We start from the raw sequence: 576,716 nt of genomic DNA, 5'->3' as shown, positions 1-576,716 counted from the left end.
GTTAGGATCTGTTAAGTAAAAGGACTCAGGTAGTAATACTCAGCGGTAACGTTCTCTGGGCGGAAAGGATCCATCTCTTCTCACTGCTTTTAATTGCAAGGTCAGTGCCATTTGGACAAGAACACGTCTCCTCTTGAGTAGTACTAGGCTACGCTCAATAGTGTTGAACTTCAACAAAATCAGTCATCCAATGCTACCTACCATTTAGGTGACCCCTGACCAAGCAACTCTATTAGCCAGCGACTTTTGGGTTCAGAAATCCAACTCCAGGGCTTCCCTGGTGGCGCAGTGGTTGAGAGTCCGCCTGCCGATGCAGGGGACACAGGTTCGTGCCCCGGTCTGGGAATATCCCACATGCTGCAGAGCGGCTGGGCCCGTGAGCCATGACCGCTGAGCCTGCGCGTCCGGAGCCTGTGCTCCGCAACGGGAGAGGCCACAACAATGAGAGGCCCGCGTACCGCAAAAAAAAAAAAGAAATCCAACTCCAACTAGGGTGAACCAAAAGGGACATTTACTGGCTCCTGTAATTGGGACCTTCAAGGGGCAAAGCCGGCTTTAGGCATGACTGGATTCAAGGTTTCAAGCACTGTCTTGAGGACAATGTCTCTTTCCAGAGCTCTGCTCACCTATGTGTCATCCTTATTCTCAGGTGGCTGCCACCTGCTCCAGGCTTACCTGCTTCAGCTCTGCACCCACGGTGGAAATTGCCTGCCTCCTTCCCAACAGCCCCAGCAAGAGTCCAGCGCTTCATTCTGCTGGGCCCAGCTGTGATCACGTGCTCATCCCCTCACCTGTCACTGGGACAGAGAGTGTGGTATTCTCATTGGCCAGGCCTGGATAACGTGTTCATCTGGGAGCCAGATGTGGGGTCAGCCCCACCCACATCAAAAGAAGCAAGGTGGAGGCAGGGTGGCTCCCCAGAGGCAACCACCCCAAGGGGCTGAGACGGATTCTGCTACAAGAAGGGATGCTACATGTATTCGTTTCCTATTGCTTCTGTAACAAATTTCCACAAACTTAGTGGCTCAGAATAACACAGATTTGTCATCGTACAGCTCTGGAGGTCAGAAATCCAAAAGCAGTCTCAGTGGGCTAAAATCAAGGGTATCATCAGGGCTGTGTCACTTCCGGAGGCTCTGGGAAGAATCTGTCTCCTTGCCTTCTTCTAGCTTCCGGAGGCCACTTGCATTCTTTAGCTTGCAGCCTGTCCTCCATCTTCAAAGCCATTGCACGGCATCTTCCAATCTCTCTCTCTGACTCTCACTCTTATGTCTCCCTCTTAATAAGGACCCTAGTGATTAAACTGAATCCACCCAGATAATCAGAATAATCTTCCCATCTCAAAATCCTGAACCCAGTCACACCTGTAAATATGTTACCTTCTATGGTAACATATTTACAGGTTCCATAGATTAGGATTGGACATCTTTGGGGGCCATTACTCAGACGACCACCCTGCATGGGAAAGAACAGATTTTATTTTTCTTTTTACCACATCTGTCCATGCTCTGCCACGAACCAGCCCTCTTTTAGTCTCAGTTTATCTGCACGATGAGTACGCTTACGTCAACGGCTGAGTTGTTGTGATATAATGTTCGTAAAAGCACATTTACATCGTGAAGCATCATACAAACGCAAGTGATCATTTCTGGAATGAAACGCGGGGATGTTAAATTTCACCCACCTTTGCAGCCAGCCATGCCTTGTGTACCACGAGGCTTCCCTCCCCGCGGAAGGAAAGGTCTCATCTAAAGCAAAAAGGTCATTCATCAGCTTTGAGTCATGAAGTAGCACTGGAAGCCAGGATTTGCCAAGAGAGAAAAGGACTGTCTATATTTCTTTAGCTCCCATTAAGCCGTTAGCAACAACCAGACCAGGTGGCCCAGATGCCAGAGTTTCCTCCACATATGATGTTGTGACCCAGAAGACATGGGAAGCCACCTGTTCCCACCTCAGTGGACTGTGGGAAGAAGAGAAAAGGAGACAGAGGGAGTAGTTCAAATGCCAGAACTTTGTACCGCCTTCCACCTCTGCCTTGGGACCCAGCCAGAGATGAATGATCAGACCCAAGGGGCATACTGGACTCTAGCAGGAGGAGGGTCATGCCATATTTTCCCATAAGTAACTTGGAGCAGAGGGGTGGAAAGGAGTCCAGCACGGGGTGGCAGCAACAGTAGAAGGATGCGTCTGACAGGCGAGGTGGCCTGCCACACCACTCCTAGCTTCCTGTGGCCTGTGTGGGATATGCATGGCTTCAGAAAGCAAGTCGCTCCAACGGAACCTAGAACCTATTGTGATGCAGTGGTCACTGATCCAGAAAAGACACATGTGGATCCGAGGCCCTGTGTGGAAAAGAGTTAATGTAGCTGACCTGAGAGTATTTGCAAGGGTAGCCCTTGGCTGCCATCTGAGAATTTGGATTTGGAGAGGGCTCTCACCATCCCCAGAACAGAAAACAGTGGCTCGCTAGGCCAAAACTCTTTGTATTAACAATATGGTTTATGCAGACCTCTGCCTTCCTTCTGGAAGTCTGGAAATTTGGTACATGCTAGGCAACGGGTCCCTACATGACTGGCCCCAGTGAAGTCCCTGGACTCCTAGGCTCAGTGGAGCCTCCCTGATAGATACCGTTTCACACATGTTGTCACAACTCACTACTAAAGCAGTTCAGGTCCCCTGTGTGACTCCTCTGGGAGAAGGCTCCGGACTCTTTTTTTTTTAATAAATATTTATTTTTTATTTATTTATTTTTGACTGCATTGGCTCTTCGCTGCCGCGTGCGGGCTTCCTCCAGTTGCAGCGCTGGGGTTTACTCTTCGTTGAGGTGCGTGGGCTTCTCATTGTGGTGGCTTCTCCTGTTGTGGAGCACGGGCTCTAGGCACGTGGGCTTCAGTAGTTATGGCACGCAGGCTCAGTAGTTGTGGCGCACGGGCTTAGTTGCTCCATGGCATGTGGGATCTTCCCAGACCAGGGCTCGAACCCGTGTCCCCTGCATTGGTAGGTGGATTCTTAACCACTGCACCACCAGGAAAGTCCCAAGTTAGGAATTTTTTATTAAGCTTTCCTTTTTTATTCATTATCCTTAATAAAACCCTACAAATCTTCATAGGGAAATTATACTTACAGATACATCCATAAAAAATTCACAGTTTTGGCTTGACCGTGGAGAGTCAAGTTTGTCTTTATCCATATGTGTCCAGGTGAGTCAACCGTAAATACCTTCAGATTTTAAAGTTTTGTAAGTAGGAAAAAATTCCCTGAAATCCAAGGCCATTCCATAAATCAGTGCCTGAGGAATATTGGCCTAGTAGACCTAAGAAGTCCCCGCCAGCTCTAACGTGCTGTGATTTTTCATATGGAATTCACTCAAGACAGGTGTCTGGATCAGAAAGTTCCTTTCCAATGCTATAATTTCATGTTTCTTAGATTGTATAAATCCCTCTTTAACACTCTCATTTTTACATACACACACACACACACACACACACACACATATGCTTTTAAATTTAAATGCTTTTAAATTCTGCTTTCATATTTTAGGGGAAAATGCAAGAATGAAATACTTGAAGAAAAGCCAAAATACCAAAGTTTGGACAAACTAAATAAATAAACGAAGGAAAAGTGATGGGAAAAAAAAAAAACGAAAACTTTTTTTTGTTCCTCCAATCTCAAAAACATAAACTCCACCCAGGCAAGGGCCTCGACTGCCTTGTTTAGAATTTGTTCTCCACACTGACAGAGTAGGTACTCAATAAATATCTGTTAAATAAATGAATGAATTTATCAATTCATCTTATCGTCAACACGTCTGGAACTGAACTTATCAATTCATTATCATTAGTGTTCCCTGTGCTTCCCATGCACACAAGCTGCTGCTATGTTAAGGCAGCTGTTTCTTTGCTACAGAGACACAGAGGCAACAATTCATTTTTCCTGAGGCCTCATCAAGAAAGACAGGGGAACAGTTTGGACTTTCAAAGGAAGCTGTGTTTGGCCCCGACTTTACTGCCAGGAACTGGCTCTAAGTGAACAGGGGAAGAGCTTGTGCTAACATGCTCTATGGAAGTTTCTGTAATGAGTCTCTAGGGTGGCAGCCACAGCCCAGGCAGGGTGGTCTGTAGTGGTCAAGATCACAGTCTCCTTTCCAGGTCTGCTACTTGCTGGCTGTGTCAGTGTAGCCTTAGGCGAATTCCCCAAACCCCTTGTGCCTTGGTTTCCTTGTCTATAAATTGACAATTATCATAGCCCCTCCCTCGAGGGTGTTGAGATGATTAAATGAGTTAAAATAATATAAAGCACCTTTTAAGCTGGTGTGGACAAAAAAAATGTGGCCTGCCAAACCAGTAAACAATGAATGTTGCCTGCCATCAAGCCATCAACCACTGCAGCTGCCCCCCAACCGTGTGCCCTCAGGGGAACTCAGGGTGGATTAAAACAGGATACTGGTGCTAGATATTTAAAATGCATGCTTAAGGAATAATTTCAATGAGCCTAGATTCTTGCATCTTCCCATACACAGAGAAGTACTAAAATCATTAACTGACGATGTCTGTTTTGGGGGATCAGCAGTAATCTTTCAATGTTTGACTACATGGGTTTTTTTTGTTGTTTTTTTTTTTTTTTTGCGGTACACGGGCCTCTCACTGTTGTGGCCTCTCCGGAGCACAGGCTCCGGACACGCAGGCTCAGAGGCCATGGCTCACGGGCCTAGCCACTCCGCGGAATGTGGGATCTTCCCAGACCAGGGCACGAACCCGTGTCCCCTGCATCCGCAGGCGGACTCTCAACCACTGCGCCACCAGGGAAGCCTGGTTTTTTCTCAGCAAAAACTCCTAAATATCCTGGATCCTCCCTTACCTCTTCAGAACAGCTCCTTAGAGCTCCCTGAGAGGCTGTCTCCCAGGCTATAGTCCTCGGTAAGGTCCCTGAATAAAAGGTAACTTGCAACTTTTATGTTGTGCATTTTTCTTCAGTCGACACTGGATATATGTAAGGGCAGCTCTTGTTCTTCCCATTTAACAGATGAGAGACAGAGGCTTAGCGAAGGCAAGTTCTTGACCCAGACCCCCATAATATGGCTGATTCCCTTGCAACCTACCTGGACTAAGTTCTGGTTTCTGAGGGCAGTACTGACGTCCTTGGAGTGCTGATGACTCAACAGATGTGCCCTGAGTGTCCATCACACTGTCTTATTTGGCCACCTGTACAAGAAAAGTTATATATAACTTGTACTGAGATTGCACCGTAAGCCAAGCCCTGTAACAGGCACCGAGGATACAAAAGTGCAGGGAATCTGGTCCTTGCCCTGGGGAAGCTCGTAGGTGATGGCGAAACAATTGTGGAGACTGAGCTCCCCAGCATTTCAGTAAACAGTGGCCAGTGCTCTGTTGGATGGCTCCTAGAGGAAAGGACATCAGACCTGAGTGTGGAAGCATAAGGAAGTAATAGCTAGGCAAATATGTGGAGGTCGGGGGAGAGGAAGAGGGTAGATTCAGGGGGAGAAGCCTTCTCAGAAAAGGGAACTGAAGGGTGTGGGTGAGGGGGAATTGGACGAAGGTGGTCAGAGGTACAAACTCCCAGTTATAAGATAAATAAGTACCAGGGAATATAATATACAACATGATAAATATAATTCACACTGCTGTGCGTTATATGTGAAAGCTGTTAAGAAAGTAAACCTGGGACTTCCCTGATGGTCCAGTGGGTAAGACTCCACGCTTCCAACGTAGGGGGCCTGGGTTTGATCCCTGGTCAGGGAACTAGATCCCGCATGCCACAACTAAAACCCCCTCGCAGCCTAAATAAATAATAAAATAAATAAGTAAAGATTTTTTTTAAAAAAAAGTAAATCCCTAGAGTTCTCAACACAGGGAAAAATTTGTTTCCTTTTCTTTAATTTTGTATCTATCTGAGAGGATGGATGTTCATGAAACTTACTGTGGTGATCATGGCATGATGTATGTAAGTCAAATATTATGCTGTACACCTGAAGCTTATACAGGGCCGTATGTCAATTATATCTCAGTAAAACTGGAAGAAAAAAGGGGGCGGGACTGAAGAGACAAAGGCACAAAACAACACTGGGATGTTTGTGCTATTGGCTCCTTAATCGCCTAGAACAGTGCCTGGCATGTGGTAGATGCTTGACTGAATAGGAAACTGAGGTTAAGTTAGGCACTATTCCTTCCAGAGGAGAATGAGGCCCAAAGAGGCTGAGTAATTTTCTCAAGGTTCACAGAGCTAGGAAGTACTGTATCCAGGACTTTCGACTGAGAGTTGAGTATGGAATAGTAACATGTGTTTGGGATTTGATGAATAGAACATGATCCAATAGCTTTTGGCTTGATGTGAGCCAAAGGGTGGGAGTCTTCACTACTCAGCTATCAGTCTTGATGAGCAGACTATTTTAGTTTAGAATATAAACTGTAGGGGAGCAGAATTTACCACCCCAAAGTGTGTCTTTTTGGAATAAATTGGTTATTTTTAAGAAACGGCAGACGTGGGAGAAGCTCTGAAAATCAAGTAGAAGTTACCCTTCCTAAGAGATGTTTCCGTGTATAAGGAAATCTCCATTTGTAAGGGTGTCTCCCTACTGTACCAGGAAGAGGAGGATGACACAGCTTCTAGAAACTCTTATCAGTGGAGAAAGCAAGGACCTAAATCTGCATCACAACCTTACACTTGTTCACTGTGCTTTTCCCTGGTCACCTCCCATAGCTGATTCTCCACCCCTAACATCTTCTCCCGTCTTTAGCTGAAGATGGTATTTAAGGTGAGGACTTCCACCTTTTCAGAGTAGAACCTAGAAGGGAAGAGGCCCCTTCTCCCCTACAAAATAGGGTCTAGAACAGATGACTCAGTGCAGGAGGTAGTGGTCAGATCACCCTTGCTTCCATGTCTTCAGGAGCCCTGATGGGCCAAGCTCCCTATGACTCAGTTTGACTCTAGGTAATAACAACGTGAATAATGCCCCCCATGTGCTTAGCACAAAGACAGGCAGAGACTTAGAGCGGGCCAGAGGTCAAATCCTCTACTTGCCAACTGTAGCCTTGAGCAAGCTACTTCTCTTTGACCCTCAGCTTTCTCATCTATAAAATAGGGATAAATAATACCCACTTTCTAGGACTGTTAGGAAGATCAGATGAGATGATGCCTATGGAAGGAGGAGGAGGGCACAAAGGGAAATGTTGACCACTGACCTCCCAAAAGCCCAGAAAAACCCATAGGTCAAGCAAAACCCATAGGTCACGCAAGTTCATTGGACTTACTGCAATAAGGGAGAACATCACCATGACAACATGTGAGTGATGTCTCAGAAGAAGGATGTCTAGGAGGCCAGTTACAGGGTTTAGGGCTGGAGATGGTTGGTTTCAAAGTGGGTCTTGCATAGCTGGAGGCTGTTGAGATTTGGGGCAAATATAGTGATACAATAGCTTTTGATTTGGTGTGAGTCACGGGGTGAGATTCTTCACGACCAAGCTGTCAGTCTTGATGAGCAAACTATTTGGTTAGTTTACAGTCTTATATTTGTTAAGAAACGAAATTTGAGCAAGTAAATTTGAAGGTCTAATTGGCTTTACTAGGTAATTCACAAATGGGGCAGCATCCACGGTGCTGAGGGGGTTGAACAAATTGGAAGGTTTATACAGAAGAAGGATGGGGCAAGGGAGCTCTTAGCAAAAGAAACAAAAGGATTATTTTTAGGCCAGGACATCTTTTGTGGGGGAGGGAACTACAAAGGTTTTATCATGCAGATTGCCTCTTCTTGCTGGGGACAGCAGGAATAGATAGTCCCCTTGAAAATCACTTCATTTGTGCTGACTTGAAAATTTCAGACTGGTTGATTAAGATTACATTTCTGGTGAACGCTGAAACTACAGTTAGGTTAAGTATTAAATCTAGGTTTGGTATCATGGGCTTTAGCACAAGTGACACCATTTGGAGTCTGTGGTTTTTCTCTATAATATAATCCAGGAATAAATACTTATTTTTTTCTTTTCCCAGTATTAACACAAGGACAGGGAAATGTGTTGGCTCAGTTCTGAGGTTGTCACCAAGCACGTCAGAGGAATGACCTCATTTAATTCCACAAGAGTCCCAGGAGGAATGAAGGAAAGGCCTTATCTTATCCATCCTTCCCTGTAGTCCTAGGAAGTAGATTTTATTCATTTCTACTTGACAGATGAGGAAACTGAAGTCAGCAGGCATTATTATTTGTTCCAGAGGGGGAAAAAAAATGAGACTCAGACAGGTTAAGGACTTTTCCCGAAGTTCACAGAACTAGTAAGTAGTGTATCCAGGATGTGAATCTAGCACTTTTGACTGTGAGTTGAATATGGACATATCATAATATTTCCTTAAACCAAACAAGGAAAAGTGGAGCTATCTAAGCATTATTTGTAATAGCCCAAGCCAGAAAAAGAAAAAAAGAAATCTGTTAACAACAGAGTGGATAAATAAAAAGCAATGTAGTCACACAATGGAATGCTCTACAGCAAAGAAAACGAAGGAGACACTGCCAGATGCCCCTACGTAGATGCATCTCACAGACACACGTCGAGGGAAAGAAGCTGGACACAAGAAACTACCTGTGTGGTTCAATTCATAGGAAGTTTATGAACCTAGGGGTTAGAGGAAAGGACAGCAATTCCTTTGGGAAGGAAGCAGGGTAAGCGGTTCCTTCCACTTCTGCGGGGGGCCGGGGGAGGGGTCTGGAAGGAGGCAAAGCTCTATTTCTTTACCTGGAGGCTGGTTACACACCTGTGCTCACCTGTGTTAACTCACGGAGGTGCACGCTGGTGGACTGTAAGTCTTCCCATATGTTATATTTTTATTTAAAACTTTTAAGCAGAGATATCTATACTTTGCTTTAAATATTAATTTCAGGATCACTATTCCAGAAGATGTCTGTGATCTTCCAAGTTGAAATTAAATGAGTAAATGCCCCCAAAGCACCGAGAGCTGCGCTCTATAAATTCTAGCAAGTGTTATTATTACTTTTATTATGTCTTTCACTTTCCAAACAGCAGTGGAGAATTTTTGAAAAGCACACCACAACTAACTCCCAGCTCGACTGCCAGGAGTTCATTTAAAGGGGGCCAGGGGCGGTACCAAACAAGGGGAAATCCCCAGCATCCAGGCCGTTGATGAGCGTGGCCGCGGGCCACGGAGGGCTGGCAGGGAGCTGTGTGCGCCTCGGGAGGGCCCAGCCGCCTGCCAAACTCCAGCGCAGCCCAGATCCCCTCCCAGGTCCATGCGGTTTTCTTTGCCCTTTTTCCATTACCTGCACAGGACACCTTTTTATAACGTGAGCTTCTGGACTCAGACGGAGCACAGGAGCATGTGCTTGTAGGAAAAACAGAGCAGCTGCTGGGCGCTGGCGGCCACCAGGACCAGCAGCCATTGTCATCAAGTTAACTGGGTGGGACCCATGGTGGGACCCACCCCGAGGGCACCTACACCCCTTCTCTGGCTTGCGCCTCGCACCCGCGGCCGTCGGACCCTGTGTCCTACCCGGGGTCTAGTACCTTCCGCACATGCTCACGGTGCTGGGTTGACACACACGTTATCACACGTCCATGCTCACTCACACATGCTCGCGTGCTGACAGTCACACGCTCACACACACACGCACATTCACACTGTCACTCACCCAGGACAACTTGTGACAGAGATGCCCCTTGTCCACCAGGAGAACCTTGTGAACCCAGGGCGGAGTTTCTCAAAACACTGTTCCCATGACAGCCTATACACAATCACCCGCTATGTAAAAATATGCAGCCTGAGGCCGAATCTGCAGCATCATGGGCCAGGAGTCTGCATTTTTTTTTTTTTTTTTTTTAAACATCTTTATTGGGGTATAATTGCTTTACAATTGTGTGTTAGTCAGGAGTCTGCATTTTAACAAGTCACACAGCTGTGCTTTTTCCTGCAACAAACCTGAGAGCCAGAGATCTTTCTAGAGGAAAGGAAGAGAGAGGGATGTTGGGGCACGAGGGAAAATACTTCCGCAGCAGGAGTGCACAGGGGAATGTGAGTCCACAGCTCTGACCCACAGACCCCCCTGCTCTGGGCACAGTGGTGGTCGGTCTGGCTGAACTCGGGGGAGGCTGGGGAGCAGCTGCAGAGGCTGAAGTTGAGTTTTTGCCCTTCTTCAGTAGTGGAAGCACATTCCCAAAGGCTGGAAGAGCGCAGATGTCATACTCTACAATAGGGTTATTTTCTCAACCCTGGAAGCTTCATTGGGGACTTTTACACTAGATTGCTTGACTATCTATTGCCAGGTAATATACTATCCCAACATTTAATGGCTAAAACAACAACCATTTTATTAACTCACAAAATTCTGTGCATTGACCAGATGATTCTTTTTGTAACCACAGAACCAGCCCCAAACGGGCCCTATCCTGTTTTTAACAAGATACTGAGTTGTTTTTCAGAGACAATGGAACAAAACTGCACGTCATGCAGTCGAAACATGCTCAGAGGAGAAGATTTTGACCTCAAACCACACCTAGAACCAAAGGACAGGGACATGACCGGAACCTGAAGGCCAGAGCCCTTTCAGAAGCACAGGGTCCATTGTCCAGGAAGATCCGGTGCTGAAGCCCCTCTACCACACCTTATCATAAAAGGCCAAGTTCCAAGGCCCTCCAATCGAAACCTGCCCACCAGCACTTCCACATCCCAACCTTCCTCCCCTAATTCATAAAAGTTTGACCAAACCCCAGATCGGAGACACAGATTTGCCTCCTGTCTCCTTGCTGGTCAACCTCATAATACAGCTCTTTCTTTTCTCAAAAACCGGTGCCGTGATAGTGGCTTCCATGTATGCTGGGCATTGAGCTCTTTGCTTGGTAACAGTGTCTGCTGATCTCACTTGAGGTCTCTCTTGTGGCTTCAGTAAGATGGCAGTTGGGACTGGAACACTCAAAATGGCTTTGCTCAAACGTCTGGCACCAGAGCAGCAGAAGGCTGGACCTCTCTCCCATGGTCACAGACCCAGCATGGGTTTCTTTACATGGCAGCTGGATCACAAGAGTGAGTGTCCAAGAGAAAATAAGTCCTTCTTCCTCACCCCAGATTTTCACACCATTTTTAAACAATCTTGAATGAATTTGTCTTTCTTTAATAAAGTTAACTATTGTTGTAGCATCAACTAGAACTTTTTCAATTAATCACCAAGAGTTTTTCATACCATCAGGTGTCAAGGAAGAAAGCAGTATGTTTTGACAGCTTCCAGATTTCCTGTTTTATAAGAGAGGCAAAACCTTTCCTGGAGTCAACCATGGATAGAGCACCATCCCTACAGATGCCAAATAATTCCTTCAAGACAGACCATTTGTTTTCAAACATGAAAAGACATTAAATATATTAAATTTCTAAACAAAAACATTAGAAAAAAATCTTAGTGACCTTGGGCTTAGTAAAGATTTCTTAAATAGGACACGCAAAAAAACATGAACTATAAAAGGAAAAAAATCAATGAATTGGACTTCATCAAAATTTAAAATTTTGCTCTTTAAAAGACAGCTCTGAAACTTAAAATGCAAGCCCAGCTGGAAAGAAAATCTTTGCAAAACATATAGCTGACAAAGGACTTATATCTACAGTATAAAGAGTACTAACAGCTCAATAAGAATAAACAACCTAATAAAAAAAATGGGCAAGACATCTGAACAACTTCACCAAAGAAGTGATATAGGTGGCAAATAGACACATGAAAACATGCTCAACATATTGGTAATTAAAGAAATGAAAACTAAAACCACAATGAGATAGTACTACCCACTACTAGAATGGCTAAAATTAAAAAGACTGGCCATATCAAATATTGGTGAAGATGTAGAGCAACTGGAACTCTTACAGTCTTCAGGTAATACATATACTATGGTACAACCACTTTATAAAACAGTTCGGTAATTTCTTATAAAGTTGAACATATACCTACCATATGACCCAGCCATTCCACTTCGACGTAGGTATTTACTCAAAATAAATGAAAGCATATGTTTACATAAATACTTACATGAATGTTCTTAGCAGCTTTGCCAAAAGAAACAAATCAAACGTCTATCCGTATGATGAAATGCAACTCAGCAGTAAAAAGGAAGAAATTACAGATACACACAATGGGATGATTCTGTGGTGTCTCAAAATAACTGTGCTGAGTGAAAGAAGCCAGACACCAAAGAACACATACTACATGATTGCATTATATTAAATTCTGGACAATACAAACTATAGTAGCAGTGAGATCAATATTTTCACCTGGGCCCAGGAGTAGAGAGAAATGGGTTACACACAGAGGCATGAGGAAGCTTTGGGGTTGATGAGTGTGTTCATTATTTTGATTGTGGTGATGGTTTCACAGGTGTACAAATATGTCAAAACGCATCAAATTATACAGTTTATTGTATGGCAATTATACCTTAGCAATGAACAATCAAATAAAATAATGCAAAAAAAACCTTAATAAAAAATACATGTTGGGGGACTTCCCTGGTGGCGCAGTGGTTAAGAATCCGCCTGCGAAAGCAGGGGACATGGGTTCAATCCCTGGTCTGGGAAGATCCCACATGCCGCAGAGCAACTAAGCCTGTGAGCCACAACTACTGAGCCCACGTGCCACAACTACTGAAGCCCTCGCGCCTAGAGCCTGTGCTCCGCAACAAGAGAAGCCACCGCAATGAGAAGCCCACGCACGGCAACGAAGAGTAGCCCCAACTAGAGAAATGTGCAGCAACGAAGACCCAACACAGCCAAAAATAAAAATAAATAAATTAAATTAAATTAAAAAAAAATACATGTTGGTCTTTACTTATTTGGGGCAACTCCTTCCAGAAGAAAAAGTATTCTTGAATGTCATCATTTATAAATTTTACAAATGCTACACCATGACATGTATTGGTGAAATCTGTTGACATATCAGCTTGGATAGAGAAGCTATTGTTTTTCACTTTATTACATAAACCTCTTCAGCATCACGTGACATGTCATTATGTTGATTTACTATACTCTTTGAGAGAAAAGCCTTTCCAACTCCTCATCCTGCATCTTGTCCTGGCATTTTACTCACCACAATTTTACTGCTACTATTAGGTTTTCAGCAACTTGTGTTGCCTTTACTTTTCTGGGCACTAAGTTCTGCTGCTGGATAATTCGCTTCCTGTGCCTGAGTGTGAGCTTTTCTCCAAAGCTTTACACTGTTTGTTTGAGATTCCAGTTGCTGTTTGAAATGACTAGCTCTTTCCTTATCCCATGGCCATGGCCTGTAGCTCAGCATCTTTTCAGTGGGCCAGGCCATTACTGCACTTTTGAGTTTTTTGTCACACCGACACACGGTGGGACAGGACCTCGTGGGTCACCAGCCTGTGGAAGCACGTTCATGGCTTTCATTGTAAAGAACAGCGTCGCTTGTGTCCCTTAATTGAGTAGCACAGCGCAGTGTCTCAGAAGGCTGTAATTTCTCATCACTGACTTCTGGTGTCAGATTCCACCTGTTACCCCGCATCGCTAACCATATCAGGACTGTCCGTAGACCTAGCCCTAGAACTCTCTTCTTCCACTTCATTGCTCACCTTCGAAACTCACCACATTACCCTCAGAAGAGTTTGCAAAACACAAAAAAGAAAAACTATGAAATACAAGGGCATAATAAATAACTAAACAAGAAAATGGAACAAATGCAAGAACTTCACAATACAATTCTCTTCTAACCTACACAATCTATGTTTTGCACTGTTTACGAGGATAGCAAAAAGGCAGGGTGGGGCAGCTCAGGCACAATGGGTGGACATTCCTCTCTTAGTTTTAATATTTCTCTCTGATTTATATTATACCTATACAACTTGTTTGCTCAGCAAGTAAGGAAGATTGGGAGAGGTCGTTTGGGAGGAAGAAACTGATATCCATCAACCTACTGCTGTCTCCCTTTCATGTAATTCAGAGCTCTCTCACTTTCTACAGCCTTCCCTATCTTGAGTCAACAGACTCGAGTGAGAATGAACTCAATGGATGAACATGCTCTATTGTATATTTCCATAGGGGCTGCGATAGTGAATTTCACGTGCCAGCTTGGTTAGGCTGTAGGTCCCAGTTATTCAATCCAACACTCATCTTGGTGTTGCTGGGAAAGTATTTTATAAATGTGATTAAAGTCTATAATCTGTTTACTTTAAGGAAGGAGGATTATCCTAGATAATCTGAATGGGCCTGATTCAATCAGTTGAAAGGCTTTCAGAGCAGAACGGAGGCTTTTCTGATGAAGAAAAAATTTTGCCTGTGAACAGCAGCTTCAGCTCGTGGCCAAGAAGTCAGCCTGCCCTTCATCACCGCCCGCCCCATTGATTTCAGACTCACCTAGACTGTCCCCACAGTTGCTTCAGCCAGTTCCTTGCAATCAATCAATCTCTCCATTTATAACCAGTAGGAAATATTACATATATATATATATATATATATGTATATATGAATTTTACTGGTTCAGCTTCTCTGGTAGAACCCTCACTGATATAGGGGCTGAAGGACTTTTAACAAAATTTCAAACAGGGCTGCTCCATCCTAGTCCTTTATTGCAAACGCTAGCACAATGCAGACATAACATTTTAAATATGATGTGGGCTTTTTTTCAGTCATGGCCTCTCACCAACCTGGGTTCAAAGTCTTAGTTCTGAACTACCACCCTAGACCTCCTTCTCCATTCAGATCCAATACTCTTTCTGACATTGTGCACTCGCTCACTTTTAGTTCTTTATCTGAGCCATGCTCTGCAGGTTGTCTTAGATAAGCAGCCCCCGCCCCCCAGCTCTACTCCACCCAGGGACTCTTCTACCCCACTGCCCTGCCCCTACCAACTCTTGTAAGCCAATCCCCAAGAAGCTACCCATGGACCCAAGTAGAAAATAAAACTCTCCTTTCCTCATGTGGAAAATGAAGATAATGATACTTTTCCTACCCAACTTCATAAGACTATCATGAGAATCCAATGTGATAAAGAATTACTTTGAAAACTGCAAGTCATAAGGATGGAAAAATCATTATCTTTGTAATTATCTTAATTATTATTGTCACTCTACTAAGCCCACCAATTATTCACTTCCTGCCCACATCCCTTTCTAAGAGAATTTGCCTTTATCCACAAACCAAGGCAGGACTAAGCCACTACATTTGTGCCAGGTGCCGTGGAGAAGATAGATGACTAAAAAATCTGTATTCCTTCAAGAACTGGCTATATAGTTCCGCACTCAATATCCTTGAAGAAGTTAGTTCATATCAGTTAGGGTTCTTGGATTGTAAATTTCAGAAAACCCAAGCATACTGACTTAAGAAGAATAACTTACCAGCCAGCCCATAAACTGAAAATTCGCAGTTGACTATCACCACTAATGATTACATAGTACTACAGATCATAGCCAAGGCTATAAAGAAAGAAGGAAATGGTGTAAAAATTGGAAGGTAAGAGATAAAACTGTCATCATTTACCTAGAAATACCAGAAGGATCAACAGACAAAATATTAGAATTTATAAGCAGTGTTGCCAGATACAAGATTAGCCCATAAAAATCAATAGCATTTCTCTACACCAGCAATACATCAATAGAAAAAAGTAACTTTAAGACATATTTTTTCCACATTTTAATGTCTGTGAAATTGGGATGCATCTTACATTGATGGCATCTTAGACTTGCATAAATACAGAACTGAAAAGATGACACCATTCATAACAATCACAGATATTTTAAAGTGTCTTGGGAACAACTTACCAAAGAATACACAAGACCTCTATGGAGAAAACTTTCAAACTCTGGGGAAGGATACAGAAGATGATCCAAATAAGTGAAGTGACTTTCTATGTTCTTGGTGGGATAATTTAATATTTTAAGGTTGTCAGTTCTCCCCCAAATTAACCTATAAATTCAATGCAGTCGCAATAAAAATCCCATATGGATTTTTTGTAGAGGAACTCAGTAAGATTTTACATAGATTAAAAACCTCAATATGAAAGACAGAACCATAAAGTTAAGTGTTTGAACTATAGACTATCATTGTGACATGGGTCAATGTTTCTCAACCTTTTTCTATTATCACCTCTCACGGAGCTTTTTACAGACATTTTCCCCCTAATTGTAACCCCTGACCCTCACCCCAGGGAAATTTTAATACCACAGTTATACTGGTTTTCTGTTTATATATTGTATGTATCTCTGTGCTTTACACATAGAAGGAGTTAAGATTCCTTTCACCTCCCTGCAAAAGTAATTTTCACCTCGTGGACGTGATCACCCCACCCACTGGCAATGCTGCACACATATAGGTTAGGAGAGACTTTTTTTTTTTTAACTCAAAAGCAGGCACAGATCATAAAGCAAAGGACTGATACATTTGATTACTATTCTAATTCCTATTGTTGCCATAACAAATTACCACAATTTTTTTGACTTCAAACAACATTTATTTATCATCTCACAGTTCTGTAGGTCGCAAGTCCAGCGGACTCAGCTGGGAACTTGGCCTAGGTTCCCAGCAGGCTGGCCTGGGTTCTTGTCTGGAGGCTGTGGAGGAGAATCCATGTCCAGGCTCATTCGGAATGTCAGCAGAGTTGAGTTCCGTGCAGTTGTGGGTCTGAGCTCCCCGTTTGCCTGCTGGCTGTCAGCCCAGGGATCCTTCTCAGCTTCTAGAGGCCGCACCCATTCCTTGGTTCGTGGCTTCCTTCCTCTCTCTCTCAAGCCAGCAGAATACAGTCAAGCTCTCGTCCGATTCCAGTCTTTCTGACCTCCTTTCTCCTGGATTTCTCCTCTTGCATCTCACTGATGTCAGCCAGACAAATGTCTGCTTTTAAGGACCCAAGCGCTTGGCATGGGCACACCCAGATAATCCAGGATAATCTCCCTATTGTGGGGTGTGAATGTTTGTGTCCTTTAAAATTCGTAAGTTGAAACCTAAGCCCCAAGGTGATGGCATTGGGAGGTAGGGCCACTGCAAAGTGATTAGGTCATGAGGGCAGAGTCTCATGAATGGGATTAGTGCCCTTATGAAAGAGGCCCTACAGAAAAGAGGCCCTTGCCTCTTCCTCTATGTGAGGTTACAGCTAGAAGGTGGCATCTATGAATCAGACACCGAATCTGCCAACACCTTGATCTTCAGAACTATGAGAAATAATTTTTTGTTTAAAACAAAACAAATTTATAAGCCATCCAGTCTCTGGTGTTTTGCTATAGCAGCCAGAACGGACTATCACAGCCCATAACTTTAATTACATCTGCAATGTCCCTTCACTGCAGTGCTGTGATTAGTGTTTGATTGGATGATCGGGGATCGGGAATCTTGGGGGGACATCTTTAGATTTCTACCTACCACGATGACATTAAAATTAAAGGTTTCTGGTCCACAAAGGACACTATGGGCAAAGTTCGTGGACAGATGAAAGACAGAGGGAAATATTTCCATTTCTAAAACCGACAAGGGTTCATCATCATAATATATAAGGAATCCTTGCAAATCAACAAGAGGAACTGGACAACGGGTATGAACAGGCAGTTGAAAGAAGTTTACAGAAGGCGGTTTGTAGAAGTGGTGACTCTAAATACTTATAGCTATACAAAGAGATGCTCAAAACCATTAGTAATCAGAGAAATGCCGATTTTAAAAACATGAGCTATTACCTTAGTTTTACTTGGCTGGCAGAAACGAGAAAGCTGGGAAATGCCAAGTGCTGGGGGAACCCTCAGACATCGCTGTTGGGAGCGTAGACTGGGATACTACCCAGAGAAATCAGGCAACGTAGTCAAATGAAGTGCTGCTCCCAGGATCCAGCAATCCTAATGCGAGTGCTATGATCCTTGGAAATTCTTACACAGCTCTATCAGGGGACACTTACGGCATGTTCAGGCAGTGTATTTTGTGGCAGGGGAATGGATATATAAAATATAGTAAATATACACCAGGGAAAAGTATGAACTAATAAGAAGCATGGATAGCACGGTAGCCGTAGTCTCATGTATGGGCCTTAAAAACATGGTACTCGGGAATTCCCTGGCGGTCCAGGGGTTAAGTCTCCTCGTTCTCACTGCCGAGGGCCTGGGTTCAATCCGTGGACAGGGAACTAAGATCTCACAAACCGTGCAATGCGGCCAAAAAACAAACAAACAAACAAAACCAAAAAGAACACACGTTATTCGTGAAAAAAATAAAAGGAAGAATGAGACACTACAAAATAATTTGTGTAAATTAAAAATACATACAACAGGGGCTTCCCTGGTGGCGCAGTGGTTGAGAGTCCGCCTGCCGATGCAGGGGACGCGGGTTCGTGCCCCGGTCCGGGAAGATCCCACATGCCGCGGAGCGGCTGCGCCCGTGAGCCACGGCCGCTGGGCCTGCGCGTCCGGAGCCTGTGCTCCGCAACGGGAGAGGCCACAACAGTGAGAGGCCTGCGTACCGCAAAAACAACAACAACAAAAAAACATAAAACAAAGCATACAAATACAAAGTTACATGTTAGACACATCAGAATGATTGCCCATAGGAAGGGATGGGAAAAAGGAGTAAGCACTAAGAGTTATTGGAAATAAAGAAGTAAATAGGAGATTTTGCATAAAGTGCCATGATATGAGAATTATGATTAACTCGGCCTTCTCCACTGCTGATCAATTTTTTTTAAAAAGGCAGTAGGCAGAGGTGGCTTCAGGCACAGCTTCATCTAGGTCAGGCAATGTCACCAGGATCCACCTCTCCGCTGTCATCTGGGCTTGGCTCTATCCCTAGGCTGGCTTGGACAGAAGTGAAACTTGATTAACTACAATTTTCAAGGCAAATACATATATGTTCTGCTTGATTGCATATTCTTATTTACTAAGCCATACCCAGACCTGTGGTTGAAAATACAGCATTTATTAGTGGCCTTTCCTGCCTGAGTAATCTGAGCCCCACGGACCCATGCCATTTTGAACAGCTGTGGTCACTGTTCTTGAGACCAACAGTGTACATGTGAATCTGCGGATAAAAACATCTGTGTGTGGTTATGATTACCCTTGGACATGGTTATGTTTTTTTTTTTAATTTATTTTTGGGCTGCGTTGGGTCTTTGTTGCTGTGCACGGGCTTTCTCTAGTTGCGGCGAGCGGGGGCTACTCTTCGTTGCGGTGCGCGGGCTTCTCATTGTGGTGGCTTCTCGTTGCAGAACACAGGCTCTAGGCGCACGGGCTTCAGTAGTTGCAGCACACGGGCTCAGTAGTTGTGGCTTGTGGGCTCTGGAGCACAAGCTCAGTAGTTTTGGAGCCCAGGCTTAGTTGCTCCACAGCATGTGGGATCTTCCCCGAGGGATCAAACCTGTGTCCCCTGCATTGGCAGGCGGATTCTTAACCACTGTGCCACCAAGGAAGTCCCTGGTTGTGTTTTGATTTAGTACTTGAGATAAGCTTGTTTCTTTTTCTGATGAGTAAAGAGAGAGGAAAAAAATGAAAGTTCACCAGGTCAGGGCTCTAGCAGAGTCTATCGGTGGTGCTGGGAGAGACACTTCTCATCTTGCTTCCAGTCTCCGCGTGAATGAGCACCACTAGGGTCTCACTCCTGGCTCTCCCTCCAACCCCAAATGTGACTTCTTTTCCTGGTGAGTTGGGAGAGAACCAGGGCATTCTCGGCTCTGTCCCTCTTGCATCTTTCACTCTGTACCCTGCCTAGAACATCACTGCGCTTGACCGTTGTGTTAATTTGCTAGGGCTGCCATAGCAAAGTACCACAAACCGGGTGGCTTAAAACAACAGAAATTCATTCTCTCACAGTTCACGAGGCTAAAGGTCTGAAATCAAGGTGTTGTCAGGATTGGTTCCTTCTGAAGGCTCTGAGAGAGAATCTTTTCCCTGCCTCTCTCTCAGCTTCTGGTGGTTGCCAGCAATCCTTGGTGTCCTTGACTTGTAGCTGCATCCCTCTAATCTCTGACTCTGTCTTCAGAGGGTCTTCTCTCTGTGTGTCTTTCTGTGTCCTCTCCTCTTCTTATAAGGACACCAGTCATTGGACTTGGGGCCCCCTCTAATCCAGTAAGACCTCATCTTAACCAGTTACATCCGCAAAGATCCTATGTCTAATAAGGACACAATTTGAGGTCCTGGGTGGACGTGAATTTTGCGGGGGACACCATTCAACCCACTATAGTGGTCTAGCCCTGCATTTGCCATGCCTGGGCAGGTGAATTGGCCTTATGCAGAGTGAGGGAGGGCACGTATGGATCCGTAAGCCATTGCGACTGACCTAGGCCATGCAATCAATCATAAAGGTCAGAGGGAGTTCTGATAACACCCCACCTTCTGTAGGCAGCAAAACACCTTCAGCTCTGGTGGGGAGAAATGGCAAAAAGCAGCAGTTTGCTCTGAGGTCCTAGGATCCCTCCCTAGCCATCCATCCGAAGGCAATCATCTTTCTCCAGCTTCCTTGGGTGGCTCTTTTTCGTTTTATTATGCAGCTACCAACCCCGGCATGTGAGCAGAATTCCTAACGGAAACCATACCCTGCAATTGAGAGGCGTATCCAAGGAGACTGACAGGTAGATGTGAACGTTATAAATCAAGATCTTGATGTTGCATTCTTAATGGCTTTTTCCTCTGAAAGGGCTTCTGTGCTCTCCCCTCAGCCTTCTTGTTAGGGATGTAATCGAACCTTGGGTTGCACCTGAATGAGAATGTTACCCTGTGTGATGCCAGAACTGGGTGGGAAATGATCCTCCCACCCTGGAAACCCAATTCCAGCTCCCTGCTCAGGATTTAGCCTGGGGGTAGGGGCGGGGGTGGGAATAGATACTGCAGCAGAGTGAACTCTGAGATCTTCCTTTCCAAGTAGCTTCAACTCACAAAGCCTGTGTCAATACCTCCATCCAGTCCAGCCATTCAGAATGAAGTGGCCATTCTTGAAGGTTTTTACTTTTCAGTTGGTTGTTACAAGGTGCAAATGCAGCTGGGGCATTAGTCGTTTGTAAAGACGTCATCCTTCACGGCCTTTGTGAAGATCCTTCATAAGCTTTAAAATGATCTGTGGGTGAAACGTGCAAGGATCTTTTAAAGAGCAGATTGTTTCCTCTCTTTAAATCCTGATGGTTTATTTACTTAGTCATTCCCTGAATAATTTTTTGAGCCTTGTTTTTCTATCTGTTGCTGCATAACCAATCACCCCCAACTTAGTGGCTTAAACAATAACCATTTCATTCGTTCACACATCTGCAATTTGAGCAGGACTCTGCTGGACAGCATGTCACATGTCCACTCAGTGTCGGCTGGGGCAGCTCGACTAGGGCTGGACGACCCACTTCTAAGCCGGCTCTCTCCCATGGCTGTCTGGTTGGTGTTGGCTGTCAGGTCCTCTCCATGCGGGCCTCTCCATGGGGCCACTTGGGCTTCCTCCCAGCATGGTGGCTGGGCTTTGAGAACCAGTGTCCCAAGAGACAGGAAGTAGAAGCTGTCAGTTTCTTAAGACCTGGGCCTCAAAACTGGCACAGTGTCACTTCCACCATATTCTATTGGTTGAGCAATCTCATAGCCCAGATTCAAAAGAGGGGACATAAATTCCACATCTCAATGGCAGGAGAAACTATGAGAAGAACCTGCTATGTGCCAGGCACTGAGGAAACAGAAATGATAACCAACATTTATTGAGCACTTGCTATGTACCAGTATACATGTACTATCTCATTTAAACATTAAAACAAATAAACAAACAAAAACCCTTATGATATGGTGTGGAATAATAGATTCCCAAAGATGCCTAGAACCTGTGCATATGTTACATCACTTGTGACTATATTATGTTACATGACAAGGGGCATTCAAGTTGCAGATGGAACTAAGGTTGTTAATTGGCTGAGCTTGAAATAAAGGCAATATTCAGGGAAGCCCAATGGAATACTTTAAATGGGGAAGAGGGAGGCTGAAGAGTTGGTGTCAGAGAAGGAGAAGTGACGACGGAAGCAAAGTCAGAGTGATGAGACGTGAGAAAGACTTGACCCGCCAGTGCTGGATTTGAAGATGCAAAAAGGGAGTCACAAACCAAGGAAAGCAAGCTGCCTCTAGCAGCTAGAAAAGGCAAGGGAACGAATTCTCCCTTAGAGGCTCCAGGAAGAATGCAGCCCTGCCCACATCTTGATTCTGCCCAGTGAGACCTATGTCTCATTTCTGACATCTAACCTACAGAACTGTAAGGTTAAAAAAAACTGTGGGTTTTTTCTTTTTCTTTTTGGCCGCGTCCCGAAACTTGCGGCACCTTAGTTCCGTGACCGGGATTGAACCTGGGCCTTGGCAGTGAAAGTGCCAAGTCCTAACCCGTGAACCACCAGGGAACTCCCATGTTGTTTTGTGAATGAAATAATGCCATTTGCAGCGACATGATGGACCTAGAGATTATCATACTAAGTGAAGTAAGTCAGGAAAAAAACCCAAAAACCATGTGATATCACTTACATGTGGAATCTAAAATATGACACAAATGAACCTATATACGAAACAGAAACAGAATCAGGGACATAGAGAACAGACTGGTGGTTGCCAAGGGGGAGGGGGTTGGGGGAGGGATGGAGTGGGAGGTTGGGGTGAGCAGATGTAAGCTATTATATACAGGATGGGTAAACAACAAGGTCCTACTGTATAGCACAGGGAACTATACTCAGTATCCTATAATAAACCATAATGGAAAAGAGTATTAAAAAAAAGAAAGTGCATATATGTATAACTGAATCACTTTGCTGCACAGCAGAAATTAACACAACATTGTAAATCAACTATACTTCAATTTTAAAAAATATTGATTAAAAAATTTGTGTTGTCAGGACTTCCCTGGTGGTCCAGTGGTTAAGACTCTGTGCAGGGACCATGGGTTCAATCCCTGGTCAGGGAACTAAGATCCCACATGCCGTGTGGCATGGCCAAAATAAATTGTGTTGTTTCAAGCCACTAAATTTGTGGTAACTTGTTACAGCAGCTAAAGGAAATGAATGCATGCAGTGCCATTATTGTCCCCATTTTACAGATGAGAAAGCCGAGGCTTGGAGAAGTTAAACAACTTGACTGGAGCAGTCACACCAGGAAGAGGCAGAGCCAGGATTCAGCCCCCGTGTTCTTAGCTACTATGGTCCATGCCACAAGAAGCTTCACAACCTAGTGGGAGAGACAGGTGCATACATAAAGGAAAAAACAATGCTGGGCACTGAGAGGGTGACTATGGAGCCTAGCTCAGGTCAGTGGGGGCAAAAATGAAAGAGTGAGTCACGCTCCCTCAGGAGGTCAGGCAAGTTTCACTTAGAAGGTAACTGAGGGCTTTTTCTGTGACAGTAGACAAACCTCCCACAGACTCATATAAGCAAAAGGACAGTGACGGCTTGTGTGCACCAAAATCAAGGAGACGAGGCACAGCTGGAATCAGGCGTTCATACAATGTTGGCAGCAACCTCTTTTTCTAATTCCTGTCTTGCTTTCCTCTTGAGATGGCCAAGGCTCACATCCTACCAGCAGCCCCCGAAGAAACCTAATCGTTTCAAACAGCTACCCAAAATCCCCTAGGACTGAGGCTCGTGAACTAGATTGGGCTAGATGTCCAACCCCGAAACAATCACTGTGGACTGAAGGTGGATGGAGCAGATCAGCCAGGCTCACCGGACCCCTAGGAATCTCGATCCACTGCATGTGTTCCAGGAGCCCGCAAGAGACGATTCACCAAAGGCAGATCAAGATTTGGTCATTAGAAGAAAGAGGAACTAATGTCGGGCAGACAGAATCAGGTGCCCACTACTCAACCTCAACTTCCTCACAAAGTCAAATTTAACATGTGAGGGTCATACATGTGACATTTATTTATTATAGGTGCCATATACTGCTCCACCACCTTCACACCCCCAGCTCTTGCTAACAGAACCTAGAACTTGAATTTTGCTCTGGTAGATGGTAAAGAGCCCTTGAGTTCAGGGACTGAGGACTCCTCCCAAAGCACCAGGCAATAAATCATGATTGGGCTAAACCAACATGATGATACCACTCTCTTTGCCAGATGCTGTCCTCCCTATCCTCCCTTACTGCTAGGCATGGCCATGTGCCTGAGTTCTGGCCAACGAGCTTCAAGGAGAAGTCAGCTTGGGGGCTTCTAAGAAAAGTCATGAGAGGAGAGTTCCCTAAAGCCATCCCCTCCCCTCTTCTTGCTTTGAACATGGTGGTGTAAGGACAAGATGCTTGGAGCTGCAGCAGCCATCTTGTAGCCATGAGGCAACAAGCCTAAGAACAAAGGCAGCACACGGAGGATGAGGAGAGAGAGGAAGTCTTCACGGAGCCACTGCACCAACCTGGAACTGCCTATCACTAGACATCTTGTTATGAGAGATAATTAAATGTCTTTATTGCTCCAGCCATCGTTAGGTATTCTGTAATGTGTAGCCAGACACATCCTGACACTTAATTATAAAAATGAAAGATTATTACACCCCTAGTCTGTTTTTCTTTAAGGATCACAAGAGACATTCCAGAAGCTCTCACCAAAACCATTATCTCAGACGCTCCCTCTGCCAGATTTTCAGCAGCTGCCCATTAATATAACTTCTGGAGGCTGGCAGGGCATCTGCGGGTAGTGCTGCTAATCTATAAAGCTGTTTTGACAGCGTCGTGTACTATATTATTAGTGGCATATAGCAGGCAAGTTAATTTCCATCCCCTCTGAAATACACGAAGGAACAAGTTATAATTCAGTCCTTTCTAGGTATTAAAGAGAAAATCATAAGGGACACTTTTCATGCTTTCAGCAGTGTTTCTTTGAATCATGAAAAGCCAAAAGACTTGTTTTTTAAGATGACAAAGTCATGAAAGTCCAACAGTACACTAGCGGGATGCTGTTGAAGCAGTTGTAGCACTATCTTTTGCTAAACGGAAGTGAATAAAATCCTACCTATTAATAAAAGACTCATACACAGCAAAATAACTATACATGACCCACCTCTGGCGATCTGTAGAAATCCACAACTTAATAGGAGCTCTAGAGGGAGTATTTTGTTTGTTTGTTTTGGCTTAATTCATTAAATACCAATCAGGTACTTGTAAACTATAACATCACAACAATTATTTGTTGAATGCACATTCTACTACACATACGGGTACCCTGGCCAGTGCTTTCAATGTATCAACTTATTTAATATTCATACCCACCCCAGGCAGTAGCTACTATTATTATTCCATTTTGCAGATGAGAAAACAGTCTGAAGACGTTAAGTAAACTGACAAAGGTCACACAGCTCCAGTGGGGCGCCAATCGCTAAATTTTCAGGAATTTTGTGAGCCAGTTGTCAAAAATAGGTAGCTTGAAATTAGTATGATGGGAATATTAACACCATAGAAATTGGCAAACTACAAATTCTCCTCCCCATTAACTAGTACACTACTGCATAGCTAATTACCGGTATAGTTTAAATATTAACATTTAACCAAAACAAATACATGATTCTATTGATGGGAAATGGTAGACCAGGTATGTTGTTGATGGACTGGAAAATGGATGGGATTAGTGAATATTCCAGAAATAAGAAGCCCCCAGATAGATCTAGGCAGTGAAGTGTATGTGTGTAATGAGAGGATTTTAAGGATACAGCAAGAATCATCTCTGTGCTTCAGTAAGTCTCCAAATAGAAAAATGTAAATTCCTCAAAGCTTAATCAGTGTCATGGCCCCCAGCTCAGACATCTGAGTTATGTAAATATCACAGACTCCAGGGCTGGGTAGTGTAGAATAAATTTGCAAAGATATAACTATTTTAAACATATTTGCAGAGGCCTTAGCTTTTGGGTTGTTGAAAAGATTCCACCCAGCCAAGAACAAGAATTGAATCCTCTTATGAGCCCAGAAAACAAAAATGATGGCAATATTTTTAGTGTTTAAAATTAGAAAAATGTAGCTGACTGTGTGTATCAGGCAGAGTAAGTTCACATTTGAACTAATATTAAAAGAAAAAAATATTCCTTGGCCCTCAGCTCTTATGGTAGGTCTTGGATCATTTCCTGATATTTCCTGTACCACACTCTACGGTCTGGTCACTCTGACGGCTTACCTGGCCTTTGCTTATGCTTTCCTCTCTGCCCTTCTCTTGGCTTAAAAAACTCTTATGCAACCATTGAGACCCAGATCAAATATCACCTCCTCTGGGCAGCCTCCTCTGACTCCTGTAGGCAGTATCAGCCACACTGCTCTCTGAAGTCTTTCAGCCCCCTGGTAGATACCTCTATTTTGCCATGACTCACCCAGCCACACAATGATCTTTCCCACTTGATGGCGAGCCCCAAGGACAGCTGTATCTAATTCTTATCCGTATCCCCAGCCCAGTCCCTGCCTCTTCCCCTACCATTCTGCCTTTATGCCCCACCTAAGTCACTCTGCCTTCTTTCTACTTCTTGACTTGGCCGGGCTACTACCCACCTTAAGGCTTTTGCATGAGTTCTACAAGGAATGCTCTATACATGCACACACAGACACACACGGACGCACCCTTCACCTGCTAGGAGCCATTCCTGATGTTTGATTCAATCTTCAGGCCTCAACTTAAATGTCACCTCCTCAGGGAAGTTTTCCCTGATCTCCCAGGCTAGGTAAGACGCCACCCCGCCTCCTATTTTATGTTTTCATGTTATCCTCCATTTTCCTCCTTAACATTTATTATGATTAGAATTACATGCTAATTTGTGTAATTACATCTAATATGTGTCTGTTGTCTGTCTCTCCCACCAGTCTAAGATCCATGAGACCTTAATTCTCCTGTTCTTTACATACCCCAACACCTCGCACAGGAACTGGGGCACTGTAGGTGGTAAAAATCATGTGTCAGATGAATGAGTGGATGGTTGGATGGATGAGCTTGCTGGTCTACAATTTCTGTTTGGGGATGAGCAAAGTGTTTATTGAGGTGATGTGGACAGGATTCCTACTCAGCTCTCTCCTCTTCCCCTTCCCTTATAACGTATAGATGCATCCGTGTATTATTTTCTTTCACCCCAGTCTTGTGATTGCTACTTGGTTTTATACAACAGGATTACTGGTAAAAGGAAAGAATTAGTTTGGACTATGATCCATTCCTGATAAAAATCTTGTCTTTTTTCCAAGTAAGACTCAAAGAGATTTTTCTTCATCCCCGATGAAGTCCAATACAGCAAGGAGAGCAGACACAGCACTCTCACATTCGGCTCTCCCTGAACACCCCCCCACCCCCCCGCCTTCTCAGGATTCATTTCCCTCTGGAGGAGCATTTAGGGGAGCCCTGCTGGCTGTTTGCTAAGACTGGAATCATCCCAACAAAGAAAGAATTGTTCACATGAGCTGCGTAGGGAAGCAGCCAAGTCAAATAGACCCTCTCTCTGGGGCCATTAGACGCTGACCTCCTCTCATCCCCTCCAGGTTAATTATCTAAACATCCATCGGGTAATTAACTCAAAGCTCCACCCACTTTGATCTGATTGGTCTTGCATCTGTATCCTAAATCCGTCTCTTGTAAAGTACTGGTGGTGGTGTAGATGATTTTAGATTGACGGAACTCTTGAAAATTTGTGTCATTGTTGCAAAATGACCTAGGTCAGTATGGTCACGCACAATCTCTTGGTTTCTTTTTGGTAGCTGTAAGAATTTTCCAGAATGTTTGAAGTGGGCAAGGGTTAACTTCTCTTGCAACCTCTTGCTACCAGTTAGATTGAAAGTGAGCCTCAGATTAAATTCCACCACACTTCACAGACTTCACCTTTAACAAACATACAGTTAACAACTGGTTTATACCACATAACTATAAACTTGGTAAAGTTCCAGCTCTCCAACTTTTTAACTGATCTGTTCACACGTTACAGGAAAAGTTTTCTTGAGGATTAGACAGCAAGGTTTCAGAGGCAGGATCCTGTTATCCCTATGGTTGACGTTAGGCAACCAGCTAACCTCCAACCCGGTGGCCAGACACAGGTACCATCCCTGAGGGTGTAGGACCAGCCTTGTTTGATTCTTCTGCCCCATTCAACCAAGCACGGAGAGTGTCTCCAAAACATTTCAGCCAATCTCCTAATCTTGAATACCACTAATTTTACTAACGAGAGTCCATTTCTAACATTTGTCAGCCACAAATTCCACCAGTAAACCTCCCCCCTTTCTGCTATTCTCTGTACTAATTAGCAAGACACCAGGCATTGATCAGAGATATGGAAAACAGAGGAGCTGGCTGCACATGCCTTGAGGTGGGAGCCTTCTGATCTAATGTTATCTGTCACCCCAGGAGTGTGGATTCCTGCCTGGCTTAACCATCTAGAACTAAACATCTTAAAGTAGATTACAGAAATTATAATACAGAGGCTTTTTTTTTTTTAAACCTGAGGTCCACAGACCCCGTGGGCTTCCATGCAGAGAAGTCAGGGAGTCCGTGGTTGTGGGTGGGGGAAAATGACATCTTGACTTTTGTCGACCTCGGTATTTGCAAACCCTGTAATTTCTCATCAGCAGAAGTCAGGTCTTTTCATATCACACTACAGCTGCTATATACATCTTGAGATATCAACACTCACTGTTTTTCTAGATTATTAGACCCACTGACACATCTTTCGTTAACTATATTACGGTATCATAATACCTTCTATATGGCTGTATCATATATTAATAGTCATAGTCTTATTTTTGTAACAGTTTGATAACTATGTTTCGATAAAACTGGTTTAGTTTGCAATCCTATGTATTTGTTTGACGTGTTTATAAACATTAATCTAAGAAGGGTTCAATAGCACAAAAAAGAATTTCTGACATGCGTGAGAAGCCTCCTGACCCACAGGCCAGGCCTCTTTCTCAGCTTCTGAAGGTTTACAGACTAGTGTCTAAGAATCTGCCCAACTAGTAACACCCGATATTCCAGTGGTTTAAAATCATTGTACCCAGATAACACCATCATCCGTCGAAAGTTGGGTTCCCCAGGAAGCAGACTCAGAGATGCGGATTTACATACAGGAAGTTGACTGGGGAGTGTACTTGGGAATAAACCCTGTCCTGTGGGGTAAGAAAGGAAGCAGGATTAGACAGAGGGAGATGTTGGGCTGTGGTGCCGTCACAACAAAAGCTTATTAGCTCATCCCACTGGGAGCTCTGGCGCTAGGCTGATGCTTCAGACTTGTCCCAGCTTGGCAGGGAGCTGAGCCTTTGTACCTGACATCAACCCGTCCCTGGATGTGGCTGACCTTGGGGCTCTCTGTCACCCATCAGCCACCAACATACCCAGCAACTGGGGAAATAAATGCTTCTGCCCTGGAGGAGTTCCAGCCGGCACAGCACGACGCGCACTCCCCTGCATCCTCCCATGAACACTCACCTATGTGTGCTGTCTCAACACCTCCCAACAGTTCTACAAGACATGCTTATCACCCCCATTCTAGATCGTAGACACTGACGCTCAGAACAAGAAGGTGATGCGCCCCCCGCTTCTGCTGTCAGTAGCGCAGGTATACACCTTCATTAAGTTTGGAAGTTCATGTTATATAACTCTATCCGTCCTCCAAACTAGAATCAGCGAACCAAGGAATGACTCTAATTTCACGCAGAATCTGCCCCTCCCTTTAACCTCTCCATTTCTAATCAGAGCATCACCCTTGTTGGGTGCACGTCCTTGGTCCCTTACCCTGACTCAATCACTAAGTCTTGCGTTTCCCGTCACCCTCCTCACCTGCCTTCACGTCTATTCCATTCCTCCCTTCCACCGCCACCTCCACTTTCACCTGAATTGCCTTAAGAGCTTTCTGGCAATTACTGGAGCCCCGTTCCCAGCCCCCGTTCTCCCTCTCCCGCTTCCCACCGGCCAGAGCGATGCTCCTCGGGCTGGTCTGTGATCAGATCTGACCGTGGTGCCCATCACCTACCGGCTCTGCCTCAGGGGCACTCTCTGCGGAACGGTCCCGGCCCTCCTTCCCGTCCCTCGTCTCCTCTACAGGCTCTCCCCAGGCTCCAGCTCAACCCGGGGCTCATTTCGTTCCCCACCTTTGCTCACCGTCTTCCCTTTGCCGAAAGTGTCCTTCCTGCCTCCTGTCTCACTCCACACACGCGTTCAATTCATTCGGGGAATATTTGCTGAGCACCTGCCTTGTGTCTGAGAGAGCCGTGAGTGCGATGAACAGGTTCTGCCTTTCAGGCAGATGGTGAACAACTCAACTTGATAACTGCAGATTCTAGTAACTGCTAAGAAAGCTTCCAGGCCACGCGCCAAGAACGGACTACAGAGGTGAGAGATACGGAGCCCCTCCACATTTCCCTCGTCCATTTAGGCCGGTGAGCCCTGCAAGTACCATTTTCTGCTTTAGCGGCGATGTGAAACAAGCTTGAAAATAGCGAGTGCTGGGGAAGCACCATGCGAAACAGGCAAGGATGCTGATGGCCTGCTGAGGTGTGGACCTGTGAGGGGAGACTGCAGAGAAGCACGCCCGCCATTGCAGGAAAGAGCAATCCAGGCAAAGGTCCAGTGGGTTGCAGGCCTTGAGGCAGGTCAGAGCTGGGTGAGCTCCCAGGACGCAAAGGAGCCTTGAAGGCTGAGCAGAGGGGTCACGTAGAGGCTGTTGTGAGGTGAGGCTGGAGGAATGGGCAAGAGCCTTCCCTTCCCTCCTCAAAGAGCAGCCCACCTCACCTGGGAACTCATTATAAATGCAGGAACTTGTCCCCACCCCAGACCTCCTGAATTATAATTTGCATTTTAGTAAGATCTCCAGGCCATTCATATGCACATGAATATGTGGTTCAAAACTAGGCCATGGAGGACCTTTTAGATCCTGAAAAGGAATTTTAAACCCTTTCTCCCTCTCCTCAAGGTCAATGTCAAATGCTTATCCCTCTGGGAAGCTGTCCTGATCCCCATAGGCTGTTGGAATTACATCCCTGTAGATGACAAAAATGCACTTGGCCGCAATTACTGGATCACAGGCTCCCTGAGATCAGGGCATATGTCTAAGTCATCCTGCAATCTCCATATCCCTTTGCAATATCTTTCCCATCATGGATAAATTATCACAAAAACCAAAACCAAAAAACATCACACAGTCATGTACTGGTGCATGTCAGGTGGAGTGATACCATATCAGACAGGACTCTGAACTCTTTCAGGGGAAAGTGATAGAATCTAATTCTACTGGCTTAAGGCAAAAAGGGGGAATTTATGATCTCCTATAGCTGAAAAGTAAAGGAGAGTAGCTTTAGGCATGGCTGGATCCAGGTGTTCAAACAATGTACACAGGAGTCTGTTTTTCTTCATTTCTCTACTTTGCTTTCCTCTAGACCAGCTTTGTTCTTAGGATCAAGTCCAAGTACTGACAAAAATGGCCTCCAGCAGCCCTGGACCTAGACCTATCTTGCGCCAGCCTATAAACCTAGAGAAAAGAAAACCCTCTTTCTTGATATTTACAACTTTTGTCTATCCTTTGGCTCAAGAGGTAGGACTTAGCACCACCTGAGCCACATGCTGTTATCAGACAGAAAAAGAGGAAGGATGCTGAGGAGTAGGGGAAGCCATTCATTACAGCCATCAGGAGACAGACCTCAGGATGGAGAAGAATATTGATTAACCTGGGTAAAAACTCATAGGGTCTTGCTAAAAAAAAAAAAAAAAAAAAGGGTGTTGCCAGACATTACTGTGAAATGACACCATGCGGGGGCATGAAAACACACTGTTATATTGTTTGCATGCCCAGAATGAAAAGAGTAAGGAATATCCATCCTAATAGACCCTGGCAGGACTCAGAGTTTTTCCTTTTTTATATTTTTTGCAATTTTCATATTTCTATGTTGAATATGGCCTACCCTTGCTGTCATTAAGAAATGTACTTTAAAATGAACATGTGATGGTTATTTTAGTGTGCCAACTTGGCTGGGCCACGGTGCCCAGATATTTGGTCAAACATTATTCTGGATGTTTCTGTGAAGGTGTTTTCGAATGAGGTTAACATTGAAATCAGTGGACTTTGAGGAAAGCGCACATCACTCTCCATAAAGTGGGCAGGCCTCATCCAGTCAGTTGAAGGCCTGAATAGAACAAAGACTGACCTCCCCTGAGGAAGAAGGAATTCTGCCAGCACATGGCCTTTGCACTCAAACTGCAACTCTTCCCTGAGTCTCCAGCCTGCTGGCCTAACCCGCAGGTTTGGGATTTGCCAAGCCTCCATAATTCTGTGAGCCAGCTCCTTAGAATAAATTCTCTCTTTCTAAATATATATGTATACACATCCTGTTGGTTCTGTTTCTCTGGAGAACCCTGTACAGCATGGTTCCTGCCTTCTATTATGAACTCCCCCGTCAAAAGTCTTACAGGGGCTTCCCTGGTGGCGCAGTGGTTGAGAGTCCGCCTGCCAATGCAGGGGACCCGGGTTCGTGCCTCGGTCCAGGAGGATCCCACATGCCACAGAGTGGCTGGGCCCGTGAGCCATGGCCGCTGGGCCTGTGCGTCCGGAGCCTGTGCTCCACGATGGGAGAGGTCACAGCAGAGAGGCCCGTGTACCGCAAAACAAAAAAAGTCTTACAGCCAGCTGCCCCTTACCAGAAGGCTGGTCTCAGGTAAATCCATTCACCTTCTTGAGCCTGGTTTCCCAGTTTCTCACACAGAGATGACCATTCCAGCCTTGATCGCAGGGTGCGGGGGACAGAGCCAATGATTACTGCTGTGACAGTCCAACCTGAACTGCCAGTTACCTATTTCTGAAGATGAGGTCCTGCTGTGAATTTCTTTACTTTAGAAGTCAGTGTGAAAAAAAAAAAAAAAAAAAAGAACAACAAAATCTCTTGAGCTGGGAGACTTGTCACCGATAAATAGATAAAAAGAGCTGTCTGTTTTATCTTCACACTTAAAACACCTGCACTGTCAATACATTTCCCAATCTCATTATCAGCACAGAGCACACTGATTTGTGTTTAAACCCGGCAAGACTTTGCTCCGACAAGAAAGGGACCCTCACTTCTTGGGTCACCTCTCTGACTTTGCACTTTCTTTGTGCGCTGAACATCAAATACGGCTTGAAGTGAGAAACTCACTTCAAGCCCCCACTGTCTGAGTCATTGCACAGGTTCTAAAAGCGCTGGAAATGAAACGGTCCTCCCTCTTGATTCCAACTCATGCTCACCGGGGATGCCCAGAAAGGAAGGCCTGCCTTTGTGCCAGATGTGGGTCTCACTGAAGACCCCGGTGAAGTTTCCCAAGGTCCCCAGAGCTGCCCTCGGCCTGCCCAAGTTCTCTTACAGCCTCAGAGATGTTCAAGGTGACCCCCAGGGGCTGTTAGTAACTGGAAAGTAACTGAGGCTCATTCTGTCCAGCCCAGGAATTCTCACACCTGTCAGACGCAACAACCACTTCACAGAACAAAAGATTGTAATGCCTCCTCCACAGCATTGAAATGAAATTCATAGATAATTTTACCTCTCTGCCCACACAATTGAAGAAAGAAAATGAATAGAATGCCCTATCTATAATGTATGAAGGAGAAATAAAAATAAATTTAGAATAAAAATAAAAGTCAATTAGAATGAAACAATGTTCATGCTTTCAATCATGCAACAAATGTTTATGAGTGCCTGTCCCCAGGCAATCCTGTAGGCGCTGAAATGTGAGCAAAACAGGCAGAAAGAGGGTTTTAAAATGTTGAGGGTGTAAGTTAACAGCTCAGGCCAGACCTCGCTGGAAGTCTTAATAAACTAATTAGATGCTTGCATTTTCTTGTGTTAATTAACTCAATATTTACTGAATGCTGAACAGGGGGCAGGAGACAAGGCAGTTTTATGGGAGATGGGAAATCAGCAGTGAACAAATCCTTCCCCTCAGAGTGCCATTCCAGGCAGGGGGCGTAAGTCTGAACATAAGAGGGATGTAGAGATCAGAAGCCATCTACTTGAGGAAACTGAAGGAGCTGGAGGCATGGTAGACATGAGAATAAAAGCTAGGATATCACACATCCCGAAGGAGAGCCTTTGCACTTGGGTGGGAGAGAGAGAGTTGTGGGTCAAGCCCAGTCTCGACCCTTGCCTAAATTTAGGGTGAGAATGCTTCACCGGAACATGAATAGGCAGAAATACATCTGTGTCCTAGAAGATAGCCCCAGGCTTCCCACATCTCAGGCCCTTCGGAAACAAAGACCAAACACACCCCGCCAGGCATCGTCCCCACTCCCACGTCATCGACTCTGCCCTTGCTTTTCCCTCTCCCTAGAATGTTCTTTCCCCAGGCATCCTTCTGGACTCACTCCTTCACTTCATTGAACCTGTGCTTGTGATGCCCCTCAGAGAGGCCCTCCCCATCCACTGTACACAAAAGCGCTCTGTCCCCACTCTGTCACAACCCTCCCTCTTACTCTGCTTCATTTTTCACTGATTGCTCCTCAAAGGTATGTTACATGTTCACTAGTTAGTTTGTTTTTTTTGAATTTTACTTATATTTTTTATGCAGCAGGTTCTTATTAGTCATGCATTTTAAACACATCAATGTATACATGTCAATCCCAATCTCGCAATTCATCACACCACCACCACCACCCCCCGCGGCTTTTCCTCCTTGGTGTCCATACGTTTGTTCTCTACTTCTGTGTCTCAGTTACTGCCCTGCAAACTGGTTCATCTGTACCATTTTTCTAGGTTCCACATATATGCGTTAATATACGATATTTGTTTTTCTCTTTCTGACTTACTTCACTCTGTATGACAGACTCCAGATCCATCCACGTTTCTACAAATGTAGCTTGTTTGTTGATCATCTGTCTCTTACTCAATCTACACTCCTTTAGGGCAGGAACTTTGCCTATTTGGTTCATTGCTGTGACTTCAGCACCTAGGACAGTGCTTCACACATAGTAGGGTCTCAATAAATGTGTGTCAGATGTGACTTATATCCAGTGATGTGCTGGAGCCAGTCACAGCTTGTGAGAGTCAATTATACACATCTCGACCCAAACGCAAGTTCAATGATATCGTGTTGGTATCTTAAAATCTGCCATGAAGGGAATATTTACACCATAGAAATTGGCCAGTGCTACATATATGGGGACTTTTTCTCCCTGGAAAGCTGGTTATTGAGCATTTGCCAGTATATCATTAAACATAAATGAGGGCTTCCCTGGTGGCGCAGTGGTTGAGAGTCCGCCTGCCGATGCAGGGGATGCGGGTTCGTGCCCTGGTCCGGGAAGATCCCACATGCCGCGGAGCGGCTGGGCCCGTGAGCCATGGCCACTGAGCCTGCGCGTCCGGAGCCTGTGCTCCGCAATGGGAGAGGCCACAACAGTGAGAGGCCCGCGTACCGCAAATAAAAACAAAAAACAAAAACATAAATGAACATGTGCTATTAGAATATGCCTCTGTGGTTAAGAGAGGTAGTTCCCATACAACTCCAAGGAAAACTAACTCATTCGAGGATTCCAGGGACAGTTTCAACCCCAAGTTACTTTTCTGTCATAGGCCGAACAGCTGGATGCTATGTTGCAAGGCTCAAATGTCATATATATATATATATTTTTTTTTTTTTTTCCTCTGCACACTGTTACTGATATAAATGTGCAAATGTGTTCTTAATGACATTAGGGCCCTCTCATCCAAGGGGTAACGTTTTCCTTTTTGCCCTAATAATTAAAAAATGCCAATTGTTATTCATTAAAATAGGAAAGTAGATAAATAGTTGTGATAATTACCGCATTTTTCTTTTCAGAGAAAACAGCAGTACTGCATGCAGTCATTTTCGATAAATATAGAAAATAAGCAATTATTGCTAGAGCTATTCATTATGAATCTCTACTCCCAGCCTCACTTCTGTAAACACCATTCATTGTTTAAAATAATCATTTTGAAAGGGCAGGCCAAACTTGTCATTACTGACTGATGGGACCCTCCAATGGAGACACAGAGGTCAGCCTGGGTAGGTAGTTAGCTGGTTGTCTCAATGCTGATTGTGAAAACAAGTTTGAAAAGATTACCTTTTCCACCATGAAAAAAGCCAAAAAGAGCAAGAAAAATCTAGCATGTCTCCCCGTGTACCAACCAGAGGCAGCTGCAGTTTTGGAGATTTAATTAAGAAATGTGCAGTGGATGAATGTTTGGGGGTTGACTTTGTGTCCATTCAGCCCACAAGTGCTTCTTTCATGTCTAACCTTGATTGAACCACGCTTCTCAGAAAGTCTGGTCCTGATGGAAAATAAATTCCACTGGATTCGAATGGAGCCATTAACATCTCCCTTCTCGGGTCCTGAAGCATTTGCTTTAAAACACACACACTCATCTCAGTTCTATCAGGAGGCAGCCAGCTTTTACCTCGGAGGGAGATACATCTGCCCCACTCTCCCGGCCTCTGCATGCTGCCTGCTTCCCCGGGCAGGGCTGAGCTGCTGGGAAACAGCAGGAAGGACAAGGGGACAGGGGAGGGGAGCCCCATGGTTCTGCTCCTCATCAGCTGGTGGCAGGAGCCCCAACACCACCTTGGGGTACTAAGTCATGACTAACCCCAAACCCCTGCTCCCTCCCGGAACTCTTTTTTTTTTTTTTTCTTTGCGGTACGCGGGCCTCTCACTGTTGTGGCCTCTCCCGTTGAGGAGCACAGGCTCCGGATGCACAGGCTCAGCGGCCATGGCTCACAGGTCCAGCCGTTCCACGGCACGTGGGATCTTCCCAGACCGGGGCACGAACACCCCTGCATCGGCAGGCGGACTCTCAACCACTGTGCCACCAGGGAAGCCCAGAACTCACTTTTTGATCTGAACTTTCATACTATCAACGATTGGAGAAAGATTATTGGCGCAATATCAGAGATTTGTGTCTAAACCCTGGCTCAGTCATTTGGGCAAGTCACTCTCCTTTTCTCAGTCTTCATCCCTCTGGGATCAGTAGTTCCCAGTTGGGCTACTCTTCTGGAGATCTGTGAGAGCATATTTGATGATCACAATGACGGGGGACACCATTAGCATGAGTGGGCATTGGCAAGGATACTAAATGTCCCGCCATGCTCAGGACAGTCTTATATAATGAAGAAGTATTCCACATCCCATGGGACTTTCAAAGGCCCCACTGCATATTCCTGTGTCTGTGTGATCTCTTAGGTTGACTTTGCTTCTCCAGACCTACTTCCCTCATCTATGGTGAGAAGTATTGTTCTCGAGGTCCAGGCCCATGTGGACGGTGTAGGAGTCTGTGAGAATGATTAAAACAAGTACGTTCATTTACAACAAATCTTTTTTTTTTTTTTTTTTTTTTGCGGTACGCGGGCCTCTCACTGTTGTGGCCTCTCCCGTTGAGGAGCACAGGCTCCAGACGCGCAGGCTCAGCAGCCATGGCTCACGGCGCAGGCTCAGCAGCCATGGCTCACGGGCCTAGCCGCTCCGCGGCACGTGGGATCTTCCCAGACCGGGGCACGAACACACGTCCCCTGCATCAGCAGGCGGACTCTCAACCACTGCGCCACCAGGGAAGCCCCTACAACAAATCTTTTTTGAGCACCAACGATGTACCAGCTGCTGTGTTGCGTGCTGGGACCCAGCACTGAGTCAGACATGGGTCTTGTCTGTGTGGGGTTCATAGTCCAGTGTATTCAAATTTGTAATCCTAGTAAGGATGTTATGCCCCCAGATTATCAACATTCAATCTTCATTTATCAGTTTCCCATTAGGTGCTGGGCACTGAGCTAGTACTAGAGATTCTGTGAGAGGTAAGACACATCCCCATCCCTAAGGCGCTCACCGTTATCGGGGGTGATAAGCAAGTAAATAACAAGCCAGGCACACGATGCATATGATAAACCCTATGATACAGGCTTGCGAGCTACAAGATAAGAGCTACCATTTATCACACACTTACTATGTGCCAGGCCTAGGAGAGGTACTTTGCATACATTTTGTCCTTTTAGCCTCACAACCACCTCGCAAAGTAAGCCCGTCTGTGTGTGCCACCATTACCATTTTTACCATTTTCACCTAACACCTGTCTTGCATTTACTCGATATTTTTAACCTTCTCAATGTAGTAAATCAACCTTTGTCTCAAGTAATAATATCTCTGAAATCATAAGACTTGTGAGCTAGTTTTCTGTGCATGTCTATATTTTTTCTAATACCTATAAAATAAATGGGTAACAATTTAAAGTTTATAACCATTTAGATACCATCTAAATCATCTTGATTATCAGATACTGGGTATGTGAGTCAGGGCAGGGGATGATGGGTAGGTGAGTCAGGGTAGGGAATGCTAGTTGCTATAGAAACAACATGGTCTAGGTTTATTCCTTGTTCATGTCACAGTTTTGTGTAGGTTGGGAGGTGGGGATTCTCCAGCAAGTCACTCAGGGACCCAGGCTTCTTCCATCTAAAGGTCCCGTCATCCCCTGGAGCCTCAGGGCCTCCCCTGGATCCTTTGCATCCAGCTGGCAGATGCGGGAAGGGAGAGCATCACATCCTATTGGCCAGAATTCCTCCCTATGACCCCACCTAATAGCATGGAACCCTGGGATATGAGGTTTGCCCATGGATCCAGGGGGAAAGGAAAACAGGTTTAGTGAAGATCTAGCATGGTCTCTGCTACAGTACTGTCAGATTCTTACTTGGGAAGCACTAAGGTAAGCATTTCCACTTTACAAATGAGGAAATGAAACGTTAAGTTCCCTGACCCAGCTTACACAGGTATCAAGAGGTAAAGCTTGGACTCAAGCCCAAGCCAAGGCTGTGATAAAGCCACCCACTGTGCTACACGAGGATTCTCACAGCTCTTCTTCGGCTCAGAGCTCGCTCCTGACCTGCAGGACCGCACATCAGAACTTCCACAGATGTCCTCACCTTGCTGTCCCACAGGTACCTCTAATAAATGTATCCGGAACCCAGGCCATCATTTCTCTCCACGTCCCCAGCCTTGGCACCTTCTCCTTCTGAATTTCCTGTTTCAGTAAATGAGTCTGCTGACCAAGCCAGAAAACTAGAACTTATCCTAGAATTCTCCTTTCTCAGAATGCTTTCAGCTGCAGGTAACAGAAAACCCAACTCACTGGCTTAAACCATTAGGAAATAGTCCATTTCATATAAAAACAAGCCCCCAAATGCAGCAGCTCTAGGACCGGTTAATGTGGTGGAGCAAACACAGCACCGAGGACCCAAGTTCCTCTGTCTTTCCACTGGGCCACCCTCAGCCTGTTGACTCAGTCTCTTATCTTAGCCTGACTCCCCTCATGCTCCCAGGATGGATGGCTTCCCGGGTTCCAGGTCACACAAGCAGACAACAATGCCCAGAGGCACAAAAGGAAAGTTTCCCCTCAGCATTCTCTTCTAAAGAGCAAAGAAACCCTACACAGAGGTGCCCCAGTGGAGATCTCCTTCACATCCCACTGGTCAGGATTTCATCGTATGTCCATTCCTAAGCCAGTCATGTGCATAGGGAATGGAATCATAAGAACGGCTGAGATTAACAATGATTCACCTTCTGGGGTCCTGTAGAGACCCAGTCTCTCTGGTCGCACTGGCCACCTGTTACCAGAACCAAAATGGTGCTCTTTGGGCAGGAAAGATGAGGGAGTGGATAAGCAGTATACAATGTCTGCACAGTTCCTTTTTCCTAACCCCAGCGCCCTACCAATCACCACCGCCTGCCAGTTTTACCTCCTTCATTTCTCTTGGTTCCATGCCTTACTGCTGGTCACCATCTAGGCTATCATAATTCAAAACCTCAGTAGGCTGGCAATCTTCTACTGACAGGGAATAACTTTGTTAACATATAAATACATACTTCTCAAATGCTAAAAATTAAAGATTCTTTCTGTTAAATGGTTTGTACTGTCAATTTCTTCCAGCAAATCTTTTCCTTATAGAGATAAAAAGATGAAATTATCCCAGTTTTTGCATAAACTTAAAAAAAAAAAAACTCCAAAAATGAGACACCAGAATTAATAGGTTGGTACTGGATTTGATGTTCTCAGTTTCTAGAAATAATTGTGACTAAAATTATTACAGAATCCGACTTCTGAAGCTGCATTAACATTTTTTAAAGTGGTTCATGGGAGAGCATTTAGATCATAGATATTGGTAGCTAACTACCATTTAAAACATGATCACAGAAACAGAAATATGTGTGTATTGTACATATCCAAAACCGAATTGACTATTTCTCAACCAGAAAACTCTTCTATCTACACTCATCTTATGATATGATTAGTGATCATTTTTTTCTTCCAGTTGCCCAGACCGAAACCCTTGTGTATTAGTTATACATTGCTGCATAATCAATTATCCCCAAACATGACAATTTAAAACATACATGTATTATCTCTCAGTTGCTGTGGGTGAGGAATCTGGACATGGATTAGCTGGGCCCTCAGCTTTAGGGTTTCTCGCAGGATGTAATCACAGTATCAGCAGGCACTGCGGTGTCATCTCAAAGCTCAAAAGGGGAAGGACCCGCCCTGAGCTTACATGGTTGCTGGCAGGATTTGATTCTTCACGGGTTGTCGGACTAAGGGCTTCAATTCCTTGCTGGCTGTTGGCCAGGGGCTGCCCTCAGATCCTTGCCATGTGGACCTTGCTTCATTGAAGTGTGCACACTGAGAGGGCAACAGAGAGAATATGCCAGCAAGAGGAAATCATAATCTTTTGTAGCCTAATCACAGAAGTGCCATTCCATCGACTTTGCCATATTCTAGTCATTAGAAACAAGTCACTAGGCCCGACCTAGTGACTCAAGAGGAGTCACTCAAGAGGAACAGAATTACACAGAGACATGACTACCAGGAAGCAGGGGCCAGAAGGGGCCTGTCTCACCTTGGAATACTCCCAAGCTTTTCTCCTTCTCTCACACCCTATATCCAATCCATCAGGCAACCCAACAGGCTGTCCTTTCAAAACAACACAGCCAGAATCCCTCAAATGTTTGCTCAAATGTCACCTGTTGAGTGATATTTTATCATCTGACTTAATATCACAACCAACGCATTAATACACACATACTCTACCCTCTTCCTTTATGTTCCTTTATAGATCACCATCAGATATTCTAGATATCTTAATGATTTTTAAAATTCTCTCTCTCCACACCTCAGTACGTAAGCTACCTGAGAGCAGGGATTTTTATCTGTTTTGTTTGCTGCTATATTCCTCATGCCTAAAGCAGTACAAAAATATGGAAGAGATATGGGAACATGTGTATATGTATAGCTGATTCATTTTGTTGTAAAGCAGAAACTAACACACCATTGTAAAGCAATTATACTCCAATAAAGATGTTAAAAAAATATTGTTGAATGAATGAATATCAGAATACATGGAAATGTGTTATCTTCTTTTAAAAGCTCAGTACCACAAGAAAAACTTATTCAAAGATTTGCAAAGATTCCATCCTCTCTATGCACAGAGGTGTGGATTCTGTTGGTTTTTCAAAGTGCTCTGGTTTGTTTCACTAGGCTCCCAAATCGAGCCCCTCACAGCTCCGACTCCCTACCAAAGCCAGATGGGACAGAGAGAGGAAAAGGCCTCATTTCAGACCCGAAATTCTAGGGTGGTCTCCAATTTAACCTTGAAAACCACACTACATGGGCTCCTGGGCTAAAACTACAGGGGACATTCTACCGAGAGAGCCTTCAACTCCGAAGCCCCTGCCCATCAACGGGCAGACCATGGTCATGGGTGGACAGCAATGGAAAGCAGCCTAGGACAGAAGGAACTGGCTGTATTTTTCTGCCAAATGATCAATAGGCATGAGGCTCAAGGGACTCTTTGTAAACTGGAGCTTCTCAAACTTTTCCACATCAGTATCCCTCAGGGCAGCTGAAAATGAATGCTCAACCCTGGGGGCTTCCGGGGCAGGGTTGGGGGGTGTCTAGTCTGAAGCAGACCATGAAGCCGGAAATGGATCTACTAATTTTAATTTTCCCTTTAAAAAAATTCATCTAGATTTCACATTTTCCTCAATAACAAGGTCGCATTTAATTCTTTTTTTTTTTTGCATTTGATTCTTAATACAAAACTAATGCTTTAAATTACTTATAAGTTTCCTAAAAATTTCTGCCTTTTTTTTTTTTTTGGTCAATGCTAAATTACCAAGACTGTCAGTTTCAGAAAATTCAGGCTGAACTGAAGGGAGTGCCTGCTGCATAGCAGATTCAGGACCCAGGCAATTTCTTTTCCTGGTTTTTGAGAATTCAGATGCCCATAAAGATGTGGGTTGTAGAAGTCAGATGGCAGATGGCGGCAGGGAACTCACAGGAGACAGTGCTGCTGTGGGCGGCGGGGAGTGAAGAAGCCTCCTGCACCTCTTTGGGGCTCCTGTCCTGAGACAGTCTACGAGCAGCCTCTTGCTGAGAGGGCAGGAAGCTTGGGTCAGACAATGGGCTTTAAGGTCTCTGATCCCAGTCTCTTTTTTTTTTTTTTTTTGCGGTACGCGGGCCTCCCACAGCTGTGGCCTCTCCCGTTGCGGAGCACAGGCTCTGGACGCGCAGGCTCAGCGGCCATGGTTCACGGGCCCAGCCGCTCCGCGCCATGTGGGATCTTCCCGGACCGGGGCACGAACCCGTGTCCCCTGCATCGGAAGGCGGACTCTCAACCACTGCGCCACCAGGGAAGCCCCCAGTCTCTTTTTTTGATGGTTGTTTTTACCTCAGAAAAAAACAGGTTTCAAAAGAAATTTTCCATGAACAAAGATGACTGATTCTTTTGTTCTTGTTTTATCACCGTGGTTGTAACTTTTGTCACCTGTAAATGAACTAATCCTTCAAAGATTCAGTCTTCGTGATCGACTGCAGGTACCCATCTCACAAATTTCATTGTCATCGTATCAATCTTGTCATGTGTGTAAAAGCAGTAAAATAATATGAAATTTACCCTAATTCAGGCTTTTAAAAAATCTGCTAAGTAAAGTAAACTTAGGAGGTCAGCCTTTACCATCAGGTCAAATACTGAATCCACATTTTTACCCTTTGTCCTCATGTCTACTTAATCCTTTGCAAAGAAGAATAATTCAACCCCGAATTTGATCCCTGAACACCGGGACCGTCTCTTTCTCTGACAAAGGCAGCAAATATCTGTGCAAAAGTCTTCATTAAAGTCACTCCCCACTTCCATGTCATGTGGAAAAAGATGAGCAGCCAAACAGCTTTTGTTTCTGCTCTTTTCAATGTTCATTGGATGCAAGGAGAAAACCGAGAGAAACTCACTGATGTGAGATGCTTGTGGTAAAATGAGGCAGTGCTTGCTGGGGAGTTCAGGGTGAGAAATAACCTTGATGTAGGCTACCTCTACTGCCATTTTGCCTGTCACACACTTGACCTTGTCTTTGCAACATATTTGCACCTTTTTTCCCTAATTAATTCTATGCTCCCTCAAATGCTAAAATACCAATCCAGTTGAAAACACTTCACCAGTTACTACCTGACACATTGTACATTTACACCCTTCTACGTGAGATCCTGCGGTGAGGCATCTGAGCCTGGACCCTAGAGCTGACTGCCTGGGTAGGAACCCCACCCAGCCTTACCAATCTCTAGTCGTGTGACCTTATCTCCCAAGTGCCTCAGTTTGCTTATCTGTAAAACAGACTAAAAATTAGGAGGATTTGAATGAGTTAGTGGGTATAAATTTTTTTTTTAAAGATTGGAGCGTTTTATCTATCTATCTATCTAGTTTTATCTATCTATCTATTTATTTTTGGCTGCGTTGGGTCTTCATCGCGGGGCGTGTGCTTCTCATTGCGGTGGCTTCTCTTGTTGCAGAGCAGGGGCTCTCCGCGCGCGGGCTTCAGTAGTTGTGGCTCGCGGGCTCTAGAGCAGAGGCTCAGTAGTTGTGGCGCACGGGCTTAGTTGCTCCGCATGTGGGATCTTCCCGGACCAGGGCTCGAACACGTGTCCCCTGCATTGGCAGGCGGATTCTTAACCACTGCACCACAAGGGAAGTCCTGGGTATAAAATGTTAATGCCTGGCAAGCAGGGAGTGCTGTGTGTGAGGTGTTCCTTCATTTCATTGTATCTAAGATGCCATCAGTTGTAAGAAACACCATTGTTTTATGTACAACTAAGAAAGAAAAAAAAATGCTGCCAATTAAGCTATGATGCAATGCTTTAGCTCAACATTTTTATTTTAGGTTTATCAAAAGTACTTGTTTAGGTATATCACATGTCGCCCTTGGGCCCACCTAAAGAGGAAGGTATAAGTGAAAAAAAAATTGGTTAAGTTATTCTCGAAAACTTCTTCACAGAGACCAAATCTTAGTGATTTTCAGCTCAAGGCTGTCAGGGCGCATATTTTCAACCCGAAGTAGGCTTCCAGGCAATCAGTGGCATCGATGAGGGAGTGTTTCTTTTAAGGGTGCTACTCTCTGGATCTGTCAGGCAATGACAACGATGTTATGACTTGACACATTGATCATAAGGCATCCCAATTACACAGATGCTAAAAGTGTGTGTACGGGGGGGCAGGGGTTGTGTCTTAGAATCAATGAAAATATGTTAATAGTATTGCATTCTCATTATAAATAGAACCAAGTGTATAAAAATGGTTGAATCATCAAAGTCCACACCTTCATCTAATTGTAAGGAACTGTTAACCTCCATCAGAATCTCAACCAGTTGCTTAAATGCATCTTTTGAGCACATGCAATTTGTCATTCCACGAGGGCACAATTTTCAGCTCGGCTGCTGAATTTTTGACCCCAGTCAGGTGCATGTAAATCTTTACCAAAGCTTCTTCTGGATTTGCAGGTCACAAGTCATTTTTTAAATTGAGATATAATTGACATGTAACATTATATTAGCATCAGGTTACAATATAATGATTCAATATTTGTGAAATATGTTGTATTTCATAATACAGTGTATATACTGTGAAATGATCACCACAATAGGTCTAGTTAACATAAATTTTTTTTTCTTACGATGAGAACTTTTAAGACTACTCTCATAGCAGCTTTCAAATATACATACGTTACATCCCCATGACTTGCTTATTTTATAACTGGAAATTTATATCTTTTGATCCATTTCACCCATTTCACCCTCCCATCCCATCCCCACACCCACCTCCGGCCTCTGAGCTCTGTGTTTTGTTGTGTTTTTTAGATTCCACGTATAAGTGAGATCATACCGTGTTTGTCTTTCTCTGTTGGACTTATTCACTTGGCATACTGCCCTCCAATCCATCCATGTTACTGCAAATGGGAAAGATTTCATTCTTTTTTATGGCTGAACAATACTTCATTGTGTACGTATACAAGCATTTCTTAACCTGTTCATCCATCACTTAGGCTGCTTCCATGTCTCGGCTATTATAAATAATGCTGCAATGAATGTGGAGGTGCCTATATCTTTTTGAATTAGTGCTTTCATTTCCTTCAGATAAATACCCAAAAGTGGAATTGTTAGATCATATGGTAGTTCTATTGTTAATTTTTTGAGGAACCTCCATACTGTTTTCCGTAGGGGTTGAACCAATTTACATTCCCACCAACAGTGCACAAGAATCCTCTACACCTTCCCTAACACATTATCTCTCCTCTTTTTGATAATAGCCACATTCACCTGTAGGTGTGAGGTGATCTCATTGTGGTTTTCATTTGCATTTCCCTGATGATTAGTGATGCTGAATACCTTTTCATGTACCTGTTGCCCATTTGTATTCAGATCCTCTGCCCATTTTTTAATAGGATTGTTTGTTTCTTTTCGCTATTGAGTTGTTCAGGTTCTTTATATATTTAGGAGATTAACCCTGCATTGGATATAATTTGCAAATATCATTGTCATTTTTCATTTGGATGTTTGATTACGTATCTGAAGGAAAAGGAAGCAAGCACAGTGTTGATTCTCTTCAAATGGTCTCTTCTCTTTATCCCCTCTAGGTTTGCCCACAATTCCAGGGAACACCCCTGGTTCTGAAATCTAGTGCCTATACAGTCACCTGGAGAGCTTGGTAAAAATGTACATACAAAGACCACACTCGGGAACTGGACTAAAGCAGACTCTGAAAGTGAGATCCAAGAATTTATATTTAAAAAACTGGCTCCTCCCCATGATTCTGACATAACCTAAGTTTGAGGGTCACAGCTCTAGAAAAAAAGACGGTAGGAAAAGATGGGCAAAAGATGGGACAAAGGACATGGGGGGGGAGGGGAGCATAAGGAAAGTTGTTTCTACAGAACACAGTTTCCAAAAGTTGCTCTTTTTTTTTTTAAATTGGAGCGTAGTTGCTTTACAACGTTGTGTTAGTTTCTGCTGTACAGCAAAGTGAATCAGTTATACATACACATATATCCCCTCTTTTTTAGATTTCCTTCCCATTTAGGTCACCACAGAGCATTACGTAGAGCTCCCTGTGCTATACAGTATGTTCCCCTCAGTTGTCTATTTTATACATAGTATCAACAGTGTATATATGTCATTCCCAGTCTCCCGATTCATCCCACCCCCTCTTCCCACCCATAAGTCTGTTCTCTACATCTGTGTCTCTATTTCTGCTTTGCAAATAAGTTCATCTGTACCATTTTTCTAGATTCCACATATAAGCGATATTATACGATACTTGTTTTTCTCTTTCTGACTTACTTCACTCTGTATGACAGTCTCTAGGTCTATCCACATCTCTGCAAATGGCACTATTTTGTTCCTTTTTATGGCTGAGTAATATTCCATTGTATATATGTGCCACATCTTCTGCTGATGGACACTTAGGTTGCTTCCATGTCCTGGCTATTGTAAATAGTGCTGCAATGAACACTGAGATGTATCAAAAGTGGCTCTTTTAAACAGCTTTTTTTAAAAAAATTGGGGTATAGTTACTTTACAATGTTGTGTTAGTTTCTGCTGTACAATGAAGTGAATCAGCTCCCTCATGGACCTCCCTCCCACCCACCCTCATCCCACCCATCTAGGTCACCACAGAGCACTGAGCTGAGCTCCCTGTGCTATACAGCAGGTTCCCACTAGCTATCTTTTTTAAACATGGCAGTGCACATACATCAATCCCAATCTCCCAATTCATCTCACCCTCCACTCCCCACCACACTGTGTCCACATGTCTGTTCTCTACATCTGCGTCTCTATTCCTGCCCTGCAAATAGGTTCATCTGTACCATTTTTCTAGATTCCACATATATGCGTTAATATACAATACTTAAAGTAGTATGTTGACTTTATAGTGTTGTTAAAATGAGATGAAAGCTGTGGAGAAGTCATGGAAAGGGTTGAGGTTAAGATGCTTTCTGTCTCCATCAAAAGCCCAATCCCAGCCGTGCTAAACAATTGGGAAATATGTTGGCCCACCCAGGAGGAGGGCAAGAGTTTGGGCCAGCACCTTGCTGAGATCCTGAGGGACCTTGTCCCTTTCCGTCCCTCCATTCTGCCACACATAGCGTCCCTATGAAGGCTGGGACCCTCGAGAGCGGAGGGTGACTGCCAGGGAAATTGGGATAATGTGCTCACCAAGCAGGCCCTGGAAAATGGCAACCAATTGGTTCGCCTGTTCAGAAATTACTGCAGGGGGGTCTTTAGAGAAAATAAAATATATAGAGTCCACCGTAGAATAGTTTAAAGTGTATTTTTAACTACTCAAAATCCCAGCAGCCCTAAAAGTAATGATTTCCGTTTATTAATAATGGCCTTTTAATTTTAATTCTTATAAATTCACATAACATTTACATAGTTATAATCACAGCATACACACACACAGAGTTGTGTGCATAATTTTTTTCTCTTAATATTATTCTCTAAACCTTTCTTCATGTTTTATAGTTACCATATAATTTTAAGTAACAGCAGGGCATTTTTTTTATCGATACACCAGCACATACTTAACCAAATTCTACAGTTTCTTCGAGTTGCTCACTGTTACAGGTAATGCCGTGATGAAAATCTTTTGCATACGGCATTTTTATACACCTACTGCTTAAGGGATTTTCCTTTTCATTCCTGTCCTGTGGAAGAGAGAACTTTCCCTGGAGTCTCTCACAACCTGCTCCTCTCCTCACTAGGTGACATCATTAAGGTACAGAGTGTGAGATGGGAAAATTATCCTGGATTATCTGAATGGGTCTAAGGTCAAAAGGATCCTTAAAAGAGGGAGGAAAGGGACTTCCCTGGCGGTCCCGTGGTTAAGACTCCACGCTTCCATTGCAGGAAGCAGTGGAGTCTGCAGGGTATGAGTTCAATCCCTGGTTGGGGAACTAAGATCCCGCAAGCCGTGCAGCCAGAAAAAAAAAGAGGGAGGAAAGAGGATGGGAGTTAGAAGCAAGAGGTTGGAGGGATGTGAGAACGGGGTCATGAGTCAAGGAATGTGGGTGGCCTCTGGAAGCCAGGGAAACAAATTCTCCACAGAAGTTTCCAGAGAGAATGCTGCCAACACCTTGATCATAGACTTCTGGCCGCTAGAACTGTAAGAGAATAAATCTGCACTGTTTTAAGCCACAAAGTTTGTAGTCATTTGTTACAGCAGCAGCAGAAAACAGATACATCCACTGCTCGGGCTGGGGTGGAAAAGGCATAAAAACTAGTAATAAGAGTGACAATAAAAATAACCGCTAACAGCCGCCGAGGGCTTACACTGTCCTGTACGTCAACCTAGATAAAAGCGCCACAACACTATGACATGGGTGTCAGCATCTCCACGCGGCAGACCTGAACCTGAGGCTCACAAAGGTTAAGAAACTGTGCAACGTGGCACAGCCTGTGAGTGGTAGTCAGGATTTGGACTTAGTCCAGAATCTAGAAAAGATGCTGCACGAGACTTGCCCAAGGTGCACAGTTAGTGGCAGAGGCAGGAACAACCTCAGCGTCCCAACAGATTCCAGAGGACCAGAGGACTCTTTCCTCAAGGGCTGAAAAAAAAAAAGAGGGACTTCCCTGTGGCCTAGTGGTTAAGACTCCGCGTTTCCAGGGCAGGGGGCGTGGGTTTGATCCCTGGTCGAGGAATTAGGATGGGAGGGGGGACGGTGAGGGGCCAGGCCTGGAAGGGGACCGAGGTAGATTCTTCAGGATTCTGCTTCAGGACTGGCTGGGGGGTCACTGCTCCCTAACCAGATAGAGCCTCCCAGTGGATGCCCTCCTCTCCGTAGCTGCTCTTTGGTGTTTCTGACATCTCAAAGACAGCTCCACCCTCTCGAGCTTCAGCACCTTTGTCTGCAGGGAAATCTCAGGAACTGCTGCAAACTCCACCAGCCCAGTGCTCCTGGAGTCTCTGCAGGCTCTGCACTCTAGAGCTCATCTCACTGAAAGGACAAAACACCCCACAGCCCTGTCTTGCTAAGCTGAGCATCTTGGGAGCCACCATTGGCCACTGCAAGCAAGTGTGCATTCTGAGCGCCACCTAGTGGTGCCCAGGGTCCCCAGCGTTTCTTGTGAAACCTGGCCAGAAGAAGGGGCTCCAACGATCTCCCTACCTCTGAGGTCGCTCTAGGGAGGCTTGGAGGACTTAGAGGAGCTCCAGCCGTCTCGGATTCCAGGACACTTGAGGGAAGCCCGAGGCCAGCTGCTTCCCTGAAACTCTGTGAGCTTACATTGGGACTGTCGCATCCTGGGCTCTGCCTGAGGGTCCAGGATGCTGGTTCTGGGTTGATACACAGGATAATGCTTTTTGTCATTTATCAGCTCTGTGACCTGAATGAGGGTAGGGAAGGTGTGTGGGGGAATCAGCATCTCATTTCAATGTGAGAGGAACTAATAGAGGAAAGTGAATTTTAAAAAGCCATTGAGAATTCACATTATTTAACAACTTCTTAGATAAAATGGGCCAATTCTTTGAAAAACACAAATGACTACAATTCATTCAATATGAACTAGATAATTTGAATATGCCTACAACTGTTAAGGAAATTGAATTTGTAATTTAAAAGCTCCCCCCTAAAGAAGTCTCTAGACCCAGATGCTTTCACTGGAAGGTTCTATCAAATGCTTAAAGAAAAAATAACACTATATATATTCTTGATCAAAAAAAAAATACAAGGACTTCCCTGGTGGCGCAGTGGTTAAGAATCTGCCTGCCAGTGCAGGGGACACGGGTTCAATCCCCAGTCCAGGAAGATCCCACATGCCGCGGAGCAACTAAGCCCATGTGCCACACTACTGAGCCTGTGCTCTAGAACCCACGAGCCACAACTACTGAGCCCGTGTGCCACAACTACTGAGCCCGTGTGCCACAACTACTGAAGCCTGCGCGCTTAGAGCCTGTGATCCACAACAAGAGAAGCCATCGCAATGAGAAGCCCGTGCACCGCAATGAAGAGTAGCCCCTGCTCGCCACAACTAGAAAAAGCCCGTGCGCAGCAACAAATACCCAACGCAGCCAAAAATAAATAAGTTAATTAATTTTAAAAAATACAAGAGGAGGGAACACTTTCCAATTCACTTTATGAAGCTAGTATTATCCTAGTATTACCCTGATATCAAAACCAGACAAAGGGAGTACAAAATAAGAAAACTACAGATCAATACTCCTCATGAATTTAGATTCAAAAACCCTTAATAAAATATTAGCAAGAGGAACTCAGCAATATATACAAAGAATTGTACACTGCAACCAAGTGTGGTTTATCCCAAGGATGCAAGTCTGATTCAATATTTGAAAATCAATTAGTGGAATCTATTAACAGGCTAAAGGAGAAAAATCACATGATCATATAAGTTGATGCAGAAAAAGCATTTGACAAAATTTAATGCCCATTAATGATAAAAAGAAACTCAGAAAAATGAGAAGAGAGGAATATTTTCTTAATAAAGAATATCTACCAAAAAACCCACAAAACTCTACTTAATGGTGAAAGACTGAATGCTTTCCACTTAAAACTGGGAACAAGACAAAGGCATCTACTCTTACCACTCTTATAATAGAGCTGTAAGTTCTAGTCAGTGAAGTAAGGCAAGAAAAGGAAATAAAAGGCATGCAGACCAGAAAGGAAGATGTGTTTGCAGATGACATGATTATCCAGGTAGAAAATTGCCAACGAATCTACAAAAATATCCTCAAACTAATAAGTGGGCTTAGCAAAGACACAGATTACAAGATAAATATATAAAAATCATATATACTAGTAAGGAACACATGGACATCAAAATTTTGAAAACAATACCATTTACAGTTGTTCACAAAAAGATGGAATACTTAGCTGTAAATCTAACAAAACATGTATAGGGCTCCTCTGCTGAAAACCACAAAATATTTAGGAAAGAAATCAAAGAAGATCTAAATACATGAAGAGACATACTATGTTCATGGATTGGCAAGCTCCATATAGTAAAGGTGTCAATTCTCCCCAATTTGATAGACAGGTTTAACCCAATTCCTGTCAAACTCCTAGCAAGATTTTTGTAGATATAGACAAGATTATTCTAAACTTTATATGAGAAAGCAAAGGAACTAGAATACCTAAATCAATTTTGAAAGAGAAGAACAGAGTGCAGGAATCAGTCTACTCAGATTTAAGACTTAAAAAGCAAAAGTAATCAAGAGTGTGTAGTGTTGGTGGAGGAATAGACACATAGATCAATGGAATAGGATAGAGAGCCCCAAAACAGATCTGTACAAAGATGCTCAACTGATTTTTGGCAGGTGCAAAAGTAATTCAATAGAGGAAAGATAGCCTTTTCAATACATAGTGGTAGTGGAATTGGGCTTCCATAGACAAACAAACAAACCTAAAACACAACCAAAAGAAAAAATACCCCTCAACCTAAACTATACACTTAATACAAAAATAACTCTAAATGGATCATGGATTTAAATGCAAAACATAAAACTGTAAAACTTTCAGGAAAAGACAGGAGAAAATCTTCGGGATTGGGTTTAGGCTAATTTAATTTAATTTTTAAAAATACAAAACACGGGACTTCCCTGGTGGCACAGTGGTTAAGAATCTGCCTGCCAATGCAGGGGACACGGGTTCAATCCCCAGTCCAGGAAGATCCACATGCCGCGGAGCAACTAAGCAACTTGTCCAGGAGCAACTTAGTTGCCATGGAGATACTAAGCCCGTGCGCCACAACTACTACGCTTACATTCTAAAGCCTGCAAGCCACAACTACTGAAGCCCGCACACCTAGAGCCCGTGCTCCACAGCAAGAGAAGCCACCGCAATGAGAAGCCCATGCACCGCAACGAAGAGTAGCCCCTGCTCGCCGCAACTAGAGAAAGCCCACGCGCAGCAACGAAGACCCAACGCAGCCAAAAATAAATAAATAAATAAATTTATTTAAAACAATATAAAACACACAATAACCTATTTCAGATAAAGTAGAAAGCATTTTATTTTCTTCACCTTCCCATTTGCTGCTCATCCCTACAGTGATGATGAAATCACATGAGAAAATTTTTTAAACTTCCAAAGCCCAAGTTCCATTCCCAGAGATTTGATTCACTCAGTCCAGGGGAGGGCCTGAGCATCTGTATTTTGGAAAGCTCCCCAGGTGATGCTACGTGCAGCCAGGTTGAGAACCACTTTGTGAAATGAAGAGCTCTCCCCTTGCTTCTCCAAGGATGGGCCAACCAACCAGCAGTATCAGCCTCATCTGGGAGCTTGATAGAAATGCACATTCTCAGGCCCCACCCCATACCTGCTGGATCAGAGACAGCCATCTGTGTTTTAAGAAGCCCTCCCTCCATGCGATTCTGATGTCCACTCAAGTTTGAGAGCCTCTGCCTCGGTAGACAAATTCTGATAACAGGAGCCACTGATTCACAGACAAGTAGATACATCTGGTTAAAAAGCATCGAAAGCATCGTTCAACCTCCCTGATGATCAAAAGAAAGGCAACATAAAAACAGCAGTCAAGGGAGTTCTCTGGTGGCTTAGTGGTTAGGATTCTGGGCTTTCACTGCCGTGACCTGGGTTCAATCCCTGGTCAGGGAGCTGAGATCTCGCAAGCCACGTGGCACAGCCAAAAAAAAAAGTCAAATGAGCAAATTTACAAGTAAATCAAACAGAAGTTAATAATTCATGCTTCCCCTTTCACACAGCTAGGGTAACCAATAACCAACCACCCCAGTTTGCCCAGGACTGAGGGGGTTCCCAGAATTGGGGACTTTGTGTGATAAAGCCAGGACGATTTGATAACCCTACACAAGACTCATGGGATCAGTATAATTATTGCTTACTCTCTGCTTTCCCCATTAGACAGTGATCCACAGGGACAGGACCCTGTATGTCTTATAGCCTGGTCCATACCTTTGTATATCATAAATGCTCAATCAATATTTGGAGATGGAAGACAGAAAGGTAGGAACAGAGGGAAGGAAGGGGAGAGAGGAAGGAAGATAGACAGTTGCTGGGCAGTCACCTCCTCAGCATTTCTCCACCACCAGACACATACCATGATCACAGTTCAGACTGCATCGCATTTTAGCTACTTATTTATAGGCCTGTCTCCTTGATAAGCCCTAAGCTCCTCCTGTGTGTGGACTGTATCCTATCCACCGTCATATAATCACAGGCGTCAGAGCCTATGGGTTAGGGGAATGGGTGCTGAGCTCAGTCTGCCTGGGTTCATACCCTAACTCTACGGATTATCAGCTGGGACCTTGGACGAGCTATTTCACCTTTCTCTACCTCAGCATCCTCATCTGAGAAACGGATATAAAAAGAAGAACACAGGACCTATCTTCATGGAGTTGTGAGAATTTTACACGCGTTACTGCACGTAAACCATTTAGAATGGTGCCTGGAATATTCAGAGCGCTCAATACCATTAGGCATAATTATTATTAAAGGAAGGGAACCCACAAACCCCGGTTAAGGGATTGAAGTGACCTCACGGTGATCAGGAAGCTGCAGGTGGCTGTATTTTCTGGTTGGTGGACAGACACCAGTCTCTCTGACTGCCTCCGAAAGGTCAAGAGGGAACTTTCCAGGGTTGGGAAGATGATGCAGGAAGGCTCCAGGCTGACACGGGGCTTCCCTTGCCCAATGTCCCCCTTCATGTGTCCGCTACTCATTTCCCCATGAAGGACAGATACCCCAGTGCCTCTGGGTCCTCAGAGCTCCTGGCCTACAATTGCGCTTTCACGTGCATTGTCGCTTGAAGGGGCAAGGGGCTCTCACTGAAAAGTCAGATCTATGTGAGTGGATCCTTCAGTTCATCGCTGAATCCCCGGAACCTGGTTTCTAGCACAGAGCAGGCACTCTGGAGCTACTTGTTAAGTAACTGATTTTAATGAGCATAAATACTTTTTTAAAAAACTAAGCAGATAATATTTATCAAGTGCCTCCATAATGGCTATTGCACAAATGTAAAACCTCAAGCCTCAGAGTATCATGCTTTACATTTTACCAAGCATTCTTACATCCATTTTTCATTTGACACCCCTCTCCCCAACAATTCCATGAAGTAGGCAATGCTGGTATTATCCTTGATTTACACACTTTTAAAAATCCCAGCTGTCTATCGGTGCCCAGATCCACCTCACCTCTGGTCCTGCCCTTGACTGTGCATCTCCTAGCCAGATTCTTCCTATTGGGTCATGAACCAGGAAGCAGAATGGCCATGAACCAAGTTACGCCATCAGTATTTACCTAAAGGAGTTGAACACTCACGTCCACATGGAAACGTGCACGCTGATGTTTATAGCGGCTTTGCTCATAACTGCCAAAACTTGGAAGCAACCGAGATGCCCTTCAGCAGGTGAAGGAATAAATAAATTGTGGTACAGCCAGACAATGGAATATTATTCAGCGCTAAAAAGAAACAAGCTATCAAACCATGAAAAGACATGGAGGAGCCTTAAATGCATATTATTAAGTGAAGGAAGCCCGTGTGAAAAGGCTACGTCCTGTAGGATTCCAGTTGTATGACATTCTGGAGAAGGCAAAACTATGGAGTCGTACAGAGATCAGTGGTTGTCCGTGGTTGGGGGGAGGGAGGGATAAGCAGATCACAAGGCATCTTTTGGGCAGGGAAACTATTCTGAAAAATAAAACAGCTCTACCTGTGAATTCCCCCAGGACTCCACCCCTCCCCATGGTCCCCATGACTTGAGAGATCAAAGGGGAAGAGAGCCCCCTGGGTTAAACAGGCAGGAGCCTGAACTGTCTTCTTTGTCACCATCCTTTATTAGGGACGTAACATGAGGGCCCCTTTGTCCCAGCACCTCGAAGCCATTTACCCTCTTTGCTCCAAGGCACCGAATAAGCTTGTTCATTGCGCTGGCGCTGGCGTTAACCATGCGGTTAGGCATAATGAGATCATCCATCCAGAGAGAGTGCTTGTGAAACCAATGAAGGCTGAATTAGCACCAGCTCTCCCCTCCCACTGTCCCCCCAGAATAAATCTTCCCTCCTGTGTATGCCCCCCACCTTGGGACATGCCACCAACTGCACTTCATCAAGCGTATTTCTTCATCTGTTTCCCTTCCCTAGACCATGACAGGGACCCTGTTCATCCATCATTCGTCTGGCCAGCCCCACCTAGGAGATGGCAGGTCCCATGCTAAACATGGCAGACAGAGATGAATAGACGCAGCCACAGCCGCTGGGCAGCGTACAATTCAGGAGCCTCCTGTCTCATTCATTTCCACACCCTTGGCATTGAGCACAGTGCCTGGCAAAGAAAAGACATGCTTGTTGAAGGAATGAGTGAAAAAATCCCTAAATGACCCCACATCAGTTTACAGAAAGTGCCCAATTAAAATCTGTTTTGGCGCTTTGGCCACCTATGCCCGGGGCCCCTCACCCGGGAGAGCAGTGATGAAGACAGGAAGGGTCCTAGTGACGTAAGGACAGATGGTGTCCTTTATCATCACAGATCAACAGCCAGTTCAGCCTGCTCAGCGCTCTGATGGCGCAGCGCTGCCCTTTGTCTAAGAGAAATGCAAAGCAGGCAACGTTCTTCCAGGAGTGCAAATGTGCTGACACTGTTCTTTCTTGTCATTTTATCTTTTCCTTTTTCCCTTTTCACAAAAATGGGACCATACAGTACGTACCATTTTGTAAATTTGGGTTTCCCACACCCCAGGCCACGTAACAGCACATAATGAGCCTTTTTCCGTAGTACTAAATTTACAAGTCAGGCAGCGATTTTAATGGTTGCATAGCATTCCACCGTACGGATGTATTAGCCCTTATTTAAACTGTTTCCCTAGTTTGGGATGTTTAGGCTGTTTCCAGATTTTTGCTGGGATGAATATCCTTATTCCTAAATCCTGAGAAGAAATTCCTAGAAGAGGAATTGTTGAGTCAAAGAGCATGTACATGTCAACTTTTGACGTTTATGACCAAGTTGCCTACATCTGTCGAGTTCCTGCAGGGAACGGGTAAGCAGGGGGGCCCTGTGAGGTGAGTGGGCAGTTTTATACAGGTCCACGGCTCTTATCTGAATCCCCTGGGACTGGATGTATTTCAGAATTCAGAATTTTCCAGGTTCTAGAGAAGTACCATAGTGTACATTCTATGCACCGTATTGTATCTCCAGCAGATTCCAGGACAGACCCACAATCCAAGTCATCATTAAGGTTTCCTCCGTGGCCTATATGAGAACAGAATCTAAAAAAAAGAGTGGATATATGTATAACTGAGTCACTTTGCTGTGCACCTGAAACTAACACAACATTGTAAATCAACTATACTCCAATAAAAATTAAAAATATATATATTTCCTCAGTAAAACACATGAACGTTCACAATAAGTGAGATAAATCAAGATCACACAGAGCCTTGTGGCAGCTCAGGGCAGGTTTTGCCAGTGGATAAGTCTTGGAGCTAGAAGCATGTTTAAGAAAGGAAAAGCAACTTTCAGAGGTCAGAATTTTTTCAGTGTAGATTTATGGAGAAGAGAACGTGGTATATATATCATCCTGCTGCTTTGTGAGGGATATTGGCTTAGCGGGACAGGAGGACGGAGCGCAGAGAGAGGACGAAGTCGTTAGCTTGGGAGGAAAATCCATCTGTGTTTGGATCCTGCCTTCACCAGCTGCAAGCTGGGCGTCCCTGGGCCAGTAGCTTGCCCTTTCTGGGCCTCATCTCTGAAGAGTACACATACCCCAGAGCTGTGGAGAGGATTACAGAGGACGGAGCATACAAAACACTTAGCGTATCCCTAACTAGCGCTGCATAGATGACAGCAGTTACTAAACTTGCCCTAGTAAATGGCAGCACTGGGAAATACAAGAGAAATGAAAGCCTTTGCTTGTCCTGTGATGTCAGGTGGGACCAGATAAACACTGAGACGCTTCTAATCTATCAGCCCCCAAAGCTGACCTTCAGGGTTCTGCTCTAACTCACCCAAGTGGAAGGCCCAGAAATTTGGGTAAGAGGAAGGGGCCACCAGGAGATGCGGTGGAATTTCGCCCAGTGGCCCTGCTTGGCTTGTGTCCACCGTGGTGGTGCTGGGGCCCTCTGTCTCGCTGGCACGCCGGCTGGAGGGGCAGAGCCCAGGCCAGCCCCCCTGGACCTCCTCAGAGACCTACTTCGCTGTCCCAGGGTGCAGTTGTTGCAAATGAAGCCCTGGATAGTTCGAAGGCTGCAGTTCCAGAGGCAAGTTACCCCAGTGCTTGGGCAGGACCCCAGCAGGTCCCACACAGAGTCAAGCTGTGGCATTAAGGACACGGGCGGTCCAGCGGGAAGAGGTGCGAGAGCGGGCGCAGGTTGGCTTTCCGTGAGCGCTGGGGTCCTCTGGGAGACCGCAAGCGGGTGCCAGGGTGGGAGGGGTGGATGAGGGCAGCCGGAGTGGCTGGGGGGACAGAGGTCTGGGCTGGGCTGCAGGGGCAGAGGCGGGGGGGTGGAGTCAGGACAAGGCATCCTTCCCTGTGTCCCAACCACATGGACCTGGAGGAACGCAGGACTACACCCCTGGGTTGTTTACCAAAATTGAAAAACAGAAAAGGAGAAGGAACAGACTTGTAAAGAAAAGCCTGAAAAGCCCTCTGTCAAATCCCCACTCTGGACCAAGTTTTACCAGCACAGATTATAGCACCTTGGTTGCTGGAAGCTCTCTGCACTGAGGACTCAGACAGATTATATTTGCCAAGAATAACTTTGTCAGGTCCGAACTGCTTTGCACCAGGAGGTGGGGAGATGGAAATTTTCAGAAGCCCCCTATCCAGTGGGGCCTTTCACAGCTTACCAAATAGACCCCGGAAAACAGCAGACAACTGGCTCATCTGTTTAGAAAGGACTGCTGGGGTTTCTTCAAAAGATTTTTAGAAAATATCCTAGAATCCACTGTCAGACTTCATCAAATGTTTCTTCATTGCTCATAAGCCCACTAATTTTACACAATAATTTGCTTCTAAATGCGCCTTCCTATCTTAACCCGTATAAATTTCCATGTTCATATTGTTTTAATCACAGTGTTATTAAATTTCATTTATATCCTTTTCCTTTCTATTCCATAAACAGTTTTTCATGTTTTTTACAGTCCTCATGTTGATTCTAATAATAGCATCCATTTCATTGTATTCAATACCACAGATTTCCTCACCAGACTATAAAAAATCATTTTTCATTATTATAAATAATGCTGCAACAAACATCTTTGTACATAGGGTATATTCACAGACTCACTACTTAAATTGATTTTCAGTTATTTATTCAACAGATGTTTATTGGATTCCTATTATGTTAGGCCCAGGGAATAAGTGAACAAAACAGACACAGCCTCTGCCCCAAAGGCTAAACAGTCTATCCTTTAATAATTTTCAGATCTTCCTGAGCGAGTCTCAAATACAAAAAGGACCCTCTGAATGAAAAACTGTAGGATTTGCAGCCAAGAAGCATCAACTGGGGCCTGTAGAAGTGACGTGCAGAGTTGGGGGGAATCGGGATACCCCTCTCTTACCCCCCCCACCAGAGCCTGCAGGAGTCACAGGATGGAGAGCAAAACAGCAGCTCATTTCATTCATTTGTCTTTTTGTTGAAGTATAATTGACTTACGATGTTGTATTAGTCTGCAGCAAAGTGATACCTATATATATGTACGTATATATAGGCATCACTTTTTCACATTCTTTTTCATTATGGTTTTATTTTTTGGCCAGGCCACTCGGCTTGTGGGGTCTTAGTTCCCCGACCAGGGATCGAACCCTGGTCCTCAGGAGTGAAAGCACAGAGTCCTAACCAGTGGACCGCCAGGGAATTCCCTCATTATGGTTTATTACAGGATATTGAATATAATTCCCTGTACCATATAGTAGGACCTTGTTGTTTATCTATTTTATATGTAGTAGTTTGTATCTGCTAATCCAAAACTCCTAATCTATCCCTCCCTCCGTTCCCCTCTAGTAACCATCAGTTTGTTTTCCATTAACAGCAGCTCATTTCTACACCAGCCAGGCTGGAGGCCAGGAGACCAGGGACCATGCACAAGGTGCCTAAGAGGCCACTGCAGCACGAACTTGCACCCCATCATGGGGGCAGGTCTGGGCCTCTGCCGGCCTCTCTCCACCCCCTGGACCTGCCCCTATAAACTGCTAGGATGTTGAGTGCAGGGTTGGTGGAAAGTATTCTTCCTGAGGACAGGCTGCTCTCAGAGGGGAAAGGATGTGCCGAGCATGGTTAGTACCTTCTCCTGAGCTCCCGGATCGGATAACTCGCTTCTCTCCCGACGGAGGGAAGGATGCGATTGCATCCGGAGCCACTCTCCCCGCCCTCACGCTGCATGGAAACAGGAATGGGGACTCCAGAGGCAGCGGGGAGGTCGTCCAGTCTCTTCTGCTTACAGCCCCCTTCCCCATCCAACACCAGCTCCTGACACCCACCTCCCCTCAAAGCCCAGCCACTGGGACTGGCCCTCCAGGGTTCGGGGACCTTGTCAGCAGGCTTGAGGGGTGACCGGAAATGAGCGGAGTGGGAAAATGGCAGCATTCCACCCAAAGCCAGGGCCTAAGCAAAACTTCCACCTGCACTTGGTCTGGGTCTGCCGTTTGGCGGGATGACAGATCACGGGGCAGAAAATCGGGACGCAAATCCCTCGGCCACAGGCTGCTTTTGACCGAATTATCGTTACTAAATTAACCTATGGAACCCTTATTGTGTGCCAGGCATGGTGCCAACCTTTTTACATCACTGTCCTATTGAATCTTCTGAGCAGCCCCCTGACCCAGGAGCATTTACCAGCTCTGCTTTACACATGAGGGTAGATAACTTCCCCAGGACCGCACTAGTGAGTAGCAGCGACTGAGTTCAAACCAAAACATGTCTGATGGCAAAGCCTGGATTCCTAGCCTTTGGGCTATGCCACTGATCAGCACCTGGTTACCCCCGTCGCTTGTGCCTTCCTTCCTGAAAAGGCGTGATTGCTCGCAAAATCACTGCTCCGGTTACCGAAGAGGAAAGAAAGAAAAAACGTGTCTTTTGACTGATTACATGAGACATTCATGGGCGTGGCTGGGGAAAAGCCAGTGTCTCCTGACGGCCAGATCCGCCATCTGCCAATGGTTCACGTACAATCATGATCACTAACACCAACGGAGCACTTTCTGCGGGCGAGCTCCGTTGTCAGTACCCTACTGACCAGAGTTAACTGATCTAGTCCTCGTGACAACCATGCGAGGGAGGTACTGATGTTTTCACCTTGTATAGCTGAGGAGATTGAGGTACGGAGAGGTTAAATGACAAGCCCAAAGTCACACAGTACGTGGTAAGCTAGGTTTGAGCCCAGCTTGTCCCGCTTAAGAAGCTATTGGTTCAGCCACCCTCCCCTAAATCCTTTTTGACTGAAGAGGAACAAAGCAGCCAATCCATTTCAGAACACAGGACACTGTGGTGATTCACAGAGGTGGGTCTCCTCAAGGCCCTTTTGGCATAAACACCTCTAGATTTTTCCACAAAATTGTTCCTGGGAAATGCCCGTTATTTCGTCAAATGGGGACGTGGGGCAGTGGGGAGGGGTAGGTTACAAAGTCTCATTTTATTTCTCAGCCAGTAGACTTGTCTGTGCCTTACTCTTATGCACAAGTACTTAACCCTCCGAGCCTCTGCGTTGACCCTCTGATTCTAAAATATCTCTCTGCACAAAACATTCCATTTCCATAATGTGGCCCTTCTTATTTGTGGAGACTTCTCTTCTCTGCAAATATTGACAGAGGTTTTTTTTTCCCGCTGATGAATTAACACAGCCCAGCCCAGTCGGCATTCTCTGCGCTATATATGCCTTGAAGCGTACATGGAAGTTTTCTGACTGATTTTATTTGTAGAGAGAACTGACTGGTCCCTGTTGCACTGAGAACAAAGAATGAACAGAACAAGGAGGGATCACAAAAGGCGAGGTTTTCAAGCAAATGCTGAAACTGTTTAATGATGATTTAACTCAAATCCAAACCTTCTAACAAGTAAACGGGGGAAAAGCAGACTGTTTTAGGATGGTTAGTTTTGCTTTCCCTCCTGGCAGCTCTGATATTCTTCGTGATGACTATAACTTTTCGAAGCTCTTTCATGCACACAATCTTTTTTGAGTGCTACAACAACTGTGAGGGGGAGTGATGGAGGCTGTAGGAGGAGGATGACATGAAACAAAGATTAGTTTCTGCTCTGCCTCCCCCCACTACCCAAGGTTGTCTCTGCTTTACATGCTGTTCATTGGCTAATCCACTCACTAGACTAGAAAAGCTAAAAAAAAAAAAAGAAAACTTCACTTCCCCAGACTCCCTTGCAGCTAGGGGTGGCCATGGACACAGCTCTGGCCAAGGAGATAAAAGCAAAAGTCTGCTGGAGAATGTTGGGGCAGCTGAATTAAGAGTAAAGAGGCAGTTCCACCCTTTTTTGCCCCTTCTTCTTACTGCCTTGAATATGGAGTTGATGCCTGGAGCTGCAGCAGCCATCCTTTGACCATGAGGGAAAGGACAAGAGAATTGCAAAAAAAACATACTTGGAACCCTGATATCACTGATATCACATGAACTAAAGTTTTCTCATGCCTTTTCCTGGCCTCTCCCCACTGTTTCACAGCTGCCTCCACAGTGGTGGCAGAAATTCCATGTAGCAGAAAAATCTATTGGCTATGAATGTCTAGTACTTCATTCAAGCAATTGATATGTCTTCCTGGGTCAGTGGTCCAGGTTTGTGTGCAGCAAGAGGGCATTCTCAATTAATTGCAGACATTAACCAGTAGGGACTTTAGTCACAGAAAGGAAAAGTAAACTGTCTTAGCTGTCAGAAGTCTGGTTTAAGTAATACTGAGCAAATCGTCCCTCACATCTTAGAGGTATGGCTGAATGCAGTCACTGGTACCCTTGGGTCCTGGCCACCGCCTTCTTGGATGATGTCAGGAAAAATGGACAATTGCTATGTGCGCAAAGGGACATAATGACCCTCAGCCTCCATCTGCCTGTGTAAACACTAATGTGGTCCCATCCAGTTCCCATGTCCCCACCCCCCCAGACTATAGTGGTTCACCCTGTTCAAATACTCAGGTTCTCTTCAAATACTCATTGTATGTTGTATCACTTATTGCAATGTAATTAAATAATTATTTATGCAATTATTTGTTTAAGGTCTGTTCCCCCCACTGGACTGGAAGCTCCACATGGGCAGGGACCCTGTTGGTCTTACTTACAGATGTGCCCTCAAGTCTGGCACAGAGCCTGGGCATAGGAGCCCCTGATGATGGTCTCTGAGTGAATAAATGAACAGATAACTAAACGGCTTCAGTGGCTCTTTCTCCTTCCTGTAATTCAGAACCCTAGTCTTTCCACCTAGTTCGGGAAGTTTCTCTTGGCAGATGCAATTTTCCCTCCTCTTATAATCTGGCTTCTATCCTAGGCCTTGAAAGTATAGAGGTGACTCAACCCAATACCAAATGCCTGGGTCCCTTTAGAGTCCTGTGGGGTTTTTCGTGTGGGGTCTTGGAAACAGCTTGGAAAGATATTCTAAGTAGCCCTGAGCTGGGTTTCTCAACCTTGACAAGGCTGGTCATCTGGACTGGATAATTCTTTGTGGCAGGAACTGTGCTGTGCATTATGGGATGTTTCTCAGCATCCTGGCCTCCGCCCACTAGATGCCTGTAGCACTCCCTCCCTACCTCCTCCCCAAACTGGCTCCAGACTCGGCTGAATGTCCCCTGTTGGGGACATTCAGGAGTTGGGAACTACTGCTCTAGAACCATCGGGTTAGAAATTCCCAAACAGCCAAAACATCTGTTAATCAAAGGAAGGATCCGTCAACCTCGCATAAGACCTGAGGCTGTGAACTAACACGCGGCCAAAACCTAGTCCTGGGGCTCCACTTTCTAGGGGAGAGACAACCTCAAAAATTACAGAGAAATTAGGCCTGATGCACATTCCAGTCTTTGAATCATCCTAACAGTTGGGAAGGAACACAACCTGAACAGCAGAGGTGCCCTGGAGCACGCGTCATCGGCGCCTTATCTGTCTTTAGCACCTTCTCAGTTGGTGATGTCAGAAATTCCCATTTTCCCATGGTCAGGGCGGAGCGCCCCACGCTCGGGTTGCTTTGCTTTGCACGAGTGTGACATTCGACCACTGTGTAAATGTTGGAGCCATGAGCATCCTCAAAGCTACTTCTCTGGGCCTCCACGCCTCCTTTGGAAATTGAGGCTGGGAAGCCCTCACCTGCTCCAAGGAAGAGTGCTGAACAAAATGGGTCCTTGCAGGTTAGAGATCTAGGACCACTCCCCACACCCATGACCTCACTAACGTGTCCAACAAGAGTTTGCTGACAGACGCCAACTGTGGTGGGGAGTGGTGAGCTGCTCATCACTCCTTTCTGAGCTTCAGTTTCTGCTTCTGCAAAGTGAGCAGCTTTGAAGCCACAAACCTCTTTGAGAATCTGATGAAAACCAGGCACCATCTCCCTAGGAGATACGCGTGAGCATAAAACGTTGCATAAAGTTTCAGGAGTTCACAGGGCCCCTTTGAGGATGCCTGGACCAGGGCAGGAATAGTTGGTTAGAGGCCTCTAGGACTGCTTTCCATTCCTACTTCCTGGGGCCTGGAAGCAACGCTGGAGCAACGCTGACGACCCTAAGTCAGCGCCAGGTTGCAGCGACCTGGGGACAGGATGACTGAGGGCAGAAAGGAAGGTGGAGTGAATGACAGCGTGGGAAAGATAGCGTCTTACTGTGCTGGGTCCTTTCATCACATCAGAGAGAAAGTCTCAGCTGGACGCGTGTCACCTCCTTACCACCGCCCTGAGTTGCTGAACCTCTATCAGCGAAAGGCCTCAAGCTCGTCACCTTTAGGAAGCAACGTATCTAGCCAGAATTTAATGCCAATGCTTTGCTTTCACTGCATTTTTTCAAACTGTTTGTTTTTATTGAATTCCCAAAGCAGAAAGTATCAATGGGGATATACAGGAATAGCCACTAAACGTTGTCCCCACCTCCATCCCCAGCCACCAGCTCTTCCCTCCATAGAAGATCCATATGCCTTCCTTCCGGAAATATTTTATGTGTATGTAAGCATATGCAAATATGCTTTTGCATTTATTTAAAAAATTAATATCTATTTATGGCAAATGAGGCTAGTTCCCACTTATGATTTTGATATATATTTTCTTTTCAAATAAATGTGTTTACATTTAAAAGAAGGGGAGTCACTTTAAGGTATAGTGCTAAGTAAATACACAGAGGTGACAAAAAGTACGAATCGGGTATGGGATGACATGCACAGGAAGTCCACAGGGATCTCTGCAGGGGAGGGGGCTGGGGGGCAGAGTCTTCACCCCCACCTCCTCCTCCCCCCAGCGAGAGAGGCTGGAAAGTGCTTTGTTGAGGTTCAAGAGCAGCCCCTCCCCAGGACCCCTTCTCCCCTGAAGGAAGGGGAGCCCAGGCAGAGGGCACAGACCCTTACTGAGAAGGCTCCCGACCACAGAGGGCATCTCTTGGTAGGACCTGGGCCTCCTGTCTCCCACAGAACATCAGACCATTTGGGGTCTCTCTGTTTCTACGGTTACATCCAAGTAATGGAGGTTCCATTAGATAACGCCTGACATGCTTCCAGAAAGGATGAGTCACCTGGACACCGTCCTTCTTCCTGCTGTGCAAGGGGCCTCGGTGCAGACGTGTACACTCGTGCCCACGTTGAGTACCTCTGGGTCCCCGTGTGTCTGAACAAAGGAGCAGGGAAGCTGCAGAAATGCAGCAATAGCTCAAAATTCCTTGTACCTGGGCTTCCCTGGTGGCGCAGTGGTTGAGAGTCCGCCTGCCGATACAGGGGACACGGGTTCATGCCCCAGTCCAGGAAGATCCCACGTGCCGCGGAGCGGCTAGGCCCGTGAGCCATGGCCGCTGAGCCTGCGCGTCCGGAGCCTGTGCTCCGCAATGGGAGAGGCCACAACAGTGAGAGGCCCGCGTACCGCAAAAAAAAAAAAAAAAAATTCCTTGTACCCAGCACAGTGCTGGCCTGCCTCACGGCCCTTAATTGTTATGAATAAAATATTAATGCATTTTATTTATGCACTAATGAATTTCATTATAAATACAATTAACACTCTCATTCTTCTCAGATACAACACCTCATGGATCTAATGAACAAAGTTTAGAGAGAGTCAAATACTGTCATTATCCATAACTGAATTCAGATTTCAGAAGATATCCGCAGACTCTCAAAATCGGTCCTTATAACTCGAAGCGTGTACTTCTCAGAAATAGTTTTAGGAGCTGTGTTGAATTCAAAAGAGGTGGGGCATGCTTACCATTGCACAGAACAATGCTAAGATTAATTTCAAAAGGATCAGATGAAGGGCTTCCCTGGTGGCGCAGTGGTTGAGAGTCCGCCTGCCGATGCAGGGGACACGGGTTCATGCCCCGGTCCGAGAGGATCCCACATGCCGCGGAGCGGCTGGGCCCGTGAGCCGCATCCGGAGCCTGTGCTCCGCAACGGGAGAGGCCACAACAGTGAGAGGCCCGCGTACCGCAAAAAAAAAAAAGGATCAGATGAAAACATGCTCAGAAGTGCCTGTGATATGCCACGTGTCACGCCATTATGGTCCCTTATGTAGTAACAGGCTTGATTTTCTTGTGATCACTGGATTCTTGCTTATTCACTGATTGGAGGGATGCTGAGACCCTCAGGCCCAGCTGAACCTACCTGAGCATCTTACATAGAGAGTTATTCACTGGAACACAAAACCCCAAGTTCCAGGCGCTGCCTTCAATAGACACGTGGGCCTCTCAAGGAGCTGTGGGAAGGCTGAGGCCACACCCCAGAAAAACGTGTGAGTCTTCTATATTTGGTGTACACCTATGTAGCTGGGGTTTTTTAAAATTAGACTTTTTATAGCAGTTTTAGGTTCACAGTAAAATTGAGCAGAAGGTAGAGATTTCCCACATACTTCCTGACCCTACACACACCCACACGCACACACACACGCACGCACGGACGCACAAACATGCGCACGTGCGCGCACACGCACGCACACACACGCAGCCTCCCCCACCATCAACATACCCACCAGAACGGTACATGTGTTACAGTTCATGAACCTACATTGACTGACACATCGTGATCACGCAAAGCCCATAGTTTACATTAGGGATCACTCTTGGTGTTGTACATGCTACAGGCTTGGACAAATGTATAATGACAGGTATCCACAATTATAGTATCATACAGAGCAGTTTCACTGCCCTAAGCACCTCCTTTAATATACTGACTTTTCCCCTGATCTACAATCTATAAGCTTTTTCTCATATCGTTAACTATTTTCTGGAAAAATATTTTAACGGCTGCATTAGTTGAAGTACAGGCTAAGCTGCTATATCAAAGAGTGGTCCAGATAAGACACGTGTCTTTGTCTCTCATCCAGCAGATGGAGGGTCCTTGAAGGAACCCTGGTTCCTTCCATCTTGTTCCCCCTTTTGCACTTTATTTGCTGAAGAAACCATGTGTTACCTTTCTGCACATGTGTTACCACCCAGAGGTTCTTCTGGAAAATGGGATGATGATGGCCAGTTCTTGGGTCCATCTGGGAGCTGAACGAGATGATGCATGAAAGTGCCTCAGATGGTGTGCGGAGAGGCGGTGCTTTTCTTAGAGTATCCTTATTTCATAGATTCAGGGGAGAGTAGAGTTTATAACAGTGACAGCGAACTAAGCCCTTGTGAAGCACAGCTCTTCAAATTGTGCATGTGGCAGTGGGGGAGTCCCACCCCAGTCTTCCAGAGCTGCCTGACACCACACCTACCAAGAAATGACCCCTGGCAGGCCCAGCCCTGATCAGCTGCTGATGGCCTTTTCTTCCCTTCCTTTGCTTAATGGCCCTGAATGTGGACTCCAGCAGAATGCCACAAGAATCATAAAAAGAAATTTAGACCAAGGCAGTCATTAAGCTGTGCAAGCCACACAGGAGGCAAGGTAATTGAATTCCTAATCACGTTCCTGTCTCCTCACTTCACCATGAGAAATTCATTTCACCAACTATTAGACTCAAATTTACTACAGCAGGAAAGGGGCCGGGGAGGGGAGGTGCCTATGACGAAGTCAATCACCACCCCACACCCTAGAGCGGGGACTCGTCCCACAAAATCCCCTTTCCACGCTAGGGCTTTGGGGAAGGGCTGGGGGGTATTGGCTCCTGATAACACCCACCATCAAGTTACCTTACAGGGTTCCTAAATGGGAAGGCACAAAGCAAGGCTGTGCTCTTGTTTAATTTTGTAACTACTCTCAGATGAGGCCTATGTGGGTTCCCGCTGGCTGATGGGGGCCAGAGCATGGAGGGGCCTTTCCTCCCCTGGCTTCTGTGCTTGTCCCCAAGGCAGGGACAGGCCTTTCCTTCTGGTCTCCCTCCTGCTGGCCCCACGCTTGCCCTGGGGTCACCCTCACATCGTTGAGCATCAGCGGAGGCTCTGAGACACACCCCACGTCAGCTGGGCTCAGGGTCCCCCGGGAAGGTATTTAAAAATGTGTAGTGCTCTCTCAATTCCCAACAGACTTCCTGGCTTGGGGCCCAGGAATGACAGACATTTGGAGGCTTTAGTTGTAGGTGGGAGTGAGTGGGGCTGGAGTAGAGAGAGACACGGAATTGTCCTGAACTTGAATCTCAGTGCTGCCCCTTCACATTTTTGGACCTCATCTGCTGAGAGCTGAGTTACTCATACTCAACTAATAAGAATAATAAATAATAATAACAATAGCATCCACTCACCCAGCACCGCCGGCCTTGTGCCCCCTGTTCTAAGCGCTTGATCAGGTGCGTAACTAACTTGATCCTCAAGGCAACTCTGGGAGGTGAGCACTGTTATTATCCCCATTTAATGGGGAAGAAAAGAGAGACCCTGAGAGGCTCTCTTTTTCTTCAACTTCCCTGTAGTGCCATAGCTCCACAGTCGGCTGCTCTGATCTGCTGGATATGTGCTGTCTGCGGGGGTCCTTGTAAGACTCGGGCCATGGCAGTATGTGCCTGCATCTTTAATGTACACAGGTAGTTGTAGGGCTCATTCTCTCTTTTTTTTTTTTTTCCGGTACGTGGGCCTCTCACTGTTGTGGCCTCTCCCGTTGCGGAGCACAGTCTCCGGACGCGCAGGCTCAGCGGCCACGGCTCACAGGTCCAGCCGCTCCGCGGCATGTGGGATCTTCCCGGACCGGGGCACGAACCCGTGTCCCCTGCATCGGCAGGCGGACTCTCAACCACTGCGCCACCAGGGAAGCCCTGGGTCAGATCTTTTGATGCAGTCGTTTTGCCTATGGTTTGTGCTTTTGTTTTTGGCCGCACCTCTCAGCTTGTGGGATCTTAGTTCCCCAACCAGGGATTGAACGCGGCCGGGCCCACGGGAGTGAGAGCGCAGAGTCCTAACCACTGGACCGCCAGGGAATTCCCTATGGTTTGTGCCTTGAGGTCACGGTGTATGAAGTCCTTCTCCGCCTCTAGATCACAGAGATATTTTTGGTATTTGTCATATAAACTTTATGGTTGTACCATATACATGTAGGTCTTTACTGTTTCAAGCCTAGCTTTGTTATACGGTGCTTGATGACGATGCAGTTTTATAGTTATACGTAATGATCGAGTTTCTCCAGTATTATCTGCTAAGGTGTTTGTCCTTTTCTTTTGATTTGCAAGCCCTGCAACTTTTTAGCTCTGCGGCTTTATTTATTCAAGAGGGTAGTTTGTGTTCCAAGCAAAATAACGGAGCGCTGCGAAGCAGAAGCGGCAGCCTGCTGTTCACAAGGGTGGACACTAGGGGGCATGCCTTCTCTTTCTGCTCCACACAAGCCGTGTGAACTTGGACAAGACTAGGTAACTCCCAACCTCATTTTGCTCACTTGAAAAACGGGTACCACAGTTCTAAGGGCTCTTACAGAGATGAAAACAGAACCACTCACTGCACAGGAAGTGGCCTGGGGGTGCAGCTGTTTCTCCTTGTCTGCAGCCCTCATTAGTAATGCATCTTCTCTTCATAGTTCCTCTTGGGGCCACTTCAAGGCCTTTGTTCCCCCCAGGCCCTTGTACTTGCAGAGCTACCCCGTCATTCCAAACATAGTGAACTGCAGCCCTTCCTGTGTTAAATATAATGTTTATAAATATATGGGCATTGGATCCAACGTCAGTTGATTGGCTGAAATAGTATTACGGAGGCATTTAAAGACTCGTCCATTGCAATTTTTGCTGCACCAATTTTTCTTTTTTTTCCTTCATATTTTGAAGCATTTTGTAAAAGGTCTCAAATGTCTTTATAAACACTAGGTCTTTTGCTCATAGTACTTAGTGGATAAAACAGCCCAGCCTTCTCTGCTTCAGCAACACTAACTCACCTTGTGGCTGTCGATAGCCCTGCTGTATAGATACTGGCTCAAACCCGGCACCTCCCCTGCCTCCTGAGCCTGAGACCCACCTACCCATCTTCCACTCAATCAACCCCACTAAGTCCACTCGAGGACGTGCGGTATTTGTTTCTAGTGCAGGAGCCAAGAACGCAGGCCCTGGGCTAGGCCAAGTGCAAATTCTCGTCCCGCCATTTTCTGGCTGTGATCTTGGGCAAGTTCATTAACCTCTCTATGCTCACTTCCTAATTTGTAAAATGGGACATTAATGACACTGACCTCAGAAAGGCAGTTGTGAGGATTATAGAAAAGGAGTCATGTGTGCAAAGTACCTGGACAAGTACTAAATTCCCTTTTGCTATTACTACCGTTCTGTTCAGAGAAGTTGTCTTCTCCACAGGATGTACCCTAGTGTCTCCAAGATGGGCTTGCTCATAAAAATCACCTGGAGTACTTGATAAAAATACACATTCCCCAAGGTGGTTGATTCCCTTGAGGATCTGATTCTGTTGGTCTAGGGTGAGACACTGGAATCTGTATTTTAACAAGTGCTCAAAACCTAGATTCAATCTCGATTTTGTAATCTAAGAATCATTAGGCAAATTACAGAATCTCTCTAAGCCTGTTTCCTCCTATGAAAGATGGGAATAAGACCTATGTAGATTATTGTGAGAATTAAAAAAGTAAAGCCTGTATCATTCTGCATAATGCCTGGTGCATAGCTTCCTTTCCTTTTTCTCATCTTAGTCACTGCATAAAAACAATAGCTTCTTGAACTATTTCTTTCTATACTTTCATTTTTTGAAAATTGTTTTTAACAATTTTTCTGGGTTTGTTTTCTCTTTTTTTGAAAAAAAAAAAAGCTCTAAATATTCCTCTGAATACAACTTTAACTGTATCCCATAAGTATTCTCCTTTCTGTTATTTTCAGTTATCATAGTTTTAATCACTTCTTTGATTCAGTTTTTGAAGAACGTTTCTCAATTTCCAGGTGGGTAAGTTTCCTGAATTTATATTTTTGCTTCTGATTTATGTAATCAGATATTACAGCTGTTATATCACATCTCTGTGAAATGGGCTCAGGTTTCTTTTGTGGTTTCTACAAATGTTTCATGGACATAAAAGAAAAATGTGTATTTTCTATTTGTAAGGGCAGAGTTAAACAAACTGAATGATCATGTCGGTCAAATAGTCTGTTCTCACTGCTTATTTTGGTCTTTTTCAGTGTTTTCTAAACTGGAGCCATTAAAAAACTCACCTTTGTGATTTTTCCTGTATCCATGTGTCAGCTATACTGCTATTTAATACATTTATTTTCAAGGGAAACCAATGTCATTTGTCCTTTTAGCTCAACATGAATATGGGTCTAGCACAGGGCACTGGAGGCTCTGAAATGTTTGAGAATGAACGTGTTACGGGCTGAACTGTGTCCCTCCCCACCTCCAAATCCCTATGTTGAAGGCCTAAGTTCCAAATGTGGCTGTATTTGGAGATGGGGTCTTTAGAGAAGTGATTAAAGTCAAAAGAGGGCATGTGGTGGGGTCCTCAGACAACATGATTGGTGTCCTAAAAGAAGAGGAAATTGGGACACGGACACAGCGATGCATGCACAGAGGAAAGGCCATGTGAAGACACAAGGAGAAGGTGACCATCCACACGCCAAGGAGAGAGGCCTCAAAAGAAACGAAACCTGCCAACACCTTGCTCTTGGAGTTCTGGCTTCCAGACTCCGTCGTTTAATCTGCACAGTCTGCGGTATTCTGATACGGCAGCCTGGGCAAACTAATACACAGTGAATGAATGGGTAGTTCCCTTCTCAGGTGAGACCCGTCACGGAGACCAGAAGTACTACCTATGACCCAACCTCCACTTCAGCCTGCCCATTGTGGGTTTGGGGCCTCGCTTGCGACTCACAGAGCAAGTGGACTTGCCTCAGAGCTCAGGGGGCTCAGACCTCGCTCTTTGCTGAGGGACCCATGCATGGGTCAGGCCGCCTTGGGCAGCAGCGGTTAAGTGTTGCCCTAGGCCCTGCTGGAGACTCTAACCTTCCTCCTGTTTCGAGACCCACAGCCCCTAAATCACCTGGGATTCCCTTTAGCCCGTTTTTAGGCTTGTTCTGCTGAACTGCCCAGCTGGAAGTTTGGGGATTGAGCTGAGGCCACTTGTCTCCTTCTGTCCTTCAGAGTCCTTTTTGGAAGACTAGACTTCCCTTGCTTTCCAGTCAACCAGCTCTCAGAACAACTCCAAGTTCACAGTAGTAACTTTACACATAATTGTGGAATGAAAGCACAGCACTGGGTCCCACTGATTTTATCATTCTTGATAACATCCATCACCTCATCTTTTCATGACAAGTTCCCTCTTTAGGCTCCCTTTATCTCTTACTCTGACCTGCAGTTGCCTAAAATTTATCTCTCCAACCCTCCTTCCACTCTTTATTTTGACCAAACAGTGCGATAATAACAGTCGACTTTACCACATGCTTACTCTCAGTGCTTTACGTGTTATCGGCTCATTTAACCCTCACAGCCACCCTAGGAAGGTACAATTAATATTCTCATTTTGAAGATGAGGAAACGAGGCAGAGTGAGGTTAAGCAACTTGGCCAAGAGGTGGCAGAGCTGTGATTCTAACCTACACTGCATGGGTCTGGAGTAGGGGAGGAAGCTAATCGGCACCAAACCTGGCTACTCACCATTTATGCAGGGCCGGGATTAGGGTGAGGTGAGTGAGGGGCCGAGGGTGCGGAACCTAATTCTGAGTTGTGCAGGGGCCGCTCCTGCTCTTACAGGACCCTCAGTGTGCCTCTCCTCACCCCGTCTCGGCCCCGCAGCTGTGTACTTTCTCTGCTTCCCAGAGCCCCAGGATGATGCCCCAAAGCGTTGGCCTGCTGTTTGAGGCAACTTACAACTCATCTCTCCATCTTTCTCTCATTTTCTATTTCCATGTCTTGACTGCTTGTCTGTGTGGAGCATCCTTTTTCCACCCCTTGAATCTTTTACCACCCCTTGTGGATCTAAAACCTGCCACCTGGCACTCACAGGAAGGGTCCCCAGGAGATCCCCTTGAAACAGGAGGGAAAGGGGGCAGGGCATGACATTTTAAAAGAATGACATAGCCATAGGATGTGACAAAAACTGGTTAGAACCAACTAGGTCCAAGATGGCAGAAGGTTCGACTTCCAGTAGACCTTGAGCCTAATTATACGCCATTAGCTAAATGACACACCCACAGGTGCCATGACAGCCCTGACCCTAAAAGGTCAAAGTGGGCGTGGCCCAAATCCTGGAAATCCCCACCCCTTCCCCCAAATAGTTGGAATGATCCCCCCACTCATTAGCCTATGAAATTACCCACCCCATATTTCAGGGCCTCTCACCTTCTGAGATGGCCCACACTCTGTCTGTGGAGTGTGTTTCCCTCTAAATAAATCCACTTCTTACCTATCACCTTGTCTCTCACTGAAATCTTTCTGCAAGGAGACATGAAGAACCTGAGCTTCATTAAATCCCGAGACCAAGTGTGTGATCTCAATTAAAAGGCCTTGGGTTCAAGTCCCAATCTGGGTTCTGGCTGGGTTCGAGTCCCAGCATGTGGGTTCATGTCCCAATCTGAGTTGCACAGTTTCACCCTAGTCCTGCTCTGTTCTCCTGGCCCGGGGTACCTTCCTTTGGGGCAGCTGCTGGTTTCTAGCAGAGCTTTTCTCCTTTTTATCTGCACTCATGCCCTCAGGGCCTCATCTTTCTCAGGACTTTAAACATCCTCTCTGGGCTGACGCTCCGACATTTAACTCTCTATCTTGAACTTCTTTCTGGAACTCCAGCCTCATGTGTCCAGCTAACCGTCCAAAACCTCTACTCGGATGTCTACAAGGCCTCTCAACCTCGGCACCTACTCTCTCTCTCTCTCTCATCCCACATGCAATTCAACACTAAGTCCTACTGGTTCTCCTCTCAAATTATGTCAGACTGGGATTTACTCACCATACCTACTGCTACCACCTTGGACTAAGACATCATCTTCTCACCCCTATCACTGCAGCAGCCTCCACCCACCCAAAGCCTCAGGCTGCCCTCAGATCAGCCACCCGTGTGCTCCTGACCACCTGGAAGTGTGATAAGGAAGTGGGGTCACACCCCTCCTCTGTTCAGAGCCCTCCAGTGGCTCCCAATGCTGCTGCTTCTTACTACAACCAACAAGACCCTACCTGATCTGTTCTCTCTCTGACCTTGACTTTTATTCTTCCCCTCCTTGCTTGCTGGACTCCACCCACCATGATGGACTTAGACTCTTCCCCCAACATCCCAGTCATTCTCTGCCTCAGGGCCTTTACACTTGCTGACCTCCCTGCCTGGAATGTTCCTTCCCCAAGGATCTCCTTCACCTCCTCCAAGTGTTCAGTCAAATGCCACCTTCTCTATGGGGTCTTCCCTGACCACCTTAATTAAAATTCCACTCCCCACGCCCCACACACCTCCCCTTCCCTGCTTAGGTTTTTCTCCGTGGCACTTGTCACCACTTATTCAATATAATGACTTATGTTATTTTTGCCTATTTCCCTCAACTATAATGTAAACTCCTTGAGGACACGGATTATTGATGTTTTTGTTCACTGCTGAACTCTCCTGCCTAGAACAGTACCTGGTACATAGTATTTGTTGAAAAAATGAGGGAGTAACTGTGTACATTCACCCGCCCTACCTGACTGCACACACCTTCAGAGTGAGGTCTGTGTGTGTTTCGGTCAAAGTTCTCTAGAGAAAGTGGACCAGTAGAAGACAGATGATAGACAGATAGATTCATTTATTATAAAGAATTGGCACATGCAAATATGGAGGCTGGAAGTCCCACCATCTGCCATCTGCAAGATGGAGAATCAGGAAAGCGGTGGAGTAGTTCAGTCTGAGTCCAAAGGTCTGAGAACCAGGACCGCCGAGGGTCAATGTTCCAGCTCAAGCAATCAGGTAGAAAGAGCCAAATTCTTCCTTCCTTTTATTAAGGCCCTCAATGGATTGGGTGATGCCCACCCACACTGGGGAGGGCAAACCATTTTACTGAGTCCACTGATGAATGCAATTTCATTCAGAAACATCCTCAAGACACACTCAGAAATACTGTTTAACCATCTGTCTGGGCATCCCTGTGACGCAGTCAAGCTGACACATAAATTAACCATCAGTGTTCATTCACTCTGTATCCACTGTGCCTTGATGTACAGCACATGCCATGAAGTTTGTTTCTTCACTCCTTTAGCAATTGCTCTTCCAAGGTGCTGCTTTTGCAATTACGAGGCAGGCTCTATCTCATTTTCCTGACAGACAAGAAGGCGTCCCCATCATGCACGCAGGAAAGCCAACACGGAGGGCTCTGATGCCTCCCTTCAGGTCAGTCTGCATGCATTTCCTGCACACCTACCGTGTGCTGACCACAGGGCCAAGGACCTACCTATTGGCTTTTTCAGAGTCAACACATGCTCCCATGCCCTTCAGCTTCACAGCAATCAGAGTGTGCTTACATGGCTGCGTGCTTTTAAGCACGTAGGAGAATTTACAAAGGAGATGGTGGCAGGAACAAAGTAGTATCATGTTGTAGAAAAGCACATAGTTGGAAGCCAGATGGCTTCTGGTCTCAGATCTGTGTTTAGCTGCTTAACCTTGACCTTGATGTTGATCAGTCAGCTTCACCTGTCCAGCCCTCAGTTTCTGCATCTGTAGACGGACTTGGAGAAGCTGACCTCCCTTGCCAATCTCAAAGCCTATGAAATAGTGCCTGAGAAACGAACAGCTGCAGTAAGGTTGTGCAGTGATGGGATCAGGCTCAGAGATAGCCAAGGGGTCCAGAAAACCCTGCTCTGCTCAGCTCCTCCGGAGACTCTTAGGAGTGCCCAGAGGGCAACGTACAGCATCAGTGACACAGGGCATCAGCAGGAAAGGGTCTGCAGGAAAAACCTTGGTTCCTTAGAGTGAATTTCAAATTAAAAAAAAAATTTTTTTAAGCTCTTTTCTTTTTCTAAATAAAATCTTTTGAAATGTTGAAAGTTGAGTGCTCTGATTTTAAGTGGGTTTAAGGAAAGAGGACCTGGCCTGCTTGTTGTGTGACCCCTCCAACTCCCAAGTATTCATTATCGATTGCTGTGTCACAGTTACTCCCAAACTTAGTGCATGTTTAGCCCATTCCCAGACCTCATATCAAGGATGGACTCATGGATGGTCAGGAAAGGCCTTCTGCTGTATTCTCTGTCTTTAGAGTCTGGTCTCCTAGCTCCTGTGTGAGACCTTGATGGACACATTCTTGCTCCGGGCATTCTAATACTCCCAGCTACCCCCTCCCCACCTTTTAAAGCTATTTGAATGAACTACTGAGTAGATACAAAGGAACATTTGTAACAAACATAAATAATGATGCAACAAATGCACAAGTCCTCCACTTGGGTTAGGAAAGAAGCCTTTAGGTCCTGGGTGCCCCTTCCTGACTCCAGCCTCTGCCCTGTCCCTTCATAGGTAACCACCAGCTTAAACTCCATATTCTTCATTTTGAATTTCTGTTTCCCTTGTGGTTCTACTCCAACTGTCCATCTAAACACACATACATATTGCTTAGTTTTGCCTGTTTATGTATATAATGGAATCACACTGTACATATGCTTTGACTTTTTCACTCATTGATCCACTGTTTGTAACATGTATCTTGCTGTTACTTTGTCTTCTGTTGTATGGATACACCGCAGTTGACCTGTCCATTCTTGTTCTGATGAATATTTGGGTTGTTTCCATGTTTCGTTTTTTTGCTATTGCTAACAGTGTCGTGTCTTTTGGTGCATAGATGTGCATCTGTGCTGGGTACATACCTAGAGTATGCACAGGATCTTGACTTTACTGGGTCATGTCAAATCATTATCCAAAGTGACTGTACCAATTTACACTCCTCACAGCAATAAATGTGTCCCATTTGCACCACAGCTTTGCCAACGTTTGGTACTGTCAGACTCTCTAAACTGTGCCACAGAATGGGTCAGAAGTGGTATTTCACAGCAGTTTAATTGTATTTACTCAACAAGTGACGTTGGCCATTTTTATGTTTATGCCCTTTCTACTTTCATTAACATTTGGGTCAAAGGTTCCTGACACGAGAGATTAACAGTATCCTGAAGTGGTCATCTCTGATAGGTACTGATCCAAGTGGTAAGGCTCTACCTGCCCACCCAATTACACAAAGTTTTATGTGCCTCTGTAGTGCACGTGTAGGCTTCGTGCTGGAAGCTACGCAGCACACAGACGCAAAGAACCCTAATTATCTAGGAGTGGCCTCGTGCAGGGTAACCTGAAGTACTCTAGATAAAGTACAGAGTCCTGTGGAGTACACGCAGAAAGAGTTCTGGCTGGAGACAACCCAGCGCAGGGGGGTTAGGAGCGGTGTCTTTGGGGCAGAGGTCAGAGGTGCAGGTGACTGGCCCAGGGTCTGACAGAGGGCCCAGAGCCTATTTACAGGGCTTTGGAAGACCCTGAGGACTCGGGGCAAGGGAAGTCTGAGGAATAAGATCCTGGCAATAGTGTGGAAATACACCGGCAGTGTTACGACCAGTTAGAAAAAGCACTAAAACATGTCAAGACAAGGTGTTTGTTAATTGTGCGGACAACACTGCTCGAGGGCACGTGAAAACACGACGGGACCCCAGGCTTCAGCTCAGTCGCCCTTCATGAAAGCTCCCACCCGTCAGAGATGAATGAGGCAGACTGCAAGGTGGTCGAGAGGTCTGGGCCTTTGAAGTCACAGACTTCTCTGGCTTCAAAAGTGTGCTATACCACTAACCAGCTGTGTAACCCTGAGCAAGGATTCCTACCTCTGAGCCTGCTCTTCCATCTGTAAGCGGGCACAGGAGCTTCCTGAGAGGGCTGTTATGTGCCTGGTACACGCTGCAGTAACAAGCACTTAGTGGTACTGTTAGCACTCTGCAGTTCCTCAGGACAGAGAGGAACTTCAGGAAGGTTTTTGTTAAGGATTACCACAAGATAGGAGTTTCTGCTCATCAACTGATGCATGAGAAAATTAAGTGCATATGAGTGAATAATCTGAGCCTGACAATAAACATGAATGTAAACACTTACTGAACCCCGGGTATGTGCCCGATCCAGTTCAGAGAGAAAGGAAGGCTCATGCACCCTCACAGTGCTGTTGTCAGGTGGGGCGGTTTTGCCACCTTAAAAACTAAGATGGACAGATCAAGTGGGGATAAGCTGAAAAATGGAATCTGGAAGGCCAACACGGCTAAAATGTGAACCTCAGCACACCCACCAGGCCCCGCAGCACAGCATCGATGAAACTTACTCAGCACCTAGTTCTCACGATCGCCAGTAGGAGCCCGAAAGTCCATTTGGCTGTCAGCTGAACAGTCCCAAGACCACCATTCAACAAGAGCCACACAGGGTGGATATTAACAGCTTTTAAGGTTTCACATTGTTTCTTTTCAGAAGATTTGTAACAAGAATACACGGAATTTAATACGAGTTCTGATACACTGGGCAATTACGCAGACACGTCTATAAAGTAGAATCCTTCTCGTGGGGGCAGAACATTCTACTCCACAAAGGAGACAGAGTCACAACATGATTAGGCATGATCACCCCGTACCGCCTATCTTCTGGTTTCAGAGATTGGCAGACTTGCAGAAAAAAACAAATTTAAAAATAAATAAAGAAAACTGAACACAGTCAGCTGTCGCAATTCCCCTCCCCTCTTTTCCTTTTCCCATTGTCTCCACACAACCAGATGGGACGGAGGGTGAGGCAGGGCTGTGAGGCAGACAGGGTCAGGGGATCTGCTGACTAAATGCTGGGCAGACGCTGAGCTCCCTGAGGTGACAGAGAAACGTACTTTCAATCAACCACTCAGTGCTGTAGCCGAGACACACACACAGAGGGGAGGAAATGAAAAAGGAGCTACAAGAACTGCTGGTGGGAGGTCTGACGTCCACAACATGTTTAAAATCCAACTTCTGTAGTGGGAAAACGGCCTAAATATGATCCGTCGTCAGTACATTTAGGCAGAAATCTGTAACTGTAGGGTTAATACCTCTTTGTGATAATACGAGTTGGAATGCTAATGGAGCAGAAACACTTCTGCCCAAATTCCACCAAGTACAGTCAACAGAAAAAGCCAAAACCATTTGGTTTTTACATGAAGGTTCTTCACATCCACCTGTGTTCAAAAATAATAAATTATGATATTAATGATATTAACAGCTTTCTTTAAAAAAGTAATTACCACAAGAGTTAAATTGTTAAGTGTGGAAAGACATTTCTCCTATGAATACAGTTCTTAGGAAGGGATAGATGCATAACACACATGAAAAATAAAGCTGTAGTATTTTGTGATTTTAGCTTAAAGCAAAAGCTACCCCCCCAAAAAGTCTTTAAACAAGTGTTAAATGTTTCCCATTGCAAAAGATCTCAGCTCACTTAGACCAGCACACAATGGACTAAATAAAGACATTTATTGTTTTTCCCCATTTCAGCTGTGCATCTGCCTCCATGATGAAGAACAGTGGAGATCACGCTGTACGACCAAGTTCCCTGCATTGGAATATTCCTCCTAACAGGCTGGCCAGGTAGCCATTTCATCATCAGTGGTATAGTGCCTGGGAGCACACCTGGCCAGTGGTGACCACTTGTTTTGGGGAGATGCTCTCTCCCCGGGACAAGCCTAGGAGCCACGGTGCACCGTCCCAGCAACGAGCCACCTTATTTGCACACGGTGGCCACGACTTGCTTTTGGATAAAAATTGTCTGCTATCATCTCTACTTTCACTAACACGGCGGAGAAAAAAATAACCAACCTGAGAAAGGTTGACAGTGAGAATAAGAAAACCTACAAAGGAAAGGCCATGCAAAAACTGCTTCGACGGTTCCATCACCACCCACCGCGCGGGCTTGAGGCTGGTGACTTCATGGACGCCCCTCTGCGAAGCGCTGCCGAAAGCCAGTTTCGAGTGCGTCATGCTGACCCCAGTGCGATGCTGCCTGCCACCCACGCGTCACCTCCGGCCCATGAGATCCAAGGGGGCCTCGGGGCTCTAAGCACAGGACACGTGGCTGCTGAAGCCCGAGAACCTCCGCAAACTTCGCCTTGGACTTGGGCAAGAAATACGTCAGTGGTTTCGAGTCCTGGCAGCAGCACCCACACTGGGGCTTAACCTCAGCAACCGGTCTGGAGGATGTTCTCCCCCGAGCGCTTGGTCACCGACAGTGTCGTGAATACCTGCAGGGGAGGAGACAGCATGAGACTCGGACACGGGCGCAGAAGTTAACTGGGTGCAGCTCAGATAACACCACGGGACTAAGAATGACTTGAGTAACTACTTACAACAGAGATGTAATATGACCAAGGTAAGCATTTCAACACCAAGGTGAAAGAGAAAAAAATGTAGCTTATATCTAATAAAGCACTTACTTGCATGAGGGTGATTAAAATAATACCCTGGTTGTTTATCAGTTCTCTAAAAGAAATGTACCATGAAATATTCTGGACACATAGAAAGAAGTGAAGTGTACTATCACGAACACCCTTGTGCCCACCCAACTCAGGGAGCTTCGTAACACATGGTTCGAGCCCCATGTGTATCCCCTTCCTGATAACTTTCCCCCTCCCCGCCCCCTGACTGGTGCTTTTCTTTTGTAGGTTTTTAAAAACTTAATATGCAAATGGCAAGATGGTATATACATCCTCTTCTGCTACCTGCTTTCTTGGCTCAATACTTTCTATTATTCACGCATACAGACACAGATAGCTCTAATTCTTCCATTTCTCACTGAATAGTATTCAATTACTATAGTATACGATACCACATTAGAGTATAGTATATATACTATAGTAGTGCTCTCCAACCTTTTCGGCACCAGGGACCGGTTTCGTGGAAGACAATTTTTCCGTGGATGGAGGGGGGCGGGCAGGAAGGGGGTGACGGTTCAGGGAGTAATGCAAGCAACAGGGACTGGGAGATGAAGCGTCCCTCGCTCACCTGCCGCTCACCTCCTGCTGTGTGGCCCAGTTCCTAACGGGCCACGCCCAGGGTTTGGGGACCCCTGCACTATAGTATTCAATCACTCAAATAGTGAGTATATTACAAATTACATACCCAGGCTCCTTTTGCTGGCCACTCAAGCTATAACCAATATGCTATCTGCAACGTGCTATGACATTCTGGTACATCTCCCTGCACCTGGAGCTAGAGGTACAATTGCTGGGTGCGAGGGCAGGTGCAACTCTGACTTGGCTAGATTTCCAAAGTGCCTGACGAACTGATGCTCTCACTTGCAGTGACTGACAAGTTCTCCTGGTTTCACATCCTTGAAACATTGGTCCTTGTGGACTTAGAGCCTAAGAACTTTAGGTGGCTTTGATTTGCTACTACTCAGGATTGCCTATACCAAAAAAACAAGGGCTCTCAAACCTTAAAGCCTGTTCACGCTGATTAAAATACACGGAAATTACAGATTCTAATTTGGCAGATCTAGGGTGGGCCCCAGGGATCTCATTTTTAGCAAGAGTCCCAAGTGATTCTAACGCAGGTTGCCTAAAGACCACAGATTAGAACTTCTTGAGGAACACCAGTGTAGGCAACGCACTGAGAATTTAACGCAAAATTCAAAGCCTAGAAGCCCACTGCGTGGTAAACTAACCATCGGTTGCTTAACTTTGTAGTTTCCCCAAACAGGAAACCTGCAGCTCTCCTACAGTCTATCTGTAACAGTAACTCTCTAAATTGCCAAATCCAGAGGGCACCTTGCTGCTTTCATTCCTCAGCCTCTCTGTAGCATTTCTTGTTGTCGATCTCAATGATCTTCTAACAATTCTTTCTTCTTTTTGCTTCCGTGAAAGCACTCTTCCCTGTATCCTTCTTTTGTGGCTACTCCTCAGCCACGGCTTAGAGGTGTGCTGCTGAAACACCGATTTTTTTTTTTAAAATAAATTTATTTATTTTTGGCTGCATCGGGTCTTGGTTGCTGCGCGCGGTCTTTCTCTCATTGCGGCGAGCAGGCACTACTCTTCGTTGCGGTGCGCGGGCTTCTCATTGCGGTGGCTTCTCTCATTGTGGTGCACGGGCTCTAGGCACGCGGGCTCAGTAGTTGTGGCTCGCGGGCTCTAGAGCGCAGGCTCAGTAGCTGCGGCGCATGGGCTTAGTTGCTCCGCCGCACGTGGGATCTTCCCCCCGGACCAGGGCTCGAACCCGTGTCCCCTGCAGGTGGATTCTTAACCACCATTCCAGGTGGCACGTCCCTGAAACACTGATTTTCCCCAGTCCTTAGGGTGGTCAGAGCCCCAGGGCGGGTGGGCTGCAGAACCAGGTGCCTGATCTGCTTATTCCAGTGTGCTGCCCAAACAATGCCACCGTCCACACGTGCACGACATGAACAAGGCCAGGCAGCATGGCCCTAAGGGTCCTTCCTCAGCTCTCTCCCCTTTAGATGCTCTCGTCATGGTCTCATTCAGGCAACTACTCCCTTTTAGGCAGATGGCTCCCGGTGAATGGCGGCGCCACTACTTGATTGACCAGGCCACGCGCCACGCATCTGGAATTGACCCTTCATTGACCCTTAATTCCTCTATTTCCATTACTGCTGATGTACCATCAATTAGTCAGTCTTAGATATGTTGTTTCTTTTCTGTCAAATCTGATCCCTCTTCATGTTAACTCTGACTGAACTGTGAGATTTTTGTTAGTTTCCAAAACATATGGTGCCTTCACCTCCCTGTGATGACACTGTGTGGACCATACATTATACATTCCCGCCCTACTGGACACAGACGTGGGGGGCAGGGGCTTGCTCTGGCCAAGGATACATGTGGAAGTGGGAAGCATCACTCCTGAACAGAAGCCTTGGGCACCAAGGTGCTTTTCCCATACCTCCTGTCCCTCTGCCATTCAGCCAGCTGTGCCCCTAGGAGAGGCTGCCCCGCCAGCCAGGTCCTGGAGTGATGATGGAATTGGAGCTGAGCTGCAGCTGTTCCATGATGACCTTAGAGCACCACAAGGAATAAACCTCTGTTTTTACAGGCAAAAAAAACCCAAACAAAATCACCACCCAAACTGATCATCTATACTGCCCAGGCATGAAAACATAAAACGACTTTGTGTAAAATCAATTTTTACACAAACTTAGAAACTTATTTGGCTACTGAATACAATTAAGATTTCAATCCAGGGGCTTCCCTGGTGGCGCAGTGGTTGAGAGTCCGCCTGCCGATGCAGGGGACACAGGTTTGTGCCCTGGTCCGGGAAGATCCCACATGCCGCAGAGCGGCTGGGCCCGTGAGCCATGGCCACTGAGCCTGCGCGTCCGGAGCCTGTGCTCCGCGACGGGAGAGGCCACAACAGCGAGAGGCTTGCGTACCGCAAAAAAAAAAAAATTTCAATCCAAATCTTTTTGGTCGCACCAAGTAAGTTGAAAGGTAACTCTAAGTAAGATTCTGCAGAGTCCATTTGTCCTACTCTAACCCAGACCGACCTTTGAGAACCACTGAGTAAGTGTCACGCTGAGACAGGCGGCTATGGCTGCTTTGGGAGAGGCCCCAGCGGAAGCGAGACTCATCAAGTGCTTGCAGCGCACCTGGACAAGCTTTTTGGGCAGCTGCATTCTCTGATTCCTGAGAAACAACTGGTCTCCTGATTTTTATTTTTATTTATTTATTATTATGTTTTTTTGCGGTATGTGGGCCTCTCACTGTTGTGGCCTCTCCTGTTGCATAGCACAGGCTCCGGACGCGCAGGCTCAGCAGCCACGGCTCACGGGCCCAGCCGCTCCGCGGCACGTGGGATCCTCCCGGACTGGGGCACGAACCCGCGTCCCCTGCATCGGCAGGCGGACTCCCAACTGCTGCGCCACCAGGGAAGCCCTGGTCTCCTGATTTTTAATACAAAGAGGAAAGAGCACAAGAAATCGAGGCCACTTTGACTTATATAGGTCAAAGCAACAGGAATCAACATCAAAAATACTTGTGAATAAAAGGGGAAAATACTTTTGTGTAAAGGAGGAACAATACCGAGAAAAACCCGTGGTCTATTTTAGCCTTAAAAGCAGCAACAAAGCCTTTTTTCTTCCTATATATCAGCAGCGCCTCAAAAAAGTCAGACCCAAGTAATAATGGCTAGTAAAACATTTAAAGTATGAACCCAGAAGAAAAATGTGTGAACAACCTGCATCCAAAAAAACAGTAATTATAAGAAAAAAAAGGTTCATCCTTGTTAATAAAGATATGTGAAAATCCTTGAAAGTTATCTTTCATACTTATTAAAGAAAAAGTTACACTGAATTTTGCAACGTTTTCATTAGCACTCAAATTCAACGCTGACGACACTGTAAGCTAGTACAATTCTTCTTTGAAAAGCAATACAACTCCCTTGTTTAAAAAATGTGTGACTGTGGATGAGGACAGAAAGATAATATACAATAATGAAAATAGCTGTGTTCGGGTGATGGTATCACGGGCAATTTAAAACACCATCAAACATGCTCTCTCTCCAATTTTCATAAAGGAAGAAAAATAATGAGGTAGGGAATACATTAAAGCAAATTCCAGGCTTGTGAATTTGCAAGCTTATGTTTTATTTCTCAGGAATTAATTTAGAAATAGAACTTGTAGGACATGTGGTTAAAAAGCTAAACCCATCAAAAATGGAAACAAATTAAGGGGGGAAAAAAAGAGCTCTTATCAATAGCCAGGACATGGAAGCAACCTAAATGTCCATAGACAGATGAATGGATAAAGATGTGGCACATATATACAATGGAATATTCCTCAGCCATAAAAAGGAACAAAATTGAGTTATGTGTAATGAGGTGGATGGAACTAGAGTCTGTCATACAGAGTGACGTAAGTCAGAAAGAGAAAAATAAATAACCGTATGCTAACACATATATATGGTATCAAGTGACTGATGAACTTAGTGGCAGGACAGGAATAAAGACGCAGATGTAGAGAATGGAGTTGAGGACACAGGGAGGGGGAAAGGGTAAGCTGGGACGAAGTGAGAGAGTGGCATGGACATACATACTCTAACAAATGTAAAATGGATATAGTGGGAAGCAGCCGCATAGCACAGGGAGATCAGCTCGGTGCTTTGTGACCACCTAGAGGGGTGGGATAGGGAGGGAGGCTCAAGAGGGAGGGGATATGGGGATATGGGGATATATGTATGCATATAGCTGATTCACTTTGTTGCGCAGCAGAAACTAACAACACTGTAAAGCAATTATATGCCAATAAAGATATTAAAAAAAAAAAAAGAGCTCATATCTATTTTTCTTATACTGGAAAACATGCTGATGTTAAAGAGATGGGGGAAGCCAAACTGCTGCTGCTGGTTAGTCTAAACGGAAAAACTGATGGGGTCAATTCTTACACATATTTTATACGTGCAGAGCTGCTTTAGAATTTTCATAAAAATACATGTAAAAAAAATGAGCGGAGGCAGCTTTTCGATCCCAGCACAAAGAACACTCACAAAAGGGCAAATGCGATAGGCCTGTACCTCACATTTCTTATCTGGCCAACACCTCCCAAGACCCCCTTCACTGAAGACTGTGATTATGTTGACTATTAATAAAACAAAACTTCTGACGTTTGGCACTACAAGTCATTTTAAGACATTTCACAGGGTCTTCTCTCTGATGCTCCTTCTTCTTGAGCCATTTTTTTTTCTCTACAAATAAACTTAAGTTGAAATTATTACTCAAAATGATGTGTAATCCGTTTCCTATTCAACTATTACTGCTCAGATGTCCAGAATAAATTATCACCATATCGTCCTCACACTGAATAACGCTCGTGCCATCACTGACACCCCAGGCCTTAAGACCCCCTCTCTCGTACTGAAACCAAGGGGCCTTCAGTCAAAACAACAGGAGTCCCTCCTCCTCCTCCAGCAATTCCAGAAGGAAACCCTTTGGAAACTATTTTGCTCCAAAAAGCAAAGCCTCCACTGAGGAATTCATCAACTTTTGTAAGCAAATACTTCTGAGAGCCAAAGGTTATTCTATCGAAATGGTACAGAAGAGTTCATTCAATGAATCATTCTGCAAACCACCCACAGCTGGCACGGGAGCCGGGCTAGTTCTAAATACTTGAAAGCAATGCCCAGGACCAATTTTCAAATTATTACTGTTTCTAATCCATCCAACGGACTGACATTTGTGAAGTTTGATAAACATGATTAGGAAACAAACTTTTAAAAGGCATGTAAAATTAAAACCCAAATTTTCTATTATATCAGATACTGTCAAATTACCCTTTAAGTTTCTAAACCTTTTTTCTTCATTTCCATCCCGATCTCATTATGGACTAGTAACAAACATTCTCTGGACTGCATTTTGAGTGGCACTCCTGTACAGCACATGGCTGTTTGCTAAAAAAACAAACAGAAAAAACAACCAGTGGGTCCAGTAGCAAATCCAATGACATACTATGCCAGCCAGAACTCAGCATTTAGCGAGAGTGCCCCCAAAAATCCCCTACTGATCAAATTTTACTTTCCCTTAATCAAGAAGCTTTAAGGAAGATTTCCACAATCAGAATTTTGTCATAAGTGTTTGGTTTTTCAAAATCTAGTTTCTAAGCAAGTTGCTCAAAACCAGAGGTAAAAGCAATCACCAGAGGAGCTTTCTCGAAATATACCTCCTTCCTCCACCTCCCCTCTCCCCAAAATACTGTAATGATGACTTTTTAGTCAAGCCACATCTTCTGTAATGAAATACCCTGGGGAAAAGCAGCTAACACATGCAGTTACTGAGTATCTGCCGAATGCCAGGGACTCCCCTAGATACTTTCTGCACAGCATGGTCCATTGGCCCTGTGAGTTACAGCATCTCCACGTCAAATGCTGTGGGAAGGTGTGTAGAGCATCGTCTGCACTGCGTGGTGTCTCGGAAGCCAGCCTGCCTGAGTTTGGATCTTGGTTCTGCCACTTCCAAGCTGCCAGGTCACTCAACCGCTCTGTCCTCAATTCCCTCGGGTGTCAAATGGAGACACTCCTGCCACCCACCCTGTGGGGTTCCTGTAAGGACTAATAAATAGGTCAGCACGCGGAGGGCAGGGTCCTGACACAGTCAGTAAGCCCTCAGGAACCTCAGGGCTTCCGCAGTGTGAATCCCCGGGAAGCTGCTCTTTCTACGACTGCTCCCTACTTCAAGCCGCAAATGTGAACCACTCTCAGTTCTTCCCCTTTCCAAACAGCGGGCTAGTGCGATCAACTCCATCTCCTATTCCCTCTCGCCTGGACCGTGTCTTCTGACACACACTGCCACGACCCCGGTTCAGGCCCCTGCCCCTGCCCGCCTCCAGACGTGCCTCGGCGGGACCTCTCCCCACAGCGCAGCCGGAGGGATTTCTCTCAGTAAGGTGTCTGATCACGCCCCCCCACCCCCACCCCCGGACCCCGGCCCCGACCCAGCTTTAAAGCTCTCTTAGCTGAACTGCAATGGCCCCGGGATAAAGTCAAAATGTCCCGCCTTGGTTTATGAGGCCATGACCTTCCTACCTACTTCTCCAGACTAATTTTATCATTCTTCTTACCCTTCTCTGAGCTCTTCAAGCTACAGCAGCGCTCAGGGACCTGAAAGGCCATGAGCTCTTCCACAGAGCTCTTGTATTTGGTGTGCCCTGACCCTAGGGCTCGCCACACTGGACTGTAACTGGCACTTCCCTCACCTGCCTCCCTGCTCCGACTCACATCCTAAATCCTTGCTGCTCCCCAGTGCCCAGCACAGTGCTAGGCACATGGCTGCACGACAGGTGCGCTCAGAGGGTGAGAAAATAGCATCCAGGGTTTTAATCTCGTTAATCAGCCGCCAGCTTGGAAAAAAGAAACAGAAAAAAAGCCCCATCAGAGGAGAACATTCACCTCTGAGCTTCCACGTCATAAGAGAACCAACAGATGGAGAGGCACAGTGGCAAACATCAAGACTTAAAAAGGGTTCCCATGGTGCCAGGTGTACGGCGGGAGCAGGCCTTTGGCTGACCTCCCTGCGGGCCCGGGCTTCAGGAGGACACCTGCCTCTTCACTGCACCTCTCTGCCCAGCTGGCAGTCATCCTGCCAAGATGCTGCCGCGCTCTCACTGCTGCTGGCTCACAACACGACACGACACGACACGATACAACACAACCAAGTGAGGCGGCAGGAGGCAAGCACACGTCAGCCTTTTCAACCAGCCCACTGCGAACCAAATTCAGATTAAAAAGTTAGACTCTCGCAGAACCAAGTAGGGAAGTTACGTCTTTATCCCTGTCGGAGATGACTGTTCTTATTTTAAAGTATCTTAGACTTTTAAATATACTCACTGTCGTGGGTTGAATTAAGTCTCCCAGAAAGATGTTCAAGTCCTAAGCCCTGGTAATGTGCACATGACCTTATTTGGAAACAAGGTCTTTGCAGATGTAACCAAGTTAAAATGAAATCATGCTGGATCAGCGTGGGCCCTAATCCAATGACTAATTATCCTTACAATAGGAGGGAAATTTGGCTCAGATACACAGGAGATAAGATCACATGAAAAGCGGAGGCAGAGACTGGAGTGATGTGTCTACAAGCTGAGAAATGTCAAGACCTGCAACCCCAGAAGCTGAAGCGGCAAAGAAGCCATCCTCTCTAGAGCCTCTGGAGGGAGCACAGCCCTGCTGACACCCTGATTTCAGACTCTAGCCTCCAAAACTCTGAGAGAATAGATTTCCATTGTCTTCAAACGCCCAGTTTGTGGTGGTTTGTTACATCAGCCCCAGGAAACTAACACACGAAGTGTTCTTGAAAAAAAAAATTAAGTTAATTGGCTCCTTCCCTAGACAGTCTCAGTCATTACACTGAATAAAAGACATACTGGGCTTCCCTGGTGGCGCAGTGGTTGAGAGTCCGCCTGCCGATGCAGGGGATACAGGTTCGTGCCCCAGTCCGGGAAGGTCCCACATGCCGCGGAGCGGCTGGGCCAGTGAGCCATGGCCACTGAGCCTGCGCGTCCGGAGCCTGTGCTCCGCAACAGGAGAGGCCACAACAGCGAGAGGCCCGTGTACCACACACACAAAAAAAGACATACTGCCTGTTCTTTAAGAGCTTTTAAAATCTATTCTCTTTTCAATTTTTATTTATAATGTTTGAAATTTAGTTTTACTTCACAAGAACAAGTTTTCAAAAAAAGAAGAAAAAAAAACCCACACAGAACAAAACAACACATACACACAAAGTTTTCTGTGAATAATGCCACTAAACAGGTGCTTATTAATACAGAGGAAGACACTATCCCTACTCAGGGAAAAGGCAAAGAAAAAGGAAATGAGAACATTTTTCCAGGCAGCAGTTCTCAGTTCCATACCTAAGCCTCTTTATGAGATAACCTCTCCCCACCTCCAAGTTCTCCAGCGTAGACACTTTTTTTGGTTTCCAGGCCCTACTTAGTGGTATCACAATATTCAACTCTTGGAATGAGCACTGACAGGCATGAAGAAACACTGACACCCAGAGGCCCACACTGGTCAATTTCCAGTTCTACTGCCATTTGCTTGATCTTTTACAAGCCTCACTTTCATTCTCATTCTTTAATGTCAAAAGCTCACAAGGTAAACATCATTTAGCCTCCAGGTAGCTCAGGGATAACTAGGATTGATGCTCTTTCTGGGTACGAACAGCATTATTAGCTGACTGCCAGGAAAATAATTTAGGACACATGATAAATAAAAGATTTGAGGCACATCTCTATAAAGCACTCTCATCATTTTTACCATTTAATAGCATGACGGTACTATCTGGTTACCAGGAATGAGAAACATATGAAAGAGAAAAAATCATTTCTAGAGACAAGGCTTTCTTTTGAGATATTCTCCACCACTAATAAGCTCTAAGGAGGTAAAAGTAGCTCGAGTACAGCAGAAAGAACACTAGCTGCAGAGTCCTAGATCTGCCCCCTGTAAGCCAGGTGACGCTGTCACTTTGAAACAGAGCCTTTAAAACGTAGTGACCCACCTCTGCGCAGACGGGGTGGATTCCGATGGTGCCGTCCAGCTGGTCTTTGGTCAGCCCGCACTTGAGAGCTGCTGCGAAGCCCTGGGTAACTTCTCCAGCATTTGGACCCAGTACGTGGAAGCCCACAACACGCTCCTAAGGTACAAAAAAGTAATAAAATTATGCGGCTTTCCCCCCCTTAACAGACTGGAATATTTCCCCAGTCTAATCTAAAACCCCCATTCAGAAATGGCCAAGGCTTATACTAATGCTTGCTGCTAAAAGCTGTCTAGGCTGCAGATACTCCAACGTGGGCCAGTACAGCACGTGTGGTCACATCAAGCAAGAAGGGGAAGACAGGAATTGGCCATGGATGATGATGAAGAGACACATGAAAAGCAAAAATGCGTGCAACCCATAAGCACCAAAATGTTCTGGAAAATGTTTTCAAAGGGCCGTTCCATTGTGCCCTCATCCCCTCTATCTGATTGTCTCAAAGCTCCAGATAAACGACCTGTGGTAGCTGAAACACTGAAGAGCAACCATTCAAATTAAAAAATCATTTACACTAAAGTTTTGGGGGTAGATAGCACAGACTTAAGATCCTTCCAACGTGAAAACACTTTTTAAAAATTTTTTTATTGGAGTATAGTAGTTTACAACGTTATATTAGTTTCAAGTGTACAGCAAAGTGAATCAGTTATGCATATACATATATGTACTTTTCTAGATTCTTTTCCCATATAGGCCATTACAGAGTACTGAGTAGAGTTCTCTGTGCTATAAAGTAGGTCCTTATTAGTTATCTATTTTACATACAGTAGCGTGTATATGTCAATCCCAATCTCCCACTTTATTCCCCCCCTTACCCCCTGAACCACAAGCTTGTTCTCTACATCTGTGACTCTATTTCTGTTCTGTAAATAGGTTCATTTGTGCCCTTTTTTTAGCTTCCACATAAAGCAATATCATATGATATTTGTCAATCTCTACGAGTGAAAGCAAGAAACAAAAATATTTGGCAACTCTGAAATACCTGTGTGGGAATTATTTTGGATAAATTCTAAATCCCACACTCAGGCTACCTCTGCCAAGAGCAGGGAAGCCTGTTGCGTTCTACTGCACAGACTTAACGAGCCAGCTCGGGGGTAGTGCATCCAGTCCAGCACCCTCACAACAGACCAGGTAGCTCAGGTGGTGAGGTGCAGAGCCTGACCTAAGGTGCAATGCTCCCTGGAAACAATCAGGAAAGGCATTCTGTATGTGATACATTCCATGCTAGACTCTTACATTATTCATCCTGACAGTCAGGGGTTGTGTATATGGATAAATAAAACACAAAATATACTAGGCTCTTAAAATATGCTAGATTTACATGTAATAATATGGATAAATCTCAAACTGAGATTCAAAAAAAAAAAAGTGCAGGCTTCTATTTAGCTGAGGATACCATTCTTCTTTAAACCACATTGTATGACATTTATGGTAAGTAATAGGCAGCAAACGTATACAAATATGAACAGGTGAGAGAGTCCAACTTGAGGACAGTGCTGCCTCTGGAGCAGGGAAGGAATGAGGGGTAGAGGATCAAGAAAGAATACGAAAGACAGCACCGGCACCAGCTAGTGGTTAACAGCACAGATTCTACGTTGCCTGGGACTGAATTCCAGCCCTGCCATTAACTAGTAAGTACCCTGGCACAACTATTTAACTTCCACGCTTCAGTTTCCTCGTCTATGAATGGGGATAACAATAGCACATACCTCACAGGGTTATGTAAGGATTAAATAAGTTCGTACATGTGGACCATTAAGTAGCCTCTGGCACATTTCAAGAGTTCAATTACATATAGGCTATTATAAACTGCCTCTGTGATGGTTTATCTCTGATAAGAGAAAAGCTCTGAAGCAAATACACCAAAATGTTAATATTCATTTGAGTCTGGATGGTAGGTACGTTCTCCCATCCCTTTCTGTAAATTTTTTAAGTATTTCGTGTAAAAGAGTAGCACACAAAAAGCATAAAAGCCTGGTAAGCAAGTATTATCTAAAACCAAGCACATCTAGATGCTGTGAAGTGACCGACTCAAAATGAATAAAGCAAGCCCCAAGGATGGTCAAGTTCCAGAAGCAAGCTTTTGTATGAGACGGCTCATGACAAAAGAGCAATGCCAAGTATTCGTCTCTTCTAATACTATCTTTTTTAATGAAAATAATTGACAACAGTGTCATCCTATTTATCGCCTCAGTCATTTTAATTAAGGTGAGTTTACCGGTAATGAAAATTATTTTTCATATTATATAAAAAATGCCAGGCTTCCCTGGTGGCGCAGTGGTTGAGAGTCCGCCTGCCGATGCAGGGGACACGGGTTCGTGCCCCGGTCCGGGAAGATCCCACATGCCGCGGAGCGGCTGGGCCCGTGAGCCATGGCCGCTGAGCCTGCGTGTCCGGAGCCTGTGCTCCGCAACGGGAGAGGCCACAACAGTGAGAGGCCCGCGTACCTCCAAAAAAAAAAAAAAAAAAAAAAAAAAAATCGATTTGAACAAATGACACGGCAGTTCAAAAAAAAAAGGACAAAACAACTGGATACAGTTAAAATTAAAGACCTGCTCAGTGTGAAACTTTTGAGGTTTCATTGATTGCCTTGTGCAAATGAAGTATCTCTTGCCAGACATAAGGCTGCCAATGAGAACGTCTGACATTTTCTCCTTTCTCTTCTACAGTAGCATGGTATCTAATGTATACTCAAACAAATGACTTTATTAAAACTTATGTCTAAAAAGATAAAACTCTACATGAAATTGTCCTCTATTTCTACTCTGTATAGCTTGTTAGAGGTTATCATAGTATGTCCATTTTTTAAATGCATCTATGATGACCTTTTCTGTAGAGGATCCAGGTTTTCCTAGAACCTTGGGTTCTGCAAAAAGCAATCTGCAGCTGTGCTACTGTGTTTCTAAACAGGATGTATCAGTTAATTATACTCAAATCCCAAGATAAGGAAATGAGTTTATTAGCCTTTTAACATATGGATTCTTTAGCATTGTTTATAGTTTTACTGGGGACACTCTTTTTAAAAGTAAGATCTCAGTTAAGTTAAAAATACCAATTCTCATAAAGATTCAATCCACATAGGTGAAGGGATATCAGGAGGTACAAACTTCCAGTTACAAAATAAATCAGTCACCGGTATGAAATGTACAATGTGGGGAATATAGTCAATAATTATGTAATATCTTTGAATGGTGACAGATAGGATACAAACTTGGGTTATTACTGTTCTTTTTGTTTTGTCATTATTTGTAGACAGTTGACAGCTTCATTGGTCCCCTCTAATAAACACAAGCAGTTCTCAAGTTGTCCCTCTGGTTCCTTCCTCCAGAAAGTTCTGACTGCCTGCCCACTACATCCACTGCAGACGTGAGTCAAGCAGTGTCATCATGGGCCTCGCCCTGGGATAACATCCCAACAGGAAACCTACAGGTTGAACGCTAAAGGAATGCAATGTATGTACCATGTGAAAAATTAGTAGAAAGGCGTAAATAAGATTAGCACTTACACTGTCTTTGATATTGCAGACTATTTTTGCATAACATTTGTTGTTATCTCTTGATGGAATCGTCCATTCCAATGGCCAAAAGTGACTATGGTAAACCTAAGAAGAGGGAAGCACAATTTAGACCCATCATCTTAAGAAGTATGTCTGTCAAACATAAGTTGTGGTGTGAAGACGGTGGAGGCTCTTTAATGTTTAATAATTAGACTTTCATTAAACAGTGTAAAATTCATGGATACATAGGAACCTGGTCAGAAGGTAAATAACTTTAAACTCATAGGTGACAAGCCCTTTTGCTATAAGCTCATCCCTTAATTACATTTCAACCTCCAACGAATAGACCTTATGTAACAAGAGCAAACAAATGAGAGAAAGAAGCCATGTGATTACTTGCTGTCCTGCATTAGAAACAAAACAAAACAAAAAAACACCATCTAGCTACCTCACAGGAATGACAACTTTGGGCAAGAAACAAGTAAGGTGCCAGGAACAATTATAGCAATTATCTAGTTCTCTGACTTAATATTTCCAAAAATTTTCTCCTCTGAAATTATTCACCAAAAGTATTGAAGGAGAGAAGGAAGGAGGGAGGGAAGATGGTACATAGAAGGACAAACAGACATCCTTACTGACATTTCATAAACTTAAGTCTTGGATGACTAAAGGGATTTTTTTCTCCTCCAACTGCTAGCCTCAATTCAAAACATATATGGTTGGTAGGACCCTTTAAAAACATACTGATTATATAAACATTATATAACATTCTTTTATCTTGTAATATGATGTGATTTTTTTTAATGTGTGTTAAATATTGAATGTGTAGTATCATAGTACTGCAACCATTACACCGAGAAAAAATTGGTTAAAGCAATTACCCCCAAAGGCTAACAACTGCTGCATTGTAAAGATAAGCCTATGAGTAACTGTTTACTATTTCCCTTGCAGTTTTCAAGATTTCAACTCAAATGCATTGTTTTTATAATAAAAAATGCAAATTCTAATAAAACGAATTCCAAAGATTATCTGTGAAGAAACACAGAATATATACATTAAGAACCTTAAAATTTAAATACCTTCTGATAGCAATCTATCCTCAGCAAAAAATCAGAGAAAGAGACAATGAGTAGCAAAGATGTTCACAATTCTATTAATAACAGTGAAAAACTGTAAATAATCTAATAAAAGAAAGGCTTACCAAATTACCGTACAGCATCCCTAAAAGGAAATATTGCACAAGTCATTTTTAAAAGCGGTGTTTTTAGAGGGAAATGGCTTGTGACCTAATGTTAACTGCAAAGTACGACAGAAAACTGCACATAACTTAATCACGCTTAAACTGAAATGTATATACCTACACAAAATTATATATACACACAATATATATAACATATAAATACTTAGAGATTAGCATATGCAAAAGTATTAATAGCAGTTATCTTTTCATGAATTAAAATTTGTTTTTATATTTTCCTAATTTTTCAAATTTCCTATGAGGATATATATATATATATAGAGAGAGAGAGAGAGAGAGGATATATTATTTTTTACAATCAGAAAAGAAGTATTGGGCTTCCCTGGTGGCACAGTGGTTGAGAGTCCACCTGCCAATGCAGGGGACACGGGTTCGTGCCCCGGTCCGGGAGGATCCCACAGGCCGTGGAGCAGCTGGGCCCGTGAGCCATGGCCGCTGAGCCTGCGTGTCCGGAGCCTGTGCTCCGCAACGGGAGAGGCCACAACAGTGAGAGGTCCACGTACCGCAAAAAAAAAAAAAAAAGTAGAAAGCTCCTATTTAATACAGTCAACTCATGTTTAGCATTCCTAGTGGAAAAGATACATAACAACAAATTATATCATTTTATTATTTTTCAATCCAAAAACTAACTTTCCTGATTTTAGAATGCAACCTGTGATTTTATTTAAAAAAAAAAAAAGATAAGAAGAAGGATTGCCTTCCAAAGCATGTTGGCTTTAGGCTAATATTTTTTTTTTTTTTGATTTTTGGATTTTATTTATTTATTTTTTTATACAGCAGGTTCTTATTAGTTATCCATTTAATACATATTAGTGTAATATGTCAATCCCAATCTACCAATTCATCAAGAAATATGAAAATAATGTGTTACTGACAGACTGATATTACATGCTACTACTGAAGCATATAATAAAGAAAAGATTAAGAAATTTAAAATAGACTTTTATATTACAAAATTTACTCTGATTCACAAATCTGGTCTTTTAGAAGGTTTTACTGGAAACTTTTTTCCCAAGTGATTTAAAACAGCAGACCCTATGTGCAGCATTATTTGTATATATAAAAGTAGTTATTTCATGTGCATTTTCCTCGACTATATACAGGATAAAAGGTGACTGACAAAGTTAGTATAAATTAGAGGGTAATGGTAGGAAAAAAAAAGTTAATAAAGACAGTAGAAATGTAGGTACTTTTTAGTTTCCTTCCTTGTATTTTTAACCATATAAATAATAAAAAGAAACCAGTAAAAGTGGTTTTGAAAAGTAGAACTAAGTATTACTGGGTCAACTGATAAAACTGATAAATGGAAGGCAGGTCAGATAAAAGTATAGTATCAACATTACATTGTCTAAAAAATAGTAACCACTGTGTGGTTATACAGGAAAATGTCCTTGTTCATAGGAAATACACATTCAAGTATTTAGGGGTAAAGGGGCATTCAACTTACTCTCAAATGGTTCAGGAAGAAGAAATACACACAGATGCACAAAGAAAGAGGAAGGGAACATGCAAAGTATAAAACGAATGGGCAAAATGTTAATAATGCATGAATCTGGATAATGGGTATACAGAAATTCTTTGGGCTATTTTTCAATTTCTCTGTATGCTGAAAATTATTTTAAATTTTGGGGGGAAAAGTAGTAGTAAAGAGTAGAACTTACCTCAATATTTTCTTCCCCAAATTTCTCCACAGCTTTCTCTTCAGAAAGACCACAAGCACCATATTCCAAAGGAGTGAAAACGGTCGTTGGAACACTTTCATAGTCACACTGTTTCAAAATGGAGGAAAAGAGTCATGACAGAAGGAATTATAACTCAAAAGAGCATATACTTCGAAAAGGTTCAAATTTAGGAGAGGAAAACAGACTAATAAAAACCTACTATGCCGAGAACCATTAACTGATGTGATAAAATTTCAGCAGCGGTTTAAAGTCCGTTAATACTAGTCATGAATAAACAATTTGCGTGGCCTCTCCACCCATCTACCAACAGATATTACAAGGACATCCTTTATCTACCATAAATAAAGCAGCCAAAAACACCACCAGTGCACCCAATGCTTAAAGTCTCCGATTATTCGTGGCAGAAGTTAACAGACTTTATTGGAAAATCAATCAGGCAATACAAATCAAGAGCCATAAGAACATTTAATAATTTTTGGCCCAATAACACCACTTTTAGAAATCTATAATAATAATTTAATATATAGCAAAAGCCACATGCATTAATCGAGCAATGCCGCCATTCTCATCAACAGTGGCAATATTGGAGTGGCTTTAAAATGCAAATAAGGAAGTGATTCTGTAGTACATATTTCCAATGCAATCTTATGCAGCCATTAAAATGGTAATGAAGGCCACAGCAACAAAGAAGTTCATGATTATGACAGTATTTCCAAAGCACATTTTAATAGGCGTAGATGACGGAAGGGTTCTGAAGTGAAACACGTTTGTAAAATGCTGTAATTAGCAAATAAACAGGTTTCTCAACTATCAGATTCCTCAGAGCCTTTGATGCGCTGGCGTGAATTGTGAAAAATGTAATTAGGTAAGTGCCAAATATGTTTGCCAATGCTATTTGGTAAAAACCTACCCAGTCACATTTGGACATAGAGGTAAAGCCTAAATTTAAGGTAAGCGCTTAAAATATGAAAAATACAATTCTCCCTCTCTAACACCATAGGGTGGGATTTTTCAAAATGTGCCTCCCTCTAGAAATAGCATATATGGTCTTTTTTCTCTAAAAAGAGCACAAATCCTTGGAATTCCAATTCAAAAGTAAAGGCAGACATCTACTTACAGCCAGAATGGACCAGGTTTACTTCCTGTTTTAAACAACTAAAAAACGGGACAAATATGAAATACTTTCTAAGACACTGATGGCAGGGTGTGCAGCACTGTGGTGGTCCCTGTGAGAAGGGAAACAAATGAGGTGAGACCAGCGATTGCTCTAGTCTCCTGCCCAGAGCAGTTTCCAGGGCTTGGTGCAAAGAGAGGGAACAGAGTGCAGGGTCTTCCTGAGTTATGGAGACAGAGATCCCAGTTCAGGGAAGCCAGTGTGGCCCGAAGCTGCAGGGCAGAACACCAAAGTGGGTAGAGCTGCACAAGGAGAACTTAAGATCTGCAGAGGGGGCCTCCTGAGATTTGGGCTGAGGACTGATCTGTAAACGGATGCCAGAGGAAAGCACTCAAGGTTGAGGAAAGAACCACTGGAAATCAGTGAGCCCCCAAATGACCAGAGCTCTTACAGGACGGGAATCAGTTTCTGTTCCCACAGGCCAGAGTACAGAAAGAGTTCGTAGTAAGAGGAAGGGGGGCAGAGTCCTTGAAAGGGCAACAATTGAGTAGTGGAACTAAATTGGGCCTAAATGAAAGGCTGCTGTTGACAAACCTTAAAAAAGCTGAAAAGCAAGCTACACGAGGATAAAATTAATCCCCTGTAACATAACAGGCCACCAGAACAAAGTCCAACACTATATAAGGGAATTCAACAAAACCCAGCCCCCAACAGTGTAAAATGCACAAAGTCTGCATCCATCCAAAGTAACACGACATGCAAATGAGCAAGAACACACAAGCTAATACCAAGAGGAAAATCAATCAACAGAAACAGACATTGCAAAAGAGAGAAGGGGATTAGCAGAGGACATTAAAAGAGCTATTATAAGGACTTCCCTGGTGGCGTGGTGGTTGGGAGTCTGCCTGCCAATTCAGGGGACACGGGTTTGATCCCTGGTCCGGGAGGATCCCACATGCCATGGAGCAGCTGAGCCTCTGCGCCACAGCTACTGAGCCTGCACTCTAGAGTCCGTGAGCCACGGCTACTGAGCGCGCGTGCCGGAATTACTGAAGCCCGTAATTACTGAAGGCTGTGAGCTCCGCAACAAGAGAAGCCACCGCAATGAGACACCCGCGCACCGCAACGAAGAGTAGCCCCTGCTCGCTGCACTAGAGGGAGCCTGCGCACAGCGGCGGGGACCCAGCACAGACAAAGATTAAATAAATAAATATTTTTGTTTTTTTTTAAAAAGGAGCTATTATAAATGTGTTCTGTAGACTCAAGAAACTAGAGAAAAATAGGAATCCGCTGAGGAGAGAAAAGGAAAATATATTTTAAATAAGTAAAACTCGTAGAGATGAAAGAAACTGCTTGAAGTGCAAACTACACAGAATGGGATTTATATCCCAAGACAGTGCAAAAGAAAAGATCAGTGGACTTGAAGACATTGCAATAGGCTCTCTAAAACAATAAAGCACAGAAACAGGGAGAAAAAACATGAACAGAGCATTAGAGACCCACTGAGGGAACCAACATTCATTAATGTGAGGCTGAGGGGGAAAAAAGAGGGGGAAAGCAGAAAAACTGAATGGCTAAAAAATTTCCAAATTTGATGAAAACTATGAACAGATAAACCCCAAATCTCTACACACCACCAGCAGAATGCCAAAACATGCAACGATCAAAATGCTAAAAAACAGTGATTAAAAAGAAAATCTTAAGAGGAACAAAGATAAAAATGATGGCATATTCTCTTTAGAATCTATGCAACCAGAAGACAATGGGCAAATACTTAAATAAACACTGTAAATCTAGAATTCTATATTCAGCAAAAATATCTTCAAAAAAATAAAGGCAAAATAAACTTAAAAAAAAAAAAGCCAAGGAATTCCCCTTGAGCAGACATACACTAAACAACTGTTAAAGGAAGTTCTTCAGGCAGAAAATGGTATATCAGACGGAAATCTGGATCCACATAAAAGACATTTTTTCTCCTTGGTCTCAAAATTCAGTTTCCAATTGGCTTAAATAGACTATTGTGGCCTAGCCTGAGAAATGTAATCCTTGTTTTTAATACTTTATTTGGATAAAATACTTTGCAATTTTCACAATAAACAACGTAATAAGCTTCTAGAACACAACCCATCCTCAAGTTGCAGATATGTGTACCATGGTTTCTCTGTAGTTTCCACATAAAATAGTTTTACATTTACTGTAAAATTGAACTAATTTACAAAGAACCACTTTAAGTAATAATAAAGATGCTAGGGCTTCCCTGGTGGCGCAGTGGTTGAGAGTCCGCCTGCCGATGCAGGGGACACGGGTTCGTGCCCCGGTTCGGGAAAAGCCATGGCCGCGGGACCTGTGCTCCGCAACGGGAGAGGCAACAGCAGTGAGAAGCCCGCGTACCACAAAAAACAAAACAAAAAAAAGATGCTAACATTTGCTATTTGTGAAAATAAAAGTATTTCAAGTGTTTGAGAGCAATTCTAAAACGATCCAAGAGATAACTACTGGTCCTTGGAGATGACAGCTGGAATGCCCATCACACTGGGTTCTAAAGCTGTTACGTGTGCCTTATCATCTGGCTTTTTAAAGAGCCTAGTGGAATGTCCATCATCTACAGGCTGACTCAGCTTTATGAACTGTTCTGTTTTTGAAATGATAAAAACATTTTTTTTCATTCCTTCATTTATGTATGTTCCCAAAATAACAGAATATTTAGTGGCAAATATTTTTAGCAGCTTTGAAAATGACTTTAATCATCTTGTTAAAAAAGATTCATTTAAATTTTTCCAATATATTTTCCACTTCATTTTATTTAGGAGAAGCACCTCTGTACTTGGTGGTGGCTTAAGTCTTGAGACATCTGCTCTATCCTCAGCACATTTTATAATCCATACTTCCCAAATCTTCCTATCTCTTAGGCGATACATTTTCATGGTTAAGACAGCAGTACCTACAATCAGATGTGGACTGGATTTATGCCTTGGCTACCTCCAAGCATTGTGACCTTGGACAATTACCTAATTTCCTGTAAGATGTCATCATTTTCCACAGCTGCCCTAAGGTGGAATGAGGTATGTGTATACAGCACTTATTAGCACAGTGCCAAGCACGTCAAACATAGTCGCTCTCTGTCCCCTTTCCTCCCAACACTCTCATGAAGCAATGAATATGTTATCAATTTTGAGGGAAGGCACAAACACCCATGATTCAATTTGGGTTCTCTTAAAATCCCATAGCAGATTTAATTTAGGTAGGTGTTTATGTTAAGCTGAATTTTTCAACAGAGAGCTGCTCCTTTAAAAGGAAGGAAGGGGGCTTCCCTGGTGGCGCAGTGGTTGAGAGTCCGCCTGCCGATGCAGGGGATGCGGGTCTGTGCCCTGGACCGGGAGGATCCCACATGCCACATGCCGCGGAGCGGCTGGGCCCGTGAGCCATCGCCGCTGGGCCTGCGCGTCCGGAGCCTGTGCTCCGCGGCGGGAGAGGCCACGGCAGTGGGAGGCCCGCATAACGCCAAAAAAAAAAAAGGAAGGCAGGCAGATGTGGATCCTCTGACATTCTCAGATATGTGGGAATGTTCTATTAATACATACTGGGCAAAATTAAAAGGATTATGCAATTCTTTAAAAACAAAACTGTGTAATTTCCCCAAATACAATTAACCTAGATATCTATTAGCATTTCAGCTTTGTTTACTATATTTGAAGGACAGATTGGTGAGATTTCAAACTCAGGGACTTAGCACCACCTGTTTATCTTCCTGTTCGGTAAAGCACTTGTCATATTAGTTAGACTAAAAACGGGGGAAAAAGAACGAACAACAAAAAAAGTGTCCTTTAATTTCAATTTACATTAAATTCTGATGCTGATAAAAGCTTAAGGCACTTTAAGAATTTGCTCTACCTGGCAGATGCTAGAATACAGTACTATTCTCACACACAGAAGAATATGTCCAAAGTAAGTGGATTCACTATTTTTTTTTTTTAAGGAATTTTGTGCTACAATAATTTTAAATTTATTTAGTACCAAATTTTTGTATATTTGCCCTCTGGTTATTATTGGTATAAAAAAAATCTCTTTCCATTTTAGGAAATCAAGGACTCAAGGTCAAAAACAAATGCACCTCACATTTTATTTCTGAATACCCCTTTCTTGGTTCACCATTACTCAAAAACTCCAACAGTTAAAGAGGTAGATAAGTTTATTTCAAATAGTGATATGGGGGCTTCCCTGGTGGCGCAGGGGTTGATGGTCCGCCTGCCGATGCGGGGGGCGCGGGTTCGCGCCCCGGTCTGGGAGGATCCCACGTGCCATGGAGCGGCTGGGCCCGTGAGCCGTGGCCGCTGGGCCTGCGCGTCCGGAGCCTGTGCTCCGCGGCAGGAGAGGCCGCAGCGGTGAGAGGCCCGCGTACCACACACACACACAAAAAAACAGTGATATGATCCAACTACTATTCCCTGGATGATCAGACAACCCTGGATTAAAAACCCTTTTTAACCTCAATCCTGTTATCCTCAAAACATAAGATTTTATCATGCTACAATCCAAACCAACCCCAGGTACATTCAAAATGCTTGTCACAAATTCTACTAGCAGTATTCTTTGAAGTTTCAGTTGCTGTAACCAAACTAAATCAACCCATGATGACTTATGCACAAGGAAAATGGGTAGTGACTAAATTCTTTACAATCGATATTTCTAGAATCCTTTTAAAAAAATAGGGAAGCAAATGGTAATGGGTAGGGGATATAAGGGAAACCTCTATACCTTCCTCTAAATTTTGCTGTGAACTTAAAACTGTTCTTTAAAAAGTCTTAAAAAACTAATTAGACCATATTTATTCTTTTCTTGCCATCTAGTCCCATGAGACACAACCAAGAGTTTCCATTTCCTGCAATGACTTTTAAAATCACTTACATATTCAACATTCCAAGAGCAGAAGATCTGCTTTTAGAAAGGACAGGGGAATAAAGCCTGAATATCGGTTTAAATAGCTCTGCACACTGACATTACTACCTAGATCCCCAAATCCTTTTGCAGCCTAGACAGGGGCCATAAAAAGATTTAGAAAATTATAACTCAAATTGGTAATAATGAAATTGATATAAAGTGCAACTATTAGGAGTATATGAAACATAATAGTGCTGAAACTTGATTAACCAGGCTCATTTTATTCTTATTGTGATTCTAAGAGTGACAATTTCCATAATAAATCACAAAGGTACAGTGGTCTTAGCAATGATTTGTCTGGAATAGCTAATAAAGCACATCTAGGATGCCATCATCAAAACAACTAAATTATTCAAGACCTGGAAAACTTCACAACCACCCTACACAGAGCACCGGGAGGTACCATTACAACAGCATGTCCGTGGTGACAGCCCCAACACTCACCTTGACAGTGGAGCTCCCATACAGCCTCCGCGCCAGCAACCTTCCTGCCTGGATTGCCACTGGGGTGAGCTCCAGCTTCCCCTCTAACACATCGCCAATGGCATAGATGTAAGGCACGCTGGTCTGCTCTTCATCCGTGACAGGTATTTTTCCAGTCCTGCAAATTCATTCAGTTAAAATCATCATCAATTACCACTATTCAGTAAGTAGATCAAAATCCCCTTTCTCCCAAAGAAGCCCCAAACTGTGGCTCTAACTGAGGGCAATGTTCTCATGTATTACCAAAACAACAACAAAACTCAGAGGAACCAAAAGCTTAGAAATTCTAGCTATTCTGAAAATCAAAGGAATAAGAAAACTGTTAAGAAACCCTGGGATGGGAAAAGTAGAACACGCTGGTTAAGAATGAATGAGGATTCGAAAGTGTGATAACCAGGTCTGTTAGTTATTACCTCTGTGATGCTGGGAGGGCTATTTAACATCTCTAAGCCTCATTTGCCCACCTATGAAATGGGAATAATTGGTGAGAGGAAAAAGAATACCATCATCTACCTTAAGGGGCTGTGGGGACTGAATGAGAATGTGCATAAAACATTAAGCACAGTAGTTCACGGAGTCCAGTAATCGCAGAATAAGTGTTAACGTTATACAAAATCTAAACCTTGGCCCCAGTTGGAAACAGGCGAGTAGGTTATTAAAATGGTGGAACACTTGGTCTGCTAAATCTTATCAGACCTCCCCAACTCCTTTGTCTCTCCAACCCAAAGGGGAAAGAAAATAATAAAGCACAAATGTTCACACTAAGATTAAGAAATCTCTTCTGTATAAATGTTATTCCTGGAAGGGGTAGAGGGGGCACCCTGTATTTTCAATTTCCAAGGCAGCTAGCCTCTCAGAGCACTTGTTTTTACTTGGATATAAGAAGGGTGATACTGGGAAATACCCCATGCTACTCCTGTAAGCAGACAACAGAGTCTCAATTACCCAGTGCAGTGGTATAGTCCAAAGGGATTTTAACTTATAAAACATCAAAGTTTTCAGACTCGTAGCTGTCACTAGAAATGTAGCGGCCACTCTAGTGATCCTAAAACTTGGTAGCTTTGAACATGGTTCAGATCTGCATATTCAATGAAGCTTTCAAAGCATATACCTGCAATTCACTGGGAAGTTGGATCTTTTTCTGTACACATATACATTGAAGAAACAAAATGCAAGCCAGCGTACCTCTCATTTAGATTTTGAAAAGAAAAAAAAAAAAAAGACAAATAGGAAATATCATGATTGGCACTGAAAGAAGAGTCTTCTAAGCTTAAAAAGGGAACGCTCCAACTATGGTAAAAACTAACTTTAAAATCTAAAACTCCAGTATTAATCGATCTTATAAATAACTGATATAGTACTTAATAAAACATAATAAAGATTTTTTCTTACTGTTCATTTAACTTTACCCCCACGTTTTCTAAGCCAATTTCCCTTGTGCAAGCATCTCTTCCTATTGCCAGCAATACCTGAAAAATTATTAATACATAGTGACTGTTAATAGAAAGGCTTTGCATGAGTTATTTAATCATATTTTTTTCTGTTTATTAAGGCGATGTGATTCATTTTCCAGACCTGGAAAGACATATTCTATAAGATAATAATGCAAGAGTTTAAACAAATCAAAATCATTTAAATTAAATCTTCTAAACATGACATAGTAAAAAGCCTTACCCATTTCTTGTTAAGAAAAAGGGAGTTAACAATTCCTTAATAAGTCTAGCCAAGTATAGTGACAAAGACAGCATAGCCTATGACTGAAATAAGTTATTTTTTTAAAGTGGTGGGCTGGGAAAATGAAAGAACATGGAGCAGAGAAATTCTAGCTCATTTTTAAATGTTGATACCTTTTAATAGCCATCTGATAAACAGTATTTAAGTTATAGTGGAGAATATTTGAATCCATCCCTGTACCAAAACAAATTATAATATCATAAGTAATAAAGGTGTCTTAGAATAGGAACAGAACCAAGGGTTTTGGAACTAGCAACCCAGCAAACATCCAGTGAGCACACGATCTGTTTTCTAATGAAGTAGGACCGAGGTCCATTCCTTACCGTATTATACTCTCCTTCGATGGTTATGTCACTATCAGTGGACTTAGCTACCACCCTGAGTCGGCCTGGTGTCCCGGCTTCAATTTGTTCAACCTACAAAAGTGATAAAGTTTTACTCCACGATAAAGACATGTATCAGTATCAAGATGGCTAATTAGGTCCTCTCCTTCTATCTGGTTAACCCAAAGTTAAAACATGAAATTTGGCTTGGAAGGTCTTTTACGTCCCACCTCCCTCGCATTAACATCTTTAGGATGACATGTGGTTCTCTTATGTATTTCCTTCTTTCTCACTGCTTAGTGTTTGCTAGAGGGGCTTTCCTTCAAATAGTTCTCAAACGGAATAAAATTCAGAGAGAAAGCAGGAAAGGAGAAAGCCAGAGAAAGTACACTACAATCTCTAAAATTAAACCAATGACTTACTGCTTCTGCCAGGCTCCTATCTTATGACTTACCCAGAACCATTAATCCCATGCTGCTCACATTCATAGATTCCCTTTTGACTACATATGTTCTGCTTTGTCAACAAAGAATAGACATGGAAATAGATCAATCACGATACAGGTAAGAGCTCAAAAGCCCTAAAAATCATAGTGGGTGAGGAGGTATGTGTGCTTGTCATAACTAGGGGTTGTCTTGAGGTGAGGACGTAGGAATGATGAGCAAGCCCTGGTACTTGTGCTCTGGCAAATGAGTCTGAACATATTAACCTGCTACACGTAGATGTCAACAGCCAAATCATGGGTTTCTGTATAGTACTTACTGAAGAGACCCATAAAATCAACTGCAATTTCTACCCTACCTTTAAAATACGATACACTCTGTATGGGAAAACTGTGAAGCGTCATTTTATTTTCAACATCAACAAATAGTAAAGATTCCCTTCTAAAATTCCCTTCCTTTCTTACGTAGTTAAGCCCCTTTGAACATACTGGAAATGTCTTTCCGTTTAAATTAAAATATTCTAATTTTGGGGGGAAGAGTTGAATTGGTCCATGGCTTAGATTTGCTTATCCCTCCCTCAAATTCCTTTCTGCCTCACTCACTTCTGTGTTCCAGTCAGGTCTTTCCTGTAACCAGCACATTTTCTGCCTTTAGAACAATTTCATTCCCCATGGCCTTTTTGCACATGCTATATTCTTGCCTAAAATGCATTCTCTCTCCCTCCTCTCCACAGAAGGCTTCGTCCACTGGGTCACTTTATAATACAGCCAGCGTTTACCACCTGCCTACGGGGATCAGGGGCACCCTGGTAACCCCAGCAAGATATTATGTACACAGACACAAGCTTATTTCACTAGGGATAGTCCACCACATTCTCAAAGGGCCTACAATGCCCCAAATGTTAAGATATTATAAAGGAAGATGCCACTTTTCTATCAGTATAGCATATACATACAGCTGTCGTTTTCTAATCATCGTCGTAATGCTAATGCAATCTTCATGAGAACTCTAAGATAGGTGCTATCAATTATCATCATTTTACAGAAGAAACTGAGGCCCAGAGAAGTTAAGTAATTCTCCCAGAGTCATAATAGTAAGAAACTGGGAGAACAGCGTTTGCACCCAAGTCATTCTGATGCCCACGCTCATCAAGAGATTATCGGCATCAAGAGATTCATGGTCCCACAGAAAACCTATGTTATTAACCCAATAAGCAATTTTCAAAATGACAGCTAAAATTCCTTAATTTTAACAAAACAGTCCCATCCTTACTTGCCCTAAAGGAAACTGTTACTTTGAGGTATGCAAAGTGATCGATTTTGCCACTCTTATGTATCAAAACATTTGTGGTAATGTTAACAAGTCTCAAATGTAACTTGGCATATTAGTCAGCATTTTCAAAAGAAGATTAAATGAGCAAAACAGGCCAGCCCACATAACAAAATTAGATAATCACTTCCAGGGAGGCCAGAATAATACAATGCAGCTGTGGACTATACTGTATACAAAGTAGAAATGTCTTTTGAAAGGAAAAAAAAAAAAAAATCAGTCATCTTAAACTCTTATTTAAATAACCGGTATGTAGAACGAAACAAGTATAATAGACCAAAGATAATAAAATAATGGAATGCATAAAGGAAAGCATTAAGCAGAAGAGAACTAATAAAGGTGGTAAAGTTGAGAAGGGAAGGCAATTATTAATCTGCAAACAAGAACAAAGCTATTCAGGTGGTAGGAAGGTACCAGTTCATACACCTAAACCACACAAGTTGAGGAATTACAGCATTCCCGATGGTTTATAATGCTGAAAGGAGGCTTCTATCACTCACCCCAACTCTCTTTTCTTGCCTTTTAACATGAGTATAGAATCAACAAACATATAGGCAACCCCACTTACTTTTATTGGTACAAACTGTCTTATAAACTTGATACCATGTTCTTCCATATGTTCACCGATTTTGTTGGCCATGTCCTGGTCAAATCCTCTTAGGAGAATGGACCGTACCATAACAGTGACATCTAAACCAATGCCAGCAAGAAATCCAGCACATTCCAAAGCAACATAGGATGCTCCAACCACCAGGGTCTTACCCGGGCAATAGGGTAAAGAGAACAGATCATCACTGAAAAAAAAAAATTTTTTTTTTAAAAGGAAGAAAAGAAAAATGTTCATATGTGAATAATGACCATATCAAAGTAGACCTTTTTACTTTCCTAAGAACAAGACACTTTAAAAATTAAAAACATTCAATTAGCTACACACATAATATTTGAGAAGATTTTATAAGGTCTTAGACACTCTCCTTTCTTGCCACTTAGCTGCTCTGGAAGCAGCTCGAGCTACCATGGCTGAGCACAGTAAACCATACAACTCTGACATTAGCCCAACTCCCAGTCAAACACATTTATTCTGTACTATCCAGAATAATTCTCCACCTACGTGTTTACAACCATACATTTGCAAACCCAAACTCCCACCCTCCTCCCACCACTCAGCTCTCCCTGAGGTACAAACCCGGTGTTACTTCCCCTCACCTACAACACCAATTATCAAGCGGGGGGGGAGAGAGGGACTTCCCTGCTGGTCCAGCGGTTAAGACTCCGCACTCCCAATGCAGGGTGACCGGGTTCGATCCCTGGTCAGGGAACTAGATCCCGCATGCTGCATCTAAAAGATCCCACATGCAGCAACTAAGACCCAGCACAACCAAATAAATAAATATTAAAAAAAAAAAAAGAGTGGGGAGAGGGGTGGGGGAAACTTTCAACATATGGGTTTTATAATATGAAAACCAACTATAAAAAGTAAAACCTGACAGAATCTTCTAGCAGAATGAGGAAGATACAAGACATAAGAGATCATAAAAGCATTGTTGGGAGATGAGTTTTTTAAAATATGAGAAGGGAGCCCATCCAAGACAGCAATGACAAGAGTTGTCATCTGAGCTGCCCCCGATGAGGCTCAAAGGATAAACTCCTATTACAAAAAAAAAAAAAAAAAAGAAAAAAAAAAAGCCTGAAAACAAGTAATTTATAACACCATCAGAAAACCAGAAAGTCCTGGGCAAAAAGCATCCAAGAAGACATACTTATCAACAATGTCTTAATGACTTCATAAATTCAAAACTCCTGAACAATAATGTCACCATTATTATCACTTGATGGACAAAAATAAACCACACAGCAAAACCTTCCTGTTTGACTCACTGATTTCAGAAGGTCCCTCTACACTGACAATGCAACCATACAAATGGCAAAGGAGTAAGGAAAAACTAGGATCTGAGAAACCTAAATGGCCTGCTATCCTCTAATTTTTTTAGCATCTACATAAAGGTAATATGTGATTCTAGTTTTGAAAAAACAAGAACGTATCTATCAATTATTTTATAAAATGTGAACATCCATCTGGTTTTATATAGTATACACGTATAACATATACTCACACAAATATAAATTTCAAATATAAATATTGTAAGCATGTATCTATATGTTAGCAGCGATATTAACTCTTGGTGATAAGATGACCAGTGTTTATAGTTCTGAATTTTAATGTTCTCTGGTTTAAAATAGTTTTTCCTTTCTCTTTTTCCTAATTCCCTGTCCCTCTGGACAAAAATGTGGCGGAAAAACTAAGTTTCAGGAAAAGGATTAAATGGGTTTGAAGAAAAAAGAAAAAGCAAAAATCCCCTTTTCTCCCTGCAATTTGTCCTTACCTGCTGATGCAGTATTCTTTGTCACCAGGGATACCCAAATAACGTGGCCTTTCACCAGTGGCAATGAGAAATCTCTCTGCAGAATAAATCTTCTCTTTGCCTTTGTTGTTTGTTGCCTACGAAGGAACCAATATATCAATTCTTAATAAATTATTATCCTTTAGAATTGTAAACGTTATAATTAAAAAGGCTGTTTTACCACATTGCCCGATTTGATCCTCATAAAAATTTGCTAATGCAGTAAGAAAGAGATACTAAGACTCTGAGTAGTTAAGGGATCGCTCAAAGTCCCAATGCTAGGAAGCGACAGAGCCAAGACTCAAATCCAGCTAATGTGGCCCCAAATCCAGATTACCCTTTACTACACCACAAGAGAAAGTCCCTAAGAAGTAATTGCAAAATCACCAAACTGGACGGTCTGGGTCGCAGTGGCCATCATTTTTATTAGGATAATCACCTTCTCTTTTCCTCCCCCAACAAAAGCTTAAAAACACACCAAAAACAGCTATTTACACTGTCACATGGTTACCTTAATCCTATGAGGCCCAACAAACTGCCCATATGCGTTCTCATAGGTGACCTTTTTCTCCCGCAGAGCCACACGGTAGCCCCAGTTCAGAGAGCCAATGTGATTCTGGACAGCTTCTGTCATTCTCTCCCAGTCATGTTTCACTGCACAAGAGAGTAAGACGAAATGTTTAGCTTTTCTGCTGCCACCTAGTAAATATCATTTCCCGGTGACTATTTAGTCTAAAAGGGCAAGTCCTTCATTTCAAGCACATAAACAATCTTTTCAACTATTTTTCCCTTTTAGAAAACTACCAGACAATTAAATAGTGCAGAATCTCTGGCAGTTCTTAAGACTAAAATAACCATACCCAAAGCTTTTTCTTCTTTATCTAGAAACGAATGGGAATTGTACCTTGGATTGTGAACACTGACTGCTGGGGTAACAAGGTACTTAGGTTCTTGAGAACCTAAGATTCCTAAGATTCTGAATGTGTAACAATATCTAAGAGATTCTGATGTAGCCAGATTTGGAGTTACCAAACTGGTTAACAGTGTCTAGACCAGGGGGCTGGCAAATTAAGGCCCCACCAGTCAAATTCAGCCAATCACCTTTTCTGTAAATAAAGCTTTACTGAAATCCAGCCACGATCATTTATTTCCATATCGTCTAGGGCTGCCTTCATGCAACAACTGCAGAGGTGAGCAGTTGTGACATAAGCCAGATGGCCCACAAAGCCTAAAATATTTACTATCTGGCCCTTTACAGAAAAAGTTTGCTGATCCCTAGTCTAGACCGAGAAGTTTAAGAGCCTGCCTCATTGCCTCCCAAGCTTCCCATCTCACCAAAGAAAGGAAGAGTCTTAAAATTCTACCATAAAATGAATCCTTTGAGCCAAGGCACTAACATAATATTGAATTTCAATGGATAAAAATCAATCCTGTCATTCATTCATTACTAACTTCAACAATGACGATGAAAAAAAAAAAGATACGGGTAAAATATACTCTGGTGGTAGAAGGCAGGTTCTGGGGAAGCTGTGGTTTGGAAGGAAGGAGAAGAGAATCAACATGCATTGAAAGCCTCTGTCACAGAAATGAGCGTCTGAGTCTTAGAGTCAGGGCTAAGTAGCTTGGTCAGGCAGGAAGTGATGCAATCAATTCTATGAGTACCAGTGGCCAGCCTCTGGAAGTAGGAATGACAGCACAAAAATTGGCTTGTGGCCTCCCAGAACACAGATTATAAAGATTCAATTAATAGAACCATAAAATGTCAGAACTGGAGCAAACCTTCAGAGATCAGTTCAGTTGGGGAGAAAAAAAAAGGGACCTTGGAGGCCATGTGGTCATGAGGCCAGGAGGATTACGTGCTGGGGCGTGAGGGATTCTGCAGGGAGCCTCAACCAGCCTGTCCATCCGGTGTCCGTCCACCACCACTACCAAAAGAGGAGGCAGGGGCTTCCCTGGTGGCGCAGTGGTTGAGGGTCCGCCTGCCGATGCAGGGGACACGGGTTTGTGCCCCAGTCCGAGAGGATCCCACATGCCGCGGAGCAGCTAGGCCTGTGAGCCATGGCCGCTGGGCCTGTGTGTCCGGAGTCTGTGCTCCGCAACAGAAGAGGCCACAAGAGTGAGAGGCCCGCGTACCGGAAAAAAAAAAAAGAGGAGGCAGGACTCACTGTTTCCCCACCAGGAATGGAACAGAATAGTGTAACTCGCTCCCACTTGCCAATCAACTAGCTGCAACAATTACCAACATTTTACCAATCTCATTACATATACGTCTTTCTACTAAAGTATTTTAAGCAAATCCCAGACATCATTTTTGGTGGTGGCTTTGGCTGTCACTGTGAATTAGGGATGCCCAAGGGCCAGTGATGCTATCCTCCGCTACAGTTCCTTACAATTAGGAACTGTCCAGTGCAATGTGCCAATAAAGCCCCAGGGAGAAACAACAGATCAAAGGCAGGATTAATTTCTGAAACTTTACAGTGGTAGAAGTACTAAGTGGATTCTACTCTGCTAATCCTACAGGAGATACCATATTCTAAAAGACACAGCTGGGACTAAATAATAGTACCAATAAATTATTTCAATGACAGAAATTCAGATTCAATGATCAGACCTAATTCAACCTTAATTCTGTTGTTAAAGCCTTCCTTTGTAACTGTCAGGCCCCATCTGATTTCCAAACTCCTTAAACCCCCTTTCTCTACCAAAGTTCCTTCATCCTCTGGTACAGTAGGCAGGCACCAATCTCTAGTGTGGTTATGCTCAGGCAGAAGAAATTTAAAAACTGCAGCCTACTAGTGGTTAAGAATCCGCCTGCCAGGGACTTCCCTGGTGGCACAGTGGTTGGGAGTCTGCCTGCCAGTGCAGGGGACACGGGTTCAAGCCCTGGTCCAGGAAGATCTCACATGCCACAGAGAAACAAAGCCTGTGCGCCCCAACTACTGAGCCTGTGGCTCTAGAGCCTGAGAGCCACAGCTACTGAAGCCCGTGCACCTAGAGTCCGTGCTCCACAAGAAAGAGAAGCCACCGCAATGAGAAGCCTGCACACCACAACGAAGTGCAGCCCCCGCTCGCCGCAACTAGAGAAAGCCCGCAAGCAGCAACAAAGACCCAACGTGGCCAAAAATAAACTAATTAATTAATTAAAAAAAATAAAAGCTGCAGCCCACCAGTTTAGGATTCAGCACCAAGGTCCTCCACCTGCTCCTATGGTCCTGGGTCTTGCATTCCATTCTGAGAACTGAGTTTCTGTCTTATAAAATCCAAATTCCTACTTTACATCCTGCTGGTAGTAAATGGATCCTTGTTGGACTGATTACATGCCCAGAACCCCAGTTCTCTAGGGCTGCCCTGCCTTCCAGTAATGCCCCAAGTCCACTGCCTTCCTGCATTCCCAAATACCACCTGGATGCTCCCCAACCGCACTCAGCCCATCCGCTGGCATGGCCCAGCATTTCCCCTAGGCCTCCTGACTCTGCTGCTTGGTCTACCAGCTGTAATCCAATGCTGAGCCTCTGCGATGCGGATTCTAGCTGGCGAGGCAGGACCTGTATTTCACCTGGGTGTGCCCTTACGCCCACCTCAGCAACTGGGTCTTAAAGCCAACTCTCGGATGCCCCTGATCCGCCCCCCTCCTACTGTACTGTACACCCCTGGGTTCGACAATACTAATCAAACTACTAGCATCCTTATATCTTCGCCTCACCTGCTCACTTGCACCTCAAAGTCCCTGAAGGGGCACAAATTCCTTCCACTATATACACAGGGAAATGAAGGATGGGTGACCTGCCCAGGGCCACACATAAACTCATGGCAGCACAGACACACTGTATGTGAACCCTCAGGTGTGTGGTAGGAGAATACGTACATCCAGAAATTCTGCAAGCCCCCAACTGCAAACCAATGACCTTGCTTTCTCTGTAATGACAATGGGATCCTAAAACTTCACAAACGCTTAATTTTTTAAAGGCACACTTAATTCCTGAGCACAAGAGAACTCAAACAGATAAATCTGAAAAATATGAAGCCAATAAATCTTTCAGAAAGTTCCGATTCATCCAGTTTACATGACTGAGCTCACATAATTCTTTTCTCGGCACAGTCTCAGCTTGGAGCTTTTAGGAAAAGAGCAGATCACAGGCTGAGTCCTGGATATGTCACCCCCCCATCCCAACCCCATCACCAGGCAGATTCAGCTGTGCTGCCTGGTCCAGGTCCAAAGGGCCCTTCCTCCTTCACCACGCTCAGAACTATTTGCAGCGTCAGAGGGGACAGTCTTCCAAGAAAACGGGAGTGCTGTTCTTTGGTCCAGGACATGAGATTAGGTGTGTTTCTTTCTGAAAAATGCAAAATAAGCCTTCATGCTTCATCTCTTGGGAACACGGACCAGCAGCCTCTAGGGGTTTCTCATTTGAAAAATACACCTCCAAGTTTCCTTCTTCCTCGAAGATCTAATGACGAAGTGATATTTGTCTAAATCCACTGTATTCTTCACCACAAAGCATTTTAGCACAAAAGGAGGGAGGCAACGACTGCTCCCCCAGTTGGTGGGCTCCCTCTCCCTTGGTGTTGGCCCCGGCAGGCACAGCAGGCCACTCCCGTGACGCCCAGCTCTGGTTCCCACAGCCAGGCCACAGCCTGCTCCTGAGGCTTAATGAGAAAAGCTGAAGATGACAGTAAGCGAACCACCAGGCTTTCATTTAGGAAGAGTGAGGGGATTTAAACAGTAGGCACAGCTCTTCAAACAGCTCGCGTCAAAGACTCTGGGATTGCTGCTGCTGACAAAGGCATACAAGGGGTGGGGGGTATACAAAGTTATATACTTCTACCTTAAAATCTGGAAACGGGGAAGAAACACCAAAGAGCTAAAACTGTTAAATTAGTTGAATAAATAATTTCTGTAGGGATAGAAAAATAACATAACTTTGATTTGCTTCAAGTTTTAAAACCCCACGGAATTCAGGAGCTTCTGCTGGTCTTAATGTGCAGATCTGGACTGTGCTGGTAGTGGCTTCTTTATTGCCTCGCCTTTGTACACTTAGTAGTTCCTCATCATATAATTTAGAAATAAGTTCAACATAAATAAGTAAAGGAGTTAGTATTGTTACGTGACAGCTACCTATATATTCTTTTGCTGGAAGGAAGGTTTGTCAATTCATCAAGTTATATTTTACCACCCACCTGATTACTGAATTTATTAGAATTATACTTTGTTGACCCTGTTAATAAAATTCATTCGGCACACGCCTATACTTATCTCTTAAAGATTCTAAAGACCCATTATATGTACTTTCCTACATTTTTAACCAAACTAAGTATTCTGTTCCACCTCCTTCATTTTTCATGAGAGTTGACAGTTTTAAAGCTAACATCCACTACTTCTACATACCAATTTGAGTACTAGACCTTATATGAATGAATAACATTTTCATGACTCTGAGTTATAGCTCTCCAGAACTGTTACTGATTGAGATTTAAGGGCCAGTGGCATTCACTATGAAGAAGACACTATATGGAAATTATTACAGCACAAATCAAAATTTGCTTGGAACAACCTTATTTTTCCCAATAAACACTAGACTTTTTCAGATTAATATTCTTGTTACATGTCCTTCTCTTTAAGAGGGAAATAAACTGTTCAAATATACAACTTCCTGTAAGATCCACAAATGTTTCCTACAACCCGTTAAACAAAGAGCCAAGAAAAGTGCTTGGCGGAGTCTGCTCCAATTTACTGACGCTCTGAATAGGGAAGAGTTACAAGAAGCAAGTCCAGGAGGAAGGGACAGAAACTAACATTCACTGAGTGGCAAGTATTTTAATCACACTGTTGAATTTAATGCTCACCACACAGGTAGTACATAGCAGAGTCAGCACTAGTGCCCAAGTCTGTCTACGCTAACAACCTACACTTTAATGGGGCAAAGGAAGGATCTTAACCCTAGGTGCTCTGGAGAAAGAAGTCTCACTGACAATACTGGTAAAAAGAGTATGTGTGGAATGATGGGGCTGAGAGGGATCACAGATCTTATGAGAGTGGTTAGAAAATAAAATGAGTGGTTCTTAGGTTTTCCTCCCAAAGACCCAGAGGAGTATGGCCTACAGACCACATATAGAACTTGCCCCTTTTGGGGGGACCATGGTGAGGAGAGGTAAACACAGAGCCATGTCAAAAGCTCTGAAAGTACCTGCCCCTACAACAGCTCCTAAAACTCTGGTCCTACAAAGGAACTGCCACTGAAGCCACGAGGGCTTAAAGAACACCACTTGTGTACACTCCATCTGCTGTGAAGTCAGTAAGGCTTCAGTCTAAACCTTAGTGCTGCCAATTTCTCAGCTATGACATGGGCGCACTATCCCACCCCCTAGAGCTTCAGTCTCCTCGTCTGCCAAATGGAACAACGGGATCTCCCTCCAGGGAAAGCAGGCTTACATATGTACTGGAATAAGATAGAATGGAGAGGGAAGCCCAGAGGCGCCGTCGTCGACGTCGCCAGTGCCTGCACCTCTGCCGCTGCCCGCGACCCCCCAGCCCCTCTCTCCGCCCGAGGCCCCGAGTCGGCCCTACCGCCGACCCCCGCCGGGCGCTGCGAGGTCCCTGGCGTTGGCAAGGCCGGGCCCGGCCCCGATGCCGCTCCGCCTCGCGCAGATCCCAACTGTCTCGAATCGCGTCTCAGCGCTGTCTTCTTTCCCAGGACTGGTTTTGTGGGGGCCGCAGGCGCGCAGACTCGCCCCCCGCCGGAGCGGCCCGGCCCAGCCCCGGAGCGGCCCCTTGTAGACGTTCGAGGAGCCAGCTGAGTGCCGTCCTGGCGCCCGACCGCCCACCGTCCAGCCCGCTTCTTCCTGATGCAGACTGCAGTCCACCAGAGGCTGGACAGACCCCTGAGATTCCAGGGTATGGATTGTGAACAAGTTGGTTTTGTTTCACATGTTCATTTACAGCGCTTTTGTGTTCTACCTTTCCAAAATGAAAGTATATAGCTTTTGGATTAATGGAGTGCTGATAAAAATTATGATATTAATTTCATCTTGTGCATACTTTGCTGTGTTAGGTGATTCATGGCAGGGGACGTGGAAGGATTCTGTTCCTCCATCCATGACACCAGTGTCTCTGCTGGGTTCAGAGCACTGTATGAGGAGGGATTGCTTCTTGATGTCACTCTGGTTATTGAAGATCATCAGTTCCAGGCCCATAAAGCACTCTTGGCCACCCAGAGTGATTACTTCAGAATTACGTTTACTGCCGATATGAGGGAGCGAGATCAGGACAAAATTCATTTAAAAGGTCTAACTGCTACCGGTTTCAGCCACGTCCTTCAGTTTGTGTACCATGGAACTATAGAACAGTATGAGTACTGTTCATGAGATTCTTCAGGCTGCCATGTATGTTCAACTTATACAAGTGGTGAAGTTCTGCTGCTCTTTCCTGTTAGCAAAAATCTGCTTAGAAAACTGTGCAGAAATTATGAGACTCTTAGATGATTTCGGTGTAAACATCGAGGGAGTCAGGGAGAAGTTGGACGCCTTTCTGCTAGACAACTTCGTACCACTCATGTCCAGGCCTGACTTCCTGTCTTATCTGAGCTTTGAGAAGCTCATGTCTTACTTGGATAATGATCATCTGAGCAGGTTCCCAGAGATAGAGCTGTACGAGGCTGTGCAGTCTTGGCTGCGGCATGATAGAAGACGCTGGAGACATACCGATACTGTCATTCAGAACATCAGGTTAAGACATCAGAATTTTATAGATTCTCCCGACAGCTGCGCCATGAAGTTGACCAAGCCTTGAATTACTTTCAGAACGTTCACCAGCAGCCTGTTGGACATGAAATCAAGCCGCATCCGCTCTGCCAAACCCCAAACTACAGTATTCCGAGGCATGATTGGACACAGCATGGTTAACAGTAAAATACTTCTCTTAAAGAAACCAAGAGTCTGGTGGGAACTGGAGGGCCCACAAGTACCTCTGCATCCGGACTGCCTTGCTATCGTGAATAACTTCGTGTTCTTGTTGGGTGGGGAAGAACTGGGCCCACATGGCGAATTCCATGCTTCTTCCAAAGTGTTCAGGTATGACCCGAGACAAAACTCTTGGCTCCGGATGGCAGACATGTCTGTACCACGTTCAGAATTTGCAGTTGGTGTTATTGGAAAGTTTATTTATGCTGTAGCAGGCAGAACCAGAGATGAGACTTTCTATTCAACAGAGAGATATGATATCACCAATGATAAATGGGAATTTGTGGATCCTTATCCAGTTAACGAGTATGGACATGAGGGGACAGTGCTCAATAACAAGCTGTTTATCACTGGTGGAATCACCTCAACTTCCACCTCCAAACAAGTGTGCGTGTTTCACCCCAGTAGAGAAGGGACCATAGAACAGCGGACCAGGAGAACTCAAGTAGTTACCAACTGTTGGGAGAATAAGAGCAAAATGAATTACGCTAGATGTTTTCACAAGATGATTTCTTACAACGGCAAGCTTTATGTCTTCAGTGGTGTCTGTGTGATCTTGAGGGCCTCTTTTGAGTCTCAGGGATGCCCTTCCACAGAAGTGTACAACCCAGAGACTGATCAGTGGACCATCTTGGCGTCCATGCCAATTGGTAGAAGTGGCCATGGTGTGACTGTGCTGGACAAACAGATAATGGTTCTTGGAGGCCTTTGCTACAATGGTCATTACAGCGATTCTATTCTCACTTTTGATCCGGATGAAAACAAATGGAAGGAAGATGAGTACCCGCGGATGCCCTGCAAGCTGGATGGTTTACAAGTATGCAACCTGCATTTTCCAGAATATATACTGGACGAGGTCAGACGTTGCAACTAATGGCATCTTTCTCCCTTCAATAAAGCCAAACAAAAAGTTTGTTTGAGACAAAGTAGTTAATTAAAAACATAAAGAAGAACCTCACTAGTTTTACTATCAAAGCCATTGGTCTAATACATGAAAATGTTTTCATTCTGTTCTCGCATCCTTTTTTTTCTTTTTAGTGGCCTCAAACTCATGCAATAAGTCAATTCTAAGCACTAGCTCTTGAAACTACTTCCAGAAGCAGTTTAATAGAACGATTCACTTATCTGGGAAGTTGATGTTATGCTTTAAACATTTCTTTCAAATGTCAGTGTAGGAGTCATGCATCTTCTAAGAGAAGACCTGATAGGTGTCACTGGATGTAATTTCAGTTCCTATCTCTATCTGAAATCTCTTTGAACATTTATTTCGGTGTATTGCAGTCTGTTAGACTTTTTGATTTTATTTTTTAAGTTTAAAACTCTTGACCTTTTTGCATGGCTTTTTGCTGAAAATGCAAAAATATAAAATTTCTACAAATTTAACTTTTTTATATTCAGAACACTATTTCTAAGCTGCCTTCTCTTATCTGCATTGTGTTAGTGAAAGCATAGCCATACTTGCTTACATCTTATGAATATATAAGGCACATCCCCTTTTATGCGTGGTTAGGATTCTATATTTTTAAGCTAGTGCACTTGCACACACAATTTGCCATACTTGTATTCTAGATGTAACGTCTTTTCATGTATTAACATTTTTAGAAAGTTAAAATAACTGGAGTCCTCGTTTGGTATCAGAGTAGCCTATCTTCAGTCCATACTGATTCAGTAATACTCAAACTCCTTATATTCCTGAAACATGTATGGTCTTATGAAAACTAACATTTTATGTTTTATTTTCAAAGGTAAATGTTAGTGTTGCTTATCGATGTATGTCTTCTTTTTGAAAATGTTTTTCTTTGCAGTCTGTTTAATGTTACCCTGTTTTTAGCGAGAATCGGAGTGGCATATGACAAGCCCTGGCCCTGCAGCGTGCAAGCACTTTTAAAGAGAATTTAGTTAATACCAGAGTCCTAAATAAAGGCCCCTTAAAAGTAAGTGCAACTCCCATTCTTTACATTCAATAAGGCTGCTGCATCTGTTATTGAATGGAAAGTAGCAACTTGTGGAAAATTTGAGCTCAGTTTTGACTTAGAGGTAAGGAATAGAATTATAATCTTAACTGGTCATATCTACTTGTTTATTTAGTACAAAATATTTAGTGGCACTGGGGATGTAAGCCCTCAGCTTTTGTTTTATTTACTGAAAGCTACTAGCATGAAAGATAGTAACCTCAAAGTTCAGAATGGATCAAGAATAACTGTTTAAAAGCAGTTATAATAAGTGTTTTAGGATTAGCCGCACCTTTCAACTCTCTAAACTCGAAGAAAAAGCATATAGTTGTCAAAATTAAGCAAGAATAACCAGGGAGTGGATCATTCAAACTGATGCCATTTTCTTCTGCGTAGACTCCGTATATGATACAGACTAGATCTACACTGGCAAAACTTGCCAGATCTTAGGATATTGGTGCAATATTGCAATGCCTTCTATATGGCTGTTGTGTAAATTTTCTAGTTTTACTTTTTTTTTTTTTTTTGCTGCTGCCGCCACTGAATATAAAATGGAAGAGTGAAATCATGGATTGTGAAGACTTGTTTCATTTTTGCAATTAAAATAGACAACTATGAAAAAAACCTGATTTTAAAACTCTACAACTGGAGGCTACAAACAGTCAGGTACATAAGTAGTTTTTTAAAAAGCGAAACACTGGGATTGGCTTTAGAAATCAACTTAATATTTTTTTGTATATGAGACTTAAATTTTTATTAAGTGGTCCTATCATTTACTTTCAGTTTCTAAAAACGAAATTCAGTATCCTGTTTCCCATGGTAATATGGGTTAAAAGTCTTTTTCTACATCTTAAAAATCATTTTTAGTCATTTTACTTTTGAAAACTAGGGAGTTAGATTAGCCTTTTAATTCTTTTTCTAATATATTAGTTGGCTTAGTGTTTTATATGTGTGCCGTCTTGCTTTAAAGAAAATAACAGTAACGTCTTCATTATTTTCCTCATTGTTGTCTTTTGCTGGAAAAGACCGAGACAGGGAACCCCATCAGGCTTTTACACTCCAGTGGTGGTTCTCTTTAATTGCTTAGATATGACTTCGTAGTCCTAGTTAAAGTAAGATCTGGGCAAACAATTGAATATTCTTGGTCTTCATTGTAAAAACACAAGGCCAAGGTCAAAGTTCATGTTTTGGAAAATTGGTGAAATCTTTTAACTTGAACTGACTCTGGGTTTAGCTTCACACGTAAGTCATGTCTGACCTGATGTCACCTGTAATCAGTTTTGAGCTTTAAGAATCGTTGTTACTGCTTTGGGTTCCGAATGTATGAGAAAACTCTTCTGTTTATACGTAGTGCTAATTTAGCTTATTTTAAATCCATGATTAACTTACATTCCCTTTTAAAAGTATGGTTTAATTGCTGAAAGAGATTGATTTTTGTTATACTAAACTATGGAAAATTTTTTCATAGAATTTTTTTCAAGTTTATTTTTTGTGTGCTTCATTTGGAACCATTTTTGTTTCTATACATTATATGTGCTCAAAATAGTTTTTTTAAAATTCAGCAAGATTTAAAACTATACAGTGTAATTGCTGTGATCTTTGTGTGTTAATTTTCGCTTTACATTTTAAATGCCAGACTTTACAAAATTAGCTGATTTTTGTTAATTGCATCTTAATTAGAAACATTCGTTCTCTTCCATGTCTTTGACCTTCTAAGTTTTTATTTTAATCTGCTTAAAGAAAATCCTTGCACTACAACCTTTTCATAAAATTCAAGATTCTCACGTTGAAGGTTTTGTATTGGAAGAAATACTACTGGTTTTTAAAAAGTAAAGCTTAATTAATAGAATTATTAGCTTTTCTTGAGACAGCTTTCTCTGTGTCCTCATTACTCTGTGTGAGTGTTACTATAATTTGTGAAATATCGACTGAGCCCTTCACTTATCTTTTCTAAAGCAGCACCTTTGGACACCTCATTCTGGGAAGCCTGCTCGAGTCATAGTGAAGGACACACATTTGTGTGGGGAGAAGTGGTAAAAATGGTTTTGTCTTAATTACATGAAACTAAGCTTTAAAGTATTTTATAGCAAATTATTTGAGCTGCATTATCTAAACATGTCAAACGTTCAGTGGGACTATTTTTATATATGTATATGTGGTTGTAGGTCATGACATTTCAGTTTATAATATAAATTGTTATTTCAGTTTATAAGCTATCTCTCAGAAAAGACTAGCCTTTTGAGAATACGTAATCTAAAATTTTAGACTGAAGTAAAACACAACATAGATAGTAGTGTAAATTAGATATAAATGAGGGCTATATGGCAGTAAAACTGCTCGTGCCATTTTTCCTGTTTGCCTATTATACATTTTTTTATTTTTTTTTGTACTCTGAACATTTTTAGGGATCATACGTTCTATCAGATTAGAGTTGGTTTGGGGATAAATATCTTCTAAAAAGAGATTTATCTTAAAAATGACAGTTCTGAAAAATTAGTTTATCAAGAGTTTATAAAGTCAAATATTCAATAGACATAGACTGGAATAGGTAAACTCATGGAAGTCGTTTCCTTTCAGTATACCAGTATAACTTCAACATTACACGAGTAACATTGAGAGAATGCTGTCAGCTTTGTTTGTTCCTCCTTAATGTTCTTAGATTTTCTTTTTACATCTTTGGGAACAACTACGTTAAAAACCTTATTAATCAGTATATCAGTAAGGATTAGGTGTTTGCTTTCTGAAGGAATGTTCCAGTGAGGTGATCAGAGAGGTTATTTTCTATCTAACTTGTATATGCCCTATACCCCCTTGGGCATATTTTGTCTATAGAAAAAATATTTTGACCTTTAGGTACATTTTGGGCCAGTAGTCAAATAATCCTAGGGCCGATTTAAAAATCTTAGAATAATTTAAGGTTTGCCTTTTATACCTCTTTTGGAAGTCTTTACATTTTTGTCAGGTAATTTTTCCCAAGCCGTGAATATAATCTATTCAAAACATGTTTATGCTATCCATTCTGTTTTTAAATTGAAAAAAAATGTTAAAAGTGTTTATGAAGAAAAGTTTAAATTAAAATATTTTTAATCTTAAAAAAAAAAAAGATGGAATGGAGAATAAAGAGGAAAATGAGATGATCTGACTTTAATCACGACTCCTGTCCTGTAGGACCTCGATGAATCCATAAGGCTGGCAGGAGGCTGAGGTGGGTAGTGGGGAAAGATGGTAGCTTCCTTTCTGCTACAGCTATGGTCTTTATCTCCTCTCCCCATTTTCTTCCCGCTACTATCTCAACAATCACAAAACATCTGTTCCAACTTGCCCTCAGCACAACTGTGCAGCTCCCTAAGCTGGTCCACATTCCTCCTCCTACCCTTGTTCCAAACCACCCAGGGTGTTCAGCCCACAGCAAATGTCCTCGTTTATGTTCCCCACATGCTCCCTGCTCTAGAGATGCCAGGGTATTTACTATTCTTCAAATATGTACCTCGTTCCTTCACTGTCTAAATGAACTGACCTTCCCCTCCTCTGCTGGCTGTCAAGGACACAACATCTAAAAAGTCATCTCCAGTCACCTCTTAAATCATTTACCGATCCCACCTCTGGGCTCCCAGGGTACTTAGTTGGTACATCAATGATGATAAAACCTGTGTAACTACAGATTTGTGTTATTTATCTTTATAAATATTTGTGTATTTCCCCAGCACAGACTCAAGTACAAAGAACGAGTGCTCGATAGTAATATTATATAACTTCACTAGTAGGATTTCTAAAAAGTCTACTAAAAAATCTAATACATTAACTGAAGAGAGATTCTGTTGTTAACTGGGTAGTACATTGATAGTAGGCTCCCAGGAAGGCAAAGAGTGGATTAACAGCAGACTCAGTTGGGCATTCAGACACAGGAGTAAATAACTTGGGAGGTGGGGGGGGAGGGTAGAGGTGAAAAACAGAGGTGGACCATCAGCAGATGAAGTGTTAAATTCACGTTCCATAGGTCAAGAGTCTGCTCAACTGCCTTTCTGTTGGGCAAGGGAAAAGGACATGGAGCATGGCACCTTAGAACCAAATAACAAAACTCTCAGTACCAGTCTCAGGCCTCCAAAGGTCACTGACAGAAAGCAGCCTTCTAAGGGTCTGAGGAAAGAGATATGACCCCAGCATAAGAAAACTTCAAGTTAAAAGCATCAACAAAGGAAGCATGACTAGGTTAGAGGAAGAGCAAAAATTTTCAAAGCATGTGTTTATACCTTTTACACATGGGTATCTAATAACTCTTAATTAAAACTCAGAAAAAGCCACAAAACAATTTACCCTAGCTGCTGGCTAGAAGATTTTCCCTCCAATGTCCCATAGAACTAAAATCAGATAAGGGTTGGAGTCTCACTCTTCAAGGACATAGTGACCTACGTAATTAATTAGCCAGGAAGCTGTGCCAGACCTCATTTTATTCTTCTACAGATAATGTCATCTATACCTTCTAAAGTCAACCGATTCCTGTTCAACTTTTCTAGGGTTTCTATGGTAGTCTAAATATTTTTAATCCAACAAAACCCCCTTCTCAACAAACAATCCCCCCAAATATCAGCTCATGGAACAGACTTTTCTGGTGAGAGAAAAATGTAATAGCTTCAAAGGAAAGCAAATGTAGTTTGCACTTCCTTAGGAAACTCTATACAATTATGAGAATTTATTTGAAAGAATTCTGGTTTTCTATTATAAAAAGGTACCCCAAGTGCAATATCTGTTCTTACCATACATAATAATAGCTACAGAGCTAACACGACACAGGATAACCCCAGTGATTTTATCCATTAAAAAAGCAAACAACAGGGCTTCCCTGGTGCCGCAGTGGTTGAGAGTCCGCCTGCCGATGCAGGGGACACGGGTTCGTGCCCCGGTCCGGGAAGATCCCACATGCCGTGGAGCAGCTGAGCCCGTGAGCCATGGCCGCTGAGCCTGCGCGTCCGGAGCCTGTGCTCCGCAACGGGAGAGGCCACAACAGTGAGAGGTCCACGTACCGCAAAAACAAAAACAAAAACAAACAACAGAAACGACTTCCGGGTTACTTGTAGATGGATGGCGCATTGCAAGATCCCAGCTTGAACGCCTCAGAAGCACAAACGGAAGAGCAGCTTCCCCCACATACCTATCTCCTCAACGTTCCACCCGTAGTTTCGAGAGTCTCGGAGGGCTTGTCCTAACAAAGCCGCTTGGTGCATCAGTTTTTTAGGTATGCAACCCACATTCACGCATGTTCCTCCGAGACCTGCAACAACATTGAGAGATCAGTTTATAGCCCGTATTACAATCCTCCAAAGAAAAAAGGCAACGATTATTACTAACATCACAGAGGAGGAGATTTCCCTTCTATCCCTCTTGAGTTCTTGTGGTTGGACTAATAATAAATTTGACATAACAGATCCCCAGGAGAAAAAGAAAGAAATTTTAATTTGTGCACATGAAGGTTTCATAGAAATGGGACCTAAGAAGTAGCCAAAGCAGGCAGTTTTTATACTTTTTAGACGAAGAAACAATATATTTGTGAGAAATTGACAGGACAAAGAAACTTAGGTTTTGGGTGCCCAATTATTTAAGAATCTAAACAGAGTTTAGGCTTGGGACGAATTAAAGAGGTGACAGGTTTGTGTACAATAGGCTCCTCAGCCCCAAATTTCGTATCTTTTGTGATAAGCCTGCCTCTCTACCTCCAGATGCAGGAAGTGCACCTTTCGCATGACTTATTTCCTGCTTTCAGAGACAAAAAGGAGAGCTAGAGTGTCCCTCTTGCACTGGCCATTTCTTAAGTAACTTTAATTCAAAATAATCAATATGCCACTGTGTGTATTTTGGGGTGGCCTGCCCCAAGCACCAGTGCTATTGTATTAAACATCATAATTTATTTGCTTAATGTAGCCAATACTTTTTATATGAGTTTATTCCTAAGTCTCGTGACATTTCTAAGTTCAGAGAGCCTTATAGACCAAACACAGCAACATTACCCTAAAATGAAAATGAGCGGATTTCCACAACTTCCACATACTTCAAAGATTCAAAGTTAATTGACTGCTGATAAAAATGTCAGAAACTGAAGCCTTACTTTGCGTACAACCTTACACTTGCCACCAGCCCTAGGAGTAGAACCGATAAAGGGGTTGTTGAGCTGGGCATGGCTGGACTGCAGTGGGCCTGGGAGCACACAGAAAGTTTGGTGTATACGAGCATCTCTACGGAGGCGGTCTATAGCCTTCGCTGATTCTCACCAAAGGATTCATGACACCACCCCCCCCACCCAAAAAAAAAAAAGATTTAGTGTCCCTGAGTTTAAAGAACATGGTGATAACTTGTCTCCGTTAGGCAGGTGGGGAGGTAGCCAAAATGGCATGAGTAAGACTGCAAGATGGCAGTGGACTCCACAGCGAAGGAAATCGAAGCCCTCTCAGGAGAATGCTTAGCCGAGTGTCATTATGGAATGTGAGCTCCACAGGCCAGAGGGACTACACCCAGCACCAGAACAGTGCCCGACACAGAAGTGACACCTTCACAAATATTTGATGAATGAATTAGAAATTGTGACACTGTCTTATCCAGACTTCCTGCTTCTTCTTGCCTCCTTCTAATTTGAAGCAGCTGAGTCATCTTGGTAAGACTTAACCTATTTCAACATTTAACTGGAGTCCATTTTAACTTAGCACAAGTGAAAGAAGTACATGTTTGGGGGTTTTTTCTTATTTAATTTTTAATTTTAAAATTGGACTTTAGGGGCCATTTAAACCAGTGCCAGGGAAAAACCTGCTCCTACAAAGTCACTTCTAAGGTATTTTAAAAGCCTACCCCATCTAGTTCCAAGAGGGGTTGGAGTGACAAAATCCAGGACCATCACCTTCTTGTCATATTTGGCTGCCTCCTGGAAAATAAAATTATTAAAATGAGTTGGAGTGGTTAACATGATGGACTGGAAATGGGCTGTTGAAAACCCATGTTGTTTTTACTAAGCTATAATGCCTAAAACATAACCAATCATTAATACCTGAGAATTTCATATACCAAAACGATTAGTGCAACTCCAAGGTAAAAGTTAAGCAATACTTAGTCAATAAGGGTAGCTTTAAAGAATATGCAGATTTCAGTTGCAGAACTGTCAGAGTCAGCTGGAATCCCTAGAATCCTCTTATGTGATTCCAGCCAAACGATAATAAAGTAAGCAATAATCTGAAAAATATGTGGCCATTTCTAAGCAAGTGGTAAACAGGCAGTAAAACAGATATACTGATAGTCTACAATCCTTGATTCAACCTGTATCCAGTAAGACAATATTTTTATAAGTACTTCGAAGTTTTATCTACTTCAGTTTCTGAACAGAATACTGGAAAAGTTTTTCTTCTGAAATTGTCAGATTTCCTAAAATGTTCACGTGAAGAGCCAATGGAGAAGTTGATGATCTCTCTAAGGTTTCCGAATCTATTTTAGGGGAGTGACGACCATCACAAGTTCATTTTGCAGAGTATCCTTTATCTTTCTCAGAGAATAAGCTTTGTGTATTTGCAACTAGACCTCCAAAGCTTATTTGAAAGGACTGAGTCTATGTGTCCTTCAAAGCCACCACTGCTAGAATAAAAAAAATCTGAGATTACTCCTGAATCATTTACAGCAAAGCAATGCTTGATGCCAGACATTGGCCTGCTCCCAATTTGAACAGCTTCATTTGAATCTACCTTTACTGATTCACCACAAGCTACACCTTAGAGGAGGACAACTACCTCATCTTTTAAAACAAGGTGATAGGGAACAACGACAGGCACAAGGGCCCCTCACACATGGAAAATGTATCTCAATTCAGGGCCAGGAGCCGTACTCCTAATCTCCTGTATTTATATGTCCTGTACTCCATCACCTCCAGGCCACAGAGTTAGTGGATACACTCTTACCTCATTTCGTACACAGGGGAGGCAAAAACTTTTAGTAATTAAGCTTAAGAAATCCAACTGCTCTCCATCTTTCTATTGGGGAGGAGGCTCTGTGATTAGGGAAATCATCAAAGTGAAAACAACTAATAATTATCGTATTTATAAAGAATAAAAATATATTTATTTCTTTTCAAGCCATTTGCATACAAACCCCTTATTATCTTTAAAAAATCAACCAAACTTAAAATGAATGAAAATGTGTCCCAGAATACTGGCCCCAGTATTTTTATACAAAGAATATACAGCTAAACCTGGAAAAATGTCCTTAACGTTCCCTGCCCAAGTTAACGTATAAAACATCACAAGAGTAGCTCAAATTCCACAGGGGACCTGGAGAATGTTGTCGGGGATGTGACTATTCTACCCATATCCCAGAACACACAAGAAGCCTTGCCTTAGCGGCCGCCAGTCCTCCTGAGCCCCCTCCAACGATGATGAGGTCATAGTCATAGGACTCGGGGAGATCCTCGGGGCCGTTCATTTTCAGTAGATTTTGAAGTCTGCCCTCCTGATAAGCCTAAAGAAGAAAAACAATGGAAGTAAAAATAACTTAAAAGCAGCAATGTCTGAAAAGTTTTGTGAAAAACCTTTCCTCAAAGAAAAGCAAAGGAAAAATATTGATTTACATCATAGCATGCAATGGAAATGTTCAACCTTCCTTCAAGTGGTCATCAGTAACCTGCTTTCTGTTAGGACTGTCCTAATGCATCTCCACATCACAGATAGCTACTCTGAAGTGTCCTCATAGTACACGAAACTAAGGCCCTGATGGTCCCACAAAGCAACTTAGACCTAAATTAAGTTTGATCGGCTCTTTTTTCCTAGAATTTTTAAAGTAGGTTTTAAATTAGGTTTTAAAAACATCGGTACTATATGTTTTTAATAGACCCAATACAATTTGGCAATCATTTTCACTTTCTAGTCAAAGGTAGAATAATGAGTAGGCTAAGATCATAGATTAAGATAGGGACCTGGTAAATAGCAACTGAAACAGGTTAGCCAAATATTTAAAACTTTTTCTTCATTGTTTAGGTAAAGCATAAAATCTAGAAATTCAGAACAAAATCACTAATTGACACTGACCTGAACAAAATGTTAAAAGTCCCTGCTTTCATAAGACATTTTAAGTAAATGGGGAAAAAAGGTTAAATAAATAAACAAGTGACCCTTAAAGCTCATTTCTTTAATCTGCTTATGTATGAAGCCTCCTATATTTAGTAGTTTCCATGTACTTGGCATTTATAATATAAACGTTAGACTTTTAATTTTAAAACATCCTTTGATTCCACTAGTTTTAAAACACATTAGTTACATTTCATATTAGCATGGAACACTGTTTCGGTGAATATTTAAAATTATTTCTTATTTTAAAAATCTGGGGCTTCCCTGGTGGCGCAGTGGTTGAGAGTCTGCCTGCCGATGCAGGGGACGCGGGTTCGTGCCCCGGTCTGGGAAGATCCCACATGCCGTGGAGCAGCTGAGCCCGTGAGCCATGGCCGCTGAGCCTGCGTGTCCGGAGCCTGTGCTCCGCAACGCGAAAGGCCACAACAGTGAGAGGCCCGCATACGGCAAAAAAAAAAAAAAAAAATCTGCTAACATGAGAGAATGATTGGAAAAGTTGTTAACAAGCACACAAAAATGTTTTTCTATTTTTTTTTAAGTCAAGTTTTAACATTGGTAATCAAAAAAGCCCCCAAATTTACCAGCCCAGACTGCACATTTTTCTCCTGCCTACCATCAGATGTGGGGGACAAAAGGCAGAGCTTAGGATCAATAGAATTGGATGCTTGGGATGTAGAAGGGGGTGCAGTATGGAAAGGTGGAGGAGGCGCGGCACCGTGGCTGCCCCCGGGGCAGCGTGGCAGGTACACACCATGGCTCAGGGATTGAAGGGAGAGCACCTGGAAACCAGCAACAGCAGGGGCAAGCCTGCATCACCCTGACCGTTGTACAAAAGGTCTAACATGAGAGGCTGGTTGGCATTATGGCTGAGGCTCCTCCAATGCAAGGCACGGTGGGAAGAAAAACAATTTGGTAATGACAGCCCTTCAGATCAACGGAGCAATATAAGCCTCAGGTCACAAGCGTTCCTCTCTCTAGCTGATCTCAGAGCGGAAGGGCTGACCTGCTGTTTGAAAAAAAATTAACAAATAGATGCAGCTAGATGTTTTTCTGGAAAAATAACCATTTTTAATCTCAGCCTCATTTTATCTGCATGTACTTAACACAGATGGTGCCAAAACACAATCACTGGCTGCCTAAATAAAAACCACCCGTTCTTATAACCGCCTCCCCCAACACATCTACTGAAACAAAAGAAGGAAAATGCACTGTCATGCTGGAAAGCTACATACTCCCTCTACCAATGTTTATAAAAATCTGTTCTGTACTGAAATTTTGTATCAGACCTGGGTTCTTATGGTTCAAGTTTAAATCAAATTATATCAACCGGGCACACAGATTTTACCAAGAAAGCTCTCAGTGAGCCTGAACATTTTTAGTTCTGTAAAGTAAAATCAGCAAGACAGGCAACTGAGGCATTCAGCTGACCCCAGAACTAAACATGATGCTTTAAAATTTTAATCCAACTTAAAACTGAAGTTGCTGTCATTCAACTGCAAGGAAGTGGTTGCCCATCTGAGATAAAAGTAAGATAGACAATATAAGACAGCTCTCTCCTCCACAGTGTAAGGAAGGCGCACACAGATGGGGTAAGGAGACACAAGAGAAAAATGCCCCGCGTTCTCCAATTACGACTGCTAGAAATATTGGTAACTACTGACCAGAGAAGCTGATAAAGAACGGGAGTTCTCAAACTCTTAGTCTCAGGATCCCTTCAGAACCTTAAATTATTTAGAGCTTTGGTTAATGTGGCGCTTAGTATATTGGAAACTAAGAAAAAAAATGTAATATCTTAAATATTAAAATACTTTAAGTTATTAAAATATCTTTAAATTTTAAATATCAAACATCATTGTTAAACATAAACAACTGATTAAAACATTTTTAATTAGTGAGAAGAGTGGCATTATTTTATATCTCTGTGATTCTCTGTGATGACTATCTTTTCTGTGTTCAGTCTGTTGCACCACTCTGCCTGCCATGTAGCCTCTGGAAAACTCCATGGTAGACTTGCAAGAGAATGAGTGAAAAAGGCAAAGAGCACCTTAGTATTAAGATAATTCTGACCTCAAGGACTTCCTGAAGGGGGTGGGCAGAATGAAGACCACATTTTGAGAACCAAGGACAGCAGTGTAAACATACACCCCCCCTCCCCCCAGCAGCTGTTTGTGAGGTTTACAGATTGTATATTCTTCCATCTGCCTCTCAATGCCTTTCCTCCACCCCACCCCTAGCAAAAACAGTGCTCCAGACTCCCCCAGAAAAGCACAATGCTGAAAGCAATTCAGATTTATTTAAAATCTGAGTAAGTCATCTTTATTTTTCCCCCAAACATGACTCCTATCCTTTGGGCACAGGTTTTTGTTTTTTTAACTATTACACATGAGCTCTGGTGTGGAAGTGACCTAGGTGAAAATACTTGCTCTATCACTCTCAAGGCTAGGTGACTTGGGCTCATCACCTAATCCTTGGGAGTCCGTTTTTTCCTTTTGTAAAATCAACATTCCCCCCACCCCCCACCACCCCCCACCCCCAACTGCTGAGCCTGAGATAAAGCATATTGGCACTGTGGTTGGTAGGAAAAATCCCTTCAGTCACTAATTCCCCCTTTCCTACAAAAGGGAACCTGCCTGCCCAAGGGGCTAAGTCAAAAAGCTCTGGCATGTTTTACAGATGTTGTCCCCTGCACTTACCTGCATCGCCTCTCACCTGAAATGCCCTCTTCCCATCAAATTCTGATCCAGTATTTCAACTGCATGATGTTTTATTATTTTTATTCAATGTACATAAACATGTCACCCTTTCTAAAGCATTCCTTTAGGCTCTTTTACCAACATCCTAAGACACCAACGTAAGGCCCGTTTCTTCCATTGTTTCCCTAAGGTTCCCAAACAACATTCTCCTGTTTCTTGCAACTGTATTAACACAGGTTCTCAGAGCACTTAGTGAAGACTGTTCCGCGCCTTCCTGTCCTTCAAGATTTAGCTGGAAGCCTTTACTTGACTGTGCCCCGCAGGCTGGATCCTCCTCTGATGCCCCTGCTGGCATCTTCACACAATCCCATCAACTCTACAAGGACAAGCATCTTGTCTCATTCCTGCATCACCAGTGCCAACTCCACATGCATGTGATGTTCAAAAATATTCTTAGACTAAAACACCTGGGTGCTAATTCCTACTCTGTTATGTATACTGAGAGGCTGGGCTTCAGTTCAGCTTTCTCATCCCTGAAAATAAAACTGTGGGAAAACACTGAAAAAGTACCAGGGGTGTAGCATTATAGGTTAGGAGCTTGGATTTAGTCCAAATCTGAACCTGACTGTGTCACTTACGTGATCCTGGGCAAACTGCTTAAATTCTCCTGCCTGGGTTCCTTGTCTGCAGTGACTATACAAACGATACGAACTGCTGACTGCTTGTTTCCTTTGAAATCTGACTGCTGTTGCCAGCACGCTGCAGCACCCACTAGGCGATATACCTCAAGCCTCTGCTTTGGAGGATTATGGGCCACGAAAGAAAGAAAACTAAATGATGGTTTATATGCTACAGACTTTCTGAAGAGCCTGGGCCCCAGGCCTATAACAGGAACTGGCAAACTACAGCCTGAGGGGCAAACCCAGCAGGCCTGTAGTTTTTTTTTCACACCCCCTGAGCTAACAATGGTTCTTCTTAACATTTTTAAATGATAAAGGAAAAAAAAAATCAAGAGCAATACTTAATGATGCATGAAAATTATAAGAAACCCGAATTTCAGTATCAATAAATAAAATTTTATTGGGAAACAGCCACACCCATTTGTTTCAATATTGTCTAGAGCTCCTGTTTTTGCAACAAGAGCACAGTTGATTAGTTTCAACAGAGGCCATATGGCTCACAAAGCTCAAAATATTTACTACCTGGCTTTTTGCAGAAAAAACATTGCCAACTCCTGGCCTAGGGAAAATTTCGATCAATGCTGACAGGTGGTGCTGGGTGAAAACTATCAAACGGTAATACTGAGGTGAGTACAAATCGGAGAACTGTCTTTGTGCCCAGTCAGTGAAGTAGAGATGCTTGCTACACTACCTTCCTCCTAGGAGGACCAGGGAGGTTCTGGTTAACCAGCTATCGTGTGCCTAAAATGTTTAGAGCCACAGTAATATTTAACATTCACTCTGTATCGAGTATTCTGGCAAATGTCTTACAACAAACAGACGCCATTTCAATGCCTCCTCCCAGGGGCCACCCTGACCCAGCCTCTCAGCCACTCTCCAAGCAGTTTTTCTCCAGAGCAGTCATCACTGACAGAATTACTGTGGTCTCCCACTCTGTGACAGGCTCAACAATGGTCCCCTAACACTGAAGATCCTGTGAATACATTAGCTGTAAAAGAGTTTCTGGAGATGTGATTTAAGAATCTGGGGATGGGGAGATTTTCCAGGATTATCCCACGGGGCCCAACTTATTCACAAGTATCCTTATAAGAGGGAGGCAGAGGGAGACTGCATTACAGTAATCAATGTGAAGACAAAGAGGCTGCACTGGCAGCTTTGAAAATGGAGGAATAGTGTATCAAGGAACACAGGTGGCCTCCAAAAAGGCAAAACAGATTTCTCTCCTCGGAGCCTCAACAGGAACCGGCTGTGCTGACACCCTGAGAAACCGATTTCAGACTTCCAACCTCCAGAACCGTAAGAAAATTAATTTGTGTTGTTTTTAAGCCACTAAATGGTAGTTCGTTACAACAGCAATAGGAAACTAATACAGCCATTAGAATATAAACTCCATGAGAGACGGACAATTTTCAGTTCACCACTTTCCACCACCACCCCGCCCCCCTGCCTAGAGCTGTGCCTGGCACAGTTGTTGAGTGAATTAACAAAGTACCAATTCTAATCACTTGGTAATGGTTTCCCCACAACAAAGGCAAGAATATGAGAAAGTCACAACATCTAGACTTAAAGCAAAGTGTACAAACCGTGACAGAGATGTCACCATGGAAGGAGGCAGCAGCATGGACTTTCTGACGCTGACCTACTACTGAGTGAGGGACCAACATGAGTGCTCACAGCGAGCCCAACCTTGGGCTAGATGTTTGGTATATATCATCCCATTTAATCACATGCCATTCCCATTTCAGAAATGACAGTAAGGAAACCCTTAGAGGGCTTTCCCTGGTGGCGCAGTGGTTAAGAATCCGCCTGCCAATGCAGGGGACACGGGTTCGTGCCCTGGTCCGGGAAGATCCCACATGCCGCGGAGCAACTAAGCCCATGCACCACAACTAGTGAGCCTGTGCTCTAGAGCCCACGAGCCACAACTACTGAAGCCCGTGCGCCTAGAGCCCGTGCTCTGCAACAAGAGAAGCCACCGCAACGAAGCGTAGCCCCTGCTCACAAGAGAAAGCCCGTGCGAAGCAACGAAGACCCAACGCAGCCAAAAATAAAGAAAATTTAAAAAAAAAAAAAAAAAAAAAAGAAACCCTTAGAGATTAAGAAACTTCCCCACGAGTCAATAATTATACCCAGGTCTAAATGATTACAAATCTCTTGCTTTTCTCACTATACCACACCCATTAATTCAAAGTACTTGTCACATACATTTTCTCATTTTACCCTTACTGTAAATTTAAGAGAACAGGTAATTACTCCCACTTAGCAAATAAAAAACCTAAAGGTTTGCGGGTTTAATAATTTGCCCAAAGTCTCCAACTAGAACGTTACAGAGGATCTGATCCCAGGTCCTTTGATCAGAGAGTGGTTCTGTCAAACAACAAAATCCTAGTTTAAAAGATTTCCATAATATTCTCCTGAAGTTCAGCTGATTTTACGGAACCTGCGAAATATAAGGCACTCTAACTATATTAGTGGGAAACCAGCAGACTTGCAGCTTGGTTCATATCTAATGTCTATAATTATCTATTGGTCAATTTTCCTTTTTTCTTCAAGATAAACAATCGCTTTAATTTCCAAGTGATGAGGCAATCTATGTGTCATGACAACCAATTAAAAGTAGAAACAAGTGGTCAACCTGATTTATATGTTAACAGCTATTACTTTAGAGGAAACCCAGAAGATTACCTTCCTCCCAAACCTCCACATTCTCTGTTAATGCTTTTAGTCATCACTAAGTTTCAAATACTCCTGTAAAGGCACTTGGCGTTTAAAGAGAGAACTGGTGGTGAGTAGACCTGAGGCAAGATCTTTTTGCTATCATTATCTTTTCCCCAAACAGCAAAGCTCTGGAAAACCTAAGGAACCCAGTTGGTTGAGGCATGCTAAAGGGAGGATCAGAGACCAAATGATGCTTCCACAATTGCTAGATCAAAGGATGGTAGACACTGGGAAGGGTGAGCATCCCTTCATATAAAAAAGGGGAAAAACTGACTACTTCAGAAAATAATTGGCCCAGTTTCATGAGAAATTTCTCTTTTTGCTAAAAACCTCCACTATTACTGAAGAACCTCTCAATCTCAATCTTCTCTTGATCTCGAAGTCATTCATTTTAGTCTTTGGATTTCCCTTCCCTGTATTACATTTAGACTTAGTGGGAAAGTTTATCATTACTGCTATGCAAAGCAGATACTTATCCACTTGCCAAATAAGATTTAATGGCAAGACCCCCTGCTACCAAAGATTTAGTTTCTACAGGGATCAAGGAAAGCATAGGCATGCTCACTGCACCTTCAAAACTTGTTTTCTTAAAGACCCAAATTTTCAGCAGTAGCGTCCAAATAAGGTGGTAATTTATATTCTTAAAACAATTACAAGCAACAACACTAAAAAACCTTCCTGGCTTTATGCTAAGTGAAGAAAATGAAGAAAACTTGGATTAATTAATCATATATTTCAGTTTAAACAGGAAGTTTCCAGGCATTTAAAGCCCTACTTAAGAAATCAGAATGGAGTTGGGAACAAATATTCAAAGCTGTTAACATGATGAAACATCACTGATTCTGAGGGGCACTCTGTATCCACAGAAATTACAAACGGAAGCTAGGGGCCAGAGAAGAAATGAAGCAAGTACATGAAGACTACGTAACTGGATGTTAAAAGATTTTGTGTTTGAAATAATCTGGCAAAGGTTACCTTCTACTCCTGAGGTCACTAACAGATGAGGTATGCCAATTTTTGCCCAGTATAACATTCAAATGGAGTAGTCTTCCAAAAAATCTTACAGGTCTCTCTGGAGCCATAACTTCTCACAATTCCATGTATTTGGCCTCCATATTTCTCTGCGAGACTACCTTCCTTACCTCTGACCAATTCCTGCTTGCCTTTCAGCATTTAGTTGATGGCTCACCTACTACAGTAGAGATAGTCTACTTTTGTTGAGTCCAATCACAGGAGAAATTATTTCGAATATGGATACCCACTCATTAATCTTACTGAGTCTTCTTTGCAATGAAGCATGGCATCTGAATTTTTTTTTTTCTTACAGTATTAACTAACGTCACTTAGGCTCTGCCCTACAGATAGTCTTCCTTGACCATTTTTTCCACCCACTCTTCTCCCCAACCTGGTCAAGAGCCCCATTTGGGACTCCTGTGGTTCCCTGGAGCAGAGGAAGCAAGGCAGTAAGTATCACAGAGCACCATAACTAATTTTTTTTGGAAAATTATCAAATACCTTTTAATTTATGGAATTCAGAACTTTTATTATTAAAGTCTTAAGAAGCATTCAAAATAATTTTCCCATGAACATGCCAGTGAGTTTTTTTTAGCAACAGAAGATCATGACAACTTTATAAACTACCAAGAAAAATACACTGCACAGTGAAACAATTTCTGATGTTCTTGAAAATACTTTTTCACTTTACAAGAGATACAATATGTGTTTCTGTTTGGATTTTACTCTCCATTTTGAGATGCTTAAGAAAAGCCACAAAATGTCTCCTACACTAAGAACAAAAATCTTTAGTACGAGTTTGTGATCATGGCCTCTGAAATTTCAAACGTTGCCACAATATTTTTCCAGTCCTGTAAACTCAAAGATATAACTCCTTGTTTCCTGCAATGGGAACTGGAATCATTCCCCTCACCCACATGGTTAATATTAATGGGCTCCAATATTGGCAGCCTGTCATGGTCAAGCCTTATTCTTGCAAAACCATCCCTTATAATGAAAGAAACATAAAATATATTCTCCACAGTACGAGAGAAAGAGTTTGGGTCAATCACAAACTCAAAATAGGACACGGGAGTATCAGGATACTTCTGAAAGTACGTTTGCAACAATCCCAAGATTCTTTCTACTTCTTTTTCTGTCGCTTCTTGATTACTACTCAGGTCCAGCTTCCTCAGCTTTGTAGGCATATCCCCGTTTTCTTCCATTCTGTGAACTCTTTTCCGGTGCTCAAGTCGGGGCTTCCGCGCGGAAGGCTCTGATTTGAATGAACCGAATATAAAGTGGAATGTTTCAGCTTGCAGCATCCACGACGTTGCTTCCTTTTGTACTGTCTCCCAAAAAGATCGAACTATATTATCATCACAGTCACTCAGCGCATCATGTCCATCATCTTCCACCCAGTTTAGACCCACAAATATAAGCAGAAAATCACAAAATGCCACCTGATTAAAAAGGCTCATGTCAGAGTTGAGCTGCTTTGCTTTTTCTTTACCCAAATCAGAAGCCAAAACAAGAAACTGAGCATCGAGGGCCGCTTCTCTCGTTCGACTCACTGCATCAAACAGGACATTGGCTTCTTCGAGAGCCTCGGTTAAGGACTCGCTCGCCGTGTTCACTATGTCATCACGGTTCTGCTGGACGTTATAGATGAGCTGCCGGTACTGCTTGCGGATACTCCGGCATTTCTCCTCATCAACCAGCTCCAGCAGGCTTGGGTCGATGTCGGCCTCCCCACAGCTGAGGTCGTCAGAGCAGGCATCAGCCCCCGCCTCCGCTTCCACCTTCATCGGCTCCTCCGCCGCCTGCTTCCCAGAGTACGCACCACCGGTAATGGTCACCACCGGCTCCTCGCCCTTCTCTACGTCTCCCCTCAGGCAATCTTTTTCCTCAGCCATGTCGGCGACCGGTAGCGCTCAGGTAACGGGCTTCGCAGTGTTTCGGCCAACGGCGGAAACAAGGGGTCAGCCGGGGCGGAGAAGGACGCCTGACCATGCGCACTAGCGGAGTCCCGCCAGCCCCGCGCCCGGCTCGCCCCGCCTCCCAGCGGTCCCGCCCCGCGGAGCCCAGACCCCTCAGTGTTCGCAAACAAGCCCCCGGCCGGCGCAGAAGGCGCGCGAGAATGGGTCCCACCCACACCCTAGAGTAACACCGCTCGGTTCAAACGACAGCTACTATTTTGGCGTTTACTGGCAGTGTCCTCTAGCTTTCAAAGAAACGCTTGGACAATCTTATGACAAAATTATGGGGACCAAACGTCCCGTGCTTTAAAACATTTGCTGTCACATGTTGCGGCAGCGCTTTTTCGCTCTGTGATTAAAAGACTTTTTAGGGGGGGAAACTAAATCTGGCTAAATTATAAACTGCTCACAAAGCCAAAGATCGTGGCCTGCGGTATCTCCATTACAGACAGGCTGAACTCTCAGGGTCCATTTGCAAGGTGGTTGCTTGGAACTCCGTCTTCATTATACTAATGTAAATTGTGTTAATTACCTAGGCGGGCCCTCAAAACCTTCAAAAGCCAAATCCTCTCTAACCTACCCCAGTGGGGGGCGGGGTCACCGGGTAAACCAGGGTCCGGACTGGCGCATGCGCGAAGGTGCACTACCCTACCCCACTCCCACCCCCCCCACCCCCGTCCCCCAGCGTTACGCAAGCGATCTCTGGTGCTGCGCCACCCAAGGGTACAAGAATAAAGTGGACAGGGTCTCCATCAAAGAGCTGTTCGGAGGCTTGCCAAAAGTAAGGGTCACAGACTCCGAGTGGACAGTAAATCTGAACCCTAAAAGGTGAGAAATCTGTGAAGATTTTAGACACAATCTGTTGTAAGGATATGAATGTGAATGCTGTAAGTCGGATGACTAATGTATGTTGGAAAAATACACCCCCCAGTTCACTAGGAAATCACATACAGCTGGAGAAAGGGCTTAGCTCATCAGTCACAAGAGGGGAAGGAGAGAGGGAACGAGAGGGAGAGAGACCACCACATTGCATCTGAAGCTCTGGTTTCAAGGCACCAGAAGTATATTGGCCCTACCTTCCTTCCTATGCATCTACACTGGTTCTTTATTTTTATTTTTTTTATTTTTATTTATTTATTTTTTTTGCGGTACGCAGGCCTCTCACTGTTGTGGCCTCTCCCGTTGTGGAGCACAGGCTCCGGACGCGCAGGCTCAGCGGCCATGGCTCACGGGACCAGCCGCTCCGCGGCATGTGGGATCTTCCCGGACCGGGTCACGAACCCGTGTCCCCTGCATCGGCAGGCGGACTCACAACCACTGCGCCACCAGGGAAGCCCTACACTGGTTCATTTTTCTTTGACATTAGCATAAAGTTTCTTGCAAATACATGAACAGCCAAGCCTCATGTTAACTTACTTCAAAATAGTTACATTACTCTTCGTTCACCATTATTCTTTTTAAGTAGGGGTAAAATTCAGAAAGAAACATGCATTTTTCAAAAACAGCATGCAGTACTGTTACTTGTGCATATACATTACCCTGCCCTATTAGACTGTTAGCTTCCCTAAAGCAAGAATTTGGTTATAAATCTTCCAAGCAAAGCTATTTTCACATGGAGGCATTTGAGTATGCACACTTGAAAGTGTAAGCGTAGATGAAAACCTTTGTTCCGGTACCTACTGCCAACGTATTTGGAGCAAAAGATTTCACAGATTAATGGAAGAAATAGATCTTACACACTGACAATAAGTTGGGACTTCCCTGGTCATGCAGTGGTTAAGAATCTGCCTGCCAATGCAGGGGACAGGGGTTCGAGCCCTAGTCCAGGAAGATCCCACATGCCGCAGAGCAACTAAGCCCATGCGCCACAACTACTGAGCCTGTGCTCTAGAGCCCGCGAGCCACAACTACTGAGCCCACGTGCCTAGAGCCTGTGCTCCACAAGAGAAGCCACCGCAACAAGAAGCCTGTGCACCGCAACAAAGAGTAGCCTCTGCTCACCACAACTAGAGAAAGCCTGCGCACAGCAACAAAGACCCAACGCAGCCAAATATTAATTAATTAATTAATTAATTTTTGAAAAAAAGTAAAGTTGACTGCTTTTCAGAAAGTCAGCCTTATCTCTTCTCTGAAATGAAGAAAAAGCAAGAGAAAAACAAAGCTGGGGACCAGGATCATCAAAGGGCCATATTTTACCCCCAAGTCTGGCCAATTACAAACTAATACTTACCTGTCTTAAATCTTTGATGAAAACACATAGTTCCAAGTCCAAAACAGTTTGCTTTTATAGTTAACCATATTCTTGGGAGCTTCTGATATCCATTTCAAATTCACTAAAAGTGATTTATAAAAGAACTCCGAAAGATAAGCCAACCTTCCCACCCTAAGGTGCCTATTTTCTCCTGGCTCAGAGGATGGAAAACAGACTGACACCAATTTGCTCCATACAGAGCCTTTCTTCAAACAATTTTTAAATGCCTTAGAAAAATAAATTAATTCTCCCAACCTACTTATAAAGTATTACTGATATATCACTTATAGGGATGTCACAGGAGATAACAGCCCACACAACTTGCTCGGAGCAACAGCACACATCAAGACCAGCATCATATTACTAAGTTGTGATTTTCAGTGCTGAATTTATTCTCTGCTAGATCCCTGCGCATAAGAACCTTCGTAACATGTAACTTAGGTCATCCTTAGAAACTCATACTTGCATTATACTCTGCAAAGTTTAGATGTGGCTACAAAATAAAAATCTCAAACCTAATGATTTTCCCTGATCATTTGAAGAATGGGATTTCTACACTTGTGAATCCTTAAGTTACTAAACGGTGATTTTCCAACCCGAGGTCCAATTACTAGTAATAATTATATAAATGCAGCTTAAAAAGAATGCACAGCAATACATAATTTGTTATACCAGTAAACTTCTCCGTGACTCTTAACAGAAGGCAAAAAGTGCGAGTACTTCATAGAAATCACTGAAGTCTACCTTCTTCTTGCAGTAAGCTAGTTCAGGTCCCTTAACACACAACTTGGCCTCCAAAATAATTTAGCTTCCCTCTTCCCCCTTTTTCTCTTTCAGGAGTTGCTGCTAAAGGCTCCACAGGGCCTCCATTTCCTTTCTTCTTTTCTTCAGTTTTTTTCTCCAGTATTATTATTCAGTCCCTTTGCTAGGAGTTCAGATTCATTCATTCCAAGCATTCTTAAGCTCTTTCCCACAACCCCTAGTGTTCAACACAAACATGACGGTACGGATGAATGTTATAGGTTATAGGTCTCTCTATGGTCAAATTTTAGAAGTCACATAGGACCCACTATCTTTTCCAGTGGGGTTTTACTGCCTGATTAATCTACAACCAACAGATATTTAAGAGACTTCTGAGCCAAAGCCAAGAACCAGTCAGGTTTGAGTCCCGCACTCTAAAAGATATGCTTATCCTGCTGTTAGCTACCTCCTGACACTTTTCTGTTCCTCCTTTCACAGCAGTTTTTCTCCCCTCATCCTGCCAGGGTATTGATTTAATACTGAGCTGTGAAGAGATGTGGTGAAGGCCTAGCTTGATTTGCTGGAGTAGCTGGATGTTAGGTATATGTTCTCTTTCATCTGAATTTCCTTTAAGGTTATGTTTGTGTGTGTATATTTTTGCTTTGTTTGGCTTTTCAGTACTAAAGGTAAACTTTCCAATGATCAAGGCAGATATCTGTGTTTTTTAAATGAGTTTCTGAAAAGACCATGGACAGTGGAAGGAGGCAAACCTGGGTTCCAATCATGACCTATTAGCTATTAGCACTACCTTAGGTTGCTTAACCTGTCAGCCTCCAGTCTCCTCATTTGTAAGATGAGAATACTACTGCTCACATCATAAAGTTACTGTAAGTACTGAACAAATGAGAATTACGTGATAGATCTGACAATATTTTCAACTATTGAGCAGGTACTTAAATCTTCAGTTATCCCAAAGATAGCAAGTGTTTAATAAACATTAGACACTAAATAGGAAAAAAAAAAAAGTGTATACAAACCAGTAGCTTCACTCCTGGGATGTTGTTTTAGGAACAGAGAAATATTTTAAAGGCTAAATATCCATAAGGAAGACAGAGAAATATATCTCACTATAATAATACCAGTGAAAAGAAATTTGTCATATAATAAAATTTAAAAACCTACTAGGGCTTCAACTAATGGAACTGTGTATAGCACTTTGAAGGGTAAACCACTCTACTAGAAATTCTGAATCAGGGCCATGAAGAGTCTGAGATTATATGCAAAATTCCTTTTTGGAAAATTTATTAAATTTAATCAGTGTGGGTTTATTTAAATTCTAATGTCAGTTAAATGGCATAGAATTTTTTTCTTTTGGCTGTGCCACGTGGCATGTGAGATCTTAATTCCTCGACCAGGGATCGAACCTGTGCCCACTGCAGTGCAAGCCCAGAGTCCTAACCACTGGACTGCCGCGGAATTCCCGCACAATTCTTTATGTATATTTTTCTCATAAATGGCTCCTTGGACTTCAGCAGATTCTTTGTAAAAACCTGGTATCTAAAAGAGGCTTTGAATAACTGTTCTATTCAAATAAGAAGGCTTTGCTGTTAGTTGAAGTAAAAGATAAAATGACAGTCAAGCCCCACAAAATAGTTTGGACCTGCCACTGAAATACTTTAGAGTATATAAAACCTCCGCCCTTGCTCTGTGGTTGAAAGTCATATATTTAACTGACACTTCAGAAAACCAAGTGCTGGCTGACTTGCCAAGCCTGAAGAAGTAACATAAACAAGGGTGTGAGATGAGAATAGAGAGCCCTTCCCGTTGTAAGAGCCATTACCAACTCTCTTGGGACACCTCAGAAGTCAGCAATGATCAGGAGCATCATTCTGATAGACTAAGGGTAGGAAAGCACTGGGTATTCGGCTTCTAAAGGAGGAAGCCTTGAAAAAACTCAGCTCTGGAGCTCTGGGTTAAAATCAAAAGTAGTGCTTTCTTCGGAGTTTGAGTTTCCTCATTTGTAAATGTCTTCTATCCAACGTCTTCTCTGTCATACAGAGCGGCCACGACTCTTTGTAAAAAATCATATACAAACATCTGTTGACAAAGGTATTTTAAAATATATACATTGCCCTACAGACTTGAGTTAGAGATAACAAAGACAGAGCCTAGCTCAACATCGAGAACACAGGGACTCAGTAAACAGTAGCTAAATAGACATAACGTGACTTTCTTCTCAACTGACCTGGACACAGCTACATAAACTGAAGATGGACAATGCCGCTATCATACAGCTCTTTTAAAAGTCTGAACTGCTTTATATGCTGCCTAGAACCTCTCCTGAACTATTATACTTAGGGCTTAATCGCTAACAGAGACAGTCCACTTTCACCAAATCAGACACCTTGTAGCTAAATCCCTCACTGAAGTCAGTCCTCTGGCCCTACCATCAACCATTCATTCCACAGGTATTTGCTGAGTGCATACTAGGTGTTAAAATAACACATGGAAGATACAAAGATAAACCATTTTCATCCTAAAGGTGAGTATAATTTAGCAGGCACAGAGGAATGCAGTTTCACTCAGCAAGCATGCTATGCACAAACGCCAATGTGCCAGAGCTATGCTAGGAATACCAAGATTTGCATGGGCTCAGCCATGAATCATGAGCACACAATCACACCAGGGAGATCAGGCACGCATCCCAATAGCGATAACACAGAGCCAAGTGCCAGAAGTGTGAGAACACCAGAGTGAACTTTACAGACAGGCCTGCGCTCCATCCTGGCTCTGCTGCTTTACTAGCTGTGTCATCTGGGCATACTCCTTAAGTTCTGAGGGCCTCCATTTGCTCATCTGTAAAACTGGATCACACCACCTCCTTCACAGGACTACTCCTGGGAGGATTTCAGTCAACTAGGTACCACAGCATTTAGGGGCTAGCACACAGCAGACGTTCAATAAATGGTAGCTGCTATCACTGACAGACATTCATTTAAATATCTGATGAGCTCTAAGGCAGATCTAGAATCCCAGGCACAAGGAATAAGTCTAACTCTTCACTTCTGATATTGGCAGGACGACTCCTTTCCCAGGGACAGGGATTTGCGGGAGTGCTGCGGGAGCGGAGGAGGGAGAAACAGGCAAATCTGGCCTTGTACTCTGACACAGGTAGGCAGTTGGAAAAGTGGGTCTGAGCAGGAAGAAAAGTCAGGAAAGAAAATGAAGAACAGAACAAAGGAGGGAAATTTTAGGGACCACAGCTCCAACAGTATTCCCACGAGCTTCCAGTAGAGGTAAACGGGGTCAGAGCACGAGATCACCAGAAAAGCAGGTTGGGGCCAGACCCTGGAGGACACAGAAAACCAAGTTAAGAAATATATACTCATTCTGGATGCAGATCTGGGGGCAGCAAAGATGCAATCAGGAAGATGGTTCTGCAGCAGATGGACTGCAAGGACAGGGAGATCAGAAGTGGGCAGCCAATTAGAGACCATTTAGGTAGGAGGCAACAGTACCTGAAGTAGCCTGGGTAAAAAGTTAATAGAAGAAGTAGGCACCTGTGTGGGAAACCATCAGGCCCTGGTAAATGAACAGACAGGAAAGGTGAGAGGAAATCCAAAGCCTGGACCAGAAGAGTGACACCATTGTACAAGGACTGACAGACAGCAAAGAGGAGGCTTGTGCTGTCACCTGGTTAAAGTGGGAGAAGGCACTGGGTCTCACCATGCATTCACAGCTAGTAAAAATTTTACTATATAATAAGCACCAAACAAATTTATTGTACTAACAATCCATGCCTCTTGTAAACAGTTAGTCCTTACTCTTACCTTCTTAAATAAACCAGAGTCAAAGCAGTCCTTCAATTCTCCTTAGGCCTCAACCTTAACTAGGCCAAAAAGCACATACACTACTAATCTCCCCGGAAGGGATTATGATCTGAGAAGAGAATCAAGTTTTCTGCCCATTTTGGTAGAGTATTAAGAAAGAAAGGGAATGGTCAGAGTTATTAAATTACCATTCATTTCCCGATATCTATTCAGTTAGGAGTCTGGTTTCTGGTAACTTTTAGAAGTTAGGCTTGAAAGGAGACCTGCCTGTTTCAGTGCCTACCCCAGGCACAGAACGTGGGGGGCTCCCAGCCTGACCACAACACCATCACCTCTGAGCTCCTCCCACACTGGCTCCATAATTCCCTTGGATGTTAATCATGCACCACTTTGTGTCCATCTTGGAAGAAATTAAGTCCCATGTTGCAAGTTTTAGTCTTAATCTCCCAAGATTATTATCTCAAACTACTGAAGTCTTAACTATGTCTGGCACTTTGTATTCCAATAAGCACTTTTTCACTCACTTTGCTTTACCTCTCAATACCACCGACAGGCATTCATTTTATATGAGTGGTTTCAAAACTCTGGAATCCTGGAGACACTGATTTACATATAAGAAAGAGTCCCTGTAGGAAAATTTGCAAGCTTGCTCTTAAGAACTAAAATGTTTATGAAAGCCATATGTCTTCGTGCAACAGGAACTATATTCATAGTTCTTAGAATTTAGTAGCTAGCTAGTGCTAATTTCACACGTGGACATACAAGCCCTGACCACAGATAGCACAGTTCCTCATTTTTCTATTCAGGTAGAAAGTGTTACTTGCCTGTTGAGTTACTATTTGCCATCTTCTAACTAACACCTTTTAGGTATTAAATAGTAATCTTTTGTTTGGTTTTCCTCGATTCTAATTATTTAGCAACTAATCGTGACCAAACTACCTTATACATTAAAGTAAGTCTCAAACGTGATATTTATCATAAGAATTACCTGAGGAGGCTTGTTTAAAATAAATTTAAAGGCAGAACCTAGCCCCTTCCAGAGGGTTCAATGAACAAGATCTCAGGTAAAGCCCAAGCATGTGTGTTTAACAAGCACTCCAGGGGTGGTGCAGGTGGTCCATAGTCTACAGTTTTTTGAAAGGCACTAAAGCCTTCATCCTGTAGGTAGTCATCTGAATTTATCAGCTCCTTGTAGTAGGGCTGTACTCCCTGGTCTTCCATGGTACACTGTGAAAACAAGGTAGGTTTTGCTGCTGCTGCTATTTATTGAGGAGAAAGGAAGACAAAGGAAGAAACAATATTAAGAGGAGAAAAGAAAAGCACATGTTTTAACGAGCTCCCTCCCTCTCCATTATTTAGGTTGCAACTAAAGCAGGAAATCTTAACCTTTTTTAAGGTGTGGACTTCAGGATTATAACACTAATTCTATAAGCACTCAACTCTCCACTAAATAAATGCCTTTCTCCACTCAAACCCAATGTTCCCTAAAGAATTTGAAGACCTACCATTTAGTTCCAAATGTGGGCAACAATTATCTAGAAATTCACAAACATTTCAAAGCAGTAGCCTTACCTTGTTGTGTCTTCTTCCATATCTTAGTACTTATTAAAAACCAAAAATATATCAAATGATACAAAGGAGAGTGGTAAGTTTACTTAAAAGAGATGTTCATTTTTTAAAATTTAATTATAACTTGGTGGTAGGCTTTTCATGCATGGCATCGCACCTCACTAAGTGTCTGAAATTAACTATGATCATATAGAATTGAGAACATCAGATCTTACCAATAAAGTGGGTGCAAAGCTTATAAAAAAGTGATTTTACTTTTTACTCCCACTGGTGTTAAAACTAGGACCATGTGTAGAATTTATATAAAGATCAAATGCCTATACAGCTTTTTAAGTACAAATTTATGACATAGGCAGAGAAAAGATCAGACAGGAAAGAATATTAACAGGACTTTGTCTCATTTTACTTGCAAACTAAAGGTCTTGAGTAACACAGTGTATTTTATACCAAGCTAAAAGTCTTAATCTCCATTAATTATTTTCCATTAGTTTACTATTTGTCTTTGAAGTCTATCTCCACTTCTTATACCCATTCTTCAAAAAGGTAATAAATAAGATTCTTTTAAAAGAAAAGGTAGTAAATTAAAATACAAATTGTTATAACCTTCCTAAACACACACACATCTAAATACATTGTTACATTTAACTGAGGCCTCAGGCTTACTTCTAAGAAGGCAATGTTCAAGTATAAGATGCATTTCTTAAACATTACATTGATACAGACAAGGAGGACAAAAAAATCAGCAAAAGTTAAAGCTATATCAAGGTGATGGGATTCTAAGGCTTTCTAACCTGGTCTTCCACGTTGCATATCTCCCCCTAAATGTGCACCCAACCTCCCAGCATCTTGCCTGTATGGCAGGCCATGACCCATCCAGCCTCCCAGCATCTTGCCTGTATGGCAGGCCATGACCCATCCACCCCTCAGTGGATGGTCCTAAGGGAGGACCGCCACCACACTCACCACCACCCAAAGGAAAGATTTCTTTCTCTTCTTTCCCTCTACCCAGTTGTTAACTCTGGGCTAGAAAAGAGATGACGATAGGGACGGACAAAGATAAAGCATTTCCTGCCCCACTTTTCTCAGTACTTCTCTAAACGACTCACTTTCAGCAGTTTACACTGCTGCTAAAAAATTTTGTTATTTGGATTTACGGGGAAGGAAAGAAAAAGGACACTTTAAAAAACCTATTTAAAAGATGAAAATAGGCCGTCTGCCTTTCCAAGCTTCCCACTTCTGAAATGTGTGTCTCATCCACATCGATTAACACGTGAGCTGGCCCCCACGTTTCTTTGTCGTTTTCTAAGGATGTGCTCCGTTTGGAGGTTCGCTCACAATCACCCTGGCTTTGAGACCACGGCCGGATCGATGAGCTCGTTTGCAGTTCAGGCGGCAAAAGAGACGTTAAGGTCCCCCACCTACCTTCAGGGTTGGACCATGGCCGCCTAGCTTTCTCCGTTTCACAAACACAACGGGTACGTCGGTTTTCAAGGTCAGTTCGCAGAGCGCTCCCTCGAGGCCCCCGCCCGTTCTCTGGGGCGCAAAAGCAGAGCGGATCCGGTCAGTCTTTCCGCCCGGGGCCGTGGCGGGAAGTGCGCGGCGGGGGCGGGGCTTCCGCGTCCAAACTGCACTCGCCCGGGCGACAGCCCAGGCCCCAGCCCCGGCCCTGACCTTGACTAAGGCCGGCCACCAGCTCGGGTCCCGGACCGGCGCACCTACACGCGGGCTGGAAACATGGCCTCGAGGGCAACTAACACCTCCCTACTTAATCTTCCTTTGAACTCTGCATCGTATACACAGAATGCCAAAAAACCAACTTCCAAAGTTTCTCTGAAATTTGAAACCTCGAGACAAAATTAAGAACACTGCCCACTTGGGGTGCTTTTATTAGAGAACCTTGAAATAATACAGCAACACCCTAAATGACATGCTTGGTGCAACTGGTCCAATTTTACAAACGGGCGAACTCAGGTAGAGAATGAGTCAGTGAGAATTAAAAATAGACTCTAGCTATACTGACATCAGGTCCATTCATGAGACAAAAGCCACACCAGCCCCCAAAGTATAGCTGTTTGACAATAACAATAATAATAGCAGCTGACGATTCTGTAGTGCTTTGCATATGTTAATACTTAATCTTCGTAACTACCCTGTTGAAGTAGGTCCAATCAGGTCCATTTCACCAATAGGGAAACTGAGGCACAGAAAAGCTTCCCTACCCAAATTCAAGCAGCTAGTTCATCAACAGCAGAGCCAGGATTCAAACCAGGCAGTGCAGTGTAGCCTTTAACCCCTACCCTGCACTGCCTGATACACTGAGATAAGCAACGGTTCCTCTTAGTTGTCTCCTGTAACAGCCTAGGGAAAGTCACAGGAGTCTAAGCCTTGGTCTCCCCACTTGAACACAAGGAGACACACGTGATTTGCCAATCTCTCACAATTTCTGAGGATTCAGTGCTGTGAAAATTCCTCGAAAGGCATCCTTTAATCGTTATACTCGCTTAATGCTGACAAGCCTCTGTCAATCTATTCATCATATTATCACCTACATTTCAAGACTCGTGCATTAAGAAATGATACAAAAACTATTTTCTCCGATATTCTGCAAACCGTCTCTATAAAGAAGAGCTAGAGACAGGAAACCACCAGCCGACAGGGGGCCGGTCTCACCTACCAACACGCCAAGCTTTCACCGACCCGGGCGAAACAATGAACACCGCCAAGCTTACCCGACTTAAGAGAAGCCTCGGCCCTACTCAGACACGCATTCAAACGTCTCCCCTTCCCCTGCATCCACAAGGCACCCGGCAGGAGGATGCTCTCGGCCCAGAGTGCTCACAGCCCAGGGGCTTGGGGCTTCCTCCGTTTTCAGTAAACCCCAAGCTTACACGAACACGAGTCCTTGGGCACCAGGCGCTCCTTCCGACGTCCCAGCACCTGCCGCTCCGGTGCAATGCGGGACTGAAGCAAACTGAGGAGGAAAGGCTGCGGGTTCCCAGTAGCTCCGAGAAGCCGCGCCCTCCTCTGAATGGGCGGGCAAACCGCCAGAGTCAGAATGACAAAGCAAAAACCCACTCTTCGTGCAGCACTGGCAACTAGGCTGATGGGCTTAGCAAAGTGGGATCTCCTAATTGGGTGACAGCACATCCTCTTCCTGCTCACAGCGCCCCCAACCCAAGAAAGGAGCAAAAACAATTTAAGAAATGTTTGGAACCGGAACCAAAAGAGTGTGCCTTAATTGAACAAAACTGGACTATGCCCTCGGGCAGTGACTCCCGAACTTTGCTACTGATTGTAATCATGCGAGGATCTTCAAAAACACTGACGCCTGGCTCCCACCCGCAGACATTCTGATGTAATTGGTATTGCTTGCGACCTGGCCATCTGAGGTTTTTAAAACTCCCTGGATGATTCTAGTGAACAGCAGTTTGGGACCTACTGCCCTAAAGTAATAGATTAGTCAGTCTGGCGATTCCCTAAAGGAAGCGATTATGCTTTAAAAAAAAAAAGTCTAGTCCATCCTAATTCTGAAAAGAAGTGACAAATTTACACCAACACATAACTTCACTTTATAGTACTTCCTCCTTATCCCACTCAGATTTTGGTTCGTCATGTTGTTGAAGGAAAACTGCGTATATTTAACTCCAGCCATGCCAGGCACCTGCAGCCAGCTACCCGAGTGAGCCACACTCCCTCATACTTCCCTGCTCTTACTCATATTCTTACTCAGCACCTTGTGCTAGCAGGTGACTATGAATATTTGATGAAGAAATAAATAAATGAATGTCTTTCCCACTTCTTTGTCTGGATACTGCCAGACTGAAACACGCTCAGGTTGCTGGTTTCTAAAGGCTCCGTGAAGCCACAATTTGCTCCTTTTGAGTCCCCTCCCAGGTGCAAGGCAGAGGCTTGTTGCAGCCTCTCAGTTTCAGAACGCGTACACACACAAACACACACACACTCTACACATTGTGGGGGAGGGAAAAAACCCTTTAGCCTCCTAGTTCTTCTAGCTGGTCTAAGAATTAAATTGGCATGAGACACATTAACAGGAGAAAATCAAATTTAATTACATACGTAGCAGAGCAAGATGAGAATATGAGGTCCAAGGACAAGTTAGGCGACTTAAGCTTGTATACCTTCCCAGAGAAGGAGAAGAGGGTAAGTGTTTGGGACTTCAAAGGGAAGGAAGATGAAGATGAGCAAATGTTTGATAAACAAATGTTTGCTGGGTCATGCAGACACAATGGGACCCAGAGAGGACTTTGATCAAACAGGCCTTGCTGAGTGCCCCTAGTCTACCACATCTAGTTCATGGTATACTTTAGTTTTCTATGGTGATAGTTGTTCTTCCTGAATAGGCCCTTTAGGTGGTTAAGGGCAGAAGGTAGAAAGTTCTTCCTGAAGTTTTGTTTCTTAAAAATAATCAGCCCCAAATCATCCTCAAACCAAAGAGACACATTTGGGGGTGGAAAGTTTTGTTCCCCTACAAGATGCTAAACTGACACTCTGTTTGGTGGTTATTTATGTGAGTGCCTAACCTGATTCTGGGGTCCTTAGAAGAGAAGATGGGTCTAGCACATAGGTGTTCAGGAAACAAGATGACTTAGGAAGCGAAGAATGAAAAATGTGAAGGAAAGACAGCTGGGATTAAGGCAGAGAACTTACCATTTACTCCCAGCTGCTGTGCCAAGCTTTGTACTAACCAGTTTACATGCCTTCTTTCATTTAATCTACACAAAACAACCCATGAGCTGGCATCATAACTCCACATTCTTAAACATCTATAGAAGCTACAGTTTATTGCAAAAGCATGTCTTAGGATACAGAGGGACTTTAAAATCATTTAACTTAATGTGCTAAAAGCAAGTGATGAGGGTTGACTTCTAAGAGCCTTCTGGGACAGACAGGTCCAAGTTACCATAGTTAACATTTTCTAATGGCATTCCAGAAAAGGCTAGATAAGGCATTTTAACTTCAAACTGTTCTTAAGTGAGCAGATTATAGCACAAATTCCAAGAGCAGCTCCATGTAGTTATTTTTTAAGTTAAAAAAAAATATCACCGTTAAAAAAAGCTTCACTTTCCTTTCAAACCATTCTTGCTACAGTTCAGGGCCCAGATGCCTTACCCTTGTCAGGAAACAGAACGCCTTAGTTCTATTTAGTTGCTGGTCAATGGAAGAAGAGCCGCTCACTGGCACTCACTCCCCCCTCCCTCATTTCTCATCATGCAGCATTTGTTCTAGTGGTACATCTTGCATCTCTTGACTGGGTTCATGTTATTCCTCCTGCCTAAAATTATCTTCCCTCCCTAAGGGCCTACTCCCTCAAAGCTCATCTGAAATGTCATCTCCTGTGGGAGGGCTTGCCTGATTTCTACCCTGTGTTTATCACTCCTTCCCTCTTCTGTGTCCCCAAACACCTAAAAATAATTACAAATCATCTAAAGCCAAGAGAGTTTTGAGAAGGCAAAACCTTGCTTGATTTATCATGCCCTCCCAGAACCTGTTATATATTGTAAGTATGCAGAAAATGCTGGAAAAGACCCTCTGTTCCTGAGCTGTCATCTAAGGACACTATTAACAGGTCTATGAAGGTGTTCAATCAAGGGTCCTCTTGCACTAAACTACCATTCCTCAATAAGTCTTTCTCACACATACACACTGAGCTAGAACCACCTTTCTGACACCCAGATCTCTGTGCAATCCTCCAGTAGTTCTCTAGGAACCTCTAAATAAAATCCAAACTCCTCAATTGTACTGACTTCGCAACGGCCACCCTTGTTAAACCTAGATGTCCACATATTCTGTACCCTACTTAACCAGAAAACACTGCTGGAGAAAACACAGAAATTAAAAGTAATTTCACTTTAGGGCTTCCCCGGTGGTGCAGTGGTGAAGAATCTGCCTGCCAATGCAGGGGACACAGGTTCGAGCCCTGGTCCAGGAAGATCCCACATGCTGCAGAGCGACTTAAGCCCGTGCGCCACAACTACTGAGCCTGTGCTCTAGAGCCCGCAAGCCACAACTACTGAAGCCTGCGCCCCTAGAGCCTGTGCTCCTCAGCAAGAGAAGCCACCGCAAGGAGAAGCCTGCACACCGCAAAGAAGAGTAGCCCCCGCTCGCCGAAAGTAGAGAAAGCCCATGTACAGCAACGAAGACCAAACATAGCCAAAAATAAAAATAAATTAAATAAATAAATTAAAAAAAAGAAACAGCCAACGCAAGAGGGACACTCTGACCCTCCTTTCTGTCTCACTGAAAATAGGAAATAAGTCATTCACGTGAAATGTGCACTCCTTGCATCTAGAGGTAGAAGGACACCCTTAACGCAAAAGATAGGGAATTTGGGGCCAGGAAGCCTATATAAACAAACTCATTACTTCTTTAATATACTACCCCAAGCCCAAACTCTGCTGATAATCGTCACTAGTTGGGCACCCAAAACCTAAGTTTCTTTGTCCTGTCAATTCCTCACAAATGTATTGTTTCTTTGTCTAAAAAAGTATAAAAGCTGCCTGCTTTGGCCACTTCTTGGGTACCATTTCTATGGGATCTCCATGTGCATGAATTAAAATTTGTTTCTCTTTCTCCTGTTAATGTGTCAATTTTTTTTTTTTTTTGCACTACACGGGCCTCTCACTGTTGTGGCCTCTCCCGTTGCGGAGCACAGGCTCCGGACGCGCAGGCTCAGCGGCCATGGCTCACGGGCCTAGCCGCTCCGCGGCATGTGGGATCTTCCCAGACCGGGGCACGAACCCATGTCCCCTGCATCGGCAGGCGGACTCTCAACCACTGCGCCACCAGGGAAGCCCTCTTGTGTCAATTTTATTATTGGTCCAGCTATAAGAACTCAAGAGGGGTAGACTGGGAAATTTCCCCCTCGCCAACACTCACCACCCAGTTCTACAAGGGTTAAGTCGGAACCCAATTCAGTTGCCCACCAACCTGAGAGGAATTCAGGATGGAAACAGGATGAAGCACTCCTGCTTTAGATAAACAGGCCCTTAAGTAGCTAGATGCATATCTCAGGAAGAATTTCAATGACCCCAGATTCTTGCATCTTCTCATATTTAGCTAAGTACTTAAACTTGAGATATCTGTTCTTTGTGATTAGCAGTAATCTTTTACCAAGATGTATACTTGACAGTGTGTATTTCCTAGCCAAAAAAAAAAAAAATCATATATAAACGGGTCTCTCCCCTACTTCTTTGGAGCAACTCCTCAGAGCTAACTGAGTGCTGTCTCTGGGCTATAGTCCTCAATAAGACCCTGAATAAAACTTAAACTCACAACTTCTATGTTGTGTGTTTTTCTTTAAGTCGACAACACCTACTCCTTGCCATTGGCTCATGACCTGCTTTCTACTTTAAGAAAAGAGAATCAACCAGACAGAACTCCCACCTATTTCCCTTTTTTTTCGGCTGTGCCATACGGCATGCAGGATCTTAGTTCCCCCACCAGGGACAAACCTGTGCCCCCTGTATTGGGATCAAGGAGTCTTAATCACTGGATTGTCCAGGAAAGTCCCAAAGTCCCACCAACTTCCATCTCAACCACCAAGCTGCCATATTCCCCACCTTCGCTCTTGATTTAATGAAGGCCAGCCTCTCCACTTGTGTGCGCATTTTCATCTTTTCTTGACTTCTCAGCCTTCCATAACTTCACTCCTCCCATTAGCCTCCCTCTCTGGCATCATCAGTTTCTTGTTCTCTACCTGATCATTCCCATCATCATACAAGCACACTGTAATGTTCCCATTTTTTAAAGTCTCCCAAGATCCCATATGCCCAATTCCAGTAGTTACCACCCAACATCATTTCTCCCCTCACAGGGGGAAAAAAAATTTTTTTGGAAAGGATTCTTTGTACCCTGAGAATAAAGTAGGGTAGGGAGGTCAGGAAAGATCTAAGTATATGGCACTCGAGCAGAGACCAGAGTGAGATGAAGGAGCAAGACTTAAGAGGGGGAAATCTTTCTAAGCAGAGGAAACAGGAAACAGCTCCCTAAGCTGGGAGCCTGCCCGATTTGTCCACGGATCTGCAAGGGAACCAATGTGTCTACAGCTCAGTGAGTGAGGAAGAAAGTGGTAGGTAGTGAGGTCAGAGGAGTAGCCAGGGGTCAGATCCCAAAGGCCATAGTCAGAAATTTGGATTTCATTCTTAATGTGATAAGAAGCCAAAGTGTCACAAGAGAGGAGAGGGAAATGATCTAGTTTGTATCCTTAAAGGATTGCTCTGCTGTGTGGAGGAGAGACTAAGGTAGGGACTCAGCGTGGAGGAACACAGACCAGTCAAGAAGTTACCGTGGTGGTCCAAGCTGAGATGATGAAGGTTTGGATTAGTGAGTTGAGAACATATATCTGAAGATAAACCTAATTAGTTTTACAGATGGATGGAACGAGGGGTGTAAAAGAAAGAAAAGAATCGATGATGACTCCAGGGTTTTGGCCTTGGCAACTGGGTAGATGGGGGCACTCCCTAATGAAAAGGGGGGATACTCAGGGAGGAGGAGAAAAGATGGGAATGGGAGAGATGGAAAGCAATAGTTTGGGACAAATGCATAGTATGGTTTGAGAAACCTACTGTTATCCAAATGGCGATTTTGAGTAGGTAGTTGGTATGCAAATCTGGAATTCAGGGGAGAAGTCAGGGCTAGAAATAAAAATTGTTAGTCAAACAATAAAAATTGTTAGTCAAATATAAAAGGTATTTAATGACATGGATATTGCATTGTAGATAATGTTGGGGTTTTCCAGAGAAACTGAGAGAGAGAGAGAGAGAGAGAGAGAGAGATTTTTTTTCTCTCTTTCTTTCTTTTTTTTTTTTTCTGGCTGCGCAGCATGCGGAACTTCCCCAACCAGGGATGGAACCCATGCCGTCCCTGCATTGGAAGCGTGGAGTCTTAGCTGCTGGACCACCAGGGAAGTTTGAAAGATTTATTTTGAGAGAATGACTCACAGCATTTGGTGGCTGGCAAGTCTGAAACCTACAGAACAGGTCAACAAGCTGGAAATTCCAGCAGTCTTAATGTTGCAGTCTCGAGTCTGAAGGCAGTCTGGAGGCACAATTCTTTCCTCTGCAGGAGACCTCAATCTTTTCTCTTAAGGCCTTCAATTGATTGCAGGAAGCTCACTCACATTATGGAGAGTAATCTGCTTTACTCAAAAGTCTATTGATTTCAGTGTTAATCACATTAAAAAATACCTTCACAGCTACATGTAGACTGGTGTCTGACCAAACAACTGGGTACCATAAAATCAGCCATCACATCATGCGACTAGATGAAATTACCTAGTAAGTTAATGCATTTAGAGAAATGAAGACAGTCCAGGACTGAGCCCTGGCAAAGTGCAAAGGAGAAGGGTCCAGCAAAGGAGGCTGAGAAGGGAGGTAGGAGGAAAACCAAGAGAATGTGCTAAATCAAAAGCCAAGGAAGACGTGCTCCGAAAAGGAGGAAGATCAATTATATCAGGTGCTGCTGAGAAAACCTGCAAGATAAGGACCGAATCATGGAAGTTATTGCTGACTTTACTGAAAATGACTGGGGGAAAGAAAGCCTAAGTAGAGGTGGTTCAACAAGAAACAGAGGGCTTCCCTGGTGGCGCAGCGGTTGAGAGTCCGCCTGCCTATGCAGGGGACACGGGTTTGTGCCCCGGTCCGGGAAGATCCCACATGCCGCGGAGCGGCTGGGCCCGTGAGCCATGGCCGCTGAGCCTGCGCATCCAGAGCCTGTGATCCGCAATGGGAGAGGCCACAACAGTGAGAGGCCCGCGTACCCGTAAAAAAAAAAAAACAACAAGAAACAGAAAAAAAGGACAAGGAGGTAGTAAGTATAGCCAACTCTTCCAAGGAGTTTTGCTATAAAAGCAGAAAACAATGGGATTTTGTCTAAGAAGGAAGTTATTATAGCATGTTTCAATGCTGAAGAAATAATCTAGTAGAGGAAATTTGGTGATTTCCAAAGAAGAAAGGAGCAAGATGAGATCTGTAAATTACAGAGGCAAAGTACTTTGACTATATACATCTATTATGCAGCAGCCTTAAGTCAAATCTAGGTTCCATCACTGATTAGACAGTCAAATTACTAAGCCTCTCAGCTTTCTCATCCTCTTTCTACAAGGTCCTCTGTGGTCCTTTTACCTCTTCATCTCACCCAAACCTTCCCTCCGTCTCTATGGCCCAGCCATTAGCCTTTTTTCAATCCCTTTAATTAATCTAACCACAGGCTTTGCTAACTCCCAATCACTCAACACATCTTAGTTCAAACATGTCTCAGTCCCACAAGCCAAATCCCCCTATGAAATGCTCTTGTGTTACCATGTATTCTTTCTGATTAGTACTTACCACAATTGCAGTTATATTTTTAAGTATGGTTATTTGATCAATGTCAGCCTCCCCCTCTAGAACAGCTTAGTTCAGTAGAACTTTCCATGGTGATGCAAATATTCTATATTAGCATTGTCCAACCCAATAGCCTCTAACCACATGTAGTTATTGAGCAAATAAAGCATAACAAGAGCATGTGGGGATGTAGCTCAGTGGTAGAGCACGTGCTTTGCATGTATGAGGTCCTGGGTTCAATCCCCAGCATCTCCATCTGATTTCTCCTTGTTTAATCCTTGGAAAATATGGCTAGTGCAAGTGCTGATCTGAGTTTTAAACTTTATTTATATTTAATTAATTTAAATGTAAATAGCTACATGTGGGCAGGGATCAGGATTATTTATGTTCACCACAGTGTTCCCAGCACTTAATATAGTGCCCACACTTAGTAATTGCTCAAAAAATGTTTGTCGAAAGATTCGATCTGTACAGTGGGGATATTACTAGTTAACTTGTAGATTTCTTATTTTTCTAAGAGGAAAGGAAAAAGAGTCTTTACATAGTAACTGTCAAAGATTCTCAGTCCTCTTATAAAGGTGAATCTGACCTTCAAGAATTTGATCAATCCCAGAGGGTGGCTGAGAACATATTGGGTATCTGAATAAAATAACGCCTGTAATATGCCTAGGAGTGTGCCTAGAACATGTGGTGGTCCATCAACTTCACACAGGGCAAGCAAATCATGGTGTAGGGAAATTGAGGAAGCAGGTGATATTTGAACCATACCTGGAGGAATAATAAAGGTAGTAGTAACGGCAGTGGGAGTAATACCTAAGAATTTTTCAGTGCTTACCATATGCCAGGCATAAACTTGGGTCTTTACATGGCTAATTTAATCCTCACAATAATCCAATGAGTAAGATACCATTATTTCCCCCATTTTACAGATATCTGAAAAAAACCTGAGATATAAAGAGGAAAATTACCTTCCCATGGTCACCTAGCTAATAACTGGCAGAGCCGAGACTGATGCCCAGCCCTTGGCTATTACCACGATGCTGTTCAACTCTTTTTTCTTTTCTTCTTTTTTTTTTCTGTATGTGGACCTCTCACTGTTGTGGCCTCTCCCGTTGCGGAGCACAGGCTCCGGACGCGCAGGCTCAGTGGCCATGGCTCACGGGCCCAGCCGCTCCACGGCATGTGGGATCTTCCCGGACCGGGGCACGAACCCGTGTCCCCTGCATCGGCAGGCGGACTCTCAACCACTGCACCACCAGGGAAGCCCCTGTTCAACTCTTGAACAGAATTTTTCTAGGCAGAGGGAGCAATAGGTACAAAGACACAGTAGTAGGAAAGAAATGGTGTGTTTTTGCATGACATGCAGAAACATAAGGGGAGATGAAACTATAAATATATACTGGATTCAGTTTGGGGTTCCCAAGGCAGCCAAGTGTATGGCTCTTTCCCCTACATTCTCAGTTAATTTTTAAAATCATCCAAGTATTACACCCATATTATAAAATTAGAAACAGAAATTCCAGGAATTTAAGAATTTTGCCAAAGGTCACAAAGCAGGTGTGTTGGAGATGGGATATAAATCTAGGTGTGCCTATCTCCAAATCTATTGTTTGTCTTACTACTCAATAATGTATAGTGAGGTAAGGGCTAAAAAAAAGGCAAAAGGAACATGCTCTAGGGCCAAAAAAAAAAAAAAAAAAGATTAATTTTCTGACAAGAGCCAGGTCAGAATTCATCCATGAAGCATCTACCTGAAATCCTGCTTGGGGCACCAAGATCTCTGTGAAGCCTTCTCTGATCAAACAGAATTAGTTACTCCTTTATTTCTTATGTCAAGCTACAGAAAAGCTGTCTGTTTACATGTCTGCCACTCTCAGAACTGTCACTTAGTGAGCACCTCTGTGCCAAGAGCTTTACATGTTCTCATTAATCCTCTTACTCACCCTTTGGGATACATATTATCATTTCCATTTGCAGATGAGTAAACCAAGGATAAGAGTGGCCAAAGTTCTGAGAGCTAGTCCAGGACTTATGTCCTCATGCTCTTTCCTCTCCACCACAGTCATTTTCACTCTGGGGGCTGGTTTTTGCACCCCCCGTACTTGGCACAGTGCCTTCCCCATAGTAGGCAGGCACTCACTCAAGGTTTGAATTCAACTGGCAGGATAGCAGGCTTTCGAATGTTCATGAAGTAAAGAGAAGAGAGTCTAAGGTGTCCTGGTAAACCAGATTTGGGTGGCAGTTGCGGGGAGAAGCCCTCACTTGTAGCATCTGTCAGTTTCTGTGGTATAGATACCCCCACTTTGGCTGATTTCAAGCTACAAACCTGCCTGCAATATTCCCGAACGTTTAACCATGGCTCTCTTGTGCTGGTAAGAGCCAGCTCCAGCACACCATCTAAAACCTCAAGGTCATCGGGTACAAGCTACTTTCCCTCCTACATGTCTTCTGCACGGCAGCTCTCTACACTTAGACTTCACTGCAACCCCAAAAGGATAAGGATTCTTCTACCTCTGCTAAAGCTCACCTTTATTAGAGCCCATGACCTATTCTAATTCCAAGTACTCTTAGGGACTCCACATCCCTCAAACATCCTCTTCTTAACTTGCATCCATGACCATTCAATATTTAAGCCTTCTGTCTTCAAATGTGCCCAGGTCTCCTCTTTTGTGAATATTTCAGCTGATCTCACAGCCTCATCTAGCTTTCTGCTGACAAGCAGTATGGCCCAATAGTTACGGGAGCCTCCTCTGACATCACATAACCTGGTGTTTCTGCTGACAAGTGGCATGCCCTTAGGCAAGTTCCATTACCTTTCTGTGCCTCAGTTTGCTTATCTGTAAATGGCCATAAAAAATAGCACCTGCATTTTATGTGGCAGTTGTGGAAATTAAATGAGTAGGTAGATGTAAAGGGCTCAGAATGTGGTAGGTATTCAATATTTGAGTTGTTATTATCATCATTATGTCCTTAGGCATGGTACAAATCTAGGAAGACCTCAGTGTGGTTAAGAGTTTGGATTTTCTCCTTTGACAATTTAGTTATTCACAGTAACTGTTAAAAATGTGTTACACTAGGGGCTTCCCTGGTGGCGCAGTGGTTGGGAGTCTGCCTGACGATGCGGGGGACACGGGTTTGTGCCGGGGGGCTCCCGCGTGCCGTGGAGCGGCTGGGCCTGCGCGTCCAGAGCCTGTGCTCCGCGGCAGGAGAGGCCACGGCGGTGGGAGGCCCGCGTACCGCAAAAAAAAAAAAAAAAAAAAAAAAAGCGTTACACTAGACTCCGTTTAAAACTTAATTCAAGGGGGTAACCTATTCATCTTTCTTTTAATTAGCAGTCTATTGTTAAGCATGCCATTTTTCACAGTCATCCACTCTCATTGCTCACAGCTTGTTCTTTCTCTGGTAGAAGAAAATGTAATTTTCTCAAACAACTTGCTAAAAGAAATGGAAAGACATGAGGAACTTAAAAAAAAGTTCCTCATGTCTTTAATCCATTTTGTATCACATGTACATACATGCATAATGTACAAACACTAGTGCAGAAACATCCCCCTCCTGCATTCCATTTGTTTTAGGTCTCTCAGCGTCCCATTTCAATTCTAGAGGAAAGAAAACCTTTTTAATCTAGAAAACCAACTGGCCAGCAGAACCTCAGGAGGTACAGGCTTTATTGCAGTCAAGCCTCAGACGTCTTGTCTTATAAAACTGGAGATCAGCCACCCTCACCACGAGCCAAGGGGTTGTGTGAGTATTAATTAATAGTCATAAACAGCTTTTAGATCTTACAGATGAAAGAAGTGCCATATACTTTATTATCATTATTAACCTCCAAATTCTTAAACCCTATTAGGTAGTTGACATTGAGAGGAACATCCCCCTCTAATTCTCCAAGAGCCCAAATTCCAGAATCCCAAGAGAGTTTATGACTGCAAATCGTTGGTGGAGGGCTATGTTCACCCATAAAGTAGCCTTGAATATTCCTGATTGGCAGAGCTGATTTGAACTAAGAGTGACCTATGTCTCATTTATAACTTGTATTATTAAGACCAACTTTCCCACTCTAAAGACAGATGAGAACATTGTGGTTCTCCACCAGAATATTTCTGAATTCATTTATCTACAGATTTACAACGCTCACTTAATCTTTCAATAATCTCAGGAACTCTTTTGAGGCCTTGTTGCAATAAAGGAGGCTGGACTACCTCCTACTCATCTTGATAGGGTTCAATGTTACCCATTAAGTGAGTTTACTAGGCCTCTAGTTCAATGTTCAGTCATTGGCCTTTTTTTTTTTTAAACATCTTTATTGGAGTATAATTGCTTTACAATGGTGTGTTAGTTTCTGCTTTATAACAAAGTGAATCAGCTATACATATACATATATCCCCATAGCTCCTCCCTCTTGCGTCTCCCTCCCACCCTCCCTATCCCACCTCTCTAGGTGGTCACAAAGCACCGAGCTGATCTCCCTGTGCTATGCGGCTGCTTCCCACTAGCTATCTATTTTACATTTGGTAGTGTATATATGTCCATGCCACTCTTTCACTTCGTCCCAGCTTACCCTTCCCCCTCCTCGTGTCCTCAAGTCCATTCTCTACGTCTGTGTCTTTATTTCTGTCCTGCCCCTAGGTTCTTCAGAACCATTTTTTTTTTCAGAGTCCATATATATGTGTTAGCATATGGTATTTGTCTTTCTGACTTACCTCACTCTGTAAAGTCATTGGCCTTTCTAAGAAAACAAAGTATTTTCCAGCTTACTACCATCATGTGATGACCTTAGTATGGTGCCTCTATTCTTATAATTGAAGTAGAAGAAAAATGTGTGGAAATTATTGTACTAATCCCTTCAGACAAATCAACCTCAGCTGTTCCACAGGTGAGCAAAACCAAGATGTTACTAGAAACACGAACTGGATTCTTGACTTTCAGCTTCCTAAAATAATTTCATTTCCCCATCTTCTTATATGGCTAAGTGACTAAATTCTGGCCCATAGGATGTAAGCAAAGTGTCATGTGCAACATTCAGAAAATGATCTTAAATGGAAAGGACATGCTGTCCTTCAACTCTTCTTCCAACTGATGGCTGGACTTTGGCCAGTCATCTTGGGACATAAGATGGAAGACAAATGCTGAGGACTGTGGAACATGAAAATAGGAGGACTCAACATTGGTTCCAACACTGTAGAGTGCCATAAATGCCCTGGACACACTACCCCTATCTAAACTTCTTTTAGGTGAGAGAGAAATAAGCTTACATTTAGTTTAAGCCACTGTTATTTTAGGTTTGCTGTCACATATGGCAAAACCTAATCCTAACTGAAACATTTACATTACACTATAGGAGACACTTACATTTACACTATAGGAATTTTTAAAATAAATAAATAAATAAAGCAAAGGAAGAAAAAGAGTTATTCAAAATTTCACCATCTGGATGCAATCAAGATCTAACTCTTGGCTCAGTCCGCAGACTTTCCCTGAGTGCTTCTATTTTTTCCCACAGCTGCAAACCTCACCTATAGATTAAACCTTTCCAAATCTGTATCTCCCGCTCATCCAGACCTATATACCTACTAGCCTATATATCCACATTGGACAATCACAACATGTCCAAAACCAAATTCATCATCTTCCCTGGTCCAAACCCTGTCTCCTTTCTCAATGACTGATACTACCATCCTCCCTCTTCACGGCAGAAACTGAAGCAGCTTGCCTGACTTCTCCCTCTGCTTCAGCCAATGCTGGATTGTGATCATCTGTCTATTAAAACCTCCCCCTAAGGAAGAACCAGATCTTATTCACCTGTGTTTCCTCAGTACCTACTGCATGGCAAGATAGATGCACAATATTTGAGTGATTATTCGTATTTTGTGCCTTTCTTTCCAGTCTTTTCCTACACTTTTTCAAGCAAGATATGACTATTCTATAAAAACTATTTTAAACTCTTTGTTTTTTCATTAAACATTATAGTACTGAAAGTTTCCCCATGCTATTAAATATTCTATGTGAATCTTTTTTTTTTTTTTTGGCGGTACGCAGGCCTCTCACCATCGTGGCCTCTACCGTTGCGGAGCACAGGCTCTGGACGTGCAGGCCCAGCGGCCATGGCTCACGGGCCCAGCTGCTCCGCAGCATGTGGGATCCTCCCGGACCGGGGCATGAACCCGTGTCCCCTGCATCGGCAGGCAGACTCTCAACCACTGCACCACCAGGGAAGCCCTATGTGAATCATTTTTAATGGCTGCATAATATTACATGAATTAGCAGCTACTACTAAGCACTGACTATGTGTCAGGAACAGTACTAGGCATTTTACATACAATCTCACTTTATAGATAAGAAAACAAAGGCTCAGAGGAGCAAAGAGTCCTCTACTTGTGGTGACTATGACTAATAACCCACAATAGACAATGAGCCCATGAAAGGCAGAACTCATATCCTTTATGTATAAGAGCAGGCCCTCCAATATTTGTCAAAAGAATTAAAATAATCAATAATTTACTAGAATGTGTATCTGGCAATTAAAAAGATTTATCTTGCCTTACAAAAAGCTTAATCTATCCTTTTCATATCTGAATACAATGGGAAGAGGACATTAATTAAACGCCATGTTAGATGCATTACAAACACCCTATTTAATCCTAACGACTCAAACAGAGGAGTAACACTATCCCACCTGCATGGATTTGAACCCAGGTCTGCATAATACAAAGATATATTTTCTACTTCCTATTTAAGAGAAATCCTTTTATAAAATGTGTAAGTTGTTTTCTTAAATAGATAATCAGCTTCCCTACTTGCCTTGCATTCATTCCAAAACAGAAATTTACTTAAATAGAAGTATATATGTATGGATTCTGATGTGACTTCTATATAACCATTGGTCTCCATCCTCTTGATCCATTTATACAAAAGCAAAGCACACATGACGGGTCCAACCAATGCAGTGGTTATTTCCGTAAATAGCACTAATACAGGTGTAAAAACTGGCCTGGTGTGTGAGGCGTGTGTGTGTGTCTGTGTGTGTGTGTGCATGCATGTGTGTAGAAATTAGTGGGGAGTACCATGTCCAATAAGATCATAAGCACAGCTTAGATCAGAGAACAGTTCAGCATTGATTAAGAGCCTGGCCTTTGGGCCAGATTCCGTAGTTTCAAGTTCTAGCTCTGTCACTTACTGGTTGTATGACCTTGAGCAAGTTCTTTAACCTCTTTGTGCCTTTATTTCCTGTTCTGTGAAATGGAGAAAACAGTAATATCTCGCAGAACTGTATGACTGAATTAGTTAACACTTGAAGTGCTTATAGCAGTGACTCATAGAAATTGCCATATAAGGGTTTCCTGCGAAACATGAACAGATAATAGAAATAACAATAATATAACATATGGAAAAATTTTGCTGCATTAGTAATCAAAGAAATACAAATTGAAATAAAGCTATATTTTTTTACCTCTCAAATTGGCAAACGATAATTTTTAAAAACCTATTATTTCTAAGACTCACTAAGAACAGGGAAAACTCATTGAACTTGTGGAGTTATCAATTAGTACACATCACTTAAAAGGCTCTAGAACTTTAGAAATGTTCATACTCTGACCCAGATATTCATTCCAGTAATTATCCTGAGAAATAATTCTAAATACAGCAAAAACTTTATGCCCAAAGAAAAATATTTCTAACTTGTTATTCCATAATAGCAAAAAATTGGCAACAGATTATTTGTCCAACCATAGTGGAATGGCTAAATAAAAATACTGTATGGAATATTTCATAACTGAGAAAATTATTAAGAACTTGTAATAACATGCAAACTAGTTTAATAATAAAACAGAATATAAGATACATAAAAGATACACAAAAATATTAATAGTGGGTATCTCTGGGTATAACTATATGTTATTTTTGTATTTTATTATAACGCAGCCTCTATATTTTCTCAAATGAACATTCCTGCAGACCAAACCAAAATGCTTAAGGAATATCTTAAGCTTCATTCATAAAACAAACAGAACAACCTCCATGGATCCCCACTTCCTATGGGATAAAGTCTCTTTACTTTTCCACTTTTATCTCTGATCGTTCTCTCTGTCAGGCCCTCCTTACTACATTCGCTCTAAATGAACAAGCCGTGATGTTTTCTAACTTGTTTTTGTTTACGGCCGTGAATTCCTCCCTTACTACTTTTTTCCACTGGGAGAACACCTATCAACACCCTATCACAGCTACTCTGAGATCCCACAGCCTTTAGAAGAGAGACAGATACAAATAAGCAGAATGACCTTAAAGAACGAGACTGCCTTATTCATCTTTTTCTCTCCAGCCAGTGCTTGGCACATTAACAGGTGCCCAAAACACATCTGCTGAACGAATAAGCATCAGTACCAAAGTGGTGAGACCTGAGCTAGCCTGGGCTCCTCTGCCTGTAGGGGCTTTTATTTGTTTAAGGCAAGCAATCTCTGAAGAGGCGACTGGGGAACCAGACAGGCCTGGGCTTGACACAGCAACACTGAGCAAGCTACTAAAATGCGGAGCATCTTCTTCCTCACTTGAGAAACAGAATTAAATCCAGCAACCCCACAAGGTCATTGTGAGGACTGAGTGAGAGAGATGTGAAACACTGGCATAAAAAAGGAATGTTAGTTCATCAATATATCTCAAATGTTAGTTCCGCTCCCTCTTGCTGAAGGCATTAAAGCCGTGCCTTCTATAAGCAGCCAGGGGACAAGGATGATACACCTCAGAACCCCTGGGCTAGTAACATATGGCATCCAGATCCATACTTTCAGCAAACTGTCACACATGTCCTCTCAAACCTTATATCTGCTTTCCACATCGACAGCTGAAGAATGGTAGCAGCTGCCAGACCAAATTAAGATGATTACCTTGATGTTGTCTGTTACTCAGATCAGTCACTGGGCAGACACTCGAGACCAAGATACAAGCTTTCGTGTATCAGCCAGCCCTGTGAGTGGCAGCCAACGTACAGCTGCCACGGTGGCAGGTGGCACAACCTCCGGGTACAACAGCCATCCTCACATCTAGGAACACCTACCATAGTATCAGTGCCATGAAAACCATACACAAGGCAGGTAGCTCGAGTCACGAAACGTTCTGAGGACGGAGGCAGTGGAAGTAGAGGGGAGGGACCAGGAATTACCAGTGGGTTCACTGGCAAGCCAACTATCCTATTAATACTTTTCCATGCTTTGTTTCCTCATCATATGAAGGTGATATCACCTACCTCACTGATGGTATTTTGAAGATTAAATACGGGAGCATGCATAAGCCTCTGGCACAGGGAGGATAGGATTTGTGACCGTTACCACGGCCCAAACACAGATACCAATGCCATGCCTTCCGGTGCTGAGTGCCCCTCTCCAACACCAATCGCGATAGATCTGAGTTCACCTTGACAGTTGTTCTCAAATAATAACCTTAATTCATGTACACAGGCTCAAAATTGGCCCAAAAGAAGGAAGAAAACCCAGTCTCACAAAGACAAGTAGTTAGAAAAAAGAGAAATACTTAATAGATTTTTCAGATAATTGTGGATATTCTTTTTTGATACTACACCAAAACTCAACAAGTGGTGGTTGACTAAGGTTAGGTGCAGTGTGGAATCTGAAACCATGTGGATGAGGTTTTCATACTCTAGCACATGAAAACGCATTGGTCTATCTTACACTTTGAATGACTCTTTTACCCATGAATGACTTTGTAAGATCATACATTCATCATTAAGAAAATATTCATTCACTAAGCTATGCAGCTCTTCCAAATATTGACATATTTCAACCAGAATATTTTTTAAAAATTATATTCATAAATAGTACCACCCTCATCAGAAAAGTCCTTAAGTATTAAAAAGCTATTGAGCTCACATGGCAGATACAACTTCCCAAATTCTAATTTTCATGTGAAAGGTCAAATGTTATCATTAGCAACAAACACTGTCAGTTGTTTTCCTTGAAGTGACAGACTTGTTTTGTTCATTTTGGGGGAAATGCCTGCCAAGTACTCAAGTTTGAATAACCATAGTTTGACTGTCAGTTATTCTTTCAAGTATATATGGTGTTCCATGAAAAAAGCAGCTGGTTCAGTTTGCAACGCAAACTATTAATTGCACAAGCGCTTCTTCTTGAGAAAATCATCACACTCCTTGTGGCAAAACACTTTATGCATCCTTTTCTCATCACACAGAATATTAAAAAGATGTATACTCAAAGGGTTGAGATTTAATAAAGTTAATAATGTTTATGACTTCATCAAGAATAGTCTTAAGTAAAATAGACATTTTCTTTTACTGTGTGTGTGTGGTGGTGAAGAATATAATATAAACTAGTATAGTTTGGTACCCCTAGTTTGATTCATGCTAAGCCATCAGCAGTTTTACCCACCATTGCCTTGCACCATCAGTGAAAATGTCAAAACAGTAATGGTAAATAACATTTCAACATTATTATGAAAAGTTTTGACCTTGAGTATCCCCAAAGGTCACAGGCACCCCCAGAGGTCTGCAGACCACATTTTGAGAACTGCTGGCTTACTTTATAAATCCTGATCTGTCCCTGCAAGCTGGGCAGACTGTGAGCATGAACAGGAAGAAAGCTTCTTATGTGTGATGAGGCAACAAGTGAGGACACAGAGCACCATCCACTCCCTCATCTAGTAAGAGGCTCCCACTCTTCAACCACAGACAGCTTCAACCTATCCCAATTCACATACTTTTTAAGCAGGACTTTAGCAAGGGGGGAGTGGGAGCTCCCAGCAGTGACCTATATATCTATGGCTCACAGGGCGAGAGCTTCCTGTCTGATTAGTGTTGCCAGAATCAAAATTTCAGAGAAGTTGATGCTTGCCTTAATTGATCTCCTATCCACCTTTTGGCACCCTTGCCAACCTCCTTGCCTTCTGACTCATGCCCCTCAAGCACCTGGCACATCCATCCTGCCTATCCTCTTCCAGTGTTACCTCCCTTACTTTTCCCATCCTTAATGGACATGTTCATTTGCTTTATCTTGTTAGTTTAATTACCTTTTTTTTTTTTCTAATTCGCACCAAGTTGCAAGTGACTTAACTTTCCCAGGAAAACTTTTATTTTTAAAAGGCTACTTTTTGGCCTGAATGAAATTTTAATTATTGGGATTTCCTTTCATATACTATGGAGTGTTTAGGAGCAAGAGTCTTCCTTGATGGAATGATAGAAAGCTCACGCTAGGAGAGACAGACAACATGGTATTACGGAAAGAACATAGACTTTTGAATTAGGCCTGGGTCCAAATTACAGATATATTAGTTATATGACTTTAGGGAAGTTTTTTGACCTCTCTGGGACTCAATTTCTTCATCTGTAAAATATAGATAATCTCTTCTTGTAAGGATTAGTGACTTTGTATATAAACCCAGCAGAGTCCCTATGAAACAGCAGGCATTCAATAAGAGGCAGCTATTATCTGGTCTGTGTTGGGGAATCTGTCTTTAGAAGCATCAAATAATAGTTTCCTGCCCCACCACTACCTCCTTTCTGCTGAGCCTAGAAATGAGCTTTCTATCCTAGTTACCATGTCTCTCTCTAGCTGAGTCTCTTCTCTATTGTTTTATTCCTTTGGAGACTGGGCTGAGACTATAAATGCTTAGGACTCTGCTTCCCCAAGCTACTAGGCCTGAAGATTACCTATACTTCCTGATCTGGAAGGACCCACTTTCTAGAAGAGAAATGATGATGCTGGCCACTTGATCAGATTCTTAATAATGTTTGACTGCTGAGTCTTTGGGATTTTCTGACCCACGAACAAAAAGCATGATTGCCCTGGTCCTAGGAAGAGGCTATCCACTTTCCTCTACCTACCTTTCTTTCCCCGGGATTTCTAACCATATGCAACTATTTCCCAATGGTTCCTTTCATGGATCTTTATCATTACTGGTATTTATATGTTCTTGCCACAGTTTCTAAATACATCTCAATTTATATTTAATTAAAATATTATTTGATATGACTTTCCAGAAAGGAGGCAAATTTGCAAAAATAATAAAGTTACCATAAAACTAGCAAATACTGTACCTGTAACTAGACTCAAGGTTAGTAGAAATAATGATTTCAACAATAGGAAACTCAGAGTAATACCAAGGCTATAAACTAAAGACTAAAGGTAAATATGATTAGTGCTAGGGGAAAGCCCTGCCTAAACAGTCAAAAAGAGGAATCAACTGGTAAGAGCTTATTAAACAATAAAAACCTCAAGGAAGAAAAATAAAAACAAGACAGAACAGATTAAATAAAATGTACAGTCATCAGATATAATTTACATATTAAACAGAATCTTACCTGCTTGATCAAGTTCGAGCAAAAAATAAGGAACAGACATAGATTTAAATAACTTCTTTACCTGGAAGAAGTTGAAAAACAAGGGGGAGAATGTAAAAAAAAAAAAAAAAGTTATAACCAACAGTAGAGTCTCTTGCCCACGTTTGTTACTTTCCTCCTCAATCAGCCTTCTCCTCTGAATACTTTCTAGTTCATTTTTATGTAACCCACAAGATACTCCCTGTTAACAGAGAGGTATTTAAGAGGGTATTTGAAATCTGTTGATTCTAATCTGTTTTCAGTGATTCACCTGTATGGCTCCATAAAATATATTTTACATGTTTAGTGACTCAGTCTACCCCACTATAAAATGGGTTTAATACTAACCATGTTTAAAAAGGCACTGGAATACTTAAGGTTTCCAAAACATCATGTGGCAACCCTGAGAAAAAACACATCCTACTATAGTCAAAGTATTATTTCTTTTTGGCCAAGTAAATTTTAACCAACAAATCAGTTACAAAAGTCATATGAGCAAGGTTACATAAATTTTAATGGCAAACCCCCAAATTTTAAAGATAAGAATCCTTTCTAAGAATGATGGGCTACATAAAAAGGGACTTGAAGGAAAGGGCAAGGAAAGCTATAGCTGGAAGACTGCATGGACAAAAGTCAATTCATTTGCCAGTGCTCATTTTCTAAGACTAAAAATAAAAAGGTCATAACATGAAAGCATGGACTCTTAAGACTTCCTTATCTGCTTAGTTTTAAAAATAAAGCATTTGCAGTTTGTTACCAGAAAAAAAAGAAAAAAAAGTTTTCCAGATTTAGAGAGTAAATCCTAAAAGTAAATTATCAAAATTTCAAAATTATCAAAATATGATAATATGTGAAATTTTAGAAAATATACTCTCTAAATTCCAGAGGACACATGACCCCACTTCGAGAAACTATTTTGTAGGTTATTTTAACTCTGATTAAACTTACGCATTGTTCATTAGTATAAGATTAAAGATCTGTACTGAATATCAGAAGTGCCAGTTTCTAGTGTATTTTTATTGATAAAAGTAGAGAATGGTAAATTTTGTCTGTAAAGTAGACACACTATGGAGAAATGGCAGTGCATCTGGATATCAAGCAGTGGATAAGCTGTAATGAGACATCATTTGCTAATTCCAACTGCATACTTCTGACTTCCCACTGAAACAAAAATCACATTTTCTGAAAAGGTTGGGGGGGGTGTGTATCTTTGCTCTTTTTTTTTTTTTGAATTTTATTTTATTTATTTTTTAATACAGCAGATTCTTATTAGTCATCCATTTTATACACATCAGTGTATACATGTCAATACCGATCACCCAATTCATCACACCACCACCTCCACCTCCCCGCTGCTTTCCCCCCTTGGTTTCCATACATTTGTTCTCTACATCTGTGTCTCAATTTCTGCCCTGCAAACCGGTTCGTCTGTACCATTTTCCTAGGTTCCACATATATGCGTTAATATATGATATTTGTTTTTCTCTTTCTGACTTACTTCACTCTGTATGACAGTCTCTAGATCCATCCAAGTCTCTACAAATGACCCAATTTCGTTCCTTTTTATGTCTGAGTCATATTCCATTATACATATGTACCACATCTTCTTTACCCATTCGTCTATCAATGGGCATTCAGGTTGCTTCCATGACCTGGCTATTGTAAATAGTGCTGCAATGAACACTGGGGTGCATGTGTCTTTTTGAATTATGGTTTCCTCTGGGTATATGCCCAGTAGTGGGATTGCTGGATCATATGGTAATTCTATTTTTAGTTGTTTAAGGAACCTCCATACTGTTCTCCATAGTGGCTGTATCAATTTATATTGCCACTAACAGGGCAAGAGGGTTCCCTTTTCTCCACACCCTCTCCAGCATTTGTTGTTTGTACATTTTCTGATGATGCCCATTCTAACCAGTGTGAGGTGATACCTCATTGTAGTTTTGATTTGCATTTCTCTAATAATTAGTGATGTTGAGCAGCTTTTCACGTGCTTCTTGGCCATCTGTATATCTTCTTTGGAGAAATGTCTATTTAGGTCTTCTGCCCATTTTTGGATTGGGTTGTTTGTTTTTTTAATATTGAGCTGCATGAGCTGTTTATATATTTTGGAGATTAATCCTTTGTCCATTGATTCATTTGCAAATATTTTCTCCCATTCTGAGGGCTGTCTTTTCATCTTGTTTGTAGTCTCCTTTGCTTTGCAAAAGCTTTTAAGTTTCACTAGGTCCCATTTATTTATTTTTGTTATTATTTCCATTACTCTAGGAGGTGGATCAAAAAAGATCCTGCTGTGATTTATGTCAAAGAGTGTTCTTCCTATGTTTTCCTCTAAGAGTTTTATAGTGTCCTGTCTTACATTTAGGTCTCTAGTCCATTTTGAGTTTATTTTTGTGTATGGTGTTAGGGAGTATTCTAATTTCATTCTTTTACATGTAGCTGTCCAGTTTTCCCAGCACCACTTATTGAAGAGACTGTCTTTTCTCCATTGTATATCCTTGCCTCCTCTGTCATAGATTAGTTGACCATAGGTGCGTGGATTTATCTCTGGGCTTTCTATCCTGTTCCATTGATCTATATTTCTGCTTTTGTGCCAGTACCATATTGTCTTGATTACTGTAGCTTTGTAGTATAGTCTGAAGTCAGGGAGTCTGATTCCTCCGGCTCCGTTTTTTTCCCCTCAAGACCACTTTGGCTAATTGGGGTCTTTTGTGTCTCCATACAAATTTTAAGATTTTTTGTTCTAGTTCTGTAAAAAATTCCATTGGTAATTTCATAGGGATTGCATTGAATCTGTAGATTGCTTTGGGTAGTATAGTCATTTTCACAATATTGATTATCCCAATCCAAGAACATGGTATACCTCTCCATCTGTTTATATCATCTTTTTTGCAGTACACGGGCCTCTCACTGTTGTGGCCTCTCCCGTTGCGGAGCACAGGCTCCGGACGCGCAGGCTCAGCGGCCATGGCTCACGGGCCCAGCCACTCCGCAGCATGTGGGATCTTCCCGGACTGGGGCACAAACCCGTGTCCCCTGCATCGGCAGGCAGACTCTCAACCACTGTGCCACCAGGGAAGCCCCTATATCATCTTTAATTTCTTTCATCAGTGTCTTATAGTTTTCTGCATAGAGGTCTTTTGTCTCCCTAGGTAGGTTTATTCCTAGGTATTTTATTCTTTTTGTTGCAATGGTAAATGGAAATGTTTCCTTAATTTCTCTTTCAGAATTTTTATCATTAGTGTATAGGAATGCAAGAGATTTCTGTGCATTACTTTTGTATCCTGCAACTTTACCAAATTCACTGATTAGCTCTGGTAGTTTTCTGCTGGCATCTTTAGGATTCTCTGTGTATAGCATCATGTCACCTGCAAACAGTTATAGTTTTACTTCTTCTTTTCCAATTTGTATTCCTTTTATTTCCTCTTCTTCTCTGATTGCCATGGCTAGGACTTCCAAAACTATTTTGAATAACAGTGGTGATAGTGGACATCCTTGTCTTGTTCCTGATCTTAGAGGAAATGCTTTCAGTTTCATTAAGAATGAGGTTTACTGTGGGTTTGTCGTATATGGCCTTTATTATGTTGAGGTAGGTTCCCTCTATGCCCACTTTCTGTAGAGTTTTTATCATAAATGCGTGTTGAATTTTCTCAAAAGATTTTTCTGCATCTGTTGAGAGGATCATATGGTTTTTCTTCTTCAATTTGTTAATATGGTGTATCACATTGATTGATTTGTGTATATTCAAGAATCCTTGCCTCCCTGGGATAAATTCCACTTGATCATGGTATATGGTCCTTTTAATGTGTTGTTCAATTCTGTTTGCTAATATTTTGTTGAAGATTTTTGAATTGATATTCATGAGTGATATTGGTCTCTAATTTTCTCTTTTTGTAATATCTTTGTCTGGTTTTGGTATCAGGGTGATGGTGGCCTCATAGAACGAGTTTGGCAGTGTTCCTTCCTTTCTAATTTTTTGGAAGATTTTGAGAAGGACGGGTGTTAGCTCCTCTCTAAATGTTTGATAGAATTCACCTGTGAAGCCATCTGGTCCTGGACTTTTGTTTGCTGGAAGATTTTTAATCACAGTTTCAATTTCATTACTTGTGATTGGTCTGTTCATATTTTCTATTTCTTCCTGGTTCAGTCTTGGAAGGTTATACCTTTCTAAGAATTTGTCCATTTCTTCCAGGTTGTCCATTTTTTTGGCATAGAGTTGCTTGTAGTACTCTCTTAGGATGCTTTGTATTTCTGCGGTGTCTGTTGTAACCTCTCCTTTTTCATTTCTAATTTTATTGATTTGAGTCCTCTCCCTCTTTTTCGTGATGAGTCTGGCTAATGGTTTATCAATTTTGTTTATCTTCTCAAAGAACCAGCTTTTAGTTTTATTGATCTTTGCTATTGTTTTCTTTGTTTCTATTCCATTTATTTCTGCTGTGATCTTTATGATGTCTTTCCTTCTACTAATTTTGGGTTTTGTTTGTTCTTCTTTCTCTAGTTCCTTTAGGTGTAAGGTTAGATTGTTTATTTGAGATTTTTCTTGTTTCTTGAGGTAGGCTTGTATAGCTATAAACTTCCCTTTTAGAACTGCTTTTGCTGCATCCCATAGGTTTTGGATCGTCGTGTTTTCATTGTCATTTGTCTCTAGGTATTTTTTCATTTCCTCTTTGATTTCTTCAGTGATCTCTTGGTTATTTAGTAACGTATTGTTTAGCCTCCATGTGTTTGTGTTGTTTACGTTTTTTTCCCCTGTAATTCATTTCTAATCTCATAGCATTGTTGTCAGAAAAGATGCTTGATATGATTCCAATTTTCTTAAATTTACTGAGGCTTGATTTGTGACCCAAGATGTGATCTATCCTGGAGAATGTTCCGTGCACACTTGAGAAGAAAGTGTAATCTGCTGTTTTTGGATGGAATGTCCTATAAATATCAATTAAATCTATCTGGTCTATTGTGTCATTTAAAGCTTGTGTTTCCTTGTTAATTTTCTGTTTGGATGATCTGTTCATTGGTGTAAGTGAGGTGTTAAGGTCCCCCACTATTATTGTGTTACTGTTTATTTCCTCTTTTACAGCTGTTAGCAGTTGCTTTATGTATTGAGGTGCTCCTATGTTGGGTGCATATATATTTATAATTGTTATATCTTCTTCTTGGGTTGATCCCTTGATCATTATGTAGTGTCCTTCCTTGTCTCTTGTAACATTCTTTATTTTAAAGTCTATTTTATCTGATATGAGTATTGCTACTCCAGCTTTTTTTGATTTTCATTTGCATGGAATATCTTTTTCCATCCCCTCACTTTCAGCCTGTACGTGTCCCTAGATTGGAAGTGGGTCTCTTCTACACAGTATATATATGGGTATTGTTTTTGTATCCATTCAGCAAGCCTGTGTCTTTTGGTTGGAGCATTTAATTCATTCACATTTAAGGTAGTTATCGATATGTATGTTCCTATGACCATTTTCTTAATGGTTTTGGGTTTGTTTTTGTAGGTCCGTTTCTTCTCTTGTGTTTCCCACTTAGAGAAGGTCCTTTAGCATTTGTTGTAGAGCTGGTTTGGTGGTGCTGAATTCTCTTAGCTTTTGCTTGTCTGTAAAGCTTTGGATTTCTCCAACGAATCTGAATGAGATCCTTGCCAGGTAGAGTAATCTTGGTTGTAGATTCTTCCCTTTCATCAATTTAAATATGTCATGCCGCTCCCCTCTGGCTTGTAGAGTTTCTGCCGAGAAATCAGCTGTTAACCTTATGGGAGGTCCCTTGTATGTTATTTGTCGTTTTTCCCTTGCTGCTTTCAATAATTTTTCTTTGTCTTTAATTTTTGTCAGTTTGATTACTATGTGTCTCGGAGTGTTTCTCCTTGGGTTATCCTGCCTGGGACTGTCTGCACTTCCTGGACTTGGGTGGCTATTTCCTTTCCCACGTTAGGGAATTTTTTGACTATAATCTCTTCAAATATTTTCTCTGGTCCTTTCTCTCTCTCTTCTCCTTCTGGGACCCCTATAATGCGAATGTTGTTGCATTTAATGTTGTCCCACAGGTCTCTTAGGCTGTCTTCATTTCTTTTCATTCTTTTTTCTTTATTCTGTTCCGCAGCAGTGAATTTCACCATTCTGTCTTCCAGGTCACTTATCCGTTCTTCTGCCTCGGTTATTCTGCTATTGATTCCTTCTAGTGTATTTTTCCTTTCAGTTATTGTATTGTTCATCTCTGTGTGTTTGTTCTTTAATTCTTCTAGGTCTTTGTTAAACATTTTTTGCATCTTCTCGACCTTTGCCTCCATTCTTTTTCCGAGGTCCTGGATCATCTTCACTATCATTATTCTGAATTCCTTTTCTGGAAGGTTGCCTATCTCCACTTCATTTAGTTGCTTCTCTGGGGTTTTGTCTTGTTCCTTCATGGGGTACATAGCCCTCTGCCTTTTTATCTTGTCTATCTTTCTGTGAATGTGGTTTTTGTTCCACAGGCTACCGGACTGTAGTTCTTCTTGCTTCTGCTGTCTGCCCTCTGGCGGATGAGGCTATCTAAGAGGTTTGTGCAAGTTTCCTGATGGGAGGGACTGGTGGTGGATAGAGCTGGCTGTTGCTCTGGTGGGCAGAGGTAAAACTTTAATCCACTTGTCTGCTGATGGTGGGGCTGGGTTCCCTCCCTGTTGGTTGTTTGGCCTGAGGCAACCCAACACTGGAGGCTACCTGGGCCCTTTGGTGGGGCTAATGCCGGACTGTGGGAGGGCTCATACCAAGGAGTACTTCCCAGAACTTCTGCTGCCAGTCTCCTTGTCCGCATAGTGAGACACAGCCACCCCCCGCCTCTGCAGGAGACCCTCCAACACTAGCAGGTAGGTCTGGTTCAGTCTCCTATGGGGTCACTGCTCCTTCCCCTGGGTCCTGATGCGCACACTACTTTGTGTGTGCCCTCCAAGAGTGGAGTCTCTGTTTCCCCCAGTCCTGTCAAAGTCCTGCAATCAAATCCCGCTAGCCTTCAAAGTCTGATTCTCTAGGAATTCCTTCTCTCGTTGCCGGACCCCCAGGTTGGGAAGCCTGACGTGGGGCTCAGAACCTTCACTCCAGTGGGTGGACTTCTGTGGTATAAGTGTTCTCCAGTTTGTGAGTCACCCACCCAGCAGTTATGGGATTTGATTTTATTGTGATTGCGCCCCTCCTACCGTCTCACTGCGGCTTCTTCTTTGTCTTTGGATGTGGGGTATCTGTTTTGGTGAGTCCAGTGTCTTCCTGTCGATGATTGTTCAGCAGTTAGTTGTGATGCCGGTGCTCTCGCAAGAGGGAATGAGAGCACGTCCTTCTCCTCCGCCATCTTGAACCAATCTCCTATCTTTGCCCTTTAAAACCCAGACTTCACAGTAGGATCACAGTGGGATGTGTTATGCAACAAGCAGGAAACTAACTTTATGTAGAAGTCAATTTCCTTGTGGGCAATTCCAATTTGAATTAATGCATTACTCATCCTAGAGAGAAATATGAATTAATCAGGCCAAGTACAAATATAAAAACAAAGTTTCACCATTCTGACTCACTCACATCACAACTGCTAAATGAGATGATAAAAAGCAAAACTGAAGGAAATAACCTGGGGGAAATTCTATTCCAAGGTAATATTTTTTTAATGAATGTGAACAGCCAAGTATACAAGTTGTACCCCCCTCGGAAGAAAATCACTGTTTTTACCAGGAGAGGCACCTAACCATCTTTCATGGCCAAAGACATTGAAAATTCATTTCCATATTAATTGAATATCTTATATTCTGAAAGGCTAAGGAACTGTTACATGCCAAGGTAAAACCAGAGGATATTTGTCCAGAAGTCCTGGCACACCCAGAAATTATTCAGATAATGACATTAAATTATTCAGATAATGACATTAAAGTTGCCAGAATAATTATACATTTTAATAAGTGTGCAAATACCTTCCACGAGCTGTGTAGGAAAAGTTCATCATTACCAGAGTACAGGCAATTAAGTAAAACTGCCTAAATAAATAAATAAATGGCAAGGCTTTACCTTTTTAGACACAGGGCAGAGAGCTGAGAAATGAGGAAGTCAGGAGAATTCAGGGATAAGATAGTAGGAATGAGAGTCGTTACAGGTCAAGGAGATCTGTGATTGTCAGGAACACATAATCTGACGGCCTATCACTAGCAGCAACCCTGACCACACTAGCCCAACCCTTCATTGCAGAACTAGAGCAGAGTCAAAATTGGAATTTTCTAATTCTTTACTAGTGTTTTAAAATATAAAAGTAGAGTGACCAAACAGTGCCTGGCATATGGCAGGCACTCAGTGGTGGTTGTTATTAATAAAAGCGTACACTGTAGGCCTCCAAGTGCTTTCACATAGACTTGAAACCATCTGGGCCTCACAATAAAGCTGTGTATTTTACAGATACAGTAGATAAGGTGGCACTGCCATCCTCATTCTGTTGTTGAAGGAACTGAGATTTACGGAAAGAGAACTGAGGTCTTTTCAGTCCAGGTGTTCCTTCTGCTGTACCACTGTGAGCATGCAGCTATGGAAGGAGAGGCTAGGCTAGAATAAGAAACCTCTTTTTAACAGGATCAGTTGTGCTTGGAACAGACAGATATTTGTTGACTGCGATTTAACCAAGGCTCAGAATTGATAGAATGAAGATCACCATCCCAGGTCTTAAGTCTTGACAGGAAAACAGGAAGAGCAAGTAGTTCTCTTATTTAATCAACACTTTAATAGCATTTACTATGTACCAGGCATGTTCTATGGCTTTTTACAAATATTTACTAATTTTATCCTCACAACAAAGTTCTGAGATAGGTACTATTATTATCCATATTTTACAGATGAGGAAACTGAGGCACAATAGGTAAATAACTTAACCAAGGTCACATGGCTAATAGGATGTGGAACCAAGATCCAAACTCTGACTTCAGAATTCAGGTTCTTAACCTTATTTGGTAACAGAGAAGATTAGACAACCACATAATTTCAGAACTAAAAGGAATCTCAATCATCAACTAGTCTCAGCTCTTCATTTTAAAGATTAAACAAGCAAGAAGAATCTCAAAAGATCACCAGAGCTAGATAACTGAGCCCCCAGAGGGCCAGAATCATACAACAGATTTCTAATACCCAGCCCTCTTTTAAATTCTCTACCATTTACTGCTTATACTAATCATTTAGAAGTTAGCATGGGTTATCTTAGATCATTTTTCTTTCTAAACATATGTTCTGCCTTCTCAGTTTGAATAAACCCCCTAGGGATGGGACCTATACCTACCTCTTGGTAACCCTACTCCCAGTATGATGTCCCACACAAAAGGCACCATGATGACATTAATAGGGATGAAGCCTCAGGTGACAATGAAGCAGACTATGTTCAGGTGAAAAACAAAGATGAAAGGTTCTGCCTACTTTGTTTCCACTGCTTGCCCGCCTTCCCTTTGTTCTTATTTGGAAAAAAAGAAACACACACACACACACACACACACACACAGAGCCAAAAAAACCTGTCTCTACATAAGGCTTCCAGAATAAAAAGTCTTCTGAATTCAACCTCTCTGAGAACTGGAAAATAAGTCAAGAGATAGACAAGCTGAGGGAAAACTGAACTTAATAAATTACCTGGACAGATAGTCAGTTATGTTTACTTAAGAGTCCATCGTGTCTAGTCCTAGAGCAACCCTGAATATAATTTAAAGTTAAACTTCAGTGCTATTTAAATGCCCTCAACCTTCCTATTAAGCACCTGATCAAGTTTGTCTTTAAATCCTCAACTTCAATCTGTGGTTAAATCGAGATGGATTAAACCAGTCCTCTCCATGGCTGTGATCACTGACCTTGTCTCTCTAATAATCTAAGATCATGAACCAAGTAGGAAGCACAGTTCATTCTCTGCCCATAATAAACCAGAGCATAAAGAGATATTTATCCAAATTTGGAGTACCTTAAGTAACAGCTCCTTAGGATATAGTCCCTATAGACGTGCCTAAAAGGGAAGCAAATCACCTGGTTTGGTAACTCCCCTACCTCATCTTCCCTGACCTTGACTACCTGACGACTTCTAGTACTTTGCAAAAGCTCAGAAAAAGATTACTCAAGCAATATTTTGTTCTCATATCAACACTCTCCAAGTACTCGGAAGCAAGTTACACCTACACACACACCCTTCCTAGGGTGAAATCCAACTGTTTACACCTGAGCTCGAAAGTCTGTCAAATTTCTATCATTCAACAATTTGTCACCACCTGCCGAGGTTAAAGCCTCACCTCAGTACAGCGCTTGCACGTGGACTTGCTGAGGGTGACCTCAGGGTGGCTGTCGATCCAGGCCTGCAGCTGGGCGCTGGGGCCTGTGAGGGCTGTGCTGGCGGACCCTGAGTGACCACTCACCCCGGTGGTTGAGTTTTCTGGCGAAGTTGGACTAAAGAGATGATCCTTAGCTACAATAGAAGCAAAGACGGTAATTATCAGAAGGAAAAACACGGTGTTGCATTTTCTAATATCAGGTTCGCTCAAAAAGCCTTACAACTTCAGCCCCAGCAGCCAAACTAAGGGATCTGAGGAAGGACTCCAACGCGGACTACACATTTAGCTCTGTCATCTGACTGGAGACTTCTGGCAACTCATTCGATATTCCCAACTCTTTTTTTTTTTTTTTAATTTATTTATTTTTTAATTTATTTTTGGCTGCGTTGGGTCCTCATTGCTGCGCGCGGTCTTTCTCTAATTGCGGCGATCGGGGGCTACTCTTTGTTGCCGTGTGTGGGCTTCTTATTGCGGTGGCTTCTCTTGTTGTGGAGCATGGGCTCTAGGCACGTGGGCTTCAGTAGTTGCGGCGCATGGGCTCAGTAGTTGTGGCTCGCGGGCTCTAGAGCACAGGCTCAGTAGTTGTGGAGCACGGCATGTGGGATCTTTCCGGACCAGGGCTCGAACCCGTGTCCCCTGCATTGGCAGGTGGATTCTTAACCACTGCGCCACCAGGGAAGCCCCTCCCAACTCACTTTGCATACTCAAGATTAGTTCTCAGGGGATCCTGACAAATGATAGCAAGAGTCTGAACCATCCCTGGAGAAATAGTAGGAGGCTCTGAACACTGAGGGCCACATTTACCCGACTCCTACTCCTATCCATGGCTTACATACAGAGAGGCCCTGAATCAGACATTATGTCCCCTTCTCACACAGCCCTGCTCAGAGACACGGGAATAGACGACTCAAACCAAGCCTTACTCCTTTTCCTCCAGCTAATTCCTGGATAAGACACAGGATCTTTAGTACACAGATGCAGCAAATTTTCAAAAAAATACTTTCTTCAGAATCTCTGTTTCCTCTCCAGGAGTTTGCTGGGGTCCAATTTAGCACCATAACAAGCATGACCCGGCTGAATGGTATGTGATCCCCACATGACAGCACCGTCATCCTGCACAGCATCACCAACCAAAACCACTGAGAGACTGCTGCCTCTGGCCTGTAAGTATCTTAAACTAGCTGTCTTCTTCAGGGTCCACACACAAACCAAGGTCAATCCTACCCTTATTACTTGCTCTGCAAGTTATTTCTTCTCATTTCTGTTTGTCTGAGACTTACCCATTCTCCAATCTCTTCATCATCTTCATAGTTCATATTCATGTTTATTAGGCAGGGAGTGACTATCTAGATGCATCATCTCATTTAATCCTTACAAGGATACCATTAGGTAGGCACTGCTACCATCATCCCTATTTTGCAGATAAGGACACTTACTCAGAGAGGTTAAGAAACTTCCCCAAGGTTGCACAGTTTACAGTAAGTGATGGAGCTAAAATTTCAAACCTAGGTTGTAATTCTCTAGAACCCATACTTAAAAAAAACAACAACCCAGCTTTATTGACATATAATTCATATACCATAGCATTAACCAATTGAAAGTGTACATACAATCAATGGCTTTTAGTATATTCAGAGTTGTGCAGCCAACAGCACAACCAATCTTAGAACATTTTTATCACCCCAAAAAGAAACCCTGTACCCATTTGAAGTCACCCCCTATCTTTTCCCAGCAAACCCTCCTCCTTCACCACCTCTAAGCAACCACTCATCTATTTTACAGAGTCACACAATATAGTCTTTGTGACTGGCTTCTTTGACTTAGCATGATATTTTCAAGGTTCATCTATGCTGTAGCTTGTATCAGTGTTTTATTTTTTTTAATTGCCAAATAATGTTCCATTATATGGATATACAACATTTTATTTATCTTTTCATGAGTTGATGGACATTTGATGGACATTTAGCTGTTTCCACTCTTTGGCTATTGTGAATAGAGCTGATGTGAACATTTGTGTACAGGTTTTTGTTTGAACTCCTGTTTTCAATTCTTTTGAGTAAATATCTGGGAGTAGAATTGTTGGGTAATGTTAAGTCTTTTGAGGAATCAGCAAACTGTTTTCCAAAGCAGCAACACCATTTTACATTCTCACCAGCAATGTATGAGGGCCCCAATTTCTCCACATCCATGCCAACACTTATCTGTCTTTTGGATTCTAGCTATCCTAGTGGGTGTGAAGTAGTGCATCACTGTGGTTTTGATTTACATTTCTCTGGTGGCTAATAAAGTTGAGCAAATTTTCATGTGCTTATTGACTATTCGTATATGTATCTTCTTTGGAGAAATGTCTGTTCAAATCCTTTTCCCATTTTATAATTGGGCTATTTGTCTTTTTATTCTTGAGTTTGTAAAATATTCACAAATCTGATATCTGATCAGGTATATGATTTGTGAATATTTTCTCCCATTCTGTAGGTTTTTCTTTTTTACTTTATTTGATGGTATCCTCTGAAGCACAGAAGTTTCAAATTTTCTGTTTTACTTTTATTTTTGGCTGTGTGGGGTATTCGTTGCTGTGCCTGGGCTTTCTCTAGTTGCGGCGAGCGGGGGCTACTCTTCGTTGCAGTGCGCAGGCTTCTCGTTGCAGCGGCTTCTCTTGTTGTGGAGCATGGGCTTTAGGCGCGCGGACTTCAGTAGTTGCAGCACGCAGGCTTCAGCAGTTGCGGCGCGTGGGCTCAGTAGTTGGGGTGCGCAGGCTCTAGAGCACAGGCTCAGTAGTTGTGGCGCACAGGCTTAGTTGCTCCACGGCATGTAGGATCTTCTCAGACCAGGGATTGAACCCATGTCCCTTGCATTGGCAGGCGGATTCTTAACCACTGCACCACCAGGGAAGTCCCAGAAGCTTTAAATTTTGATAAAGTCCAATTTATCTATTTTTTCTTGTACTTTTGATGTAATATCTAAGAAATCATTGTCTAATCCGAAGTCACAAAGGTTTTACTCCTATAATTTTCCCCTAAGAGTTTTATAGTTTTAGCTCTTACATTTAGTACTATGATCCATTTTGAGCTAATCTTTGTGTATGGTGTGAGGAAGGGGTCCAACTTCATTCTTTTGCATGTAGATATCCTGTTTCCCAGTACCATTTGTTGAAAAGATTATTCTTTCCCTATTGAAATGCCTTGGCACCTCTGTCGAAAATCCATTGACTATAAATGTAAGGGTAGAGCCCATGATTTTAACTAGTATGCTATACTGTCACCGCACCTAGACTGATATTTAAACAAAGTGTTAACAAAATCAGCTAATCCCAAGAAATGTTAACAATAGTTATCTCTACTAAGCTGGACTTGCACTTTTCATCATATACTCTTTTACATTATGTGTTTTAAAACATGAATATGTATTATTTTCATAAAAAGTTTTTTAAAAGCTAGTCAGTTATAAATTTTAAAAGCTAACCCCTATTATATACTGTCAAGACAGGGTCAACAACTAAGAGACTGTTTTTTAATGTACTAGACATTCAAATATTACTAACACCTGAAATATAGATAGAAAGGTGAAAAGGGATCTAGAAATCCTCTTATCTCTGAAATATGAAGAATGGATGCTTCTTAAAGAAAAACTAAAATCCAGTCAATTCGTTATAGGTTCCCAAAAGAGCAACTGGGTTTTGTATTCGTGGCAGAATATTCCAGATCAGACTATACCCTTAGTATCTGTCTTCCATAAGCTTGTAGTCTAAGATAGGCTTCTCAACCCTTATTTGCGTCAAAATCACCTGGGTTCTCTAGGTCTCACTCTTGACCTACTGAATCGGAATCGCAAGCCATGGGGCCCAAGCATGTATATTTATGTATGTGTATGTATATATGTATGTATGTGCACACACATAAATATACATATATTTTAAATGTTCACTGGTTATGTACACTCCTAATTAAGAACTACTGAACTAAGGCAACATGACACATGACTACAGCCCAAAAAATGATACTTTGAAAATTTTTAATTAAGCTCTGGTTTTTATTGTGCTTATTTTAGAAGGCAAAGTGGAAATAAGGATTCTTAGTGGTAACACCTCATAGAAAGAGAATCACAGGATATGAGCATGGGAAAGACATTTGGGGTCACTAGGCTAACCAATTCGTTCTACTGATGAGGAAACTGAAGTCCAGACAGGTAATTAATGGGCGTTAGAGTCAGTGCTACCACACAAGCCTCGTGATTCCATTATGCCTTACTGACTCCTTTGATTTCACAGATGACTGACTCTAAAAGAAGGTGACAATTCCTTACAAAACATCTATGCTAAGGGCCCCACCCTCCTATTAAGCTCAGATATTTGCCAATACACAGAACACAGTACTAAGTACCATTACAAGGAAAGGAATATCTTCCGTAATCAAAAAGAGCTGCAATCTTACTGGGGAGAGACTATTTACCAAAAATAAAAATAAACAAACAGATGGATAAATAAGTAAATAATAAGAGATTGCACAACTAATCAAAATCATCAGAATTTTTCCTTAAATTCCACCTCTAACAAAAAAGGCAAATAAAATTTAGTTAACCATTTTATCATTTGTTTCCAAATTCCCCCCCTCAATTTTGAAATAAAATTTGAAACAGCATTGAAAGAAATATATTAAGTAAATGTTGCAAGAACTACACAGGACCAGTTGGTCAGGAAAACTCAGGTAAAATTGTAATTACAAGTTTCTTTTATTTTGCCCCAACTCTTCTGCCTAAGATCAATTCCTAATGTTTAGATCCATCAAGTACCTACTATCCACTTATGAAAAGTCTAAAGGGTAATAATATAAAATATGCTCCATACTTAAACATTTGCAAGAATTATGTACATCAGCAAAAGAGATTGGATAGCACAGAAATAGACAAATATAGAATAATTTATGATAAAAGATATCACAAAGCAATAAAGAGAGAATGTATTTTTTTAATAGTATAGTAATGATGGCTTGATAATTTGGAAAAAAGTTTTTTCCCTTATCTCTTACTACATAACAAAGCATGTTAAATGGAACTTTGAGATCTCTGAGGCAATAACTTCCTAAGCTTAGAAGTAAATACAAAGGAAAAGAGCAACAGATTACACTGCAAAATAATAATAATAATAATGTTTTTAAGGCAAAAGAGTAGCTTAGGGAAAATATTTACATTAAAAAAAAAAACAAAACAACAACAACAAAAACCTCAAGCAAATTGGTGAGAAAACAGCAGTACCACAAATGATAAAATGAATAAAGAACAGGAATTCTTTAATTCATTAGAAATTTAATTCATTAGAAAGAAAAGAGCAAACCTAGAATAAAAAGGTGTATTTATTTTTATTTCATAGTCAGAAATGCAGATTAAAGCAATGAAGTGTCACTTCTTACATATTAAAAATGGAATTCCCATTGGTGGTAAATGTACACTGAGGAGAGTCCATGGATATAAGGGGGTATGTAAATAAGCTATTACTATTCTTTTGGAAAACAATTTGACAATGTGGATCAAAAACCACTAAAACGGCCATATCTTTTAACCCAGCATTCTCACTTGTGGGAATTTATCTTAAAAAAACAATCTAAAATAATGAAAACATTATATTCACAAAAATGATCCCCACCTCCTAGTCTTCTCGCAAAAGCTTTCAGTAGTCTTTATTAATATACCTAGCATCACCTAGCTAATGGAACACTTCCAAATTCCTTTTTGATACAAGTTCTATAACTTTAGGAGTAATCATGTTAACTTCCTGTAAAATCCAATGGAACAAAATAGGCCACTGACCTAACACTCTCCACTCTCTATCTCCTGAATGTGTGTATCACCTTTCTAGAGACAGGGACAAAGTTATATCTTGTTACAGCTGCCTTTCTCCCTCCAAAGGCTATATCACAAACAGATTCTATCCCTACTCTCTAGCCTACTTCACCTCTTTCTATTCCCAGTCCTCAGTCCCCTCTTTTTCTCTAATTAGTCCCAACAGTTTAATCACAGTATAAACTGTATACTGTACAGTTTAGTAAAAAATTAGAAATAACAGATGTCCCACACTAGGAGAATGGTTAAATTATAGCAGCTGTCTTGTTCTTCAATCATTTCAATGGCTGCATACTATTCAAGATTCAAAACAATATAGAAATGGTTTGACATAATAATAATTAAAAGGAAACAGAATACCAAATCCTATATACTGTAGTTTTGCAATTATGTGAAAATCTGCATGTAGGAATCTTGAAAAGGAATCTGCAAAATGGTTATACGAGTTGTACTGGCATGACAGGATTGCAAATGGCTTTTCCTTTCTTGTATTTCTCAAACTTGAGAACAATTTTTTTTGCAAAACCTAGTAACTGGCCACAAATTGCTACATATGGTCCTTAAATAGCTCTTGGAGCCAAAAAAATTGGGAGACAACTGAATAAATTTTAATAGACTTGTGTTGGATGATATTATGTATCAACATTAAGTCCAGTGGGTTTATGTGTAAGAGTAATTGTTCTTAGGAGGCACATCCTGAAATACTTAGGGTGAAAGTCATGATGCCTGCAACTTATTCCAAATGGTTCTGGCAAAAAGTGTGTGTGTGTGTAGAGGGAGAGAGAGACTGGGAGGGAGAGAGAAAAGAGGGTGTAAAGAAGAAAACTAAAACAAATGACAGGAAATGTGAATCTTGTGAAGGGAATATGGGTATTCATTATATTATTCTTTCATCTTTTCTGTTGACCTGGGTGAACTGCTAGACTGCTGGGTTAGCAGCTTTTAAAACTTTCCTACAGAGCCCATAGTAGTATATTCCTGCTTGGATTTGTGGGGAAAGTCTGGTTCATTCACCTTCATCACCTTCAGCCATGTCCCTGCACTGAGGCTGGTTTGTGTTTGAAAAACTCAGGAAGTTGTATGTCAGCTAACCCTAAAGACATTAAGAAGCTCAGAACCAATCCCTGGGACTCATTTCTTGATTTCCATTGTTCAGGCAAATCCCAACGATTTCTCTGATGCAACATAAACATCTCTAAAATCAGTGGCTCTCAAAATGTGGTAGGCACACCTTAGAGGTCCCTTTACCTCTTTAGAGGTAAAGCTATTTTCATAATAAGATACATTTGTCTTTTTCACTGCTAGGGTTCTTAATAATGTTTAAGAGTAAAGGACAAATTTTTGAAAACCACCAACCTTGACATTTTGAAAAGTTTGAAAGAAAGAATATGTGAAAAGTGGGGTTTCATTAGGACCCAAAATTTTTATGTAGGTTTGCAAGAAAATCAAGCTCTTCCCTTAAGCCTAAGTGAAGTGAACCCAAGTCGGCTTCTCTTTCAAAGCCCCTGAAACTAATTGGAACAGGGCAGTCCTCTAGGCCTCGTTTTAAAACGTTGTTGTTCTTTTGTTATGAGTTCTAATTCCAGGACACTTAAAATGAAGGAGAAGGAGAAGAATAAGGAGAAGGAGGAGGACACAGAGAAAGGAGAAGAAGCAGAAGCAGAGCAGCAGCAGAAACAGCTTGACTATAAGGAAGAGATCCATCAACACTCCCTCCTTTCTGGATCCTTACACATTGCATGAAGCTGCAAAGGCCTGTGTTTCTATTTCGTGGTCATGGCAACTAACAAAAAAACAGCAGATCATCATGAGGGTTGACCGATTATACTTTTGAAAGGACCAGATCAAGGTCAAGAGGTTTACACCAATCAAAGGATGAGAGAAATAACCTAAGAACTTCAAAGCCGGGAAACAAGGGGGAAGGCGAAGAGGAGCCCAGCAAAGAAAGCAAAATGGCAAGGTTAAACACAGACTGGAGCTGCCACTTGTTAGAACTTGAACTTCTGCCACTAATTAGCAACATGATCACTTCAAATGTGATGATAAAAATTTTATAGCACTCCATTCAAGGATTTCTGTAGATCCCACAGTTCTTAACAAAACTTTTTATTCAGTTCAAATGCAAAGAGTTTTGCAAACACATCACCACTCTCAGATTTTTAAAAAATAAATTAATAATTTTTAATAGTATTTTATTCAAACCACAAGAAACACGGAATATTATTACAGTTGAGTGTAACAAGACACCATCAAGTAAGAGGTTATTCCATAAAAAAAACCTAACAGTAGGGAAGCTTAAGTGGGGAAGCATATATGATCTATAAAGTGAAGAAGACAAGATAATTATACGTGTGTTTTAAAGTCTGCAGGGTATGAGACATGCTAGAAAAATAAAACACAAGTATTTGTGGAAACACAAGGAAGACTAGAAACTTAATGGGACATGCTGATGGCTCTCTGACGCTGAATATAGTAAATACATCTTAGTTTTTAGTACTATTTATTTACCAAATTGAAATAAAACACTGGGATGGTTTTTAGTTTTGAAAGGGGTTTTTAGTTCTTACAAAGAATTTGCCATATGAAGTACTAATTATGTTAGAAGCAAGCTGCTACAAAAGGGCCTACAACATCCTGGTTATAGCTCTTCTTGTAGCTCCTTCAAAGGAGTCTTATTAGAAGATTAAAATTAAACCTGGGTTGTGGTGGGGGTTCTAGCCTAGAAGGAATTTCCCACTTGCCTCACTCCACAACTGTATTCTTCTTCTTTTTTTAAATAAATTTATTTATTTTTTGGCTGTGTTGGGTCCTCGTTGCTGCATGCAGGCTTTCTCTAGTTGCGGTGAGCAGGGGCTACTCTTCGTTGTGGTGCGCAGGCTTCTTATTGCTGTGGTTTCTCTTGTTGCAGAGCACAGGCTCTAGGCACGCGGGCTTCAGTAGTTGTGGCATGCAAGCTCAGTAGTTGTGGCACACGGGCTTAGTTGCTCCACGGCATGTGGGATGTTCCTGGGCCAGGGCTCGAACCCATGTCCCCTGCATTGGCAGGTGGATTCTTAACCACTGCGCCAACAGGGAAGTCCCACAACTGTATTCTAATACGATTATACGCCATGTCCAGGATTCAATGGCTATACGAACCAGAGAACACACATTGTGAAAGTAAATATCTCTTCCCCAAAGGACTGGTTTATGATGGGCAAAACTATACCAGAAGATCAAGTGTGTTGTTACTGCAGCAGACTCTGTGTGGAGGTGGGAGTACGGTTGGTCTTAGTTTACTGGATCACTCGGCCCAAACATCATTCTGTCAGGGTGAGGATTTACCACAGGAATTTGGAAGGGTTATTTAAGGACCAAATGGTGGGACTTCCCTGGTGGCACAGTGGATAAGACTCCGTGCTTCCAATGCAGGGGGCCTGGGTTTGGTCCCTGGTCGGGGAACTAGATCCCACATGCATGCCGCAACTAAGAGTTCTCATGCCACAAGTAAGGAGCCCATGTGCCCGCCTGCTACAACTAAGACCCAGCACAACCAAATTGATTAATTAATTAATTAAAACTATTAAAAAAAAAAAAGAACCGAATGGTAAAAGAAAAAAATATCCTACTTTCTCCTACTGTTAAATTTCATATTGATGCTGTTAATAAGATAATAAAATCATTTTAGGGACTTCCCTGGTGGTACAGTGGTTAAGAATCTGTCTGCCAATGCAGGGGACATGGGTTCAAGCCCTGGCCCGGGAAGATTCCACATGCCACGGAGCAACTAAGCCCGTGTGCCACAACTACTGAGCCTGTACTCTAGAGCCACGAGCCACAACTACTGAGCCCACGTGCCACAACTACTGAAGCCCACATGCCTAGAGCCCAAGGTCCGCAACAAGAGAAGCCACCGCAATGAGAAACTCACGCACCACAACAAAGAATAGCCCCTGCTTGCCTCAACTAGAGAAAGCCTGTGCGCAACAACGAAAAACCAATGCAACCAAAAATAAATAAATAAGAAAATAAAAAATTTTAAAAAGAAAATCATTTTAAAGGCAATACTAGAAAACTTTTTTAAAATCAGAAATATAAACACTTTTAAAATATTACATGAAAGAATTAAATTTTAAAGTTTTCCTTAGTATATTATATTTTTTAAATGATTTAAGAAATCAGATTTTTCTCATCTATGATGGATATACTCTTGACTTGATAATGCCCTCTAGATTTCAATTTCTTCATCTATGAGATAAGAGTTGGTCTAGATATGTACAAAATTTCTGCAAAGATGTCTTTTCTGGACATAAAGCATACACATGGAAGAAAGTGTAGGTGCTATCTTTCATTGTACAACATACCCACTATCAAATCTGAATTACAGTCATTAAAATACAAAAGGAATCTGTGGAAATGACTAAGCTGATCCCTCACACTCACACACTCACACTCACACACTCACACACACAAACCCCTACCAAATACCACTTAAAAGCTAACTAAAAGAAGTTCTCTCACCTACACTAGACCATTAATTCTCATGATTTCACTGAACATGCTTCAAATATATATACATACAGAAAATATTTTGTATTTCTCTTATTCTTTATGTTACCTGAGTGTTAAAAATAGCCAAAAAATGGAAAAGTCATAGTATACTAAAATGTTCAGCCAATATGACCAACATTAGACTTTTAAAGAAACTGTCTCAATCTTTCCAGTTTTCTCATAAAAGGTTTAGAAATAAGAGATAAGGTTGCATTGTGTTTGAACAGATTTTCTTTTAAGGACTTAAGAGAAAACTATAGAGCGCTCTTGCCTTCTGAGATGGCCCACACTCTGTCTGTGGAGTATGTTACTCTCTAAATAAATCCACATCTTACCTATCACTTTGTCTCTCATTGAATTCTTTCCATGATGAGACATCAACAACCTGAGCTTCTTTAAGTCATGAGACCAGGTGTGTGATCTCAGTAAAAGGACTGTGGGTTCAAGTCCCAATCTGGATTTTGGCTGGGTTCAAGTCCCGGCTCGTGGGTTCAAATCCCAACCTGATGTGCATGGTTTCAGCTGGTGACCATGAAGGGACAGTGATAAGACTACAACAAATAGGGAGGAAATTTCTGCAAAAAAGTGAGATGGACCTTAAGATCTTGGCACCAAATATCATTGACTCTATCATTGTATAGAAAATTTCATCTCTAAAAGGAAGAAGAAATACAATCCTGCAGCCTGTGGAACAAAAACCACATTCACAGAAAGACAGACAAGATAAAAAGGCAGAGGGCTATGTACCAGATGAAGGAACAAGATAAAACCCCAGAAAAACAACTAAATGAAGTGGAGATAGGCAACCTTCCAGAAAAAGAATTCAGAATAATGATAGTGAAGATGATCCAGGACCTCAGAAAAAGAATGGAGGCAAAGATCGAGAAGATGCAAGAAATGTTTAACAAAGACCTAGAAGAATTAAAGAACAAACAAACAGAGATGAACAATACAATAACTGAAATGAAAAATACACTAGAAGGAGTCAATAGCAGAATAACTGAGGCAGAAGAACGGATAAGTGACCTGGAAGACAGAATGGTGAAATTCACTGCTGCGGAACAGAATAAAGAAAAAAGAATGAAAAGAAATGAAGACAGCCTAAGAGACCTCTGGGACAACATTAAACACAGCAACATTCACATTATACGGGTCCCAGAAGGAGAAGAGAGAGAGAAAGGACCCAAGAAAATATTTGAAGAGATTATAGTCGAAAAATTCCCTAACATGGGAAAGGAAATAGCCACCCAAGTCCAGGAAGCACAGAGAGTCCCATACAGGATAAACGATAAACCCAAGGAGAAACACGCCGAGACACATAGTAATCAAACTGGCAAAAATTAAAGACAAAGAAAAATTATTGAAAGCAGCAAGGGAAAAACGACAAATAACATACAAGGGAATTACCATAAGGTTAACAGCTGATTTCTCAGCAGAAACTCTACAAGCCAGAAGGGAGTGGCATGATATACTTAAAGTGATGAAAGGGAAGAACCTACAACCAAGATTACTCTACCCGGCAAGGGTCTCATTCAGATTCGAGGGAGAAATCAAAAGCTTTACAGACAAGCAAAAGCTAAGAGAATTCAGCACCACCAAACCAGCTCTACAACAAATGCTAAAGGAACTTCTCTAAGTGGGAAACAAAAGAGAAGAAAAGGACCTACAAAAACAAACCCCAAACAATTAAGAAAATGGTCATAGGGGGCTTCCCTGGTGACGACGTGGTTGAGAGTCCGCCTGCCAATGCAGGGCACACGGGTTCGTGCCCCGGTCTGGGAAGATCCCACATGCCACAGAGCGGCTGGGTCCATGAACCATGGCCGCTGAGCCTGCGCGTCCGGAGCCTGTGCTTGGCAATGGGAGAGGCCACAACAGTGAGAGGCCTGCGTACCTCAAAAAAAAAAGAAAAGAAAATGGTCATAGGAACATACATATCGATAACTACCTTAAACGTGAATGGATTAAATACTCCAACCAAAAGACACAGGCTTGCTGAATGGATACAAAACCAAGACCCATATATATGCTGTCTACAAGAGACCCACTTCCGATCTAGGGACACATTCAGACTGAAAGTGAGGGGATGGAAAAAGATATTCCATGCAAATGGAAATCAAAAGAAAGCTGGAGTAGCAATACTCATATTAGATAAAATAGACTTTAAAATAAAGAATGTTACAAGAGACAAGGAAGGACACTACATAATGATCAAGGGATCGATCCAAGAAGAAGATATAACAATTATAAATATATATATGCACCCAACATAGGAGCACCTCAATACATAAGGCAACTGCTAACAGCTATAAAAGTGGAAATAACAGTAACACAATAATAGTGGAGGACCTTAACACCTCACTTACACCAATGCACAGATCATCCAAACAGAAAATTAACAAGGAAACACAAGCTTTAAATGACACAACAGACCAGATAGATTTAATTGATATTTATAGGACATTCCATCCAAAAACAGCAGATTACACTTTCTTCTCAAGTGTGCATGGAACATTCTCCAGGATAGATCACATCTTGAGTCACAAATCAAGCCTCAGTAAATTTCGTAAAATTGAAAGAGCAATCATCTTTTCTGACCACAATGCTATGAGATTAGAAATGAATTACAGGGGAAAAAACGTAAAAAACACAAACAAATGGAGGCTAAACAATACGTTACTAAATAACCAAGAGATCACTGAAGAAATCAAAGAGGAAATGAAAAAATACCTTGAGACAAATGACAATGAAAACATGACGATCCAAAACCTATGGGATGCAGCAAAAGCAGTTCTAAGAGGGAAGTTTATAGCTATACAAGCCTACCTCAAGAAACAATAAAAATCTCAAATAAACAATCTAACCTTACACCTAAAAGAACTAGAGAAAGAAGAACAAACAAAACCCAAAGTTAGTAGAAGGAAAGAAATCATAAAGATCAGAGCAGAAATAAATGAAATAGAAACAAAGAAAACAAGAGCAAAGATCAATAAAACTAAAAGCTGGTTCTTTGAGAAGATAAACAAAATTGATAAACCATTAGCCAGACTCATCACGAAAAAGAGGGAGAGGACTCAAATCAATAAAATTAGAAATGAAAAAGGAGAGGTTACAACAGAGACCGCAGAAATACAAAGCATCCTAAGAGAGTACTACAAGCAACTCTGTGCCAAAAAAATGGACAACCTGGAAGAAATGGACAAATCCTTAGAAAGGTATAACCTTCCAAGACTGAACCAGGAAGACATAGAAAATATGAACAGACCAATCACAAGTAATGAAACTGAAACTCAGTCTCAATGGTGAAAAACTGAAAGCATTTCCTCTAAGATCAGGAACAAGACAATGTTCCACTTTCGCCACTATTATTCAACATAGTTTTGGAAGTCCTAGCCACGGCAAGTAAAAGAACTAAAAGGAATACAAATTGAAAAAGAAGAAGAAAACTGTCACTGTTTGCAGGTGACATGATACTATACATAGAGAATCCTAAAGATGCCACCAGAAAACTACTAGAGCTAATCAGTGAATTTCGTAAAGTTGTAGGATACAAAATTAATGCACAGAAATCTCTTGCATTCCTATACACTAATGATGAAAAATCTGAAAGAGAAATTAAGGAAACACTCCCATTTACCACTGCAACAAAAAGAATAAAATACCTAGGAATAAACCTGCCTAGGGAGACAAAAGACCTCTATGCAGAAAACTATAAGACACTGTTGAAAGAAATGAAAGATGATACCAACAGATGGAGAGGTATACCATGTTCTCGGATTGGAAGAATCAATACTGTGAAAATGACTATACTACCCAAAGCAATCTACAGATTCAATGCATCCCTGTGAAATTCCCAATGGAATTTTTTAGAGAACTAGAACAAAAAGTCTTAAAATTTGTATGGAGACATAAAAGACCCCGAATAGCCAAAGCAGTCTTGAAGAAAAAAACGGAGTTGGAGGAATCAGACTCCCTGAATTCAGACTATACTACAAAGCTACAGTAATCAAGACAATATGGTACTGGCGCAAATACAGAAATATAGATCAATGGAACAGGATAGGAATCCCAGAGATAAACTCACCCACCTATGGTCAACTAATCTATGACAAAGGAGGCAAGGATATACATGGAGAAAAAACAGTCTCTTCAATAAGTGGTGCTGGGAAAACTGGACAGCTACATGTAAAAGAATGAAATTAGAACACTCCCTAACACCATATACAAAAATAAACTCAAAATGGATTAGAGACCTAAATGTAAGACTGGACACTATAAAACTCTTAGAGGAAAACATAGGAAGAACACTCTTTGACATAAATCACAGCAAGATCTTTTTTGATCCGCCTCCTAAAGTAATGGAAATAAAAACAAAAATAAACAAATGGGACCTAAGGAAACTTAAAAGCTTTTGCAAAGCAAAGGAAACTACAAACAAGATGAAAAGACAACCCTCAGAATGGGAAAAAATATTTGCAAATGAATCAACGGACAAAGGATTAATCTCTAAAATATGTAAACAGCTCATGCAGCTCAACATTAAAACAATAAACAACACAATCAAAAAATGGGCAGAAGACCTAAATAGACATTTCTCCAAGGAGGACATACAGATGGCCAAGAAACAGATGAAAAGCTGCTCAACATCACTAATTATTAGAGAAATGCAAATCAAAACTACAATGAGGTATCACCTCACACCAGTTAGAATGGGCATCATCAGAAAATCTACAAACAACAAATGCTGGAGAGGGTGTGGAGAAAAGGGAACCCTCTTTCACTGTTGGTGGGAATGTAAATTGATACAGCCACTATGGAGAACAGTATGGAGGTTCCTTAAACAACTAAAAATACAATTACCAAAAAAAAAAAAAAAAAAAAAAAAAATACAATTACCAGATGACCCAGCAATCCCACTACTGGGCATATACCCAGAGGAAACCATAATTCAAAAAGACACATGCACTGCAATGTTCATTGCTGCTCTATTTACAATAGCGAGGTCATGGAAGCAACCTAAATGCCCATCAACAGATGAATGGATAAAGAAGAGGTGGTACATATATACAATGGAATGTTACTCAGCCATAAAAAGGAACGAAATTGGGTCATTTGTAGAGACATGGATGGATGTAGAGACTGTCATACAGAGTGAAGTAAGTCAGAAAGAGAAAAACAAATATCATATATTAACGCATATATGTGGAACCTAGAAAAATGGTACAGATGAACCGGCTTGCAGGGCAGAAACTGAGACACAGATGTAGAGAACAAATGTATGGACACAAAGAGGGGAAAGCAGTGGGGGGTGGGGGTGGGGGTGTGATGAATTGGGAGATTGGGATTGACGTGTATACACTGATTTGTATAAAATGGATGACTAATAAGAATCTGCTGTATAAAAAAATAAAATAAAATTCAAAAAGAGAAAACTATAGGAAGCAGTGGTATTTAGAAGTCCCTCTGATCCAGCAATATTTTCACATGTATAGAATACCAGGAGAAAAAATATTTAATAAATATACCAATATAACAATCTACACAATCTTGTCCAGAAAATACAAGACGAGGGACCATTTTCCAACTCATTTTATGAAACCAGTATTACCCTGATACCCAAACTAGACAAAGCCAGTACAAGAAAAGAAAACTGTAGACCAACCAATATCCCTCATAAAAAAGACATAAAATTCCTCAACAAAATAATGTCAAATTCAATCCAGCATTATATAAAAAAAAATATATATATACCATGAGCTAGTGGGGTTTATCCTGGGAATGCAAGGTTGGTTCAACATTTAAAAAAAAAATCAATCAATGTAATCTGCCACATTAACAGTCTAAAAAGAAAAATCACATGATCAATTGTATGCCAACAAATTAGATACCCGCTATGAAACTAAAAATTTCCTAGAAAGACGTGACTACCCAAACTGACTTTTTTTATTAATTAATTAATTTATTTATTTTTGGCTGCGTTGGGTCTTTGTTGCTGTGCACGGGCTTTCTCTAGTTGCAGCGAGCGGGGACTACTCTTTGTTGAGGTGTGCAGGCTTCTCATTGTGGTGGCTTCTCTTGTTGTGGTGCACACTCTAGGTGCACGGGCTTCAGTAGTTGTGGCATGTGGGCTCAGTAGTTGTGGCTTGCGGGCTCTAGAGCACAGGCTCAGTATCTGTGGCGCACGGGATTAGTTGCTCCACGGCATGTGGGATTTTCCCAGATCAGGGCTCGAACCTGTGGCCCCTGCATTGGCAGGCTGATTCTTAACCACTGCACCACCAAGGAAGTCCCACAAACTGACTTTTTTTTTTTTTTTTTTTTTTTTGCGGTATGCGGGCCTCTCACTGCTGTAGCCTCTCCCGTTGCGGAGCACAGGCTCCGGACGCTCAGGCTCAGTGGCCATGGCTCACGGGCCCAGCCGCTCTGCGGCATGTGGGATCCTCCAGGACCAGGGCACGAACCCGTGTCCCCTGCATCGGCAGGCGGACTCTCAACCACTGCACCACCAGGGAAGCCCCCCAAACTGATTTTTGAAGAAATGAAAATCTGAATAGACCTACACTAAATAAAAAGATTGAATTAGTAGTCAAAAACTTCCCACAAAGAAAAGCCCAGGCTCAGGTGCCTTCACTAGTGAATTCTACCACACACCTACAGCAGAATTAACACCAATTCTTCACAAACTCTTCAAAAAAATAGAAGACGGAACAGTTCCCAACTCATTTTATGAGACTATTATTGCCCTGATACCAAAACCAGGCAAGGACATCACATGAAAAGAAAACCACAAACCAGGGAATTCCCTGGTTATCCAGTGGTTAGGACTCCATGCTTTCACTGCCGAGGGCCCGAGTTCAATCCCTGGTTGGGGAAGTAAGATCCCACAAGCCGTGTGGCGTGGCCAAAAAAGAAAAAAGTAAACCACAGACCAATATCTCCTATAAATAGAAACACAAAAATCCCCAAATCCTCCACAAAATATTAGTGAACCAAATCCAGCAACGTACACAAAGGATTATATACCACAATGAAGTGGAATTTATCCCAGGATAAACTTTGCACAGGTTGATCTAACATATGAAAAATAAATCGATGCAATATCCCATATTAATTGAATAGGGACAAAAACTACATGATCATCACAATAAATGCAGAAAAAACACTTGACAAAACCCAACACCCTGTTATGATAAAAACACTCAACAAACTAGGAATAGAAGAGAACTCTCCTAACCTGATAAAGTCCATCTATGAAAAACCCACAACTAATATCATACTTACTGGTGAAGGACTGAATGCTTTCCCCCTAAGATCAAGAACAAGTTAAAGATGTCTGCTCTTACCACTTCTATTCAACATTGAACTAGAGGTTTTAGCCAAGACAGTTAGGCAGTAAATAAAATTATAGTTATCCAAGTTTGAAAGGAAGTAGTAAGACTATCTGTGTTCACAGATAACATGATATTTTATGTAGAAAATCCTCCGGAATACACAAACACATGAACACACATCTCTTAGAATGAATGAGCAAGTTCTGCAAGTTGTAACATAGAAGATTAATATAAAAATCTTCTTCAGTTACATTTCACTAGCAATGAGCAATGTGAAAATGAAATTAGGCAAGCATTTCCATTAACAATAGCTTCAAAAAGAATAAAATACTTAGGAAAAGGTTTAACAAAAGCAGTGCAAGTCCAATACATTGAAAACTGCAAAACATCATTGAAAGAAAGAACTAAATAAATGGAAAGACATCTCAAGCTCATTGACTGGAAGACTTTAAGATGGCAATATTCCCCAAATTAATTGTGGAGCCGCTGCTGCAACTCTGGGTCCAGCAGGGATAGCTGTGTGAGCCCCTCCCATCTCTGGCCGAATCTAGAGCCTTCGCTCAGCAGTCCCTGAGCCGTCTGAGTCCTGCCCACAGGCGGCTTGAGTAGCCTGCACTGTACCAGGTGGCGCTGTCTGAGACGCTCCGGGCCCTGGTGGACAGACTGAGTGCCAGAGCTGCCCTCTGAGAATCCCCAGCTGGGAGCTGCCTGAAATTAACATGCGTCACTCACTATAGCACACCCCCCAAAATATCTACAGATTCAATACAATCCCTATCAAAATCCTAGCTGTCTTCTTTGCAGAAATTGATGAGCTGACCTTAAAATTCACATGGAAATGCAAAGGACTCAGAATTGCCAAAATCTTGAAAAAGAGGAACAAAGTAGGAGGACTCACACTTCCTAATTTCAAAACTCACTACAAATCAACAGTAATCAAGACAGTGCAGTACAGGCACGTGAATAGATAATAGATCAATGCAATAGAATTGAGACTCCAGAAATAAACCAGTATGTTGATTTTTTGACAAGGGTTTCAAGACAATTCAATGGGGGAAAAGTAGTCTTTTCAACAAGTTGCTGACAACTGTATATCCACATGCAAAAGAATGAAGTTGGACCCCTTCCTCACACCATACACAAAGATTAAATCAAAATAGATCATGGAACTAAATGGAATAATAAAAACTATAAAACTCTTAGCAAAAAACATAGGAATGGGGCTTCCCTGGTGGCGCAGTGGTTGGGAGTCCGCCTGCCAATGCAGGGGACGCGGGTTCATGCCCTGGTCCGGGAAGATCCCACATGCCACGGAGTGGCTGGGCCCATGAACCATGGCAGCTGAGCCTGTGCGTCCGGAGCCTGTGCTCCGCAACAGGAGAGGCCACAGCAGTGAGAGGCCTGCGTACCGCAAAACAAACAAACAAACAAAAAAAACATAGGAATGGACCTTCCTGGTGGCACAGTGTTTAAGAATCCACCTGCCAATGCAGGGGACACAGGTTCGATCTCTGGTCTAGGAAGATCCCACATGCCACGGAGCAACTAAGCCTGTGCACCACAACTACTGAGCCTGCAATCTAGAGCCCGCGAGCTACAACTACTGAGTCTGTGCACCACAGATACTGAAGCCCACGTACCCTAGAGCCCAAGCGCCACAACTACTGAAGCCCACGTGCTCTAGGGCCCATGTGCCACAACTACTGAAGCCCGCAGGCCTACAGCCCATGCTCAGCAACAAGAGAAGCCACTCCAATGAGGAGCCCACACAACACAATGAAGAGTAGCCCCTGCTCGCCAGAACTAGAGAAAGCCCAGGTGCAGCAACAAAGACCCAATGCAGTCAGAAAAAAAAAATATATATATATAGGAATAAATCTTTGTGATCTTGGATGGTTTCCTGGATATGACACCAAAAGGACAAGCAACAAAAGAAAGCAAAAGATTAAGTGGACTTCATCAAACTTTAAAAGTTTTATGCTTCAAAGGGTACCATCAAGTAAAGTTAAAAAACAACCTACAGAATAGGAGAAAATATTTACAAATCATATATCTGATAGGTGACTTGTATGCAGAATACATAAAAAACTCTTACAACTCAACAATAAAAAGACAAATAGCTCAATTATCAAGTGGGGAAAGATTTTGAACAGACCTCTTCCCAAAGGAGACATACAAATAGTCAATAATCACACAAAAAGATGCTCAACATCATCAGTCAGGGAAATGTAAATCAAAACCACCATGAGACACCACTTCACACCAACTAGGTTGGCTAAAATTTAAAAGATAGTAACAAGTGTTGACAAAGATGTGGAGAAATTAGAACCCTTATATATTGCTGGTGGGAATGTAAAATAGCATGGATTTTTAAAAAGCAGTTTGGCCATTCCTTAAAAAGTTAAACATGTAATTATATGATCCAGCAGTTCTAAGTATATACCCAAGAAAGAAGAAAATGTGACCACACAAACTTGTACACTTATGTTCATAGAAGTATTATAGATAATAGCCAAAAATAGAAACAAACAAAAAAAAGTAGAAACAGCACGAATGTCCATCACCTGATGAATAAAATGTGGTATATCCATACAATGGCATATTTTTTGTTGTTTTCTTCATTTTGTTTACTCAGTTGTAAAATATTTTTCATAATTTATACACATATATAAGCATAAATATAAATAATATGATCCTTAGAAAAACGATCCTAACATCTTTCTATAGGATTACTTCAAACAGAGGCAACAGACTATATTTCCTTTTTGATTGGACCTCAGAGTTTCAGACACAAACAATGGCATATTATTCAGCAATAAAAAGAAATGAAGTACTGATAATATGCTACAGTGTGGATTAACCTTGAAAATGTGCTTAGTGAAAGAAGCTAGTCACAAAAGACCACAGAGTGTATGATTTCTTTTCTATGAAATGCCCAGAATAGGCAAATCTATACAGATGGAAAGTAGATCAATGGTTGTCAGGGTCTCCTGGGAGAGAGGAGTGGAGAGGGTATCTACTGCTAATGGGGATGAGGGTTCTATTTAGGGTAGTGAAAAGATTCTAAAGTTGTATAGTAGTGTTGGTTGCACACTTAACTGTACGCTTTTAAATGGTGAGTTTTATAGTATGTTAGTTATATCTCAATTTTTTAAAAACCTGGACACAAATGTTTATAGCAGCTCTATTTTTAATCACCAGAAAATGAAAACAATCCAAATGTCTTTCAATAAACGAAAGCTTATATTATGGTACATTCATACAATATAATAAATGCAATAAAATAGAATACAACATATTGTATGAATCTCAAAGGCATTACACATGTGAAAGGTTACATTTTGTGTGATTCCATGTATATGGCATTCCTGAAAAGACAAAACTATATTGATGGAGAACAGATCAGTGGCTGCCAGAAGTTAGGAGAGGGGATAGGTTGTGACCACAGAGGGAGAGCAGGAGGGAGTTTTTTGGGGGGTGATGGAACTGTAATATATCCAGACTGTGTACATGTGTGTTAAAACTTATAAAACTGACAACCAAAGTGTCAATTTTACTTGTAGATTAAGTCTTAAAATAAAATTTAAAAAATATCCCAAAAGATATACCCAGTTACTGAGCAGCTGTTATGAAAAAAGAAAACAAGACTGCAATGAAGATCTTATATATAGAAGAGGGACATGAATTTAAGGATCATTCCTTTCAGAGAACTGGTTCCAGAAATGTACTTGTATTTATGCAAATCCCTCTAATCTTTCTCAAATGCAATTAAGACATTATTTTCGATTTTAATATATTTATCACTGTAAAGCAAGTTCTTTCCTGCTATCTCAGGAGTTGCTGGCTTGCCCACATAAGATGAAGTGAATGAGTTAAAATCTTAGTAGTTACTCAAGCATGTATTACAGGAGCCAAGACAGGAAAACAGACATGTCTTAGATAATAAATGTGAAATTACCTTGTATATTGTGGAATCCTACAAAATGCTAGGTATTTTTGTATGAAATTATTACATGTCCTATGCATTTCCTTTTTTTTTTTTTTTTGGCTGCACTGTGAGGCTTGTGGGACCTTAGTTCCCCGACCAGGGATTGAACCCGGGCCCTCCTCAGTGAAAGCACAGAGTCCTAACCACTGGACCACCAGGGAATTCCCTGCATTTAAATTTTTCTGGGAGACAGATCCATAGAATTTTAGAGCTGGGAAGGATTTAAGGTTTATCCATTCACTTTATTTTGCAAATGAGGAAACTGAGGCCCAGAGTGCCATGGAATGTGTCTCAAATCACACAGCTAGTTGATGGTAAAACAGGAGCTAGAACTCTGTTCTCTTGACTCTGATTCTCTTTCCACTCCCCCTCAAGCGACTTGTGGAGCCATAGTCTAAATAAGCAGCCCTTGTAATGAGATGGATAGACCTAGAGTCTGTCATACAGAGTGAAGTAAGTCAGAAAGAAAAAGACAAATACCGTATGCTAACACATATATATGGAATTTAAGGGAAAAAAAATGTCATGAAGAACCTAGGGGTAAGACAGGAATAAAGACGCAGACCTACTGGAGAACGGACTTGAGGATATGGGGAGGGGGAAGGGTGAGCTTTGACAGGGCGAGAGAGAGTCATGGACATATACACACTAACAAACGTAGTAAGGTAGATAGCTAGGGGGAAGCAGCCGCAAGGCACAGGGATATTAGCTCGGTGCTTTGTGACAGCCTGGAGGGGTGGGATAGGGAGAGTGGGAGGGAGGGAGACGCAAGAGGGAAGACATATGGGAACATATGTATATGTATAACTGATTCACTTTGTTATAAAGCAGAAACTAACACACCATTGTAAAGCAATTATACCCCAATAAAGATGTTTAAAATAAATAAATAAATAAATAAGCAGCCCTCAAATATAACAGGAGCTGTCTGTAATGATGGTCCTGTATTGGGATCAACCTTAGAAGCTAAGTTGTTTTATATCAGGCTCTTCCAATTCAAGGTTACATTCCAGGAACCCGACTGATCTTGTGGACACGAAGTGATAAAGGGATACTACTATGCTTTGAAGGCAGGGTCAGTGAGCCCACAGCATTCAGCACTCATCACCTAAGCTGGACATTTTAAGCTGTATTCAGGATTTCTATGACTAATTTTTAGTCTACTTGTCCTTAAACATAAGGTTAAACTGTCCTGAATATGATCCTTTTCCCCTTCATTTCCAGGTACTGGCAATCCTCCTAAAAGTTTTATTTTAACTCAACTGCTTATTTTCATGGAAACACAATGTTTTACTTTCAAGTCTTATGAGGTGATGGAGGGACGCAGGTTCTCATTACGTTAAAAATGGCTAATCAATCTATTGAGGCAGTAGAGCATCAGCTCCCTGGGGGAGGATCCTGGCTCCACTACTTACTATTTGTATGCCCTTTACCTCTCTGTACCCAGTTTTCCTCATTTGGTTGTTGCAATGATTGAATGAGTTAGTATATGTAAAGCCCTCAGCATAGTGCCTGACTCATAAAGAGCACTCACATATATCACTACTTTTCATAAAAAGTCTCAGAAGTTATATTCCACTACAGAAAACAACCCCAGAAGGGCATGTTCAGTCATATCCCCAGTCCCTACAACAATGCCTAACATCTAGAAGATGGTTAATAGGTGTTGAGTGAGTAGATATAACCTAACTTAAAAGACTACCTTAGGAGTTACCCCCTCTTTCAAAAAAACTATATTACTGGGAACTACAACACCCCGTATGGAATGTTGGAAAAACCATTCCTTCTCCCTCATGACAAGGGCAATTTTACCTGACTGAGTTGTCTCATTTTTAAGATTCCAAAGAGTCAGAGGCAAGAGAACTAGATAATAGAAGTTTCCAAGGGGGAAAACTGGTTCCTGGATTGATCAAAAGTGGGAGAGAAAATCAGACAGGAGAGAAAAACTCGACTCACTTTATTCAAACATTTACTGAGCACCTACTATGTGCCATGCACTATCCCAAACAGGAAATTCAACTCTGAACAAGACAGCCTTACCCTGGGAACTCAGTCTAGTAGAGTATATTACACACTACACAATATGTCCTATAACAGAAATGCAAAGGGCCACAGGTGTCCACAAAGGGCAACACTAACTCTATTTGGGGAATCACAAAACTGTCATTTGGACTTGGTCTTGATGGGTAAGGAGAGTCTGCCCAACAAAGAGAAGGAAGGGTATGTATTCCAGGCAGAAGAGACCAACCATTGAATAATAAGATAAGTGAGGCAGCCTGGCAAGGTCAGGGAACAGAAAAGACAAAACAAAACTGTGCCAAATGCAAAAGAGGAAGCCTTTAAAAGAAGCCTAAACCTGTCAAAAGTTCTTTGCTCTCAAAAGAAAATTCCCCAGGAGTTACAGCATTGATCTAATCCAATGTGAATGATTATTAACCAGTGCCTATGCAAAAAGATCATACACACAAATCCCTTTAAAATCTACCACCTCTGCCTCCCACACTACTCTGCCCACACCCAGAGCCAGAGAAGTTGATTGGGCTTTGCTTTGTTGTTGTTTTAATGAAGAGTTAACACTCCTTAGCAAGCCTGCTCCAACTGCTGTACCTTAAAACTAGCTGCCAGACACACCTGCTCATGCTTCCCTTCTTGCCAGTCCCTACCTTCGGCTGCCTCTTAGTGATACTTAGAGAGAGCTTTTACTGGTTAGTCCCTGTGCTTGACTGAAGGCCAAATCCCAGTTCAGCTTCCCTTATGTTCTACTTTGACCTGGAACCCTCTCTTGTCCAGCCAGATCAGCCAGGCCAAATCCCGAGAATTACCAGTCCAGCAGATCAAATCACACCCAGGAAGATACCATGGAGCCCTGCTTGCTGCAAATGGGTACAAGAAAACAAACCATGCTTCCTGCTTTCCCAACACAAGGAATGTTTAGCCCAGTATTATATGTCTGACAAGCTTGACTTGGGGGTGGGGAGATGCTTACTGAGTTTCAGTTCCTTTTACTCCTTCTTTTCCTTGATCTCATTGCATACATAAAAGAAAAAGCAAATCTAGCTCTTGCTCAATCAGGTAAGATTACTTCCGTAAACCTAAAACAAACGTGATGACCAAGAGTGCTGCGCCCACTTCAAAATACATCTTTGTGGTAAAGCACTCGATGAAACTGGATATAGAGGGGGCAAGACTTCAGTACACTCACAGTGGCTTTAATCCCTCTGCAGGCTGCTGCACACACTTGAAAACGTAGTCAAACTAGGGCAGCACAATTTGAGAAGAATAAGCAGCTTAAAATACCACTAAATAAGTGAGCAGTAACTTCAAGGTAGTCATAACTACAGTGTAATACCCACGATCTTAAGAAAAAGTATCCAAAACTTGGAAATAAACGAAGGGATGACAATGTCCTTTCAATGTCATACTGAGGCATTGTTAAAAAACCCACTCGAGACTCATTTAATAATCTAAGAGAATGTATTTGTACTATTTACTATTTTATTAGAGTCCAGACACTGAAGTTTCATGTTAACTTGTACATTTCTGTCCAGTAATACCAAAGGTTACAGTTTTACTGACCTGTAGGACATTAATCAGTTTTGTAACTACTAGCAAAATCCATTCAGCAATTCTTTGATTGTGTAAGTCTCTATTCCTTGAATTCTCCTTTAAATCAGCTTTGCTACCTTATTGATTCCTTCATTAATTGATGAGTTTAATAAATTTTTATACAGGTTCATTTTATTTGTGTACAAGAATCATGTTTTTAACTTTTTGAAAAATCATACTGTGATAACAGTCATTACATTGTTCACTGAGTCATTTCTCTGCATTGTGGTCTAAGAAGAACTATTTTCTGCCCTGGCCACTCCTCCCGTACGTTCAAAAGGCACATTTTTTGTTTTTTTAACATGTGCCAGCTTGACATAATTTTACACAGTCACAGGCCTTAATTACCTACAATCATACAATCAGATCTTGTGTGGTCCTCAGTGTTTTGTTTTATTTAACTGAATTATTCTGACATTTACAAACTGGAAGTCACAAAAATAATTAATAAATATGGATTTCTAGTTTCTTTTGAGAAATCAGAAGGTCTGGCAACACTACACTCATTTTCTCACCCAGTGGAAGGGGAGCTGAGTAGAGCTTGCCCCTTTTTAGAGCATTCTCCCCTCGGTTAGCCACAGTCCCCAACACATCCTGTTGTTTACCATACAGATTAATGATTTCTTTCAAGAACTTAATCCAACTGTAAATCCGAAATGCACTTTAAAAAAAAAACTAGGTCTTCCCTGGTGGCGCAGTGGTTGAGAGTCCGCCTGCCGATGCAGGGGACACGGGTTCGTGCCCCGGTCCGGGAAGATCCCACATGCCGTGGAGTGGCTGGGCCCATGAGCCATGGCCGCTGGGCCTGTGCGTCCGGAGCCTGTGCTCCGCAATGGGAGAGGCCACAACAGTGAGAGACCCGCGTACCGCAAAAAAAAAAAAGACTAAATAATTTAAAAGCTTTAAATACTCAGTACACTTCAATACAAAGAAGTGAACATTCAAGTGTGAAGATCTAAGTAATGTGCAAAGGTTTTAGTTACATTATCTGGCTAATGTGGGCTAAAAGCAATTATGCTCTTGATTATCTAGTAAATCAGGCAACATTCACTTCTAATTGCAGATTCCTAGCCTGTCAGCCAGGATGATCTTTGGTTCACAGTTTTCAATTTCCTTTTACTGCATCTGACTCACTCTATCAGCCTCAATGATCTGCAGAGGCTGCCTCCACCCATGCCTCAGCCCCACTGCTGAGGACAGGAGCCTCTTCTGGGAAAAGATGGCTTGACTCTGGCCCAAACACCTCACTGCTGCCTTCTCAGACCTTGGTTCAAACAGAATCAGCCAAGCCACCAAAAGTGAGGATTCCTGGCCCAATACCCTGAGACTGACTTACTAGGTCTAGGTTGGAGACCAGGAAAAGGAGCTTTTAATCTCCACATCCCTTACATGTATTAATTCTCTTGTAGGTGGTCGTAGGACCACACTTTGAGAAACACTGTCTTATGTAATTAATTCTTACATAATTAATTCTCTTGCAGTTGGTCTCAGGACCACACTTTAAGAAACACTGTGTCTCTGCCTCACTAAAGAAGCTGATCAGCATTAGTAACATCTCGGCTTATGGAAGATTCCTCACTTAAAAAAAAAAATGCCCTTTGCCATATGGACCATATGGATACATTTACTGATGCCTAACTATCATTAAGGCACCATGCCAAGGACTGCGGGAGATGCAATAATGAACAAGACACATTTCCCGATCCTCAAAAATCCAGCAGGAAAAATGTTTACAAGTTAATTAAAATAGAATGGAATATGTGTCATGGCAGAAGTACAGATTAAAACCTAAGCACCCAGAAGTGAACTCTCTCTACCATTTTTCTCAAGTATCTTGTACCCATCCAGCTTTATGATGACACATGATGACACAGCATTTTCTGTGTTACTCATCTGCACTAGACTGTAAGTTCAAGGGCTGAGATCATGCCTTATTCATTCCGGTGTTCCTCGTGCCTGATAAGAAATAAGATGCTTGGTTGAAGAGTCATTCAATCAAGACTCATTACAACTTGGGCCGGATTGTGAGAAACTTCACATTAGATTCTGGCTGCTCGTTGAAGAAATCGGTTTCTTGCTTGAAACCTAATAATTTACAGTGGGAGGGAACTTTGAGAACACGTGACCTAACATTTCACTAAATTTGGTGTGCAGATCACTGGTGACACTCAAGAAAGATAGCTTCTAGAATATTTATAGGTGCTACAGGAAAGAACATTTTAAATTTTGATAGGATGCATATATGTATGTGCATAGAAAAATATCTAGAACAAAGCAGTGCTTTCATAGATTGATGCTTAAAAAATGCTAAAGTTATTTTGAAAAGTAAATGTAAAGGTGAAACTTTTATGCTGTTAGGAATCAGCAAAGGCAACCATACGCCAATAAAAACTAAGTAAAAAAAAAAGAAATCAGCAAAGGGAATTCCCTAGCGGTCCAGTGGTTAGGACTCCATGCTTTCAATACCGAGGGCCTGGGTTCAATCCCTGGTGGAGGAACTAAGATTCTGCCAGCCTCACAGTGTGGCCAAAAAAAACCCAAAGAAAAACGTGCCCTTGGTGTGGGAGAAAGAGGCATGGGGCGGGGGTTTCTGGGGTAGTAGAAATGTTGTTTCTTTAGCTGGGTGCTGGCTGGATAGGGACATTCAGTTTGCAAACATTTAGTAAGCTGTATTACAATAACTGCACTTTTCTGTACGTATAGTATACTTCAATTAAAAAGCACTGCAAAAGGTGGATGTAGCTAAAGAAAAATAGTCAATAGATGGTAGCACATGAATATGGGAAAAATCCTGAAGCTGGTACACGAAAGGCAAATTTGGGACACACGGACTCAAACTCCTTCACTGGGTAGATGAGAAGAAACTCAAGGAATGGTCACAAATTAGCTGCTTGACCTTGAGCAGGAACTGCCCCCACTCGACCTTCTCCCTCATTCTTCCCTTGCCCCAACTCAAGTCCTCAACTCCAGCAGGCTATGTATCCTCATGACCTCCAGGATGGTCTTATCAGCTGTTCCCAGAGCAAGAATGATCTTTCCCTTTCAGACACCCCTGCCAAATCCTAGCTCTTCCAAGAGAGCTGCCTTCCCCACTTGGCTCTTATTACAATTCCTTTTAGCCTTTCACCACATGCTGCCCTAACTAAACGGTAAAAGCCTCGAGAGGAGGCAGATCCTACAGCATTTCACAACTCCATCAGCTGGGCAGGTTACAATGAACACAACATTGTAAATCAACTATACTTCAATAAAAATGTTTTTTTTTTAATTGGGCAAGTTACTTTTCTGGGTCTCACTTCTCACACCTGTAAAAATCCGAGGCGAGGGCTTCCCTGGTGGCGCAGTGGTTGAGAGTCCGCCTGCCGATGCAGGGGACACAGATTCGTACCCTGGTCCGGGAAGATCCCACATGCCGCGGAGCGGCTGGGCCCGTGAGCCATGGCCGCTGAGCCTGCGCGTCCAGAGCCTGTGCTCCGCAACGGGAGAGGCCACAACAGTGAGAGGCCCGCGTGCCGGAAAAAAAAAAAAAAAAAAAAATCCGAGGCGAGGGGGGCAGTATAATGGTTATGATCTGGGCTTTGGAATCAAATTGCCTCAGCTTTTACCCCAGTTCTACCACTACTTAGTTGTGGAAATTTGGGCAAGTTTTGTAACCTCTTTGTGCCTCACTTTCTTCATCTGTAAAACGGGGGTCGGTGAGATGTACGATACACCCATCTCAGAGTACTGCTGGTAAAATGAAGCCAGATCCATGCCAAGTGCTTGAAACAGTGCTTAGTAACTGTTAGCCTTTGCCATTATGATCATTACCTGCAAAACGGAGAAAATATACGCACCTTTCTCATCGAAAAGAGTAATCGGAAGGATAAAGTGGGGTGGTGTCAAAAACGTGCCTCAGATTCAAGGGGGTGGGAGAAACAGGGAGGATGTGTCCGATAAGATTCGGGATGAACGGCAAGAGGGTGCAGGGGCCTGGGGGCACGTGAGCCCCACCCAAGACCTATCCAGTCAGCATCTCCAGCTAAACGGGCCTAAAAGTCCCTTTGGCCTTAGCTCCTTTGAGTTTGTCACCCTCAGCCCAGGGTCCTGTATTCTCGAGAGGGGAAGGTAATTCCCCGGGGGTAGTAAGTGGCGGGTTCCCTTACCCTCTACTCTTTCTTTGGAAACTCTGTGCCTGTAACAAGGGCGCACCTTCAACAGCCCACGGTAAAAAAAAAAAAAAGGCCAGTAATTCTCTGTAGGGTCGGCTCTGAACCGTCTTCGCAGGTATGGGCTGCCTGGCACCTGCCTCCGACCCCCTTGAAAGCTGCCAGGCCGGGCGGCCCGCGGCCAGCCGCCTCCTCCGTGTCTTCGGGTGGAAAGGGAGCGGTGGCCTTTCACCGCCGCGGGGCATCCCCAGGGCCCCGGGCAGGGCCGGCCTCCCCCGATTCTCCAGCTTGGCGCCCGTCGGGCCCGCGACGACGGGCAAAGGCAGCCAGGCCGAGGGCGCCATGGTGCGGGGCCCCAACCACGGTGGGTCGGCGCCGGCCGTCTGGAGGGCCCCGGGGGCCGCGCCTCTGCCCTCAGTCGTACCTGCCCTGCGGCCGCCCCGGCCACTCTTACCGTCGGCCTGCCGCTCGGCCACTCGCGCCTCCTTGCTCTTGGAGCAGCCCATGGCGCGCGGGGCCTTGTGGGAACTCGCGGCTGGGCGACGCCAAGCGGGGGTCGCGCGCCCCCTGCTGGCCGCCGCGGGCGAGACCCCGAGGCCCGCGCCTCTTCTGTTTCAAGCGGTGGATTTTTAGCCTCGCCAAACATAAAATAGGAAAATGCAAAGTGGAAAGAAGGAGAGGGGGAGGGAGAGGAAGAGGGAGAAGGAAGCATCATCCAAAATCTTACCCTTCAAACTACTTTTGCTGCATTTATTACTTCTTTCCAAGTTTTGGGGGATTTTTTTTCCCCTCAATGCACAGTTTTGCACCCAGCTTTTCACTTAATATTAGCATTTTCCATACTGTCACATAGTCTGCCAGATAACTGCCTGGCTTCCACCCACACCACAGGCTTTGCCAATGGATGAAACTTACACTGACCGTCCTATTTTAAACAGAAGCCTGCTCGTCCCACCCTCACCTCGACCCCCAAACCCTTACCTTATTCTTTTGTTTATATAGTGCTGACAGCCTTTTAATTTGCCCTATATTCGCGGTCTCCGGCTCCCTCTTGCCTCCTCCTAAATGTATACCCCAGCAGAATAGCACTTTTGCATATTGTTTTTCCTTTGCTGTATCCCAAAAGCCTAGAACAGTGCCTGGGACACTGCAGAAATTCAGTCAGTATTGAGGAAAAGGAAGAAGGGAGGAAACATCATCTTTAATAACTAGCAGTTAATAGTCCTTCCAGTAGAGCTACTGTACTACACCTACCTGGTTCTCTTTGTTAGACATTTTGTTCGTTGCATATTTTAAAATATTATGAATCAAATTGCAGTGAATATCTTTCTTTTTACAGCTTTAAGGGCTCTCCTTACACATGGCCAGATTGCTTTTCCAGAAAGGCAGTCCCCATTTGTTCTCCCTGTAGTAATGAATGAAAGTTCCACACTCCCCTAGAGTGACTTTTTTTTTTAACACCAAAACCACATTGTGCCACATCAAGTGTGTGTGTGTGTGTGTGTGTGTGTGTGTTGGGGGCGGGGGTGTCACTGTTCCCAATCAGTGCAGTTTTTTGTTTTCCCTTCTTCCAATTAATTAACATATGTGAAGCAACCAACCCATATCCGGCTCTGTTCTAAGGTTACAGGGTGTCTAAACACAAGTTTCCTGCGAGGAACTTCTATCCCAGCTGAGATTCAGGGAACTTGTCTGCTTACCAGATGTGTGGCAAAGGTGCAGGCTCTTTGTTTTTATCTGGGTTTGTGGGCAAGCTTATTTCCTGCTTTTCTTGGGAGCAACCCAGAGTCAAACTGTTCTTGGAAAACACTGGTGTTTATTTACTTAAATACAGAAAACAAAAGCTGAACCAAAGTCTTTAAAAAACAGACACTGCCCCAAGCCAAAGCGAATCTTAATAACAACCTCCTACAGGTGTTTGCAGTCTATCATAACAGTAACTAATATAACTAAGGCAGGACCTTTTAAAGGCAAAGAAAAGCTCCCTCCCTCTGTGAGCCAGGTCTGTTTCCTTTGTTCAGTTGGAGTGATTGTTTCAGAGATTCTTTTTTTTTAAACATACTTGTTCAACTTATGCTAAAACTACTATTTTGTCAGCAAAATTCCAATTGTGGTTGTCTTTTCTTTTTCTGTATTTAAACCACACATTTAACTAAAATGATGGCATTTCTATTAAAAAAAAAAACTAGCAAAAGTAGCTTAGTCATGTGCTTGAGTCATCGTATCATATATCAACAATTTCTTGGGCACTTAAAATGAGCCAGGCATCCTGCTTTGTCCTTTCTGCACATCTCATGTCATCTGCACAAGAGCCCCACGTGGTGGGGACTATTATTATTATTCCCATTTTACAGATGAGAGTCCTGATGCCAATCTAGGTCTCCTGGCTCCCAGGCCTCTCCTCTTAACCACTAACCTCTCTAATCATTGTGATACAGCAACCCACTCAGCCCTATACATGAGAAGGCCTCTTCCCTGGGAAATGTTTTGAGTTTTAATTTAATTATACATGATTTGTTTCAAGAGCATTGAAAGAGGGGACAACTCTATGATTTCACACAATAATAGTCAATTCTGAGTCCTCATCTTACTTGACCCTTCCACAGCATTTGACCCATTTAAAATTTTCTCCTCCTTGGAACAATTGGCTTCCAGGTTACCACATTCTCCTATATTTCCTCTTATCTTGTTATCTGCCCTTTCTCAGTCTCCTCTGCTGGCTCCTCCCCAATCTCTCTGGCCCTTAATATTGAAGTAACCCAAGACTCAGTCCTTAAACGTTCTATCATCTATCTATCTATCTAAATCTGCATTTGCTCCTTTGTTGATCTCAACCAGTCTCAAAGCTTTAAATGGCTCACAATGGCCAGATTCCTATCTCCTGCCCTAGACCACTTCCATAAACTCCAGGCTCACATATCAGCTGGCTCTCCAACATTCCCACCTGACTGTCTAGTAAACATCTCAAGCCTAAAATGTCCAACAGATTATCCTCTCCCCAAACCTGTACATCCCTCAGTTCTCCATCTCAGAAAATGGCAGCTCCATCCTTCCAGTTGCTAAGGCCAAAAACCTGAGTCATCCTTGACTCCTGTCTCTGGTACCCCACATTCAATTTGCCAGCAAATCCTGTTCACTCTACCTTCAAATTACATTTTAAAATAAACAAAAAAATAACTACCAGTTTATAGGAAACAGAGGACAAAGGAACAAGTTAATACCATAGGAACGCAATCAGCAAAATCCAGGATGTGCCAATTCCATCTACAAATAATGGCAAGGGAAGAAAAAGAGGAAGTGGGAGATTATCAACTGCAAGAGACTTAGGATACATGAAGTATGCAGAATAGTCGAATTCATAGAGACAGAAAGTGGAATTGTGGTTGCCAGGGACTGGGGGAGGAGGAGAAAATGGTGAGTTATTGTTCAATGAGTCCAGAGTTTCAGTTTGAGAAATTGATAAAGGTCTGGAGGTGAATGGTGGTGATGGTTGCCCAACAATGTGATGTTCTTAACTCCACTGAACTGTGTACTTAAAAACGCTCAAAATGGCAAATTTCTCACATTATGTATATTTTAGTACAATACAATGTGTGGACTTTGGATCTGAACAAATATATTGTAAAAACATTTATATATGTAAAATACAGACTGGATATTTATAGGTTGCTAGTGTTTTTTTGTGGTACGCGGGCCTCTCACTGTTGTGGCCTCTCCCGCTGCGGAGCACAGGCTCCGGACGCGCAGGCTCAGCGGCCATGGCTCATGGGCCTAGCCGCTCCGCGGACCGGGGCACGAACCCGCGTCCCCTGCATCGGCAGGCGGACTCTCAACCACTGCGCCACCAGGGAAGCCCCTGGACTCTTTTTTATAAAGACATTAATCCCATTCATGAGGGCTCCACCCTCATAACTTAATCACTGCTCAAATGCCTAGTCCCTAGTAACATCACACTGGGCATTAGGATACAACATATGAATTTGCGGGTACACAAACATTCAGTGCATAACATCCAGCAAGAGGGGACTGGTTAAATAAATTCTGAAACATCCAAAAAATGGAATGGTCGACCTCCATAAAAAGAATGAGCAAGCTGTTATGTGCTGATGTGCACAATCTCCAAAATAATTTTTGAGTATCATAAGCCAGAGCAAGGTACATAGCCACATGAGTAGCATACTACCATTCTGGTATTTTTAAAAAAAAGAAGGAAAAAGGAAAGAGAAGAAGAATCTATATAAGTACTTGCTTGTAAATACAGATAATCTCTCTGTAAGGATATACAAACAAAGTAGTAACAGTAGTTGTTTCCAGTGAGGGATTAGGGAAGCAGAGACAGAGGTGGGAGTGATTTTTGCTGCATATATCTTTTCATACCTCTGGTCTTTGAATCATGAATGCAAACCATATTTAAAAAGAGACTTTTTTTAAAAAGTTGAATCACGGTTAAGTCATGGTGAAGGGAGACAGAGCTGGGAGAAAAGGAAGGAGAGAAAAGCAGCTGTTGCATGAATTTGCTATTATTGTTGATACCTAGGGAGGAAATCAGGCCACAAAAGAATACATATGACTGTCTGAGGAAGTGTGCAAATTCAACAGACACACCATCCTTTTATCATCACATGCCTTCTTCCATTTGTGATGTGTTCAGAATGGCAGGTGGGAGTGGCCTGGAGTCAGGGAGAAAAGTGACCCCTCATTATTCAAGGGGGACATGAAATTCCTCAAGGGCTTTAGGTTTTGGGAGAGACTGTGGTAACTAGTCTTCATTGACAGCTGGAGGAAGGCTTATTTCTAAGAGGATGTCTGTGAAGAGGCTGCAGTCAGAAGTAGGGAGGGAAAACAAGTCACGGAAAGAACAAAAAAGGAAAGAAAAGAAAAATGATTAAAAACCTACTACTTCCGGGACTTCCCTGGTGGCACGGTGGTTAAAACTCCATGCTCCAAATGCAGGGGGCCCGGGTTTGATCCCTGGTCAGGGAACTAGATCCCACGTGCATGTCGCAACTAAGAGTTCACATGCCACAACTAAGGAGCCCACCTGCCACAACTAAGGAGCCCGCCTGCCACAACTAAGACCTGGAGCAACTAAATTAATAAATATTTTTCTAATGTTATAACTACTACCAGTTATAAGGCACATAAGTACTAGGGATGTAATATACATGATAAATACAATTAACACTGCTGCATTTAGATATGACAGTTTTTAAGAGAGTACATCCTAAGAGTTCTCAACACAAGGAAAAAAATGTTTTTCTATTTCTTTAATTTTGTATCTATGCTGATGGATGTTCTCTAAACTTGTGATAATCATTTCATGATGGATGTAAGTCAAATCATTATGCTGTACACCTTAAACTTATATAGTGCTGAATGTCAATTATAACTCAAAAAATGGAAGAAGATGAAAGGTAGGCTTCCGAGGCAAATGAAACGATTGCAGACAGATATTTAGATTATCCTGATTCAAAGTTACCTATAAGCAGAAACCAGGTCTTATAAGTCTTGTGAACTACCTTCACCAGGGCCACCCCTAGTGTGTGTGAGACCGTAGGTGACTACTTTTGTGGGGCCCCTATCTAAATAAACAATTTGATTTTTAAAAAAACCAAAACCAAAAGCCCCAAACCTATTCTGGGCCAGGCACTGTACTTACAGTGGAATCTATGAGTTTTGCCAACATCTAGGCCCCCATTCTTCTGGTAACAGTGCCCCGATTTTCCTTAAGCATCCCCTTTGTTAGTCTATATCGAGGTTTTCCAACTTTGGCACTATCGTCATTTGGGCCGGGGTAACTCTTCGTTGTGATGAGTTGTCCTGTGCATTGTAGGATGTTTAGCAACATCCTGGCCTCTACCCATGAGCTCTCAGTAGCCTCCCTGTCCCCCAGTTATAAAAACCAAAAATTAGTCCAGACATTGCCAAATGTACCCTGGGGATCAAAAATCATCCCCCGGCCCATTGAGAAGTACTGTTGTGAACTGCCTATGGGGTCACGTGGTAAGAAACTGTGGGTGACCTCTAGGGGCTGAGAGAGGCACAGATGGAAAGGAAATTAGGACCTCAGTCCTACAACTGCAAGGAATTGAATTTGCAACAAGAATGAGCTTGGAAGCAGATTTGTCTACTGAGCCTCCAGATGAGAACTCGGCCTGGTTGATCCCAGGATATCAGTCTGTGAGACAATATATGGGATGTGGCTGTACGCTGCTAGGTTTGTGGGGATTCGTTATGCAGCAATAGGGACCTTAAGTACCATGAGATATATCTATATCTTTATAATAATTTCCCACACTCCTTTTTGCCCTTAAGCCATATCAAATAGATTTGTTATGTGCAACTAAAAATGTCCTAAGTAAAAAATTACCTTGTAAGCCTATTGAATCAGACAATTGTATTGATCTGTACATTTCACTACTTATAAATTTTACCTAAATTTTAAAAAAAAAGGAAAAAATTATTTCATAGTGTTGCCATGAGGCATAAATGAGATAATGTACATACAGTTCTGTGTTAGATACAAGTGGCTATAACTTAAACTGGGTTAAGTTAAAAAAGGAATGTACAGGCTCACAGAACTGAAAAATCTAGGGGTACGTCTATGTATTCATTCTCCATTGTTGTGTTTCCTTTCCTTTTAAAGCTGAATGACATTCCATTTTATGTATATGTCATATTTTTTTTATCCAGTCATCTGTCAGTGGACGTGTGGGTTGCTTCCACCTCTTGGCTGTTGTGGATAATGCTGCTATGAACATGGGTGTGCCAATATCTTCCTGCTTTCATTTCTTTTGGATTATATACCAGAAGTGGGATTGCTGGATCATAAGGAGGCTCCTTTTTTTTTTTTTTTCGGTACCTGGGCCTCTCACTGTTGTGGCCTCTCCCATTGTGGAGCACAGGCTCCAGACGCGCAGGCCCAGCGGCCGTGGCTCACGGGCCCAGCTGCTCCGCGGCATGTGGGATCTTCCCGGAGCGGGGCACGAACCCGTGTCCCCCACATCGGCAGGCGGACTCTCAACCACTGAGCCACCAGGGAAGCCCTATTTTTTTTTTTAATTTTTGAGGAAACGCCGTACTGTTTTCCATCAAAAGTTCATCCTTTCACATTCCCACCAACAGTGCACAAGGTTTGCAATTCCTCCACATACTCACCAACACTTGTTATTTTCTGTTTTTTTTCCACACTAAGTTTTATTTTATTTTTAAAAAGCGCACTGGATGCAGCATGGAGAATGGATTAGAGGGGTTCCAGGGTTAATGCCTACGGGCCCGGAATTGGCCTGAGATGAGTTGCCAAAGTGGAAGATGTACCTGCATAGCATTGGCCTCTGGTCAAGATATTGTGTTGCTTCGTAATCATGGACCCAAGGTAAGTTCCAGGGAGATTCGTGCCAGCACTGTTTATTGATAATTGTGAGATGGATGATTTGCACCTGGTCTCAGTGAGATCCCCTTGAAGGGGCTCACCATTGGGGTGGATACATTGCAAGAATATCCTACGTGACAGGATAAGAAGCCTGGCTATACTCCATTTTGGACACTGATTCCAAGGTGTTCAGTGCACATGTTGGTGGTTCCTGACCTAAAGGCAAAACTGTGTCCATTCAGCAAAGCAGAAAGAGAACGGTTGGTGTGTACATCTGGCCTTTCTGGACCCTTTGTTGTGAAGCAGACTTTGCCTGCTTGCTATGCATAACCTTACTTCAATGCTGCTGCTATGCTTTAGCCCTTTCTGCAACATCGTCATTTTGGGTCCTGTTAGGTCCCTTTAGGAATCAACCCCTGCTAACTGCCACCATTACTGCAAGGGGGGAATGACTGGTTCTGTGGTATCCCTGTATCCAATATAGTGCCTGGCAGACGATATGCATTTATTGTCAGTATTCGTTGAGTCATCCAGGCTGGAGCTGGTGAGGAGTGTGGAGTGGGGACAGAAGTCCCACTACCCACCTCCTCTGCTCCCCGCTGTGTCACACGGACTTCTCATCAGTGCCTCACCCAGAAGAGCTGCTCGGTACACATTTCTCAAATGAGCAAGTAAATGAAAGAAAAAGAACAAATGTTCTCTTTACTTGGACGTGGCAATGATCTCAAGGTGCTACAGAGCAAAACAAAGGAAGGTCAATGAGCAAGCCACATGGAGCTCGTCCTTCTCCAGGCCTCCTGGACACTCCTTTCTAATGACAGCTTCTCATGGACCCTTTTAGATAAGCTGTCCTCAAATGAGAGGGTCCAACTGATTTTATTCTGTGGGCATTTCACCCGTGCTCCTTTCTCAACCTCACCCCAGGGATTCACCAGCCTTTTTTGAACTGCCAACAATGGTTTAAAGGCAGATATTTTTGTACTGGTTGATTCTTGTCAATCCTGCCTCTTTTACAGTTTCTTGTTCCAAAAATAACCCGTAATTTTGCTTTGCCCTAAGAACCTCTGAAGAAGGATTCTCCATTTGAAAAAAAAAAAAAAAGGCATTGAAGCCCTGTATACAGAGAGATCTTAACGTGCCATCATTTCTTGGGCTGCTTTCTTTTATCTTCCTTAAGCACCAACTGGCTCCCCAAAAATGTGTGAGGCCTTTCTCAAGTTCCATATTATTTCTATTCGGCAGCCATGAAACACCTTTTGTACTTGAGATGGACTTTGACAGAAGGATCTAGGAGTAAGTGTTCATTTTAGGTTTTTCAGAACATTAATAAGAGCAAACTTGATGGTTCCTGGAAATCATTGGGAGGGGGAAAAGAAGGTGGAAATGCCCATGGCTTTAGTACTTGGAAAAGGAGCAACAGGCTTCTCAATACAGACATTTTAAAGTAGACATACAGAAAACATCTGCGACAATAAAAGTGCTAATAATCCAAAAGAGAACTAAGCCAAAAAAGCTTATCTTGGGCAAAGGAATGTGTTTTGGTATTTACATTTGCAAATGGGTTTGCCTGATTTCTTGTATACCTAGAGAAGAACAAAGCTGCTCTGACCCAAGACTCCGCTCTGACTCAAGACTCCGCTCTGACTCAGAGAAACTGACCCAAGAAGGGCTAGAGACCCACAGTTTCCTCACGCAAAGACTCTGCCTCCTACCCTATGCTGTGAGAGCAGTGCCTTCCTTTTCATGTCTAATCCACAACTTCTCTGGGTAAAGTTGAATAATAATGAAGCCTTTTTGTTTAAAAAATAAAGTGGTTGGGGACTTTTTCAGGCACAACTGGCATAAACACCAGAATAACTAGATTAAATGAAAAGACAACTCATTGACACATGGAAATGAGAGTCTGTTGGCTTCAGGCACAGCTTGATCCAGGAGCTCAAATGATGTTATCAGGACTCTGTTTCTGTTAAACAGAACTTCTCTACTAGAGATCATAATGATCACTGGCAGCTCAGACATATCCTACCAGCTTAGCATCCTCAGAGGAAGGAGAGCATTTTCCCAAATCTTGTTGGCAGCAAAGTCTCAAGGAAGATTTTGAATGGTATCATTTGGGTCATGTGCCCAATCCTGAGCCAGTCCTTATGTCTGAGGTCATGGAGTCCCTTGGGAGATGTGGGAGATGGATATGAGCAAGCCCACCTGAACTACATGGGGCCCGTTTCCCTACAGGGATGAAGAATGCTGTTTCTAGAAGAGGGAAGGGATGTCAGGCAGACAATCACAACAGCTATGCCCCACAAAAGGTCTTTCAGAGTAACTTACCCAGCAGAACAGAGAGGCAGAAGGAAGGAAGAGGCCACGGGTGGGGGGCCAACTTTGGGACATGATTTTTTTTCATTTCTAATTTCTTGTTTTCCTCCTTCCTTCATTTGTTTCCTTCAACAAAACTTCTTGCTTGCTGGAAACAGCAGGAGCTGGGATTGCAGGCTTACAACATCACGTATGAGGGTTTTAATAGAGATGTGAACAAATGGAGGCTGGACTGACTTCCTGAGAATGTAATTTTGAGTCAGCTCTGAGCAGTGAGAAGGAGGGAGATCACTAGAGGAGGGAGGAGAGGTGAAGAAATGTCAGGTAGGGCTTCCCTGGTGGCGCAGTAGTTGAGAGTCCGCCTGCCGATGCGGGGGACACGGATTCGTGCCCCGGTCCGGGAAGATCCCACATGCCGCGGAGAGGCTGGGCCCGTGAGCCATGGCCGCTGAGCCTGCGCGTCTGGAGCCTGTGCTCCACAATGGGAGAGGCCACAACAGTGAGAGGCCCGCGTACCGCAAAAAAAAAGAAAAGAAAGAAAAGAAATGCCAGGTAAAGGAGACAGCTGGCATAAAATTATGGCATTCTAGCAGGGTAGGCACATTCATTCAACACGGGAACATTCCCCGCGGCTGGGGCAAGGGCTGCATGGAAGGGGCGCCGGTGATGACAGAGGAGCTGGGAGAGGGACCTCAGGGCAACTTGTGAACTGCCTTGAACCTCATTCCAAGATGTTTGGACTTAATCTTCTCTCTAGGTTTTGGGGAGGTTTTTAACCCTAGAATTAAATTTTCAAATATTTTTATGATGATATCTCTGGCAGCTGACAAGAAGGTGAGGTGGGATTGAGCAAGACGGCTGGCAAGGAGTCCAGTTTTGAGGCTAAGTTGGGAATTGTGGCCAGAAGTGACAAAGACCCCTAAGGCAGTGGTAGAAGGAAGGGTGGGATTCTGGAGGCACAGCTCAGGTAGAATCCATGGGATTTGGTTTTGCCACAGATTGGGGAAGAACTGATTAACGAAAGAGGTATATGGAGACAAGAGTTGGAAGCAAGGAGCTACTGCCCTCCCCTGGCAAATTATTGCCAGAATGAATCATCCATTAAGAGACAGGAACGTTCACTGTATTCTCAGAACAGAAGATGCTTGTTTCTGGGACACATCAGTCAGGAGGTATGGGTTGCATTCGTGTAGATTTTCATTTCATTCACTTCTCCAGAAATATTTATTAGGTCCTGTTACATGCCCAGTCCTGTGCTAGATGCTGGGTACAGACTGGGAAGTGAAACAGACACCCTTCCTGTCATCATGGAGCTTTCTATACACTGTACTGGAGGGAAGGACAATAAACAAATGTATGTATAATTAACATGTACAAACTGTGTTAAATGTATGAAGACAATCAGTTCTAGGTGCAATGAAAAGAAATGAAGGAGCTAGTGGGAAGCAGCCGCATAGCACAGGGAGATCAGCTCGGTGCTTTGTGACCACCTAGAGGGGTGGGATAGGGAGGGTAGGAGGGAGGGAGATGCAAGAGGGAAGAGATACGGGAACATATGTGTATGTATAACTGATTCACTTTGATATAAAGCACAAACTAACACACCATTGTAAAGCAATTATACTCCAATAAAGATGTTAAAAAAAAAAAAAAAGAAATGAAGGGAGCAGAGAATCTCCTAAGATGGATGGTCAAGATGAGGCTCGATTCAGAGTGGGACCGTCCACATCCCCTTTCATCCGCGTAGGGCATTTCTAGCCAAGCAGATGTCAAACTAACGAAAATTTCGCTATGTTGATAAATTTCACTTTGAGTTCAGTCACTCTTTTCTCCAAGTATCTTGCAGTTTTAAATGCACTCTGAGTAACTTGCTTTACTTATCCTCAAGTTTTATAACTATAACTCATTTAGTATTTTAAAATTTGCAATATGATTCTCCATATTTGCTGACTGGTTTATGTGATATCCCTGGGGTAGATTGTTACAACAATGGCTCCCACTCTATCACCCTTTCCTGTATCCAATCTCTTAGGTAGGCCCCTCCCACACTGACATGTGGTGTGGCCATGTGACTTGCTTTGACCAATGGAATATTAGGAGATATAAAACAAGCAGAGAATTAAAAAGTGCTTGAACACTGGGCTTGCCCTTTCTTGCTCCCTGAGAATGACAGGTGAGGAAGCCTGAGCTAGCCTCCTGGAGGATGAGTATCCCAGCTGAGTCCTCCTAGGTCAATAAGCTCTCAACCAGTCTACAAGTTGACTGTCACCACAGGAGTGACCCTAGACAACCAGCAGAAAAATCTATCTAGCTGAGCTCAGTCCAAATTACTAGGCCCAAAGAAATTTTGAGAAAATTAAAGGATTGTTGTTTTAAGCCACTAAATTTTAGGGGCTTTTTATGCAGCGATAGATAACTGACATGCTGTAATCTTCAAACAACTTAATTATTAGTTTTTAAACAAGAAAACTTAAAAGCAGCAAAGATAAATGACCCTCCTAAGATCTCACATAGTTTGGGGGTGGATCTGAATTCTTACTTTACATCCCAGACCTTATTCTTTTTTTTTTTTTTCGGTACGCGGGCCTCTCACTGCTGTGGCCTCTCCCATTGCGGAGCACAGGCTCCGGATGCACAGGCTCAGCAGCCATGGCTCACGGGCCCAGCTGCTCCGCGGCATGTGGGATCTTCCCGGACCGGGGCACGAACCCGTGTCCCCTGCATCGGCAGGCGGACTCTCAACCACTGCACCGCCAGGGAAGCCCCCTAGACCTTATTCTAAACACCACTTCATTTCTGCAACTTCCAGTATCTCTCGGAAAATACCCAAACCTAAACCCACTAATGAATCATGGTTCCCCAACTTCCCAGTTTTCTTAGCAGGTATCTTAAAGTGATATTAAGATACTGGGCTTTAATTTAATTTAAGTGATTAAGAATCAAGATTATATATAATTGCATGAATAAACAGAACTAAACTGATCATTTTCAAAATAGCCACATAACCTTGTAATCAAAAGTCATAACCATCTGAGAAATATTCTTTCTGTCATTCTAAACAACAAACGAATTGAGAGGAAATAAAAGGGCATTTTACTCAACTTGTTAAAAAGAAATTATTGTGACTTTTTTTCCATTGTGCTTAGAGAAGAAACATACTTTTCCAGTTCTTTGAAACATTAAAACAATAACTAAACCTAAAGTGGTGTAATCTAACACATATGTTCTGAATCCTTACAGATAGGAAATAATTTGTTCCCTAGGACATAAGAGAAACTCACATCTCTTTAAGGTTTTGTGTACTTTTTTTCAACTTGAGAATCACTTTCAACCTTTTAATAATGACTTGAAGATGTTGAGTTACTTGCCCAAGATTACAGATTATAAGTCATAGAGATGGAATCAAATATTTTTCTTTTAGATGCCAAGTCCCATTCTCTTAACTGCCCTAACTAAAATAATAACTATTATTATACAAGTAATATGGTCACTTTCTTCTTCCTAACAGAAGGAATTTTTTTTGCAGTGTCCCATCCTCCCCCCAGTAGCCACATTCTTCTGGGGAGGTGGGCACTAGACCATCTTGAGGGTGTGGTCCTGATTGGTCTACGTTTAAGTCATTCATAGTGGTCTCAGCTGGTTTACACAAGGACATGTGATCCCTGTGACACATACGGAAAGTCTGCTGGGGCATTTGTTCTTAAAAAGAGCGAATGCTTGTGACTGTCCTGAGAATGTCTTCTCAGCTCTCCAGCTGCAGGGACCGTAACTAACAGTCTCTGAGCACCTGAGGCCACACTTCCCAGGGCAGCTTCCAGCCAAGAATGGAGTGTGACATGGGACTCCTGTGTCAGGTGACTTTGATCAGAGGTAGCTTCGGCTAGATGCCTCTGGCCTTCTCTGCTAGGGATATTAAGTTTGGATGTTTCTCCTGAAACTACCGCACCTATCCCACATGAGCGGAGCTGTCTGAGAACAAAGCCTGCTCCCGGAGAACGGCAAAGCAGAAAGATGGAAAGAACCTGGGTTTCCAATGATGTTTTGAGCTGCTGAGTTAATCAATCCCAGGTTCCCCCTAAATTTCCTTATTGTGTGAACCACTGAGTTGAGGTTTTCTTTACTTGCAGCAGAAAGCATTGTCATGGATACGATTATTCTCCAACCCCACTTCCTAAAAGAAACCTCTAATAACATTTTACTATGAACTTTTCCAATACATTTACAAACATATATATCATTTTGCAACTTGCTTTATTTTGTAGTCATCAATATGTTACGTACATCCTTCTACATCAGTGCCTATAGATCTACCTCTCTCTTTCTCACAGCCACACAGAATTCTATATGGGGATGTGCCCTCATCAATGTGCTTCTATCCATGATCATTCACCGTGTGCCCTTTTTCTGAGTCAAAAGATTTGAGAGCCACTGGCAGAGCCTTCCTTAGAGGTCAAATTACTATGTTCTGTTCCTCTTTCCATCCCAGAAACGGGACCACTTTCAACACAGAGGGAAATATACTTTTAAATGTACACCAAAGGCAGCCTGAGCAAATAAATCAGACTTAGGAACCAGAGAGGGCAGACGTTTTGTAGAAGATGAGACCTCCCAGCGAGGCCTGGTCACAGAGATGCAGCCTGAGACTGCTTGCGGAAGAGGGCAAGAGTATTCTAGATTATTCTAGCCACCTCCTCGCTCCTCCACTCCACCGGCCTCGCCTCCTTCTCGGCCCTCTGCTGCGTCAGGTTCTGGGGGCCGCGAGGGAGGCAGGGAGTGAGTGGGCTCATGCTAACGAATCATCCTGCAGGGACAGGCTCGGCTGCTTACGTTGGGCTCTGTGGGATCGAAGACACCTGCTCAGGCCGACCCAGCCTGGCCAGCTTCCACCGCCCTCTCCCGGCAGGCGTCCTGCCCCGCCCCCTAAGCACCCAGACCCCGCCCCAGCCCCACCCACAGCCTGGCTCCACCCCACTGCCACCGCCGGCCCAGGCCCCGTCCCTGCTCGCTGCTGGGACTTCTGGCTCTGGCGTGCACCTCTCCCCTTACTCTGTATGGGATTGTTTTGAGTCTGCAAACAGCAAACCAAAACAACACAGAAAGTGTCCACTGTAAGGTGCTGTTTTTGTTAGGGCCAAACAACCAATGTGTTTCACCTAACGAGATCCTCCACCTTACCTTCTGAGAGGTGGAGTGGTCCTCAAATCCCAAGCCCATTGGAGAAGTCTGATGTTGAGGATAGAACTCTGCACCATGATTCTCACAGGAACTTCTTCTGGCGGAAACTGCATTTCCTTGCCTTTCCAGGAAACTTCCCACGTTCAGCCGGCTAATTTCAATCACTCTATCAACTCAAACTGGCCTGGCTTAGAGATGGATCTTATTCAGCTGGGAATATAAAAGCAGCGGGCTTGGCTTTCTTTTAGCTTTTGAAGCCCTGCCTACTTATTACAGCAGACATTAAAATAGCAACTAAGCACATCACACATTAAATATACTTTTTAAATTTTTGCTATAAATGTTATTCGATCAAGATGGAGAAAAGTGGGTATAATATGCCAATGTTTATATAAAAAGAGGGAGATACAAATCGGTATGTATATTTACTTATTTGGCAGAGAAAAGGACAATGGAAAAATATACCATTAAAGGAACAGTTATCTATAGGTGAGAGGAAGAAACTGGAAAGAACAGAAATAAAAGCTAGACTTTGAAGGTACCTTGTTTTGTAGATTCAAGGAACCATATGATATTTTGTATAATTATAAAAATAAAATTAAATGACAAAAAGCATTATTTAACAATGAAAGCAAAATGGAAGAAAAAAAAAAGAAAGGTAGAAAGAAAGAAAAAGAAGTTAACTGTATATCCAGTTGTTAGTATAACCACATTGTGAAGAACTGAGACCAAAATAACAAACAACCCTCTGGGCAACACTGTAGGATGCTAGAGAGCCAAGTCATTATTTTGAAAACTAGTAAATAAAAAGAAAGAATCAAGCATTTACCTTGCCTTTTTTATACAAGCTATGCTTTGGGGTAACCAATTAATTGATGAGGGAACGTTTCTTTTTATAGTACTCCAACTGTTAAAAGAAGGAATGATAGAATAACACCATTTTACAACTTTGAAAGAATTAGTGGTTCTAGGCAATGATCATCAGTGGTTGCAAATATCTCAAAAACATATTCAACCAGATATTGTGTGCCTCCTGATAGAGGTACCTCTGAAGGAGGCTTCCAAAAAAAAAATTCCATCATAATCTAATCAAGTAACTTGATCTGACTACCAACTCAGGAAATATCAGGGAAAGGAGATGTGAAGTGACACTGTAAGGTGCAAAGTAGCAAAATCCAGACTACGGCGAACTCCACGGGACAAACAACCTGGTTTATTCAACAAGACAAATTGTCAGTAAAAAGAAAAAGAGATGGAGGGAAAGACCTACAGATTAAGAGGCATTTAAGAGACGTCATTCATTTGCATTGAATGGACTTTAATTGGATCTTGATTCAAACAAACTCTAAAAAAATAATTCTATAAACAAGCACACATATTTGAACACTGGCTAGATATTTGATGGTATTAAGATTTTATTGTTTATTTTTGTGTTTGTCTTTATTTATATTTACTGGGCTTTGGGGCTATTTTTTGTGTTTCTGTGGTTATGTTTTTTAAAAAGAGTCCTTATCTTTTAGAAATAAATGTTGAAATATTTACAAACAAAATGATAGAATGGATGTCTGGAATTTTTTTCAAAATAATCCTGGCTTGGGGGCAGGGCAATGGGTAGGGATGTAGATTGGCCATGAGTTGATCATGGCTGAAGCTGAGTGAAAAGTACATGGGGTTAATTATTACTATTTCCTTTACATTTGTATTTGCTTGAAAATTTCATTGGTAAAATGTTTTAAGAAATCCTTTGGAAAGGGTTCTTATAATTTTGCTTTTGAAATTACTTGAGTGTGAGTAACTCATTTAATTTGGTGATGACTTCTTAGAAATCAGTTCATATTTTGGAATTCTTTCCAAGTGAGAAAATAATGATAATAACAACAACAGTTAGTACACATCCTTAGAGTGTGCCAAGTACTCTTCTAAGTGTTTTGCTCATTTAATCTTTTCAACAGCCTTTGAGGTTAGTGGTATAACTAACCCCATTGCGGGCCTCTCACTGTTGCGGCCTCTCCCGTTGCGGAGCACAGGCTCCGGACGCGCAGGCTCAGCGGCCATGGCTCACGGGCCCAGCCGCTCCGCGCCATGTGGGATCTTCCCGGAGCGGGGCACGAACCCGCGTCCCCTGCATCGGCAGGCGGACTCTCAACCCCTGCGCCACCAGGGAAGCCCACCCCACTTTATATACGGGATTACAGAGGATGAGGAAACGGAAGCTCAGGGAGATTGTATTACTTGCCGGAAGTCACACAGGTAAATGAGGAGCCAGGATTTGACCACAGGTAATTCAGCTTCACAGTTCATACTTTTAACTACTATATTAATCTACAAATTATTTTCCAATATAAGGACATTTTTATGAATACTAGATTGAATAATTAATGACGTTGACATAAGGATGCTTCATACACATTTAGTTAACCTTCATTAACTTACATTTTGAGATTTTTCTCTTTGTGCTGCAGAGCAATACTTTCTTGCAAGAACCCAAATGTTTTCATAAATCCCAAATATCTCACAGGCCCTATGCCTGGGGCGTCTCCTGCCCAGTGTATAAAACAACCTGAGATCTAGGGCAGAAAATTGATTGATTCTCAGGTGTTACTTCAGCCTGATCCTCTCGTCCTGGTTTTGTCAACTTTCAACATCCCTCCCCATTGTCTCTATCTGCCTCCTTTGGTATATCTGCCACTCATCTTCTGGAGTGGATCCCAGTGTATTTTAATCCTTGATTCTACCTTGAGCGGCTAGTATCAGTTTGCTCCTAAGGAATATGTTTTGGCTTTTCTGGGTCTCCCCAGCTCACAGGGTTGGTTGGCCACTTTTTGGTCAGAATTCACAGGCTCTGGGCCTAAGAAATGCAATGAGTTGGGCAGGGCACTCACCTCAAACTTTCTTCCCAGTCCCCACTGATGGAGCTTAGTCTGTTCTAGAAGACTTTGAAAAGTTCCAGCCAATGGGATTCCTGGATCTAGCTTCTGTGTAGTGACCAACTAACCAGATGTGAGGATAGTTTAGCTAGTGGGCAATAAAAAAATTAAATTAAATTAAAAAATAAAATAAAATAAAATACCTGCACACAGTCAGCCCATGAATTCCCCTAATACTGGATCCTCCAATACTGGTTATCGGACCCTGGGATCCCTCATGTTCTCAGTCATCTTATTGTGTGTCTTATTTTTCCACTTGAGTCTGTTCTTTGCATTAATTTTAATATCACTTAATCTGCCCTGAATGTTTGGAGCTCGGAGGAAGGGACATAGTGTAATTTTCCCTGGGCCTGCTGGAGAGCTACTAGCTATGAACCCTCCCCAAAGATAACTCTGAACACAGGATAAGCATACATGCATGCATTCCAAGAATGATTTAATAAGAAGTCTGCAATGTATCAAAAAATAAAAGGATAAGCATAGACTGACTCAAGGATCAAAAGAGCAGAAGAACTTTGAACTTCCAAATCAATTTTTCCTCTAAAACATATGTTTAAAAACCTTTATAGGCAGCAGACCTGAAGGATTTTGGTTTTGTGGTCTCATATACAAGCAGATAGCCAACCCCAAAGGGTAAGGCTTGTTAGCACTGGTTCCATCCTTCCTTAGTGAATACAGTGCCACTTGTTGAATTGCCTCTATTGGTCCCTGCACTGCCCCTGTATTCTTTGAAGTTTCTGGAATTCAAGAGTTGGCCTGTTCCATCCTATACAGTTTAGGAAATTTTAAAGTGGCCCAAGGCAAATAAGACTCAGAGCCAGAAACACAGCCTGATATCACTGATAAGATAACAAGAAAAGGATGAGATAAATACACTATATTTAATCTTGGGAATGTTTATGTTGCTATTTGCATCATTCCAATTAAAAGAGTGATGTACACAAATGAAGTTTCCTACAGTTGTTGTGATGTGCAATAGTCCAGGATTGTGCTAGGCAAGGGTTTTCTGAGCAGGGTGGTGGTGTGGGGTGGTAAGGATGAGTTGCAATGGAGAACAAGGTATGACAGGTGTATGGGGTGGGCTGAGCCACCACGTTGTACAAATACAGGGGATGCCGCTCATTACCGTGTAAGTGAATGGCTGGCGCTCCCTGGCGTTGTGCAGTGCACCACCTGTGCCCCAGGGGTCTAGGAGAGGGAGGGAGTAATGTCCTGGCAAACAGACAAGTAGTCCTTTCCCATTTGTCTACCCAGTGAGTGATGGCTTCTTTAAGTTTCAGAACTTGTTTCACTGTCCCTATCCTACCTGAATCTTTCCTAACATTGCATACCGCCCTGGAGAGAGTTAACAGGATCATCTTCTATATTCCATTTTTCCCCTAAACACAATTTCTTCACTGAACGTACCACCCTGAAATTGTAAGAATTTGGTGCTGTCTCCCTTGCTAGATCATTTTTCTTTTTTTAAATAAATTTACTTATCTATTTATTTTTGGCTGAGTTGGGTCTTCGTTGCTGCACGTGGGCTTTCTCTAGTTGCGGCGAGCGGGGGCTACTCTTCATTGCAGTGCGTGGGCTTCTCATTGTGGTGACTTCTCTTGTTGCAGAGCACGGGCACTAGGTAGTTGAGGCTCACGGGCTTTAGAGCGCAGGCTCAGTAGTTGCGGCACATGGGCTTAGTTGCTCTGCGGCATGTGGGATCTTCCCGGACCAGGGCTCGAACCCGTGTCCCCTGCATTGGCAGGCATATTCTTAACCGCTGTGCCACCAGGGAAGCCCGCTAGATCATTTTTTGAGGCAGGAAACATTGTGTTTCATTCATATTTGTAATCCTATTGCCTGGCACCTAGTACGCACTCAGGAAATGTTTATTGAACTGCGCCGAAAGCAAAGGATGGTTTCATCATCTCTTAAATTCAAATCTAGAGACAAGACAAGCATTTCCTGAAGTGCGGACCACAGAACAGTAGTCCTAGAGAAATGGTTTTCCTAAAAGGGTAAACGCTGCAACCAAATTATCCCGTCATGAAAATCGCAGTGCATATTACATAATACAGGCTCTATGAAGTCCTGCAATTAAAAACAAAAATCTTTTTAACTTTGTTTTGAAAGGAGAATTTCCAAATTCATTTGAGCATGGGATCATCCCCTTCTCCTTTGTGGTAACATAACATTTCTAAGGACACTTAAGAAACACTGCACCAGAGTATCTTTTTTTTCTTCTTTTTTATTGAAGTATAGTTGATTTACAATGTGTGCCAATCTCTGCTGTACAGCAAAGACTAAGTTATATACATATATACATTCTTTTTCTATATTCTTTTCCATTATGGCTTATCACAGGATATTGTATATAGTTCCCTGTGCTATACAGTAGGACCTTGTTGCTTATACCAGAGTCTCTTGATGTGTATAAACCAAGCTCTATTCACATTTCTCAAATCCAAACTGGGAGCCTGCCGTTTTAGTTCGCCCCTGAAAAGAACTCATTTTATTTATTTATTCATTTATATATTCACTTAACTAACATATATGGAGTGTTTATGGCTCATATGCCAAGGATAACAAAAGATGCCCTAGCCTCCCAAGAATTCATGGTCAAGACAAGAAGACAGAGAGCTAAACAGACTCTTACAGTGCATACAACTCGATAGCTGTATGATAGAAATAGCCCCTGCTTCACACCACTCTGAGCCATTACTCACACTGAAGTCTAGATCAGCTGGGGGGGAGGGATGGGAAGAATTCACCTGCCAGGGTATCTCCACTGGGGTGAAGAACCAATTGGTTTTTGTGACATTGTGACTTATAATAAGAAACAGACATTTGGTCTTCCTAAAACCCTTAGTATTTCCTAATAAGAGGATAAAGGTGTCTTCATATTCACAACAAACCCCTTTCAACTACACCTGAGTTTATGTCAGTGAGGTGACTTTTGGAAAGCTCCTAAGGCTAGGGGCTGGTTGCCAGGGGAACCAACCAGGTGTTTAGAGGGTTGGAACCCTCAGTCCTCCCCCCTCCACAGCCCCCACCTGCAGAGAGGGGAGAAGGGGTGGAGGTCAGGTTCAATCACCAATGGCCAATGATTCAATCAATCATGCTTCTGTAATGAAGCCTCCATTAAAAACTCAAAAGGATGGGGTTCAAAGAGCTTCCGGTGGGTGAGCACTTGGAGATCTGGGGAGACTGGCACACCGGAGAGGGCATGGAAGCTCCGAGCTTCTTCCCACATACCTTGCCCTATGCATCTCTTCGTTTGGCTATTCATCTGTTTCCTTTATAATATGCTGCATAATAAAATGGTCAACGTAAGTAAATGTTTCTGAGTTTTTTTTCTGAGTTCTATGAGCCACTGCAGAAAATTAATTGAACCTGAGGAGGGTGTCATTGGACCCTCCAATCTCTAGCCAGTGGTTGGAAGCACAGGTGACAATCTGGACTTGTGATCGTGTCTTGAAGTGGGGTGGAGGGGGTGTATCTTGTAGTCCTGAGCCCTTAACCTGTGGCATCTGACTCTATTTCTGGGTAGATATTGTCAGAATTGTGTTGAACTGTAGGACACTCAGCTGGTGGTGGAAAATTTCTTTTTGGTGGTGGGGAAAAAAACCCCAACAACAAAGTTTTTTCTTTTTCAGTCCATTGTGAATCGATACCTTTGCAAAATACATAAAAAATGTATTACTAAGGCAGTGTGATAATGGCATAAAGACATATAGATCAGCAGTCCAGAAAACAACCCTCAGGTTTATGGTTAATTGATTTTCAGCAAAGATGCCAAGACCTTTGCTGAAAATCAATTAATTTAATGGGGAACTAAGACTCTTTTCTTTTCAACAAATGGTAGTGGAAAAACTGAATATTCACACGTAAAAGAATGAAACTGGATTCCTTCCTTACACTGTGCACAAAAATTAACTCAAAATTGATTACAGACCTAAATGTAAAAGATATTCTTTGAAGAAAATATGAGAGCAAACTTTTGGAATCTTGGGTTAGCCAAAGCGTTCTTAAAGGATATAACACCAAAAGCACTAGAGACAAAAGAAAAAATAGATAATTGTATTTTATTAAAACAGAAAACTTTTGTGCTTCAAAGGATACCACCAAGAAAATGAAAAGACAACTCACAGAATGAGACAGGATATTTGCAAAACATACATCTCATAAGGGATTTAAAACCAGAATATATAAAGAACTATTGCAACGCAATGATAAAAAAAGATAAATAACCCAATTGAAAAATGGGCAGGGCTTCCCTGGTGGCGCAGTGGTTGAGAGTCCGTCTGCCGATGCAGGGGACACGGGTTTGTGCCCCGGTCCGGGAAGATCCCACATGCCGCGGAGTGGCTGGGCCCGTGAGCCATGGCCGCTGAGCCTGCGCGTCCAGAGCCTGTGCTCCGCAACGGGAGAGGCCACAGCAGTGAGAGGCCCGAGTACTGCAAAAAAAAAAGAAAAGAAAAAGAAAAGAAAAAGAAAAATGGGCAAAGAATCTGAATAGACATTTTTCCAAAGGAGATATACACATGGCCAAAGATGTAAGCAGGGTTTGTAAACCAATAGGAGACAGTGTGATTCCCCCGGTGTTAGCAAGAGCCGGAAACCATTAGCAATGAAGGCGCGCGATGGGAGGGAATAGTCTCAGAATCTATGGAGAGGAGCTGAAGGGAGAGGGCTGCCCAGACAGGACTGTGGCCTTTGATAGAGGGAGGCAGCAAATCCACTGCTTCCGGCGGCAAAGGAACCAAGGAAATAAACGCCCCAGACCCACTCTCTTCCTGGCTTTGATTTCTTCCGCCATTGGCCAAACTCAGAAGTAGAGCTTGAGTCCTCCAGGTGGAAGACAGTGGTGGAAACAGGCTTAGGCAGGGGCGAGTTTGTGATTTAGGGCGTAGGAGACAGAGGGAAAAGCTATACATTGGATGGACCTGGAAAGTCAAAATGAAAGAGAAACTAAGGTGAGTAGCAGAGCAGGAACGGGGAAGATGGCGGTGGGAACAGGATGTACTATGGATTTAGATGTGATAAGGCTGCTCGCTGAGTACCAGGATGTTCTCTGCTGGGTAAAAACCAGCGGCGGTTCAGCTTGGAGCAGAAGTGGCCTAAAACTATTGTGCTGGTTTCCAACTTCTCTTTGGAGCATTGCCCTAGGCCAGAGGTCAGCACACTTATTCTCAGAGGCACAGATGGTAAATATTTTAAGTTTTGCATCACAGCTACTCAACTGACACTGCAGTGGGAAAGCAGCCTCAGACAATACATAAATGAATTGTGTGGCTGTGCTCCAGTACAACTTTATTTATAAACACCGCGGGCCTGCCAGCCATCGTTTGCCAACCTCTGCCCGAGACACTTAAGAATTTTTTCATCATTTTGCCTTCAGGTAAACTTTTTTTATTTTTAATTTAAAATTATTTATTTATTTATTTATTTAAAAATTTTTTGGCTTGTTGGGTCTTCATTGCTGGGCACAGGCTTTCTCTAGTTGCGGCGAGCGGGGGCTACTCTTCATTGTGGTGCGCAGGTTTCTCATTGTCGTGGCTTCTCTTGTTACGGAGCTTAGGCTCTTGGTGCTTGGGCTCAGTAGTTATGGCACACAGGCTCAGTAGTTGTGGCTCATGGGCTTAGTTGCTCCGCGGCATGTGGGATCCTCCCAGACCAGGGATCGAACCCGTGTCCCCTGCATTGGCAGGCGGATTCTTAAACACTGCGCCACTAGGGAAGTCTCTTCAGGTAGACTTTTGATGCATCTATTCAAATGGCCTTTCCCCAATTCTGGCTTCTGACAGATAAACAATCTGGACTTCTTTCAGTGTGCCAGGAATGAATGAGTCAGTAGATTCTGCCTTAATTCCTATAGATGTCCAAGAAAGGAAGCATGTGTAGCTGGCTGACCACTAACAAGGGACATGGGCAGGAATTTCCAGCTCCAATGTCTTCATTTCAAATATTTTCCTGAAAATATGTTAGGTTAAAGGGAGGTTTGCTTTTCATGCCAGGAACATACTCTAGTCTGGTGAAATGAAGATTAAGCTTGGAAATCACACAGACCTGAGTTTAAAGCCAGTCACTTACTAGCGGTTTGACCTTGCTGAACTATCTTTCTCACCTGTAGAATGAAGGTATTCCTGACCTCATAGGTAGCAATAGCTATTATTATTATGAGGAGTTGCAAAATATGTTCCTATTTAGAGCTTTTTTCTCTCTTGCTCTTTTCTACTGCCCTCTTGAAGAATATTGGTTCTTAAAGTTTGTTCCCAACCTACAGGTTTTTCACTTGGGTTCTCTAAATGCTCCTTAAGCAAAGCCAGAATAGATCCCAGACAATTTATAAATTGATGGAGGCACTTTGTTTTTTCATGGAAAGGCATTTTATTTTAAATATAACAGTGTGTACACGGCAATCCCAAACTCCCAATTTATCTCTCCCCTCCACCCTTCCCCGCCCCGCAACCACAAATTCGTTCTCTAAGTCTGTGAGTCTACTGGAGATCCTTTGTTTGCAAGCAATAGAAAATGAATTCAAACTAATGTAAGGGGAAAAAAAGAAAGGTGGGGTAATTTATTGGATACTGGAATTGTTCTCAGAAGAAGCATAACAATTCAGCCTCAGGAAAGCATGGATTTCAGTAACTGAACTCATATTCTCTCTCTCTCTCTCTCTCTCTCTCTCTCTCTCCGCTTTTCTCTGCATTTCTTTTCCTGTGTGGACAAGTATTTTCTTTTCTCAATTAATTAATTTATTTATTTATTTTTGGCTGTGTTGGGTCTTCATTGCTGCGCGCGGGCTTTCTCTAGTTGTAGCGAGCCGGGGCTACTCTTCGTTGCGGTGCGCGGGCTTCTCATCGCGGTGGCTTCTCTTGTTGCGGAGCACGGGCTCTAGGCCTGCGGGCTTCAGTAGTTGTGGCTCGCGGGCTCCAGAGCGCAGGCTCAGTGGTTGTGGCTCACGGGCTTAGTTGCTCCACGGCATGTGGGATCTTCCCGGACCAGGGCTCGAACCCGTGTCCCCTGCCTTGGCAGGCAGACTCTCAACCTCTGCGCCACCAGGGAAGCCCCTGAACGAGTAGGGAGGGTGAACTTCAAGGGAGGTGCCTGTTGAGAACTCTCAGTCACATCACAGCTTCGCCGCCTAAGAGAAAAGGAAAGTTCTTTTCTTCTTCCCCTAGAGCTATATTTTAAAACCCCATGAAAGGGTCCTGTCTGTCCTGACTTGGGTTGCGTGCCCATTCCTCAAGCTAATTGCCGTGGCTGTGGAGGTGAGGTGCTATGATCTGCTGAGCTTGTGTCAAGTACGCACATCATCTGGTTGGCCGCACCCACTCGGACCACGTGGTTGGAGTGGGGGAAGAGCAGTGTCTCCAGAGAAGAAGAGTGATGTTACCTGAAGAAGCATGGAAAGGTGTGCTGGGCAGAGAGATGCGTGCTATGTTCACTGGCCATGTCTGCTCTATTAACCATATCAACATAGCAATTTTTCTAAGTGCCTGCCATGATTACAGTGCTAAGATCCTTAGAGTGAGCTACAGGATATATGTGAGCACATGACTCCCACCCTATCGTTGGGGGTGGGTGGATGGGGGCAGGTATCTGTTAGAGGAGTGGGCTGTGAACAGGACATCTGGGATCAGTTTAGTATGAGGTATAAGGTAAGAGATTCTACTTAATAGTTTTCCAAATGATCACGCTAGACCCATTAAAGTTCGATTCTTGTGTCATAAATTTTTTTTCAGTTGAAAATTAAAAAAATGAAAGTCCAGTTCACATCTCCCTTTTTTTACTCCTCTGGTTGTTTCTCTGTACTTCGCCTCTTCCCTGGCTGTCTCCTGGATACTATGTCTCGCTAATTATAAGCTTTGTAATGATTTCTTTTGCACAGCATATCACCTGGGTTGGTAGAGAGGTGGATGTTTATATTAACTCAGATGAAAGACGATGACAAGCAGTATCACAATGAGCAAAATTAACCTCCCTTTTGTGCTTATTATGTCTGGGACCATACTAGACACAGGATGTGTTACTCAAGACTTAACTTCAAGGGACAAAAACCCAGCTAGTACCAAGTGAAGTAAGTCAGACAGAGAAAGACAAATATTATATGATATCACGTATATGAGGAATCTATAAAATACTACGAATGAACTTATTTACAAAACAGAAGCAGACTCACAGACATAGAAAACAAGCTTATGGCTACCAAAGGGGAAGGGGGGCGTCGAGAGGGATAAGTTGGGAGTGTGGGATTAACAGATGCACACTACCATACATAAAATAGATAAACAACAAGGATTTACTGTATAGCACAGGGAAATATATTCAATATCTAATAATAAACTATAATGGAAAAGAATCAGGAAAAAAAAGAATATGGATATATACACATATATGTATAATCAAATCACTTTGCTGTACACCTGAAACTAACACCATATTGTAAATCAACTATATCTCAATGAAAAAAAGAAGTAAAGTAAATTTAAAGAAGAAAAAAAGAACCAGCTAGTACTAAGTTGATGACTAGCACTAAGTTGACAAAAAGTTAGACAAAACGGAGAATGAGAAACTAGAACCCTGCAGATACCCTCCCCTGCTTCTCTGCGTGTGTGTTGGCTTTCTCTGAAGGGCTGGGGGCCAGGATGTTGCCAGGCCAGCTCCTCCCAGCTTGACACCAGACAGAGGCAGACACTTGCTCTCCTGGTGTCAAGTTTACAAGCCTGGGTAAGGGTTCTTACTTGGGATAGGTTGGAGGTTGAACCAGCATCAGTTGCCAAGACTGAGACCTGTCTTCGGAGGTCAGGCAGGTCACATAAAGGGAAGGGCTAGCCTGGTAGAAGCCTGGGGTTGGTGGGGCCTGGAACAAGTGAAAGAAGCCATCACCCCCAAATGATTTAAATTCCTCCCTTCCCATTCCAAACTTTGAATAAGTGAAATAAAAATATGTGTGCTGGGGACTTCCCTGGTGGTGCAGTGGTTAAGAATCCGCCTGCCAGTGCAGGGGACACGGGTTTGAGCCCTGGTCCAGGAAGATCCCACATGCTGCAGAGCAACTAAGCCCGTGAGCCACAACTACTGAGCCTGCGCTCTAGAGCCCATGAGCCGTAACTACTGAGCCCGCGCGCCACAACTACTGAAACCCGTGGGCCTAGAGCCCAAGCTCCGCAGCAAGAGAAGCCACCTCAGTGAGAAGCCCGCGCACCGTAACGGAAGTAGCCCCCACTCGCTGCAACTAGAGAAAGCCTGTGCGCAGCAACGAAGACCCAATGCAGGGCTTCCCTGGTGGCGCAGTGGTTGAGAGTCCGCCTGCCGATGCAGGGGACACGGGTTCATGCCCCGGTCCGGGAAGATCCCACATGCCGCGGAGCGGCTGGGTCCGTGAGCCATGGCCCCTGAGCCTGCGCGTCCGGAGCCTGTGCTCCGCAACGGGAGAGGCCACAACAGTGAGAGGCCCACGTACCGCAAAAGAAAAAAAAAACAAAAAAGAAACATACGAAGACCCAATGCAGCCAAAAATGAATAAATAAAATAAATTTATAAAAAAAAAATATGTGTGCTGCCTCTAAAGGCCATACTGGCTGGGGAGGAGTTTGCAACCTTTGAGCTAGAAGGCCTCAAGAATGTCTTAGCAGTTGCGCAAATGAATCTGTGACTTTGATCATAAGCAAATCAAAGTGGGAGGAGTCTTTCCAGCCAGGAAAACACTATTTCCCAGAAGGATAATGAAGGCTGGGATGTGCCAGGTTGGGAGAAGCTGCAAAGCATCCTTCCCTTTACATTTCATAAAACTCAGCGACTTCCCAGAGTGAGGTCATAAATGCCTCAAAAAAATTTTTTTATCACCCTAGGTTCAGAAAATTCAGTCACGTAAATTCAGTCTATGCTTATAGTTTTGTATCCTTTGGTTGGATTGGGTTCTCACTGGACTCAGTCAGGGTCAAGTCAAAGGCATGATGGTGGAAGGGTTTCTGACTCTGAGGCAGGGCAAGTTCAAGGGCCTTGGAGTCAGGTCATAGTAACCTGCACAGAGGCGGCACATTAGCTTTGTCCAGGCGCTTGTTGGAGGTGAGGGAGTTGGGGCTGGGGCGGGGCGGGGGCGTGGTCACTCATTTGATAATTTGTTCATTTAGTAAACTTTCTTTCAGCTTTGAGCCAGGTACTGTTCTAGGGTGGGTGATGAACAAGATGGACGTGGTCCGGCTCTCACAGAATCTACATTCCAGAGGAGGATGTGCTTTAATGAACAAGATGGATATCACTCGAAGGCTTGAACTTGGAGGATCGGGAAGGCTTCCTGAAGGGGGTGATATCTAAATTCTGAAGGATATGTAAGCAGCAGCCAGGCAAATGGCAATGGGTGAGAGGTCAGTGGCCCAAACTTCCCAGGTGGAATTAACTATTATGCAAACCAAGAATGTGCTTAGGGACCAGCAAAGCGAGGATATCAGAAAATGAGGGGGAACATTTTTTTGGAAAGAATTTGACATTGAAAAACGTATTAAAGTGCCCATTTTGGAGAAAGCAAAAACTCTGTGGGACTGCCATCCATGTATTTTTCAGCGAAGCCTCCTTTTTATTTTGAATTAGATGTGGGACACATGGCGTCATAATCTTTTTGGTGCTTAGGGCCACTGAAGGTTCTCAGGAGCTGTCCTGGACCAAGAGGTGGGAGGGAGGTCTGTGACCTCCCATTTCTTCCCTTCCAGGTACCTCCCTCAGCTGGTCCTTCCCCTCCAGGGCTCAGCCTGCCTACTCACACCTCTCTTGTAGAACCATTCCCTAGCGTGCCTATTAAAATTCACTGCCTTCATATTCCTTCCCCCCTGCACCTCTAATCCACAGCGACATGGGTGTTAATGATCACATAGCATATACATTACTCCCATAACTGAGTAAACTAGATAACCTTTAAAGATGGCCTGATTCCACTGTAATAAAGAATATTAATAACAGTCAATGACTACTCATAGTCATTCTTAATTTTGGTTTCTTTTTCAGTTATCCCCCATCTCAATAATTAGAACAACAATAATGGCTAACAGTTTGGGCCATTATTCAACGGCTCTCTTGTTGAAGAGAGTGACCAGCAGCTGAGTGACCTTGGAGGCACAGGCTACATAATCTCTGTGTGCCCCCATCTCCTTATCTGGAGAGTGATGCTTTTCCTCATCCATTTTGGAGATAACAGTCTAACTCTTAAGGTTGTTGCAAGGCATGAGTTAGTATAAGTTTAGAGTCTGCCTACAACATAGTTTTTCCCCAATTTTTTCTACTACTAACAGAGCTCTTCTGAATTGCTTGTTACCTAATTATTATATTATTACCTGCATCACAAATTATTTCCTTATGATACATTTATTGACTAGAAGGGTAAGAACATCTTAAAGGCTGCTAATGCACACTGACTAATTGCTTTCTAGAAAGCTTCCCATCACTGGTGTATGGGAACAGCCATCTCACCACACCTTCATATTCATCTTTGTTGTAAAATTCGTAGCTTATTTGATAGGTTTCTCCTTCCTTTGATTTCTTTTAAAAAATAAATTTATTTATTTATTTATTTTTGGCTGCGTTGGGTCTTTGTTGCTGCGTGCCGGCTTTCTCTAGTTGCGGCGAGCAGGGGCTACTCTTTGTTGCGGTGCCCGGGATTCTCATTGTGGTGGCTTCTCTTGTTGCGGAGCACAGGCTGTAGGTGCCCGGTCTTCAGCAGTTATGGCACTCAGGCTCAGGAGTTGTGGCTCGCGGACTCTAGAGCACAGGCTCAGTAGTTGTGGCGCACAGGCTTAGTTGCTCCGTGGCATGTGGGTTCTTCCTGGACCAGGGCTCAAACCTGTGTCCACTGCATTGGCAGGTGGATTCTTAACCACTGTGCCACCAGGGAAGTCCCTCCTTCCTTTGATTTGAGGGTAAAGCTTTTTTAATAACCCCCACGTTTAATAGCCATTTGTATTTTTTCTTTTATGAGTTTCCTATTTTATGTCCTTTGCTCATCTTTCTATTGGAGATGTGTTTTTTTCTTATCAATTTGTATGTGCTTCATACATAAAGATATTAACAATGAGTAGGATTTTTTAAATAACAGTTTTATTGTGATATCATTTACCTACCATACTATTCAACCATTTAAAGTGTACAATTCGAGGGACTTCCCTTATGGTCCAGTGGTTAAGACTCTGCACTCCCAACGCAGGGGGCCCGGGGTTCAATCCCTGGTCGGGGAACTAAGATTCCACATGCTGCACGGTGCGGCCAAAAAAATAAATAAACAAAAAGACACCAATTTTTTTTAAAATTAAAAAAAAATAAAGTGTACAATTAAATGGTTTTTAGTATGTTGACAGATTTGTGCAACAAATCAATTTTAGAACATTTTCATCACCTCAAAAAGAAACCCCATGCCCTGTAACTATCACCCCTTATTCTCCCATCCCCTCCTGGAGTCCTAAGCAATCAGTTGACCTCTGTCTCTATGGATTTGCCTATTCTGTACATTTACTATAAATGAAATCGCATACTCCATGGTCTTTTAGGGCTGCCTTCGTTCACTTAGATAATGTTTTCAAGGTTCATCCATATTGTAGCACGTATCAGGACTTCATTCCTTTGTTGTTGTTTTTTTGTTTTTTTTTTTTGCGGTACGCGGGCCTCTCACTGTTGTGGCCTCTCCCGTTGTGGAGCACAGGCTCCGGACGCGCAGGCTCAGCGGCCATGGCTCACGGGCCCAGCTGCTCCGCGGCATGTGGGATCTTCCCGGACCAGGATACGAATCCGTGTCCCCTGCATCGGCAGGCGGACTCTCAACCACTGCACCACCAGGGAATCCCCTTCATTCCTTTTTAAGGCTGAATAATGTTTATCCATTCATCAACTGATGGGCACTTGAATTATTTCCACTTATTGGCTCTATGAATAATACTGCTATGAAGCTTCACGTACAAGTTTTTGTGTGGATTTTTTTTTTTTCCTTTTCCTTAGGTTTGCACCTAGGAGTGGAATGGCTGGGTCAAAGGTTAACTCTGTGTTTAACTGTTTGAGGAACTGCCAAGCTGTTCTCCACAATGGCTGCACCATTTTACATTCCCACCAGCAGTGTAGGAAGGTTCTGATTTCCCCATCCTCAATGACATCTGTTATTAGCTGTCTTTCTGATTATAGCCAAACTAATGGGTGTGAAGTAGTATCACATTGTGGTTTTCGTTTGCATTTCCGTCATGATTAATGATGTTGAACATCTTTTTACGTACTTATTGGCCACCTGTATGTCTTCTCAGAGAAACATCTATTCAGATCTTGTAAATGGGTAGGATTTTTATGAGAGATTAGGGCCAGAATGAATCTGCAGTGGGGCGAGACTAAGAGGGAGTCCTAGACTTGGCTCTGCCACCACTAGCTGGGTGATTTCTGGGTTTCTTAAACTCTGAGCCTATTTTTATTTCTTTTAAATGGGGATAATAATACCTACCTCACAAAGTCATTGTGTGGCTGAAATGAGAAAACATGTGTGAATCATTTATTGGAGTACACGATGCACAGTAAACACACAATAAGTGGCAGGTATTTTCATGATTTCTAAAAGGTAATAACATGATACGAGCTGTGTGTCAGTAAGATTAATCTGGACCTGTCACAGTAAATAGACCAAAGAGAGACTGCAGACAGGGCCGCAAGTTCAGAGAATACAACAGTTTATGCAAAAGCAAACGAAACGAGAAAAAGATGTTTTTTGGCTATCCTTCCTATTAAAGACAATTTCCCCTCCAGTCCTTGGCCTGGGCAGCCCTAGAAAGGAGAGGGATATTGTTGCTTTTTCAGGTTGATCAAAGAATGTTTTAATCTTCTTCGTATATTAATTCATCTAATCCATGTAGAACTAGAGATGAATGTATTTTGAATATTTTGATTAACACTTCATAATAACTTGAGGAATTTTAAATATGTTTATTAACTCTGTTTCTCTGGAGAAAGATGACACATGATGCTTTGGTAATTTCAGGGTCATTTATATTATCAATTAAGATGCAGATCTTCCTTGATTTATGATGGGATTACGTCCTGATAAACCCATTGGAAATTGAAAATACTGTAAGTTGAAATGCATTTAATATACCTCACCTACCGAACATCACAGCTTAGCCTAAGCTACTTTAAACATGCTCAGAACACTTATATTAGCGTAAGGTTGGGCAAAATCATCTAACGTAAAGCCTATTTTATGATAAAGTATTGAATATCTCATGTAATTTATTGAATACTATACTGAAAGTGAAAAATAGAGTGGTTGTATGGGGACAGAAAGGTTGTAAGTGTACTGGTTTTTACCCTCATGATCGCATGGCTGACTGGGAGCTGTGGCTTGCTGCCACTGCCCAGCATCCTGAGAGTATTATACCGAATATCATCAGCCTGGGAAATGATCAAAACTCAAAATTTGGGGAATTCCCTAGTGGTCCAGTGTTTAGGGCTCCACGCTTCCATTGCAGGGGGCATGGGTTCGATCCCTGGTCAGGGAACTAAGATCAGGAGAGCCACATGGCCAAAACAAAAAACAAAAAAAAAAAACCCCTCAAAATTTGAAGTACAATTTCTACTGACTGTATATTGCTTTTGCACCATTACAAAGTTGAAAAATCATAAGTGGAAACTTTTAGGTCGGGGACCACCTGTACAGTGTTATCCAATGCCTGCTCATGAATTCATTCCTTACGTATTTACGGAGCCCCTACTATGTGCAGACACTGTTCCAGGTCCTGATTATACAGCAGTGAACACAAGGTCTTTGCACTCAAGGAGTTTATATTGTAATAAGTTGAAATGTTAAAAATCCATTCATTCGGGGCTTCCCTGGTGGCGCAGTGGTTGAGAGTCCGCCTGCCGATGCAGGGGACACGGGTTCGTGCCCCGGTCCGGGAAGATCCCACATGCCACGGAGCAGCTGGGCCCGTGAGCCATGGCTGCTGAGCCTGCGCATCCGGAGCCTGTGCTCCGCAACGGGAGAGGCCACAACAGTGAGAGGCCCGCGTACAGCAAAAAAAAAAAAAAGAAAAAGAAATCCACCCATTCATTCAACAAATATTTTTTGAATACCTACTATGTGCTTGGGATGCATGGGTGAACCAAACAAGCAAAACTCCTTGTCCTCATAGAGCTTACATTCTAGCAGGAAGAGACACAAAACATAAACAAAATAAATAAGGAAGCTCTACAGTATGTCAGAAGGTGATAAGTGTTACTAAAAATAATAATAATAATAAAACAGTTAAGGGAAAGTGGGGGTAGGGAACTGGAATTGCAATTTTTAGGTAAGTGATCAGGTTGGTGTCAGTAAGAAATGGAAGGAGGTGAGAGAGTGAGCTCTGTGGATATCAGAAGGAAGAATGTGCTACGCGGATGGAATAGCAAATGCAAAGGCCCTGAGGCAGGAGCATTCCTGCCAGAAATAAGGACAAAAGGAAGTGGAGTGAGCAAAGGAGAAAATAGGATATGAAGTTAGAGGGGGAGTGGAGAGGAAATAAGATTGTAGATGCCATAGGGCCTTGTCTGATCTTCATGTCTGAAAGAAACAAAAAGTGCAGAATATATTTCTTGCTAAGCAAAGGACAGCTGTATTATAAGGCAGAGTATCTCTGAACAGAGAAGTCTTTGGTCTTATATAGTGTTTCAGGAAGTGTGGGGTTCAGAGACTGGCACTTTTAGAAGCTGGACTGTTCAGAGACGAATTGACATTTAGAGGAGGAAGCAGGATTACTGAAGTGTGGCTATGGCTCATTGGCTAACTTTCTGAAGTCAGGGGTTGTCACTGATTGGGAGGTTGTCATAGATTGATTAAAAAAGATTCTGGTGGTTGCTTGTTTCATGGCCAGAAAACGATTAATCTTTTCCTTTGTTCAACTTGGAATGAACAAACTTGTCACTCTCTGCTTGCAAGGCTACCGTAAAGTCTTTTGTCTTTTACTCTGAGGAGAATGGGGAGGTACTGGAGGATTTCTGAGCAGAGGGGTGACAGCATCTGACTTCTGTTTTCGGGGGATGAGTCTGGCTGCTGTGTAGGCTGGGGCGGAAGCAGGGGGAAAAGTTAGGAGGTCACTGCAGTTGCCCTGCTGAGAGGAGATGCAATGAGAAGTGCTCCTATTTTGGATATATTGATAGACAAAAACCAACCAAGACAAATCAATGAGGTTAAGTATATTGGAGTGAACATAATAATACTTATTATTATGAGTGGATGACATTATAGGGTGGGGCTTTTTAAAGAGGTCAGGGGTCAGGGAAAACCTCCAGTGGGTCTAGAAGCTGGTGAGGTGGGGCAGTGGTGACAGGCATAGCTGGGGTGGGAGAGGGAAGCTGAAGCCCGATCCTTCCAGGCCTTCAGGGCAGAGAATGGATGGAGAGGATAGGGGCAAGAGTAGACTAGGAAGTTGGAAATGGAGACAATACTATAACAGACACTGTCATCAGGGGAATTTATGAGGTGAGGCCTCATTAAAGTAATAAAGTAAAATCCAACTGAGAAGTCTTCATTGTGCTGGGGATTCTGTTTTGATGTTTGCTGAATTATGACTCATATATAGTGGTATAAATTAAGGGGCAGCTGTGGTGTACGGATTAGGGAGGGGAAAAAAGACAATCACCTATCCTTTGACCTTTAATACAAAGTCTAGATTAGTCTAGAGAATGTCTTTTCCAAGACATTAAATTGTGATCCACATCCCTCTCTTTCACCATGTCATCATGAAAAATGGTTAATGTTTATTGGGGGACTCCTGAACACAGGTATTAAAGGCACAGAGAACATAGGTTGTCATGGCAGGTTAACTGGGATTCAACTGCAGAGGGGGTGTGGACTGGGTCTCCAGTCTCCTAGAGTTAGCTTCCAGGGTAAGGAGAGTGCTTTATTTACCTCTGTAGCCCTGAGGCTCCTAGCACAGTGACTGGTAGACAGTAGGGGCTGAACAATCCTTTGTTGACTCAAAATTAAGCATGTAGATTAGATCAATGGCACTGAAATAAAACCCTATTAATGCAGGGAAAGTCGTCAGTTATCTTTGCATCTTTTGATTCATCATCCATTGTGTGGATTTGTCATACTTCTTCCAGTTCTACTACTTCCTTTTTTACATTTCCTGCCTTTGAGTACATCATTTCACTCCTAAAACTCCACTTTATGGGTAGTTGTAGAGAAAGGGAGGAGTTAAACACAGGCCAACATTATTTCTTTTCTGCAAATAACAGTTTTTAAAAGTTTGATGGAGGTTGAAATTCATGTGATACAAAGGTAATAAGCCAATTTAAGCGAATGGGCCACCTTTTCTTAGGGCCTTCTCTGTGCATTTACTCTAAGTGAATTCCAAACAATCTTAAGAAGTAGCCAGTATTACTCCCATTGTAGAGGTGAGGAAACTGTCACGGAGAGGTCAAGAACCTTGGCCAGGGTCACATGCCAGTAAGAGGGGGAGCTGGCATTCAGATCAGGTTGTCTGATCCCAGGGTGGTATTGCTACTCACTCCTCTTGGAATAATTGGAGGCTTTCATTCGTCTTTGCTTCCTTATTTGCTCCGGAAATGTGAAAATATGCAGAGAAACAGTAGGAGCTTTATAAATAAAACATGTCTACATATTTTTACGTGATTAAAGCTGGAAAGTTTAATGTGGCACCGGGCCACTTGTTTAGTGGAAGTAAAGGGAACGTGATTCCCGGCCCCGGTTGCAAAAATCCTGCCCCCTTTGCAGTGAGTGGTGTCTGGCCCACCGCCCATCTCTGATGGTCACAGACCAGGGAAGTCCGACCCAGACTGGACCCAGGGAAAGACAGCGAGGGAGCTTGGCTGCACCGAGGCAAGAATGGGCCATGCATTCTTGCAGCCCAAATGTCATCTGGTTGGGAAAAGCCACATGTCATGTTGCAAATACTATGCGGGTGGGGGGCAGCATATGCAACATTTTAAGCTGGCGTGAAGGCTGCCTGGACTGACCAGCTTGTTAAACCTGAAGGAGAGTATTGCAACTTTAGATGGAATCTGAAAAACGAATACCGGAGCTCAGCGGCCGAGTGAGGAGCGTTGTGCATGTGGCCACATTAACAGGGACACAAGGCCAACACGAGGTACTGAAAGCGTTGCAGGAAACAATCGCCGTTCAACTCCACCCTGCAGTTCGGGTGTTGCCCTGGACGACAGCTTCTGCCCTTGGTTTCCCCATCTTAAAAATCGAGGCGCAGGCAGGCTGCACTCAGGCAGGCGGATGAGACACTTGCACTTGGTGGAGGGAGGCGATTGAAAAGAGGGAAGGCTGAGAAATCATGCTTCGCAAGGTCCGGGGAAAACACTGCGGGAAGCAAGTCCGCACAGACCTTAGCAGAAGCGCGCCTAAGTCCCGGTCCCTGGAATCCCCCGCCGAGCAAGAAGGCCGCTGGCCGGCTCCGCCGTGCCCCGCAGGACCTACCCGCAGCACCTACCCACAGCACCTAACCGCACCTGCCCCCAGCCCGTTCTGCAGGTTGGCACAGCTGCAGCCGCTCGGCGCACGGGGCGGGGCCGGAGGCGGGGCCGGGGCCGGGGCGGGGCCGCGCCGGGCGGGCACGCGGGAGGCGCGGAGGGAGGGTGTCGCGCCGAGGGAAGCGGCCCGCGGCGGAGGGAGGGAAGGCCGAGTCCTGGAAGCGGAGCTCCGCGCTGGGACTGGTTCCTTCGCAGCCATTTTCTGTCCAACCAAACAGCCGATTGGAGACGGGAGCCAACCAGGGCTGCATTGGAGGTTTGTGTCTCGCTTCGGCCAATGATCGCTCCTAAACCGACTCCACTTTAGCTCGAATGAAATGTCCGTCTCCTCCCGGCGCCGTCCCCGCCGCCAACGCCGCCGCGGCCGGGGGCACTCGCCTCCCTCCCGCCCGCCCTCCCGCCCGGGCCGGAGCCGGGGCCGGGCGGGCGCCTGCGAGGCCTGTCCCGCTGCGGGCCCGGCCGAGGAGCGAGCGCGGGGCCGCTGCGCGGCTCTTTGTGCGCGGGGCCGAGGAGCGGCGGGACGCGGGCCAGGCCGCCCCCTGCTCGCCGCCGCCGCCGCAGAGCTCCGGGCCCGAGGCCGAGGAGGGGGCGCCGGGGCACCGTCGGGCCCCGCTCTCGGCGGCGTCCCGGCCGGCTCCATTTTGTGCGGAGAGCCGGCCGGGGGGCGGGGGGACGCAGCCAGGACCTCCGGCCCTGATCCTGACCCCTGGGTCTGGCCGCCGTGCGGGGGTCCCCGGGGAGCGCCCTTCTTCCGCCCGCCGGTCCGCGGAGGCACGGCAGGGCCGGGCCGCTTTGTCTGCCCCGGCACCCCGAGCGCCGCGCGGCGGGCGGGCGTTGGGCGCGGGCCCGGGCCGGGCGAGTCGGGGGGATGCGCGCCAGGGGCGTCCTCGCCGCGCGGGCGGGACTGACAGGTCGGCCGGGCGGGCCGTGGGGCCGGGGCCAGTCCGCGCACCTTCGTGGGGAGGAAGCCAGGTCCCCGGGAGGAAGGAATGGATTTGGTTTCCCCGCAGTCTGGTTTGCGCGTAAAGAATGCAGCCATCTGGCGGCTTGCGGTCCCTGGACTTGCCCCGAAGGTGGGAAGGAAGCCTTACGGATTGGACTGAGGTTTTAATCTTGGGTGGGAGGCGGGGAGGATATATCAGGCTTTAGGAGTAGAAGTCTCCGAGAACAAAGAATTAGAGGACCCACAAGTCGTAATCTCGACCGAAGTACTCTAATGAGATGATTTAAGCAAGGTTAGGTAGCGTATGACCTTTAAAAAAAAATTGTATCCCACTAACCTGCATGGACTCCACGGTTCGTGCCACGAATCACTGGGATGGTTTCGGCTTTCTTCTATGGAAACTAATCAGCAATATAAAGTGATGAGGTAAACTGATCAATGTAAGTGGCATTAACAAATAGGGATTTTATTTGTAAAGTATTGAAAGTTTAACCCAAATACCTTAAAAGGCAATTATTCCTTCCTCACACTGCTGCTGTAGTTTTTAATTTAAGGATTATATTGATGCAAAACTCTGGTTTTGATGCCAAAGAATGGAGGGTGGAGGAAGGAAGGGTCTACTGCTTTTCTTGGATACAAATTTGCATTTCTTTAAACATTAAACAGATGTATGCATTCCCTTGAGCTTTCATATATATCATAACCTGCCTTTAAGAAAATATATACCATATGAGGTGATAGTGTTTTTCTTTGATATACCGAATCTAATTATATACCGACTCAACTACTTGGGTGAGTGTGGTGAGGTGTGGCACCCCTTTCCCCAGCAAAAATACATAAATATCTACAGCTTCTATATTTTAAGGATTCTGAGGATTTTTTACCCCCTAGAGACACCCTTTAAAAAATAACACTTATAGCTACAAGGAAGGAATTTTCCGGGCAGCTTTGGGCTAGGAAGAGGACGATATTTGGAAAGAAATTAGAAATTCCTTTTAAGATTATAACACAGTGGACAATGTCAGCCAGTCTTTGCTGCCTGGACCCTTGTAATGGCATTTTAAAATTCAATTCAGTGGTTAGAATTTTTTCTGCCATTTACTAGATTTCATGCTTGAATGTGTATCGGTATTTTTTTCTTCTTTTAAAAATTAACACTAAAAGGGTATGTTTTTGTCCCCCCACTCTCCATTTAATCGTTTCACTCGAGAAAAGGAAAACCAAATGAGAAAGGGAGATTGTAACATTGTAATAGATGCTAGTTTATTCAGCTATTTATGCCTTAAGGTGAGAAGGAAGTTCTATTGAGATGCAATTTGAGTCCAAAATGGTGGTACCTTAAAATGATAAAGGTCTTAATTGTGTTGTTGTTCTCTGGGCAACATGTATCTTCTTCCCGCTATAATCTGAGATATTTAAAAGCGTTATACTCTGAGGTAAATTTGTCTCGCCTTTTGAGCTTTTGGACTCTAAATCGCACTCTAATAAAACAATAAGAAAATCATCACCAAAAAATTAAGTTGATAAATGGGGTGTTCGTGTCTGGGTGTCGATATTTTAAATAGTTTAGATATGTTACATGATTTTTGGTCTCTTGCATATTACATAATTTGGTGTGTTGTGATGAATATTTATGATGAACATGACTAAATATAGGGTTATGTTGGAAAAGCAATACCTCCCCCCAATGGCATTAACTTTTTTGTAAGTTCTCCAAAATATATCTTCCAATTTAACAAACATTTATTGGGTGCTTGCTTTTTGCACCATTTTTTAGCCATGCACTCCATTAAATAAGAATAGTAGGTAAAATTATATATGCCTTTTTAAATTTTACTAGGAAGAAAGCCTATAGGCTAACTTTTTTACTACTAATAGATGTTTATCTTCTAGGTTGGAATTGGGCAGAGATTAGACACCTTTTTAGGCAGGTGTTCTTGAGTACCACTGACAACACGGTTCTCAAAGTATTTCTTGACAGTAAGTATGTTTTATCATTTTGGTTGTTAATTTGATTTGAACTGTAATTAGCTGGAAACAAAATTGTAACTGATTTATATTGGAGATTCCTGATAGAATGAATGCCTTTCAAGGCCAGACAGTACCTCTCCTCATTCCTGTTGCTTTCTTCTTTTTAGGGACTTGCATATATTAAGTGTTTCCTCTGGGTCCTTAAGAGTTGTCCAGGCTACAGGGTAAAAAGCCGTCCCAGCTCTCAAGAGGCTCTCTGTTTAGCTGGTAGGGCTTTAGTCAAATTGAATACTTAGAGGCAAGTTATGTGTGGAACAGAAAATGCTGGTTCTAAGGGTAGCACAAGTGAAAAGAGAGGTGTGGTGGGCTTGGTAGTTGGGAATGTCATGGAGGGAGCCTGCAGGGTTCGAACTGAGCCTTGAAGGATGAGTGGGGTTGGATAGGTGCAGGCTGTCACCATAAGCAAAAGCCTGAAGGTAGGGGTGAGTGACTTATGTTTAGTGGCTGGGCAGTAGATCTGCATGGTCCAGGTGGGGATTTCACAGGATAATCCAGTGAAGAGATACCACGTGACCTGTCTGGATACTTAATCTTGAATCTGATACTACATCTGTAACATCAGGCATGTCACAACTTCCTTGAGACATGATTGCCTCACTCCTAAAACAGAAGAACAAAAACAAGAACAAAAGAACCTGGTGGTCCCTAAATAAGGTTTTTTTAAAAAAATCAGCCCTGAAGATAGAGTTGGAAAACAGTTTAGTTAGGTTAGGTAGGGGAACCTCTCATGTAAAGCCATGAAATGGTTTGGATTTGATGCGGAAGACTTTTAGAACCATTATAGGTTCAAGAGCTATAGAAGCAATGTTTCAGTGAGATTGGTCTTAAAACTGCATGTACCCAGGTAGGTTGGATAGTAATCCAGTGTAAGTAGAAAAGGAAGGGCATATCCAGAAAACATTTAAATAGATTAGGTAGATCTTGGAGGAGGTGGAAGAACCTAAGATGACACTGGTATAATTAGCCTGGAAGCGTAGAGAGATGGCATTATTAACAATGGAATTGCAGCAGTTCAGAAGGAGTTCTTATCCATTGCCTCCTTGCAGGAGATGGGGGAGGTGAATTTCATTTTCCAGTATCTTAAGTTTGCAGTGGTGGGATATCAGACATATTCTACAGGCCTGGCTTGCTTGAGTGGCAGTCATGATATAGTTGTAGATGTAGGACTTATGAGCATAGAAATGATATTTAATGAGTTTATTAAGAAAGTAAGGGAAGAAAGAGAAAACGATTGTTGGTTAAAACTAACAAGTAGGATGTGGGAAGGAAAGAATATTGCTTTGGAAATCAAGGGAGAAGAGAATTCCAAGCATAAATGTGGGGTCAGCAGTGGCCAGCACTACAAAGAACAGTCAAGTAGGTTGAAGGCACGATCTTTGGCAACTTTTGAGAGCAGTTTCAGTATCATGTTGGGATGGAAAAGCACATGTCACAGAGTTTCAATAGGACTGAAGAGGTGTGTAAGGACTGTCAGGGTGAGGATAAGCCAGACAGTGTGGAGCAGAATTAAGCTTGTATGTGTCTATATGTACTTGGTGTGTTTAATGAGGGAGACTAAGCATGTTTAAGGAAGAATGAAGAAGCTGGTACTAGAGATGAGGAATCTTTGTATTATTTCTTATCCTCAAAGAGATAAAAAGGAATTGATCCATAGAACAGGTGAAAGGGGTCATGTAAGAGAGAAAACTTTTTATGCCTGGGAAGAATATGAGAACTGTATTTGAAGGGACAGTAATAATACTAGGTACATTTGCTGAGTTCTTACTGTGTATCATGTACTTTGCTAAGTGCTTTTTTGTTGTTGTTGTTGCGGTACGTGGACCTCTCACTGCTGTGGCCTCTCCCGTTGCGGAGCACAGGCTCCGGACGCGCAGGCTCAGCGGCCATGGCCCACGGGCCCAGCCGCTCCGCGGCATGTGGGATCTTCCCGGACCGGGGCATGAACCCGTGTCCCCTGCATCGGCAGGTGGACTCTCAACCACTGCGCCACCAGGGAAGCCCTGCTAAGTGCTTTTTATACCATACCTTCACTTCTCATAGCAATTTCATTTTGCAAATGGGGAAGTTAATATTGTCCTTGCTTGAGAAGCATCTTTGAAGGTTTTTAATATACAATCAGTAGACTCAGAATTTAGAGGACAAATTAAAGATGTAGGCTTAAGGACTATTTGAAAAACTATCAGGAACAAATACTATAAAGTACTTCGCATCTGAGACTCTGGACTTCGGTCTCATTTAGGTTGCCACCTTTGGCAAGTCATTAGCCTCACATAACCTCAATTTTCTCACCTGCTTCATGGAGTCATGAACATTGCATAAGGTATTTAGAAAGTGCTCAAAAATGTTAAACATTAAAGAGGGCACTACTTATCGCATTTGTGCCACAGACTATTAGTATAGTTAAGATACCGCTACATCAAAAAATTACAGAATAAAATTTACTAGCTTAGACAGCTGACCATTTATTTCACATAATATTTTAGAGAACAATATTATCGGTTAAACTAAATACTTAGAATAGTCAATAAAGTTAATTTAATGGGATTTAACTACTCTTTGTCCATATTTCTCAGTTCCCTTGGATCTAATGATTGATCATTTTACCCATTCTCGTCATTATTCTACATGCTCTTTCCTCTTTGTTGTCTGGATGGAATTCAACACTTCAGGGTCTCTGTTCTTACCAGGCTTGTAAGTATCACAGCTGGACATATCGATTCCACTAAACATTTATGGTCACCAACTTCAGCTAGGCTCTTTGCATCCTCCTAGCACTCCTGTTCCCTTCCTTTTGCATTCTCTGGTGAAAGCCATCTGTCTCCCCAGCTGTAAGAATCCCAGCATTATCCTTGGTTCTTCCTCCAGCTCTTATTCAGTCAGCCACCAAGTCTGTTGATTTTACCAACGAAAAAGCTCTGTAGTCTCTGCTTCTGCTGTCCAGTGCTGCTGTCCTGTTGATACTGGGAATGTTCATCATCTTTCCTGAACTTATTCCCTAAATGCAGCATTACAGTCCTTACTGGACTTCTGCCGCCATTCTTGCTCCCCTCCAGTTCACTTTCTACACTGGACTGTAGCCAGAGTGATGTTTTTAAAAAGAAATCTGATTTGCATTCTTCTGCTAAAACTCTTCTTTGATTTACTCTTGTCCACAAGATACTGCTTGACCCAGCCTCTACTAGCTCATTCCAGCCCACCAGTACTGTTTCTCAGTTTCCTTTGCCTGGAACATTCTCGTCCCATCTTTCTTTGACTGATTGCTGTTCATCTTTTAGTCTCAGTTTAAACGTCATTTTCTTAAGACGGCCTTCCTTGACTCTTTTAGACTAGTGAGGTTCCTTATGGAATAAACTCCCGAAGCATATAACAAAACATCTTTATTTTCCTTAGCACTGGGCACTAGCAATTAGTTAATTATTTGTCATTATTTAATAACTATATATAACATTTACTGAGTACTCCTATTGTACTATGGTAGGTCTTTACATGGTAAGTACTATTCTCGTCCCACTTGCCAGTAAGTTGCAGGGAATTCAAACCAGGTGATCTGATTCCAGAGCCTGTGCCTTGGAAATACTAATAGGCTGTGCTCCCCACCCCGTCCCCCTGACCCCAGTTTACGTAACATTTGTCTTCTCTGCAAGATGAGGACAGAGACCTTGTCTTTGTTGTTGACCTGTGACGTTGTCGGCACATAGCACAGACTTGATAAATACAGGGTGCTTACTCGGTAAATATTTGTTCAGTGGCTTACAATCTACAATCTATTTTGTGAATTTTAATAGGAAGTTTTAGACCTAGAAAAAGCCTTTGGGGTGTATCTAGCAAGTTACCCCCCTCATTTCTTATATATATATAGGAGGATAGCTAGCATATTGTAAGCATCAAAGATGAGGCCAGCTTGTTGAATGGAAGATTCTAAGAGCCTTGGGGATTCCAAGATGGGAACACTGATTTTTGGCTTACAGAATAGGGTAAATCAGAAAGATTTCAGGAGGATGGGTGAACACTGGGATTAAAGTATGGGGCAGGATTTTGATGGTAGAAAGAAGAGAGGAAGCCAGGAGTGGTGAAATGACAGAAAAGCTAAAACTTGCAGAACCAAAGACGCATACAGCTAAGCAGATGACATGTGGCTTATCTTCAAAGGAGGGAGGGTGAGATCTGACATCTGAGTACACTATGTGCCAGACTCTGTCCTTAGCAGGTTTCTAGTCTTTATTTAATTCCAACAACTCTATGAAACACTTTCAGAAGTAATTTTTAGAAGACTGAGGTTTAGAGGCTAATGTTCTTAATCCAGGTAATTCCAGTGCATGACAAGATCATGTGAGTTAAACTTTTTGCTTTTAACACTTTTTTTACATTATATCTATAAATTAATCTCTCAGATCATGGTTATTACAACAGGGTCTTGCTCATCAGCTAATTTAAAAAGACTCAGTCTATCCTGTGGACATTGATTTAGCAAAGGATTTCTGTAACTGCCTCCAACCCCCCTTCCCAAAAAAACAAACTGTATTTGTTTCTTAGTTGTAGGCTTTTAACCACTTTGGTCCTGTCTCCTGCACCTTGATCTCCCCTAGGGCATTGTAAAAACCAATCCATTCACAGCTATCCTAATTGACCTCTCTTTCATGGCTAATAAATCCATCATCATATCTATTAAAGACAACTCTCCTAGTATCTTTATAGCATTTTAAGATCAAAATAGCATTTTATATTTGGAAAATGCTTCATACATATATTAGCTGTTTAAGATGGGGAAGGTGAAATTATTATTTCCATTTTATATAGAAATACATTTAACCGGTAGGAATGCTTGTTTTCAGGGATCAATAAGACTCTAAATCAGAGCTCACTGACTGCTGTTTACCTTCTCTTAGAGGGCACTAAGAAGCATCATAAATAGGTACCCTGTACTTTCACAAATTATTAAAAGTTAAGTGAATTCTATTCTCTACCCCCTTAAAACAGCTATATAAATTATGGAAATGTATCTGTATTTACAATTAAATTAGATACCACAGTCAACAGATGCATCGAAGAAATGCCATGTTATTGAAGACTTGGAAACTAGCCTGGTATTTTAGTATTAGATAAAAATCCAACAGAGATGGAAAGGAAGAGGTGTTATGTAAGGACTCAGATATTGCAGTTAATAACATTAGGTTTGTGCTGGGTCCTGGGCCTTGATAAACATTTAGCATCAACTGTCCCTTCTTGATTTGGCCTGAAAGCATATGTAAATTACACTTAATTTTTGCTATGCTTTTTATTCAGATAATGCATTCAAAATTTTTCCAGCCACAATTAGCCAGTCCCTTATTGTTCTGAATAGTATTATTTGCAAAGCAGAAAGACTTCCAGGATTTGCCATGTTGGAATGGAGACAGTTCAGGGCTTATGGGTCCATCCCTGCCCCGCCCACCCTGCCCAGATTTTCTCTCTTAGAAATCATTTACCTCTGAGTAAAATTAAGCAGGGTTTTATTTTTATTTTGGCCGCGCCGTGTGGCTTCAGGGTCTCAGTTCCCTAACCCACAGCAATGAAAGCGTGAAATCCTAACCACTAGACCACCAGGGAACTCCCAGGGTTCTTTTAAAATAGTCATTTTAGGGCTTCCCTGGTGGCGCAGTGGTTGAGAGTCCGCCTGCCGATGCAGGGGACACGGGTTCGTGCCCTGGTCCAGGAAGATCCCACATGCCGCAGAGCGGCTGGGCCCGTGAGCCATGGCCGCTGAGCCTGCACGTCCGGAGCCTGTGCTCCGCAACGGGAGAGGCCACAGCAGTGAGAGGTTTGCGTACAGCAAAAAAAACCAAAAGTCATTTTAACTCTCATTTTTGTCTGTGGTTATCATTTTCCTATTTTTATATGCAGATCTCCAATCTCCCTGACCCCTCCTTTTCTTTTTTCCTTAACGAGTCAAAAGTCTGAGGGTGGGGGAAGAGAAAATTAACCTTTGACTAGAATTAGGGGTGATGAGCTTGTTCAAAATGTGGGTGTACTTTTGGGTTGCATGGGTGCAGAATTGTGCAAGGAATCCATATGCTTCTTATACCAAACAACAGTTTAAACCAGGATATTGTCTCTTGTGGAACTTCTGTGAGATAGCAAAGAAAGTTTGCAGCGAGAGCAAAAAAGTTCGTGTAGGAATATCTGGCTTTAGCAGGAGAGCTGAACAGGCTGGATATATCCAGGTGGCTAACTACTAAGCTGATTTTGGCTTTGCTTGCCATTACAGAGATAAATTAGGTTGTAAGTCAGGGTTGCCTATACTATATTTGATGATTATGCAATTGAAAAGAGAGACGTGTGTGTTTTAAATTCATTTCCTTGTTTTGTTTCCCCGTTGGTCGTAGGCTTATCACTTAATAGAGGGTGAATAGGGAATCTTGAATCATTGGCAAATTATCAAAAGGTTTCCAAATCAAGAAATATGTTTTCTTTTAGTAAGCTTAAGGCTATGAAAAATGTAACTGACTCATCCTATGACAATTTATGAGCACTGAATCTATTATGTAGTTTTTAGACAAGTTTTATTGAAGATTATTGAAAGCTTTTTTTCCTCATAGATGGATGGTGACAGTTCCACCACAGATGCTTCTCAACTAGGAATTTCTGCAGACTATATTGGAGGAAGTCATTATGTTATACAGCCTCATGATGGTAAGAAAGCCACAATTAGAAACAAATTCACAAGTAGGAACAAATTAGAAAGTGGAAATTTTATTGACGTGATGTTCTATGTTACTTTTGTCTTTACAGGAAAATTAGCACTCTTGTGTCACAGTTTAGTGATAGTCTAAAAAGGTATACTTTGCTATTTTTATTAGAAATAGTCTTCAAAAGAATGATGGGTTTTAGAAAATAATTCTATAAAAGTATGCCTTTTTAAAGCTGGTACAGTTTCTTTAATGATTTGTTATTGATTTCCTACTTAAGTATTAAATATGGCGAATTCTTACTCAATTGATAAACTGAGTAGTTCTTTAGAGGGTAGTTGCTAGCTATTATATTTCTGGTACTTATGAACAGACTTAGTTTTGGTTTTTATTCAGTATTAAGTTTTAACTTGTAGTAGAATGGCAGTATTATGTTGGCCTATCAGAAATAATTTGCTTTTGTGGCATTCTGATGTGTAAGATTAAAAAACACTAAGATATATTTTTGTAGAAGGCAGTTGGGGGTAGGTGATTACTTATTCCATCCTAAAACAGATATTCAAACAAGTTAATTTTGATAACATCATTTTAAACATGTAAAAATGTAAACTGAATCAACTTAAGTACCCTTCTTATTTAATACATATATTAATAAAAGAGTGGGAAGTTTACTTAGAAGATACTGCATTTAATCATAAAAGGATATTATTTGTACTATGAAAGCTTCAGTTATATCTAAAAATTTACTTTCTGTAAGAACATTGGATTACTGCTATAGCTTTGTTCATAAACTATTACTACATTAGTGGTAATCCAATTGGGTTAGTAATATTCAAGTCCAGTTTTTCCATTCTATATAAACTTGGCTTTGGATAAACACACACCCTTTTAATCTTGTTATATGCATGGAGCCATAGATCACAGTCTCTTCTATTTTATAGCTAAGTTATGTAACAGATAATTTATGAGCACCTCCTCTGTTGGAGGTGCTGTACCAAGTCCTAAGGAAGGACACAAAGCTGATCCCTGGCCTCAGGTAGCAAACATCTAAGAGGGGGAATGAGTAATAAGGATTATAAAATGTGTTAGAGAAGAGACACAAAGAAGCACTTGTTTGAGATATTTTGTGAAAGGAGAGATCACTTCTGAAGGTGCTGTGGAGATGTATTTGAGCTTTTTGGAGAGTGGGTAGGTAGGACTTAGTAGGCAGAGTTGAGGATAAGAGTATTCTAGGCAGTGGGTCTGAAATTAATGAGGAGGCTCAGTTATGGCCCTGAGAAAATTGTGAAAAGAACTGCTGTCCTAATCCCTAAAAACGATTAGGAAATGAACCAGAATGTTTCTTATCTTAGATTGTCTGAGGTAGTCTTCTCTATCTTGAAGGAAAAATTATGAGAAGCTATAAACCTGTTATTTTTACTTAGATACTGAGGACAGCATGAATGATCATGAAGACACAAATGGTTCAAAAGAAAGTTTTAGAGAACAAGATATATATCTTCCAATTGCAAATGTTGCAAGGATAATGAAAAATGCCATACCTCAAACGGGAAAGGTAATGCTGAGGAGAAATTTAACTGGGTTTTGTTTTTCAGGGGTGGGGAGGGGGGCATGTAAAACTACATGAACACATATTTCATGAATATAGTTAGCTGTTGATTTCAGTCATTCAGCCTTTCAGCAAAACACACATCTCAGTTGTACACACTTGGTTGCTGAGCGGCGCTCCTGCTCCCCACTTGCTGGAAGCAGATGAAACAGAATTAAGAATCGTTTTAAAAATAGGTGCCTTGTGGGCTTCCCTGGTGGTGCAGTGGTTGGGAGTCCGCCTGCCGATGCAGGGGACGCGGGTTCGTGCCCCGGTCTGGGAAGATCCCACATGCCGCCGAGTGGCTGGGCCCGTGAGCCATGGCCGCTGAGCCTGCGTGTCTGGAGCCTGTGCTCTGCAACGGGAGAGGCCACAGCAGTGAGAGGCCCGCGTACCGCAAAAAAAAAAAAAAAGGTGCATTGTCAAAACTATCAGGTTTTGGGCATATGAAGTTGTAACTTCCATAATGTTGCAGCAAAATTGGACCATGTTGGGCTGATGGATGTAGTAAGAATTTTCCCCCCAAATCTATATGTTTGGAAACTTTCTCTATAATTATAAATAGTAACATACATTTAATTCAACTGGCATGATCTTTTAAAGTAGTTTTGTCTTGTGGAGAAATAACTGTATAAACAGTTACTTATAACAGCTTTTAAAAACTCATTGTCACTCTACTTATCACTTGGTCTGAACTAAAGTCCACACTTTGTATATTGTTTTGTATTGCATAATAAGCTTTCTCTCATTTTATTGTAGCTTTGAAAATACTTATGAAAGTAATAAAGCTTACAAAGAAATACATTATTAAAATATATCACGAAGCCTAGAAGTTCCAATTTGAGTGGTCCTCCTTATGTTTTAAGGGGAAAAAAGCACAACTGCTGATAATTGCTTACTATGCTAGGCCTGCGCTGCCTGGTACTGTGGCCACTAGCCACATGTGGTTATTGAGCACTTGAAATGTTGGCCGAATGAACTGAGATGTGCTGTAAGTGTAAAACATACCCCAGATTTTGAAGGCTTAGTATAAAAGAAAGGATAAAGAGATCTCAATTTTTAAAATGTTTTTTTAATTGAAGTATAGTTGATTTACAGTATTTAAAATATCTCAATTTTTAAATGGATTCTGTGTTTAAATGATAATATTTTAGATTTACTAGGTTAAACAAAATATATTGAAATTAATTTCACCTTTTTTTTTTTTTTTTTTTTTAAGCATAGCTGCTGGAACATCTAAAGTTATGTATCTAGCTCAGGTTATATTATCTTGTTTGACTGCATTTATGCAGTAACTCTTGTTACTTTTCACCAGGATGTAAAATAGGCATGGAGGTGAAAGACAGTATGTTTCAGCATGGATTTTGTCATTCCTGTTAGAAGTGGCTTTGGAATTGCATGATTTAATCTATTTAGAGTTTCACTTTCAAACCCTAGACCACTAAGTGAAGAGTTGTCTTTATAATGAGATGGCAGGTGTGTGCTTCTTTTGGTAGGCTTTTTCATAAACTCAAAACGTATTCCGGACACTCTGTATCTTTATTAATAAAAATGTCACCAGATGTCATTATTTCACTCCCTTGTAAGCCTTACAGTGAATTTAGTTTTTAGTTTGTTTTTAAAAACTTTCTGGTGTCCTCACTGGTGGAAATGCCAGGGCAGAGAAGCGGTACCTAAGTCTAGCCCACAGTACACTCCAGACATAACAGGACTGATTTTCTTGGGGCACTTGGTTTGTAAGAGTTTTCATTTTTATGGGGTGGTAGGGTCATCCAGTAGTTGCTTTTAAACCTAAATTCTGTTTTGTGAGAAGAGTTGTCAAGGCTTCTCTCATTTGTATTTAAGTTTTCAGTCTCACTCAATGAGGGTTGCAATTTTGATAGCATATGTTACGTCACTGTTAGCAGCATATATTTTGAATATTAAAGGTTAACAGTCATAAACTGAAATTTATATTCTTCTGAATAGCCTTTTATTTTTGCAGGTTGTTAGGAAAGTGGTGGTTATATTCCCTGCAGATTTACCTATGATTTTTCTCTTCAGATTGCAAAAGATGCCAAAGAATGTGTTCAAGAATGTGTAAGTGAGTTCATCAGCTTTATAACATCTGAAGCAAGTGAAAGATGCCATCAAGAGAAACGGAAGACAATCAATGGAGAAGATATTCTCTTTGCCATGTCTACCTTAGGCTTCGACAGTTATGTAGAACCTCTGAAATTATACCTTCAGAAGTTCAGAGAGGTAAGTAAAGTGTCTCCCATTATGTTTTTAAGAAAATAAGATACGCTATTCACTTTTAACTTTTTAAATGTATTAATCATTTCTCAGAAGTATGTAATCACTTATATTACTGAACTTAAATAGGAAGTCCTTTCTTTCTTCCTTTGTATTACTAATGGCAGCATAGTTGTGTAATGATTAAGAGCATGGACTCTGGATTTAGACCATCTGGATGCTGAACTCTGTACCCTGGGCAGCCTGTTTAAGTACTTTAGGCCTTGGTTTCCTGGTCTGTAAAGTGAGGCTAATAATAATAGTACCTACCTCACAGAGTTACTGAGAGGACTAAGTAAAATAATCCATGTACAGCCCTTGGCTTGGCACATACAGAGTGCTCGATAATGTTAGCACATGCTGTTATTGTTACTAATTTAAAAGAGGTAGCATCTCAAAGCTTGCGGCCTTTTAGATAAGAAAAAGGGAATTATAACTATAACCTTTTCTTATTATTGATTGAATTCTTCTACATTTCCTATTTGGTTTTTCTTTGCATGTGGTATGAATTTTGTGAAAATGAATTGAGATCAGCATATTTATTTCTACACTCCAACTTGGGTGTCAGATCCACATTGCTTTCAAAATACTTTCTTAATGTCTCTATTGTTAGAATCCCATTAAATTAGTGATATCTGCACAGAATGACTAAAGTAGGAAGAGAATGTGTAAATTCTTTACAGAACTTTTCCAAATCTTCAGCATCATTAGAACCTGAGAGTGGACAAAACTTAGAGGTCTCTGATCCAAACTGTAATTTTGATTTAGGAATTTTAAACTCCAAACTGGCTGCTATAGTGCTGGCTGAGAGCTGCAAGTATAGTTAAATGATAACTTGGATCATTTGTAGTAGATCTGCAAGCTGGGTATTTACAGTTTTTGCAGACTACTTCATCTGTAAATAGACTTCTCTTTTCCTTTTGACGTAGTGTGGAATAACTTTATTTTTACTCATAAATATTTTAGATTTTCTAGGTCATTACTAACACTGTCTTGTGATGACTACTGCATATATAACAGCATTTTGAAGGACCTTTCCATATGTTATTAACCAGAAGCATTAATAAATACTCTGTATTTTGTAATAATAGAAGCTCCTAATTTTAGGAAATAAGTAAGCATTCTCATTTAGGAAACAGGTTGTTGTTGTTTTGAATATAGTGATTACTTGTTTGATTTCCCTTCCTCAGGCTATGAAAGGAGAAAAAGGAATTGGTGGAGCAGTCACAGCTACAGATGGACTAAGTGAAGAGCTTACAGAGGAGGCATTTAGTAAGCAGTGTTATGATACATTTATGCAGCTACATTCGTTCTTACGAGTCATGTAGATTGTTGGCAGTGATTAATTCTATATGTCTGTAGTAGAACTTTGGGAATATTAGCACTGAGTGTTTTGACATAGCACTATTTTGAATAGTTCTTACTAGTTCATGCCCTTATATTTGAAGTCAGTGAGGGATAAGAGTATAAACTTTAATTCTGCAGAGATTATAATCTTTCACCAATAGTTCTAATGGATTTCCATAGTCCCTAGTTTTTGGTTTAAGATTCACATGAGAGGAGTATTGAGAATTGTTGTTTATAATATAAAATCTTGTGATTTAAATAAATTTGAACTGAAGGTTTCTTAAAAATTGAGTGTTGGGCTTCCCTGGTGGCGCAGTGGTTGAGAGTCCGCCTGCTGATGCAGGGGACACGGGTTCGTGCCCCGGTCCGGGAAGATCCCACATGCCGCGGAGCGGCTGGGCCCGTGAGCCATGGCCGCTGAGCCTGCGTGTCCGGAGCCCGTGCTCCGCAACGGGAGAGGCCACAACAGTGAGAGGCCCGCGTACCCCCCAAAAAAAAAAAAAAAAAAAAAAATTGAATGTCATATTGGTGAAATAAAAGGTCCTATGGTGATTGTTTCTCATATAAAATTTATATGTATATATATATTTCTCATATTTAAAATATATGTTGCTTAGTTATGTAAGTGTTGCTCCCAACCAGGCTTCACAGTGTAGGTCTACTTATGAGTCAGAAACTCCATCCAGTCTTTTATGCCCATGGGGAATTAATTAGTGAAAGTACACTTAAGAAAACTGAAAAATGCTATAGGAAAAAAATGTGCATTTTTAGGGAACTTTTTTTAAATGGAAAAAAATCACACAACCTTAAGGTTCAGGTCAAGAAAGCAGATGCGGTTCTTTTCCTGCTTTAACTTTTTTTTTTTTTTTTTTTTAGCTAACCAGTTACCAGCTGGCTTAATAACTGCAGATGGTCAGCAACAAAATGTTATGGTTTACACAACATCATATCAACAGGTACAGTACCTTCTTTCTATTAATATTTTAAATAATTAAAAAAATTATATTCATTAATTTTTTAAAATCACAGGTAGTTAACGTCAACACATTATTAAGAATCTGATAAAGGTTGTTAAAAATTGTTTTCTCAAAATATATAACTGTGTATAGTATTCTCTAATTGTTACAGATATGTACACAGATGTTCATACAGTTCACCCTTCATATCCACGGGTTCCACACCCATGGATTCAACCAGCGATGGATCATGTTTCCGATCTGTGGTTTGTGGTTGGTTGAATCTGCAGATGGAATTTGCAGATGTAGAACCCATGGATACTGAAGGCCGATTAAAGGACTTGAGCGGGCTTCCCTGGTGGCGCAGTGGTTGAGAATCCGCCTGCCGATGCAGGGGACACGGGTTCGTGCCCCGGTCCGGGGAGATCCTACATGCCGCAGAGCGGCTGGGCCCGTGAGCCATGGCCGCTGGGCCTGCACGTCCGGAGCCTGTGCTCCGCAACGGGAGAGGCCACAACAGTGAGAGGCCCGCGTAACGCAAAAAAAAAAAAAAAAGAAGAAAAAGGACTTGAGCATCTGTGCATTTTGGCATCCACAGGGCATTTTGGAACCAATCCCCCATGGATATTGAGGGAATGAATGTATTTGCATAGATTTCTATAAAGATACACAAATTATTGAAGTAGCTCCTTAAGTAGAGAGAATGGAGATTTGGGGTGGGAACTAGACTTATTTTTCATCGTCTGTTGTTTTTACTCTTTGAATGTTTATAATATACAGGAAACTATTTTTTCTTTAATTCTGCTCAATTTAAATTTTCAAATCTTAGATTTCTGGTGTTCAACAAATTCAGTTTTCATGATCCGAAGAAATGATGGACTGGAGAGTGTAGAGAACTGAGTCTTGTATGATTCCGGAACAGAGACATTAGAAGGAGCTGACTGGTGAAAAGATGTCTCTTTGTATATTAAATAGTTGTAATGTAGCTTCCCAATGCTTGACTAATTGAGGTGTTAATTCTGACTTGAGAATCTTTTTCATGAATGATTTTAAAGAAAAATTTGGATTTTAAAGGTATTAAAATATTTTTGTTTTGTATGAGAGTTTGTTGCTCTGTATGACTCCTGTATGCATTGTATATTGCAGTTTATTACTGTCAGAGATTTGTAGACAGTTTCTTATTTTCATATTGAATCATGTTACTTTTGTAATAATTCAAGTAAGCAGCTGGGTTAATTCATGATGTTTGCCCTTTTAATAAAAAATAAGGGTAGAGTTCATTTTGAATGCAAGTTGCCTTTATTATAAATTTGAGTTTGTCTTGGTTATATAATACTTTGCATGATAACCTAGCTAGATTTTTAGCATTTGCCATATTTATTAACTTTTTTGTAAAACATTCATAGCTTAAGCAGCACCATTTTTTTTAAAAAATGTAATTGAGAGATTAAATGTGAATGCAGAAGCAAATATTGTCGGCCCTATTCAAGCTGGTGCCCGTTAACAGTGTTTACACTGTTCATTGTGCCTGTTAAGATAGTTTTAGTTTATTGGAGCTTTTGTTAAGACTAGATTTGTTTTTGAGTTACATTATTATGAGTGTTGGAATTCATTTAAGTTTAATGTAGTCCTAGTGCTCTTGAAATGGTGCCCTTTCATTTTGTATATGATTTTTCCAAAGGCATATCTTCAAATACTATATAGTATCCTCTTCCAGAAGAGGAATTTCATAGTCTGATGGTAAATGTCCTCATTTTACCTTTTTAATTGAAATGTCAAGTTTCCTATTATGCTATGGGAACCAAGAAATATCAGACATCATTGTGTGTATACAGAGCTTTTTTGCATGGGTGAGTGAATGAAATGAAGAACAGAGTTACTGCTGTGAATGGTGCGAAAGAGAAACCGCCAGCTTCTAGTGTGCTGTCTTGATCTTTGCAATAAACTAAATTTAGATAATGTAACTTTGTATAATTTACTAGTATTGTACTTGGGTTGTTCCTTTTTTAGAGTGAGGACTTGTATTTTCTCACCTATTCTTTTTGGTGATAACTAACGTGAGTCTCTCTTTTTTTTTTTTTTTTTTTAAATCAACAATTGCTCTTGTATAGTTTGCCTAAAAGGCACTTTGAGTGAATGTCATCTTGGAAGGACACTCACATTTATAAGGGAGAAGCAATTTCCTAGATACAGGCTGGACAGAAACATTTACTTTGCCAGAAGGAGCTTTTGCGGGCACAACTGGGATAATCTGAAGTTAATAACTCCCTCACTACCTTCCCATTTAAAAAATAATCTTCATTACAGAAAATTCAAACGGGCAAAAAAGGGTGGTTAAGCAAAACCAACTATCATCCTACTATGTTAAAAACAACCAATGTTAATATTTTGGTAAATATGATTTGTCCTTTTACTTTGCTAAATATGTATATTTTTATAAAAATGGGCTCATACTTGCATACTGTTTTGTAACATGCTTTTTTCACTTAATATATTGTGAACATCTTTCCCAGGTCATTACATAGTCTTCTACTTTTCTTTCTTTATTATTCTCTTGTATGGCTGAAACATAATTTATTTAATCTTCTATTGGACATTTTGACTATATACATCTTTTCACAGTTATAAACGACACTTCATTGAATCTTGTGTACATCCATGACTGTTTTCTTCAAATAAATTCTATTAGTAGAATTGTTGGTTTAACAGATATGCAAAATTTTAAGGCTTTTGATACATATATAATTGTATTTTTGAAATATCTTCCATTTGATCCAGGCAGTATGTCATTATATAACTGATAAAAGCACTTGATCTTTGGTTATCAGGTTCTTTCTCTAAAGTTTAAAGATTGAGCTATGTATAAGAATCAAGATTAAAAAATTAGACAACTTTAAAATGTATATCAGTATATACCAAAATAAAATTCTAAATTTAATAATTCGCTATTAGTACTAAAACTTTAGAGTATGTAAAATTAGGTCAATTTTGGATTATACGGGCTTCATACTCTGAAAGAACATTGGCAATTTGCACGTGTCAGGTCCATAATCCCCTTTTATGCATGTGAGAAGTAGTGCTGCCTTCTTACCTGGCTATGTTGCATGTAACTGAATGTCATGTTTTCTCCCCCCCTGGAACTTAAGTATATAAGCTCCTACAATAACCTAAAAGTTAGTTTTTAAAATAATTTTGTGTGTGTTGCTTTATGAGTATCTAACAGAGAAATGGGCTTCAGTGATTAAGTCATAGAAGAAGGGACTTAAGTTAGCTTCTATCTATCTAGCCCCTCACTACCTCGTTATAAACGGAGATGCTTTAGTCCAGAGAAAATTTTTTTAAATGCTACCTTCCTAGTGTCATATGCTTGGGTATGATGATGTTTTAAGCTATTTGTATATCTTTTCCTCTTATAGTATACTATCTATGCAGTATTTTCCTTTCTTCAAAAACATGCCTTCTTGCATATCAATTAGGCCTGAAAAATGAAAAAAAAGAAAAAGTTTCTACCATTTACCAAGAATGAAATCTTGCAGTGCAAGATATTTGGAAAATATATTTTCTCTTAGGAAAACTTATTTTATCAGCAGTCCAAAATAAGACAATATTTCTTGCTTTATGTGATAAAATACACTTCTGAGGCAGAAGACCTAAATAGACATTTCTCCAAAGAAGATATACAGTTTGCCAACAAACACATGAAAGAATGCTCAGCATCATTAATCATTAGAGAAATGCAAATCAAAACTACAATGAGATGATATCATCTCACACTGGTCAGAATGACCATCATCAAAAAATCTAGAAACAGTAAATGCTGGAGAGGGTGTGGAGAAAAGGGAACACTCTTGCACTGCTGGTGGGAATATGAATTGGTACAGCCACTATGGAGAATAGTATGGAGGTTCCTTAAAAAGCTACAAATAGAACTACCATATGACCCAGCAATCCCACTACTGGGCATATACCCTGAGAAAACCATAATTCAAAAAGAGTCATGTACCAAAATGTTCATTGCAGCTCTATTTACAATAGCCAGGAGATGGAAGCAACCTAAGTGTCCATCATCAGATGAATGGATAAAGATGTGGCACATATATACAATGGAATATTACTCAGCCATAAAAAGAAACAAAATTGAGTTATTTGTAGTGAGGTGGATGGACCTAGAGTCTGTCATACAGAGTGAAGTAAGTCAGAAAGAGAAAGACAAATACCGTATGCTAACACATATATATGGAATCTAAGAAAAAACAAATGTCATGAAGAACCTAGGGCTAAGACGGGAATAAAGATGCAGACCTACTAGAGAATGGACTTGAGGATATGGGGAGGGGGAAGGGTAAGCTGTGACAAAGTGAGAGAGTGGCATGGACATATATATACTACCAAACGTAAAATAGATAGCTAGTGGGAAGCAGCCGCATAGCACAGGGAGATCAGCTCGGTGCTTTGTGACCACCTAGAGGGGTAGGATAGGGAGGGTGGGAGGGAGGGAGACGCAAGAGGGAAGAGATATGGGAACATATGTATATGTATAACTGATTCACTTTGTTATAAAGCAGAAACTAACACACCATTGTAAAGCAATTATACTTCAATAAAGATGTAAAAAAAAAAAAAAAGCCAAAATAAAATAAACTGAGTCACTCAAATAAGTGATACTGGATGAGATCTATACTGAAAGCTAGTCTATTTTATTAAAAAAAATTTTTTTTTTAATTTATTATTTTTTTGGCCACGCCATGCGGCTTGTGGGATCTTAGTTCCCCAGCCAGGGATTGAACCTGGGACCCTGGCAGTGAGAGCGCTGAGTTCTAACCACTGGACTGCCAGGGAATTCCCAAAGCCAGTCTATTTTAAATGTATAATTTTGGTATCCCTGAATTAGGCAATTTATTACTTTATGTAATAATTTATATATATATTGACATTAAACTCATATTGTCATATAGTGTGCTCATGAGTAAAAAATAGAACCCTACTAACTCTGTTTTCAAAGAGTTGTACTATACTGTCTAAAAACTATTCAGTTTTAGCTTACGGTTTCTTTTAGAGCTGGAAATGTTACTTTGCTTAATTTCACCAAGTTTAGCTTCCTCTTTCTCGTTCTGCTCCAGCCATCCGGGTCCCTTGGCTCCTTGTGCCGTGTTCTTTGTTTCTTCCCAGCCCCCTGCCATGGCTTTAAACACATATACTTACTTACTTCCGCCTGGATAAGGCCAACTCATCCTTCAGGTCTCAGCTTAAACTTCATCAGGAAAGCCTTTAAAACTTTTGTAAAAACTTTGTACTAATCATCAAACACGGAAAACAGCACCACCCAAAATCGGTTTGTAATTAGCCGATATGCTGGCTGCTACTGCTCCATGGATATCTCCTTCAAGACCATGCTGCTTTTCATACCTGATTTTAAGGATTTTAAAACCATAAGGCAGAATCCTTTCAAACCATGGGCCACAGATGGCATTGGGATGGATTCATATCTCTGGCTTCTGGGCATCACATTTTGAGATACAAGCTTGCCTAGAAATACAGTTACAGCTTTCCCTGACCTTACTCCAGAGAATTTCCTTTTGCACTGCATATTAAATAGATACCTGTGCAAGGCAATGTATTGTAAGAACTCCTTTGCCAAGTTTAGTGCCACCGAGCGTGCCAAATAAAGTCAGTAAAATATGTGCTGGCTCTGTCTGTAGAGGCCTAATAGCCATGTATGCCTTTTAGGGGTGGAAGTTACAAGTTGATAGGTAATTCCTCCATCTTCCACAAAAATACATAAGATTAAAAACTTCTGACACAACAGCATAAATTTCTGCCTCTTTTAAAAAGGCATAATTTGGGTCTTCCTTGATTGTCCTCTAAGTACAAACAGTAACGGTTTTGTGTCTTACTTTTGCACCTCTTTTCCAGGGCTCAGTTTCAGAGTACATCTGAATGAAAGATAGTTCTGAACCTTAAACACTGGGTAATAGGTTGAAAACAAGTTGCTAGGCAAAGACAAGTCATAACAGACAGTGCCTTTCAGCTAGGACAGGTATGCCAAGAAGGCCCATTCACGCATATATAATGCCCAACATTAGGTTTACAAGAAACTAAATTCAAATCCTTTTTTTCAGACCAAAGCAATCACTAGTCAAAGAACACAAGTAATATCTGGGCTAATAGCCATTTAAGGAAATGGCAGAGCCATTCCTTACTGTGGAGGAAGAGTGTAACTTTAAAAAAATGGTATTCTATACATTTCCAACCTTTCAAGTAGCAGTCCCCATACCATAAAAGTGCTGTCTTGCAGGACAGTACAAAGGAAATAACGAGGCATCCTACAATTCTGTACAGACTACAAACTATTATGTTTCCTACTCACATCAGGACAAAGTAAAACGAATTTTAATTTAGACTTCATTTCTGAGAGTAAGGCAGGCAGTCTAGATACCTTCAGTAACTCCTGTTTTAAAAAACCAAATGCTGAACAAAATGTAAGAAACAATGTAAAGTTGTATTAAATAAATATCTTTTTAAATGTGTCACTGAGTTGACAGGAAAGTATAAGGCATCTGCAAAACGCCAAAAATGAAATGGAAACAGGACACCTGTGAGGTGAGCCAGCACCAAAGCCTGCTTTTGCCATGAGAGTTCTGTTAAACTCTGGAGACCAGAAGCTACCAGCAGCGGGGGAACTGGACATAAAGCCTGAGGCTCACTTAGGCTGGAGTCTAGCTGGGCCACCACTGAGAAGTGGGCAGCAAGGAACCCTGCCTGGTTCAATTTTGGTTCTGGGTGGAGGGGGATAAATCACCACCACCCTTGAATTCATAATCACTGGTGAGCCCTGAAGGTTTGTGATCTGAAATCAGAGAAACTTCAAGCTCATAATTTAAAGTGGTCTCAGGTTACTGGCCCCTGGGTGTTTGGCAGAACAAACAAATTATCTTAAGGATCTCAATTTCAGTCCCTACTTCAAGTAATTCCTTTTTTCCCAAGGAAAATAAGTTTCAGGTATCACAGAACAAGGGGAAATGGCACCGTAAATGAAAAACAACACAATTTATACAACAGTAGACTCACCCACAAAGAATACTGGTATCAACACAAGAAAAATTACTGATGTACAAAGGAATAGAAGCATGGAAAATATGAATAAGGAGCAAAAGATTACACAGGAAAAGAAGTACATTTATAAACCAAATAGAACTCATAAGAAAAAAATATAATAATTGAAAAAACCCCCAACAAATAGAGGAAGGGAAAAAAGAATAAGAAAATGAAAAATGAAAGATAAGGGAGGAGTGGACAAAAATTTAAGAAGATGATATGATGAGAAATCATAAAAACAGAAATCATAGAAATAAATCCAAATTATACTTGTAATCATAATAGAGGTACCAAACCATCCGTATGTTTTCTGTGGCCATATCTTTTAAGTGTGTATCAAAATGTGAGGACAAAAAAAGATCTAAGATATTCAGATAAACACTAACCAAAACATTGCTATAGTAAGTAAGGACAACAAAAAGATGAAAGCAACAGCATTCACAGAGAGTCACTGCATAATTATAAAAAATTCAATTTTCACCAGGGAGATAAATTCTAAATTGGTATGTATCTAATAATAAAGCCCAAAGAAAAAGATAGCAAACACAACTTAAAGAGAAATTGAGAAATCTACTTATCATAATGAGATCTTGAGACTCTTCAGTAAATAAGAAATTAAGTATAAGGTAAATCAGTAAGGAGAAGATCTGTACAGCACAACTAACAAGTTTGATCTAATGGACACTACACTCAAAAACCGAGGAATATACACTCTTATCAAGTAAACATGGGGCATGTATAAAAACTGATCACAAGATAAATCATAAAGCTAGTCTCAAATTTCAGAAAATCTTATAGCTCATATTCTCTGGAAAAATGACATAAGAAATAAAGATTAAGACAACTATAACCCACCCCTAGCATTTGGAAATACACTTTGAAAATGACTAATGGGTTAAAAAGTCAAACCTCTGGAAGGATTAATGATGAAAAAAAATGAGAAGGCACAAATGAACTAACAGGAATGAAAAAGAGTCATAACTACATATGCTGTGGAAACTAAAATGATATAAAGCTAATAAGGATAACAATATCAAAAAGTTAAACTAAGATGAAATGGAGAAATCCCTAGAAGAATTTATTAAATTTAACTAAACTGACTTGAGAATAATAAATCCTAATGATGCTAAAACCTTCAAAGAAATGAATCAATAGTTTAAAATCTTCTCTTAATGACCACATGGCTTTAAAGACTAGTTCCAATCTTAAACTCTACAGACAGTTGAAAACCTCATTTAATAAGACTAGTATAACCTTGATACCAAAACCAGACAATGACAGGACACAATAGGAGAACTATAAGCTGATTTCACTCACGAACGTAGAGGCAAAAATCCTAAAGAAAATATTCGCAAATTGAGTCCAGCAATGTATTAAAACACACACACCATGATCAAACTGGGTTTATCCTAGGAATTAAAGATTGGTTCAATATTAAAACATCAACTATCATAATTTAATACATTAACATTAAAAGAAAAAAAATTTAACCATTTAAATAGATGAGAAAAAGCATTCAGTAAAATTCAACATTCATTCATATAAAACTATTAGCAAACTAGAAATAGAAGAGAATCTCAACGTGATGAAGGCCATTTGTGGGAAAAAAAATACTCAACTGAAATGTCGAAAGCACTCCCTTTAAATTGGGGCTGAGACAAGGATGTTCACTATCAGTTCTTTTCAACGTTGTACTACAGGTCCTAGCAAGTACAGAAATGTAAGAAGAAATTTTTTAAAAGGTAGAAGGACCAGAAAGGAAGAAAACTGCCACCATTTCAGATGATGCGATTATATAAAAAACTCAGAAAGACATCTAGATACATTATTAGAACTAATAAAAATTTAGCATGGTTGCTGGATCCAAAATCAACACATAGCAACAATATATCTATAATCAGCAACATCCACTTAGAATAGAAAGTGTAATTTTAAGAAATTTACCACAGCATTAAAAAATATATAAAACTCCCAGAAAGAAAACTAATAGACATGAAGGCCTTTATGGAGAAAAATTGTTAAAGTTTATTGACAGATATTAAAAGAAAACCAAATGGATAAATACACAATGTTTTTGAATGGGAAGACTCATTATTGAAAAGATATCAATCTTCTCCAAGCTAATCAATAAATTCAATACAATCACAAAAGATAATACACAAACTGGGAGAAAATACATACAACATGTTTAACTGACAAAGGACTGGCATCCAGAATATATAAAGAAATCATATGAATCAATGAAAAAAAAGACACACACCCACTAGAAAAATGGGCAAAAAAGACATGAATAGGTATTTCACAGAAGAGGAAACACATTCATGTACGAAAAAACACTCAGTTTCATTAGTAATCAGGGAAAAGCAAATTAAACCCACAGTAAGATACTATACAATTGCCATCCAATTGGCAAATATAAAAGATAGTCAAGATTAAGAGTTTGCTAAAATAAAAGTGTTTGCAATGACACTCAACCACTGCCAGTGGGAGCTTAACTGGTACAAACGCTGTAGAAAACAGTTCAGTATGACTAAGTAAAACCTGCTTCTTAAAGCATCAGTTCTCAAATTTTTGGTCCAGAACCTCTTTACATCCTTAAAAATTACTGAGGACCTCAAAGAGCTGTTGTTCATGTGGGTTATAGTTATCAAAATTTACCATATTAGAAATTAAAACAGGCATTTTCAAAACAAAAATATATAGGTACACACTTGATAAGCTGTCAGAGTGATGATGTCATCATATATCTGGAAAACATTTAAAAGTGAAAAATGAGAGTGAAGAGGACAAATAATGTCTTAGTATTCTTATGAAAATGCTTTTGCCCTCACGGACTCCCCTGAAGGGGTCTCAGGGACCTCAAGAGTCCCTCGACCATACTTTGAAAACAACTGCCCTAGAGAACTCTTGCACGTGTGCACCAGGAGACATGTACAAGAATTCACTCATTCCTCAAATATTTATTAAGCATCTACCATGTACCAGCATTGTTCTAGACATTGTGAATGTGTTAAACAGACAAAATCACACAAAAAAGACAAAATCCCTGCCCACACGGAGCTTACATTGTAACTGGCAGAATGCTCACTAGCAGCATCATTCAGAATAGCCAAAAACTGAAAACAATCCACATCTCCATGAACAGAGGAATAGATAAATTGTGGTATAGTCATATAATGGAATACTATACAGTAGTGAAAAACAGATGAAATACACTTACATGCATAAACATGGATAAGAGTCTCAAAAACAGTGTCAGAAAAAAGTCACAGAAGAATACATACAGCATGATACCATTTACATAAAAGTTCAAAAACAGGTAAATCTAAATAATATATTATTAGGGATACATAATATAGATGGCAGGGCCATAAATAAAAACATGGGGATTTTACCCAAGAATCCAGAATGTTTACCTCATGTGGTGTGTGGGAGGGAAGACAGAGTGGGGTAATTCTACACATCTGAGGGTATTCTAGTTCTTAAGCTGAAGATTGAGCACATGTGGGATCATTTTATTTATTCTCAACAAACATCGTAAAAGAAAAAGGATATAAGGTTACGGGATATAACTTCATCAACAAAGAGAGGGAACATCCGATTATTTCAGCCACTGTTCTGCATTGCATATCAGGCAATTATTGTAACTGGTGGGGAAGAAGTACATAGTAATATGAAAAAAGGAATGAATACAGACTATTCTTCACAGAAGTTAACTAGGTTCCCAGAGTTAGGATCTAACGAGATGGCAGTATTATAGCACTGCTCTGCCAAGTTGGTTCAGCCACTGGCATGATTCTGGTTAGTTGGTTATGTTGTTCATTGGGTATATAATTATTTGTATAAAGCGGAGAATGAAATGATAGGTGATACAAATCACAAAATAAACTGAGACACTGCCTCTTTACTGAATTCTGTTGACTTTCAAAAGTACAAATTCCCTTTGGCACATTCTCCTAATAGTGCATTTACGTGTTAAGCAATCCAAAAATACAGAAAGTGCATGGTGGCTACTGATTGTTTCTCCACATTGGTCAATAACATGTGCCCAGGTTGGTCACAAGTGTCATAACAATTTTGCAATCATATCTTTGCCAGGGTCTTCACCAGCAGTGCCATTTTGCAAATTAAACAAGGCACAGTTAAGGTACATTTTCACCTGATTCAGGGGATTAGCTATACATTTTGGTATACAATTTAGAAATTTGAAAAAAAAGATCTTGAAACATTGGATCCATCCCTCGTACCCAACAAGGCAGGCTAAAGTTATTATCTTGGGTTAGGGAGGTGGTGCAAGAGGCAGACTAGGCCCGGCAGCAAATGGCTGGCAATACATTCTCAGGAAATGGAGAGCACACAGTGTATCCTTCAGGTCCAATCTCTTCAACTAGGTTCCAAACATTCAGAAAATTCCAGACATCGTTGTGCTATTTTAAAAATCCTAGGCTGCTTGTTACAAAAGACCCAAAATCTTACCCATATGTAAGCTGGAATGGACAATGCCACCAGGAGGTGCTAAACTGCAACTGGCAGCAGGATGATTTCGGATCAAGCAGTTGGCTGGACCTCCAGAGCCCTGCCCCCTCTCTTACATGCTACGCTGCCTTAAGTGGCACACCCACAACTTTGTTAAATCAGATGTAATTATTATACCTGTAGCTTTGTCCTCCTTCTCCAATAAGAAACAGAGAAATAGGGAGGGAGCTTTTCTCAAGCTCGTAGGGAACTTCCAGTCTATCTTTTCAGAGGAGGAATGGATAATCCTCTTGGTCAGAGGTGGACATTTCTTGGACCATGACTTACTAGCGGACAAAGTTACTCTATGCTCAAAAACAAACACTAGATGCTACCTTATATAGTTATAGAAATAGAAGATATAGAGATCTATTTTGAATAAGGAGGATGGTATAGCTTTTTCCTTCATCATTCGGTTTATAGAATTGTTTCTCCCCAGAATGTTGTAGTTCATGTTTTTCCAGGCATGATTTTTAAAAAGTCGTTTTCTGAGTTACAGAAATATATAAGTATAAGGACTCCCAACTATAACTGGGAAAGTTGGAAAGAAGGTGTGCCAATGTCATCTTGTTTTCCAGTAGTGTAAGAATCCTTTGTCCTGTAAGCTTAGAGGTGACAACAGTGACCTGACAGACTCCAGTGAGGTTCTAATGCTGGTGCTCTGTGTTCTCCAGCAGCTCCCTGTGCTTACATATTAAATATGTAGGTAGCTTCTTCTAAAGTTAGACAATTGTCCATGGCTTTCCTATATGGAAATCAGAGAGACTGACTCTGGAAATATTTTTAGCTCATTTTCCTGATCATCCAATGTTAAAAATCATTATCCAGCAATGCCCACCAGTCTCACTAAATTCTCAGATCTTTCTAGATCAAAGAATTCCTCTTGAGATCTATACACACCCATATTAAATCCCTTTTAGCCTAATAAATATGTGACATATCTCTTACTTATCCCAGAACTTCTCTTAGGAACCTAAGTGACAGCAGGGTAGGGTAAGACAAAGGTGGAACTTGTATTTCCTCCAGAGGCTTATTAAATCTGCTAAAATCTCTTTCCCTTTCAAAGCCTCCCTTCTCACTTTGACCCAATTTGAGAAGGGGAGTGAGAGTATGGAGAGAGATGTAAAGGTGCAATTTTCTTTAGTCATTTGTTAAAATATTTAAGTAGCAGCTAAATGGCTGATATGGAAGAGAGATAAAGACCCAGTCTCTGACCATCTGGCAGAGGGAGAGGAATAACAACGCTAACGAGTAAGGGCGCAAGAGCTTTTAGGCTGCTATGACAGAAGATTGAACAAAGGACAGTAGGGGCATAAGAAAAAGGGGTCAAATCTACCTAGAAATGAAGTATGTCAGGAAAGGCTTCAGCAGGTTGGAGACCTTTACCTAAATCTTGAAAATATGAATGGAGACAGGTGGGAGTGGAAAAGGGGACTGCAGACGGAAGGAGGTGCATAAAAAGACAGCACAGTCTCACAGAAACTAAAAAAACGTGAAAGTGTCAAGGGAGTGGTTAAAGTTTCAAATGACAAGATTAAGTACAATGAAAGAATTCAATGGATTTGGGAAATGAGACGTTATCCCTGACCTCTGCTAGAGCCATTTTGATGGAGTAGCAGGACAGAAGACCGGCTGCTATGAATTAAAATGAAAAGCATAAAGAAAAAAAAAATTAAGAGTAAAGAAGACCAAAAAAAGGTGACAACAACTTTAGTCTGTTTCTTGGAGCCATCTGCCTTTTTACTTTCAAGCATACTAGTTTAGTTACAATGAAGGTTAGATAGGCTTTACATTTCTATCAGAAAATGACTCCCAAACACAATCCACTAAATAAACAAGTTTTTAGACACAGTTCATTCTTTATGAGCCTGCCTGTATCATTTTAAGTGAATGATACAACATCAGCATTTCTACAGATTTACTCTGCCACCACTAATTTTTCTTCCATGTAGTTCAAAATAAATAACACCTGTAATTGCTTATAGTAGAAAAGGTGCTTTATTTTACATGTCATTGGTACACAATATATAAAACTGCCTAAAATTAGTCTTGGAAAACATAACTGTCAGTTATACCTTAAATGGTCAAGGACCAAGTCTATTTTGTAACCTATTTCATTTATGATCAGATGACTACAGTAATTTTAAATACTAATAATCTCTTCATATCCAATGTTACAAGTTATTTTTATGCTACAAGTGCTGCAATTTTTAAAAATAAAAATATCTCCAGTTATAGTAGACCATATATCTAACTGGAACAAATCTTTGCTAGTCTACAAGTCTTTGCAATAACGGATCAACAGTTTCACCTTCTTACAGATGATTATATGTATGCAGTTGGGTTATAGGGCAGGGGGCCCTCATACATGCAATTGGATTATTTCTGTTTTTTTTTTTTTAATGCAGATAAAAGTGAGTTTATAATACCCTATTTCTAGTTAAGTTGCCAAACAGTTTACTAAACTAAAATGAAGCCAATACAATATTTTAGAAAACATAATTCTAAGAGCATGCAACAGCAAAATCTTTTTACTACCTATGTGAACCAAATCTGCAGAGTCCAGGAAGAGGACTATGGCACAAAGACTTGTACATCTGAATTGCGATATCCAGCTGGGAGGAGTAAAGAAAGTAATTTAACTCAGGGTAAATCCTTTTATGAAAGGTACCTGCATGTTATAACCCACTGCTACACAAAGGGATCTTCACTTAGAAAATGTGCAAATCATAAGAAGCTAAATGCACTTCTCTTATTTATCCCAATCCATTCTATTCATAAACACATAGCTCAATGATCTCTTATTAACTATTAATGTGAAAGCCACAGATATTTCCTAATGGCGTCTTTCAGTCACCAATCATTTATCAGAGATAAATGTGATTACTACTTAATATACAAATGTGAAAAAATGGTAAGAAACTGGGCTGATTCTCAAATAAAAACATGTTATTTTAACAAATCCCTTGGCATAGAAAGACTGCCTTTCTCTCTAGAAAATAAGACATATTTTAGAACCACAGGTTCATATTCACCTCCTAGTCTAGAAAAGAAGAGATATTTAAACAAAGTAAACTAAACAAAATACTAAGTAGGTATAAATGTACACACTCAAACAAATATTCTATTCTTTGCTTAAAGTCAACTTATTCCTTGTCATTAAGAGAAGTGCTTCAAGATGCAAATTGTTAATTAATGCAGAGAATAAAGGGTTAAAAGCCAGACCTTTTCCTAATAAAGCAAACAGATCATTAAAATGATTGGGCTTGAAACACATACTTACTATAACTTTCCATAGTTATTCTTTTTATAACTAAACGCACACATATACACAACAAACCCTAGCATTTAATATGTGCAAAATTGCTTACCATTTATTTTAACTTTGGTTAAGTACTTCTTTAGCCTATATCAGACATATTATGGAAGCTACACAAATGATTACAAACATAATAATGAGGTAAGTTAAAATTCTACTAGTGCAAAAAGCAAGCATATGCCAAAAGCAAAGCATATGAGTTAAACAAATGCAGAATGAAGCTCTCACCAAGGGAGGTGCTGGGATAACAAACCAGAGAAGCTCCTTGTAAACACTGTTTGTAAAGTACACATTTAAAGATTAAGGATTCATATAGCCACAAAAAAGGTATTCTAACAACACCACAGTAGTGCATTTATTTTACCTTTAGAGTTTGGAAATCACTCATTACGTGTCTAACGGTTTGCATATTTTCTTCAAGAGAAAATTAGTGAGACACATTAATTACAAATACTGTAGTATAAAAATCCCAGTTCTTTACAAAAATTATATATTAAAATATTCTATACACTTTTAAATTAGTAACTGGAACATACATATATATCAATTCTGCACAATTAAATCCATCTTTGCTTGGAGTATTATACATGAAGTTTGAGGACACAGCTACTCAGTCAACCTAAACTGGCATAAGGTTACATGGTATAAAATGACAGACCTGTGCCCCTGCAGTTACTGCAGCTCTTAGTCTGAAATATCTTTTCTGCAATTATTGCTCTGTATATTCATTCCAGATTCGAATAGGCAGTGGAACCATGAAACGTCTAAAAGGTTTAAAACAAGTTACCTGTAGCAGAGTATCCATAATGCCTATATGCATCTTTAAGGTTGTAATGGAACCTGAGTAAGCTGTCTAATGCTTATATTTCAGTTGTAAAAAAGTTTATACAATTTCAAGGTAAAAACAATGCAAAAATAAAACATTTAGAGCATTTACAAAAATCTTACAAATGTTTAAAACACTATTTCAAAACTCATGTCCAGTTAAGGTGCTTCTTTCTTTCTTCAATAAGAAGGACATACTTTAACTTTGAATTTTAAACTATGAACATTTTAATTTCAGCAAAAGCAAAATTAGATCCATTGAGACAGATGTTAAAATGTTTAGGGATATACTTTACTTCTGATGAACATACAGAATTTTACTGCTGAAAGGGACCTTAAAGGTAAACTCTTTTAACTCCCTCATCTATTAATCAGGAAATTGAGGGCCAGATAAGTTAAGTGCTTTGGCCAAAAATATATTCCAATATATCAACCTGGTATGAATCAAGAAAACCCATTATCCTTTTTGTATGTTGCCATGATTCTTGGAAAATGATGAAAATTCAAAAGCAGATTTCTGAACTTGCCTTTCTTTTTTTAATTTCTTAAGCTCTGTGCTAACTGTAGATAAAGAAATGAATCAAATGGCTACTAAAATCAGTATTACAAATATTATCCAGTAGAAGATAGTTGTTAGAGGACCACTGCTCATATAGAATAAAGTTAGAGGGAATACTCAAAGACAGGGCCTTTACAATGTAGAGAACATTTACTATATAAGACAGCACAGTGTACAACAGCCAGTTACTAGAATCATCTCAGTAACTCTAGGATGACTGAGTTACATGGCCTTTATAAAAGATATTGGAGTAATAAAGCCTTCTAGCTTTTATCTTAATTTTACTATTTTCCTTTATAAAAGAGCTATAACTTTAAGGAAGAATTCATATACTAGTTTTCAGAGAGGCTTTGCTTCTTTTCTACTTTTATTTGGATCTAGAATTGAGCAAATACATTTTAAGAACAACTTACAAACTCAAATTCATAACTGCTAGAAATACAGAGAATACTCTTAAATGACAAATCTCCAAAACCAGTTACTAATAAATAATCATCACAATACCTTCAGTTTAAAAAAAATCAATTTAAAGGTGCTTTTTTATTGTTACCTTGAAGCCATCGAACTTGTGTAGCTGGTCCATATCCCTTTTCATTCTTTGCCGATATCCTGAACACAATGGCAGGCCTGGATGTATAATCAATATGTGCATTTGCAAGTTGCCCAGCAGTTACTATACATGATGTCTTTAGACCACAATAAATCCTCATAAACACAAGCTGACTTGGATTATCTTGTATTTGTGCTGTGCGGATAGCCAAGTAGGCTGAATATTCCAAAATATTTCCAGAAGGTGAAGTTGGAGGTTCCCAGGAAAGATGGATACCCTCAACATTCTTGAAGAGTGGGGGAAAAACAAAAACAAAAACAGGTAAAAGTTCTGAAGTTTTCTCTAATATCACTTATTATGTTGAGTCTATCTTTAGAACACAAGATGTTTTTCACTAAAGTAACTGCATTAGATGTTAGAACTTTTATTGTTGATTTTTAAAAACCAAACTTAATTGGATCTATAGTGTTTAATTCATGCCCCTTTAAAAAACATAGCTAGGCTTAAAAGTCTGCCTGTACTACCCCAAGAAAGGGATTTTTCTTATCTGAAAGCAGACCTTATCTTCTCTAAATAGGGATAGGACCTTAGGATAAAATACAATCCAATTAAATGTGTTCTATTAAAATTCTCCAGCACAAAACTTTTTGGTTCCATAATAACAAGAACAAAGCTAATATTAAGAAGCATACACACGTTTCCCTGACCTTCTAAAATTTGGATGCTGTAATTCTAATTGAAATTTTGGTCCTTAAAAATATCATGAATGATTAGAGAAAAATATTTTAGAAATTTTTAATCTACCCCTTTTAGATACCTCTCATTTCATCAGACACTAACAAGAATCTCTAAACTGATAGTTTTACTTCATGTACAAAATCTCAGTAATTTAAATCATTAAGTCTTGACCTGATGTCTCACCTTTGAAATTCTGACTGCAGAAGGAGCTCCAGGAAAACCGGGAATACAAGTTTTAAATTCACTGATTTTGCTGAAAGGGCCTATTCCACAACCATTGATGGCAGCAACCCTGAATCTGTATCCTGTGCCTGGAACAAGATCTTGTTTCTTAAGTAAACTGTAGTCAGGTACATCTGCATTTCCTATCTAAAATATAATATATGCAAAAGTCAAAGAAAAGATGCAATTAATTATTTTTTCATTAAATAACAAAACTTTTAAAGAATGAATTATGTTTTAGGGTTGTAGTTCACATTATTTATTTTCCTCTTTCATACATGGAATGAACCCCCCCTCCCCCAAAACAAAAGTAACTAAGCCCATAAATTGGTGATTCTCATCCAGAGGAAAAGTGCCTTTCCAGTTGAGAATCACTGGCTATAAAAAGAAATATAAGGGTATTCTGCACATGAAGAGTATGGAGATAGAAAAAAACTGACCACTATAAACAAGGTAACAACTATCTCCATGTAAACTTAACGTGGAGTAGAAACCTCAGAAAATTTACTGTCAAACAGTCTAGCCAGGAACAATACCCTTTGGACACAGGCAAGCAAACTTGATAGAAAAGGAATGACTAGCACGTAGTACAGAGCATTTTAATAATATTCAGCAGATGCTGAAAAAATGTTAAATTAAATAATTGGACTGCATACTCTGCGTAAGAAGATCATAACATCTACAACTTTCAAACAATTTTTACATATTCTCCCTAACTCTCACTACACCACTGTGAGACAGGTAGTGCCAATGTACCATCCCATTTTTTTAAGGAAGTTAGGTCATCTCCATTTCACAGATGAGGAAACTGAGTCTCAGCAAGGTTAAACAAGTGACTTGTCCAACATCACACTGTCAAGTACTGGAACTAATGATTCAAATTCAAGTTTACTGGCTCTAAATTTTATGTTCTTTTCTTTCTTTTGGGAAAAACAGATAGCTACTAGGCCCTTAGATAAGGATATTTCCATGTATATGAAATCAAACTACAGCCAGAAATTCTGTTAGGCATAATACCAACAAATTATTAACCAGGATATCTATTTTTGTCAAGAATTGGAAGAATTCAATATGTAAAAGTGAGACACCAGAAGTAATATTAGAGAAACTAAAATATAATGATAAATAATATATTCCCCATTAGTAAGATCTTTGGGAGATTCAAACTGAATATGTATTTCTTTGGCAATTCCCTCTCTGAAATTCCCCATTCCAGAAAAAAATTAGTTCAATATGCTTTGGAGCTGTTATCTATTTCATAATTCTTAGAGGGTTAATGTCTCATCTATATATATGAGGTCCTCTTTAAGGGACTTTAGAATTAAGGGAAAATTAGATTGTATTCAATAGTGTAGGGGTTTTTAAACTTTTTAAACTGTGAAATTAGGAATAACAAAAGTTCTAAGTAAAAAAATGTTCTTTAAACATTCTTTAAACACACCAGGTAACAAAATTAGAGATATTTCAAAAAATCTTTATCTGTACTGGCCAGACCATATCATTTATGACTCAAAATTCAGCCCAGTGATTGTATGAGATTTTTTTAAATAACCTGCTTGTGATATATTCTATAAAAAGAGTCTTAAAAAAGAATACAAGATAACTATATATAGAACTCGCAATTATAGATTGTAAACAGATCCCAATTTCACTCATTCGAATGTCCTGAATCAGGATTACTTTTTAAAATCTCATTCTTCAGGCTTATAACTAACAGTGTAGAAAGTATGTCAATAGCTACCTTTGAGATGCTTTGCTTCCCTTTTGGCAGCAAATAAAACTGGCTCACCAAAGCTGTATTATTTTTAAAAATTCCTACATCACACCACTGTCGTTCTCCTGCTTTCATTGTGGCCACTGGATTTGAAGGAGTCTCTTTCTAATTTCAGAGAAAGAAACATTTATGAAGACTCTTACTGAACATACAAGAAATTTCAAGATTTAATAATCCATGCAGTGATCTACAAGTAGGTATATGGGTAAACACCACAATTAATAGCTCATAAGTAAATAAACTCTTAACAGATTAGGTCAACTGACAGTGAAACAGGGTTGCCAATTCAAACATAGGGAGTGACAGGCATTCTCCAAGTCAGTAGCTCTGTGCTATCAACCTAGCTGGAGTTAGCATGCTTTCCAATCAGTGATACGTTAAAATGCCAGCTGTTTTATAGAACATTGTCATTTCAGAGACTCTCTCAGAAAATGTAACAATCCCTTTAATGTGACACTACAACTTGCTCCAAAAGGAGCAAATAAGGAAAAATTCATTCCAAGCTGGCTTATTTCTAGATTCAAAAACAACTAGCAGAAATTCAGTGATCTTTGCACTTGAAATACCTGTGATTCTCCAAACCTAAAAGGAGAAAAAATGTTCAAAACTAAAATGCAATTTGAATATAATTTATTATATACTAAAGAGGAACAGATTAAACAGTTTTACATTTTTACCTTGCTTTAAGACTAATAAACTTCCTCTACCTTAAGCTACTTTTAGTGATAAGTGAATTATACTTAACCCTGGAACTAACCTTTTTAAGCCATCTTCTTTATAAATGAGACACTGTTTCCAGAAGCTCAAAACAAATGTGCACTTCAGTTATTTATTTCTGTCTTGAATATATAACAGCAGAGGTACATGCTTATAATTCACATTACTTGTTACTTAGGCTATCACACATGACAAAGCGAGCTAACTAGAAGAGTCTTTAAGGTTTTTAGAAAAGGAATAGCTTTAAACTATTTTCATTTTAAAGTTGTAAAAACTCTCTTCAACAACTTTTATAAAACAACTGGCTCCAACTGAAATAACAGATACCACTCTGGCTGATGCATTGTAAAACAGATTTAAGAGATAAAAATTCATTTTAATAATTCTTCTCTGAGAAGAGTCTAAGAACACTGGGACTTAACATTCTGGAAAGGTGAAAGCTGATGAAGGTAAATACAGAATCAAAAGCCATAAGATCATGACTGAAAGAAAACTACAACTATAGACTAATCTTGAAGGTTCTAAAAGGTAAATTTTAGGTCAAATAAAAACTCTTGCTCATAGCAATAAAGTTAAAATGACTGAGAATTTAAAAATAAATTTAAAGATATACACAAACACATGTATTCATCTAAGTGAAACAATCTTAGTATACTATTTGTGAGGCACATTCCTAGCATTTAAATTTGGTACCAGGCAGACTAATTCTGGCCTTCCACCAAAAAACCCAATGTCAGCGATTGTTGGGATACCCTACAGGCATGCCTGACTCAGTATTGCAATATTCTGTTGTTCTCCTATTAAGTAGCTAGCAATAAAGCCATTCAAGTTTTATGTTTTATGACATGTCCTTTTACTCTTTAAACCATTAATATAATTTCAATATATACACATATGTATGTATACACACACATTTCTGATTATTAAAGTAACATTTTATTACAGAAAAATCCTGAAAGCATAAAGAAGAAAGTGAAAATTATCTCTGGCCCCACAACCTGAAGAAAGTCATCTAACATCGTAGTGCAGACGTGTGAGGACTCACGTGAGAGTGTGAATGTACACACTGTGTGTGTTTTTAATAAAATTGGGAATGCAGTATATATATTTTGTCCACAGTTTTCCACTTAACATTATACTGTGAACAGTTTTCTCTTTAACCCTTCATTTTTCAATCTATGCCAAACAATTACTAGAGGATACCCGAGTCTTTTCCTGAATTTATGTTGAAGGTGCTCAGCATTTAAAGCATATTTAACCGTCTGTAAACATATATCATCTCCAGGTAATATACTTACAGAAAATGGCATCACTGCAGCATGTGCCTCTACACGGCTGATCTTAGTTGCAGGTAATGCACATGTTTCATCAACTAAAAATTAAACAATTCATCAGATAAGACTTACATAATCACTTATCAAACAGATACATTAAAATATAATTATAAATATACAAAAAATCACAATAATTGGAAATATGGACCCTCTAACTTGAACTAATTCACAAAGTTCATTTTTCAAGGATTTGATGACTAGTTGGAACTTCAGAGAATGTTCACCAAACATGAAACACAATTCCTATTGCAAAAGAATAAAATGAGAATTTACAAAATCAGAAATCAATCAAGCTGGGAGAACTGTTACTCCACAGCCTAGAACTAATCTTTTCTAAGGAAAAAAAATTTTGCAGAATAAGTTCATGGTACGAAAGATACATTCTGATTGTATTACAGTGTGTGCTAATTTAACTATTTTATGTAAGGTAGCAGAGAATATATTATATAATGATTTTAACTGAAATGCCTTATCCTTTTATATTTGATTCAATCCAAGATGAAATGCAATTCCCATCTAAAACAAATACGCTTGATGAATTTATATACAAAAATGGTTCAAAATACAGTATGTGAAACACATTTCAAACCTTCAGATTTGGTACTGAATGTTGTTAGTGAAGTTTCATCTTTAACAACTGCCCCATTTGTACTGGATGATTCAGTTTTAATGGTCTGCTGGGTTACCATAGTTTGTGCGTTGGAAACAGTACTGGATACAGAAGTTTCAGGGATTACTGTTCTTAAGTCCAGGCAACTACTTAGAACACCTATATTTACTGAAGTGTGAGGACCTAAAATTAAAGGGAAAGGATTAATTATTAACATAACATCTGCAAATAACTGCTGTATCTTGTAGTTCCTGTCACCCAATTCTTGGCATTTTCAATTTTAAAATCATAAACGTGAGCACCACGAAAGTCAGTCATATGACTTAACCATTAGGCATAAAATATCTAGAAAAATAAAGTGCATCATATCCATAACAGATTTCCAACTTCTCAGCTCCTTCTTCCATTCTAAACACGGAATCACTGTTCTTGAACTCTACTCAGTCATAGATCAAATGGCCTTTCCTCCCATTTTAGGAAAAGAAAAAGAGGTGATCAGGCATGAATGCCACCAATTTTCTGCCTTCTCTTGTCCTAAACTAGAAATGTATTTATGATTGTGCCCAGCCCCTCTGTCCTCTCTTCCATTTCAGATGATGACTTCTCTTCTAAGGAAGTTTAATCTATTCTCTTGTGCTCTTGGTCCCATTCCTTCTGCATACTTTGGGACCCTCTTTTATCAATCATTCCTTTTTTGGTGTTTTCAAATTCTTCTTCAGTAGTTTTGGCCCTCAGTCTATAAACATTATAAACAAGTATTCTCCAGTTACCATCTCCCCTCGCTAATTTCCTTTAGAGCAGTCTCTACTTCCTTGACCTCCCCAAATTTGATCCAGCACACAACTCTAATGAAATGGCTCTGACAAATGTCAAGGGATACTTATTTCTAAGGGATAGTTATCTATTTTCATTTACTTGACTTCTCTGCAATGTAAACAATCCTCACCACATACTCTTTTATGAAACTGTTTCTGACTATGACTTGTATTCACTCATGCATACATCATAAATGCATAGTCATAAACAGTGATGCCCACTATACAGGTAAAAAATATGATACCAATCTTTTTTCCTAACCTTCTTGGAATGCCTTTTCAATCTCTTTAGCTGGCTTCTCTTTTCAAATGACTCTTTAAATGCAGGTGTTTCTAAGCCTTTTCTTTTCTCCCCTTGCATATTTTCCTGTTGTTTTAGCTACCATTCACGAATTATACATCTCTCAAATACATGTCCCAGGTGCAGTGCCAGGTCCTGAGAATCCAGCAGTAAACAAGTCAGACAAGGTCCCTGCTCTTGTGGAGCTTACATGTTAGATACTCTTAATTTCTAAATTTATACTTCTAGCCAAGAACTGCCTCGTAGACTCCAGACCTAAGTATCCAACTGCCTATTAGAAATCTTTACCAATATGTTCCTCAAGTGCCTCAAAAACAGTAAGTTCAAGGTTGAACCTATCTTATCCCCAAATCTGTTCTTGCTCCTCTATTTCCTATCTTGATGAAGAGTATCATCAACAACTCAATGTCCAACCCAGAAAACTGGGAGCCATGTTCAACTCATTTTTATTTCTCATATCTAACCAGTTTCCAAATCTAATAGGTGCTACTTTCTAAAGGTCTCTGAACTGATGCATTCTCTCCTCTCCATCCCACCCACTGCTTTAGTCTCTATGCACCTCTTGGAGTCCTAAAAGAACCTCCTAACGAGTCTCCCAACCATTTCCTATTATAACTCTTCCTGATGGTGAGGCTAGAATGTCCTTTCCAAAATAAAAAACAAAAACTAATCGCGGGGCTTCCCTGGTGGTGTAGTGGTTTAGAAACCGCCTGCCAATGCAGGGGACACGGGTTCGAGCCCTGGTCTGGGAAGATTTCACATGCCGTGGAGCAACTAAGCCCATGCGCCACAACTACTGAGCCTGTGCTCTAGAGCCCGCGAGCCACGACTACTGAGCCTGCATGTCACAACTACTGGAGCCTGCGCACCTAGAGCCCATGCCCTGCAACAAGAGAAGCCACCACAATGAGAAGCCCGCGCACTGCAATGAAGAGTAGCCCCTGCTCGCCGCAACTAGAGAATGCCCACGTGCAGCAACGAAGACCCAATGCAGCCAAAAATAAATTAATTAAATAAATTAATTAAAAGAAACACAACTAATCATGTCACTCTTTCACTTTTGAAACATACAAAAAAAGGAAAAAAGAAAGAAACGTATCAGCTACTCCAACCTACAGAGAAAAAGCCCAGTCTCCTCTTGTTAATCTGAAATTGGGTAACCATTCATTCACACATTTGAATATCTACTATGTGCCAGACACTGTCATTGTACAACCACTCTTGTTTCTCCATTTGACTAATATTAATTTTATCCAAACTGCCTTACAAGTAGGATTCAGAGTACATTAAGATTCTCAAATCTCATATTTGTTTTCAAGAGTATAAACTTCTTTATATGATAGACACAGAAAATCACTATAAAAAAGAAATTTAAACTGACGTCCAAGACCAAGCTTTTATAATTTTGACCAAATGATTCCCTTATATCAGAAAATCAACAAAACAAAAGTGCTCTCCTCTTCCACAAATAATAAAATTAGAAAAACTATAGGAAATTATTTTCCTTGAATACTTTAAGGTCGTAATTTTTTCAAATTAAAAATAAAACCACATATTCCTATGTCAGGGATATATCAGAATGAGATTTATAAAGTAATTTTAGACAATGAAATCATAGGCAACACTTAATATATCTCGAATGGTATCAGAATATTCAAATTAAATACTTTAAAATATAAGGATCACCAAATTACAAGCTGTACCATGAATTCAACAGGCTAATCAACAGTTTCATAAATGAACTACCTTTCTGGGGATAATCCAGTTATTGGTAAACAAATATTTATTTATTTATTAAGTGATTACTATTTACCCGGCATGAATCTGGGTGCTGGAGAACCTTATGTGAACAAGATGGACAAAATCCTGGCCCACAATAAATTACTGCAGATAGTTGTAAGTGCTAGGACAACAGGGTAATGGAACAGTGATACTCAACACACTGGCCAATCTCAAATGGTACACAAGAGCTCGCCTCATTTAAATTCTATAGTTAATAACTAATCTTTACTATTCAGGTAAGTTCTTGCTTGGTATCTTGACATCATTCTAATTAGGGCTAATATGGAAGGTATATATTATATTTTGAAAATGGATCCAAACCATATAACATTTACTTTTTCAAAGACTCTAAAATTTTCTACCATTATTATAAAAAGCTTAAGCTTTATTTAGAATGCCATCTTTATACCTTCATTTTTCCTTAGCATATCCACCACACAACTGTTATGATTAGAAGCGTTAGTTGCCAAAGATGAATGTAAAGTGGCATTAGAATCAGTTGATGCTTTGAGTTCTGGTTTGTTTTTCAGTGAAGTTCCTTTCATAGCTGTATGTTCAGATTTTGCACTGTTCATTGTATCACTGATCTACAAGAAGTAAAATAATTTATTGTAGCAAGTAATGTTCAATTAAATAGAAATACATGTAAAAAACAAGCAAAATAATTTACAACTTAAATGTTTTGAAAATAAATTTTCCAAAATATAAAACAGTTTAAATAATATTCTTAATTTGTACAGGATTATACTTTAAATTTTATAATAGTTTAAGGAAACAATTTCTTTCCATTTAATATTCATTCTCAAAAGACCAGTTCTGAAGGGAAAAGGAACAATACATTTTCAGGGGGAAAAAAAAAAATCTACATTTTTACAAGTGGTAGTTAGTATTCAAGTAAATACATAGGTGACAACATCCAAGATACTGAATTTAACATTCAAATTTTCTTAACAAGATCAGACATGTACACTAAAGATTTTACGACTCCTAAGAGAAAAATCTCAGTTATATGAAACCTTCAAGCATATGAATTATTCTATATGACTGAGTTTCCCACATAGGCTTCAAGATTTAATACATACATATCAATATTCTTCACCATTAAACATTCTAGATAGGAATCTTCCTAATTACATTTGTTTGTCTTCTTAAAGACACTATAACAAACATATTTAAACCTTTTGATAATTCAAATCATCAATGTGAACATCAGTTATTATATAGCAATAATTATAGGTCTACTGAACCATAAAAGTGATCTGGCTTCATTTAAATACCCCAATATCGTTGCCTCTTTTTTGTTACATGTTTTTTGTTACTTTTCTGTCTCCACCTTTAATGTCAATTATAACTATATTATCAATTATAATTTCTCATAGCTCTAAGGATACTTGTCCATAATATGCCCTCTACTTCCCTTCTAATTGATAGTGATTGTGCTACTGTTAATAAATGATGATGATGACAGCCACAACCATTAAGGAGCATTATATTATGTGACAGGCCTTGTGCTACATAGTTATAAAGTCTGTATCTCATTTAATCTTCATAAGAATTCTATAAATTGGATAAAATCACCCCTGGCTTACAGATGGGAAAAAATGAGACTCAGAGAGATCTTAAATAACACACCGAGGGTCAGGCACCCAGCAAGTAGCAGAGCTAGAATTTGACCCTAAGTTTATTTCACTACCAAGTCTCCATGTTATACTATCTGGGAAGCACAGTAAAGCAAAGTGCAAGAAATGAGGTATGCCTTTATAAAGCAGAAAAAGCTAAAGCTAAGAGCCTGTACGTGGAAATTCACTGAGAGGTGAACCGTTTTTGCTGAAGAGCCCAGAAAGGCTTGGAAATTGGGGGCATCACGTTCTTTGGAGGCTGAAGTGCAGAGTGCAGAACACCAGAGGACCATCATATAGAAGACTATATAAAAAGTGTCTGCAGCCCCAGCTCTGCTCTTCCAGCATACAAAGGCAGACAGATTCCTCACCTCCATTCGAACTGAAGAAGGGAGATAGGTAGAAAGATTAAAATGGGAGTCTCTGGACCGTGGTACAGAGTCCCTCTGGTGAGGATGGAGGAGGGGCACCGATACTAAAAATGGGGATTAAGTGAAAGTCTGCATACTTAACAGAAAGACACTGCCCTCTCTGCATTAAGCTCCCAGAATGTTGATAGCCAGGCTTAGAGCCCTTAAGCAAGAGGTTGGAGAAGTCTCAGGGGAAACCCACTGGTCCACAAGATAAGATACTGATATTTGTAGATCCTCACTCAAAAACCCTCATTAAGCTCTACTAATCAAGCATGCCCATAGGCATAGAGCTGCTATGGTCTGACATGTCTGTGTCCACCACAAATTTATATGTTGAAACGTAACCCCCAAGGTGATGGTATTAGGAAGTAGCTTTGGGCTGTGATTAGTGCCTTATAAAAGTGGCCCAAGAGTTTTGTTGGGTTTTTTTAAAACAGATTGTGCAAGATTGTTTTCACAAAAACTTGAAAAATTCACAAGTGGATCAGCAGTGCATGAGCACCCCCTTTTCCTGATGGTGAACGCCAACACTGTGTGGCTGACAGGGTCTTGGTGCTCCAGCTAGGTGGCAGGCCTGAGCCTCGGAGGTGGGAGAGACGAGTTCAGGACACTGGACCACCAGAGACCTCCTGGCCCCACGTAATATCAATCAGCGAGAGATCTCGCAGAGATCTCTGTCTCAACGCTAAGACCCAGCTCCACTCAATGACCAGCAAGCTCCAGTGGTGGACACCCCATGCCAAACAACTAGCAAGACAGGAACAAAACCCCACCCATTAGCAGAGAGGCTGCCTAATATACTAAGTTCACAGACACCCCAAAACACACCACTGGATGCGGTCATGCCCACCAGAAAGACAAGATCGAGCCTCACCCACCAAAACACAGGCACCAGGTCCCCTCTGCCAGGAAGCCTACACAACCCATTGAACCAACCTTACCCACTGGGGGCAGACACCAAAAACAATGGGAACTACGAACCTGCAGCCTGTGAAAAGGAGACCCCAAACACAGTAAGTTAAGCAAAATGAGAAGACAGAGAAATACGCAGCAGATGAAGGAGCAAAATAAAAACCCACCGGACCTAACAAATGAAAAGGAAATAGGCCGTCTACCTGAAAAAGAATTCAGAGTAATGATAGCAAAGATGATCCAAAATCTTGGAAACAGAATGGAGAAAATACAAGAAACGTTTAACAAGGACCTAGAAGAACTGAAGAGTAAACAAACAATGATGAACAACAAAATAAATGAAATTAAAAATTCCTTAGAAGGAACCAATAGCAGAATAACTGAGGCAGAAGAACGGATAAGTGACCTGGAAGATAAAACAGTGGAAATAACTACTGCAGAGCAGAATAAAGAAAAAAGAATGAAAAGAATTCAGGACAGTCTCACAGACCTCTGGGAAAACATTAAACGCACCAACATTCGATTTATAGGGATCCCAGAAGAAGAAGAGAAAAAGAAAGGGACTGAGAAAATATTTGAAGAGATTATAGTTGAAAACTCCCCTAATATGGGAAAGGAAATAGTCAATCAAGTCCAAGAAGTGCAGAGTATCCCATACAGGATAAATCCAAGGAGAAACACGCCAAGACACATATTAATCAAAATATCAAAAATTAAATACAAAGAAAAAATAATAAAAGCAGCAAGGGAAAAACAACAAATAACATACAAGGAAATCCCCATAAGGTTAACAGCTGATCTTTCAGCAGAAACTCTGCAAGCCAGAAGGGAGCAGCAGGACATATTTCAAGTGATGAAACGGAAAAACCTACAATCAAAATTACTCTACCCAGCAAGGATCTCATTCAGATCCGACGGAGAAATAAAACCTTTACAGACAAGCAAAAGCTAAGAATTCAGCACTAGCAAACCAGCTTTACAGCAAATGCTAAAGGAACTTCTCTAGGCAGGAAACACAAGAGAAGGAAAAGACCTACAATAACAAACCCAAAACAATTAAGAAAATGGGAATAGGAACATACACATTGATAATTACCTTAAATGTAAATGGATTAAACGCTCCAACCAAAAGACACAGGCTGGCTGAATGGATTAAAAACAAGACCCGTATATGTGCTGTCTACAAGAGACCCACTTCAGACCTAGGGACACATACAGACTGAAAGTGAGGGGATGGAAAAAGATATTCCATGCAAATGGAAATCAAAAGAAAGTTGGAGTAGCAATACTCATATCAGATAAAATAGACTTTCAAATAAAGACTATTACAAGAGACAAAGAAGGACACTACATAATGAGCAACGGATCAATCCAAGAAGAAGATATAATAATCGTAAATATTTATGCACCCAACATAGGAGCACCTCAATACATAAGGCAAATGCTAACAGCCATAAAAGGGGAAACTGACAGTAACACAATAATAGTAGGGGACTTTAACACCCCACTTTCACCAATGGAGAGATCATCCAAAATGAAAATAAATAAGGAAACACAAGCTTTAAATGATACATTAAACAAGATGGACTTAACTGATATTTATAGGACATTCCATCCAGAAACAACAGAATAAACTTTTTTCTCAAGTGCTCATGGAACATTCTCCAGGATAGATCATATCGTGGGTCACAAATCAAGCCTTGGTAAATTTAAGAAAATTGCAATCATATCAAGTATCTTTTCTGACTACAACACTATGAGACTAGATATCAATTACAGGAAAAAAAACTAAAAAATCCAAACACATGGAGGCTAAACAATATGCTACTAAATAACCGAGAGATCACTGAAGAAATCAAAAAATACCTAGAAACAAATGACAATGAAAACACGACGACCCAAAACCTATGGGATGCAGCAAAAGGAGTTATAAGAGGGAAGTATATAGCAATACGATCCTACTTCAAGAAACAAGAAAAATCTCAAATAAACTGTAACCTTACACCTAAAGCAATTAGAGAAAGAAGAACAAAAAAACCCCAAAGTTAGCAGAAGGAAAGAAATCATAAAGATCAGACCAGAAACAAATGAAAAAGAAATAAAGGAAATGATAGCAAAGATCAATAAAACTAAAAGCTGGGTCTTTGAGAAGATTAAAAAAATTGATAGGGCTTCCCTGGTGGTACAGTGGTTGAGAGTCCGTCTGCCGATGCAGGGGACATGGGATCGTGCTCTGGTCCGGGAAGATCCCACATGCCGCGGAGCGGTTGTGCCTGTGAGCCATGGCCGCTGAGCCTGTGCGTCCAGAGCCTGTGCTCCGCAATGGGAGAGGCCACAACAGTGAGAGGCCCGCGTACCGGCAAAAAAAAAAAAAAAATGATAAACCATTAGCCAGACTCATCAAGAAAAAAAGGGAGAAGACTCAAATCAACAGAATTAGAAATGAAAAAGGAGAAGTAACAACTGACACTGCAGAAATACAAAGGATCATAAGAGATTACTAGAAGCAACTATATGTGAATAAAATGGACAACCTGGAAGAAATGGACAAATTCTTAGAAGAGCACAACCTTCCGAGACTGAACCAGGAAGAAACAGAAAATATAAACAGACTGATCACAGGCACTGAAATTGAAACTGTGATTAAAAAGCTTCCAACAAACAAAAACCCAGGTCCAGATGGATTCACAGGTGAATTCTATCAAACATTTACAGAAGAGCTAACACCCATCCGTCTCAAACTCTTCCAAAATATAGCAGAGGGAGGAACACTCCCAAACTCATTCTACGAGGTCACCACCACCCTGATACCAAAACCAGACAAAGATGTTACAAAATAAGAAAACTACAGGCCAATATCACTGATGAACACAGGTGCAAAAATCCTCAACAAAATACTAGTAAACAGAATCCAGCAGCACATTAAAAGGATCATACACCATGATCAAGTGGGGTTTATCCCTGGAATGCAAGGATTCTTCAATATACACAAATCAATCAATGTGTTACACCATACTAACAAACTGAAGGATAAAAACCATATTATAATCTCAATTGATGCAGAAAAAGCTTTCAATAAAATTCAACACCCATTTATGATAAAACTCTCCGGGAAGTAGGCATAGAGGGAACTTACCTCAACATAATAAAGGTCATATCTGACAAACCCACAGCCAACATCGCTCTCAGTGGTGAAAAACTGAAACCATTTCCACTGAGATCAGGAAGAAGACAAGGTTGTTCACTCTCACCACTATTATTCAATATAGTTTTGGAAGTTTTAGCCACAGCAATCAGAGATGCAAAAGAAACAAAAGGGGGCTTCCCTGGTGGCGCAGTGGTTGAGAGTCCGCCTGCCGATGCAGGGGACACGAGTTCGTGCCCCGGTCTGGGAAGATCCCACATGCTGTGGAGCGGCTGGGCCCGTGAGTCATGGCCACTGAGCCTGTGCATCCGGAGCCTGTGCTCCGCAATGGGAGAGACCACAACAGTGAGAGGTCCGCATACCGCAAAAAAAAAAAAAAAAAAAGAAACAAAAGGAATCCAAATCGGAAAAGAAGAAGTAAAACTGTCACTGTTTGCAGATGACGTGATACCATACATAGAGAATCCTAAAGATGCTACCAGAAAACTACTAGAGCTAATCAATGAATTTGGTAAAGTAGCAGGATACAAAATTAATGCACAGAAATCTCTTGCATTCCTATACCCTAATGATGAAAAATCTGAAAGAGAAATTAAGGAAACACTCCCATTTACCACTGCAACAAAAAGAATAAAATACCTAGGAATAAACCTACCTGAAGAGACAAAAGACCTTTATGCAGAAAACTATAAGACACGGATGAAAGAAATCAAAGATGATACAAACAGATGGAAAGATACACCATGTTCTTGGATTGGAAGAAACAACACTGTGAAAATGACTATACTACCCAAAGCAATCTACAGTTTCAATGCAATCCCTATCAAACTACCACTGGCATTTTTCACAGAACTAGAACCCAAAATTTCACAATTTGTATGGAAACACAAAAAACTCTGAATAGCCAAAGTAATCTTGAGAAAGAAAAACAGAGCTGGAGGAAGCAGGCTCCCTGACTTCAGACTATACTCAAAGCTACAGTAATCAAGACAGTATGGTACTGGCACAAAAACAGAAATATAGATCAGTGGAACAGGATAGAAAACCCAGAGATAAACCCATGCACATATGGTCACCTTATCTTTGATAAAGAAGGCAAGAATATACAATGGAGAAAAGACAGCCTCTTCAATAAGTGGTGCTGGGAAAACTGGACAGCTACATGTAAAAGAATGAAATTAGAACACTCCCTAACACCATACACAAAAATAAACTCAAAATGGATTCGAGAACTAAATGTAAGACTGGACACTATAAAACTCTTAGAGGAAAACATAGGAAGAACACTCTTTGACGTAAATCACAGCAAGATCTTTTTTGATCCACCTCCTAGAGTAATGGAAATAAAAACAAAAATAAACAAATGGGACCTAATGTAACTTAAAAGCTTTTGCACAGCAAAGGAAACCATAAACAAGACCAAAAGACAACCCTCAGAATGGGAGAAAATATTTTCCAACTAAGCAACTGACAAAGGATTAATCTCCAAAATATACAAGCAGCTCATGCAGCTCAATATCAAAAAAACAAACAACCAAATCCAAAACTGGGCAGAAGACCTAAACAAACATTTCTCCAAAGAAAATATACAGATTGCCAACAAACACATGAAAGGATGCTCAACACCACTAATCATTAGAGAAATGCAAATCAAAACTACAATGAGGTATCACCTCACACTGGTCAGAAAGGCCATCATCAAAAAATCTACAAACAATAAATGCTGGAGAGGGTGTGGAGAAAAGGGAACCCTCTTGCACTGTTGGTGGTAATATAAATTGATACAGCCACTATGGAGAACAGTATGGAGGTTCCTTAAAAAACTAAAAATAGAACTACCATACTACCCAGCAATCCCACTACTGGGCATATACCCTGAGAAAACTATAATTCAAAAACAGTCATGGAGCAAAATGTTCATGGCAGCACTATTTACAATAGCCAGGACATGGAAGCAACCTAAGTGTCCATCGACAGATGAATGGATAAAGAAGATGTGGCACGTATATACAATGGGATATTACTCAGCTATAAAAAGAAACAAAATTGAGTTATTTGTAGTGAGGTGGATGGAGCTAGAGTCTGTGTCAGAAAGAGAAAAACAAATACTGTATGCTAACACATATATACGGAATCTAAAAAAAAAAAAAGGTTCTGAAGAACCTAGGGGCAGGACTGGAATGAAGACGCAGACGTAGAGAACGGACCTGAGGACACGGGGAGGGGGAAGCATAAGCTGAGACGAAGTGAGAGAATGGAATTGACATATATACACTACCAAATGTAAAACAGATAGCTAGTGGGAAGGAGCCGCATAGCACAGGGAGATCAGCTCGGTGCTTTGTGACCACCTAGAAGGGTGGGATAGGGACAGTGGGAGGGAGACACAAGAGGGAGGGGATATGGGGATATATGTATATGTATAGCTGATTCACTTTGTTATACAGCAGCAACTAACAGAACAATATAAAGCAATTATACTCCAATAAAGATGTTAAAAAAAAAAAAAAAGTGGCCCAAGAAAGATCCATTGTCCCTTCCACCATGTGAGGATACAATGAGAAGTCAGCAGTCTGCAACCCTAAAGAGGTTCCTCACCAGAACTCTACCATGCAGGCACCCTGATCTCAGACTTCCAGCCTCCAGAAATGCAGGAAATAAATGTCTATTGTTTATAAGCCACCTAGGCTATGGTGTTTTGTTACAGCAGGCCAAATGGACTAAGACATCTTCCAAGCTCATTTTTAACGCCTCACTTAAACATAAAAAGATAGCCAAGCATCACCAGACATTTGATAACAGTCTCTAACATGGAAGTCCACGACCAAAACAAATTTTTTTTAAAAGGAGCTTGAAAAAAGGAAATAATGTTGAGAGCAGAATATAACTCCATTTTTTAAAAAAAAGCATAATTCTTGAAGAGATAAGGGAAAATATTACATTCATGAAGCAAAAATAAAATGTCATAGAAGAAATAAAGAATAAGAGCACGCTTTTAGAGATTAAATATGTGGTTGAATATATTTAAAAATTGCATAGAAGATTTATAACATAAATGAAGAAACTTTTCAGAAAGCAGGACAGAGGAAAAATAGAAAATAGAAAGTAAAAAGTAAAATCAGAGGATTAGTTCAGGAGGACCATCATTCAATTAACAGGAGTTTCCAAAAAAGAGAAAGAGAATGTGGAAGGAGGAAATAATCAGTAATGAAAGCCATGAGTTTCCAGAATGACGCGGCCCACTGACTGCACAGTACGGTGAATGAAGCAAAGACACACACTCTAAGGTACATCACTGTTGAAATTTCAGAGAACTGGGGATTAAAACAAAAAAAATTAGGTCACACATAAACGATCAGGAATCCGAGTGGCAACAGACTTCTTAACAGCAACAGTGAATGCTAAAAGACAGCAGGAAAATGCCTTACCATTTCTAAGGAAAACATTTCCAATATAGAATTCTATATATAACGCAGCCAAGCTACCAATCAAATGTGAACAGAGAAAAGGCATTTTCACATATGTAAGATCTCAAAAAGTTTACCTTTCATAAACCCTTTCTCAGGAAACTACTGGAGAATACCAAGAAAGAATGAAATGAGATCAAGAAACATGGACTCTAACACAGAAAAGAGGTAAAAGAAACTTCCAAAATGAAACAAATGGAAGTTCTAATCTGACAGCTGAGTAGCAGACTTAGAGAAGAATTAGTACAGACTAGAGCATCAAGACAGAGGCCCTGGGAGGAATGGTTCTGGGGGCAGGGGGTGGTGATGAAAGAAAAAAGAGACTACCTTATATGTTTGAATATTTTGAGAGGAGTTTTATTATTTTATTGGATAATCTGAGTATTAATTAATGATAGGCAAGAAGAAAACCAAGCAAATGAAAAAGTGAGGCAGTTAACAATGCCAAGAAAAACAAAAAATTACATGAAGAAGGAACAATGTTCACAGCACACTACATGGCTCACCTATGAATATGTCATCATCACAATGTAAATATCAAATAATGATTCAACTAAACATATTTAAAGGATGTGGGAAGAGGAAGGGGAGGAAATGGCAATATTTTAAGAGATCATAAAATCTTCATCTTCCATTACTAAAGACAATTGACCTAAAACTAGAAAGTCAAGAAGTGGCAGCACAAGGGTTTTATTTAAAAGCACAAAGGTAGATACCAGAAGAGAGCTAAAATATTTGAAAGTAGTTGTTTCTAGAGGCAGGATCAAGGGCAAGTAGGAGCAGAGCAGGAAACTATTGCTCTTCATTATAAACCTTGTAGTACCACCTAAATTAAAAAAAAAAACAAAAACCTAACATATATATATACATATATATAAATACACACACACACACATATATATACATATGTGTGTGTGTGTGTGTGTATATATATATAGTGTGTGTGTTTGTGTGTTTGTATTAGCCTCTGATACTATGTGTAATGAGACTTCAATCTCTTGGCCAGGGGTTCTTAATTCAGGCTACTGTCACAATGATATATGGAGCTTTCCTTAAAAACAGAGTTATCTGGGCATCGTTTTAAGATTCTGCTTCACTAGATCTGGGGAAAGGCATGGGAATCTGTGTTTATTTGTTTGTTTTTTAATCTCAGAGGTGATTGTGATGTGCAGCCACGGTTCAGAACCCCTGTCCTAGGGTAATATGCTAAAAATATTAATAAAAAATTGGGACTGTAACCATAAACATTCATTTACTGTTATAAATTTTTTCAACTTACACTGTTAGGAATGATGCTATTACTGCCTTGTCTGTGTGGGTCCATCCTGACTCCTGTAGGAATGGGAAAGTTCAGACTGATATGCTCTAAATTAGCTTCAAGAAAATACATTACAATCAAATATTTTAAAAAGTTACACATTAAAGGTTTAAAAAGTTGTATATTTATCAAAGTTTACCTGTTTTCTTAATAGTCTGCTTAATAGTTGACTGAAATCCTTTTTGGAAGAACATATAAAATTAAATTTGCTTTTACTTTCCTTCCAAGTGCCTGTTAGTTAAAAATACTTTTGAAAGAAGCTGAAATATTTATGAAAACTAATTAAAACCATCTCCTGAAGTCAAGTAGCATGTCAGATTAAGAAAGTACATCAAAATGAACTCCAGAAAAAACATTCTACCCTACATGCCTATGTGTTCTACTACACCATAATGGTAATACAGTCAAGTTTCAGAGTTGAAACATATTTTTCAGGCAGGAAACATCATAGAATAAAATTTCTTAAACCAGGTCTAATCACAGGCTTTTCTACACTATCTCTTTTTCGTGAAGCATATGAGCACACACGCTTTAAGTGTGAAAATTATGTTACCTTGCATATTTGGTGTTGCTGAAGAATCTGATGACACAGCTTGGTACGGCAAGTCTGTATTCAACTGCAAAAGATAGCCTTCAACTGTAGGCACTTCATCCCATTTGACATGAAAAGAGTTGGTAGTGGCTTTGATCAGTTGTACTTGTGATGGTGCCGGTGGTTTCTCTAAAGAACAATATTGGTATTATGTATTAAAGTTTCAAATGTATCAATAGTTTGCCTATATAGCTTGTGGACCTGGAGTTCTGAAAACATCAGCAATGAACATTTCATCTGTTTACTAAGAGGAAAAAATTTACTCAGATAAACATAGCTATAGTAGGTCAAATGAAAATAATTTGGAGTTCTGATTTTATTTATCTAATTCCTTACATGAATAAATCTATAAACAAAATAATTCACTTCCAAGCTGAGTCATCAAATTTAAAAAAATATTTAATCCTAGAAGTGTGGGGAAAAACCAAGTACTTTATAGTTACAGCTATGCTATTTTACCTTCTTGGTAAGTTTTTAATTTTATGACCCAATTTTGAGCCAACAGCATACATGTCAGAAATACTGTTAACGTTAACAAAAATGATTTGGACATGATATTTTGGAAAAACTTCTTTGAAGTAACTTCTTTGAAGTTAATACCTTATCAAAACTTGTACTAACCAGGGCTTCCCTGGTGGCGCAGTGGTTGAGAGTCCGCCTGCCGATGCAGGGGACACAGGTTCGCGCCCCAGTCCGGGAAGATCCCACATGCCGCGGAGCGGCTGGGCCCATGAGCCACGGCCGCTGAGCCACAGCCGCTGAGCCACGGCTGCTGAGCCTGCGCGTCCGGAGCCTTTGCTCCGCAATGGGAAAGGCCACAACAGTGAGAGGCCCGTGTACCGCAAAAAAAAAAAAAGAAAAACTTGTACTAACCAAAACAGGTAATTATTTTGGAATAAAATATTACCAACATTTCTAAAACAATAACAATCATACACTATTAGAACTGGAAAAAAGGACCTAAGATTATTTCTACAATATCCCTGTCTTCTTTTTGTTTACCTATCAAATTAGGGAACTCACAAATCCCAAGGCAGTACACTCCATCTCTGGACAGTTATATAAGAAAATGTATTTTTCTAGTGAGTTGAAATCTATACACTATAATTTAATCTTTATAGAACAAGTCTAATATCTATCTCTTTGTATCTTTTAGAGTAGGGGTCAGCAAACTATGGCTCATGGGCCAGATCCAGTCTCTGCCTATTTTTATAAATAAAGTTTCACTGAAATATAGCTATGCTCCTTTGTTTAGGTATTGTCTATGACTCCTTTTATGCTACAGCCGTAGAGGTGAGTAGGTGTAACAGAGACGTTATGGCCCAAAAAGCTTAAAATATTTACTCTCTGGGTCTTTACAAAAACAGTCTAATGACCCTGTTTTAGAGGGTAATTAAGCCTAGTTCCTCCAACTATTCCCATGTAAATTCCTCCACGATCCTATTCACAATCCAGCTTATTTATGTTTTTCAAAGTAAGGCAACCCATACCTGAACAAAAGCAGAGAATAAGAAGACAAGTCCAGGAGGTACACCACCCACATAACAGAAGTTACATGAAGAAAAATAGAGAAAACAGAAGGGTGTAAATCAGTGAAATAAACTGAGAATTCTCACAACTGAAGAACATGAGTTTCCATACTGAAAGGGCCCACTGAGTACTCAACACAAGGGATTAAAAATAGACACACAACAAGACACATCATCATAAAATTTAAGAACGGTAGGGACAAAGAAAAAATTCTAAAAGCTATCAGGGGAAAGGTCACATTTAAAAGGACCAAAAATCAGAAGTGGTTTAGATTCTAACAAAAACACCTGAAGTTTGAATATAACAACTTTAAAAAAATTTTTTCCCAGCTTTCAAAATTCTGAAGGATAATGACTTCCAATATAGAATTCTATTTCCGCTCAAACTGCAAATTCAGTAGGAAGGAAGACTGAACTTATTTTCAAACAATGCAAGATCTCAAAATAAATTTATCACCTATGCGCCCTTTTCCTGGGATGTGCTCTACAAAAATGAGGATGTAAACTAACGAAGGGAAAAAATATGAGATCCAGGAAACAGGGAATCCAGCACAGGTGAGAGGCAAAAGATATCCCCAGAAAGATGATGAAGGGAGACTCCAAGATGATAGGTGTGCTCAATTTGTGGAAGGCAATCATCTCAGATTGGAGGAGGAGAAATTTCTTCAAGATGAGGAAATTTGATAGAATATCTGATGCATCTAACCATAATGAGAGAAGATTTAAACAAATGAGAGCATAGACTGAATTAGTGGTAAATACATACAGATCTAAAACAAACAAAGTGACCATTACTAATCGATGGCAAACAAAAAATATTCACAATATTCTACATAGCTCACCTGTGAATAGCATTTATATGGTTATAATGTAAACACTGAACACCATCTAACAAAATTATGGTGTAATGAATCATACTCAGAGAGTAGGGGTTAGGGAAGGTGCATAGGAGAGAGGTGAGGAGAGGTGGGAAGAAGAGAGAAATCCTTAACTTCCACGGTAGAAAGTGAGCATATTATGCCTAAACTGAAAAAAAAATAAAAGTAACATATTCACGTTATATGGAGAATTGTAAGTAAATACCATAAGAACTGTTTAACAGAGCTGAAAGCACATGCTTGTGAAGCAAGGAAAATGGGAGGAAAGTGTGAGCAAAAGACTGTTATTTTTCATAAAAAACACTTACGGAAGTATATTAATCTTTATATGAACTCAAATGCACAAAACTTAACTAAAAGTGAAGAAAGGCAAGATGAAGAACCCTATCCCCCTCCCCTGCCCAAACTGAGGCCAAGTTATCACAAGGAAAAGCAAAATCTAAATTTTGCCTTTATGATAGTGGCCATGATTACTTTTAGAAAGATATTCCTGTCCACAGCCTTTTATGGAAAGGTTTATGGAAAAACTGGCCATTCAGAGACAATGATTTTTAAACTTTTAAAAGTCACAGATCTCTTATAGAATCTGGTTAAAGTGACGTATTTGCTACTGAGAAAAATTTATATGTGCACATTTTTCTTCTAATCTCAGAGACTGATTAGAAGCTTATCCTTGGACTTCAGCTCATAATTTCCAATTTCAAAGATGAATCAGTAAGTTCAATTTTTTATAGTTTTTCCTCCTTGCTAGTATGTACTTCTTGCATAGAAAGCATTTAGTCTCCAACTTAATTGTTCCATTTATTACTTTTTCAAGTATCTTAATTTTAAAACTAAACTTTCTACATTATAAAAGCAATGCATGCTACTGCAGAAAATACAGATAAGAGAAAGCCTTTTAAAAAAATGTATAATCTCACCTCTTAGATAATACTTTGGTACACAGTGAGTGTATCCTTCCAGATTTTTCTGTTTATACACTTAAAAACTGGAATCATAGGTATGTTTTATAATCTGCTTTTCTCATAAAACAACACATACTACGTCTTCAGATCTGATTTCTCTACTGGCTTCCAGACTTCTTTATTCCCTCAATTGCCTACTTGATCTCCTTATTTCAAACTTAGCAGGGTTTAAATGGAACTTTTCATTTTCTCCACAATTTTCCCATCTCAGTAAATGGAAATACCACCAAATTATTCAAGCTAAAAACTTCATCCTTCTTTCCTCTCTTTCTGTCATCTGCCATACCCAAATCAGTCGGTTCTGTCAACAAGAACTCCAAAATACGTCCTGAATTTATCCATCTCCACTTATGAAAAACCCGAATGAACTTTTTGGCCAAACCAACATGAAAGAGAGAGGCAGTGGCTTTGCAGTAAGTCTCAAAAGACAGACATCATTTGATTATTTATTTATCTAAAGGAAAAACTGTATTTGTTAAATACTCTTACCTACCAGTATCAAGATACCAAAGATCCTTGCAGCAAACTTGACTATTCAGTGCTTTTTTGTAGCCATCTCTTCCACTCCAAAAATACAATCGAGTGCCAATTGCAACAGCACAGTGTCCAGCTCTTGGTCTTGGTCTTGAATTTTTTTTGTCTTCTTGAGAATCTGATACTAGGGTGGTCCACTCTGCTGTATCTAAAGACAGAAATATCCATGATTAATCTACTTTTCTTAAATGACAAAATAACAAAAGTTATTTTATTAATAAACTTTATTTTAATAACTCTTAAAAGACTCACCAAGATTTAAGTAAGAAAATGAACTGGTACATCTCCATTCACAATCATGAGGTGAAGTCTCAATATTTTCCCCCTTATGTGGAACCCATCCACCAAAGATGTACATCCTGAACAACAAAAAAAGAAAACATAAAGTAGCCGGTTTTTTTTCCTAAAGCTTTAATTTTATTTTTCAGATTTAAAATGCTAAGAATAGACAAATTTATTTTTTCTTGACTCAAAGCTTCAGGACTAATAAATCACTTATCACTGTCAAGGTAATGGAAATACGATAGTGAATAAAGTGGTCTTCTTTCAAGAGTTTATAATTTTATGAAGCAATACAGAATCAAAATTATTACTCTCTGGCAAGTTATTTAAAGTGGGAAATATTTCAATTATAATACATTTGAAAATCAATAATGTATGCAATAAACTAAGGGTTGCCTGCCAGAAGGATACTCAAATGATCTATGACATCCAAAGTTAAATTTAGAATTGTATGTGTATAGTAACCAAAGAGAATTAAGTTTCTTATAACTTTGGTCACTGATATCATCAAATAAAAACCATTAGACTATGTTCCTCAGGGCCCTAAGGGTTCTCGGGACATGCCCGATGGCTGCTGAAGAAGAAAGGCTCATCAGGAAGAGCTTAGGCCATGTAGCCTCATGTCAACCAGAGAAGCTCTATTTTTTTTTAATCTATTTTATATATTAGAGTTCCAATGGAAAAACTACATGTTATAAAAGGGTTCTGCTATTTAAAAAAATGAATATCTTATTAGGTTTTGTTTATGGCTATTTTTTAAGAAGAACTAATGAGGTTCTAAATTACAACTAGTTGTTTCCTAAAACATTACTTTTAAGGTAAAGTCCCTACACAGGTAAACACTTACTTAAATTCTATTTAAACAATATTCCTAATTCTGGCCCAATGTTGCACAAAAAAGGGAACTTGTTGATAGTAACAGCTAACCTTTATGGAGTGCTCTCTATGTACCTGGCACTGTTTGAAGCATTTTATATGTATTAATTCACTCAATCCTCATGACAGCCTTGTGAAGGAGGTTTTATTAGTATCCACATTTTATACTTGAGGAAACTGAGGTACAAATAAAGTTTCCTTGCCCCAGAACAGATAGGACAAGTATCAAAGCTCAGACCTGAATTCGGGCAATCTGGTTACAGAGTCCACATTCTATCCATAACACCATCCAAAGTATAATCATTGAGCATAGACGCTGAATACACACCTGGGTACAAATCAATATGTGAAAAATATGTAAAATATGTAAAAAGAAACAGTGAGTTAGGTGTGTCAAATCTGTTGATGGAGGACAGATCAGTTTGACAACACTCTACCTTACACTTATATAACACCTACTCTGTGCATGATATTGTAAGGAATGTGAAGAAGTAAAAGAGGCAGCATGACAAGAAAATGGTAAGTATTTTGGCTCTTATGGGCATATTACTTTATGCCCAATAAATACTTTATGCACAGTAAGTATTTTAGCTCCTGTGGGCATATTACTTTATCTTCACTAAGCACAATCAAACATTATTAAATCATTTTCAAGAAATTAGCAGCATCACTCTTCTTTGTACCTATCTTTCTTAAGTTTGTTAAAAAGAAAAAAAAAGGAAGACTAAAAAACAGAAAAACACCATACTTATTTCCTATAACACTGGCTGTATGAAGGCTTCGTGGAAGTGGCACTGTCCCTTTAGTTTCTGGTTTTGACCATGACATAGTTTCTAAAAGTAAAAATAAGTATATTAGCAACTTAATCTAATAATAGCAAATTACTTCAACTTGCAGAGTTTAAAAAAAAAAGGACTTACAAAAATGAAGCAAAGGGTTTCAAAACCATTACTTGAATTTCATCTTAAAATAAACATTTCCAGCTGACATAAATTGCCAATCACAGAAATCTATTTACACTTGAATGTTAGTATTTGTAATGGAGAGGTGTATTTAGGGTGCTACTGATTTTGAAATAAAACCAGATTAAGGATTTTAACATTTTAAGTAAGAGCATATTGTGTAGAAGACACTCAGAAGTGGAAGCACACATACCCTCCAAATATTCATTCCTACGATCCCTTAAAATAGCTATGCAAGGAGGTTTTTCACTGACCAGCAGTAACATTACTAACGCCACATTTCCTGTAGACAGAGTAACCACATAAATTCAATCATCCTCAACTGGGACATCTCACAGAGTGAAAGGGGTACTATTGATAATTACGTGGGACAATAAGCATAAACCAGGACCATCCAAGGCAAACCAGAATATATGGTGACCTGACTTATAGGGAGCCCAGGAGAGTTACTGTCATAAATCAAATATTCATTTGTTCAACTTGACTGATCAGCAATCACTCATATCAAGTACAACTCAATAAAAACTGTAATCAAAAATATTTTTCAAAGCAATTTTTATATTTGCCTTTATCAATCATAATGAATTCCTGAGCCTGAATGAAGTTAAGTTTACCTAAGTCAAGTTGCCATAGGTCATCAAGGCGAGCACCACACATTCCACCAAAAACATACATTTTAGGACTTCCTGAATCTCTTCTGCAATATATAACAGCTGTGTGGGATTCTCTTGGAGAAGGCACAATCCCTTTAGTCACTGGAATGCTCCAACCCACAACACCAGAACCATGCTGTAGCTCCAACTCATAGAAATCATTTAAATATCTAGGACATAAGAAATTAAAACATTAACATGATATACACTTTTTATTTGCTTTTTGTTTCTATTTATAAAAATAATATATGCTTATTCATATAATACAGAAAGCCATTAGAAGAGCAGAAACCCCATAACTCATTCATTCAACATGTATTTATCAAACACTACTATGTACCGGGCACTCTTGTGGGGATCAGTAGTGAACAGAAGAGATTAAAAAAATTCCTGCCATCATTTAGCCAGCACTCTTGTCCATGACAATACCGTGACGGTTTCAAAACATAGCTGCAAATTCCCTGACACTCTTCCCATGAGGAGGTAGGGTCTATGTTCCCTCCCCTTGGTGCTAGGCAGGTTGTGACTGCTTCGACTAATAGAGTGTGGTGAAATGATACTATGTGACTTCTGGGGCTCAGTCACAGAAGGCCAATGCAGCTTCACTACAGAACACTTGCACTTGGAATCCTGAACCTCCCTGAAAGTCCAACTGTCACAAAACCACCATATGGAGAGGACACAGGTAGGCACACAGGATGACAGTCCCAGTTGAGTTCATCCTTCAGCCATCTCAGCTGAGGCATCAGACATGGCAGTGACCACTGAAGCCTTCCCATCTGAGGGTCTAGTCATCACTGCTGTGTCCTGTATGAATTCCCAATGTACAGAATCCACGAACACAATAAAATGGTTGCTATTTTGCATCACTAACTTTTGGGGCAGTTTATTACATGGTACTAGATAACCAGAACAATTACTATTGACAATAATTAGTAAATACCCTTTCAGATCTCTCTCGCTATGGATACCCACATATGTATAAGCAAGATATACTACAAATATTGCTTTGCAACTTTTTTTCTTTTTAAATTTTCACTCTATAATGTCATAGCAATGTCCTACATAGCTTTTTTACTCTAGAAATTGGCATGAAGCTTCTCATCTATGACATAATGTTTTCAATGTTTTGAGCAAAGTGACATTTATAAGAATCTATCTCTCAATAAATTGAGTAATCAAATTATTACTCAAATATGAGGGCAAAATTAAACATTTTAGAACATATAAAACTGCAAAGTTTAGGGCTTCCCTGGTGGCGCAGTGGTTGAGAGTCTACCTGCCGATGCAGGGGACATGGGTTCGTGCCCCGGTCTGGGAAGATCCCACATGCCGCGGAGCGGCTGGGCCTGTGAGCCATGGCCGCTGAGCCTGCGTGTCCGGAGCCTGTGCTCCGCAACGGGAGAGGCCACAACAGTGAGAGGCCCGCGTACCCCAAAAAAAAAACAAAACAAAACTGCAGTTTAGCCATATAACTGTTTTGTGAAAAAATGATGCTAGATCATCCAGGAAAAATAAAAAGAAATCCAAGAAAGAATACACTGAATAAAAGAAATGGTTGTGCAAAGAAACTAGTAATTTATAATTAATTTAAATTGATGTTTATAACCGTGGCTGTGAGGTCTAAATAATCACTGGGAAAGACTGACCAAAAAATTAATTTCTTAACATTATTGTAGTCTGGAATAAGATTCACGACTCTACGAAACATATGTAAAAAGGGAGTAAGCAAAAAAAGGCTAAAGAAAAAGACAGTAATCTATTTCCAAAGAGTACAAGGCATCTTCAGTTTAAATGTGTATGATGATTTCCAAGCAACTAAGGGAAGCATAGAATTAGCATGTATAATTTTCAAATCATTAGCAGGAAAGAAAGAATCAAAGAAAAACAATAAATCAAGAAAAAGGAAGGAGAAGGAAAAAAAGCAAAGCATAGTCTATGGAAATAAGATGGCTGGGAAAAAAAACAACTATAAACAATGTCAAAAGAGAAGAGAAAAACTGAAAAAAAATTTAGTAAACATCACAGAATTTTCTTAATATAAAGAGCTCCTATGAAATCAAGATAACGACCAATCACACAATAGACATAGGTAAAAGGATATAAACAGGCAGTTCACAGAACAGGAAATAAAAATTATATAAATATATAAACACACATACACAAATATTCAATCTCATCACAATTTTTAGAAACCTAGCAAAGGCAGGGAAAGGGGTGTGGAGAAGCAACAACAAGCAGAGTAGATGGAAAACATAAAATTACAAGGGCAGGAAAAAACGTCCTTATTTTAAGACAAAGTCTCTTGGAGATAGGGAGTATGCAGGGGAAACAAAAGAACCCCCAATCCAACTATAAGCTATTAATAGCAGGATGATATTAAAACTATTTAACAACTGATATGGCATAGAGTTGAACAGATCAGAACGAATCCCAGCCAGTATGCTATACCAGTGCATACTAGTTAATTGTTAGTCCTATTTACATAAGATAAGTCTATAACAAAATAATACACACAGGTTGAAATTATATATGTAAGGAACAAAACACAAATTCACAATCACACTGGGAGATTTTAACATGTCATTCAGAAGTTATGACATACACCCACAGGATAAAAAAGCTTTGAATAATAATTTAAAACATTGATTTAATAAAGAACCTTTTAGCCAAACAGTCAAGAACTTACAGTCTTTATGAAGAACTATAATAATTACAAAAATGACTGTGAAATAGACCACAAAAACAATCATTAAAAAGGAGAAATCCTATAGACCACATTTTTTTTAACCTCAATATAATAAAACTAGATATTAGCAACAATAACAAAACTTTCCATTTTGAAATTTTTCTTTCTTTTTTTTTGGCCACACCACTCAGCTTGTGGAAACTTAGTTCCCCAACCAGGGATCGAACCCAGGTCCATGGCAGTGAAAGCCCAAGTCTTAACCACTGGAACACCAGAGAATTCCTCCATTTGGAAAATTTTAAAAATTAAGCTCAACATCCATTTTTTGGTTAAAAAGAAACAAAAAATGAATTAGCAAACTATAGATTTAAGAAAACTTCCTTATATATATGGAACCAAAAAATACAACAAGCTAGTAAATGTAACAAAAAAGAACCAGACTCACAGATATAGAGAGCAAACTGTGGTTAGCAGTGGAGAGAGGGAAGGGGGGGAGGGACAACATGGGGTAGGGAATTAAGAGGTTACAAACTATTAGGTATAAAATAAGCTACAAGGACATACTGCACTACACGGAGAATATAGCCAACACTTTATAATTATAAATGGAGTATAACCTTAAAAAATTGTGAATCACTATACTGTACACCTGTTACTTATGTAATATTATACAACTATACTTCATATATATATAACTTTTTTTTTTAGAACTTCCTTAATCTGATCAAAGGCATATACTAGAGACCTACAGCAAACATCACAATTAAAGATAGAAAGGTAAATAATGAAACAGAAGAGAGTCTAGAACAAGAGCTCACAAACTTTTTCTGGAAAGAGCTAGATAGTAAATATTTTAAGCTTTGTAGGCCATAAATTCTGTCACAACTACTCAACTCTGCCCTTTTAATATGAAAGCAGCCAGAGACAATATGTAAATGAATGGACATGGCTGTGTTCCAATGAAACTTTACTAGCAAAAACAGGCAGCAGGCCAAATTTTGTCTACAGAGAGTAGTTTGTAACCCCTGGTCTAGAGAGTCTAGAAAAAGACCCAATTCTAAGAGAATTAAGATATGACAGAGATGGGAGTTCAACACATTGTGTGGGGGGGGACTGACTTATTTAATAAATGGTGGTGGGAGAACTGAAAATTCATTCAGAAGAAAAAGTAAAAAGCCTCACACTAGTCACAGAAATATATTCCAAATGCATTAATATTTTAAACACAAAAACAAAGCTGTGAATGTACTAGAAGAAAATATAGAAACATTATTTTTATAGTTTTGGGACAGGAGATTCTTCCTAAAAAGCAGGATACAAACCAGAATGCCATTAAAAAGTATATTGTCATACTTGATAAAACAAAAAGGAAAACCCTTAAAAAAGCGGGGGGAGCAAACAGAAGACTTGGGAAAAAATATTTGGAACATATAAAACAAATTACATAGAGAACTCCTAAGAATCACTAATAAAAAGAAAAACAAAAATCCATGAAAATATGATTAGAAATAATAAATGAATTCAGCAAGGTCACAGGATACAAGATCAATATACAAAGACCAAATGTATTTCTATATGCTAGCAATGAACAGGCCAAAAACGAAATTAAGAAACCAAATCTATTCACAATGTCATCAAAAAGAATAAAAAGTTAGAAATAAATTTAACAAAATAAGAGCAAGATTTGTACATTGAAAACCTCAAAATATCGCTGACTGACAATAAAGAAGATCTAAATAAATGTAGAGACATTCCATGTTCATAGATTGGAAGACTCAATACTAATAAGATAGCAACTGTCCACAAATTGATCTATATAGTCAACACAATCCCTATCAAAATCCCAGAAGACCTTTTTGCAGAAATTGGCAAGTTGATCCTAAAATTTATACAGAAACGTAAAGGATTCAGAATAGCTAAAACATTCTTGAAAAAAGAGTAATAAAATTTGAGAACTTATATCTTCCTATTTCAAAGCGTAATATAAAGCTACAGTAATCCAAACAGTGTGGTACTGGCATAAGGCCAGTGGAACAGAATTGAGAGTCCATAAATAAACCCTTACATTTACGGTCAATTCATTTTCAATAAAGGTGCCAAAACAATACAGTGGGAAAAGGATAGTCTTTTCAATGAAAGGTGTTGGGAAAACTGGATATCTACATGTAAAAGAATGAATTTAGACACTTACTTTACCCAGGCATAAAAATTACCTCAAAATGAATCACAGATATAACTACAGAACTTTTATAAGAAAATAGAGGAAAGCTTTGTAACCTTGACACACGCAAAGAGTTCTTAAAAAGGATGCTAAAAGCATGATCCATAAAAGAAAAAATGGATAAACTGAGCTTATCAAAATTAAAATCTTTGTGCTTCAAAAGATACCATTAAGAAAATAAAAAGACAAGCTACAGATGGGAAGAAAATATTTGCAAATCACATATTTGATTTTTTAAAAAACAAACCTGTACGCAGAATATATAAAGAACACTTATAATTCAATAATAAGAATACAAGCAACTAAATTTTATTTTTAGATTTATTTTATTGAAGTATAGTTGATTTACAATGTTACGTTAATTTCTGCTGTACAGCAAAGTGATTCAGTTATACATATAAATATATACATTTTTTCATATTCTTTTCATTATGGTTTATCACAGGATATGGAATATAGTTCCCTGTGCTATACAGTAGAACCTTGTTGTTTATCCATTCTCTATATAATAGTTTGCATCTGCTAATCTCAAACTCCCAATCCATCCTTCCCCCACACCCCCACCCTTGGCAACCACAAGTCTGTTCTCTATGTCTGTGAGTCTCTTTCTGTTTCATAGATAAGTTCATTTGTGTCATATTTTAGATTCCACATATAAGTGATCTCATGTGGTATTTGTCTTTCTCTTTCTGACTTACTTCACTTAGTATGATAATCTCTAAGTCCATCCATGTTGCTGCAAATGGAATTATTTCATTCTTTTTTTTATGGCTATGTAGTATTCCATTGTATATGTGTACCACATCTTCTTTATCCATTCATCTGTCTTTGGACATTTAGGTTGTTTCCATGCCTTGGCTACTGTGAATAGTGCAGCTATGAACACAGGCATACATGTATCTTTTCGAATTACAGTTTTTTCCAGATATATGCCCAGGAATGGGACTGCTGGACCATATGACAACTCTATTTTTAGTTTTTTGTGAAACCTCCATACTGTTTTCCAGAGTGGCTGCAGCAATTTACATTCCCACCAACAGTGTAGGAGGGTTCCCTTTTTTCCACACCCTCTCCAGCATTTATTATTTGTAGACTTTTTTTTTTTTTTTTTTTTTTGCGGTATGTGGGCCTCTCACTGTTGTGGCCTCTCCCGCTGCAGAGCACAGGCTCCGGATGCGCAGGCTCAACGGCCATGGCCCATGGGCCCAGCCGCTCCACGGCACGTGGGATCTTCCCGGACTGGGGCACGAACCCGTGTCCCCTGCATCAGCAGGCGGACTCCCAACCACTGCGCCACCAGGGAAGCCCAATTTGTAGACTTTTTAATGATGGCCATTCTGACTGGTGTGAGGTGGTACCTGATTGCAGTTTTGATCTGCATTTCTCTAATAATTAGCAATGTTCCGCATCTTTTTTTGTGCCTGTTGGTCAAGTGTATCTAACAAATGAACAGAGATCTGAATAGAAATTTCATCAAACAAGATATATGAATGGCTAAAAAGCTCATGAAAAGAAGCTCACCATCACTGGTCATTAGGGAAATGCAAATTAAAACCATAATAAGATACCACCTTATACCCACTAGGTTGGCTATAAAAAAAAAGACAGACAATAACAAGTGTTAACAAGGATGTGGAAAATTTGGAACACTTATACATTGCTGGTGGGAAGGTAAGATGGTAGTCACTTTGGAAAACAGTTTGGTAGTACTTAAGAAGTTAAGTATAAATTTCCCACATGACTCAGCAATTCTATTACTAAGTATCTAATCAAGAGTAATGAATACATGTCCATAGAAAGACCTGTATGCAAATGATCATAACAGCATTATTCATAAAAGCCAAAAACTGGAAACAATCCAAATGTCTACCAACCGATGAACAGATAAACAAAATGTGATATATCAATACAATGGAGTATTATGCAGCAATAAAAGGAAGAAATATTTGATACATGCTACAACATGGTTGAACCTTAAGAACATTATGCTAAGTGAAAGAAGATAAATGCACAAAAGCACATTTGTACAAAATGTTCAGAAAAGGCTAATCTACGGAGACAGAAAGTAGACTGGTAGTTGCCTGGGGATTGGTATGGGAATGCGGACTGACTGCAAATGAATAAGAAGTTTCTTTTGGAGTGATAGAAATGTTCTAGAACTGGATTGTGGTGATGGTTACACAACACTGTAAATTACTAAAAATCATTGAATTGTACATATAAAAAGGATGAATTTTATGGTATATAATATATACTTCAACTTTTAAAAATAGAAAAATAAACAAGGACCTGAACAATTTCAAAAAAGTAATTGTAAATATCCAATAAGCATTATTAATCAAGCTCATTCCTAGTTTAAAAATAAATCAAGATAAACCCATGAAATGTATTTCACCAATTATGTTGGCAAAAACTAAGAAGAGTGAGATGATTCAGTATTGCTGAGGGTATAAGGCACTCTCGTACACAGTTATTAGGAGTATAAAATAGTTCCATCTCTTTGGAGGTTGATTCAGAGGTACCTAAACAAACTTAAATGTACCCTTTGACCAACACCCTCCCTCCCAATTCCATTTATAAGTATCAATCCTACAAAAATATTTATACATGTGCAAAAACTGTAATAGCAAAATAATGGAAATATTTAAATGTCCATCTGTAGGGGAATGGTTAAATAATTTGCATAATTCAGACTACTTTTCAGCCTTTAAAAAATAGGTCAATCCATATCTACTGCCATGTAAAGATATATTGTTAAAAGTAAAAAACAAACAAAAAACCCAAACAAGTAAACACCCAAAGTCATAAAGCAAGAAGAAAGACCTCACTTGTATAAAAAAAATACATGTCTGCATAGAATCAGATTAAGGTTCCCAAGTCCCCTCTCCCAGAAAGCAGAACATGTATCCTTGCATCATCGACTCAGGTCTTGGCCTTAGGGCTTGCTCTGACCAATGGAATGTCAACAGAAATGAATGTGCTAGCTTTAATCAAGGTTTTAAAAAGTATCACGTGTATCTAGTTATTCCCTCAAGCAGCATAAACTTGAGAAGCTTACCCTTAACACAACAAAAGCTAATACAATGTGTTACATGAAAAAGGTTCCAAAAGATACACATCAAACTGAATTATGTGTGCTTGCCTATGCTGGGGAACAGTGATGCTATGAGAAAGAACTTCGTATACTTTTTAGTTTCTTGAATTTTACAAGTCTGTACCTAAAAAAAAATTGTTTAGTGGAAAATGAAAAAAAGACATGGGCTAAAAGTAAAAGTATCTGGATTAGTGTGGTGGTATAAATTCTTTTCCTTTTCTACAGTTTCCAATTTTTCCATGTAGTTTTAGTATATGTTATTTTTTAAAGTCTGGAGGAAAAAAAAAGCTAACTCTATTATCAGTCTAATGTAGGTAAAAAGACACATTATAATGGCGATGACAACTACTGATATTGCTGATGGCAACTTGAAAGTCCTTTGAAAATTATTCCAATAATCTTATTTAGCAATCACAATGACACTGAAAGGTAGGTATTTAATCACTCGCATTTCACAGTGAAGGAAAACAGGCTTAGATTACTTCCACTAAAGGACACATACACGGTAAGCAGTGAATCAGAAAACAGCCTTTTGGATTCTAAACCTCCAAATCCTGAATGCTATAATGACCATGTGATCAAAACATTATGCAAAAAGAAAAGAGGCAGTGATTAATTCTGTTTGGAAAAAGGAGGAGAGAATTGGTTCTGAAAGTACTTGCTTGTGTGAACCACTCTTAACAGCTTCCTACGAGAAAAATGGAAATGATAGCCTTCATTCTATATTCAGATTTTTGTCACTAACTCTCAGAGAAATATAATTTGAAAATATCCATTTATTACTTTTCATTATCACTTATGACAACTAAAATTCATTATGGCTCAACGTATACAAATATATTGCCACAAGCAGTTATATTAATATCAATTTAATAAGATGATTTCTGATCAGAAAAGGCACAGTTTTGAAAACAGATATACTCCAGGGACTAAGGAAAACACAAAATGGACACAAATTTGTTCACTGTTAGGTTTAATTGAAAATGGCTAAGCTTCAACACTTTTGAAAATTAAAGATGGAAGAAATGAAATGTTTTTAATCTAAATCGTAAAATAAACATTTGGTCTGAAAAAGTGTTGGCATACCTGGGAACATTATTGTTTGAATCTTCACTTTCATTTGCCAGGCCACCAAACAAATAGCATTTGTTACCATATAAAGAGAAGCTATGTCCCAGCCGAGGACAAGGAGGTAAACCAGAAGAAGGAGGATACGGTTTCACTTTTTTCCATAACCAACGACTTGCCTAAAAAAGAGCATAAATACTCTCAGACAAAATCAGGAAAGTGCTCCTATATTGTCAATAGTGTAACATCATACCAATACATTTTAATCTGAATCCAATCAGAAGGCTTCAATAAGCTACTTTTGGGACAAATGACAAGTTAACCAGATAACTTCAAGAATTAAAATGAGTGTTCCAATAGAAATTCAGTCTAATCTTCCATATTCACAGCTTTCCACAATGGCAAACTAAGCTTATAATAATAAACACTAGCAGTTATAAAATATTTTCCAAATGAAAAATTCAACATTATTTATAGCTTTAAGATTAAATGTAATTTATGTACTCTCACTTTTTGAAATTAGGTAATCCATGGATGGTATATATTTTAACCTTTAAATAAACATAAAGCTCATTAAAAAGTTTTTTTTTTCTTGGCTGCTGCATGGCATGCGAGATCTTAGTTCCCCAAACAGGGATCGAACCTGTGCCCCCTGCAGTGGAAGTGCGGAGTCTTAACCACTGGACCACCAGGGAAGTCCAACATAAAGATCACTTAACAAACCAAACTCCAAAACTTATTCTCTAGCCATGGATGCTTTCTTTATCTAAAACTACTTTTGAAAAAAATTTTAAATGGACTGCTTGTAAATAGGCATAATTCACCTACATCTGCCAACTACCAGATACCCTTATGATCACAGCCGTGGGAATATACAGTTCAGGAATAAAAGTCAGTTAAGGCTGTCACAGAGGGCTCTGGGTCTGGTTTATTAGAGAGTAAAATCTAGAAAGGCTATTTGAAACTGTTACCCCTTTTGTATGTACTGCCAGAAAGGGGAAAAAAGTGATTATTAGCGTGAGGGTAACAATTTCTGTAACTAAGGCAGAAGTTTTCAAAAACGTACGGTCTGGAGACCAGCAGGAGCAGGTGGGAAGTCAGAAGGAATGCAAATTCTCTGTAGAGAATACTGATTCAGAAACTCTAAGGGCGGGGCCCAGCAATCTGTGTTTTCACAAACCCTCCAGGTGCTTCTGCTGCAGGCTAAAGTTAAAGAAAGACTGCGCTAAGATACAAAAGCTCAAACATATAACTTGTACAACTGAGGCTAAGTAACAGGTATCTTAATGTTACAAATGTTGCACTGGGTATTGGAAAAAGACTTACACTAGAAACTTTGGCTTTGGGACTTCCCTGGTGGTCCAGCGGATAAGACTCCACGCTCCCAATGCAGGGGACACGGGTTTGATCCCTGGTCAGGGAACTAAGATCCCACATCCCACATGCCGCATGCCACACGGCGCGGGCAAAAAAAAAAAAAGGAAACTTTGGCTTTTTAGTGAAGTGGAAATGTTTTCTTTGAAGCTATGAAATGTGAAGCTCACACTATTTTAAGCATGTTAATGAAACATTTTGCAATCTTTCAAAGAATTATGAGCAATATCATTAAAATTTCAGGTTGAGATAATAAATTTGAAATATACTTACTTGTAACTCATATAACTCATTGCTGTATCTTCCGTATTCAACCATTCCCCCAAATACTAATATTCTGGTACCATCACAGACAAATCCATGGGCAGCACAGCCTGGAGGGATGTCTCCTCTAACAGCTGGCAGGAACCACTGATTTGTAACTAGTTGCCAAAATAAAATTAAGACCAATTATAATAAACAGTTATCACAAACTATGAGTATGTACTTTTATATGAATCATTTATATCAGTGGTTCTTAATTGGGAATGATCTTGCCCCCCCAGGGACAAACAAAAAAATTTCAGTCGTCAGAACTGCAGGAGGAGGGTGTTACTGGCAACTAGTGGGTAGAAGGCTGGGGATATAGGGCAGCCCCTAAAACAAACAAAATTATCCGGTTCAAACGTCAATCATGCTGCTGTTGAAAACCCTGATCTATATCACTTAATTTCTCAACAAAAACCCTACTTGGGGAGCATCATCCTCTCCATTTTACAAGTGAAAACTTTGACACTTCGGTTCAGTAACTTTAGGGCTGATCCTTGAGCAACTGGCAGAGCAAAATTCAAACCAGGTCTAACTTATTCCACAGCCAAGGATTTTACAGTCTACCAAATTGTCGACTAACTTTTTAACTTTTTTATGCTGGGGTGCCAGGAGGAGGAGAAGGTGAAAAAATAAAGTTTCCCCTACTCGACCATTTTATTAATTTCTAAATGACCACTACGATTAAGTTGTTTGGTCAAAGCAAAGTTATTGATCACGACATAGACTTCAAACTCATTAATTAGCCTTACACCAAGAAAACAGCTTCCTTAGGACTGCTGGCGCATTTACAAGTGGGAAAAATGAAATTCCAACATCCTTTCCGTTCCACGGAGGTACTCAAAGTCAGGGCCTCCGCGGCCGGGGGCATTTCTGATGTGCGGCGGCGCTCAAGGCGACAGTCCTCCCCGAGCGCTGAACGGCTGAGCTTGGGCACACACACCCAACCACGCAGACAGGCGCCGGTATCACCCACGAGCCACTTCCCCGCCAGTGAAGAGGGCTACCAACGGGGTAAGAATCTTGACTAACAACTGCCAGGTACGGGGCTGTATTTGGGGTGAAAGTACCAGAAGCCCTCTCGTTTTCCCTCCTCATCTCCTCTATATTCTCTTCCTCCTAAAGAAGGCAGGCAGGCAAAGACGGGAAAGGCCCGGAGGAGCTCTGGTTTGGAGGTGGGTTTTGACAGGGAGGGATCTCGGGGCCCCGGAGTGGGCGAGACTTCGGGAAGAGGCCCAGGCGGATGGAAACAGTCTCTCTCGCCTACGTCCGCCAGCAGGGCTGGGGCGGGGGGGTCCGGGACCGCCTGCCCGAGGGCCGGCGCGCCCCGCACGGGAGCCGGTTCCGCCCCGGCAATCCCGGAGAAACGGAGCTACGGCCCGGGACGCTGCGGGATTGGGGCCGCCCGGCCGAGACTCGCTCCCCGCCGCCCGCCGGAGGAGGCAGTGACCCGGCGGTGACAGCTGTCAGGGCCGAGGCCGCCGCCTCGTCTCCCCTCCCCCTCCGCGGCTCCCACAGGCGGGGCCGAGGAACCGCCGCCGCGCCTACCCGTGTTGTAGACGTGCAGCTCGTCGGCGATGCCCTCGTTGCCCCCTCCAAAGATGATCATCAGCTCCCGGATGGCCACCGCGCGGTGTCCGTGCCGGGCGCGGGGGACCGGCCCCGTGAAGGAGGAAACCCGCCTCCAGTTGAGGAGGCTGGGAGCCGCCATCTTCCCAACCCCCGCCCCTCTGTCCACAATGCACCGCGCCTGCTCCGGCGCCGCTGCTCCGGGAGGAGGGCTCGGACCCGCCTCCAGCTGTGCACGCGGGAGGAGGGGAACCCCACGGAGGAGGGTGATGGTCACGTGACCGCGGGCGTCCAGGGTGAGGATGGAGGGCTGCGGGGAGCAGAGGGGGTCCTGGCAAGGGAGCCCCACCCCTCCGGGTGACGTGGCTGGTGTTGGCACCCTGGACAAGGGATTTTAGGGTGGAAGGAAATTTCCTACCGACCAGTCTCCCCTCCCCATCCAGAGCCTCCAGTTTTTTATTTGCGGGAGAAGATACAGCGTTTTCCTTTACGGCCACTTTGAGCATCTAGGATGTGCGGGCGAGTCAGACCTTTTAAAAGAGGGGTCCCCAACCCCCAGGCCGCAGACCGCAACCTGTCCGGGCCTGTTAGGAAAGGGGCCACACAGCAGGGGCTGAGCAGGAGGTGAGCGAGGCTTCCTCTTCGCCTGAACTATTCCCGCCCCCCATTCCATGGAAAAATTGGCTTCCACGAAGCCCGTCCCTGGTGCCAAAAAGGTTGGGGACAGATGCTTTAAACAATGACAACACAGCAAGGGAAAAGCTCTCGTAGAGGTTTTGAAGTGCCAGGAGCGCGGGGACAGGAGAGGGAAGTCCATCGCCGCCGAGGGCGTGACTGCGCGCAGAGCGCCTGGGCGTAGAGGATGCCGCCGAAGGCTGGGGGAGGGGGGCAGTCTGGACCATGGTGGAGAGGCCGCGAGCGCTGCGTGCCACTCGCGGCTGGGAACACCGGAGGGAATGTCGGAGCTAAGCCTGCAAAGGCAAGTCAGGCAGATCAGATTTGGAGGGTGACATGCCAAGAAGTTTAGGAACGGTGAGCCGCGAAAGTTGTTTTGTTTAAGCAGGTGGGAGGTTATATATAGATTTATCTTTTATTACTATCTAACATTTGAGGGTCTTTCATTGACAAGCGCTGTCCTCCTTGCCTTATATGAATTAATTTGTGATTCTCCTAACAATCCAGTGAAGTGGGTACTGTTATTTCCCTTTCGTGGATGGGGAAATGAGGCACAGAAAAGTAAAGTAATTTTCTCATGGGCACACAGCAGAATTAGGGACAGTATTCAAACGCAGAGCTTCTGATTCCAGAGCCCCAACCCCTAACCACTATACCATACTTACTGTGAATACAGTCATAAGTAACCCTGTTAAGTCCGGGCTGCTTTGTGATCTGGTCCTACACAGACTCACACTCAAAGAGATACAAGTCCAGCGGCAGAGGTCGGGGCGGGGGCGGGGGGGGGGAAATGAAAGCAATTTAAATCCCTACCTCACACTCTAAAGAAGGTATCAAAGAGGGAATACACATAATGTAGGCCAAATTTGCTAAAATTTCATTTCCCTCATCTTAACTATTTTCAATTTCTCTCGTATGCCTAGCTCATCTCTCCTCCCCCAATTCCGTCAAACCTAACCATGCCTCTCCCACCTTCTTGTTCATCTAAACTGCCTTTTGAGAGGTAATTCTCTCCCTTTTAAAAAGGAATTCTTACTATTCTTTCCAGCTCCTGCTTTTCAAGTTCTTCCTGTCACTGATTAATTCCCCAGTTTCATAATATGGTCAAAGAGAATTTGGAATTGGAATAGGAAGGTGGCTGGAAACAAAGAAAGCTATGAATATTTATGTACTGATATTTTTCTTGGTCACATACATAACATGGGCTCTTAAATGTTTCAGTTATAACGTTTTTAGGTATCTGAAACTACTGGAAAAGTTGGGGTAGAGCCATGAGTTTTTCATAAAACTTTAAATACTTTATTTAAAGAATTATATTTTATTCTGAGAGTTTAGTGTTAAAATGTCCTAACTTTTATGACTGATACTGTAAGTGGGTGGTAGTTGTTTTTTTTTTAATGTCCTTATAGCAAAAGACTAAGGGTAAAATTAAAAGTTGCAAACCCAATGTTGATATTCAAATTAAAAAAAATCAAAACTGGTGTATGATATTTGAAAGTCTGAAAATCTCTGAACTAAGGGAGAGATGAAGGCAAAATGTTAAGACAAAGGAGATTACAAGTGATAACTGGTCGCTTAGATAAGGAGCTTCAGGACAGTGGTGGAGCTCTGTATTAGTTTCCTAAGACTGCTGTAACAAAGTACCACAAACCAGGTGGATTAAAACAACAGAAATTTGTTGTCTCACAGTTCTAGAGTGTAGAAATCCAAAATCAGAGACATGATCCCTCTGAAACCTGTAGGGAAGAATACTTCCTTGCCTCTTTCTGGCTTCTGGTGGTGGCCGTCAATCCTAGGCCTTCCTTGGCTTGTAGCAGCATCACTCCAGCCTCTGCCTCTCCATCATCATACGGTGTTGTCCCTGTGTGTCTGTGTTTCTTCTCTTCTTATAAGTTCACCAGTCATATCAGATTAGGGCCCACCTAATGGCCTCACCTTAACTTGTTTACATCTGCAAAGGCCTTATGTTCAAATAAGGTCACAATCACAGGTTAGAACTTAAACATATCTGTTTTTGGGGGGACACAGTTCAATACATGGACAGGATGCTTAATCCAATGGGAAAGATATTTTACCAGAGCACCTTTGACTCAACGCTGCTTAAGTGAGGAGTCTAGATTAGGTCCCCAATTCTCAAGAAAGCTACGTTCAATCTTTGAAACTTTAAGAATGGAAGTTACCGCCTAGGAGGTGAGTGTACAAAGGGAAGAGAAGAATGAGGCAGAATAGCGCCCTGAAGAAACCAACTTTTAAGAGGTAAAGACAGCAGGAGGCTCTCATGAACAGAAATGGGGAACGAATAGCGAGAGAAGTCAAAAGGGAACTGGGTGAGGGTGATGTCAAAGAAGCCACAGGCTAAGGGGCTTTCACAGAGTGGAAGTGGTTATCAAAGCCAAGAGCCATAGAGAGGTCAGATAAGAAAAAGACAAAGAAGCAACGTCTGCAAACTAAGAGGTTATTAATGGCCTAGGTTAAAATACTCAGTGGAGTGGGAGGAGGGAAGCCACAGAAGATCGAAGAATGAATAACAAGTGAGGACGCACAGATAACATGTATAGTCTACTTTTTACAGACACTTGCCCCCAGAAGGAAAGAAAAAACAGTGGCTGGAGGGGAGAAATGGCTGTGTACAGAGCAAGCTCTTCTCATTCTTTTCCAAGGATGAGACTTGAACATGACTGTGGGCTCAGAAGAAGGATCCTGTTGAAAAGGTAAGACTGAAGGAGCAATAGAGATGTCTTAGTCTGCTTAGGCTGCTGTAACACAATACTAGAGGCTGCGTGGTTTATAAACAACCAAAATTTACTTCTCACAGTTCTGGAGACTGAAAGCCCAAGATCAGGGTGCCAGCATGGTCAGATTCTGCTGAAGATACTCTTGTAGGTTTCAGACTGTTGACTTCTCACTGTATCCTTACCTGGTGAAAGGGATGAAGGAGCTCTCTGGGGTCTCTTATAAGGGCGTTAATCCCATTCATGAGGGCTCCACTCTTATGACCTAAGCACCAAAATACCAAAGACCCTAACACCATCACCTTGGGGGTGAGGATTTCAACATATGAATTTGGAGGGGGACACAAACATTTAAATCATAGCAAAAGAATATGTCATTTGGAAATGCTTTTTGTTACAAGTAGCAGAATATCCGACACAGTGTGGCTAAATGATAAGGCACTTAATTATCTTGCACAAGAAATCTGGGGTAGGTAGGTCTAGGGTTAATTTGGCAGTTCAGTGGTGTTACGGTTCCAGGTAGCAGTTCTGAATTTCTCTTGACTTTTCCTTTATGGTCAAAAGAAGGTCGTTGCAACTTTGGACATTGTGTCCCCATACAGCCATGCCCAAAGGCATGAAGCAGGAGGACAGCCAGGATGGGGAAATAGGGCTTTCGTTTTACAGGGAGGAAAAGCATCTTGCCCAGAAGCCACCCAGCATACTTGCTCTTAGGTTTCACTGGCCAGAACTGGGACATTTGGTATATTAAGATTACATTAGCTATAGTGACAGAAATAGGCTTTAAAAGTTTATGTTTCTCCCATCTAAATGAACTTTGGAAATGGCAGTCCAAAGCCAGCATGGCAGCTCTATTTCACCACATCTTCAGGAATTTGTAGACTTTGTAGATTGGAATTCCTCCTTCCAGCTCATGATCCAAGATGGCTGCTCCAGCTCTAGCTATTGCATCTACACTCCAGCCAGCAGGAAAGAGTAGGGGAAAGGAATGTTCCCCTCTCCAGAACACATTCTGGAATTGTACATGTTATTTCTGCTTACATCCCATATGCCAGTATTTAGTCACAAGGCCACAGCTAGTTGAAGGAAGTTTGTGAAATGTAGTTTTTATTTAGAATGGCCAAGTGCTCGGGTAATAGTCAAGGTTCTATCACAAAGAAAGAAGAGAAGAGCAGACCGTGGGGGTCTTCTTGCAGGAGGGTGGCTATAGGAGACTAGGAAAGTGTTTTTGTTTGTTTGTTTTTAGCCTCAGTAATGAGAAGCAGGCAAGGGAGAAGAAGGTTGGAAAAGAGAATTGGTGAGTTAACCAAGTAGGCCTGTCTCAGGGCAGGTTGAAACTTGACTGAGCAAGATCCTAGAGGATCAAGAAAAGGTGGATTCAGAAGTACATGAAGATTTACACATGGACTGGGGTTGAATATATGTCTATTGCATAGATTATATAATTGTTTATATTCTATAAAAATATATTAAAACACAGAAAGCTCATTGGACAGCACTGCTCTAGCCTTTTGAAGTTACATTAGAGAAGATGCCTTCATCTGTCACCACTTTCTCTCCTTCACTCCCGCTCCCCCATATCAAACACCATCATTTACCTGGAATCTTAGTATAGCATAGAGGTTAAGATCACGGGATTTAGAATTCAATAGGCATAGCTGTTTACTAGCTAGGTGGTCTTGGTCAAATTATTTATTTTTTTGAGCTTCAGATGCTTTGTCTAGAAAATGGGGATTGTAATAGCATCTATTTCTTAAGGTTATTTTGAAGATCAACTGAGATAATATATGCAAAGTACAGGCTGTCCTTGCTTTGCATGAGAGTGCAGTTCTGTGAAAATGGCCATGGAAGCTGAAACCCTGCAAAGCGATCTTAATTACTCATGGGAAAAATTACAGTTGTTTTGTTCATGATCTTTAAAAATTTTTGTCAAAATATTTAAGGTTCTCTTACTGTTAGTTTTAAATGTCTAAAGAAATGAAAAAAATAGTAGACTTAATGTTTATTTGTTCTACTGTAATTTAAAACATTGGACATATTGAAGATGAAAATTAAATATTTAGGGTTTGTTTTGGTTTTGGTTTTGGTTTTGGTATAAAACTTACCAAGAGCAGCTGAGCAGTGCTTAACCTTCTTGCCATTTAACTTACTGTAAGGAGTGAGCATCTTTTCTGTGCCTTGGAAAATGGTCATACTCCTTTCTAAGTTTGGATCAGCTTCCCATATTTTATCCTTTGCACTTTTAACATCATAAAATAACCTTTGAGAGTTCCTCTAATGTGGATTTTTTGCCCATGTCATTTCCTCTGGAACATCTCCATCCCTCTCATCACAACCGCTTTCCTTATTTATGTTCGTAAAATCACCCTTACTAGATTTTTCTGGCTGCATAGCTAGAGTTGAATAGCAACAGTATCATCCCACGGCCAACTAATTTCTCCTCTACCTTCATTTACCTTTGATTTGAATGTCACTCCCACTATTATCATTTTTTTGTTTCTTTGCTAACGTTTCTCTTTGTTGGCCAATTCTGTTATCCATTTTTGTGGATGTCGCATGGGTTTATCACTGGGAAGTAACGAAGCAACACAACTACATGCTTTGCTGTCTGTACATAAGCCGAATAACAGCTATCCAGTGACCAATCAAGGACAGACTGTCAAAGAAGTGACATGATTGGTCACTCATCATTGATGTGGCTCTGTTATCAGCGTAGTAATTTTGTGGACTGAAAAGCTAGCAGCAAAGTTAGTAATTATCCAACTACTCAGTTGATATACTGTGGTAACAGATTTGAACTGTGTTGTAGGGGGACTGATGTTATTGAACTAACCGTGGTGACTGAAATTGGTGCTGATGCCACACAGAGCAAGGACAGTGCTGCGCTTACGAAATGCCTAGCACGTGGTTAGCATTTAGTAAGTAATAGATTGTTTAACTTCTATCGTTTTCGTTATATTACTACTGTTTCTACTCCTCCTGAGCTACGGGCCCCTGAGGAGTCAGTCCGAGAGGGAGGGGCTGGTGCTGGGAGGTGGCAGACAGTGCAGTGTTTTCAGCCAAGAGTGTAAAATGGCCGTGTCCAACGGATACCTTAATCTCAGTTGAGAACTCAGGCCAAGGGCTTATTGGCAGCAGTCTGAGAAGGGGTTTTGAGGAGTGCCAGCAGGTAGGCAGAGCTCAACAGCAGAGAGCCTAGGCAGGTGCTGTTCCCGAGACGAAAGAAGCAGATGGTGTCTGAGAGGTCTGCTCCCAGATCACAGGGCTCCAGCCATGGCGAGAGCTGCGGCCAAGGCCTGGAGAGGGCAGCTGGCCAGAACAAGGCAGGACCCCAGGCCAGGTAGAGCCTACACCAATTACCAGAGGAAGGAGCTCGCACAAAAGCCAGGGAGGAAAAGCAGTCATCTCACGTGGGAGAAAGGGACCCTGTGTGCAAAGAGTCAGGTGCAGGAGCGATTGCTGCAGCTCAGGGGGTAGCAGGCAAGAGCCAGAGCAGCTAAGCTCTGGACAAGGAGATGACCCATCACTGAGCCCCACCAGCCAAAGAGAGGGAATTGAGGCCGCCATAGTTGTATTTCCTGCCCCATGTGGATGATCCTGGAGCCCAGCCCTGGGAGACCGAGGCAATAAATAGAGGCTTGTCAGCCTGACCCAATGCAGTGATTCACTGCTGCTGCACAATGCTGCTTCCTTTCCTTCCAGTCACATTTATTAGCCTTAATAGGGTTTATCTTACCTGCTTACCTACAAAGTAATACACTCAGCCAAGGCAGGCCCATTGGGTAAGAAATGATGAACATTTGGCTTTCAACTAATAAGAAATAAACATGGAATAATAATGACTCAGATATACATTGTGTTGACTAATGATAGCACAAATCGAAAATGCATATAGATCACGTAGGACTGTGTTAAGGCAGATAACCGAAACCTAACCAAAGTAACTTAACCGCATCCAGGTTTATTTTCCTCACACGGTTAGATGCTCCGTAAGTAGTCAGCTCAGGCTGCTGTGGTGACTCCTGGTGCCATCGGGACTGAGGCTTCTCCTGTGTTCTTGCTCTGCCCTCCTCACTTAACACGTGCAGGGCTGCTGAGTCACCCAGCGCTGGGGCACGGATAGTTTCCATTTGCTTATGAAGATCTATTCTCTACTCTTCTTTAAGTTGTTCAGTGCCGTGAGGCTGACCTAAATGTATTACGTCACCTGACGTCTCCAGGTCTCTGACTTCCAGCTGGGTTTGGCCAATGGGAGGCACCACCAACAGGAGATTGTAAGGTTGGGGTAATGTACCTCCTAGTCCCTTTCGTGGGGGTGAACAGAGGGCACTCCTCTTGGGCAGCCCTTCCCTGCGGCTGCTTCCTCCCACTCCTGGTGCTATAGCATCAATTTTTTTTTTTTTCCTGTACGCGGGCCTCTCACCTCTGCGGCCTCTCCTGTTGCGAAGCACAGGCTCCGGACGTGCAGGCTCAGCGGCCATGGCTCATGGGCCCAGCCACTCTGCGGCATGTGGGATCTTCCCAGATCGGGGCACGAACCCGTGTCCCCTGCATCGGCAGGCAGACTCTCAACCACTGTGCCACCAGGGAAGCCCTATAGCATCAATTCTTAACCAAGTTTCCCTAACACTGACTACACCTTTTCAAATAGTGCCTGTTTTAAGAGTCTCCACCATTAGCTCACTGGGGTGGGCCATCTGTGTCCTGCCGGGACCCTGACTGACTCACCACAGCGGCCTCTGAGCACAGCCCGGGGGACCATATGCAGCAGCACGGGGTGGGCCTTTCATCCACAGGGCTGCGAGGTGGCGACTCCACCTCCAGGCACCAAGGCTGGGTTTCAGACAGGAGGAAAGGGCAAAAGGCACCAGACAGCTCTTTGCCAGGAAAACAGTAGCTTTCTAGGAAGTCACGGCCAGCCAGCTTCTGCTCACATGCCGCTCTAGCTTCAGGACCTCTGAGGAGGTGAGTATTTTTAACTGGACAGTTGCCACCTCAAATGACAGAGTGTTTCTATTTGAAGGGAAGAAGCAGAGAGGTTATTAAGTTGTACCAGGCTACCAGTGTTTGAAACAGCATATAACTCATTTGGACTTTTTGAAAAAAGTTACCGATTGCTTACTGTTACAATTTCTTTCTCTTGTTTATACCTTGGGGTGTCTTCATGCAACAACAATAATAATCACTTCCATGTTCTGAGCCCTTACTGAGTGCATTACATGCATGAGGTCTTTTAACCCTCACAAGAAGCTTCCTCACCTTACAGATGAGGAAACTGAAGGTGAGATTTTCAGGAATGTGTAAGTGTAACATCTGAGCTAACACCTAGGTCTGTCGGTCTGTCTCCAGAGCCCAAGCTGGTAGCCACTACACTTAGGGTGCCCCTTATATCCTACATCTCTTTCTATTCTCATTTCTTCCCCAGGGGAGAATCTGTGCATCCAATTTGGAAATATAGGTCATAGACAGTAAGCCTCTTGCAGCTCAGCACATGGCCCAGCAGAAATAAAGGAGGGGCTTCTCTGGTGGTACAGTGGTTAAGAATCCTCCTGCCAATGAATGGGACACGGGTTTGAGCCCTGGGCTGGGAAGATCCCACATGCCTTGGAGCAACTAAGCCCGCAAACCACAACTGCTAAGCCCGCAAGCCATAACTGCTGAGCCCGCATGCTGCAACTACTGAAGCCCGCGAGCCTAGAGCCTGTGCTCTGAAACAAGAGAAGCCACCGAAATGAGAAGCCCACACCGCAATGAAAGTAGCCCCTGCTCGCCACAACTGGAGAAAGCCAACTCGCAGCAACAAAGACCCAACGCAGCCAAAAAAAAAAAAAAAAAAAAGACTAGTGCCACTGAAGAACTGCATTTTATTTATTTATTTATTTATTTTTAAACAAACAATTTTTTAAAAAAATTTTATTTTATTTATTTTTTATTTTTGGTTGCACTGGGTCTCAGTTGTAGCAGGCAGGCTCCTTAGTTGCGGCTTGCTGGCTCCTTAGTTGCGGTTCACTGGCTCCTTTAGTTGTGGCACGTGTGCTCCTTAGTTGAGGCTGGTGGGCTCCTTAGTTGTGGCATGCAAACTCTTAGTTGTGGCATGCATGTGAGATCTAGTTCCCTGACCAGGGATCGAACCCACGTCCTCTGCATTGGAAGGCAGATTCTTAACCACTGCGCCACCAGGGAAGTCCCGAGGAACCAAATTTTAAATTTTACTTAGTTTTAATCAATTTAAATTGAAAAACTGATTCACGATTCAGTTATTGGAAAATTTTGAAGTATGTTGGAGCAACCTGAATATGTGAATCTATTTTTTTTTTTTTTTTGTGGTACGCGGGCCTCTCAGTGTTGTGGCCTCTCCCCTTGTGGAACACAGGCTCCGGACGCACAGGGTCAGCGGCCATGGCTCACGGGCCCAGCCGCTCCGCGGCACATGGGATCTTCCCGGACCGGGGCATGAACCCGTGTCCCCTGCATCGGCAGGCGGACTCTCAACCACTGCGCCACCAGGGAAGCCCGTGAATCTATTTTTTAAACTGTACATTTTATCAAATCTAAATACATATCAATTGTTTCTGATGAAGTTTAGTTTGGGAATTGAGATGTGTTGCAGGTGTAAAATACACACCAGATTTCAAAGGCTTCATACAAAACAAAAAGTGTAAAATGTCTTGTTAGTAAGTTTTAACTAATTACATGTTGAAATAATGTTTTTGTATATATTATGTTAAGTAAAATTTATCATTAAAATTAATTTTACCTCTTTGTACTTTTCTTAAAGTGACTACTAGAAAATTTTCGATGACAATGTGGCTTGCATTATATTTCTATTGGGCAATACCACTTTAGAAGGTGGCAGTGAGCAGAGGCAGACTCATTTCTTTATAGGAATGAGGGAGAGAGGCCATTGCTAAATAAATTCCATGATCCCAGGCAAAGTGCTGGCACCATTTCCTGGATTTCTGAGAATCAATGGCAGGAACACAGAACAGCACAGAGCTGGGTGGGGTTGATTCACTGCCTGATTCCTTCCCATGTTCAGTCACAAAACGCAACATCTTGAAATTTCCGTCACTATCATTGCCTTGGTCGAAGGGAGACCACAGTTTTTATCTGGGCTTTGATTTGGGGACAACAGCATTTTAATGACTAGGGCATTTTAGGAGAAGCTAGTGGCCAGGAAAGATATTCTTAAAATCAGTATGAACTTAATGTTTTCACTTCTGCCCTCTCAAAATTTACCTTAGACCCAATGTGTGGTGGAAACTCACCCTCCAAGCATCTGCTTTTCTCCAGTTTGGAATGTTTTCCTCCAGAGCAGCCTTGTTTTTGAAATGATTTGCAGGCTGCCGGAGGAGGCTGCGAGAGGAAGTCTGACCCGCCAAGCCCATCTGGAAGTGGTTTCAGGGGCCACATCACTCAGCCAGCACAACGCCTAGATTCCCAGCTGCCTGGAACAGGGGTGGAAGAAACCCGAGCTGCTCCAGAGTCTGCACAAGCAAGGGAGGTGCAGTGGGGGAGGAAGACTGTCTTGGAAACGGAATATTGGCCTTGAGGCTCTCCAGCCCTTTGAGATTTCCAGTTGGGATCGTAGAAGCAGCTGAAGCAGCGTGAAGGGCAGCATCCCAGGGCCAGCCACCATTTGAATGCTCTGCCCTACAGCTCTTCTGGACGGAGGAGCCCTGCCCTCACCACCCACCAGGTAAACAGACATTTACAGCAGGGTGACGGCCTTTCTATTTCACCCTGGCCTGCTGGCAGCTGTCCTTTATTTTGCTGTAGATGCAAGAAAGTAAATCAGAGGTGGACTGTCCCACGCAAACCACCTTCAGGCGCTCCAGCTGTTTGTAGCATGCTAGCGGCATCTTCTTCTTCTTTTTTTTTTTGCCATTGCTGCAAATCCAAAATATTCAATGTGCAAGTTTTTCACATCCTGGACTGCTTTTCCAGACCTGGGTTTATGTCCGTCCCCCTACCCCCAAATAGTGTGATTTACTTACTATTTTCATCATATTTTAAGTGTGGAAATCATCTGTTAGCTAGGACTGTATAAATGCTAGCATTTAACGCTGGTATGTTTCTGAGCCACAAAAGATTTAATTGAGCTGTGATTCATGTTTTCAGAATCTGTCCTAGGAAGCTATTCTGAGGGCCCCAGTCCCACCGCAAAGAACTGGCAGTTGTATGAAATCTAAATGAGGCTTATTGTAAATATGGTAGTCATAACGGGTTGAAAATGCTTTTTAACTTTCAAAAAAATGTCTTCTTTTGTTCACTTTATGAGCAAGCGTAATACTTTGGCCAAGCCTGATATATAATTTATGACATAAGTTAAGAAGGGATAGTTAATAAAAGAGTAAGAAGAGAGAGAGGAAGAAAATATGATATCCAAACATCTGAATGTGCTGTGGAAAAAAGTCAGTCCTCTAGCTGTTTGGCCCGTGCAGCCAAATATCCAAAGGGACATTGGTTTGTTTTGTCTTTTCCTCTGAATGTTTTGGTGTCGCACTTGTATACAGTATCCTTTGCGTGCTGCATAGTGGAATTCCAGGCTTCCATCTAACTCAGTAGAGCAGTGCAGGGCCGTGCTGGGAACATGGGCTCTGGGGTCCGACTCACAGAGTCTGTGCGCTGCCACTTATAAGCTTTATAAACTTTGACTCTGGGTGACTCTATCTCTTCATCTGTAAAATGGGAATTAAGTGACATCATGTGTCTAAAGGACATAATGCAGGATCTGCAGAGTAGTGAGGCCTCAGGGGAGGTCAGCTTCTCTGGTGGTGCTGACGATGACAACGGTGACGGTGAAGGTGACCACACACCCTGCACTGGGCCACAGCCCTGCTTTTGACACATTGTTCCCTCCCATAGTCCAGTCGTCCAGTGTTCCTCACATCTGTCCAAGTTGTCTCTCCAGGGTTCTGCTTCCTTCCTTCTTCTCTTCAAACACCTCTCCTTTTATTCCACTCTGGCTCTCTTTAGTTCTCCTGCTTCTTCCCTTGCTGAGAGAAAGACATGCTCAGCAAGCCACAGCCCTCACCATTTTCATTCCTAGTTCCCAGGGGGCATGATTCTAAAGATTTCTTTTATTTCAGCGTCTGCCAAAGAATGTTCCAAAGAAGATAGTCCCGTGGGGAAAATACGTTCTGTGAGCCATATCCCCCTCTCAGCACTCTCAAGGCATGATGGCATTTTAAAGGTCCTGAGAAGTCCCGCAGAACAGGGGTCTCCAACCCTCGGGGCTCAGACTGGTACCGCTCCGCGGCTGTTACGAACCGGGCTGCACAGCAGGCGGTGAGCAGCGGGCGAGCTCAAGCAAAGCTTCATCTACCGCCCCTCACCACCCCCCATCGCTCGCATTACCGCCTGAACCGTCCCCCCCGCAGCCTTCCCCCCACCGTCTGTGGAAAAACTGTCTTCCACCAAACTGGTCCCTGGTGCCAAAAAGGTTGGGGACCGCTGCTGCAGATGAGAAATCTGCTTAAGTTTGTTTTTTAACACTGTGATTCCCAGTTGACACAGAGCCATTTTATCACATCATATAGATTAACATCGGCACTCTGCAATATCCTATTCTTTTTTAAAATTTATTTATTTTTTGGCCGTGGCATGTGGGATCTTAGTTCCCCGACCAGGGATCAAACCCGCACCCCCTGCAGTAGAAGCGGAGTCTTAACCACCGGACCGCCAGGGAAGTCCCTACAATATCCTATCCTGACCACATGTGTTTTCACCCTGGTTCCTCTCATGGACATTCTACTTCATACCTTTCCTGGCGAACACCCAAGGGGACATCTTGTTCTCCCTTCTCTGGTTAAGGACAGATGATTGATCACGCATGCCATATTGATATGTAGAAAGTCTGGCCTAAGGTGGGCAGCAGGGATCAGCAAACATTCCCTGCAAAGGGCCAGGTAGGTGGCTCTGCAGGCCAGATGGTCTCCATCATGACGACTCAGTTATGCGGAAGTAGTGTGGAAATGGCCATGGAAAAAACATCAAACAGCACCATCAAAGAATAAGCCTGGCTATGTTCCCACAAAACTTTATTTTTAAAAAACGGTGATGGGCAGGATCTGGCTGTAGTTTGTCAGCACCTGGTCTAAAGCCATGTTGTGAAAGAATGCCTCAATCCATCACAGGAGAAAGCAGGATGGGTCGTCCGCAAACTGAAGACGTCCCCACCCTGCTTATTTTGGTGGATCAGGAGTAAGCCTTTGATGTTCCAGCAAAAAGTAAAAAGACCAGAGGTGTTTTGTTGGAGGCCAAATTCCTAAGTCCTGGTTTTGTCCTTCTTTCTCTTTTCTTCAAGTGAACCCATGCTCCTGTCCTGTTCATAACTCTGTAGTCTGCCTGGTTTAAGTTGAAGAGCTCTATTAAATGTATTTTATGCCCATGTGAACTTCAGGGTCAAGTCTTAGAGAATACCGTGAAATCACAGAGCTTCTTGGCAGGTCTCTTAACCTCCCTGAACTTCAGTTTCCTCATCAGTAAACTGAGAAGAATAACCTTGTAGGGTTGTTGTGAGAATCAAATTAATTAATATACATATAAAGGTCTTAGAACAATGCCTCGCTAATAGAAATTACTATGTGTCTCCTTATCATTGTAATAAATTATTTAATTTAACCTGCAAAACAATCCCATTTTACAGACTGGGTTTTGTAAGTTGCCCAAGATTACACAGTAAGAAATGAGGCAGAACCAGGATTCAAAGTCAGCTCTGTCTAATGACAAAACCCATATTTCCACTCAGGTACATGCCCTGCCAGATTTAAGTCATTCAAAAATACATTTTAGGAGCCCCTCTTTTATATTCCTTTTTGATTCCCAGGTCCTTTCCTATTACCTCCTTACCTGAACATGGCAGACATGATTAATCAATCACAGTGCCCTTCCTTCCTTCCTTCCTTCTTTCCTTCTTTCTTTCACTGAGTCTTGTGATGGCTTTAGACGCCTCAATTTGTCAGTCCTGAAAGCTCCTATCAACTGGTTAGAGTTGGCATGTAAAATAAAACTTATGGGCTCTGATTTTTGGAATATTTTTCTGGAGTCCCTCCCACTTTTGCCTTTCTTCCAAGGCAGAGCTAATCCCCTTAGCCACTGCCAGGTCTTAAGACATTCTTTCCAGGTTTGACAACAGGCCCAAACTCTTCGACATTTGGTAAAACAACTCCCCATGCAAGATCTTCTGGGACCTGTTTTTAAACCTAATAGACATTTCTCTGGTCCAGATCAATTCCCTAAGCTCTCCTTTTTCTTCCTAGTCACAGGCCCTAGGACCTTTCCCCTTTGAAGCTCCAACCATCCAGGGCCTTACCTAGGGATTTCCTCTTTCCAACACTGTGAGATGACTCCCCAGCTGCATCTTTCTTGCTGTCCTGAAGACAGGCCTATGGGCCCTTAATGCTGAAGGCGCGACTCTTTGTTACTACAGGGAAACTACAACACAGAAGTCACTCAGCTTAGGAAAGCTTACAGAGGCTCAGGGGACATGGTTCTGGGGCTCCTTGTTGTGATGGTAAGAGAAAGGCCAATAAGAAGACCTGAGCCCTCCCCTTTTATTTTAAAAAATTATTTATTTGTTTATTTAGTTTTGGCTGTGTTGGGTCTTTGTTGCTGTGTGCAGGCTTTCTCTAGTTGCGGTGAGCGGGGGCTACTCTTCGTTGCGGTGCGCGGGCTTCTCATGTCGTGGCTTCTCTTGTTGCGGAGCATGGGCTCTAGATACACGGGCTTCAGTAATTGTGGCACGTGGGCTCAGTAGTTGTGGCTCACGGGGTCTAGAGCACAGGATGAGTAGTTGTGGCGCATGGGCTGTTCCATGGCATGTGGGATCTTCCCGGACTAGGGCTCGAACCCGTGTCCCTTGCATTGGCAGGCGGATTGTTAACCACTGAGCCACCAGGGAAGCCCCTGCTTTTATTCTTGTAGTGGGACCATCAACCTGGCTTTACCCTCCTTCTGGCTTTTTCCTTAGTGAAGGTATGCAGACCCTTTTCTTCCTGGGATTGAAGAACAGAACAACAAGAGCCCTTTCTTCCTCTCTCCTATTTCTCACTCATTCATTCCACACACATTTCTTGAGGCACACAGAGGTAGGTCGGCCACAGTCCCTGTCCTCTGTCATCTCATGGTCTAGTGGAGGAGACAGGCACACCCATGATATTAGAACACAGTGTTCTGAGTGCAGGGATAGGCATAGGAATGGAGATTAGGGGAGCACCCAGGCAGGGTAATCAGGTAAGGCTTCCTGAAGGAGGAGGAGGAGTCTTTAAAGCACAAGTAGCAATTTACTGGGGAAAGAGGAGGGGAAAGGGCATTCCAGGCAGAGGGGACTGAATGAACCAAAGTTCACTGACAAGAAAAACATAGAGGGCTTCCCTGGTGGTGCAGTGGTTAAGAATCCACCTGCCAATGCAGGGGACACGGGTTCGAGCCCTGGTCCGGGAAGATCCCACATGCCGCTGAGCAAGTAAGCCCGTGTGCTACAACTACTGAGCCTGCGCTCTAGAGCCCGCGAGCCACAACTACTGAGCCCACGTGCCACAACTACTGAAGCCTGCACGCCCAGAGCCCATGCTCCGCAACAAGAGAAGCCACCGCAGTGAGAAGCCCGAGCACCACAACGAAGAGTAGCCCCCGCTCGCCACAACCAGGGAAAGCCCGCGCACAGCAACAAAGACCCAATGCAGCCAAAAATAAATAAATAAATAAATAAATAAATTAATTAATTAATTAAAAAAAAGAGAAGCATAGACCTGGGTGTGAAGGACAGTGGAGGGCTGGAGACTAACTTTCAACCAGTTCAGCTTAGACGGAAGGCATGACACAGAGGACCTAGGGGAATCTTAAGCTCCAATCTTAACCTTCTGGTACTGGATTTCCAGTGAAGGGCTTTAGGGAGGAAAGGAACACTCAGAGTAGTGGGGGTTTTTTGTTTGTTTGTTTTTGTTTTTTTGATTGAAGTGTAATTGATTTACAATGTTATGTTAGTTTCTGGTGTACAGCAAAGTGATTCAGTTATATATATGAGCATGTGTGTGTGTGTGTTTGTATACACTTTTTATACACTGTATATATTCACTTTTTCAGATTCTTTTCCATTATGGCTTATTGAATATAGTTCCCTGTGCTATACAGTAGGTCCTTGTTGTTTATTTTACATTATAGTAGTATGTATGTGTTAATCCCAAACTCCTAATTTATCCCTCTCCCCCCAGTCCCTTTCCCCTTTGGTAACCATAAGTTTATTTTCTATGTCTGTGAGTCTGTTTCTGTTTTGTAAATAAGCTCATTTGTATCATATTTTAGATTCCACATATAAGTGGTATCATATGCTATTTGTCTTTCTCTTTCTGACTTCACTTAGTATGATAATCTATAGGTCCATCCATGTTGCTGCAAATGGCATTATTTCATTCTTTTTTATGGCTGAGTAGTATTCCATTGTGTGTGTGTGTGTTTGTGTGTGTGTATATACCACATCTTCTTTATCCATTCGTCTGTATCAATGGACATTTAGGTTGCTTCCATGTCTTAGCTATTGTAGGTAGTGCTGCTATGAACATTGGGGGTGCATGTATCTTTTCCAATTAGTTTTCTCTGGATATATGCCCAGGATTGGGACTGCTGGATCATATAGTAACTCTTTAGTCAGTAGGATTCTACAAGACAACTGGCTTGTCTTCTTCCAAAAAAAGTTCATGAAAAATAAAAAGGCAGTATGGTGAGGTGGGACTGATCAAGAGTAAAAGAAACTAAAGATATGACAACCAAACTATAAAAAACAATATTGGAATAATGGGGACATTTTGAATATGGACTGCTTATCCAGTGATGTTAAATTAATGTTATTTTTCTGAGGTGTGATAATGGCATTGTGATTATATAGGAGGATGTCCTTGCTCTTAAGAGATGCACACTGAAGTATTTAGGGCTGAAGAGTCATGTGTATATATATGTATACATATATATATATATACAGAGGGAGGGAAGAAGAGAGAGAGAGAAAGAGAGAAAGGAAATATGGCAACGTGTTAGCAATCGGCGAATCTGGTGTAGGGTATATGAAAATTCATTCTTTCAACTTTTTGGTAGACTTTAAATGTTTCAAGTGATAAAAAGAAAAGGAAAAATCGAACAAAAATATAAGGGTACTCGGGACTTCCCTGGCAGTCCAGTGGTTAAGACTGCGCGTTTCCACTGCAGGGGGCACGGGTTCCATCTTTGGTCAGGGAACTAAGATCCGCCATGCGGCGTGGCCAAAAAAAAAAAAAAAGGTACTCAACCTGCATGTATATTTCAAATTAATTTACTGTAATTATTAAACAACAAAAATAGTCACTGTGACAGCTGTACCAGTGATGGATTGGGAAAGGGGAGGGAGCAGAAATCCTACAGGCAGGAAGTCCAGGAGGGAAGTTACTGCAGAGTTAATCAGTGAGATGAGGCAGGGTAGAAAGGAGATGGATTAAGAAACACTTAGGAGGTGAAACTGTAGGAATCAGGTGTTGGTTGGATGAGGGATTGGGAGGGAGCGGTGGAAGAGGATGCTCAGAGAACACTGAGGAGGAGCTTCTGTGGGGCAGGTGCTGATTTCAGTTGTGAACAGATGAGGTTTGAGGTGCTGCGCAGCTTCCTGGAGGAGAGGGTCACGTGTTCTATAAATCTTTTATATTATAAAAATATTTATATTATAAAAATATTTATAAGTCTGTAAATTTATTTATTTATTTATTTATTTTTTGCGGTACGCGGGCCTCTCACTGTTGTGGCCTCTCCTGTTGCGGAGCACAGGCTCCGGACGCGCAGGCTCAGCAGCTGTGGCTCAAGGGCCCAGCCGCTCCGCGGCATGTGGGATCCTCCTGGACTGGGGCACAAACCCGTGTCCACTGCATCGGCAGGCAGACTCTCAACCACTGCGCCACCAGGGAAGCCCTGTAAATATTTTTGAGGGTTCATATCTCCAGGCACTCATGCTGGGCATATGGCAATGAACAAAACAGACAAAATGCCCTGCCTTCAAGGAGCTTATAGCCTATCACCGGGAGGGCAGACAATAAACCAGTGATGAAATGGGCAGTATGTTGGACGGTGGTCATTGCTGAGGAGAAGTGACATATGTGTTGCTGAGGTTAGGGGGTTTTGACTGAGTCTGGGGGACGCGAAGGAGCCAGCCACATGGATATCTGGCAGGAGTGTTCCAGGGGAAGGGAATAGCATTCCCGGTGGAGGGAACGAGTGTAAAAGGCTCTGAGGCAGGAGAATGCCTGGCAAGGAGGCCAGTGTGATCGGGTGAGGTCTTGTAGGACACTGTACAGACTTTGGCTTTTACTCTGAGAGAAATAGCGAGGGCTTGGAGAATTTTGAACAGAAAACAGCACAACCAACTAAAAGGAGGCACAGGCAGAATCATCCAGTCAAAGGATGGTGGTGATAAGGCCAGGGAGAAGGCGGTACCGGTGGTGAAGATCATGGATATATTTTGAAGGTGGAACTGACAGGATTTGTGGTCAGTCCATCCGTGGGGAATGAGAAACAGAGAAGGGTCAAGGATAACACCAAGTTTATTTCCACTGGAGCAATTAGGAGAATGGAGTTGCCGTTGTGCAGCTGGGGGAGATGATGGGAGATGTGTGTTTTGGGCAAACGTCAGGAGTTCGAATTTGGACATGAGGATGCCTTCAAGTGGAGCCACCCAGTGGACACTTGGCTTTAGGAGTCTGGAGTCCACGTGAGAGATCTGGGCTGGAGACAGTAATTAGGGAGTTGTAGGCATATAAGTGGTATTTCAAGCCAGGAGAGTCCACCATTTAGAGGTTCCAGAGATGGGGGAACAGCCAAAGAGGCTGAGGATGAGCGGTCCCCAAAGGTGGTGGGAAAGCAGGCGAGTGTGGGGTCCTGCAGGCTACATACAGGACGTGTGTAGAGGAGGAGAGTGCGGGCAGGTGGCCTGCACCTCCCGTGCACCTGGGCCTCGCCCGCATAGTAATGAGCCCTGTGCTGCACTTGCTCGCAGGCAGGAACCATGGTAACCCAGAATATGCTCTCACACTCTGCCCCAGACACTCGTTTCCCTTGGCCCCAGATTTCTGCTTCTTATTCTATGTCTTCTTAAGATGTCTTGCAGCTGTTTCCTCCAGCTCTCATCCCTGACTTCCCCCTATCACTCTTCTACCCCTTTACAGCTCTGATCCCTCTGCCAAATCCATACCATCAGCTCCTCTCTAGAAGCTGCAAACATCTCTTGCGCACCTACTTAATCTATTAGAATGCTTTTGACTGCAAGCACCGGAAATACCAGTTTATAGCAGCTTAAACAGAATGTGCCACCATCAGAGATGACATCAAATTGTGAAGAGGGAGAGAAGTATGCCCATCAGGCATACTGAATCTTTATACAATTTCATATGCTTTTTAAAAAGTAAATGAAACAGGGAATTCCCTGGCAGTCCAGTGGTTAGGATTCCATGCTTCCACTGCAAGGGGCCGGGGTTCTATCCCTGGTCAGGGAATTAAGATCCTGCAAGCCGTGAGGCAAGACCAAAAAAAACCAAAATAAAAAGTAAATGAAACAGGCTTTCTCTTGGAGGTACATGCTTCTCAGGGACTCCTTTCTGCCTTGTATTCTAAAAGCACCTTAGAAGGTTTCCTACAAGAATCTGCTTCAGGAATTTCCCTCCTTGGCTCACTACTGCTCTGCCTTGCAATTAGATGTGCATATCAGTTTCCTGAATCCTCTTATTTTATCTTTTTTTAAAAAAATTTTATTTATTTATTTTTGGCTGCGTTGGGTCTTTGATGCTGCGTGCGGGCTTCCTCTAGTTGCGGTGAGCGGGGGCTACTCTTCATTGTGGTGCATGGGCTTTTCACTGCGGTGGCTTCTCCTGTTGCGGAGCATGGGCTCCAGGTGCACGGTCATCAGTAGTTGTGGCTCGCGGGCTCTAGAGTACAGGCTCAGTAGTTGTGGCACACGGGCTTAGTTGCTCCGCGGCATGTGGGATCTTCCTGGACCAGGGCTTGAATATGTGTCCCCTGCATTGGCAGGTGGATCCTCAACCACTGCGCCACCAGGGAAGCCCCTCTTATTTTATCTTAAAGAGATTTTAGAGTTGCAACGTGCTGGACAGGGGAAAGATGAGCCCCCTTGCCAGATGAGTCAGCACTTACTCTTTGGCATGAGCTCAGTAGTTAGAGTAACGGAGCACTCAAGGGAGAGCAGACCAACCTCGCCTGGGAGCTGTGAAATTTCATGAATACACAGTGACATCTGTTACCTGGAGCCCACCTCACCTGCCTCTGGGGTAGCCAGAATAGCCTTTCATGAGTTTCAGAACCTTGTGGTTAAAGAGCATCAGATTTGAAGTCAGAGAGCCCTAATTTCAAATCCCTGTTCTACTATTTACCAGCTGTGTGATTTTGAGCAAGTTACTGACCCTCTCTGAGCCACAATTTCCTCATTTGAAAAATGGAACTAGTAATATATCCACCCCGTTCTGGCCACAGGGAATGTATTTGTAAGGATTCGTTTGCAAGAAATTGAACCTCATTTCAAAGAAGTTTAAGGAAAAGAGGGGAATTGATTGGCTTGGCTGACTGGGATTACAGGGAGGAGCTGGCCTCAGGGATTTGGAGCCCAGGGCCTTCTGGTCTCCCCCTCATTCTCTCCTGTGGTACCAGATGGTCTCTGGAAGGGAACAGACATGTGGCCAAAGACCGTTCTAGGCTGACATTACCTCAAAAAGTTAGCCGAATGTATATCATCCAGAATAGTAAATGGATAAAAGGTACCTGAAACCAATCTCAGAAGAATCGTAAGTAGCATGCTTTTTGACTCAATTCTTTCCCAAGTGCAAGAGGGGAAAAGGAGAAGGGCCGTTGCAAATGCACTCAGAGCTCCTGGGTGTACAGTCTATATCCTGGGAAAATGAAAGGGACATTGTAGCCAGTTGTTTACAGTGAGTTAAAGGCTTGAATGAAATCCCTGTTGAAGAGTTTCCCTAGATCACTGCCAACAAGTTCTCACAACACTTTGGTTCATAAAGAAACCCTGGTGTACTATGCTATCCTGCCTTCTCTGTCATGTTGCTGATTTCTAAAGGTTACTATTCCTGGTTGCTGCCGGCTGCATCCAGTCAAACGTCAGGTTCAGAAGTTCTTTTGAAGGACTGTAATTAAGAAGGATCAATTTAATTTTAAAATAAATTTTGAGTTTTCAAGACAAATTATTTATGGTAAATTAGCTTGTTTGTTTGTTTGTTTTTTAAGATAAAGGAAGTCAGTTTCCACCTCCTTGAAAATGCCACAAAGAAATGAATGAATATGTGACAAAATTTAATTTTAGATTTCGAAACTAAGATGAATTTTTTTTTTCCTCCAGCAAAAATGGGTTTATTCACAATTAGCAGAGAATTTGAGGTCTGCAGCTATGGTGAGCCACTTGCAAGTTCCCTCATAGCAAGAGGAGAACACTTTTTTAGAGGGGAAAAAGGAAGCTGGGAGGGCTACAAAAACAGGGTCTGTGGCTTTTCTTTTTTTTTTTTTGAATTTTATTTTATTTATGTTTTTATACTGCAGGTTCTTATTAGTCATCCATTTTATACATATTAGTGTATATATGTCAATCTCAATCTCCCAATTCATCCCACCCCCCCCACGCCCACCCCTGGCCCCCTTTCCCCCCTTGGTGTCCATACGTTTGTTCTCTACATCTGTGTCTCTATTTCTGCCCTGCAGACCGGTTCATCTGTACCATTTTTCTAGGTTCCACATATATGCGTTAATATATGATATTTGTTTTCTCTTTCCGACTTACTTCACTCTGTATGACAGTCTCTACATCCATCCACGTCTCTACAAATGACCCAATTTCGTTCCTTTTTATGGCTGAGTAATATACCATTGTCTATACATATATATATATATATACACACCACATCTTCTTTATCCATTCATCTGTTGATGGTCATTTAGGTTGCTTCCATGACCTGGCTATTGTAAATAGTGCTGCAATGAACATTGGGGTGCATGTGACTTTTTGAAGTATGGTTTTCTCTGGGTATATGCCCAGTAGTGGGATTGCTGGGTCATATGGTAATTCTACTTTTAGTTTTTTAAGGAACCTCCATACTGTTCTCCATAGTGGCTGAATCAGGTTACATTCCCACCAACAGTGCAGGAGGGTTCCCTTTTCTCCACACCCTCTCCAGCATTTGTTGTTTCTAGATTTTCTGATGATGCCCATTCTTACTGGTGTGAGGTGATACCTCATTGTAGTTTTGATTTGCATTTCTCTAATAATTAGTGATGTTGAGCAGCTTTTCACATGCTTCTTGGCCATCTGTATGTCTTTTTTGGAGAAATGTCTACTTAGGTCTTCTGCCCATTTTTGGATTGGGTTGTTTGTTTTTTTAATATTGAGCTGCATGAGCTGTTTATATATTTTGGAGATTAATCATTTGTCTGTTGATTCGTTAGCAAATATTTTTTCCCATTCTGAGGGTTGTCTTTTTGTCTTGTTTGTAGTTTCCTTTGCTTCGCAAAAGCTTTTAAGTTTCATTAGGTCCCATTTGTTTATTTTTGTTTTTATTTCCATTACTCTACGAGGTGGATCAAAAAAGATCTTGCTGTGATTTATGTCACAGAGTGTTCTTCCTATGTTTTTCTCTAAGAGTTTTATAGTGTCCAGTCTTACATTTAGGTCTCTAATCCATTTTGAGTTTATTTTTGTGTATGGCGTTAAGGAGTGTTCTAATTTCATTCTTTTACATGTAGCTGTCCAGTTTTCCCAGCACCACTTATTGAAGAGGCTGTCTTTTCTCCATTGTATATCCTTGCCTCCTTTGTCATAGATTAGTTGACCATAGGTGTGTGGGTTTATCTCTGGGCTTTCTCTCCTGTTCCATTGATCTATGTTTCTGTTTTTGTGCCATACCATACTGTCTTGATTACTGTAGCTTTGTAGTATAGTTTGAAGTCCAGGAGCCTGATTCCTCTAGCTCCTTTTTTCTTTCTCAAGACTGCTTTGGCTATTCGGGGTCTTTTGTGTTTCCATACAAATTGTGAAACTTTTTGTTCTAGTTCTGTGAAAAATGTCATTGGTAGTTTGATAGGGATTGCATTGAATCTGTAGATTGCTTTGGGTAGTATAGTTATTTTCAGAATGTTGATTCTTCCAGTCCAAGAACATGGTGTATCTCTCCATCTGTTTATATCATCTTTAATTTCTTTCATCAGTGTCTTATGGTTTTCTGCATACAGGTCTTTTGTCTCCCTTGGTAGGTTTATTCCTAGGTATTTTATTCTTTTTGTTGCAATGGTAAATGGGAGTGTTTCCTTAATTTCTCTTTCAGATTTTTCATCATTAGTGTATAGGAATGCAAGAGACTTCTGTGCATTACTTTTGTATCCTGAAACTTTACCAAATTTATTGATTAGCTCTAGTAGTTTTCTGGTGGCATCTTTAGGATTCTCTATGTATACTATCATGTCATCTGCAAAGAGTGACGATTTTACTTCTTCTGTTCCTATTTGGATTCCTTTTATTTTTTTTCTTCTCTGACTGCCATGGCCAGGACTTCCACAACTATGTTGAATAATAGTGGCGAGAGTGGACATCCTTGTCTTGTTCCTGATCTTAGAGGAAATGCTTTCAGTTTTTCACCATTGAGAATGATGTTTGCTGTGGGTTTGTCGTATATGGCCTTTATTATGTTGAGGTAGGTTCCCTCTATGCCCACTTTCTGGACAGTTTTTATCATAAATGGATGTTGAATTTTGTCAGAAGCTTTTTCTGCATCTGTTGAGATGAGCGTATGGTTTTTCTTCTTCACTTTGTTAATATGGCAATGACTGATTTGCGCGTATTGAAGAATCCTTGCATTGCTGGGATAAATCCCACTTGATCATGGTGTATGGACCTTTTAATGTGTCGTTCGATTCTGTTTGCTAGTATTTTGTTAAGGATTTTTGCATCTATTTTCATCAGTGATATTGGTCTGTAATTTTCTTTTTTTGTAGTACCCTTGTCTGGTTTGGTATCAGGGTGATGGTGGCCTCATAGAATGAGTTTGGGAGTTTTCCTTCCTCTACAATTTCTTGGAAGAGTTTGAGAAGGATGGGTGTTAGCTCGTCTCTAAATGTTTGATAGAATTCACCTGTGAAGCCCTCTGGTCCTGGACTTCTGTTTGTTGGAAGATTTTTAATCACAGTTTCCATTTCATTACTTGTGATTGGTCTGTTCATATTTTCTATTTCTTCCTGGTTCAGTCTTGGAAGGTTATACCTTTCTAAGAATTTGTCCGTTTCTTCCAGGTTGTCCATTTTATTGGCATAGAGTTGCTCGTAGTAGTGTCTTAGGATGCTTTGTATTTCTGTAGTGTCTGTTGTAACTTCTCCTTTTTCATTTCTAATTTTACAGATTTGAGTCCTCTCCCTCTTTTTCTTGATAAGTCTGGCTAATGGTTTATCAATTTTGTTTATCTTCTCAAAGAACCAGCTTTTAATTTTATTGATCTTTGCTATTGTTTTCTTTGTTTCTATTTCATTTATTTCTGCTGTGATCTTTATGGTTTCTTTCCTTCTACTAACTTTGGCTTTTGTTTGTTCTTCTTTCTCTAGTTCCTCTAGGTGTAAGGTTACATTGTTTATTTGAGATTTTTCTTTTTTCTGAGGTAGGCTTGTATTACTATAAACTTCCCCCTTAGAACTGCTTTTGCTGCATTCCACAGGTTTTGGATCTTTATGTTTTTGTTGTAATTTGTCTCTAGGTATTTTTTGATTTCCTCAGGGATCTCTTGGTTATTTAGTAACGTATTATTTAGCCTCCACGTGTTTGTGTTTTTTACGTTTTTTCCCCTGTAATGGATTTCTAATCTCATAGCATTGTAGTCGGAAAAGATGCTTGATATGATTTCAATTTTCTTAAATTTACTGAGGCTTGATTTGTAACCCAAGATGTGATCTACCCTGGAGAATGTTCCATGTGCACTTGAGAAGAAAGTGTAATCTGCTGTTTTTGGATGGAATGTCCTATAAATGTCAATTAAATCTATCTGGTCTCTTGTGTCATTTAAAGCTTCTGTTTCCTTATTAATTTTCTGTCTGGATGATCTGTCCATTGGTGCAAGTGAGGTGTTAAAGTCCCCCACTATTATTGTGTTACTGTTGATTTTCTCATTTATAGCTTTTAGCAGTTGCCTTACATATTGAGGTGCTCCTATGTTGGTTGCATATATATTTATAATTGTTATATCTTCTTCTTGGATTGATCCCTTGATCATTATGTAGTGTCCTTCCTTGTCACTTGTAACATTCTTTATTTTAAAGTCTATCTTATCTGATATGAGTATTGCTACTCCAGCTTTCTTTTGATTTCCATCTGCATGGAATATCTTCTTCCATCCCCTCACTTTCAGTCTGGATGTGTCCTTAGGTCTGAAGTGGGTCTCTTGTAGACAGCATATATATGGGTATTGTTTTTGTATGCGTTCAGACAGCGTGTGTCTTTCGGTTGGAGCATTTAATCCATTCACGTTTAAGGTAATTATTGATATGTATGTTCCTATTACCATTTTCTTAATTGTTATGGGTTTGTTTTTGTAGGTCCTTTTCTTCTCTTGTGTTTCACACTTAGAGAAGTTCCTTTAGCATTTGTTGTAGAGCTGGTTTGGTGGTGCTGAATTCTCTTGCCCGTAAAGCTTTTGATTTCTCCATCGAATCTGAATGAGATCCTTGCTGGGTAGAGTAATCTTGGTTGTAGGGTTTTCCCTTTCATCACTTTAAGTATATCATGCTACTCCCTTCTTGCTTGTAGAATTTCTGCTGAGAAATCAGCTGTTAACCTTATGGGAGTTCCCTTGTATGTTATTTGTTGTTTTTCCTTTGTTGCTTTCAGTAATTTTTCTTTGTCTTTATTTTTTGTCAGTTTGATTACTGTGTGTCTTGGCGTGTTTCTCCTTGGGTTTACCCTGCCTGGGACTCTCTGTGCTTCCTGGACTTGGGTGACTATTTCCTTTCCCATGTTAGGGAAGTTTTCTACTATAATCTCTTCAGATATTTTCTCTGGTCCTTTCTCTCTCTGTTCTCCTTCTGGGACCCCTATAATGCGAATGTTGTTGTGTTTAATGTTGTCCCAGAGGTCTCTTCAGCTGTCTTCATTTCTTTTCATTCTTTTTTCTTTATTCTGTTCTGTGGCAGTGAATTCCACCTTTCTGTCTTCCAGGTCACTTATCTGTTCTTCTGCCTCAGTTATTCTGCTATTGATTCCTTCTAGTATATTTTTCATTTCAGTTACTGTGTTGTTCATCTCTGTTTGTTTGTTCTTTAATTCTTCTAGGTCTTGACTAAACATTTCTTGCATCTTCTCGAACTTTGCCTCCATTGTTTTTCCAAGGTCCTGGATCATCTTCACTATCATTATTCTGAATTCTTTTTCTGGAAGGTTGCCTATCTCCACTTCATTTAGTTGCTTTTCTGGTTTTTTTTTTTTTTTTTTGCAGTACGCGGGCCTCTCACTGCTGTGGCCTCTCCCGTTGTGGAGCACAGGCTCTGGACGCGCAGGCCCAGCGGCCATGGCTCATGGGCCCAGCCGCTCCGCGGCACATGGGTTCCTCCCAGACTGGGACACGAACCCGCGTCCCCTGCATCGGCAGGCGGACTCCCAACCACTGCACCACCAGGGAAGCCCTTTTCTGGGGTTTTATCTTGTTCCTTCATCTGGTACATAGCCCTCTGCCTTTTCATCTTGTCTGTCTTTCTGTGAATGTGGTTTTTGTTCCACAGGCTGCAGGATTGTAGTTATTCTTGCTTCTTCAGTCTCTCCTCTGGTGAATGAGGCTATCTAAAAGGCTTGTGCAAGCGTCCTGTTGGAGGGATTGGTGGTGGGTAGAGCTGGGTGTTGCTCTGGTGAGCAGAGCTCTGTAAAACTTTAATCTGCTTGTCTGCTGATGGGTGGGGCTGAGTTCCCCTCCTATTGGTTGTTTGGCCTGAGGCGACCCAACACTGGAGCCTACCCGGGCTCTTTGGTGGGGCTAATGGTGGACTCTGGGAGGGCTCACGCCAAGGAGTACTTCCCAGAACTGCTGCCAGTGTCCTTGTCCTCACGGTGAGGCACAGCCACCCCCACCTCTGCAGGAGACCCTCCAACACTAGCAGGTAAATCTGGTTCAGTCTCCTATGGGCTCACTGCTCCTTCTCCTGGGTCCCGATGCGCACACTACTTTGTGTGTGCCCTCCAAGAGTGGAGTCTCTGTTTCCCCCAGTCCTGTAGTAGTCCTGCAGTCAAATCCCACTAGCCTTCAAAGTCTGATTCTCTAGGAATTCCTCCTCCTGTTGCCAGACCCCCAGGTTGGGAAGCCTAACATGGGGCTCAGAGCCTTCACTCCAGTGGGTGGACTTCTGTGGTGTAAGTGTTCTCCAGTTTGTGAGTCACCCACCCAGCGGTTATGGGATTTGATTTTACTGTGATTGCGCCCCTCCTACCGTCTCATTGTGGCTTCTCCTTTGTCTTTGGATGTGGGGTATCTTTTTTTTTTTTTTTTAATTTATTTTTGGCTATGTTGTGTCTTGGTTTCTGTGCGAGGGCTTTCTCTAGTTGTGGCAAGCGGGGGCCACTCTTCATCGTGGTACGCGGGCCTCTCACTATTGCAGCCTCTGTTGTTGCAGAGCACAGGCTCCAGACGCGCAGGCTCAGTAGTTGTGGCTCTCGGGCCTAGTTACTCCCCGGCATGTGGGATCTTCCCAGACCAGGGCTTGAACCCATGTCCCCTGCATTAGCAGGCAGATTCTCAACCACTGCGCCACCAGGGAAGCCCCTGGACGTGGGGTGTCTTTTTTGGTGAGTTCCAGTGTCTTCCTGTCGATGACTGTTCAGCAGTGAGTTGTGATGCAGGTGCTCTCGCGAGAGGGAGTGAGTGCACGTCCTCCTACTCCGCCATCTTGAACCAGTCTCCTAAGATGAATTTTATAATCTAAAATTCTTTTCTAATGGTTAAACTTCAGTTTTTTTCATCAAACTTTCCTTGCTATCCTCTGCTTCTCTGAATGCCCACTGCTTTTTCTAATGAATATATAAGGTATTATGATAAGCATATAGATAAATTGTGAACTGGGACATCCAGGAAGCAGAGTTATAACAGGCATATTTTGAGAACAGAGAGTCTGTTAGCTCTCTTGGATTTTCAGAGCACAAATAAAATACTCCAGAATATTGTGAAAAGATAGGATTTGGATTTGGAGAAATGTTTGGTTGAAATTTTTCATGATGTATCAGCCCTTTTCTTGTCTTCTTAGGCCTGGTGCTATTTTGAGAACGTTGAATCTGTATTTGATGATATAACTTACTTTTTAGCCACTGATTGCTATCCAAATCTAGAAAGTGTAGGAAAGAATCAGAAACCTTCTTTGGGACACGCATCATCCTCTAGATTTAAAGTCCTTGATAAATCTCAAGCCTCCCTTTGAACACTGTAAAATTAGAATGAAATATTAAAAAAAAAATCAGTTCAGTGGAAAGGATAGTCTTCTCAACAAGTGATCCCAGAACAACTGGATATTTATATGCTAAAAAATGAACTTTAACCTATACCTCATGCCATATAAAAAATTAACTCAAATTGAAATGCAAAATATTAAACTACAAAATTCTCAGAAGAAAACATAAGAGAAACTCATCCTGACCTTGGGTTAGGCCAAAAATTCTTAGATATGACACTGAAAGCATGATCTGTAGAAGCAAAAAATTGATGAATTTGACATCATCGAAACTGAAAACTTTTGCTGTGCAAAGGAAAGTTTTAACTTTTCATTGTTAAAAGAATGAAGACAAGCCACCTACTGGGGGAAAGTATTTGCAAATCACACATCTAACAAAAGACCTGTATCCAGAGTATGTAAAGCTCTCCAAACTTAGAAATCAGAAAGCAATGATCCAATTAAAACATTGGGAAAAGATTTAAACAGACACTTCCCCATTGCATTAGTCAGCGTTCTCCAGAGAAACAGAACTGATCAGATGTATATGTATGCAGAAGAAGACTTATTATAAGGAATTGGCTCATGTGATTATGGAAACCAACAAGACTCAAGATCTGCCAGCTGAGTCAGCAAGATGGACACTAAAGAGAGCCAGAGGTGTAGCTCCAGTCTGAGTCTGGAGGTCTGAGAACCAGGAAAACCGCTGGTGTAGATCCAGTCTGATGGCTGGCAGCCTCAAGACCCAGGAAGAGCATGAGTTTCAGTTCGAGTCTGAAGGTAGGAAAAAGTCAATGTCCCACTTCAAAGGCAGTCAAACCAGAGAAATTATCTTACTCAGGGGAAGGTCAGCTTTTTGGTTCTGTTTAGAACTTCAGCTAGTTGGATGAGGCCCACCCACATTAGAGAGGGCAATCTGTGTTCCTTACACTACTGCTTTAACATTAATCTCATCCAAAAACATCCTCGCAGGAACACCCAGATAGTACTTGACCAAATATTATGGCCCCTTCAAGTTGATACATAAAATTAACCATCACAACGATATACAGATGGCAAATAAACACATAAAAAGATCCTCAACATCAGTAGTTATTAGGGAAGTGCAAATTAAAACCACCACGAAATACACATATTAGAACAGCTAAAATAAAATACCAAGTGCTGACAAGAATGCTGAGCAACTGGACTTTTCTTTCATTGCTGGTAGGAATGCAAAATGATACAGCCACTCCGGAAAACAGATGGGCAAATTTCTTATAAACACACATCTACCAAATGACCCAGCAACCCCACTTCTAGGTCTTTACCACAGAGAAGTAAAACTTAAAATCATGCAAAAACCTCTAAACAAGTGTTTACAGATGCTTTATTCATAATCAAAAAACACTGGAAAGAACTCAGATGTCCTTCAATGGGTTAATGGATAAATAAACTGTGATACATTCTTGCAATGGAACGCTATTCAGTAATAAAAAGGAACAAATTATTGATTCATGCAACGGCAAGTATCAATCCCAGATGCGTCATGCTAAGCAAAAGAAGAGAGTCTTTAAAGATTGTATACCGTATGAATCCATTTACATGACGTTCTAGAAATGACAAAACTATAGCCACAGAGAATACATCAGTGGTTGCCGGGAGTTAGGTGTCAAGTTGGGTTGCCTACAGAAGGGCAGCACGAGAGAATTTTTTGGAGGTGTTGGAATTGTTCTTTTTCTCATTTGTTGTGATTATCACAGGAATTTATGCATGTGTTAAAATTCATGGAACAATACAACCAGAAAAGTGAATTCTACTATATGTAAAAATTTAAACATTTAAAAATCAACAAGTCAAGGAACTTCCCTGGTGGACCAGTGGTTAAGACTCTGCACTTCCACTGCAGGGAGCATAGGTTTGATCCCTGGTCAAGGAACTAGGATCCCACATGCTGCACGGCCACACACACAAAAAAGAAAATCAAGTCATATTTTGAAGCTGACCTGTTAATATGCAGTTAATCAATTACATGTGTCACAGGAAGTCTATTAAAAAGAAAAACAGGTATACTGAATATTTGTTATACATCACCATTTGTGTCTCCCTGAGTGAAGCACTCTTTCTAATTATGGAAGTTCACAACAGGAAATTTGTGGAAATCCAGGATACTATAAAGAAATTACCTTGTCAACATGTCTCAAATGTCTTGGCAGAAAAATAGTTCTCATAAGGCCAATTCTTAATTCTCTAAAGAAGTAGTTGCCTCTTCTGTTAAAAGAAGTTGTTCCTGGGACTTCCCTGGTGTCCAGTGGTTAAGACTGCAAAAAGCCACAGCACAAACCTGGCAAATCTTCCCAAAGCAGCTTTTCTAGATGGTAAAACATTAAACACACGACTTTTCTATGACATATTAACCCAGGTGTCAGTTGAATCAACCTACCCCAGGGATTCTGTAACCTTTAACCTGGGATGCACAGACCCTCAGAGTGTCCATGGATACATTTCATTTTCTCATGCACTTAGATGAGGAAAAATGTGAGCATCTCCTTCGTTTGTGAATATAGGAAACAAGCCACAGAAGGAACTGTAGTACCTGTGACTTCCTCATCAGTGTAAATCAGGTACTTTCATGTTACATCACAGCTGCTACAAATATCTCATAGCTTTTAAAGCTCATTACTACTTAAAGCTACAATAAGTATTATACCTGCTAATAGCCCTTGTTATTTAATAAAGAAGCATGTTTAATGCTATAGGTATCACAAATTTGTTTTTTCCCCCAATATTCTGATAATTTTCTTTAATAGTGTGTAATTGGTTTTCTTTATAATACAATATATCTTTTAAGCTTTTAAAAACATTATTCTGGGAAGAGGTCTGTGGGATTCACCAGACTTCCAAGATACTTATGTCAAAAAAAGGTTAAGATTCCTGCCATCTGCCATAGATTTGGAGATTCAAATGCAATTAACTCACAATTAACTCACCTTTCCTCCATCCAATATTCCCTCCAAACTTTGTACCAATTCTCGATGACTTCCATTCTCATGTCCGGTGCCCACAGAACTTTCTAGCTCAGTTGTTTCTCTCCCCTGTCCTCCATGTCCAAAATAAAGAACATTGCCCCGTTCCCTTGATTTCCCTTAAACACAGCAACATGTGTCTTTAGATCCAGAGGGGAAAGCAGTGTAGAGGGTAAGGTGGGAATTAGAAGGTGGAGAGCATGGCAGAGACTGTGGACTGCATATTGGAAATTCCAGTTCTTTGAAAGTCCCTAGGGCCCATCTAAACAGGGAAAGAAGTTCTCTTGGGTGACTGGCAGCTCCTGTCCTGTGATCTTTCTCCTCCTGACATGCTGTTCTTCTTGGGCTGCTGCCAAACCCGGGGATTCCACCTCATCATTTACTCGACCCAGTTAGCTTTCTCCTGATCTCACCCCTATCCATCACATCTGTGTATAGAAGACCTTGATTTCATAACGAAGAGTTTTCTCCCTGAGAGAAGCTCTTCCGACAATGAAGGGACTATTTTTTTCCCCTATATTTATGTACAGTTTACATGAACTTGAAGGTAAAACAAGAAACTTGTAAGATATTTTAAACTTACTGGGGATGACTTTGGAGTGTCTGCTCTCCTTTATCATCAGAATTTCTGTGGGAATGTTTGAAAAACATTGCTTTAGGGCTTTAAGGAAGACAAAGGCTGATGGAGGGGGTTACATGCATTTAAAAGAAAATCCAGGGATTTCTCTGTGACGCAGTGGTTAAGAATCTGCCTGCCAATGCAGGGGACACAGGTTCGATCCCTGGTCCGGGAAGATCCCACATGCTGCCAAGCAGGTAAGCCTGTGTGCCACAACTACTGAGCCTGCGCTCTAGAGCCTGCAAGCCACAACTACTGAGCTACGTGCCACAACTACTGAAGCCTGCGTGCTCTAGAGCCCGTGAGCCCCAAGTACTGAGCCCGCGAGCCACAACTACTGAAGCCTGCACACCTAGAGCCTGTGCTCCGCAACAAGAGAAGCCACCGCAATGAGAAGCCTGCACACCACACAAAGAGTAGCCCCCGCTCGCTGCAAATAGAGAAAGCCCGCGTGCAGCAACGAAGATGCAACACAGCCAAAAAAATAAATAAAATAAAATCCATATTCCTTTACAGACCCCACAGTTTGTCTCCAGCCTCTTCTAGCCAGTCTCTCCCTTACTCCACTCTGTTCCAGCCACATTGAACCTCTTGCGGTACTTAGAATCATCAGCCCCAGGGCCTTTGCACTTGCTGTTCCCTTTGCCTGGGATGCTCTTCTGCATTCTCTCCACTGGCTCCTGCCCTTTCTTCTGATCAAATGTCATCTCCTCAGTGAGGTGTTTCCTGATTTCTCACCAAGATGCCTCCCGGTCTCTATTCACCTTTATCCCAGCACTTCTGTTTTTTACTTCGTATCACTTACCATAATCTAATTATTTTACTTGTTACATTTTAATATCTGTTTTCTCTACTGAAAGCAGCTCCATGATGATAGGGACTGGGACTGATCTGCGCGTTGCTGCATCCCCAGTACATAGCACAGTGCTGGGCTTTTAGTAGGATCTCAATATATATTTACTGAATGATTGAATGGAGCATAAAATGTGCCCCTCTCAGGATGGTTCTGTTTTCACAAGGGATTACTGAAGATGTAGAAGCTTCCTTATCAAAGGAATGAAGTTATGATAGCAGAAAAAAAAGACACAGGATTGATATTTTACATCAAGGAAAACTTCTTATGTGACATTTCTTCCAGTTAGTGCCATCTGATCTGCTAACCCAGAGGGCTGACAGGGCAGTTTTTGGAGAAGGTAAAAGATTACGCTTTGGGAGTCCTTTGTACATTTTGTACAGCCAGAGAAATCAATTTGAAGAGGTGAGCGCTGAATTCAAGAAATATTTAGTTCAAAATTCTAGATTCAGAACAGTTAAGAATGACTGCAGGGCTTCCCTGGTGGTACAGTGGTTGAGAGTCTGCCTGCCGATGCAGGGGACACGGGTTCGTGCCCCGGTCCAGGAAGATCCCACATGCCGCGGAGCAGCTGGGCTGTGAGCCATGGCCGCTGGGCCTGCGCGTCCGGAGCCTGTGCTCTGCAACGGGAGAGGCCACAACAGTGAGAGGCCCGTGTACCACCAAAAAAAAAAGAATGATTGCAAAGTTTTCCACATAGCAAATGGTCAAAGATGTAGTCCTTAATAATTGTATTATGACTTTTGGGTTGATTGCCTTTTAAAAATAATTTTTATTCTTTAATCCACAGGTCACAGTTTTTATCCACATGAACACACATGGCTTTGTTACGAAAAAGTAAGATTACAAACTTTTAAAAATTATGATTAAAAATAGATATTTTGGAGGACTGTTTTGATGCTGAATCTTTTTCTTTTTTTTTTAATCTTCTTTGGTTTTCATGGATAGTTTTCCCACAGACAGTTGTTGGCATCATCACATGAGGATGATTTCCATAGAAAGTTGTTGAGTGTTTTGTTCAGAGGAGGATTTTTCATGAGAGGGGTCAGATGTTTCCGTAAAGGTTGCAAATATTATTTATTTTCTCATTTAAAGTAAGTATTCATGTTCCTGCCTAATTTAGCATTTGTAATTTCGTATTCTTATTCTTAAAGATTCACTTCAAATTATGTAATCTTCAGACCCCATCAAAACCTGGACTTGCCTCTGATTTTATATCCAGTTGGTTGTGAACCTAGGGGAAAAATAATTACCTAATTGTGTTAGTTACCCTCAGAATAGAGTTGCCCAATGTGGCAGATGAAAAGACAAGATATCCAGTTAGATTTGAATTTCTAATAAACTATGAATAATTTTTTAGTATAAGTATATCCCCAATATTGCATGGGACATACTTATACTAAAAAAGGGTCAGATGGTAGTAGACATTAGGCTGCTTCCTCAAAGTGGCTGTGGGAAGCGAATGTTAATCAGTTGTATCGATAAACTATAGAACTTTGTCCCCTGTCTTCTGTTTCCCTATAGTTTTATTTTAAACTGAGTATAGTATCTGGTTGTCTCTGGCTGAATCTGATAACCCAGAAAGGCAGAGAAGGGATGGATGTCAGCAAGGCAGAACCATTGAGCCTTAGGACATAGCTCTGGAAGGCATCCGTGAAGATTGTCCAACTCCTTCCTTCTACAAATGTGAAGACAAAGGCCTTAGGGGCCAGAAAATAGATCAGTATGAGGCCAATAAGTATCAATATCTTGACACACAAAAATAGTAAATAATAATACAAAACAATTTTAAAGTCTTTATTGGGCCTACATTGCCTTTGGTAACTCTCAAAACACCCCTGCAAGGTAGTGGTTATTATTACAGTCCCCATTTAGCAGATGAGCAGACTGAGGCTCAGAGAGGTTAAGTAACATGTCCAAGGCCACACAGCTAGTAGGTGGTAAAATGAAATTTGAGTCTGACTTCAAATCCCAGCCCTTTCCCCTTCTACCAATGTTTACCAAACTGCAGGCATTTGTGTACCACATATGGCAGTGTACCACCTTCTCAACTTTTCATCATCTGTGTTCCTTCTGTTCTGTGCATGACTTACTATTTTCTTTAAATTGACTCATTTAAAAAATTATAAGTGTATTTTGTAATAGAAAGTGTATATCCTTACTATAAGTAGAGTAACAGTTATGTCTCAGAAGAAGGTGGTTGTACAAATATATATGGTTAGAGTAATGTTATTCAATTCTGGGTAGCTTTGGTTACCTGCCTGCATATGAACTTAGGACTGATTTCTCGCTGTGATTTAATGTTACTTAATGCTATGAACACAAGCCTCCTGAATCATCCCATGTACATCCAGTGGTGTATAGCTCCATACTTAGGAAAACACTGTCCGACACCATTCTAGTTCTCAGTAGATCCTAAGGGCGAGCATCACTGTTTTGGAAAGGATGGCCCTGGAGGCTTAGACTGGGAAGAGGTATTGGGATCTTCTAACCTCTTACTCAGGGCAAGAGATTTATGTACATCATCCTTGACCAGTGGTAGAACTAAGTGAGAAGCAGCTGTTATAATGACTAAGAACATGTATTCATAATAACCACTGGCTCATCATAAGTGTCATATAAATGTTGGCTATTATTTGAAACAAAGTATTCCTGCACAGAAAGTGGCTCCAGAGGCAACATCATGCAGTCATCAAGGTTGTAGCTTCTGCCGTCAGACTGCCTGGGTTTAGCCCTGGCTGTCCTTAAACTACATCTGTGTAGCCTTGAGTATCGGCAGTATCACAGATTAACTCTTGACTCCACGTGCTACCTGCTTAGAGAAAGGTTCCAGGCCTCCAGTCCTGTATATGTCAGGGAGAGCGTCTGTTCCCACTGGCTATTCTAAACTTATTCCACAGTTTCAGTTTGATAGGTTATACCTGAACATGTTTCTGTTTTTATTTCAGTTAACCAGGTGTTGCTGTTCCTTTTGATTGTGACCATCTGTGGGATTCTGTATAAGAAAGTTCATAGGGGGACTGTGCTCAGGAACGAAACAGGTATGCAAAGTGACCTAAGCCAGTCACAAAAAGTCAGATACTCTGTGATTCCACCAACGTGAGGTACTTAGAGTAGCCAAATTCATAGAGACAGAGAGCATAGTGATGACTGCCGGGGGCTGGGTGGGGGGAGGGGAAAGGGGAGTTGTTGTTTAATGGGTATAGAGTTTCAGTTTTACAAAATGAAAAGCGTTAGGGGGATGGATGACAGTGATGATTGTACAACAGTGTGAATGTATTTAATACCACTGAACTGTACACTTGAAAATGGTTAAGATGGTAAATTTTATGTTGCGTATTTTACCGCAAAGAAAAAATATATTAAAAAAAAGAAGAACGGAGCAGGCAGGCAGCCATGTGGTCCATCAAGATGAGATACCTAAGAACACAGTTTGAGTCCTTCCAATAGCTGGGTTCAGAGAGAAACAAAAATCCAGTCAGCTTCCAAGTACCTGCTTTTAGAATATCCACCCAAGGCCAAATTTTCAGTTGTGTCGTAGAATGACCAGTGCTATTCAAACTTAGCACATATCAGAATCACACAGAGGGCTTGTTCAAACACAGTCCTGGCCCCAGGTTTTGAATCAGTAGTTTGGGGGTGGGGCTGAGAATTTGCATTTCTGATGAACTCCCAGTTGATGCTGAGGCTGTTGGTTTTCGGACCTCACTCTGAGTGGCCTGCTCTGCATCCACCCTTTTGGAGTCTCTCAATAATTTCGCTTATGAGCAAAATCACTGCATTGACCATATGTCCTCCTCCAGCTGCACTGGGGAGCCCAGTTTCCCTCTTCAGGGGTGAATTGCATGGGATGGAACCTCACTTCTCCAAACATACAAAGCCAGCACACACAAAAATTAAGTAGCACCAGTAGTGTTTTATTTTTCATTAGGTTACTGTTTTATATCAGCAAAATGAATATACTCATTTATGGAAAATACAAAATATTACCTGTAGCTGTATCAGCCAAAGACAAATACAATTAATATTTTGGTGCATTATATACATTCATATTCACACTTTTTTTTAAGCCAGAGGCTTAGGCACTGGACACACTACAAGGAACAAAATAATGTCCCTGCTTTCACAAAGCTGACTTTTTCAGTATAAAAAAATTCATAAGGACTTCCCTGGAGGCGAGTGGTTAAGAATCCACCTGCCAATGCAGGGGACACGGGTTCGAGCCCTGGTCCAGGAAGATCCCACATGCCGCGGAGCAACTAAGCCTGTGCGCCACAGCTACGGAGCCTGCATGCCTAGAGCCCGTGCCCTGCAACAAGAGAAGCCACTGCAATGAGAAGCCCGCCACCTCAAGGAAGAGTAGCCCCCGCTTACCTCAACCAGAGAAAAGCCCGCATGCAGCAACAAAGACCCAACACAGCCAAAAAATAAATAAATAATTAATTATTTTAAAATTCATAAAAAATTAAAAATATGTATAATCAGGTCTAGATGAACATTAGGAGCCTCTGGAACGTGAATGATTTCCAGGCAGAGATAAGTGTGCAGATATTTATAGGGCATTATTGACAGTAGCCCCAAACTGGAAGCAATCCACTTGTGAATCAAGCAGTGAATATGTACAATGTGTTATATCCATGCAATGGAGTACTTTTCAACAGTAAAAAGGAACAAACTACGAATACATGATACAATATGAATAAACCTCACACACACACTAAATGAAAGATGCTAGACCCAAAACACCACATGTTATATGATTCCATTTAAAGGAAATTTCTAGGAAAGGCAAATCTATGGAGACAGAAAAACAGGTCAGTGGTTGCCTGGGGCTGGGAGTGGGAGTGGCTTGACTGCAGCCCAGCTGAAGGGAAATTTTCTGGTGATGAAAATTGTTCTAAAATGGGATTTTAGAACATTCTAAATGTTCTAAAATGGGATAAATTTACTGAATATCATTGAACTATGTACTTACAGTAGGTAAATTTAAAGAAATCTATATTAGTCTGCCTGGGCTGCCATAACAAAATACCACAGACTGGGTAGCTTAAACAACAGACGTTAATTTTCTCACAGTTCTGGAGGCTGGAAGTCCAAGATCAAGGTGCCGGCAGGGCTGGTTTGTCCTGCAGAGGAACGCCTTCTCTCTGTGTCCTCACGTGGCCTGGTGTCTTTTCCTCTTCTTATAAGGACGCTAGCCATATGGAATTAAGGGTGGGCCTCATTTAACCTAACTGCCTCTTTAAAGGCCCTATCTCCAAATACAGTCACATTCTGAGGTACTAGGGGTTAGAGCTTCAACATATGAATTTTAGGGGTATGCAATTCAGTCCATAGCAGTGTGTAACTAATGACTCAATAAATTGCTTTGAGAAAGGTCGAGAGAGAGATAGAGAGAGAGAGAGACAGAGAGAGAGACAGAGACAGAGAGACAGAGAGAGAGAGAGAGAGACAGAGAAAGAGAGAGAGAAGGTCATACAAGGTCAAATGTGGTCTGAACTTTGAGCTTGTTACTCCTCACGTTTTACTTCCTGCCCATAAACCAACACATTCAGTCAGCAGATTGCATTGCAAATTCCTTTCTCCATGGAAAGAAATGAGTTGCTTTTATAATAGCTGTTAAAAGAACTGTGAGGAAATGCACATCCTGACTAATTGGCTATATATTTATATACGATAAAGTGTTTTCACCACATGAATGGATCCAATAGCACATTTTTATCCCACACAGTGTTAAAATTTAAAAAAAGAGAGGGAATCAGTGTTATGAAATACCACTCAAAAGAACATAGTTGGCATGGAAAGATGGATGTCTGTGGTATGTAAGTGGAAAAAGCAGGTTACAGAAGACTATGAAAAGTATGATTTCATTTTTTTTTCAGTTTAAAAAATTTTTAATTTGTTTCAAAGTTAAACCCAAGACACATTGACTTCATAGGAAATCCACTGAGAAATGTTTTTCTAGGCTGAACACCTCTTTCCCTTTAGTCTCCCCCAGCAGAGCATGCACATGTTAATTACTTTCATTTTATAATCACTGCTGTCCCACCACTATACCAAGATCACCTAAACTGTGTGTGTAGTATTCTGAATGTTCTTAGTTACACCCTAATTTCACTAACTGCAAAAGATTTTCTGGGATACCCTGTCACTTGAATTCTTTGGCTACTTTTGAAGATGAAGTCCAAAGAACTCTTAAATGATTCTCCTTTGGTGGGGGGAGGGTGGTACTTTGGTTTTAAAATAATACATCAAATTTCATGTAATATTTATATAACATGTAGTATATGTGCTTTTGTATGTACATTAAGAAGGGTTTGAGAGGCACATACCACACTGGTAACCTTTGGAATGTGGGCTGCGAGGTCTGCAGAAAACAGTCACCATTTAGATACTCTTCTGTTTGACTGGAATTTTCCAGAAGTGCATGTTAATATTTTATAGACTTTATTTTTTAGAGCAGTTTTAGTTTCACAGCAAAACTGAGCAGAAGGTAGAGATTTCCCCCATACCCCTTTCCACCACACACACACACACACACACACACACACACACACACACACGTGCACATGCACACATGTGCGCACACATGCACTCGCTCACACACATGCGCTCATATACACACACACACACACACACACACACAGAGCCTCCCCCACTATTAACATCCCGTACCAGAGTGGTGCATGTGTTACAATCTGTGGACCTATGTTAACACATCATTTTCACTAGTGTCCATAGTTAAATTTTTTTTTTTGCCATGCTGTGCAGCATGCAGGATCTTAGTTCCCTGACCAGAGATCAAACCCGTGTCCCCTGCAGTGGAAGCAGGGAGTTCTAACCACTGGACCACCAGGGAATTTCCACCAGTGTCCATAGTTTACATTAGGGTTCACCCCTGGTGTTGTACATTTTATGGGTTTTGAGAAATTTATAAGGACATTTATCTATCATTATAGAATACAGAATAGTTTCAGTGCCCTAAAAATCCTCTGTACCTCACCTATTCCATATTAATCTTCACAATTTTTAAAACATTAATTCAAAGAACTAGTGTCATAACGTGAAGTCCAGAGGCCCTGGGAAGTCATGTACTGAAGAAAAACATGGTAGCGTTCTATGGAATCTCCTGATAACGACATTCCATGGAATCTCCCGACAATTTCCTTGCAGTCAGCATGCTGGTGATTCACTCTTGGCCCATTTGGGGTGCAGCAAGTTCATATGTTTGGCTGAAATAGTTCTAATTTGAAATGCGATTCAGAGGTTTGGCACTGGGAGTGCAGACATTTCACCTCTTCTAGAAATGGACATTGTTTGATAAGAGTTACTTGTGAGAAGGGTCTAAAGCAATAAAATAAATTTCTGGTCCATATGCCATTATTATATGAGATTTTTATGGGCACCAAATGGCTTCTCATAACAAACCTTTTAATGGTCTGGCTCAGGCAGTGTTTGGTGTAACAGATCCAAGTAGTACAATGGCTGATTCCCAAAGATCTGCTAGGATGGGGTATTGGTGAAGAATTACAGTTGAAAAATCTTCCCACCCTTCCTCCAACACGCCTTCATCTATCACTCTGTCCAGGAAAGACTTCTAGGCAGAGAGCATTTTGGCTTAGGTTAGCTCCCAGATTCTCTGACTGGCAGAGGCTCTTAAGCAGTATGGTGGTGTGATGTGTCTGCAGCAGAGCTGTAAACTCAGTGTTTGACCGTCCCTTGGGGTGCTCTTCTTTCAAGGCGACGTGTTCCTCCAAACCTCATTCTGCCCATAGCCTGATGAAGGGCTCTATCTGAGCCTGACAGCCAGGTACTGCCCCAGATTTTCAACCCTTCCCTCTTTCTTTGCCCCTAAGAGTCACCCATGAATTATTCCTCTAGGGCCCTGTTCTCTAAGGCCAATGCATCATATCTGTTTAGTTGATTTCAGCAAACTTTCATTAAGTGCTTGCTAGGTGCCAGACTCAGTGGGGATAATACAATGAGCTTACAGTCTAGTATAGGAGGCATACACATGAATAGATTCTTCCCATGCAGTGTGGTAAGTGCTCAAACAGAGGTTTCTAATGAATTCACCCAGCCAGCCAGCCAGCCAACCATCCAAAATGTATTGAGAATCTACCATGTTCCAGCACTGGGCTAGCTGCAGAGGAGACAGAGGTGAACAAGATACTGTCCCAGCCTTCACAGAGCTCCTAGTGTTACAGGAGAGAAAGGAAAGACATACTACCAAATAAATTGCAGTGCAGCTGGTAAATCCACCCACAAGCAAGGACAGAGTGACCATGGGTGAGGGCTGAACTAATTTGTCTTAGTGAGCTGTTAAAGGCGTCCTGGGGGCTCCAATGTCTATACTGCATTTGGAATGAATATGTAATAGTTAGACATGCAGGAGGGGATGAAAATAATATTCCAGACATCAGAAACAGCCTGTGAAAAGGCATTAAGATAAGGGACAACATGGTGCCAGTATTCAGGGAACCGCTAGTATTTTTGCAACGCTGGAATAGAAGTAGACAAGGCTAGAGAAGTGAACAGGGACTGGATCCACGTGTGCCAGGAATGGAATGTGGCTCTATCCTATAGAAACCATGGGAGAACTTTAAGCAGTGAAGAAACATAGTCAAATTTTCATTTAGGCAGATCACTTAGATGCCTGCAGGTACCATATGATTAGGGGACCTCCCCAAGATGACAGTTTAGTTCAAAAGGAACAGTCCCTTAAGAAATTTTTTCTTCTCTTTATAAAAGCAACCTGTAATTACTTTGGAGAATTTGGAAAATACAAGAAACACAAATAAGGAAATTAAAATTACTCATAATTCTATAAATAGACATAGATCCATTTGCAAATATGCATGTGTCAAATTGGGATCAAATACTGGAAAGGATTTTGTGTTCTCTCCCCCCCACCCTTCACATTATATTATGAGCATTATCTCATGCCAGCAAATATACTGTGAAAAATTATTGTAGTGGTGGAAATTTCACTTGCGGAGGAAGGTGGTGGGAGGGATGTAGGAGATAAAGAGGGAGGCCTTTCAATATTTCTTAAATTATACAAAGCAGAGTACCTGGTGGTTAGTTTCATACACGTTTGTTGGATTAAGTATCAGTTAAAACTACCCTGGGTCTGAATAATAGAGATTTTGCAAAAAGACATCCGTAAAGAAAGAGAGAGCTTTAAGTAAAACTCAGATATCTGTTTGATAGTGAATACATACTGATAATTATTATTCTTCATACCTGAAAGTTGTGGTACCGAAATATGATGTTATGACATTAGTATTTTATATCATAGCCAAGGATCAGAAGAATAATCAATTATTCATCTTATGCATTAGTCATACTTTTTCATTTATCTCCTTTTTTTGCCATCAACTTTTGACTCTCTCAACAAGAGCGTGGATAACAGAAAGCAAGATCACAAGCAGTATATTTTATAGCAATGTAGGCAAGGTAAATATTCCAATTCAGACAAGAGTTGAAGAATGTTGAATCAAGTGAGGCTTTTCAGTTCTTCACATATTTTTCAACTGTGTGTATGTGTTAGGCTATCTGATTGGCTTCTTTAAGAGAGCTCCAAAATAATAGTGACTTAAGCAAAATAGAAGTTTATTTTCTCTCTCAAGTGAAAGTCTGATGTGTCAGTTCCATAATCATCCAGATCAGGATCCTTTCTATCTTATAGTTTCGGTGTCCTCAAGAGGCAGCTTCCATCTCATGGTACAAGATGGCTGCTTGAACTCCTATCATCATATCAACATTCCAGGCAATGGGAAGGGGGAAAAGAAAAGGGGAGGGTAAGCATATTCCTTTTAAAGGCAAACTCAGGTGTTGCACATATACTGGCACTAACATCCCATTGGTCAGCACTTGATCACACAGAGCTGCAAGGGAGTCTGGAAAAATATTCTTAGTGGTTGGCTATGTGCCAGCTAAAGTTCCAATGTTGTATCTCTAAGAGAAGAAGGAGAGACTGGGATATTGGAGAATAATCGGCAATCTCTTCCCCACCATGCTATCTTCCCCCTGGAGTGTGGAAGGCAAGACTTCCACACTGTGAAATTCCTTCATGTTCCAAGACTGATTTTGATGTTTCCAGATGATGACTCTGAGACTCCTGAGGATATGGAAGATGAGATTCCGGTGGTGATTTGTGCAGCAGCAGGGAGGATGGGTGCGGCTATGGCTGCCATCAACAGCATCTACAGCAACACTGAGGCCAACATTTTGTTCTATGTAGTTGGACTCCGGAACACTCTGTCCAGAATACGGTAATCTGTGTACTATAGACTTTGGAGTTCTCTACTTTCTTTTAATTGTCCTTGTCTTTCTTTACATGGATTCCCTTCTTTCTTTGGTTTGATAAATGTCCTTTAAATTAATAAGGGGATGACCTGAGGTTTACTTGATGGCCTGACAAACGTGTTCCTAGCTAAGGAAATTTTAGCAAAGTCTCATTAATCCGGTAGGGCAATGCATCATTCTGCAGAAGTGAATTATCTAATGAATGAAGGAAACCCAATCCTTAAGCAGTTTATATGAGTCTTTCTTTCTAAAAGTTTCTCTTTTCTCTGCTGTCTTAACCTGAGAGACTATTAATATAATAATTTAATATGGCTCAGAATCATCACTAATTATAATTTTTAAACTGCAGAGTGGTCTCTTTCCTATCACACACCATACTAAAACATAAATTGGAGTTGGATTTAAAAGAAATAAACAGGAAATAAAATTCTAAATGTCTTACTAAAATGTGGGATAATTGTATAATTTTGGTATGGAGAGTGACTCCTTGAGCCCAAGGAAAAAAACTGACAGATTTGACTGCTAATATTTAAAAAGTTTTAACTGGTGAAAAACACTAAGTGAAACTGATCACACAACAGATTAGGCAAGATATTTTCAACATGTATTATAGACAATGGATTACTGTCCAAAATGTATAAAGAATTCTTACCAAAAAGATGAGCATATAGTAGAAAAATGAGCACAGAGTACAGACAATTCACAGAAAAAAACACTATAAATGGCCAGCAAACACGAAAAGGCATTTCCATGTTACCAATAGGGAAACGCAAATGAAAACAATGGCGTGTCATTGCACTCATCAGGATGGTAAAAACTAAATAGGACAACACCGTCCTGTGCAGGAAAATGGACATGCTTATCCCTTGTTTACACAATGTACACTTCATAAATTGGTAAAGCAATTTTGGGAGGGCAATATGGCAATATCTAATAAAATGGTATATGCATATATAGTTTGACTCACCATTCCATTTCAACAGCTGGGGATCTGTGCTGCGGAAATTGTAGTACATGTGACCAAAATATATGTACAATAATGTTAATTTCGGCATTATGTGAAGTAGTAAAAAAATTGTGAAGTGCTTAAATGTCCGTCGGTGAAAGAATATTTAAATGAACTATGGAATATGATCCAGCTGTTAACAAAGAAAGAAGGCATAGAATATCTCCAAGGCATATTACTAAGTGGAAAATACAAGTTGCAGTACACCTCATATAGTATGACCCACTTTATGAATGTCTTAATCTGTTTGAGCTGCTGTAACTGAATGCACAGACTGGATGGCTTGGCTTAAAAACAAGAGAAATTTACTTCTCAAGTTCTGGAGGCTGGGAAGCCCAAGTTCTAGGTGCCAGCAGATTCCATGTCTGGTAAGGGCTCATTTCGTGCTTCATAGCAGGCTGTCTTCTCGCTGTGTTCTCACATGGCAGAAGGAGTAAGGGAGTTCACTGGGATGAATGTCTTTTATAAGGGGCACTAGTCCCATTCATGAGGGCTTCATCCTCATGACCTAATCACCTCCTACAATCCACACCTCCAAATACCATCACACTGGGGATTAGGTTTCAACATACAAATCTGTGGGGGACACAATATTCAATCTATAGCAATGAAATCAAAACCCCCAAACTGTAAATTTGTACATGTACATATATGTATTTCTGTAAAGAAGAAGACCCAGAAAGATCCCCAGCTGTTAACAGTGACTATTTCTAAGGAGGATGGAGGAAGTGGAGAGAGCGGAGATGAAGGGAAGTTCAAGGTATTTCAAGTTCTGTGAAACTGAGAACACATAAGGGGAGAGGGTGGAGAGGAGGAGGAAGAGAAAATGGGGAGCAAGGACAGAAGATTGAGAGGCAAAGGTAAATTCAGATCATCCTTGGAGTCAAAACAGCAGAGTAAACACGATTCAGTCAAAGTAGCAGGTTCAGAAGGCCGGGCTTCCTTACAGTGCTGTTAACCCATGGCAAAGAGAACACCATCGGGCTTCCCTGGTGGCACAGTGGTTGAGAGTCCGCCTGCCGATGCAGGGGACGCGGGTTTGTGCCCCGGTCCGGGAAAATCCCACATGCCGCGGAGCGGCTGGGCCCGTGAGCCATGGCCACTGAGCCTGCGCGTCCGGAGCCTGTGCTCCGCAACGGGAGAGGCCCCAACAGTGAGAGGCCTGCGTACCGCAAAAATAAAAATAATAAAAAATAAAAAGGAGAGCACCATCAACCACAGATGCTGCTTTATAAGAAAGAAGGAACACTTTTTGTTCTAGTTTCCTGTGGAGATTATGTGGATCTGGGGAGATATTTGGTTATTACTATTTTGCTTCATTTCCTTTGCAGAAAGTTATGTGAATGAAAAAAAAAGATTCAAAGCTAAACCAGATGGGGAAAAAATCAGAAGGATTTATAGACTAGACTCTACTAAGGTTGTACATATTTTATTTTTAACTTCCGATTGAGGCAATAGGCAAATTGAGGAAAGTTTGGAGGTGTGTGCTCGAGCTTGTTTTCTGTTTTTGTTTTTGTCGTCCCTTTAGAAAATGGATCGAACATTCTAAACTGAGAGAAATAAACTTTAAAATCGTGGAATTCAACCCTATGGTCCTCAAAGGAAAGATCAGACCAGACTCCGCAAGGCCTGAACTGCTCCAGCCTGTGAGTAGGGATCGCACATGTCGGGGATGGTTCTCAGTGAGACCTTGTTCGGTGTGGAACACCAGCCACTGGGATGCCCACAGAATGTTGTAGAAGCCTAACAGATTTAGGTGTCCACCAAACGCTGCTTATTTATAATTCAAAAGCCACCTACTGCAGAAAGGATGTAAGATGGTTTACATAAACCATAATGAAGCTATGAAAGAAGAAACGAAGCGTAAGAAGATGCAGGATGCATTTATGTGTGTAAATATGCCTGTGGGGCAGGGGAGGGCCCGAGTTGTGAGGCCTAGAAAAAGTATTCCCAGCCCAGAGGCAGTTGTGTGTACTGTTCCGGGACCTTACACTTAGCTCAGAGTATCCCAGCAGCTGAGGAGAGATGGTAGCAAGATGGATTATATACTTCAGAGTATTGACATACTTTCAGGAGACACCAACTTGCTTCCTGGCATTGGGAATCTTAAGGTGTTTTACTGCAAGAGCTCTTACAAAAGGGACCCTCTTCTGCATGAAGAGTGGTGTTTTTGATGGCAGGTGCACAGAAAATGCAGCCACCTTCTACATGTGGTTATTATTGAAATCCATCCTTGAAAATTAACTAAATTCGAAGCCCTCTGATGATAAGATCTTTTTCCAATTCCAGATATTTATTATCAAGAGTGCTAGCTGAGTTGGGACTTTGCATTATACAGTACTGTAGCTATTAAAACGTTAAGACCCCCATCCTCAGCCCATGCTTCTCTGGCTTTTTTCTGGTTCAAGGAGCTAAGAGGGTGAACCTTCGTGTGTGATGTGATGACGTGTGAGATGAGCTCCACATGCGCACGCACACGTGTGTGTATGTATGTGTGCACGTGTGTACGTATGTGTGCACTGTGTGTGCGCGCACGTAAGTGTGCATGTGTGTTTAAAGCTGCTTTAGTTGACAGTAGTCAAAATTACTGAGTGTAGAGGAAAGCAGACAGTTTGTGGCCAGAAAGATTGACAGCCTCTGTGACTCCCGCTGCACCAGTTCACAGAGATGAAACGGTGACAGTCTCAGCAGTGGGGGGTTTGGATCTAGAAGAACTGCTGACCAGCGCTGGTTTCAGTCCCGGGGCCCAGGTAAACTGGGCATCAGGAAGCTCAGGTGAGACCTCTTTGCAGCCTCTGTTTTATTCTGCTCCAGACCTGGAGCTGAGCAGAGGCCGTGGTCAAAGCTGACCCCCCCAGCACACCTATTAGTCACTGGGCCTTCTGTCTCTTCCCCACAATCACTGTTTTTGTTGTTTTAACAGCTGAACTTTGTTCGATTTTATCTCCCTCTGCTTATCCATCAACACGAGAAAGTCATCTATTTGGATGATGATGTAATCGTACAAGGTATGCTCAGCGATGCCAAGAACACTCGGAAGCAGAGCAGCTGACAAGTAGAATGACGGTCTCTCTTCATTTTTGAAATATCTAGCGGCTCAGTGATTTTGATTGCTTATTAAATTGGGGAGTATAGTGTTGTTAATCAGGGAATACTTTGAAAACGGGTTGATACTTTCTGGGACAATCCAGTTGACTTTCTGAGAGCCACTTTCTGTTTGTCAAAGTTTGTAATAAGTAGCTTGTAAAAGTCTGTAATAGGTGGCCTTTCCTTTTTCTGCACGCCTAAAATGTAGGGGGATAAAACCTCACTGATAACATTCTTAGAAGCGAGCTAAGTTTTAGTGTTAAATGTCACCTTCTCTCTCGCGCGCGTGCAAAATAAGACGAGCATTGGTGTGGTACGTACACAGCAACAGAAATAAAGAAATCTGACCAGTGTTGATCTGAGCTTATTATCAAGTGGCTTTTTAAATTGATATGACCTATTCTTATCAAGAAAATTGCCAAGCCGCTTGAAACCATGGATCACATACTTTTCCCTCATAGCAAAATCAGGGATTGTTTAAGCTCGAAGCCTCTATCTAGCCCTAGAATGAGTGCTATACTATTGTAACTCGTGGTGTTTGTGAATCCAGGGGACATCCAAGAGCTGTACGACACCACCTTGGCCCTGGGCCACGCGGCAGCTTTCTCAGATGACTGCGATTTGCCCTCCTCCCAGGACATACACAGACTTGTGGGGCTGCAGGTGAGCACATGTCTCGGGAATCCTCCCTTTGCCCCTTCTCCTCCCTGCACTTCAGAACGAGTGTCATCCTCACCTTGGAGAAGACTGGGGGACTGCTGGGAGGCAAACAGCCAGGGGCCCGGGCTTCCCATTCACATCCCAGCTCTGCTCCCACAGACTCCGGGGCAAGTTACTCACCCCTGCAAGTCCCGCTTTCCTTACCTGAAACATGGCAACAGTAGCATCTATTTGGTTGTGTTTTTGTGAGTTGTGATGAAATAACATGATGTCAAAGTGTCCAGTAAATGCTCCAGGAACGATGGTTGTTATCTAAGTTACTCGCAACCACATTCTATGGCAGAGATGGTGTTTACTGTAAAAGAGACTCACTGAACCTTTGGTTCTGTTTTCAGAGTTTGACCATTATTCCCCACCCCCTCCTTTCAGTAGAGGAAAATACTGATTTTGTTCCAAGGTAGAGAGCTCCTTACCCTGGTAGAAATGAAGACAGTCGAACCCAGATGTAACACCGAAACCAAAAGAATGGCTTTACAATACAAGATGCTCTTACAAATGGAATGCTGTTCTTCAAAAAAAGTTCCAGGAAATAATTTTACATGTGTGACATTTAAGCTGTGACACACTTTAAGGCCTAGGCCCTGGGGCCAGACCTGCCTGTCAAAATCTTGGCTCCATCACTTAGTAGCTTTGTGACCTTGGGCAAGTTACTTGCTCAGTGGTTTTCTCCCTCATTTCTTAAATAGAGGTAATAACAGTATCAATACTTCTCTGGTAGGGCTATTGGGAGAGTTAAATTAGTTAATACATGTAAAGCTATCGTATGCAACTAATGAGGTAATATGCATGAAGTTCTTAGAACAGTGCCTGCACACAGAAAAGTGCTTAAATAGTTCCATTACATCCATGTTGTCTTTGAGCATACCATGAGGTGGGTGAAATAGTGTGTCCTTCCTCATTTTACATTCACTCAAAACTAGCTATTGAGTGCTTGCTATGTGTCTCACACTGTTTTAGGTGCTGGTAACACAGCAGATAAAACTGAAATTCCGCCTTTGGGTAGCTTACATTCTAGTGGGAAGAGGCGGTCAGCAAGCAAGTAAAATATTGAACAGAGGATCAGGGTGGAGGTGGGGTTGGATTTTAAGTTGGGTGGTCAGGGAAGGCTCCACTGAGATGTTGTCGCTGAGCCTACACCTGAAAGAGCTGAGGCAACTATCTTAATAGATATTTAGGGGAAAAACATTTCAGAAGAGGTAACAGCAAATGCAGAGGTCCTGAGGCAGGGGTGTGTTTGGTGTATTAAAGGAACAAGGAGGTCAGTGTGGCAGAGGGGTCAAGGGGGAGAAGAATGGAAGTTGGACAGGTAATGGGGGCGGGGTAGATGGTGGAGGGCATGGCAGGAGTTTTAGGGAGTCTGGGTTTTACTCTGAATGAGAGGGGAAGCCACTGGAGGGGCTTTGAGCAGATGAGTGACACGGAGACAGAGTGGGATTGAAAAGGGTGGAAGCAGGACACAGGTTGGGAGGAGCTGGCAGAAATCCAGTGAGTGGTAATTATGGTTTGGACCAGGAAGGTAGTAGAGACAGTAAGAAGTGCTTGGCTTCTGGGGACTTTCCTGGTGGTCCCGTGGTTAGGACTCCATGCTCTCACTGTTGAGGGCCCAGGTTTGATCCCTTGTCGGGGAACTAAGATCCCACAAACCACGTGGCGCGGTCAAAAAGCAAAAAAAGTGGTTGGCTTCTGAATATATTTTGGAAGATGGGACCGACAGGATTTGCTGAGATCTGGATGAAAAGTGAGTGAGGCGTCTAGGATGACCTAATGACCTTAGGTGTCTGTCTAACTGGAAGGATGGAGTGGACACTGAAGTAGGGCAGGTTGTAGGGAAGCAGGTTTGGGATAGGATTGGGGTCAGTTTTGGGGTGTAAGGAGAGCTGCCTTACTAAGCACCCACAAGGACAGATAGAGTTGGCAGATGTAGTAGACCTGGAAATCCAGAGGAGAGGTCCGGGCTGTCTACACGGAGAGATTTAGAGCCATGAGACAAGATGAGGCTGTCTAGGGAGTTGATGCTGCAGAAAGGAGCAGATGCTGGACATGAGACTAGGGGCACTCAGTTTTTAGAGGTTGGGGAAACAAGAGAAAACTGGGAAAGGACTCCAGGAAGTGGCCAGTGACACAGAAGGAAGCCCAGGTGCTGCATGATGGTCTCAAGAAAGTGGTTATTTTCCAGAAACAAAAGATTCCTTGGTCAAAAGCACACATATCCTCTTCCTTTATAGAACACGTATATGGGCTATCTGGACTACCGGAAGAAGACGATAAAAGACCTTGGCATCAGCCCCAGCACTTGCTCTTTCAATCCTGGTGTGATTGTTGCCAACATGACGGAATGGAAGCACCAGCGTATCACCAAACAATTGGAGAAATGGATGCAAAAAAATGTAGAGTATGTGTGGCCGTCTACCATTTTTTCCATGCTTGGGAGTAAAATTATTCCATTAATTTTCTATGCATAGCTCAGGGGTTAGAAATATTTCAGACATCTGAGGTCAGATTTTCTTACAGAGGCACTGTTGAGAAAAAGGGAGCAGTGGATGAAAAATCCGTCCTCAAACGATATGTCATAGGAGGTGAGATCCTGTGCAATCCCTTATTATACAAACATTTTCTAATAGTTTAGTAATGTGATTTTTAAATCTTCTCCCAGAATTCTAGTGAACCTTTTTGACTGCAAATCATTTATCTTAGTCGAGTTTCTCCTTCTTACATAGATTTATTTTTAAGAATTATTTTATAAAGTAAACTTTTAAAAAAATAACACTTAACACGGGCTTCCCTGGTGGCGCGGTGGTTGAGAGTCCGCCTGCCGATGCAGGGGACACGGGTTCGTGCCCTGGTCTGGGAAGATCCCGCATGCCGCGGAGAGGCTGGGCCTGTGAGCCGTGGCCGCTGAGCCTGTGCGTCCGGAGCCTGCGCTCTGCTATGGGAGAGGCCACAACAGTGAGAGGCCTGCGTACTGCAAAAAATAAAAATAAAAAAATATCACTTAACAACATTTAATGACACGGCCTTAATATTTATAATCCATGCATTGACAATTCCAAAAACTAATTTAGAAATTCACAATACCAACTGGAAATTTTAACATACTTCTCTTCAGTAAATGATAAAGACTAAAAATTAGAAAGCTTATAGAAGAGTTGAACAAGACAGTTTACAAGCTTCATCTTTATACATATTGATAAGACATTTTAAATATCAAAGAACTCATATAAACTACCTTTTTATTGTAAATTAATTAAATGCAATATCATTAGCAAAAGAAATATGATGGGGAAAACATTATAGGCCATGTTTGAAATTCATAGACAGAAGATAGTATTCCAGAAGAGCAGGTTTAGGAAAATATTCCAACATTTTAAGGAAGGGAGAGAACAGGTATTATACCTGTATGGGTTAGGGGGTAAGCCTACAACCAGTCAAAGGCCCTGTGAGTCTGGTTCCTGGAGACATCAGAGCAATTGATCCTTGTACTGATCCCACTGTACTGAGTTCAGGAACATACCTGGACTAAACTCATGTTGGCCTGTAGGGGTTGAGGGAGATGCCTGAATGTACTGTATTGAATTGCTCTCGGTAATACATATTATATAACAATAAGTTTGATGATCTCAGGCATATATTCCAACTAGCCTATGCTCAGACTTCCTCTGGCCTGTTAAGATTGAGAATGCTGGGTTTCTTGAACAGTGATATTACCCTCATTCACTTAGACATTATAATCCATAACTGCAGGATCTTAGGGTGTGGAAATTTGCCCTTCCATCTGTCCTGGAAAATGTGCTGTGTATCCTGACATCACTAACTTCCTTAAGGATCCTTTAGAAAAATGAATCCAGCTTGATTTCCTAAAGCAATGTCTGTGTTTGGTCTTTCGTCCGTTTAAGCCCCCAGTGAAATTTATTAAGTCCTGTTTGTAAAGTCAACTTTTTAAAGTTTGAATTTTTTGTATCAACTTTAGAATTTTTTTCAAATTTATTTTTGGCTGCGTTGGGTCTTAGTTGCTGCGCGCGGGCTTCTTCTCTAGTTGCATCGAGTGGGGGCTACTCTTCGTTGCGGTGCGCAGGCTTCTCATTGCAGTGGCTACTCTTGTCGCGGAGCACGGGCTCTAGGTGCGCGGGCTTCAGTAGTGGTGGCATGTGGGCTCAGTAGTTGTGGCTCGCAGGCTCTGGAATGCAGGCTCAGTAGTTGTGGTGCACGGGCTTAGTTGCTCCGCAGCATGTGGAATCTTCTGGGAACAGGGCTCGAACCCATGTCCCCTGCATTGGCAGGCGGTTTCTTAACCACTGCGCCACCAGGGAAGTCCTAGATCAACTTTAAAATATGCATAATACACTGACTGACTTAAAGCTAAGAAAAGTAAAGTAAAATAAAGATTGAATTTTTAAATCATTTTTCATCATTTAAGTTTTAAGAGAGAAAATAAAAATAACACAACTACTATTATCATGGCATTGTATATCTTGTCCATCTTTTATATCTGGATATTTTTAATATTATCATAACCTTGAATTCGTGAGTAGAGTCATTCTAAATAATGTAGGATCAGAATTTGGGATCTTTGAAGTTTGCCATAAAAAGGCCTGAGAAGTAAAATGGCAAAATATTAACACTCTGTGAATCAAGGTAAAGTATATGGGAGTTCATGGTATTCGTCTTACAATTTTGTGTAGGTTTAACACTTTTCAGAATAAGAAGTTGGAGAAAAATGAAAGACCATAGTTATATAGTGAGGGACTGTCTTAGACCTTTTAAAATGATTAGATTCTACTTCATCTGAGTCTGTGGGACTCCAGGACAAATGTTGCTTTTTTATTCTGTTTCTTAGGGAAAATCTCTACAGCAGCTCCCTGGGAGGAGGGGTGGCCACCTCCCCAATGCTGATTGTGTTTCACGGGAAATACTCCACCATCAACCCCCTGTGGCACATAAGGCACCTGGGTAAGTATTTCAGAAGAACACCAATGTGCATTTTATAGACCCAGTGAGCACCAAGGCGAGGAGCGTGTGCTATTGCACCAGCTTCCTCAATTCAGATCCTCCAGGTGACCTTGGAGGTAACCTTGGACACGTTACTTAAGCCTCAGATTCTGCAAATGCAGGTGATAAAAATGACTTGAGAGGTGTGTTTCTAGGAATTCAGGAAAAGCAATTAGACTCATGCTTAGCATATAGGACGTGCTTGCTAAACATGAACTATTGTTACGATGGAACTTTCACTGTCAGAACTTTTTCACATGCCTTTATTGCCCTCTTGCAGTAGCCCATAGTGGACAAAACCAAATGAATTACCGTAATAGTTTATGATGAATTTAGATAGCCGGCAATTTCTCTTTTAAAAGGAAGTTGTTTAATGACTGCACTACGTGAGTCCCTCAAGTCTTTTATTCACTCTTCACTACAGGAGTACAGGCTCTGGGGTATGGACTGGAATCCCAACTCTGCTATTTTCTATGACCTTGGGCAAGTTACTCAAGCTCTCTGTGCCATAGTTTCTTCACTTGTAAAAGGAAGCTGATAGAACCTTATGTTTTTACAAGGAACAAATTACCTAATATGTGTAAACTGCTTAGGACAGAGCCTGGCACAGAAGACATTCACATTCATTCAAACCTATGGCCACAACCCATTAGCCAAAACCACTGGGCCAGATCTGTTTAGAAATATAGAAAGGTTTTGAATTTTTAAAAGGTAATGTTGTGCACATACTTACATTATGCACTACCGTGAGAGGGTTATAGATTTTGCTGCCAAAGAAGTTATTAAAAATCTTTTTGTTTTCAGACATTTGGGGATTGATTATTTTAGAACTGGAGACAATGGATTGTGGACTTATATTTATCAGGTGCCCATACACTGCCAAGCCCTGGGCTAGGCTCCAGGGATAGACGTGAACATTACTTCTCTCAGAACAATCCTGCAAGGTGATATGTCCCCTACTCTCCCTTGTAAAAGGAAAGACAGACAAAACTGTGGAAGTTGGGTTACTGTCTCCTCTGAATGATGCTGTGTAGATTTGCTTCTGCCTCACCAGAATCTCCTGAGTTTTCTGAGCATCCGTATGCATAGAAGAGTGACATGGGGACATTAAGGACACTAATATTCTGTCTGATTCGCTTTATAATAATGTTGGGTTCACTGTTAGGTCAGACATCAACATTTCCATGTGATGAGTGTGTAGAAAATCTCATCAAAGTGGAATATCTATTAAAATGTTGTGTAGGAACAGCTATGCGGAGCTTAGATCGATAGGGTTAGAGCATTTTATGATCTTGGAACAGAGACTCAGAATTACATTTTATGAACCATCTAACTTATTGACAAGTAGGAAGGAGCAAAATCTTCCCAAGGGAGAGAAGTCATTTTTCCTTGCAGAACAGAGCCTACGTCTCTGCTGAACGTTTTGGAATCAGGGATGGTCTGCAAAGTAAAGCTACACAGAAATCATTTGAAAAATGATTCCGCTTTAGAGTTTGTTGAAAGCAGAAAGCAGTGTTAACACTAATGGGTATTAAGTTTGGGTCTAAACAGGTAGGCTTAAGATTTTTAATTATGAAATTTATTTAGCTAAAAGCAAAACTGCAAGCCTCTACAGAGTCTCTCAGTCGTGGGGCTGAGAGACAATGTCCTACTTCCTGGAGACTTCCCACGTGAAGGCTTTGCTCCCCAGATGAGCATTTCCTTGTATAGATTCTTTGGAAGTTGATAATTATTCCAATTATGCTACTATAGCCCAAACACCTAGCTCCTCTTCTGCAACTCCCTGCACAGCTATGTTTATGAATAATGAAAGAAAGGTTTGGAGGGGGGTGTTTCCCTCTTACATCATACGTTAAACGAGAATAATAATATTCTAGCTATTCATCCTCTCTTGACTCAATGGACTTTCAGTTGTTTTTTTGAAAACACCACATTCTCTTTCCTAGAAAGAAAATGCAACATGATAGCGATATTTAAAAAATTTATATTCACAAGATCTTAATGTACTTCTGGAAGAGATATTCTAAAAATATTCTGATCAATAACAATATCAAGGTAAATGCGTAGTCTCCAAGCGATCACTTATGAGGAGAGTAATATTCAAATGGACGCAGCTGCTTGTTAAGAAGTAGATCTCATTCTCAGTCACATTTTATAGGGTAAACACAAGACTGTTTAAAAGAAAATGCTGCCATATTGAGGACGGAAAATGCAGAGAAACAAGAACTATAAACTCTGGGTGGGAGGGAAATTAATACAAAGTCTTTGGGGGACAATTTGACAATCTCTTATCAAAATTTGTAAGGCACAGACCCTTCAATCTAGCAGTTCCATATACAAGATTTTATCCTACAGATATTATCTGTACAAGGTATGCATAGAAGACTGTTCACTGTAGCATTGTTTATGCTTGTGAAGGGATAGAAACAGCCTAAATGTCCTTAATAAGAAACTCACTCAACAGTCATATATCCATTCTATGCAGCCATTAAAAATGATTCAGTGAATTCACATGTGCTGCTGTGCAAAGTTTTCCAAGACAGTAATTTTAAAAGGCAGGGTACAAAAAATACACACACACACCCCCCCACACACACACTGGTATACAGGTAGAACATTACTGGAAGAATTTCACGAGAAACTCTTTAACAGTGGTTATTTTGGAAAATTCGGGTAGGTGGTAAATTCTTCATTGCATACCCATTGATTTGTCTGATTTCTTTTTTGTTTTATGATGAACTTGTATTGAATTTTTAATATAAAATTTTAATTTCCTAACAAAACCTATTACTTTCCTCTAAACACAATGAAGGCTGGAATCCAGATACCAGATATTCGGAGCATTTTCTGCAGGAAGCAAAACTACTCCACTGGAATGGAAGACATAAACCTTGGGACTTCCCTAGTGTTCACAACGACTTATGGGAGAGCTGGTTTGTTCCTGACCCTGCAGGGATATTTAAACTCCATCATCCCAACAGCTGATATAACACGACATTTTCAATATTTCCTGTATAAATAATGTGGAATTGTCCATTTGTAGCCTACTATACCACTGTTCTTTATGAACAGTACCTTTGATACAAATGATCCACAAAAACAAAAAACCCTACTGTGTACAAATAGTACCTTGAATCATATAGGTATTGATTTACTTCCTTAAGTACAAGTGGCAATTATAGAAGATAATGTGAGTGAAACATGCTATTGGGAAGAAATAAACCCAGATAGATTTCAGCAATCAATTTGCTTAACTCTGAATGAAAATTATAGCCACAAATTTAAAACATTTCTAAATATATTTTTCACATGTAGATTTTTTTTTTTTTTTTTACTTTTTCCGAACGCGCAGGCTCAGCGGCCATGGCTCATGGGCCCAGCCGCTCTGCGGCATGTGGGATCTTCCCGGACCGGGGCACGAACCCGTGTCCCCTGCATTGGCAGGCGGACTCTCAGCCACTGCGCCACCAGGGAAGCCCTCACATGTAGATATTTTTTAACAGGTTGTCAGTCTTGTCTTGGGTAGAACAATATATTACATTTAAAACATGAAATGTCTGAAAAAAAAATTCATAGATTTTTAATGATTTTAATTATATATTATTCTACATGTTAAATATAGTAGAAGACAAACTGATCTCAGGTTAACGAGGGGAAAGAATACCAGTAAGTCTTGCTAAAGAAGACAATGCAACTTAAGGATAACCATCTTCAATATTTTTTATTGTAAAAACCATCAGATTTTCAAATGAATTTAAAAACTTTTAAAATATTATTTAATGAAAAAGTCTCATATTGTTGTATATAGGGTATATCAACATTTACTGTTCATCTGTCATATTTAATGAAAAACACCATTATTGTATGCTTGAAAAAAATCTTCAAACCCATTCTCTAGTGCGTGTCCATCATAATTTAAAAGGTATTTTCTCCACTAAAAAAAAAAAATCTATGTAAGGCTGTAATTGTTAAAAACCAAAGCAATACCTAGTTCCATGCTTTACAGAGTCCCAGGAAAAAAATAATTAAATTGTTCCTATCCCTGATGCAAGGCACTTCAAAGCACCTGCACAAAACATCCATGTAAACAGCAGTACAGTACGTGATTTAAATAACACGAATGACTTTTACACAGCTTTACCTAGACTAAAGGAAAAATAAAATCCATCATAGCTATAGCTACAAAGGCATGGTAAGATTCACAACAATAATTTGTATCTCTTATTACAAAAAAAACAGGCTATATAACCTTTTAGGAAAAAAAAACCTCATAAATATTTTCATATCAAGAAACAGCATGCTCCCTGGGTAGGTATAAAATCAGAATATTCAGAAGTGATCAGGAGTAAATGCAATTGGCATTTCTGAATACCCAGCTTTGATATCCACCAGGCCCAGTAGTCTGGACTATTTGTAGCACCATGGAAAATGCATTAGAAAATCACAAAGGTACATTACTTCAAAGTAACCTGGCCATGAGGTTCACTTAGTCCACAGTAACAAAGAGCAATGATGAAGAGAAAGAATTTTTTAAAATTACTGGCTTATTCAATTTACCTAGCAAGAAAAATCCTGTATTATTTTAGTACATCTCATGTACATAAAGCACCAGTTTAAATAAGATTATCAAACACCTCCAGCATCTTGTCACTCAGTCTGAAAGTTCATTTCTCATCATTTCCATGTTACATGCTTAAAGCCAAGGAGGATAAAATTTGAATGGTGATAGATACTGAGAGAGAAATTCAGTTCCTTCCCTATCAAATGTATGTCTCTCAAGTAAAACACAGATGACGTAGCAAAATTTGAAAGGTCTTCTGCACTCTCTGGAACTTAACCATCCCAGCAGAATAGTGTCTGCCTACAAGAGGACCAACACATGGGGGTGAGAGGGCCAAAGCCAGGGCTCATGGCCCTGACATGTAAGGCCGGGTTAGCCTTGCTCCTGCAAGGCCATACTCTCCATTTCTACTACCAAGCAACTCTCAGAAATGCTCACCCCTGGTAAAGCAAGGAGGTCTGAGTGTGAATACAACTCAGGAAGCCCATCAAACACCACTAAGAACTACCAAATGAGACTCCACTGAGGGTTAACCTCACAGATGAAAATCAGCACATTTGCCTCTTTACCAGTGGGAATCTTATCATCAGCACGCCCTTCTTACGCATGGAAGGGATAACGGTGCGTCTTAGTTTACGCACAGTTAATAATCAAGTGTAAATATGCAGACTCATTTTTAAATTACAGGTTAAAAATGACTCCCAAAAGAAAATCAATTTCTTCATAAATGATAGTTTATAAAAAGCTGGAATGATGATTAATTCCAATACAAAAACTCATACACAAAAAACTCTACTTTCTCCTTCCAAAGTACTTAGGTCCGTAAGTAGTTCTACTGTACCATGATTACATCACCAGAGTAAAATATGAATAAAATACTTCAGTTAACAAACCACTTTGAGGTGGTGTCGAGAGGGCCACTTCTTGACAACTGCATTAAAACTGCAGCATTTAAGCAGGGCAGAGAAACACCATTCTTAAGCATGGTCTCCTTCTTCCTGTTCTTGCATCCCACAGTGATTATTAAAGGAAGGAATCTGGTCTGTAAATGACTGGGTCATCCACTGCCCATTTGGAATGTCACTGAAAGTTGATCCTCCACTGTCAGCTGCTGGCAGGGGGTGGGGGAAAGGGGGGAAGAATGTTAGTTTATTTGAAAGCTTTAAATGATCTAATTAGAGAGCTGTTATTAAAATAGTTAAGCAAGCTTCTTGAATACAATTGTAAATTTCTATTCTATTTTAAGATATGGACTGATAAATCCTCATTTGTTATCCAAGGAGGGAAATGCACTTAGGATGACTTAGAGTCAGTGACTTAAAGAAAATGAGCTGTAAAAGCTTGTGAAGTTAAACACCAAATAACAATCGAATTTTCACTCTAAGTCACTAAATAGATTTTTGTATTTCCATTCCCATTCTTCAGGAATTTATTCTCTCTAAAAATACTTCTTTCCCCAATCCTGGCAAAACCAAGTCTTTGAAAGAAACAAACAGATGGAGGGGACATACTCAGCCCATCTGAAGAGAAGCTGCAAGGTTCACTACGGCACGGATTTTCACTATAAGCACCACCGTACGCTGCTTCATAACCCGGATCATACTTTTCTTCCTTCACAGCCATCTTCTTTGCATCCTCTGTGAGAAGGGTAAAAGGGATTTAAAACTGATTTTGTATATAACAATTTTGAAGACAGCTTTATTCAAAAAAAATTATCGTGAACAAATCTTTTTCTTGAATGCCACATCTGAGACACAACTTTCGCTTTAAACACTTTGTAAAATAAACCGAATTAACTCATAAAAGCTGTCAAAACCTATTAGATTTAATTTGAGGTGAGCTGCACTGTTTCTTGGCTCCTAGACATCTGCAGGAGCGCCCAGATGAGACAGGAAGTCCTTGGGAAAAGGATTTTAATAGTGACTAACACCTGTTATCAGAGCACTCTGGCTGCTAATATAATTGTTTTCTTCTCTCCTGCTTAATTTAAAATTCACAGCATACTTTCTATAATGTAGATATACATGAAACGAACAACAGGAGTGACAGTGGTAACATACCTTGGGCTAGCCGCAGGTCAAATGTATATTGCACCTCTTGGACGTCTGTGTTTCGCTCAATGCCTTTCAACTGATCTCTTAAGTCTTTCAGCTTAATGTAGTAATGAACTTTGTCCTGGGCTCGAGGAAACTGAGCACATCTTGCACTGGATGATGGCATAACATAGCAGAGCTAGAATCATAACATTTTGTAGTTACAGAAATCTTACAATTCTATTGAATCCACTCATCTTGAGATTAGAAAATCTTTCTTTCGGTTAATAACTTGATACTTATATAAATATATGCAAAATCAATAAAAGTAGCTGTGTTTGAGTTCAAATTTGTAATATTTGCTTAGTACAAAGTCAATAAATCAAAAACAATGAGGCTTCCCGCCTCCCCCAGTGTTCGTACAAAACGACATATAAGTATACAATGAAAAGTCTTTCCTCTAAATTCTGTTTCTATCCACCTAGTTCTCTTTTCCAAGGGCAATCAATTGCTAGTTCCAGAGGCTTTCCATGAATATACAATCAAATAATGTATCTGATATATGTACTCTCCCTCACCCCTTTTAAAAACACACAAATGGTAACATGCTCTATTCCCTATCCTGCACCCTGCTTTTTTTACTCAACAATGTCTCTCAGAGATAATTCTGTATCAAATTCAGTATCAGGTATCTATAGTAAAACAAGCTTCCTTTTTTATAGCTGTGTAGTAGTTTCATAATTTAACCAGAGCCCACCTGTGGGCATTTAGGTTGTTTCCAATCTTTTAATATTATAAGCTGTAGTAAAAAACCTTGTATATATTTAATTTTGAATATGTGTGAGTGTATCTGTTGGATAAATTCCTAGAAGTGGAATGGCTAGGAAGAAAGATATTTGCATCTATCATTTTGGATGATGATGACAAATTGTCCTTCACAGAGCATAAAATATATAAGGATATTTATATCTTATATAAAAGAGCGAGGCTGCTGAATTTTAGACTTTCCAGTTGCAATTGTTTACAATTTTTAAATTGGCCTCTATACCATATATTATAGAAAAAAAACAAACCGTTATTGACTTATTTTTTTGTTTATGCAGCATTTAGAAAATCCTGATTCAGAAAGATATGTAGGTGCAAACGCTACCAGGTTTTGTAACAGCACATGTTCCAAGCTCAAGATAGTCTGCAATTAAAGTGATCCAGAAACTTGAAAAAGTAGATTTTTTCAAAGCTGGATCACTAATATCATCAATAACTCTGAATACTTCATGATAAAGAATAAATTTTATAAGATAAATGCACTCACAGATCATTGTAAGAGCTAAAACTACCTATCTTGATATGATTCAGGTTCACTTATTATTGCACTACTATGATCACACATCCAAGAGACACACCTGAGCCTCATCTGGCATTTAAGGGACAATAATGCAGTACTTTATAGGAAGTAGTGAACTCATCTGTACAATTTTACCCAAGTAGGCAAGGGTAGGCTGCAATTTAAAGAATGACCAGTGCTACAACCTACTTTATCAATCACGTATTTACTAGTTAAAAACAGAAGAAATTTAAAAAGAAGTTAAAATATATATTGGTGGCAGAAACTTTATTCTGAGGTCGCCACAAAAACTTGTCAGCATGTTGGCTTCTCGTCATTTAAAATGCTGTCTATAACACAGAGGTCTGTGCATATGTATTTTTATTTTAAAAGTTGTAAACAAAACTTAAAACTATATTTAAGAAGCAAACTTTGAATCAAATGCCTGCATAAACTCCACAGAAATTATAGAGTTTGAAAACCAATGTGTTATTTCATGATGCCTTTATGTATAAAGACAATAGCACCAAATGCCAGTCAGGTTGGCTGGATGCTTGTCTGCAACGGGGCTGTTCTGTTTCTATGGCTCTAACATGAGATTGGGCCAGGATATATAAACGGGGGGTGATTAGCAGTTTCACTAATCGGGATCATGTCTATATTTACATGTTTGTTTCACAACTGAATAAGGGCTAACCCACTTGAATTTGACAAGAATATGCCATTAAATATATTTTGAATGAGCTTGTGAGCCAGCTTCTCTTGATATTTTAGCCCAATAACATAACTAACAATGTCATAAAGACATTTATCTGACAAATGTTTCTTTTTCGAATAAAACTATAACAGTATCTCAATTAATTTGCAACTATTACTTCAAGTTGATATGTAGATATTATTCCACAAAATACAGTGTTTTTTTTTCACGGCATAAATTAAAAATGGACAGAACAAATAAAAAGGGGAAACTAGCTAGAGAAAATTCATATTTAGTTGATTTACAAATGCAGTTTTAAGGACTTACCGTTTCTGTGTCTGGTATCTTATGCGGTTGAAGTCCAAATTCTAAGTTCTTAACTTTTACTCCAAAAACTTCCTTACTAAAAATTTCATAAATACCTAAAATGAAATAGAAGCATATTTACATTGCCCATAATGTTAGCAAAGAAAAAAGATAAAATTTAAAAGTAAATCTTACATTTTCCATTAAACACTGCTATTCGTGGCTGATATTTCTGTAATTTCTGCACTAGAATACGTCCTCCTTCACGAAATTCTTTACTAAAATCGAATTAAAAAGTCAAAATATAAATATGGCAATATGTATAATATGCTAAATTCAGATAGCTTTCTATAAAAGATCAAATCATATAACTGTTAAGCTCAGCTTAAACCAGATACATAGGATGCTCCTAGAGTACATGAGGCACCCAGCATGACCAAGGTTCCAACCTAAAAAACCGAATGTTATGCAATCACCTGGAAAGATCCTTGCTGCCTGGTGTTGTCCTTTCCACCATATTGGTAAATCCAATACCATATTTTCCTGGTAAAGTGTGATCATCCATGTGATTCAGTTGGACCTCACTCAGCCCTGACATAAACAGACACTTCCCTGTGAAAAAGAGAGTTCAGTTTATTTCTGTAGAAGGTCAAAGGTTTTTCTGCCCCATGTATTGATGCGGGTCTACTCTTGAAATAAGAAAAAAAAAAAAGATTTCGGATATTTAAAAAATTATAACATGGGTCAAATACCATACCAAGCAATTACTATGGGCTGGGTGCTGTGCTAAGTCCTTCACATGGATTACCTCATTTAATTGTCGTAACTATGAAATATTACTATTATTTTTCTCCTTTTTACAGGGGGTCAAAGTAAATGCTTGTTGGGTACACAGCTAGTCAGTGTAGTAAACTTCGACACTGTTTAGCTTTTTAATAACTGTAAGTACCACCACCTGCCACTGGAAAACCCTAAACAGATAAACATACACCAATGGACTCAGGGCATTTAAACATCTTGACAGTGGAGAAAATGAAAAGTTCAAACTTCTCTAGAAATTTTGTTTTCAAATAATGGAGACAACATGTTATTAATTCCAAAAATACATTACTATCATTTGTCCTAAAGGTTTTTAATGCTGTTTACTTAATCAGCTAGTGGTTCCTGATTGTCTACTGCACGCCTTGTCTATTAGGCAGTGTTATAATAGATAAGACGATTTATATATAGGACAATACAACAGGAGTTATACTTGGTTTTAAAGCTCACTCTACAAGTATGAGGGTCTTCAATACTAATTTCTGCTAGATACAAAGCATCTGTGGAGAATGTCTCCAATCAGAGTCTCTCTTAACTATTACAGCTTGAATGCCAATGCATTTCATTTCTCCTAGGAAATAAGATGAGCAGAAATCTGGAAAGGTAAGTATTCTGTCTGTACTGGCGCAACGATGTACTATTGTTACTATTCTGTAGATAAAAGAAGAGTAACAAAAAAGAAAAATCATTTTTAAAAAAGGTGTTAAAACTCACTGAAAACAACTCAAACAAAAGAGAAAGTACTCCTTTTTCATGCTCCTCCACTCTTTTTTTTGCCGTACGCGGGTCTCTCACTGTTGTGGCCTCTCCCGTTGCTCCAGACGCGCAGGCTCAGCGGCCATGGCTCACGGGCCCAGCCGCTCCGCGGCATGTGGGATCCTCCCGGACCGGGGCACGAACCCGTGTACCCTGCATCAGCAGGCGGACTCTCAACCACCTGCGCCACCAGGGAAGCCCGCCCCGCCACTCTTATACACCAAAATGTTAACAGTGCCAGATCATTTCTAAACCTTTTATTTTTGTGTAAAAACACACAGAAAAGATGTATTATATTTACTCAACCATATAGTTTCTTTTTAAAAAACACAATTTGGTTTAAAAAAACAAGACCCAGGGCTTCCCTGGTGGCACAGTGGTTGAGAGTCCACCTGCCGATGCAGGGGACGAGGGTTCGTGCCCCGGTCCAGGAAGATCCCACATGCCGCGGAGTGGCTGGGCCCGTGAGCCATGGCCGCTGAGCCTGCGCGTCCGGAGCCTGTGCTCCGCAACGGGAGAGGCCACAAAAGTGAGAGGCCCACGTACCGCAAAAAAAAAAAAAACCAAGACCCAAACTATTAACAAGAATATCTAGTTTAAAAGTAAAGTATTAAAAAAGGTAGCCACAGGGACTTCCCTGGTGGTCCAGTGGCTAAGACTCCATGCTCCCAATGCAGGGGGCCTTCCCCTGGTCAGGGAACTAGATCCCACATGCTGCAACTAAGAGCTCGCATGCCACAACAAAGATCCCACATGCGACAACGAAGACTCCGTGTGTTACAACTAAGACCTGATGCAGCCAAATAAATAAATATTTTTAAAATAAAATAAATAAAAAAGGTAACCACTTACAAAAATGGTTTCCAGGTCCAGGGTAATGATGCCCTTTGTAAGCAGCCATTAGTCCTGGGTTTATGCCAATCTACAAAACAAAATGTTTGTACATTTTAGTCTTGAAAAGTAGGCTTAAGTCTTAGGGCTTCCATGGAGGAGTGGTGGATAAAACTGAATTGATTAAAATAAAAATCTAATCCAGCATCAGAAGCTATTGCTTTATCAAGTACCAACTCTTGACCTGAAAGAAGTATTCCATTTTGAGGAAAGAGATTTCCTTTATATTAAAACTTTTGGTGTTGTTTTTAAAAACCAGTTTGACTCCCTCATATCCCCAGCAGCCTCACGCCCAACTGGGCTGGAAAGAGAGAGGAGCTGGAGCAACCAATCAACCTGAGCCCAGGTCCAGCCACAAGTCTGCTTCTAACTCCCAACAAGCAGCTGACTCCATCCATATCATCTACACAGTTGTTTCCATGCTGATGTTGCTTATAGTTACTGACAAAAATCAAAGTCCAAAATCAGCGTTATCATGTACGGAGAACCCACAGGCGTCACGCAGCCTAAGTGAGTCACGCGGATTATTTTATGTAATTGCAATCCCTATGCCAAAGGATCCACCTTCATCCTATCATCACCCCCGCTTCACCAATGAGGAAACGGGGGTTTAGGAAGGTTCAGGCTTGTCCGTGGTCATACCCATGTGGCAGGATGTGAAAGCAGACAGCCCTGCCCCGGAGCCCACCCTCTGAAACTCACCCATACAATACAACCTTAAGAAGGTGACTCCATTTACTACCAAGAGGATCTTAGAAATGGTTCTTTTCAGCAAAATGCTATTTGCAAGGATATGGTTAAGTAAAGTTAATCCACTAATGCTATTTATAAAACCAAAGGAGAACAAATATCCTTACAATCACAATGTCCAGATTGAAGGTCAAAATGTCCGGTAAAGTCTTGGTCAAAAGTTCAGCTTCTGAAATACCATTGAACCGGTCTACTTTTCTTTTCACTTTAAATGTGTCTGTAATTTTTTCTTGCTTTTCTTTTGATTTTGTGGACTTGCCAGATTTTTTGGCTTCAGCGGGTTTTTTGGGTTCCACCGGTGTTTTTGGTTCTGTTGTTCTGGGTTTTCTTTTCCTTCCTTTTGGAGTCTCTGAAACACAATGATTTCCAAGACGTAGATGCCAAAAACCTTAACTTACAAGTTTTAGCAGCTTTCCCAGAAAAGTCACCCCATCAACATCCTTTCTACTTTTCTCTTTTATTTCCCAACATCACTCCCCTCTGCAATGCCTCCGCCTCCCTTCTGGGTCTATGTGGCCTCAACCCCACCCTCCTTCCTCTGCTAGCCGTTCTTGGGAGGAAACGTCCTTTATAATCATAGATTGATTTTCCACACACTATTACCGGGCATCTTGGCCTCCCCAGGGACGCAAAGTATCTATGTACCATTTTATAAGAATTCTAAATATAAATACATAAATAGTTAAGTCAACAAATGAAAGAATAAATAGAAAAACAGGGAGGAAGGGAAACATTTTAATTCAGTTTCCCCGTAATTTCCAGCAGAACTTAAATGGCTTGTGGGCTTGTTTTAGGGACTGAGCGTATATCCTGTTCCCCACACAGTCGAAGAGGTGAATTGAGACATGCTGGGGATGGACTCTCTGGGCTGGCAGTACTTGTCAAAAGGGAAGACTAGGGCTCTGATCTCAGGACCTCAAGCAGAGTTTCTCAATCTTGGCCCTACTGACATTTTAAGCTGAATGATTTGGGGCTGTGAGGGCCTGTCCTGTACATTCAAGTATGTTTAACAGCAACTGGGGCCTCTACCCACTAGGTGCCAGTAGCACCCTGCCAGTCATTGCAATCAAAGGTATCTCCAGACAATGGCAAATGTTCCTTGGGGGAAAATTACCTGTGGACAAGCACCAGGGTCATAAAATTACCCAAAGTGGGTCTTGATTTTGTCATCCGTAACGCTTTACCGCGGCACTTCATTTCTCGGGCCCCTATCCCATTCCGCTACTATTTGGCGTTTCCTCAACTGAGCCTCCCATCCGTCCTCTCTTCTCCTCCTCACACTGCTTCAGCCACTCCCTATGCCAAGGGGTCCACCTCCATCGGCTGGTGGCTGGAGAAGTCCTAGTGCCCCTGCCCGGAAAGACAGAAGAGTCGAGGGCAGGGTGGATCTCCAACGCAGTGGAGTTAGATGTGCTCCTGCAACCAAAAACTGAAACTCTGAGCACATTCCTTACGCCGTACTGCTACGCTGAGGAAAATCGTTACCCTCTCCACCATCCACCCCCAAATCTGTTCTCCTCTCTTCTAATTCCCTGTCTTGGTGAACGGTACCTCTTTCTCCCTCACTTCCAGCAAGAAATTCATGAACCACAGCCTCACCTCCAAGTTCTGCCCTGCTCTCTACCATATTATCATATATATTATTATTATTAGATACATAGTATGATATATCTCTATTATAGTCTATCCTCTATGATATTAAAATATCAATCTATTTAAGTCCCCCTCTAATTCCATTCTCTCAACAGCTTCCTGTCGCCTTCAGAATAGAACACACATTCTTTAGGTTCAACAAGAAGCCTCGACTGACCCCTAATCCAGCCTCACCTCTCACCATTTCTTTGCTATACTCCAGACTCCAATAACACAGAATCACGGTTTTTCAACTGTGTCATGCTTCTTCATGTCTGTGGTTCGGTGCACACTGCTCCCTTGGCCTGGAATTTTCCCCAACCCATTTGTCATGTGCTTCACGTGCTACTCCCTCACTGCTGAATTTCAGAGCTCTGGGAAGCTGCGTCTGAGCCTCAGTCCAAGTTAGGTGCCAGCCCCGCAGCATCCTGTGCCCCTCTGCACCACTTAGTGTACAGAGGAGTTCCATGTTGACTAGATTAGGAGATATTTGAGGGCAGGATCCATGTTCTTTTATTCCCCAAAACCTATCACAGTGCCTGGCACTTATTAAGTACTTAAAAAGTGGATTCAATTTTTTAACACAAAAACAGAGTTAAAATCCATCATAAGGGCTTCCCTGGTGGCACAGTGGTTGAGAGTCTGCCTGCCGATGCAGGGGACACAGGTTCGTGCCCCGGTCCGGGAAGATCCCACATGCCGCGGAGCGGCTGGGCCCGTGAGCCGTGGCCGCTGAGTCTGCGTGTCCGGAGCCTGTGCTCCGCAACGGGAGAGGCCACAACAGTGAGAGGCCCGCGTACCGCAAAAAAAAAAAAAAAAAAAAAAAAAATCATCATTAAACCCTTTCTTAAATATGTTGGCTAATGCAGTAGCTAATTTTCCAAAGTATCCTGGTGAAAACTACCTTGTGTGGGTTCCTGAGCAGGAGCTGGGGCTGGAACTTCCGGCATCTCTTGTTCATTCATAACGGCCATAGGAGCTTCAGCCATCATTTGTTGGAATGGAAATGTACAAAAAGCTTGCGCGTGCTGAAGGGAACAGCTGAAAGAACAATCAAGGATAAGATAAGAAGACAAAATTACCCAAACTAAGGTTAAATGATCAGCTCTAAAAAACCGTCAGGATCCAAATATTTGTAACTAGATTATAGTATTTATTTAGAGTTGACAACAGGAGCAAAGAGGGGAAGAAGATCTCTTCCCATATGTACACATTTACCCATCCTTTACTGGGTGCCTACTAACCATCTATAATTAACTCTCACACTGTTTTAATGACAAAATGTGTCATCAGTAAAGCTTACCAGTCCTGTCAGGTAAGCCTGTACTTCCCTGAAATGAGATCATGGGAATTTTCTAGTAGACAGTTGAAAGGCCCACCAGCCCATACAGGGTTGAAATATCCACAAAAATAATTTGTATTCCTACCTTCAGTATTTAATCCTCTTGTCACAAAGATCCCCTGCAATTTAAACTTTTTTTTTCAGTTTTATTGAGATATAGTTGACATGTAACATTGTATAAGTTTAAGGTGTACAACAGTGTTGATCTGACACACATATACTGCAAAATGATTACCACCATAGCCTTAGCTAACACTTCCACCGGGGCACATAATTACCATTTCTTTCTTGTGGTGAGAACATTTCAGATCTGCTCTCTCAGCAACTTTCAAGTATATCCTTCAGCATTATTCGTTATAATCACCACGCTGTACATCAGATCCCCAGAACCTGTTAATCTTATAACTTGAGGTTTGTGCCCTTTGACCAACATCTCCCCATTCCTTAAGAACTTAAGGTTCTCTTTTGATTTACTTGCCTGTTTACTTATGTATTCATTGGATCTGTTTTTTTTAACGGTTGCTGGGGGTTTTTTGCCACTAAATGAGGACTAGAAATGGACATTTCCATAAATATCTGTGAATTTATGGAAAAGACTACTCTAAACCTCTCTTCTGAACACGATTTAAACTCTGTTCAAAGTGTTCGGTTCAATGTAAGGAACACAGGCCTTCACAGAAAACAAATGCTAAAAATATTTCTGGTGACTATAAACCACTACCCCAAGCTGTTGCTATCAGCACAAAGCTAGGGAAGTAAACCCGCATTTTATGAAACCTGAGTTACAGTTGATGCCAAAAAAATGCCACTAAATATGCAGAAGGAAGAAAAACACTAGGAAATAAAATGGATAAGTACCATTTACCATTTGGAGAGGAAAGCCATGTTTTCTGTGGCAAGCTTAATAGTTTCTTTTTCTGTGATGTGTGGACAAAGAAAACAGGGTGCTCAGAAAGCTGAGGTTAAAAAGGCAAACTAGTACACGGTAAATGCATGAACTTTACAACATGTAAATCATACCTTAATAACTTGGTTCTTAAAAAAAGAAGGCAAACTAAGACATTCCCCAGGATAAACTTAAACGGCTCAGGCAGACACAGGGTTACAAACTACCTGTGGGTGGCTAGGCTAGAACACTGGATGCTCAAAGAAAAACAGGGGCCCAATCTCAATGGACAAAACAATGGCGAAGCATTCTAGCTTCAAGCTATCTTTAAGGGTAAGATGGTAAAGAAAAGATGAAGAATTAGTGAGAAAGATATTAAACTATATATCTTAAGAGTTTTATTTCTTTAAATACATTGTTTTCAAATTATATGAAAAAATAAAGACAATACAATGATTTAGTAAACTATAGTACATTAACATGAGTCTACTATGCAGCTACTAAAAATTAAATTTACTGATATGTAAAAGCACAGAAAATGTTTAATATATAATAAAGTGGAAAAGAATACAAAATAACATTGTGAGCTAAGGCTGCTCATGGAGAAAGTATGTAGACAAGGACTAGAAGTTAAGTTGTAAAACTGAAAAGAAGCAAAGGGCTTAAACCTTGCCTGGCACAAAGTCAAATGTTCTCTTTTTTCACACTTTTCTTTAATAATATTCATAGCACTTTTGGATAAATTGTCCAAATACTGGCTGTGTTTATGACTGAGATATGCTAACGAGGAGCTGGTTATGTAGCTAGGTTAGTCGAGAGATCTCATGTGGCTACCCTTGGAAATTCCAGTAAAACGCACTGTAACTTCGGACTGTGGCCAGTGATGGTTTCCTGAGATCTAATAGCCCCTTTTAGCTAGAATATATAAAAGAAAACTCATGTGGTCACAATAAGTGAGTGTCGCATTGTCAGGAAGGCAGCGTCTCACTCTCCCCCATGTTTATTGTTACGGCTCTCAGAGTTTCACATATTTGTCCCATTTTGAGCACTTCACAAAAATCCACTCTTAAAAATATGAAGACAAGGGAAACACCATTCCCATTACAAAAGGATTCTGAACTTCAAAAAATGAATTTCCAAAATGTGGCTCCTTTAGCATATTTAGGGGTCATTAAATTCTGACTTTCAGAAAGCGAAAACCAAAATTTCAGAATTCAGCTGGCTGAAGAAAAAGTGAAAAATACGGAAGAGAAAATGTGGTCTTATTTTAAGAGATATGCATCAATTTTTTAAAAAAAATCCAGAAACTTGGCTATAATATGGATGTGTCCCTTAATCTTTCTAAAATTATCCCTGGCACTTTACAGTAAGCTTAAGTAGAAAAGAAATAGAGAAAGCTATGAAAAACAGAATGTATAAATTCTGAGGTAATGTACTATTTTTGAGCATTCAATTTAGCTTGATTATCTTAACAGCTTCCTAACAGCCGGAACAAAAGGAAAGAGGGTGGACTACAACGTTCTTACTACTTGGAGAAGACAGCATTACACCTGTACCAAACACTTTATGAACCTGAATGCTAGGAAACTAAAGTTCTGGATAATTTACTTTTCTATTATCTAATAATGGTTAAATTTGGAAGCAGCATGAACCTATTTCAACCTTAATGTGAAAATATTTCCTAAATACATTTGTTATATTTATATAGGATAACTGCCACTTCATAATTCAGAATTCTGCAATATTTATGAACACCAATTTTCTCTGTATTAGAGACAGCAACAGAGGAGCACTTAGCATCCTCTCAGGACCTCCGTTCCCTCCCCATGAAAATGAGGGGTGAGATTCCGTGATTTCCACATATATGGAGAAAGTGTAGGAAATAAGACCAAACCTGTCCAGACTCGGAACGAACCCCAAAGCATTTTAATTTTTTATAATTCCCTGATATCAAACTTACGAGCATGATAAATGATTTTATTTCCCCTTGTTGACTTTTCTCTCCTATCATCTGTGTTTGTCCACACACACACATGTTCTGGACACCTCTCCCCCTTTCCTGCAGTTAACCCTTTCCTCTCTCCTAGCCTCCATTTACACCCCCTTCACCTGAACAACAGTGCTCAAAGGACTGGTTTTTTACCACTGTCTGAAAGTGATGAAGTGTGTATTTTCCAAAGGTCTTTCTCAAAACACACACGGGCATGCATGTGCACACGAGCACACACACACACACACAGAGTTGACTAGGGAGTCCAGTTAATTCCGATTTTGCTGCATTTCAAAAAACTAACTCGGGGCGGTGGGATGAATCGGGAGAGTGGGATTGACATCTATACACAACTATGCATAAAACAGGTAACCAATGAGAACCTCCTGTATAGCACAGGGAACTCTACTCAATGCTCTGTGGTGACGTAAATGGGAAGCAAATCTAAAAAAGAAAGGATATATGTATACGTATAACTGATTCACTTTGCTGTACAGCAGAAACTAACACAACACTGTAAAGCAACTATACTCCAATAAAAATTAAAACAAACAAAAAACCCAAAAAACTAACTCTTCAAGGTTTCTCTAAGATGCATGACTCCAATTTCTTTAACCTTCAGTTATTTTCTACTATTTTAAAGATGTAAGTTGCTTTTTTTCTAAATATATTTGTCCTAGTTTGTTCAGATTGCTATACAAAACACCATAGACTGAGTGGCTTATAAACAACAAATATTTATTTCTCACAGTTTTGGAGGTTGGGAAGTCCAAGTTCAAAGTGCTGGCAGATTTAGTGACTGGTGAGGGCCTGCTTTATGGCTCATTTTAGGTTGACTTCTTGTTGTGTCCTCACACGGGGGAAAGGGTGAGGGATCTCTCTGGGATCTCTTTTACAAGGGCACTAATTCCAATTAGGAGGGCTCTGCCCTCATGCCCTAATCACCTCCCAAAGGCCCCACCTCCAAATAACCCAACCATATGTTAGGTTGCAACATATGAATTCTGGAAGGACACAAACATTCACTCTATACCAACATTTTATTACCTTCATTTAAACAAGCATTCACAACACTGAATACTTACAAAATAGCGATCAATGCTAAATAATCCAAATGCTCAACTAAACGGGACTAGTTACATAAATCATGATGGAATACATTACAACTATTTAAAGCCTACATTCAATATTGCTAAGTGGAAGTGCGTGTATTCACCATGCATTACTGGGTACTTACTGTGTAGGGTCTACTAGAAACTGTAAACACAAGAAACTGAGAATGAGCCAGAACCCCAACTCATTTAACTATTGTGCGTATAGCGTAATTTCAGGTTTCCTCACTATCTGGTCATTTTTCTAGTGCTTAGGATAAAACAAAATAAAAATACTCCATAGCCTCATCATCCTGAAACCGAGCAGGGCTATCAACTTCCTCATTCTGGAGACATTACAAAATCATTACATTAGCTTTACTGGCACCCACATTATACTGTTGATTCATACTGAATTTACCATCAATGGAAACTGCCCTTTACCACGGCTCCCTCATCTCATACCTGTAACACTGTTCTTTCTATACTTAAGCACAGGATTGTGCCTCTTTTTGTAATAGATGATTCACGTTCCAGCCAGTTGGGATTGACCTGGATTCTGACTCAATCTATCAATTCCACAAACCCCTCACAGAGTTGGGTCACTCAAATATTTTATCAGCATGCCGTCAGCACCTTGAAGTTGTTAAACACTGAAAAGTTGGGGTAGGACTACATGGCACATCAGTATAGACCTCTCTTCAGCCTGGCCTTGACTCTCAGTAGTAAAGCAGTTTTGATTTCACCTAAGAGGACTGCCACCAGTCTATCCTTATCTTGCCCACAAACCGTACAGATGTTAGGGAGGCTGACTTTGAAGCTACACTGCGTGGGTTCAAATTTCAGCTCTGCCATTTACTAGTTCTGTAGGCAGGTTCCTTAACCTCTTTATGTCCCAGCTTCCACATCTGTAAAATGGGGACAGAAGCACCTAATTCATTGATTATGAGAATAAAATTAGTTAACACATGTAAAACACTTAAAACAGTGTCTGCTATGTAATACATTTGTTGTAACAAAAACAAAGACAACAGGGGATGATTAAATATTCTAGGTACCCCTGTCATCCACTTTCTGATGCTGTCTAGCCTAGTATCATTATCAAAAAGGGAATGAACCTAGCCTGGTAGGTCTTGCTTTATTCTGAACTTATACTGTAGCTTAGTGGTCACTAGTTCCTTTTAAATATGTTCAATAACCACTGAGAAATAAAAATTTTATTTAGGATCAAAGTCAATAAATTCCACGACAGACTCCACCTGTGGAAAATAAAAGGGATCCATGTGTTTATTTTCAGACTTTAGGCCCCTCTCCTGTTGTCTATAAGTTATTAAAGAATGCTGTAATCTGGCCTCTCACTTGAAATACAACTCATCTGGGTCAGGAAACATGATTTCTGTTAGAACTGCTAAAAGTTCTCTTAAATGACCTCATTGATCTTGAGCTTTAAACCTAACAATCATTCTGCCATTTTCCATCTACAATCATTTTTCTTAACATGAAATGAAAATTCAAAATCAGAACTAAGTGCTTATATTTTCTGTCATCTACTAACAACATGCCAGTGAACAAGGCAGAAAACCCAAATCTTTCTTGTCCTTCTTATTGTCCACACTAACTCAAAAAAGTTCTTGGTCTCTTTAACATTTCTAGAAAGCCCAATCTCATCTGAGGGTTAATCTTAACTGTCTGTATTCTCGGTGGTCTGTGTCACACGTTTCCAGTCATTTTTGACTTGGCATCCTACTTCCCATCTTTGGTAGACCTCCTTTTCATGCTTCAGCTCATTAGAAACATACTGGTCCTCTTCCTTTTTCCCTCTCTGGTTAGACTGTAAGCACTTATTTAGACTCTTGAAATATTCTCTCTTTTTTTAAAAAGGGGTCTATATCTATGGAATTCTTTTCTTTGAATTTTTTGAAATTAATCTTCCAAAGTAAATAGCAAATTCACTATACCCAAAGTTCCATGCCATTCCTTGATTAGCACAAAGTCAAGGATGACAGAGAACCACTTTCTCAGGATTACCTGGGGCCTGAGTCATTTCAGAATGCCCAAGGATAAACTCCTGAGAGTACTAACGCAGAATTCTCCATATTTCCCAAGGTGAAAGCTTTGCAAATCAAAATAAAAAATGATCTATAACCCAATGGATTAAGTTAAGACCAAATATAAGTCAGAGAGTTTTGAGCTAAACATTGTACCAGAGAGACCTATTACTCTGCTGCAAGATACTGAGTACGGTCTGACAATGTGAACAGCCAGCCCTCCCCAAATCTGCATTCCGGAACAGGCATGATGGCCGACCGGACTCTGCCATTTTATTTAAGGTATTGAGCGTCCAGATTTTGGTGTTCGCGAGGGGCCTGGAACAAATCTCCCGCGGATACGGAGAGATGACTGTAATTTACTTCATGGAAGGTGTTACCCAGGTTTCAATTCAGATCCGAAGATCACAGAGAGTGATTTCCACAAGTTTTGGTGAATTCTTTTATTTGTAAAGTTCTTCACGGAAAGAAATGGAGTTATTTCAGGATCTGATTCATAATGTCAAGATGAAGTCTGCACTTTATCTACATATATCTCCTTCCCTAAACTCTAAGACAATCTATGTTGGTTACTTAAGCACACCCCTTCCACATAACGCCGACTCACAGCATGTCACAACTGGATTCCACAGACGCCCTGTTTTACAGATATGAACAGGCCCAGAGAAGTTTAGTGTCTTGCCCAAGTTCAGGGCCCCATGGCCAGAAAGTCAGGATAATTCTTCATTAGGTCTAACAGTACTGTATTCCAATGTAAACCTTTTTTTTTTTTCCCTTTTTAAAGACTCTGTTACCATATTTAGTTCATTTGGCTTTCCGTCTGGGGTTCCAATTTCGAGATCTCTGCTTTTGCAAAACTCTCCACGCCTCTTACACTCCCCAAAGGACATATTACAAGTAAATTCTTAAGGGAGTCCCGAAGACCATTTTAGAACACAATTTCACACGACTTCTTGGGAGTGTTATTCCTAGTCCCAGAATTCAAGAGCTCTAGTGCGGCAATGTTATCTACCCAGTGCCCCTGACGTACACCTTTGAGGAAGGAAGACACAGTAAATCTACAACTCTTAGATGAAAACTCCTGGAGTGATACGTGTGATACTACATCCTTACAGCTCCGCACGGTAATGGAGGGTGAAGGGAAACATAGCCAAGAAAGGTAACCGGAAACAAATACTAACCGGAGACTGCTTGTTGCTTATTATCGCATTTTAATGCTGGCTGGGTGCCGGGAAGGACTGGGGAGGGAGCCCAGATGCAAGCGGCGCCCAGGCTGAGGGACCTAAGCAACGGGCGGCCCGAGCAGGCCGCCAGTGCGCACGCGCGGCCCCGGCCTTTGTACTGGGGCCGTGGCCTTAAAGACCCCCTGCGTGCGTGCGTGCGCGCGCGCGCCCGCGGCCCTCCACCCGGCGAAGGGCGCGGGGGGAGGGGCGGTACCCCGCCCCGGCCTTACCTGCCTGCGTTCTCCGCTTCCATTCCCTGCTGCCGATCGCGCTAGCAGCTACTCCTGCCTGGCAAGCGAGCGACCGGACACTGTAGTACCGCGGCCCAGGCACGTACTGCGGTACGGTAATAAGCAGACACTTAGATTCGATTGCTGGCAGAACTGGGACAGCGGCTGGCGCTCAAGCTCCTCCCCCAAGTTTCTAGTCCCCCCTCCCCCCAGGCCAGACCCACCCTCCGTCCGGCGCTTCCGTTTGCCCGGAGCCAAATCACACGCCCTGTGCTTGTCACGTGATGCAGGGCAGTCCATTCACGTTCTCTCCCCTCTCGTTGGTTCTACTGCTCGCCACTTGGCCTTCCGGGAAAGGTGGAGGATAAAAAGGCAGGGAGGGGGACCGCTCTGGGGATGTAAGGTTTTGTCCACCGGGCTTTTCGGTGGTGGGCCGGTGGCGGTGCGTGCGAGTTGGGGAAATCCTCTCTGTGGGCGCTGTGTAGGTGGGGCGGTTATGCTTATCACAATTATCCAGGCCTTTCCACCTGGATAATTTTATTCCGATTAAAAACTGCGATTTGCATTAATTACCAAGTAATACTGTGATGTAGGAGAAAGCAGAGACTTTGGTATCAGAAAACCTGGGAGTCCTGGCCACTGTACCATATTGGGCCTCACTTTCCTAATCTGTAAAATGAGGGTGATTGTAAAACAGCTTTGTAAAATGTGGAACTTTACGTAAACCGTTCCCTGCTGTACTTTTAATATGTAAAAATATAAAAGTTTAAACTCAGTGAGAGTAGATGGCACTCAAGCATCACCTCCTCGTTACAACCTTCCGGACTAACCTCTCTTTTATTCTCGCTGGCTGTTAAAGCTGGTTTTTGTTTCTTTAGTTCTCAAGTTAATCGCTGGATTTTGTACAAGGACTTCATTAAATAACTCTTAATGGTAATAGGCTATTCTGTTTCTTTCGTTAGCCTGATGGGACACATGGCTGCTGTGTTAGTTAGCTTTCCATATTTTATGCTGTGAGTCCAAAGTCTCAGTGGTTTACAGCAGCAAAGGTTTATTTCTCACTGATTAATACACGAGCTGGGAAATGGCTGAGGCTCTGTGCCACTTGTGTCTTCTTCATTCTAGGATCCAGGAAAGGGCTTTCATGAGTGAATACAGAAATATTGATTTGTATTATATGAATTGCTTAAGTGAAACTTATAACATTTTTAAACTTTTCAGAACGTCTACGAATACTCTGCCTACTAGTAAGTAGGTGTCACTCAGAACCTGACTCATGGTCGGTATTCAGTGATTATTTGTTGAGTGAATGAATTAACAACAGCCCAACCTCTCTTTCTCTCTGGTTTTGCTAACCACTCAGGACCACAATCCAGAAAAGTTTTAAAGCAACATCTTTGAGGTACTCCTGTATGTATTTTTTTTTTTTTTTTTTTTGCCATGTCACAGCTTGCAGGATCTTAGTTTCCCAACCAGAGATGGAACCCGTGCCCCTTGCAGTGGAAGTGCAGGGGTCCTAACCACTGGACAGCCAGGGAATTCCCTGTCCTGTATGTATTTTTAAATGCATGAATTAGGCGAGCATATTGTGAAAATTAAGTAGAAGTGAAGGTTACTAGTGGGAAGCTCAAGAAGTAGGAAGCTAGAGTCGTGGGTAGGAAATCGCTTCTGATGCTGGCAGGCAGGGCCAGCTTTATGGGTGTGTGATCTGTGTAGTCGAATAGGGCCCTACTCTTATAAGGGCCCCATAGTTAGTTAATTTAATGCTCTGCTACTGCCATCTTGAAATTCTTAAATAGTTATTTAACGAGGGGTCTGCATTTTTACTTTGAACTGGGGTCTGCAAATTATGTAGTTGGTCCTGTTGACAGGTGTTAAAGAGGAAGATTAAATAATGTGCCAGTGTCTGTTGAATATGGGGGCCTTGGAGGCCAACAGCTCATAGCAACAAGGAGAATGGATGACAACAGTTACATTCATAACAATAACAATGGTGATAATAATGATGGTAATACAGCAGCTTACATTTACTGACTATGTACCATGCACTGTTGTAAGTGCTTTGCATATACTAATTCTTTTAATTCTCAGGAGAACCCTATGAACCGATGCCACAGCTCAAGTTTGAAGGCTATCAGGCTGGAGAACCAGGAAAAGCCAATGCTCCAGTTCAAATCAGAAGGCCATCTGCTTGAGAATTCCTTCTTATTCAGGGAGATCTTTTGTTCTGTTCAAGCCATCAACTGATTGGATGAGGTCCACCCACATTATGGAGGGCAATCTGCTTTACTCAAAGTCCACAGATTTAAATGTTAATCTCATCCAAAAACATCCTCACAGCAACATCCAGAATAATGTTTGACCATATATCTGGGCAACATGGTCCACCTAAGTTGCCACATAAAATTAACCATCAGAGGTAGCAACTATTATTATCTATATTTTGCAGACAAAGAAACTGACAGCGAGGTTAAATAACTTGTGCAAGTTCACACAACTACTAAGTGGCAGAGTCAAGAATATTGCCAGGGCAACCTGGCTCCAGAGTCCACCCTCTCAGAGCTATATGTGAGCCTTAGCAGAGCATGAGGAGGAAGGAGGGCTTCAGACAGAAGGCTATTCAAAGCCCAAAGAGCTGGTCATCATATGTTTATAGCATTAAATGCCTGTGTTAGCAAAGAAGAAATGTCTCAAATCAATAACCTCAGCTTCTGGACTTCCCTGGTGGCTCAGTGGTTAAGAATCCGCCTGCCAATGCAGGGGACATGGGTTTGAGCCCTGGTCCGGGAAGATCCCACATGCTGTGGAGCAACTAAGCCCATGTGCCACAACTACTGAGCCTGCACTCTAGAGACCGCAAGCTACAACTACTGAAGCCTGCGTGCCTAGAGCCCGTGCTCCGCAACAAGAGAAGCCAACACAGTGAGAAGCCCGTGCACTGCAATGAAGAGTAGCCCCCACTCACTGCAACTAGAGAAAGCCTGCGCTCAAAAACGAAGACCCAACATGGCCAAAAATAATTAATTAATTAATTTAAAAAAGTGACCTCAGTTTCCATCTTAAGAAACTAGAGAATGAAGAGCAAATTCAACTCCAAGTGAACAAAAGAGAGACTTCCCTGGTGGTCCAGTGGTAAAGAATCTGCCTTACAATGCAGGGGACGTGGGTTTGATCACTGGTCAGGGAACTAGGATCCCACATGCCACGGGGCAACTAGGCCCACGTGCCACAACTACTGAGCTTGCATGCCTCAACTAGAGAGCCTGCGTGCCGCAAACTACAGAGCCCAGACACCCTGGAGCCTGTGCGCCACAACCAGAGAAGAGAAAACCTGCATGCCACAACTAGAGAGAAGCCCACGTGCCACAATGAAAGATCCTTCATGCCTCAACACAGATCCTGCGTGCCACAACTAAGACCCGATGCAGCCAAAAAAATAAATAATAAATAATATATAAATCTTTAAAAAAAAGTAACAAAAGAAAGAAAATATAGAGTGTAAAATCAGCGAAATCGAGAACAGAAAAACAATAGAGAATCAATGACACCAAAAGTTGTACTTTGAGAAGATCAATAAAACTGATAAACTGCTAACCAGAATTAACAGGAAAGAAAAGGAGAGAAGACACAAATTAACAATGTAATAATGAAATAAGTGACATAACTATACATTCTACATGCATGAAGAAATAATAAGGGACTATGTTGAACAACTCTATTTCTATAAATTCAGCAACTTTGATGAAATGCACAAATTCCTTAAAGACACAAACTACTGAAGACCAGTCAGGATAAATAGATAACCTGAACAGCCCCATATCAAAGAAACTGAATTTGTAGTTAAAAACCTCCCCACAAAGAAAACTACAGGCCCAAATCGTTTTACTGGTGAATTCCAGCAGACATTTAAGGAAGAAATAATACCAGTTCTGCCAGACTCTTCCAGAATTTGAAAAGGAGGGAATATTTTCTAACTTATTTCATGAGACCAACATTACCCTGTCACCAAAAGTGGACAAAGATGCTAGAGGAAAAGAGACTGCAAACCAGTATCTATCATGAACATAGATGTAAAAGTTCTGAACAAAATTGAGCAAATCAAATCCAACAATATATAATAAGGATAATACATCACAACTAAGTGGAATTTATCCAAGTACAGTCATCCCTTGGTATCCATGGAGAACTGGCTCCAGGACCCCCCTGTGGATACCAAAAATCCATGGGTGCTCAAGTCCCTTATATAAAATGTCATAGTATTTGCATATAACCTATTTACATTCTCCTATATACTTTAAATCATCTCTAGATTACTTATAATTATCTAATAGAATGTAAATGCCATGTAAATAGTTGTAAATACAATGTAAATACTATATAAATAGCTGCCAGAGTGCAGCAAATTCAAGTTTTGCTTTTTGGAACTCTCCGGATTTTGTTAATATTTTCAATCTGAGGTTGCTTGAATTCCTGGTTGTGGAACCCACGGATATGGAGGAGCGACTCTAATATAAGGTTGACTTAATGTTTGAAAAAAATCATTCTATATGATTTATCACATTAACAATTTTTTCAAAAGCCCTTATGACCACCTTAATAGATACAGATGAGGATTTGACAAAATTCAACATCCATTTCTGATAAAAAAAAAAAACAACAAAAGGGCTTCCCTGGTGGCGCAGGGGTTGAGAATCTGCCTGCTAATGCAGGGGACACGGGTTTGAGCCCTGGTCTGGGAGGATCCCACATGCTGCGGAGCAACTAGGCCCGTGAGCCACAACTACTGAGCCTGCGCGTCTGGAGCCTGTGCTCCACAACAAGAGAGGCCGCCATAGTGAGAGGCCCGCGCACCACGATGAATGGTGGCCCCCACTTGCCACAACTAGAGAAAGCCCTCACACAGAAATGAAGACGCAACACAGCAAAAATTAATTAATTAATTAATAAACTCCTACCCCCAACATCATCTTTAAAAAAAAACAACAAAAAAAACTTTAAGCAATCTAGAACAGAAGGGAACTTCCTCAACTTGATAAATGACATCTATAAAAAACTTACTGTATTTATTAAGAGTTCATTTTATGGTTTAATGTAAACAATCCTATGAAATCTACAAAAAAGGTACTAGAATAAGTGAGTTTAACAAAGCTGCAGGAGAAAAGATCAATATAGGACAATCAATTGTATTCTATATATTACCAACAAGCCATCAGAAAAAACACCATTTACAATAGCATCAAAAAATATGAAATACTTAGGGATAAATCTGATAAAGGATGTTTCCCGAAAATTACAAATACTGCTGAGAGAAATTAAGTAAGACCTAAATAAGTGGAGAGATACATTGTGTTCATAGGTCAGAAGACTAAATATTGTCAAGATGATCACAGATTGAATATTACGGCAATCAAAATCTTAGTAGGCTTTTTTGTAGAAATTGACAAGATGATTCTAAAAGTCATATGGAAAGGCAAAGATCTAGAATAGCCAAAACAACTCTTTAAAAAGAAAGAACAGTATGAACTCACTTATATGTGGAATCTAAAAAAATAAACTAGTGAATATAACAAAAAAAAAAGAGAGAAAGAAAGAACAAAGAACAAAATTGGAGGACTAACACTACCTGATTTTTAATATAAGTCAACAGTAATCAAGACAGTGTGGTATCATGATAGACAACAATATATCAAAGGAAAATAACAGAGTCCAGAAATAGACACATACATACATAGACAACTGGTCAGCAGATTTTCCACAAAGGTATGCTTTCAGTGGAGAAAGCACAGTCTTTTCAACAAATGGTGCTAGAACAATTGGATAGGCATATGCAAACAAAACAAGACTGGGGTGCACACCTCAGACCATACAAAACGTTTAGCTCAAAATGGGTCACAGACTTACCTGGAGAAAACCATAATTCAAAAATAAACGTGCACTCCAGATTGGAACCAAGATGGCAGAGTAGAAGGACGTGCTCTCACTCCCTCTTGTGAGAACACCAGAATCACAACTAGCTGCTGGACAATCATCAACAGGAAGACACTGGAACTCACCAAAAAATATACCCCACATCCAAAGACAAAGGAGAAGCCACAATGAGACGGGGGGGGGGGGCGCAATCACAGTAAAATCAAATCCCATAACTGCTGGGTGGGTGACTCACAGACTGGAGAACACTTACACCACAGAAGTCCACCCACTGGAGTGAAGGTTCTGAGCCCCACGTCAGGCTTTCCAACCTGGGGGTCCAGCAATGGGAGGAGGAATTCCTAGAGAATCAGACTTTGAAGCCTATTGGGAATTGATTGCAGGACTTTGACAGAACTGTGGGAAACAGAGACTCCACTCTTGGAGGGCACACACAAAGTAGTGTGCGCATCGGGACCCAGGGCAAAGAGCAATGACCCCAGGGGAGACAGAACCAGACCTACCTGCTGCCGCTGGAGGGTCTCCTGCAGAGGCAGGGGCTGGCTTTGGCTCACCGTGGGGACAAGGACACTGGCAGCAGAAGTTCTGGGAAGGACTCCTTGGTGTGAGCCCTCCCGGAGTCTGCCATTAGCCCCAACAAAGAGCCCAGGTAGGTTCCAGTGTTAGGTCATCTCAGGCCAAACAACCAAAAGGGAGGGAACCCAGCCCCACCCATCAGGAGTCTAGCAGATTAAAGTTTTACTGAGCTCCTCCCACCAGAGCAACAGTCAGCTCTACCTACCACCAGGCCCTACCATCAGGAAACTTGCATAAGCCTCTTATATAGCCTCATCCACCAGAGGGCAGACAGCAGAAGCAAGAACTACAATCCTGCAGCCTGTGGAACAAAAACCACATTCACAGAAAGATAGACAAGATGAAAAGGCAGAGGGCTATGTACCAGAGGAAGGAACAAGATAAAACCCCAGAAAAATAACTAAATGAAGTGGAGATAGGCAACCTTCCAGAAAAAGAATTCAGAATAATGATAGTGAAGATGATCCAGGACCTCGGAAAAACAATGGAGGCAAAGATCGAGAAGATGCAAGAAATGTTTAACAAAGACTTAGAAGAATGAAAGAACAAACAAACAGAGATGAACAATACAATAACTGAAATGAAAACTACACTAGAAGGAATCAATAGCAGAATAACTGAGGCAGAAGAACGGATAAGTGACCTGGAAGACAGAATGGTGGAATTCACTGCCACAGAACAGAATAAAGAAAAAAGAATAAAAAGAAATGAAGACAACCTAAGAGACCTCTGCGGCAACATTAAACACAACAACATTCGCATTATAAGGGTCCCAGAAGGAGAACAGAGAGAGAAAGGACCAGAGAAAATATTTGAACAGATTATAGTAGAAAACTTCCCTAACATGGGAAAGGAAATAGCCACCCAAGTCCAGGAAACACAGAGAGTCCCATACAGGATAAACCCAAGGAGAAACATGCCGAGACACACAGTAATCAAATTGGCAAAATATAAAGACAAAGAAAAATTATTGAAAGCAATAAGGGAAAAATGACAAATAACATACAAGGGAACTCCCATAAGGTTAACAGCTGATTTCTCAGCAGAATCTCTACAAGCCAGAAGGGAGTGGCATGATACACTTAAAGTGATGAAAGGGAAGAACCTATAACCAATATTACTCTACCTGGCAAAGATCTCATTCAGATTCGATGGAGAAATCAAAAGCTTTACAGACAAGCAAAAGCTAAGAGAATTCAGCACCACCAAACCGGCTCTACAACAAATGCTAAAGGAACTTCTCTAAGTGTGAAACACAAGAGAAGAAAAGGACCTACAAAAACAAACCCAAAACAGTTAAGAAAATCGTCACAGGAACATACATATTGATAATTACCTTAAACGTGAAAGGATTAAATGCTCCAACCGAAAGACACAGGCTTGCTGAATGGATACAAAACCAAGACCCATATATATGCTGTCTACAAGAGACCCACTTCAGACCTAGGGACACATACAGACTGACAGTAAGGGGATGGAAAAAGATATTCCATGCAAATGGAAATCAAAAGAAAGCTGGAGTAGCAATACTCGTATCAGATAAAATAGACTTTAAAATAAAGAATGTTACAAGAGACAAGGAAGGACACTACATAATGATCAAGGGATCAATCTAAGAAGAAGATATAACAATTATAAATATATATGCACCCAACATAGGAGCACCCCAATACATAAGGCAACTGCTAAGAGCTACAAAAGAGGAAATCAATAGTAACACAGTAATAGTGGGGGACTTTAACACCTCACTTACACCAATGGACAGGTCATTCAAAATGAAAATAAATAAGGAAACAGAAGCTTTAAATGACACAACACACCAGATAGATTTAATTGATATTTATAAGACATTCCATCAAAAAACAGCAGATTACACTTTCTTCTCAAGTGCCCACGGACACAGAACATTCTCCAGGACAGATCACATCTTGGGTCACAAATCAAGCCTCAGTAAATTTAAGAAAATTGAAATCATATCAAGCATCTTTTCTGACCACAATGCTATGAGATTAGAAATGAATTGCAGGGAAAAAAACTTTAAAAAAAAACAACACATGGAGGCTAAACAATACGTTACTAATAACCAAGAGATCACTGAAGAAATCAAAGAGGAAATCAAAAAATACCTAGAAACATATGACAATGAAAACACAATGATCCAAAACATATGGGATGCAGCAAAAGCAGTTCTAAGAGGGAAGTTTATAGCTATATAAGCCTACCTCAAGAAAGAAGAAAAATCTCAAATAAATCTAACCTTACACCTAAAGAACTAGAGAAAGAAGAACAAACAAAACCCAAAGTTAGCAGAAGGAAGGAAATCATAAAGATCACAGCAGAAATAAATGAAATAGAAACAAAGAAAACAATAGCAAAGATCAATACAATCAAAAGCTGGTTCTTTGAGAAGAAAAACAAAATTGATAAACCATTAGCCAGACTCATCAAGAAAAAGAGGGAGAGGATTCAAATCAATAAAATTAGAAATGAAAAAGGAGAAGTTACAACAGACACCACAGAAATACAAAGCATCCTAAGAGACTATTACAAGCAACTCTATGCCAATAAAATGGACAACCTGGAAGAAATGGACAAATTCTTAGAAAGGTATAACCTTCCAACACTGAACCAGGAAGAAATAGAAAATATGAACAGACCAATCACAAGTAATGAAATTGAAACTGTGATTAAAAATCTCCCAACAATCAAAAGTCCCAGACCAGATGGCTTCACAGGTGAATTCTATCAAACATTTAGATAAGAACTAATACCCATCCTTCTGAAACTCTTCCAAAAAATTGCAGATGAAGGAACACTCCCAAACTCGTTCTATGAGGCCACCATCACCCTGATACCAAAACCAGACAAAGATACTACAAAAAAAGAAAATTACAGACCAATATCACTGATGAATATAGATGCAAAAATCCTTAACAAAATACTAGCAAACAGAATCCAACAACACATTAAAAGGATCATACACCATGATCAAGTGGGATTTATCCCAGGGATACAAGGATTCTTCAATATATGCAAATCAGTCAATGTGATATACCATATTAACAAATTGAAGAATAAAAACCATTTGATCATCTCAATAGATGCAGAAAAAGCTTTTGACAAAATTCAAGACCCATTTATGATAGAAACTCTCCAGAAAATGGGCATAGAGGGAACCTACCTCAATATAATAAAGGCCGTACACCACAAACCCACAGCGAACATCATTCTCAATGGTGAAAAACTGAAAGCATTTCCTCTAAGATCAGGAACAAGACAAGGTTGACCACTCTCGCCACTATTATTCAACATAGTTTTGGAAGTCGTAGCCATGGCAATCAGAGAAAAGAAGAAATAAAAGGAGTACAATTTGGAAAAGAAGAAGTAAAACTGTCACTGTTTGCAGATGACATGATACTATACATAGAGAATCCTAAAGATGACACCAGAAAAATGCTAGAGCTAATCAATGAATTTGGTAAAGTTGCAGGATACAAAATTAATGCACAAAAATCTCTTGCATTCCTATAGAGTAATGATGAAAAATATGAAAGAGAAATTTAGGAAACACTCCCATTTACCACTGCAACAAAAAGAATAAAATACCTAGGAATAAACCTACCAAGGGAGACAAAACACCTGTATGTAGAAAACTATAAGACACTGATGAAAGAAATTAAAGATGATACCAACAGATGGAGAGATATCCAGGTTCTTGGATTGGGAGAATCAATATTGTGAAAATGACTATAGTACCCAAAGCAATCTATAGATTCAATGAAATCCCTATCAAATTACCAATAGCATTTTTTACAGAACTAGAACAAAAATTCTTAAAATTTGTATAGAGACAAAAAAGACCCCGAATAGCCAAAGCAGTCTTGAGGGAAAAAAGTGGAGCTGGAGGAATCAGACTCCCTGACTTCAGACTATACTATAAAACTACAGTAGTCAAGAAAATATGGTACTGGCAGAAAAACAGAAACATAGATCAATGGGACAGAATAGAAACCCCAGAGGTAAACCCACGCACCTATGGTCAACTAATCTATGGCAAAGGAGGCAAGGATATACAATGGAGAAAAGACAGTGTATTCAATAAGTGATGCTGGGAAAACTGGACAGCTACATGTACAAGAATGAAATTAGAACACTCCTTAACGCCATACACAAAAAGAAACTCAAAATGGATTAGAGACCTAAATGTAAGACTGGACACTATAAAACTCTTAGAGGAAAACATAGGAAGAACACTCTCTGACATAAATCACAGCAAGATCTTTTTTGATCCACCTCCTAGAGTAATGGAAATAAAAATAAACAAATGGGACCTAATGAAACTTAAAAGCTTTTGCAAAGCAAAGAAAACTACAAACAAGACGAAAAGACAACCCTCAGAGTGGGAAAAAATATTTGCAAATGAATCAACGGATAAATGATTAATCTCCAAACTATATAAACAGCTCATGCAGCTCAATATTAAAAAAACAAACAACCCAATCCAAAAATGGGCAGAAGACCTAAGTAGACATTTCTCCAAAAAAGACATACAGATGGCCAAGAAGCATGTGAAAAGCTGCTCAACATCACTAATTATTAGAGAAATGCAAATCAAAACTACAATGAGGTATCACCTCACACCAGTAAGAATGGGCATCATCAGAAAATCTAGAAACAACAAATGCTGGAGAGGGTGTGGAGAAAAGGGAACCCTCCTGCACTGTTGGTGGGAATGTAACCTGATTCAGCCACTATGGAGAACAGTATGGAGGTTCCTTAAAAAACTAAAAATAGAATTACCATATGATCCAGCAATCCCACTACTGGGCATATACCCAGAGAAAACCATGATTCAAAAAGACACATGCACCCCAATGTTCATTGAAGCACTATTTATAATAGCCAGGTCATGGAAGCAACCTACATGCCCATCAAGAGAAGAATGGATAAAGAAGATGTGGTACATATATACAATGGAATATTAGTCAGCCATAAAAAGGAACGAAATTAGGTCATTTGTTGAGACGTGGATGGATGTAGAGACTGTCATACAGAGTGAAGTTAAGTCAAAAAGGGAAAAACAAGTATCGTATATTAATGCATATATATGGAACCTAGAAAAATTGTACAGATGAACTAGTTTGCAGGGTAGAAGTTGAGACACAGATTTAGAGAACAAACGTATGGACACCATGGGGGGAAAGTGGCGGGGAGGTGGTGTGATGAATTGGGCAGTTGGGATTAACATGTATACACTGATGTGTATAAAATTGATGGCTAATAAGAACCTGCTATATAAAAAAATAAAATTCAAAAAAGAATACATACGTGCACTCCAGTGTTCATTGCAGCACTATTTACAACAGCCAGGACACGGAAGCAACGTAAATGTCCATCAACAGAAGAATGGATAAAGAAATGTGGTACATATATACAATGGAATATTACTCAGCCATAAAAAGGAATGAAAGTGTGTAATTTGCAGAGACATGGATGGACCTAGAGACTGTCATATAGAGTGAAGTAAGTCAGCAAGAGAAAAACAAATATTGTATAACATCACTTATTTGTGGAATCTAGAAAATGATACAGATGAACTTATTTGCAAAGCAGAAATAGAAATACAGACGTAGAGAATGGACGTGTGGATACCAGGGGAGGAAGAGGGTCTGGGATGAATTGGGAGATTGGGATTGACATATATACACTACTATGTATAAAACAGATAACTAATGAGAACCTCCTGTATAGCACAGGGAACTCACTTAGTGCTCTGTGCTGACCTAAATGGGAAGGAAATCCAAAAAAGAGGGGATATATGTATACATATAGCTGATTCACTTTGCTGTACACCAGAAACTAAAACAACATTTTAAAGCAAATATACTACAATAAAAATTAATTTAAAAAAGGGACCACAGACTTAACTGTAAAACCTAAATCTCTAAAACTTCTGGGAGAAAATACAAGAGAAAATCTGTGACCCTGGGTTAGATTTCTTAGATATAACACCAAAGCGTGACCCAGTAAAGAGAAAAATGAAAATGGGACTTCATTAAAATTAAAAACTTCTGCTCTTCAAAAGATTAAGAAAACGAAAAGATAAGATATAGACTGGGAGAAAATATTTGTAGATCAAATCTATCTGCTAATGGACTTGTATCCATAATATATAAAGATTCAATACTCATAATAAAAAAAACCCAATTAAAAAATGTGCAGAGGGCTTGAACTGACACGTCCCTCAAAGAAAATATAAACACATGATTCTCAACATGATTAGTCATGAGATACCATTACCCACCTATTAGAATGGCTAAAATTAAAAAGACTGATTAAAGTGTTGGAGAGGATGTGGAGAGACTAGTACTCCCACATACTGTTGGTGGGAACCTACAATTGTACAAGTACTTTGGAAAACAGTTTGGCAATTTCTTTAAAAGTTAGATATATACCTACCATAACTGCAGCCATTCTACTCCTAGGAATGTACACAATAGAAATGGAAGCATATATTCATAGACCTGTATACGCGTCTTTCTGGCACTCTTCACTGTTCATAGCAGTTTTATTCGTATTAGCCCCAAACTGGAAACAACCAAAATGTCAACCAAAGGCGAATGGATAAGCCAGTTGTGGTATAACTATACTCAGCAATAGAAAGGAGCGAACTATTGATGTATGCAACAGTGTGGATGAATCTCAGAATAATTGTGCTGCATGAAGTAAGCCAGTCCAAAAATAGTACATACTGTATGATTCCATTTCTTTAACATTCTGGAAATGCAAACTATCCTATAGTGACAGAAAACAAGATCAGGTTGCCTAGGAAATGAGGCTGTGTGGGAGAAATTAGAAAGGGGAGCGAAGAAACTTTTAGAGGTGGTGGATGTTTTCATAATCTTGATTGTAGTAATGGTTTCACAGGTGTACAAATATGTCAAACCTCATCAAATTGTATGCTTTAAATACGTGCAGTTTACTGAACGTCAAACGTACTGCCATAAAGTGGTTTTAAAAATGTGAATGTATCATGATACATGGTATGTACAAAAGATTGATTTTTCAGAATTGTCTTGCATTAACCTTTTGCTTAACAAAAAGTAATCCATAATCAAAGCACAATCTTTTTTTTTAAATTGAAGTACAGTTGATTTACAATGTTGTGTTAGTTTCAGGTGTACAGCAAAGTGATTCAGATATATACATACATATAAGTATATATAAGAATATATTTTTTTAGAATCTTTTCCATTATAGGTTATTACAAGATATTGAATATAGTTCCCTGTGCTATACAATATGTCCTTGTTTATTTTGTATATAGTAGTGTGTATCTTTTAATCCCAAACTCCCAATTTATCCCTCCTCCCGCCTCTTTCCCCTTTGGTAACCATAAATTTGTCTTTGTCTGCAAAGCACAATCTTAAAAACGCATGGATTAAATAATGTCGATTTCATTCTTCCATTTTCCAGTGGCACCATAACACAAGGTCATAGCTGTCTGCGCGTGGCTCTTTTTCAGGTGTCAAAGAACGTGCAGGGCACAACTACAGAGAATGCTTTTAACTTCACTCACTCCAGAGTGACCTCACCTAAGCACGCGTGGCTCAGTGTGCGAATCTCCACCCGCTCCTAAAAGGTGGTAAACGTGAGCAGCCTCCTTTGTGGGTGCGAAAGCACAAATGATTCAAGAATCCAGCCAGAGCCGAGGTCAAGACTCGACATCTGCCAGGAAAATTCAACTATAGAGAGAATGATGAGGGCGCAGAGAGCCTGGAGCCGAGAAAGATCTGTGTATCGGTTTAAAAAGAAAAAAAAGACAAGAGACTTGCTCTGGCCGAAAATCCCACTTCCGTCCGGGTCACGTGCCCACACCGGCAGTGCAACGGATTTCCGGTCCGGCGCATGCCTCATCCCCAGCACTTTCGGTCCGATCCGCGGCCGTCCGATCCGCGGCCGCCCGCTCTGTCTCCGGAGCGCTCTTCAACGGTCCCCTGACCCGCTTCCGAGTGCCAGTGCAGCTCGAGGTACAGTCTCCCCCGGGGCGCACCCCTAGGCTGTGCAGTGCGGTCTGTAGTGCTTCTTCTCCCAGGGGTTGCTGGGCCCCGCGGGAAACCTTCGGGTGCGACCTTCCGCTCGCTCTGCTAGAGCTGCCTTTGAACTCAGAAATCCCGGCCCCCCAACTAAGAACCCGCGGCCTTCTGGTTTCCCGCCTCCAGGGGGCGTTCATGCGCTCAGCGCCGTCGTTTCATGGTTGAGGACCCAAGTGTTCTGACTCCGCCCCTGCGCTGCAGTGGGGCTCGTTTACCCCCACGGCTTGGTGGGGACCTGGGAACGTTCTAACATCGCACGCTTTCCCTCCCCCTTAAGCCTGCCGACGATGCCCGCGGGCGTGTCCTGGACGTCCTACTTGAAAATGTTCGCCGCCAGCCTCCTGGCCATGTGCGCCGGCGCGGAGGTGGTGCACCGGTACTACCGGCCGGACCTGGTGAGTGCAGGAGGGTCCCCGCGCGTCGCTCCTGGACCACTTCATTTTCACAGCAGCAAAAGTGATCTTGAAATTAGGAGCACGTCTACCCGGGACCTAAAACCTTGTGGTGGCATCTCATTGCCGTTAGAGCAATACATGGCCTGCTCTTACACAGTCTTGAAGTTTTACACGGTCTGGCACCTGTCTGCCACTGGCCTTATCTTCTAGTGTTTCTTCTTTGTTCCCTCTCTTGCAGCCACAGCGACTTCCTTGCTGTTTCTCAAACTCGTCAAGCCTGTCCCAAGCTCAAGGTCATGCTGTTTCTCTTCTTGGAATGCTTTTCTCCCAGATATTGGCTTGGTTTACTACTTCGAAACGTCAAGTCTCTGCTCAAATATCTCTTCTAGCAATGAGGGTTCTTTGTACAGCCCCCAAAGGATTCCTCCTCTGCCATTCTCAGTCCTTCGTTTTTGATAGAGCACTTGTCATGATTTGCAATTATTTTATTCCTTTGTCTTTTTACTTGTTCTTTGTTTCCTCCACTAGAATGTAATCTCCAGGAAGGGACTGTGCCTGTCTGGTTCGCTCTTGTGTCTCAGTCACCTAGAAAAGGCCGTAGAATGTATTGATAGTAGATACTTAATAAATATTTGTTGAATGAGGAAGGAGTGAATATAGGCATTCAAAGGAGGGAGGAATTTTAATTAATTTTAATAAGCATTCCCGGAAGTAGAACCGAGAATTAGAGATACTTTTGAGGAGTTATGGTCTTGAGGAGGTGGAGGCAAGGAAGTACAGTGCAAATAATTCCAAGAGTGTGCTCCGTGTTATGCTGTGGGCGTGAATAGAGTGGAGCACAGCGCAGGGAGCAGTCATTTCTGCCTGGACTCTGGACAGGTAACAAAGAGAACCAACCGTTCGTTGGTTTCTAATTTCCGTGAATTAGCACTACAGTTTCGGAGGTGTTTATTCTGGTTTTCGGAAGAGGAAACAGGTTCGGCAGAGTGAAGGTGATTTCCCGAAGTCGCATAGCTTAATGACGATTTGAAGCCCAAGCTTTCTGTTCAGTGTTTCTCTTTTTTGAACCTGTTAATGAAATAATACAACACCCTTGGAGTGTTCCAATTGAATTCAAGCATGTAGAGTAAAAAGTGAAAATCCCCCCGCTGATAACCTCCTTTATCCAATCTGCTCTCGAAGGTAACTACCATTGTTGGTTGGCATATCCTTCCAGACTTTTTACTGTTGTTGAATACACACACACATACATAGAGTTTATGGGGTGTTTTTCCCCATGTAAATAGAAATTCATATACACATTTCTCTGCGGCTTGCTTGTTTTGGTTAATGTCTGTATGGATAGATTTACTTACAGCCTTTTTTCTTTCTGGCCACTGAATAGTATTTCATACTATTGTTATTCCGTATATTAGTTACTCAATTCCCTATTGACGTTTAGCTGGTATCTAGCTTTTGTACAAACAATGCTGCAGTAGCTCTTTCTTACCACTTTAGACCGCTTGTTTTGAATTCTACGGAGGCATCAAGGATACTTAGTGGGGACAGAAAGGGGTTAGAACCTTACACAGAAATGCAGTTTGGTCTCTAGCTTGTGCAGGAATAGACATCAGACAGGCTTTACAAAGGGAGGGATGCCTGTGATTTGACCCTGGGAAATTTGCCCTTTCATTCACCCATCTCATAAGCCAGAACATGCAAGGGTTGTTACCAGCAGCTACCTGGATCTTGGGATGTGGCAGCATGAAACCAGAATCTCTAGAAGGGGCATACTGAAGTGTCTCAGACCACCTCATCCTGATTGGGTGGTGACATTGGCAGTGGGGCACCTCTGTAGGGACTTGTAGGCCGGGGCTGGCTGTGTGTAGGAGGCTGTTGGCTTTACTATCATTTAAGGAATTTATGTTCTTTACCTATGTCTGTTGGTATTGTTCCAGCAATTATAGTCACTGTTGTAACCACCACCAGCCTTTGCAGGAGGCTTTCAGTCTCTGCAGCTAGAGGTCTGGGTGGATTCTAGAGCAGAGGAGACCGGAAGGGCTGCCTAGGGCTTGTGCTCAGTGCTGTCTTAAGGGAGAAGCTTTAAGGGCACCTTTTCCTCGTCGTCCAGCCCAGCTCATCAAAACAGAAGAGGAGGCAAAGACTCAGGGCAGATGCTCCGTCCTGGAATAGAGAGTGCTTTCTGCTCGAGCTTCCCTTTTGCATTTCCTTTTACTCTTACATTACTTGTACTTGTCCTGTTTTTCTTAATTTATAATCTGTTTACTATTGGAGGCATAGAAGGTCAAAAGACACAGTCTCTGGACTCATTTTACAGCATTCATTGTTGGTTGTGTCCAGACACACCCATACGCACACCAACTGCTATTTAGAACCTCTGCTGACATTGCTAACTTTTGATGCCAAAATCACTTTACTCTTAAAAATTGGTTATATATTTAGTATATAAATAAGAAGTGCTACATTTTTTTTAATCAAAGTTGAACTGTCATTTTAGCCAAAAAGTGGAAACAATCCAAATAAATATCCATCAGCTGGTGAGTGGATAAATCGATGGTATTTATATCCTTTTATTTTTATTTTTTTAAATTTTTTGGCCGCACCGCGTGGCATGCGGGATCTTAGTTCCCTGACCAGGGGTCAAACCTATGCCCCCTGCAGTGGAAGTGTGGAGCCTTAACCCCTGGACCTCCAGGGAATTCCCCGGCATATCCTTGTAGTGGAATATTATTTGCTCCTAAAAGGGCATGAAGTATTGATATATGTGACAACACCGATGAACCTTGGAAACATGCTAAGTGAAAGAAACTAGTCACAAAAGACCACATGTTGTCTGATACCATTTATATGAAATGTCCAGAAGAGGCAAGTCTGTAGAGATGGAGCAATGGCTTGCTGGTGGTGGTGGTGGTGGTGTGTGGAAATGGGAGCCACTGCTAATGGGTTTGGGTTTCATTTTGGGGTGATGAAAATGTTCTAACATTTATTATAGTGACGGATGTGCAACTTTGTGAATATACCAAAAGTCATTGAATATTTAAATAGGTGAATAGTATGGTGTGTGAATTATATCTCACTAAAGCTGTTACAAGTTAAAACAAAATCACCTTTTTAAAAAATATATTTATTTATTTATTTGGCTGCGCTGGGTCATAGTTGTGGCACGGGGGATCAGTTGCGGCATGTGAACTCTTAGTTGCGGCATGCGGGAGCTAGTTCCCTGACCAGGGATCGAACCGGGCCCCCTACATTGGGAGCGTGAAGTCTTAACCACTGGACCGGCAGGGAAATCCCCAAAATCACCTTTCTTGAAGGCAGTTTTGTATTTTTTTGCCTACTGCTTTATGCTTTGCTCATAATAGGCACTTACTGTTTTTGAATAAATGAATTAATTCCTGGTATCTGTTTTCTGTGCCAGGCACATGGTAGAGAGGTCAGTAAGTAGTGCAGGAATGAATTTCCCAGTGTGGAAAGCCTTGTTCAAATTCGTGATCTGTCCATCGATAACTGATGCAAACTTTCCCTCTGAGTCCTTTAGTACTTAAGACGTAGCCCAGATGATAAGAGTCCTGTAAATAGAGGGCTAGAAAGTGACATAGATCAACTGCAGGTTCTCATAATAAAGATTTATCATTGAGTAGCTGGAGGCTTTTTGTTCTTTTTTACTTTTTACTTTCTTTGATGTTTTTCAGGTTACATTTAATTACAGTCTTAGAAAGCATTGGTATCTATATATTTTGTTTGTTTTTATTTTTGTTTTTTATAGACAATACCTGAAATTCCACCACAGCCTGGAGAACTCAAAACAGAGCTTTTGGGACTGAGAGAGAGACAACATGAACCTCAAAATTCATCTCTGCCAAGAACTCTGTGAATAATATTATGAGAATTAAATATGTAGTTTTAGAATTGACTGAGTCAAACTACTTGTGTTTAAGCACTAATACAATGCTAACTGCAAGAGGAAGTGCTCAGCAGATGTTAACTGATGCATTGAGATTTAGTTATGGTTTGACTAATGTTTCTTGAAAACTGCCCAAACTTATATCATCAGCTCCTCTAATGCGGTTTGATAGATACCTAGTCTTAAATATCATGTGAGAGAACATAGTTGCAGTGTCTCCTACCCTTATAATTCTGGTTTATTTCTCTGAATAAGCTTGACTATAACGGCAAATGGGAATTATAAATTAACTATAATAAAAGTGACATTGACCATGAATGCTTAGGGTGAGAAGTTAATATTTCTCTAAATATTGGAAAGTACTATTTGTACTAAACTGAATTCAGTTGAAATATTTAAAGTTTGAAATTCTTTTAGAGTTGTATATATAACACAATTATAAACAATTGTGACTTGGACGGTCACAAGTTCTCTACCCCCAAATTTGAGACACCATTTGGCATTTAATTTCTCTTATAAAATATATTCTAAAATAACTGATAAACATAAATGAGTATTGTTATGGGTTGAATTGTATCCCCCCAAAAGATGTTGAAGTCCTAACTCCCAGTACCTGTGAGTGTGTATTTGGAAATAGGGTCTTTGCAATTGTAATGAAGTAAAGATGAGGTCATTAGGGTGGGCCCTAATCCAATGTGAATGGTGTCTTTTTATAAGAAGAGGAAAACGCCCTGTAAAGACAGACACACAGGGAGAATGCCAGGTGATAACAGAAGCAAAGATTGGAGTGATGAAGCCACAAGCCAGGGGACACCACCAGAAGCTAGGAAGAGACAGGGCAGGATTCTACCCAGAGTCTGTGAACATGGCTCTGCTGACACCTGGATTTCGGACTTTTGGCCCCTAGAACTGTGAGAGAATAAATTTCTGTTGTTTTAAGCCATCCACTTAGTGTTTCTTTGTTATGGCAGCCCTGGGAAACTAATAGCAACGTGTTAGCCCTTTTCTGAGTCTATGAAAGCAGGTCGAAAGTAATTTATAGAGCAGTCAGCTCTGTGTTCAGGGCTGTTTTTCCAAAAGAAGTTTTTAAAAATTCTGAATTTCTAATGATAATGTCTAAGCTTATTACTTCTTAGCCAGTTACCAGATTGCTACGTGATAGAGATCTTTGGGGTCAATGTTGAAATCTTAAATTCCTAAGTGCAAACAAAATGCTTTTGTTTCTCTCCATAGTCAGTGCCCTTTTAGTTTAACAGTATAAAGCAATGAAATGAAATGGTTTGTTTCCAGACTCATATACCTGATTTTTCTTTTCTACTCTGTGTCATTTGGTACTTTATCATATGTTCCCAGCACAAAGAGAATCTTCAATTCCGTCAGTGACAGATGAGCAGTACCCTACTCTAGGAAAACAAGGGCCGGGATTCTGAGGTAGAAGATGGGCTTTTTTTTTTTTTAATGTCAATTTATTTATTTATTCATTCATTTATCTATTCATTTATGGCTGCGTTGGGTCTTCTTTGCTGCGCGTGGGCTTTCTCTAGTTGCGGCGAGCGGGGGCTACTCTTTGTTGCGGTGCACGGGCTTCTCATTGCAGTGGCTTCTCTTGTTGCAGAGCACGGGCTCTAGGCACGCGGGCTTCAGTAGTTGTGGCTCACGGGCTCCAGACTGCAGGCTCAGTAGTTGTGGTGCACGGGCTTAGTTGCTCCGCGGCATGTGGGATCTTCCTGTACCAGGGATTGAACCCATGTCCCCTGCATTGGCAGGTGGACTCCCAACCACTGTGCCACCAGGGAAGTCCCCAGAAGATGGACTTTTTAGTTGAGACTGATTGCTGTTTCCTGATACATTATTTACTGTGCCCTTGTGCACGAGACTTCCCTTCTCTGTATCAAATTTCATAGCATCATTAACTGAATACATTTTTCTTGAAAAAAAATTGTACACTTTACAAATGGTGAAGCTTGCCACAGCTGCCATTGCAAGGGCTTTATATCAAACTGGAAGAAGTCTATTTTTTTTTAGTTAAAGCGATTTAAAAATGTTTTCCCAAATATTAATTCGGTAATTCTAGTCGAGGTGCCTAACTTCCGCAAGTAGCTGGAATTCCCAAAGGCTTCAGGGAAGGATACTTGATTTAGTATAAATCAACAAGAAAAAGTCATGATTTGAACCCAAATCTCCTACAAGACAATGGCTTCATGAAGGTGAAAAATTAATTTTATAGCTATTAAAATTCAAATGTACCAAAAGTAAAAATGCCATCATTTCAGTAAGTGCTGATTCTAAGTAACTTTAACCAAGGTATATATTATATATATTTTTTCCTTTTTTTAAGCTGACCCCATTGTGAAAAATGGACATTATGGTGGGTGTAGAAATGTGGCCTCCGGATTCCCAGGAAAAGGCTTGTCACCCCAGCGCTGAATGCTCGTCAGCGAGCTCCCTTCAGCTGTCAGCTCCTGCAGGGACGGCCTCAGCTAGCACCACCTGGCTCAAAGCTGCACAGCACAGAGGGGCCGGCAGCTGTGAGGGACCCCGGTTCAGCTCACTTCCCCGCACGGTTGGCTGAGGCTGGTTTTGGACTTGCGTTGCTGCTCGACTTCTCCTTCTGCGCAGTCTCCTTTGCTTTCCTTCCACAGGTGCTCATCTACGGGCACGCCTTCATAAATATTCTGCACACTAAACTCCATCTCAGTGCTTCCTGGAGAACCAAACCTGTGACAAAAACCAAGTATTAAAAGTAGAACTAGAGAGCTTCCCTGGTGGCGCAGTGGTTGAGAGTCCGCCTGCCGATGCAGGGGACACGGGTTCGTGCCCCGGTCCGGGAAGATCCCACATGCCGCGGAGCGGCTGGGCCTGTGGGCCATAGCCGCTGAGCCTGCGCGTCCGGAGCCTGTGCTCCGCAACGGGAGAGGCCACAAAAGTGAGAGGCCCAGGTACCGAAAAAAAAAAAAAAAAAAAAAGAACTAGATTAGTTCTTAATAAAGCTGTGAGGGAACAGTTCACGACAGCTCAGCTGTAACCCGTCAGATAATTTAGACCAGTTTAACAGCTGTAGTGCAAGGTGTATATGGCATAGCTGCATAGCTGCCTGTTTCTACCAAAACCTCAGGGAGAATGATGCTTTTTACGCTTCCTGATGGAAACAATGGAAATTTAGAATTTGTAATTGGAAGATTCTGAGAAGTTTCAGATGCCACAAATTTAATGCGACCTGATGGCTTTAATTTTTATGTCCTAACAACCTTCACTAAAAGTAGTAATTTATAGTGGCCAAAAAATGGGAAAACAAATACAACTAATAGCTAATATAACATTGTATCAGGAAAGGAAGCTATACCTTAACTGATAGCCTGTTTCTCTATGACTGAGTTCCCATTTTCTTAAAAGGGAAAAGAAGCAGGGCAGATTTTTAAAAAGATGATTGTAGGGTATCTAGTAATTTCAAAGTGATGATTGCAAACTAAAAAAGGAGCTTGATGGGGAGGGGTAGGAAGCATATAATGATTAGAATTACGAGAAGCCTAGAAAGTGTCCTAGATTATCAGGAAAATTGTGAAGTGTTCAACAACTTTATTGTACATAAAATTAGGTTCCACAGAATTTTCTCACACACCATGATCTCTGAATATGCAAATGAGTAACATTTTCTCTCCCTAGCCAGTTAAAAAAAAATACTATTTCAGATGGCTATATTTAGAGAAACCGTTTCTCCCGTAACACATTTTAAAACAAATTAAACATATCGATGAGGATCTTCACTCAGTATCTGTAGTTATACTTGTGGTAGGACTATAGATGATGTTAAAAAGACAGCCTTTTTATTTTGGAATAAATTTAGATTTACAGGAAAACTGCCAAGATAGCACAGTTCCTGTATCCCACTGCCTGTTTCCATGAATGCCCTCATCTTACATGACCATGCTACACATCACACATGCCAGAGCTAAGGCACAAATGAGTATGTCCGACTCTGGATTTCACCAGCTTTCACCCAGGTTACTACATTGCATTTAGTTGCCATGTCTCCTTTAGTTTCCTCCAGTCTGTGACTACTTGTTTTTTGGGTTTTTTTTAACATCTTTATTGGAGTATAATTGCTTTACAATGGTGTGTTAGTTTCCGCTTTATAACAAAGTGCATCTGCTATACATATATCCCCATATCTCCTCCCTCTTGTGTCTCCCTCCCACCCTCCCTTTCTTTGGTTTTGACCTTAAAAATGTTTGAAGAGTACTGTTCACATATTCTAGGTTAGGTTAAGGTTAGGAAGTTTTGGAAAGAATACCAGAGGTCAGGTACCCTTCCTCATCGCATCAGCGGGTACACGACATCCCTGGTGATATGAACCTTGATCACTTGGTTATTAAGGTAGCACTTGCCAAGTTTCTCTATAGAAAGTTACTGCTTTCTCCTTTCCATACTCCGGAAGACAGTCATTAAATCCAGCCCACACTGAAAAAGAAAAGGATTAAGCTCCACTTCCTAGAAAGGGGAGCTTCTACATGTATTATTTGGAATTCTTCTGTAAGGAAGAGTATGTCTTCTTTCTATGGGTGGTTTTTAAAGATAATTTAAAAAAACCACTTTTCTTTAGTAAATATGAATTATTTTTGAAAGGAAGAAAACCCAAGACACATGATCTAAAAAATATTTTTCCTTTATTTTGTATCTATATGAGACGATGGATGTTCACTACTTATTGTGATCACTTCCTGATGTACGTAAGTCACTGTGCTGTACACCTTAAACTCATACAGTGCTGTATGTCAATTACATCACAATAAAACTGGAAGGAAAAAAATCGATGAATTATGAAAAGACAGGCAAGACAATGTTTGGGAGCTTTTTTATTTTTATACACATGACAAGATTTTACACCAATAGTCAGTTAAATAGTACAAATTTACATTCATGAGGAATGTTAAAAAAAAATTCAACTAAAAAACCCACTTCTTCCTGTGACCCAAAATCCCAACATTTGACAGTGCGGGGGAGAAGGGGGCTGGGGGGAGCATCCACAACAAGTCTCTCCCAAAAGAAATGACTGAAATTTCACACTCCTTCTCCACACGGGATCCAAACGGCGACACTGTAATTTACAGCTCATCTTTTTCAGCTGTAGATTTCTGTGAAAACAGAAAAATCAGAAGACATTAAAAACCAGCACAACAAACCTTAGCTCACAGAAGGTTCATGTATGGAAAAAAAAAAATTGAAATGGACCCAGCCTATCCATTAACGTGAGCTGTAGGCTAGAACCTCACCTTGCTAATCTGAAAAATAACTTAGAGCCCAACAACAAGATCAACAGTCCCTGAACACAAACAGTCAAAAATTTTAAATAGCCTAATGTTGCTAGAGTTAAGGCAGAAGCAAGTGGCAAAGAACACAGCAGCACTGTGGGCTAAGGAACGATCTGCTTAATAACATCTCAAGAATGGATGGCTAACCTAAGGGAATAAAGGAAGTGGGAAGATCAAAGTACACACTTTAAATAAAAAAGGGATTTGCTCCACCTTTTGAATTTGATAATTAGATGACTATTTATTTCTTGACTTCTGTAACAGTCTTAGCTTTGCAAGAACTGAAAATGCAAGTCCCATTCTTGGTTTGTTCTACCTTTGCTGTTTCTTGTTCCTCCTCATCCGCTCCTGCATCCACTTCTTCGTCGTCGTCTTGCTCTGTGTCTTCTGCGGTATCCTCTGTTGTTTCTTCAGGCTCTTCTTCTGGTTCTTCTTCCACCTAAGGGGAACATTTATGAGCCCATTAATGCACTGAACACCTTGGATCTATTTTCACTTTGCTCATTTAAATGTATAAGATCATAATTAACCTCACTCCGGTTTATTCAGAACTGTAGAGTCAATCCTCTAATTAGAGCTAACAGTCAAGCTAACAAAGGGAGACAGACAAAAAAAGGATGTAAAAGGGGGGGAGCTTCTCATTAATTTCTAGCATTGTGCGTGACACTGGGGATTCAAACATTCAATAAATTACTTCAAACCTTTGCATCAGGGTCAATGTTTAAGCTGAGGCGAAGCATTCTTTCTATTCTATCTCCATATGCTTTAGTGTCTGGTAAAAGATATCCTGACCGCAGTGTTGCTGTTTCAAACAAAACCACAGCAAGATCTGAAACTGTTTTGTCATCTTCATCTTCCTGAAATGGAAGAAGTCACACCTGATTAATATTAAAGGGTCCAAAGTAGTCAAATTAAAAGACAAAGGAGTATGGCTACGATACTGCTCACCTTAACTCGTCGAAGCATGTCTCTGATCAGTGGGTGTCTGGGGTTAATTTCAAATGTTTTCTTCTGGCTGGCATAATAACTGTTACAAAGTAAAAAAACAAACATATCGAATTTTAGGGTCCATGCATTTCCCATACTCTATTACTAACTCACATAATTACAGAGAACAACGTTTTGAAAAATTGACATGCTTATATATTGTTACATCATGCTTTCTATGTGTGTGGTTAGATGAAAGAGTACAATAATGAACTCTTATTTACTGATGAATCCCAAGTGCCTTTGTTGAGTGGATGAACTGATTTAATGTCCTGTTCACCCCCTCTTAATGTGTTCACTATCTTAATTGCATCTGTGTCTCCCCAGAGTTCTGGAACAGAACAGCCTCTGGGTGCTGCTCAAGTAACACCTTCTCCACGATGCCTCAACCTATATGGTTCTAAGAAAAACTGCTTCTTTTCTCTGAAGTCAGCTGCAATGCCTCTGAGTATACCTTCATCGTCATTAGCATCCTACCATTCCCTGTGACTGTTCTCCCTCCTATAGCTGCATGCCGAGGACAGGGTGAAGCCCCTCTCCCTATATCCTGGTACAACCTATCATACACGCAAGTCTTAGAGGATTATGATTTGTCATCCTGACTAGTCTGAATGTCACAATTTATTTTATAAATATTACACATTGGTGAGTCACGCTAATTACGAATTATAGATATATTTTTAAATGGAGTTTGGGGATTGTGACAATGGAAACTACACTTAGAAGAAGAATCCTCAAGCTAGGCCTGGGGAAAAGTATGATGATTAGGTAGCTAATAAGAAGATATTCCAAGTAGAAGAGAATAAAAGCAAGGAAGAAGTCATTTTCAAAGCTATTGTTGTAACATTAAAAACTTGAAATACATTATTTCTTGAAAATAAAGGGTACCAAAGACCCAGTGTACCTCCAGTACTTGGCCCTTGAGTTCAAATACTCGCTAACTTGTGCACCCTCTACCCTTTATTTTGTGGAGCATACCTGTTGGGGGTGAAAGGGGTGATTAAAAGGATTTAACTCCTTTAAGAAATATAAGTGTCATTAACTTCATCTGTAACTATTATCTAAAAATGTAAAAGAAGTCCAGATACCAGGCCAAGCATATAATCTAATGCCAAAAGACATTATGTGTAACAGATTAAGAAAATTTCCATCTGTAGATAAAATACTATAAAATAAACCACAACTTCAAGACCTTTTCTTTAGCAATCTAATGTAGCAATCTAATCCCTTTGTAAACTTATCTAATATACAACAGACACTTAAAACACCTCAGTTCTTTGTATAGAAGCTGCCATTATCTTCTAAAGGACGGCTGTACAAGAGCTAACGCCTCGGCAGGACTTCCCTGAGGATGCTTACTTTGTAGAGATGTCCTTGCCGGTCTGGTATGCTTGGGCTTTCATGATTCTCTCCATGTTGCCAGACCATCCGTACTGGCTGGCCACAAGAGCACATGGGGACTCTGTCAGGCGCTGAGAGACCACAGCCTTTTCAATCTTAGGATAAGGAAACCAAAAGTTAGAGATATATAAATATCAACAGTTAAGGTCGCGAAGTAATTGCATTTCAACTCCTTAAGGGCTCATCGCTTAAGATCATAAACGGAGGCAGATCAGAAAAGTACCTCTCATTCAGATTTTTAGGAAACTGTCATTTAATAATCTGAATTTTTCAGTCATAAATACTTAAACATCAACTTTTAAAAACATTTAAAACTTAAGTTTAATTGGTAAAAATTTAAGCTATTACAAAAACAGTATTAAATTATGGAAAACTTTCAATTACAAAGGGAAGAAAAATACCCACCCACAGGATAACACTTATCCTTTCAATTCTTTGTAGTTCATAAATTTTAAGCTCAACCTCCCAATAACTTCACTACAATATTAAATGTTGTTCTGTACAACTTTTAATGGTTACAAAAGTACCAGCTGCAAAGTTTAATTTGCTGACACAACACATTTTTAAAAATGAAGATGCTAGAATTTTCACAATTTCTAATTTCTAGAATACCTTGTCCTTGAGGGCTTTATCTTTCATCCAATTGAGCAGAGGCTCAAATTCTTTCTCAATTGCTTCACGACTCTCCTTACTTTTCTCACTTTCATCAAACTTCACTCCTTCCTTGGCAACATTCTGGAACCTCTTCCCATCGAACTCAGGAAGAGCCTGAATGCAGTATTCGTCCACAGGTTCTGTGAGATAAATCACTTCGTATCCCTTTTTCAGAAGTCGCTCAACAAATGGAGAAGATTCAGCCTACAAAATTAAGAAAGTAACAAAAATTTCCAAGTCTGGCCTTGGTATATTTGTTCATCCTAGTAGCTACATTTATGTAATACCAGCAACCCCATTTTACAGGTGGAGAATTAAGAGGTGCAGAGAATATAAATGACTTTCTTCCTATCAGTGACTGACAGGCCTCATAACCACTTCAGTTTATAATTTAAGTAAGTTTTCCTTTTTTTTTCCCTCAAGAGTTGGCTATAAATGCCCAGCTACATACCAGGACCAGTTCAAGTTCACCTCACCTCTTTTCTGCTGGACCCAGCCATGAAGTAGATTTTGTCTTGCTTCTCCTTCATTCTTTCCACATACTGGTCTAGACTAGTAATGTCACTTGGATGATAAGAAGACTGGAATCTAAGCAGTTTAGCAAGACGTGTTCGATTTGAGTGGTCTTCTATCACACCAAGCTTGATGTTGGTACCAAATTCTTTCCAAAAAGTGTCATTGTATTTCTCATCAGCAATCTTCTTGATCATGTCCAGGGTTTTACGGACAAGTTTCTTTCTAATCACCTAAACAAAATTAAAGAGTAACTTTACAAAAGCTCATCGCACACTTTTGAGAACATACAATACGTAAGGTAGCAGGGGAGTAGTGGTGAAAGATACAGATGCTGGTATTTATCAAGGGGCAGGGAATGGTGAGTACTCCTATGTCAGATGGAGCAGAAACTAAGTTGTCCCTGGAAACAGTCACAAGATTGTTTTAATGTTTATATTCTAACTTTAAGACCAGGTAGTGGGCATATATGGGTATTCGCTGCTCTTTCAACTTTTCTGTATGTTTGAAAATTTTTTATTATAAAATGTTGGGGGAAAAACAATCAGATTCTCAGGATTTGATCATTCCAGAGTAAAATTAAGTTCTTTATCTGAAAAGCCAAGGACTAGTCTCAAAACCTGGGAACTCCACTAATGGAGTCTTGTTCTCTGAGGCCCAACCAAAGAGCAAGGTGGCCGGTCTCTTCCCAGAGACACTCACCTTAAGCAGTTTATGTTGCTGAAGAGTCTCACGGGAAACATTCAAGGGGAGATCATCTGAGTCCACCTTCAGGTGGCAAAAGAAAGTCCAGTTAGCAATAAAAACACTCGAAAAAAATAAAACCAACCAACCCAAAGAAAACGCCACTTCCAGACCCCCACTCTAATCCCCTCTTCCCCCATTAATCTCCAGATACTTACAACACCCTTGACAAAATTCAGGTATTTGGGCATCATATCATGGAAGTCGTCTGTGATGAATACTCGGCGCACATACAGCTAAGCAGAAACCAAAAAATAGGTGACTTTCTGGAAATCATACTTTGAAATTTTAAACTCAGTTTATACCATTAAAAAACCCACCTTAATGTAATCGCTCTTCTTAGATCCATATTCATCAAACAGACCACGTGGCGCAGATGTGGGTACAAATAAAATCGACTTGAAGGTAACTTCCCCTTCAGCAGTAAAGTGGATATATGCCATGGGGTCATCGCTTTCCTAGAAAGTTGGTATCTTAGTCATTCAAAAGGCACAGGAAAAAGCAGTTTGCGATTCAAAAGGCACAGGAAAAAGCGATTTATTATGTCGTACACATTCAGTTTAACGTTTAACTAACAAAAAAGTACCCTTACCAAAAAAGTGAAGGTGGGGGGCAAGGAGGGAAGAAGAAACAATTAAGGTTGCACTTCTAGCTGGCTGTACATGGCTGTTCTGATGATGACTGTCAACAATATCACTCTATCGCCTAAACCTGGGGAAGGATGGATGAGTCTAGGCTCCACACATGTAAGAGAACAGGACAGGAAAACCACCGCCCTGCCTAAATGACAAAATAATGTACAACATTTCATGAGTGTACTGTTCAACCAAAAAGGTACTCAGGAACAGGATTCTTCCATGAAATTTGGAACAGCAGTGGATAAAAAGAGGTATGTAAATAGCTACAAAGCATAAGGACAGAAATTTCCTGCATTATACATTACCGTACCCACATACGGCTACTGGACACTTGAAATGTAGCTAGTCCACACTGAGATGTGCTGGTTAGTGTAAAACACACACCAGACTTTGACAACATGGTACAAACACACACCTCACAAAATAACCAACCAAACAAAAAAACCAAAAAGGAAATAACTCAATTTTTTATACTGATCACCTGTTGAAATAATACTGTTGGGTATGTTGGGTTAAATAAAATATATTATTAGAAGTTAACTTCACCTGTTTCAACTATAAAAAAATGTAGCCTCTAAAAGACGTAAATCACACACTGCTCACATATTTCTAATATAGCTGCTTGAGATGAAAGTACCTTTACATATGCACTAGGACTTTCGAGTTCATGGGAATGAAAGTAGAGGCAGAATCAAGGGAAAGTTTTTGGAAGTAAAGCTGAAAGGATGGTTGGATGTTAAGATAAGGAAAACGAAGTAATGAAATCAGCAGATGGAATACAGCAAAGAACAAATACAATCACAGAATATTAAGTTTTCTCTAGCTGTGCTAAGTCCATTAAACTGTTTGCTTTTGTGCAAGATGTCTGAGGAAACGTTAACTTGAGACAATTTTAGTCAATGCTAGTTTTGGATTCTAAGAGTTACAAGAAATGATCAGTAAAAGAAAACAAAACATTGGCAAGGAAATAGATTTAGTAATTATTCCTAGGCATATGACCTCAAAAGAAGTGTTTGATGTTGTAAACGAGCTCTTCAACATTATGTGAAAAGTCATTCGATAGCATGGTTCTAGGTCTTACAGGCCCCGTAGCAGAAACCAAGCATGTGCCCAGCAGGCACTTCTAAATCTTCTTTGTAGCGCAGACCACTCGGCGACTTGGTGACGCCTACAGGTTCCTTCTCAGAGTAAAAAAATTTGTTTTTTTTTTTTGCAGTACGCGGGCCTCTCACTGTTGTGGCCTCTCCCGTTGCGGAGCACAGGCTCCAGACACCCAGGCTCAGCGGCCATGGCTCACAGGCCCAGCCGCTCCGCGGCATGTGGGATCTTCCCGGACCGGGACACAAACCCGTGTCCCCTGCATCGGCAGGCAGACTCTCAACCACTGCGCCACCAGGGAAGCCCCAGAGTAAAATTTTTTTAATGCATAATATAAAATACACAGGATTAAAAAGGAAACCAGTTGTGTTCAAATAGTTATAAAACTATTTTTAAACGTATTTTTGATTTAGTAATGTTTCATTATCACATTATTCTAAAATAACATTTACCTTTGAAAATGATTTGTAGAAAGCTTTGTATTCATCATCCTCCACTTCTTTCGATGGTCTCTGCCATATCGGTTTGATATCATTCATAAGTTCCCAATCCCAGACAGTTTTTTCAACCTGAAGTTACAGTGTTTGATTAGTCTCTCCTAGCAGATATACCAGTAGTATCAATAGTTATACTACAGTAACAGCTTTAGAACATTTCAAAAAAGTATTAATATAGGAAGTACCAAAGGGTACCTATACTGTAGTATGGTTCTTGCCAACTGGATCAAAAAAAATTTTAAAAAGTACTTCTGTCAACACTTAAGACTGTTATAATACAACAAAGACAAATGGTTATTCATTATAATTGATAACAATCCAATTAAGGTTTTTTCAGTTATTTTTAACTAGCTAAAATGTTATTTCATAAAAATACCTGTTTTGAGTTTAGAAGGATATACATCTTATGTATTTCTATTTCATGACTTATAGAAATCCAACATCTTACAATAAACATTTCTCAAAATCCACCACCATTACTTCTACCTACTCTACTACCTAAGCAGACCAGAGAACTAATTTTATAGTTGATATCTACATGACAAAAGAAGATGCAAAAAAGCTTCTTAAGCTTTTAAAATTCAAAACATGTCATAAGCCATCAGTCCTGGGCAATATATGGAAGTCAGAGAACTCTTCATAAAAATGATCTGCATTTGCTACTTAAAAGTTTCTGAGAGAGAGAGAGAGAGAGAGCACACACACACACGCGCGCGCAAGTTTGGTTTTAAAAGCTGGGCCTAGGGACTCACTCCTTGAAAAAAGACCATTAAGAACTGAAGCTTACCCTCAAATCGGTCTGTGCATATTTGGGTTTCTGTGGTTTTTTTTTTTTCCTGCATCTGTTTTTTCTAACATAAGCTAAACAATATTTTTTACCTTAGTTCTCCCCTCTCCCTGGTTTTATCAAGATATAATTGATACACATCACTGCATGAGTTTTAGGCATACAGCATAAAGGTTGAATTACACATATTGTGAAATGATCACCACAATAAGTTAACATCCATCATCTCATATAGATGAGAATAAAAGAATAAACAACAATTAAAATAAATGGACCAAAGAAAGAAAAGTTTCTCCTTATAATGAGAACTCTCAGGATTTACTCTTACCTTTCCTATACACCATAGAGCAGCGTTAGCTCTACTTGTCATGCTGTACACGACATCCCTAGTGCTTATTTACCTTATAACTGGAAGTTTGTACCTTCTTCCAACACCCCCCCCACCCCCGGCAACAACAAATCTGATCTCTTTTTCTATGGGTTTGGTACTTTATAACCTAAACAATATTTTAAGTAGGAAGATGAACCAGACTTACTTTTTTAGTTTTTGGTTTCTTTTCTTCTTCTTCTTCTTCTTCTACTGCAGCTTCATCATCAGATTCTTCTTTTTCTTCTTTTGCTGCTTCTTCTTCTTCCATGGGTTCCTCAACAGTTTCAGTCTGTTGAAGTAGAAAGTAGAATTACGGTTGAACTCATTTGTTTAATAATTCTGATTTCATCTATAGGATATGAAACAAAATTACAGCTGAAAAAGTCGATCTTCAGTAAGAAAACACTGAGAGTATCCTGTATTGAAAGAACCATATTTAACGTTCATTCTTTCAGTGTTAAATATTCGAATATGTGCCAAGGTAATACACATAAATTGTATTCCTACAGATTTACCTTGCTGCTCCATACATAAATAGGAAAGTTTATGAACTGTGAATATTTTTTCACGAGACTTTTAATTGTATCCAGTTCAAGGTAATCAGATGCTTCTTCTTTTAAAACAAGGCTGCAAAGAAAGTAAGACGTTTAGAGAAAGACATGATGGTTTAAAAGATCTGACTATAAATTTGTCTAAATACTCCTATGACTATAATAGCCAGCAATTCTGTGTATAACCAACAATGTCCCCGTTATCCATGTTAAGAACTCTCATCACCGATAAAGGTTTGTGAGCTAAATATACCTAATATGGGTATGGTAAAGGAAGAACTTTCTTGCACTCCCTCAGGTGGAAAATATTCTTAGTTCCAAGTAAAAAAATGAAAATGTGCTCAACCTTCTCAATGTGCTGGATGTTTTTCATTTGAAGAACAGAAATCTTAAGTTAGCTGAAGGTGGGAAATCACTGCAATATTCTGGAGAAAAGTAGAATCTTATGCACTCTGATAGCAACTCTAGAAATCAAGTGATTATTGTACTTAACCCCTAATAAAAACATGTTCCTTAAAAAAAGCTAGAAAATTAATCTGAACTATTGTTTACATTTGCACTAGACAAGAAAACAGTAACCACCTGTCACATGTGACTATTTACATAAAAGTTAAAATCAGTTCTTTAGTTATATTGCCACATTCCAATAGTCACATGTAGCTAGTGGCTACCATATTGGACAGAGCAGTGATAGAACATTTCTATCACAGAAAGTTCTACTGGACAGCACTGGCTTAGATAATTACAATATCAAAAATTGTAGCACTGCTTCCTCTTCTTCCTCACTACCCCTTCTGCAAACACCTCCTCCATCCACCAAGAATAATAATCACAACGTACTCTCAAACACAGCAGGTAGTCGTGATGTTTGTGCTCCCAATAAATATGGGCAATGTTGTATCCATGGTTCTCTCCCTGCCTCAAAAAGCTTATAGTTTAGTAGCACCTGCCAACAAGTAGACAGCACATGATGACGCAGCCTAGTGAGGGGACTAAATCTCTGGTCTTGGAGCATACACATTAGTGATCTGGGGTTAGTGGAGAGTTGCATCACTTTTGGATGCAAATTGAAGCTGATGGTTAGACATCTTAGTTAGAGGTATTTAAGAGGCAATTAGACATATCAGCCCAGGGCCCCGTAGAGAGATCTAGACCAGGGGTTGGCAAACTCTGGCTGGCACCCATAAGAAATTTTTTTGGGATACAACCTCATCCTATATTGTCTATGGCTGCTTTCAAACTAGAATAGGAAAGTTGTGACATGTGACAGATCCTATAGTCCATGAGCTTAAAATATTTACTAGCTGATCCTTTAAGAAAAAGTTTGCTGACTCCTGATCTGGACTAAGAATATAGATTAGAGAACCCTGAGGAGGAGCTGGAACCTGGATCCAAGACAGTGGTTCAGACTGCATGCGGGACACGGGATAACGGAAAGGGCTGAAACTGAACTTTTGAAGAAAGAGAATATCAACATTTAGGCAACGGAAAGTTTAAAAAGATGAAGCTAGGTACTGAATGGATTGTTTTAAGGTATGAGCAATAGAATGCAAATTCTGTAGAAAACACAAGAGAAAAACTACAAAAAAAAAAGAACCCATTGCTGGGAGCCATACCAACTAAAATAACCCTGAATCCACTGGATTTAGCAACAAGGATTACTGGTGACTTATTTCAATGGAAAGATGGTGGATAAAGTCAAAACACAGTGGGCTGAGCTGTGAACAGAAGGTGAAGTAGCAACAAAGGTAAGTATGCTTTTTTGAGAAGCTCAACAGTAGATGGGGGAGAAAGAGTGCATGCCTGACAGCAGCATGGGGCATGGCCCCACCTGCCTTTGTTCCTTTTCCCAGAGACTTCAATACGTTTACACTTTGATGGGAAAGAGGAAGGTGTTCAGGAAAGGCTGACTTTAAAAGACATGGTAGGCATCAATTTATGCTTAGTCTCTGAGGAGGTGGCGTGAGAGACAACAGATGAGAAGCAGAGACTAGCTTTGGGGAGAAATGTAGAATACCCCCTCATGGTAGTAGGAGGGACAGAGGCAATTTTTACAGCATTTACAGGATGCTAATTTCATGATCTCATTTAACCCTCACTAAATCTCTCATAAGGGTACAGTGGTGGCTAATTTAGGGGCACAGGCAGGAATAGGGAGGAAATTGAATTGTCAGATGGTTTCTACTTTATTAGTCAAATATAAGATGAAGTCATATGTATGCAGGGCAGGATCCTAACCTTGTCGCTTCCTTGCCTTTGCTCTCCTTTTCCCTTTGGCCATTCTAGACTTTCAGTTCCTCAAATGGGCCTCTTGCCTCTGGAACTTCCAACATGCTGTGCTTGCTGCCTAGAATATCTGAACCTAGTTTATTACCATTTCAGAAAGACCTTCTGATAAGGGAGGTATCCCTTAACTTCCTTTCTGGCATTTGCTACTCTGAAATTATCTCATGTTTTTTCTTCCTTAGTCGAATGAGCCACGTGAAAGTAGGGACAGCAACTGTCTTATTCTCCACTGTAGCCCTAAACCCTAGCAGGTAACAGGCACTCAAATGGCTATCTGTTAAGTGAATGGTCGGGAAGGAGGGCTTAAAGAAAAAAGGTAATTTTGCCAAGGAAAGGAGAACCTGTTGTAAAATTTCATTTACCATGCTACCATAGGAAACCATCCTGATGACCCTTATTCATTCATACCAATACCTGCTAGTCATGCGTTAGGCTCTGGGAATGGAGTATTAACAAAATGTTTGCTCACATGGAGCGTCCATCTAGATGTCTCACCTGTCTCTTGGCAACCTAAGACATTAGCACCTCTTGGGACATCATTTTCTCTTTCTAGTTAAAAGATGCGATTTACCTGTATTCTCCTACCACCTAACAGAGAGGGCCCTGGGGTATAACTATTAGGGATGTCTCCTAAAGAGATCAGGAGATGTGAAAGGCAGAAGAAGGTAAATTTAGAACAGTAAATTAGTAAAAATACTAAAATGCAGTTGTCTAGTTTCATGAAAGGAAAATCTCTGACAATGAAAATAGGAAATGTCTTCTGGGATGAAGAAAATTGGTTGAAATGATAGATGTATGCTTGTTTCCTACCTGAATATTTAAAAATCCTTAATGTTGAGAAAATTTTAAACTGAATTAAGAAAAAAATCAAGACTGTAGGCACATTTTCACTTGGCAGAACTGGGCAAGTCAACTGACCTCTAAATTGGAATTTCTTTATCTCTAAGATGGAGAAAAAAACAAAAGGCAGAAAGCTGCCCTGTCGTCTGTCTGCTTCACACTTCACAGTGCTGCAAGCACTAGGAGATACTGGGCATAAGATACGTCTCATCGACACCAACAATAGGTACTGGCTTAAAATGAATTCCATATCAAATTCAATAACTAGTAACTATCCTCGAATGAGACGTTTTCTTCCAAAGAACTTTCTTAACTCTCTTCAAGTCCTTTATCTGTTCCTGTGCTCTCCAACCCGCCCCCAACCCTGGCTACTGTCTTGGCATGTTTTCAACCGTTACCCAGGCTACCCCAAGAGTCTCTTCTCATCCAGTCCTGCCATCCTCCACACCACCTTCAGAAAACTTTAACAAAGTTCATCAGAAATTCCATCAGTAACTGCCACCACCTGAAAGGAATTCCTTGAATCTTGTAAACACGCCGTGCCACCGCCGTTATCCATGATGCTCCACAGACTGACACCACTTTTCTAAGTCCTGCTTACCTGGAAAACCTGGACAAGCCACTTGTTTCTGAGGCCTCCGATCTGCCTTCTCCCTGAAGAGCTAACCCTTCCTCCTTCAAGCCCTCCATAGACAGGAGCCACCATAACTCTGGGTCCGGCCCTTAGCAAGGCCTCAGAACACTTCAAGTGGTGAAAACTGTTCAAGTTCCTCATTTTTATAGGCAAAGAAATTAAGGCCCAGAATAAGCCGTTTGCTCAGAGCCAGAACTGGAGAATCAACATCCTCGTTACGACTATTAATTCTCATTAGGAATTAGTAATACTCACGTAATTGTCGTTCCCCGTCCTAGCGTGTTTCCTCTGGGGTCAGCAATTACAGAAAATTCATTGGAGTCGGACTCCCAGATGTGCTGGGTGTCGTTGTTGTGTTTCGACGTGACAATAACTTTATCTGCTACAAGGAAGGCAGAATAGAAACCGACACCAAACTGGCCAATCAGTTCTGAAGTTGACTGGCCATCTTCTTGTGCCTCAGTCATTTTGTTTAAAAACTCGCTCGTCCCAGATTTGGCTATGGTACCAAGGTTTTTAACCAACTCTTCCCGGGTCATTCCTACACCAGTATCTGTGACATGGAGCAGGTTCTTCTCCTTGTCACACTAAAACCAAGACAAGAACAAAACAGTTATACTTGCTCAATACTCATGATATAAAAAGGAAATACTGAGCTATATATTGAGAAACTACCAGCTTTGGACCACATCAATTTCAATACAGAAAACAAAACTGAGATATTTTCCTCCATATAGTATTTTATGGCCTTTTCAAAAAGCGTACATCTTAAGCACAAGCATTTTTATAGAGAGTAATTTTAAGTTCAGTGTATTTGGTAAAGTATCCATATAAAGGGGGCAAGGACTGGTCTAAATGTCAAAGGGCAGAGACAGACCTAAATGAAGCAAGCTATTTATGAAAAAAAAAATTCAAGAAAAATAAAATTCTATGTTTCACCTATTTCTTTGATAGAAATTAAAAGGATTCAAAACTTGAATGACTTCTGTCTTTGGAATCTGTGGTGACCAATGTTCTTCACTAAACATTCCCAGCTCTCTGCCTTCCAGAAATACAGTAGGAATATACTTCCTCCACTTATGGCTGGATAAGGCCATGTGACTAGCTCTGGCCAAGGAGTTGCAAGTGGGAATCAGGAGTGTGGCTTTCAGGCTGGAGCCTTTAATTGATGCGAGACCCTCCAAGCTTTCTCTGCACCGTGGCAACCAGCTACACTTCAGATGGTGGCTGCTCAATCAGCCTGTGCCATAGAGATGATGCAAAGCAAAGGCCACAGGCAGCCATGATTGATGATTTAAGCCAGGGGTTGGCAAACTTTTTCTGGAAAAGGGCCAGAGAGTATTTTAGGCTTTGTGGACCATACGGTCTCTGTCAAAAGCAGTCACAGATAATACACAAACGGGCATGGCTGTGTTCCAAAAACATTATTTATAAAAGCAGGACTTCCCTGGTGGCGCAGTGGTTAAGAATCCACCTGTCAATGCAGGGGACACCGGTTCGAGCCCTGGTCCGGGAAGATCCCACATGCCGCGGAGCAACTAAGCCCGTGCGCCACAACTACTGAGCCCTCGCTCCACAACTACTGAAGCCAACACACCTAGAGCCCATGCTCCGCAACAAGAGAAGCCACCGCAAGGAGAAGCCTGCGCACCGCAACGAAGAGTAGCCCCGTGCTCACTGCAACTAGAGAAAGCTCTCACGCAGCAACAAAGACCCAACGCAGCCAAAGAAAAAAATAAAATTTAATGTTAAAAAATATATATAAAAATAAAAACAGGCAGCAGGTCAGATTTGACCCACAGGCCATGTTTGGCTGAGCCCTGATTGAAGTCCCCGACACTTGGGAATTGTTATTGCTCTAACCTAGCCTATCTTGACTGATACGCATTCTCTATCTCTAAGAATTCTTTGTAGTTAAAAAGAAAATTGTTCTAAGCTTACCTTAATTTTAACTGTTAATTCCTCATTTCCAGCAAGAGCATTTTCATCAGTCAATGATATTAGCCTTATCTTATCTAAAGCATCAGAAGCATTCGAAATCAGTTCTCTCAGGAAAATCTAAATGGAAGCCAGATTTAATACACACTTAGATTAGCCTCAAGATACACGAGACATTAAATTTAATGGCAAACTCATTTTATTTCTACTCTTTACTCTGAAAAAGCACTCTTCAAGGACTAGACTTCTATGGTACAGAGGTGGCGTTACTCTCCTGGTAAAAGGAGGCACAGCGCTCTACACAAAGGACTGTAGCTACTACAAGGAACACCTGAACTGCTGAGCGTAGCTGATACTCTATTTTCCCTCCTAATGATCTTTCTGTGTGCAATACTCGAGGCTTAGTTTGTTATGACTGAACGTAAGACTCACAACTATTTAGCAGGCCACGAAAACAGCTGGAGGGGAAAGGGAAAAAAAAAAAAGGGAAAATGTTTAGCAACCCTCCCCCTCCCCCCAAACAGACACAAATAGGTATCTAGTAGTGATTCTTGTACATACTGGGTTTTTAAACTCTGCCAACTACTTGCTTGGAATTGCTATGTCAGCACATTCACTATGAAAGTTAACAAGTTAGCTACCATACGGAAACAAAACAACATTATCATAACCACATGTTGCTTACCTCTTTATTTTTATACAATGAATTGATGATAAGTTTCATCATTCTGTTAACTTCGGCTTGGAAGGCAAACTTTTCTGATTTCTCTCTAAGTTCTCTTATCTGGGATGCATTTAATCCATCCAACTGAATAGCTTCTTCCTCTCTAAGGAAATAAATTTGATCAACTAATACTGCATTACTTAATTCCCTCCAAAAATATAGGATCTGTGATGAGAGCAGAGTGATCTCTTAAGGTTGTCTTAATGGTTAAAAGGCTAAAATGCAAACCTTTACATTACTAGTCTACCATCTCATTATTATTTTATCACAGTAGTACATTACCTTTAACAGCAAGTTGGAAATACTCTGTGTTAAACATTGTCAGAAAAATAAACCCAACTTCCCTCTCCTAAAAAGCAAAGTCACACTCATTTATGTTCCCTCACAGGGAACCCTCTGCCTGGGAAACTTTGGCTTCTAAGGGTCTACAAAAGTTAAGTCCTAAGAAGCCGAATCAAAACATTGCTCAACTGACAGAATTCCTTTTTAAAATTACTAAGTGTACACACCGGGTATAAAACCAAAGGAAAAGCCTTTTCTAAGGTCTTAGGAAGGCTATAGTGCTAGCATTCTGAAACAGTTATCAAAATAGTTTTCAAGGGAATTCATCTCATTTTGACCAGTCATTCTTAGTGGCAAAGTTAGGAGATACTACTATGTATGCACACACTTGCTACCCCTAACATTTTCTCTATTTAAATTCAGAGTATTAAACTTCATCTGGATCTTTTGAGAAGAGATACAAAAAAGCTACTGTATTCCAAGTCCCCAGCGGGTTAGCTGTATAGTTTCAGAAGAACACAAACCTCTGCACTACTTCATCATCTGTCCTTGAGCCTTCTCTACTTTTACCCAGATCTTCTTCCACTGTCCCATCCACATCCACTTCATCGTCAGCCTGGACAGACCCTGATGGCAGATTTAACACCAGAAAACTCTTAAACATCGTTGCTTCATGTACTTCTCAGAAGAAACAATATCAAACAGGGCCAGTGTAGTGGTTGCAAAATTCACTTGGCAAATACGGGAGGGGGCGATGGAAGAATGGATCCACTGGTTTAAATATCCAATGTAAACCCACGTAAGCGTATTTCTTATGTAAGTTCAGATACTGAGGTCTCCCAGGAGGTTTTGAAATACGGAGGCAGCCATCACTTCTAAAGGGTGGCCCTGGGATCCTTTATAAATACTGTTTAGCAGATTCGATTCCAGGCCCCTTCTACATTCACACGTGTTGCCCGCAGGCCGAGACTAGGCCTCCAAACTGACCATGCCAAAACTTAGGCCTTCAATACCACAAGTCAGAACACGAAAAGGATTTGTGCAACCTCTAGCGAGGGGAACTGAAGGGCTCAGGAGCCTGAGAAAGCGAAGAGACGTTTAGAGATTTTAAGACGTTAAGGAGCTCGAGCAAAAGTGAGTCAAACACGCTGACACTGCCGGTTCGCTGCCCGCGGGCCTCACGCTCCACAGCCCAGCGGCTAAGAAAGGAAACTCGCGTTGGCGAGGCGTGGAAGCCTGGGGGCGGGGGGGGGGTCCTCAAACTCTGATGGCCAAAGGTTGCGGCATCTGACAAAAGTCCTCCGGAAAGGGCACACACAATGCTCCCGGGGGACGGCGGGGAGGGGGGCACGAGCCCGAGGGAGGCCCCACCGCGAGGAGGCTGAGCCCTCTAGGAGCGGATACTAGGAGATGTATAAGGGATTAAAACGACTCCGTTCTCCTTTTATCTTTCCAGAGGAAGGAGAGAGTAAACGAAATCCCCTGAGCCTCTTTCGAGGAAAAGCAATGGACACCCCACAGACCAAGCACAGGCCCTGTAATCACCCTCCCGGGCTCAACGCCCCCAGAACCTTCGAGAAGAGGCCGCGCTTGAGGAGGGGGGGCGTCCAGGCGGGCCCGCTCCTCCAGGATCACTCACCGAAGGTCAGCAGGACGCAGCAGAGGCCCAGCACCCACAGGGCCCTCATGGCGCACGGCCGGTGAGTCTCGAGTCCCCTTTGATCGCAGGAGCCGCCTCCGCCCCCCCCCTACGCCAGGCTTCGATCCTCACACCTCAAGCCTTGCGATCCGCCCACTACCCCCAAGCAGGTCGGGCCGCTTTTCACCCCCACTTCTCGAGGGCGGGGGACGGGAAACACGAATCCACCAATCGTGCCGTACCACGCACCACCTGTACCCAATGGGGACTCGTGGGGGGGGGGGACCGCAGTGCACCAATCGGAGCTGTCCAGGTGCGGTGTCCAATGCCCGAAGCGTGGCTCCTTCCGATTGGTCAGTCCTGGCTCCTTTTCTCCAATCAATTGGTTCCGCGGGCCCCTCTCACGCGGGACCGCCCCTTTGCCTGTGTTGCTCTGGTCTCTAAGGGAAACCCTCCAATGAACGTCAGCACAGAACACATCCTCCTTGCGGGGAGGTCACGCGGAACCACTTCCGGTTCCTGAGCGCGCTTACTCCGTGACCAGGGGAAGCGGTAGCCATGGCAACGCGTTCTTCACCTTTCCCTTGTCCATGCGTGGGGTCACGTTGGGAATGATTCCTGAGCGACTTTTCGCAGTCAGCTTTCTATCTGGCAGTGCTTCTCGGAATCGAGACACACGTGAGAAGTTGAAAATCCCCCGGCGCACTTTTCGATGGGGTTGGGGAGGAACTACAGTTCCCGGCATGCAACGTACTAGGGGGAAAACACTGTAGTGCATGCTGGGAATCGTAGTCTTTGATCAGCTGCGCAGTTTGGCCCTTTCGTCTGCCTTTTTCCCAGTGTGTCTTTGCGGGAACTCTGCGCTGCGTGTTTTAGAATTTATATCTCGTTCCCAGTGCCGTAGAAAGTTCTACGTATTCCAGACTCTCTAGTGTACACAGCCTTCAGAACCTAGAAAGCCGCCAGGCCTTGGCCGAGGCCGCCCAGCGTTCTGGGGGTCGGCCTGAGTCCGGCCCAGCCTCCGGTTCATGGACGCGCCTTTCCGAATCTGGCTTCTCGTGCGTCACGTGGGCAGCCGGAGCTTCTGGTACGTCTGCACCTTTCACAGCTGGAATGCTAGGCCTTCTGTTTCGGTTTACAGAAGAGGGTAGCGGGGCTTTTTTTTTTTTTTCCCCTTCCCTAACGGGAAATCGCGAGCAACTTTGATGCCCTGACTCCCTCAGGAGAGTTCAAAGGCGGTGAACCGGTGGTCCCAGAGTCCCTGCTGTGAGTCAGGTGAAGAGCATGGTATTAAAGTCCAGTCTAGTAGAAAAAAGAAAAAAAAAAAAAACACTCTAAGTTTGACGGGTGCAGGAGGATACACCTGCAGATCTTTGAAAGCAAAACCTGTGGGACTGCAAATGAGCGAGAGAGTACAGCTTTGTAACTTCATAGAAATACAGAAAGACATAAAACACCAGGTGGCTTTCGTGTGAGGGAAGTCCCTCACCCAAAGCTTGGGCCTTTGGAAATATTTTCTATGGCTCTTTAGCCTTTACAGAGCCCCCAGCCCGACCCGCACCCGGTTTCCACAAAAACCCTGCCTTCCTTACTGCTTCCTACAGGTTAATTGAACTTCGAATTTGTTTTCAGATAATCATCCGAATTCCTGAAGACAAGCTTTTCAGTGACAGGCTATCGTATATATTTATAACTTCCCCTATTGAGGTTCGCCAGTCTTAATTCTGTGGTCAGCACTTACACGTTGTGGTGGTGCCTTATTTACATCTAACCAAATTATCTGAATTTGTTATTAGTAAGAAAACGGTAGCTTACAAAGCTTTTGTTATGCCTCTGTGCTTATTTTTTTTGTTTAAAGAGTTACTAGGGTGTGAATTACATTCAGAAATCTCAAATAATTGCATTTTTGTGTGTTTTAACTCCTGTTTATATTTTCTTTTTAGAAAAAGATGAGTTCCATCACTGTTCTGCATTTCACAACATTTCTTCCCCTTTTTCTCTAGCTCTGAACAAGTAAGCAGCCAGTTCTGAAACTGCAAATTCCATCTTAACTGGTCAGTGGTGGGTAATTTGTGCTGCACCTGAAGGGAACTGAGAATGAGGCAGGCCCTCCAGAATAGATGCATTGCTTGTGGGTAGATGTTACTGCAGATAACGGTGGGAATGTATGAGGCAGGCAGAACGCAAGACAATAGACTGGCAGAAGAATACGGCTGGTTGTTGTCAGGCTCAACTCTGCCCCTTTAAGACATGATCCCTGGCTATGCACCCTGTGAAGGTAATGGGCAGCTTACCCCATTCCCAGCCTTGCTGTTTCTTCCCAGCCTTGCTGTTTCTCCCCTGTCGTCGTCTCCACTTCTTCTGCCTTTTGGCCTATGATTGATCCTCATGTCCCATCTTGGCTAGCTCCTCCAGAACTTACACTCCAGATTGTTTTTAAACTGCTGACCTGTGGAGCTGATTCCCTCGCTTCCTAATTTTAGTTTTTTCCTTTTGACATTATATGTCCATGACTAGTACGGGGAATAGCTACCTTTGTTGTTTTTGTTATTGTTGTTGTTGTTAAGCTTTTTCTTGAGCACAGCTAACCCCACTAGACAGCACCCTCCTTTGCAGTTGAACTTGGGGGAAGACACCAGAGAGGCAAAGGGGTGCCGTTAGGAGCAATGGATAGCTCAACTGGTAGACAGGTGTAGTCCAGCAGCGAGGAGTCAGGGAGGATGCAGACTGGGAGATTGAGGCAGGAAAGCAGTTGGCATCGGAGAGCATTGAGGAATGAGGCTGAGCACCAAGGTCAATTTTTTGGCTGGTCAGTTGGTTCATTCATTCTTTCATTTATTAATTCAGCAAGTGTTGAGGACCTGGTATGTGCCAGGTATTATGCAAGGTGCTGGCAGTAGAGGGGTGAGCAATATTGATATGGTGTCTGCAGAGTTTGAACAAATATTAACAGTGGAGTTGCAGCGTAAGTGCATGTATCTTATTTAAACCAAAGCAAAGATATGAAAGAATGACTGCAAAAGAATGTGAGGGAGCTTTTTGGGGTGATGGAAATGCTCTTGATCTTGATTTTGGTGGTGGTTAAAACTCATCAAACTGTATACTTCGAAAAGAGTGAATTTTGTCATGTAAGTTATACCTCAATCCAAGAAACCCTAATAGCAGCCATTGATTTAAACAACAAAACACTGAAACCATTTCAGTAGGAAGCAGGAAACAGACAGAGATGCCCGCTATTGTCAGTATTGTCCCACACTGTTTAGGAGGGTCTAAGAAAATTAACTGAAATTAATTTTAAAAAGTTGAGGTTTTTTTATTTTGAAATCCCTTCTCACTGGTGAAATGATTGCCTATCCAGAAACTCAAGAGACTCTAGCTAGGGGAAAAAATTACTGACTATAAGAAATATGTAAACATCAATAGAATTGCTGTAATCTTGTAAAAAAACACAGAAATGGAAATTTTAAAAATTTCATTCATATTAGAGACCCAAACCATAAAATACTTAGGAATAAACTTGACAAGAAAGACATAGCTCCAACATGAAGAAAACCATAAAATCTTATTGAAGAATATAAAACAAATGGAGAAGTTGGGTCTGGTGCCATACCCTATAGAGTATTATTTACTGCTATGTAACAAATTACCCCAAAACTGTGTAGTTTAGAACAATGAACATGTATTATCTCACAAGGTATCTGTAGTGGGGAATCTAGGAGTACTTAGCTGGGTGGTCCTGGTTCAGGGTCTCTCATGAAGCTGTAGTCAGGATGTCAGCGTGGGCTGCTGTCATCTAAGGCTTGGCTGTGTCTAGAGGCTCTGCTCCTGTGATGACTGACTCAGGTAATGGCAGGAGGTCTCAGTTCCTCACCACACGGACTTCTCCATTGGGCTACTTGGGTGTGCTCACAGTATGGTGGCTGGCTTTCCCCAGAGTGAGTGATCCAAGTCAGAAAACAAGGCAGGAGCCATGAGAACTCATGACCGACGTTGGAAATCACATACTGTCATTTCTGCAGTGACCCTACTCAGAAGAGGGGATTACACAAGGAGGTTAATACCAGGAGTCAGAGATCACTGGGACCATCTTAGAAGCTGCCTGCTACCGTACTGTAGCTGCAAGGGAAGCTGAGCAAGATTCTAGCTGGCATCTTCAGCTTCATTTGTGAGGAGTGGGCTCATGAAATGGGGGACAAGAACCAGAAGTGGGGATTTCCTCCAAAATAGGAAGGGGATTCAGATGTTGCACAGTCAAAAAGAATGATAAATGTTCACTACGTGTTTGAATAGACAAACAGAACAGTGCAGCAAAAGAGAGAATCCAGACATAGATTGTTTCAATTTAATACATGATGAAAGTGATATTTCAATTTAGAGGAGAAAGGATAGTTTGTTTCACAAATGATGCTGGCCTTGACTGGTTATCCATCTAAAGAAAAATAAAGTTGACACCTATCTTACATCATATAAAAAAAGAAATCCAGTTTAGGAGAAAATAAGAAAGCCTGGGAGTGCACACTAAGAATGGGGGAGACCTACTCAATCAAGATTGAGCATCCAGAAAATACAACAGAAAGCCTACAGTGTTTACCAGGCTCCTCTCTGGTGGGCCCGGAACTCCAACTTTTGTCCTGCTAGCACTGTCACCACGAGGCTGCTGAGTGTTGCCTAGCGCATCAGCCTTGTGCTGCTTTCTAAGAATAGCTCTGCGTGGTGTAAGAACCAGCAGGCATTTTAAGGGGAAAAGCAACAGAGAATGTAGGGATCACTTCTTAACCCTTCCTTTCTGGAATATTGTCTTCTCAAACCCTGGTTGCCTGAGTAGCTGTCTGATGCCTTTAAATAAATCCTCAAGTATCTTATCCAGCTTCTCTGTTCTGGCAGGAAGGTTGCTCTGCTTTGAATTGTCCTTCGTGGTAGAATGTGGAAGTAGATGTAGGAGATGTAGATGTTCTTGGTCCTATTTTAATATTGGGGTTCAAACATTGGGTTTCAAAAATCCCAATGTTTCGGGCTTCCCTGGTGGCGCAGTGGTTGGGAGTCCACCTGCCGATGCAGGGGACGTGCGTTCGTGCCCCGGTCCGGGAGGATCCCACATGCCGCGGAGCGGCTGAGCCTGTGAGCCATGGCCGCTGAGCCTGCGCGTCCGGAGCCTGTGCTCCGCAACAGGAGAGGCCACAACAGTGAGAGGCCCGCGTACGCAAAAAAAAAAAATCCCAATATTTCAGCTAAGACATTAAACAGCCATAATTATTTCCTCATGTTAACCTTTTGGTAGTTTTCATCAAGTAATTAATATGGTGTTTAATGTTTCCGAAATGTGGAACTTGTATTATTTTTGACTAGAGAACAGTAAATGTGTTTCTAAATATTTAATGTAATTGTAACTACAGTTTACATTAGTTTACATTATGTCTTCTTTTTGACTAGTTTTAACTACAAATGTGGATTATTTGTGATCTCCCTAGGCCCCACCCCAACTCACATCATGTTACCCTGCCTGAGCATTGACTGTGGGTTTATATAATGGTTACTTGCATTTGCTAATAAAATCTGTGGGTGCTGTGACTCTTAACATGCAATCAGAGAGTTTAAATTAAATTCACCTGTGGTCTTGTAGTTTACATTTTATTTTCTATTACCTAAAAATGAACATCTCCCTAGTCTCTGCCTTAGAAAAACAGATCAATTAAAAAATATATGTCTGGGACTTCCCTGGTGGTGCAGTGGTGAAGACTCTGTGCTCCCAATGCAGGGGGCCTGGGTTCGATCCCTGGTCAGGGAACTAGATCCCACATGCATGCCACAACTAAGAGTTCGAATGCCTCAACTAAGGGGCCCATGAACCACGACTAAGCAGCCCGCCTACTGCAACTAAGAGCCGGTGCAACCAAATAAATAAATAAATATTTAAAAAATATATATATATATATGTATATGTCCAATTGTCCTCTGTCAACTTTGGATACCAGCAGAGCACAAGAGGAATTGAATTTCAAATAAGAGGTTTGTTAAGTTTTAAATTGTGGTAATTTGATATTTTACATGATCTAATTAGCCATGTTGATGATGTTACATTAGGGACTTAATAGGAGTTTCAGAGCTGGAAGAAGTCTTAGAAATCATGTAGTTCCACAACTCACCCTCTTGGTTTTGAATTATAAAACTAAGATATTTTCATGGTTTAAAAAAACTCCAATTGGTACAGAAAAGTGTAAGATCAAAGGTAGAAGTTCCAGGTTCTCCCCACCCCATTGTTCCCATTCTCTAGAGGTCACTACTGTTAGAAGTTCCTTATGCATCCTTCCAGAAATTTGTGTGGGTGGGTGGGTGTGTATGTGTGCACACATGTGTGTTTGTGAATGTACATATGTGTGTAATAAAATTAAAAATGAAATTCTTAATTTTTAAAAAGATAAATGGAACAATACACATTAGCTTATTCCATTTAATAGATCTTGGATGTCTCATTTTTTAAAATCTACTTCCCTATTTGTTAGGCACTTGTTTTGTTTCCAGTTTGTTGCTATTACAGTCAATGCTGCAGAGAATGCTTTAATCTGCACAGGTTTTTTATTTGTCAAAGCTTATCTGGAGGATAAACTTTTAGTTTTGGAATAGTTAGGTCAAAGAGTATGTGCCTTCAAATTCTATGGATATTTACCAATTCCTCTGGGGGGCGGAAAAAAGCTGTACCAATTTATGTTCCCATCTCAAGGCTCCCCCCTCTCTTTTTAAAAAAAGTTAAGGAAATTTGAGGTCCAGAGAAAAGAAATGAGGTCTCAGAGTTAACTATTGGTAGAACAAAGTGGAACTCATATTTTAAAAATTTCTTACATTGCTCTAGCTACTACGTACCTCTCGGCTACTTGAAAAAGTTTGAAACGCTTTTTAAAGAAATTTTATTTTTTTATGTGTATTATGAAAAAATTTGGAAATTAAAAAATTAAAAAAAGATTGAGGAAGAAAATTAAAATAACTCATATGCCTTAACTAGATACATCACTACTAGAATCTTGGTGTCTTCATTAATGTTTAATATATACATTTTTAAATTAAAATTGGAATCACACAATAACAGTTTTGTAACTGTCTTTAACTTGCCAATATATGGTAAACATTTTTCCATGTAAATATTTTTACAAGGTATCTTTTAATGGGTGTACACTATTTCATGTCATGACTGTGCCAGAATTATCGATTTATTATTGTTAGCCCTTTAGTTTACCAATCTTTAAACCATTATAAATATTGCTGCACTGAAAATTCTTAGATGTAAATCCTTATAGACAAATAGAACAAATACTTAAAATTGATGTGCTTGGTAAAGGTATGTGACTTGTGTTTCAAAGGGTTGTGGTATTGACAAATTACACTCTAGGAGAGTTGTACCAATTTACATTCCCACTGATTTACTTTTTTTTTTTTTTTTTTGCGGTACGCGGGCCTCTCACTGTTGGTGGCCTCTCCCGTTGTGGAGCACAGGCTCTGGACACGCAGGCTCAGCGGCCACGGCTCACGGGCCTAGCCGCTCCGCGGCATGTGGGATCTTCCCGCACCGGGGCACGAACCCGTGTCCCCTGCATCGGCAGGCGGACTCAACCACTGCGCCACCAGGGAAGCTCTGATTTACAGTTTAAGCATAAAAAGCTTTACAAAAAATAAAAGAGAGGAAAAGCAAAGTAAAAGTACAGCCTGGCGTTGTCAGAGTAAAATTACTAAAGTTAGATGCTGTGGTCATTGGGGGCGGGCTTCGGGGTGGGGTATTTGAATATAGAAATCCCGAAGCCTTAAAATATTGAGAGAAATCTCTGAAAAAAAGTCAGAGGAACTTTTGACCAGTTAGTAGATATTCTTATAACTTCTGGTTCTAAAGTGCAGTGATAAATAGAGTGATACGATTGAGGCTACTTTATGACAAAATTTGAAGTCAAACATTTGCAGTAGAGGTAGTGTTAACGGTGACAACAGCAGTAGGAATAGCAAACATTGACTGAGGACTTCGTATGTACCTTGCAGATTCTTGTAAACTAAGCCATGATAACTTGCTCAAGAAATCTGTTGAGAAGTCTGTCTCTTTCCTCTCCCTCCCTCCCTCCCTCTTCCTCCCTCCCTCCCTCCCTCCCTCCCTCCCTCTTCCTCCCTCCCTCCCTCTTCCTCCCTCCCTCCCTTCCTTCCTTCCTTCCTTCCTTCCTCTTTCAAGAGCAGGAGACTTAGTGAAGAGACAGTGAAGCAGGTCCCAGATGGAAGGAAAAGCTAGACACCAGGCCTCAGGATCAACAGGACCCAGGGTAGCAATGGGCGTCCAAGTGGCATGGACACTCTCTCTAGGGCACTGCAACAGGATGCCTCAGCCCTTACTAGGGAATGTTCTTTCTTAAAGTGTCCACTTTAGCAGTGTTAAAAGAAAACAAATTTTTATTTTAAAAAATGTTTATTAGGTGCTTATTATGCAAAGTCTCATTTAATCCTGCCACATGTGTGTGGTCATTGTTTCCAGATTTACAGCTGTAGGAACTAGTGTCAGAGTGAGATCTTGGGGCAGGTTTTATATGACTCCAAAGCCCATGCTCAACCTCTGTATCCCCGACAATGTGGGAGATGCCACTTTGATACACTTGCTGCTATCAGGTGGGCCAGGGACAAATATTAAGTAACTTTGATTCTCTGGCACAGATGTTGGACCCTTTCAGTTCTTTTTCTGTGTTTCTGATTATACCAAGAGAAAGTCAGTTTGGTCCAAGTTTGTCTTAAATGCCTCTCTAATAAGTACATGTTAATCTACTTTCTCCATGAAAAGAGGAGTGTATCTAAATAGAATTTATTCAATACTTTGCTTTTTAATGCATTTATTTTTATGGATACTATCTATTTGTGACATGTGATAAGGGTTTTGCACTTCAGTAATAACGAAAGGTTTCTAGTTAAATTTTTTGACTTACATTGTTTTAAAGAAAAATAAAAAGTCATGTCCTACTTTTCTTTATCTTCTTTCCACTCCAAAATAACTCCTTCTTCTATTTAGGTCTCCTCTGTTCCTCTCCCCTCTCCCCCCACCATTAATCCCCTATTTCTGCAAAAACTGGGAGGGTTCTTTATCAGCAGTTGTGGAGCAAGTTGTGGAATTATGGTTTTTTCATTTTTAATTTTAATTATAAAGTAATATAGCTATAGTTATTATGATTAGAGAAATGGATTTGCCTTAATCTTACCATTCTAACACAGCTACTATATCATTTTTCTTTCCTGTTTTTACCTCTTGTGCATTTGTCTAATAATGATACTTAACATTCACTGACTATTCGTTATAGGCACTGTTGTTAGCATTTTGCAATCCAATAACTTGTTTAATCTTTTTAAGCATGTTATGATATAGATTCTGTAATCCCTGTTCTGCAGATGAGGAAACTGAAGCATGGTGAATTTACGACACTTACTGTAAGGACTTGAATCCTGGGAACTGGTCTTCTGAACTTGGACCTTTCACTTCTGAACTGCGCTGTTTCCCATATTTAGCTGTGTTTTATTAGCACTGTTATTATTATGGCCTATACTTATTTTTTCTGCTTTTCACCTAACCCTTACTTACAAACCTTTTTCTCTTGCTATATAGTCCTCAGATTTTTAAAGAGTCAACTATATTTTGGTCTAATTTATATAAAATAAATTGCACCCATTTTAAGTGATCAGTTGGTAAGTTCTGATGAATGCCTACACCTAACTACCATTATAATTATGATAGAAAACATTCCTGTTGCCCTAAAGAGTTCCCTTGTGACCCTTCCCAGTTATTTCCTCCCCATGCTCCGCAAGGCAACTAATGATCTGCTTTCTGTCACCATTTTTGTTTGCCTTCCTCTTCAACCCATGAGTTATTTAGAAATAATATTTAATTTCCAAAATTTGTGAATTTTTCAGGTATCTTTCTGTTATCAGTTTCAAATTTAGTTCCATTGGGGTTAGGGAACATATTTTATATAATTTCAGTTCTTTCAGATGTGTTGAGTTTTGGTTTATGGCCTAGAATTCAGGTTGGCAAACTTACTGTTTAAAGGGCCAGATAGAAAATATTTTAGTTTTTGTGGGCCCTTTGACCTCTGTCATAACTACTCAACTCTGCTGTTGTAATATGAAATACTTAATATGAATGGAAGTGGCTGTGTTCTGATAAAATGTTCTTTATAAAAACAGGCAACAGGTGGGCCTTAGCCTTTTGGCTGTAGTTTGCTGACCTTTGGCCTAGAACCTGGTCTATTTTGGTGCTTGTTCTATGTGCATGTGAGAAGAATCTGTATTCTTCTGTTGCTGGGTGGAATGTTCAAAAAAATGAAGTTGCCTGATAGTGTTTTTCAGATCTTCTATATCCTTGCTGATATCTGTCTATTGAAACTACCGATTACTTGAGAGGAGTGTTGAAATCTCTAACTGTATTAAGGGTGTATCTATTTCTCCTTTGATTTTACCAGTTTTGCTTTGTGTATTTTTCTTTTAATAAGTGATTGTTAAGTTTTTAAAAAAATATATTTATTTATTTGGTTGCACCAGGTCTTAGTTACAGCAGGCGGGCTCCTTAGTTGCAGCTCGTGGGTTCATTAGTTGCAGCTCACCGGCTCTTTAGTTGCGGCATGCAGCCTCTTATCTGTGGCATGTGAACACTTAGTTGCGGCATGCATGTGGGATCTAGCTGCCTGACCAGGGATCGAACCTGGGTCCCTTGCATTGGGAGCATGGAGTCTTAACCACTGTGCCACCAGGGAAGTCCCTGCTTTGTGTATTTTGAAGCTCTGTTGTTAGGTGCCTACACACTTAGGATTATTATGTCTTCTTGGTAGACTGACTACTTTATCATTATGTAATGTCACTTTCTATTCCTAGTAACACTTGTTCTGAAGTCTACTTTTTCTGATAATAATATAGCTCCTCTAGTTTACTTCTCTCTGGGATCACACACTTCTGTACTGCCTGATGTATAATGTCTGAAAACAGCTAATTCATATATTTTGTCCAGTTTTCTAATTTTTTGAAGAGGATAGGTAAGCCTAGTCCCTGTTATTTTATCATGGCTGGAAGCAGAAGTCTGTAACTGTCTTTTTAATAAACGTACCACTTGCCATCAGTGGCTATACTTTTATCCTCTTAGTTATGTCCTTTGTGGAGACCATTTAGTTTTCTTTCTTTTACTGTTTTTTCTATCATAAACAATGAACATCTAATGACTATAGTTTCTCACTATTTTGATTATTTCCTTGGAGTGATTCCCAGAAAGTAGAATCATTGAGTCAAAAATTAAAAACACTTTAATATATTTTGAAGTATATTGCCATTTACTTTCCAAATATACCTTCTAATGGCTTTCCAGAATTACCAGTTTACAATTCCATAGATATATGTGAGGTATAAATTTCACCAATATTTAGATAACTATGTGTACTTAAAAAAATCTGTATCATTGCTTACTTTTAAATTTCTTTGAATTCTGGAAAGGTTAAATATGCTTTTATATGTATTCTTGTATTTTTCTTTTTATCTGTTTGTATCTTTTGCTTATATGTCAACTAGGATATCAGTATTTTTCTGAGAATAAAGATAAAATTATTTGTGGCAAATATTTTTAAAGTCTGTTGTTGGCCTTTAAGTATTTTTATTTATTTATTTTAATGAATGTATTTATTTATTTTTGGCTGTGTTGGGTCTTCGTTGCTGCACACGTGGGCTTTCTCTAGTTGCGGCGAGTGGGAGCTACTCTCAATTGTGGTATGAGGCCTTCTCATTGCGGTGGCTTCTCTTGTTGCTGAGCACGGGCTCTAGGCATGCGGGCTTCAGTAGTTGTGGCCCACAGGTTCAGTAGTTGCAGCTCGCAGGCTCTAGAGCGTGGGCTCAGTAGTTGTGGCATATGGGCTTAGTTGCTCCGTGGCATGTGGGATCTTCCCGGACTAGGAATCCAACCTGTGTCCCCTGCATTGGCAGGTGGATTCTTAACCACTGCGCGACCAGGGAAGTCCCTAAGTATTTTTAAAATGTAGTTATTATCTATTCTTTTGTGATTTCTTCTACAGCTTATAAGTTTTGGAAGTCCTTTCCAGGTTTGATAAATACTTAATTATGTTTTCATTTAAAACATATTAAATTCTTTCATTCAGCAATTATTTACCTGTCACCTACTCTGAGCCAGTCCTTATACTAGGTGTTGGGGACCTGGTAGAGACCAAGATAGAAATTACTACCTCTGATCATTTGGGAATAGGAAAACATGGATATTTTCAAGGTCTGATAATCTAATTCTAGCCTCCTACATGGCAGGTGAAAAGTCTATTAATAAAGTGCCCATGATGCCTATTCTGTCATCTTTTAGATTTTGTTTGTGTGAGATTAAATTAAATTAATTTTTTCAAATTGTCACCTATTTATTACAGTATCATTATTGCATAGGTGTTTTGTACCCCTTGATTTGTGGTATCTTCAAGACCTAGAGTCTTATCTCTATTATATGGAGGCAGTATAATGTATGTGTCCTGGAGTCAGGCTGACCTGCTTTTAGATCCTAGCTCTTCACTTACTAGCCAGGTACCTTTAGACACGTTGCTTATCCTGTCTGAACTTTTGTTTCTTCATCAGTAAAGTAGGGTGGTAATATTATCTATCGTAGGATTATTGTGACAATTAAATGCAAAAGGGTTAATACTTTTTTTAAAAGGTAATGTATTATTATATTCTTGTCAGGTGGTCTTGATGGAAAATTGCCCTATACGTGATAACACGGTATGTTTCTCTATAGGTGAAAGCAACAAACATAACCAATAAAGCAGCATTTGGTATGGAAATAAGTTGCATCAAGAAAAAGCTCGTAAAGCTAAGTAGTTTTCATTGAATATTTTGCTTCTGAGCAAGGTGCAAGCATATCTACATCATTGCTGGAGGGCGTGTGTTCTTCCATTAGGTCAGTGGAATTGAATTCCCAGTGCGTGTAGGTGAATGGAGTGTCGTATGAGCCTGCACAGCTTAAGATAAAAATGATCACAGAACTCCATCAGATTCTTAGATCCAGACTTCTTTGCCTCTCACATGCCAGGGACATTACTGGTCCTGGCCCTTATTATATTTTGATTTGTTCCTCTTGTCCTGACCTCAACTTCATACCTCTTTTCATTCTTGCTTCTGGTCACAGTCGTGGGTCTTGGCTTATTCTGTTGCTGGATACACTAGGCTCCTTTTCTGCATTTGCCTTCCTTTTCACACTCTTAGCAAGTCCCCTTGTGTAGTTTTCAAATTCACAGGGCGGCAGAAGGAGCAGGTGGCCAACGGAACACCGGGAAGGTGGAATGGGGGGCTGAGGAAAAGAGGGAGAGCCTTGTAACCAGTGCCCACTCATCACCCGTGGTTCTCAGCTCTTCAGCAAAAGCTCTGGGGAAAGAGAGGATCCGTGGACTTCCTGTAATCCTAAAAAAGAATGTGTTTTTTTCTTTTTCACTCCTAACTTAAACTAGATTGTGTCTCAACTCTGATCTGTCCATTGGTTGGCATCACCTTCAAATATCTATAAGAAAGAAGGCATTTTGGGGAAAGATTTCAATCTGTTTATAGTGAACATAATTAGGGGGAAGTCATAGAAGCAGTGGAGGTCAGTGACTGCACCAGGATGAAAATTGTTTTGTTTTAAGGGTGATGTCATCTCTGAGCAAAGTGAAATGAGCCAGGAGGCAAATGAGAATGTAGACAGGTCTGCCCAATTCCTTTTAAAGCCCCAGAAACCCATTCAGCCTTACATCTGCTCGACTCTGGATGATTTTCAGGAAGAGAGAGACTATTCGGCAAACTACATCTTCCCTCAGCTGAGCGAATTCTGCAATTCCCGGGGTGCGTGTTTCAAAGCTGTGGACCTGAGGTGGTCAGCGTTGAAGGCCCAGGCGCCCTTACCCTTCAATCTATTTAGACAACATTTTTGTCTCCACTAGCGACATCTGAAGCTCTGTCTGGACTGCGTGAACAGCTGCTTTTCCTTTTTTATCTGCTTGCTGGGTCAGACATACGGGGACTTTCTCCCTGACTACTCACCTGTCATGTTCTCCAAGGCAACTGACTTGTCAAGTTTATCCATAATGGAACAGAATCTCTATGTTGCTGCAAAAAACTGTTATCCTTGGGTCCTGGAGAATCCCAACCACAGTCTGATTGAGTTAGAGATCATCCAAGCAGCATTTCTGAATGAGTCTCAATTTCAGTATTTTTACTTTAGGACAGGAACCATGCTGCTGAAGCCTATGGACGAAGAAAAGGAGGACATGCTGTCCGCAGGTTTTCTGTTCAATGATGAGGAAAAATTAAAGATTGGAAAGCTTAAGGCCAAGATTATTAGCAAGGGGCTACCTGTCAGGTTGTACAGAGATCTCTGTGACTTGGGTGAGCCTGGTTCTCAAGGACTGGTTGGTTATGATAGAAAAACTTTACCCAGCCACTTTAATCATGGAAAATATAGGTTAGTAAATATGGAGATAGCTAAGTCTGTTGTCATAGGTCCATGTGTTTTGTATGTCTTCCTTGTGAAAGGAATTTTTAAATGGTTGAAAATATTCCTTGAGCATTTAAAGTTATTACCATATTCCTGTAACATGCATTTCTTCATTTGAAGATTTTTGAAACTGAGAACAAATAGTGGGTCATGGAAGAGGATTTAGGAAGTCAAGGAGCTCAGAGAAGACCTAAAATATCTGGCAGTTAACATGTAGATATAGAGCAGAGGTTCTCAACCAGGGCTGATTTTGCCCCCAAGGGACTTTTGGCTACGTCTTTGGTGTCACATTTTTGGTGTCACAGTTGGGGGTGTACTACTGGCATCTAACAGGTGGAGGTCAGGGTCACTGCTAAACATCCTACAGTGCACAGGACTGCCCCTCATAATAAAGAATTTTCCAACCCAAAATGTCAACAATGCCAAGGTTGAGAAATCCTGATCTAAAGAGGAGAGAACTTTTATTAATTGTCATGTGCTTTTTGCACGTTATCGCATTTAATCTTCAAGGTTTAGCCCTGCAAGCTAGGTGCTCTAATTCCTGTTTTACAGATGAACAAATGAAAGCTGCTGTGTAGCAGTTAAGTGACTTACCTAATGTCACTTCACCAGTGAGGGATCATTCTAGGATTTGAACCCAAGTCCTTTTGACTCCAAAATCCATGCTCGTTTGCCTTCACACTTACTACTCAGAGAGTAAGTGATCCGTGCACCAGTAGCCTCGGCATCACCTAGGAACTTGCTAGAAATGCATTCTGGGTCTATTGAATTAGAATTTGCCTTTTAATAAAGATGACCAGGTGAGTTGCAGGCACATTAAAGTTTGAGAAGCACTGCCTGGCATCCTGTTGCCTCTGAATGAAATGGTTACATTTATTCTGAAAATACTGTGTCATGGACATGTACAGATTGAAAAGGGAGGAACAACATCAGAGCAGGGCAGAGATTCTTCACCTAGACAGACTTTGGGAGGGATCTGTGATGCCCTAAATTTATATGAAAAAGAGAATGTTTATATGCAGATGTGTGTTTTGGGTGGTAGGAAGTTGGCCTGTGTCTTTGATCAGATTCTCAAAAGGTTTAATGACCCAAAAAAGATTGTGAGTTACTGTTGTAAGGACCCAATTAATGTGGGAGTGCAAAATGCAGGTGGTGCATTCTCAAATGCTTTCAGGGACCAGGCAGGCATAGTCCTTCTAATATGATAGGGGGGCAGATGGATCTGTAGTCAACTGAATGGAAGGGCGTTGACCCGCCTAAAGTCATTCACATCCATTGTTGGGGTGGGACATGAAATCCCACCTGTGCTGGTCAAACAAAACTCTGCCTACAAGCCAAATTATTTTGGAGTCCTAGAAAAGAATATTGTAACAATCGTTACTCTTTGGGTTGAAAGTGACTCGGACTGGCTCCAACAGACAGGGAATTTTAGTTTATATAACTTTAAAGCCCAGGATTGGGTCTGTGTTCAGCTCAGTCTTCATCCACTGGCTCAAATGAGGTTACCAGGCCCTGGTTTCTCACTATGTCTCTGCATGGCTCTGTTGTCCTGATGTTGCGGGTCCAGCAGGAATGGCTCAAAGTCCTAGGATTAAGTCTTTCTGTCTCTGATTAGCCAGACTTGGACTATATGTTTGTATCTGACTCAGTCACTGGTGCCAGGAGAATGTGATGCACTGATTGGCTAAACTTGGGTCATATGCCACGTCTGGAGCTGGAGGGAGTCAGACCCACTACAATAACATGAAGTGAGAGTTGGGACAAGGTGGGACCCCAAATGATAATCTGGGGCTGTTACTGGGATTACGGTAGGGTGAATAGAAGTTGGGCAGCCCCACAATATCCTGAATATTTACTACGAGCTTGGAGTTTTAGAATGTCCAACAACAGAAATGCTCTCAGATCCAAGATTTTTTAGTTCCTAGTTCTGTGACTTTGAGAAAATGATGTAATATTGGTTAAGCCTTGGTTTCTTCTATTTACTGAGTTAGCATTAACGACCTTGAACTCAAGGTAATGTGTATAATAATGTGTGTAAAATACCTAAAAACAGTGCCTGACACATATTAGGCTAATGAGAATGAATCATAAAAAATGAGTCCTGGGCTTCCCTGGTGGCGCAGTGGTTGGGAGTCCACCTGCCGAGGCAGGGGACATGGGTTCATGCCCCGGTCCGGGAGGATCCCACGTGCCGCAGAGCAGCTGGGTCCGTGAGCCATGGCCGCTGAGCCTGCGCGTGCGGAGCCTGTGCTCCGCAGCGGGAGAGGCCATGGCAGTGAGAGGCCCGCGTATCGCAAAAAAAAAAAAAAAAGAGTCCTGGAAGAATATAGTATATATTTGGCTAAGGCCTGAAGTATGGTTAATAGTGATATTCTTTGACTAGTCTCAATCTGAACTGCATTCATTAATATTTACTAACATGTTCAAGAATCAAGCCTTTCTGTATATTTGGGTTAGAGACAGATTATTTCTCCATAGTATTCTCCTTAGTCTTTGATTTTGGTTATTATTGAAATATTAGCCTGTTTTAGACTTTAGTTTTGAATATGTAATATATGGACTGCATGTCTGCAGTAGAAGGTACAGAATGGATGGATTATTACAGAATCTTCAGAAAAAAGGCTAAATTACTTTTCTTTTGGATCTTCGATACCCTTTAATCACCCAGATAGTTCCAGAATCTCACAGCTTGCTGAGCACAGGCTCTGGATGCGCAGGCTCAGCGGCCGTGGCTCACGGGCCCAGTCGCTCTGCGAACCCGTGTCACCTGCATCGGCAGGCGGACTCTCAACCACTGCACCACCAGGGAAGCCCTCAGTTCATACTGTTGACCTTCAGAAGCACTCTGAGGTCCTTGGAGATGCCTGAGACTAGTGGGTGAGGTTCAGGGTGAGCTAAAGAGATCCATTAGACTGTGGGATCATTTCCAATTCTATCTAAGATCTTGAAATTTGAAGCTAACCTTGGCCAAACTGTTGGTCCTCTAGGTTATTCTGGCCCTAACCTGAGCCACAAGGCAGCCCAGTTAACTAAGGGGGTATAAGATAGCTTGAGACCTTACCAGGTTAAACTACCTGATGTTCATTTTCCTGCCTCACTGCATGTAAAAAAAAAAAAAAACCCACCCAAACTCTGGGAGATGTAGGTGTCTCCAGAGACAGGAGGACATTTTGGCAGTCCAGAACACCTTGACTTTAATTAGGCAATGAGTTTAGAAACACAGTGCCTTGAAACTAGAAGGAGTCTCAGAGATCCAGTTGTCTGGCCCTGCTACTTATTTTACCTGGGAATTTAAGGGACTTGCCCAGTGGCAGAGTTGCAGCTGTACCCATGGTTGTCATTGGGCATCTTATCTTAAAAATACACTCCACTCCCCCAACCATTGCCATGGATAGAAACATACACATATGCCACGAGATTGAATTAGGTAACTTCATATTTAGCTAACAGTCTAAAAATACAAGATGATATATGTAGCAAATCCAATTTTTTTTTTTTGCCTTGGTCACTCTGAGGTCATGAAATAACTTGGAATCCTACATAGGATTTCATGTACAAATAGCATTAAGATTAAATTGCTTGCCTATAGCTTCCTTTCATTAGAATGTAGAATGGGCTATGAAATTTGGTGCTAACATAGAAAGAAGGTGGTATAGACACAGAAGGGGAGATACTTTCCTTGGTATTCATAATAACCATGTGTAATGGAAAATGCAAAACTATAAATCTAAGGTATTAAAACATATCTTTTTGTGTCTAAAGACTTCAAGCACAACTTTGAACGTTTCTATCACGAAGAGTTCACTGAGAAGTGCAAGGAAGTGTTTGTTATTTCCAAGGAGTCAAACAGAACCTTTGAAATCTTGGAAAGATTTGCCTTAAAGGATGTGGAATTTGATTTTAATAATGCCGCAGCAGGCCCCAGCCTATCTATTCTCAGGTAAGATGTCAAGAAATCCCAAGCAAAGCAGCCTGACTTTAGTGAATATGATCCCCCAAATTTGGAATTTCCTCCCTCACCCCTTTCTATGTCCATCCTTGCCTGCAAGAGAGGCTCCCTAAAAGTCACCCCCAGGTTAGAATCTCCTTATCAGTTATCACTCTGCAACTGCCAAGTTACTTCCCTTCAGTCTCCTCAAGAAGATTATAAATGCTGGAGGGCAGAGAGCTTGCCTTCTTTTTTAATCCCATAGATCAAAGTTGGTCTAAATCATTCCTGTCAGTGATGGAATGATTTTAAGGAGAAGAAACTGGATTAGGAAATATGAATAATGCATCTGTACAGTATTGTATAATTTACAAAGAGCTTCCACATACATCATCAGCTCATTATTAATTACATTAAGATATTCGGCCAATACTTGTTAATTGCCGACTATGGGCCATAGCATTATTTGCGTTTGTGAGAATCGAGTTATCTTACCCAAAGTTTGCACTCCTTCACTGTTTTATCCAGCGTCGTCTGCATTAAAACCCCCATATCTTTTCCCACTCCGGGTGCTGACATGCTCTGTTCGCCACCCACAGGCATGAAGAGACTGGGGCATGAGGAAAGAATTGGGTTTGTCTGTGGTGTCCTTTCCAGTCTCAACCCTAGAAATAGGGAGGTTCTTGGGATCATTTTATTTTCTTCCATCCTCACCCTCCAGTTCTTATTACAGATCTCATTTATTCTGTGAGAGTTTGGGGATTTGAAATAAACTCGCAGTGGCTAGGGTGGCTCAAGGTTTGCTCCACCATGTCTGCCACGGTCTCAGCACCCACTATGATGTGCAGAGCTACGAACATTCTTGTGGTTCTGGGAACCCATGCCAAGAGGAAGACAATTGGTTAAAACAACATGGCGCTCAGTCAAGGTTTTTGAAACTACAAGAGTATGAAATATATGTCATCTGTTAAAAATCTTAGGTTTGAATAGGCAAGTCCATAGAGACAGAAAGTAGGTTAGTGGCTGTCAGGGGATGAGAGTAGAGGGGAACCGGGACATGACCCCTAATGGGTCTGGAGTTTCTTTCTGGGGTCCTGAAAGTGGTCTGGAATTAGATAGTGATGATATTTACTATATACTAAGTATACTAAAACCAACTGTATACTTTAAAATGGTGGATTTTTTTGGTATGTGAATTATATCTCACTTAGGTTATAATTTTAAGTATTTCAGAGTGGATGAGACATTTAATAAATTTTATTGCAATTACACAACTCCAGTTGTGCCCAATCAAAACACAGCAATTAAATAAGTCCTTTGAGATTAGCTGTGTGGAAGCAGGGCTTTGCCATTTGGAAACAACACTTTGTATTGTAAGTTCCTGAATAGTGTGTGCAGCTAACGGGAAAGGGTGTTCTTTTGGAGTTTCAAAGCATTTTCTTAATAACCAACCATCTAGAGCAATAGCGTTCTCTTTTTTTTCTCTTTTGAAGGGAGCCACAGTTTGCTTTGCAATGTTTTCATTTTCTATTTGTTCTTGAGAAGAAATCATTAAGACCCTAGCTTATTTATGGGGGTATATTATATTTGTATTTTTCCTTCATTGGTTTTTACCTGCTAAGTGCCCAAACATGTTTTAGACACAGGGGATACAGCAATGAACAAAAGACAAACATCCTTGCCTCCATGGAGCTTGTATTATGGAGACACGCAACAGACATGATACATATGGAAAATATGTAGTAGGCTAGATGCCTGTAAGTGCTATGGAGCAAGATGAAACCCTGAAAGGGAATAGGCCATCTGGTAGGAGAGAAGGTGGCATTTGGGTAACTGCTAGAAGCAGGTGAGGGAACAGGCTTTGCCAATGTGAGTTGGAAGAGTATTCCAGACAGAGGGAACAGCAAACACAGAGGTCCTGAGGCTGGAGGAACGGCAGGGAGGCCAGACAGCTGGAAGGAAGTCAGAGCTGTAGGGAGGGTGATGGGGTGAGGTTGGAGATGTAAGGGATGAGAGGAGGGTCTTGTCTGTTCTCATGCATCATTGTAAGGACTTAGACTTTTACTTCTTTTGAGCAGGGCAATGACCTATATGACATTTGATAAGTTCACTCTGGTGGCTTGGCTGACGAGAGACTGAAAGAGGGCAAAGGTGAAAGTGGGGCATCAAATCCAATCCAATCCTGCCATTCAAATTTGATGGTGAGATGACTAAAGCAATAAGGCATTGATTCCTAACTCATAGTCATGGAGATGGAATTCTTATGGAGTAACTACTATGTAATGAGCCTGCTATAGGTTTTCTATTTCAATAGGTTTTCAGACTGATCCTCTTGCTTTGCTGAACCTGAGTGTCAGGTTTGTTTATTTTATTTCATTCACTCAATCAACTATTTATGATCAGGTACTGTGCCAGTCACTAACTATCCAGTAGTGAGTTAGGTAAGCCTGGTAAGTGCCCACGTGGAACTTACATCAATGAAAAATCACTAGACACATATTTATTAAATTACGTGAGGAACAGGGCTGGAGTCTTTATGCAGTGATACTCATGGACCTGGGACTCCTCTGCATTTCCAGAAGCTTTTCACTGAAAAAATCTAAGCAACAGGACAAGCAGGGCCGGCTGGCTCCAGCATCATTTAGCATCACTGCCTCAGCTACGAAGCTGGCTTTTCCCCCGGGGAGGTAGACGTGGGCAGGGGAGTAGGAGCGGCTCCTGAGAGCACAGCTGGGCCTGGGAGGTCACGAGCAGATTCAGCTTCTTTGCAGAGAGCATTTTCTCGTGCCCGCCTCAGCTGTCCACAGCTGCAGCTCCTGCGTGGGCTCTGAGCCTGGGCGCCTCCCTAGTGGGGATGCTGAAACGCCCCTGGGTGAAGCTGACATTTCTGCTCCCCACCCACACCCTCGCTGGCCAGGATAAAGGGATCTAGCAAGAGGAGAACTGCCCGCCCACCCATATCCAGCTCTCCCAACCCAAGTGCCCTTGCCTGCCCTGCAGCTGACATCCCCTCTGTGACAGGCTTCACAGAAGGTCAAAGTAGAGCCACCGCTTTTCCTACTTACATGTTTCCTTGCCCTGTTACTCCGGACCCTGGTGGCAGCCCTGACTAACAAGGAGTTCCATTTATTTATTTATTTTAATAAATTTATTTATTTATCTTTGGCTGTGTTGGGTCTTTGTTGCCGTGCACGGGCTTCTTCTGGTTGCATCGAGCGGGGGCTACTCTTCGTTGCGGTGCGCGGGCTTCTCATTGCGGTGGCTTCTCTCGTTGTGGAGCACAGGCTCTAGGCACGTGGGCTTCAGTAATTGTGGCATGTGGGCTTCAGTAGTTGTAGCATGTGGGCTCTAGAGTGCGGGCTCAGTAGCTGTGGCACACGGACTTAGTTGCTCCGCGGCATGTGGGATCCTCCCGGACCAGGGCTCGAACCCATGTCCCCTGCATTAGGAGACGGATTCTTAACCACTGCGCCACGAGGGAAATACCGGAGTTCCATTTATTAAAGGCTTTTCAAGTGCCAGGTGCTGTGGCTAAGGGCTTCATCAGCATCTCTCTCTCGTTTTTTTTATTTTTTATTTTTGGCTGCATTGGGTCTTCGTTGCTGCACACGGGCTTTCTCTAGTTGTGTTGAGTGGGGACTACTCTTCCTTGCGGTGCGCGGGCTTCTCGTTGTGGTGGCTTCTCTTGTTGCGGAGCGCAGGCTCTAGGCACACGGGCTTCAGTAGTTGTAGCACGTGGGCTCAGTAGTTGTGGCTCACCGGCTCTAGAGCGTAGGCTCAGTAGTTGTGGCACATGGGCTTAGCTACTCCATGGCATGTAGGATCTTCCTGGACCAGGGCTCGAACCCGTGTCCCCTGCATTGGCAGGCAGATTCTTAACCACTGCGCCACCAGGGAAGCCCCCAAGAGGTCTTTCTTGATATAATAGTACAGTTATGCTTCTGTGAAATAGTTACCCTCTCCACTTGTACACAATAGATTAAAGATGCTTGCTACATACAGTGCATAGACAGTTCAATAATTAGAACCAACTCAACTGTGTTTGAAATAAAATAGCTTATTTAGTCATTTAAAGTAAAACAACTATACATATGAAAATAAAGATATGTAAATGTTAGGATCTACAAGCCTGTAAAAATAAAATCATTCTGCATTATACAAAACAGTGCAAGACAAATTCTAAATAAGCTTTTGGAGCACAAATTATAAATTTTCCATTTTAACTTATCATGCAGACATAGCATTTCAAACCATGTTATAGTCTATAGCCAGGTTCTTAATTTTTAAGAGGAAAAAATGCTAGTCAGTAAATTTTACTGTATGATTAAGTGTCACATACCATAAAATATTGACATCTCATTTAATGCTCTCAGTAAGCCCTTGACAGCATTATCGTCCCAGATAAAGCGATGGGACGGATGGCTGGGTCACACAGCTACACGTGGGCAGAGCAGGGAGTTCAAACTCCGGTCTTTGTTGTGTTCAAAGCCCCGACTCCTCATTACTGAACTGTCTTGCCCCTTTGAGCCAACAGAGGGACATTTCTCTCTTTTGGATGATTTCCATCGGGGTCCTCTGCCAGCATCGATTATCAGGAGAGTCTGCAGAGAGGTCATTGATGTGGAACGGGTGGAAATACTAGCAGGAATCCTTGGCAGCCCTTGCCAGACCCTTGTGCACTGGGCTCGGCTGACTTCTCCAGCCTTTTGCTCCAAGGGGATGGTTTCTTTGGAGCAGCCAGTCATGTCCATCCCTCTGAGTCTGCCCACTCAGTTCCCTTCTCCTGGAATGCCCTCCACTTTCCTCAGGTCAGAGAAATCCTTCTCATCTCTTACAGCCCTATTTAAAGGTCACCCTCTCTAGAAGGGGGGCTGATGGGTGCCTCTCTCCCTCACCCCTAACTTTGATCAGGTGGCAAGGATAGCCCCAGTCCCAGTGTATTCTAGTTTACGTGGATGTCTCCCTGCAAATACTGTCAGCTTGCCTTTCTGGGCCCTCGGGTGACTCACACCTGGTCCTGTCATTCTACGTTTTATTGTCTCCCTCTATAGTCCTGTGCGTTCAGGAACCATGTCTATTTTATTGGCCATTGTCATACTCAGTGCCTGGCACAGACAGAGCCTGACGCATAGAAGGTTCTCAATAAATCCATATTGAATAATGAGAGGCAATAGGACAACAGTGCCCAAAAAAGAGAAAAAGTCAATCACTAAGCCACTTTGTTACTAAGTATCATGGAATTGCATCAATTAACTTTTTTTCTTTCCCCATTAATTTAGCTATCCCAACTGGGTGTGTAAACAGTTAAGCTGTTACCATTTAAATTAGGCAACAGGCTGTTGTCATTTAGTAGAGACAGTTTGGTTCTGCCAGAATAAAGAGAAATGTTGAGGATCATTTTCTAATACTAGTGATGCTGACTTACTTTGTCTTCAACATCATTTTGAGGAGAAATCATTCTAACCACCCAAAATGTGATTTTAAAAACACCGAACATATGTTTTCCTTCGTATACAAGGATAGAAATCCACAAGAATCATCCTTGAATACGTTTTTCTTAGAATTTTTTTTTTCTGATTATTATTAGTGATATTACATTTTATGATTGTCAGGCTGTGTAAGTCTTTTGAGGTTCGTTCACCTCCGTTTTGTTATTTAACCTCTACACCAGTTTTGTGAGACAGACAATCCACACCTCCCACCTGTGACTGCGCAAGAAATGTTGACCCACACAGCTTGCAAACTCAAATGGAGTAGTCTTTACATAATTCCTTGTTGTTTGAAGAAAAGCTATTAGAAGAATAAGTGTTTTAAAGGCTCCTGATCATCTGTGTGTCCAAGTCCCTTCATCTCTAGGCCAAGGTGTCCTCATCTGTGACATGAGGGGTTTAGATGAGACTAGAGGATCTGCATAACCCCTTTTGTTCTAAAATTCTGTCATCGAAGGCCTGACATCTCAACATTGCCCATATTTTAAATGTTTTTTTAAACTCAAAGGATGAAGCATCAAGATTAATTTTTCTCTTCCCATTCTTGAAAAATATTTTTAATTGTGTGACACAAGCTGAAACTCTGCCTTTTTTGATGCCTTCTCCTTTATATCTCACATTCGTATATGACTTTCAAGTCATTGATTTTGTGGTCATTTTCTGATATAAAAATATCTTTAAAAATCAATAATCCACTTATAAAATAAGTCATGGGGATGTCATGTACAGCATGGTGACTATAGTTTCGTTAACAATACTGTATTGCATTTTTGAAAGTTGCTAAAGAGTAAATCTCGAAAGTTCTCATCACCAGAAAAAACGTTTATAACTCTGTATGGTGACGGATGGTAGCTAGACTTACTGTGGTGATCTTTTCCCAATGAATACAAATATTGAATCATTATGTTGTGCATAATGATACCTCAATTAAGGTATCAGTGCAGGGCTTCCCTGGTGGCGCAGTGGTTGAGAGTCCGCCTGCCGATGCAGGGGACACGGGTTCGTGCCCCGGTCTGGGAAGATCCCACATGCCGCGGAGCGGCTGGGCCCGTGAGCCATGGCCACTGAGCCTGCGCGTCCAGAGCCTGTGCTCCGCAACGGGAGAGGCCACAACAGTGAGAGGCCCGCGTACCGCTAAAAAAAAAAAAAAAGTATCAGTGCAACTCTCTACTGTAATATAATGGACAAAGACAGAGAAAGTAATTTATTATAAAATAATATGTATTTCAACATGTAAACGCGCAGACATGATTCCAACAGAAGACACAGTGGAGTAGGCTGGTGCCTGCCTCTGTGTGGTAAACGACCCTGAAAGCAATAGCTATGGTCTAGACTGACGTGGGTGTGCTGTATTCAAGGCACAAACATCATGGCAGTATTCTCTCAGGGTGTGATTTTCTGAAATGGTGAACAAATGTTGGTATCATTTCAGACAAAACAACATATAAGCTTCTATCAGTCTCACATGGTAGTTACGTTCTTAGAAAATTCAGCGTGTTTTAAACCCATGCGAAAAGCACTTTGCATTTATGTGTAAAATAGAGCTGTTTCTAGGTTAGTGATTATAAAGTCCCTCCCCACACACACACCATGTGACTGTCTGACAGAAGGTTTGAAAGTCAGACCCCGGGACAGAGCTTCATTGTGTGTGACTGGCTGTGTTGTGGGATGTCTAGAATCCCTGAACGCCGCTGGTGAGTACCACTGCTCTAAGTGACTTCCTGGTTTCTGAATGTTCATGGGATTTCCTACCTCCAGGCCTTCATCTCTGCCTTGTCTTGCTTGAGATACCCTTGCCCTCAACTCTACCTGTGTATTCTCTGAGGCTCATTCCCAATGTCTTCTGCATGAAGATTTTCTTTATTGTGATGGGTCTGCATCAAACTCCAGTAGCCTTTAGACTTATATTCTGCCTTAAACTGTGTCTACAGACCCCATTTCCGCTTCCTTTAGCTTTTGACTTTATATTATAGATCATTTTATCTCGTCTATCTCCTAGGCGTCTAGCACAGAACCTTGTACATAAGAGGCAACCAATAAATATTTGTTAAACCTAATTACTCTCAATGACTCTAACAGCATCTTCATACATCTGAGAAATTTAATTCATTCCAGCTTCTTTGCATAACTTGATTTTCTAGATCCTAACATGCCTAAATTTCTTCGAAAAATATTGCTTTTGAAAATTAAAAGCAAGGCGGAAGTTGTATGTAATAAAGTACTCTTAGAATATTAGGTAGTTGATTATAATTTGGGATTGCTGCTACTATGTCACTTAATCACAGTCTGCAAGTTGGTCCTCTCAAATTACTTCCTTTATTCTTTGCTGCTTCATAACTTAATTCTCCCTGGGAATTTCCAGAATCCAAGCTCTGGAGTCCATTACTATGGGCTGAGAAATTTAGGACTGGTTGTGTTAGGTTTAAAAATGGGCCAGTAAAAAAAAAAAAAAAAAAAGGGCCAGGACCCAAGAAGCTAGGTGGTGGGTGGGAGGTGTTGTGTGTGTGCACTGCTGGACCGCCCAGGGTGGTGGCCGTGACCCCCTGAGCAGGCACCTGATGTTAAGGATCTGCTGAAGCTTCGCAGGTCACATAGCCTGACTTCTCTTTCTTCCCATCCAACTCTTTGTGATGATCAACATTTGCATTTTGGAAAGTGATAGTAGTGCTTTGGATCATACAGAATGTTTTTTTATATAAAATCCTGAAAATACATAGGAGACATCTGGTGGTAAATATCATTACCTGTTTTGGGCTGAATATTTTGAGGCTGCTAATCACACATATCAGTATATGTGTCAGCTGTACAGCTGTGAGTAGCACTCATTGTTCCCAACCCCTTCTGCCTCTTCATCCCATTAACATGTTTTAGCAATGATGGAAACATTTTCAGCTGATTTGAGCACATTTCTGTGCTGTAGGTACCCAGCTTGAGACTGATATTCTCAATGAAGATGCAAATATCTTGGTCTTTTCACTTCTTGTAGAAGTGTGCATTGCTTCCATCAGTGTAAAGCCATGTATACTTGTACTAGATGGAATCGAAGAATTGGTTGGCATTTATGGGATTTCAGGAGAGAAGGTAATCTCTTTTTAAAATAATACCTATTTTATTACTATTTAATAAAAAGAAAACCCCTTAATTTAGAATGTGCACAGCACCATTCCATTGCATTGCCTATCTATAGTTATAGCCAGCACTGCTGCTAGCTACTGCTGAATATTTTATGGAACAAATACTTATATAACACTTACAGTGGGCCAGGTACCATTCTAGGAACTTTAGAGATATTAACATTTAATTCTCACAACAACCCTGTGATAGAGAGATTGTGACCATCATCCCTGTTTGCACAGAGGGGACTGGACTTGGGAGATATTAGATGACTTGTTGAAGGTCCTAAGATGATGGTGGACTTGGAATTCAGGCGTGGGCAGCCTTGTTCTAGAAACTGGCCTTTACTCCTGCACGGTTCTGCCCCTCTGTTTTATACTTTGATCAGACATTTATTGGGCCCCTACTATGGTCTTTAGGTTGTATATTTTGATCTGCCTTGTCTATACTGATTTTGCACCAAATCCCATTGATTGGTTGCTATCTTTAGTTTTTCTTCTGTTTGAAGTGATATTGGATCAATGGAACCTCTAATGCTTCTTAGTATCAGTCATTACTTTGTGAAGCATTTTCTCTAAAACTTCTACATGCATAATTATGAATTATGTAAGCATGTATGTTTCTCATAGGAAATATGATAAAGAAGAAGAAAATAGAAAATTAAATATACTCACAGCCTCACCACTGTTAAGCCTTCTTTTTCCTGTGGATATCTTCATGTAAATGAAATTACACACTCTATTATGTTGTAATCTATTTTTTTTTTTTTTGCCATACGCAGGCCTCTCACTGTTGTGGCCTCTCCCTTTGCGGAGCACAGGCTCCAGACGCTCAGGCCCAGCAGCCATGGTTCACGGGCCCAGACGCTCCGCGCTCCGGGGCATGTGGGATCTTCCCGGACCAGGGCACGAACCCGTGTCGCCTGCATCGGCAGGCGGACTCTCAACCACTGCGCCACCAGGGAAGCCCTATTTTTAGTTTTTCAGGAACCTCCATACTGTTCTCCATAGTGGCTGAACTAATTTACGTTCCCACTAACAGCGTAGGAGGGTTCCTTTTTCTCCACCACCTACTCTTAAGTTTAAAAACCATCAGAAAAGTAGTTTTAAAGTCGTGACATTTTCAACTGCCTTTGACTCTTTCTGTCGGGCAAAAGACCTTTCCTGGCTGCCAGGCTTGCTGTCTCCTCATTGCAAGTTTATCATGAGCACTGTCTCCTCCAGCCTGTCCTACAAGTCGCTGTGTGCCCGCCCAGACGTGAGGACGGTGGAGCGCATCAGCACAGAAGATGAAGAAGCGAAACTACACATCTTTAGACAGTATCTCCCCCTTCCCAGCAAAGACCCCTTCTGACAGAACAGACACAGCTTGAGGAAAAAACCAAACCTGAGTCCTTTAAAACTCACAGTCCTGGCAAATGAACTGAAAGAATGCAGAATCTACTGAAATGAGTTTCAGTGTCTGAAGGAGTACTTGGGGGTGGTCCCCATTCAGGAGCTCTGGGAATTGATTCTGAAATGCTGGACTGAAGACTATAGTTGGACTTTGAAACAAAAAAAAGGCAAATTCAGATACTGTGGCTTCAGGAGAAGGTAGGCGTTAGCCAATATTAACAACCTGGTATGATTCCACGGGTAGAAAGATTCCACCCAGGGAGGAGGGTCTAGGGAGAGGATTGTCAGAGAAAGTACAAGATGCCCAGTTAAATTTGAATTTCAGACAGCCAATAACCTTTTATTTTATTTTATTTTTTGCGGTATGCGGGCCTCTCACTGTTGTGGCCTCTCCCGTTGTGGAGCACAGGCTCCGGACACGCAGGCTCAGCGGCCATGGCTCACGGGCCCAGCCGCTCCGTGGCATGTGGGATCTTCCCGGACTGGGGCACACGAACCTGTGTCTCCTGCATCGGCAGGCGGACTCTCAACCACTGAGTCACCAGGGAAGCCCCCAATAACGTTTTAGTATAAGTGAATCCCAGATATTGCATGGGAAATACTTATACTAAAAATTGTTTGAATTACAGATAAGTAACAAATAATCTTGAGTATAAGTATATGGCCCAATATTCCATGGGATATACTTATGCCAAAAATTGATTTATTGTTTACCTGAAATTTGGATTTAGCTGGAGGCTCTATATTTTTATTTGCTAAACCTGGCAGCCCTATCTAGGGAGGTGTGTGTATTGATTGTAAGGAGAGATGTATTAAGTACAAATTTCAGTCACATTTCTCAGGGGTCTAAGGAATGAGCCTTTATTATTTCTGTACTTCAATTTTATCTCTCTTGAGCCTACAGTCCCACTGATGGCAGAAACTAGGTTAATTCAGGTTAATCTCATCAGTTTAGTTTGTTTTCAGTCAATTCAGGATTTTTTTCAGTCAAGTGAGGCTTTGTGACCTTGCTGTGTCCCTGTTGGGTTGTGCTTAGATCTGAGGGCCTTGGTTCTGAGTGTCCTTGGTTGTCATCTGTTCCCGCCATCTTCCACCAAGGTGGTCGTGGCTCCACATGGTCCACAGACACCGACGTGCCCCCATTTTTGGCATCCTCGGGGATTCCTGTGGTCGCGTCTGTTCTTGGGTTGTTCCATCTGTGCTGCCATCTGCTGCCACGTTCCCTCATCCTCACACGCACCCCTCAGCTCCCTTCTGCACTCTTCTTGAGCCTACAGTCTTGTAGGTACTCAACATTCCCAAAAGAGAATGTCACCACTCACTGTACCACTTGGAGGCCCAGGCCCTATACGTCTCCCCCATTGTCCCCACAGCCATTTCTCCTCTCTGGTTCTTCCTGGTGGCATTGGGAAATCTGCAAAGCTGCTGCCTTCCAGGCTTCCGATGGGAAGCAGAGCTCAGGTCCTCCCTACTATCGGGTCTCAGAAGCATCCAGAGGCCAGTCTCTCCCTGCTGCAAGCTACCTTGGGTTCAGGGGAGGGCACAGGCCCCTTCTCAGAAACCCACTTATGCAACTTGATTGCTTTCTCTCTCTCTCTCTCTCTCTGTGTCTCTTTTTTAACGCCTTTCTGAGTTCAGCAAAATCTCTTTTCTTCCTGTGTGGGGAAAATAATCTTTAGATCTTCCTGTAATTGAGTCTATTTTTTGTGGTAAAAAAAAAAATTATTCCAGGAGTTGGCCAGGAATCTGTCTTTTGATATTCAACAATCAGGCTTTTGAGAGCCCAGGCTTGTTCTCGTGAGCCATTGGCTCTACCATGAGCTTCAGAAGTCTCTTGAAACCTGAGTTTTTCTCTCTTCATTTCTGCTGTAACAACCTTCTTCTAAGTGAATTGGAATGCAGCAGTGATGGGGAGGCAGGGCTGCAGAGAGAGAAGCAGGAGATGTTGGGAATGAAACACCCGTGGTTTGGTGCTGCAGCATATTGTCCTGTCCCATTGTTTTGCTCTAGAGTTTGCATTTCTGCAAAGAAAGTGAACTTCAAGTTTACTGTGCCCTCCCCCACCTACAAGGAGGTGGAAACAAGGTCTCTGTGCCCAGGGAAGAATCATTCAGGTAGAGCCACCCACAGCTGTGCCCTTGGCTATCCCCACGTCTCCAGGATTGTGCAGGAAAGCCCGGTCCTCCTCTCCAGACACTGCTCCTTTTCCAGGTGACTTTCTTCCTTCCATTGCTGCCCACTGACACCCACTCAGGCCCAGGGAGCTCAGCCACAGGTACGGGAAGAGCTTGGTTAAACTGGGCTAAACCTCGCAGGACGCTTGTGCAGTTGGGTCTGAACAGCTGCCTCTGCTGAAAGATCGCAGGTATTGGGGGCTCATTCCCCAGTCCTAGCATAGGAAATCAATTTTGAATGGTAGACCTTGCTGTCATTTCTCTCCGTGGTCTTAAGGATCTCTTTAGAGTTGGTTGATCCAGTGGGAAATCCAGCTACAGTGGAAAAAATCTGAGAGTCAGGTGAGTAATGAGTGGTTGGCTCGTGTGTGTGACTGTGTGGCAGGACAGCAACCATACAGAAAACCCTCTCACACCCATACGTGCAAATCTGATGTTGGAAATCTTAGTAAAGACTGCTCAGCAGAAATGCTAAGTGTCATAACTGGCAGGCTTGCCAGTTTGTAACCGTAGCTGACACAGATGGAGTTGTGACAATGTAGATGATAACTGTCAACTTAAAAAAACTGCACAATATGAGAGGTGCGAGTTAAGTTTTATTTGGGGCAAAATGAGGACTACAGCCCAGGAGACAGCATTTCAGATAGCTCTGAGAAACTGCTGTGAAGAGGTGGGGGGAAGGTCAGTATATATGTGATTTTGGTGAAGGGGGAGTACATGTAATCAAGCACACATGTATATATATTTTTTAACATCTTTATTGGAGTATAACTGCTTTACAATGGTGTGTTAGTTTCTGCTTTATAACAAAGTGACTCAGTTATACATATACATATGTTCCCATATCTCTTCCCTCTTGGGTCTCCCTCCCTCCCACCCTCCCTATCCCACCCCTCTAGGTGGTCACAAAGCACCGAGCTGATCTCCCTGTGCTATGCGGCTGCTTCCCACTAGCTATCTATTTTACGTTTGGTAGTGTATATATGTCCATGCCACTCTCTCACTTTGTCCCAGCTTACCCTTCCCCCTCCCCATATCCTCAAGTCCATTCTCTAGTAGGTCTGTGTCTTTATTCCCATCTTGCCCCTAGGTTCTTCATGACCTTTTTTTTCCTTCTTCTTAGATTCCATATATATGTGTTAGCATACAGTATTTGTTTTTCTCTTTCTGACTTACTTCACGCTGTATGACAGTCTCTAGGTCCATCCACCTCACTACAAATAACTCAATTTCGTTTCTTTTTATGGCTGAGTAACACTCCATTGTATATATGTGCCACATCTTCTTCATCCATTCATGTGTCGATGGACACTTAGGTTGCTTCCATGTGCTGGCTATTGTAAATAGTGCTGCAGTAAACCTTGTGGTACATGACACTTTTTGAATTATGGTTTTCTCAGGGTACATGCCCAGTAGTCGGATTGCTGGGTCATATGGTAGTTCTATTTTTAGTTTTTTAAGGAACCTCCATACTGTTCTCCATAGTGGCTGTATCAATTTACATTCCCACCAACAGTGCAAGAGGGTTCCCTTTTCTCCGCACCCTTTCCAGCATTTATCGTTCATAGATTTTTTGATGATGGCCTGAATGGCCAATTCTTATCCTGCAGCCCCCCTACGAGCAAGTGTTTTAATTAGTGAGTGGCCTTCCCTATGGGACCACTGCACGGTATGAGGACTCTGCGTCCATCACTCCCGTAAATTTCTCAGTTGCCTGAGAAAGCAGTAACTGGCCAGGAGAAAACTTGTCCCTTTTCTTCAGAGCAAAGCTCTCATGTAATATCTTCACTTTTATCCTGACAAATTCTATTAAGGCAGCAGATTTGAGGAAAAGCATCAGATCAGCCTCTCAGCTGATCCACCACTCAGCACACACCACTCAGTCTCCTACAACTGGCAAACCCCGGTATCTTTCAACCAGTGCCCCCCCCCCCCAGTATCTTTCACCTGGGTGGGTATTGCCTGGAATCTTTCAACTAGCCCCCTGCCCTCCCCGCCAGTATCTTTCAACTGGGAGAGGCAGGTACCTGCTCTACACCGCCAACTACAACTCTGGATCATCAGCCAATATGGGAGATCCGAGAACCAGGAGAGATTCACCCAAATTTGTCTGGACTCTCCGAGGCGGCGGATGGGTGCAAGGGGACTCTGCGGGTACCAAGGCTCTGCTCCCTTGCAGAGTTCAGGCAAAGGAGAGAGTCCACTCTGGGTCCTTTCATGGTCGCCATAAAACTGTCGACTTAAAAAAACTGCACAACATGAGAGGTGCAAGTTAGGTTTTATTTGGGGCAAAATGAGGACTATAGGCCAGGAGACAGCATTTCAGATAGCTCTGAGAAACTGCTCCAAAGAGGTGGAGGTCAGGTCAATATATATGTGATTTTGGTGAAGGAGGAGTACATGCAATCAAGCACACATTCTTTGCAGAAGGTTTCTGCTACTCTCATGAAGGTTACTGCTAGTCACGAGGCGCAGACGTCACCATGAAGGATTTTAGTGCTTTTCTAGATACGAGGAGATGCAAGAATTGGGCTCATAAAATCTTCTCCTGAAAATAGCTGACTATCTGATGACCTGTTCTGCCAGTTTTTCCCAGAGCACAGAGGGCCTCATTCCTGATCTGAGCTCCTTTCAGGGGGTGTTGATGGTCAGCAGCTGCAGCGGCTCATGATTTGATCCTTGTAGAGGTAGTTGGCAAGTGCTAATGGCAAGTGCCAGTTTGTTGTTGACAATATACAGATACACAGATTTATAGAAGGAGATTTATTATGAGGGTTTGGCTCATGCAGTTATGGAGGCCGAACAGTCCTATGATCTGCTTTCCGCAAGCTGGAGGCCCAGGACAGCCCGCGGTGTATACAGCTGTAGTCCAGGTCCAAAGGCCTGAGAACGAGGGGAGCCAGTGGTATAAGTCCCAGTCCGAGAATGAGGGTCAAGCAGAGAGCAAATTCGCCTGTCCTCTGCTTTTTTATTCTGTTCAGGCCCTCATCCTGCTTGCTTTGGTGAGGGCTGGCAATCTTTTTTATTCAGTCTACCAATTTAAATGCTTATCTCTTCCAGAAACACCGTCACAGACACACCCAGAGGTAAAGTTTTGCCAGCTATCTGGGCCCCCCTTAGCCCAGTCAGTGAACATGTAAAATTAACCAGCACAGGGGTTTCCATATCCTCCTCAAGAGGTTATGTTGTAAAAAGACAACATTAAATGCAGTGTTTGGTACGAAAATGTTTTTGTATACTTTAAGCGTTGTGTTTAACACTCCAAATCTTGGAGTCAGTGTAATATTTGTCCCAGTTCTCTTTTTCTCTCATTTCCCCACCCACTTTACCAATTTACTACACACAAAATGCCTTTGCCCCACCCATTGGGGGAGGGGAGTTGTCTTTTAAGCACCACACATGCCATCTGGGAAGATCTGCACATTTTAGACAAGCTAGCATGGCGCCTCTCCAAGTGGGTAGATGACCTAAAATTCATTTCAGCGGCAATGCAGAATGGTAATTTGAACAATGGGCTTCCTTTTTGTTATATTTCTTCTGAAGAGCTGGGCTTATCCAGCTGTCATCCAGCTGTGCGTCCCATTTGTCTTGCAAGGAAAAGTGTCAAGCAGGAAATTAAAAATACTTCTATTTCAGTTTTCAAGAATATATGTCGCCAAGACTAAGTTAAGCAAAACCCTTTTGTTTTAGAGAAGGTTGTTTCTGGGTGTTACGATCCACTGGAACCTTTTCCCTTTGGAAACGCAGTACAGTAATCGTGGCTCCAAAATCCAATTTGCTTTCAATTTGCTCGGCTACCCCTTGCCGTATATGAGATACAGGCAGCAGATTAACTTCTCCAAAATGCATGCCCTCAAATATTTCAAAGTGCTTATTTAAGCAGTAACCATGGTGTATATTTAAAACTGAAAGGTAGGTTACAAATATGTCCTTGGGGGAGGGGGCAGACAACATGAAACGTCAACATGCTGACAAAGTTTCTCAGAGTCTAGGGAGTGATCATAGCTGTAACTAATTCTTTGATGAATTCTGACTGCCTTCTAAGAGGATACATTTTTAATATTTCAAGGTTTTTTCCAGCTACCTTGACTTTTGTTGTCTCTAATTATGGCCACTGAGCTGTTATCTGTTTGCTATAGTGTCTTCATAGGCTAAAAAGTCAGATGTGTTCTACTGTAACTGATTTTTATTTTATTAAAAATTTTTTTTAACTAAAAAGTATTTTATTGGCGTGTAGTTGATTTACAATGTTGTGTTAATTTCTGCTGTATAGCAAAGTAACTGTAACTGATTTTTAAATAGGTGTAATCACCCCCGCCAGAGAGAGCGGTCCATATGCCTTTCAGAGCCCAACGAATCACAAGAGAGCACATTTCCACCGAATCTTGGTCAGATACTTCCAAAGGCAAACGGCTTTCTGGAGAGTGTATCAAGAGCTGCCTTGGCACATGAAGATGTGCGGCTGCTGGGAGGATTTGTGCAGCTTTCTCTCCAGTCCTAGGTAAGTCTCGTTTTTATATCGTGTTCGGCAGATTTCGCTTTTCCTTTTGCTAAGCGCTGCACTGAGGTCTCCATGGTCCCCTTGAGCAAGACACATCCATTCATATATTCATTCGACACCGGTTCATTCAGATCCGGTGAAGATCAGATCTCCAAGGTGGGGTAGAAGTCCTTCCTGATAATGCTTCTAATTGATAATGCTACACGTTGATCAAGCAATAATACTATTAGTAGCTTGTCATCACATGGGTGTCATGGTGATGGAAGGGGCCAGGGGTTGGGTTGAAAGTGGGAGGGAATTGCCTAACGTTTCAATGTGTGAGGGTTTTCAAGGTGTAAATGGACCTAGTTCAGAATGTGTCCCTTTGGACCAGGCTGGAGCCATCCACAGGGCCCTTCTGGTGATTCTGCAAGCATGTTGTTGTCTGTACAATCAACTAAGATGCCACTGGTTAGTCTCTTGTGTTACCCCGGCTCCCAGGGCCTGCTTAGCAGGGAGTCCTGGCCTCCATCACTGCCTTTGACACCTTCCGTCTTCCTCACCCTTCATGTTCAATCAAGGCCAAGTCCTTAGATTTTACTTCCATAGAGCCTCTCATGTCCATTCTGTCATCTCTACCTGGCCCTCATTTCCCCTTTCTGGTCAATCTTTGTGAAGCGAAGCTGTCATTATGTCACTGCGTGTGGTAGTTGTGTCCACCGTTGGGTCTTACCTCCCACCGGGTTGGCAGAGTCAGCCCATGGCCGTGTGTGTGCGGGGCTTGGGGGTGCAGGGGATCCTTGAAGTCCCTCCAGGACTGTGTAGGTTCCTTTTTTTCCTTTTGGGGTTGCTAAAAGTACAAACCACAAGGCCAAGTATCACCACCTAAGCAATAGAAGATGCATTAGATTCATCAGAACAAGGTTTAATTATAGCAGGAATCCCATATAATAACCATAGGAGGTCTAGCTGGCTGCCTGGGCCTCCTCAAACATTTGTTTTTCTGCCATCGTTCATGGTTACGCAGCTGCACACAACCTGGAGTCAATCTGCCCTCTTGGGTGCAGCTGGAATATTCTTCCAATGAGGTTTTCGAGAAATCCTGTGTTATAGTCTGCGATTTCAGGAGAGCTGCCCTCTTTATTGAAAGGTCTGGGCAAATGCTGCCACTCCTCCAACTTAATTCAACCGTATTTGCTGAGTGCCTAGGTTATGCCAGGCATGATGCTAGATGCCAGGGATACAGCGATGGACATGATAGACATGGTTCCTGCCTTAATGGAGCTTTTGCTGGCGTGTAAAAGATAGACACTGTGGAGCAATTCGGCCTGAGGGGAGTGCTACACAGTGGTGGCACAGAGCCTAGAGCGGGGAGGTGTGACCTGGCCTCAGGGACAGTGGACATCACCCCGAAGCAGTGACATTTCATCTGAGACTTGGAGGATGAGTGAGAGCTAGTTGGACAAAGGGCAGAGGAAACAGCCACCCAGAGGCGGGAGGAAGAGTGGTGTGCATGAAGGACTGAACAAGTCCATTATGGGCACGTGAGAGGTGGGCATGAAGGGAGTCCCGGGGCTGCAGAGGCAGGCAGGCACCCAAGTATGGAGGGTCAAGCTAAGGATCTGGCTCTGATCTGAAGAGCAGTGGGAAGTCATCGGGGGTTTAAGCAAGATGGTGCCAGGTTTGGTTTTGAAAGTTCGCTCTGGGTGCGGTGTGAAGAATGAAATAAAAAAAGGGACAAGCTTGGCTTGCCAGACATCTGATAGGGGTAATGACCCAGGTGAGAGGCGATGTTGGCTCTGACAAGGGGGAGGCAATGGGGACGCAGGGGAAGGTTGGGAGGTAGAACCACAGGACTTGATCATGAAGTGGGTACAGGAGATGAGGGAGTCAGAGGTGCCTCCCATGGTTCTGACTTGAACGACTGACCATCAACCGAAACAGGAAACACTCCCAAAGGAGCAGCTTTAGGGGACAGAATCTGTGCTGAGTTTGGAGTGATGGTAGAATGTTGGGAAGAGATATTCTCTGGGCTCAGGGAAAGACAGCCGGGCCAGGGATACATGCATACTGTGGGCATTGAAGCCAGGAGAGGGGATGAGGGCATCCAGGGACAGGAAGAAGGGAGGTGGGCCTAGGACAAAACTCCGAGGGGTGAGCAGAGAAGGACGCAGCGAGGAGAAGAGAAAGAGGGGTTACAGAGATAGGAGGAAAACCAGGAGACTAGGGAGTTAGAAATTCCCAAAGTGAGGATGGCTATCAATTAAATGCATTCGATTGAGCGTCTAATATTCCATTTTAAATGGTTTTCTTCTCTGTGCCATGTTGAAACTCTGCTCTGATGCCCCTACATTTTTAGCAAGTCTGTTACAAACTATTTGCGGGCAGGAGGGAGAACCCATCGTGTTGCACATTTAGGGCAGTGTGGGTCAGAAAGGGGACAGCAAGCAGCCTCGGAAAGCCACTGCCTTCTGAAGCACAGGCCCAGGTGGGACGAGGCGCCCTGATGGGAGCAGGGGTTTAGGGCCAAGAGCACAGGTAGAGCCAGCCATGACTGCGAAGCAAGACTGGCCCAGCTGGGGAGTGGATGCAGGACAGAGATTCCTTTCCCCAAATCCACCAGTGGGGAGAAGTGACCTGAGGAAGGAAGGGCCAGATCCTGCTGCCTGGTGGAGAGGAGCTTTCCAGGTAGGTACACTTCCAAGTAGCAAGAAAGCTCCGATTCATGGGGACCTCAGAGCATCCTTGCAACCACAGTGCCTAGCCTCCCTCCCCATGCAGATGATTAAGAATTCTCTTTTTGAGGCTCCTTCTTCCTTATCTGCATTCTGTTCTGAAAGGTAAATAAGCTACTTATACTTTTGACCCCTACCTGCTTCTGGTAGGTTCCTTTAAAAGTGAGAGTTTTCTAAGAGTGCCCAGTGGCATTGGTTTGACTGCGGGTGGAAGACAGTCTGACATCTCTCCTGGTCCACCAGGCTGTTGCTCTGTATGCCCTGTTCTCAGTTCTCTCCTGACTGTGTGGTTTGGCTCCCTCTGGTGGCTGCAGCAAGAACAAGAAGCCTAATTCCTTGGCTGCGTGGAACGATGCGCAGTTCTGAGTTTGGGACTCGCTTCTCCCTTGATGCTTCCTGACCCACCCCTACCCTACCCAGCAGCGCTGGCTGGGGAATCTGCACCTCTGATTGATAGGCCAGTAGAGAGGTCTTTGAGTCAAGAAGACAACTTTAATGGTCAGGTCAGTTTTTATAGGTTCTCTTCGACATGATACTTTTGATTTTGGCTGGAGCCCTGGGTCACATCAAACTGAAGAAAACCCATTTCTGGCTGCAGTTGCATTTTTGGACAGTGTCAAAGGTGAGAAGAAGATGTGGCAGAAGGATGAGCCCCAGCCTGGCTCCGTCTTGACAGATGGCTGGCTGGCTGCCCTCCAGGTGGTGGATGGGGTGGGGTGAGGAGAATCATCTTGTTTTTAAGCGGCCGGCTTTCCTATTGGGGCAAAGGATAAACGCATTACATTCCAGGATCTTGTCAGAAGGTTGTAGTACATGGGAAAACACCAGCTTTTCATGATTAATGTATGAATCTTTGCCCTTGGTGCCTCCAGAATCTCTAAATATTTTGGGTAAGTGGGACAAAATCGCTCTACAGAAAAATTAAAAGAATAAAAGGCACAATTCGCTATGGCCACAGAAAATATGAAATATCTAAGAATAAATTTAATAAGAAATGTGCACAATCTTTATTCTTATAAAAAAGCTTCAGAATTACAGAAAATAAGATTTCAGTATGTAGGGAGACATACCATATTCTAGGATGGGGCAACTCAATGTTATAAAGCTGTCAGTTCTTCCCCAATTGGTTTATAGACGTAAGACAATTCTAACTGAAACCCCAATGGGATGAAAACATTTCTGAATTTTCATAATGATTCCAAAATTCTTGGAGAAAAAATATACGAGAGTAAGAGTTTAAAATAATGAGGGCAATTTGAATTTCAAGTTATTTAAACATATTATGAAGCAATAATAATAATTTAAAAAATGCTACTGGCAGCAAAAATAGCTCAGTTGAACAAAATAGAATGCTCAGACAGACTCAGGTGCAGATATAAGAAATTAGTAAATGATAGAAGCTTTTCAAATTAGATGGATTATGGAATAACTAGTGCTGTGATAATGATACACTATTTGGTAAATATAGTTAAGTTACCTGAAACATTGCACCAAAATAAATTCCAGGAGGATTAGAGTTAAATATAAGAAAGTGAAATTCTATATAAAGAAAACTATAAGAAAATATGGATGAGTCTAAGCAAGAAGACAAAAGAGTAAATCATGAAAGAGAAGATAATTGATAAATCTGTCTAAATAAACACATGAAGTTCCCATATGTAAAACAAAACAACACAAATCAACTCTGAGAAAGTCAGAAACACAACTACAAGGCAAGTGATAACTGGGAAAAATATTTGTAACACACACAACAGGCAAAGGATTAATAGCAATATTTCTAATATGGAAAAATGCTCTTAAAATCAATAAGAAAATGATGAACACTTCAGTAAAAATAGGCAAGATCACGAACAGGTCATCCAAAGAACATTTTCAGTCCTTGTCTGACTTTACTTCTTAGCGTCAATGGATTTTTTTTTTTTTTTTTTTTTTTGCGGTACCTCTCACTGTTGTGGCCTCTCCCGTTGCGGAGCACAGGCTCCGGACGCGCAGGCTCAGCGGCCGCGGCTCACGGGCCCAGCCGCTCCACTGCATGTGGGATCTTCCCGGACCGGGGCACGAACCCGTGTCCCCTGCATCGGCAGGCGGACTCTCAACCACTGCGCCACCAGGGAAGCCCCATCAATGGATTTTTTGACCTGGCCCTCCTCTTCTAAACATTCTGGTCTCTGTTTTACTGGTATATACTCCCATGGTTCATCTTCCATCTCTCTGGCTGTAGCTTTTCTGTCTCTTTTTTAGTTCCTCCTCTTCTACCTGGCTTCTAAGTGTTAGAATTCCTTAAGGCTCTTCTCTCATTCATTAATTCCATTGTAAGAATATTACCTGTGTCTATGGCTTTAGTGATTGTTTATGTGTATGTGACTCACACATTTACTTCCCCAGGCATGCTTATCGTCTGAGCCCCAGATTCACATACCCAACGACCTACTTTCCACTTGAGTGATGTCTTCAAAGCTCCTCAAACCCAGCACATCTAAAACTGAACTCATGAACATCCCTCCAAAACAGGGTCTGTTCCAGGGACTGTCTCTCAATTTACCACCTTGGAGTAATCCTTGACACTTTTCTCTCCTTTATCCCCTCCCCAAATATGTTTCATCACTGAGTCCTGGCAGTTTTTACTTCGTAAATGTTTCTCAAACGTGTCCACCTCCACCATCACTGCCCTTCTCTAAGCTGTCAGGGATGTTATACACAGTTGTGATTAGAATATGCATTTAAGGGCTTCCCTGGTGGTGCAGTGGTTGAGAGTCCGCCTGCCGATGCAGGGGACACGGGTTCATGCCCCGGTCCGGGAGGATCCCACATGCTGCAGAGCGGCTGGGCCCGTGAGCCATGGCCACTGAGCCTGCGCGTCCGGAGCCTCTGCTCCGCAGCGGGATATGCTACAACGGTGAGAGGCCCGCAAAGAATATGCATTTAAGATTCCTCCATGTCTTTTCATGGCTTGACACCTCATTTCTTTCTTTCTTTCTGTTTTTAGTAGTAGAAATATATTTATTTATTTATTTACTTACTTACTTATGGCTGCGTTGGGTCTTTGTTGCTGCGCGCGGGCTTTTTCTCTAGTTGCGGCGAGCGGGGACTACTCTTCGTTGCAGTGCGCAGGCGTCTCATTGCGGTGGCTTCGCTTGTTGTGGAGCACGGGCTCTGGGCATGCGGGCTTCAGTAGTTGTGGGACGCAGGCTCAGTAGCTGTGGTTCACGGGCTTTAGACCACGGACTCAGTATTTGTGGCACATGGGCTCAGTAGTTGTGGCTTGTGGGCTGTAGAGCTCAGGCTCAGTAGTTGTGGAGCACAGGCTTAGTGGCTCTGCGGCATGTGGGATCTTCCCGGACCAGGGATCAAACCCGTGTACCCTGCATTGGCAGGCGGATTCTCAACCACTGTGCCACCAGGGAAATCCCAACACCTCATTTCATTTTTTTTTTTTTTTTTGCGGTACGAGGGCCTCTCACTGTTGTGGCCTCTTGCATTGCGGAGCACAGGCTCCGGACGCGCAGGCTCAGCGGCCATGGCCCACGGGCCCACGGGCTCAGCTGCTCCGCGGCATGTGGGATCTTCCCAGTCCAGGGCATGAACCCGTGTCCCCTGCATCGGCAGGCGGACTCTCAATCACTGCACCACCAGGGAAGCCCCTCATTTCTTTTTTTTTTTAAAATAAATTTATTTATTTATTTTTGGCTGAATTGGGTCCCCGCCGCTACGCGCGGGCCCCCTCCAGTTGGCAGCGAGCAGGGGCTACTCTTCATTGCGGTGCGAGGGCTTCTCATTGCTGTGGCTTTGCTGTAGAGCACGGGCTCTAGGCGTGCAGGCCTCAGCAGCTGTGGCCCGCAGGCTCCAGAGCACAGGCTCCTGGCACATGGGTTTAGTTACTCCGCGGCACGCGGGATCCTCCCAGACCAGGTCTCGAACCCGTGTCCCCGGCATCGGCAGACGGACTCCCAACCACTGCACCACCAGGGAAGCCCCCCTCATTTCTTTTTAATGCTGAATAATATTCCAGGGTACGAATGTACCACAGTTTACCTATTCACCTATTGAAGGACAAACGTTTGCTATAAACATTTGCATGCAAGGTTTATTAACCAGTTGAGTAAATACCTAGGAACATGATTGCTGGATTGTATGGTAAGACTATGTTTAGCTTTATAAGAAACTGCCACATCGTCTTCTGAAGGGACTGTACCATTTTGCATCCCCATGAGCAGTGGATGAGAGTTTCTGTTGTTCTATATCCTTGCTGGCATTTGGTATTGTCAACTGTTTTGATTTTAGCCATTCTAATAGGTGTGTGGTGATATCTTATTGTTTTAATTTGCAATTCCCTAATGGCAAATAATGTTGAGCATCTTTACATATCTTATTGTTGAATTTTAAGAGCTCTTTGTGTATAGAAATCCTTTATCAGATATATATTTTACAAATATTTTCTCCCAATCTGTGGCTTGTCTTTTTTTTTTTTTAGCTGTATGCGGGCCTCTCACTGTTGTGGCCTCTCCCTTTGTGGAGCACAGCCTCCGGATGCGCAGGCTCAGCGGCCATGGCTCACGGACCCAGCCGCTCCGCGGCATGTGGGATCTTCCCAGACCGGGGCACGAACCCGTGTCCCCTAAATCGGCAGGCGGACTCTCAACCACTGCGCCACCAGGGAAACCCCTGTGGCTTGTCTTTTTGTTCTCTTAATAGTGGCTTTCACAGAGCAGAAGTATTAAATTTTAATAAAGTCTAACTTAATATTTTTTCATGAATTGTGCCTTTGGTATTGTAACTCATCACCAAATCCAAGGGCACATAGCTTTTCTTCTGCATTTCCTTCTAAAAGTTTTATAGTATTTCATTTTATATTTAGGTCTATTATCAATTTTGAGTAATTTTTTGGTGAAAGTGTAATGTCTGTGTCTAGATTAATTTTTTTTACACATGGATGTCCAATTATTCCAGCACCATTTGTTAATTAGACAATCTCCATTGAATTGTCTTTGCTGCTTTGTCAAAGGTTGGTTGGACATCTATAGAAGATTTTTATTGGGATTGCTTTTAATCTATAGGTCAAGTATCTTAACAGTGCTGAGCGTTCCAATCCATCAACATGGTATGTCTGTTTATTTAGATCTTCTCTGATATCTTTCATCAGACTTTGCTAGTGTTATGCATATAGATCATATACATATTTTGTGAGATTTATACCTAAGTACTTCATTTTTGGTGTTCTATTATAAATAGTAATATGTTTTAAATCTCTAATTCCAGTTGTTCATTGCTGGTACATAGGAGAGCAACTGGCCTTTTTTTTTCTTTTGGCTGCGTTGGGTCTTAGTTGCAGCATGTGGGATCTTTCCTTGCAGTGCATGTGTTCTCTCTAGTTGCGGCTCCCGGGCTCCAGATCATGTGGGATCTGTAGCTGTGGCACACGGGCTCTCTAGTTGAGGCGTGTGGGCTCAGTAGTTGTGGCGCACAGGCTTAGTTGCCCCATGGCATGTGGGATCTTATTTCCCCGACCAGGGATTGAACCCATGTCCCCTGCATTGGAAGGAGGATTCTTTACCACTGGACCACCAGGGAAGTCCCACAATTGGCTTTTGAATGTTAATCTTGTATCCTGTAACCTTGCTATAAATGCTTATTATTTCCAGGAGGTATTTTGTTTATTTTTTTGGATTTTCTACATAGACTATCATGTCATTTGTGAAGAAAGACTGTTTTATTTCTTCCTTCCATATATATATATATATATATATATATATATATATATATATATATATCTTTTATTTCCTTTTCCTGTCTTATTGCACTAGCTAGGACTCCCAGGATGATGTTGAAGAGGAGAGGTTAGAGGTGTCATACTAACCTCGGCTTTTCACTAGCATCCCTCTAGTGAGCCCTAGCCACCATCCCCTCTCCCTTGGCCTGTTATAACAGCCTCTGAACTGGTCTTCCTACTTTCATTTTTGTTCCTACAAAGTCCATTGTCTGCATAGTAGCCAAGATGAGTTTTTAAGAATGTAAACCAGATCATGTCACTTCACAGATTAAGACAACTCCACTAGTCTGCTGTTGCACTTATACTAAAATCTAAACTCCTCAGTTTAGCCTAAAATGCCCTATACAATCTGGCCCCTCCATGGCTGGGTAGCATCATTTTGTAAGACCCTGGCTTTCTTTCTGTCCTTCAAGTACATTCTGCCTTTGGGCCTTGGCACCAGCTGTTTCCTCTGCCGGGAATGTTCTTCCCACTCATTGTAGTACTGGTTCTTTCTGGTTATTTAGATCTCGCTGCAGTGTCACCCTCTCAGGGTGACCTCCCAATCTAACGTTGTACTTAGTCATTCTCTGTTATGTTAACATGTTTTAATTCTTTGCATAGCTTTTACTGCTACCAGACTTTGTCTTGTTTCTTTTTAAAATTGTCTGTCTCTGCTCCCCTCTCCCCTGCCTCTGACCCTCCCAGCTGCTGGAGTATAAGCTCCTTGAAAGCAGGGCTCTACCTCTCGTGTTCACTGCTGTACCCCCAGTGCCTGGAGCAACACCAGGCATGGTGTGGGTGCTGAATGACCCCTTAGTGATGAACACCATCCATCCCAACCTGAGCTCTTGACAGGAGTCTGGACTTAGTAACCCTCTTGGAATGTGCGAAAGTCCCACTTCTAGACAGGATCCTGTCCCTTAGCTTTGTGTCCACACTGCCCTTTTCTGCCTGTTCTGAGCAGCCACTTCTGGTTCTTAGGGTCCCGCATCACTTAGCTCCACCCTTCAGTTCTTTTACCCACCTCAGGCCCCTTTGCTCAGACAGCCACTGCAGACAAATGTCTTGGACTCTGGTCCTCAGTGCTCTCTCTCCCCTGGCTCTGTTTAGTTTTTGCTCCCCAACCCAAGGCACCATAGCTATGGTTCAGAGGCTCCTGGCGGCCTCCCTGATGCTTAGGGCTGCACCCTCGTCTGCTGTGCTTGGTGTTCAGAGCCTGGAATGCTGCCTGGCACATTGGTGTTCACTGAATATTTATTCCGTGCATGAATGGGGATCCACAGAAAGGTTGGCAGAAAGAAAGCAAGAGGGTAGCCAAGGTCTGGGTTGCCTACAGTTTGTCCAAAGGAACAGATGAGGAATAAGAATATACTTGTGTCAGACACATTAGGCACAACAGTTTGAAATGTAACAAATGGACAAACGTAGAAGTTTAGATACTGGAATGTTTGGAAAGAGAAATTCTGAAAATGATGACTTTGTGGTACCATGTATTTAGTTGAGTCTTCAAGTTCAAAAATTCTGTATATTTTCATTTGTATATGATAAGGTATAACTGCACACACACACACACACACACACACACACACACACACACACACACAGGTATGCTCCCTATTTTGTTCTTTTAACATTTTGTTCTTTCTGCTGAAGCTAGTAATTCAAGACAGTTGCAGCAGAGGGCAGAATTGTATAAGAAATGTAAACGCCTTTTATTTCTTGCCTGAAAATCACTCCCAAATACAAATGACAACAATATATATGGATTGAGCTAGAGAAATACTCTTTTTCGACTCTCTGGTTTTCCAAATTTACATATGAGGATTAGTTGAAGGCCTTGACTTATTTTTCACGTGGTAGTTTAAGATACTTGGTAATATATGTAAACCTTAATAAAAGCAAAGTGCTGATGCTTTGAGAGAGAAACAGTGAAATATAGAAAATGTATTTAATATTTAACTTGTATCAAGATTAAGTGGTAAGCACTCTTTGTTCCCTTCCAAATATGCTTTAGGATTATTTACTTTCCTTTCCATTCTAGTGCTGGAACGCAGACTTTTTGAGGTTACTGCCACTGACAGATGCCGATTAATGTCCTTCATTGTGAGATTTCTGAAGCTTCTGGGCAAGACCAATGAAGCAGAAGAGTTATTCTTGAGTGTTGAGAACATGTTAGTGCAGGTAAATTGGGAAGTAGTTTTTTAAATCCTTCAAACGTTATTCAACTTGTGTTAGGTATTTTCAGATATCATTTACCTTTGTTTGTTTATAATTTAGTCCACAAATAGAGGAACTAATGAATAATGAATAATAAATAATTATTACTTATGTTCATCAGTGAGGAAGCTTTGATTTTAATCCGTGTCCCAAACTGTATATTAGTGACGACAACCAGTAAATAGATGGGAGTCACGATTGAATGAATGAATACCAACAGGTGTCATTTTGGAGGGATAAAAGGAATGTTCGTAAAACAAGATGGGAACGAGAGTAGTGGGTTGAAATAAACTAATAAAATACTGTTTAAAGAGTTGGTTGTAATTTTCTTTTTTTCTACATCTTTATTAGAGTAGAATTGCTTTTACAAGGCTGTGTTAGTTTCTGTTGTACAACAAAGTGAATCAGCCATATGCATACATATATCCCCATATCCCCTCCCTCTTGAGCCTCCCTCCCACCTTCCCTATCCCACCCCTCTAGGTGGTTATAATTTTCATAAAGATGTTGGGGAAGGTTGATTGATTATCTTGTCCCTCTATTGATTTACTTTTCCTGAAATAGAAACTTTTGGGCTTGTTGAATACAATGAAACTTTCACTCATGACATATAACTGTAACTGTTCTTAGGATGACATTTAACTGTCCTTTAAAAAATTATAAATGTTTACCGATTGTAGTATTTTATGGGCCACAGGTAATGTAACCCAAGACAAAGCTATTTTTGTTTTAAAACAAAGGCCTTCAAATGTTCATAAAGCTCTGTCTCTGCTCCATCAACATACATCTTTCTAGAAGGAATTCTATCTAAAGAGATTTATAAGACTCAAGATCTGCAATCCCTTTATTGCAGAGGCCATGCTTGTTTACCAATTTTTGTGTGTACCATGGTGTCTTACAACCTCCGGGTGCTTAGTGAATGTGACGACTGAATCAATGAATCAATTTGAATTTGCCAGTACTTTGTGTCCTTAGAAGGTAGTGTGGGGTAGTGCATCAGCCTGGACTATTTACAGACTGACCCAGATTTAAAGTGCTTTGGCATTTCCTGCTTGCGACTTTGGCAAAAATTTGAACCTCTGACTCAGAGTTCTCATTGTTGAGGGTTCTAAGATCTGCCTCATGGGGCTGTTATCAGGGTGAAGTGAGCGGTAGCACAAAGCACTTCAAACAATGCGCGGCACATAGTGAGATCTTAAGCTGTTTGGTTATTACCGTCCGTGGGTTAAAAAGTAACTGAGGCCTAGGTGAGAGATAATAAGAGTTTGATTTAAGCTATTTTGACCACTCTTGCATTTTCAGAGAGTAGAGTCCAGTGATTCTCTGATATCTTATTTTGATTATGGAATTTCCCCCTGCACCAAATACTTTTTTCCCCACGAGGTCCAGATTTTCATCACTGACATGTGTCTTTCTGGAAAGCACCAATTATTTTATTAGGTCATCACTGAATGCCTGATTTCAGCCATTCGCTCAGTCGACCACTCATTCATTCATCCATCCATTCATTCATTCATCCATTCCCTCATTCACTTAGTCATTTCCTCATCCATTCACTCATTCACTGACTCATTCACTCATTCATTCATTAACTCACTCATTTGGTCATCTGTTCACTCAGCCATTCACTCAACCGTTCACTCGTTCACTCACTGAGTCACTCACTCATTCATTCACTCAGTCCTCCACTCTGCTAACATTCCCTGAGGGCCTTGCCCAGCCTGAGCTCTGTGCTGGGAGTTGGGATGATAGCATTAGGCAAGGCGGGCACAGTTCCTGCCCTCATGGAGCTCCCAGTCACCGCCAGCATCTCCAACTGTGATGAAGCGTAACCTGTGGAGTAGGTGGGGTGAAGGGAGAAGGTGGCTGCACCGGAAGCATGACAAAGCTGAGATGTTCAGAGAGGATTTCCCACTTCAAAGCACTCCTTCCAGAGGCATCAGTCTTATGATTGTATTCTCAAAATATTTTTGCAACAGTTCTTTGGGATTAGCCATCATGGAGACTATCAGAATAATTTTTTTAGGCTCTGAGGGCCCTTCCCAAAGAGAAGTTCTAAAACAATTTTGGGCAATAACCACTTCTTTGAAATATGTACTGAACATTCTTGAGGGGAAAGAGCTTATTATTTGTGCTACATACATTCCGTGCCAAACCACTTTTGTGATTTCTTCAGATTAGGTTATTTTAAAGTTTTGGTGCAGAGGTTTTCAACTGGGAGGCAATTTTGTTTCTCAGGGACCATCTGGCGATGTTGGAGACCTTTTGGTTGTCACAGCTTGGCGGGGAGCTTGCTAACGGCATCTAGTGGGCAGAGGCCAGGGATACTCTAAACGTCCTACACTACACAGGCCAGCCCTGCCGCCCCCCATGTCAAAGTATTAGATGGCACAGAAGTCAGTAGTGCTGAGGCTGGGAAACCCTGATTTATAGCAGCAAGTATGCTTGTTAAAAAAGTAAGTCTCATGACTCTCCCCCTAGTATTTCACAATAGGTGCATCAGGCTGCAGGAAAACCAAAGGATACTTTTGTGAAGGGCGCCTCTGTTTATGCGTCAGAGGCTCACTTGTTAAGAACATGTGCAGAGCAGAGCTTTGGAGATAGGCCGGTCTGGGTTGGACACCCTTGTTCTCCTACTGACTAGCCACGTGAGCTTGGGGGATTGATTTAACCTCACTGAGCCTCAGTTTCCCTGCTTGTAATAGAGGGGTAATAATCCCTATTTCCTAGGGTTTCTGCAGATATCCACTGAGGTTATGCAGTTTAAGAGCTTTGCTCGGTCAGGGCTCCATAGGTGGTGGCCAGTACAGACCATGACCTAAGAATGCTTCACAATCACTGGGCATATCGACAAACGTTTACTGAAGAGCCATGAAGCACAGAACTCAATTCTTGGATCATGGGGTCTCTGCCCTCAAGAAGCAGATGGCCTGGAGTAAGAGGGGAATAAAAGACATGTCTTCATAAAGAGGATACTGACACTATATGGCTGCATTTGACATGCCGATCAGTATTCCTGGCAATGTGGGCAGTGAGACTCAAGGGTCAAAGGACCTCTGTGGGCTGGTGGTAGATTGGGAGCTGTCATCCTCCCTGTGACAGGGGATTCTGCCTGACTGATTGGAAACGTGGCCATGACATGGGGAGAAATCAAGGAAACCCTGAGGATTTGAGTCTGATGATGGACGTGGGGAAATTCAAAGAGGAACCTGGATTTGGAGACAGGATGATGAATTTTTAACATTTAAACTGCTGAGTTTGCAGTTCAGGAAAAATACCCAAGGGGAGTATCCAGCCAGCTGGGGAAACATAGGATTAGAAGTCTGGAAAGAGACTGGAGAGACATCTACATACATGTGAATGCTAAAACCATGAGGAAACAAGATCTCTGAATGATAGTAGGAATTGGTCATTGGAAAATTACTTATCCTTAAAAGGAGGAAAGGGAAAAAACCTGTACAGGAGTAAGAGATTGGAAGAGAATAAGGATATCCTAGTTTCCCCAAATCAAAGAGGGAGTGGCTAACAGCATCAACTGCTCCTTAGAGGCCTGGGCAAGTGAGGACTGAAAGAAGGCCCCTGGGTCTGGTGAGCAAAGGTCAGTGGTAACCCCTGAGATGGAAGGGGGTATATGTGTCAGGAGCCAAACTGCAGGGCTTTAAGAGGTGAGTGTGTGATAATGAAATGGGGAAGCACATGTGTTAATACCTGTTTGAGAAGTGTGTCAGTAAAAGGAGAAAGATGAAAAGTCAAGATAGTACCAGGTTCAGGTTAGGTTTCATCCAGGATTTATGAGTTTGTGTGGAGCAGGAAACGAGCCAGGGAGAGAGGTGGTTTGGAGATGCTGGTGGGGACTCTGTGAGGAACACAGGACTTCGAGAGCTTGGGAAGGGGCAGGTCCTTGGTAAGGAGATTAGGCATCCCTTCCTCTGGCATAGGCAGGAGGGAAGAAAATAGGTGAAAACACTGCTGATTTGAAATTTAAAAGAAAAGGGTAAGTGAGGTATACCAGAGACTATAATTTCCCAATATCTAGTGTCCCTTTTGTAGTAAGTAATGTCCCCACCCCCCTCCTGGACTGTTTGGAAAGAAGACTACATTTCCCAGCTTCCCTTGAGGCTAGATATGAGCACATCCTAAGTTTTGGCTGATGGGATGTAAATGGAGGTGCTATGGATAACTTCTGGGAAGTTTCCATGAAGTGAAGGGTGTACCCTCCCTCTCCTCTTTCCTCCTTCCTGCTGTTTGGATTGTGGCTGTGATGGCTGGTGATGCAACAGCCATTTTAGACCAAGAGGTGTCCTTGGGAATGGAGGTCAGGCAAGGTCAAACAGTGAGATAAGAGGAACCGTGTCTCTGACATTGTGGTGTGTCTATAGCCCTGGGTCATCCACTTTCTGACTTTTGCATGAGAGAGAAATCAAGCCACTGTTAGTTTGGGTTTTCTGTTAATTGCAGCCAATCGTGATCCTAACCAATACCCGAGGGCAATCTTTCAGAGTAGGTCTGACCTCAGTGAAGTCAGCATGCAGGCCTTCTTGAAGTGGAGGATGGGAAGTGTGAGCACTAGGGCTGAGACCTAGGATAGCTGCCGAGAAAGGGGCACTTTGAAAGATACCCATGAGGGAGTGTAAAAGACTATGGGTCCAGGGATTCCACACCACAACCAGCTGCCTCCAGGGCTGAGATCAGTGTCTCAGAGTAGGTGTAACCTGTTTGCAAGGCACTTATTGGAAAGCTCTGGGTCAAAACATAGACGGTCACTTTCAGTAGGTGCAGGAGAGCAGAAAGAATTCCCGCCAGGGAGCCAGGCTCAGTCAGTCCTGTCCCGGGCTAATATTTCGGTACAGCATAAAGTATTCCATAACCAGTGATGGTGGTAATACTGACCATTTGAATAGGGCTTTATTAGTTACCAAACATATTCACATATAGTCTTGTTAATATTAAGTTTTCTGAAATATTAATAATGACTCATTATTATTTAAATAACTAACTCTCATTTAAAAGATTATAACCCCGACTAGTGTATTCTTATGCATTGATAAGGTTTTGATAGAGGAGTGATTTAAGGTAATGAAGTTTAAGTACCCCTGAAACAAACATGCTAAACCAGGAACGGGAATTGAAATTCTAAGCAAAAGTGTATCGAACGTAAAGTTAGCAGATCTCTGGTCACACTTGAATTCAAGGTCCACATAGACAGCGTTTTTAGGTGTTCGTTAGGATTTTAAATAATACCTCCTCTGGGAGGTTTAACAGCTGCAAGACATCATCATGTTATTCTTACCTTCAAAAATTTTCATTACCATTAACTAACAACCTGTGAAAACATTTTCCAAAATTTATTTTTGGTTTGCAGTGTCTCCCCATAAATGTTTCTCTATAACTCTCATAAGTATTTACAATTCCCCAAGAAATGTTGTAAAGCATGCGATCTTTTGCAAGTTCATTATGAAATGAGCCTTTCTTGGGCGGGTGTCTGGCGGCTGTGCCTAGTCTAACGCTGTGTCCCCTCAGGAGTGTGTTCTCTTTCATTTTGTGTAGAGTTGGTCCATGACAGGAATGCTTCCCAAAGTACAGAATGCTATCGGGGAACTCTATCTGGAAATAGGGATGATGCAGGAAGGAAGGCTTCTGGTATTTCCAGGAAGCGGGGTCCAACCTGATGGAATTTTCATCCAGCAACTTAAAAGACAACCAGGACTTAGTGAAGCAAAAAGGTAGGGTGGGCACGTGCAGAGGGCATAAACTCTTGTGGTTCAGAGTCAGACTCCTGGGCTCTTCTCACCTGTGAAGAAAGGGGAATGGGTGTGTGTGCTTTGCTTGCTTGATTTTTTGTTGGGCTGCTGGGCGTGTGAGGGTTGAGCATGAGCGCTCCTCTTGTGACCAACCACCCTTTTAGAATGTTGAAGGCTGTTGTGATGTACCTCACACTGCTTTGAGTAGTAAGAGGGCCACTCAGAGCTTGACTGTGAAGCCAGCCTTTCTGGTTCAAATCCCACCTCTCCACTTACTGGTTCTTTGCTTTTTATTTATTTAAAAAAGTTATTTACTTATGTATTAATTATTTTAACTTTAATTTAATTATTATTTTTTTGGCTCTTTGCTTTTAGACACAAGACTTAGCCTTTCTGGGCCACAGTTGTCATATTTGTAAAAATATAGGAATAAAAACGGCACCTACGTTGCATGGTCGTTGTGAGACTAAAAGCGTTCAAGGGAGACCGTAAAGCACACAGGATGGTGCCTGACACATAGTTAAGTACTCCTTCATGGTAGCTCGTTTATTTATTCTCCAGTATTTGATGCCCGACGCTGCTGTGGCACCACTAATGGAACAAAGAACGTTCGGTGAATGCAGATACTAAGCATTTTTACTCACTGATTTACACTCAGACTAAACATAATGTCTAGAATTATGTCATATTTAAATGGCTGTGTCAATTATCTTATGTTGTATAAGAAAGCACCCCAAAACTCAACAGATTATAAACCAACAGCCAACAAAGAATCATACTCTTTCTGAGCTACAGTCCTACTCTTTTTGAACTATAAGCAAAAGATCATCTAGTCCAACGGCTGCACTATACAGATGACTATGAATATGAAGGAACTTTTCTATGACAGGTTACCTCATGGGTGTGTAGAGCTCAGTCTTTAGGACAGAGAGACCTGGGTCTCTACCACTTACTATTTGCATGGTCATGACCCATGGCAACATAATGACACTCCCTGTACCTCGGTTTGTTTCCTTAACTCTAAAATGCTAATGGTTTTCACCTCATATTATTGTTGCAAGGAGCAAAAAAAAAAAATGGATGTAGAATACCTGGTTTAGAATAAATACTCAATCGCAGGCAAAAAAAATAAAATAAAATAAAGTAAAATAAAACCAACAGCCACTTATTACTGCCCATGTCTATAGGCCACCAAGGGGATCCCCCTGGTCCAGGGTAGGCTCAGCAGATCTGGGCTGGGCTCATGCAAACATCTGTGATCCGCTGGCAGGGCCAGTGGGGCTGGCTGGTCTCAGAGGACTTCACTCAGATGTCCGGTGGTTGTCTGGCTGGGTGACAGGGTTCGGGTCACGTGTTCCTCATCCTTCAGGAAGACAGCCCAGGCCTGCTCACCCAGTGGTTGCACAATTCCGAGAGGGAGAGCACAGGTTTACGCCTAGGCTCAGAACTGGCATGACACCCCCTCTGCTGCATTCGATTGGTCACAGCAAGTCATCAGGCTTTATTCCATGGCAGAGAAAGAGACTCTGGTGCAGAGTGGCATTGCAAAGGGGAGTTGGGTACAGGTTGGCATGGAGAATCACAGCTGTTTTTACAGGCTACTGTAAGATCAAAGGTCACCTTGGGCAAGCTACTTACCCTCTCTGCATTTCACCTGTAAATCCACTTTTATGGTAACAGTTATCATTCGTTTCATGCTTACAATGTACAAGGCACTTTATGCTCACAAGCTCTTTTACCTTCAAATATACCTCACGTGGTATGTATTGTTACCCCACTTTACAGATGAAGAAACTGAAGGTCAGAGAGATGAAATCAACTACGTCAGCTCCCACAGCTAGCACCTCTGGAGCTGGGGGTCCAAGCTAGGCCTATCTGACCCTAAAGCCTGACAGCATTACTCCTTGCTATGTGGCATCTCTTCTAGCGCTGGCATTTATAAAGCTCTATCCTCCATACATAGAGGCTAGCTTCTAAGTCATCCTCATGTAGGCAGGGCTGGTCATGGACATGCTGGGGCCTTGGTGAGCAGAGGAAACCAGTGTGGGAACCAGGGACACTTCTGTGGGTTCTGGGACTGGCCTTCTAGAGCCAGCCGGGCTGTCCAAAGCACAGAGTTCCAAGGATTTCGGCAGACCTTGGCCTGGTATAGACAAGTGTGGTTCTCCAAGGGGGTGAAAACAGCAGGTGGGGCCGGCTCCTGGTGAACAGGGATGCTCAGAGGTAGATCAGTGTCATTAGCAGCAGCTTTTTATTTTTTTTTTTTTTTGCGGTACGCGGGCCTCTCATTGTTGTGGCCTCTCCCGTTGCGGAGCACAGGCTCCGGATGCACAGGCTCAGCGGCCATGGCTCACGGGCCCAGCCGCCCCGCGGCATGTGGGATCTTCCCGGACCGGGGCACGAACCCGCGTCCCCTGCATTGGTAGGCGGACTCTCAACCACTGCGCCACCAGGGAAGCCCTAGCAGCAGCTTTGATGGGAGTGCACTGTACTTCCGGTCTCTTGACGAGGGTCAGGTGGGGATTCAGGGTCTAGGCAAGCAGATAAAGGGGGAGGGGAGGGATTCCAGCCTGACCAGGGCTCACACATTTAAAAACTCTTTACTGAGCACCTGTCGTGCACCAGACACTGTGTTGAGTCCAGCAGCTTGAACAGGACAGAGTCACCAATGCTGCCTCCGAAAGGAGGTGACACATGACACACAAGGGAGCGGACACATGCAGTAATTACAGGCTGTACTAAATGCAGTGAGAGACACGAACAAGAGATGGAGGTAGAGCATAAGCAGGGGGAGGGACCACCTGTGAAAGGGTGGTCAAGGGGCATCTCCAGGAGGGGACATTGAAGCTGAGACGTGACAGACTGCAGGAGCCACATGTGGTGGGGATGGGGGCATTCGTGGCAGAGGGAACATCGTGTGCAGAGCCCTGAGGTGGGAGAGGGCTCGGCTTGTCCTAGCAATGAAAAGAGGCCTTTGTGACCTGCTGTGTGTGTGGCACAAGGAACTATATTCACTGTCTTGTAACAACATATAATGGAAAGGAATCTGAAAAAGTACACACATGTGTATATATATATATATATATAAATAATTGAATCACTTTGCTGTATACCAGAAACTAATACAACATTGTAAATCAGCTATACTTAAATAAGAAAATTAAAAAAAAAAAAAGAAGCCTTTGTGAACAAAGGACAGGAGGCATCTGGGCTCACATCCTTCAGGGCCTCGGGCCCCAGGAAACATTTGGATTTTATTATCAGTGCGAGGGAAAGCCTTGCAGGAGTTAGGCTGGGGATGACATCGCCTGATTTCTGTTCTGAGGTCACGTTTGCTGCTGTATGGAGAATGGACGTAGGGAGACCAGGTACATGGCTGTCCCTCCCTGGTGTGCAGATGCAAGGCCTGAGGCCCTGGAGTGGGCACTGGGCAATGAATGGGGTACTACTGATGATGGGAAAGATGCTTTGTGATAATTTAATGGTAATCCTTTATAATTAATACTAAATTCCTTAGCACAGGGAGTTAAATCTGCTTTGTTTACTGCTAGCAATACTCTAGTAACACCTTCTTGAAATATGATTATGGTTTTTATCTCTTTCCGTAAGAAAGTATGGCTTAGAAAACCATAAAACTGTCTACTTTTTAGAAGTCTATTATTGTTAGAATATCTAACTTTCAATAACTAGCAAAATTTAGGCCTTTGCAAAGGGTACATTCCCAAGGCAGTGTGTATCTAGGTACAGCCCATTACTTATTAATTAGGCTCATGGGGCTTATCCACGTGTTTCTTGTTGTAAGGCTGTACCATTTTATTGTTTCTTATTGCAAGGCTGTACCGGCTTGCCTTCTCTAGGACTTGGTTACCATGGTGATGGCTGGTTTCACTACATCCGTATTCTCACTCTGTTTCTGACCTGTTCATTTGCAAAACAGACTTGGATTTGGTTTCAGTCTATTGCCTCAGCTCTTCAGCCCTATAACTTCTGCACACACACAAATTCGTTATAGAAAAACCAACTCCATGCAATGTAGGCCAGTAATTGATTAATTAAGAAAAAACCCAGCTGTTGGCAGCGAGGAAGAAATGATATTAAATGACCTGCCTAGTGACATCTTAACTCTTCTGTGGAAAAAAAGCCTTGAGCATCATCTTCTTTGCCAAAATTTATTCCCTGCAGGCAGAGTGCTGAACAACCTGGCAAAGTCAGCATCTAAGGAGTACTTAAAAGAAAATCATATTCTGCAATGTGCTACTGGAATGTCCAGCTTACTGGACAGCAACACCTGTGGCCAGGCTACCATGAAATACACTGAAGGTGTTCTGATGTAAATGTGTGTTTTTGCTTGAAAATGTTTTATTTTCTGTACTAGCTGTTACGGTTATGATTAATATACTTAACCCATCCTCGCTAATACATTTCCCAACTAACTGATTGGGTTAAGAAAGGATGAATTGTAACGTTTCCATCCTCTGATTCAGTGGCTCTCAACCCAGGGGCAGGCTTGCGCCCTATGGGGCCTTTGGCAATGTCTGGAGACGCGTTAGCTTGTCACGACTGCGGGTGTCGTTATTGGCAACTAGTGGGTACAGGCCAGGGGAGGTGGCAAACATTATACAGGACCCTCCGCAACAAACTCTCCGGCCCCAGATGTCCATAGAGCTGTGGTTGAGAGCGGCGCCCTGGTTTCTTATAAAGAAGTACACACGTCTTATCGATCACTTTGAAAGTCTCAAGTCCCTGCTAATATAAACTGCTCTGCTGTTTTGTGTCATCCTGTATAGAATAAAGGACGTTTATGAGCATTATTTTTGGTGGCACAATGAAGGTAGCCAACATATGTATCGTGCCCAGTAAGTCACGCACATGCATTTTATTTTCAGATCTGCTGCCGGAAACGCTTCTCTTGCAAAGATGAAATTTCAAGAATGCTTAAATATCAGGAGAAGTTTGGTGAGAAAAACATCCTAGTTGGAGAAATTATGGAATTTTTAGCGGATTTACTGTTTTTCCCACTGAGACATAGTGAAAGGTAAGTTTTTATGAAATGTTTCAAGTAGCGTGGCTCCTTTCCCCACCCCTGGTCCCTTCAAAAAACCCCACTAGTGACAGGGAGGTCAGGGGTCACTCATCGGGGCGTCTCACTTCTTTGGTTCCAGCCTTGTGCAGAGAAACTCACCGTGCCTGAGAGTTCTGCCCTGATCTATTTGTCAGGACACTGACCATGATATATTTGAAAGGAGCTCCTAGCCCACAAACCGTTTAGAGGTTTTGGCAGGAGGAAGAGTAAAAAGGAGGACAACGCCATCGTGAGTGTCTCCCAGCACCACCCCAGGCCTTGTGAGGAAGACGTATGCATTGTACTTCAAGCCTCTGTGGACTGTGTCTCTGGTACCACACCCCACTGGTCTGTCTTCTGCAAGACCTAGGCCAGAGCCTGCAGTGCCTCAGACCCCACTTTCGTGCCACCCCTTCTCGCCGGGGAAGACCTCTCACTCACTTGCCACGTGTGGGGCTTTCCTCGGCTCTCCATGCAAAGGGGTTCTGCAGCGGCAGAGACAGATTGGACTTACCTCCAAATGCATGGAAAGGCAGCGGGGTATGCGGGGTCAGTAGACGGGAAGTTACTAAGAGGAAACGTCAGGGGTGCGGATGGGGGTGGATCCTTGCTGAAGGCAGGCCAGGGTGATCGGATGTCACCTGGGGGATGGCGCCGGGGAGGATTCTCGCTGGTTGGACAATGCAGAGAGGAACACCGAAGTCCAAAGGTTGGGGCCTAGTTGAAACTTGCTCAGAAGAGCCCGAGTAGAGTTTGGTCAGGAGAGACTGTCAGCGTCTGTGTTTAAAAGAGGGGTTGTAGGGCTTCGCTGGTGGCGCAGTGGTTGAGAGTCCGCCTGCCGATGCAGGGGACGCGGGTTCGTGCCCCGGTCCAGGAAGATCCCACATGCCGCGGAGCAGCTGGGCCCGTGAGCCATGGCCGCTGAGCCTGCGCGTCCGGAGCCTGTGCTCCGCAACGGGAGAGGCCACGGCAGTGAGAGGCCTGCGTACCGCAAAAAACCCCCACAAAAAACAGACAAACAAAAAAAAGAGGGGTTGTAGGTATTACCGTCCGGATCTAATCTGTGTTAGGATTTGCCAAGCTCGACCACTTCTTCCTTTGACAGGTTGGTATGAGAGAAAGTTCTTTGTGAGTCCACAGAGAGTCCACCATCCCCTTCCTTTGGCCCAGCCTGCACCCTTGCACAGCCAGTTCAGCTGGCTGAAGGGCCAGGGACGCTCTAGGTGAAATTGTAAAGTTGTGAGGTTTTGTTTTTGTAGCCCCTCCCTCTCCCCTCCCTGTTGGCTGTCCTGCCTTTCACTTTTCCCTTTCCACCATCCTTGAGAGAATTTCCCTCTCACCAGGGAGGTGACCTCTTGTCTTCTGGCTTTTGCTCCCGAGGCAAATGTGATGTGACTCATCTCTAACGCAGAACTGCAGATCAGTGTTAACCCTTTCGAAGAATATTTACCTTGAAAAGAGTAGCCCCAATAAAGGAGTTTCTAAGGGTAAAGTTACCAGTGCTCTATAGTAGTGCTGAGATGTTGGGCTCTGGGGTCCTGTTGCCTGGATTCAAATTTTGTTTCTGCCGCTTGGTAACGGTGAGAACCTGGGCGCATACTTAGCATGTTGGTGTCTCATTTGTTTCCTCATTGGTAAAACGAGAGTGGTGGTAGTGTTTTCCTTGCAGGATGATGGTGAGAACTGAGAGATCTTCTATGTAAAGGGCTTGGAAGAACGCCTGGAGCACTGAATTGATAAATTGAGTTCTTAGTATTATTATTTTGCTCCCCAGCAGGGAATTTTTGAGGCACTTGACACTACGTAAGCCTACTTTTGTTCCTCTTAAGGTCAGCACTGTGAGCAGAGAACAGGACCTTCTTTAGAGAAGCAAAAAGCTTGACAGTAGAACCATTGCCTCATAAAAGAGAAATCTAAACACGTAGCTTACTGACTGAGTCATCTCTGCGGCCTGGGCTGCCCCACCATGAGTCCAGGGAGGGCAGCGTGTGACTCACCAGACACTTAACACTGCCGCCGTTCAACGTGCATGGCCTCTGTGTCAGAGGAGCTGACCGTACTTGGCAGTCTTCTTTCCAGACCTCATTGTCAACGGTCAGCCTTCTGAAACGACCGAGAAGCCTTTATCCTTACTGAAGGTTGTCCTTAGGTGACCGCACCTTCCGCATTGGTTAAGACTGGGAGATTTTTGCTGTGCCACTCAACTCACCTCTCAAACATGTGGAGATCCTTTGTCTTGGTGGCCAGGGGCCCTCAAGACAGCTCTCATGCACTAGGGAAATGATCAGAGGGTCCTAAGGGGCCTTGGAGGGTGGGGATAGGTAGGGATGGATTCATGAGGTCAAATTACAAAATTAAAAGTAACCCTCCCCCAACTCCCCCCTCCCCCTGGCGCCCCCTCCCCCCAGGACAGAGAAGAATGAGCAAACTGGCTTAAGAGGAACGGGGATATGTTCTCAGTGAAATCAGTGAATGTCATCGCTCTCTCTCTCAACTTTGTATCCACTCAGCAGCAGCTGTCCTTTCATCCGTGTCCCTTCCAGACAAGTGTCTCAATTGCCTCACTTCCCGCTGACGTCACTCGCCTCTCCCTCCACCCAACTCCGTTTCGCCTGCTGCCATGAACATCATCAGGAACATCCTCGTTGTGTCTCTTTGCACTTTGATCTTGTTGGTCGTCTGCTGCTGGAGGTTTTGACAGCATCCATGGCTCCCCTCCTGAGATATGCCCTCCTGGTTTCTGAGCTACCCACCCTCATGGCCATCTTCTCTGATGATGCCTTCTCGGTTTCTTTCATGGGTTTCCTTTTCCTCTTCCCGACTCTTGTCCAGATGGTGGTGCTCTCTTGGGTTCAGTTCTTGGACTCTACATGTATCAGCCGCGGGGCCGCGACCTCACCCGTGCCCGGGGCTTCAGCCAGCGTTCCCTAAGGTGATGGCGTCTCGTCTCCGTCCCCTTCTCGGACCTCCATCATCAGCTATACACGCGTGCATCCATCTGCCTATTGGGCGTCTCCGTTCGGGCAGTTCAGAGTCAACATTCTCAACCCTGAAAACATCCACCCCTCTCCCTGACAAAATGCATCTTCTCCCATCTCACTCCGTACAGACACCATCTTTAACGACACATTTTCGTGGTATTTATTATCAGTCACCATGCTAAACCCACGCCATACATTTTCTCATTTAATCCTCACAACAGCTCTGTCATCCTCATCTTGAACACGAGAAAACCGAGGTTTAGGAGATTAGGATGCTTGACTAGCTTTCAAATGGTAAGGCCAGGATTAGCACCAGGGGAGTCTTGATTGCAGAGCCGTGGTGCCTAACCACCGCGTCACTACCAGGCACGCTTGACCTCAGAGCTCAAGCTCCTAACCTCATCATCCTACTGCACGCGCAGATGCCAGCGCTCCCAGCACCAGGACCACCACCTTCCGTGTGACGCCAGGACTTAGCAGGCCTTCGGTCACCTCTGTGGCCACTGCGTTAGCTCAGACCCTTATCATTCTTCCTCCGGACCAAGTGGTCTCCCCTCCCGTAGCCTCACCTGCTTCAGTTTATCCTCCGCACTTGCACCCAGGTGAATTTTCTAAAACGCAGGTTGGATCACATCACTGTCTTAATGAAAACTCTTCAATATTAAAGTCCCAAACCCCTAGGTTTGCACTCAGTGTCCTTCACAGGTGGCTGGTCCTCCGTTTCACCCTCCAGTCTCTCCTCCTACCCCGGGAAATTCTCTGAGGGCAAGGGTTAGTCTTCCTCATTTCTGAACCGCAGCCCCAGTGCCAGCATTCCGTGAATGTTTGTTGGATAAATGGATGAATGCCATGCTTCTTGGATGCAAAGCCTTAATTAGATTTCTCGTTTCTAGATTCAAAGGAAGCAAGCAATTGAATATTATAAACCAGTGATAAAAATAAAGGAAAATGCAGGCACTCTGGCCAGCTCCTCACTCGTCAGGAAGCAGCTGAACATTAGCCTAAGTGATGCCTTGTGTAAATTAGGTAATTGCTTTGATGTATTTCTGTTAGAAGCAGATGACTTTCCCTCCGTCTCACCTGCATACTTTGCTTATTTTTTTAAAAAAGCCTTCATTTTTGAAGCAAGCAACTCCTGTTCCACATACTTTCAACTTTTTTTTTTTTGCGGCTTATTTACCTTCCCTCATTAGGTAAGTGTCTTAGTCTGTTGCTATAAGTACACTGGGTGGGTTAAACAACAGAATTTTATTTCTCACAGTTCTGGAGCCTGGAAAGTCCAAGATCAAGGTGCCAGCAGATTTGGTGAGGGCCCATCTCCTGGTTCAAAGACAACTGTTTTCTCACCGTGTCCTCACATAGTGGAAGAAAGGGGCTGAGAGCTCTCTGGGGTCTCTCTTATAAGGGGCACTAATCCCATTCGTAAGGGCTCTATCTTCATGGCCTTATCACCTCTCAAAGGCCCCACCTCCTAATACCATCATCTCAGGGGTTAGGATTTCAACATCAGAATTTTAAGGGGGACATAAACATTCGTACCACAACAGAAAGATATCTTTTAAAAGTCCTTTCCATCCCATTTTTCATTCTTTTGTAGGCAAAGCACCATGCCCAACCACACCCCTCTCCTGTCAGTGTAGTTTCCCTTCTTCCTTCCAGTTCTGTTTTAAGATGCAGTTTCTATAGCAGTAGCCTTTTCATACTTATTCCTGTGTTGCTAAAGTAACATGTGACCAGAAATAACACGATGGGCCCACTTTTGATTTTACTCATGGGACTCAGTGCCTCAGATCTGGTGCAGAGATTTTCTGATTAAAGATAAACATTTAAAACTTAAAACGAAAGTTAAAAAAATTGAAATGAAAAATTGTGGCCTTAAATTCTTATCAGGAGGATTGGGGTTGGGTCTCTTGCCTCCTCTTGGTCTCTGTTGCTTCTGTCATACTGTTCTGTTTCCCTTCATGGGAGGAGTTCTGATTCTGTCTCTGAGTTTCTTCCACCAGAATGTTGATATTATTACCTGTGGTTTATAGTGACTGTTGAGTCTCTTCATCCCTGGTACTAGATTGGTTAGGTGGAATTTACTGACATTTTAAGGGTGGTCCTCCAGGGTCACTGTTGAAGAACTCAGGGGCCTCTGAGAGAAAGGTCCTGCTTTCCAGGCTCTGCTATTGCCAGGGACCAGGGTAGCAGGACCTCATGTTTTACTGCCTCAGTACTTATTTGACTCAGTAGCCCATTAGCTTGTGCTGCAAATGGTTGCCACGCGTGAATTCTGTCATTTGGCTGGAGCATCACTGCCAGACTTGGGAACTGAGGAGAATGAGAGTTGAATTGGAGGCTGCAAATAATGTTTGGATAGGAGGCTGGGGACAGGCCACAGCTGGAGGGTGCGGTAGGTGTAGTCAGGGATGTGATTCCCACAGACAGCACTTGCCAACTTTTGTGCCTCCAGTGAGTGGGTTCAAATAGAGTGAGGGTTCAATGAGGGTCAGACAGAGACCTCTCGGCCCTTGGGCAGCTTTGTTTCTTTCTTTAAGTAGGCTACACTAGAAATCTCAGTTTCTATAAATGCTACAACTAGAAAAATTTTGAAACATTGTCAGGGCTCCTGAAATCTCATTGCCACAGGGCACAATCTACTTCAGCCTTAAAGGGTGTTTTTTAACCCCGGGCTGATTTTGACCCTCAGGACAAAAAGTCTGGAGAAACTCGATCGTCATGGCTGGGGGTGGGGAGTGCACATTTAGTGGGTGGAGGCCTGAGAGGCTGCTAAACATCTTACAGTGCCCAGGACAGCCCCCGACAATAAAACATTACCCAGCCCAAGATGTCAACAGCGCCAAGACTAGGAAACCCTGACCTAAATCAACCACTTCCCCCAGCATGTATGCTTGTCATCCATATTACAATAAAACAGGATTGCTGTCAGCCTAGTCACTTGCTGTCACAAAAAAGCCTTAAGATACTTGATATCTGCAGGGAAAGAATATTTTCTATTTTCACTCTACAGATTTAGTAGTATGTGTGTGTGTGTGTGTGCGTGTGTGTACTTTTTTTTTTCCAGTAAGCGTGTCCTGGCTGAGTAAAGATTTTGTTTATAAACAGAAATTGCAGATGCAAATCTAGAGAACATTTATGAGAAAGGGACTAGTTTACCTGATCTGGTTGCTTTGCCTAATTTTTTGTTACTAGTTTTGGTGGCTTGTCTGTGGTGAAAGTATAATATATTCATTTACTTTCTGATAAGAGAGTCTCTGGCAATCACAGTGTTTTGGTGACTTCTTAAATAATTCTTTATGATAGGTTTCCATTTTACAGTCAATTTTCAACGTGGTTACGATCAAGTATTTTTCTGTAAGGAGCACTTTCTCGCCATTATTTTATAGTTTTTCCCACCTGCTGGTGATTGAAGTTGATTCATTTCACATAAGGCCCGCTCCAGGCTCACAGGAACATCGTGCGTGGTTAAGTCAGCTGTCAGGGCAGAATTCTTGTGCTTCTGTTTCAGTCCCTGGTGGTGAGAGCTGATGGGTGTCTTCAGTACAGGAGGATGAGAGCCTTGGGAGGGAAAGGTAGACTAAGTTTATGGAGACCTTGGAATCAGTTGTCCTTTGACATATTTTTAGTTTTCCTATGTAGGGGCGGAAAAATGTTTCTTCCATCTTCTTAGGGTCCCTGGCTGAGCCTGAAAATTAAATTGAAAAGGCAGACTTTCACCACCCTTGTTCCACCTGACCCTGCAGGCAGAAATTTGAGAGGCTGACTTTGGTAAGAAGTTCTATCTCCTGTGGCTTTTATTAAGAAGCCCAGGATCTCTTAACAGCAGCTTCTGGACCAAGCAAGGAGTACTAGATGATAGAATCCCACCTTTGTCACCAAAACTGTAGGGGAGAAAAAAAATTTTTTTTCCTCTGCCCTCCTAGGTTCTTCTGCTGGGGCCCTGTAAAATTAGCCTGAGAAAAGATTGATTTAACAAGAGAAAAATCAAACAGAAGTTTACTAACGTGTGCATCACACTTAACACACCTACTCAGGGATGAGCAACTCCAAGGGGTGGCTTGAACTTGGGGTCTATATACTAACTTAGCAGGGGAGAGGGATGGGGGAGAAAAGGCCCTCATGGAAAACTAAATGACTCTTTGGAAGGATAAATAGGCCCTTAGGAGAATAGATGATATGGTAGTTTGTGGCAGTGTCTGTCTGGGTGTGGTGCTGGCTTCCTGTCCCCCGCCCCCTCTCCCGGGGAGGGGACTTATAACGCTTGAGTCCTTTTGGGAGGCTCTGCTTTTAGGCACATAAGGGCTCTCAGGAATCAAATGCCTCGGCTTGTAATAATTCTAATGTCAGTGTGGCCTACTTTGGGGTGGCATATCGTGATCCCCTTTATCTACCTTTAATGGAAAATGTCTATCTACATGGAGCGTGCCTGAGGAACTCATAAAATAAGAAGGAAGCCAGAACCACATGTAGCTGGGACTCATCGTTAGTCATTTTTAAAGAAGTTTTGGGGCCTCTGTAGTAAAAGTGTTACCGAACGTTAGTCATCAAAGCGATCCTCTTTAAGGATTTTTGCACTGAGGGAAGAAAAGAGCTATGGTGTATGACGCTTACACTGTATCTATTCAGTGAGGATTTAGTGCTTTATACATTGGAATGCATGACAGGATTATAAGGATGTGTTATCTTAACCTAACCAGTTTGTAGGTCTGGGGTGGTTTGGGAGATTCATTCACCCGGTTAAGATAAACAAGCCTCCTACTGCGCACCCTACCCCGCCCCCGCAGCACTCAGCCTGAAGCTGCCTATGTGAGTGGCAGCCCAATCACCCAATCACAAGCCATTGCTTGCATCTGCCTTTGTGACTCTGGATTGGAGGCTCTTGTAAGAAACTTTCCTTTGTCTGAGTTTTTCTCCTTGTGGGAGCAGTTCCTCAGGTGCTCTGCAGGGGCTGCTTACTACTTTGAAATGGTCTCCTAGGTCCTCCAACGTGAATTTTATGAATGCCGTATGGCCTGTATTTCAATCTAAATGACAATTTGTCTTGGTCTTTTCTAGATATGGTAATAGACAAATGGGATGGGACAGATGGGAGCTCTGTCCCCTGTGCTCAAAGAACCGTCCTGGGGGATCCCCCGTATCTGGGGGATCCAAAAACAAACGAAGTTAATTTCTCCCTTTAAGCAAATTCTTGTTTTGTTAGGAGGCAAAACAAACCTATTATAAAATATATAACACATGAAAGATTTAAAGCACAGCCTGGTTGGAGGAGGCTGAACTGGGTTTTAGTTTTTGCCTGGCCATAGCCAGTTATGTGACCTTTGCCAAGTCACAAGTGCTCTGGCCCAGGTCTATCTCTCCGCTCCATCTGTAACTAAGGATATAGGGTTCTTTGAAGTTCTCTGCAGAGTTACTCTTCCATGTTTACATTTAAGGGAGACAGTGATCAGTAGCAGGAGGTTTTCCAGGGAAAGCCTCTCGGGAGGAATGCTTAAGGGAGATGGAGGGTGTGAGTTGGCCGAGGACGAGGCACTGCTAGGCAGGGGATGTGCATGAATGAAGGTAGGAAGGTAGGAATAAACAAAGACGTGGAGAAGACCAATTGGGAGCTGGCAGGGGGTCTATGAGAAAGGGTGGGATGGGAGGTGAAGACGTAAGGCGTAAGGCAGTGGTAGGAGAATCGAGGCAGTGCACTGATTTGAAGGCAGTTCTGTCTATGGGCAAGTGGAGATTTAAGACTGAAGAAGGCTTGGGGGCCAATTACCCTTTCATGGTCTTATTCTGTTTAGGAGATTGTTTTGGAAACTCTTTAGAATCATTGAGAACTCAGCAAGGCTGTCTGAAGCCTGTCTACAATTTCAGAGTGAAGTGAATTCCCTGTGCATCCTGTGTAAATGCACGCCCACCCTCATTACTTCTTCACTCAGCTCTATTTTCCTTCATAGCACACTACCTAAAATTATGTATTTATTTATTAGTCTTTTTTGCCATTTAAAAAAATGGGAGTATAGTTGATTTACAATGTTTCAGGTATACAGCAAAGTGATTCAGTTATATAAATATATATATGTATAATTTTCCATTATGGTTTATTACAAGATATTGAATATAGTTCCCTGTGCTATACAGTAGGTCCTTGTTGTTTATCTATTTTATTAGTAGTTTGTATCCCAAACTCCTAATTTATCCCTCCCTCACCTTTCCGCTTTGGTAACCATAAGTTTGTTTTCTGTGTCTGTGAGTCTGTTTCTGTAGTAAGTTCATTTGTATTATTTTTGTAGATTCCACATATAAGTGATATCATGTGATGTTTGTCTTTCTCTGTCCTACTTGCTTCCCTTAGCATGATCATCTCTAGGTCCATCCATGTTGCTGCAAATGGCATTATTTCATTCTTTTTTATGGCTGAGTAATATTCCTTTGTATACATGTACCACATCTTCTGTATCCATTTATCTGCTGACAGACATTTAGGTTGCTTCCATGTCTTGGCTATTATAAATAGTGCTGCTATGAACATTGGGGTGCATGTATCTTTTTGAATTAGAGTTTTCATCCCAGGAGTGGGATTGCCAGATCATATGATAAGTCTATTTTTAGTTTTTTAAGGAACCTCCATACTGTTCTCCATAGTGGCTGCACCAATTTACATTCCCACCAGCAATGTAGGAGGGTTCCTTTTTCTCTACACTCTCTCCAGCATTTATTATTTGTAGACTTTTGGATATTGGCCATTCTGACCAGTGTGAGGTGATACCTCATTGTAGTTTTGCATTTCTCTAATACTTAGTGATGTTGAACATCTCTTCATGTGCCTATTGGCCATCTGTATGTCTTCTTTGGAGAAATGTCTATTTAGATCTTATTAGTTTTTTAAAAAATCTGCCTTTCTTGCTAAAAAGAAGGAACTTGATCTGTCTTTCCACCATTGTATGCCCAGCTTCTGGAACAGTGGCTGGCACATAGTAGGTTCTCAGTAAAAATTTGCCATGGGAATGAACATATAATGGAGAAAATGACTTTGTTAATTCAGATTTACCCTTCCACTTTAGAAAAGCAAGTATTTATTATTAAGGGTATTTTAATGTTAATTACGTGTATTATAATTCATTCATTAATTCTTTCAACAAATATTTACTGAACCTTAAAGCAGTAAAAACAGATTTTATTCAAGACTATTGCAATAGGGGGAAAGAGACATTAGTACAGGACTGGGTTCAGTTCCAAATACGGGCATGGGCAAGTGGGAATTTGTAGCCAAGGAGTAGGGTGGGGGTCAGTGGATAGAAAATTACTAAGAGGCAACACCAAGGATAAGGGGAATTCTGGCTAAACGAACCTAGCAGGATTCTTGCTGAAGGCAGGCCAGGGTGATCGCACATCACCTGGGGATGGTGGAGAATGAGAAACTTGACTAGATATCGAGGGTAATCAGGTACTGAGGATGGCTAAACCCAGCAGGATTCTTGTTAAAATTGGACTACATAGAGATGAACATAGAAACCCAAAAGTCAAGCCTAGCTGAAGAAGAGTTCAGAGAGCCTGAGTAGAGTTTGGTTAATGAGAGAATCTTTGCCAGGTGACAATCTCTGTTTTGGTTCCTGGGGATATAGCAGTGAGCAGGACAGGTGGAGACCCACACTGCCTTCACTGAGCTCACACTGACACCAACAGCTGTCAGACAACTAAATACAAGACTGTTTAGCTGCAATTGTGGAAAATGCCACCATAGAGATTGTGGTTGGACAACTAAACACACAGTGGCTGCACCACAGTTGTGCAAAGTGCTATCATGGCAAAATACAAGTGCTAACAGGGGACCTTGATCTGTTAGATGGAGGGGGATGGGTCGGGGGTGCTTCTCAGGAAATGACACTGCCACTGAATGTGAAGGTGGATTTGCTTGTTGAGCAAAGTGGTGGGGAGGGAAAGGAGTCATCTAGGCAGTGAGGACAGAATTTGCAAATCCGGAAGGAACAAAAAGGGCCAGTGGGGCTAGTATGCAGAGACCAATGTGGGGGGGGAGAAGGTGCATGAGGAGGATGTCAGAGAGGTGTCACAGGCCCCGAGGCCTGTTCAGGGATTTGGGATGTTACCTGAAGAGCAACTGACACATACACACTACTATATATAAAATAGATAACTATTAAGGACCTACAGGGAACTCTACTCAATACTATGTAATGGCCTATATGGGAAAAGAATCTAAAAAAGAGTGGATAAATGTATTTGTATGACAGATTCACTTTGCTGTACACCTGAAAGTAACACAAAATTGTAAATCAATTCTACCCCAATAAAAAAAAAAAAAAAAAAAAAAAGCAATTGAAAGCCAGTGCAAGGCTTTTGCAAAGTGAGGGAGTGTTAGGAACATAGGGTCCTTCATTCCTCTAGCATCATCATCACAAGAGATTTCTCACACAGCGTGCTAAAATCATCTTGTATATCCAGAGTCATGAAGGAGCTCAAAGAACCCTTGCGGGCCTCTCACTGTTGTGGGCTCTCCCGGTGCGGAGCACAGGCTCTGGACGCGCGGGCTCAGCGGCCATGGCTCACAGGCCCAGCTGCTCCGCGGCATGCAGGATCTTCCCGGACCGGGGCACGAACCCATGTCCCCTGCACCGGCAGGCGGACTCTCAACCACTGCGCCACCAGGGAAGCCCTCAAAGAACCCTTTTTTGACTTCATTTCTATTTCTTTTTACTGTGTTTTGACCTCTCAAACGGACTGTGAACTCCCAGGGGCAGGGAACTTATTTATTCTTTGTATCTTCAAAGCATCACAAAGAGTGCTAGCTGTGCGTAAGTACTCTGTCAATGCAGGAAGGGTGAGGAAAGTGGATAAACAGTTTCTTTCTGGGGGGTTATACAATTTTCCTGGCTTTCCAACAGAAGTGATGGCTCTGATCCAGGCTAACAACATTAAAAGAAGTGACCTAAATTGTATTTTAGCCTAATGAGAACAGTAATTTTTAGGTCACTTATTTATTTATTTATTTATTTATTAGGCTGCATTGGGTCTTCGTTGCTGCGCACAGGCTTTCTCTGGTTGTGGCAAGCAGGGGCTACTCTTCGTTTTGGTGTGCAGGCTTCTTATTGCGGTGGCTTCTCTTGTTGCCAAGCACGGGCTCTAGGCGGTGCAAGCTTCAGTAGTTGCGACGCGTGGGCTCTAGGGTGCAGGGGCTTCAGTAGTTGTGGTGCGCGGGCTCAGTAGTTGTGGCGCACAGGCTTAGTTGCTCCGTGGCATGTGGGATCTTCCCGGACCAGGGATCGAACCCATGTCCCCTGCATTGGCAGGCGGATTCTTAACCACTGCGCCACAAGGGAAGTCCCTAGGTGACTTTTTAGATATCAGTTTAGATTACAGATTAATGACATTAATTGCTAGCTTGAAAGTTTTGGCACCTGCACCTTCCTTAATCTTTTATTATTACATTTAATCAATGTATAGAATACAGTATAATCTTCCAAGGGGTATAAAAATAGTGGGCTTCCAGCATTGATCATTCAGATTTTAATTATACTCACAACATTTTAATGCATGAGATTATACTAAGCACATATGAAAATGGTGGATTTGTGAGAGGGTGATAATCCTAAAGTTTGTTTCTCCTTCTGATCACATTTTCATGAGGCATTTATTCAAAAGTGAAATCTCTTTCTGTTCAATATTTCCTTGAAATATTTCCTCATCTCCTTTCAGCTTCTTTGATCCAGTTTCAAGAACAAATCTTAACCTCATGAAACTGCTAATTCTAGAGATTTTAGTACTAATCCTGACATGAAAAGAGGGTTTTTGTGATGTATATTCCCTACTACCTCTAACACAGACCAATCTTTTTTTTTTCTTCTCCTTCTCTGATAAATGCTTAGACCCACCTACTGAGAAATCATTACAGTGGGAGGAAAAAGCAGAAATGTGGCTTTTCATATTCTGTTCTATCAGCTGAGGGTTCTATACGGAATTGTTTATTTTGGATGAAGTATGGTAGATGAACATTATTTTACTTCCCTCTCCCTGGGATTCTTTCATAGAAGACATATCAAGCACTTCAGTCACATGTAGAAGGAAGAAATTAAACAAAGGCTCTACAGGGTGACTTTCAGTGGGGTGAGTCAGTCCTTTTTTCCTCATTTGATTTTAAAATGCTTGGCTCAGCCAGAGTCCTCTTCTCTATAGCAGGGGGTTCCTTAATCCAAAAAGTCAGCTAAGTGATACAGACAAACTTCACATTTTCATTTTAACTTAAGCATATATATGTAATTCTTTACCTAAACTTAAAAATTTGGAGTTAAGATCTTTGCTTTTAATGGGTCCTCTGATTGGAATTGGATGTCACCTTTCTCAAAATGCATCACACACAATTTCTAGTTTTGGTTTCTGTAAGGTAAGAACTTAGGCAATTGTGATGCTTCTGGGCAGGATACTTTTTTTTTTTTTTAAACATCTTTATTGGAGTATAATTGCTTTACAATGTTGTGTTAGTTTCTGCTGTATAACAAAGTGAATCAGCTATATGTATACATATATCCCCATATCCCCTCCCTCTTGCGTCTTTCTCCCACCCTCCCTATCCCACCCCTCTAGGTGGTCACAAAGCACCGAGCTGATCTCCCTGTGCTATACAGCTGCTTCCCACTAGCTATCTATTTTACGTTTGGTAGTGTATATATGTCCGTGCCACTCTCTCACTTTGTCACAGCTTACCCTTCCCCGTCCCCATATTTTCAAGTCCATTCTCTAGTAGGTCTGTGTCTTTATTCCTGTCTTACCCCTAGGTTCTTCATGACCTTTTTTTTTTTTCCCTTAGATTCCATATATATGTGTTAGCATATGGTATTTGTTTTTCTCTTTCTGACTTACTTCACTCTGTATGACAGACTCTAGGTCCATCCACCTCACTACAAATAACTCAATTTCTTTTCTTTTTATGACTGAGTAATATTCCATTGTATATATGTGCCACATCTTCTTTATCCATTCATCCGATGATGGACACTTAGGTTGCTTCCATCTCCTGGCTATTATAAATAGAGCTACAGTGAACACTTTGGTACATGACTCTTTTTGAATTATGGTTTTCTCAGGGTATATGCCCAGTAGTGGGATTACTGGGTCATATGGTAGTTCTATTTTTAGTTTTTTAAGGAACCTCCATACTGTTTTCCATAGTGGCTGTATCAATTTACATTCCCACCAGCAGTGTAAGAGTGTTCCCTTTTCTCCACACCCTCTCCAGCATTTATTGTTTCTAGATTTTTTGATGATGGCCATTCTGACTGGTGTCAGATGGTATCTTATTGTAGTTTTAATTTATATTTCTCTAATGATTAATGATGTTGAGCATTCTTTCATGTGTTTGTTGGCAATCTGTATATCTTCTTTAGAGAAATGTCTATTTAGGTCTTCTGCCCATTTTTGGATTGGGTTGTTTGTTTTTTTGTTATTGAGCTGCTTGTAAATTTTGGAGATTAATCTTTTTTCAGTTGCTTCATTTGAAAATATTTTCTCCCATTCTGAGGGTTGTCTTTTGGTCTTGTTTATGGTTTCCTTTGCAGTGCAAAAGCTTTGAAGTTTCATTAGGTCCCATTTGTTTAGTTTTGTTTTTATTTCCGTTTCTCTAGGAGGGGGGTCAAAAAGGATCTTGCTGTGATTTATGTCATAGAATGTTCTACCTATGTTTTCCTCTAAGAGTTTGGTAGTTTCTGGCCTTACATTTAGGTCTTTAATCCATTTTGAGCTTATTTTTGTGTATGGTGTTAGGGAGTGATCTAATCTCATACTTTTACATGTACCTGTCCAGTTTTCCCAGCACCACTTATTGAAGAGGCTGTCTTTTCTCCACTGTATATTCTTGCCTCCTTTATCAAAGATAAGGTGACCATATGTGCGTGGGTTCATCTCTGGGCTTTCTATCCTCCTCCATTGATCTGTATTTCTGTTTTTGTGCCAGTACCATACTGTCTTGATTACTGTAGCTTTGTAGTATAGTTTGAAGTCAGGGATCCTGATTCCTCCAGCTCCACTTTTCGTTCTCAAGATTGCTTTGGCTATTCGGGGTCTTTTGTGTTTCCATACAAATTGTGAAAATTTTTGTTCTAGTTCTGTGAAAAATGCCAGTGGTAGTTTGATAGGGATTTCATTGAATCTGTAGATTGCTTTGGGCAGTAGAGTTATTTTCGCAATGTTGATTCTTCCAATCCAAGAACGTGGTATATCTCTCCATCTATTTGTATCATTTAATTTCTTTCATCAGTGTCTTATAATTTTCTGCATACAGGTCTTTTGTCTCCTTAGGTAGGTTTATTCCTAGATATTTTATTCTTTTTGTTGCAGTGGTAAATGGGAGTGTTTTCTTAATTTCATTTTCAGATTTTTCATCATTAGTGTATAGGAATGCCAGAGATTTCTGTGCATTAATTTTGTATCCTGCTACTTTACCAAATTCATTGTTTAGCTCTAGTAGTTTTCTGGTAGCATCTTTGGGATTCTCTATGTATAGTATCATGTCATCTTGGGCAGGATACTTTTGATTGCTACCTTTTCCTGCCTTAAATCTTTTATGGTTTTCTTGTTCGCTCACAAGTTGAAAGAATTCCAAAGCATTCAGCCTGTTTTTCATAGAAAACAACTCTTTCATTTCACCCTCATATCTTCCTAGTTTGTACCATACTAAATTCAATTACCAAAATTAGACTAACAAATTCAGTTGACTCTTGGTCATGCTAGAAGCAATGCTAGTTAGGAGCAGAAGTATGCCAGCACAGGAGGGATGAACCTGCTAGCTGCAGGCATTTAGTGTGCCCTGGGCATCAGGTAGAAAGTTTTGCAGAGGAAATAGAGGGCCCTATTTAATAAGTAGAGGGTTAATCCAGCAGTCTATTTTATGTCTGTTAGCAGAGCTTACTTTTTACTTGTTGTGTGTGTTGGATAATTTTTAACAGGTTATGTATTTGTAAATTCTCTTGGTTGCAGGAAAATGTCAAATATTCCTTATAAGCTTAGAAAACTTTTAAACCTGGAAGGGACTCTAGAGATTATTCAGCTATCTTAAAGCTGAGGAAATAGCAGATATGTCATATGACTTAGCCCAGTACAGGTGATCTGAGAATCCTATCAGTTAGATAATAGAATCATTGAGGCTTAGAAAGACCTAGTGACATTTCAGAACTTTGCAGTTAGTAAGTAGTAGACTTATGACTTGGAACCCAGTCCTCTGACCCTAAATCCTGTGCTCTTTCTACCCTTCATGGGCTCCAGGAGTTTGTGGTCTTGTTGGGATGATAAGCGCATAAAAGAGAACTGAAATTCAATGTGATATGTGTGGTGACAGACATTGGTAGAAGGTGTGGGGGGCATATAAAAGAGGCAACAAGTAAGCCTTTCCAGAGAAAGTGACCTGGCTGTGACTCCTGACAGGCGTTTGTCCGGTAAAGAAGGTGAGGAAGAGCATTTCAAGCAAGAAACAATAGCATGAACAAAGGCGAGGGAGGTGAATCAGGGGGGTGTGAACCTCTGGAATGGGAGGGTTGGGAGGTGATATTGGAGAAGTCAGCAAGGTTTAGGGCATGGCAGATCTTGTCTGCCATGGTAAAGGGTTCATCAGAGGAGGTGCTGTAGAATTTCCAGCACTAAGGGTGGTAGATTAGCATGTTGTTTTTTTTTTTTTTTTTTGGCCGAGCTGTGCAGCATGTGGGATCTTACTTCCCTGACCAGGGATCGAACCCACGCCCCCAGCAGTGGAAGCACAGAGTCTTAACCACTGGACCGCCAGGGAAGTCCTTAGATTTGCATTTTAGATCCAATACTCTCGTGGCTGAATAGAGGATGGAATTGGTCGAGAGGAGAATGGAGACTCTCCTGTGTTAACTAAGAGAGGACAAGACAAATGGAGAGAAAGTGGTGTATTTGCGATTTAGTCAGTAAATCCAGCAGTGCGTGATTGGGTAGCAGGGGAGGGAAAGGGAACAGTCTGAGGCATTCCCCAGTTTATGGCTATATCCACTGCCGGTGCAACTGGGTGGATGGAGCTGTCGGCAGGAAGCACAAGGTTGAGAGGTGGGATGGGAGCCATGATGAGCTAATTTGGGGCCCGTTGATTTGAATCTCTTATCTGAGTGGAGGTGTTCAGTAGGTAGAAGAATATATGAGTCTAGTGCTTAGGAGCTAGAAGACTGAGCTGGAGAAAAACATTCGGGAGTCCTTAGCATACACATGGTGGCCAAACCCTGTAGAACAGTTGAAAGAGCCAAGAAGAATAAAAGACAAGAAGATGGCAGGAGATAGAACTTGGGAGAATGCTGTACAGTATTTAAGGGATGAGCAGAGGAAAAAGTTGTAGCAAGAGATGAGGAATGGTTCTAGAAGTAGGCAGAACATCAGTAAAATCATGGAAGCTAAGAAAGGAGACGGCTGCCCAGGGCTAAACTCCATGTACCTATGGTCACCTCATCTATGACAGAGGAGGCCAGAATATACAATGGAGCAAAGACAGCCTCTTCAGTAAGCGGTGCTGGGAAAACTGGACAGCTACATGTAAAAGAATGAAATCAGAACACTCCCTAACACCATACACAAAAATAAACTCAAAATGGATTAGAGACCTAAATGTAAGGCCAGACACTATAAAACTCTTAGAGGAAAACATAGGCAGAACACTCGTTGATATAAATTGCAGTAAGATCTTTTTTGACCCACATCCTAGAGTAATGAAAATAAAAACAAAAATAAACAAATGGGGCCTAATTAAAATTAAAAGCTTTTGCACAGCAAAGGAAACCTTAAATAAGATGAAAAGACAACCCTCAGAATGGAGGAAAATATTTGCAAATGAAGCAACTGACAAAGGATTAATGTCCACAATATATAAGCAGCTTATGCAGCTCAATATCAAAAAATAACCCAATCAAAAAATGGGCGGAAGACCTAAATAGACATTTCTTCAAAGAAGACATACAGATGGCCAACAAACACATGAAAAGATGCTCAACATCACTAATTATTAGAGAAATGCAAATCAAAACTACAATGAGGTACCACCTCACACAGGTCAGAATGGACATCATCAAAAACTCTTGGGACTTCCCTGGTGGTGCAGTGGTTAAGAATCTGCCTGCCAATGCAGGGGACACAGGTTTGAGCCCTGGTCTGAGAAGCTCCCATATGCCATGGAGCACCAAAGCCCGTGTGCCACAACTACTGAGCCTGCGCTCTAGAGCCCGTGAGCCACAACTACTGAGCCTGTGTGCCACAACTACTGAAGCCCGTGTGCCTAGAGCCCGTGCTCTGCAACAAGAGAAGCCATCACCATAAGAAGCGCGTGCACCGCAACGAAGAGTAGTCCCCGCTCGCCGCAACTAGAGAAAGCCCACACGCAGCAACAAAGACCCAACACAGCCAAAAAAAGAAAAAAATCTACAAACGATAAATGCTGGAGATGGTGTGGAGAAAAGGGAACCCTGTTAACACTGGGATGTAAATTGATATAGCCACTATGGAAAACAGTATGGAGTTTCCTTAAAAAATTAAAGATAGAACTACCATATGGCACAGCATTCCCACTACTGGGCATATACCCAGGGAAAACCATAATTCAAAAAGACACATGCACCTCAGTGTTCATAACAGCACTGTTTACAATAGCCAGGACATGGAAGCAACCTAAATGTCCATCAACAGAGTAATAAAGAATATGTGGTATATTTACAATGGACTATTACTCAGCCATGAAAAGGAACGAAACTGTGTCATTTGTAGAGACGTGGATGGACCCAGAGAGTGTCATACAGAGTGAAGTAAGTCAGAAAGAGAAAAACAAATATCGTATATTAATGCATACGTGTGGAATCTAGAAAAATGGTATAGATGACTTTATTTGCAAAGCAGAAATAGAGACGCAAGTGTAGAGAACAAATGTATGGATACCAAGGGGGAAAGGGGTGGGTTGGGAGGAAATGGGAGACTGGGATTGACACATATACACTATTGATACTAGGTATAAATTAGGCAACTGAGGGGAACATATTGTATAGCACAAGGAGCTCTACTTCATGCACTGTAGTGTCCTAAAAGACAGGGAAATCCCAAAGGGAGGAGATATATGTATATGTATGGCTGATTCATTTTGCTGTGCAGTAAAAGCTAACACAACATTGTAAAGCAACTATACTCCAGTAAAAATTGATTTAAAAAAAAATGGAGAGGGCTGAGAGCTGACCACCAGATCTATAACAGACGATTGCATTTAGCAACATAACGGTCACAGGGAACTATCAATTTTGGTGGAATGGTAGGGAAAACAGCCTGTGTAAGAGAGAACAATGAATCTGTTCCCTCTACCCAAAGGTGGGGTCTGCAACGGCTCAGCCCCTTGAATTGGTAGAGTGAGCTCATGCAGTACTGGGGACGATGACAGAGGTCATCTGCCGCCAGGTCCCTCTAAGCAGACTAGCCGATGGTCTCAGTGAAGAGGGTGAAGGGAAAGAGCCATTCCCTACCCCCCCATAACCTTTTATTTTCTGTAGGGCAGAAATTGAAGACGCATGGAAACATCCCACTGCAAACTTTTACTCCATTTGGGACAATGATTGACAACTTTCTCCCTCCCCAGTCTATTTATAGACACACATTTATTGAAAGAACGAGCAAACAAGCTTAATTTCTCAAACTGAAGGACTTCTGACAAACTTTAGACATGGCGTATTTATCAAAGAAAAAGAAACTTTCAACAGAGAACCTTTAAATCCTGCATAATCCTCCTTCCTCATTACACATTGGCAGCCTGTCTTCTGGATGGAGAATATAGGCTGTGATTATCTCCACTTCTTTACCCATTTGCTCCCAGCACAGTGGGGAAGCTCATTGTTGGGCAGGGTCCACAGACTCTGGACTCATTCAGGGACACTTCCTGAGGCTCTCCACCAACACCTGCGATTTTCCTTGTTACCTGGTGACAACAACCTGAATTATAGTTGTGGGCCCCGGGGAGGAAATGAACACAGGACTGGCATTGTAAAAATCTACCTGTTAGTTGACAGCAAATATAATACAAAGCAAGAGGAATAGGCTTAAATTTCAGTAGAATAAAGATTAGAAAAAGTTGTACTTTAGAAGATTACTTAAAAAGGCAGTGGACTGTCTTTGGATAAAATATCTTTCTTTTTCCAGAGGAAATAATAAAGATACTCCTTTATTTTTTAATATAAAGCACTAAAAAAAGGGGGAAACTAGGAAAACTTACCATTTAAAATCTGGGAATAGATTTTTCAAGGAAGTTAGTTAGTGGGACCTTCCCTCATTCTCATTCCCAATTCACACTACCTTGGAAATAGGGTAGGTATGGCTGTCCAGATGTAGAAAATGGAAAAGATAACAGATGGTTCCTGTCTAGCTGTGGTTTTATAGAAAAATCTCCTAAGGAACCAACGTGAGAGAGAGAACAGTGTTCTCGTTTCCCACCTCTAGAACTTACGGTCCTTGGATCTAGGGACCTGGGTTTAAATCTCAGTTCTGCTATTTTCTGGGCTTGTGGACATAAACTCTCTGAGTCTCAAGTTTCTTGGTAGCCAAAAGGGGATAATAATCTCTGCCTCTAGGGTTATTCTGAAGATTTAATGAGGTGTTATATACAAAACAACCAACAGACTCTGCAATTAAATATTAGGTTCCCTCCTCGTCCAGAATGAAGATTTGAAGTGGGAAGAAGGTTCAGTGACCTCTTTCCTGTGGAAATGAACTCATCCTGGACTTTCCTCTTCTCTGGGTTGAAAGGACTGACCTGGCTGGGTAGTGCTGTCCAGCTGGTACCGACCCTGAGGGAAGATGGGGTGGGCTGGGGTTGGCCTGAGCTAAGAATGTCCTTTCCTGGCAACTACTGTGCTTTTGCTGCCAGAAAGAGATAGGTTGTGTTCAAGAAAGTGCTGAGGTCAAAGCTATCAGTACAGGTCCAGATGGTTCATGAGGGTGCCACGGTGTGTGGCCAAGAGGTAGTGTGGGGAGCACAGGCATGAAATAGTGTCTGTCAAGGGCATCAGCAGCTGGTCTGGGTGACAGTCTCAATCTCCCAGCAAGTCAGAGCCTCTTAAAGGCCTTCAGGCAGAACAAACAGTCTGCAGGCCTGGTTACTGGCATCCAGAGGAACTCCGAGAATGAGTCCCTGCCTAGCCAGACCTGAGACATTCTGACTCTATTCTTCCCCACTTTACCTTTTAAGGCCTGTTAAGGCCAATGCTACATGGTCATCCCAAGCTGGGTAATTCACAAGTGCTTTCTGCTGAGTTATGTTGGAGCAACTGAGAACCTCATAGAGAGTCATGAAAATAATTCACACAGAAGAAAAATAGCCCCTGATTGCTAAGTGGAGCCAACAGCTGGAACTCCCCTTCAGATTTTCAGCAGGAGCTTTGAGCAATGTGAGATCTGTGCTATGACCCATGAAGCAGAGCTACAAGAGAGAACATCTCTGCAAACAGAAGCCGTAGCGTGGATCCTCAGAAGGACAATCCGGTATGGGGTGAAGAGGCAGCCTAGCATAGCAGTAAAGGGCATGGGCTTGTGGATGAGGCTGACCCAGGATCGTTCTACCACAAACTGGAGTGACTTACTTGACCTCTTTCAGTTTTCTCATCTTTAAAAGTCAATGAACGTGCACAAAAAATTCTCTGGAAGGATACACGTTTTAGGAGAAGACTGCACAGATGAAGACCAAGATGGGAGAGACAGCTTTTACTTCATACCTTTATACATTTTCATTTTTGAATCATGTGGATATGCATCCTATTAAAAAGAATAAATGACAAAAATAAAAGACAAGTGATGATAGTTTATACCTTGCAGGATAACACAAGCCTGATAGATAGTACTCAGCTAATTTGCAGTGTTTATTATTATTAATATTAATACAGGGATGCTGGCTGGGTCATCTGCCAGTGTTGTTTACCTTTAAATACCCAGCAGTCCCTTATCATGTATCCAGATTGATGCCCTACATGCACCGGCCTTACATTATGTTTATAATCAATGGTATAAATTTAGCCCCTTAAAAGTAGTAATGTACCGACTTCCCTGGCGGTCCAGTGGTTAAGACTCCACACTCCCAATGCAGGGGACCCGGGTTTGATCCCTGGTCAGGGAACTAGATCCACATGTGGCAACTAAAGGTCCAGCAACTAAAAGATCCTGCAACTAAAAGATCCGGCACGTGGCAGTGAAGAATGAATGAATGAATGAATAAATAAATATTTTTAAAAAAGCAGTCTTGTAAATGGGTAAAATGAGTAAATGAGTGCCACTTGCAAATTGACTGTAATTTTTTTTTTTTTTTTACTTTTCACACATTTTAGAGAATTACATTAAATTATTGACAATGGCACATGGCACTGTATAATGAACACCTATATACCCTTTATCTTTAGTCACCAGCTGTTAACACTTTGGTCATACTTATGTTTTCTTTCATATACACACACATACACATGCATACATATATTTTTTTTTCTGGACTATTTGAAAGTTAGTTGCAGATGTGACACTTTTATCTCTAAATACTTCAGCATGTGTCTTCTGAGAACAGGACATTCCCCTACATAACCACAGTACAATGATCAAACCCAGGAAATTTAACCATTACATAAGAGTATTATCTAATGTACAATCCATATGCAAATGTTCCCAAGTGTCCCTCCCAGTAAATGTTCTTTATAGCTGTTTGCTTTTTGATCCAGAATTCTGTTGAGGATCTTCCACTGCATTTGGTCGTCTCCTTTAGTCTAGAACATTTAAGTAGGGCTTGTTTTGCCTTTCATGACACAGTTTTGAAGAGCCTAAGTCAGTTTCTACCCTACCCTCCCTGCCCCAATGTGCTTCAGTTTGTATCTGTTTTTTTTTTTGTTTTTTTTTTTGCGGTACGCGGGCCTCTCACTGTTGTGATCTCTCCCGTTGCAGAGCACAGGCTCCGGACGCACAGGCTCAGCGGCCATGGTTCACGGGCCCAGCCGCTCCGCGGCATGTGGGATCTTCCCGGACCAGGGCACGAACCCGTGTCCCCTGCAACAGCAAGCGGACTTTCAACCACTGCGCCACCAGGGAAGCCCTGTATCTGTTTTTTGATAATTAGACTCAGGTTAATTTTTTTTGGCAGGAATACTACAACAGGTGATGTTCCAATGCCACCTTTTATAAATGTTTTTTATCCTTTTAAATGTGTGAAGCCAGGAGTCATTTAAAAATTTCTAATATTCTTATTTTCAAATATCCAGCAGGTCAATTATTGATAAGTGACTCTTGTCATCAAGTCATGATGGAGGCTGTGGGCTATTTGTACAGATCACTTGATTCAAGGGACACCTACCTGGGATCTTCTCATTCATCGATCAGTGGGATCCTGCAGTGAGTTTCTATTCTATGTCTCAACAAGAAATAGGCTTCAGGTTATTCATGTTCTATAAATGACCTCTTGACAACTTTTGATCCTTTGCAGCCTCCTGAGGGACACTGAGTGGATCCGGGGTAGGAGATGTTGGCCTCAAGGCATGAGCCAGCAATATTCTGAGGGTCCCAGGAATGGCGCCTCATTATGGGAGCACTTGATTAAGTTAAACTATCACAGTGCTCAGAGTTCCGACGCAGTGAGCTCGGCAGTGTGCACCAGGGCAGATAAGCTCCAGGGGGCTAAAAGCTTGGACTTGGTGCCTCATACAATTTCAGATAAATCAAAATATGCTTCAGGACAAGGGAAAAAGTTCTTGAGACCCATTATTTCCGTTTCTGCTGAGGAAAAGACCTGACTGAAGACACAAAGTAATGTTGCAATATGGCATGAAAGATTGTTCCTCTAAGATTTTATCTTTGGGTAAAATGGATGGTGCAGTAAAGCTTTCACGGCAAAGGATTTTGTCAGCTAAAAGCGAGAGTGAAAAACGCCAAATTACCGCAGTTTACCAGCATCCCCTGCTAGGGTCTCTTAGCACAAATAATCCCTGCGAATCCTTATCTGAGCTCATCTCAGAGAAGTGGCTTTTTCATAGGCCAGATTACAGTTCAATTTCTCAGAAGTGTTTTTTGCAGAGAAGATCTCAGTTTGAAACAAAATTGATGAAGTCCTCAAATGATACTAATAAAGAATAAAAATTATCACGGGCTCTTCTGTGTCAGTAATTTTTTTCTACTTGTCTTTATTTAGAACTCTTTTTTTTTTTTTTCGGTACGCGGGCCTCTCACTGTTGTGGCCTCTCCCGTTGCGGAGCACAGGCTCCGGAGGCGCAGGCTCAGCAGCCATGGCTCACGGGCCCAGCCGCTCCGCGGAATGTGGGATCTTCCCGGACCGGGGCACGAACCCATGTCCCCTGCATCGGCAGGCGGACTCTCAACCACTGCGCCACCAGGGAAGCCCTATTTAGAACTCTTTGATGAGATATTTTCTAATCAAGAAAATAATCAAGGTGATAATCAAGGTTATTGGGATTTTATTTATTTATTTTTTAGCCACTTAAAATATTTTAACGGATTATAGCTAAAAAGAACAATTTTTAAGTGATTCATATTTCTGTGGTACTAAAACTATAAAGTAAGTTTAAAGTACTAGAGTCCATGGATTTGATACCATATCTGTTTTAAACATTGTAATTGCCTCTCTTTTGTCAGTGATTTGTAAGATATTACCTATTAACTGTTGAGGATTACTTACTGGCTTCTTTCTCTCTTATCACCCAACTAAATCCAACCTATTATTTTAGGAATCCAAGTGGAAGAATGGGCTCAGCTGTGTGACTTTAAGAATGCTATGTTGGGCTTCCCTGGTGGCACAGTGGTCAAGAATCTGCCTGTCAATGCAGGGGACACGGGTTTAAGCCCTGGTCTGGGAAGATCCCACATGCCGTGGAGCAACTAAGCCCGTGAACCACAACTACTGAGCCCACGTGCCACAACTACTGAAGCCTGTGCGCCTAGAGCCTGGGATCTGCAACAAGAGAAGCCACCGCAATAAGAAGCCTGCGCACAACAACAAAGAGTAGCCCCTGCTCGCCGCATCTAGAGAAAGCCCCCGCGCAGCAACGAAGGCCCAATGCGGCCAAAAATTAATAAAATAAAATAAATTTATATATATATATATATATATATGAATGCTATGTCACTTCTCTTAGCTTTAGTTCCATCACTTATAAAATGGGAGAAATTATGGTGCTTACTTTTTAGGATTACTGAGAGGACTGCATGAGAAAATGCACATTGCAAGCCTTCAATAAATAGTAGTTACTGTCTGTCATGGTCTAACCCAGAGCCCACCTTTTTCCATGAAAACATCTCCTGATCCCTCCAGCCCACAACTTAAGCATACACTAATGCTTTGGGTTATTTGTCTTAAATCGTGCCCCACCTATTTCACAGATGGCAGTGTGGTCTCCCAGGCAGACAACCAGCCTTGAGGGTTATTCATTGCACTCCACCAGCGCCCTGCTCCACCGTAACCACGGGGTAGCTCGGCAAGCTCTCGCAGTCCAATGATTCCCAGACGGGTTCTGGGTGGGCCGCATCAGACTTTCCCGCAGGAGCCAAGTCTGACTTAGTCCACACAGAAATGTCGCGTGGTGGGGGTTGCTGTTTATTTGGCTTTGGTGGAATCACAACGCTCAGAACGGGTGCAGCCTCGCAGGTCTGAGAGAAGACAGGTGCACCGTGCTGGTCAGCTTGGGCATGAGCAGGGGGAGTGGTGTCCCGAGGGCCTCCCTCGCGAGGCAGAAATCTCGGGAGGGGCACTGGCCTTCCAGGCTGTGCAGTCGGGGTGCCCTTCAGGCACATCAGACCACGTGTGGGTCCTGGTCCCAGCTGCTGGCTCATCCGTGGGACTGGAAGGATCCAAGCCAGGGGCCGGGGGACGTCCCAGACCCGACCCCGCGATCAAGGGGAGGTGCAGACTGCTGAGGCCATTAATGCGGAGAGGTCGCCTCCTGGAGCCGGAGTCACAAACACCATGTCAGTACAGCCAGGGTGGGGGGACGGTCACAGACGGCGGGAGGAAGGTGCTGCGGAGCTCGGCGGGCGGCCCCAGGGTCAAGTCTCATGGTCCAGGGCCAGCAGAGTCATCCTATTCCACGTGACCTCTGCTGACGGGACGTTCGCGCCACCGCACAGCCACCTTGGCGCGCCACACGGTCAAGAAGCGGCTGTAGCAGGCTCCGCGCGTAGCCGCGACTGCCCGGGGTGCCCAGGCCCTTGCTGCCCCGCCCACACCGGGCCCGGCCTAGGCCCCGCCCCTCCAAGGCCCCGCCCCTCCAAGACTCCTCCCCGCCAGGACCCCGCCCCGCCAAGGCCCCGCCCCCGAAGCGGCCGGAGGGGGGGCGGGCCGCGCCCCCACGTGCTCCTACGTAGGGACGTCCCGCCGAGCGGGCAGAACGCTGGCAGAGCACCTACCTGCAGGCGACTGTCGTGGCGGGCGGCGGCAGGCATGGCTACGGCGGCGGCGGCGGCTCGTGGGGCTGGCGCAAGGGCGGTGGCGGCCCTGCGGAGCGGCTGCCGGACTGCGGCTCGGGGGCGGTCGCGCGCGGGCCCCGCACGGTCCTTATGCACAGCACCTGGGACCGCCCCGGACATGAAGCGCTACCTTTGGGAGCGCTACCGGGAGGCGAAGAGGAGCACGGCAGGTGAGTGAGGCTGCGCCCTCTCGCACCCTCGGTACGTGGGGAGGCCCCTCCCCGCCGGGCTGGGGCGCCAGGTCCCGTCCCATATGGCCATCGGGGAAGCCGGCACCCTCGGACCCGCGTGGGTCCGCTGCTGACCTCCAGAGCCCCCCCATCGTGACCCGCGGTTGTCCCCAACCACGGGCGACATCGCCTCTGCAGTGCGATTTCCGGGAAACGCGGAAAAATGCGCCTCCAGAAACTTTACAACTCTTGCCTTTCTCCTGTCGGGAAACCCGTTTTATAAATTCCTGGGATTTTTAGCCAGAAATCTGCATCGGAAGCGCTTTGGGCTCTCCTGGGGGTTCCACGGACATCACTTGGGAGACGGTCACCCCCAGGCACCGTTCGGTATTATTAATAAACAACAATAATAGTAACCGCCGGAGTCCGGCAGGCGGCGGGTTACCGTGGATTCCGCTGCTGGGCAGGTGGCAGTGTCCGGAGGCTGATTTATTTTCTTTCTTTGTTTTAGGGGATGGGGTAGGATTTGCTGCTCTTGAAATTGGAGGGGTTCGGTTGGGAGTGTTCTGAGTTATCTACTAACCTCAGCGAGGAGGTGATTCCAGGAAGTGACCACTTAGTGGTCAGATGAACATAAAATGAGCTTGGTTTGATTGTTGGTTAGGGAAACAGGGAGGGACGCAAAGAGGACCCAGTAAATACTAATGTCAGACACATAAATTGTCTCCCTGAATTCTTCCCCATACCTAGGAAGGAAGTGCCACATGCCCATCTTAGAGATGAGACAGGCCAAACTCAAGTTTAAGAAGCCTGGCCAAGGTCACACTTTGACCTCCGGTCTGTCTCAGCCCCTAACCCATTGTCCTGTTTCCTGCACTGCCTTGCAGTAGCAGCTGACCGTTTGGGAACTGGTGTAAAGGGCCAGTGATAGTCCATTGGTGCTGCTTTTTTCAGGGAAGATTTAGAATAGAAATTTTTACACTGATATATTTTTTGGGGGGGTGGTGGTGGTAGAGGTGGCGTGGAGAGATAGGGAGAGAATATTTGGTGGAGAGAACATTTGGTAGAATCACATTTTACAGACAGGGTTTGCTGCTGCAGGTTGTGAGACTCTGGGAACATCACAGAGCTCCAGTTTACTCATCTGTAAAATGGGAATGGATGCTGGTGATACCAACATCATAGGGTTGTGACGAGGAATGAGCGAGTCCATCCATGAAAGGTGTTTAGAACAGTGCCTGGCAAAGGAGACAGCTGAAGGGTTGGGTGATAAAGATCAGCTTCAGGCCAGAGTTGGCCTTTGGTGTGGGATAATCCCAGGGGGATTTTGGAGTAGGACAGCTTGAGGGAGATTTTGAGATTTGTTAGCTCTGTGACTTTGGTGGCAAGTTACTCTTCTCTGACCTGAGTTTTCCAACTGTAATGTGGGGATAAAGTGAGGATTTTTAGTGTGGGCTCAGCATCCAGCAGATGCTCAGGAGACAGTAGCTATTGGGGCTGGTTATTAAATAAAGACACGCTTAGTAACGGTGGAGGTGAGTTAGTTAGCACTAGGGTCTAGGTCTCCTTTAGCTTAGGGCAGTGCCACATGTGGTGCTCAACAAGCCACCTAATCTCTTTAGTCTTCTTTCTGTAGAGTGAAGCCACTGAACTAAATAATATGTGAGCCTTTTCAAGTGTTACGGGTCTGAGAATCAGTATGCCGGGGTGCCCCATCCTGCCTCCACGCCCCCAGCACATGCCCACGTAGTCCCTGTTTCACCCCTGAGAACTCAGGGACTTTTTTCCTTCACCCTATCTGGGGCTGCACCACCCCTACCCTCCTTTAGCTGAAGTCTGTACACATGCCCAACTTGCATTCATTCACCAAGCATTTATTAAGCACGTACCAGTGGGCTTAAAAGCTGTTGATTCACAGATGGACGCATGTGAGAGGGAGGGGCCCACAGTGGCTGAGCGCCTGCCCAGGCCAAGCAAGAGGGACCCGAGTTGCACGGATGGGGAGGCTGGTAAACAGATAAGTGACAGTCCAGCTTGGGGAAGATAAATAACGGTCCCAGGGGATGCAGGAAATGCTTGACACTGTGTTCGTAGGAGTGAGGGCTCAGAAGTACTGATGCTCATAAAAAAATATACAGGTTTTTTTTCCAGTTTACTAGAGGACAAAAGAATTTTGTTTTCTCCCTTCCTGATTATTGCTTCCTGGTGTTTGATCTCTTGCCTTAAGCTAAACAAGCCCTTCAGGTGTCTTCTCTGTGAAGAGGTTCCCGGAATGAAGCCTGCTCAGGAAAGGGATGACTTTTACTCTTTGTTTTACCCTTTCTCTCCCACCCTCTTTTTTTTTTTTTTCAAAATTTTAAAAAGTTTTTTAAAATCAACTATTTTTTAGATCAGTTTTAGATTTACAGGAAAATTGCATGTTTCTCTAAACCCCATATGCAGTTTTTCCTCTCTCATGACTATGGGACTGTGATATTGAGATTTATAATCAGAAATACTGCAGAGAGCTCCTAAAACCCTTGGAATTTCCTAAGTACAGTACAGAGATGATAAAGGTGTCTTTTGTTATTTTAATTAGGTGACTTTCAGAATACCTCAGGGCAACCACAGGGTGGGGCCTGGATGCCAGGGAACCCAGCCCCGTGATTAGAGAGTTGGCACTTCGTGTCTTCTGACCCGCACCCCTCGGGGAGGGGAGAGGGGCTGGAGATTGAATCGATTGCCGATGGCCAATGATTTAATCTTTCCCTGTGTAATGAAGATTCCGTAAATGACTCCATAAAAACCCAGAAGGATGGGGTTCTGAGGGCTTCTGTGTTGGTGAACACGTGGAGATTGATTTGGGGAGAGTGGTACACCCAGAGAGGGCATGGAAATTCCTTGCCCTGTCCGTGTACTGTGCCCTCTGCATCTCTTCCATCTGGCTCTTCCTGAGTTGTATCCTTTTATAGTAAACCAGTGATCTAGAAAGTAAAATGTTTCCCTGAGTTCTGTGAGCCACTCTAGTAAATTAATTGACCCCGTGGAGGGGGAAGTTGGGCAGGGGGCAGTCTTGTGGGACTGAGCCTGTAGACTGTAGGATCTGATGTTCTCCCCAGGAGGTGTCAGAAGTGAGTTGTGTTGTAGGACACCCTGCTGTGTTGAAGAATTGGTGGCCTGGGGAAAAAACTCACATCGGAATTGGGTGCTGAACCCTTTAGGTACATTTGTCCCAGTTAACCAATATTGATACATTGTTGGTATGTATCAGTATTAACCAAAGTCCATATTTAATTCAGAATTCCTTAGTGTTTAACCTAGTGTCCTTTTCTACTCCAAGGTCCCATCCAGAATAGCACACTGCCTTTAGTTATCATGTCTCCTTGGGCTTCTCTTGGCTGTGACAGTGTCTTAGAGTTTCCCTATTTACCATGACCTTGACAGTTTTTTCCTTTTTTAAAACAATTCTTTTTTTAATTTTTAAATTTTATTTATTTTTGGCTGTGTTGGGTCTTTGTTGCTGCATGTGGGCTTTCTATAGTTGCGGCGAGCAGGGGCTACTCTTCGTTGCGTTGCGCAGGCTTCTCATCACGGTGGCTTCTCGTTGCAGAGCACAGGCTCTAGGTGCTCGGACTTCAGTAGTTGTGGCACGCAGGCTCAGTAGTTGTGGCTTGAAGGCTCTAGAACGCAGCCTCGGTAGTTGTGGTGCACGGGCTTAGTTGCTCTGCGGCATGTGGGATCTTCCTGGACCAGGGCCCAAACCCACGTCCCCTGCACTAGCAGGCAGATTCTCAACCACTGCACCACCAGGGAAGCCCACCTTGACAGTTTTGAGGCGTACTGCTCACATACTACATAGAATGTCCCTCACTTGGAATTTGTTCCTTTTTTTTTTTTAACTTGAGATTTCATGTAATATTTATGTATCTGGTGATGGCATCCAGGGATTCCTGATAGAAGCAAATGCAAACTCCTCCTGGATGAATAGACCTTCAACCTAGCCCCAAAGGGAGAGCAAAGAAATTGGTAGACCTGTGAGTAAATCTAAACATACATTGACAATATAGAAATCAGTCCGAAAGAGAGCAGGAGAGGAGGTAAAAGAAACTGAGAAGAAGCAGGAAATATCATGAAGGATGATGGTGGAAATAATTCCAAGTATATCAGTGATCATGATAAACTCAGATTAAAAGATCATCAGATCAGATATAAGAAACACAGTCTAGCTAGGTGCTGTTTAAAGAGATACACCCCAAAACAAAGATGTAGAAAAGGTTGAAGTTAACAGAATGGGAGAAGGCGTCTCGGGCAAATGCAAACCAAAGAAAACCAGCAAGTATGAGTATCAGACAAGTACCGAAATGGCATTGAAAGGAAATAATGTTTACTATGGGAAGAGTTGCAAATTACAGTCCACGGACCAAATCTAGCCTCTAGTTAGGTTTTATCGGAACACAGCCACACTCATTCGTTTCCATGTATATATTTTTTGGCTCCTTTTGTGCTATGATGTCAGAGTTGAGCAGGTGCAACAGAGACTGTATGGCTCGCACAGCCCACAGTGTTTACTAACTGGGCCTTCATAGAGCATGTATGTTGACTTCTGAACTTAAGCTGTGCTTATATATCAGTCAACATGGATGAGTCTGACAAAAGCAAGACTGAGTGGAAAAAAGCAAGTTGCAGACATATGCTAATTATAAAATATTTGAAAACACAGAACATACTGTAGATCACTTGTAGGGATACACATGCATGTGGTCAAAGTCTAAAGAAATGCAGGAAGAATGTTATACACCCAAATCAGGGTAGTGGTTACCCCCGCCCCCTGCAGGAGGAGAATGCAGGTGACATCTTAGAGGGTTTAGTTCTTAAGCTGCATGGTGGGGCTGTGGGTGTTGTTTGTATTATTTTTATTCCTTTCTGTGTATCTTAGAACAGTAGCCTGACACATTCTTTAGAAATCTTTTGTTTAGGTGTGTGGTATTGATGATCCATGGCTATAGGAAAAAATAGCAAAAGGGCTTAAGGGAGAAACATGCCACATAATAATTTTCACGTAGGAGAGAAGTTCCTAAAATGGAGAACCAGAGGGGCCTCTAGAGGTCATGGAGTCCAGTCCTCTGCTTGGAGAAGGAATCCCTTTTCCATAGCCCTTGCTAGTGGCCACCTGGCATCTGCTTGAGTTTGCCATGTGATCACAAGGCTGCCAGTTTTTATTTTGGATGGCCTGAGTCACAGAGTAGGTAATTCCAAGAAGATGGTGATGGTGTGTCATCCCAGCTCTCCCCTTTGACTTCATTATTTTTGGAAGCTCGCTTTTACATTCACTCGTGTTTGTTGATATCCCTTGTTGGTACTTGGTCCTGACCACAGGAGGCCACACGTGGTTCTGCAGGTTCAAAGTGGAGGGAAGCAGTGCATGGCATATGGAAGGCACTGATATTTGTTCTTCTCTATTTCCTCTATGCTTTGATGAAAAATTGTGATAGTTTTGCCTAGTATTTGATCTTTTGATATGACTAAATTTTCTAAGATTTTCCCTTGAAACAAATGTACTTTTCTTTTGAACGGTTGTTTGTTTTTTATTAAATGACTTAAGATTAGGGTGTCATTAAACCATTACCGTATATAATTTTATTTCAAGTGCAGTTGCATATAATTTTATGTTTGGAACTTTAGGAAGCCTGATGGATCTCTATGCAGCAGTCAGAATTACAGATGTTACAAAGTAGTAAGATATAAGTTTAACTTTTAGTGGGAGTAGTATAAATGTCATGTGTATTATTAATTATTTGGATGACTAATTCTATTTGTCATAGATTGCTTTTCCCTGGAGATGGTGCAAAATATCTAAAGTCTGGGAAAAATGAACGCTTCTTTTGAGATGAATAAACGCAGTAGAATGACTTCCGCCCAGCCCGGTGTTAAGTTTCTCTTGTCTCCAACTGTCAGAGCGATATTTCTTGGTCTTCCCCACTGCCTGCCTTTGCTTTATTATTATTATTTTTTAATAATCCCTGTACAAGCCTCTGTACAGTGTCTGGCACATAGTGGGTGCTTATTGAAAAAATTCCTGAGGGTTTAGTAAGTGGGAAAATCAATTTACAAACATATTATACATTGTATGCTTCCCATTTATATAAAGTTCTAGAAAATGCAAAAGAATCTGACTGAAAGAAGAACAGCGGTTGCCTGGGGATGGGTGGGGATCGAGGGACTGAGGGAGAGGTGGGATTCAAAAAAGGTGTGAGGAAATGTTTGGAGACGTTAGATGTACTCTTGTTATCTTTATTTTGATGATGGCTTTGTAGGTGTGTATGTATGTCGAACCTCATCAAACTGTATGCTCTGTGTGCAATTTATTATGTATCATTTGTACCTCAATAAAGCTAAATAGTAAAGACAAAGAAATGAGGGAAGGACTCTGGTTTATCCTGGCTTGAGGTGGGACCCTGGAAGTGGCCCAGTGCAAGTCAGGTGTTCTAGTCTGAACAGCTGTGGCTGGAGGGGTGGGGCAGTGTCCTGGAAGAGCCCAGAATGTGTGTGTTCAGAGATGGGGAAGGGCCATTGCTTATCTGAGGGTTGGGGCGTGCTGGGCAGGGAACGCCATAGATGTTCACCTTCGTGGAGAAAAGGATAGGATGCCTTAGATACTTGGTTTCATCTTGGCATCTTTCATTGGGTTGTTGCAGAAGTAAAAGTGGGTAACAACTGAACGGGTTTTGGAGATACTGGGGAAAACAGTTTCTGGCTAAAAATAGTTGCTTTTATTTTATTTTTTTAGTTGCTTTTATTTTATTAAAAAATTCTTTTTAATTGAAGTATAGTTGTTTTACAATGTTATGTTAATTTCTGCTGTACAGCAAAGCGATTCAATTATCTATCTATATATCCATATCTCTCTCTCTACACACACACACACACACACACACACACATTGTTTTTTTCAACATTCTTTTCCATCATGGTTTATTACAGGATAATGAATATGGTTCCCTGTGCTGTACAGTAGGACCTTGTTGCTCATCCATTCTATGTATAGTTGCTTACATCTGCTCACCCCAGCCTCCCACTCCATCCCTCCCCCACCTCTCTCCCTCCTTGGCAACCAGAGGTCTGTTCTCTATCTGTGTGAGTCTGTTTCTGTTTCATAGATAAGTTCATTTGTGTCATAGCTTAGATTCCTCATATAAGTGGTATTTATCTTTGACTCACTTCACTTAGTATGACCATCTCTAGTTGCATCATGTTGCTGCAGATGACATTGTTTCATTCTTTTTTATGGCTGAGTAGTATTTCCTTGTATATATGTACCACATCTTTATCATTCATCTCTTGATGGACCTTCAGGTTTTTTCATGTCTTGGCTATTGTAAATAGTGCTGCAGTGAACATTGGGGTGCATGTATCTGTTTGAATTATGGTTTTCTCCTGATATATGCCTAAGAGTGGGATTGCTGGGTCATATGGTAATTCTATTTTTAGTTTTTCAAGGAACCTCTGTACTGTTCTCCATAGTGGCTGCACCAGTTTACATTCCCACCGACAGTGTGGGAGGGTTCCCTTCTCTCCACACCCTCTCCAGCATTTATTATTTGTAGACTTTTTGATGATGGCCATTCTGACTGATGTAAGGTGGTACCTCATTGTAATTTTGATTTGCATTTCTCTGATACTTAGCGACGTTGAGCATCTTTTCGTGTGCCTATTGGCCATCTGTATAAAAAGAGCTGTCTTAAAATCTGTAAGGTCTGATAGTAGTATGCTCTTATGAATTGTCTGATCCCAAGTCACACTTGCTCCTCAGTTTTCTTTCCCTGACTGTAACTAATTATCAGCAGAAAGAGTATTACGTGGACATAATCATATCCAATAACATTTGTTTGCACGAGACAACAGTCTAAATATACACGTGAAACTTGTGTTATGGTCAGATTGTTCCCTAACATATCAGTTGCGCCAAAACAAATTCACATTTTTCAGAGAATGTGAACTTGTCAGTGGCAGAACTGACTGGCCTTTGCCCAAGTGTTACTTCACAGAAGGAAGTTGTAACGTGGTGAAGTTTGCTAAGAGAGAAATCGCCTATAGGGGGGTTTGTCTTTTTCTTGTTATTTTTTTAATTGACAGTTATAGATGAGAAGTTTAAGGTTTAAAATTTGGCTGTGGAATCTTGAGTTCACTTGTGGAAACAGTCGGGGAGATGTAAATACTGCTTCACCTTAGATACGAGTCCCTACACTTTTATTTTTCATGTACTTTCAGTCTATATACTTTTTTAAAAAAAATTATTTTATTTATTTATTTTTGGCTGCGTTGGGTCTTCGTTGCTGCATGGGCTGTCTCTGGTTGCAGCGAGCTGGGGCTACTCTTTGTTGAGGTGTGTGGGCTTCTCATTGCGGTGGCTTCTCTTGTTGCAGAGCACGGGCTCTAGGCACGCGGGCTTCAGTAGTTGTGGCACAGGGCTCAGTAGTTATGGCTCGCGGGCTCTAGAGTGCAGGCTCAGTAGTTGTGGCACATGGGCTTAGTTGCTCCATGGCATGTGGGATCTTCCCAGACCAGGGCTTTAACCCATGTCCCGTGCCTTGGCAGGCGAATTCTTAACCACTGCTCCACCAGGGAAGCCCCTATATGTATACTTCTAAAAGAAATCTTGAACCTTGTTTTCAATCTACATGTGACCTTTAAAAAGAGAATTTGAATCTGTGTTAAGTGAATATGAACTAATTCATAAAATATTTTGAATATTAATATTCATGAAATATAGGAGTGTTATGAAATATAAGCAGAAGTTAAGATTTGATCAAATTATGGAAAATAAATATTTGAAATCTACTCTAACTTTTGTTGATGTAGGAACGTAGAAATATGTCACGAGCTAAGAAATGTGACCTTGAGCTGGTAACCTTGTCTCATCTTCATTTTTCTCCTGTAAAGTGGGGATAATAACTAGTGTCTCATGCTAAGTGGGGTCCATTCACATTGCTTCATATGGCGCCTGGCACATTGCAGATGCACATAATTATTAGCCACTAGGATAACTTGTTGGTCCATTGAGAACTGGGAAGATTCAAAGAAAGCTTTGTGGTAGTATAGTCATTCCTAGGACCCCGAGGACACCAAAATCCACGGGTGCTCAAGTCCCTTATATAAAATGGCATAGTATTTGCTTAGAACCTAAGCATATCCTCCCATATACATTAAATCATCTCTAGATTACTTATAATAATAAATGTAAATGCTGTGTGAATAGTTGTAAGTACAGTGTAAAGGCTGTGTAAATAGTTGCTGGCATGTGGGAAAGTTTTACTTTTTGGAACTTTCTGGAAAAAAAATTTGGGGGGGGAATGTTTTCATTCTGCAGTTGGTTGAATTCGTGAATGTGGAACCCAAGGATATGGAGGGCTGACTGTAAACGGGGCAAAAAGGAGGCTTTTCTTCTGTTTTTTGAAGCTCTAAAATTCTCTGGGAAAAAGGTTTTTTTCCCATTTTTCTCTTCTTCCTTTTCTTCTTCAGGGGCTTCATATCTTTATATTCTTTTTCTAGGAGAACAGCTTGATGTCTACGGCATATTCCAAAAAGAAAAAGTCTAATTAATTAAGGAAGAACGACATCTTAATGTCTCTGGGACTGTGGCTTTTCCATTACCAAAAAATTGAACTTCAGTGATTTTCAAGTGCATTTCAGCTTTTCTGTTTGAACATTTTCCTGTTAACATGTTTGGTTCCTGAGTTCAGATATCTGAGATGTGTATGTTTGGGCCTCCACATGGAGCATGTTTTCCCCCAGGTTTTGCTTTTTAATATAGCTGCAGTGAAATCTTTGGGTATAAATCTTTACCTGCATCTCTTGGTACTTATTGCCACCTGCTTTCTGGAAAGTTCGAACTGATTTATACTCTTATTAAACAGCAAGGAGTGAGGCTGCCCATTCCCAGCACCAACACCCACTCTATGTTCTATCATTAAAAACAAAAAGGGTAGAAACCCCACCCCCCAAAGAAAACCACATACAAATAACAGCAACAACAGCAACGAAGACACCACTGTAGTCTCATTGGACAAAAATGGTGTCTTTTCTTAGCCAAGTGACACAAGCTTATAATAGAAAAAAGTGTAACTGAAATAAAAACAGTAAAACCATTGATAATCCCACCTTTCAGAGAGAGCTACTCTTAACTGTCTAATTGTCTTGTTTTTTAAAAAATGAATTTATTTATTTATTTGCTTTTGGCTGCATTGGGTCTTTGTTGCTGCATGCAGGCTTTTCTCTAGTTGCGGCGAGGGGGGGCTACTCTTCGTTGTGGTGCGTGGGCTTCTCATCGCGGTGGCTTCTCTTGTTGCGGAGCACGGGGTCTAGGCGTGCGGGCTGCAGTAGTTGTGGCACGCGGGCTCAGTAGTTGTGGCTCGCGGGCTCTAAAGCACAGGCTCAGTAATTGTGGTGCACGGGCTTAGTTGCTCCATGGCTTGTGGGATCTTCCCGGACCAGGGATAGAACCCATTTTCCCCTGCATTGGCAGGCGGATTCTTAACCACTGTGCAACCAGGGAAGTCCCTGTCTAATTGTTTTAGTTTGATTTTTTAAAAAATAATTGGAATGGTTGAACGTTTATTAGCCATTTAATTTCCTTTCTTGTGAGATATAGTCTTTATCTTTTTGTTTATTGCGTTTGTATGGCTTTTTCTGTTTATTTTTTGCGGTACGCAGGCCTCTCACTGTTGTGGCCCCTCCCGTTGCGGAGCACAGGCTCCGGACGCGCAGGCTCAGCGGCCGTGGCTCACGGGCCCAGCTGCTCCACAGCATGTGGGATCTTCCCGGACCGGGGCATGAACCCATGTCCCCCGCATCGGCAGGCAGACTCTCAACCACTGCGCCACCAGGGAAGCCCCGGCTTTTTCTTTTTTTACATTAAGGATATTAGTCTTTGCTGTTTATCTTTTAATTTTGTCTAATATAACCCTTCCCCCCCAAATTTGTGATACTTTTTGATACACAGATGTTTAAAATTTTTATATTGTAAATCTGTTGATATTTTTCTGTTTTGATTTATTCTATTGCTTTTACATTTGGAAAGTTATGTTCTATCCTGAGATGAAGTAAATAGTAGTCTATATTTTCCCACCTTTTTAATATTTAGAAATAAAGCTGAACTCTTTGATTCACATGGTGTTTGTTTTGCAGCATAGTTTGAAGGAACATCTCACTTGACACCCTTTCCATATAGCTAAGCAGTGTTTAGTTAGACTATTCCAGGTGAATTTTATTCATCAGTATTCAATTACAGTATATTCTGGAGAACACAGAGTCGTAGGTTGCCCACCTTGTTGAAAATAGGGCATATGAAGGAGGATTTGAGATTGGGAAGACAGACTGAAGTCTGCGTGGGGACTGCCTTTGATGCCATGTTAAAAGTTGAAATTTGTAGGCAGTGAGAATTTTGAGTGGCTGAATATCCTTGAAATGAACTTTTAGTGAGGAGTCCTTCAGCTGCAAGCAATAAAAATAAAAAAGCCTGAGTCAAACTGATTTAATTTAAGCAAAAAATTGAAAAGATATTTTATGGGCTTGTGCAGTTGAAAAATCCAGAGGTAGTACCAGCTTCAAGCTTGCCTTGATCCAAGTTCAGTTGATGTCGTTGGGTGGCTCCTTTCCGTCTCTTGACCTTGCCCTCCTCCCCACTGGCCTCTTTTTTAGGTTGCTAGAGGTGGTCCCTCATATCTCCAGATTTATATCCTCTTAGGTCCATGTTTGGAAGAAACGAATGTCTCTTTCTTGAAATTCTCTTATAAATCCAGAAATTTCCTTGATTGGCCTCATTGGTTCTCTGTGGCTACAGGGGACATATGAGAATAATTGGCTGGAGGTGCCTGCCCCAAATGAATCGTGTTGGTGAGGGAATTCAGGGGTTCTCTTTGGCCAGGTTTGGGTCACATGATCTCCTCCCAGAGTCAGGAGTAGAACCTCCCCAGGACCACATAGTCTGAATGTTAGGGAGGGACGGTTTCCCAGAGCAGTTGAGCATACTGGAGAAACAGACGGTGTGTCAGTCAGGTTAGGCTAGCTTATGCTGCAGTGACAAGCGACACCAAAAATCTCAGTGGTTTAGGATTAGCAGCTATAACCACAGTTTATTTCTCACTCCTGCAGTTTCCTGGGGCCTCAGGCACTTCTCCATGGCAGTTGCCCTCAATGTGGTGGCCTAGCCTTCCAGTCTTCTCCATCTTGTGGTGTCTCCATAGCACATGTGTCCATGATTGATACAGCAGGGGAGGGAGTGTGCTCTGGTCTGGAAGTGACTCGTGTCACTTCTGCCCACAATCTGTTGGCCAGAGCTGGCCAGAGCGGGACTGGGGGTGGTTAGGGGTGAAGCAGGGGTTGTAATCTTCCCCATGTGCCTGGAAGGAGAGAATGTGAGTCAGCACGAGGTGACCCAGCCACACTGGGTAGCACACACGCCCAGGGCCCACAGTCACTGCCTACCACAGGCTCCCTCGAGGACCTCAGTTGGTCTGACTCATCCCTTATGCCTCTCCTCCTGACTATCTGACCTGTTCCTGGGATGGTGCTGAGAGTAGGGCATGTATCCCTTTAGAGCTTCCCAGTGTGGTGTCCCCAAGGGCCGAGGGACAGTCATGTTGCCTTTCTGAGGACATTAGGAGTATTCCTTGACATGACTCAGGCCATGGATTTCTACTCGGCACTGTCCCCACACACTGCTCCGTTAGTCTGGGGGCCTTTATTAAGGGAGAGTCATTGTGCATTTCTGAACATTACAGGGAACACAGTACTTATCAAAAATTGTATTTCCCAAACTCAGATCTTTACATGGTTTAAAAATCTTTCCTTGAATAGGTGGAAAAATGTCTGACTTCTATACCTAAGTTCTGATTTCATTCATACTCAGAAGTAAAGATAAAGTTAAGGCAAGGAAGGAATTCTTCTGTGGTGACCTTACAAAAACAAAAACAAACTCACCGAAAAACCAACATAACAGAAAATGGTGTAGTGGCTATGGAAAACAGTATGGTGGGTCCTCAAAAAATTAAAAATCAGGGGCTTCCCTGGTGGCGCAGTGGTTGAGAGTCCGCCTGCTGATGCAGGGGACACGGGTTCGTGCCCCGGTCCGGGAAGATCCCACATGCCGCGGAGCGGCTGGGCCCGTGAGCCATGGCTGCTGAGCCTGCGCGTCCGGAGCCTGTGCTCCGCAACGGGAGAGGCCACAACAGTGAGAGGCCCGTGTACCGCAAAAAAAAAAAATTAAAAATCAGGTTACTATATGATCTAGCAAGTCCACTTCTGGGTATATACCCTGAAGAAGTGAAAGCAGGGGCTCAAAGAGGTATTTGTCCATCCACGTGCATAGCAGTTTTATTCACAATAGCCAACAGGTGAGAGCAACCGAAGTGTCCATGTGTCATCACAGATGAACGGATAAACAAAATGTGGACATACATACAGTGGAATATTCTTTAGCCTTTAGAAGGAGTGAACTTCTGACACGTGCTCCAACATGAATGAATCTTGAAGATGCTATGCTAAATAAAATGAGCCACTCACAAAAGACAAATACTGTATGATTCTCCTTATACGAGGTACCTAGAGGAGTCACATTCCTAGAGACAGAACATAGAAGGGTGGTTGCCAGGGCCTGGGGGAGGAGGAATGGGGAGCTGGTGTTTAATGGAATGGGTGTGGAGTTGCACTTTCGCAAGATGGAAGGAGTTCTGAAGCTGGACGGTGGGGGTGGTCGTACAGCAGTGTGAATCACCTTGATACCACTGCACCGCACACTTAAAATGGTTAAGATGGGTAAATTTTGTGTTATGCGTGTTTTACCACAATAAAAATAAGCAAGCACAGAATCCCAGGAAGCTTACAGATGTCTCCTGTAAGGGGTCCACTGCGTGTCCTAGTGCTCTGTGGGATGAGCAGGTAACCGGAAGCTGGTGCGAGTGCAGGGGGCGCCCAGTCTGCCGCCTGATCCCAGGAAGGGCGCTCACCTCCCAGCTCAGGGTGGCCGCCTTGGAACCCAGCTCTGGTCGGAGCTTTGGGCAGAGCGGCAGAGCTGTCTCTCCATGTCTTTGTCCTCGTGTAATCTTGCTGCCATCATCCGTTAGGAGCAAAAGGAATTCGCTCTCTAAATTTGTACCCACTCTTGTGTCTGCTTTGGGGAAGTACATAACTGACTAGTCAAGGGCCCTTCTGTTTATACTTGGAGTCCTCAGTTTAGACAGACCGTATTTCCCTGAATGGTTGGCGTTCTTTCCTTTTGCCTTGTAATGACTCGCGTTTATCCTTAGCACTTTTTTGAAGTGATTGCGTGGGATGTTGAGATCCTTTTAAGCTGCTGGTGTTCCTTGTGTTTATTTCGAGTGATGACAAATTAAACATGCACGCTTTCCGGTGATGATGTTCACGTGATTGATACACCTTGAGCTTTCCCTCCAGTGGGGAGTACACTCCTGGGCAGCTTCTGGAGATGTGCTGACTGTCAGCACCATGTTCCAGCACAGTCGTGTTTCTTGAGGGCTTCACAACTTCTCAGGTAGCAGAAAGGGACGTAGACTTCACTGTCAGCACCTTTCTAAATAGAAACTTCTAAGGTCAACAGGCCATGAGAACTTCCTTGGAAAGGTCATTTGTGAAAGAAGAGCTTTTGGTCACTCTGTAAGCGATCCCGCTTCACTTCGTACAGACAATGCCATGTGGTCCTATTCGGAAAATGACATCCTCTTCGGTGGCCCGTTGATGATGTAAGGCCAGATGGTCTTCAGTGTTGGATGCTGAAGAGCTTAGGACCACTGGCTTCTCCCTTCCTGAGGACTAGTTCTTGTGAACTGTCTGCCTTCAAGTTTCTTGAAATGTTACTGTCTTTCTTATCCTCAGATGGATCTTAGTTGCAAAAAAAAAAAAAAAAAAAAAAGCCCAAGGTTACCATCTCATTGATTTTGACAAAGGAAACTAAGAAGAAATGGAATTGTTGGTGAATCTTGGCTATTTGGATTTTCAGTAGACTTGGTCATATCTAGGTTGTCAGTGGGAGAGAAACTTGGCATCTTACCTGGTGACCATGAATAGGCTTCAGGGGTCAACCTTCCTGAAGTTTTCCACAAAATTTTATTTGTGTTTTTCTGTGGGGAGAGGATTCTATGGCTTCTATTAGGTTCTCAAAGGGATCCAAGCCTCACAGCTATAAGGAGCCTTCTGAAAGCCTCAGAATACGTCTTTTGGCTGGCATGGTGCCCCGATTGGAGTTGTCACCTTGTGAAAGTAGTACTTTTTGGGTATTTCAGGTGGCCCCTGAGAAGTGGATAATGTGAGAAAGAAGAGAGCAGAAGGTAAGGAGGAAGCATTGTAGACTCTATGGTAAGCACTGAAATGAGGAAGGATTGACTCCATTTTATTGAGAAAATAAGTGCCCCCGTCTCAAATGCTTGTTGATTCCCATAGTCCTGGAGAAGATCATTAAGAGCGCAGATTCTGAAGCCAGACTTACCAGGTTCAAATCCCAGCTCTGCTGCTTAGTGGTTGTGTGTCCTTCAGCAAATTGTATAATTTGTGTGCTTCTAGTGTCCTCATACATCACGTGGGGATAGTAGAGCCTTCGCCTCATGAGGTTGTCGTAAGGATTAAATGAGGTGATAGAAAGCGCTTCTGAGCATATAGTACGTGGTAAGTGCTTAATAAATATTAGCTCTTACGACAGAGCCAGGAGGTGGCCCTTAGTAACGTGAAGAGTAGTAAAATACAGGTAGCTCAATTTTAGTAGTAAGATGTGGACAGTTCACTTTTCGTGTGCGTGCGTTACAGGACATTTTGTACCTATCTCCAGGAAGTCACCTGCCTTCAGTATTTGTTTACTGATGAGTTGTTTCAGGTAAATTTTGGTGCACAAACATCATAAAGGGTGAGAGAATGCTGTTACATATCCTCTTAGCAAAATCGGAAGGTCTGTGTTCTTGTTGCAAAATGTTGCACGATGAGATTCTTTGTGTTAAATGACTACCTGTGAAATGACTGGTTGAGAATATTGTACTTCCTTTTTGTCTTTAGAAATATATTGTGCAATCTCTATCATTACCTGACTCTAGAGAGCTGCCTTCTATCTCTTAGCATTCATCTTCTGACTCATCTAGTAATTGTGAAATGTCTTCTTCTGTCAGTTTTATGCTGGAAAATAGAAAATTATGAATTCTCAACTGTGTTCCATGAAAGCTAAAGAAATGACTGCAGAGATGGTATCTTCAGACTTCTTTGATATACCTTCCTGAAAATGATGTGATAGTTCGGGCAGGGCAATGAGGAAGCTGAAGGATGACGTTGTAGCGATGATTTGTTTCACTATTGCAACATCTTGGGCAATCTCCTGTCATATCCTGCTTTCTTTATTTAGTCTTTTTTTAAAATCATAGGTGAGAATAATTGCTAGATAATGATGAAATAATGCCTGCAATGATAAAATAGCAAAATGTTTCAAGATGTTGGAAACTAAGATCACTGACCTCCCATATTGCATCTTAGATTTTTAAAAGGATCCAGTGGGCTCATGGAAGTTGTAAGGTAGGATGAGTTTTTGGAAAACCTCCAAGAAAGAATAAAAATCATGAAAATAGCAATCCTCACAAATAGTCAGAACTGCTCAAAAAAGAAGTTCAAAACTAACATAGGATCCAGGGGACCCTGATGGTATCCTGGGGATAATCACATTTCTAACAAACCATCTGAAGGAAATCATCTGAAAGGCAAAGATGAACATCTGAAGGTACTTAATGCTGTTTTTTTTTTCTTTTTTAAACAGGAAAAATACCTAAGTGTGTAACATAGAGTAAAAGGTTGATGTGGCACAATATACCAGAATCTTATATAATGGGTTTTTTAAAAAAATCAGTTTATTTATTTATTTTTGGCGGTGTCGGGTCTTCGTTGCTGCCCATGGACTTTCTCTAGTTGCGGCGAGCGGGGGCTACTCTTTGTTGCGGTGCGCGGGCTTCTCTTTGCGGTGGCTTCTCTTGTGGAACACGGGCTCTAGGTGCACGGGCTCAGTAGTTGTAGCTTGCGGGCTCTAGAGTGCAGGCTCGGTAGTTGTGGCGCACGGGCTCAGTTGCTCCACGGCATGTGGGATCTTCCCGGACCATGGCTCAAACCCACGTCCCCTGCATTGGCAGGTAGATTCTTAACCACTGTGCCACCAGGGAAGCCCTATATAATGATTTAAATTTATATTCTTAGAAAGTCTGTAATGATAGAACACATTATGATAGGGTATTAAATTTAGAGTGGAGCACAAAGCTGTGTATATTGTGTGAGGTCAACTATGTAGACTACATACACAGAACAATATGGGCGGCAAATACAGGAAATGTTAATAGTTTTTTTCTGGGTGATGTTACAGTGGGTGATATTTAATTATCTACATGTTTCTCTACTAAAATCTCTAACTGGCGTGTATTCTTTTTTAAACAAAAACAAATCTTTTCGTGATGTTGAAGCAAATATTTTTTTTATAACAGTCTTATTAGGATGTTATGTACGTACCATACAATTCACCCACTTAAAGTTTCCCATTCAGTGGGTTTTAGTGTAATCAAAACAACTGTTCAGCCATCACCACAATCAATTTTAGAACATTTTCATCACCCCCAAAAGAAATTCTATGCCCATTAGCAGTCATTCCCTTTCTCCCCATCCGCCAGTTCTAGGCAACCACCAGTCTATTGATACTTTCTGACTCAGTGGATTTGCCTAGTCTAGACATAGCATATAAATTGAATCATACAATATGTGGTCCTTCGTGACTGGCTTCTTCCACTTAGCATAACGTTTTCAAGGGAAGGCTAATCACACTTGCACTTTAATTTACTCATTTTGTTTCGAAATCATACTAACCTTTATTTATCATAGGGTATAACGTATTTTTTCCCTTTACTTCTAGAATTGGTTCCTTCGATTATGAGCAACTTGTTGAATCCAGATGCCATCTTCTCAAACAATGAGATGAGCCTGTCGGACATTGAAATCTATGGCTTTGATTATGATTACACGCTGGTGTTTTATTCCAGGCACCTCCACACACTGATATTTAATGCCGCTCGGGACCTTCTCATCAATGAACACAGGGTAAGAGCGTGGGGACATCACAGACCTCCTCCCCTTCCCCCTTGGCGTTTGAAGACTAGCAGTGAGCTGACCTGGCCTCGTGCATGGCACAATAGACATCCCTTAGTAAATTGTTGCTGAATGAATGAGTGGATTTGGTTCCGTTCCAAATGACTCCATCTGGAAGATAGTTTTTTTAAAAAAACCACTTTATTGAGATATGATTGACATGTGAAAGGCTATATGTATTTAATGTGTATAACTCACTGAGGTTCAGGATAAGTGTGTGAAACCATCATCAAGGTCATAAGCTATCCATCGCCTCCCAAAGTTTACTCCTGTCCCCTTTATTATCATTATTGTTATTTGTGTGTGTGTGTGTGTGTGTGTGTGTGTGGTAAGAACGCTTAACATAAGATCTACCCACTTAGCAAATTTTGAGTATACAATACAATATTGTTAGCTATAGGTACTATGCTATATAATAGATCTCCAGAACTCATTTATCTTGCCTAACTGAAACTTTGTACCTGGAAGATAGTGGTTTGTTTAATAAAGAATCTTTAGATGTCTCTGACAAAGAGACTGTCCCAAGTTACTCATTAGTGGAGATTTCAGCCGTGGGCGTTTGCCCTCTCCTTTCTCATGGAGCAGTGACATAGGCTCTCCCAGAGCCTGATGCAGTGGCAGACTGTTGAGTTCTGGTTGGAAGGAATTCTTGAAATCATGGGCAATGTTTTCCTCTCATCACTGAACGGAATCGCGTTCTTAAAGAATATTTGACTGTCTTTTGATGTGTAGTCTTGTTGAGAGCTTATAATAAGGAAGGAAGAAAAACACTCAAAACCAAACGTGGTTTCCTCTAGTCTAGTTTGAGTACATGTTTCAGGAACCGGGATGAGAAGCATCCTCAGAGGTCGTCTGGACCAGTCCCCTTTGAGAACCCCTGACAGCATCCCGAGGAGTGTGCCTGGAGTGCAGGTGTTCTGAATTTGGGGAGATTCTTCCACGGGTTGAACAGTTCTGCCTTCATGCAGCTTTTACCACTGATCCCTCCTCTTCATTCATCCCTTCACGCGTTCATTCTCCCTTTACTCAGTCCTCTTCTGTGCTAAGCTCTGTCATAGAAGCAGGGAGGATGAAGGTGAGTAGGATACAGGTGCTGTCCTTGGAGAACCAACAGTCTAGTGGGGGAGTCCATCCTGTAGGCAGGCAAATTAGGAAGCCTCTGCCTGGTGGAGCCCCACAGACATCTGAACAGAGAGCTAGGCGTGTGCAGAGGGTGGTTGGAACGACTTTCTCTGCCCGAGGGAATTGGGGAAACAACGAAGGAGGTGATATTTCAGTGGAATCTGGAAGGAGTTTATCCACAGAGGTGGGCTGGGGGTGGGGGAGGTTGGGTGTGAGTAACCTAGAAACCTAAATCATGAAAACTGATGCTTTATACTTGACTATTTGAGTAATGGGCTGGGTGTTATAGGGACCATTATGCCCTCTAAGACTTATTTGACCTGTTGGATCATTCTTAGTTTTTCCGACCATTCTCGTTTGGCGTCTTTTCTCGTCTTTTCGTCGTCTCGGTCTCCCTCCCTTGTGTGTGCTCTGGTTTATCCCTCTCAAACGTGAGGCTCTGAACTAAAGATGTTACTGCAGGTGGGGTCTGACCAGTGTGGAGCAGAGGGAGCCCATCACCCTCCTGGTTCTGCGTGTCGTACCTTTATAAATGCTGTTTGGATCCTCACCGTTTGGTGCAGTGTATTTCCTGATCCCCTCAGCTTTTGGTTATCAGTGGATTTACTAAGAAACTCATTTGTCCTTATTCAAAATGCAGAAATGGCACTTGCCAAAAATAACATTCCCTTCAGCCACCGAGCTTTCTTTAGTTATGGCCACTTGATCAGATGTAAACCCATCTAGCCACTTGCCATCCAGCTGCATTTCTCCATTTGTTCAAGAGACTCTCTTCTCTTCGGTCTAACCCACGGTCCTTTCCCTTCACTTTGAGGATGGAAGCAGGATAAGGGCAAGGTGGTCCTGCTCTTGCCCTCCTATATGGCGGCTTATCCCATCTCCCCACCACCCCATTGGAGAGCGAGCGGAAGGGCTCTTGCACTGGTGCTGGCATTCTAATCCCAGGTCATCTGCAACGTTTGCTGTGACTGTTGCCACTTACAAAACGAAGGTCATTATACTAACTAACAGCACCAACTGTTGGTGGTCTGCTTAGTGCCGAAAGCATGGGTTCTGGAGCCTGACTGCTGGAGTTTGAATCCTGGCTTTTACCACTTATTTCTTAGGTAATCTCGAGTAACTGACCTAATGTCTCTGAGCCTCAGTTTCCTCCTCTATGAAATGGGCACAGTACTTTTCTCACATGTTATTGTGATAATTAAAGGAGTTAATTTCTGTAAAATGCCTGGCGCATAGAATACACTCAGTACAGGTTAGCTATTACTACTGTTATTTCTGATCTGCGTGACAGCCCTGCAAATGGATATTCACTCTGTATTACAGAGGCTTACGGAGTTCAGCTGGTAGTTCAAGGCCACAAGACCACTGGAGGCAGAACCAGAATTTGAACTTAGATTTGTGTATTTCCAAGGCAGAGATGCTCTCTTGTTTGTTCATGTTGCCTTTTGTGGGATTAATAACACCTTTTCTTTTACCCTGTGGGTTTGTTGTTCATATGAAAATAAAATATTCATGAAGATTAAAAATTTATGAACTTTGGAGAGAAAAGGGAGATGAAATAGATGGGAAAAAGGCACAATCATTATGATTAGAAAAGCTTCTAGATTTAAGATACTTATTTCATTCCCATTATGTCTGTTTGTTGCTTTGATAAAAGAAGTATGTCCTAACACTAATTATATCAAACATATTAATAGAGGCAGTTATGCTAACGCAGGTTTTTCTCTTGTTTTGGATTGGAAAATAATTCTTCCAAGACACTGTTGGAAGCATTGAGCTTGGTGCCATTTTTTCCTGCCAAAGGCTAAAAGTACTCGTGGAGATGAAAGACATCTGCTTTTGAGATGCATAGTAATAGAGCAGTAAGTTTGCACTTTAGCGTCTTCCCCAAAAGCAAATGTAAATGTTCCATCCCTTTCGTAATTACCCTTTCTCTTTTTTTTTCACGAGAATAAGTTTTTACAAAAATTGAAATAAATATTGGGTAATAACTGTATCTATATTTTCATTCGGTACGTCTGCCCCAAGGGATATAGAAAGACAGTGTTAGAAGAGTTCTTAATTTCACCTCCCAGATTTGCACCCTCATCAGTGTTCCTGATTATTAATGGTTACCGACGTTCACCCGGTTTTTCAGATCCAAAGCCTAACAGCAGCCTCTACTCCTCAGTTCGCCTCTGTCCCACCTCCGATCTCTCAGCACATGCTGTCTCTTTTTTATAATAAACTTTTCCTTTTAGAAGAGTATTAGGGTTACAGAAAAGTTGCAAAGGTAATACAGAGGGTACACCCCATGGCTGGTTTCCCCTAATGTCGACATTGTACATTACCTCGGTGCACTTATCACAGCTGAAGAACTGATATGAATGAATTGTTATTGATGAAAGTCTGTACTTGCTTCAGGTTTCCTTAGTTTTTAACCTCACGTCCTTTTCCTGGTCCAGGATCCCGTCCAGGACACCACATTGCATTTAGGTGTCACGTCTCCTTAGGTTTCTCTTGGCTCTGACAGTTTCTTACAAGTTCCTTAGTTTTGGTGACCCGTCGTTGACTTTGATGGTTGTGAAGAGTCCTGGTCAGTACATTTTAGCATGCCCTTCTCTTGGGCGTTGTCCCCTGTTTTCTCATGGTTAGACTGGGCTTGTGGATCTGGGGAGGAAGACCATGGAGGTAGAGTTCCATTCTCATCACATCCTGTCAACATGACTTACCACCGACGATGCTGGCCTTGACCATCCGGCTAAGGCAGTGTTTACCAGGTCTCTCCACTACAAAATTACTCTTATCTCCCTTCGCATACTGTACCGTTTGGGAGGAAGTCAGTCTCTACAGCTGTGAGCTCTCTTTTCACTCCTTCAGAATGTGTCCTGCCTGCCTCTATCCACTTCTCCCCTCCCCCGCTGCCTGCACCCTGGTCCAAGCCGCCATCACCTCCCGCCCGATGGTGCGGTAGCCCCCTGACTGGTCCCCTGGCTTCTGTTCTTGCCCCTTAGTCTGTTCTCCATTTGGCAGCGAGAGTGAACCTTCAGACGTGAGTCATCTCGGTCCTGGACTCAAGGCCCCCTCGAGCCTTCCCATCACACTTGGAGTGACAGCAGAGGCCTCTAGTGCTCCTGGGCTCCAGGCTTCCTCACCAGCCTCCTCTCCTCTCCCCCTGCCCTCGCTCTGCTCTACCTTCGGGCCCTTGCACCTGCCAGTTCCTCTGGTGGGACCTCCTGCCTGACTCCGGGCAATCCGAAGCCTTGCTTCTCATTTTTTTTTTTTTTTCCCCTAGATCTCTGAACCCTTGTACTGCATTCTTTCTGTAGTACTTATCACTATGAGGCACTGTACCATGTGTTGATATGTTTATGGTTCGCCTGCCCACCACAGAATGGAAACTTCTTAGGGGCAGAGGCGGTGTCAGTTGTTTTTTTGGTTTTTTTAGCTGCGCCCGTGGCATGCGGGATCTTAGTTCCCCAACCAGGGATCGAACCCGGGCCCCCTGCAGTGGAAACGTGGAGTCTTAACCACTGGTCCGCCAGGGAAGTCCTGACAGTGTCAGTTTTGTTCACTGCCACACTCCTAGGCCCTGGCACAAAGTACGTGCTCAGTAAATACTTGACGCATTCATTGGGCTCCGCCGTTAAGTGTGAGTGTATAGTGCTTGGTGTGGAATCGCCTCATGCAGGTCATTTTGCCTTGGCTTCATGTTTTGTGTGGATTTTGGAGAACTTTGTTTCTATACCCTTCTGCGCAGGAGGGAAATAGCACTGAGTGATTCCTTGGCACACGTGGCAGGTGTTAGATAAACGAGCCCGAATGTGACATTTGACTCAGCGCTTTGTGCAGCTTGGCCGGGAAACTTGCCGCACGCGGGTCAGCCTGGTGGTTCCAGGAGATGTTCTTGCACACGCGTGACCCTGGCCGTGCACTGGGAGGTAGCTGTGCAGCCATGTAGAGGGGTTTCCTGTGCCCGTTGACAGTTGTGTAGGTTTTTTACGTAAGCAGTTCGCATCGTGATTGGGAGATCCTGGGGACACAGCCTCCCTAGTCTCAGAAGTCGATATTCTGGCCCGCAGGTGCACGCTCTGGGGGCAGGGGCAGTGGGGAGAGCCTGACCCCCCGCCGCACCACGCTCCGTGCTGTGTGGCCCAGGCCAGGTTGTTTCATCCGGAGCCTCTGAGGTCCCATCTGTCAAATGGGCATGGTGGGGCCAGCTGTGCCGAGCAGCAGACAGTGTGCTCGGTACGTCGGTGCTACCAGCGAGGTAACCGGTGTTCCAATTCTGAGATCTCGGGAGAGAGGGAAGGACTTGGATGCCGGGTGCAGTGGATAAGGAGGGGACTGGGACTTCTGTGTAGTAGGAGGGACAGGTTAATGATTAGGGAATAGCAGGGGAGCCAGGCCGTGTGTTCTGAACCAGGGTTGGAGCTGTACCCGGGAGCCGGGTGCCCAGAGAGGGTGTCTCTGGCCCGAGTGGGAGGAAGGCTGTACCGACGGCTGAGGGGTCCCTGCAGCTGAGGACAGGGGAGAGTTAAGGCCAGAGAAGTAGGGCAGAAGGGGTGCTCCGTGGCCTGGCAGCGCTTGGTCTGGAAGCAGAGGGCAAGCTGTGGCCTGTCCCTTCTGACCCCAGCTTCCCACCCAAGTGCACGAGCCGTCTCAGCCTTCGTACAGGGGCCAAGGGTGGATGCTGTCTTGAACTTAGTACGTCACTAGCTAAAACCGGTTCCTTTCTTCCTTCTTAGTATCCCGCGGAAATCAGGAAGTATGAGTATGACCCAAACTTTGCAATCCGTGGACTGCATTATGACGTGCAGCGGGTAGGTTGAATTCTCATCCTTTTCTACAGTTACACGTGCTCGGGAGTCAAATGTACTCTTGATGCTTTTCTTTGCTGAACGTGTAAATTGATTTTAAATTTTGTTCTTTGGGGCTGAAGAACTAAATTATCCAAAACATCTTTGGATGAAGTCTTTTTCAAGAGACTGTATTGGAAGAGCATGAATGCATTTAGCCACTGGGAGATACTTGCTTATTTCCAATAGTCATTCATTTTCAACATTATGAGGACAAGGTGGTTGTCATATCTTTTTTTGCAGACAGGCCGTTTCCTTAATGAGGAACTCGGCAAGCAAAGAAACATACAGGATGCTTCTTTGTTTAAGACAACTTGATGCTGATAGGATTTATAATGACACCTGGCATTTTCATTAAATATGCAAATTCTTGTGCATCATTTACCTGTGTGTGTGCTTGTGTTTTTGAAGGCAGTCTTGATGAAGATCGATGCTTTTCATTACATACAGCTGGGAACTGTCTACAGGTAAGCGTGAGAGGAAGTTAATTTAATTTACCCGAAGTAACCATGTGGCTTTGGGTTTCAAGACCCCCTGAGTGTTTAGTGATGGGAGGGCTGCAGTGTGTGTACCTGTGAATCATTCACTCATTCCCCCACTCCCTCCCTCCTTCAGAAACATTGATCAGGCCACTACCATGTTAGATGCTAATGGTTTGGCTTGCGAGGATGTCTTCAAGGAGCTTGGTATGTAGGTTGGAAGCCACACAGGTAGACCAATGAGTGCAGTCCACGGTGACCCAGGTGATGATGGACGTGTGCTCAGCCATTATGGAGCACTTTGGAGGACTCTGGGGAGGACGGGCTCTCCAAAGGCGATGGTGGCCACCTGAGTGCGGGTCCTGCAGAGGAGGTGTGGATGTGGAGGGATGGTGGGGGCAGGTGGTTGTTCCCACCATGGTAATTGAGTAGTTTGGATATTAAGACTCTTTTCCTCCTGTTTATTTATTTATTTTTTTATTTTTTGCGGTACGCGGGCCTCTCACTCACTGTTGTGGCCTCTCCCGTTGCGGAGCACAGGCTCCGGACGCGCAGGCCCAGCGGCCATGGCCCACGGGCCCAGCCGCTCTGCGGCATGCGGGATCTTCCCAAACCGGGGCATGAACCCGTGTCCCCTGCATCGGCAGGCGGACTCTCAACCACTGCGCCACCACGGAAGCCCTCCTGTTTATTATTGATAGAATTAGTAGAAGTACTGAGCTCAGTGAGAAATCTTTGTAACTTTGAAATGAAGGGTTTTGCCTTTTCTAATTCTTAAATTTGTGGGTGGGATTTAGGAGTGTGGTTTGTATTTATATATATATTTGGTATTTGTCTTTCTGTTTCTAAATGTGCTTACACTTCTGTTTCCTAATTTATTAATTCTGGACATTGTCCCTGCTGTGAGGGCTGAGGATTTGGCTCTCCTGCGCACGCACCCCCTTCTCCAGCCTCATCCTCCTAACCCTGTTGAGATCTCTCTCTGATTGTTTCACCGTTTGCATTATGACTCTGTAGGTCTTGTTCATTCTTAAGCCAAGTAGTGCACTGAGATCGTTTTCTTTTACAGTGCTTGGTTTTTAGGTTTACTAATAACCTCATTTTTTATTTGCTTAGTTTTCTAGTTAGGTATCTCTAGTTTTTTCCTTAATGTTCCATCACAGATATCCAGCATCTACTTATTTCCTCACAATTCACATGTGTTACATAATGTCTCAGTTACTTTTTTTTTTGACTACCTCCTCCTGCTCTCATCTACTCTGATTGTTCATTCTGGGACTTCCATTTGCTACTTTCCTTGTTTCCTGGTTCCCACCTCTTCCTCTTTCTGGCTTTACTCCCTCATTTTGCTGGAGCACATCCTCCAGTAGCTTCTTGGTGCTGGATACGGCTGATTCTGGGGATCTGTGTTCGTTCATCAGTTCCTCTCGTTGGTGTCCCCTTGCAGGCCCCGTTCTCAATGTTGCTCAGTCAGGTGCCTCCTTCTCACCAACTGTTTGTTTTCCAAAACCATGTTGAAATGTCTTATCTGCTGATGTCTTTGCACTCATTTCCTTTGATTTTGAGCAGTTTGTTCTTTTGCTGTCATTTTAATGGTGTTTCAAGAGGGAGAAGAGGTGGTGGTGGTGACGAGAATAATAATATTAGTAATAATAAATAGCAACTAACAAATATTGAGTTTTGCAGTGAGACAGATACTGCCATAAAGGTTTTGAGTTAACTCATATGGTCTTCCAAATAATCTTATAAGGTAGGTACTATTATTGGTCCCAGAGATGTTAATAGGTAGCTTGCCCAAGGCCACACAGAAGTAGAATTCAGACCCAGACAGTCTGGCTCCAGAGTCTGTGCTCTTGGCCTGCGTACAGCAGGCATTTCTGAACGTATGAGGGTTAACTGGAAGTCCTTGGCAGATCTTTCAAATCTGTCCCTCCAGTTATGTTTCTACCCTCTGCTCCTGGACTCAGTCGCTTATCCCATCTCTCCTGGGCTCTGTGGTGTTCTGCAGTGCAGTCCATCCTGGACGTAGTTGCTAGACTGATCTACCTAAAGCGTTGCCTTCAACGACCCCTCTCTCTTCTGAAATCCTGGATGGCTCCCCACTGTCTGAAGGATAGAGCCCAGATCTCTTAAATTTTCCATCAACCTTCTCTAAAACCCTTAGCTTCCTCTTCTGCCGTACACACCTCCTTTACTTCCTGGATTGGTTAAGACTCTTGGTTGCAAGTGACTGACACCCAACTCAAACTGGCTTTTAAAAAACCCCGGTTTGGGCTCACTAGTTGTGTAGTCTAGGGACAGAGCTTGTTGCAGGTGTAGCTGGCTCCAGGGGGCCAGGTAGTTGTTGTCAGTACTCTTTCCGTCTCTTGGCGTTCCTTCTCTCCGGCTTAGCTCACAGCAGGCCCCTCCGCGTGGTGACCCCTGGCAGTACCAGGCTTCCAGCCCCAGCTCCAGGTCAAGGGGGGAAGGGGAGTTTCTCTTCCCAGCAGTTTCAGCCAGTCTCAGGGAGCGGATGCCGGGCAGGTGCAACAACACAAATATTCCTTTCCTCCGAGTTCTCCTTTCGCACTGCTCGGCATCTGTTCAGGCTGGTGTTCTCCCAGGATGTGGTTTTCCTTCTCCTCTGCTTCTTGAAATCTCACCCATCCTTCTGCATGGCTGACTGGTGTTGAGGCCTCTCCTCACCCTCTCAGCCTGACAGGGTCTTCCTCTCCTGTGGTCCGCCCCATCCTGTGGCTCCTAATTATCTTGTTCCTTCTTTTGTGGATAAATCATCCGTCGTATTAGGGGTGTGGACAGGGCTAGGCTGGAGGAGCTTCTGAGACATTTAAAGGGGAAGGAGTGCTCAGGTTGAGGTCCTGGGAAGGTCGCTGGGGCCTCGGGGCTGAGAGGGGGTGTGGTAGCCAAAGCAGCAGGGGTGTGTGTGTGGCTCTGGAGTCCCACTTCCTGAGTGTGAACCCCAGCCCCACTGCTCACGTGTGTGCGGCCTCGAGCCAGTTATCGACCTGCTCAAAGCCTTGGTGTTTACTCCTCTGTAAAATGGGCATGATTCCAGCACCCACCTCCAGGGCGGCTGGTCATTTGGACTAGAGCATGCTTGGAACAGCATAGGCAGGCAAAAATGTCACTTCTCTCCTCTCTACCCTCCAAAGGGGTAACGAATGAGCAGATGGCGGGGAAGAATGCTTGTGTCTCAGCCTTGTCCCTCTCTGATCCCCGCAGGGTCGCTGCATCGGGCCGGCTTTCCCACTTTGTGTGGGCTGTGTGCCTGAGCACCGCTGGGCCAAGGGGCGGGCTGGCTCCCCGCCGCAGTCCTGTTTCATACCCATGTTTTCAGATTTTAACTGGGAACCTTGTGAAAAGCTAGGATTGTTCCCATCGTAGTCACAGCAGCAGAACTTGGATAGTACTTACCATATACCGGGTGCCGTTCTGTTTATAGCAACTCATTTAATCTTCTCAGTAGGTACCACCAGGAGGTGGGTACTGCTGTTGCCCCTGCCCCCCTTTTAAAAAATGACACTGACACCCAAAGAGGTTAAATTACTTGTTCCTGGTCTAGGTCATCCCCCCAGCAGGTGAGGGAGCTGGGATTTGAACCCAGGGCAGACTCTTTCAGGTCTGTGCTCCTACCCTTTCTATTTCTCTGACGCACACAGGGCCACGTAAAGTTTTATTCTGATTTCAGTGCTGGTTTAGGCCGCATTCGGGTGCGGCAGGTCTGTGTGCTGCTCTGTCTGCATGTTTTGAGCTGGCATTTGGCTACGTGGGCCTTAAAGATGCAGCTTCTGTGGCCACGGGCCCGTGAACGTGTCTTAGAGGCGGCAGTGGCTTCCGAAGGACCAGGCAGCCCCTAGGGTGGGGACAGAAAAATAACTCCCCCGGCAGAATCCCTTTACTTTGTCTATTCCCTTTCTAGGTGTCAGAGCCTTAGGGGTGCTCACTGCTGACTGCTGCTGTGGCAGCCAGAGCTGTCTTCCAAGGTCACTGTCTAGAATGATCTGGTTTAGTCCCAGTGTCTTATCTGATTTCTGGAGCAAAGATAAAGGGAAGTCCAGTGCTCTTTTGTTTTCAAAGGCCAGTAGTTGTTTCAGGTTAATCAAGATCAGAAGCAAAATATCAATGAATCCCCTTGGCTATTTTTAAAATTAAGATAAGGGTAGAGAATGGAGGAAAGAGGCTGAAGTGATATTTCCATTAAAGTTACACGTCACATGTAAATTATGTTTTATACGTAGTTTAATATTGGCCAAGTGTGATAAGCAACCTGTGTGTATTAGTAACTGGTGCTTCCGTCATTCACTCTGTGGTTTCCTCACCATTGGTGTCTGTTTCTCAGGTGCCTTCTCCTCTAGAGCAGGGGGTGGGGGACAGATATTTCCCTTCACAGTTCTCTAGAGGGGCTATTCCAGGTGAGGAAGTCTGAGACCATTAAATCCCACGTGAAACCACCTGCCCACAGCATGGGTACCAGAGACAGGGGTGGAATCCCGGCCAGTCAGACTCCACAATCTTTTTTTCCCTCTCTTTGGAGGAGTTGGATTCATTTACAGATTCTGTTGCAGCTCCTGGAAGCAGGCAGATGGGGGACGTTACCTTGACTTTTTACACATGGGGAAACTGGCCTTCAGTGTGTTGCAGCATTTGGGGTCATTCCTCCCGGAGGTGGTGTCAGGCATCCTGACGTGGCGTATTGTCCACTGGAGCCTGGTGTATGACTTTTTCTGCCTCAGCGCTCACCTTCTTAAGGTAGGGTATCAGAGGGCAGGAGGATGATGGGGACAGACCAGCCTCTCTCTCCCTAATGTATTAAAAACATTAAAAAAAAAAAAACCCAAGACTCACCCCAAAGCAGGTCATTAGGAGGCCATGTACCTTGTTGAGGGAAGCCGTGTGATGTGGTGGTTGAAGAGCTTGGGACCCAGTCCTGACCCACCACTTTCTACTTTGGTGACCTTGGGCAAGGTCTGTGACCTTTCTGTGCCTTGGTGGCTTCTGCTGGAAAATGGGAAGAATAATAGTGCCTCCCTCCTAAGATTGCTGAGAATTAAGTGAATGACTACGTGGAATTCATTTCTGGCATTCAGCAGGGGCCATGTGGTATTAGCTATTATTTTTCCTGCTCTCATTACCAGTAGAATGGTAGTAGTAATAGTAGCAGCATCATGCCTGTTATTTATAGCAGCTACCGGTGGCACCTCCTGCCTCTTTGTGACAGCAGCGTCTTGCGTTTCAGTTGAAAAATGCCAGCAGTTGTCAGAGGTCTGAAAACTGTTGCTCTCTCTAGCTGATGCTAACTGCCTGTGTTACAGGCAGCTAAATGTGTGTGTAAATGTGTGACAGTTTTTTCTGAACACAGGTTCCATAATCTTTTGTGTTAACTCCCTAGTCTTAATGCCACAAAGTCATCTGTTTTACCATGGGTGTATTTTTATTATTGAGAGTGCTATATGCTTACTGAGCCAGTTATTCTCCAGTAACTTTGTGAATGCAAAAGCATTGAGAGAATTAAGAACAAATAATGGAGTCATTATTTCACTGATCAAAATCACTGCCGCCTCTGATTTTCCCAGAGGCCTCAGCGTGGTCCCTGACGAGGAAGTCATTGAAATGTACGAGGGCTCCCACGTGCCTTTGGAACAGATGAGCGACTTTTATGGGAAGGTAACGAGAAATTATTTATTTACTTCAAGCAGCCTGTCTTTTTCCTTTTCGAAACGTGGCCTGGTAACTTTAGGATCTTGACCTACTAGGCTCTCTGCTTATAGGGAATCAGCAAGGACATTTGGGGTTGTGTTTTGAGAGACCCTCGATTTGAGAGAGATGGGTATGTTAGGGTCTCTCCTGGGTTCTTCCATGCTTCTCCTTTCTCAGCCCTTTCCCCCCTACCTGGTGAAGGCTCTGTATACCTTCCTTGTACCCCCTCGCTTGCCACCATCTCCCCGTGTGTGTCCCCACTTTCTGGATTAAGTCACTGGGGGCTATTGTACAGCAGCTGTTGCCTCCCCTGAGATTAAGGGCAGCACGTCACTTTGTGCCAAAGGGAAACCTCTGCTTTTCTAACTTTTGTGGTCTTCTTTGCTCTCCGAATTTCTGCTTCTTGTACTATTAGATGCGCTCTTATTTGCATGATCAAAATGCAGTGAAGATGTCCAATCACCTGGTAAACTTAGTCTTATAAATCACAGGTGTTCAGAGAAAGGCTCTTTTCCAAACCCCCATGTGGGCTGTGGTGCTCAAATTTAGGAGAGTTAGTGGCTTTTTATGCCATTCCATGGGCAAGAATCAATTTGCTGGCTTTCCCCTGTGTGTGGGGATGAAAGCGTGTGAGCTTTAAGATGGATGGAGCCAAAGGAGAGGAAAGGGAAGGGTGGTTAGACTTTTGGGGGGAAATCAGGGCATTTCCTTGGAAATCCCACTTACACTTAGAGTGAGACGTCAGCTCTGCTGTGAATGACAAGAAACAAGGTGAATGTTTTTACTTTTTCATTATTAGAATTTTCCTTTCCTTGTGGGGAGGGAGCCAGATGTTGACGACCAGAATCCCCTGGGTAAATGTAAAGTCTACTGTGGTGTTGGCTCCCTTGCTGAAGCCTTCCTCCCTGCCTGCAGAGTTCCCACGGAAACACCATGAAGCAGTTCATGGACATCTTCTCCCTGCCCGAGATGACCCTGCTGTCCTGTGTGAACGAGTACTTTCTGAAGAACAACATTGACTATGAGCCCGTGCACCTGTACAAAGACGTCAAGGTGGTGTGGACGTGGGGTGCCATGACGCTGCAGCTCTTCTAGCTGCTCAGCAGAAGTAACAGAATCCCTGGCCTCCCCTGTCGGCTGGGTCTTTGAAATCATCCTTTGCTTGGGATCTCTTTTATTTGTGGTTTAACCCTGAAAAATCCTAAGAAAGATGTTATGTTAGGAGAATTGGAAGTGAGTCAAATTGGTTGTTAAAAGAAGAGGGTACTTGCTATCTGGATTTCCATGTGCGTACATACACACATCATTTACATGACTTTGTGTTTATGTATTTTAATTTACATTCATATTCACATGTGTCTATAGATATATTCTTTAAGCTGTCTGAACTTTTTTCAGTACTTAAAAATATGTTTATATATTGCTTATTTAATATATATTTTTAATACATATTTCTAAGCATCTATTATTTAAATATCTGTATTTTTAAAAGATCCATATGTACATACTACAGTGTTTTTATTATGTGTTCATGACTAATTTTAAGTATTGACTGCCCTGAATCATGGGTTTTAAGAAGATATAGGATGAATGAACAGTTTCTCAATATCAGTCTGGTGTTATTTGAACTAAATTTAAATATTTAGTTTTGGTTCTCTGTTTTGCTCACACGAATACTTCATCTTTAAGAATCACTGGTAGTTATGTAACCCTTAGCATTCATGAGGAAAGATGTTTACTAGAAAGTTCAGTTTTTACTATGAAGTATTACTACCACTAATAGTGAACACACATGTAGAGTTTACTGTGTTCCAGGCACTATTTTTCTGAATGCTTTATGCATATTAACTAATTAAATCCTCAGAAGAATGCCCTGAGCTCTTATCACCTTCCTTTTACAGATAGAGAAATTGAGGCACAGAGAGGTTGAGTAACTTGCCCAAGGACATCCAGCTAGTAAGTAGCAGAGCCTGCATTTCAGGCCAGGAGGCTGGGCTCCGGCTTGCTCTTAACCACTGCCTTCTGCCGATGCGCAGTTGAAACAGGCCTGTGGTGGAAGATAAGTGAGGTTGAGTTTACAGTCCAGAGGTGCTCATTCCCGACGTTAAGCACCTACCAATTTTCTAAGGCTTATGGCCCAGTTTTTCTTCAGCCCAGTCCCCTGCTACAGACTCCAGAAAGTTTCCATGTGCCTCCAGGAGTGCCCATCTATGTAGTAGACTTGCTTAGAGCTACCTGAGAGCGGGGCTGTGCTCTGAGACCTGCCAGGCATGACACCTGCCAGTGGCTTTTCCTCACGTCTGCCGGCTGGACCACATCTCTGCCCGAGTTCCAAGATCCTTGACAGTTCCTTGCCTCTTTGGTAGCACTGAAGAGAGGAGGATCCTATCATTGTTCTCTGCCCAACAGAACCTGCTGCTGGGGTCCAGGGAAGGGTGCAAAGATGGAAAGAGCAATAATTCCCTTTTGTTCAGATGACCTGGAATTATTTGATCATGATACTGCATATAAATGACTGTTTATCCTGTGGGACTTTATTCAGAATTGTTCATACAAATTACCTCCTCCAAGTGGCTTTTTTGAAAATTGCACTGGAAACTGCTGCTATCACCATGGCAACTTAAGTTTCTTCCCAGGGGCCACCTGTGATAAATGGACCAGAATTTAGATTTCATTTAGTGCTTAGGTTGCCAGGCTTCTGCAGACAGACATTATCCTGAAGGCCATTTCGCTTGGCCTCTTACTCAGACTGTCTCAGTTATACTCTGACTGATTAAAAACGTATCTTTTGGCAGGATTCGATTCGGGACGTGCACACCAAAGGAATCATGTACAGAGCAATTGAAGCAGATGTTGGTACGTACCGGACGCTATCGTGAAGATCAGCCTCCCCTTTGCTATGTAATTACGCAGGCATTTTACTCTCACTCCAGGTGCTGAGCAGGGGCTGTAGTACCTCTTCTGAGTGCAGTGCAGGGACCTTGCATCCTGGCGCCTTAGATGTCTCCCTCCCCTTTGTCTCAGAACTTGACATAATCCCGACTGGAAAGGAGAGGAGCTGGTAGCTGCAGCCACTTAGGTTTTTCCACTTAGACTGAAGAGGCAGGGTGTTGGTTACTGATGCACCGGGTACCGATATACTGCCTCGAACCAAGCTTCCTGAAGGCTTTTCTCCCCTCAAGTGCCCTAGACAGTGCTGGACCCCATTTAGGAAGTGCTTGCAGATTAACTGACTTCACCCTGAAACTCTGTGTGCATTTTTCTCTTGCTCTTTAGAAAAGTACATCTGCTACCCTGAGCAGACCCGTGCAGTGTTGGCCAAACTGGCTGATCACGGCAAGAAGATGTTTCTCATCACCAATAGCCCCAGTAGCTTTGTGTAAGTTCTTCTGTGATTCCTGGCTACTTTCTGGCTCACTTCCTGTACTCCCTGTATTTTGATAGCTGGAAATTCGAAAGAAAAAGTTGCAAGAATAGTTAATCCCTGCAGTGTTAGACTAACCTGGCTGAAATATTGTTCTAGGGACAAAGGGATGAGGTATATTGTTGGAAAAGACTGGAGGGACCTGTTTGATGTGGTCATTGTTCAGGCGGAGAAGCCAAACTTCTTTAATGATAAGCGGAGGTAAGTGTCTGTCTTTTTAGGGACTAGATTTTATTCATTTGCTGCTGCGAATACTTACGTAATGTGTCTTGGTGAAATCCAGTTGGAAAATCACAAGCATCTAACATCATAGCTTTTGATTTTTAACCTCTAGCAAGTAATTGCAAGGAAGGTGGGATGAGTACATAGCAGACAGCTGACACCTCTTGAAACGGTTCTCAATTCAGTTCGGGCTACTTCAGTCCTCTGAGTCAGGCTTTAAGAGAACAATTGACAACAATGAAAATTCCAAATTTAGCATCACATAGTAAATTAGATCTCTCGATGCAGATGCCTTGTGAAGCATAACAAAACAGCAACAGCAAACCACCTGGTGGGTATCTCTTTAAATAGAGCTCTAAATGGTTCACTGACAATTGCACTTAGATTTTGCAGAACTTCTCTGCAATACAGGTTTTGCATCAAGTGGAGTAAATCTAGACCAAAACTTAAAGTCTTTCTGCCGCAGAATCCTTGAGCAATAGAGGAATGGGAAAGTTTGGGTTGTGAAGGTGACAGGGGTGTGCTCTTCGCGTTTTGTGACTGAGGGTCGGGGGTCCTAAAAGGTGATTTAACGTGCGGGGCAGACCGGTTCACCAAGAGTCATCCCGCACAAATGTCAGTAGTGTTGAGAGTAACTGCACTAGGATTATAAAAATAATTCCTATTTGTATAACAGTGACCTACTTTTGAAACACTTTTACCCACATTTCTCTGTTCTGCAGTGGGTAACCATGCAGCCTTTCCCTCTCTGCTAGGTGATTTAAAGCATAATAATTCGGTGCCTGTAGTTAGTGTTGAGTGGATTAAATTCCTCTTATGATGCTAAATTCCACTTTTTCAAGTGTCACAGTGACTCCTGGAAGAAGAGGCACGCCCAAGAACCATGTGCAGAGACTGAGAAATCAAGAGAATGTAGGAAAAACAAGAGTGTTGATCAAAAACAGCTGTAGGGCTTCCCTGATGGCACAGTGGTTGGGAGTCCGCCTGCCGATGCAGGGGACGCGGGTTCGTGCCCCGGTCCGGAAAGATCCCACATGCCGCGGAGCGGCTGGGCCCGTGAGCCATGGCCGCTGAGCCTGCGTGTCCGGAGCCTGTGCTCCGCAACGGGAGAGGCCGCACCAGTGAGAGGCCCGCTTACCCGCACAAAACAAAAACAAAAACAAACAAACAAAAAAAACAGCTGTAAACACTGGCTTGCTGTTTGGTCAGTGATAAAACGCTCTCCTGCATTTTCTTATTAGATCCCAGCGGGGTGGAGTGGTCAGGGGAAGGGCCCCATATCTCCTTTCACCTCCCTCCTTTGTCATGTTTATACTCAGTGGCAGGACCCTGTCTTGGATTAGATTTTCTCAGCACAGTGCTCTTCCTTACTCTGGGTGCCTGGATTAAGAATTCTCTACCCCTGTTCATCCCCATGTTATTTATAATGTTGAAGGTTAGAAACAACCTAAAGGAACGTCCATATGAGGGGATATTATGCAGCCATTAAAAATGAGGTTTTTTTTTTTTTTAAATGGCAGCGAACATGTTTTACAACTGAAAAAAATGATGTATGAAGGTTACATAATCACATGGGAGATTGCTCACAGCCTTGGAGAGAAAAAGATACGTATTAGTATCCGCAAATGATGCTCATTTTATGTTCATAAAAAAGAGAAAGATAACAGATACATAAAGACTGAAAGATATCCACTGAAATGGTGTGTTTCTACCTGGGTACTGGCATTATGTTTTTCCTTTTCTTCATTGTATTTTTCTGCATTTTTCCAGAGTTTTTTTGCAGTGAGTTTGTATTTTTATAACCAGGAAAGCAATCCAAATAAGTGTTACCTAAAAAAAAAAGAAAAAGGACAAACAAACCTTGTGTTTTTTGGACTAGCACCCCCAGGGTGAGGAATGAGGCCTTTATTCTTTTTTTCCTATTTTTCCATCATAAAATAATATGCCCAGTTCTCTGATCTCTGATGTATTTTGTATCTAGAGTGGTTGCATTTCAAGTACAAAGCTGGATAAATATACTAAGCAGTATTTCTATAAGCTTTTTTTGTGTGTGTGAAAAGTTTTCTACACGGTTGGATACGTTTAGAAAATCTGGGCTAAAGAGAGTTTCTTTATAGGAGGGCTTTTCAGAGCCATCGGTAACTTTTAAGGAGGAACGGGGATAGTGGATAGTGGATAGTGTTTTCCAAATATATTTGACCCTGGAATTCTGTTTTTTCACTAACCTTCTTTGGATACCGGGGTCCGAAGTTTGGGGTGTATTGCACGAGGCCCGGGAACGTGATGGTGGGGTCTTGGTTTCGGCTGGCTCCTTTCTGTTCTCAGGGGCTAACCGTGGAGTTTCTCATATAGCACACAGCCTGCACTGGTACCACACGTCATAATGTTTCCTGTTTCTGTTGTTAGACCTTTCCGGAAGGTGAATGAGAAAGGCGTCTTACTCTGGGATAAAATCTACAAGTTGCAGAAAGGCCAGATTTATAAACAGGTATCTCGTGACCCATCTGTCCTTTTTGTTGCTGTGCTTTGTGATCGGTTATAATGATAACAGCTGACATTCGCTGAGGCCTGCCATGTGCCAGGCACAGTCCCGAGGGCTTTGCTTCAATGGACTGTTTATAACTTAGTGGCAGAATTTAATCTTAAGTCCATACATTTTCAGTGTGCTGTGTGTAAATTAGCTCAGAATTGAACAGTTTTTGAAAAAAAAATTTTAAAGCATTTTTTCCATAGGGTATAAAATTTAAGATGCCAGTAGTAAACCTTGGAAATTTCTCTTTAGTAAGTGTTTAATCACATGGCATCGCACCCAAATTGGTAATTATTTCCTGATGAACTGTGTTTTATGTACAGTTTTGATGTATTTCAGTATCACATAAAGCTCTCCCGCGTTTGAGTAAATGATTGAATTGCTGTCCAGTTTTGTGTTACTGAAATTAGGTTTTTTTATCTTATCTTTAAACGTTTTTATATGTGTGTAATATTTATAACATAAAATTACAGAACAGTACTATACAGTACTATACAGGTTTTTTTTTTTTTAAAGTACTGATACATTCCTGTTGGATATGTAACAAACTGCTGTGTGTGGCCCTAAGTATATTTTTTAGGCCTGAAAGATTAGCTTTGAACAGCCCTCCACGTCTAGGAAGTGAGCCTAAGAAAATTGTTAAGATGTAGCTAAAGCTTTGCTACAAGAATGTTTATCATGAAGTTACTTACAAAATAGATAACAAGGTAAATGTCCAGCCTCAGATAATTGGTAAAACGAATCATGGTAGGTCTCAGCTGCTAAAACTACATGGCAGGCAAATATTTATTGACATGGTCACAGAACGTTAAGCGTGAAAAAAAAAGATCATTACAAAGATACTCAGTATGAAGCCCTTCTGAAAAGTACATTTGACTTAGAAGAAAGGTCTAAAAGATTTCACATAAAAATGTTCTTTATCTTTATCTTTTGATATTTAAAATAAATTGTAAAAGCAAAAACATTTTTTTAAGTTTTAAAAGGTAGATATCGGGACTTTCCCTAGCAGTCCAGTGGTTAAGACGCCGTGCTCCCAGTGCAGAGGGCACGTGTTTGATCCCTGGTTGGAGAACTAAGATCCTGCATGCCGCATGGCGCGGCCTAAAAAATGAATAAATACTATAAATAGAAATAAAAAAACAAAGTAGGTATATTGGGCCATGGGTTATACAGGTCTCTTATTTGTCATACAATATAACACCTATATTTTTCTGTTATTGCAGGGTAATTTATATGAATTTTTGAAGCTTACTGGATGGAGGGGATCCAAAGTGTTGTATTTTGGTGACCATATATACAGTGACCTGGCGGTGAGGAACCTTTTTTCCTGTTTCTTTGTTGGGGACAGTGTTAGGCCCACTTATTGAGGAATTTATCTTTGTTTAAGACCATTTTCATACTTTCATAAAAGTGAGGAGTGGGCCACATTTTCTTTTTTTTTTAAAGTCCCATATTTTATGCAACAGGATGGATCAGAGTCATGAAATAGATTATTTTTTTTGGAAGATGATGGAAATTAGCAATTTACTCAGTTTATCAGAAAAAAATCTTTCCATTTAGGTAATGGTAAGAAATAAATGTCCATGTTCTTTCCTTTCCCTTTTATTATTAAGCATCAGAAACATACAATTGCTTCGTAAAATCTCATAAACATCAGTCAGGGTTTCTTTTTTTTTGGGGGGGCTCACGGGCCCAGCCGCTCTGCGGCATGTGGGATCTTCCCGGACTGGGGCACGAACCCGTGTCCCCTGCATCGGCAGGCAGACTCTCAACCACTGCGCCACCAGGGAAGCCCAGTCAGGGTTTCTTTTGCCAGCCAGTCATTTTGAAAGAGTACAAAACTGGCATTTCCAGGGAATAGCTATTATGTGAAAATGAGGCTTTTCATGCCCCTCGGAATGACTACAGTGTCTCAGGACTTGAATTATGATTTAATGTATAATTAGCGCAGGATTGAGTGAATCACATCTATTACCACACTTGGTTCCTCGTGGAATGAATTTATGTTTGTTAAGTGATTCCAGGCGAGGTTGCACAGCGCACATTTTGCAAAGTCTGAATGAAGCTCGGTGTCCAGGAGGTAACAAGAGTAGGTCATGGCCGGCTGTCAAACTCCTCTGATATTTCTGAGTATTTTGATATTTCTGAGTATTTTGGCCCACACTGGATTGGCCTCACACGTGTGCACGTCTGTGTCGCTCTTGTACTATCGAAACGGTGACCTTTAATGGCTGAGCAGTAGGACCATCTGGGAAGCATTTCAAAGCACACGTGCCTGAGCCCCACTGAGGTGTATGGAGTCAAACTTTCTAGAGGTGGTGGAGGTAGAAGGTTGATTCCAGTGTCTGTGTGTAGTGACACCCTTCCCAGGTGACTCCAGTACACGTGCTGCATAATCATGTCTGTCCAGTGGGTTGAGGTCTAGTGGCAGGAATCGTGGGAGAATTGGAAAACTGAGGTTTTCATCCGATCTCTGCTCTTTATTAGCTGTGTGACCATGGGCACATCCCTCAAGCCTGGATGTCTTCATTTGTAAGAAGAGTGAGATAAGCTAATATATACAAAAGTGCTTAGTAAAGTAGAAACAAAGTGCCCCCTTCAGGATGTTGGCACTCCCAGAATGCCCGGCCAGGTGACGTGGTATCACAGCATGTACCTCTTGCCGTGTGGCCTGTGGGCCTTGAGGATATTACTAACTGTGTGCTACCCCGGAGGCATGTAGGTACATGGCCCCATGAGGTGACACACACACAGACACGCCTTAGCACTATGAGAAGTAGTTTGTCAAGAATGCAGTAGTTTGTCAAATGTGGTCCCCATGACATCGGCATCACCTGGGAACTTGTTGGAACTGCAGATTCTCAGCTTCACCCCAGACCTCCTGAGTTAAAAACTCTTGGGGTAGGGCCCAGCCATCTATGTTCTACACAGCTTTCCACACTAAAATTTGATATCAAGATAATGCTGGCCCATAGAATGAGTTAGGAAGCGTTTCCTCTTCTTCAGTTTTTGGAAGAGTTTGAGAAGGATTGGTGTTAATTCTTCTTTACATGTTTGGTAGTGGAGCCATCTGGTCCTGGGCTTTTCACTGTTGGAAGGTTTTTCATTCTCAATTCAATCTCCTTCCTAGTTAGAGGTCTATTCAGATTTACTGTTTCTTCATAATTCAGTCTTGGTAGGTTGTGTGTTTCTAGGAGTTTGTCTGTTTCATCTAGGTTGTCCAGGTTGTTGGCATACGGTACTCAGTTCGCAGTACTCTTTTATAGTCCTTCCCCCGCCCCCCGTAGAATTGCTGGTAATGTCACCACTTACATTTCTGATTTTAGTAATTTGAGTCTTCTTTTTATCTTATTAAAGGTTTGGCAATTTGGGTTTTTTTTGCTTTTTTTTTGAAGAACCAATTCTTGGTTTTGTTGATTTTTCTCTATTGTTTTTCTATTCTATTTATCTCTGCTCTCATCTTTATTATTTCCTTTGTCCTGCTAGCTTTCAGTTTAGTTTGTTCTTTTTCTAGTTCCTTTAAGGTATATAGTTAGGTTGTTTTGACATCTTTTTTTAATGTAAATGGCATTGCTATTAATTTTCCTTTTTAGTATTGCATTTGTTGCATCCCATAAATTTGAGTATGTTGTGTTTGCATTTTAATTTGTTTCAAGGTATTTTCTAATTTCCCTTGTGACTTCTTTGACCCTTTGGTTGTTGAAGAGTGTGTTGTTTAATTTCCACGTATTTCGGAATTTTTCACTTTTTCCTTTTGCTGTTGATGTCTGGTTTCATTCCTAGTGATCAGAAAAGATACTTTGTATGATTTCGTCTTTTAAAATTAATTAAGACTTGTTTTGTGGTCTAAAATACAGTTGCTCCTGGAGAATTCTCCATGTACACTTGAGAAAAATGTGTATTCTGCCTTTGTTGGGTGGAGTGTTCTGTATTTGTCTATTAGGTCTAATCGATCTCTCGTGTTGTTCAGGTCCTCTGTTTCCTGTTTGATCTTCTGTCTGCTTATTTTATCCATTGTAGAAAGTGAGCTATTGAGTTTCCTGCTATTATCGTAAAGCTGTCTTTTGTTCCCTTCAGTTCTGTTAATGTTTCCTTCATATATTTTGGACCTCTGATGTTTGGTTGATATGTGCTTAGAATTGTTATATATTTTTGGTGAATTGACCCTTTTATCATGACATAATGTCATTCTTTGTGTCTTGTAACAGTTTTTGATCTAAAGCCTATTTTGCCTGATATGAGGATAGCCACTCCTGTTTCCTTTTGGTTACTATTTGCTTGGAATATCTTTTTTAATCTTTTCACTTTCAACCTATGTGTGTCCTTAGATCAAAAATAAATGTCTTGTAGACAACATATAGTTGGATTCATGCTAAAGTTGGAAAACCACTGTTTTAAAGTGATCAGACCAGTTCATTAACATGTCAGAAGTTATGTGGGCAATGAACATTACCCTTCAAAGGAATCTCTTGAGAATGTAGATCCTTTAATATTGCTGCCGTTTTTCAAAATACATTTAGATGCCCCTTTTGGATTATATTTGAGAGCCAATTTGAGGCATAGGAGAAAATTAGTTTCATTATTACTAATTTATTATCATGTACTTTAGTCTTAGGAATGTTCCAAATGATTTTTTTACCTATTTTCAGAAATAAGATCCACCTTCAAAAGTTTGTCATCACTGGGAATATTTAAAAGAATGTGATGTATGTAGGGTCTCATATAGGAGAAAGAGAACTATTGAAAGGTTTAAAGAAATTCAACCATTGAAGAAGGTAGGCACCCTTAGGACATACAGAGCAGAGATTCTAGCTTTAGGTGAATAGCAGAGTGAATTTTCAAAACAGTAAGCCACATACCACTTCTCTCCTTAAAACCCTTAAAAGCTCTCTCCTTAAAAGCGCCCCTTTCTTCCTCAGAGTAAAAGCCTGATTTCCTATAATTGCCCTCAAGGCCCTGCTTGATCTCTCCTTCCCCAGCCTCCCTCTATGAAGGCACCTCCTGCCTCTGCCCTCTCTCCTACTCTGCTCTAGGCTACCTGCCTTGCTGTTTCTTAACACACCTTGCTCCCAGCCTGTTCTTGCCCCAGAGCCTTTGCACTTGCTCTTTTTCCAGGCAGAATTTTTCTTCTCCCACATATTTGCATACTTTGACTCTCCTTACCTTCAGATGTATTAGCCTTGTCTTCCTAATCACTCTATATAAAATGGTAACTCCTTTTCCCTCTTATTCTGCTTGATTTTTGTCCATTGTATTTCTCACCAGCTGCCACTGTGTATTTACTTGCTTATTTTTTGTCTCTATTTCCCATGAGAGCAGGGAATTGTTAGTTTTGTTCATTACTTTATTGTCAGTATCTAGAACAGGGTCTGGCAAACTGTAATATTTAGTAACTGTCAAATGAGAAAATTAACAGCCATGCATTATGGTGATTGTGTATCTTAGATTTTCCAGGACATAACTTAGATATTCTGGCTTATTAATGTCATATCATGGGATTACAATATTTGGAATGAAAACGTGATCATATATGTTGGTATTGTGTGATCATTCCAAGTCTGAGATTCCCCATAACCCAGGAGGCTTGGCATGCGGTGGGTGCTCCCCAGTGGTCTGTGGATGAATTGAATGAAGACCTTCAGTAGCATTTCAGTTGACCCTCTTTCTGCCCCTGACCTAAATGTGGTTTTATAGACCATGGTTAATGATTCCAGATCCTGTGTTTCTGTGAGGTCTGTGATCCGCCGCAATTATTTCCGGAACAGAAACTTTCTTGGGGTGAAATGGTCAAAGCCTGAGGCTAAATTTGTTTTAATTAAGTGTAATTCATTGAATTCAGCTTGGTTAATAACTAACATTACACAATTTCTCCTGGCGGTACGGTGACTTCAGGTATGAGGTCCTAGAAATAATGCAAAGCAGAGGGATTTTCTCAGTACAGCTCAGACAAGGGCAATGAGGCAGAAAGAAGTCCATGGCATGCTGCATTGGCCAGAACTGTGTTCCGGAAGCTGCTGGAGAGCTGCTAGCTCTCCCAAATTAAAACGTAATTCAATGAATGTCTGTTGCGTTGGGGAAAGGTCATGAAATGGTTTAAATTCTGTTGAGATTAATGTTGACTTCTTGTGATCTTTGCATTCAGGACTTGACCCTGAAGCATGGCTGGCGAACGGGTGCAATTATCCCAGAGTTAAGATCTGAGCTCAGAATTATGAACACGGAGCAGTACATTCAAACTATGACCTGGCTACAGACCTTGACTGGGTTATTGGAGCAGATGCAGGTTTGGGATTTTTTTTCTCTCCTACTTTTTCTTTAAGGCTGAGGTTAGTCCACTGGTCAAAGTTATTTTCAGGTACTTTTATATTGAATTGTGGTCCTGAAGTATGAGGCATAAATTATCCTGCAGAATAACCACTGGGGTGATTTTGCCCCTAAAAGAGCCTTGCCATTTTCCCTAAAGAGAATTTTTAAGATGGCTCCCATAGCCATTTGGAGAAAAGTTTTGTGGGGCCCGTGTGGGAAATCTGGTGTCCTTACTTCCCCACTAAAGCCCCATCGGGAGACCAGTGGGACTCAGGAACCTCCGCCAGTGTTTGGGTCCAGTCCTGCTTCTGTCTTTAGCCTGCGGTGGGACTTATCCGTTCGGGGCCTCCGTTTCCCCGTCTGTAAAATGGAATGAACACTTCAGGCTGGGCACCACGGCTTACTGGGAAGAGTCCCAAAGCAAGAGTCAAGATCCCTGTGTGCAGCCTCCATCTGATTTTGAAGATAACACCTACAGTTGGTTGGCGCACTGGAGTTCAGTGGTGTGTTTTTCTTTCTGTAAGTTACATAGCCAGTTTGGGGCAGTTAGTGAGGAAAGTTGTTTCAGCAGTGATTTCCTGGCCCGTGGAAGCTGCCCTGTGTTGCAGCTGCGACCCCTCCCCAGTCTCACGACGCACCTTGCTTTCCCCCCGGTTCAGCTGGCCTGGCCCGCAGCGGTCTCGGGGTGAGTGAGTGCCGACTCCTGTAGGTTAAGGGGCATGGATGCTTGCTCTCTTGGCTGTGGCCTCTGGCCATGGCCTGGTGCCCACGGCCTGCCGGCCTGCTTTGGAAATGGGCCGGGAGCCGCCTTGCCTGGCCCAGCTGGCAGCAGACCCGGGCAGGGCTGCGGGGAGTGGCAGGTCCTCACTCCAGGGTGCACCCTTGCAGGGCGTGGGGCCTCACACGTCGCCCAGGCCTCGCTTCCAGCGCGCTCTGGCTGCGTTGCTCCTTGGCTCATCTCTCATGAGGACTGGTTCTGTTTTCCTTCCTGTGCTTGTCTGTGAGGTGACCGTCCAAAAATAAAAGGCATCAGTTCTGGGTTAACGTAGCTTTAAGTCTGCGCATAGGTCATACAGTAATAATAGCTACTCTTCAGATGCCGGGCATTGTGCTGAATGCTTGCTCTGCGACATTACTTATAACTCGTCCCAGCTGTCCAGTGTACGATTTTCCACCTTAGAAGAAGGAAACTGAGTGTTTGAGAGGTTGGGTAATATGTCAAAGGTCATAAAATGACAGAGCAAGAACTTGAACCTAGGCTGCGTGGTGCCCAAGTCCCTGCTTTCAAGCGCTGCACTGAAGTGCTTCTTTGCTGTGCGGTTTAGAGCTCTTGGGTGTAGCCAGACCCCTTGCCTTAGGTGCGGTCTCTCTGTGACGCAGGTAGCTGGTCAGCTACACAGGTGCAGCCTGCAGGTAGATGGTGTCGCTGCATTTTAGCTTTGAGAACAAATTTATTTCTTGTTTTCCTGTCTCTGACCTGTATAAAAAGTTTGATGAATAAGGAGTGTGTGTTTTAGAGAACGGAAGTGCTGGGAAGATTTCTGTGATTTATAGAGTTAATTGTATAAGGCGTGGGGTTAGGGAAGGAAGAAAAGGGAATTGACATTCATGCTGCCGCCCCATTTTACAGGTGAGGAAACAGGCTGAGAGATAAGTAACTTTTCCAGAATCTCAAAGTTAGTGACAGCAGAATCAAGCGATATAGAAGTAAGGACTTACTATGCTCCAGACTCCAAGGGCTTTACGGGCATTTCATTCAACAACAGCTTTTGGAAGCGGGCACTGACATCACCCCCATTTTACAGATGAAGAACCGGAGGCAGAGAGGAGAAACTAACTTGCTGGGCTTAGACCAGGCTGTCTGGCCCCAGAGCCCTCATCTCCGTGCTGTGTCACCTCGGTGTCTGGAACACTTCCGTCAGGGTGGATTCACTAGGACATGGAGGAGGGTGGCTGATAATTAGAACAATATCCAAATGAGCATCACTTCTCCCTGTTCCCTATCTCCTCTCTCCTCTGCCTCTGTGTTCACCTGGAAAACTATACATTATTCCAGTGATCCCGTGTCAGATGTTTCTGTAGCTCCCCTTTTTCCGATAGTACGCACATAGCATGTTATCTGGACTGTTTTCTGAGGAGAGAAATTTGTCCTCTGAGGTTGGCTGTGATTTTTTTTTTTTTTTTTGGAAGCCAGCAGTGTTGTTTGGAGCCCAGTCTGATGAATTAAATGCCAGTGTTGAAATTTTGGTTTTAAAAAAGTAGCTATGAAGAATAATTTTTGTTCACTAGCCTTGAGGTGCACTCTCAAGTGGTATGGCTCATGGTGGTAGTGCCGGTGGATGGCGTGGTGTATAGTGTAGAGGCTTCCCAGGTAACCACTTCGGAGCCACGATTAACCCAGGGTGGACAGGCTTCTGCAAAGAGCCAGCTAGTCACCGTGTTAGGCTGTGCGGGTCCTACGGTCTCTGTTGCAGCTACTCAGCTGTGCTTGTAGCACCAAAGCAGCCTTAGGCAGTATGTAAACAACCGGTTGTAGCTGTATCCCTATAACTGTATTGGTGGACACTGAAATTTGAATTTCATGTCATTTTCACGCATCATGAAATTATTTTTCTTTTGATTTTTTTCCAACAGTTTCAAGAGGAAAATCCTTTCTTAAGCTCATTAGGCCAATAGAAAAGTGGGTGCTGGGCTGGATTTGGCCTCCCCTGGCACAGGCTGTCAGGCTGCTGGCTAGATTGCGATATCCTGCTCTCACAGGGCTGGGCCGGCCTGTACAGTACATTTTTGTAGATTGAAGTCATGAAGGGCTGAGTATGCTAACTAATGAGTGAGGCTAAAGATGGCTGAGCTGACTGTAGGATGAGCCTCTGGTGTGGGCTTCTGCTTAGTCTTTTCCCGTGCTAACTACCCACCCTTGAGTACATGGTATCACTTAAGGGTTAATTATAACTAATGAATACCCAGTCTTTGAAGTCTTTTCAAGTAGATTTCAGACACCTGAGATTGCTATTTTACAGAGCTTGGCCTTGTAGGGGGATCAGAGCTGGAGAAATGTGTGGCTCAGGAGAAATTGTTTTCTTTTAATGGGAGAGCCTTGGGTGTGTTTAAACGCTGATGGGAAGGATCCAGTGCTGATGGATCAATCCAAGGAGGTGGATCACGTGGGAGAGATGATAAATGCTAGAGAAAGGGCAGGTGGGTGCGGGTAGGCCTTGGATGGGAGGGTGCAAGGGGAGGCTGGGTTAAGGTGCACACCCCCAGAGCTCATATGCCCTCTCCTCTGGGGATGCTCCTAGCTCAGATCTCTGGGGCGTTCCTCCTTAGCATGTCCCTCTGGGAACCTTGGGCTTCGCTGGAGATGATCTGTCATCCTTGGCTGCCCCCCATTCTGGAAAAGCTGTGCTGGAGAAAGTGCCTTGGACTTGGAGCCTCTTCATGTCTGTGGAGCCTTCATGTCTGTGGAGCCTCTTCATGTCTGTGGAGAGTGGAGAGAGGCATTCACATGGCCTGTGGCAGCTAGTTTCCAAAAGGAGGGAGCAAGTAGACTCACTTCGGTCATCTTTCTTCTGGTCACTAGTCAGAGAATTCTCCCCTCCTGCAAGTACGGGAGAAGCTTCTCCTTCATACTGGACACAAGTGCAGTTCGTGGGCCAAGAGGGGTGTATGGGCAGAGGTGGGAGGGAAAATCCCCGCCCACAGGCTGATAGCCCATCCTGTGTGCTGTCACATTGTTTTGTCCCGATCTGTGTACCCCCCGCCAGGGCTCCATCTTTTCCTCTCTTAAATCTTCAGTAGATAGCACAGTGCTTGCCACATAGTCAGTGCTGAATATGTATATGGACACGTGTGTGTACGTGTATATCTGTGTACAAGTGTGTATATGAATGTGTGCATGTGTGTGTATATCTGCATGTATCTATCTATATAAATAAATTCCTTGTGGCACCCTACAGAGTTTTGACCTAGTCTCATGCTTTGTAGTGCCTGAGTTCTATAGTGAGTAATTTGTTGATCTAAAATGTGAGCGCTGATTGAAACCACACTCGTAGGACCTACCTCAACACCTCCAGAGGTGCTGGACCAGAGGTGCTCCAGTAACACACGGCCAGTGGTCATTCAGTGGCGGCTGCTTCCGGCTGGTGTGGGCAGCGGTGCTGGGCCGGAAGTCCAGATGACAAGCTCAGGGTTTTGTCTGAGTGGCAGAGGCCTGTAGCAGGCGACTTAGTCAAGCTGTTGACCCGGGCATACGTGATAAACAGAAGGGCCTTGGCTGCCACGTCAGAAGCAGATGGTTTGCGTGTTCGGTGTTTTCCTCCGGGTCCTGAGGCTGCCCCTGTGACCATGGACTCCAGGGAGCCCCATCTGGCCCCTGTGGTCACGTGCACCTCTGGCTGCGCTCAAGGGTTCCCGTTCAGCCTCAGGAGCCTTGGAGAGACACTTGTGAGAATCCGTGTGTTAGGGTGTGTACGGTTGTCATTTTCTTTTTGCCTTTTGCTCACATTTCAGCCCACCCAGAAAATTCTCTGCTTCTCTGTCTGGGTGAGGTGCTCTGCCTTCTTGCCTTTTATAAAAACAATTTTTTTTTTCCTTAAACACTTTAAAAGATAATATTAAGGAAAAAGATTAAAGCCAATTATAATTCAACTACCCTTGCACAAATTAAAGAAAAACTTCCCTGTTAATTTCCAAATATAGGCACATGTTTTTTACATGCTTGTAACTTGTGGATGTACTGTTACACCTGCTATTTCCACTTAACTGCCGTTTGTGTGTGTGTATAATACGTATATTTATGATATATATAAATGTGTATTAGGTAGCCTGTATTAAGTATATGTTTATGTGTGTAATGGATAATCCGTGTGTAATGGATACGTTACGCACGTATAATACACGTATATTTTATGTGGATGCATATGCATTGTGCTTATACAAAGCCTTTAATAATACTTTAATATCTCTAGTTTGATGGGAGCCTTGCTTAATGGCATCATAATACGCCCCGTGCACTTGGTGGAGAAGGGCAGGCGGCAGCTGGGAAGTCTGAACGTGTATTTTGTCCTGCAGGTGCCTGTCTCTTAGACCTGAATAAAATTCCTCCCAGAAGAGCTGCCCATTAGAAAATTCTCATGACCTAATAGGTTTATTCATACCCAGAACCTTCTCAATAACTGGCTTGTGTCCTGCAGGTTCACAGAGATGCGGAGTCACAGCTGGTTTTGCAGGAGTGGAAAAAGGAGAGGAAGGAGATGAGGTAAGAGGGGCCTGTTTTGAATAGAGTAAATCCCCCACCCTGGCCACGCTCACTCAGCCCACATGCCTGGCGCAAGGCCTGCCTGAAGCAGGCTTCGAAACAGTCTTTCTCAGCTGCCAGGGGTGACTGTGACCCCCCAGCATCCAGAACGAGCCAGCTGCCATTAGTGATGAGTGACATTTCCTCGAGGCAGCAGTGAGCTCCCTCACACCTGCTGCCTGCCCTCAAGTTTGTTGTCTGTCCATCCCTCCTCCCATCCATCCCTCCTTCCAGCCCACTTAACTTCCCCGTTTGGGCAGCCATTGGTCCAGTTGTCGGCAATGCCGGTGGCCCAGCATGGCTAGTGGGACAGTAGCCACCGAGCCACAATTAATTCTTGGGGCTTCTACAACCCTGGTGCTTATTTGTAACACTGCTGTTTTAGGAATGTGCAGTCACTCAGTATCATGATGTCTATTGGTGAAGAAAACCCATCTGCTGTCAGAAAAGTTTGGTGGGTGTGTGTCTTAAGGGAACAGTTATTCTTGATTTTTTTTTTTTATTATTAAACTTGTTGATTTACAGTATTGTGTTAGTCTTCAGGTGTACAGCTTCAGATTCTTTTCCATTATAGGTTATTACAAGATACTGAATATAGTCCCATGTGCTCTACATGTGCTCTCCATCCTTGTTGTTTATATGTTTTATATATAGTAGTGTGTATCCATTAACCCCACACTCCTAATTTATCCCCTCCCCTCTCCTTTTCGCTTGTTTTCTCTGTCTGTGAGTCTGTTTCAGTTTTGTAAATAAGTTCATTTGTATTATCTTTTTAGATTCCACATATAAGTGATACCATATAATATTTGTCTTTCTCTGTCTGACCTACTTCACTTAGTATGATAATCTCTAGTTGCATCCATGTTGCCACAGATGGCATTATTTCATTCTTTTTTTATGGCTGAGTAATACTCCACTGTACATATGTACCACATCTTCTTCATCCATTCATCTGTCAATGGACATTTAGGTTGATTTTAAGGGAACGATTATTCTTAAGAGACCCTGTGGACAGTTGTGCTTTCCTGTAGAAGAGGATGGATGCTGTGCATGTAAACACTGTTGATGTGACCATTTCTGCTCTTGTGGTTCCCTCCACACCCCCCTCCCGGGCACAGCTGTCCCTAAGGTTTGTTAGTAGTGCTCACTTCCTGGGTTCTGGCCTCTGAGCAGTGGGCAGCCTGGGGGGCGCTGTGGTGTGCGTGGAGAGGGGCAGAGTCCATCCCTCTGGGCAGCAGAAGCCACGGCTGTATTGAATCAATCCTTCCTCTTCCCTCTCAGCGTGCTGGCTGTTGGGGGCTTATTCCAACGTGATTATTGGTCTAAAATGTTGGGTGAGAGGGTGATGGACATATAATGTCATTTGACTCTGGGACCCTTGCCCCTCAAGGCCAGACCTGAGTCCTACACTCCAGGGACCTCAAATTATTAAAGAAAAGAATCGTTTCACCCAGCAGAGATTTTGTTTTGAATTCGCATCTCTAACAACCTCACATCTCAATGAGATTTTTCAGTGAAAGTATAAAAACCATTTATGTTGCTCCACCTGCAGACCTAATTGAGGTCTTTCAATTTTCTTCTTTATTGTTGTAGCATCTGCTGTCACCATGTGACGAAGGAAGGCCTCTACCAACTAGTGGCTTTTATCACACAGTTGTGTAAAGGATTATGTTTTTTGCTGTGTTTATAACTGATTTTTTAACAGTCAAATGGCATTTATCCAGTTTGCTGGAACAGTCTGTGTGTAGGGGTCCTGGCCATTGGATTGGATGGTGTGCATATCCCACGTATGTGTGACGGGGTGTTGTTTTACACACAGACACGTGTCTGCACACCTGCAGGGGCTTAGAGCCTGGGGTAGGGTGACCAGTCTTGCAAGATGCCTGTAATCCAGGCTTTAAGGAGGTGCTTGAAGCTCTGTAATGGATGGTAGAGATGTGTTTACATCACTATAAAATAATCCTTAATCTCTCAGACATAAAGTACTTTTGAGTTTATGATATGCTTTTATTTCTCTTTCCTTACTTAGTTCTCAATATAACCTGATGAAAAGGGGGCCTTTGTCCCATTCCGTAGACAAAGGAAGTTTGGAGACTCTGAGAACATTCTGCATCTCTGTGGACCTTCAGAAGCAGCTCCCGCACCCTCTGTTTTTGTTTGGGAAATGGGGTGTGCAGGTTTAGAGGCTCACGCGTTGCCGCTGGAGCCTTCGGCAGTGTTCTCTCTGGCTGGCCTAAGTGGGGAATGTGATCAGAGCCAGTTGATGGATGAATGGACAGACTGTTTTCTCGATTAGAAATCGGAGCTGCTCTAGGCTAATTTGAGTCCTGTACGTGTGAAAGAGTGATTTAAAAAAAAAAATCTTTTTATTGACGTATGGTTGATGTACAATATTACATCAGTTTCAGGTATACAACATAGGGATTCACATTTTTTATAGATTGTACTCCATTTATAGTTATTATAAAATATTAGCTATATTTCCCGTGCTGTGCAATATATCCTTGTAGCTTATTTATTTATTTTAAACTTTTTATTTTACATTGGGGTAGAGTTGATTAACAATGTTGTGTTGGTTTCAGGTGTACAGCAGAGTGATTCAGTTATACGTATACATGTGTCTGTTCTTTGGGAAACAGTGATTTTGATTTTATTCGATTTCGGTAGCTAAAAGCAGACCTTTTGGGAATCACTGTCTCTTGCCTCTTCAGAGAAATGACCAAAGGTTCCTTCAACACCCAGTTCGGAAGCTTGTTCCGCACAGACCAGAACCCCACGTACTTCCTGCGGCGCCTGTCGCGGTTTGCCGACATCTACATGGCGTCCCTGAGCTGCCTCCTGAGCTATGATGTCAGCCACACGTTCTACCCCCGGAGAACCCCGCTGCAGCACGAGCTTCCTGCCTGGTCTGACAGGCCCCCGGCCACCAGGCTGCCGCTCCTGCAGGAGGCCCAGGTCAAGTAGCCAGCGGCCCAGGCACCCTGGGCGCGAAAAGCCAGGACCGGCGGCGGCCCCGCACCGGGCAGACTTTGCATGGACGTGACTGTGCTTACGGACATGCCTTGTGATACCTATTTTGTACATTACGGAGGATACCCCCCAGCTCGTGAAGACAGGAGCTCGCAGCCCAGAGGGACTGCCTTCCTGTACATGTGGGGACAGCGGCTGGCTTCCTGTCAACACCCTGTGATCGCCCTTCTTGTTTACTAAGGTACCGCGACCGGCGTCAGATTTTCTGGGACGGGGAGGCTTCTTGATACCATCTCTGGATTCCAGCAGGTGACGTTTTGAAACTCTTGATTCTTCCATGCAAAACGCATGGAAAAAGTGAACATTCACGGGCAGTGCAGGGGCCCAGTGGTGTGCACCGGTGAACTGCTCACAGAAAGCTGGTGCTTGAGCGAGCGCTGCGATAGCATACCACTGTGTCAGTGGCAGAGCTGGTCCCCAGACGGCAGCCGGTTCCCAGATATCTTCTGGTACTAGGGCTTTGGCACTCTGGTGCCTCACTTGAAAGCAGACTCAGCCTCTCTGGAAGTCTTTCGTGAGAAAGAACAAGGGGAGTTGCAAGTCCTTGGCCTTGATTGTCCTCAGTATCCGTGTCCCGTGTCCTGCCCCCTGCTGGGGAAGGACCATTGTGCCCCAAGTGATGGGCAGGTTCACTCTTTTCCCCAGAAGAGGTGGGCAAAGAGAGAAGAGCTTCTGGTTAAATTTCCAGCCAGCAGAACAGACTTTGTAGAAGGAGGCTGTGAGAAATAAACAGGTCAGAAGACAAATGCCAGTGCATTTGTGTTGGGTCTACAAGGAATTTATTTTAGCTGAAACTGCTACCTGTATATTGCTTGAATGTGATCGTTGGAGGATGGAAAATGAAACAAAAAAAATGTCCTTGTAATGAAGAGCCACGCCGTGACCCCTACTGGCTGTGTTGCAGTCTTATTAACGTGTATTACCAGAAACCGTCCTTGTTGGAGGGAAACGAGCAGATGCCTGTCTCTCCTGACTTGTCAGCCGAGGAGAGGGGCTTGAATCTAGCAGGAGGGGAGGGAGGTGGCCCTCTCCTCTTAGCCATCTTCCACCCTCTCCTCCTCTTAGATTGCTTTCCTGCCATGTTTGTATGTTTGGGGAGTTTGGGTGGTTTTCTTTAGGTGTCTGTGTTAAAGGTGGGCGAGGATAAAGGACGCTGAAGCTAAGAGAAACAGAGTTGGAAATGACCTAGCTGGCTGAGTGTTCCCATTTCCTTCTGAGGACAAGGCAAGGGACACGCATCCTTAAACCTAAAGGATGCAGGTACAGGAGGAAGGGGGCTTGTGGAGAGAGGGCTCGCGTATTCAGCGTTTTTAATGGATTCGTGTATGGAGCCAGTTGTTGATGAAATGCTCGCTTGGCCTTCCACAGGATACCTGCCCCAGTGTGGAAATTAGATGAGTCCCACAGCACGCATTGTAATGCTGCTTGTTATAATGGGAGTGTGCTTGTGATATTTTCTTGTATTTAACTAAAATAGTGAAGGTGATTCTCTAGACCCAATAGGCCCAATTAGCCCCCGTTTTTTCCTTCTAAATTTTATTTGAAATGCAGTAGAGTCCATTCCTTTTTCAGACAGCAGGAGGCGTTTTGTTTGCTGTTTGTTAGCGCTCAGGGGTTTTACGCATCCGAGTGCATTGGAAGACTGGCGTTTCGGGGGTGCAGGTGGTGCCCAGAAATGTTCAGTGTTGGGGTCCTCAGAGGATACACTGGTGCTTTGGGCTGCTAGTTTCTGCTTTGGAGAAGCTGAGTGAGGAAGTAGGTATTATTTTAAAACATTTTCTTAGTTTTTATCAGGTATTCATTAGATATCTCCTAGGTGCCAGTGATAGGGTGTCTTGTTTACTCAAGAATGCAGTACAACTATTCTTACAACCTGCTTTCATGTACATCTAGGTTAGGTGACCCAAGCCTGGGGGGAAGAAATAGATTTTCTGGGTGTGAATAATGAGTTTTACGACTTTTTACCAATTAAGGTTTCGGTCTGTGGGCCATGGTACGTGGCGGTATTGAGATCTCTCTGCGCAGGGCCCAACTGAGCATGCGCCTGGCAGATGTGAACCCGCGCTGGGGCCAGGACAGAGGCATTCTTGTCTGTGCTCAGTCTTAACTTGTCACTGTTGTGACTCAGCTGGTTTTCAGCACGACGCACTGCATTTTGTTCTTCCCGGTTTGTCCTCTGGTGCGCGCACTTACGAAGGCATGTGGGTACAAGGGAAGGGAGTCTATTTTCTACCACTTAAAACATCAGTTTGGAAAGTGAACGGAATAAAATTAGTTTGCACATTAAAAAAATATTTTCTGTTTTTAGCATCAGTTAGACTGATTTTCTCTGAATGATGTGAGCAAAAATTCACAGTCCAGGGGCAGTCCTTGCCCCCCAAGGCTCACGTCCCTGTAGCTGGTTGCCCTGGAAGGAACCTGCACAACTCGTTTTTCCAGAGTTGTTTTTAATAGATGAAACCTGGCTTTTAATATATTTTAGGAGTTTGTCTTAGAGCTCCCACTTTCCTCCTAACATGGCCTCTTTTTTTTTTCCCCCTTTCAAAAATTCTCTTCAGCTCCGTTAATGCCATCCAACATAAACCACATGTTACTGATTCAGGCACATCTCAGACTAAATTCCTAGTCGCTTTGAAGGCATTGGGCCTCTTAATTAGTGCAAAGGAGAAATGAAAAGTAATCTTTCTTCCTAGCTAATTTAGCTTTGGGTGACCTAAATAGTGTTCCCTCTCTTTTTGTCCCCAAAGGCCTCTAAAGCGGTAGAGTGTGTGCTAAATACTGGAACTGGATTCCACTCAGCCGAATGCTCACCTGCTGCACGCACTCGGGAGCCCTTGTCTCGAATGTGCTCTCAGACTAAATTTGGCCAGAGGCAGGGTTCCTTGATTGCTCTCTTCAACTACTAGGGAGCCAACCGATGATCTGCCCTCTTAGTATTGATTTCCTTTTGTACCAGTTCTCTGCGTTAGCATATGGGAGCTTGGCTCCAAGTTCAGCTAACCTTTAATACCCTAGTGGATTGAGGAAAAGAAAGGAAGTGAAGTTTCCCTAATGCAAGGTTCAGCAAACTTTTCCTGTAAAGGGCCAGGCAGTAAATACTTTCAGCTTTGCGGGCCATTTTCTGCGGCCCCTCTCTAGGACTGGGCCTGCCTGTGGTCCAGTACAGCGTGGCTTATGAAAACAGGCTGCAGGCTGGATTTGGCCTTTGGGCCATGGTCTGCCGAGCCCTGCTCTGATGGATCGTGTTGGTGGCAATGGCGAGATGACCTTGCTGAAAGCACGCGGATGAAGCAGCCCACAGTTGGGTGCAGCCAGTAGAAAGTTCTGTAGGTAAGTGCGCCATGTTCCCCTACGAGCTACTCTCTGGGCATATTTACTTTTATGGCCAGTGGCAAAATACTGTGTTTCCAGCACACGGCACGATTGTCGTTGTGTAATTGAGCTGCCAGACTCGGCATTCATTGAATATACCTCTCATTGCCCTCATCTGTGATTGTGCTAGTAGCGTGTGATGGGCTCGGATGCCCAGAAGACCCTTCAGGACCGAAGGACTTAATCCCCGCAACTGCTGGGTGTGCTGCTGGCTTACCGTCCGCAGCCGTCAGTCCTCCTTGGGAGCTTCCCCTGCTGAAAAGTCCTGCCTCGGATGCGGATGTGGTCAAGCTCCCTCCCTGGAGCAACTCTGAAGGCCTTTCAGCTCCAGAGCTGGGGGGAGGGCACACAGCTGAGGCCTCTCTGTCTGCACTGCAGCCCAGCTCCCTTCCCATCCCCTCTCCCCTTCCCGGGTGTTGATCCCAAGGACAGTCCCCATCTCAGTATCTGCTCTCCAAGGAACCAACCCACAGCAGTGCTCTGTACTTTTCTATACTGCAGGCTTGAACTCTGACTTAGGAAACTGTTTTTTTAGTAGAATGACAGATTGTGCCTGTTTAATTAATTTCAGGCACAATGAATGCAAATTAGATAGACTTACTGTTTATTCTGAATGTGAATTTGCTATTTATTCTAAATGTTGATTTTATGTTACATGACTTTGAACTTGTTGCCAAATAAAAGTTTGAATTGTATTGTCCAGTTTATTCTAAGTCATCTGTTTTGTGTGCTTCAGTCAGTGGCAAAGCTGTATCACATTCTAATGTACCCCAAAAAGAGTATCCCTGAGAGCAAGGGTGAAAGATTTATGGTTCATTTCTCACCACCCTTGTTCTCCCACCCCCAGCAAAGCACACTTGCTTGTTTTCAGAGCTCGAGGACCATGTAATTAAGCCACGGAAGGAAAATTGGTATGCGTTTGGCCTTAGGTGGGCAGCAGGTAAGTCACCTGGAATTTCTGTCTCTCACAGACTGTTCCCTCCTTGAGAACAAGGAGATGACAGTGAGCCACCTGTTTGTCTGCAGTCAAATTACCAGGGAAGCTGGAAATTGGAAGCAGTGTTTTTAAGGGAAGAAAATACTGCATAATACTGAATTGGGAGCGCGCGCTGTGAAGTCAGTTCACTGCTGGGTTTTGGGTAAATTTATATTTTGAAGAGCCTTCTAAAAAACCTGAATTGTGTGTGTGTTTCACCTTAATGTCCTTGACCTCTCGTTGTGCCAGGAACTTCATCTCATGCACTCCTCCCACGGATACCTGCTGTTTCCCGTCTTAATCACGTGCCTTTCTGTCCCTCTGATGGTGGAGTTGGTGGAGTCACTAGTGAATCGGTCCCACGTGCCTGTGGAGAGTGAGTTTCTGGAAACCTGGCGTTGCCCTCATCACGGCACGTTGTCCGAGAGGAGGTGGTGAGTTGTTCTGTGCCTGCCACGGGGGCGTCTTCTTCCCTTTCCTAGAGTTGTGAGAAAGCTTCTGAGACCCTGGGGCTTCTGGACTTTGGACTTGGCTCAGCAAAAACCCTGATGATGTGGAACAAAGTCGTTTGGGTTGCAAGGGCGATGGAGAGGAGAGTCTGAGGTCTGCTCAGCCCAGAGCAGGGCTTCTCCATCCCCAGCACTGGCTCCTGAGCATGGCCAGTGCTACCTCCAGGGACAGCTTGGAAATGGGTGGTGGGTGGGCTGGAGGGTGCCCGGTTGGCACAGTGATGGCGAGGCCACTTTGGGCCTTTTGAGGGTGTGGTGGACATCCTGCCTTGCAGAGTCCTGCACGGTGCAGAACTGGCCTGAGCCTACACATCACTTGTGTAAAATTCCAGAACGTTTTCATACCCCCAGAAGAAACCCCGTACCTCTTAGCAGTTACCCCAGTTCAGTGTTGGGGTCCTCACCACTCACTCACCTTTCTGTCTATGAATTTGCCGATTCTGGACATTTCCATGTAGATAGACTCATACGGCATGTGGTCTTTCGTGTCTGGTTTCTTTCACTGAGCATCATGTTTTCAAGGTTCATCCGTGGTGTTGCATGTATCAGTACTTAGTTCCCTTTTAGGGTGAAATGCTATTTCATGGTGTGGCTAGACACACGGGTTATCCATTCATGAGTTGGTAGACATTTGGGTTGTTTCCACGTTTTGGCTGTTATGAATAATGCTGCTATGTACCTACCTCTGTAATTTGTTGTGTGGACATGTTTTCACTTCTCTTGGGTCTGTACCTAGGAGTGGAGTTTCTGGATCACACGGTAATTCTGTGTTTAACTTTTTGAGGAGCCGCCAAACTGTCTTGCACAGCGGGGGCACCATTTTACACTCCCACCAGCAAATTAGGAGGGATCCAGTTTCTCCACATCCTTGCCAATACTTGCTATTGTCTGTGGTTTTGAGGATGGCCATCCTAGTGGGTGTGAAGTGGTATCTCAGTGTGGTTCTCATGTCTTCTTCACACAAGCAAACAAAACAGAGTTAAGAAAGAAGCGTTCCTAAGGCAGATGGTGGCTAATTGAAAAGGCCCTAAGAAGCCCAAACAAGTTGGCTTTACCTTCAAAGTTTGACCCCTCCTATGGCGAACAGTCGTTTTGTTTCCCAAAACACTGGATCTGTTCCATTGACTTTATTTCTATTCTGTAACCAATACGTCAGCACATTTCACGTGCCAGACACTGTGCTGGGTGCTGAGACATAAAGACGAATAGGGAGGTCCCTGCCTTTGGGAACTTACAGTCTAATAGGGAAATAAGACAAGGTCACTGGAGTGTTGGTCACTAAAGGTACACGGGAAGGACAGAAGAGAGTCAGGGAGGGAGCAGTCTCCGTGGGTTGGTGGGTGGATTTAACATGGTCCCTCACCCACAGAAACAGAATAATCCCCCAGATCAACCAAAGAGATGAGGTACGGCTTGAGTGTTTCATACTCTGAAATGTTAAAGGACCTTACTTTTCCCACCGGCAACTGGGGCTGAGGATTCACAGTTGACGGCCTTTCTGAGGCAGCGTCAGGGGCCCAGGCGGTGGCGGGTGATGTCTGGCTGGGGCAGGTCCGGCCCTCACAGTGCCCCCAGGGGGTCAATGCTGTCCAGCTGCTGGTCTTCAGGGTCCTGGAAATGAGAGGTCTGTGAGCCACGCAGAGGGTACAGGCCTTCTGTCTGTGAATCCTTCCGGGTCGAGCATTCTTAGGGCTACTGGTCTGAGGCCTTGATGGGGTTCAGGACACGCCACCCCCAAACAAAGCACCTTGGCACATTAAATGTCTTGAACTGAAGGAATTTTTTAAAAATGGCAGAAGCAGGAAGGTCACTCCGACGCCCCTGCCCTACCCCCTTGCCTTTCTTTCCTGAAACAGGTAACAGAATTCCCACGTGAAAGATGCCCTCCCTGTACCAGGAGGAAAGAAGACACCGCCACAGATGGGGAATCAGGGGACTAAAATCTGTATAAACAAACCTTGTTCATTAACCCTTATCTTCCTAGTGACTTCACCATTCACTACCCCTAGTGCCTTCACCATTCACTACCCCTAGTGCCAAACCTCTTTCCCTTGTCAATTCCTCACACATCATCTGTTGTCTAAAAGGTACAAAAGCTTCCTCTTCTGGTCCCTCCTTTGGGTCTTTGTTTTCTCCTGAAGGCTCCCACATACAGGTAAGCATTCAAAAAAATGTACATGCTTTTGTCCTGTGAGTCTGTCTTTATCAGTTTACTTTTCAGGCCCAGCTAGGGATCTTAGGAGGGTCAAGGAAAACTTCTTCCTCCCCTACAGCCTAAAACATGATTCTTCCCTCGGTGCCCCGTGGACACACGTGTTGGGAGCGAGCACGGCTTCACACTGCTGTCCCACGGCTCACGGCATGGAGGTTAGGGCCCCGTTCCGGGTGCAGTCTCTGCTGTTTGAAGGTGTGTGGCCCCGGACAGATCATTTGCACTGTGCTGTAGTTTCCTCATCTATAAAGAATCCTAGTAGTATTTACCTGACAGGGAGGTGTGAGGATTAAATTAGATACTACATTAAGGAAGATTAAAAAAGCACCCCACAAAAGGTGGCTGTTACTCTGATTACCAAAAAAACCTTTCCAGTTGAAAATTCATCCTGAACTAGGGTCTAATCAGAAGGCACAGTCCAGAGGCAGCCACTCTGAACCGCCTGCTGTCTGTGGCTCTGAGCAGCACTGAAGTTTTGTTAATTCGCATCATGGACGTTCATGCTGTCTAGATTGACTCCAGATAGTCTATAGGCAATGCCCGCTCCCTCAGTATAAAGGGCATGAGAATCAAGCACACTTGGGGCTGGTATCCTCAGCCTGGGATTCCCATAACTGGAACATTTTTGCCACCTGGTTGAATGAGAAGGGTTGAGCTGAACCCTGCATCTGGGATACTCTCTCACCTGCCTCCGGCGAGTCTTTCATGCACGGGGCTCATGGAGAGCATTGAACAGGATGTGTAATTTTTCCCCCTTGCTTTTAAAATGAGGTTGATTTCAATATCACAAGGCTTACAGAAATAGTCTATTAGTAGATGCAGTTTAGCTGAACTTGCCCTTGCAATTTGGACTGGAAACTTTTACATGGGTTTGATTGAAAAAACAGGATTTATGATCTGGTTATTTTTCAATATTGCAGACATATTAAATCTACCACAGGCACTAAGAACCATGGGATATTTGCATTTGGTTCACTGCAGAAAAATAGTAACAAATGTTGCACTCTACACGCTTACAATGGTACAATAAAGTACTGTAATGTTTCAGTGCCAACTTACAGAAATTCAATACAGCTCCTGCCCTGTGGAGTTGGGGTGCGTCACCCTCCCAAAGTGGATGTGTTCACCCCCGTGTAAGCTCTCTGAATCCCCTACTACTGGGACTTTATGGATGATGATGGGAGTAGAAGGATGTGAGCTCACCTTTTCTTATGAAAACACCAAAATCGCAACTAACTGCTGAACAACCATTGACAAAAAAAACACTGGAACCTACCAAAAAAGATATCCTACGTCCAAAGACAAAGAAGAAGCCACAGTGAGACGGTAGGAGGGGCACAATTGCGATAAAATCAAATCCCATACCTGCTGGGTGGGTGAACCACAAGCTGGAATATAATTATATAGCAGAGGTTCTCTCATAGGAGTGAAAGTTCTGAGCCCCACATCAGGCTCCCCAGCCTGGGGGTCTGGCAACGGGAGGAGGAGCCCCCAGAGAAACTGGCTTTGAAGCCCTGCAGGGTTTGATCGCAGGAATTCCACAGGACTGGGGGAAACAAACTCCACGCTTGGAGGGTGCACACAGGACCCAGAGGAAAAAGCTGTGACCTCATAGGAGCCTGGGCCAGACCTACCTTCTGGTGTTGGAGGGTCTCCTGAGGAGGTGGGAGGCGGCTGTGGCTCACTGCGGGGACAAGATACTGGCAGTGGTAGTTCTAGGGAGTATTCACTGGTGGGAGCCCTCTTGGAGGCCGCCATTTTCTCAACCAAGACGTGGTGCCACCCAACAGCCCGTAAGCTCCAGTGCTGGGATGCCTCTGGCCCGACAACCCAGAGGGTGGGAATACAGCCCCACCCATTAGCAGACAGCCTGCTTAAAGCCTTCCTGAGTGCACAGCTGCCTGGTAAACACACCCTCTGACATGGCCGCGGCCACCAGTGGGACAAGACCCAGCTCCACCCACCAGTAGGCAGGAACCAGTCCCTCCGACCAGGAAGCCTGCACAGCCTCGCCCACCAGGGGCAGACAGCAGAAGCAAGAAGAACTACGACCTTGCAGCCTGCGGAATGGAAACAGCAATCACCCAAAGTAAGACAAAATGAGACAGCAGAGGAATATGTCCCAGATGAAGGAACAAGATAAAACCCCAGAAGAACAATTAAGTGGAGAGAGGCAATCTACCTGAAAAAGAATTCAGAATAATAATAGTAAAGATGATCCAAGATCTCAGAAAAAGAATGGAGGCACAGATTGAGAAGATACAAGAAATGTTTAACAAGGACCTAGAAGAACTAAAGAACAAACAAACAGAGATGAACAATACAATAACTGCAATGAAATATACACTAGGAGGAATCAATAGAATAACTGAGGTAGAAGAACGGATAAGTGACCTGGAAGACAGAATGGTGGAATTCACTGCCGCAGGACAGAATAAAGAAAAAAGAATGAAAAGAAATGAGGACAGCCTAAGAGACCTCTGGGACAACATTAAATGCACCAACATTTGCATTATGGGGTCCCAGAAGAAGAAGAGAGAGAGAAGGGACCTGAGAAAATATTGGAAGAGATAATAGCTGAAAAATTCCCTAACATGGGAAAGGAAACAGTCACCCAAGTCCAGGAAGTGCAAGTGCAGAGAGTCCCATACAGGATAAACCCAAGGAGGAACATGCCGAGACACATAGTAATCAAATTGACAAAAATTAAAGACAAAGAAAAAATATTAAAAGCAACAAGGGAAAAGCAACAAATAACATACAAGGGAATCCCCATAAGGTTATCAGCTGATTTCTCAGCAGAAACTCTTCAGGCCAGAAGGGAGTGGAATGATATATTTAAAGCGTTGAAAGGGAAGAACCTACAACCAAGATTACTCTACCCAGCGAGGATCTCATTCAGATTCGATGGAGAAATCAAAAGCTTTACAGACAGGCAAAAGCTAAGAGTATTCAGCACCACCAGACCAGCTTTGCAACAAATGCTAAAGGAACTTCTCTAAATGGAAAAGAAAAGGCCACAACTAGAAACAAGAAAATTATGAATGGAAAAGCTCACCGGTAAAGGCAAACATACAGTAAAGGTAGGAAACCATCTGCATACAAATACGATGATCAAAACCAGCAAT

The 576,716-nt window shown here is 42.1% G+C and overlaps 9 protein-coding genes, 1 long non-coding RNA gene, 1 other non-coding gene and 1 pseudogene across 51 annotated transcripts; 7 read left to right on the top strand and 5 right to left on the bottom strand.

Annotated features, from left to right (window-relative positions):
• Nucleotides 1–78,066: 78,066 nt before the first annotated feature.
• On the bottom strand, nt 78,067–166,245 carry TXNRD1 (thioredoxin reductase 1). Of its 8 annotated transcripts, none has more exons than XM_022600009.3 (14): nt 146,703–146,806; nt 127,099–127,221; nt 125,572–125,644; nt 123,887–124,006; nt 109,341–109,483; nt 108,812–108,927; nt 106,996–107,221; nt 104,656–104,748; nt 103,991–104,067; nt 102,560–102,716; nt 96,043–96,150; nt 93,133–93,228; nt 89,595–89,729; nt 78,067–79,848 (listed from the first exon to the last, which is right to left on the bottom strand). In XM_022600009.3, the coding sequence occupies exons 2-14, from the start codon at nt 127,183–127,185 to the stop codon at nt 79,780–79,782; spliced, it is 1,500 nt and encodes a 499-aa protein (XP_022455717.2). In that variant the 5' UTR covers nt 127,186–127,221; nt 146,703–146,806; the 3' UTR covers nt 78,067–79,779. The 8 variants fall into 8 exon arrangements, with proteins under 8 accessions (XP_022455717.2, XP_089777324.1, XP_089777323.1 ...); XM_089921198.1 differs by lacking the exons at nt 78,067–79,848; nt 146,703–146,806 and adding exons at nt 80,461–82,607; nt 166,171–166,245; XM_089921197.1 differs by lacking the exons at nt 78,067–79,848; nt 146,703–146,806 and adding exons at nt 80,461–82,607; nt 164,676–164,752.
• On the top strand, nt 115,753–118,069 carry LOC111187911 (kelch-like protein 15 pseudogene; annotated as a pseudogene).
• On the bottom strand, nt 129,694–148,249 carry EID3 (EP300 interacting inhibitor of differentiation 3). 2 transcript variants are annotated; one of them, XM_089921204.1, is made up of 2 exons: nt 148,169–148,249; nt 129,694–144,970 (listed from the first exon to the last, which is right to left on the bottom strand). In XM_089921204.1, the coding sequence occupies exon 2, from the start codon at nt 136,824–136,826 to the stop codon at nt 135,720–135,722; it is 1,107 nt and encodes a 368-aa protein (XP_089777330.1). In that variant the 5' UTR covers nt 136,827–144,970; nt 148,169–148,249; the 3' UTR covers nt 129,694–135,719. The 2 variants fall into 2 exon arrangements, with proteins under 2 accessions (XP_089777330.1, XP_089777331.1); XM_089921205.1 differs by lacking the exon at nt 148,169–148,249 and adding an exon at nt 146,703–146,770.
• TRNAA-UGC (transfer RNA alanine (anticodon UGC)) lies at nt 155,807–155,878 on the top strand. The gene has a single exon. It is a non-coding gene; the product is annotated as a tRNA-Ala (tRNA).
• A 77,843-nt stretch (nt 166,246–244,088) lies between the features above and the next one.
• NFYB (nuclear transcription factor Y subunit beta) lies at nt 244,089–261,859 on the top strand. Of its 4 annotated transcripts, none has more exons than XM_022599920.2 (8): nt 244,089–244,221; nt 246,802–246,888; nt 253,515–253,608; nt 255,029–255,159; nt 257,236–257,433; nt 258,657–258,738; nt 259,690–259,769; nt 260,599–261,859. In XM_022599920.2, the coding sequence occupies exons 3-8, from the start codon at nt 253,515–253,517 to the stop codon at nt 260,629–260,631; spliced, it is 618 nt and encodes a 205-aa protein (XP_022455628.1). In that variant the 5' UTR covers nt 244,089–244,221; nt 246,802–246,888; the 3' UTR covers nt 260,632–261,859. The 4 variants fall into 4 exon arrangements, 3 of the variants coding, with proteins under 3 accessions (XP_022455628.1, XP_022455627.1, XP_022455626.1); XM_022599919.3 differs by lacking the exon at nt 244,089–244,221 and adding an exon at nt 244,999–245,334; XM_022599918.3 differs by lacking the exon at nt 244,089–244,221 and adding an exon at nt 244,999–245,348.
• On the bottom strand, nt 252,738–315,561 carry HCFC2 (host cell factor C2). 5 transcript variants are annotated; one of them, XM_089921172.1, is made up of 16 exons: nt 315,371–315,561; nt 313,790–313,938; nt 312,161–312,321; nt 303,032–303,240; nt 302,204–302,288; nt 300,550–300,656; nt 300,257–300,445; nt 296,353–296,520; nt 295,761–295,813; nt 285,335–285,512; nt 282,007–282,210; nt 281,382–281,455; nt 279,334–279,471; nt 277,554–277,739; nt 276,633–276,918; nt 252,738–273,994 (listed from the first exon to the last, which is right to left on the bottom strand). In XM_089921172.1, exons 1-16 carry the CDS (start codon nt 315,531–315,533, stop codon nt 273,954–273,956), a joined length of 2,391 nt encoding a protein of 796 aa, XP_089777298.1. In that variant the 5' UTR covers nt 315,534–315,561; the 3' UTR covers nt 252,738–273,953. The 5 variants fall into 5 exon arrangements, with proteins under 5 accessions (XP_089777298.1, XP_089777299.1, XP_089777300.1 ...); XM_089921173.1 differs by having other exon boundaries at nt 252,738–270,511; XM_089921174.1 differs by having other exon boundaries at nt 252,738–269,611.
• Nucleotides 315,562–315,758: 197 nt separating this feature from the next.
• GLT8D2 (glycosyltransferase 8 domain containing 2) lies at nt 315,759–378,385 on the top strand. 6 transcript variants are annotated; one of them, XR_016395036.1, is made up of 11 exons: nt 315,759–326,497; nt 349,533–349,579; nt 351,691–351,783; nt 358,848–359,019; nt 361,588–361,705; nt 362,983–363,067; nt 363,697–363,809; nt 366,092–366,258; nt 366,378–366,442; nt 368,701–368,813; nt 371,665–371,778. XR_016395036.1 is itself a non-coding variant. In XM_089921187.1 (11 exons), exons 3-11 carry the CDS (start codon nt 349,561–349,563, stop codon nt 371,835–371,837), a joined length of 1,053 nt encoding a protein of 350 aa, XP_089777313.1. In that variant the 5' UTR covers nt 315,759–316,423; nt 318,639–326,497; nt 349,533–349,560; the 3' UTR covers nt 371,838–378,385. The 6 variants fall into 6 exon arrangements, 5 of the variants coding, with proteins under 5 accessions (XP_089777313.1, XP_089777312.1, XP_089777314.1 ...); XM_089921187.1 differs by lacking the exon at nt 366,378–366,442 and having other exon boundaries at nt 315,759–316,423; nt 318,639–326,497; nt 371,665–378,385; XM_089921186.1 differs by lacking the exon at nt 366,378–366,442 and having other exon boundaries at nt 315,759–318,777; nt 326,141–326,497; nt 371,665–378,385.
• Nucleotides 372,548–391,583, bottom strand: TDG (thymine DNA glycosylase). 8 transcript variants are annotated; one of them, XM_089921182.1, is made up of 11 exons: nt 384,822–391,377; nt 384,049–384,082; nt 383,526–383,662; nt 381,097–381,338; nt 380,201–380,270; nt 378,250–378,385; nt 377,969–378,051; nt 377,795–377,889; nt 375,474–375,645; nt 374,925–375,050; nt 372,548–374,524 (listed from the first exon to the last, which is right to left on the bottom strand). In XM_089921182.1, the coding sequence occupies exons 3-11, from the start codon at nt 383,611–383,613 to the stop codon at nt 374,391–374,393; spliced, it is 1,146 nt and encodes a 381-aa protein (XP_089777308.1). In that variant the 5' UTR covers nt 383,614–383,662; nt 384,049–384,082; nt 384,822–391,377; the 3' UTR covers nt 372,548–374,390. The 8 variants fall into 8 exon arrangements, with proteins under 8 accessions (XP_089777308.1, XP_022455706.1, XP_022455705.1 ...); XM_022599998.2 differs by lacking the exons at nt 384,049–384,082; nt 384,822–391,377 and adding an exon at nt 391,432–391,583 and having other exon boundaries at nt 372,548–374,521; XM_022599997.2 differs by lacking the exons at nt 384,049–384,082; nt 384,822–391,377 and adding an exon at nt 391,432–391,582.
• A 14,152-nt stretch (nt 391,584–405,735) lies between these two features.
• On the top strand, nt 405,736–415,307 carry UQCC6 (ubiquinol-cytochrome c reductase complex assembly factor 6). 2 transcript variants are annotated; one of them, XM_089921190.1, is made up of 5 exons: nt 405,736–405,965; nt 406,309–406,426; nt 410,193–410,296; nt 411,684–411,761; nt 412,669–415,307. In XM_089921190.1, the coding sequence occupies exons 2-4, from the start codon at nt 406,319–406,321 to the stop codon at nt 411,718–411,720; spliced, it is 249 nt and encodes an 82-aa protein (XP_089777316.1). In that variant the 5' UTR covers nt 405,736–405,965; nt 406,309–406,318; the 3' UTR covers nt 411,721–411,761; nt 412,669–415,307. The 2 variants fall into 2 exon arrangements, with proteins under 2 accessions (XP_089777316.1, XP_022455539.1); XM_022599831.3 differs by lacking the exons at nt 411,684–411,761; nt 412,669–415,307 and having other exon boundaries at nt 405,757–405,965; nt 410,193–410,335.
• HSP90B1 (heat shock protein 90 beta family member 1) lies at nt 415,169–432,387 on the bottom strand. The gene is made up of 18 exons (XM_022599830.3): nt 432,223–432,387; nt 431,108–431,210; nt 430,263–430,404; nt 429,581–429,697; nt 427,895–428,226; nt 423,844–423,955; nt 423,495–423,617; nt 422,127–422,243; nt 420,259–420,396; nt 420,097–420,174; nt 419,897–419,962; nt 419,158–419,427; nt 418,640–418,885; nt 417,986–418,122; nt 416,588–416,666; nt 416,341–416,496; nt 415,956–416,078; nt 415,169–415,462 (listed from the first exon to the last, which is right to left on the bottom strand). Exons 1-18 carry the CDS (start codon nt 432,269–432,271, stop codon nt 415,433–415,435), a joined length of 2,418 nt encoding a protein of 805 aa, XP_022455538.1. The 5' UTR covers nt 432,272–432,387; the 3' UTR covers nt 415,169–415,432.
• A 27-nt stretch (nt 432,388–432,414) lies between these two features.
• On the top strand, nt 432,415–514,338 carry LOC111187865 (uncharacterized). Of its 8 annotated transcripts, none has more exons than XR_016395045.1 (7): nt 432,415–433,309; nt 434,226–467,328; nt 477,833–477,972; nt 488,636–488,784; nt 511,734–511,943; nt 512,048–512,177; nt 513,524–514,338. It is a non-coding gene; the product is annotated as an uncharacterized LOC111187865 (long non-coding RNA). The 8 variants fall into 8 exon arrangements; XR_016395040.1 differs by having other exon boundaries at nt 434,166–467,328; XR_016395039.1 differs by adding an exon at nt 492,686–492,818 and having other exon boundaries at nt 432,418–467,328.
• Nucleotides 514,339–515,179: 841 nt separating this feature from the next.
• NT5DC3 (5'-nucleotidase domain containing 3) lies at nt 515,180–572,481 on the top strand. Of its 6 annotated transcripts, XR_016395035.1 has the most exons (15): nt 515,180–515,428; nt 533,343–533,527; nt 539,425–539,499; nt 539,947–540,002; nt 545,588–545,678; nt 546,627–546,764; nt 548,507–548,567; nt 548,988–549,090; nt 549,235–549,336; nt 551,764–551,845; nt 553,111–553,197; nt 558,030–558,170; nt 563,386–563,450; nt 566,201–566,700; nt 569,078–572,481. XR_016395035.1 is itself a non-coding variant. In XM_022600019.3 (14 exons), exons 1-14 carry the CDS (start codon nt 515,233–515,235, stop codon nt 566,451–566,453), a joined length of 1,635 nt encoding a protein of 544 aa, XP_022455727.1. In that variant the 5' UTR covers nt 515,218–515,232; the 3' UTR covers nt 566,454–572,481. The 6 variants fall into 6 exon arrangements, 5 of the variants coding, with proteins under 5 accessions (XP_030619340.1, XP_089777302.1, XP_089777303.1 ...); XM_022600019.3 differs by having other exon boundaries at nt 515,218–515,428; nt 566,201–572,481; XM_089921178.1 differs by lacking the exon at nt 515,180–515,428 and adding an exon at nt 515,464–532,172 and having other exon boundaries at nt 566,201–572,481.
• The last annotated feature ends 4,235 nt before the right edge of the window (nt 572,482–576,716 follow it).

This window comes from Delphinapterus leucas, chromosome 11 (genome assembly GCF_059928025.1).
Source record: "Delphinapterus leucas isolate spDelLeu-1000000601 "Yukka" chromosome 11, BTC_Dleu_Yukka2, whole genome shotgun sequence".
NCBI classification, from domain to species: domain Eukaryota; kingdom Metazoa; phylum Chordata; class Mammalia; order Artiodactyla; family Monodontidae; genus Delphinapterus; species Delphinapterus leucas.
Note: the sequence above shows the minus strand (reverse complement) of the source record. Positions and strands in the feature narration are given on the sequence as shown.

Bases quoted from the DNA above. Each gene is read 5' to 3' on its own strand.
- NT5DC3 (XM_022600019.3), top strand. From the start codon at position 515,233: ATGGCTACGGCGGCGGCGGCGGCTCGTGGGGCTGGCGCAAGGGCGGTG. The intron at 539,500-539,946 runs GTAGGTTGAATT...GTGTTTTTGAAG, and splicing joins TGCATTATGACGTGCAGCGG to GCAGTCTTGATGAAGATCGA. The intron at 549,091-549,234 runs GTAAGTTCTTCT...ATATTGTTCTAG, and splicing joins AATAGCCCCAGTAGCTTTGT to GGACAAAGGGATGAGGTATA.
- GLT8D2 (XM_089921187.1), top strand. The intron at 351,784-358,847 runs GTATGCAAAGTG...TGATGTTTCCAG, and splicing joins TGTGCTCAGGAACGAAACAG to ATGATGACTCTGAGACTCCT. The intron at 366,259-368,700 runs GTATGTGTGGCC...TCTGTTTCTTAG, and splicing joins TGGATGCAAAAAAATGTAGA to GGAAAATCTCTACAGCAGCT.
- HCFC2 (XM_089921172.1), bottom strand. From the start codon at position 315,533: ATGGCGGCTCCCAGCCTCCTCAACTGGAGGCGGGTTTCCTCCTTCACG. The intron at 282,211-285,334 runs GTATAAAGATGG...CTTTAATTTTAG, and splicing joins TATGCTAAGGAAAAATGAAG to GTCCTCACACTTCAGTAAAT. The intron at 281,456-282,006 runs GTTTGAAATGTG...TTTAATTTTTAG, and splicing joins ATTCAGTACCAAATCTGAAG to TTGATGAAACATGTGCATTA.
- TXNRD1 (XM_089921197.1), bottom strand. The intron at 104,068-104,655 runs GTAAGGAATGGA...ATAATTTTTCAG, and splicing joins TCGAAGGAGAGTATAATACG to GTATTGCTGGCAATAGGAAG. The intron at 89,730-93,132 runs GTAAGTGCTAAT...TTTGTACCTTAG, and splicing joins TCTGCAATATCAAAGACAGT to GAGCGTGTTGTGGGCTTCCA.
- NFYB (XM_022599920.2), top strand. From the start codon at position 253,515: ATGGATGGTGACAGTTCCACCACAGATGCTTCTCAACTAGGAATTTCT. The intron at 257,434-258,656 runs GTAAGTAAAGTG...TCCCTTCCTCAG, and splicing joins ACCTTCAGAAGTTCAGAGAG to GCTATGAAAGGAGAAAAAGG. The intron at 258,739-259,689 runs GTAAGCAGTGTT...TTTTTTTTTTAG, and splicing joins GCTTACAGAGGAGGCATTTA to CTAACCAGTTACCAGCTGGC.
- UQCC6 (XM_089921190.1), top strand. From the start codon at position 406,319: ATGCCCGCGGGCGTGTCCTGGACGTCCTACTTGAAAATGTTCGCCGCC. The intron at 406,427-410,192 runs GTGAGTGCAGGA...TGTTTTTTATAG, and splicing joins GGTACTACCGGCCGGACCTG to ACAATACCTGAAATTCCACC. The intron at 410,297-411,683 runs GTGAATAATATT...ATATGTTCCCAG, and splicing joins TCATCTCTGCCAAGAACTCT to CACAAAGAGAATCTTCAATT.
- TDG (XM_022599997.2), bottom strand. From the start codon at position 391,454: ATGGAAGCGGAGAACGCAGGCAG. The intron at 381,339-383,525 runs GTAGTTTTCACC...ATTGTGTTTCAG, and splicing joins TGCTCAGGAACCCACACAAG to AGACTCCAAAAGGAAGGAAA. The intron at 378,052-378,249 runs GTGATTGCATAA...ATTCGATTTTAG, and splicing joins GGCAGCAAGGATCTTTCCAG to TAAAGAATTTCGTGAAGGAG.
- EID3 (XM_089921204.1), bottom strand. From the start codon at position 136,826: ATGGCTGAGGAAAAAGATTGCCTGAGGGGAGACGTAGAGAAGGGCGAG.
- HSP90B1 (XM_022599830.3), bottom strand. From the start codon at position 432,271: ATGAGGGCCCTGTGGGTGCTGGGCCTCTGCTGCGTCCTGCTGACCTTC. The intron at 429,698-430,262 runs GTAAGCAACATG...GCTTCCATTTAG, and splicing joins CATTGTATAAAAATAAAGAG to ATTTTCCTGAGAGAACTGAT. The intron at 415,463-415,955 runs GTAGAACAAACC...CTGTTTTCACAG, and splicing joins AGGAACAAGAAACAGCAAAG to AAATCTACAGCTGAAAAAGA.